The 576,716-nt window shown below is 42.3% G+C and overlaps 13 protein-coding genes and 1 long non-coding RNA gene across 36 annotated transcripts; 4 read left to right on the top strand and 10 right to left on the bottom strand.

Annotated features, from left to right (window-relative positions):
• Positions 1 to 91,214: 91,214 nt before the first annotated feature.
• On the bottom strand, positions 91,215 to 96,539 carry isl2b (ISL LIM homeobox 2b). 4 transcript variants are annotated; one of them, XM_030413531.1, is made up of 6 exons: positions 96,393 to 96,539; positions 95,792 to 95,981; positions 95,165 to 95,427; positions 93,598 to 93,893; positions 92,566 to 92,767; positions 91,215 to 92,359 (listed from the first exon to the last, which is right to left on the bottom strand). In XM_030413531.1, exons 1-5 carry the CDS (start codon positions 96,448 to 96,450, stop codon positions 92,576 to 92,578), a joined length of 999 nt encoding a protein of 332 aa, XP_030269391.1. In that variant the 5' UTR covers positions 96,451 to 96,539; the 3' UTR covers positions 91,215 to 92,359; positions 92,566 to 92,575. The 4 variants fall into 4 exon arrangements, with proteins under 4 accessions (XP_030269391.1, XP_030269389.1, XP_030269390.1 ...); XM_030413529.1 differs by having other exon boundaries at positions 92,600 to 92,767; XM_030413530.1 differs by having other exon boundaries at positions 92,600 to 92,767; positions 93,610 to 93,893.
• Positions 96,540 to 101,735: 5,196 nt separating this feature from the next.
• On the top strand, positions 101,736 to 104,386 carry LOC115579712 (uncharacterized). Its single transcript, XR_003983717.1, has 3 exons — positions 101,736 to 101,838; positions 103,209 to 103,250; positions 104,058 to 104,386. It is a non-coding gene; the product is annotated as an uncharacterized LOC115579712 (long non-coding RNA).
• A 9,694-nt stretch (positions 104,387 to 114,080) lies between these two features.
• LOC115580482 (transmembrane protein 266-like) lies at positions 114,081 to 175,762 on the bottom strand. 2 transcript variants are annotated; one of them, XM_030414847.1, is made up of 11 exons: positions 174,855 to 175,762; positions 173,405 to 173,543; positions 161,297 to 161,506; positions 139,396 to 139,550; positions 137,852 to 137,925; positions 128,200 to 128,256; positions 127,272 to 127,410; positions 122,703 to 122,818; positions 121,289 to 121,484; positions 116,516 to 116,578; positions 114,081 to 115,783 (listed from the first exon to the last, which is right to left on the bottom strand). In XM_030414847.1, the coding sequence occupies exons 2-11, from the start codon at positions 173,416 to 173,418 to the stop codon at positions 115,143 to 115,145; spliced, it is 1,665 nt and encodes a 554-aa protein (XP_030270707.1). In that variant the 5' UTR covers positions 173,419 to 173,543; positions 174,855 to 175,762; the 3' UTR covers positions 114,081 to 115,142. The 2 variants fall into 2 exon arrangements, with proteins under 2 accessions (XP_030270707.1, XP_030270708.1); XM_030414848.1 differs by having other exon boundaries at positions 161,297 to 161,488.
• tpma (alpha-tropomyosin) lies at positions 170,907 to 195,219 on the bottom strand. 9 transcript variants are annotated; one of them, XM_030414852.1, is made up of 11 exons: positions 194,885 to 195,219; positions 194,307 to 194,432; positions 190,905 to 191,038; positions 189,038 to 189,155; positions 188,749 to 188,819; positions 188,542 to 188,617; positions 188,368 to 188,430; positions 188,046 to 188,115; positions 187,273 to 187,351; positions 182,862 to 182,866; positions 170,907 to 170,916 (listed from the first exon to the last, which is right to left on the bottom strand). In XM_030414852.1, the coding sequence occupies exons 1-10, from the start codon at positions 194,996 to 194,998 to the stop codon at positions 182,863 to 182,865; spliced, it is 855 nt and encodes a 284-aa protein (XP_030270712.1). In that variant the 5' UTR covers positions 194,999 to 195,219; the 3' UTR covers positions 170,907 to 170,916; position 182,862. The 9 variants fall into 9 exon arrangements, with proteins under 9 accessions (XP_030270712.1, XP_030270713.1, XP_030270716.1 ...); XM_030414851.1 differs by lacking the exons at positions 170,907 to 170,916; positions 182,862 to 182,866 and adding an exon at positions 186,472 to 186,819; XM_030414853.1 differs by lacking the exons at positions 170,907 to 170,916; positions 182,862 to 182,866; positions 187,273 to 187,351 and adding an exon at positions 183,826 to 184,527.
• Positions 176,321 to 183,225, bottom strand: fbxo22 (F-box protein 22). The gene is made up of 7 exons (XM_030414850.1): positions 182,996 to 183,225; positions 182,581 to 182,713; positions 182,153 to 182,240; positions 180,591 to 180,689; positions 178,654 to 178,806; positions 178,376 to 178,541; positions 176,321 to 178,187 (listed from the first exon to the last, which is right to left on the bottom strand). The coding sequence occupies exons 1-7, from the start codon at positions 183,124 to 183,126 to the stop codon at positions 177,794 to 177,796; spliced, it is 1,164 nt and encodes a 387-aa protein (XP_030270710.1). The 5' UTR covers positions 183,127 to 183,225; the 3' UTR covers positions 176,321 to 177,793.
• Positions 195,220 to 201,295: 6,076 nt separating the features above from the next.
• On the bottom strand, positions 201,296 to 295,386 carry tln2a (talin 2a). Of its 5 annotated transcripts, none has more exons than XM_030414361.1 (59): positions 295,227 to 295,386; positions 270,157 to 270,205; positions 251,114 to 251,289; positions 250,411 to 250,508; positions 248,892 to 249,021; positions 248,373 to 248,525; positions 247,316 to 247,458; positions 247,081 to 247,208; positions 246,727 to 246,790; positions 246,514 to 246,618; positions 242,689 to 242,844; positions 241,791 to 241,892; positions 241,407 to 241,483; positions 238,176 to 238,356; positions 237,801 to 237,914; positions 237,450 to 237,558; positions 236,615 to 236,823; positions 235,259 to 235,357; positions 234,419 to 234,586; positions 233,134 to 233,268; positions 232,694 to 232,853; positions 230,403 to 230,569; positions 227,607 to 227,735; positions 226,514 to 226,627; positions 226,100 to 226,213; positions 225,479 to 225,613; positions 225,134 to 225,262; positions 224,831 to 224,933; positions 224,099 to 224,307; positions 222,855 to 222,974; positions 222,380 to 222,577; positions 222,155 to 222,294; positions 221,489 to 221,582; positions 221,149 to 221,238; positions 220,905 to 221,027; positions 220,660 to 220,803; positions 219,849 to 220,010; positions 219,483 to 219,623; positions 219,137 to 219,318; positions 217,987 to 218,119; positions 217,051 to 217,152; positions 216,665 to 216,835; positions 216,433 to 216,579; positions 214,278 to 214,379; positions 213,969 to 214,088; positions 213,630 to 213,776; positions 211,192 to 211,358; positions 210,074 to 210,257; positions 209,811 to 209,936; positions 208,810 to 208,926; positions 208,413 to 208,598; positions 208,217 to 208,324; positions 207,706 to 207,811; positions 207,462 to 207,467; positions 206,932 to 207,056; positions 205,489 to 205,677; positions 205,206 to 205,388; positions 204,906 to 205,031; positions 201,296 to 204,224 (listed from the first exon to the last, which is right to left on the bottom strand). In XM_030414361.1, exons 3-59 carry the CDS (start codon positions 251,247 to 251,249, stop codon positions 204,096 to 204,098), a joined length of 7,635 nt encoding a protein of 2,544 aa, XP_030270221.1. In that variant the 5' UTR covers positions 251,250 to 251,289; positions 270,157 to 270,205; positions 295,227 to 295,386; the 3' UTR covers positions 201,296 to 204,095. The 5 variants fall into 5 exon arrangements, with proteins under 5 accessions (XP_030270221.1, XP_030270223.1, XP_030270222.1 ...); XM_030414363.1 differs by lacking the exon at positions 295,227 to 295,386 and adding an exon at positions 294,848 to 295,083; XM_030414362.1 differs by lacking the exon at positions 295,227 to 295,386 and adding an exon at positions 282,495 to 282,696.
• A 3,943-nt stretch (positions 295,387 to 299,329) lies between these two features.
• ddx28 (DEAD (Asp-Glu-Ala-Asp) box polypeptide 28) lies at positions 299,330 to 301,690 on the bottom strand. The gene has a single exon (XM_030413238.1). It carries the CDS (start codon positions 301,473 to 301,475, stop codon positions 299,787 to 299,789), a length of 1,689 nt encoding a protein of 562 aa, XP_030269098.1. The 5' UTR covers positions 301,476 to 301,690; the 3' UTR covers positions 299,330 to 299,786.
• Positions 301,691 to 307,630: 5,940 nt separating this feature from the next.
• Positions 307,631 to 371,786, top strand: nfatc3a (nuclear factor of activated T cells 3a). Of its 3 annotated transcripts, none has more exons than XM_030414498.1 (10): positions 307,631 to 308,239; positions 327,797 to 328,979; positions 335,101 to 335,263; positions 348,485 to 348,684; positions 349,202 to 349,374; positions 349,822 to 349,962; positions 353,883 to 353,938; positions 354,112 to 354,238; positions 356,275 to 357,360; positions 368,805 to 371,786. In XM_030414498.1, the coding sequence occupies exons 1-10, from the start codon at positions 308,149 to 308,151 to the stop codon at positions 368,879 to 368,881; spliced, it is 3,297 nt and encodes a 1,098-aa protein (XP_030270358.1). In that variant the 5' UTR covers positions 307,631 to 308,148; the 3' UTR covers positions 368,882 to 371,786. The 3 variants fall into 3 exon arrangements, with proteins under 3 accessions (XP_030270358.1, XP_030270357.1, XP_030270359.1); XM_030414497.1 differs by lacking the exon at positions 307,631 to 308,239 and adding an exon at positions 315,697 to 315,905; XM_030414499.1 differs by lacking the exon at positions 307,631 to 308,239 and adding an exon at positions 315,919 to 315,937.
• A 918-nt stretch (positions 371,787 to 372,704) lies between these two features.
• esrp2 (epithelial splicing regulatory protein 2) lies at positions 372,705 to 394,173 on the bottom strand. 3 transcript variants are annotated; one of them, XM_030415286.1, is made up of 16 exons: positions 394,025 to 394,173; positions 393,687 to 393,840; positions 393,015 to 393,143; positions 385,799 to 385,912; positions 385,167 to 385,281; positions 384,800 to 384,895; positions 384,103 to 384,157; positions 383,484 to 383,594; positions 383,034 to 383,166; positions 382,711 to 382,753; positions 380,627 to 380,928; positions 379,476 to 379,709; positions 379,098 to 379,296; positions 377,439 to 377,643; positions 377,125 to 377,323; positions 372,705 to 374,172 (listed from the first exon to the last, which is right to left on the bottom strand). In XM_030415286.1, the coding sequence occupies exons 2-16, from the start codon at positions 393,816 to 393,818 to the stop codon at positions 374,011 to 374,013; spliced, it is 2,229 nt and encodes a 742-aa protein (XP_030271146.1). In that variant the 5' UTR covers positions 393,819 to 393,840; positions 394,025 to 394,173; the 3' UTR covers positions 372,705 to 374,010. The 3 variants fall into 3 exon arrangements, with proteins under 3 accessions (XP_030271146.1, XP_030271147.1, XP_030271148.1); XM_030415288.1 differs by adding an exon at positions 375,423 to 375,523 and having other exon boundaries at positions 374,036 to 374,172; positions 393,687 to 394,167; XM_030415287.1 differs by having other exon boundaries at positions 383,484 to 383,591; positions 393,687 to 394,168.
• A 3,145-nt stretch (positions 394,174 to 397,318) lies between these two features.
• On the bottom strand, positions 397,319 to 402,405 carry LOC115579793 (leukotriene B4 receptor 1). The gene is made up of 2 exons (XM_030413460.1): positions 402,249 to 402,405; positions 397,319 to 399,638 (listed from the first exon to the last, which is right to left on the bottom strand). Exon 2 carries the CDS (start codon positions 399,607 to 399,609, stop codon positions 398,536 to 398,538), a length of 1,074 nt encoding a protein of 357 aa, XP_030269320.1. The 5' UTR covers positions 399,610 to 399,638; positions 402,249 to 402,405; the 3' UTR covers positions 397,319 to 398,535.
• Positions 399,622 to 401,342, bottom strand: LOC115579794 (leukotriene B4 receptor 1-like). The gene has a single exon (XM_030413462.1). It carries the CDS (start codon positions 401,251 to 401,253, stop codon positions 400,252 to 400,254), a length of 1,002 nt encoding a protein of 333 aa, XP_030269322.1. The 5' UTR covers positions 401,254 to 401,342; the 3' UTR covers positions 399,622 to 400,251.
• Positions 402,406 to 403,632: 1,227 nt separating the features above from the next.
• On the top strand, positions 403,633 to 415,754 carry LOC115580395 (E3 ubiquitin-protein ligase AMFR). Its single transcript, XM_030414685.1, has 14 exons — positions 403,633 to 404,002; positions 404,569 to 404,884; positions 404,982 to 405,074; positions 405,224 to 405,388; positions 407,589 to 407,741; positions 410,136 to 410,176; positions 411,063 to 411,195; positions 411,300 to 411,433; positions 411,537 to 411,647; positions 412,059 to 412,255; positions 412,365 to 412,468; positions 412,891 to 413,025; positions 413,250 to 413,440; positions 413,688 to 415,754. Exons 2-14 carry the CDS (start codon positions 404,630 to 404,632, stop codon positions 413,842 to 413,844), a joined length of 1,869 nt encoding a protein of 622 aa, XP_030270545.1. The 5' UTR covers positions 403,633 to 404,002; positions 404,569 to 404,629; the 3' UTR covers positions 413,845 to 415,754.
• A 382-nt stretch (positions 415,755 to 416,136) lies between these two features.
• On the top strand, positions 416,137 to 419,917 carry gnpnat1 (glucosamine-phosphate N-acetyltransferase 1). 3 transcript variants are annotated; one of them, XM_030415002.1, is made up of 6 exons: positions 416,137 to 416,331; positions 417,272 to 417,435; positions 417,560 to 417,622; positions 417,854 to 417,981; positions 418,554 to 418,615; positions 418,767 to 419,917. In XM_030415002.1, the coding sequence occupies exons 2-6, from the start codon at positions 417,282 to 417,284 to the stop codon at positions 418,912 to 418,914; spliced, it is 555 nt and encodes a 184-aa protein (XP_030270862.1). In that variant the 5' UTR covers positions 416,137 to 416,331; positions 417,272 to 417,281; the 3' UTR covers positions 418,915 to 419,917. The 3 variants fall into 3 exon arrangements, with proteins under 3 accessions (XP_030270862.1, XP_030270861.1, XP_030270863.1); XM_030415001.1 differs by lacking the exon at positions 416,137 to 416,331 and adding an exon at positions 416,828 to 416,958; XM_030415003.1 differs by lacking the exon at positions 416,137 to 416,331 and adding an exon at positions 416,992 to 417,172.
• Positions 419,918 to 420,722: 805 nt separating this feature from the next.
• Positions 420,723 to 426,905, bottom strand: styx (serine/threonine/tyrosine interacting protein). Its single transcript, XM_030415000.1, has 11 exons — positions 426,682 to 426,905; positions 426,249 to 426,281; positions 424,215 to 424,268; positions 424,034 to 424,131; positions 423,872 to 423,932; positions 423,738 to 423,774; positions 423,622 to 423,661; positions 423,431 to 423,481; positions 422,792 to 422,864; positions 421,887 to 421,980; positions 420,723 to 421,300 (listed from the first exon to the last, which is right to left on the bottom strand). Exons 1-11 carry the CDS (start codon positions 426,847 to 426,849, stop codon positions 421,227 to 421,229), a joined length of 783 nt encoding a protein of 260 aa, XP_030270860.1. The 5' UTR covers positions 426,850 to 426,905; the 3' UTR covers positions 420,723 to 421,226.
• Between the last annotated feature and the right edge of the window lie 149,811 nt (positions 426,906 to 576,716).

Genomic DNA, 576,716 nt, shown 5'->3' with positions numbered 1-576,716 from the left:
TTTCTCACACCCCCTTCTTTTTCCTCTCGCTCTCTCTCTCTCCCCAGCCTCGACATGTTTCCAGTCCTGCTGGTCTCTCATGACTTGGCCTTTTACCACCTCACGCCGCTTTGCTAGTGTGTGTGTGTGTGTGTGTGTGTGTGTGTGTGTACCTGTGCACGTACCTCGACGTGTGCTTTTTACAGTCTGTGTTTGCATTGTGTGTGTTGTAAAGGCAGAAAGGGAGGACTGCTAATTTGCTAAGTGGTTTCATCCATCTGACAGAGGGCAGAGATTCTGCTTGGCTTCACTCCTCTGATCCGGGCCGCAGGGGGGGAGTCCAAGTCTGCCCAGATGAAGACCAACGCACACACTCAGGCCACTCAGTGTGGACCAGCTCCCTGCCTGCTTTGTTGTTTCTGTTCAAAGAGTACAAATGGATTTTTTTAAAGTGTGTCTGGGCATGTGTGTGTGTGTAGGTTTAGTTTATGTTTGCTCAGTGTAAGATAATGGATGGTGTCTGTGTGTGTGTGTGTGTGTGTGTGGCACATACTCTTTGTGTGTGTGTTTGTTTGGTTTAAAGGGTTATAAAGTGGAAAGTGACCCGTGATTTGACTGTTAAAAGGCATCTGGTTCGTCCCCTTTGATTTGTTTAGACGCTCCACCTTAAGGTGTCAGCCGCTCTCTGTCACATCCTCCACACTGTAAAAAAAAAGTAGATTTAGATCATTTAGATGCTTTTACTGGCAACTGTTTTTTTTTTTTTTACAGTAAATAATGATAACATAACATATCTATTGTAAATCTGCTTACAGTAATTTGCTGTAAAAAGAACAGCTATAACATACACTTGTTGACATTTGTAACATCCTCTATATCAGTCTACAGACTTTTAGTGATGAACAGTGCAGTGGATAATATATATTGGGGTATTTTGCCATGAATTTGACCTCATATTGTAAATATTCACAGTAAAATTGTGTTTTCTACTTATGATTACATTGAAAATTAAAGTTAAGTAATGTGCATCCACTGTGGCGACATATTACTTTGTAGTTTTTGGTCTTGAACTGTTGCTATTACAGGTTTTTACCGTATTTTCCCAAATTCGCTTTTTACAGCATACAGATACATTTTTCAAATAAGCTAAATTGTAACATATCTGTTAACATTTTCTGATTTAAATCACGCCAAGAAACTATCAAAGACTAAAAAATAAAGCAGAATTTATTCTTTACTTATCTTGAAAAAATAAAAATGACTGCACTACTCTACTGTTATTCTATATTCAGCTCCAATGTCTGAAATGCAGTAAAAACAATGTTTTAGCGTTGGACCCTTTAGACAAGTTCAGGAGTATTGTTAAAATTTAAGCCTGCTGCTTTTATCCCATCTCATTTGGTCGTCCTCCAAGCTGAACCTCAGAGTGAATTATTTTTCAGAGCTGTAGATTTCCTCTCCAACGCGCAGCAAGAGGCTGCCGGACTTTGAATAATGTGGCCGTGGACATTAGGATGCATAAATCTGTCTCTATTTTCATGACTTAATTGAGTTTTAAAGGGGCGCTCCGGCAGTTTAGTATTGAACCTCCATTAAGTTGGTGGAATAACAAGAGACCAATTTCAAAACAGAGCGGTCAAAATCCAAAGCAGCAGACGCCAAAATATCCTGGATTTATATTTGAGTATAGAATAAAAAAATAAAAACAGTGGGTACTACATTTGTCATAGTTCAACTCCATAGTGCCTTTCATTAGACCCTTCCTGCACCCTAAATACTAAAGATCTCTCAAGTCCCTCACCTTCAGTTTTTAATGAAAGTCTTAAGCCCAAGGTGAACAATGATGACATCATCAAAACTGAAGAATTATTCACGTTTTCATTGGTTAAACAGAACGATTAAACTGATCTTTATGTGTAAACATCTGATGAGTGGCTCTTTAATTGAAATATAGACTCAAATAAACCTGTTAATTTCCCTTCTTTGAACATTTTGTATGATCCTTCTGTCAGAATTGTTACGATGACTTTTTAAAAGTGACCCTCTGCTGCACACTTGTAAATGACTCTGGTCGTGAACAAACTTGACTCCCAGAGCACGTTGCACCAATGAAACAGCAGGTGGGGCTGTCGAGTTTCCAAATGTTATCGTTTGAGTTTTGTGCCTCACACGTCTCTCCGGCCACATTCCTTTTGTTTTCTGTTCACTGTCAAGGAGAGCGCTGAGGCCTTCTGAGAGAGTTTTCGCAGGCCGCTCAGCTGCCCGTCCACCACCTACGAGGGAAACCCAACAACCCGGAGTCAAAACTGTTCGCAGAGAGACACTGTGCGTGCGCTCCAATTATTCTGTTGTAATCATTGCGGCTTTTATAACCTTTAGTTGATCATATGTGCCAGATTTCAGCAAACCTGCGTTGCTGTTTCATTCACACCTGGAGGCTCTTGTGTGACCATGAAGGGCTTCAGTGATGCTCTTATTCAAAAACACTGCAACAGTATTTAACGAATAAAAAGGGAGAATGTTTCTCATTTATTTCATCAGCCCAGATGTACTCAGCTGGTTTAGGATTCTTACATTCCTTTCTCCACCGCCTTCGTCAGCGTCTCGTAAAATTAACCAAAATCCTTGGGAAAGTTGTCTGTGAACCAGATCACACGCTTCACGCTGAATGGTGGATATTCTCCTGATCTTTCAAACATTCAAATCTTCTTCACCGCATCTGGAATTGAATTACCCCTCCCAATCTGGTCAATTCATATTTTTTAGACACTTCCTGACTTCTGACTTTTTGTGATTTCATGTGCATATCAGTCAGTTTTTTTTATTTTATTCACGATAATGACACATTGTCCCAAAGAGCACATGTATTAGAGGCGAGCAGAGGCACAAGTAACTATGAGTGGTTAGTTAAGACAAGCAAATTCAATTATTCACGTACATTATTTCTTGCATCAGCTGATGTCAGAAAAAGACAGAAAAACTTCAACTGAAGTCCAGTTCACAGACTCCAGACTGGGAACGGGCTGATGGTGCATCAGTAATCGGGTGGTGCATGATGTAGGACTTCTATAAGGAGCCGCGTCAGCAGCTTTATGTGACAGTTCGTCTTTGATGTTGTTGTGCCGTGTGCAGTGCAAGGATGGTTGTTGGTGATCCATCAGACACTTTATTGCCGTGGTAAAACTGAGGACAGCACAGGTTGCATTTTACAGTATTAGAGGAAGGAGAGACTGAGGAAGTTGCCTCAGAGTTATTTAGCAGTTCTTGTCTTTATCTCTGTCGCAGGCTTGTTGCCTTCCGTTTGTTTCACAAGCAGAAAAATATAACATCTAATGAATAATGAATGCTGTGTGTTGTATACGTACTAATACATGTTTTGCTGTGTATATAGAATTGACTCCACTGAAGAATGACTATGTTGCTATTAACTAAACATATGCACATCTAATTGTTTTCACTTGAGCGTGCATCTCAGTGTATCTTTAATAATGATGCTGTGACAGACCAGTTTTCACTGTACTCATTTCCTACTTGTTAAACCACTGTAAACTATTGAACCGGCTTCCCCAAAAGTGACAATCACATGTGTGTTTTTGATTGTGTTCACCACCAAAACTATTCTTCACCTTCACCACCATTATTTACTCTGGCTCAACATCTGCAACAATTAACGAACCATTCATGCAACTGCAGGACTACATGAAGAGGAAGGAGCAAATATTATCATGTATTTATATATATTTGTCATATCTATACTATTGATACTTTGCTATATTGAGTCAAGTCAAATACAGTTAACAGTCACACGTATACTATACATACACTTATATAACTCTAAGACAAAGTCAAATATTCAATAAGTGTAAAAAAAAACCCTTGATCTCCACACAATGAATTACTGTTTGCGTGAGTGTGGCTCCATCCAGGCGCCTTTGTTGATGCAGGCAGGCAGCAGGACCAGGTATAGCCGTTACAGTGGTGTTGTGCGATGCGGTGGTGTGCATGATTATCGACCAGCGTGTCATGCAGGATAAGGCCCAGTGTGCCTCTGTTGACTGCTTTGCGGTCAGCACTGCAGGGAGCAGGATTGTGGTTAGCCTACAGACAGCCAAGGCTGTGTAAGAAGATCAGCTGTGTGTGTGCGTCTGTGTGTGAGAGTGTGTGTGTGTGTGTGTGTGTGTGTGAACAGGGTTATCATTGTGCCCTTTTTTGTGGTGCCATCATGCTTTTGTATGTCTGTCTGTATAATACTTCTTTTTTTTTTTTTTTTTACCTTTTTTTACCTTCTGCTTTATTTTTCTTTAGTCCTGCTGTTGTTCACTTCCCCCAACACACACACACACACCCACACCCACACACACACACACACACACACACACACACACACACACACACACTTTACTTTACCGCTGAGCATTTGAGAAGTGCCTCAGGCTTAAAACAAGCCACCACTAATGGCCCGACTGCGTGAAAGTCTATACGTCAGCGCGCACTTTAATATGCAGCAAAATGTTTATCAACCAATCACCTTACAGCTTGACAGACTGACAAACACAATATATGATACTTCATTTGTTCTCCCTATTATCTCTTACTTATTTTCTTATTTGTTTTGCCTAACCTCTCTTTTTCCCTCCTGTCATGTGCACACACACACTCACACACACACACTCACCCTCTCACCGCGGTGACCACAGAAGCGTGCAGTAGTTGGGCCCCGTGGCTGGAGCTAATGGAGGGCTCTCATAAATGGCGGCGGCTTTGCAGGGGGGGGAGGCGGAGATGCAGTTTATGCCATGCTCTGATTCTTCCCCGTCCTGATGATAGCACCATTCCAGAGAGCTTCATCAATTCTTCATGCGGCCCCAGCGCTAAACACAAACAATATCTGACGGAGGTTCGCCACAGGCATGCTCTGAGCACCCTGAACCTCCGCTTTCTCCGTCCCCTCTCAGTATGTTTTGCAAGCTTGAGCAGTTCCGATACAGCCGTGGTGGAATGGGGACATCTCATTCAACATTAAGTCGATTGTTTCATACGGTGTATTTAACCTTGACTGTGCCTGATTCTTGTCGTGACACACTGGAACTATTGATTGTGGTTTTGTGAGCGTTATTACACTTTTGCTGGCATTTTTTTGTCCAACCTGCCTGAAACTCGAGGCCCAGCCGCTCTGTGACACACAAGATTAAAATGTGGGATACATCTGTGTGCACTCACTTTTGTGTTCAACCTAATCGGGAGAATTAACGTTGGCAATGTACAGTATGTTTCTGCGATGACATGCTGAAACTAATTTCTTTTGCAACTTTAAGTTTCTTTTGATCCAGTTTTTTTTGTCTTTTCACAACACAGTGCTGATGATCTGGGTAAGTTTAGGCACAAAAAACGCTTTGTTAGGTAAAGGCAGGTTGTTAGAGTTAGATAAAGATCATGTTTGTCTTAAAATGCCTGTTTGGTCACCACAAACTCAGCTTGAAATTGTCCTGAAAACTATCTAAATATCTATCAATGTGACGCTTACAAATGTTGAAACGCCAGAATAAGAATAGCTTTTATTGCCAAGTTAGTTTACACATGCAAGGAATTTGCTGTGGTCTGCAGGTGCAGAACAACAAACAATACTGAAAATACTTACAAAAAATATTCATATTAAGAAATGTGAATAAAAATATAAATAGAGTGTGACCGATTTTAAAGTAGGTGAAGACTGTCCAGATTTATGCAGTGGTGCAGAAAGTTTGACCTGGATTGTGCAAGGTCACACTTGATACTTATATTGCAATGTGTAAAATAATAGCATCATCAAAAAACATCCGGTACATTTGTACTGTAGACAGTCCTGTGACATAGTCATGAACGTATCAGTGATTTGTAGAAACGTTAAATTCCAACATTGTTTCACTGGAATACAGATGCTGAACCAAAAGAGATGATTCAGACTTTGACTTCACTTGATTTACAGAAAGCCAGAAAGTGGGATATTTGCTGTTAAATGTCCTATTAACATTATGATCCTGATGCCACAAACTAACTGAATATGAGCCGTTAGCTTTAGCTCTTGAGTCCTCTGAGTCTGTCCTCAAACATTGGCAATAATATCAGCATGACCTCAGTTATGCATCTTCCACTGACGTTCACATCATGGTTAATCAATTTGTTTCACCAAAGACCCCTTTAACCCGTGGCATAGATATCTAATTAGTTTTGACCAAACACCGTCTCCTACCCTTTCTTTCTTTATGTCATATTCATTTATTACAGGGCTCCAGGCACTTCTGACTTTCTTGCTATTTGCGTAATTTGTTGCCAAACACATCGAAGCCTGAATGGAACTAAACTTGGCGATATTCCCTCTCAGATAAGGAGAACTTTGATCGGCAGGTTCGTTCGTGAAGGACACAGTTCCTACTTATCCAGCATCACGCCAGCAACTGTCTCATGGTGAAAGATAGTAACAATATTGATTTTGACTCTCCTGTGGTGATTTCGCTCATCTGTCTCCGCTGCTGAAGGCTGATGATGAGGAGTGCGGTGAGATCAGACGTATTGCTCATTCATTTTCTCGGATGAAGCGGCCGTTTATTTACCCGGCTGACGCGAAGGGCTCTTTGTCACCCGGACGGCGCTCTGTTTGTTGGAGGAGCATTCTCTCTCTGAGGCACTGAGTTGTTTTCACAGTGGACGGTGTGGTGAACTATTGCCAACATTATCAAACTATTTTTGGCAGCTTCCTTTAATGTCCGTTAAGGAAGGTTGCCTGAATAGGAAGTCGCTGCCATCCTGTCTCCTGCTCTGTAGCTGCCAATCCTTTCTCAGCGTGGCTCTTCATTCATCACCTGATGAGTGCTCACCGGCACGGCCCTTTTCCCACCGTTAACCAGCCTCCATTATAAGAGGTGGTGGTGGCGCGGGCATCCTTCACCAGTCTACTTGTCATTAACTAAAAGCATTGTGGAGCTTTACTCCCAATTACCACTCCTCTCACTGCTCACATAAATCACACGTTGTCGTCTTTCACGAGCTGCACTCTTGTCCGATTCTCTCTCTCCCGCTACAGTTACTTTCTCTGCCCCACACGGAGCTTTTTTTTTTTTTTTGGGACCGGCAGTGCTCTGTGGATCGCCATTATGAGAAGAAGGAGTAACTTTACCTCCCAACCTGTCCCCCTTTCTATTGAGTGCAAACGGTGGTTTGATTGCAGGAGGTTTAGGTCGGAGCAACAATAGAGACCTCATCATTTAAGCTGTTATGATCTTTTAATGGTCTTCCATTACTGTATCGTTATCCTAAAAGCCGGCAGCCGCTGCTCCCGCTTTGATATCGCTTTCATTAAAAGCAGGCCGGGATCATTTGTAGTGGCATTTAAGTCATTTGTTGGGGGTGTGTGAACGTGTTGAGCGTGTGTGTGTGTGTGTCTGTGTGTTTATAAAAGGAGACTAGCTGAGGTGCAGTGTATTTTTATCTGGATCATCGATCTGTTTCAACCTCCCCTCCTCTGCTCCTGGGTGTAGAAGCCTTGACCTTCAGTGTGGGAGGTATCAGTGAGCCATGTGACCTCCACTCTGGGCCACCACTGCACCACCATTCTCTGTTCTCACACCGAGAGTCACACACACCTGCCTGCACAGGCAAAAAAGAGCATGTACAGAGTATCACAGGTAACAATAATTGGAAAAAAAAAAGTCTAAAAATAAAAAGGTGTAAAGTTCCCTCTCCACTCCGCACTGTATCCATCCTTTTCTCTTTCTCTTTTCACGCAAACACACACCCTTGCACACACACACACACACACACATGCACGCACACACACGGTGGGGGTCAGGGTCTCGAAACACAAGATTTCTGTTGTCTTTGTTTGTCGTCAGCACCTTCTCAGGCGGTTGAGGTTTCGCCTTCTCCGGAGTCAGCCGAGCGCTGCGAGGGGGTCCGTCTGTGCGTGTTTGTGCATCAGAGTGTGAGTGTGTGTAAGGTATTGTGTGTCGAAAAGTGTGTGTGAGCGTGAGCGGGCTGTCTCTGTGTTTTCCGTGTGTGTGTGTGTTGAGGAGGAGGCGGAGGGGCTCAGTAGCTGCAGGGCCCTGTATTGATGTCCGCTGCCTCCCCCCCGAGGCCCGGCTCTGTGGGATAGTGTGTCAGTAGGACAAAGGCATGGCGCCATCCGTCCTGCTCTACGGGCCAGTAACTAGAATTAATTACAAACCAATCGAATCCGCTGCAGCCAATTGGTAAACTAATTGGTAATTTCAGCTGCCCATCTAGTCGTGGATGGGCATCTAGCTGTGGCCACTGGTGCTGGTGCTTTCTCACCGGGAGCCCCTCAGACAGACTTTTGTTCGCCGTAGCTGAGCCCAGAGGAAGTAAACCTTTTGGATTTAGGCTATTAAAGCCAAGAGCGTGTCGTTACAGGGTTACTGAAATCACTGAGGAACTCGGTCGTTCCCAGTGTTCAATTTGCTCACATTAACAGGCAACCAAAGCAATTTCAGTTTTGTGTTTTACCAAATATTTCACTTAAAAACTGTGACTGACATTAAGCAATTTAAAGTTTATTAGAACATGTTGGTTCACCCAAGTTACAAAAACGCATTTTCTCTGGTGGTATCAGGCCATGGAGATTGTTTTGTCTTTTTTTCCCCCAGACTTTGAGATATCCAGGCCCCAAAACTTTGCCACCACTCTGCCACAATGGAAATCAAAACAGATTGTGACGAAAGACAGAGGAGCTGTTAGCCACTCTGTGCTGTACTTCTAACTAAATGCTAACATTAGCATTGCAGCTTGCTCGCGATAACAATGCTTGCACAAAATGTGGCAATCCATCCATTAGCTGTTTGGATATTTCAGTCTGGACCCATCTGACAGAACATTTTCCAGTGAAGTTAGTTTTAGCTGCTGTGCCTTTAAATAAATGCCAACACCAGCATGGGTAGCCTGCTCGCAGTGACAATGCAGGCTTTGATCATCCTCTGGAGACTACAAATGCTAACACAAAATGTGGCAATCCATCCATTAGCTGTTTGGATATTTCAGTCTGGACAGAACATAAACTTGCTCCAATGAAGACTGTACACAGCTAGTTTGGTTTTAGCTAAAGCAACAACAACATTGTTTGTGGAAAGATACGGTGCGGTTGAATTTGATTAACTGTGATTTTTCAATGCTACCTCCATTGCATGGTATGGTAGCAGAAATCTGGGACAGTAAGACCATAACTCCTGCTTCTGAAAGCTAGATGACTGGATACAGTTTCACAGAGTGTAAGTCTGGCGAACCTTTGAAACCAAGTAGTTGGTGCCATGTATTATCCAACTCAAAGGTGTTTATAGCTTTGGTCACACCTGATGGTTCGACACAAAGCCTGCCATCAAAGAGAGATGTCATCATAGTTTAAATGATTATAATGACAAACAATTTTGGACAGTCTCTCCTGAAAGACATGTAAAGAATTGAGAAACAGAACTTGAAAAACCTCATGACAGATCTTTGCATGAAGTGGTTGCTTGTCATACTCGAAAAAGAAACAAAAATATTGTCAAATGCAATTCAGACTCTGGAAAAGTGTGTACACGTGTGTGTTCAGACGATGTTTGATTGACCAACAAGAACTTTGGATGAAACATATGAAGTGTGAAGCTACAATCTGGACAATCAGTTTCAGCGGCACTTTTGGTGATAGATGCTTATAACGACTTCTTACAGATCTAAACAGTATCGCCTGCGTTATGTCTTTGGATATACATTTGTTATTGTTAAGTATTATTGTGTTTATTTATCACTGTTGCAGCGCTCTATGCAACACTTGCAAGACTGTAAAACGTGAAAATGGGGCAACCTAGCCCTTTAAAAGTGTACTGGACTCGGAGTCACATTGTATTCAACCGATGAACACTGGTCAGGTCGTGCTCCGCTGGCCCTGGTCTGCCCCGGCTGCTTGTTGCTTGTGTTGTAGAAGTGCTGGATGTGAGGTTCAGGTTACGACCCACTCCGACGTGGCACGATAGAGCCACTGCCCCCACTATTCCCCTTCAGACATTCCCCACAAATAGCCCCATTAGCTGGGACCGATGCCCCTATTCTTCCAGCCCATTCAAGTATACTCTCCTCCTTTCAGCATTTCTATAGCCACAGTAACAGATAACTCTGGAGCTACGGCATCATGGGAGATAAAGGTGGCCAGCACAAGCAGAATGAGAGACCTTCTGAACAGTTTAGATTTCCCCCCCGATGATTTTTTCACTCCGGTGTCATGCCTGCCTTTGATTGGCTGAAAAAAGTCCTCAAAAAAAGGACAGTTGTCTGTGTTTCAGCGAGCCGTCATCATGTCTGGCTCTCGCCGTTTGGGAGGAAGTGCATGAGGGAGGATGAAAGGCATGTCAAGGTGCCAGGTTTCTAGAGGAACATCAATCTCCCAATTAGGCCTGAAATAACCTGGCCTGACCTGACACTTCCTGTCTGCCTGAGCAGAAAGAGAGAGGAGTGGGAGGACAGGAGGACAGGAAGGCAGAGAGAAAGTGTGAGGGACTGAAAACGAAACCGAGCGAGGATTAGACGTCAGGCACAGAACCTGTGAGTGAAATGAGACGTGTGAGCAGCTCAGTCATGCTGTGTAAGTCTGAGAATGCCCCAACCTGGAAGTCTGGTTGTTGGATTTCGGCCATCGTCAAAGCAACATTATGTAACTTTTTGACATTAAAATAACAGCTTCAAAATCATTTTGAGGGCAGTGTGGTGTAATCGTGTGAACGGTGTCTCGGCCACTCACTTGTTTCTGCGCTATGTGACTTCAGTGATAAGATAAGTGCTAACTTCTGTGGCAATAGTGGCTGTAAAATGCTTACAAACCAGCCCAAGTACAATACCTACATAAGAATATAAACAAAAAATATGTAGATCTACAGGAAATGCCAAATGTCAATTACTTAGATAATAAACAAACGCGTCTTCGGGGGATAATCAAACTGAAATGTGCTTTTTACGAGCTCTCAAGTCCCCAATGACATCAAATATTAACTTCGGAAGAGTCAAGCAAACAAAAGAAAACCTGCAGGCATCCAGCTGTTTGTAAGGCAAGTAACACTTGCACATATCTCTCTTCAGCCTTCACAAAAGGACGTCGTCACACCCTGATTGGCTGGGGGGGTGAATGCCCCGAGCTGCTTCCACTCATTAATTAGGAGTCAGTCTCCACACCCTGCACACAGGTGATCTGAATCCACTGCAATCAGTCCTGATGGATTTAGAAATTCAGCCCAAAACAAACAGAGATTGGAAATCTTACACAATGGGACTGCTAAACTTCAACATGCAAGTTATCATCACACGTTGTTTTGACGTGATGAGTTTTGTTTGTAGTTAGCACCTACATTACCTCTGAAAAACTGTAACAGACCCGGGTTTTATGTTTATGACAGCTGTGTTGCACTCCTTTCTCCATGCACCATGGAAGTATGCGAAGCTGTGCCAAAAAACCCTTTACTTAGATCCTTTTAGTTTCACACGGGACAGAAACACCATCTTTTAGATAAAAGTCTATCGTTTTTACCCATTCACTCCAACCTTCACACACTTCAGCCTGCAGACTTTGTCACTCTTTACACTAAGAGACTTGCTCTGAACGTCTGATGTGGTCATGGATGGGTGTACGTTGAAGATAATCAAAGCCTGTTCTGTCTCATACAGACACGAAAAGGTATGTTGTGCGCCGGTATGAGACACAGAGAGGCTTGAAAATCATTGGAAGCCTTCTCAATGACCCGGGAATAAAATGGTCTGGTTCTAATGTTGGCGGAATGTAGTGTGTTCATGCAGGACTCTTGTACTATTGGTAAAGGGCACATTGAGGAAGAAGAGTGTGAATGTGTTGCTGTGACACTTCCTGTCAATGAATTGTGAACGAGCATCACGAAAGGATGCTTTTTCTGCCTTGATATCGAAGGTTAAAAATACTCATGTCCATGTCTTATGTGTCAATCTCTTTCTCTGTAAGCCCGTTACTTACTGCACCCAGCTGGTTTCATGTGACAAATGTATCAGGTCTTTTATGATACATCAGTGTATCTCCTCTAGCAGCATTTCAGAGTAACTCCCACAGTCACCATGTTAAGGCTTCAGTTAAACACAAACACACACACACACACACAAACACACAACTTGCTGTAACCAGCATCTTAAACATAGCTGGTCAATGGGCTAAGCAGTATTTCAAGGTAATCCACCGGTTTATTGGCTTAAACAAAATGACCAGCACACCCATAAATTGATTAAGGCATAAAAGTGCAGGCTTTTAAGTAGGTACCCCCTTTTACAAATAGTGCTTTTAGCACAGACTGTACATTGATTGGCTTACCAGTGCTTTGAATGGGTTCTGGCCTTTTTGCTTCCCATAAGAGTAATAACTCAGTTTACTGATGTAGAAATGTATTTTACATGAGCTGGTTGTTAGTGTTACAAATATTCCCAGTGGAGAGAGGAAGTAACGGAGCGCAACACTAACCAGCACAGTAAGTGGAGCGATCAGGATGGCTTTCTATTGATGACTTCTGTACTTCAAAGGGGAAAATCCACCTTTAAACAATATATAGGCTATATGGTTTGTGTTTCTTTGATCTTGGGGTGTCAATCTTGAACTCTTTCCCACAGATGGAAACAAGATCGCCCCCCCAAAAAACAGCGACATCATGAACCCCTTCTTGATTTACGGGGCTTGTCAATGCAAAACGGTGACCTGACCTACAGTAAATTTCATAAAATTAGTTTCCACTGAAACGTCAGGGAGGTAAGCTGGTTTTACTGAGATCACAGGTTACAGTTTCTGGTTTCTACAGGGCTGTGCTCACAAATCAAACAGCTTCTTTCTCAGGCATAAAACGTGAGTTTTTGTTTTAGGGTGGATTGTCTCCAGGCTCAGAGTAGCAGTGAGATCAAGAGTTTCCACCGATTAAGTTAACACTGCTGATCTGTGCAGGATAAACAGGAATTGCAAACCAGATTAGAGGCACATTCCCTTCTCAGATGCCCAGTCTGTGCTGTTAGGATCTCCCAGTTAGGCCAGTGGAGCAAGATGGATGATCAATGGCTTCTCTGAAAATCATTTGTTTAATCTGATTTGTAGGGATTTTCTCTCCTTCAGCAACGGAAACGGTGCGCGGCCGGGAGAGAAAAAGTGTGGTGGGAGTCTGCTGAAACATTGGTTCAATATGGACATTATTCTGAAACCTGACACCACAGGAAATAGATATTGATCATGATGACCATTTACTCACTCTGTGGCTGCGTGGGGCGCAAAGCAAGACCTACCAAGAAGACTCGTAGTTGAGTAGAGATGGCACCGCTGCCTCTTAGGCTTGTTGTGGACGACTGCATTGTGTGTTTCTTTGAAGGATAAGTCCGATAGTACTCTGCATGTTTCTAATTTTCATCAAAACCAATGAAAAAGACCACAATGAACTGACTCTACTAAGTATTGTCATTATCTATGCCCCATTTATCTCATTCCTCTGTGTCACAGACCTCAAATATTGTCTAAAGACTATTGAACACATAAATGAGCCTCACTTCTGCCACATTTCCTCACTATTGGAATATTGCCACTGAAGCTTATTCGTCTCGGTGACATACGCTGTGCTGCCAATGCCATAAACACTCACTACGGCACCATGTCTGTTCCCAAAAATGTGGAAATTACTGCTGCTTGAGTTTGGTTTGCTTGGAACTTTGCTGTTTTTTTCAACATCATGGAGATGTATATCTGTGACCTGATTTTAAAGATTTTGGTCGATGGCTTTGAGACACGCTGTAATTTTATTTTGGGCTATGTGTTTTAATGCTCAAAAAACACATCAATGTCCTCATACTTATGCTTACACAGCACTGTTTACCTCCTCTGTCTGAAAGTCTCCTGTCTCTTTAAGGCCCTCCCCCCTCCTGAATACCTAGTCTGCTCTGGTTGGTCAGCTAACACATGCCTGATGCAGCGACAGAGCAGCTGTGTTAGATAGATTTTTATGTGCCAAACTGAGCTTAAATGTTTTAAATGTGTGACATGGTGATGCAGTGTGACGTCAGAAAGTCACGTAATTAAAGGCGGGACAATCGATGAGGCGTTTCAGGTGGATTGTTTTCTGTGGGAGAGAAGAACTTTTGACTTTGATCTTATTTAACTTTTAAAGATCTTCTACATCAAAACATTTGAAGGAAGTAGAGAACAATGAAAATGATTTAAAGGTCTTCTTTAAAAAAAATTCTATGTCTTATATGATTGTAAATGAAAGTAAACATTGGAGAACATGACAGATATGCAGCTACTATCATGACCCATTTTCAAACTCGTAATGTTGAGACAAGACCCTTTGTGCCGCGGCCCGTCTACCAGGACAACACATCATTTTATGCTGTCACCAGCAGGAGATGGAGCCATATCCTCTTCTTCTCTCAGCTATTTATGTATCTCCTCTCTTCTGGTTTTTACATTATTCATATCTCAGAAATCTGTTTGCCCTGACGCTAAAGCCTGGGCTTTCAGCTTCTGTTAGTGTCTGCATTTTTTCTTCTTCTTTATCCGGCTCGGGAGCCTACCTGTGATGTTGAAAAATTTATCTGGGGGGGGTCCAAATGCACCAACTAGTCATGCATGTAAAAAGACCGGTCTAAAGCCCTTTCAGGACAGTCCAGTTAGCCATGATGCCATGAACAGCAATATTTCACAAGGGTTTTGCTCTTTTCGGCCCTCATACATTTCCCTCTCTCCTTTTATTGTAGCTGCTTCTTCTCTGTATGATTGACCTCTAATTCCTGCATTTTATTCTGAAACAATAATCATTTAATGGACAATTTTTAAATAATGATGGGATGATAGGATACACAGTCTGAGAAGAAAAACAAGACAGAAAAAACACGGAGGCTTTCATTAATCTCCCCTGACAAACACACACAATCACACACACTGATGTCATTCTGCAGCTCCTGGTCAATGTATTATTCATGGAAAAATGTATATATATATTTTTTTCTTGCAGCGGTCTCATCCAGGGAATTCCATCAGCATTGATCTGGACAGCGAACGAACAGGATGTACAGGATGAGGATATGAAGAAGCAGGCAGGGAATTCAAGAGGATTCGTCTCAGTTAAAACTGTTAAACTTTCAGATATGTAGACGCGATAGGGGTGATGTGTGAGGAGGGGACAGACCATACCAGCATACATCTGTGTGTGTGTGTGTGAGAGAGAGAGAAAGAAAGAGAGGGGGAGAATGATATGAACCGAACAAATCGATACAGTATGAGAAAGGAGAAAAAGTGTGTTTGTCCTGTTTGGGTTGTTCATTAGGCTCATGTCTCCTGGTGAAAGCTGAGAGTTTCACACAGTGTGTGTTGTGCAGAATGTGTGGTCTGAAAGCTGGTACGGCACCCAAGGAAACAAATCTGGCGAGGGGTTTCCCAGGACACTTAAATGTAGAAACTGCCTTTAGCTTTTGTTGTAGAGTAATGATAAACTATTTATACATATCAGTGTTGGGACTGAAACATAAGAGTCTACAGCCGCGATGAAGTCACAGCTATGTGAGGCTCAGCTCGATGCTTTTACAGCTATAATTATAGCATGTCTGTGTTTAACAGGCCACTTTTCACTATGTTCATCATTCTAGTTTAACGTGTTCGCATGCAAACATTTGCACGACAATGAGAATTCACTGTCGACGTCCAGATGTTTAACTTTTAATGAGGAGAGGAAAAGTTGGGGGATTGTCTGCATAAGTAGGATTGATTAATATCACTGAAAAACATGAACTTTTAACATGAAATATTATTTCACTTTTTGTTCGACCTGGTTCTTTGAAATGATGTTTCTATAATAATAATGTTCATTTGATTTTCCAGTATTCAACCAAAACCATCCTGATCTTTTCCTTGACCTTAACCAAGTGCTGAGAGTGTAAAAGCATTACTACAGAAAAGTTAAATAATGCTGAACTTGCTATCGTCCTTTACTGGTTCTATTCTTTTGTCTATTTATTTGCACGGCTTTTGGGGGATTTTTCCTGTTTTATTCCTTTGACTACTTATTACTCATTGACTTTTTGTGTTTTGCATTTGGCTTTGCATTCTTGTTTTACCTTCTCTTTCCACTTTGGCATCCTTGTTTGCCCTTACTGTTGTGATTTTAGTCTGTAATACCTCTGAAATCCCACTTAAACCTGCTAAGATCAGGCTTTTGTGCGTAATGGGAATGTGTAAACTCTGCATTTACACCCAGGTCAATTAACTCTGCAGTAGACTTGGGTTTTTATCACCGTTGCATGTAAAAATCTAATTATTATTGTTATAATTATTTCATTATGAGCAGATAATTTAGGGAAAACAGATAAAATACATTTTCAATGAACATTTTTTTTAGATACGTTCAGTATTTGACTTGCCAGATATATTAATCATGTTTCCTCACCCTGTTGATGAAGAGGTAATCTGTGCAGCATTATGTTTTCTTGAAAATGTATTTGCTGTTTCAAATTGATATGGTCAGAATGTGTTATTGCCAAAATAGTGGCAATAATTATTTTGCTGGCTGTACACGCTTATACACTTTTGAAAATAACTGTATTACTTTCCAGTTTTCTCACGTTAATCATTTTGAAGCAATCTGACACATCACTTAATGTTTCACAGCTTTTCTGCTTGTTTTTTTGGTCTTGCAACTTGACCTGAGCTTTTATTGTTGCAATTTATCCCCAATTAAACTCCACTGTGTCTTCAAAATAAAGACGACTGCCACAAAAAAGGAGAAATACCCTTCACTTTAATTGCATCGTGTTTTCACGAGGTTGAATTTACGTTTTCTTAACCTGATTGTATAATCACTTTCAAAACAGCCGCTGCCGCCAGACTCAGCAGTGAAACTCAAGATACTCCGTAATGGCTTTAGCCTTTTGCTATTTGCTGCGGCTAATTACGGAGAGTAAATGATAACATCTCTGAAACTGTATAGTAAATGGAGTCCTACAGTGTCATGAAACATATATAAGCAAACACCCGAGCTGCTACACAACAGACCCCCTTAACACTGTCCGGCTGAGATATTTTAGGCTGAGCCGAGTGAGAGATGAGGGCTGAGGCATAGTGGAGCGTGGGGGTTGAGCTGACTCCCACAGGAGACGGTGACGCCTAAACAAATTCGATAACCTAACCTTGTTACCCTCAAGTCGCATGGCACTGGCCCCCATAATACCCTCCTCCCTCCATTCAAAACAATAGCTTAAGCAGACAGGCAGGACAGGTTGTGCATAATATCCACACTGATGTGCACACATGTTCACACACTGAGAGCCACAAGTGCACACACACCCACACACATGCACAGGCAGTATAATGAATGAGTGGTTGTGAATGGACGGCTGTGTGCACTTAGCGCCGGGGTGCAGCCAGCCTCGGCCATGGAATGATGAATTGACAGCAGCTTGTAGTGGAGGCTGACAGGCCCTGGATCACGAGGAGAGGAGAGGAGAGGAGAGGAGAGGAGAAGAGAGGAGAGGAGCGATTTAGAGGAGAGGAGAGAGGGAGGACTCCGTGGGGAAGGTGATGAAGCATGCAGCTCAGGTTTCCTGTCTCTGATGTAAGGCCAGCCTGGATCGATGGCTCCGCTGGGGCCCGACCAGCACACTCCAACCTGCCCGCTCTCTACAACTCTCGCTCTCACCCTCCCTTTGTCTCTATCCGTATCTCTTTTTCTTTCCTCTATCGCTGTTGTCATCTGTCACTCTCTCCACTACTCTCTCCATCTGGCTTCTCGGTCTCTCCAGTCTCAGTCACAACAAAGGCCCACGCTTGCTCAGTGGCACTACTTTGAGACGTCACGTTGGTGATAAACCATCTTTTGTTGCGTTATTCGCTCTGGTGAAATGGTCCTCACTGCAACACAGTTCCGTCTCTGACTGTAATATGTGAAACAAAGGGAATCTTCACTAAGATCTAGGGTCGGTCAGCTGAAGAACGAGGGAGCTGAACAATTCAATTTACTCGAGTCATTACATGAGGCAAGTTAATACAACGGACATTATTTGATATCAGGTTATTGCTTATGTCCTATTAAAGCGGTTCTCCCTTAAAATCCATGGATTCAAACTCTTTACAGCTTTAGTCGACATTGTGAAATTCAATAAGTAATACAAAGCTAATTTCCTGTCTATTCAAGCTAATTTCGCCCCAAAGAATACTTACAACTGTGCTTTAAATGTTTGATTTGAATGAAAAGTAGATTTTTGAGTCTCATTCCCCAACTTATCAAATACTGAGGCTTCGGGATTGTAGGTCTGATCTGCAGCTACCCTAAAGCGTCAGTTTCTTACTAATTGCACCCTTTAAGCCTTTTTGCGACAACTGTTATACTTCATTTAAGTTCTGGTGGGAAGATCCAACAACTAGGGGTACCAAGTAGTTTCAATTGCCATTTTATTTTCTGTATACTGACAGGATAAACAGTGTGCGATGCATTTTTAGAATTATTTGCAAGTAATATTTTGGGATGTCAGCTGAGCGAGTTAAATAAGAAAAATTCCACATCACATAAAATCAGGTTTAACATTTCACTTTCACATTAATCATCAGTTTTATCACTGTTAATTGTTGTATGGTGTTTTTCTGTATTCTGTATAAATTTTTGTGTAACAAAGTGATTTGTAGCACCACAAGGTAAACTTGTTTGAGAACACCCACTCTGCTTTTCCTACCTGGAGACTCTGGTGTAACACAATCAGCACTAAGGCCAGCGGAGGAGAACCTACAGGGTTAAAATATAACAAGCAACACTTGGGCTGCGTATCACTGGCTGCCATTTGTATTGAGACAAATGACTTTTTAATAGCCTTCAGGGATTGATACTAATCTAAGGAGACTGGTCTGGCTCTTTCTCTCAGTGTGGGCTGAGACACCAGATTGGGTGGCAGTCAGCCCACCGATGGAGGACTTCAAGCATGCCACCCAAACAGAATCCACTTCAACAATAAGCAAGAGAAAAGAATGTTTTCTGTCCAGTTGACATTCTAACATTTTTGACAGGTGACACACAAAAAATAAAACTACATATAGTTCATTGGTATCAGGAGGATTCGCAGGGTTGGATTTCAGTCAAACTCAAGGCCAACTGGGGCAAGAAATTGACCTTTTTATTTTATTTTTCAAGCTTTTATTGGAGTTGTTACACTCGCTGACCACACAAATGCATTCCGTACTTAATGCAAATATAATACAGAGGTCAGTGCATGTCCACAACTGGTGGTTGCTCCGAAAAAACACAACGAAATCTTCCGTTTTAGATTTTTCCATCATACCAACAGCAGTCCTGGTGCTGAGGGAGCCCTGTCTCCTCATTAAGTCCTGTCGTGGCCCGTTAGCAGACATGAGACTGGGGGGAGCTATTGTTAGGTGGCCTGAGTCTGGGGTTGTCATGGAAAAACTCTGGTCTCATCTGTCAACAGGAGGATAAGTATTTCAAAACTAAACACACGCAGCTCAGACAGCCAGCCTCCACAACACCTCCGACGTATACATGCTTGTCTAAGATGTCGTTGTAAAGGTTGTAAGTTGAAATCCATAAATTTAAATTTGCTTTAACATTAAGTGAATATTAGCTTGTTGCATGCATGCTTTACCACAATGATGTTTCTTTTTACTGGTAAACACATGAGCACTTTCAGCAATTGAGTCATTTACTGTATAGTTTCCTTAATTAACGATTTAAGTTTTCCTTTTTGCTCTTTAGTGTGTCTTTAATTTGAGGTTAGAGACACATTTTAGACTAATGAGCTGTAACAGTGGTTAATTAGTGGCCTGCAAATGGATACGATACAAGGAAATGAGTTGTGGAGGGCTGTAGGCTCTTTAGCAAGAAAGACAAGTGAGCATAGTGGTACTGGCTGAGGATGAGGCCTGAAACATGCTTATAAATCACATGAGGTCAAATCTGCTGTTTATCTTAAAGGAAAGATGGTTATGATTGTAAAACATTTACACTTAAAAGGCTTAAAAATATGACATTACGTATATCAGATATTAGAGATCACATTCAACGTATAGTTTTATGTTGGTTTTAGAATTCAGAATTGGCAGATTAATAGTCAAGTCACAGTGAAGAATTATTCATACCTTTTGGTACTCTTCTTCATTAAATACACCCTGCAGTCCACACTAGCTTGGTATGCACAATGTGACAAGCTCCTTAAAAGGTGCAATATGTCAGAATTTTAGTTGAAAACATGAAAAAAATTCAATACATTATTTACAGAATGCGAAGAAATAACATTGTTAATGTTGTGCCGACTATCTTTATAATGAAGACAAGTGTGTTTTCTAACCAGCTTGCCCTCAAGCTACAATGCTAATGGTGTTAGCACCAACACTCCCCGGGTGATCCAAGCTTGCATCTCCACCTGCACGGCCAACTGAGCAAACTCACTTACTAAATAACTATTGGCAGGTACAGTTAGTGGTCAATCTGGTCATTTGCTTTCCCCTATTTGTTTTAATTATATGGTCAGTTTGTCAATATTGCTCCTTTAAGGTGGAAATGTGTTCTATAATGTAAACTCTTTCCACCTTAAAGACCGTAGATGCCCAGTAATTGCATCAGTCTAACAGACGGAACAACAAGATATCAGTTAACAATTTCAGTTATATTCTGTAAACAATTGTGGACTTCATGTTGAGAATACTTTCTTAAGAGCTCATAGACCTGATGCAATCATTCAGAATAGCCTGCATAAAAAGCCAAAATTCTCACAACCTCCCTTTTGTGAATATGAGGTGGTAGATATGAGGTTTCATCCAGCAGTGGAGATGATATGAGTCTTGGCAGACTGCGGCACAATGAGACGCCCTATCTCTTACCATTTGTGTGTGTGGAAGGCTTCTGGTCGTTGCCTGATCTAAACCTATCTGACATCTAACATAACCATAGCCGACACGTCTGTGCTGATAGCACAGCAGTCAGACCTCATCTAGCAGGGAGATCCACTCCCCTGTGCTTGTGGTCAGCCTTCATTTCCTCGCAAATACACAACAGACCGCGCAGTGAGGTGCCCGTCTGCGCTGGCTAGCGCCGGCCCCATGAATATTTCACCCTCAAAAAAACCAAGATGCCAAGAAGCCTTTGGATGAGATTCCAGCAAATAATTCATACCATCTGCTGTCGAACGCGTGCTGGATGCTCGAGTGCAGGGTGGTTTGGTATCTGCAGGGAGAGGTGCTGGGAGGACAGGAATAGAGGGGTGTATTGTGTAATGTGTGTTGGTCTGTGTATGCCGCCTGATGCTCCTACATGTGCTACAAACCCAAAGCTGGGAGGGGGGGGGCGATTTACCGAAGCCAAGGAGCTGTGCGAAGGAACCCAAATAGACAAAAACACAAGTGTGGATTTTTCACCTCAGGCAACAGGTTTCTTGGCAATCTGTTGACAGACCCGTGGCAGCGCAGGCCTCAGAGAGAGACCATGCCATGAATTTAACAATGTAGGGGTCTATAGTGTGGGGGCAGTTGATGGGAGCGGAGAGAGAGGCGACGACTATATTGGCATCGGCTGCGGCTTAGCAACAGCCACAGTAAGAGGCGTGAAAATGGTTAAGTGGAGGCCATCCAGAAGTCATTGACTGGCGTTGAATTGGCTGCAGAAGCTAACACAGCGCTCATTCACGTTGAGTTGGCTGACGCGCCTGCCGGGCTGTGATAGATAGTGATCGGTATCCGTTTGTCGATCACCTTCCTTTTCATCATTTCCACTTTCTCTCTCTCTCTCACTGTTTTGTGTTTTCTTCTCATGTGCTAGCTCTTTCCCTGCCGTCCTTCCCGAGCCCCCTTCCCCACATGCGCGCTAAATCAATTTTGAGGAACGGGTGCGATTTCCAGTAATCGTCTGCCGCAGCAAGAGTGTTAGGACGGAGCAGCAACACCTCCTTTTAAAGCACACACGAAGTAACAATGCTCTTATGTTTGACAGCATGATATTCAGAGCTGCCACAATGAATGTCTCAACGTTGTTTTGATTCCAAAGACAGTATATTGTCAGAAATTCACACCTTTACACTGTAAAAAAGGTAAATTACCCAGCAGCTGTGGATGCCAAGATTTCACCATAAAAAGTACCATGTTTTGTTCACTGTTATTTACTTTAAAGAAACAGAGCTATCGTAAACCTGTTCATGGTAATTTGCTTTAAAAATAACAGCTATGATATAAACCTGTTAAACTCTAAACTATCTTAAAATGAACCGCAATTCTGTAAATCTAATTACAGTCCATCTCAGCGATAAACACAGTACAACTGTATGATATCTCACAGTATTAAGTATAATTGAATTGTAAAAAATATGGAAAAAAAAAAAAACGTTTTACAGCTTACAGCAGAAGGTTAATTCAAAAGGAAATGCAAATATCCTGTATGGACTCCATCCTTGACACATTCCCTGAGTCAGTATGTGACCAATCCAGGATGAATGTACTTTCCAGAGATATTAAACATTACTGGAGTAAATGTAAATAGTAAAACATCTGAATATTCACATTGTAAACTAATAGGATTACAGTTTTGGAGCGAAAGTGACTCTGTTTCTCTGTTTAATACAATGAAGGCAAAAATATTAAGAAACTAGGAAGATTATATTAAAAGCCTTCATTGTTGACGCTAAATCATTGAAAGGGAAATCGTTAAAAAGCCAAGATGTTCAGCCCTTTCAGTGATTTAGCTGCGACAATGAAGGCTTAATAGTCCCTTGCTCATTTCTTGAAATTTTCTTTTTTGGAGTGTCTGTGTTGCCTTTAGAATCAGATTTACCTTCTGATTGGATCCTGAATGATGAAATATCTTTCGATCCCACTTAAAATGTGCAAGACTTGAAACACCACTGCTTGTTGCAGAATGAGCCAACAATCTTGGACTCTTGCAGCCTTCATCATATTTTCAGTAGGGTATTCATGTTTCGTGGGCTTTCGGCTGAGATAGTCACACTTGCGGTGGCTTCAGTGAAGCGTGCAGGTGTGTGAAAGGCTGTTTGTACAGTGTTGCTGTGTCTGGATGTGAGCCTCTGGTGGCCCAGCAGGGAGCTGCGGCAGGTCTCAGCCCATCACGTCTGACTGGTCTCATCTCACTGCCTCACTAACTGAGAGGATATTAGTGCCGTTGCTTTGTCCGCAGGGGGCCTTCTCATAGACCAGGCACGCATGCATGCACATACGTGTTTGGGTTCATACGGATGCGTGAGGCCCTTCAGTCGGTCAGTCTCTTGCTACATCATAAAGCATTCTAACAGGCCCATATTTATTTGTGACCTAAATCCATTTTCTTACGCAGAAATTAAATAATCATACTCTGCATGTCATCTACAAATAAAACACATTCAGACACACACATAGACAGGCATCCTTACATACATACTCAGACTGCTGTGTAACATATCCTCCCTCTACACTGCACTAACGAAGCCACGCATGGCACTGACCCTGCTGGGCAGAAATATTCAGGTTGTTAACGTGTTCCAGCCGGTCGGTGCAACCATTTATAGACACACACACACACACACACACACACACACACACACACACACACACACACACACACACACACGCACACACACACACACACACACTCACACACACAGGTCTGATCGGGGCTCGGGGTGGCCAGGCAGAAACATCCCGGTCGCTAATGTGTTCCAGCCAGCCAACCAGTCAGGAGACAGTGACCAGCGGAGCAGATAATCACATCATCTGAGTGAGACCTGCACAGCCTGACGATGCTTCTAATGCTGCTGCTGCTGATGATGAAGATAATACTGATGCTGCTCCACTCTCTGACTAACAAAAGGTGGTGTACAGTATGTGTGCGTACGATGTGGACAACTTATTACTGTATACGTGTATCATAGCCTTCATATATTTGCGAGGCAAAGTGCCTTTAAAATACTGAATGTAATCGTAATCTCAGGCTACAGCTTTATTAGGACCTTTTTTTTTTTTCTTCTCTTATTATAAAAGAGTCTTTATTGAGCTGAGTAATCATTTTACTGAGCCTGAGTGATGATCTAAGCATCACTTACCAGAGATGGATGTATGGCTGTTTGTATGACTGATGAAAATCAATGGATTTCCTGATGGTGGATCAGTGACTGCAGGTACTGTCTATTGTGATTCATGGAAACACTCGTTGAGAAAAAAGTACCGAACACTCGAATTTCTGATGCTAAAATTAGACATTTAAGCCACAATTGAGACCTAAGTCCTACCTGATGAGAGGATGATTTAAAGAAGAGGAAGAAGAAGAAGAATGCATTCTTTATTAATCCCTGTATCTTTTAAAATCAAATCCATTATCTTCTTCTAAAACTGTAATGAGATTATTTTAATCATTAATTAGATGATGATTAAATGAAATGGGGCTATTTAAGGCAGGAAAAGCAAAAGTGAAATTGATACAATGGTTCTTTTCTATTTAATCCCTAAAAGTAGTACAGATCAACGTAGAACGCCTGCGCTTTTCCTGCTTTGTTGTGTCATATTATAAAGCAATAAAGTCCATTAAAGAATTTCTTTATATATTATATCTATGTTTTTGTTATTCTATTCTACACGTGTGGTGTGTTTTTATACATTTTTATCTTGTTAAGGGAGATAGCAGGATAAACTACGCTCTGGAGTTTGACACAAGAGACTGTTGCTTGTTTCCAACTGACAGTCGACCACCGTCTTTCCATTATCTTAACCATGTTACAACGAAAATCCCCTAACTTCAGCAAAGAATTCAGTTTAACCCAAAACATGATTTCCTCTAAATGAACCAATCCCAAACAGTGGATACACACAGGTGCAACACTTAAAAATGTATCTAAGTGTGTGATGCTAATAATAATAAAATTAAGGATGGTTGATTCCCGTTAGCTACATAGAGACTTTGCTTGTCATTGTACAAAAATACGATGAAATTGCAGGTGCACTCAAGTACTGGACTCAAAATGGTTCAATAAATGTAGATAAAATGGTTAATATTTCCTAAAAATATAATATATAATGCTTCCATTCAATGAAGTTTTATAACTAGGTTCGGGAACAAAGACCACGCCTCGAACTCATCTCATTTCCGCCCGAAATATATTTAAGCGCACCCCATCCGTTCACTCCCTCTTTGACTGATTCTCTACATCCCTCCCTCCCATTCCCCTTCTTTCCTTGTGTTTTCTCTCTCTCATCCACATACAGGAACCAGGGGGCTAACGAAGAGATCGGAGGCGGCTCCCCCACTCAGCGTCTCCACACCCACTCCGTTCCTCCTGTTCCTCTCGCCAAACCTCCCCTTCCATCCTCTCATCCCACCAGCTTCTTTCCCTTCCTGTCAACCCTCACCCGTCCTTCCTAAACCCCCTCATCCCTCGACCCTCGACCCCTTCCCCCATCCCTCGACCCCTACCCCATCATCCCTTCATCCTTCCATCCCTCGACCCTTTCCTTCCCAGCATCTAACATGTGTCATTATGCTTAATAAATCCCTGTTTTCATTCCATACAGCTTTTGGCGTGATCTTTGTTAGTGAATCATCCATTATCCTCACTTATACTCTGAAGGATGGTTGAATCCCATTCAGCTGCTTCAGCTTTAAGGTCCACTGTCACTGGCTAAGGCTTATGGGACACTTGACAAGAAAAGTCATTGTTGACATTATTAAAGCCTGTGTATGGCAAGTCTGCTGTGAGAAGAGGCCTATTTAGGAGTTAATTTATGTTTTTCCTCTTAAAAACATGTGTCCTGACAGTGGAAGGGGCACTGAGCCATAGCAAAATCATTTTTCCTTGATAGGTATCTACACGCAGCGAGCTGGTAAATATAATCAGCGGGGTGTTACGTCACGCTCTGATTTTTAAATTATGCTTTCTCAACAGACGCCTCTTTCCCAAAGACAAACCATTTGTTTCCTGTGCAATAAACGCAAGACGCTACACTGACATTGCTTCTGGCACACACACTGACACAGGGGCTGGTCCCAGTACTCTTGTTATGGCCGAGAACATATTTAAATGAGTATTTAACTACATTCATTGAACATGAAATGACCGCGGTGATAAATGCACTTTTATGTTTATGCTCATTAGAGGAGAGACAGCAGGCCACAAATCAAAAAAAACTGCGGAACAAAATGGAACGGGTGAGACAATGAATGTCACCCGGCATCTTGTTGATTAAAACTGTCCCGCCGACGGTGAGGAGAGGAGGGGGGAGACAGCGACAGAGCGTAGGGAGGAGGAAGAGTGAAAGAGAGAGAGAGAGAGAGAGTATAGTAAAAATGAAGAGCAACAAAACCCTGACAGTGAAATATCGTTACGAGAGACAGGACACATAGAAAGGATAAACAGAGAGACGCGGGGAAAGTGCAACGGAGAGCTCCGAGGATCAAATCTTGTTAACACTGTGGCGTGACCTTGGCCGGCAGCTGACACCGGCGATCATCTTTAGGTCACAGTCGCTAAGCCACTCTGTTTAATTGACATTATCCATGGCTGCTCAGTCGCAGCCTGGAGACGAGTCACACCATCCAGGCTTCTCTCAGGACAATGTGAGCCACAGTTTTGAACAGCTTTTCCAAAAAAAATTGACACAGAGAAGACGCCAGGGAAGTCTTAAAATCAATTATTCGGAATGTGTTCAACATTGTTTTAATATTTGTATTTTGGTCACAAAGCCCCCTCTGGCTCAGACACGATCATGTAATCGGATTGGTCGGTGATACGTGATGTTTACTTCTCTGTCTCTGTGTAGAAATCCCTTGTTTTTGTATCATTTGTCACAAGCTATTTGTCGTGAAGGCTACGTTTCAGATAAAACAGGAGGAGCCACCATCAGACTCACTCGTGTTTCTTGTACCTCAGAAATATTATTACAGAAAGGCAAAGTGCAGTCAAACGACATCAAGGATCTAAATCTTCTGTTTAAATGCACAGTATGTGATTTCTGACACCAGGGGTCTCTCCATCAAAACAAAAGATGTATCTAGTGTGGGATCATGGGAGTTGTTGTCTGTTGTTGCACGCAAAATAAGTGATATATAAAGTTCAATTCCTCTTGATGTTCAGTGATGTTCGCTCTAACTCTCCTATTATAAATTTATAATAACAGGCAACCAAATAAAACACACTGTTACCTTAAATAAAATCTCAGATATCTCAGGATTTTAACATTGTTGCTTACATTGTGGATAATGTAAACAAATACAAGAAGAGTTGAATCATTTTTGGACATTTCATCTCAGAAATGTTACATATTCTGTCTTTAAAAAAACTATTTCCATTTGTATCAAGATATCCTTCCACAGTCAAGACAGACCCCCGGGTATACCGTACAGTGTGTGACCTTCCAGTCACCTGATTTAAAAAAAGAAAACAAACACTCATAAAGTCTATATCTAGTGATTAACAGTAAACACATGTCATCAGTTATCGTCACTGCAGCAGGAAATGACATCACAGCGACTTCTGAAGGTTACTCAGATTCCCAGCGTCTGGGTCTTTTCGTCATTTACGACTTCGTCAGATGGCTGCGCTCTGTCATGTTTCACTGTAAGAATAACAAAACGATGTGTCAGAGGGACCCAGCGTGCAGAGCTGGACGCTCGGGGAAGGAGTTTGTTATTGACGGCCTGTGTGTGAGTCAGGACGCCCTGTGCTCCTGACCCCTCGGTGTCTCAGATCAGAGTCTGTGGTTACGATGCCTGGAAGCTGAACTTCTTTGATGACTGCAGATTTATGGGGATGCTTTACTTATCGCACCTTAAGGGGCAGGCGGCCGGGGAGGGAGAATGAGGTCTTTCTCACGGGGTATTGCACAATTTATACCTCGTCAGGGTTCCTGAGAGTGCTTCTTTACATCCAAAGGGGGAAGGATCAGATCTGAAAAGCAATGAATCTTGCATTTATTTAGGTTTAGAGGAAGAGTAACAGTTTGATGGATATAGTAGAAAAAAAACACCAGGCAATAGTTGGACTGCAAAGTTGGTGCATGTAAGCATTTGGTTGTTCTTAGTGCAAAATGTGAACTTAGAAAATTTAACTGAGATTGAGAAAAACGTTTCCTTTTGTCGCCCATTTGCCACATATTTTCCCAGTTCCTTCTTCAAAAAATGGGAAATAAGTGATTGTGTTTTCATTAAAGATAAAATCTATCACAGTGTTGCTGTACTTTCAGTGTTCATTAGTCTTTTCCCCCTGAGAACTGGACCTGTTCACTGCAGACGGCCAAGATGAAACCCCTCCAAGGGTTTTTTGCACCTCTTTTTCACATCGTTTGTTGCGGCTGAGTGATCACTGCTCACTGCGTCTCCGGTCGGCTCCATCCAGTTTTCAGCTTCTCTCTTCTCTCTCCCTTCTACTCTGAATACGGTCACATATTATGCAAATGTGTGACTTGGTGACGCAGTGTGATGTCACAAAGTCACAGAATTAAAGGCGAGACTACTGATCAGATGTTTAAGGCACTTCAGGAGCGGCGTATCCTGTGGGAGAGAGGAGCTCCCAGATGTTTGTTTTTCTTAATTCTCAAGACCTTTTACATGCAAGAGAACCTATATGGTGAAAAAGCATAATAATTCTCCTTGGATTTGAATGATTTAATCTGTAAACCTTTACAAATTGACTTGTTGTATAAACATTATTGCCATTACTAAGCAAAAGTACTGAGGCTACAAAATGCAATTAAGCATCTAACCAGAAGGTACAGATAAAGTAAAATGCATACACTAAGATATTTATTACAGGACGTTATCGCTAGGCAATTGCAGGTTTAAGTAAAAATATATAATGTAGGTATCAAAACAAGTATTTTCGAGCATTTTTTGAGAACAAGATGAAATATCCTATGATCATGATTTTCTTTTGTGTTCATCCAGTCTGGCATCACCCAGAAATTGTCCCATACTCAGCGACGCACTGGACACGTCAGCCTCAAATGAACCGCTCTGACATTTCGACAGATAAGCCAAATTTAAAACCGAGGCGTGTATTTGCAGCAGAAGCTCGTCCACTCATTCCCTTTCCAATTCCACAATAAGCAGATCTCCGCTTAATAAACGTGCTGAGGTTGTCTGACAACTGTTGGCGGTATATGCCTAACCCCTGACCTTGCAGTCGTTCCTCAGTGGAGCCCACTCTGCTGCCTAATCTCTAATGCCTCCCAAGCTCCACTCTAATTCATTACTTCCCCTTCCAGTGCCCTGCCAGGGTCACATAAATGACACGCACCGCACCGGACCCTATTATGACCGAGGCCCGCGTTTGATCTCCGGTGTATCCCTGTGATGTCTGGTTGTTTGCGTGAAGGCGTAGGATGACGATAGAGCCTGTTAAGCGTAGGAAGGCCGAGCTGAGACGGTGTCAGAGAGAAGGCAAATCAAGAGCTGTGGTTTAAAAACTTTCATTCGTGACAAATTGTTAGTAGCCACTTCGCTGCGGCAGAAGGTGGAGGGTCCCCGGCACAGCAGTGATAAAGGGAGGAGAACAATAGCCTCGGCGGAGACGTGTGAGTGAGTTATGGTGTCACTGAGAGGACCTCAGTCTATTAAGGAGCAGCAGGGAGTGTGATGGAGGTCTCGGGAGAGTGAACTTTGAATAAAGATGACAAGCTGGAACAGTTCAGTTCTACGGGGTAAAATTTGTTTTGCATAATAAAAATCTGGTAATAACCAGCTATAAAAAAAAATTAAAAAAACTGACCCTCACTTTCTTACACTCCCACTCAAATCAGACTTATTCTGCGACATATCTCTTACTTGTTGAAGGAGGTGATGTTATCTGCGGTAAGATGTGGTGCAACCGTTAGCAGCGAGGTCAGTCAGTTACGTCTCATTCATTGGTATTTAAAATGATTTGCAAATATGGCCCCCGCATACATAGTCATTAAACACAGGTGTCTCGGAGTGCAGATATAGCATATTGTCTTTTTTATATTCATTGTCCGCTTACAGACATGACATAATAAGCAATGAGATCAGGACTAATTTGACAATTAATTCCGTGATGAACGACCTCATGTGTCTGACGCTCGCCGCGCCCGGCGTTAATGTTATTCATATGATTACGCTTGTAACCGGAGCTGCGGCTCTTCTCCTGGTGTCTGCTTTTTGAAATATAATACGCAGAAAGTAGCACTCAGATGATGAGCCTACCATATTTTTTCTTTCTGGTAACAACAGAGGAATAAATAAAAAGAACATTTTTCTGCATATTCACACGTCTCGGAACTAGATTTTTTAGATTGTTTGTAAAACAAATGTTTTCGATGCAGGCCTTTAAATCCTCATCGTTCTTGTCTTCTCTGCAGTCTCAGCTCGAGCAGTATTATAGTAAAAGGATTTCCACTGTGTGGTCCAAGAAAAGAGCTTTAAGGATCAAACTTAATCAGCACCTCTACCTGCATGCTGACCTCTAAGCTTCAATATGTGAAAAAGCATCTGAGACTCAAAACAGTTCCTCTTAAATAAAAGCTTTCAAAATAAAATAAAAAGATAAATATATTGCATTTAGTATAGTAAAATCTTTCACAGCGTTTCAGTGGCACCACCAAAATCCAGTTTTTATTTGATGTTCTGTTTCTTATTGATGTTTGACTTCATGTTTCAGGTTGAATAAAAGTCAAGATATGAAACACACATCTATAACAGTCCTTCCAAAGTCAAGCAGCTCTGCAATAAAGGTATTGGTAATGCAATGAGCTCAGGTTAATGACGGCAGGCCCCCGTAATCTCATATAAAGTTTCATAGTTTCAATAAAGTTGTCCGGCATTACCGCGCGTTGGCCGCCTTGGTCGCCTTGGTATGCCCCCTTTTTGGGAAATCGCATCCTCCGTCACATCCGATTGATGTAGCTGTTGCTTACACACAATTTGTTATGTGGTATTTCATTGAGGCGGCTGCCAGCAGCCCTCGCCGTACCTTCCATAATTCTTGCGCCCGTGAAAGATTTTTAATTAAAATGAAGACAGCTGGCTGAACTGTGGAGATGTCACAAATAGTTTTCGCTCCCAAAGCAGCCCATCAAGGTCTCCGGGCGTCAGATTGCAGGCAATTCCGGCTTTTTTGAAGAACTTGTTAATCACGTCTTCTTCTTAATTCAATTATCAACAGCTGCAGATTGATGCATCCAGAGATAGCGAGATAGGGAAAAAACAGAGAATTCAATCGTTTTCCATCGTCTTATGGCTTGTCATCTGTCCCCTTTCTGTATTATATATTGATATGCTGGTGACCCTGTGCATTTACTGTATTGGATTTTTTTATTAGTCACCTTTGAGCCTGTGCTGAAGAATAACCACTGACCCCTCAATGTGAACACAGGGGACCTGATCAAGTGTGTGAGCGTGTGTGTGTGCCCCGTATGAGTATATACATAATACATATATAGTTTTGCATGCGTGACATTAGGTTTGTCTTGTCAAGATGGGGTATGTGTCGCAGGTCGGGGGGTCAGGGGGGTACTGGGGGTTGGTTTGATGTAGTTGGGGGGTGGAGGAGAGGTTGGCTCCGGGGGCTGAGTGCGGGAGCTGGAGAGTTGGAAGGTCATGTTCATAAATTGTTACCAGTGTGCCGGGGCTTAATTGAAAAGGCTGGAGAAGGAACGGGACCCCTGATCTGTGGCCCCCACGGCCCTCCATTGTGACCCTCGGGTCTTCACTCATTCAACTATGCGCCTGTCTCCCTGTCTGTCACAGCAGATTTCAAATATGTGAATTACTCTCTAGTACCTGGAGTGGTAAAGTGTTTTCCGCCACTGTATTCAGATACGCTATTTGTCTTCTTCTGGCATCAAGACGTCATGAAGCTGCCTCAGTGGCTCAGACTGTATATTCTGTTCTGTGACCATGTTGGAACATACAGGACACTAATAAAAGGGAAAGATACCAATTCATTTTCTCATACCAGTTTGGATAACCATGAGGCCTGATCTGAACGGACTGGATTTATCAAAGGAGAACAAAAAATGGCATAAAAAGAAGATAATTGGATTCTATGTTAAGTTCAGCAAATAATGCTAAATGAACAATTTGCGCTAACGTGGGAGCATTAACAACAACAAAATTGTTCATTAGCGTAATTTGCTAATGGTTGGATGAAAAAAATCATGGATGACAGGGAGGCCTGTTTGTTGCTTTTTGGCGCCCTTCAACTGGTCAATGTCACCTGCTGAGTTGGCGCTTATTGAGGTCGCAAACTAAAAGCCACATGAGTTGAATTGAAATTACAGGTGAAACTTATCATTATTTTCACTGTGTTTTAGAATTAAATGCACTCCCCCAACAGAAACCGTTATCTAGCCATGACATAACTTGATTTTACACTGCAGCAGGATGATGACCCCAAACACAAGTCAAAGCTTTTGCAAAAACACTACTCGAAGACCAAAGAAGACCAGGGAGACCTGACTGACATCGACCTTCCTCCAAAACTGACCTGATCACAACACAATTGAACACCAACAGTGGCACTTTAAGTTTGAGAAAGTCAACTAGACTGTTTATCGATCAATATCTATCTATAACTTTCAAGTCCAATGTAACATCTCCATATGTCTTGTTTTGTCCAATCAAGAGTTAAACCTGAAGTCATTGATTTTAACACATTTATAACAATGAAAGAAATCAAATCCATTTATTTGAGAAGTGGTAAGAGCAAATATTTGTCCAAATTTACTGTGAAAATGACCAACAATTATACCTAAAACAGAATCTATCTCTGTTGATCAACTAACTGATTAACTGACTAATCGTTGCAGCTCTAGCTCAGATTAATTCAAACTCATCAGGTGCTGCTTTAGATTACTTGAAATGCGATTTCTTGAAACCGTGACAGCTGCTGTGTTCTTAATTCATTTATTCTTCCGTACGTACAGTATCTCCACGGTCCGATCACCATACTGTGGTCTCACTGATAATCATCTCTCTCCATCAATCTTTCAGCTGCCGCTTGAGATAACCCCACTCCTGTGTTGACAAAGCAACGGCTCATTTATAAAGCCGAGGTCCCACCTTTCCATCCCCTATGGAGCCTGAAATCTCTCCGCCAAACAAAGCAATCATAAGCATGAATAGAGGTGTGCTGTGAAACTCTATCTAACGTGTCTTTACATTCTACACAGGTGACACATAGTCGCGCTCTTTTGAAGTGGAGCGTTGAGCCGAGTGGGCACTCGGCAAGAAAAGAAGGAGAATCTGTCATTTCACACTGGGAGGAAATCCATCCAGGGAGACTATTGTCCTGGATAATAGGCAGGAGATGGTTAAACATATCATTTTGACACGCTGGGCGTTATGACACGGACAGTTTTACTGCTGCCATAGGTGGAAGGGAGGAAGGAAACTCCTTCTCATGTTACTCTGAGCAGGGCGAGATAAAGATGCTGTTATCTCTCTCCTCAGTATCTTTTGCCTCTCCCCGTCTTTGTGTGTAGGCTTGTCTCTTTACTGTCCTCTTCTCTCTCCCACGCCGGGTTTCATGGGTTACTATGATGACGAGTATACGGATTTTAAAAGAATGGATTTGGGATAAAAGTTTATTTGCTTACTTGCCCAGAGTTAGACAAGCAGATCAATACCATTCTCAAGTCTGTTGGTAACTATGAAATATGTTTTGAATATGAATAAATGTGTTTTTTAAGGATTTAAAACAACAGTGTGCCCCTTTTTTAACGTAGAACAGCTTCCCCCCCCATCACTTGTTCCTGCACTATTTTGTCCAGCAACATGGACCTGAAGATGTTCAGCTGACCGCTGTCCTGAGGGTGAAAAGTTACTTGTTACCTGAATACTCTTGTAACTTTTTTTCTGGGCGTAGCCTTTAGACACCTGTTTGACAGCACCTCAAAAACATATCCATTAACTGTGACAGTCTTCCATATGTTCAAGGGTTTTCACACTTTTCAACCATATCAACTCCCTGCTCCCTGTCAATATGTCAGCCATCTGTTTTAAAACAATACACTCTGCAGGGAGGGGAGCTCTGCGCTGTTTTATGATTCGGAGGTGTGAAGCCTCCCCTCCCTCCTTCCTCCCTCCTTCCTCCCGCCTTCTCCCCGATGCTCGCGTGGCGTTTCTTCACCCGCTGTGTCCACCTGAGGTCCCAGGACAGCAGTTATGGAGGACGACTGCTCAGCTCTGGTCTGCTGGCTGCCTCTTCTTTAAGGTGTAACAGAAACAATCCCATTAAGTGGTGGATCGCCTTTCACACAGATTACTGAGCATCTGTCACTCCTGCTGGAGGGGGCAGGGACAAGGTCGCTGCCGCTGGAGCACATATGCGCTCACGCCAGTGTAGAGGCCAGCAGGCAATGTGCAATCACACACATTTTATTAAGATTTTATGCTGATTTAATATTTCTTGTAAAGTTCAATAGAGTCTTAAAAGTTTGGTGATCATGTTCCACTCCTTTCAATGACTAGACAGCGATAGCCTTATTAATGTACTCAAGAGTCTAATTAAAGTTGCAATATGTAAACTAATAGGGGGCAGCATATCCAGTAATCGCTAACTGCTGCTAACTGTAGCTCTGCCATTTGCTAGTTAGCTCAGTTAGCTGTGCAGCTAGTGGTCCAGAATGGGAGCTCCGAACACCAGGGTGTTGGTGGTAGCGCAGGACAGGCTGGGGCTAGCTGGTTAGCATTCTAACTTTAATGGATATCTCTGTAAAACCATACATAAACATACATAATCGTACATAAACGTCATAACGTCAACAAATGCTTCATATTCTCATGAGAATTTTAGTTAATTTTTCAACTTTAACACAAAGAAAATGTGTGAAAGAAGTCAGCGATTATCATAAGACATTACAAATAGACTAAACTTGTGATATTCTTTGTATTTTTATCAATTAAAATGGTCTTCAATTTGTTTATTTCAATGTCAAAGCAAATGTTCTGTGATCCAAAAATCTGAGGAGTGCTACTTTGACTCCTTTATTTTGAAAAGCCTCCGTAGTTTGACAGCAGGAAGACTTTACAGACTGGCTAGAAATGGTCAAGAGTATCAAACCGCACACACACAAATATATAGCACACAATCTACAACCTTTATTGACAGACTGTCCCCACACCTAGAGGGATCTGTGTGTCTCACAAAGACACTGACACCTGCTGCCGGAATAAGAGGCCTAAACTCGACAACCTTACATTCAGCCCAGCTTTTGATGTCTCCATGTCATCTCCGTGTCTCCTCTATGATGTCAGTCACTTGTTTGTTCCACCTGCGTTCTCTCTACAAGCTTGTGTCTTTCAGCGTGCCACCGACTCTCCATACAGCCCGGCTCGGCAGGTCGGTGTTGTGTTCTGGTCTCCGCAGGGCTCGGGGGGCCCGAGCGATGCCGCCTCACGTTCACCTCGGGTGAAAGGTGAGAACTCTGAGAACAGAGCGTTCTGGTCTGCTAGAGAAGACCCGCCTGCTCTGTTCTGCATGCTTGAGTTTGGGCAAGGGGTGACACGGGGGTGTAGAGGGGGTGAGAATAGGTGAGGAGGAGAGAGGAATGAGAGAAAAAGATTAGTGCAAGTGAGAAGAAATGACAGACAGAGTTTACAGGTTGTGTGTGTTACGTTTGCTGGCATGCTAACTTCAGCTGCTGGTAAGAGTAAATACGGCTATACCTGTTTTCTTTTTTGTATTGAGAGTTGATGGGTGTGTGAGCACCGCATTCATTGAGGTGACAGGACTACAGGAGCGCTGCAGCGAGAGTGTGTGCAGCTCGCCGGAGCTTATTAAACTGGATGTTAATGGTCAGTTAATAGGCCCAAAACATTAGCTGGTGGCTGTTTGGCAGTTCATAACGTCGTGTTTTTAAAATACATGATATTACATCTTGTGCATCTTGCATTGTAGTCAGTTGGTCAGCGAAATTGTGCAAGTCATTACATTCAGTTCTCATTTACATTTTCACATAGCAAACTAACTGGACTTGAGGTTGTACATAACATATGATGTGTGGCTGTGGAGGCTTTGGAGTTATTTACAAGCCACCTAGTTTTGCAGGAGGAGAGTAATGTAAAAAATATATGTGTCAATAATTGAATGTATAAGTAATTAATTGATTATAGTTTTGATGAACATTAATTGTTTTAGTCAGTACTTTAAAGATGCAATACATGCGGAAAATCATAAAATCAAAAATATACAAAAAATTAAGATTTAGATTGACTTTTGAATTGAATGAAAACATATAATATTCAACCCTTTTGTCACAGTTGTGTCAGATTCAGGGGGATCTATCAGCACAAATGCAACATGAAATTAATAGTTTATTACTAATTGAAATGTAATTGCTTTCATTAGTGTATAACTCGTGACCTTCATGAGCCTTTTAATATCTTTTTTTTACATATATGTCCGCCATGTTGCTAAGAGCCCAGGATGAACCAACAAAACACTGTGGCAGAGGATGAGACGTGGGGTATTCAGTTGGTCACAATCTGCATCATGACCGTAAATGCCACTATATCCTACACACTGGACCTTTAAAGTCTAAATAAAAGTATTGTTTATGAAAATAAAAAACAGCTAAGAGTGTAATACAAGAAGTAATTACAGTCTCATTAACACACTCAGTAATGTGCAGAGTAATGTGGTCAGTCGTTCTGAACAGAATCCACACACTGTATATTCGAGGTAGAGCTGAAATTGGGGTGCTGTCTTAAGTTACCAAAATTAATTATAAAAATGATTGAATGCACATTTTTGAAAATTTATTTTCTGTTCTCCAGTTTAGATCCTGTATGTTTAATATGAAGAAGTAGTCATATTTCTTCCCCCACAGTGAGAAAAGTAAATAATTGACATAAACCTCTTAGCACAGGTCAAGTTTGAGGACGGCAGAAGTCAAGTGGATCTTAACTGCATCCAACAACTGAATGCATTTCAGTTTTGTTGCTTGCAATCCGTCACTCCCCTTCATCTTTATTGCCCCTCTGTGTTGTTTAATAAAATAGAAATGGAACATAGTGCTGCAAGTATTCCTCTTACTTCTAATAAAAACAAACCTAAAATATGTCAGTGAATTTCAGCGAAGACTTCTAGACAACTTGTTACTCTGGTTTTTATGGAAAAAAAACGCAGAAAACCTTCATACATAATGAGTCTGAAGCAATACAGCTAGAGTGGCTGATGTGAGGAGCACAATAACATAACTTACTGTAAATTACTTTACACTCCCATTGTAAATTCAAATGCAGTGGGACAGGTCAGATTTCACTGATATATCATTCTGTAGGCACGCTGTTTGCCTGTTATTTGACACTTGTCCTTTCTGTCTGTCATGTAATGATGGAGGATGGAGCAGTTATTCCAGAAGTGGCAGCGCTGTGTAAAGAGTGAGGGATACCAAGAAATAAAAAATAAATAAATAAATAAATAAAAAAAAGTTGCAGCCATGCTTCATGGCTGTCTTCAAAACAAAACAGATGCGCTTTAATTTATGGCCACTTTCTGTGATTGGAGAAGAAAGCTCAGAATCGATCCGGGGCCTCTCTCTTTCACCTGTTAAGAGCTTTCCTCGTAATTGGCTGCTGCCATCACGGCTACTGCCAAAACTACGGCCTCCTCTGTTGCACAATAGTATGTTAAAGTATGTGTAAACTGCGCCTATTTTTCTCCTGCTCTGGCTATTGATTTTTAAATGAAGTATCAAAGAAAATCAATAGTAATCAACAAATAGAAGGCAACACGCTGTAGTGTCAGATCCTGGGGCACAGCTTAATCAATTTAGATGCCTGTCACAACATGGGGACTAAGGGGAGACCGAAAAAAAAAAAAAAAAAGTTGAGAACCTGGTATGAATGGAAAGTGAGTTGTGGGATGAGCCATTTGTCATTAGAGAAGAAGAGAGATAAGAAGGGAGGGATGTCAAACTACACAAACCTATCCTCCCCCCCTCTTCCTTCTCCTCCCCTGCTCTTCCCTCTCTCCCCTGGCCTGTGACAGAGCGCTCACCCATAGTTTGGGGCGATTCGTGTAAAAACATTACAGTGTCCCTCAGGCTGGGGATCGGGTTACACCGCGGCGAGGCCTTTTCCAAAGGAGCCTGTCCAAAATGCTTAATGAATCTCCAAGTGAACTGTGGAACAGGTAGCCTACCTGCCAGTCACTGTCAACACCTGGCCATCTGTCAACGTCACACGTCTCCTTTTCTCGCCGCATACCTGAAGGTTGAGCCAACATTTGGGTCCATGACGGCTGGTTGCACAGATCCACAGGAAAGGAAGTCGGTAACCAGACCCAGAAAGAGTGATTCATATTTTTTTAATAGGTGAGGGCAGTCACAGCGTAGATGGGGGCAGAACAATGGGCCAGTATCTATCTGAGATGTTTCCTGAAACTTTTTTCCATTGATCCTGATAGCTGTCTCTGCCAGAATAATCTATTCACCAGTATAAATGGCTTTGACAACCTTTTATGTGGCCTTTGTTTAGTGTCATACCCCTCTGTATTTCTAGCAAGAATCTCCACTGGGACTATCAAATGAAGGCAAAATGCCAAAAAGTACTCTCTCAAAGAATGACAAGTCTGTTTCATGTTTTATGTCTGTTTTGCAAGAAACTGTAAAGCTGTGGCTGGGGTTTGAAACTGGGCGATGTTTAGAGCTACAGTGAAGAAATTGGAATTCTGGAGTCCATGTAGCAAACAGTTTTATGACTTTAAACTATTAATGACTCCCCAGGAGTTCAAATTTAGCCCCGTCAGCAGAATAAGATGTTGTAATTTTACGTTTCTACAACCTACTGATCATTAAATTTTGAATGTGTCATACACATCAAGTAAACAGTCATGTAAATGACCTGACCTTCATGTTGGGAGGTGCACAGGGGCGCCCCAAGAAACTCTCTATAAGGTGGGCCAGAAGGGGCCCCTGAAAAATCTCGGGGTGGCCACTAAAAGCTGAGATTATAGATGGACAGACGGTCAAAAGCATCTGGCTGGCCGCATTTGTTATTTACATCATTAATTAATTGCTAATGAACAGTAGCTGCCTAATGTAAAATACCAGATAGAAGCATTATACCCATACAGTACTCATTACTGTGAAACATCCTTTACATATGAAACTCAAAAGCAGAAGGGGGCCACTCACGAAGGGGGCAGGACACTTGTGAGAGGTCATGGCCTCCCCCTTGGGGGCTGTCACTGGAGATGCAGGGGATGCTGGTGGTATTACAGCTGGGCGAGACAACAAAAAAACACCATTCTAGATGTGGTAAGCATGAAACCACTGGATATCTTTTTGCGAAGACGCTGTTACGAGACATCCCAACCCCAACCGAGTGGCTTTTGCGCATAGCCTATGAGCAAACCTTGAGCCCAGTGTTGTGACAACATGAAATTGAAAACTGAACATGAAGAAAAGTAAAGTTGCAACACATAGAAGTGTTTGAATGATTCACCATTTCTGTGGTTAGCAGAAGCATCCAGTGCCAGCAATTATTCTGGCAACTGGGTTGGTTTTTACCGTACAGCATATTTCCTGACTGAAACCCCGGAATCAATCAAACAACCTCTGGACAATATTCTGCTGAGGGTGCTGCCATTGGTTTTCCCATTAACCTCTCCTTATGTCTGGTCAAATGTCACTCGGCTCCGTTCGCTTTCATTCATCCCGAACACAGAAGGGCAGGAAGCTGTGCCAGGCCTCCCTTCAGGCTACACTTTCTAAGTAAATTTGAGACTGTAGCCAAGTTTATGTTTGTGCCCTTGCAGGTCTGTGGTGGACCCCCCCCCGCTCCCCATCCACCACCCAGCACACCACCAGGAGCAGACCGCTGTGCCAGTCCTCCCTCCAGGCCACAGTGCTGAGAAAGTGACAACACAAGGTCCATTCTGTTCCCTGTCACTCACAGCCCCAGGCCCACTGTTAAATGGAAAAGGCTTTTAGAGGCTGTAAATGGGGACTGGAGGGAGGTGGGTCACAGTGGACATTTGAGTGTGTGTTTGTGTGTGCACGCGCGTTTGTGTCAGTGTTCCTGTGTCTGTTTGCAATGCATATGACGGATTCATGTGTGTTTGCGCACGAACATGTGTGTGCATGTGATTAAATGTACTTTGTGCATGTGGAAAAAGACTCGCCGTCACGTTATTTGTGTGTGTTCCGGACACCTTAAGAGAGTGCACAGCAGGGAGTTAAGGGGGGAACCAGGCTGCCGCTCAGGTGAGGCTGGATTAGCCCTTTTAAGATAGAGCATGTAACCTGCGACTGCGACCACATGCCTTATTGTTCCCACTCACTGTTCCTCAGAGGGTCCTGTCTCATGTCTTATTTTTATCGCTAAATCTGAGCCAGGCTTTGTTTAGCAGCGAGTAAGAGCCTCCACTCTTCAGCCTCCGTTTGTGTCTACAATACATCTCTTTTGTTAAAACAAATGACGTTACGCGGGACACGGCGTTTTATCATCATCCACGCTAATAAATAGTTTGTTTTCTGTCTCTATCCTGAGCCAAGTTATATTTTACATGCAATACCGCTGCATTTATTAATTTCCTAATGATAACAAACCGCACGACTAAAACATTCTTCACCACATGACTGGGTCACTTTACATTGTGAGTGATATAATGGAGTGAATCCATGCATTCACGGTCCCTTTTAAGCAGATATATGTCCTCTGTCAGTGCCTGGTCAGCAGCTCCGAAAGCCAGATTCCTCACTGATCTCTTTTTATGACAAGGGTTGTCTGCAACAATCCCACAAAGGGGTGAATGCAGGGACAGTTTTGATTAATTGATTATTAGTGCCGCTTTGAAGCCTTGTGTTTTCCCCCTCTTTTTGCCACAGCTGATCACTAATATTTATAACCTATCAGCCAGTTTAACTGGGATTGGTCTTGATGTGATATATTGCCCCGCAATTGGTCCTCATTTAACCTTGAGGACTGTAAAGCTGTCGCAGAGGAACAGCGTATTATTCACCTTCAGGAGGGGGCACACTACATATCACCCTGGGAAACTAAAAACTGAATAAACCACAAAGCACCAAGATAAGTAACTTTAATATTTTTCGCTTGCATTTCCTCAAAATAGTGTGAAAACAGTATTGGAGACTGCAATCAAACCATTTCTTATGTCTAAGTTTCCCAACACTGCTATGAAATTATGAATTAAAAACTATTAATACTCACTTGACTTTTGCATCTTCCTCTTTCCATATTCTAAAACCTGGACTTTTTCAATCTCCTCCTCTAAAAGTACAACTAAGACAGAAAGAAAAATAACAGAGTGGATCCATGTGTGAGGGGATCATGTATTTGAATTACTCTGTTTGTCCTAAAGCAGATTGTGTGAGAGAGTGAGAGAGACGTGGATAATTCAAAATTAATTATATTTTACTTGCTGTGTGACGGGGATTGTACTCAAATATACTGTAATTACTATTAAGGAGAGAGAAAAGGGAAAAACAAGAGAGAGCGCCTGGTCCTGCTGATTCGATTAGACTACAGCTGCAGAATACAGAGTCCACAAATACACCCGAAATCTGCATGAATGGACACAGACACACACAAACACACACACACACACACACACACACACACACACGCTTTTGCATGTAAAAGTTCTTTCACACAGATTCGCAATGAACATTTCACATAACATCTGAGACACTGTTTTACATGCTGCACACACACTGGACCCGAACGGTTTCTATCTTTGTTTTGTCTGCCTTGTTTGGAAAATTTGGGATCTGACATTTGTACGTCAACATAATGCATGTGGCATAATTTTTCAAGCACCAGGTGTAAACACAAAAACATCCCATCAAACTATATCACAGCATCCTCAGAAGTCCTGAGATCTAAGCTGAAAGTATGTTTAGTACCCCTTTTCCTGGAAGAATTAAGCATATAAAGTTATAATGTTTCTTATAAGAGGTTGGTTTTTATCTCAAAACATTTTCTTTGTTTCTTTTGTTCAAAAGTTTTGCAATCCTGGTTTCATAACCCTCAACCTTCATGTAATCGCTTGTAATTCACGGAAACAAAAGGAAAATTTTTAGTAATTATAATTCCTTAACACTACATTGGAAAATCCAAGTTGTGTGTGTGTGTGTGACAGCAGTGATGGATTGACTGTGGTGTGTCGCTGGGTTGTCAGCGGTGAGTGTGATGATAGTCAGCTGAAGGCTCTCACCTGTCGCTGCTGAGGCGGAGTGAGGGGTCGACTGGCGCCGGCCCAGTCTAAACAGGAGTCGGCCCTCGCTGTCTGAACAGGTCTGCCGCTTCACACTGAGCACGTCGCAGGGAGGGAGGGGGAGAAATTCACACACACACACATACACAGGAAACACCCCCCTTTTCCTTCACACATTTATCTCTCATGTTGCATGCACAAACTCTTGTTTTTGTCTTTTGCAGTTTTTTTTCCAAAAATATTTCAAAAAATATAGTTTTTCAAGGATGGGTGTTGTTTATGCTGTATGCGAAGTCCATTGATTTAATTCATACAACACCAACTCATAAGAGAAGATACCTCAGAGCAAGTCTATGCGCTCATACGTTTCCATGTCTATTCATGACACTTCATTCTGTGGACTATGTCGACACATTAAGGTTTAAACCGACCACTGATGTTCTGATTTCATCCTGATTTTTCTTAGACACGCCCTCGTCCTGCTGGCCGGTGGGCTGGATCTGCAGCATGACCCTCCCAGACGAGGCCCTGATGTGTGGATGCGAGTGTGTTAGTGTGTTTCGGAGCAGGATATGTGTGTGAGAGTGATGGCGGAGACGAACCATCTGTTTGGCTGAATGTGGGTGTGCTTGATATCTCGGCGTGGCTGCCCTGCAGATGTTTTGGTTGTTTTTAGCGCTGCTTTGTTTTCGATTTCCCCTCGTATGTTTGGAAGTGGAGGGATTACAAGCCGTCCACTGTGGGACATTTGACGAAGTGTGAGTTAAGGATCTGCGTTGTGCCCCTCTATAAAACTGTCCATGCCATTCCACTTATCTTGGGAGCCATCAGACACGGATTTACAATAAATGAAGAAGAGGCCTGGGTGTCCTCCGTTTTTTGTTATTACTTTGAACACAGACCGTAGAATAGCGTACTGCACTTTACTGAAATTGTTTAACTTGTAGTTCGTTGTCCCTGTGAGGTCAGCACTGCACTCCCAACGTTTTTATGGAACGGGTTCAGTTTCATGATTTGTTTGCAGCTGCCTTTATTGTTTACTTTCCCGACTTGCTTGCGGTTATGTTGGCTGTTTTCTTGTCAAATTATACAATAAACAAAATATTTGTCCATGTTGTTTATACAAAGGTTGTATAATACATTTACAATACTATATTGATGCCTCTGGGAAAGATGTCAGTATGCTTGAAAGGTTTAGATCTACAGACAGCGACGGAACAACATTGAGGTAACAGCGAGAAAAACACTGAATCAGGGAGGATGTTTGCTTTCCACAGTATGTAGATCCAACTTTTGGAAAAGGGGGGGGGGTCTCTTTTTGACCTTTTAAGGTGCAATATGTAAGAATTTTATTAAAAACATCCAAAAATTAACAAAAATTATCAACACAGTGCGAAAAATGTACAGTTTTGATGTTAGGAGGCCTATGTATTGCTGCAAAGATATTTACTGAAGTTAGCATGCTAACCAGCTAGCCCTGACCCATCGTGGTTCAAAGATCCCGAGGCAGTCACGTAAACACCAACACTCCCACGCTGCTCCGAGCCCCTACTCCCAACAGCTGGCTGCATGGCTAACTGAGCTAACTAGCTGGTGGCAGCTGCCCTCAGCAGCCAATAGCATTTATCTGGTGACACGTTGCACCCTATTGGTTTGGAGTATGAATCTAACAGGTTGCCAATTCTCACATATTGCACCTCCAATAATATAACAAATGAAATATGCATTTCTGCAACTTCTGAGGTGTGTTGTGCCTTCAGAATGTAATTTATCATAAGAAAAGAATGCACATACGTCAAAAGATTCCTTGTATACACACTGTTTGACACTGACTCTTATTCAAGATCTCAGGTTAAGCAATTTAGGGATTTCCAGCTTGCATCATGCTGGAATTCCAACCACTGACCAGTCATCATTTAAATTTTTTTTCCTGAAAACAATTACACACGAGCATGATAATTTAGGATATGAGAATAAAATGCAAAGGAACGTCCTCTAAATGTGTCTAACAGGGATCAAAGTGTGACTAAGATGACAAAATCAGTCTGTCCGAGGCTTATATGCACAATAAACTTCTTTTGTGGAGAACTCGTGTTGGGATTAGTCGCAGGAGCCTCCCTTCAAACATTTTTTTGTTTCCCCCGACTTCGACCATCTGTTTTTTTACCATCTGTCATTAAAGGAAATGAGTCACGCACAACCAGGAGAATCTTGTGGAATCTGTTGGATCCAGTTTATCTTCCTCTTGCCTACAGAGCCTCTTTAGCTCGGTGTTAGTCGGATCTCACTGAGCGCTCTTATCTGCCGGTGCCCAGGCGGGGGTTATCAGCTCTGGCCTACCTCAGGCACAAGGACCTCAGACCTCACACAGACTGCAGGAGAAGGGGAGCGCGGCAGTTTTAGCCTGCTATTGACGTCATATTCCTCAGAGGAGGCTCTTTTTTTCCCCGCAATAACAATAAAACACAACCTAAATAACATAAATACATTAAATACTTATGTTGTAACCTGTCAGCAGTTTTTTAATCAGCTTCCATTACTTTTTATCTGGTGTGTGTACTTGCTGTCGGTGTCAGCCATGTTTGTTTTGGTTGAAATTCCCCCTACAGTATCGTAACCATGCCAGTACAAATTAGTCAATTGTTATTCTTGTCAGAGAGGGGTAATAAGCCCACACTTGCCCCATGTGTTTTGAGTTGGCCTGAGTGGTGAGTGGGGTGGGTCGTGTTGACTCTCTGGTGAAAAGTGGCCTTGATCCATCTCTGCGTGGTCACTTCCAGGTCAGGCTGTAGGCAGAGTCGGAGAGGGGCGTGGAGGGGGGAAAGCAGGATATCAGAGACAGGCCAAATAAACAAACCTGTCAGCCGAAGCATGGCCCTCTGACCTCCCCTGTCCCATCTGTTTTCTTATCTACTCCACTGCTAATACTGAGAACAAGTGACACCTCTCTCTGGCAAGCACTCACTGTTTTCCTTCCACTTAGCCGCGGCAGAGCTGCACAAGGTATGCGTGAGGCGAGGAAGACGATATCTCGTGGCTTGTAGAGGCATAGCTTTGCTGGAAGGAGAGAAGCTTGTCGTTATCTTGATGATAAATATATTAATCAACATGATTATAGAACACAAATACACCACACAGCTGAGAGGTGTTTCCCTTATGTTTTAAGACCTTGAAGTTCAGTGAAACAGAACTTTGCTTGGGTGTCTACAACACAAAGAAATGTGAATATCATTTCCTGTCAGAGAGACAGTACCAGGACAGGACATGACAATGTAATAAAAGCTTTATTTGAATAGCACTCCACAAGGACAATAGTCATAAATAATTAACATTTTAAGAAAGTTTTAAACAATGCTGATGACGTTTTCTGTCCAACCCAAGAATACATTTTGGCAATGTAGATTTCTGTATGTTGTAACTTTATGTTAAATTTAATATTTTTTGTTGTCACTTGTGCTTAGTCTGTGTTTGCTGAGGCACAAAAACAACTCGATAAGGGTTTAGAAAAAATGCTTTGGCCAAAAATATCTGGTTGTGTCGCCACAAACACGGCAGAGAAACGTCCCAGCGTCTTGTCAAAAATATCCTCACAAATGTTGAAATGCCATCTCAAACAGTGGTCTCTGGCTTGGCAGCCATCTCTGTAGCGCCACCACCGTCCCCTCCACCTTCCAACATGTAAGTAACAGAAATGTTAATATTGCTTGTATGACATTTTACAAATTGGAACGTATCCATTGTTTGCAGAAATGGAAAATGCCAGGAGCAGGACGTCCAAGTTTGTATTTTTACCAAATGTGACATCACATGCACGTGATATGCATATAAATCACCTTTCACATCAAGAGGGCCAGAACCTGGCGACATTTCCAGTCGCTATTATGGCTACAAAACTAGATATGTTTCATGGGAAGTCGGATCGTCTCTGTTCATGATCGCAGCAACGTTTATAGGTATGTTAAGCCAAACCATGACGTTTTCCTAACCCTCACCAAACCCTTTGTTTGTGCCTAACCCTAACCAGAGTATAAGCACAGCGTCTTTACAAGAAAGGAAATAGGTCAACTTCAGTGACATGCCGGTATCTAAGAACAAGTAGTGGACAGTGATGAGTGTAAAGATTGTTAGGCTACTATTGTCACTGTGCTGCTCCTGTTCCCTCCCCTGTATTCAATCAGTTAGTTCAAAGACCAGAGACATACACTATCCCTCACTCTCCACCCTTTCTCCAGCTGTTCATTTACAGTCTCCAAGAAAGCAGCAGACCCATCATCCACGCAAAAGGGGGCGGAGTGGATAGGTGCTTGATGGTGCCAATCATTGGTGAGGGCGGAGGAGCCGGGGCCCGTTAATACATCTCCCCAGAGACGAGAGATTGAGGGGGCGGGATGAAGAGGAGGAGCCTCAACAGGAGAGGAGGCACCAGAGGCGGAGTTTGTGTGTTTGGGTCTGCAGAGGAGGAGGAGGAGAGGTGGAGGGCAGGGGCAAGGGGGTGGAGGGGGGGGTAACAAGCTGTCACACTGCAGAAAAGTCTGCTCCAGTAAGTCACATCTGCCAACATGCACAAGGGCCATGCCTGAGGGCTGCAGGGTCAAAGGGCAGGACGTCCCCCTGCAGAGCGCTCAGATCACATATCCACTGCAGTCAATAAACCGGCTGCTGTCACTGTTACAATACTGGCCCTTTTTCTATAGACTCGACTGTGGAACTTCATCACAGTGATTCACAGTATATTTGTCTCTGCGTCAGGTTTTATACCAGGACACTTGATACGGACCTGTGGAGAAACATTACCTCCTGCTGTTAAATTCATTCATGAGTTGAATTTTCTCCATATGACCGCCATAGTTTCTGTGTCCTACCACTGAATTTATCTTAGATTACCAGTAAAATCAGTTTGAAAAGGAAACTAAGACAACATAATTCAACGTAGGCTCACAATGTTGATAGATTTGTACATCTCATGGGTTACCTACCATTTTGACATTTAAACAATACATCAGATCAAGGTCACATTACATGTTTGTGACCAGACTGTCATATCAGGAGGTGAGGCGACAGTGGTGGAGTTACAGTTTAGAGGGCTGCCAAACCAGTGGCCACAGTTTGAGACTGTAAAACCACTGGTTATGTTTAAGTTAACCTCGGGACAATTACACGCATGTTTGTACAAAGTGGGTGTTTTTAATGAGACCTCTGGACATATTAAGACAAGTCAGTGGCGATCAAGGCAGGTATTTTAAGACCGAACATGATCTTATCCTGTCCAAGCGGTATTGGAGCATAAACTAGAACATAAACCGAAAACTAAACAAAAATAAAATGCCAAGTTTCAACATATCCTTGGTTTACAGAAACCTACACTGTCAACATTAATTCTGGTGATTGGATTGATATTGTCAAATGGTCCGAAATGAGAAATTTAAATGTCTTTTGTTTTCTCTTGTGTGGATCCCAGTGGGAAAAGCTGTTTGTGTGGTAACATCTAATGGGGATCCTAAGTAAACAAATAAAAGAAAATTAAAAACAGCCTTTGGTCCATGATTAGGCCTGTGAAGCTATAAAAAAAAAGTCTGCTGGTTTTGCTTTAACTGGAACTCCTTAAATGGATCGTACAGCCGTGGCAGGCTGACAACTCCTCCTCATGTTCGGAGATGCGAGCTTTAGCAACTTGTGTTCTTCTTGGCCGATCGAAGCCTCGTCTGTTTACCTCTGAGCTGCCACAGGCTCACAGCTCCTAAGCAGTGTGGAGGCCCGGTGAACAGCACTCTGTCTTCTAATCCTGACACAGCAAATAAGTGTGTGTGTATATAAATGTTAATCTGGTGTCAGGCCTGCAATTTTTCTTGGAATGGTTCAAGTTTGGTGCAGAGGGAGGGGATGTTGAGTCAAAGCTGGCTCCTGACCATCATGTAAAGAAACACGACCTCCTGCTGTGCAAGCTGACTTCTGGCAAATCAGCAAAAAAAAAAAAGGCAACCTTTTTTTTTTCTCCGTCTCATGTCCTGGAGCCACCCTAACTTAAAGTTTGTTTTCTCTGGATTATCTGATCTTTTTTTTTTCTACTCGAAAAGCAATGCGAGTAGAGAATGCAGCCAGCAGCCCTCCGTTTCCAACCCCACCCCACCCCACCGCTGTCTGACCCTCCCTTTGCTTCTACCCGTCTCCTAGTTTGGCAAAGCCCCTGACCTCCCAGTGCAGCTCCCTCGGTGACCGGTAATGGTTTATTTAATGTCAAAGTGCATTTTGGTTCTACTCCGCTCAAAATGTTCAGGACAAATTCGGCAGTTGTGCAATTCGAACCAAGTCATGAGCTCACATGTTTACAATGCAGGGCTGCCATTGTTTGTCACACCTTTCAAATAAAAGGTAGCCAAGATGGACAGTGTTTACAGGATGCTGGGAGCTGTCGGGGGCTGCGGCTGGCAGCTCCGTCCACTGGGATGGTGTTTGGAGGCTAATTTGATGGTTGCGGAGCCCTCCTCCGCCTCCCTGCTGCAGCCCAGCGGTGCCTGTCTGGAAGCTTCATGGTCACCTCATGGCTCGTGTCTCAGAACGATGGATTCTGACCCGCAATGGACTTGTGATTTGTCCCTGACATTGCTGGTGCTCTCGATGGAGAAAGATGTGATCAAACCAAACTTGCAACCAAACTTTTTGATTATGTGTTGATTTCAGTGGCACATTTGATTGTTTTTGATTGGTTGAATTATGTAAATGTATTTGTGGAAATGGTTGAGGGTGAAGAATAGAGGCAGCTTCAGGTCTCCACATGAGACGAATTGCAGAAAGTTTGAGATCAGGCCGCGGTTCACCAGCAGCAACACAAAACACCACCCCCCAATGCTTTTGTGTATTTTGCAATGGGACTATTGTTACCCAGAGTTAATCATTAAGGCAGAGTGAAGAAAGGATGCTAATCTTTTAGTGTTGATTGTCAGCCAGGTCACTCTCAAGACAAGCTTGTTGACTCTCCACATGTTGGTCAGAACTCGTCTGTTGTTTGTTGCCACAAACATCTATTGTCCCAATCGAACTATATCATATATCAAAATATGTGATAGATGATCATATTCTAGTTTTATTTTTATTTTTTTTATCTCAGCTAAGAAGTTAATGTTTTTGACCATGTTGGTTGTTTGGTTGGTTTGTCAGCAGGATTGCACAAAAAACTACCAAACAGATTTCCACAAAGACTGGATGGAGGACCTCGGGATTCTTTTTCTCACATTCCTTAAAATTGCCACACTTCTCTTTCATTTCTCAGGGAATGATTCAGGGATGCTGATGATTAAGTTCAGCTGTATTTAGATTGCTGATATCTATCAGCCCAATTTCTTGTGTATCCAAGCAACGACCAGATCAATAGGATATGAATAGGTTTTATTTGACATCAATTGAATTAAAGAGGCCTTGGCAACACTCTCTAAGTCAACCCTTGAAATCTCCATGTACAGGACTGCAATCACTGTTCAGGAACCCATTAACCTTTCCACCTCATTGAACTGTTTGCGTAAACATTTTGACGCAGGCGTGACGGCTGCGGGTGCATTTATAATTCAGATATTGTGAATTTAACAGCGGGACCTCAGTGCAGCCGAATGAAACACCTAAGGGCGTTTCTCACAGCTCGACTAAGCATTTGTTTAGTTATGTTGAAATGCGTGTGGCGGTGTGTCAGTTTCCATCACACCCTGCAGTTCTGTGTCAAATGTGCTGTAACAGTAGCGGGCCTGACCGCCCTGTGCCACTCCCACTGCTCTCTGACGGACCCCCTCCCCAGTTGTTCCCCATCTGTTGCCCGAGATCTTACAGCAGGAGCATCTCCAGCATCTCCCATTTCCCCCGATGTTCTCCTCCTCCTGTTCTATATCTCTCATTTCCCTTCCTCCTCTGTTCTTCTCCATCCTCACACTCCTCGTCTTCCTACCTCCCTCGGAGTTCACTAATTGGAGGGGTGAGGAAGGGCAGTGCTATGACCTCGTCTGGCCCACCCACTGACCCTGTTCCACCCTTTTCTAAGCCATCATTTCTAGCTATTAGCCCTGTCTTAGTCTTTTGATTAGGGCCAAGACCGCCTAGACACAAAGGGCTAATCATGGGATACAACTGGCTGGCCTGTGTCGCTCGTCTTTGGGATGGTCCTCTTCCCGTCCCACCCTGCCCACCTCTCTTGTTTGTCTTTGGTCTGCTGCTCAAGAACTGAGCCTCTAATCTAGTCAGTGGTCAGCGAGGCAAACCGTCTGTCTCAGGCTGTCTCTCTCCTCAGCCTGTCATTAACAGAGATATTGTCTGTTACATGTGCATCTGTCCTCAGTGGCTTTACCTCTGTCTGATTTGTTCTTAAATACTAAACCATTGGAGGGTATTTGCTCTGCTCTCATAGGCATTGTGTGAAAAACAGCAGCTAGCTTGACTAATCGTATTTGGTCTGCACCAAGCTTGCAGGGAGACACTCAGATGTGAGCGGCTGGAGTGTCTGGACTGAGACACATTTGCAGAAATCAGATTTTGAATCAAATATCAAACCACCTTCAAATGTGGTTTGGATCCTACGTAAAAGAATCACATTTCATGTGAGTTGTCTTTTGCTTTCCAGACTTCCTAAAAATGGGTTTGGGCTGTTAGTCTGAACAAAGTCTTTGATATTTTGTCGATGCTTTATTTGACTAACCATTTGTCCCTATTTGTATTTTTTTCTCCTTTATTTTAGGCCAGTCACCACCAAAACAAAGGTCACTATTGTCCTGACCTGTGGCTCTAAGACCGCAGGCTCGCTCTTTTTTCTACAGTATACAGGTGGTGGATGTGTTTTTAAAGCACATTTAACATGAGATTAGTTTTGATCGGTCAATAAAACAAATTGTAGACACACACACACACACACGCACTCACACAGACACATACTTCAGTTAAGTAAACACTTACACGATTGTTCTCTCACAAAGGAACATGTCTGCTCATGAAATCACAGGAGCACAGTTCAATCGGTGGTCGATTGCATGAGTGGACTCCTGCCAATTGAAACCCAAGTATTTCCCTGCATGCCAACATATCATTCTTCTGGCTACTGCCGCACGATGAAACCTCTGGGCGGTTGAAGTGATGGACAGAAAGCTGCTTAGACGCAATTGAGGGGAAACTTTCCCATGTTTCCATCCGAAATGTGTTGAGACTCGCAGAGGCGTCGGAACAAAGCGCCCACACTGACTGTCATGCTGCGTGTTTGAAGTATGGCTGGGCAGAATTGTGATGTTCATTTTTTTGAACCTTCAGATCTGTTTCTTCACCGTGGCCGAGTCCAGGTGTTGTGAAACATCACTGGCACAGACACTCACGGAGGAATACGAGACTTTTGGCCTTTGATATAAAATCGAATGTGCACTTTAAATGTTTTTATTTGTTCCTGACATTTTCCATTTTCACTCTGTTTCTCGGTCTGACAGAAAGGAAGATTATTCTTTATCATTTTATTCCTGATAATGGTCAGATTTATTCTGGCTGATATATTGTATTTCATATCTATAAATCATATCAGTGCAGATTTTGTAAATGATCGATCCTCTTTTTCAGCCATTGATCTCACACATATCACAAAATTCATCCATTTAATCATCATATAATTCATTTCAATATAACAACTGAGTGTGATTATGGCCTCTGTTTCCTTAACCAAAGCATTTGAGCCTCATTACCACCCTGCAAAATCGTTTGTGAGTCCTTCCAGAGGGCCTTCAGGCTGCATGTGCTGGAAGCAGGTAAGTATGTCAGCAATGCAAACAGATCATAAAGGCTTAGTGCTGCCCACAGTGAAAGGTCCTGCACAAAGCCGCTGCCTCTAAAACCGTTAAAATGGGTGGTGTTGAACTCGCACGTCACAAGTTTGAGTCGGTCTGCAGGCAGTTTGGGCAGCTAGCCTGTTAATTCCTGGGCTTAGCTAGGTCATCTCACAAGACCGCAGCAATCTTGCAGCATGAAAGCCGCCAGGGTGTTATTCTATTTTTCTTATTTAGTTGTTGTAGTGATTAGGGGAACTTATTCACTTGAGAATGAAACTGAAATGCACAGGAGCTTTACTGAATAATATGTTGTTGAACTAGTTTAAGATGGATCTTTCCTGTACAAACATCACTTCTGTGTATGCAGAGAAGGAACAATGGAGGAGGTGTAGACTTGCTGATAACGTTTTTTCGGTGTCTGCTTGTTCCCATTGTCCACAGAGCAGTTGTTAATTACTTTAAGATCACTGTTTAACAACAGGCTTTATAAAGTCTGTCAGACAGGAACTGCGTGGCAGACACGCTGAGGACGGTTTCATCTGCAGGGTTGTCTTCGTAGATAACGCAGGTTTGATCTCAATCTGACTCGACTATCCTCTGTGGTTACGAACATTACCGCCATCACCGGGTTTCAGATATTTATCTGTGGGAACAGTTCATCTTCATTACGACCGCATGCCCGAGCAGATACCTAACGATCACGGCTGTGCAAAGCTAGGCGCATTGTGATCTCAAACAATCCCTGATCGCCACAGTCTGTTAATTGACGATCTAAAGAAGGAGGATGCAGCACAATACCAGAGAAAAGGGCAGCGAAGGAACAGGAGGGTTAAAACTAGAAAGTGTGAGCAGCTTTCACTTCTCAGGTGTGAGGTCAGAAGAATCAAATAAGACATGTACGTGACGTGAATTTGTGTTTGCATCCGTGCTCGTATTTGACTTGCGTACCTGCAAAAAAACAAAAATAAATACTTGGATGTATTCTTGTCACGTAGGTGTCTGACTGATGTCCTTCTGCTGAGGGTCTCCTCCTCCTCCTCCTCCTCCTCCTCCTCCTCCTCCTGGACGCCCTGGATTAGAGCAGACCTCCCTGCCACCGCTCACACACAGACCTGCTTCTTCTCAATTTCTCAATCTCACTTCTCAGCAGCGTGTGTGTGTGTTTGTGTGCGTGTGCAGACGCAGTGTTTTATATGAGCATGTTCGAGCGTGTACGCAAGTGTGTGTCGGTATGTTTTTTTGTTTTTGTCCGTGTGTGTGTGTGTGTGTGTGTGTGTGTGTGTGTGGTTGGGCTGGTGGACGGGTGGACGGGGCGTATGTGTTGGCTTTTGAGATTTAGCAGGAATGTTTTGGGGATCACTCTGTTTCAAATTTCACTTCAGTTTTAGACGTAGTGGAGGAGGGAGGGAGAGGATTGAGAGAGAGAGAGAGAGAGAGAGAGGGAGGAAGGAGAAGGGAGAATGTGGGTAGATGAGGGCAGGGGTGGGTGGTTGGGTGGGGATGGATGGGGGGGTGTTCGGGGTAAATCTCTCCTCTGTGAGAATAATTTGATCCCCTGGCTTGGCTCGCTGTTCTTGACTGTGTCTTGTTCTGTCCGTCACTGAACAATGCAGATGGAGTAACGTTTCAGGTCGGAGGGGAACACTGATTCTCCAGACAGGTAGTTACCTCCTCCTCACATCCCCCCCTCTCACACACACACACACACACACACACACACACACACACACACACACACACAAGCTTCATCTCTTTTCTCTCACATGCTCGCTCTCACCCTTTACCGGTCTCTCTTCCCTGACTCCCCCCCTCCTCTTGGTTCTTATGTGCTCATTGTATTCCTCTTTCTCTCTCACCCGCTCCGTCTCCTGTTGATTCAGTAGACAGGTAGTTGACTCTGACCCCACCACCTCCACCACCCGTCCCCTTCTTTTTTACGCAGCCCCATGTGCATTCCTTTGACTCCGTATTAAGCGCACCCCCCCCCCCCCTTAAACACACCATTCATTACACACTGTTCGCTCTGTTCCTTTGTTTAATGCGCTGACCTTTGTCAGACCTTTTTCACAAGAAGGATCTCCATTGAACAATACGTGGTTGTTTTAATTGACTCTCCATAGGCAATACAGCATTTTTTATTTTTTAAGACCTGGGAAAGTTTATAAAAACTACTCTTCAACTGATGGATGATAAATGTGAGATGCTATTTTTGTCATTTCAATGCCAAATAATGCAAACACAGCTAAGCAAATAGGTCATTTTTAAAGGTACAATCAACACACTAACAAGCTCACAAACTAGCATGTACAACATTTTGCCAGCTCGCTAAAAAAGTGTCCTGGTATTTCAGTAGTGGATCAAACTCCAACAAAAACTGTCTTCTCTGGTTGGCAAAAGTCCACTAAGTCCATTTCAGCAACATAATTAGTCAAAAACACAATCCTCCTCATTTCACAGCAAAGGCTCAGCAGCTGAGGCTCAGGAGTAGAGCCAGCGTGTTGTTATCGGAAGGTCGCTGGTTTGATTCCCCTGGTCTGCACATTAAACTGTCCTTGGGCAAAATACTGAATCCCAAACTGCTCCTGATGTGCTGGTCGGCACATTGCATGGCAGCACTGTCTGCTGAATGCCGTACAGATCCTTAGATGCCCGCTTTAGAGCCTACAACTGCCAAAGAGGGATCTTGTAGACAAGTAACTCACTCTCTCTTCTTCCTCTTTTCTCCTGAGCCACTTACATGCCAGAATGCACGATGCATCATGTACTCAATGAGATTTCAAATCCAGCAATATTTAGTTTGCATCAGGTTTTTAAAGCCATAAACTCGGTAATAATGCAATTTTATGCATTTTGCTGTTGCTGTTTTTCCACCTTATCACTTGTTTTAGACTATTGTATGTACATTACGTTTTGTGTAAATGAGGAAATGAAGATATATAATTGAGTTACTCTCAAGCCGAGGTATGCTGAGGTCACAAAATTGCATTTTGTTGCCAGGCGCCTGAATATTTCCTTAGATAAACATGTGTGCTCTTTCTTTTTAGTGATATTGTTATCTAATTTGTACTTGGACCGTGTAAGACTACATGATGCAGACGTATTGTGTTTTCCAGCTAAAAGGGGAAGTTACAGGTCATCTGCAGGCTAAGTTTTGCATGAAAAAATAAACACATAATTCAGTGTTCAAACTCCTATAGATGAATTCCAGATAGATCATTTTACAGACATTTCCAAGATTATGAAAAGGCTTAAAAATCGCCTGTGGCATTTAAATGCAAATGATTGATTAAACCTAACATAGATATCTAATAATGATTGTTTATATTCACAAATGTTCTTCTCTTAAGATTTTGTCTCATGACTCACTGTACTCGATTTGATTGAGTTGATTAGTCCCATGTATTGTCAGCCATATGCGATGCATCATCCCACTGCTCGTCATTCAAGGTCCTCCTGCCCTCGCATCCTCGTGTGTCGGTTCACTTCACTGTAACTTCTCTGCATGACAACTTAACATGACACGAGGTCCCGAAGGTCACATACCAAATCAAGTGAACCTCATTACAACTTTTTCAGAAATGCATCACGTAACATCGGCATACTTTACTGAGCTTCATAAAACTCCTTCCTCCTTCTTTCATGTCATGCAGTGAAATCAAATTAGACCCCTAAAATGAATTGAGTCTTTCAGGTTTACAGCAACAAATACATTTCCCCCCCGTTTTTCCAATCTCCTATTTTTTCTCCCCTCAAACGTACAGAAAGTCCATTAGTACCATTTATCATTAACCTCCCCGCGTGCAAGTTGTGGGTCCGCGTGGCCGTGTTAGTTTTTCTCCCTGCGAAAACACAATCATTTCCCAGCGCTAAGAGCCCTTAATGGACTGGAATGGGCACTCTGAGGCTCATTAGCATTAGCCAGCTTCCTACTCTCCGTTAATGGAGAAATGCTCTTTATATTTATAATGCTTTTACAGAGAGGGCCGATCAATATCATAATCTACATGATTGTGGAATATGAAGTAAGGTTTTTTGCGGGCATTAGGGAGAAAGTATTGGTTTGAGTTGCAAAACAAGAAAACACTTTGATTAGGGCGTGGTGGCTGTCCGCAGCGGATATATGAATCCCGGTGCAATAGGTAGAGCAGTAAAGAGAAAAATAAACAACAGATTAACGACTCAGAAAGTTTTTGCTCTGTGGAATCTTAAAAAGTTGCATCGGGTCTCTCTGGGTTCTGTCCTGCAAGACGTCTTTACATTTCTGTGAGTGTGTGTGAGATAAGCAAGTGGGCTCTGCTCCTGGTCTAAAGAGGGCTTCCCCAGCACCTCTGCTTCCTCTGTGTGTGTGTGTGTGTGTGTGTGTGTGTGTGTATGTCTGTGTGCGTGTGTGTGTGTGTGTGTGTGTGTATGTGTATGTGTGTATATGTCTGTATTTGTGTGTGTGTGTGTGTGTGTGTGTCTAAGCTTAGTCTGTACGAGTTGAAGGCAGTTGTGATGGGATTCCTCACTGACTCACGCTTCTCAACACCAGCGATAGCACAAGAGGAGGAATCTCTCACACTCACACACCACCCTAGAGCACCAAACACACTCTCTCTCACAAACACACACACACACATATACAGACACAGACACAGACACACACACTCTCATAAAATCTGCATCATTTGTCATTAAATATTGCTTCCTTTTGAAGACCTGAAGCAAACAACACAACACAGATATTTGAACTCGTTTAAATGAGAATTCTATTACATTCGTAGGACTGATGTAAGAATTCAAACACACTACACCCACTCTCTCTCTCTCACACACACACACACACACTCATAAAGTCTGCATCATTTGTCATTAGGTATTGGTTCCTGTTGAAGACCTGAAGCAAACAACACAACACAGATATTTTTAACTCATTTAAATGAGAATTGTATTGCATTCGTAGGATTGAATTAGGAGCAACTAATGTAAGAATTCAAACACACTACACACACTCTCACACAGACACACACACACACACACACTCAGAAACACCAGGAAGCTGTAAAAACCCACAGCCTCCATGGTGGTCCACTGGGGTCTGTCTCCTTCAGGGCCTGGGCTTTACAGTAATGGACCACAGGAAGGACACAGAAGTCACAACGTTCTCACAACTCATCTCACACACATGATTTGTTAAAATCTTTCCACTCCTTCCTTCTCCATCGAGACTCCCTTTTCCACAAAATGCGCCACTCAACACTGATGTCGTGTTCTCCATCACCAAGGTCAGGCTCGTATCATATATGATACATACACATCAACCCCTTCTGTCCCGTCACTCTCGTGTCTTTACTTGATGCTGGCGGGAGGCGTGCTATTATCAGGGAGGGCAGAGAGTAACTTCAGCAGGTTTACCTCCGGACGATATTGATCAGCATCGCTTTAAGTAAGTCAAGTCATTAACCGAAAGGAGTACGGTAGCAAGAAGAGACACCTGGAGGAAAATAACGGCCTTTCAAGAGATCTCTGGGGTTTGTTTACCTGGTCACACTCCTTAAATATGTAAGACTGAAGTTTAAAGGGATCATACACGTAATGAACGCTCACTGAGTCCTGACCCCTTGTCAAGCTTTCTGTTTTTTTGTGTTTCACATGGAGCTTATATTGATGCAGTTGTTTACTCGAAACTCTAAGAAATCTCTGAAACAATTGGTCCCAAATGTTTGAGTCACCACTGTATAATGTTAGCAGCAAATACATCCAAGGTTTACATTTGTACCAAACTTGGCATATCACATTAACATTAAATGCTTTTTAGCTGACTTCTCACCAGCAGGTGGAGAGGAAAGTGTTGACATTGATACAGGCAACAAGGCTGCCAAACATATCTAGTGGATATTTGTGCAGACACTTGGACTTTCTATCCGTTTTTTGTCGTATCAAGAGTGGGTGTTTTTGTAAAAAGACACCCGCGTTAATTTCCATTGGATTTCGTGGTATTTTTTAGCCAAACGTTATGTTCTCCAAAACCTAACCAAGTGTACTTTGTGCCTAAACCTAACCACCACATAAGGACAGCATTGTGACAAGAGAGGGATAGAAAACTAAACTTAAACAAATGTTAAGTTGCACCATGAACGTACAGCTTGAATTTAGTTGTGGTTTTGCAGAAACGTTCTTAAAACACAGTTTTTATCAGCTGAAGCTAGCTAACTTTTACAGCTAACATGTTCCGTGAGCTGGTTGTAAACACCATCTCATGTGTTTTAAAACAGGGCCCTAGTAAAAAGAATTAAATAAGCGAGGGCGTAGCTTACTTAATGGCTGCATGCATGATATCATGCTAACAGCCTAAGGCTAAAGTTAAATGCAAACTAATCAGCACCCTCACCCCCCACTGTGTGAGAAGAAATAGGATTGCTCCTGTGCTGCCAGTTATGTTTGAGAGCCTGGTTTTTAACATGAGTGTACCACCTGCAGCTATGCACTACGGACATCTGTTGTGTCTTTCTGTTGGTGGTGCACCTCTAACTGTCTGCACGTCAACAGCGATGACTGATGTTGAGGCAGAAGCAGCTGCTTTCGTCCACATAAATAACCATCTCCCGAACGTGCGGCAGGAATATGCATGTAATGTGCATGGACAGTCTCCAAGACGTTGACCCTGCACGTCCCTTATAAATAAAGACAAGCTTACACACATTAGCGGCATTCACCATCTCCCTGAGTGCCCCGCATTCATATCCTCACACACACACGCACACACACACACACCTACACACACACACTATATTGTCTCTTCTTCACTGTCCACATCCCTCAAATGGATGATGATTGATTTTTGTTTTGGTAATGTTGGTTCTGTCTTTGTACTGACCTAGCAGATTGGACCTTTAGCGGGGGAGAGAGATAATAAGTAGATGCTATATTTATATACTGCATATACATATAAAAGGAACGTATGATATACTGCCACTGCTGCGGAGAGGCCCTCAAACTGTTATCAATATGTTGATGTACTATTACCATAAAATCCTGTATATCAAGGATAGATACATGAATTTTGTTGTATTGATTTTATATATTTTATTATATATATACATTTTGTAATATGGGTTAATTCATGTCTATGCTCTGTTGGGCTTCATCGCGTTATTGTGTGTTCAGCAGTGATTATTCATGCTGGGTTAGAGCAGATGCTGAAGCACAGTTTATACAGCTCAAGTATCCACACTTTACCATAATCCTCTTCTTCCTACATGCAACAGCAGCCTTCCTCTCTCCCTCTCTCTCTCTCTCTCTCTCCCTCTCTCACTGACACACACACACACACACACACACACACCTAATCAAAGAACAAATAAGACAGGATTTATAGGTGCCTCATGTGTGGCTTTGGATTAGCACGAGTGAGCAAACACACCTTTATGATGCATAATGTGATGCAGATTTTGCTCGCCCTCTGTACAGTACGTGTGTGCTGTATGGAGTCTGTAGGTTCACGCAGGCTCCAGTAGGTGCTGCTGGAGAGCAGTGGAGCCGGACGTTGGTGGTGTGCGTGCCTGTCCCCACAATCTGGGCTCGCCACCAACCTCCTGTCAGCGTACAAGACCACGACTCACCACGCCTCCAGGGAGACGCTGATAGAAAAAGCCACAGCAGCACTAAGTGCCAAATTCACACCTGAGGCAGTATTTGCAGAAAATCAGTTTAACTGGATTTTTATTAGTGGACACATGTGGATTTGTGTTGCATCAGTACAATTTAGACAGTCAGGAATGACTAATACGCACCACTGCACCACTATGATGCACAGCTAATATGCTGCAACAAAAGTGCATTTATCTCCACAGATGTCTGACTATGTCTGAAAAATGTGCAGTTTTGAATGTAATGAGGACGATTGTGACACCAGACAAACCAGTCTACGAACTGGTTAAACTGGTCTCCTTTGCCATGTAACTGCACAAAGGCACAGGAGCACTGCTCACTCTGACAGAGGACTTTGGAGGTGGCTTAAATCTGTGTCAATTTAGCCGGCAATAAAAGAAAAATTAAATACAGTTAGTATAGTTTTTTTCTTTTTTCTTTCTTTCACATGATTCAGATAAAAGTGGCAGGTTGGTTAAAAAGAAGTAGGTATGCATGTGACCAAATCTTTTTTTAATTGACTGTGATTGCATGTGTTTCTCTCACCCAGTCTTCTCCACTTTTTAATTTTTTAACACTCAAACATCTGTTTTCCTCATCAAGGCACCACATGTGAAGCTGTCTGACCCGTTGCGTCCTCTGATCACTTCTCTGATCTCCTGATCCACCTTTTTATTTCCTGTTAACGCAGTTTGAACTGCGGGATCTGAACTTTGGGTGCATACCCCTGAGTTATCTAATCCCCTGTGATCCCTCACCACATGAGGGGATTTTTTTTTTTTTTGTCTTTTTTACTTGAACTCGAATTGCTTGAATTGACTGTAACCACTTCAAGCTTGATATCAGTTTTCACATTCGCTGGAGACTTTGAAGTGTGTGAGGATACTTTTCTTCCACGTCCTGCGACTGAACAAATGCCAAATGAGCAGAATCTTTATGGAGGTAAGGGCAGTGTCTTCAAGTCAAATTTGTAATTTGTAGCCCCGCTAATCTTCTTTTCTCCCACCCAGATAAACCATCTGCTCTGGAATTCAGATTGGACTTCATACAGAGTTAAGAAAGCTCGTCTAAGTAGCCAAATTCCAGCATCTTAACCTTTAAACCCTTTACAGTACCATGGACAACGAAAAGAGATATCTGTTTGTGTGTTTGGTCATTTTTAGATCACTATGAGTTCATGTTTTTTTACGTACTCGCAAACATATTGAAGACGTTTTCGCACAGACCGATAAACACACTGTTTTTTTTCTGATCAATTCGGAATATATGCACATAATTAGGTGTTGCCAACTTTGTCGAGAACCTGCCTCCACGCCGTACTTTGGAGGTTGCATACAGTAGATTTTAACCCTATGTGATCCCTTGCCAGGGTGCCACTGGGCCAGCAGCCACTGACAAGGTTAAGCTGTTTAGAGTAGGTGAGGAGATTACACAGCTTATTATCCACATCTCTCTCTCTCTCTCTCTCTCTCTCTCTCTCTCCTTCTCTCTCTCTCTCCACCCCCCCTCCCCCCCGGCTGGCCGCATGGGGCCGCTCCGAAATTTAATACCATGTCTACAACAAGATAAGGCTTTCTTATGGACAGATTAACAATATGCCCATTGTTTGTTGCCCCCGTGCAGTCTTGCAAATGGGCAGACACAGGCAGCCCAGGCATTAAAAGCCAGGGAGTCTGGTTGTCCGATGTGAACTCTAGCAGAAAGAGAAAGAAACGTTGAGAAAAGAGATGGAGGCTGGAGCAAAAAAAAAATTAAAAAAGGAAGGAGCAAGAGGAAGGTTTGGGGGAGGGAGGTTGGGGAGGAGAGTCAACGAGCGTAGAGAGACAGACAAACAGAGAGGGAAAGAGGGGGAAATGGAGAGAAGAAGTGAAAGAGGGAGAGAAAGGAATTCAGCCACCTCAGATAGTCTAGCACGGCTGGGTCAAGCGCAGCATACTTCCCCAGTAACAGGAGACTGGGGAAGGCATGTCAGCAGCCAAATTGCCCCTCAAACCCACTGACAAGGATTGTCAGCAGAGAGGGGAGAGAGACTCTCTCTGGCCTGCTCTCATGCCAGGGTTAATCACTGGCAATTACAGAGAGGAGGAGCAATCAAAAGGCCGTGATGGCGCGGCACTGGAGTGTGTGGGCTGCGGTACTCGGGTGTCATAAGCCACTGAGACTCAAACCAGCCATTTCTCAAATGCTGCGACTCTCAGGGCCGGTTCTTTATGCATTATGGAGACGCGGCGCTGGAGCTGCCTCAGTGTGCATGTGAGCGTATGGGGGTGGTAGGATTACGTGGGAGGGGATTCAGAGGTGATGAGGCTTTAAAATGGAGGGGTCCCCAAAAGACCCATGGGGTCACGAGCACCTGGTGTCAGATCATGTCTGAGGGCAGGGGGCCAAGAAATTCTGAGTCTGAGCGGTGAGTGTGAGGGAGTGATGACGGGGAAGAGGTACAGATGGATGATGTGTAAAGTTGTGTTTATTCCAATTTGAATAGTGTGATCTTGGTCGAACATTTTTGCATATACTCAGGATCACAGGACTACGGTTATCCTTAATCTGCTATAAAGAAATCTATTCATAATTTTGTATTTCTTCATGTGTTTTCAAGATAATATGCCCTAAATTAGCATTTGTATCAGGGGTTTGTTCTTATTATTTATATGTCTGTAATATGTCTGTTATACGTTAATGTGACGGTCATGGACCGAAGCTTAAAAAAAAAAAAATTTGCAGCCACACACCCAAATACAATGTTGGCATTGTTCATTGGTGCAAAACATGGAATTGTTAAATCTGTACGTTTCATACGTATTATATTAACATTTCGCATAATATCAAAATCGAATTACGTGTATGTGAGCTGACCTTTAAAGGGGATGGTGGTGGCGTGATAGCGAAGGAGGAAACCATTGTTTGAGATGCTTATAAGTGTGAAAACATTGGATGTCTTTAATGAGATGTCAGGATATTTTCCCTGCAAAAAAAGGTTATATTTTTGACGAGACAGTAGACAGACAGGAGCAATTCCAGCCATTGTGGGGACTAAACTAGATTTGCCCAAACTGGATTTTTTCAAAACCCCAACCAAGTTTTTTTTTTTTTTTAAGCTTTAAAGCACAGAATTGTAACAACATGAAAGAAATTGGAGTGCAAAGTGCAAAATATCAACTATAACGTTTCAACATATCAGTGGTTTGCAGAAACCTACATTGCCAACATGTATTCTGGTGAGTGGGTTTGGTTTTGAATAGAACATGAATATTCTTTAAGAGGCCATAGTGGTTTATAAATGACATGTGTAATATTGACATTCACAGGTGATGGATGTGCATGAAGCAGTGTGTGTGCGCACCACCAACATGGTGCAGACACACTCTCCTGCTCCGGTCGCAGACCGTTTGTATTCATACGGTGACAGTTGACAGCTGTTTTTCCTTTAATAAGATTAGGCTAAAGAAATTAGTTGTGCACTCTTTAATCTGCCATTTAACAGAGGGGGCCACCTGGGGCCTTGCCTTATCCCATCTACTCTGAATGGCTAATCAGAGAGGGTTTGATTCACACAGGGATGAGCACAGCACTCAGAAGCTGCAGCTCCACAAGCCAATAAATGAACGATTCCCCAGTCAAAAGGAGCCATGTTTAGAGCCTCAGCGGTCATTTGTAGTCAGCTGCAGTGTTCAGCCAGTCTTACATCATTCCCATCTGTACCCAGAAGTGTAACTCCAAATAAATATGTAAGCATTCTGCCATGATGTTGATTTGTTTTCTCAATTTTATAGGCAACATTCAAACTCAAACAACACTGACAGAATATAATAATGTGACATTTTGACGACAAATCTGGATGTAAAATGTTGCTATTGGTAAATTTGCTTTTTTGCTTCAGTTTTCAATCTCTCCATATAGTCAGGCTCAAACTTGCATGAGGTGAACAGCACATTTTGAAGTGAATGAAAACCACTGCGGAGATTATTTTACAAATCCTTTTGTTTCCCACGATAGACGACCTGTTATTAGTTAATGAATAAGAAACAATCTGCTCCATATCTGAAACATTTATGCACCCATACAATATACAGCTGTATTCATTGAAACTGCAGGGAGAGGACCGTGAAACCTAAAACACGACGTGGAGTCACTGACTGTATAAGAGCTTCTAGGTCTGAAAAGTGAAGCCGATGCGGAAGTGCCTTAAATCTGTGTTCTGTCAAAAGACCAGCAGGTGCAACTCCGCTGGTTTCAAAAAGAAGTCAGAATATATGTAAGCTTATGAGCTTTCACTTGATTTATTAGCTCAGTTAACACTTAATGAGTTCATGGTCTCAATCGCTAGTTCTAAGTCTTCTTCAACACAACACGATTTTCGTTTTGTAAATCATGGTCCCATTTAGAGTGAAATAGATGATAAAGCTACAACGTTGCGTCAGATCCTCCAGCTCCACCCTCTCACCCAAATATGGTAACTACTGGCTCAAAAAAAAACAAAATGACGACAACCATAAAGCCGAACTAGAGGCTTCAAACAGTAGCCCACAAACCAATGGATGAAGTCATAATGGGTTCACACTTGCATGGAATTTGACAACATCCTGTCTCCCTCTGTATGGTCAATGATAACAAAGAAACTGAATATATTCTGCCACAAAAAACAAAGTATCTGGCGTATCGCTACACTTTAATTCATACGGTATAGTTGCATCTGTTTTTGAACGTATCCGTTGCCGGAGCAGGAAAGTGCTGTCACCCTCATTTGCTCTCAGCAGGGGTCTCTACGTGTTGGTTCATGTGGGTTCTCCGCGGTGGGAGCTGTAGTGGGCCGGTCGGGAGAAATCAGCTTTGGCACAGCTGCACAAACGGGCCTTTTACTGGGAGAATCAATCAGGCAGCCCCGAGCTTGGGCCACTGCCCAGAAAGCACAGTTTGGAGGGAGTCTCACCTTACCCCTGTGCACTGGCTGAAAGGAGCCAGTATTATCACTGTACAGCGTTCACCCTGTCACCTCCTCAGCCTCCCCCACCCCCCTGCTCTTTCTCCTCCTGTCATCTCTGCACTGTTCCTCTTTCCTCCTCCAGGTTCTCCTCCTCCTCTCGTGCCCCGCTGCTCCTTACACGCTCCCCAACTTAACAGATTGCCATCAGGAGGCTGCGGATCTGAGGAGAAATGTCATATCGTCTCGTGCTGTTGGCCGTGCGCCCCCTCAAATCAGTTGTGACAGTTTCCCATTACATTGTTTACCTGCCTGAAGGCGGAGGCCGCCTCACTCTAACTATATTCAAATCTGCTCGATCTGAAGCGACCACAAGTCCATGCGTAGCTTCTTTAAGCTCGTACGTTGTGCAGTTTATAAAGTCCACTGTTATTCCACCGAGGATTGGTTTGAGAATGAGGACCAGATGGAGAAAGTTATCATGGATGTTGAGATGTTTATGACAAGGAATAAACAGGGGCTTGCTTTAAAATATCGCAAGTCGCCCCTTTTCAAATTCCATTTATGGTTGAAATGGCATTTTTTGTTGCGTACGTATTGAGGCTGGAGCCATGAATAGTTACGTAGCTACAGTTAGACCTGATTCTTGAGTCTGTCTGATAGTTTTAAAATTCTTTTACATGTCATGATGACTGCTTTTGATTGATGTTGTCCCGAAAAACACAATCTTCATATGTGCAAATTTAAGTGTTTAGGCATTTTATAGAAGCCTAAAATATGATGTGGATAAATTCTTCTGTACACGTGGCTTTCTTTTACAGTTTTAATGTTTAATAATGGGAAAGATTATGTAAATTTCCTATGCTGGTGTTGCAGCTCCTTGCAGATAAACATGAATATCTGCCATTCACAAATACAGCACCACAGAGATAACTGCTACTGAGTGTGCCTCAGCTCTCAGTGTGTCGCTGGTCCCGGGAACTTCCCCGTTGCTCCTTATCTCTGTGGACAGGTCATCAGGTCAGACAGATTAGATTGTCCGTAACATGGCAGAGTTTGGCAAGCGAGTGAAACGAGTTTCTTGCAGCGGTCTGCTGTGCATTTCCTCACACATCACGGTTTCCTCGGGCCCTGTGAGTTCATGTTTGAGACATGCAGCTGCTGCTCTGATCACTGCTGGATCTCAGGACAACATCTCTAAGCTTAATGTTGTCAGCATTATTCTAAAGACGGAAGAAAAAAATGCTGTTCTGTCTCTCGAGGAGTATTTTTTAATTTATGATTGAGAACTTTTACATCTGTCGTCCAATTTTAGAAGATTAAAGATCAGGATTTGGGTTTTTTTTATTTAGAATAAAATCCCTTTTTTGTTCCTCCACAGATAGTTTGCCCATGCTGAGGTGCAGCAGGGAAATACTTCCAAAAAGATAATAACTTCTGAAGGAAGAAAAACAAAACACTTAAATTGTCAGACCGCTGAAGCCTCGTATTAGCTTCTAATTGATTTTTGCATGCTATCACATTGAAAGTGCTTTAAGGAGGGTTTTCTTTGCAGCCAGAATGGACAACAAGATTATTTACATCAACTAATAGTGTTGTCAGTTTTACCACAGACACCTGAGTATTCAAATATTAACCTTTAAATGTCTCTCAAAGTGAAAGCCCATCAATGACAAAAGCAGTTCTTAAGTCTGTAGAAGTATAATTATAAAAGCTCATTTTGTACTCTTAAATATTTACACGATTCTTTTCTCTTGAAGTCACTGCGTATTAAGAATACAGGTGAAGAAATCCCCTCCACGGCTGCTTCGTAACCTGCCGGGGGCGCAGTGAAATCTCCAGAGCCTGGCAATTAGTTAATTGAAAAGTTATGTACTTGGCATGAATAATTGAATACAGGGTCTCTGGAATTAGCAACCGCGTTCAGAGGCACAAATGAATCCTGCACAACGAGCCGAAGAAAGAGGCGCTAGTGTTTGGCTAAGGACATGTTTTCTAGATAATTTCTTGATTTCATGAATTACCGTCTGAAAATAATCAGAAAACAGTTGATAAAAGTTGTAAGGACAATATGACTACGCGTTTGTCTCCACCTTTACTGGTTACAAAAATCGGACTCCATTAGTACCTGAAAAGAGCGTGAAGCTTTTCCCCTCCAGCTCGTCACAGATGTTAATGGTGACTGTAGTGACTGAAGTTCTCTGTTTTCTATGAAAACTTTATTTGTGGCATATTGCAATAATGTGTTATTTTTAAAGCCTATCTCTCGATCGAAAGACAGCGGCGATGTTGAATTTGTCACATTTTCATGTAAACGGAACCGCGCAGACTAAACAATGTAGACTTGTCAGAATCATTCACGGGCGTTTCGACACATGTGGTTCAAATCAACGAAAACCTAAATCAGACACTTTGACCGCTTCGCTTCCAGTCTGTGCGGCCGCTGACTTACAGAACCTCACAGCAAGTCGGATGAAACAAGTGTGTCCGAACTCCATTAAACTATGAAACATACACTATATATTATCCATGGGTGTTGACAGAGCTATAGTATGCAAACACTTAATGTGCTGTATCGCCTTGGACTGACAGAAAAGGGCAGAATCTGTCAGGATCAATCAACCATTGACCAACAAGGTTTACATTTAAATTTTCAAAATTTAAAATCTGGCAAATACCAAGTGATGGACCAGATGCAAAATTTATTGCACCACAGTCGTACATTTTTGTTATTTTACTTAACATGTAGCACTTCCACTGCTTAATTTGGTTAATAAATCAAAACTAAAATTTAGGCATTTTTATGAACGACATACCTCAAACTGCCACTGAGACAAAACCTATAAGTTTCACAGCCTCTCTTTGTTGTGTTGCTTTCACCTCACTTCGCCAACACGATCAAGAAACCACCACAGAATTGTTTTCGCAAAATAAAACATACAATAACTCTTCCTCAAATTAACTTGTGTATGTTTCTCTATGTGCCGTGCCTTCCCCCCCTCATCTCTATCTAACAGACATACAATGAACACACACCACAATGTCGCCCTCCGCTGAGACACTAAAGGGTTAACTCCGGGACCTGGCGGTTTCTCATTGTGAAGCTTTCCTAGTTAGCCCCAGTGTTTAGCCATGGTTATCTGAACAGGGCTAACATGACCTGCAGGGCTCCTTTACACCCCGCTGCAAACACTTCCGAGACTTCTCACTTGCCTGCGTTTGGCACCCGACCAGAAAGCATCTGTCACGGTGACTCCAAGTGACCAACTTTAGCCCAGAGCTGATGAATAATATAGAGACATGTGCTATTATTCATGGTACAATGCCGCGGGATTCTCTCTGAGACTTCTCATCTCCGAGAAGGTACAAAACACTTTGGAACATTTTATTTCATCAGAATAAGGACAATGTAAAGCCTGGTCTCAAACATAGATTGTTTTTATATAATCAAACATTTAAAAAGTGACACTTTCGACACGGCTCAAAAGATGTATTGTCGGCTCATTTACACAGCATCTATAAGCACTGCCAGGTTTTGTTTATGCTAAATGGCTTGTAGTTTATATTTACAGGGTAATTAGATCTGCTTCATCGCTGCAGAATTGTGACAGGGAACTTCAACAGGTTCAGCCGTGAAATATCAAACAGCTCAGTGTAACTATGAATAAATTCACCAGTCTTATTTTTCCCTCCAAGCGTTGTGTGTCTTTCAGCTGGCCCCCCTTCGCTCTGCTGACAGATGAATCAGCCCTGTGCAGGGATCTCCCCGCTCTGACGAAACTGATCACTTACCATACGAGCGGGAGCCAAACATTAGTGCTGCCGCCTCTCTGTTAGCTAGCATGGCGAAGTGCTAAGCTGGCGCCGTGCCCGTTTTAAAAAACTGGCCGGCTCTGGAATTACAGCGGAGCGAGGATTCCATGACTGAGCTGTATTTACAGAGGACATTTAGATGTTGATAGTCTGTGCTTACAAGTGGGTACATCATTTATATGAATAACTTGCTGATAGATAGTGTTTAATATTTATGAAGGGCTTTTAATTGAGCCCACTCTTCACTGGGCGCTGGCAGGGGCCGAGACTTGTGTTGGTGCCCCACGGTGGAAATGATCTTGGCCAGTCACTTAGACGCTATTAGGTAACACAAAGATATAGCTATTGTCCCCTGTTAAAGCGATACAATTAAGTAATTGTCTGCTTGGGGGAACATTTTAAACATCATTAAAATTTATTCAAAGATCAAATTATTCTCCATTTAATGGAGCGAGCAGAGGTGAGGCATCCATTATTTGAGAGACTTGAAAAAAAAGGTTGTTTTTTCAGTTCTGCTCCAGTGCACAATGAAGGAAATGCAGCAACTCTGCAAAGGCTGCATTCAGAGCAGATGTGAGCTGTCACTGAGGTCGAGAGTCATGAGGCTTTCTTTCTGCCAGCAAACATTTCAGCTTGTTTTTCATTCAAGTAATATCACTGAATTTGACGCTGTGGGATTTATGTGTTCATCTTTTATTAAAAAAGACCGGTATTCAAATTTAAAACTCCAAGAAGTAAAAAGCGGGAAGCAAAGCTGCACTGCTCCACGCCCGAGATGTGAGCGGAACACAAAACAAAACTGATCTGCAAGGATAAAATGCACAGTCATGTACAAAAAAAAAGAAAAGAAAAGAAAATTGGAAGCAAATCCTGTAATTCTTGGGACAAAACAAATATCATATTTCACATAATATATATTAGGTCCAGCAAAAATGAACAAAGTCAAATTTTCTTTTCATTTGAAGTAGGATGTAAAAAAGGAGGTTTAGTTTCACATAAACATCACATGACAATTACCATTTATATGTGTACAGTAGACAACAGGCAGGTATCACTGATGCAAACGTTGAAGCAAATCAGAAAACACAAGACAGAAAATTATTAATATTTGTGTCAAAACCACGACAATGTGAAATTTTAAAAGTTGAGTTTACTTAATAAAAACGATTACCTCAGATTTACTGAGTGAAGTCGACTATTTAAGTTAAGTTGCACAAGCTGAAACGTTTTAACAACTTCAAATTCCTAGTCTAATATCCCTCTTCTTTTTAAGTAAAGATTTTACAGCCTTACAACTACAAAATGTGAACAGTGGTGTGTTGCCTGGATGTGTGTAAAGCAAAGGGCTCTTGTAGTCCTTAAGGTCTAGTATGACCGCAGGTAAATGCACCTTGTTCCTCTTGAGTCAAAGACAGACAAAATGACAATAGATGCCTTAGTGAAGCCATTTAGGGGGAGAATGTCATAACAACAAGCTTAAGTCCAAGTGACATGTGACACACTGAGCAGTTTGAAATTGTAATTACTGCTAAATGTAAAGTCGGCACTGACTGACAGCTCCAACAAAGACGTGAAAGAGGAGTGGGATTGCCTTGGAGAAGTGGGGAAAGCCATTTCAAAACGCTCTCAGCGGCGATGATCGAATGCTGCTCGGCCTCGAGAGCCAAGTGGAAGAATTCTGACACAGTGGGAGGTCCGGTGATCGACAGCTCTCCCCACAGGACATCCCTTTAAGAGGAGTGGGCTGCAGTTTCTCCAGGGTCGACATACCTGAGCCACTCAGACAAGGTGAGACGGATCCCCTGCACCGGCTCCTCCCAGGGCTCAGCGAGGCAGACCTGGCGACAGAGTAATAGGCCAATTACAAGTGATTTGTACTGCAGTGGGTGGGTGAGGGAATGTTCTCTGGACCTGTCACTGCCAGACAAATTTGTGATATCACAATAATGCGTTGTCATTGTGGACTCTCCCTTAAAGCTCAGCGTATTGGATTTCAGCACAGCTATTGTGGGCGGATTTGTTTTCTAGGGATGGTTGTGGTACGCATCTGTTGTTTCTGTTGTGTTTAGCGAGTCCAATACATATATATACAGTATAAGAAAGAGAATTTAGAGAGAGTTTAACTTCTGCAAATCTTTCCCAAGGCTGGTCTCTTTTCCCCCTCGCAGCAGCTCAGTGGCATTACTTCAAACTGGATCAGTTTTGGACCTGAACTCCCTCCGCTTCCTCTCATACACTATCAAGTTCTCCTCTGTCACTCTCCCCAGCCTTCAGTCAAACGTGCTCTGTCGCCTGGTGAATTTCTTTTTTTGTTGGTGAAAATAGTATGTCTGCTGTGTGGAAGAGGTGATGATAGTAATCTAGGAGGCAAACAGAGAGGTGGAAACCTCTCACTGCTCAACCTGAACTCACTTGCAGACGCACGTATGTGTCTACGAAAAACAGAACACCTATTGATTCACAGTTTACGGTTTACAGTTTCACAGGTCTTTTTTAAGAAAAAATGTGTGACATCGGTGACAATAACTATAACTGTTTGTTAAAGGTGCTTTTTGTAGGAAAGTTCACATTCACAACTCATCAAAAACTGGCGCTTTGGGATGGCGGTCGACCCATCTTGCAATCCCAGAGGGTCATTATTTAACGAGTTTGGAATGAGACTCAAAATCAACCACAACAGTTCGTAACTTGATGTGACAAACGAGACCTTTCTCGTCTCTCTCGGTTGTCTATACAACCCTTTGGACAACTTGTTGAAGTCGCTTAATGCTGCTGGACTGTGGATTTCCTTGTGAAGGACTCGATTGGATTTGCTGCGACGGTCAAGAAGACTTTATCGCTTCGTCTCGGTACCTTTATCCGCTCTGCTGACAGACAGCAACAGCAGCTAACATCAATTTAGAAAATGTAATATAAGCTACATTAACTTGCATATTAACGTTACGTAAGATTTGTTTAAAAATATGCTCGCTTGATGTCTTGCTGAGAGTTAGATGTGAAGTTTGAATCCACTTTCATGACTGTGCAATACATTTTAAACTACTGCTAGTTAGCTTAGCTTTAGAAAGAGGAGACGTTGAAACTGCTCGTCAGGTTTTGCTCAGTCAATTGTCTCTACACTTTTTGTATGAATCAAATAAACATACTATCTTAATGTGTTCATTTCAGAGCTACAGAGGTTCTGTTGGAGAGGCTGTTTCAAACGTTTCTGGTCTTTCAGCTAAGCTAACGAGCTACTGGATGTAGCCTCATGTTCAGTGTACGGATGTGACAGCGGTTAATCTCAGCAAGAAAGCAGGAACATGAATATATATATTTTTCTTTTTATCAAACAGCAGAGACATTTTTTCAGGCATACCGACAGTGAGACGTAGTGAATTCATCCTGAACAACCACAGAAATTTGGGAAAAATTTGGGTGCATGACCCTTCAACTTTGACGCTATGTATGCAGAAACATGGCGGATGAAAGTAAATGCTTGGTTGATGGTGAGAACATTTTATTAATTCACATATTGCATATCAATTTTTAGCTAGCATGTAATTTGTCATATGGTTGTAAGCGTTAGTTGCTGTCCACGGAAAGTCATTTAGAAAGTCAGAAGAAATACTTTTCGACTATGGAGATCGGACCATCCAAGGAGCACTTGATAACCTATTATTAGTTTGTCATGTCCATATAATATGTAACTCCATTAATCAAATGATGAATCAACACAACAGAAACTGTACCGGCAGCTCGATGTATCTCGCATCCATGTGACTGATTCCTGTCTGTGTCAGTGTCAGCTCTGTGCGCTGCAGCCAGAGCCCCTGTCAACCCCAGCTGCTGCGCTCTAATGACAGCCAGCTGTTTGATCGGCTGCGTGCCTGTCACTGAATATGTGTGAGAAACCTGCTGTTTGTTCCCCTCGCTCATTTCACAGTCCCACCATAACCACAGTTTGCACAGTAGCCAGTAAATGTAACCTATAGTCGTGGATAATATGAGAGAGTTTTAATGTCTGGGAATGCTCGAGGGGAGAGGAGAGGAGAGGAGAGGAGAGAGGAGGAGAGGAGCAATGTTATACGTTTCCTCTAGATTTAGTCTTCCTGCCCTGGTGTGTATCTATCCTTAAAACGTTACCTTTTGCACAGAGGCACACTTGTCTTTAGTGCTGTCTTAGACGAGTACATCAAGAAGTGACCCATGGCCTCTAGGAGACCTAATGGTGTCTCTGTAGTGCCATTTGACAGTCCTGACCCTCCGGTGTCCGGGAGATGCATTGATTTTAGTGGGATGAGGTGGAAGTGAGCCTTGCTTCCTCCTCCCTTGGTTTTCAGAGGACAGGAGAGCCTTGGAGTGGCGTTGGCTGATGTACAATAGCCGTCCTCGATGCTCAGGTGTCTCAGTGCCGCATTAAGTGTGACCAGGCAACCCCGCACACAATCAGGCCCTTACACTGTGGAGGTATTGGCATACAGGTCTCCATCCTGTGCTTAGCATGCCGCTGAGTAAGAGATACCTGCTCATGGTATTTATAGGAGGAAGTGCGGCTCTCATTTAGGAGCGGAAAGAAGTGCAAATTTGCAATGAAAATGTTTGCTGACTCATTACGAATCCCGTCAGGGCTTTAACTTGCAACACTCCGAGAGATCAGACAGATTTGAGTTTGTTTGTGTACCTGCTGCGAACAACTTTAACATTTATCGTGTTGAACTGGAGATTGGAGGCTAATTGCATGATTGCTTTATTAGCAATAATTGCGTCGAATCAAATCATCGCTTTTCCAGCCTGCTTTCCTTACCTTCATCCCAGAACAAGGATTTCTTGTCAGTGTGAGGACTCTGACAGCTGGACCTCAGATATCCAACATCCAGCGTCTTTCTATCGCTCGGCTGACAGGCCGCCAGTCATTTCTGCACACTGTAGACTCAGTTACACACTGCTAACTTGCAGAAGTTATACTTTCTCACAAAGGGAGTAACTTGCTGCATAATGCTATGGACTGAATTTACAGAACAATCAATCCCAGATCTGCTGCTGACAAACTAATTATTACTTTTCAGTTATCAGATTATTTGATGACCCCAAACTAGTATTACATTCATACTTTTCTGGACTTGGTTCTTCGCTGTCATGGCGCTTTCATAAGGTAGGGAAACAATGCAAGAATGACTTTCCTTAGTTGGTTTTGTGGGTTTTTTTGGCACAACACATCTCACAGTGCTGCCTTCATGTCATTCTACAGCCCCATATAAGAGATAAGATAAGGGTTGTTTGCCAGAAGGTGAAAACCATCAAGTGCCACAAGCCCACAAACAAACAAATTAAACTGTAGAGACATATTTCAAATACTGTATGATATTAATAATTGAGATCTCACAGTGCAAGTTAATACTACAGATTAATAATGTGATCAAAAGCAAACCAAACTCTTCATCAAGACTGTTGCAGCCCAGTCCCATGAATAACGGTTAGCTGTGTTTGTCCATCCAGGTAATTTAAGTTAATACACATTCTTTTTTTAACCCCAATCAAGAGTTTTTTTGTGGTTAATCGTAACCAGAGCATAATCACAATGCATCCCTATCAATATATAACTGTGAACACAACTATGTATTTTCAAAAATAATTTAAAAAGCACAATTTTAAGATTCAAAAGCGTGGAACTTACACCATTTTCCTCACAATGGTTTGATCTGTTCCCCCTCACCACTGCCCACAAGAAAAAAAGTTCAAACGAAGGACATGTTTGACATTTCTTTATCTCTACCACTCAGTGCAATTAAACCCATTCATAATTGTCACCAATTTTCATTTTCGCCCTTCTAAATCACAGGTCACTTTTCATGTTAGATAGCTGGTAGTTGACGTTAGCTAATAAGCCCCAGTAACATCCGCCGGTGTTTGCAAGCTGTTTGAATTCCAGTCAGTGAGACGCTGGCAATGTGGTGTTCCTTCTCTGGTAGGGTGACAGAGTGTTTATTAGCAGATTTACAACACTTTTATTGTGGTGCTCTTTAACTTCCGATTTTCGCACCTGGTTGAATTTCAATATCTTGCAATGCTGGGTCCCAAAAATAGCACCACAACTAGCTAAAAACAAATTTAAGACTACAGTTAGAGTCTTGAAAATAAAGCAGGCACAAATTAATTCAAATGGAGCAAATCTATTTTTTGCACTTTCTTATGAATACTATAATTAATAACACTATCATAACTTGACATCAATAGCGGTCTGGCCGCTCTAATGTCATTTAACACACACCATATACACATTACAGTGTGCACAGTGTAGGAACATCATATTCTCATCAACATGCATTTCAATGATGCACACAGCTCCCAAACTACAGTAGCGCCATCACCTTGTGCTCCAGCCTGATGTGCTTGTGATCTGGAAAAGCATTCTTATTGTACCTCTAACCTGTCACCAGGAAAAGACGTTTCCTCTGCGAGAACAAACGGGTGTGACCCTTGACCCCTGCCAATCCATCATGGAGACAGACAAGGCAGGGCCGAGATAGTGTTGTTAGTGTGCCGGCAGAGCTAAGTCAACCTGCTGCTTTCATGTGTTAGCTCAAGTATTGTTTTAGTTCAGGCGGCGTGAGTTTGTATAGTCTTTTATGTGCCTCAGGTACTTCATGAGAAACCTTTTAAAAAAAAAAAAAATAGCAAAAACAAGTCCCGTCATGAAACGTTTGCTTTGAAGATAAAGGTACAAATCCACAAGATGGGCTCTAAAACCAGAAACAAACAAACAGAAGGAAACACGAGCAGGGAAGTAGCTCATAAATCAGTGTTTTAGTGTGATTATATCTGAGGTGATCTACTGTGATTTCCTCCCTGCTGTAAGTCAGATCTAAATAACATCCATACAAAGACAGACTCTCTGCTGCAAAGTGTAGACAGAGCAGTCAGTGATTCAGGTTATATTCGCCAAAACACCTACACCAGACTACGGTTGTTCAGTCTAATACGCACAACTCCTCTGACTAATGCTGACAACCAAAGTTAAACTCGTCAGGAGAGTAAGCACAGTTTGTCCAACACTAAATCAGTTGGACTGACTCATGAAGGATTTCTTAATACTATGTTTTGTCTGGATAAGAAGATTCATGAGGCTTCAGCACAGTTTATATTCACATGGTGGTTAAATGATCGTTTTCACCAGTAAGTCACTATTGTAAGAGAACTGTTGATACAGCACCACATATTTGCAAAAATACTCAGCAGCAATTAACCTTGTAAAGAGTTCTTAACTTTTTTTTACTGCTTTATACTGTGTTAGAAAAAGCAATATTAAAAAACAACTTTTAAAAAAAGGACATACAATTGCTCCATACAGCTTATCCAGTGTAATCCAGGTCTAACATTGGTTTGAAAAGATGTTGGTTTCCCTTATTAAAGCCGAAATCTTCATTGTAGCCACTAAGCTAAAAGCGTTAGCGCCAAACCCTTCGGAAGTGGGTGCAGAAGCGCTACCATAAATCAGGGGTTTAACTAACGTTTCTGCTCACAGAGACTTGGGTTATGCTAGACAAACTGTACTGAACCATTTTATGATTTTTTCTGTTTTCCTTTTTTTATGTTTAAAACCCAACCATGTGTCCACGTCTACTTTAATTGTTTAGGAGAATGCTGCAGCGCTGTTTTGCGGCGAAGCTCATGAAATGTTTTGCAGACAACAAAACTTCACCAGACTATCCATCAGCATGGGACTGAGTAGATAACGGCTGCATTTATTTTTCTTCAACGTATCTTTTAAGTCATTGCAAGCAAGCATCTCCACAAAGTTGTGTTAGAAATGTCCGTTTGTAAAGCTTAGAGCTGACTGGAACGCTGTAAATGCAGAAAGAAAAATCAAATAAAAACAGAAAAAACACCAGCACACGTTTGCCTGTTTTCTCTGCGGTCCCACTGCTCTCATTATCCACTAAACATCGAAAAGAGCATGTAGAATTTAAATCCTCCAGCTTAAAGTTCCCCTCAAGCCAAAATGTGTTGTGTGCTTTTAGTTTCTTCACTGAGATGTTTGGCCTTCGCTGTGCAGAGTGATGTATGACGCAGAGTTTGACGCTCTCAGGCTGTTTTCACAGTCGTCTGCTGAAGGTGGGAAAGTTTCTCTGCGCTCAGTTTCAGCCGAAAGCCCATCGTGACTCAAACAACAACTTACATATGAGCCTCCAGCGCACAAATACTAAAAATGAAAGGAGAAATTGGATTAGCAATATGTGCTTCTTCTGGATTCAAAGATTTTAACCATGTAAATAAACTTTTTGTGGAAGAAACAAATTATTGTCATTAAAAGCAGAATATGTTTATATGTCATAAACTGCCTCTCAGTGTTCTTTATCCATGAAAAAGCACCTGTGATTTATTTAGTTTGCTCCGATTTTCCGTTCGAAAGTTATTCTTTGATATCTGCTTGAGACGGGCCCAGATTTATGTTCTCCTGTCAGTTGACGGGACATTTTAGAATTGAGGATTAGGTTTAATAACACGCAATTTGGGAATAACATGAACTGAACTGATTTACTATGAATATGTTTATATTTCAGGTTATATACACAAGCATATCACGCCCTGCAAAGAGTATGCTCAACGTAAACACTGGTGTTTCTCCAGTATGCACATTTACTGTAGATATATTGGAAAAGGAAGAGATAGCAGACAGGCTATCACTGCTGTGTATTGTGTCATGTGTCAGTTTACATGTCTACATCCTCACTCCAACTTACTCCCACTTTAATCTACAGTGCTCCCGACCTACTGCTGTTCTGTCACCCTGACATGTTTAACAAATACTGTCTGGCAGGGACGGGATACACCAGAGGTGTTGTTGTCTGCTTGCACCGAGGGTGATGGATTATATGTGATCCAAGCATTCTTATCAATACCTTCAAACTTCAAACACATTTTCCACTTCAAGAAACCACACACAGGCAAATATTCTGATTCCTAAGACATAAAATTTGTATTTATTTTATTTTTTTATTATTTTGTCTTTCTTTGGTTTTTCCAGTGACTGCCTTTTTAACCAAGAGGCCAGATAGACTGTCAGCGGGGAGGGAGCCCTCCTCAGAGGTCTCCCCCTTCAATCACTCGGCACAAAAGCAACAAAACACGCCTCTGTAAATATTTCAGTGGCTTCAGCACCTCGTTCAGGGTCCTGCTGCTCGCTGTCTGCTGGTCCTCAGAGTGAGCCATTGTGTGTGCCATGGCAGACTGTTTTGTGTTGTGCTGCTGGACATGGCTGGCCTGTTGTAGGGAGGCAGCGGTGCCTGCATGCATGCAGTAGCAGAGGAGAGGATTAGGGTTGATGTTTCTCTGTGTCTAACTGGCTGCCAGGCATGCTCTGCCGCCTTGGCACAGCACACACAATTTACATCATTTAGTTCTGCTTACTGCGGAGAGAAAATCTAGTTTAGATAGAGCCCAGATTATCCAATTCGTTTGGGGGAGTGCTGTTTTTCGTACATCTCTATCTTGAACAACAGAAAACAGAGCAAAAATTTGAGATGCTTCATTTAATAAACTTTAGTGAGTGACCACTTGCCTCTCAATTTCTCTCCTCTCAATATTAGCAGCTCAGTGTTTGCAGTCTTCTGAGGTGAGTTGTTCACAGTCCAAGATCATTGCTATAATAAATGGGAACCCTGCTTTAGGTTGGTTTGCCCTTGATAAGAGCAACGTCCCTCGGTGCTTCCCCGAGCGAGTCTTCAGGGAGCGCTTTCCAATAAGAGTAATGTCCCCTCTGTGCATGGCCACCATTCAACAATTTACGGGCAGATTACAGATTCTAATAAAATTTTTGCTGCCTTAATTAAAGAATCTGCTCCCCATTTTATGATAGTTCAGTTCCCCTCCACCACTTCTATCCAATTTAATTATTCTGATGTACATAATTAGCATGAGCTGGCCATTGTTCGCCTCATTTGCATATTATATTGGATAATTGAATGAGAGTGGCTGATGATTAAATTAGGCTGAATGACAGATGATTCAGCTCGCAGTGTGGAAAAGTTAACAGAACGAGCAGACTGGGAATACAACATGTGCCTTTTGAATATTTATACGCTCCGCCGTGGTCACCCCCAGCAGACGCACTCTGCTAATTTAAAAAATGTGCAGCAGGGCAGCAGCAGCTAAACTTGGGTGCTCGCATGACAGGGGATGCTGTTTCTCCACCTCCGCCGTGCATAAACTGGAATGGAGGCAATGTTGAGCATAAGAGAAATTCTCTTTTGAGTGTTTTGAATGTGTTCCTCCATCATCGGGGCTACACGTTCGCAGATTGATAAGACAAATGAGAGTAGTGTGGGGAAATTCATTTCCAGGCACTTCCAATGTAAACACAGACTCCTGGTGCCTGCCTGCCTGCCACATTACGGACAGGCTCGACTTCGCTGATGATGGCTGTCTTGGCAAAAGACGTGTGGAACATAGTTTAAACCCATTTTAAAATGACAAACCTGGAAAATAAAACGCAAACGTATAAACTACTGTGCGATGCTAAATGTTTTTGTTTTTTTTACCAGAAACAATGCTTTTACTGAATCAAATCAAACTTAAACATCAGAAATCATCACAATTCAAATGTCTTTTTTATCTCAAAATAAATTTGAAAAACAGTATTCTGAGTAATAGTTAAACATTTATTTTAACCATCTTGTTAATTGCTTTATTAGCCAAAATGTTATTATCAGTTCAAATCCTCTTGTTGCACCCTCGGCTCATCCCGCTGCCTGGAATTTTTCCATGCGGCGTTCGGGCAGGGTAAATGTTTAGAGGGAATATTTGGAACAGCTTTAGCCTTTCACATGCTAATGTAAGCACTGGCGGCACAAGAAAGCTGGCCTGACCCAGGGGCCACACGGTGACACAGTCTGCTGATTCAGTGCCGGCAGCCCTGGCTTTGTTTATGTGTGTGCACGAGAAATAATGCACGTCATAAAAAGGGAGAACTTTGAAGGGGAACCACTACCCTGGATGATAAATGCCCCCTGCTCTTCAGATATAAATAACTCTTCCCAATAGTACAAAAGCAATCTTAGGAGTGACTTATTCTCCGTCATTTTTACAATAACATCGGGCCGTGTTTCCACCCCTGGTGTTCCTCACATATGGAATCATCCTCTGGGAATTTTTGTCAAGCGCTGTTTCGGACACAAACTGTATCACTTTTTAATTGAGATGCTTAAAGTAGAATATGTCACCTGTTGCTAAGTATATAAAATAAAATCAGCGCTGACAAATGCAACAAATAAATGAGATATTAATGTCTGCTGGAGGAATCTGTGCTGAATCACAGAGCCGGCTCATATAGAGAGGGAATAAAACATGCTTCATTGGTTTACTTCAAGGATTGTCCGTTTTCAAACACAACTGGCAACACGTGAAACTTGTGTTTGTCTTTGTCTCCCACATCCCTTGTAAAATCTCCTCTGTTCTCTGTGTTATAGTATACATCAGTACACAGAGAGTCGTCTCATTGTCTGTGCAGCAGTCATTTCAGTGAGCAGAGGAATTTACACAGTCTGTGGATCTGTCAGTAGGTGGTATAGGAAACTGTAAAGATAAGTTCCTACAGCAGCTTAAGCTTAGCTTCCTTTTCACAAGAGCCTTCGGCATCTCTCAGATCTCTCAGATATGCAGCCGTGCCCTCGCTCTTATCAGTAAACCTGACCATGCCCACTTCCACATTGTGCTTGAAGAGTGAGATCGAGATCTGGTGTTTGTCTGCGGGTGTGTGTGTATGTGTGTGTGTGTGTGTTTGTGTGTGTGTGTGTGTGTCTTTGTTGGGGGAAATTTTGCAGGGCTGATATTTGTCAAGGTCACTTATCAGATCTGATAAAGGATGTTCAAGGTGTCTAGAGGAGGAAGTGAAGCAGTTTAGTTCAATCATGTGTCACTCCCTCCCGTTCATATGTTGTTTCATTGACTCATTCTTTGCATGAGCAGCATGACATCACCATGATAGTGGCCGTGATTGTTTTCATAATATCAGTATCACAGATAAATGTTTAAATATTGATGACTTCAAAGCTAATTGTATCAACTGTGTACAGACAGCTCCGTTGCAGTAAATGGATCCCCGTCTTTGATTGGTAGACGTTACTGGAGAATGCAAGTCCTCTCTTGGCAATTTCTTTAAAAAAATATGTTTTTGATGATCAGAAACAGAGGTCCCCGTTTGGTGAGTGTTGAAATATAGTCCACTGTTAGCGATATTCATGTGCGCGTGTGTGTGTGTGTGTGGGTTGGGGAAATCTTGCATGGATGATATTTGTCAAAGTTGCTTATCAGATCTGATAAAAGATGTTCAAGGGGTCTAAAGGAGGAAGTGAAACCATTTAGTTTGATCAGGGAACAGTGGCAGCATTAGAGGCAAAACAGGCTGCCAAACCCAGTGACTGCTGTTCAAGTCTGTGGTTCAACATTTGTATGTTTCAAACACAACTGGAACAATTTCCAGTCGTGTTTGGATGGGAAGTCAAGCCATTTCCAGCTTTGGCTGGCTTTGGCCCTGGAGTGACCAAAACAGCAAAAACATGATGTTTTCCTGACCCCAACCAAGTGGTTTTTGTACCTAAACCGAACCAGACCAGCACAGCTCTGTGAAAAGAGAAACATTTGAACCCAAAGATGTTTCGAGTTTACAACATAAAGAAATGTGTATTTTTATATCTGATTATGTCTGTTATGATTGACTATATATCTCTATGATTGGTTGATCTAAACAAAATAATAACAGTTTACATTGCCGTGCCTTTTTTTTCCTCTTACGTTAGCATGTTAGCATGTTAGCATTATCTTGATAGCACTAAAACAGGAGGTTCAGCTGAGGTTTATGATAATGATATTGGTTTTGCAGGCATTTGGTCATAAACGAAAATATTAGACTTATTTTGTACCATCAGATTTATTTGATCTGATGGTACTAGGTGAAAACCAGGGGATCACCAATGACATCGGGACTTATCACCTTGACATATGGATATCTTAGGCATACTGTTAATATCTATGCTATTACTTTGTTCAGATATTTTCGGAGCAAAATTGTGGACTGAGCCCACTTTGCCATCCAAAGAGTAACACTGCAGATACTCATCTGCATGGCTGCTTTATATCATGTATCTGCTCCAAAAGAGAGTTTTAAGTTTGTAAAATTCTGCTATACTGAATCTAAACATCTGCCTGGGTTTACTTTATTCAACTCCAATAAACCAATATAGAAATAAGATGAGAGAGGAAAACATAGGGGAGAAACCAAAGATGCCCATTTGTCTTATCGAGTGGCTCTTCAGTGCCTCTGCTATCCCTGAAATCTCTTTCGCAAAAAAAGTTGCGAGGAGCAGCGTAATGCAGGCTGACAGGCTGAGAGCAGCCAAGACATTATCGTCCTGTTTCTAGGAGCAACACTGAGGCTGCCACCGCTCCAGATCCAACCCCATGGCCCTGCCCAGCTATCTGCTTTTGCTTTATGTCTTTTCCTGCAGCGAGCAATTGACGAAGGACAATTTGTTTGGATGTTAAATGCTGCTGCGCTGGCTGGTGGAGGATTATATGAGATGGTCCAGTGATTTGTGGTGGCTGGTAGTGGGCTGGAGTAAGTATACGTGTTGGTGCGTGTGAGGGAGTGTGTGCGCAGACAAACAGTGAGAATGCGTGTCAGTCTTTGTTCAGTTCCAGGTCCTCGCTCTAACACAGATGTCAGTTGTCTTCCACCCTGCATCTTTCTACATTTATGTCAATGTATCCGCCGCTATAGGAAGACATTTGTTACGTGTTTGTCCTTTGTCCTTCGCACTGTAACATTCATTGCCTGCTGAAAGATTAATAATCGTTGAATTTCATTGTACCGGGATTTATGAAACCCTCCTCTTGTCGAGTCTTCTTTATATGTTTTGGCAGCCGGGAGAATCACTGACTTAGCCTGTGAAGCTTCACACGCTGAAAACTCGGCCAAATGCTACTGTGAGCTTTCCCAGATCTCACACACTGACAGACTTCCCTGACACACCAGCAAACGGGTGCAGGACGAAAGATGGAGGCATGTGTTCATGAATGTTATAAGCCAAGGAAACTTCATCCTTCACAGTAAGCATGTGTGTGAATGTAATTGTTTTAATTATTTGCTGTCATTATTATTCATCATTCCATGAGGAAAAACATTTTCTCCTCTTGCCAATTGCAATATCCTTTTTCTGATGTTGAACTTCTGTGCCATCCACATGACCCAAGACTCTGTCTGTCTCATCCCATGCCATGGCCCAATGACCTCTGTTACAAAACCTTGTGTTTATTCTTTTTTAGTATCAGTGTCTCGTCTAAATGTTCGCCAGTTCTTGGGAAGATGAACCTCGGTGTTCTTTCATCCTCAAGAGAGCAGCGAGAGATCACCAGTTACGTCTCAACTGTTGTCCAAAACATCTTGAGACAGCCCTTCATTTGATCCGGTCGAGGCCCCTTTGAACGCTGCTGTAGAACGCGGTCCTGAAGGGCTTCACCCTCAGATGATAAAAAAGTGAATTATTGGTTTGTTTATCATGCTCTTAAAACCTAAAGTGCATTATTAAACAGAGAGCACATTAAAAGGGGAGTATTGTTAAAAGTGTTTTAAAAATCTTGTAAATCCCCGTAATTTATGTCACTGTGTTCGAGGAGGCTCACCCTGGCCTTCTGGTTTTAATTTGGGGAAGGCTCTGCTCTCCGGGGTCTGTACCTGTGATGCTGGGGTTTGTTCCCAGACACAATCTGACCGATGTGACCCCTTCAGTGGGGTAATGGTAGCCTCAAATTTAGAGAAGTCAGCAACCAAATCAACACATTTGGATCAGGGAGGCAGAAAACTCTAGGCCATCTTCCTGTAACAGCTCAGCTGGATACTTTTGAGCAAGGCACTAAAATTAAAAGTTATTTTTTTTAAAGAAAGTTAAAGAAATATAGTGTCTGTAAATGTGTGTCAGAAGCAAAGAAAGTGTGCACATCCATCCCCGGTCAGGTACAGGTGAACAAAAAGCAGCATGGGAAATTAGAGGTCAAGCTCTCAAAAAGGATTCAACTGATGCAAAGTTTCAGTTTACAATTTCTTTGCCAAGCAGACATCTGTGAGATCAAGAACAGGCTATGCAGGGAAAATATGACAGCTCCATCTACAGTTAGGAGATGACATGATACCAAACAACACCTTTTATCCACAGTGGATGTTCTGTGAGGCTGTACTGTGAGGCACAGTGGTGCTTTTAGGTAAATGCCAATGACAACGCTAACAGGCTGATCTTAAGCTGGCAAAATGTTGAAATGTTGCGCGGTCACCATTTTAGTATTAAAGCCGAGCTTGTGGTAATGCTAAGATGTGAAGTCCAAGGATCTCCAGTTTGAATATCTTTATAAACATCATAGCGGTCAATTTACTAGTGGTCGAGATATTTCAGGACACTACACAAACGTCATTAACATCATTAGGATATATCGTGTGGGCACAATTCAGATGTGTGCCAATATTTGTGCCAATTCATCCAGTAGATACAGATATAATGTTGCTGATGCTGGTGGTCTTACAGGAAAAAGTTGGTTGTTAAAAAAGTGAGCGGGGTATATCCTCTGGGGACCATGAACGCCTGAACACATTTCCGTGGGCATTCATCAAAAGCTTGTTGGGATATTTCAGTCTAGACCACCCAACATACAATCCTACAGTGTCAACTATAGCAACACACATTTTAAATGAATGTCATTCTGTATCATGTGACCTTCTTATTGCAGCCGGAACTTTTATTTTTGGTTCACATGACATGTGCCTGACGTAGACATCATTAAAAAATATTTTTGGAACTTGCTATTTTCTTAAAAAAAAAAAAAAAAGACAACCCTCTCTTTTCTTGTTCATCTCCCACCATGAGTTAAATGTAATTGTAGTTTATATTCAACCATCACTGTATATAAAAGAGTTCACAACATTCAACAGTGGGACGTCAAACTGCATTACTGTGAAGCTTCAACAGTGACCAGGCCTTGTCTGGGTGCTGCCTGGGACCAGAAACCTGCTCCAGCCTCTGGGGACTCCCTGGCAGAGGCAACAATGGGTCAGAGCCCCTTCTTTGTGCGGTTGCCCTCCTTAATCAAACTAGCCAGAGGAGTGATTGGATTTTAATTCTGCTGGGCCCACCGTAATGGTGTGATGGACGGGGACTGGTGAATTGGAGCAAGATGTCAGCCCTCAGAGGCCTCCATTAATGATATTGCTTCATTTCTTAAAGTGGCAGGAACGCCTTGGGACAAGGGGATCGCTGCAGTTGGCAGCCAGAGACCCCCCTTCCTTTTTTTTTACCCTCTTTCTCCCCCTTTTTTTTTGACTGTCTTTATCTCTCACTGACTCTCGACCATTTCTGTCGCTCTACGTATGTCATCAATGTTGTTGGACCATCTCTTTAAATAGTCTCAGTATGTGTGTACATCGAGACTGCTGCTGTGTCACGTGACACGAGGGATGTGATTATTGTGCTGTTGGAAATGTTTTCATTCATTTTTGAATTTTCAATTGAAAGTCAACCTGAACGTTTTCACTGTATATGTAACATTTTCTTTTCACTTGATAAGATTTTAGCTCACATGTACATACAGCCAATCACATGCGAAAATATGTGAGAGTGTGCGATTTACATGTGACAAATTTCATGTATTTTCTTGCGCCATGTTTTGTTTCCACATGTGGAAATTCTAATCCACATGTGAGAAAAGCCAATCACACATGAATGTAAATGTGCAAGTGGACATTTTCATTGGTGTGTGGAAAAAGCAGAAAGCATATTCCCTTAGGAAAATGTCCAGTTCACACATGCAATCATTTTCTTTTCACATGTTAACATTTTAGCTCACATGTGACAATAGCCAGTCGCATGTGAGTGACCAATTTACATGTGAAGAAGCACATTTCTTCTAAAGCTTTCATAAGGGATAATGTGCATACGTAAAATTGCATAACTCCTTTTTATCAATGAGCATACAACAATGGATGTTTGTGTCCTGCATGCTTTACAGGATATGGCTCATCAGGAATGAAAGCCTGTCAATACGAACAGGGGTTAATTTTCCCTGATCGTGTGAATCAGCGACTCTTCTGACTCACAGTGTTTTAATCTGACAGCGGCAGTATATCAGCGGCATCTACATCTCAGTTTCGGCTCTGTATGCTATAATTAAAGTTTGCCTCTGTTCCATCCTAACTCTCGAGTCACGAGGTTAATTGAACTTTAGCACTAAATCTAAAACACAAAGACTTCCTGAAAACATTCTTGAACTCCTGAACTGACACTAATATGACCCTGATGAACGCCAGAGAGTCTCCCCGAAACCTTTTGATGCCGTTCCTCATCTCGAGTGACTCACACTCGATGCCTCATTGTTTGCTTCCAGTGACACGTGTTTGTCTTCCTCGCCGGGCTAATGACAGTTTGGTCCTGTCAAAGACTGAAGGGGGGGGAAGGCAAGTACAGGTGAACCCTCATTGTGTTTTATAGCGAGTCATTGTCGAGTGGGGCGGCTCCGACCCTCCTCTCCTCTCCTAATGGGCGTTGGTGTGTTGTTTTTGCTGCAGATTTATGCATGGGTGGGGCGCTGTGATTTACGGAGCTCTGACACTGTCTCAGCGGCGGGACCAGAGAGGCTGATTGTGGCTCTCTGTGTGTGTTCCAGGTGAGCTCGAGGTCTGCTCACCATCCATGCTCACACACATGCACACAGCGTGAGCTACATGCCCTGAAACTCACAAAATAAGAGCACACAGATGCTTTAATACACACACACACACACACACACACACACTCAGTTTGTTGCTACAGTTGCAGTTTCCTTCCTTAAGGTTCACCTGAAGTACAAAAGGATAAGAGGGCATGTTGTGCTGCCCTGCAGGTATTGAACGTTAAAGGTGCGGTATGTAGTTTTTCGGGAAGATGTTGTAATCATAAGAGAAAGATCTTCATTCGCTGATTTTAATAAGACAAACTTGCTTTCTTTTCCTGACTGATTTAACTGAATTAACAATTTCATACTGTTTTGCTTTGTTTGTATGTGGCAGACCCTGCCACCTGTCTAGGTTCAAACAGTGTTCTGCGGACCTTATCTTCTTCTGAGAATAGCTTGATTATTCAGTCATGAAAAAAAAAACATGTTTCAGAGATTGTATTATTACCTCAAACACACATGAATACTACATTTCGGAGTTTGAATTTCTACATAGTGCTCCTTTAAGTTTAACACAGCTGTTCAGAATTTCCTCGTCTTTTTGTTTAAATTTGGACAAAACGGTGGCTTTAAAAATATGAAAGATGTTGGTATATTAAAAAGAAAACTATGTCAACAAACACGTCTTGTTTAGAAAAAGAAAAAAAAAATCAATATTTGTTGTTTTTAATGCAGCTCTCTAAAATACAGCCACCTCTGTTGGCCCCCAGTGCTTTTAAAAGTTTAAAGGATAATACTTGGATATTTACTCATTGTGTCAGTTTCCCATAAAAGCAGCATTCACTCCCCAGGATCGATAGTACACAAGTAGCCGGGGTACCACTGCACATAGATGTTGACGCTGCCCTTTCATTATCAGTGTAACCCACGAGCAGAGAGGATTAAATTCTTGTCACCAGATGTTAAATTGGCCATTACCCATCGAAGATGAATTGGTCCTTAAATTTCCCATTAGGAACACCTGACAAGAGGAGGAGAAAACACAGTGCAAACACAGCACACAGTTATAATGATGTTGACACAGGGGTTAAAGCTGCACTGTGTTGATTATAAGAGAGGAAGACGAAGAAGAAGAAAGAGATTTGTTGTGTCTTTTTTGATGGATCCTGTTTTGCAGTGCTTTACTAATTGTGTAATTTCTCACTTTCCTTTCATAGGTGGAGAACCAGCGTGCAGGGACACAGCTTTATTTTCTTATATCTATCTCATAATTTGATTTCATTTTATATAAGTTACAGAGAGCCTCAGCCCCACACGTTGTTGTTTCTCAACTCAAGTACAATACTTTGTCCAAACCCCCCTCCCCATTCCTTCTTTCTTTTTCTTGCAGAAAAATAAAAAGCTCCCAGTTCGGCCTCTGCATTAAGTCAGCCTGTCAGAATGCTTCCCAGGAGAGTTTTGGACTTGGAAGTTCCTCTGCTGGTGGCCCCCACTGGAGCAGCGAGGTCACAGTGGACCCGAGTGTCGAAACTTTCACAGAGCCGCCGCAGACTTATTTTTACACAACGTTTGGCAGTAACGCTAATTCAAAAGTCTCAGGACGGTTTCTTTGTATGTCACAAAAGGGTTCAGGAGGCAAATTGTCATGGAAGACAAAAATCAAAAACATATTGCTTTGGTTTTATTTTAGTGTATTTTTTTTTTCCCAATTCCTGTGAATGATAGATTATAAAAAAAACATGTCAGTAAAAAACAATGTGATTGTACGGTTTTCTAGAGGTTAAAATGTAAAAAGTTTAAATTGTTATATGTGATATAACATGAATCAGTGAGTGGACTCAAGAATTTAAAAGAATGAATCACGTGTAAGCAAAAACAACAGTAATAATAATTTTAGAAATAAATGAAATCATGTTAACTTTATTATATATTAATTATTATTATTATTGTTGTTATTATTATTATTATTGTTGTTATTATTATTATTATTTTCTATGTATTTGTTTATTTATTTATTTATTTATTTGTAATAGAAATATAATCCCCTCCCTATGATATGAATTTTACAAGATTCAGTGTGCAAATACATGTGAATTATATTGCAGGGTTTCATTTTTTCACCACAATCTAACTGTCATGACTCAATACGTCTGAAAAAAATTCATGTTGAATCAGTACCAGTTTGCATGGCTCCTATTCGTGATCTGCCAGATTCCCTTTCAGATTAGAATTTCTGATTTAAGACAAACAATTAAATTTGTTCTTCAGGCTTTTGTCCAAAAGTCTCCTCAGTGATGTTATGATTAATAGACAGCAGACCTCCCAGCTCAACTGCTAAATTGGATTGTGGTAATTGGCTTTGCAAATTACCAATTCATCAATTCATTACTGTTTGGTGAACAATGGTGACAAACATCTGGCAGCTGGCTCTAAAATAGATTTACAATTTTACTGAGTCACACCAAGACATGTTTCTGATATTTGATTAATTCTCACTGCTCAAAAAAAAAAAAAAAATATTTGAAACAATTGTTAGTTTGACAAAGTTATGGCAGAAAATTCACCACAGCCTGAACATTATTACTTTAACAAATGAAGGATTTATTGCAGGACTGTTGTATTAGACTGCATTTGTTTGGGCCAGGTGAACCTAATAAACTGGCAGCTGAGTGTTTATGCACACAGCTGTATTACAACTGAAGACCATCAGAGACTGTATTTTTATTTATTTTTTAAGGTCAAATTCAACCCCTTAAATAAACAAATATATTACAATTTGAGTTGTTTTGCTGAAATTTGGCGTGTTGGTTTAAAGATTATAAATTATTATGTGACTAATTTTCTATGAAACTGGCATCAAAATGTAAGAAATGTATTACTGTTATTTATTTATTTCTTAATTTTGGAAAGAAAAACAAACTGTGAAAAACAAAATGCAGCATGTCTCAAAGTCTGTCCTTCTAGTTTTATAAATGTTTTTATACCCCACTGAATTTATATATAATCCACACATATAATCCATGTCCATGTGTCTGTCAGTCAGTGGCAGTTTAGTGACTCGCGCTCGTGGGCGGGCGCTCCAAGTCCTCGCGAGCGACGCCGGGTGATCTAATTACATCAACCCCTCCGTCAATTAGAGAATTACATCACACCTTTAAATGGACTCGTCCTCTTAATCATTAATGATACGGTGTCATTCCCTCTGACAGCGTCCAGTTGCGCCGCGGTAACTCGACACAGTTCCGAGTTAATCCTTAATAATATGATGGAGGAGGCACTGTCGCACTGTTCCGGAGTTTAAGTTTGTTTATGTATTTTTTATTTTTTTTTAAATAATTCGGGTGTATATTATACGTCCTGTATCTGGGTGCAGGTTAGTACAGTGAGGATTACAACTAAAACCTGCGTCTGTGCTGAGCAGAGTGAGCTGATGAGGCTGCAGATCCGCAGAGATCAGCGCTGTTTGTTTTGGTCCTTGTTTAACGCGCGGAGGGGAAACGCCCCTCGACGGAGCTGAGGATCGTGTGGCCTTCAGGTGCTCACGAGTCATTTCATGGCTGTCAGATGAGAAGATCTCACATCTGTGTGACAGACTAAAATGCAAAAATTAACTTTAGTTTTAGTCTATGCAGTCCTTAATTTAATTCTTATCTGTCTTTCTTTTTTTTTCTTTTTTGGCTTTCTTAATTATTATATTTTTAGGAAATTCTAAATTTAGGAGACATTTTACGAGCTTTTCCTAACTAATTATTATTTCTCTTTTATTTCCCCATATTTGATCTCTCAACAAAAGCTTTTAAATCCCCTTTTTTTCTTTTTTACTATTAAAACCCTCTCAGAGTTCAAAAGCTTTTTTTTTACATACAGGCTAATAAAAATCGCTTCAGTCTACCTCCTGTGAGCCTATAGGGGGATGAGTTACAACAGTGTCCGTGCTGGAACAAAAAAAAAAAAACAAAAAAAAAAAACGAGCTGGTTTTCTTGCGAACATAAACGGGCCCCACAATGATTTTCTCTTCTCGGGGAGAGGTAATAAGCCCCCCTTGCATTCCTGTCCGTAAACGCCATTGTTATTCTTCACTTATCTCTGTTATCTTAATCTGCTCGCATTGTTGACTTATCTTATTTGAAATAGCTCAATTACAAATCTATTATCTGCCCCTTTGTCATTCAAACTTCCGATTGAGACACCGTCAGTGTGGAAACAAACAAACAATTTAAAAAAATTTAAAAAAAATCTGTTGGATTGTTTTGCTTAAATATATATATAAAAAATGTCCATAAATTATTTTGTGTGTTATTGAGTCCACTTTTTTCAAATACAGTAAACAGGTATAAATCAGTGCACCGGTGTAATTCTGTCTGTTTTCCAAATTAAGATGAATTTTCTAAAGCCATGTTTTCACTTTTTCTGCTTTTTAATCTGAAAGTGAAATGATCTCACCTGACTGGCAGGTTGTTGGGGGTTTTTTTTTCCACTCGGGATTTTCTGACTAAATAACATGAAATATACATTAAAAGAAATAAATTACGTGTCAAACAGAAAGAAAGAAGAAGAAAAAAAAACAGGTTAAGTTAAGCCACAGATTTCTCAGCGCGTACATGGCAGCTCGGCCTCGTGTGAAGGGAGGTCAGCTGCGTTTTAGTTCATTTAGCCCGAGCTGTCATCTCCGGCTGACCCTGCGCGCAATAACGCAATCCACTGAAGGAAAAATAAACCGAGGAGGAGAAGTGACCCTTTACGAGCTGCTCCCTGCTCCCCTCGCATAGGAGGGGGAGCTGTGTGTGTGTGTGTGTGTGTGTGTGTGTGTGTGCGTGTGGAGGAGAGAGAGAGAGAGAGGGGAGGGTGTTTAGTTAGTTTGTTGTGGCTTCAGTCAGTGTATCGCTTGCAGGTGATGCCAGGACTAGATAAGAGGTCGCCGATCCCTCCGCGCTGTCTAGACCAGGGGGCTTGTGACTCAACCAGAGGAACTGGACGGAGCGCAATTTACAGCAGATTTTTGCCCCCGAGATAGTAAATGACCACTGGCCGAGAGTCCTGCTGCACAACCGAGGCAGATGGAGGGCGATGATAAAGGCAAACAAGAGCCTCGGGAAGATTAACTCGATATAGGTTGAACAGGACGAACAACATATTCAGAGCGACTGGGATGAATATTCCTTTTAAAACAAATATTTTCTTTAAATCGGCCCGAGAAGCTTTCTTCTCCACACCAATTCGGGAATTTCTCGAGGAAGAAACAATGTGTTGCCTGGACAGTGAATTTGAATTCGTCACCATAAATCCATCTTTAATTCAGTGAAATCATTTCTCGTCTTGCTGTTGCAATAAAAAGTCATAGAAGGGTTTTCAAATAAATTAAGAAATTGGCTTGCAAATGCAAAACAACACAAATAAATAAATTGAAAATAAAAAACTGCGCCTGTACAAAGTTATGTATCCAGCTTTTTATTTTTTTTTTATCAGTTAATAATCCCTTTACGAATCGCTTTCCTAACAATAAATAATATAACAATAATTTACTTTTTTTGTTCGAGAAGCTCAAACAGCCTGTTTCCTGCCCTTAAGATAAAGTTTGTTGTTTTTTTGTTTTCTTTTTTCTTTTTTTTTTTCTTTTTTACAACACGAATAGTTTGCAGATTATCATGCTCTGACCTTTTTAAGACAAGGAGTCCGACCGGACTCGACAAACGCAATAAATGTATCAAAAAACATGTTCTCATGTTGAAGAAAACAAGACACAGTATGATCACAATGAAATCGCAGAGATGTCCCCCCCGTCAGTACCGGAAACGTGGAAATGTTTTTTTCCCCTCCAATTTTTTTTTTTTTTTTTTTTTGTTCTGAGAAGAGGGGGGAGGTTCGGTTGTAGTAGTATATCCATCGGGAAGTTCTTCTGTACATCTTCTCTCTCCGCGTCAAGTCATGCAACAATATTGTTCTGCTCAGTTTTTTGTTCTTTTTTTCTCAATGAAAGCTCCAGAAAGGCAGAAAAAAAAATCGGAGTCAATCGGTGCTTTCGTCGTTCCTCGTCCGACATGTCAGGAAATAAAAATAAAAATAATAATACAAAAAAAACACTCTCCTCTCTGTAGTTTAGGCGATGTGATGAGCTGGTCACATGCAAGAAAGGGAGGGAGGAGGAGAGGGAGGGAGGGAGGGATGGATGGGGGAGACTGGGATCATGCTGCAATTGTCCTTGCAGGAGGCGAGTCGGAGGGTCGGTGGGTGTCGGGGGGACCGATGGGTCTGAGGAGGAGGATGAGGAGGTGGAGGAGGGGGGGCCCCGTTTCACGTCTCCACCGGGCTGGGTACCATACTGTTGGGGGTGTCCGGTAACTGGGAGGACAAAGAAGTCACGTCGCTGCCCGAGGAGTTCCCGAGAGAGCCCGACTCAGAGAATGACACCTAGACACACACAGAGACACACACAACAAGCAATGTGTCAGAACATGGGGAAATGTGTGCTTTTATTTTGAAAAACTTGGCTGGTAAAAACAGTTCAATTCTGTCAAAGATAGATAGATAGATAGATAGATAGATAGATAGATAGATAGATAGATAGATAGATAGATAGATGGTGATGGTGTGTATTTGTGTGTGTGTTTGTGTACATCATCTGTCTCAGTCTGTCCTGAACACACACACCAGTTGTTGGAAGGCCGGCTGGTCCAGGTCGCTCTGCAGGGCGAACTCGCTCAGGGCTTTCCACGGAGGCTGGTAGGTCTGAACCTCCACCGGGTTCCCCTGCACGGTGCTCTCATGCCGGATGGGACTCCCGGCCACCAGGGGCGTCCCGGTGAGGCCCTGCAGGTTCTGACACAAGATAAAAAAAAAAAAAAACATCCCCAAATATTACAAAATAAAGCATGTGGATGCATTTGTGTGAGTCCTGCAACACAGAGCACTGATGGTTTTGCAAAACAAGTAGAATCATGTTAAATCTGGAATCATGGAAACCGAATTTTCTCCCAGAGATTGAACCACATAGGTCACAGATGGGGAGGGATGTTTTTGTTTTTGTTTTTTATCTTCCAGGTCAAAGCAACTGAAGCCAAAGCAGCTGATTCATTATTCATTGCCCTAAAGTTTGACTACAGAACAGCACAAGAGCCAACTGGAACTGGAACCGGCTCTGCTGAGTCTTAGTGTGAGTAAAGTAAAAAGATAAAGTTCAGACAAGAGTCAGATTAAAAGGCTCACACATGTGTGACTCCCATCAGAGGGAGCAGGCTATAACCTGGAGGGTGATAACAGCCAGCAACATAATCAGAAAAATTATTATATTTTTATTTACAATATCATTAAGCTGTAAAGTTCAAATGGCTTGGTTTTTTTTTTGTTTTTTTGTTTTTTTTTACTGCATGACATTTTATCACGTTGCCTTTTATGTGCATTTTATATATGATTTTTTTTATATGAGCAGATGCACCAGAGAGAAAAAAATCCCATTACTGCCTGCATTAATAGACAATAAAGTTTTTGAATCATTGAATCATTGAATATATATCTATATAGGCTATATAAATATAAATATATACTCTCTCAGGTGATAAAAAAACTGGGGCAGCTGAGTTCACATCCATCATTATTTCAAAGGAAAGAAACAAACAAATCAGTGAGAGTAATCGAGCGGCCAAACTTACGAAGATGCTTACAGTCTTATCACTGTGCTGCTGCTGCTGGAGCTGCTTCATGAGGATCGACTTCTTCTTGTCTTTGCAGCGCTTGTTCTGGAACCAGACCCGGATCACCCTGGGGCTCAGGCCGGTCATCTCCACCAGCTGCTCCTTCATCAGCGCGTCCGGCCTCGGGTTGGCGTTATAGCAGGTCCGCAACGTGTGGAGCTGCTTCTCGTTCAGCACCGTCCGGACCCGCGTCGTCTTCTCCGACTGCTTGTGGACGTGGTTCCGATGCGGGGCCTGCCGCACCGCCACCTGGTCTGCAGTGTCCGGAAGAAGAAGAAGACAACACAGTCAGGATCTGTTTGATATACTAACAGCTTCAAAGGCCTCAGAGAGCCTTCAGATGCTGATAGAGCGACTCTGCAGCTCATTCATCTCAATCTGCACTGTTTTTTATTTTTTATATATATCTTGGATTGTTTTTGATCTCAAGCAGGAAAAGGCCGATTATATTCATCAATCTGACATGAGATCGGATGAGATTAATGTCTGCAGCATCTTAAATCAGAGACTCGGACAAATGAGAGGAGAAAAAAAATATATGAATATTTGTGGGAGGACAGAATTTTGTTTCACATCCAGCGTGAGAACACACAAACAAAATTCTGTTCCATGATAGAAATAAAGCTGTTTATGCACATTTCTATAGTCAGAATTTATAACTACAATGTTAAAATGTACTTATTCTTTATTATTGTTATATTTTTATTATGTTTTATTTTTTGCGTTTTGCAATTCAACCAATCACGTCTCTCTTTGTCGTGTTGGTTCCCTATAATGATCCTTAATTGTGTCGCGGTTAAACATTAAATCTAAACCTCCTCCTCTCTGATCAAAAACAAAAACCTCGGCTGCAACATGAGATCGTGCCGCTGTCACCGCTGCAGGACCCGCGCGTCACCGAACCGAGCCGCCTAACTCCTCCTGAACTGAACCGAGCTGAACCGAGCAGGAAGTTGGTGAACATTATTCACACATTTTGCTTTTGTTCTCTCTCTCTCTCTGCTGGCATGCGCCCTCGAGGAATGACAGCTCCGCACGCACGCACGCACACACACACACACACACACACACACACACACACCGACTCAAATACCAGATTATTCAGATAATGGTAACAGAGCAGGTTAGGCTAATGAGATCAATTATGAAATTAGCCTAAAAAAAAGGGTCGAAGCACACACACACACACACACACAAACACACACCAAGCTCGACAGCCACAACAAACAATGTGGATGTAAAAAAAAAAAAAAAAAAGTAGCAAAGACAAAATACTAAAATAATTTAGGTCAGAATCTCTTATAAGTTTTTAATTTCGCATTTTTAACTCAAGATTTTATTTGTACTATTTTAAGTCTACTTGTGTTATTTAGGAGTAAAGACATAGAATTTCTTTGATAGGTTCTTTAAACGGAAGGCCTTTTTAAAATGGCACTATGATAAACTATTCCACTGCTTCAAGGTACAATAGAAACGGTGTAGTAATAATAACAGTAATCATTTATAATAATAGTGTTCAGCGGACCTGTCAGGTGCAGCGGTCTGTTGGAGTGGATGTGTCCGGGGCTGATGGGGCTTCCTGCGGAGCTCCTCTCCAGCAGCAGGCTGTGGTCCGCCCGGCACAGCAGCTCGTCTTCCCGCAGAGAGAACTCGTCTCCCGGCAGCAGCTGCCTGCTGCACACCGAGCACCGAAAGCACTCGATGTGGTACACGTTATCCCGGGCTCTCATCACCAGGTCGCTGCTGCTGAACCCCAGGTTGCATTTTGCGCATTTTATTCCAAACAGCCTGGAAGACGAGAGAAGAGGAAGAGATGATTAAAAAATCCAGGAAGAATATAAAAAATAAAGATGAAGGAGAATTTCGGCTGATAACTGAGAGGTGTGAGGTTTTTTTTTAATTGAATTGAAAATAATAGTTTGGTGTGTATAATTTTCTATTTTTTAAGTAGACTTTCTATGAAACTGCGCAGTTAACTTGTGTTATTCTGCTTTTCAGCGCACTTTTCTTTAACGTCCAGATTCGTCCTTTTGAATGAATTCTGCCCTCCTTATAATAAAACGTCTCACTGTACACAAACACGTTGCACATAAAAGTGATTAAAACATGATTCAGTGACACATATACGGGTAACATATCTCCAAACTCCTACCTTACATAATCTCTTTTGCAATAGGTTTTGCCGTCCCGGACGAAACAAGTGCAGGTCTCATCCAGGTACTGGCTGCACTCTGCGCACTTCAGGCAGGCTGCGTGCCACTCCAGGTCGGGAGAGACTCTCAGTATGTACTGGTCATGGATCTGACTTCCACATCCTACACACATCGCGAATCCTGGCTTCTCTGCAAAGAGTTTCACAGCATTGTAACCGACCGACTGACTGACACAGCCACACAAACACAGTATCACAAACAACTGCGACATTATTTTGAATATGTATTTTAAACCCTGTAAGCGTGAGAACTCTTCTGTTTTGCAGACTGGACAAGTCTTGATGTTATGTAACAGATACAGACTTTACCAGTATTCGTAAAGAAGAAACAAGCATTTCTACATTTGCAAAAAAATAAAAAATAAAATGCACAGCAAAAGAAACACCACATATGATTCTTAAGAATTAACGTGAGCAATCGGCGCACTGCTGGATCTATCGTGTAGCTCCATAATGCCGCTGCGACGAAAAACCAAAAAAAAAAAAAGAAAGAAAATCTGCCACTTGAAGCTGCACCGGCCGGTTTGCAACGAGTACTTACTTTTGGAATGATCCCCCATATCACCCAAGAAAGAAGAGCTGAAAATAATATCCACCATACAGGAAGGATAGAGGGGATTGTGGTCGATGCAGAAAAGATGTGAGGAGATGACTGGCCCTTCGGCTGCCTCCCTGATAACGTGTGTCTCTCCGGACTTCAGGGGGGGAGACAGGGGGGGAGGCGGGGGGACGGGCAAGGAGAGGATGCAGGGTCCCTGCACGCTGCCGCTCTGACGTCATGACGTCGGCACCGCGCTTCTCCTCCTCTCTCCAACCTGTGAAATTGAATTGATAAAAGAGGATATTCGTGCGTGAGGAAATCTGAGAAAGACTGCACGTGTTCATATTTTGCCACTTTGGATAAAGATTGAAGAAAATAAATGTTTGAGTGTGTTTTTTTTTTTTTTTTTAAGATGAACATAAATTTCATGATGGTAATAATGATCATCATCATCTTCTTCTTCATCATCGGGACACTAAAAATGAGGCAATAAGCATCTAAAATTGTATATACGTTCCACCAAAAATAATTTAAATTGTCTAGTTTAAGGAGCTGAAAGGTTTTTTTTTATGTGGTTCATCCTGTAGCACTAGTCTAAAATTGATAACTGACATGAAGTGCAGGTTATTTATTTGATCCATATTCCAAATGATCACTTGTTCAAACAAACTGTGCAGCATAGAGGAATATCATATCCTCTTTTTCTATTCAAGCTCTTCTGTTTATGTTGGTCAAACGTCTCAATAAATCGTCATGATGGGGAAATTATATCCCCTCAGAACCCATGAGCCGCATCGTTAGACTCTAAATTTGGAGCTTTGGTCCTTTAATTAAAAACATGTCAACCAAAATTAAGATGTTTTTGCAGTAATTTGGTTTTTTTTCGGGACATGAATAAAGCAGGATGTGAGGATGGTCGACAGCTCTCATCTGCATGCTCATCTACTCGAGAACAACCCCATCTATTGGAGGAGAAGCAGAACTACAACCATTAGTGAAGCAGAGGGAGGCGGAGGAGGGTTCGCTCTCTGAAATGCTGAGCATAGATTTAGTAGAGATTTAAATTCAATCCATGTATCTATCTGTTTATAATCATGTGAGCCTCTTAACTAAATCAAATGAAACACGAGTGAGGACGAGTGAGCTTCAGTTATATCACATTCTGTATTCCACGTTGAAGACGTTGTTGTGAGAAATAAAACATATTTATAACATTTTTTTTAAAGGATTGATTGAAAGGTGTGTTTGAATGTTGAGACTGTAGAAGCACAATGCTGCTGTTTGCTACTCCGTCCAAACACCGTTTACCTCTCATCTCTTTCCCTCCTTCATCCTGCAGAGCACAGTCAGTCGAACCAACCTCACAGAGAAAATTCTATATTTTTCTGCCCTCTCAGTCATTTCAGTCATCGCTGCAGGAGCAAAATCAAGCTTCTCCCGCAGCTTCCATGATGTTGATGTTGACCAGCATCTCAATCAGAGACTGAAATGCCCCGCTGTTGACCACGATATGAAACAGAGAGGTTTTGTTGTCTCATCCCTCTCGTGCCATGTTGCCCCAAAAAGTCTAACAATTCACACTCACTCTGCCAACAGCAGAAAGTGTCCAATCTTAAATAACTATTCTCATTTTGAAAGCCACAAAGATATGGGCTTACTGCTCATGCATAAAACGGTGCCGACCTGAGGAACCTGTGGTGATGCTGCTCTCCAGCGTGCATGTGTCACTTCAGGGTCAAATCAAGGTCCAATCAGGATTGGTTGATGTGCTTTTGTCTCTTTTCTTGCAGGTGAGCTACGGCAGCCTTCACAAAGCTTGTCGAGCACTGCATTTCTTCTAAACAAAGACGTGATATTTATTTTTCTGATTGATTTCCCACCTTCCAGACGGCACATTTAAGTATATTATCAGCCCACTGCAGCACTCGAGGCCACACATCAGTCTGCCTCTGGTGTCAGGTAGAAAATGTGAATAAAATCTCTGCTTATTCAATTCTCACAAATTCTTCTGAAAATGTCTCAGCACAATCAATAACAGTTGTTGCACAGTCTCACCTTAAAGATATATCTTCTGTAACCTCGTTTGGCTTTGCTTTGCTGGCTGGCTATTTTCATGCTGTTGTGTGAGCGTGTTTGCGGACGGGGTCACTCAGTGCGGTTTAGTCTTCCTGACATCAGATCCGCTGTTAGAAAATGTTGTTGGCCTTTGACACAGCTGGTTTATTGATACTAGATTCAACCGTAAAAGGAGCGTGGCCACTGACCTCACTGCAGGTTGTTGGCTGTCATGACAAACTGCACTGAAAGTTAAGTGTCGGCAGTGTTTTGTATTAGAGGATGTGATCACTCCTAATCTTGTTTTTATGTACTGACATACGTCTAAAACTTTCCAAAGAGCCCAGGGCATGCGGGTCATTGCAGAGCACAGCAACAAACTGACTCATATTACACAGACTGGCAGCGAGGTTAGGAGAAGGAGTGCTGATATATCATGACTGATAGCTGGTAGCAACTTTGTAAAGGCACAAATGAGATGTAGCTAAGTACATTTAGTCAAGTACTGTACTTTGAGGTACTTGTAGCCAACTTCATTTGAATATTTCCATTTTTTGCTACTTCTGTACTCCTTATAGAGGCGTATATTGTACTTCATACTCTTACACTTTAATTATTTGTTACTTTGTAGATTGCACGCTGCGTTAGAAACACTGATTCCAGTCTGAGAAAATCCTAAATATCAAATCCGATATAGCCAATAATCGGTCGATCTATAATCTACAGTATACTTTGAGAATCTTTCACTTCCAGAAATGGACCTTTAATACTTTCCATTTAAAATCAGAAAGTTCAAGCGAGGTGTGTAAGTAATATTCTAACACAGTATCTTTACTCAAGTATGACTTTGGGGTACTTTTTACAACACCCTGTTAGGGTACGTCAGCAGCACAAGAGATGAAACTAACATCAGAAACTATGGCTACTGGTTCAGACCTTTCAAGAGTGAACAGACAAAAAGCGACGTGAGGGAGTTCAATTAGCATGCATGAACTTGCTTCGCTTCACTGAGGTCATTTGTGAAACAGCAGGAAGAGCTTTCTTCTTTTTCTGTTAGAGGGGTGAAGAGCTGCCAGTGGTGCAACATGATTCATATCAAGACATCCTATCAGATAATTTATGTGGGGTTTTTTTTTTTTTTTTGAAGTGCTGGATTGTGTCAGAAGAGAATTAAAATCATTTATTTTAAAATGTTATTGTTACAGTTTATTATGCACGCCGTCATAAGAGTACAATCTGTTGTCATTTGCTCTACAGACGTCCCCCCCCCCTATCCAGCTGTTTTTTGGTTGACAACAACGAACAATGAGGACTAAACCTCACACATGTCTGTACACCTGCCGATGGGAAAAAAAGGTGATTTCTTTCATCTCTCACTCATAATGTGCATATTCTGAATGTTCTGTTTTTCCAGGTCTGAAAACACAGTATGGCAATCAGTACCAAAGAGTTTAAGACATTTAATTTAGTTTGAATGTTGTCAACTTGTAGTCCCATTGTGTGAGACTTGCCATGTTTGTTTGTTTGGGGCTGAATATAAAAATCCCTCTGGACTGATTGCAATGGATTCAGATCACCTGTGTGGAGACTGACTCCTTATTAATGAGTGGAAGCAGCTCGAGGCATTCACCCTCCCAGCCAATCAGGGTGTGACGACGCCCTTTTGTGAAGGTTTAAGGAGGAGGGGGTTGAACCCAGGTAGGACTCGCTCTCATTCTGAATCTGTCTTATCAATTGCCTGCCAGAAACTCTGGTCTGTTTAGGCCTATATTGTGATTTCTTTCTTTCTAGGCTGCCTGCATCAGGGCCGTCCTTTTGTGTGCAAGTGTTGCTTGCCTTACAAACAGGCCGTATGCCTGTAGGCTTTCTTTAGTTTATTTATATATTTGGTTTACAACTGAACTGCACCCCTTAAAATGTGAGCACCTATACACCACCAGCTTTTTTTTTTTTACATTTTATGTAATTGAAGACTTGTATTGAAGAGTTGTAAAAGCACATTTCAGTTCGATTATCCCCTGAAGAGGCGTTTGTTCATAATCTAAGTTGTTGACATTTGGTATTCCCTGTAGATGTTGTTTGTACGTCTGCATACGCTGGGGCTGGTTTTTAAGCATTTTACTGCTAGTACCGCCTTTTGAGACATAGAAATCAGTTTTATTCTTTCTTATCATTTGTATAGAATCACATTAAAAGGTTGAATATGTGAGAATTTAGTTAAAAACATTTCAGAATTTACTAAAACATCAAGATATAACAGTTATGATAGGTCACAGATGCCTTTGTAATGTGTAGGTGAGTTATCTACTGAAGCTAGCATGCTAACCAGTTAGCCCCCCAGGCCAGTTTTAGGCCAGTTAGGGGTGAGACAGCAAATATGACAGTTAGCTGTGTGGCTAACTGAGCACGCTACCTAAACCACTGCTACAGTTAGCAGCAGTTAGCGGTTACTCTGATGATATGCTGTCACTTATTTATTTCAGTGTGTTAATTTCGTACATATTGCAACTTTTTTAACATTTAAAAATGCAGTTGCAAATACTGAAAACTTTGTTGTACATCATGAGTTTACAGAAACCCATGAAAATTGTCCGGTAGTGAATTTCACCAGCTCCGACTCAAATTTTAGCGAATCCCGACTCCCTCTCAGTAGACAAATTCTCTCTAATTCATTTATGCAGTGAAGTGTTTGGACATACACGCATAATAAAATCAGATATTGTTTTTATGCATATTGGATTTTGCAACTTCAACGATTATGTCTAATGCATCTAAAAGTTTTAAGTTTTCTTTTTTAATAAGTGACCTCACTCTGTAATCTGTGATTGTTCAGTAGAGCCGTCAGCTCGTAGGTCTAATGGCATTTCAATTGAATTAGGATGCATTAAACTAAATCTTAGGTATTTTATTACAGCTCATATTGATCTTTATTCCTAGGCCAGACTTCACTCTGTTTAGAATTAGAACAAGGTGCAGCGTGCGGTTAATTCGATGTGACTGACTCACCCGCAGCAGTCGCTTTAAAACTGTGAGAGGCTCGCTGCTGTTTCAGAGAGAGTCGTGTCATATTCAAACCACTTTTGTTTCTCATTCTGAAACTTGAATGTCATTGAAATTTGTCGAGGATATTTTTTTAAAACCAGGCTGAGAATTGCTTCTTTTATGCTTTAACATAACCTTTTTCCACCCGGCCCCTTGGAGAGCTCATTATAACCATTACTTTTAACATTTATAGTCACTCTCACTCAAGAGCTTTGTAAGCCTTAACATGTTGTGGGTTCCCCTTTACAGAATGTCCTCCCCAGAGTGTCTGCTAAGCTGGATGTGGCTACTATTTCAGACATCACTGAGGTCAAATCCCGAGACGCCTCTGTTGGGATCGTGCACGCTGGTAAGCCTCTTGTTGTCGTAAATGCAGTAAGTGGCGCAAACAACAATAAAAATGTAAAGGAGAGGGAGATCGACCATGTGAGAGGTCTCAATGCCGCTCGTTGCTTCTCTCTGACACGCCAAAAAAAACGGATATTATGAAAACTCAGTAATATAACAGAGTGTAGACGTGGCCTGGTTAATTCTACAGAAGCATGCAAAACATCTATTGGTACATTTTTTTGGTCATGCTGCTGTATTGCATATTACAAAATATGTAGCCTGCACTCACTGTTTGGGTTTATTCTACAGGTCAAAGGTTAAGTTTAGTCTGTCATGCACATATAGTTTAATTTGCAGGAACAACAAAATATCACAAGCAGCCCTATTGTTTGTGACCTGTTAATGACTGCCAGATCAAGCCCAGCCGTCCTAGCTGTCACTCCAGCATAAAAGCCTCCCAGAAGAATCTCTAATCACAATTTGATGGGGCCCATTAACCTCATGAAATATATATGTGCGACTGAAATCATCCACTTAAACTTTGGCAAGAGCGAAATGTTCTTGTTTGGAATTCAGAGGAGGTGGAGCGGGGGGAGGAGGGGGGGTTTCGTGGGCTGCATTATACCGAAGTTTTCACAGCGACTCGTCTCTTGAATGTTTTAGGGTTCGATGGCACTTTGCCTTCATTGTCAGACCCATGAGTAATTTACTGTGCCAATTCCTTTTGAACTCCCCAAAGCTTGATTCGGCTGAAGTTGTGCCAATTTGGTTACGTCCACCGGAGCGTCTTTTATTTTATTTTTTTTTCCACATAAAAAAAAAAAAAACAACACAAAAACACACAAAAAAAAGACTCATGTCGTAACACTGAATGTTTGTCGGCAGAGTGCCTGTTTATTACGTGGCGCGGCGGCTGAAAGACGTGTTGTGTGAGATCTTGCTGCTGTGCTGCTTGTGCAACAAGGAGGTCGGGGTCGTCACTGGGGCTTCATATGAGGCTGCAGCTAACCTTCTTAAAAATATATACTTTTTGTCATTTTTTTCCATAACCATTCTAATCCCAGTTTCTGACCGTAACTAAGATGAATTTAAAAACAACATATCAAACCTTACTTGTGGATGAAAAAAGAGTTCTGACTGTCTGATCTTGATGACCACATCAAATGAATGACACAACTTCTTGCACAAATGATGCTTATATGGAGTCTAGTCATGTAAGTAAGATACATACAGTAGGCGTTGTCACACTGAGGATTCTGTCTCCATCACTTTTTAAAAGCATCATTAGTTAAAATAAAATATGCTAAAAGGGCTTACACCACGAGATGTTAACTACGTCTAAATAAATTTGCTGAAACATAACTTATATGTTTTCTGTATTTACTGTAGGTTGTCAGTGACATCATCTCAGCCCTGATAGTGGTGTTCTTGGTAAGATATCAAAAGCCAGACTGCAGACTGTATATTCTAAATGTATTCACAGTTTACCTCCTTCCCCAGTGGCTCCAGCAGAACCGGACACAACTGAACTAAAGCTAAAGTGTTGGTGTTTGGAAGTAACTTTTTCTTTTTGCTTAAAAAAAAAAGAAAAAGCCTGTTTTCTGTACTTACTGTAGGTTGTCAGTGACATCATCTCAGCCCTGATAGTGGTGTTCTTGGTAAGATATCAAAAGCCAGACTGCAGACTGTATATTCTAAATGTATTCACAGTTTACCTCCTTCCCCAGTGGCTCCAGCAGAACCGGACACACCTGAACTAAAGCTAAAGTGTTGGTGTTTGGAAGTAACTTTTCTTTTTGCTTAAAAAAAAAAAAAAAGAAAGCATGCTCAACTTTGCATTTGCTACATTTGGTTTGAATCTCCGTATTTCCTTTATAAACTTGAGCCAGAAACGCTTTCTTGTTGTAGTCAGCATCATGTCCATCATGCTGAATGCTGCTGCCGCTGTGGAGAACAGTCTTTCTCTCACATAGAGGCCGATGCCAAGTGACAAATGAAGAGCTTGAACTCGAGTTGTAAAACCTCTTTGAGGCCAAGTTTGAATCACTCTGAGAAATGTGTTCAGCGCACAGTGTTGTTTGTTTATTAACGGCCTGTCGGGGAAATGATGTGAAAGAAAACGTGTGGTTCGGTGTGTATTTGTACTTGAACCAGCAAAAGTACATGCAGCATTAGTGCATGAGGTCTGAAAACCCAAACCTCGCCTTGGCTGACCTATAACGCTTTTGTGTTTTTCAGTTCTAGGCCTGAAGAGCAGTGGCGGCTTCGAGCGGGCCGATGAACTGAATGCTGTAGTAAACTAATTTCTGGGAGGAAGAGAGAGAGAGACACGGAAAGTTGTATCAACGTCTCTGCTGAAATACAGCGGGATCTTGTAAGGCAGCTGCAGATGTTGGCCTCGTCTCCACTGACATGCAAGTTGTTGCTCCTGTGAATCATTTATCACATCCATGCTTTGTTTGTTTTTGTCTCACCAAAGGATCTATAATAATTCTATTTGTGTGACTCAAACCAAAAACTTGAAAACTCATAAGGAAAGTACAATTACCACATGACTATCCTTAAAATGTCTCCAACTCTTTCTGACTCATAAAAATGTCCAGAATCTGAACATGCAAATATATATATTTTTTTTTTATTATTTCACAACAGTTTAAGTCAGTTCTCAGTGTTTGTGCACTGGAAGCTTCAAGTTTTCACATCACACATTTGTGTGGGCTGATCATTTGACCAGGATTGGCTTCCAGATTATATGCGACGTCACAAATCATATAGTCATCCTCTTAAAATTAGATTATCGATGGCCTCAGAGAGCATTTACACTGTCAGCAATCAATGTGAAAACAGTCTTCGAGTGTTGAACTGTACATGCATCATTCTCCACTGTGAGGCTCAAATATCAAACTGCAGGAACAACAGGAAAAAAATACATTTTCACGCAGATTCTGTGTGTTAATTATATTTAATTATTTATATCAACTTCTTGTAGACTATGTGTAGATTTCATTAAAAATAAGGTGTTTATTTTTGATTAGAAAACCAATCTGATCTAAAAACTGTTAAATTACAGCAAGTGAATATATTGCATGATGTATATTTTTATCACAATTGTATCAAACTGGGAAAAACAGAAAAATCTTTGGGTATTGACACAGATATTAATATAAATAAGAAAAACTCTTAACAAAGATTTCTTGCAGTAAACCGTCTTGATCTGGCTTGTTTTTATTTATTTTCTTTATCACTATTGCTGCATAGTTTATTGATAACAACCGTGTAATTACTATGTTCATGAGATATTAAAGGTATGCACTGAAGACATGCCACACACAGCAGCAGCATTTAAAACAATTACAACATCACTAAGCGTACGACTGTATTTATACACATGTAAATAAGTTAATTAGGTTTGTGTCTGCTTACTCTCACAGACACTTGAATAACGCTTCACCCTCTTTAAATGTAGTTAGTAGCTGGTTTAGAGCTCTAAATGATTTACCTAACCAATAAGTTTGAGTGCTCTGAGTCCACTCGGATGTGCAGAGTCAGCCAAAAGTGAGGCTAATATAAGTACTCAGGTTATGAGATATTAAGAATGTGTAAACTCCTCAAATGATTTTAAAATTGCTTTCAAGACAAAAAAGTAAAGTAAGACAAAATAAAAGTATATTTCACATTATTTTTTTTCATAAATGTATTGCAACAGTGGTGGTATGTTTGCATGCACAGTTATTTATTTTATGACAGCTCCTCAGAAATGTCTCAGCGAGAGAGACGAGAAAAAAAAATCACATCACCATCCGAGCAGGGCCATTCTGAGAGGGGAACCATGTTGCAGATTTATAATTCATCATTCTTCAGAGTTAATGCAGTATTCACATGATAATTAGTATTAATTTTTGATTGGTGCCCCGGGGCGGTCCTGCATTGTTGGGCTGAAGAACCTGTGCCATTATTACCTTATTAGTGTAACTGTCAGCCGCCTGTTTTATTTTACAAATGCACGTCTTGTATTTTCTTATCAGCCGCTCTCATCAGCACGGAGCAGCGGTCTCGTTGCTTATCAGCGGCTTTAACAAGAGGCTGTGTCACTTAAATGAGGAAAGAGGCATCTCTGTTTGCAGCAGTCACAACAACACTCTCCCCTCCTGCCTGACGCCCCTGAACGCAACTCGAACAGCTGGACTGTCATCTAGTTGCATTTTCAGTTTACTACAGTTTTTTTTCCTTGAGCAGTTTCAAATTGAACAGCATGATCTGAGACAATAAATCCCAGATTTCTGTCTGTGTCGAGGGTAGACGAAAAAACAGGAACATCTTTTACAGTGTAATCTAACGCAAGAGTGCAGAAGTTGTATAATATTTATCTGCCTTATTGTTTACCTGATCATTTCTTTTCATCAGCAATAGATTCATTTATGAATTACTTCATATTGATGGTTTAAATAGAGCTCAAACAATTAGAGGACATATATATTATCATATGTTGATGACTGACGGAAAAATTATATTACAATCTTCAACTATTTGGATTATTGATTTCACGTCTGAGTCATTTTTTTAAGCTGAGATACCAAACATTCCCTGTTCCAGCTTCTCAAATGTGAGGAAGTTTTTCTTCTTTTCTTAATCTAAATATCTTTGAGATTTTGGGCTATTGGTCATACAAAACAAGCACTTTGAAAAAGTTTTTTTTCACTCTTTCTGACATTTTATAGACCAAACAATTATTTGATTAATGGGTGAAATCATCAGTAGATCAGTCAAGAATGATATTCAGCATTAGTTGCAGCTCATCCCTGAAGACAACGCATTGAGCGCTGTACAACACAACCGTTGATTTAATGTAATGTGTACAACTTCAGCTTTCTGCCATGCGCTCCTGCGTCTGAACCAGCTGATTAGTTCAGTTGTGTCCCAATCCGCGTGTTTTGTTAGGCACTCATGTTCTCACACCTGAGGGAAGCTTTGCTGTGTGAAGGAAGAGGTTTCAGCATCACTTTGGGGTATTTTATTAACAGGACAGCAGGTGCACGACTCCCTGACCCGCTCCCTTCACCAGCTGCCTGCGTCTTGTATGTGTGTGTATGAGTGTGTGTGTGTGAGCATGTGGAGACCAAATGGCAGACAACCAGAGCTCAGGGAAAACTGACCGAGCTTGGCAAATCGACTTGTGACTCTGGTGAACCAAAAGATGCCTGCTGCTGCCTCAGTCGGCTACTTTCCAGAGGAAACTTTGAAAAGCTGTTTGTATGCAGCTGGATACTAAAGGCAAAGGGGTGTGCGTTTTCTTTCTTTTTTTTTTTTTTTTTTTTTTTTCTGTCTCTCAAGTGAAAAAAAGGCCCTCTAGATTGACAGCGCCTTTCATACTGTATTATCCGGCCTGGCTTTTAACTCCAGGAGAACTGTGTTCACAAATTGATGCTCTGCTCCTTTGGGGCTGTAGCTGAAACATTAAATTGTACTGAAATATTCATATGTGAGTGCATTTAGCTGAGAGCAATTGATGTGCGACTCCCCAGACGCCAAATGGAAATGTTGCAGGGCCCCCAGCACGCGCTGGCAGACACCCCGAGCTCCGGCCCGGACAGTGATTGTGATTTAGCCGAGGAGGTTACCGAGTCAGACGAAGTTGGAGGCTACCGGATTCAGGACAGCTGACGTCAGTGTCTGCCTCAGTGTGCTATGCTGCAAACTAGTTGGCAACTTGAAATTCTATCAAAGATTCTATAACGCACAAAAAAATCATATTAAAAGAAAACCACTCACTGGTACAAAAATCCCAGACTGGTGCTTTAAGTTGTCCGACAGCAACTTTTGTTGAAAACATTTCAGGCATCCGAGTGAGCAGGGATTAGATTTTATGAATTAGATGGAAATGTTGCACACTCAGTTACTTTGTGATCATCAGTGATGAAAAGTTTAGGGCTTTTTCATAACTGTATTTATTCTGCATTTAAATTGTTGTGAGTTATCCTGAGAGTTTGTTTTAAATTAGCTAATTGTGGTATTGCCTTTTCTTTCTTAGTATGTCTCATTGTTTTCTTTTTTTTTCTTAATGTTATTGTAAAGGAGGGTCTCCCCTTCCCCACAGGAATAATAATAATAATAATAATGATAATAATTATAATAATAATAATGACGATAATAATAATAATAATAATAATAATAATAGTAAAAATAAAAGTAATAACCTTTATTTATATAGAATCTTCCAAAATAAAAGAAAAAACATACAGTAAACCCAACAAAACCCAAAACTAAAGATATAAACACAATAATTAAAAAAATAACAATATATAGCGTCAATTAAGAAAAAGCCATATGATTGAAGTGAGTCTGAAGAAGAGATTTAAAAGAAGACACTGACTCAAGTTTCCTCATTGGTTTCTGGTTTGGAATTAATTCAAAATGTTAAAGGTCCGACTTGTAAGAAGGTTGATATTTGAGTCTCATTCCGAACTTGTTAAATACAGACACCTCGGGATGGCTGCCGACCTGAGCTACAATCCCAAAGTATGTGTTTGACAAGTTGGTGAAAAAGACAAAAACTCCACCTTCTTCTAAATGTAGGTAGACTTTTAATGCAATGAGTATAATTCTCCTCTATTAACATTTGTAATCTATGTTGTTTTGTATTTCCCCTCATAAATATGCAGTGTATCCTCCATGAATATAGCAGAAGCTTTTCACAGACCCCAAGCTCAAAATTCTTATTTAATTCAAAAAGTTTGCGTTTGGAAGGAAACACGGGCCGTGTCAGTCAGAGAGTGAGTGAAAAACACACATTTGTTTGTAGGTTTGTAAATCATTTATTTCTACCTCTTTAAAACTACATACATAAGTTGGTGTATATGTTAGGGCGGGACGTTTATGCATTTCTCACTGCATACGATGATGTACGTGGCTTCAGCATGATTTAGAAAAATGTTGAATCTGCAGCAGCCGTCTCCCTGAAGAGTCGGGCTTTTTACTCAGAAATGTCTGCTAATTCACCCCTCATGAGCAAGTCATGCATAACTACATACTTACACGTCGGATTGCTGAATTAATTTTGATGTTCCGTAGATTATTTCATTCAGTTCTTTGGAGCACAGCGTGATGTAGCGTCCCAACTCCCAGAGGGGAGCATCTCAGTTGTGTCTCTGTGTTTGTCACATGACTAACTGGCGTACAGCTTCTTCTTCTTCTGATTGCTTATAACATATGCAGGAGCAACAAGAGAAGTTAGCTGGAATATTTTTTTATTTTCTTTTAGTGTAAAAATCATAGAAAAGCCCAAAGAATCTAAAATTAAGCAAATTAGACTTGAGAATTGAATCCTATTTTTATTTCTGCTCATAGTTTGTCGGTGTTCTTTTTATTAGCAAATAAAAAAATGTGACTAACATTCACTAAAAACAGATTTAATAATTAAAATTCTGTCTCAAGAGGACTGAAGTGATTGAGCTTGGTCACTCGGTGGGACTTGTTTCTAGTTCTCTTCTTTTTTTTTTCTTTTTTTCCCCTGTAGTTGACCCACTTTATCCCACAAAGCATAACAAGCATCTGAGGGAAGGTCACCACAAGCAAACTGTATTTTTATGTAAATGCAAAAGAAGAAGGGTAAAAAAAAGTCTTCTGTAGCCATGACAACCGTCTCCCGAGTGGATTTCTTCCACAGGGCGAACCTCTGGATCCTGTGCACTTAAGAAATATGTTTCAAAAAGAGAACCTGAGAAGCTTTTTAAAGAACGATGTATAATTTATTTGTATTTTTCTCTCCTGCTTCAGAGCCTCCTGAAAGAAGGGCCCTGTGTGAGAGGTGTTCTGAATCTGTCAGACCGCAGCAGTAATGCAGCCGTACTCGCCACATGTGTTTGTTCTCGATGAGATTGAGCCTTTTTAACATATAACCAGCTGTTTGGTGCCATAAGGAGGCATTTAAAATCTTTTCAACGCACTTGAAAAGAAAGGACGTTCACAAACAAAACTACTTGGATGTGAATCAGTAAATTCCTCTCAGATTGAAGACTGAAACCATCAAACGCTGCATGTTAATACCAGCTCATTTTTTCTAGGTTTTTGCCTCTATCACAATACACAATAAGGTACCATGGTGAGAAGAAACAAGGTGTGAAAATTGTTAATTGACTTTTGCAGTAATAGTTTCGTTTTTCAGTAAGTTGCAGCTGCTCACAGCTAACATGGTTGAGTATTGTCAGTTAAACCAAACCAGCAAAAATGTTCTGTTAAGTTCCACTGAAAGGTGCAATGATGGCATTAAAACATGAATCCTGAAATAACTATTCCTCGACCACTCGGGGCAGCTATAAACACTGACACATATTATATAACACAATAATATATAATATATTACTTATACTCTAAGTTAATATGGCAAACTGCTAAATGAGATATGGAAAACAGAAACATTAATTCGGAGTCAGTGTTTCTGACCATCTGATGAATCGAAGGCCAATATTCCTTCTCCTTTTAGATCTGTTTCTGGTATCAGTGGTGGGCGTTGTTTTAGAAATAGATCAATCAATAACACCAACCGCAGTTTTTCAGCGACACCTACGTGCAGCAGAAAGAAAATGAGAGAAAATATTTTTTGGGACTAATTTGCAAAAAAGGAAGACATTTTTAATTTGTTGTCACATGCAGTTATCTCTAAATCAGTGACAGACCTGACTGTGCAAAAGACATCGATACAAAACTCTCGACGTGTAGAACCAGCTTGTTTCAGAGCTCCATATGTGAAAAAATGGCTGCCTGCTCCTGCTTGGAATAACATTATGAGAGCTGTGAGAGTGAACCAAGAGACAGCGAAACCAACACAGTAGGCTGAAAGACGCCCTAAACATCCGTAGCACAGAGAGAAATTGCAAAGTGTCTGTGAGTTTATCGTTACAATCATTCCCTTTCACATACATGTAGTCATGTGATTCTTTGATATTTGAATATATATGAATATTGATTGTCGCCACTTAAAATTTGCTCCATAAATGATGGACATGTGCTTTATAGGAAACAGCTTCATGATGAATCCATTGAGGGGATACAAGGTGGATTTTAAACAGGCTCAGTCTAAACTAAACTCTTGAAAGTGGTTAGTAGTTTAAATGAAGGTGGAATTAAGGTTTAAATTAAAACTCAGCACTATGAAGTTCCAAAAATTTGAGCGCTTTCTTTTAAGATATTGACAACAAAACCCAACAGAATATGACTGAAGACTCATAGTTCACCGGCTTCATTGGATTCTGTGGTAAAGTCATTGACAGTGGTGAGTATAATGTTATATCAGCTTACCTAATGGCTTTAAATACAGTAAGTCATAGCTTCTTAAAGTTATAAAAACTCCAGTGTATATGATTCACAGTGGCTTTTTAAATTTCGGTGTGGATGTCTTTTTTTTTTTTTTTTAGGGTTAGGGTTAGGGTTAGCCCGACAGAAAATACTCGACTCTATCAGAGGAAACATGACCCACTGAACTGGTACCACTGTTTAAGAATAAAACGTCTACAAAATTGTGTGAATTGAAACGTTATTCAAACAAAGTCATCCTTCAAACATTAAGGTTTAACTAAGCTTCAGAAAGTGTCCATCGTCAGTGAGTTAAAATCATTTCTTCTCTTACTGGTCATGAAAAATTTAGCGTCAGCTCTTCATACATTATCTTATTGTACCAAAGAGTCCTTAGATAAATCCTGTGTCAGAGGCCTTCATGTCACCTACAAAATCCATCTATGCTGTGGTTGTCTCAAAGCTTGATGGCACCAGGTTACTGCTCATCCCACATGGTTTTCAGCCTCAAAAGAGCCTTAATGTATCACTGGTCCGTGTTCCCTCTGTTAATGAGAATTAAAACAATGATCATGTAATGTTAATGCAGCTAAAGTGACTCCCTCTGTGCCATTATTAAAACATTTTAATTATTAAGAGTCTAATGGTCACTGTTAATTCACTTAGCTTCCTGTGAGTATGACAGGGACCGTACCTCGTGGTTCGCTGAGACGTCCCAAAAGCAATTTACCTCTAAGCGCGTCTGCTATAGGTCTGCTCCGTGTCCCTGCCTGTCAAAATTGAACACTTAGCTCAGGCTGTCCTGGTATGATACGTATTGACAAATTGGGTTCATATGAATCATTTAGGCTCGCCTCTTGTTTGACCTGTAGTTGTAAAGGAAAGACAGTTAGTGAAAAATAACTTCCTACTGGCGTCTTCATCACTGAGCGGCGCTGCTCTGGCTGGAGCTGGAAGTTGAACCGTATGAGTGATCTCTTCTTTTACATGGCTGGTTGAGCTGGAAGGGGTTCAGATTAGAGGCACAGCAACCTCCACTTGAGACATTAAGACCGAGGCAGCTGTGACAGACAGAGGCCGAGCCAGAGTTTGGCACCCATATTCAACAGGATTCCTTTGTGTGTGTCGAGAGCCAAGCAGATCATTATTTATTTACTTGCTCCTACTTGGCATGCGATAAGCATTGTTTTTTTTGTAAACTAGATTGATGTGATGGGTCTAGTAATGGCCATAAGGTTGCAGATCCATGTCTACAACTGACAAAATAGTTGGCTTATGCTGAAGACAATACAAAAAAGGTTTTTTGCCTTAAGGTTTTAGGAAGAGAAGCGTCACATTATCAATATTTGCATATCCACTGATGACCCATCCTTTGATGATGTGATTGCAAGTTTAATTAAATCATACTTTATCTAAATATTTACAATAGCCCCCTACTGGTGACAAGTGGACCTCCAAGACAACAACCCGGCTTCACATTTTTAAAAATTATTCTGTTGCATTCAAAATAGGTGCCTTATTTTTTAACATGTAAAACATCTATAATTACTTTTAATAAAGTTATCATTTGCAACAAAATGTTTGCATTTGCTTTGACGTTGCATTTATTATGATTATGCAGTAGGAAACTGAGACTGCTGCTCACAAAAGGCATTTACGCCATGGTCCTCATATAGTTTTGTGGTCCTCAGAAGAAGAGTAACGTGTCACGTGTCCATATTCAATCAGTTTAAACTGATTTTTGTATTATAATAAAACATTCTTGATTAGTTCACCTTGCCGTTATTAGGCAAAGTGTTCACATGTGGCCTAGTTATCTGTAAAATAGTAGTATACAGGCTCTTTCATAAAAAGCATTGGTTACTGACCATCAGCACTTATTTGTGATAAGATAAATTATGATGGACCAAAACCAGTGTGGCTTAAATACACATCCCAAGAGCGGTCTGGACTAGCTCAGTGAATATAGTTGGTAGGTGTCATGTTTTTGTCTAAATATTAGATGAATGCAACAACAACAAAGAGAGGAACTTTAAATTGGAATGAATGAATAAATTGGTTTCATTTTAACATGAAAAATATTCGATACTCTTTATATGTCGTCACTTAACTCAGTCTAAGTTGGGCACATTCCTGGCTCCAATGTCAGATGTTGTCCTGTGCCTTGTCACAAATACACCCGCTACACTCCCTATATGAAATAAACCAGGAATATCATTGCCAGGAAAAAAAGGACATTGGCATTGGATTAACAATAAAAAAACATTATTGTACCAAGATAATCTGAAAGTGGTCTATAAAGTTAATTAAGCATTTTAATGCATGTCTCATGGCTGGTGTCATTTGAATACAGTATCAAGGCTTCAGATCAATTCAGACAGAATTTGTGTAAAGTTATGACAATAATTGATATTCTTCCGTGTAAGACAACAGTATCCGTGATAGTCCCCATACATACTGCGTCATTAAGAGTGAATTAAACGAGGCTGTTACAAACAATCTTCATACGCGGCTCTGAAAATTAACCGCGCAGTACTCCAAACTTAAAACACTTGTGTTGATGGCTTAATTGCAGCCGTAATAGTTATTAACAATTAAAACATTCTCTGGATACTTGTAAACATTTGACAAGCAACAAAATGGTACAGCAGTTTATCTTGTGAATTAATGATATGAAGAGAGTAATTAGGGGAGGCGGAGTCCTCTCATGACACATTCGCAATGACTCGACCAATTAGCAGTTGTTTTGACAGGTCCTCCAATGTTAATAACCTTAAATTATTCAGCTTTTTTTCGAAATCATATGCACACACACAGACGATGCTAATGAAATTACTCTGTACAGTGTGTAGATGATCAGAGCACACTTAGTCTTTCTAATTTAGGTACGATTGAGACGTGTTTGTTCGCCCTTTAACGTTTTATCCTGCTGCCGTATCTTCGGTGTGACAGATTAACGAGACTCTTGAGCACTTAAGGAAATACTAACTTTTATTTTTGCTATTTTCATTCAAATGACAACACCTGCATTTGGCAATAACTTCCTCCATATCAAGTTTACAAAAAAAGTGTCTGTAAACATTAAAGTGCAAAGAATTTGCTTGCCATGTAGGGCACATATCTTTTTAAAGGTTCATGCTACAAGCACTCCGATCTAGTTTCATGTGAAGAATCCACTCAACTTACCGTTTTCAATTTCATCCACACAAATATACCCTACTAATGTTTTTTTGTTTTTTTTTCAACGAGTAAAACAAAACAAAAAATGCTATTCAATAAACTTTGTCGATGGTCCATGGTTTCATCTCAAACAAATAGGTGACAGAAAGGTCAAAGGTAAAAAAAAAAAAAAAAACTAAAAACAAATTGGCTGTTTTGTATAGTAAAGCCAGTCTTATGTACCCTGTGGCTGTTTGAACAAGGAACAGCATGATTAACGTTTTGATCGTACAAATTAAAAGAAACATCATAACAAAAAAAACAACGAAACCAAAAAAAAAGCGTTAGAAAACACTCCTCCAAGAACAGAGAACAGTGTCTTGTTTGCAACACTGTTCAGAAGTTTAAGTTTTTGTTCAGTATAGGCTTGAATGGCCCCTTGCTGGTTTTAATTCGTGTAAAGTTCAGTGCATTTAGGACCTATTCAAAGTGAGAATTCCTGATGAAGAATGTGTCGGGAAACACATTAGACGCCCCCTTTACCGGGATGTTACAGTCTTTGTTGTGCTATATCAGGGCATTTCTGAAAATCCATCGAGGAGGAACAGGGGGAGGCTGGACAATATGGCAAAGGGCCTATGAGTTCTTGTTGTCATTTTCCTACTACTGACTTCTGCACATGTCAATTTGAGGAGCATCAGTGTTAGCTGGACGCCAAGGCTCAAGCTTGCTCTCAACTGGCTAAGATTGGATTTACACAGCGACAGTAAAATCCTAAGTCTTGTGTGGTCTCTGACCTGCCACAGGAGTTCAGACAAACGCCGAACAGGGTGGCAGTAAAAATAGAAGAGACTTCTGTTTCTGTGTAAATGTAGCTTATGTATCGGGCATGTGACCCAGAGGTGTGTCTGCCGGTCCAAGGAGCCGGTATTTCTCCTCCAGGGATGGCTCGGTGCTGCTTCCCTGCAGGTGGATCAGCGGCTTGGTCTGCAACAGCACGCAACCCCGGCCCCGGCCTCGCCTCTCCTCCTGGTTCCTGCGGTTGAAGATGTTTATTCTGTTGTCCAGCTCAGGGCTGGCCTTTTCTGAGCCAGTTGGGCTGGGAAGCTTAAGGTTGACAGGGTCCACCGCCAGGCCCTTTTGAGCAAGGCAGGAGTCCTCAGAAAGGGAGGAGAGTAGCTCCTGCACCACCATGCTGGGGTCCCTGCAGGGCTCCTGGCCTGAGAAGGATGGAGGGCAGCAGCGATGGGAGCTGTAGCTCAGACTGAGGTCCTGAGCTGTGCTGCTGCTGCAGTCTGTCATAGATGAACCCGGGGTGTGGCTACTCAGGCTGTGAGGACGGGCCGTCAGGCTGCCACTGGACCGTGATATGCTGGTCGAGGCATCACTCACAGCGCTGCCCACCCGCTCCATAGCCAGCATCGGGTTCGACTGGATGGGGTTCGGACTGGTGGGGAGGTGAACGTCAATGGCTGCCGTAGTGATGATCCGGGCACCTAAGCCAGAAGCTCCAGCATCTTGAAAGACATTGTGTATATTTTAGAGATAGTTGGACAACACAGATAAAACAGATTACTTACAAAACCAACTTACGTTATGTCAGCCATATAGAAGAAGTTTTAAAACGATACTTACTGAACAGATTTCCTAATTTTGGCTCAATGTGACAATAGATTTTGTTAACTAACATGATACAAAGTTTGTTGTAATTACAAAATTGAAATTTTTGTTTGACAAAAGTCAGGCTTAATCAGGATGGTTTTGAGTTTACGTTTAAAAAATATACATAAAATATCAGATCTCTAAATCTCCTAAGATTCTATGTAGGACTGCAACTTAAATCTGCCTCTTCAAAGGGTTTTCTTTACAGCCAAATCTATGAGCAAACCTTGGAAGTTGGACCTATAACTAAGAGTTTAAACTCCTTTTTCGAAATGTATTTACATGTTTCAAGACATTGAATTGTGCAAAACAACAGAATAGTGAAGCATCTCCCTGAGCTGTATTGTGCAGAAAGCGAGATAAAGTAGTAACGAGAAAAACAGATAAAACAAGAATAGAATAAAATTTTTCACAAAAAGAATAAATGGATATAAAAAAATAGTTAGTACTTATCTAAACATACAGTGATCCGTCATAGACCGAGCTTATCAAACAGTGTACATTTCTGCATATATGTGATAAGAGTTCAGCTGAGTTCTTGTCTGTGCACCTCGTTTATAATAAGTTCAGTGTTCATTGTCACTCACCACTGCTTGCTTCACTGTAGTATTGGCTGATATAGTTGTTCATGTCATCACGTACAACTGGATCTGAGTTTAAAATAAAGGAAGAATAAATTTGATATTTCAGCAAAAAAAAAGTTGCAACACCTACATTTGTTCTCTTAGTGGGTGTTTAAAAACCAACTATTTAAAGTAAGCGTTATATTATTCTGTTACATGTTAAAATGACAGCATTGATATAATTCTCTTAACCATGAATATAAACATGGATGCCTGTTATACCTCCTACTCTTTCCACTCTTGAATAATCCTCTCACTGCATCCAATTTGGAATCCGGTCAAATTATATGACAAGATAAAAGCTTGCATGCAGACAATAATAGTTTAAACATCACAAACCTCTAAGCTCCTCTTCTATTTGCTCATTATCTGATTATGAACTACGCTGCTGCATCAGAACTTGAAGGGGATAAAAAAAAAAAAAAGTCTTCTCCAAAAATGCGTCCACACATTAATTTCCTTTTACATGTGCTCTGCTATCTAATTTCTGTGATGTACTCTGTATGAATATGAATAGTGCCTGATTTGCATGTTGTCTCTGTTAATAACATTTACTCTTATAAGTTTTGGACTGCGCTGTCTTGTCAGTGAAATGTTGTATTATGCATAAACAAAATACAAAAGTAATTAATTTAACATTTGGACTTAACTTCATGTTATTATTTTTACTAATATGGTTATGGTATTAATACAGAATGCACCGTGAATTGTAAATAGACATCAGGAAGTGTCCTGTCAATTATAGTTTAATGTAGTGTGACTCATGTCCTACCAATACTCTGTGAGGCAGTGATTTTTTTCACACCTTTTCGTCCGTAAACATTTTGGTCCCCCTCAGTGTTAACATGGCAAATGAGTCCAGATTAAAAATATCTCTTATGTTTACAACATAATATTGACGGAGAGGACTCCTGCCCCAGGCCACAGGTGCTTTTATTGGCGAGTGGTCAGGATCACGCACTGCTACGCTGTGCATTAGCTGCACCCTAGTGCACCAGAAATAAACTGGGACAGAGACAGGGTGGGGTTGGTTTCAGGGACGAGAGAAATGGGGGGGGGAATGAGAGCGAGAGAGAGAGAGAGAGAGAGAGAGAGAGTGGGATCTCTTTGTTCAGGCGCAGATCCCATCTCCAGTCTAGCGGGCCTCAGCGTGCGTGGTGAATGGCCGCGATCTGCTATGCTCTTCTGTCCGCTTGATTGGCCTTCAGCTCACTGTCCGCTGGCTGAGTGCGAACCCAGAGTACCCTGAGTGCTAGCCCCTGTCCCCTGGGACAGGCTGCAGGCTCTGATGGGTAATTTCATTTATTTTTCAGTCTAAAATATTAATCCCTGAGCCACCCCTGGAGAGGAAGCATTGCACTCACTAAAACAAGACTGAGACAATCACCCCACAATTAATAACACATGAGTCTCGAGGAAAAAAAGAATGGGCTGCGCATACATAAAAGACTCCCCTCTTCTGTCTGTGACAGTCGACTTTACCAGGCTGTCAGCTGTCGCTGGGAGAAGAGAGGTGACATGCTGAGGTCCTTTTAGTTCAAATCTAAACTGTTATTTTGAAGGGTGAAGTATGAGTTCCATACCACGAGTGAAGAGGTATGAAAGTCGACCCAGGAAGATTTGCAGCCACTGCAGCTAATGTTGCAATAATACAGATAAACAAAGTGAACAGGCCGTTATGATTTAGGTTAAGAAGAAATAAACTTTGATTTTAGAACATAATTTGGAAGATTTGTATCTCCTCTCTTCTCTCTCATGTCCTATACAGACCATAAAGGTTCTTTATCCATGTTAGCTGTAAGACTCTTAGGATGACTCCATATTATATCATCATTGAGTTAAAATCTTGTCATGCACTTTGGTTTAACGGTCCTGTTTGTAAGATTTAGGAGCCGAAATGGAATATAATGTATGCAAAATGAAAAATTGATATTCTTTATGTTTTTATCAGTGTTTTCGTTACTTTACAATGAGCCTTTTCTATCTACGAGCAAGATGTTATATCGCCATGTTGTTCATATTTGATGACGCTCCAAGACCCTCATAACTAACAATTCACATTTGTGTAATTTCATAGCTTTCGAGTTGTGAAAGGGTCTATTGCATTTAATTTTCCTAAACCTAAATCTAACCAAACAGTGACTGATACTGATAAAAAGAAAAAGAAAAAGTGTAACTTAGTGTAAAAATAATACAGTATAATGTTCCAAACAGGATACATATCCAGGTCTACTGAGTGGGAATCCTGTACTTCATCCGTTCAGCAACAACTGGGTGCTCCAGATGTTGACATTGAGATGATGCTCGTGGGACAAAATTAATTATAATGTTCTGGGTTCTAGGAACACCAAGCCAGTGACATCAGATGCACCAAATCTACAGACAGAGCTGGTTTCTACAGTAGCCCAAAGCAGACAAACCAAACACTGCCTCTAGTGACAAACTCTCAAATCTTCTGTGTGTTTTAGCAGCCAGTGTAGGTTTGGGTGAGACATGGGGTGTTCGGTTGGTTGCAATCTGCAACCACACCACTAGAGACAATCAGCCTCTAGTGTATTTTGTGCTTAGTGCTAATTATCAACCATCAGCATGCTGACACACTAAATCAGGCCCATTCAACTATACTTTTTTAGAAGGGACCGATTTGAAAAAGTGCTGAGGAGCTTGAATTTTACATTCCCTATTTCTGACCTGCAAAGCTCAGAATCAGAATGTGTTTAAACAATGCACTTTTTTTTCCTGTTCTTCTTTAATGACATTTTACAATTGAAAATAAAAAGACCAATGCACTTTTCTAATCCTAAATTTGGGAGGTTAGTTTGATCCTCATGAATTCTCTCTGTTTAAACAGTCTGGGTTAAAACATTTTGATGAAATAAGAGTTTTTTGGGGGTTGACAGGAGTCATAACTTATGAATGGGTCAATTAGCCCGCTAACAAACTGATCAAAGTGCCAGAGTGCAGGAGATAAAGGGCTGATTTTGGCACACGGTCCGCATTAAATTAAGATGGTGAATATGTTAAACATTATACAAGCTTAACATCAGCATGTTGGCAGTCTGTGCACTCAGCTCAATGCTCCATGGAGCCAATATGTTCCTTTAAATCAAATACGTGTTGCAAGGCCTTCATTCTTTTGTTACCGTCCTGTACTGCCTGCTTTGTCACTACAATCATCTTTAAGTAAACTCCACCGGCGAGAAGAGCAGAAATGGATTTGGAGTGAAGGGAGAGATGGAAAGAAGAGAGATCATAAGGAAGGATGTCGTGATCCCAGATACACAATAACGTTGTGCACAGACACAAAAAAAGAAAAAAAACTCCCTAAAATCGTTGACACGGTCTGCTCTGAAATCGATGTTGAGATTTACTCCAGTTCTTACAGCACATATTGAAGACATCAAGATGAATAACAAGTGAACTGTTTTCACTTTTAATCTAAGTGTGTTATCTGATAATGTGTGGGGAACTTTGGAACTGGTGCGCTTCACTGATGCACAGCTGTGATTTCTGCCTGCTCATTGGTTGTTCTTGAACTCTACACAGTGTGGTACTTTCATTGGGGTAATTCATTCTTATGAAGACTTCTTGATAGTATGATGGCACTCTGCAGGTGAGTGTGAGGGAAGCCCGGTGTGCAGTATTCAGCTGACTTGATTTTGACTCGTCCTGACTTGTGGCCTAAGCGTGCATACCAGTGTCCATGTTTCTGTAAAAAGCCCCACTTGTTTCGGAGAGCCAGATTTCCCACTATGCCCTTGGGGTAATATTGCGGATGCCATGGAGCCTCCTGGTGCCCTATTGTGGTATGCAGGTGAAGGGGAACAGATGTTGACAGGAGCCCACTCTCTCCTAACAAGGCCCAATGCACAGAGCACTCTGTACCTGAAATGGCCCGAGTGGTCTGGGCTGGCAAGGCCGGCCGAGAGGGGGGGGCGGTAAGAGAGACAGTTGGGGCACGACAGAAGCCCATGCGAGCTGACGTAGTGTCGGAGAACATGCTTGTTTTCTCCAGGATTCACCAGATCCTAAAAGCTTTTTTGCCCTCATATTGATCCCGGAGCGCCTGCGGTCAGATGGGTGTTGTGTGCGAGCATGCGGGGGCTAAGAGGCTGGCCTCGAAGACGCTCCAGGGCTACTGCTCCAGATTAACTGTACACTGCTCTGGCACCCAGTTCACCTGATGTTACACCGTTAGAGACTTTTTGTTCCACATGATTATGTACATACTTGATGCTGCACCTCTCTCCTGGTTTGTCATGCTGCTTTCTCAAGCAAACACTGCAGCTGGCATGGTGTGTGTTCGGATAAGCTATAGTTTAAATGCGTCAGGCTTTTGTCTCAGATGCATCCATTTCAGTTTGGGAATCAAGTTTTACTATTCAGATAAGCTACTTCATTAACCTCACCACAGATTGCATTGGAGCCAATTTTGTGTTAGGGATTGTAAAGGATTTTACTGTATAGGGAGTTTGCTTTATTTTGCATACGCTTCAAATTACTTTTACATGTGGGAACACTAACCCAAACCCAATCACTATTCATAAATGTAAAAACGGCAAATTGTGATTTTCAAATGTGAAAAGGTCTATTTCTTAAGGGTTTCCATATTCAAGACTCAAAATATATGATGAACTGGTTCAGCAAGGGAGTTTTGTGAAATGAGTGGTTTCATCTATAGAGTTTAGGAACCTGTCTGCAGTCCCTTAAAAGTCTGCTTTAGAACCCATACTGCACCTGCAGTGGCATGAGGCTCCCTGGGGTTTCTCTGGCCGCCCTCGTCGTCAGACTCCCCGGGAGTCAAGCCCTCTACAACCTGAAAACTCCGGCCCTGTTTGCCCCACACGTGGTGAATCTGCATGGCTGCCTCGCGCTCTGCTGCCAGGTCCAGGTCCTGCTGGGCCAGATGTGCCCTCAGCTGCCTGATCTCAAACTGGAGGAGTGAGTCGGAGTGCATGAAGAGACAAAGCAGAAAATAGATGTGGAGAGAAGGGAGGAAAAGAGATAACGAGGAAGGATGGAGTGAAATCCTCCCGGATACACAACGTAAGCATAGAGAGAGAGAGGGAAAAAAAAAGAAGACGCTCCGTAGAAATCGTTGAAACGGTCTGCTCTGAAATCAATGGTTGAGATTTACTCCAGACCTGACAGCACATACTGAAGACATCAAGATTAATTACTGGTGAACTGTTTTTTAGCATTAATCCAAGTGCATTATCTAATTATGTCCCAGGCACTTTGGAACTAGTGCGCTTCACTGATGTAACAGCTGTGATTTCTGCCTGTATTTATTTCAAAGTTTTTGGCCTTGAGGATCTTGTTCATCGACAAAAAACCATTGCAGGAGTTTCTTAAAAGGAAGTTAATACAAAATAATGAAAACGCATTGCTGCAATTACTTTTACAAATAAACAAGCATAGGATATGTATTGTTTGGGTCAAATGAAACCTGTATTCAGAATATACCTTTAAATCACATTTTGACAGAGGCAATATATGAATTCTTAGTATAGGATGTTACCTAAAGTGATCATTAAAACAGAGACTATTATTATATACTTTATGTCCGGTGTCAGATTTCGATCCAAGCTGGTCAGTTGAGGGTTAAATCTTGATCAATATTTATTGTAGTCTGCATTTTCCTGCATGAGCTCATCCCAGTGTGAGCTCTGACCGGACACGTTTGTGAGGTATTGCTGCCCTCTTCTGGTGGCACATGAAACGACTGTTTCTCACATGGACACAAGTGTAATATGGAGATGTGCAACCTGTTTCAAAGACTGGATAAAGCAGTGGGTGATGGTTGTTACTATTGGCACAAAATATAAGCCTATACAGTAATAATGGGTGACGTATGTAAAAGCCGGTTTAATAAGTTGCATTCTACTCACTGTCTGTTATTTGAGTATGATGCACCCAGTCTCTTGGTTAAACCGTGGCTGCAAATGTCGACCATCGCACAGAACTGAGGCTGTGGACAGTTTGTTGTGTTTTGTGCAAGAACGTGCAGCTTTTATGATCGTACCAACGTTTTGAGTGGGGACGCTTAACAATCTCTATTTCTGTTATCTTCAGAATAAATTTCATGGACACGTACGGGGGAAATTGTGGCCAGGCCATGAGTCTAAGTCGGAGGTGGTTCGGTACTCACAGCCTGTTCCTGGCAGATCTGAGTGAGACGCTCCAGCTGCTCCTCTCTCACAGCCTTGGTCTTCTCACACTGCTGGATCTCCAGCTCCATCTCCACTTTGACTTGTAGCACATAAGCTTTCATGGGAGAGGAGAGAGTAGAGAGAGTTTTAAAACAAACACAATAACAATAATTGTTTAGATCATGAAACGTAGTAAATGGTCTGAAAAGGATTGTTGAGGAGGCATCGAGAGAAAAAGTTTTTTTTTTAGGTAAGACAGCTGGTTGAGGTCATTATGTTAATAGACATTGAGCACATGGAGGTCAAAGGTCAATGCTGGTGCACCATTATTCCTTTGCTCCATATATGTCTGTCATCACATATGCAAACCTCATTAATTACTAGTTACCACCAGTAATCCTATACCGGTACTGAAGGTAGCAAGGTGCTGAAAGTGTTCCACAGGGATCTCATTTCATGCTGACTCGAAGGTGTCACAAAGTTTCAAATCATCCAAAAAGTGTCTAATGGGCTGACATCTGGGGTTTAAAACATCTGGATAGATTAAGGTCACAGTCCTTTGATTGTCTTTACATAATGAAACAATGGTGGAGTCACTGGTGCACAAGATGGGACAGGAATGGAAGTTTGAGTTTTCAAAAACTATTTTTAAAAGTGAGAACTTATCTGTGTGCCGATATTGGTAATTTGATATTTTAGAAATTAAGATTGTGAAAAATCTCGTATATCAACACGCAAAAACTCTGGTTATTGTTGTTTTAGTTACTTTAGAGGATACGTTCACCTAAAAATCAAAGAATATCATTCATTATCAACTCAGGCTCATGTCGTGGAAATACAAGTCTTTATTGAGTTTTTTCCTGTTTTGTTTTTTGGGGTTTTTATTGCTTGTTTTGTAAAAAATAACCTATTTCCGTTGTTTAGGAGAATACTGCAGCGCTGTTTTGCTGTGAAGCTCCAGAATTTTTTTTTTTTTTTTTTGGACTACAAATCTTTTTCTGACTTTCCATCAGCATGAGGGTGAGTAGATGATGACTGAATAGTATATAGTATGAATAGCAGCTAATTTGCAGGTAATCCCAGTTTTTATTTTATTTCTAACTAGTCAGAAGCATTTCTGAACTGTCCTTGTCGTGGGACAGCTAATTCACGTGCAAGTAAAGTCGCGACAAAGTAAAAGCGTCTTCTTGGAGCAGTACACAGTAAGATTTGGATGTATGTGAGATACTGTTAAATGCAAAGAAAATAAGTTTAATCAAACTTCAGCATATCAGTGAAAAACGAAGATGTCAAGCTTCGATCAGCTATGACATTTTGACACAGTATTCTCTTCCTGGTTGTATAGTCGTGGTGGTCACATGGTCATCTGAGCTTCATCTCCTCGCTGCCAGACGTCGACGTCCGCACCCTTCAGTAATGCACGAGTGGTGCGTCTCACATGACCTTCTTCCTACTACAGCGTTGCACTGAAGTGTTGCCAGCATACTTTGGCTGGACTTGAATCACGCTCGTTTCTTTCCCGTGACCTCGATTCTCTTCATCACTCACCAGCCGTTCTCTTCACTCATAACGGCAGCTGATTGCTTGTTTATTCATTTTTTTTTCATATCATTCAATTTTTCCCGGTGAGGTATAAGAGAAAAATGAACGCGTCAAAATATCAGAGGGGCAGATCAATCAGTGCGTCCACCTCTCACAACCTGACTGAACATTGTATTTATACGTGACACACTTTACTGGAGCCGGATGGGAAGCGAACCTAAAAAAAGGAAGGCGAGGGGTAAATTTGGATACCTGTTGTCATCACAGGTGGCAGACAGTCAGCACCTCACACCTCTCTGTGATCACATTTGTAAGCCAGCCACATGATATCACACATGCTGCGTATCCTGATGGAGACTGTTGCTATGGCCGGCATAAAGAGGTGAAACGCCGTCAGTAATTATTCTCGTCTTATTCCAATATTTTCTGTTGTCGTTGGCGGTGTGATGGTGGATCTGAACTGCCGGCTTTGTCAAAAACACTGAGAGGAGAATGATGAGCCCTCGCCTCAGCACACAGCCAACGCCACATGCTCCTTGTGTCTATTTATAGTCACGCTGGCGCGCACACACACACATTTTGAAGAAGTGGGGACATCAGAAGGGGTCCGAACAGGCGCGGAAAGCTCGATTACAGGTTGATTATTTGGCACTTATAATACATGTGTGCTCCTGCATATAGCACTGTATCAGTATGTGTTTACAAGCGTGTGTGTGTGTGTATGTGTGTGTGTGTGTGTGTGTGTGTGTGTGGTGCGACAGCTGCTGGCAGCACATGCATAACAGTGTAATTCACACCACCACTGATCCCACATCTTCCCCACAGAGGCTCACACAAGGCCCCGCCGCACTCTCACCTGGAGTCAAGTGTTCCGCGGCTCAAAGGGAAAAAACTGCGTTTCATCTCTAAGACAATTTTCTTTTCAATCCCCTGTTTTCCAGAGGTTGATATTTTCCATCTTTCATCTTTTCTAGTCCTTTTAGAAATTCTGCCGCAGTACACACTTCTGTATTTCCCATCTGACTGACACAAACGTTGCCACTATTATACATCAAGATAATTCTGCGAGAGACTCAATCTATCTCCTACAATAACCGAGCCGGTCCCTCAGCTGTACATTTATTGGTCTGAGTGTGATTTTTTTTTTCTTTTTTTATCCTCTGTGGTGTTTTGCCGCCTGCCTAGCAAAGAAACTCAATCACTCACAAATATCAAACCCAACAGGTCGAGGTGTGCGGCGGGAAAATCATCAGTTCATTCCCTGGAAAGCAACACTGCAGCTGCATGTTAAGAGGCAGCGAACACGCTCCTCCTGCTGAACGTGTTACACCGGCGTAAATCAATGATGTTGGAAGCTGTAATGTATCAATTCCTGAAATTATTAGTCATGCCGATATGACGTGTCCTTTTAGTCCAATTGATTAAGATCCTTTAAGACGATGTACTTGTGCATAACTGAGAATATGGACTAAAACCAACCCCAAGACAGACATTTCTATGAAGGAACTTCCTGTATATACAAAATTATTAAGTAAAAGGAAAATAAATGTAAACTACATGGAGACCGGATGTTTTCATCTAACTATGAGGCAAGGAATCTCTCACAGGTGTTTAAAGGAGCACCTTGTGTCGAATTTGGTGCAATTTGGACACAGGACAAGGTCAATATTAATACATTTGGAATGAACAGCAACCAGAGGGGGCGTGGCCTCAGAGTTCTGGCTTTATAGCTATGCAGACTGAAGCTGGTTTCACAACGACATTCACAATGATGGCAAATCACACACTAATGATAAAGCTGTTGAGCTAGGGGGAGGATTGTACCACCTCAAGTCATTCCTCTCACACGGTCTCATGGGGAAGCAGACGTAAACAAAATTATGAGAATGAGTTCGGTGTGGTGCAACAAGTTCCTGTAGTAACACAGTGCAGTGAGAAGGGTTTAACAAGTCTGAATGAGTTGGAAGATGTAGTCAACCTGGGTTTCCTATTCTTCAGTGAAAACTAGAGGTGAGATGTTAAGTTTCTGGTGACATTAGCTTCAAGGGACACAAGGTTTACGCTGTCCTTGGTTGTTGTGGTCCAGCTTGGAAAGTACCAATGTCATCATCCAGATTTTGAAAAACCCAAATGTCAAACATGTTTGATGTTATTGGTTATTATCAGCAGTTCAGGAGGCTGAAGACTGGATGTGTAAACACTAATCTGTGCTGAACAGCATGTTTTGAACGGGCTCTGCACTGGCTAAATAAATAACCATCTCTTTGAAATGGATGTGTCCACCATTGATAATCAATAAGTGAAACATAATGGAAGATCATTTTTGAGTCGAGATATGAGGGAATAGTTTAAAATTTGCGGGAAAAATGCTTATACCCTTTCTGACAGAGTTAGATGAAAAGATCTGTACATAAAGTTACTGTAGCACAAACCCTCTTGTTTCTATACAAGATATAACTTGCTGACACAATTGAATTTTTCTTCCTCTTTCTTCTTCTTTCTTTTTTGAATGTCAGCTAGCTCCATCACCATCTGCCTCAAGAAAGCAAATGAGTGTATTTCCCAAAAAAAAAAAAACTTGCTTCACTGAGACACAACCCTTTTGTCGTCCACTGTCTCCCCGCAGCTGATCGTGTATGCAGTCAGAGGCCCGTGGTGAGGGTGACCTCCGCACAGATATCGAACCAGTCAGCATTAGCATAGGGGACAACAACCACTATATTCATTATGGCCTCTCTGAATCTACTTAACCAGGCCCTTACAATCGATAGAAGTTAGAGTAGCAGAGTGGCAGCAATTTACCATGAAGGATGATCAATAGCTATATTGCTCTGAATAGTAAATAATTTGTATAATCATGGAGAGAATGGGGTCGCTTAGCTCTTTCAAGGCAAGCCGATCTTTATGCATCCGTGTAGCCCTTTGAGTTAACAAAGACTGAGTATTTCCTGGAGTCGCCCCACAGAACGCATCGGTCTCACATGCAGACAAGACAACTTTGATGGAGGTTTTTTGCCCCGCCTCACCATCGATGATCCTCTTGACCCTCCAGATGCGTAGAGTGATGATGAGGCTGATGGCATCCCAGGGGCTGCTGGGCCCATTGGCCACCGTGGAGGCCACCATGGGGGCCAGGGACAGCACGATGACAGCACCGTCAAACACCTGCAAATTCCAAATTACATATGTGAAATTGTTGTTGTTTCCAATAGGATTACATGGAGAGTTAATTCATGTGTGCATGCACAAAGGGGAAATGTTGTATTTTTGCTTTTTCTCAGGGTTAAATGAGAAGGTTGGGATCACTTTACGGCCTGAATGGTAAACATAGAGCTACTGAAAGTAAAATTTTGTTACCTTTGTACAATGCCGCAAGTATTTATGCTAAGCTAAGCTAAACAATCGTACTGCTGCAGCCTCAGAGTTACCTTACCGAGCTGTGTGTGGCATCAAGCCTCTGATCTAACTCTGAGCAAGAACACGAATAAGTGTATTCAGTGGCGGTTCTAGACCAGTTTTCATAGGGGGGCCAGGTTGGGGCCGGCTTTTTTGTTAGGGGGCACATACAACCCGGAAAAAAGGATAAATCCCTCATTTTGACAAAGCAGTGTTTACAATTTCAACAATTTTGATTGGGTAGTAAACTGCTGAGACACTTTATTTCTGCCTTTCCCTTCAGAACAAAATCATTGCAAGAAATCTGTCATTGTATTATTGATGCAGTGGGGGCCACAGGGGGTCCAGACTCAGAGTTACAGGAGCACTGGCCCGTGTTGGCCCCCCCCTAGAACCGCCCCTGAGTGTATTTCCAAAAACGTTGAACTATTTAGGGTGAACTCATGGGACAAAAATTAAAATATAGATGTATAATATTAGAACAGGTGGCTAAATTGAAAATTGTCTCTGACGCTGGTCATCAAAATCTGTCACTAAACGCACAGCACCGGCACTAACCTCAACTTTGTTCTCGATGTAGTCCCAGATCCCGAGCACAACAATTCTGAAGACAGTCTACGACAGACAGACAGGGAGAGATGAATGAAAGCGTTAAAATAGAAAGGTGAAGGGGCATGCTAATACATATCAAAAGCTCTTGTGATATTCTTAGTCTTTTGAGCTGTCATCACATTCAACAACCTTCGTCAAGATGTGTGAACGGACTAAAAAACTGAGAAAGGGCCTGTTTTCTCCCTCAAATATCTGTATTTCTCTTTTTCAAACAGAATAATAACTAAGCTAGGATTCATAAGAGAAAAAGAATAAATGTATTTGATTAGTGTAAAATATATTCTACTTGCAAAGTAGTAAATGCACGCAGAGAAACTAATTTGCATCACAAAAAGACAGAAAATAAGTCCTTTAACAGCACTTATGGCTCGTTGATGAGGCTATAAGTGGATTTATTTCCCTGATCTTTGCCCTACAAAAGGACAACACTTGTAATCCGATCACCTATCAAATTCCACATTGTGCTCTGTAAATGCCGTCGGTTGTGTGGGAGCCTTTGTTGAAGCGGGGCCATTGATTAACACTCCAATTAGCAGTGAGGTGTCATGTACGAGCGTTCCTGCTAATCCATCATCTAGAGCACATGTTGGACAACAGTGCTGGTGTCAAGTGAGAAACCCCAGAACTCCGCCCCGCATGCTGGAATCCTGTTTTCGGATTGGTGCAGAGGGAGCGGCTGCACGTACGCTCCATCTATCTAACACCATTCCCAGATGACTCCTCCTCCGTGATGTCAGTGGGCGAGGTGTTTGGATGGATCGTATCACTGTAACCCCATCCCCACTGCTCATTAAGCTCAGCTTTAATTATTGCTCCTGCTGGCTCACTTGTAATTAATGTTTGGTTTAGGGCATTGGGGCTGAGGCTGTCAGGGTAATTGGTTTGCACTGGAGTGGAGGCCTTTGGGCCAAATTCTCCCCTCTCTATTTTGTTTTTCACCTCTCCGCGAGTGATGATAAGACATTATTTTATCAAACAATGGTTCAAATTTTATTAAGACTAATCACAATTATGGTTCAAACGATTGATTTTTATTTTATGTAATTTTTTTTTTTACCAGCCATCCAGCCTCAGGGTAGCATTTCTGGAGCTAAAGCTAAATTGTGATGAGACAATGATTGAAATTACACGGTAGCCACGTACTCTAGTTCCCTCAGGCCTGTACCTGGGTTTGCATTGCTGCAGATAGGTGTAGGAACACCAGCCCTTATGTCTCCATCACGAGGCTCTGCTTCCTTTCCCCATCCTCTGACCTCTCACCTCTCAACCACAAGACAAGACTAATTTAACAAACAAAGCATATCTGTTTGACTGAATATTTGCCTCTTCTCCCCCCTCACAAAGAAGATGAAGTCCTTCTTCCTCAGGCCAAACTATGGCCTCTTCTCCCTATAGATTAGGACGGTGTGTTGCTCTTGCTATAAACAGATCATTGGAGACGTTTTCTTATCAATTTTAACGACTTACTACAATAGAGTCCTCTCTCTCCACATCAGATGACAAGAAGTGGGGGTTGATGTTGGTTGGGGTAAAGATGACCCAGTCCTCCCCCCTCACAGGCCAAAGCGTTTTACGACCCTGTCTGTGACATTCCAATCTTTGCTGTATCCCAATCCTATACTCATCCACATTTCAAAATGTTCTGAATAACTATTAACTACAATTTCATCTTCTTAATTTTATCAGATTTCCAAATAGCCAAGAAAGTCATACAGTAGATATTTTCCATGTTATTGTCAAGCCCAAATGAAGTTTATTACTTAATGAATTTGGGGTTTGAAAGAAACCAGCCCCCACCTTTGCGATGGGCACAGACTTGCATATCATGATCCTCTTTGTGTGTAATGCTTGTGTTATTTACCAGTTAAATGTCTGATGTTTTCTTAAGATAGAACTACAAGGAATATGTATAAGTCCTTGGTCCTACTGTGTATTGTATGCTTCATGGTTTATGTTGTATACCATTGTTTTATGCCTTAATCATGTTTTTAATTCTTTCATTCTTGGATCATATTCATGTTACATCTTTTAACGAAGACAAAAATTCGACTTTTAAGATGGTGAAGTTTTTGGGAAGTTAAAACACGATTTCGAAACATTAAGGCAATATAGTTTATTTGAATTAAAGTGTTGTGGGTCACAACTCCCAACACAGAAGGAGCATTGTCAGCCAGCCCCACCCCTGCTCGGTGTGCCTGCTGTAAGGTCATAAAAACAGAGAAGATGCTCTTCTCTCTTCACTTCTTTTTCTTCTCTTCGCTGGTCTTCTCTCATGCTGACGCTCCGCTCTCACTGTCGGGTCCTGACTTCGGTCAGGACTTTGGCTCACTCTCTCTCTCCTTTTGGGTCCTGACTTCGGTCATGACTTGGAGTCTTCTCCTCCGGGGTCTCTTGCCCCCCTGTTTCTCCTCCTGACTTTTCTTCTCTTCTCTGCACTTCTTTGCTTTTTATTCTTAATTTTATTTTTAAAGTAATCTTTACTTTTATTTTTGCAACAAGCTCTAAGAAAGCGAATTGAATAACTACTTTAAGTACTCTACTTTTATCCAAGTCTTTAATAGAACAAATTCTTTTCTTTTTGATTTTTGATTTGATTTTAATATAACTTTAAAGTATCACCGCCTGATCCAGAAGAAGTTGAATTAGTGAAAGGATCAGAACTTGAGAACCACCTTGAAACATCAAAGAAGAGTCTTTTTCAAGACTGTTATCATCTGATGAAGAACGTTGCAGTCCATCGTCTGCCTCAGAAGCCGTGCAAGGAGTCTCCGTAAATAGAGCCTTTGTGTGCTCCCAGCCGAGATCAACTCTGCCCCCAGCGCTCCCAAGGCGGAAACCCGCTGGGCCTTCGGACCAAGAGTCCCTCAACAGAGTACCGGCCTTCCCTCTGGCTACTGGACCGACGCGCTGTGCCGTGGTCCAACCCAGAACTCTCAAAGAGACCAAGCTTCAGTGCCTCCTGATGCCCAGACAAAACAGGCTGAACGTCTTCATACAGCTGGATCCACACACGTGAGAATGAGTGGTGTCTAAAGTTCTGACTCCTGTCTAAAGTTCTGACTCCTGTCTAAAGTTCTGACTTCTGTCTAAAGTTCTGACTTCTATCTTATAAACTTAAGAAAGTTGAGGTTAGGGTCTTGTTAGTATTAAAAGATTCCTCCCGTTAAACTTAATATGTAAAAACCCGACCCTTTAACTTTACCATCTGCCAACGGTCACGTAATTTGTTTATTTCTAATTACAGTCTTTACCTTTTCTGTCATCTGTTGTTCGTCCTAAAATTGTCAGTTCATTTATGTTACCCCAAATTATTTAGTCAATAAATATATATAATCATTTGTTTTCGTCTGGAACTTGATTTTGATGTGGAGAATCGATGGATACGTGCAAAGAATTCACTGCTTCAGAATATTGAGATTGAATAAATTGATTTGAAATTGATACTCTAACCATCCAAGTCAAACTTGTACAGTTAGATGTTTGGAATAGTTCCCTCCAGCCTATTTCAGTAAATCAAACAATGGAGGTGGTGCCCCTTCTACGAGTGTAAAATTAATCACCAGTGATTAATGACCTTGATTATCAAGCAGTGATAGTCCCCTACATTTATATCCATGGTGCCGTCCACGTGAGGCCCGCATAGCCTACCTACATGTCCTATAAATTTGTGGTGCCCGTGTGAGGCATAGTTGATTACCAATAATTAATTAATTGCCAGTGATTAAGTATCAAATATTTATCAAAGTAGTGTCTCCTACATGTTTTATGGTGCCCCGTGTGAGGCCACCCCAAAACCACGGTTCTCTGCATTAAATTAACTACAGACAAACATCGATTGTAATAATCAAAACCAAGCTGTTTAAATATCGTCTGACTGTCCACCGAGTGATTAGTGTGATACTTAACTTTATATTATTGACTGCACACCTTGAATTGTGCATGAAAATAAAATTTCGCTGAGCTTTAAGAGTTGCTTAAGATAAAATTAATGAGTACAAATGCCGCATTGTAACAAGATTTACGAGCGATAAGAGAGCTTTCCACCACCGCTTATGTTGAAAGTAATGTACCCAGATTCTGCGTTGTAATTAGATCTGTGAGTTAGAGGCTGTTTAGAGCCACCGCGCGTTATTCTTTTGGCCGGATGCTGGGAGTTCCAGATCCGTGACCTAATTTGCATGCAGAAGTGTCACTGTACACTTTTTAAAAATCGATTTGGATAAGTCATTTCTGCTGCGCGACGACAGGGAATTGATCTTATTCCTAAGTTAAATTGCAATCGGCTGCGAGACTCCAGCGATATGTTTAATTTGCTTAGACCCTCACGTGTCCTAAATTAGCGTAGCTAACTAAGGAGGGCCACAGCTGTGAAAGCAGTCAGAGGTTGTTAGTTAAGGTATCACTCTGTGTAGTGTAATACCAAGATCGGTTGCCGTGGCAACAATCCTGTCAAGAATTCAGTGTATTTTGACTGTGTAAAGGCGACGAAATCCCTTTCTCAAGTCCATAGTGCGAAAATACCAGTAAAGAAAAGAAATGCTTGCTGCGAATTAAAAGAAAAAGTTTAGGCCGTGAAAAAGGGGCGAAGAAATCCCCCTATCGGTTTAAAATGTGAAATCCGAAGTAAATGGATAAAATGCTTACTGCGGATTAAAAGAAAAGTTTAGACTGTGTAAAAGAGGCGAAGAAATCCCTCGATCAGTTTAAATTGTGAAATCAGAAGTAAAAGAATGAAATACTTATGCTGATTAAAAGTTTTCTGAAGCACTGGAAAACTGTCTGTGAAAAAGAGATCACTTCTGGCCGCCGTCGCCCAGAAGTTGCTGTTGAGTGAAAAGTGAACTCAACTGCTGTGAATTCCACAGCTTAGAAGTTACTCCCTCAGTGGTCAAACCACCATTGAGCCAAATTCTGCTAAAACAAGTGGGGGTATATAAGTGGGTGGAGCTAAAAAAGCCCCTCCTCTTGACTCCTTGATCTGTTGCTCAAACTGCAGTAAGACATCCCAAATTTGTGAATAGCACCTATCTGTGCTCGGCTCTATTAAATTGAATTTGTAAAATTACTCGTAAGTGGCTGATTGTGTTAACAACAAATGCCTTTAAAATAACCTGCTTTGAGGATTGACTTGGTAAATGGAATTAAGATCTTTTCACCTTTAATAGGATGAAATCCCAAAGACAGAGTTGATCAATTGTAATAATTAAACTTGTAATACTACCAAACTTAACATAGTAAATTGGCATGTCTCATTACACAGGTAAATCAAATAATTTAATTGTAGAATCCTACATCCGATAATTTAACCCAAATTTAATTAAAACTTTAGTATCCTTCAAAAATATTTGGAATTTGATTTTTATATATGCTTTGCGTATGCAAGTTAAATAATTAGACTGTTAACTAGTATCCAAGTAGCTTCACAATTAGATTAAATACTTCAGCTTCTGTGTTAAAACACTAGCTCTTAGATCCTTTAAAACTTAGACAACTGTGGTTTAAATCAAACATCAAGATAATTAACCAAACAAACTCCACTTTTTAATTCAAATTAAAAGCTCATATCAGATAAATAAAATGAAAAAAGTATTGATAAAAGAATTTAAAAGCTACATGCTAAATACAGATTTAACTACCAATTTAACTGTCAAACAGGGAAGACAAGAATCCCTCAAGAGTCCTACAAGAGGCCTCATAACGCCTACTTCAGACCCAAGAACGAAATAGAAACTATTTAGGTATTACGGTGTAAACGTGATAAATGCACAAATGTATTATTCAAAATAATCTGAAGGTCGTGACTCCGATAAATCTTACAGCCAGTCATGATAATTACTAACACTATAAGGCTAGTACTTCCAACTAACCCTCAGAGGAAGTTAGGGTTATAAATGTTGTTTCCTCCTCATTCTCTCTTTACTATATGATAAGCCCTTAACATATGATAGAGACAGACACCCACTCTGATCATGAAGTGTGCCCCAGGGATACCTCGACAACGGGCAGCGTGACTTCATCGATCCAAGTTCCTGTTGCTGCAGTCATTGGATCGAAGTGGGGGAATATGTAGGAACACCAGCCCTTATGTCTCCATCACGAGGCTCTGCTTCCTTTCCCCATCCTCTGACCTCTCACCTCTCAACCACAAGACAAGACTAATTTAACAAACAAAGCATATCTGTTTGACTGAATATTTGCCTCTTCTCCCCCCTCACAAAGAAGATGAAGTCCTTCTTCCTCAGGCCAAACTATGGCCTCTTCTCCCTATAGATTAGGACAGTGTGTTGCTCTTGCTATAAACAGATCATTGGAGACGTTTTCTTATCAATTTTAACGACTTACTACAATAGAGTCCTCTCTCTCCACATCAGATGACAAGAAGTGGGGGTTGATGTTGGTTGGGGTAAAGATGACCCAGTCCTCCCCCCTCACAGGCCAAAGCGTTTTACGACCCTGTCTGTGACATTCCAATCTTTGCTGCATCCCAATCCTATACTCATCCACATTTCAAAATGTTCTGAATAACTATTAACTACAATTTCATCTTCTTAATTTTATCAGATTTCCAAATAGCCAAGAAAGTCATACAGTAGATATTTTCCATGTTATTGTCAAGCCCAAATGAAGTTTATTACTTAATGAATTTGGGGTTTGAAAGAAACCAGCCCCCACCTTTGCGATGGGCACAGACTTGCATATCATGATCCTCTTTGTGTGTAATGCTTGTGTTATTTACCAGTTAAATGTCTGATGTTTTCTTAAGATAGAACTACAAGGAATATGTATAAGTCCTTGGTCCTACTGTGTATTGTATGCTTCATGGTTTATGTTGTATACCATTGTTTTATGCCTTAATCATGTTTTTAATTCTTTCATTCTTGGATCATATTCATGTTACATCTTTTAACGAAGACAAAAATTCGACTTTTAAGATGGTGAAGTTTTTGGGAAGTTAAAACACGATTTCGAAACATTAAGGCAATATAGTTTATTTGAATTAAAGTGTTGTGGGTCACAACTCCCAACACAGAAGGAGCATTGTCAGCCAGCCCCACCCCTGCTCGGTGTGCCTGCTGTAAGGTCATAAAAACAGAGAAGATGCTCTTCTCTCTTCACTTCTTTTTCTTCTCTTCGCTGGTCTTCTCTCATGCTGACGCTCCGCTCTCACTGTCGGGTCCTGACTTCGGTCAGGACTTTGGCTCACTCTCTCTCTCCTTTTGGGTCCTGACTTCGGTCATGACTTGGAGTCTTCTCCTCCGGGGTCTCTTGCCCCCCTGTTTCTCCTCCTGACTTTTCTTCTCTTCTCTGCACTTCTTTGCTTTTTATTCTTAATTTTATTTTTAAAGTAATCTTTACTTTTATTTTTGCAACAAGCTCTAAGAAAGCGAATTGAATAACTACTTTAAGTACTCTACTTTTATCCAAGTCTTTAATAGAACAAATTCTTTTCTTTTTGATTTTTGATTTGATTTTAATATAACTTTAAAGTATCACCGCCTGATCCAGAAGAAGTTGAATTAGTGAAAGGATCAGAACTTGAGAACCACCTTGAAACATCAAAGAAGAGTCTTTTTCAAGACTGTTATCATCTGATGAAGAACGTTGCAGTCCATCGTCTGCCTCAGAAGCCGTGCAAGGAGTCTCCGTAAATAGAGCCTTTGTGTGCTCCCAGCCGAGATCAACTCTGCCCCCAGCGCTCCCAAGGCGGAAACCCGCTGGGCCTTCGGACCAAGAGTCCCTCAACAGAGTACCGGCCTTCCCTCTGGCTACTGGACCGACGCGCTGTGCCGTGGTCCAACCCAGAACTCTCAAAGAGACCAAGCTTCAGTGCCTCCTGATGCCCAGACAAAACAGGCTGAACGTCTTCATACAGCTGGATCCACACACGTGAGAATGAGTGGTGTCTAAAGTTCTGACTCCTGTCTAAAGTTCTGACTCCTGTCTAAAGTTCTGACTTCTGTCTAAAGTTCTGACTTCTATCTTATAAACTTAAGAAAGTTGAGGTTAGGGTCTTGTTAGTATTAAAAGATTCCTCCTGTTAAACTTAATATGTAAAAACCCGACCCTTTAACTTTACCATCTGCCAACGGTCACGTAATTTGTTTATTTCTAATTACAGTCTTTACCTTTTCTGTCATCTGTTGTTCGTCCTAAAATTGTCAGTTCATTTATGTTACCCCAAATTATTTAGTCAATAAATATATATAATCATTTGTTTTCGTCTGGAACTTGATTTTGATGTGGAGAATCGATGGATACGTGCAAAGAATTCACTGCTTCAGAATATTGAGATTGAATAAATTGATTTGAAATTGATACTCTAACCATCCAAGTCAAACTTGTACAGTTAGATGTTTGGAATAGTTCCCTCCAGCCTATTTCAGTAAATCAAACAATGGAGGTGGTGCCCCTTCTACGAGTGTAAAATTAATCACCAGTGATTAATGACCTTGATTATCAAGCAGTGATAGTCCCCTACATTTATATCCATGGTGCCGTCCACGTGAGGCCCGCATAGCCTACCTACATGTCCTATAAATTTGTGGTGCCCGTGTGAGGCATAGTTGATTACCAATAATTAATTAATTGCCAGTGATTAAGTATCAAATATTTATCAAAGTAGTGTCTCCTACATAGGATATAATCTAAGTTCAGTTCAGTTTGTCGTGATTCAATTATGAATTAAAAAGAAATGTGACGTGTCAGAGTCAAGGTTATTATGATTTAACTAAAACAAAAATTTAAACCAGGTGTGAAGAACACACTTAAAGGAGACATGTTGTGCTAATTCTAGGTTTATAATTTTATTTTGGGTTACTATTAGATTAGATTTACATGCCTTATATAAAAAACATGTAAAAAAAAACAAAACAAACAGTTTTCCCTCTGTCTGAAATGTTCTGTTTTATCTCCTGTCATAAGGCCCCCCCACTCCTGAAGACTCTCTCTGCTCTGATTGGTCAGATCACACACGCCTGAGCCAGCTTGGCAGAGCAGGTGTGCTAAGCTCGTTCTTACGTGTCAAACTAGCCACTAGACATGAATTATGCAAGTGTGTGACATGGTGACATAGTATGATGTCAAGAAGACAAGGCTACTGGTGAGTTGTTTCAGCAAATTAGCCTTCATTGTTTTCTGTGGAAGGAAAAAAAGCTTCCATTGCAGTGAACTTTGACTTTTATTGTTTAAGGCCCTTTTTATGCGTAAGAACCCAAATGAGCAAAAGGAAAATTAGAAAAAACAAATAAGTCTCCTCCTTAATGATAAAAACTTGACTTTAGATTTGGCCGTCATGGCTGTGAGTCAGATGTCTTCACAATGTGTTGTGTTTGTATTGTAAGATTTACCCTGAACCTCTTAAAACTTGTCCCTGAAAATGATGCCTCATAAATAAATAACTAAACTCAAATAAACAAATCCAACTGAAACTAAACTGAAAAAAAAAAACATAATACTAATAAAAAAAATAATAATACAAAACTAAGTCTGGTCAGATGTTGAAGTACTCCTGTGACTGTGGTTACCTATACAAAGAAAGGTTTTTATCAGTTGTGATACCAGACGTACATTTTTATGGACAACAATAAACACGTCTTACCTCTGAAAAGAAGAGCGACAGGATGATAAGGCTGATCCAGTGGATAATGCTGGCAAATTGGAAAGCATTGGAAACTGTTGAGAGAAGAGACCGGGGCGAACGTTAACCAAGACGAGCACGTGAGGAACGGCAGAAGCAGGTAAGGTCTGTGAGATGAGCTCAGTTGAGAGATAAAGATAAAAAAAAACAAAAAACAAACAGTTGTCTAATTTCTTTTGTGTGTTTTAGCTTGATATATATAATATAATTCTTCTCATCTAAATGAAGGTCTAACAATGCCCAAAATAAGTTTGAACATTCACCACACTGCTTTTTTCTCCTTGGCCTTCTGTTCACCAGCATTTTTCAGTAGTTTTTTTTTCTTTTTTTCATCCATTAATCCACAGCACTAAACCCATGTATGCCTCTAATCTCTCCAAGGATTCTGTCACTCGGTCCTGCCTTATTGCCCACTGCGTTATTTGTCTTGCGGGACTGGCAGCAGACAAAGCAGTAGATTACAACAGATCTGAAGTGACTCGAGTCCTGCAGTCCCTGCAACGAGACCTAGGTATCATCAGGGCTGGACGCTGGCCAGTAATCGATGGGGCCGGTGCCTGCTGCCATTGACAAGAGACTCGGTTCATTATCACCTTTCTCCATCACTCTCCATCACGAGCATTTACCGTCACCAGCACCGCCCGCTCGCCTGTGACTGGCAGGACTGCCCAGGATGATGGTGATGAAGAGAGAGGTTATATGCGACCGGATGTGAGAATGTTGGATGTCAGTGTGGAAATGGATAATAAAGCATCTCATTGTTTCTTAAAGACACTGCTTGTTTGTTAGAGGGCTTTTGCTAAAAGGGTTAGAAAATGGGTTTGATATATAACTATGTTTGTAGAATAAATGCAGTAAAATAAATGCAAAAAGCAATTGGAGTGAAGTTATTAAAGCAGCATTACATTTTTAAATCATTTTAATTTCTATAGCGCTTTTCCTGTCTGCTGACCCCTCAGAGTACATCACTGAACTTGTCACATTCACCCATTCACACACACATTCATACACTGATGACAGAGGCTGATATGGAAGGTGCCAACTCGCTCATCAGGAGTGGTTCAGTGGCGTTCAGCATAGTTAGTTTGGGTTGGCACAAGGTGATAAAACAAACTACCCTTAGAAATACAACTTAGATTTGAAACAGGGCCTTTTCACTGCAATGCATTCTTCTTTACATTCATCACGTGGACCACGCCTTTAAACCTGGTGTCTTCATCATGGGTACGAGAGCAAAATAGCAGATTCTCTAAATCTGACCCTGTCGACAGGTAGACAGCGCCAGTGGATGCAGTAAAGATGCAGCGGGTGGATGCTCAAGGACACATTTCTGTCTCCGCTGCTCCACTGGAGCTGCTGGTGCGTGTTGCACCAGATGCCTCCCAGGTGTTTGTTAGGTGAATGTGCATGCTCAGCAAACCTTCCTCTTGATAATAAATAAATAAATAAATAAAGGTTAAATTAGGAGAAAAATACACAAATCAGCAGATGCGCAAAGTATTTACATTGTAGGAGTTTGGTGTCTATGAGCAGCTCCAAGGACAGGAAGAGCACCACCAGGATGACACAGGCCACCAGGATACAGTTGAAGCCGGCGCTGAGCAGACAGACCTGCCACAGGGCCACTCGACGGCCACAGCAGGGCTTCAGCCAGTTGGACCTGAAGAGAGCAAACATAAAAAAATAGGGATGTTTCTTGAAATATTCGGCAGGTCGGTATATCAGTATAGAGACCTTGCTTGACAGCCTTGACATATTGAGCCAGTGTTTGGTTTGTCCATTCTGGGCTACTGTAGAGACATGGTGGTGCAGACAACAAGCTCATTCTAAGGTAACGAAAACAAAAATGATTCTCAGTATCAGGAGATTATAAACTACTCAAAACTATTATAATGAACATTGTATTTCATATCTGCTAATAGATCCCATTAAATCCTACACACTGAAAGATAATCCATCCTTGACATCCTCAAATAAAATCATTTGATGTTTTGTCCTTTAAACAAAAACATACAGACATGTGAAACCTAAACTAATAATGATTATATACAAACGGATGAATCTTCTCGTGCACTGATTCCCAGCTTGAGTGCAATTGGCGGAACAATATTTCAGTGGTTCTGATCTCGATGTTTGAACTCCCTGACACGGCCAACAGAGGGCAGTAGTTCACACTTATAAAAGTGGAGGTCCTCCACCCGGGTAAAGTTTGGGGGTATACAGCCAGAGATAAAGGAAAGGAAGTGTGGTCAGAGGCAGCATTGACGGACAAGGGACAGTGAGGCTCTGTGAACGAGTGGCTTGACCGTCAGCCGTAGGTGTGACTGGAATATTGATGGACTCCTTTTTACATGGCGATGAAGGGAGTCACTGTAGAGGATGCTGCTTGGAAGGGAGGATCTCTGCAAAACGGGGGGGGGGGGGTGCTGAAACACAAGCTAGAATGTGAGATGTAAAGAAACTAAATTAGATTCACATCCACATGTTAGCCTGACCCTGACATTTTGACATCGGCCACATTAGTTAGAAAATAAAATATAGGAAATATAGAAAATAGAAAATAATATGCTCCACAGGAAACAGCATTTAGAGGAACATTTTTAAGACTTTCTCCTGCCAGCTAGCGTAAGAATCCAGCATTTAGGCCATTAAAGTGTCTGGCAAGATGACTCAATGCTATTTTGAAATAGTGGCTAGTCGTACAGACCAGCCACTACAAGGGCTGACAGTAGGGGATGAGAGAAACAATGCCTCTCACCAGCTCTCCAGCTGGAGTGGAAAGTTGGCTCTGCCCACTACCTTTCCCTTCTCCCCATGCACTGGCATGGAGGAGACAGACGTTGGCAGAGCATTTCTCTCCTCTGATCATGTCTTCATTCCTTGGCGTGGTGCTAATATGAGCTGCAACGGTGGCAAAATGGCTCTATTTTCTCTGCGGCTTCAAACTCGGTTATGCTGCATTCGCTATGGAAGATTTTGGGGATATTTTATCTGTATTAATACCAGTTATAGCCTGTTAAAGCACATCACAAACTGCTGGATGAGGACAAGTTTCTCTCCTTGACTTTTATAAGAGCTGTATTTGAGTGAGATGATGCAAATTCATTCCGTTTCACTCCAACAGTACAAATTAGGCCACAGTAAAAGTCCACCGTGTTTGTTTTATAACTAGCTTCTGAAAATGAAGCTCTGAAATGACAATGATATGGTATTTTCATGGAAAATATATCGGCTTCCTTCCGCAACACATCACGTGAAAGTCCGTTCTGTATGTAGGATGAAATGAGGTGGATGATTTCCTGGCAGACCCGGAGCATTTATTGTGGTTGATTCAACTGCAAAACTCATCCCAAGGGTGAGACTTTTTATTTATGTGTCACCGACTCACATCTCTGACATATTAACTTGTGGTCAGTCAGTGGAAGAGGCCACACATGTGTCTTTTTCCTACTTCGTTTGTGGTTCTTTGGCTATTTGATCAAGAAGAACTGTTGAATTTGCACACGACCTTCACAACAGATCAACGATAATCAACACGAAAATAAATATTCCAACCACTGCATTCAAACAATCTTATAGGTTCCTGTCACAAATCACCACAAAATATGCATTTCTCATGTTTGACATCAATTTTGAAAGATTTTGGGCTTTAATGGCTGCTGTGACCTGTTATAGAAATGTGTCTGCCCTTATAAAAGATGATTTCTGAAGAGAAACACATCACTGAGAGATCATTTTTCATCTGAGATCATTTTTCTCAAGCTCCCCTTATAACTTTCTCCAAGAGTAACACACTCATGTAGTAATAAGGCAAATGTTCTCCGCAGCTGTTGAGTTGATCACTCCACCCTCCCGTTGGTTTTTCGGAGGAAAGTGTTTGTTGGAAGGCTGGCATGGGCAGAGCCACAAGCCTGTAAACAATGCATAGCTAATCTAATAAAGGCGTAATCATGCTGATAGCAATCATCTTCTTGGCTTTGGGTGGGGTGGCACAAATGTGCGAGCTCCAGATGGTGGAGAATCTGCTCCTCCAGAGTCTCGGCGAGACTCTGAGGATGCCAGGTATCGTGTCGTCTTGAGAACCAACTTGCCAACCTATACACTGTATATATGCAAATACAAAGGGACAAGCTGATGACATGTTGTGAGGTATTTAATAGTAAAAGACAGCAAATCATTTTGCATGAATCTGCATCATCGTGTGACATATCAACAGAATTATCCAAATGAAATGTTGGACACATACTTGAGCTGAAATTTCACTTGATTTCACCTCAGAACTGTGAGTGATTTTGGTAGTTTGTGTAGCTCTAATAAGTAGACTTTACTTTATGAGCAAGGACCAACTGACCACTGATCACAGCTACAATCCTTTATCTACTCAGTGTCCACACTTACTGTCAATATTTATTTTAACTATACATTTGCAGCCCAGGCGCCAGGTCAAATTGTTGGCAGTTAAACCTCTTACACCTTTACCTTTGAACAGTCCACATACCATATTGGCATTTCTACAAAGTGTGTCATATCACCTTCACATTACATATTTATCACCTGACTTTCATATTGGGAAGTAGACGAGAGTAATGGTGTAGTTACAGGCAAAAAGGCGGCCAATTCAGTGTCCGCAGTTCGAGACCGCAGAGATTAGAGATTCACCGCAGTTCCTGTTGTGAGCAGATACTGTCACAGGTCATCAGGAGCCATTGGCTGCACCTGTGATGTTCTCTTTCAGCTGACTGCAATCAGTTGAGTGTGTTCGAGATTTTTCTTTTGGCCCGTTTCCATAGATTTCTTTTCCCCCTTGTCCAGTGACTCCAAGTTCACCTTTGCTTTTTTGGGTCCAATCATTTTGTCCGTCTATCATTTTGATAGAATCAGTTGGTGACTGTGAGCTCACCCACCGTCTAAAAGCACGGGAGTTACAAAATGGAACCTGAAAGAACACAAAGTTTCACCAGAGAGAAATGTAAAGTTTCACCAAAGAAATCTACAGTGTCAGAGCTCTTTATATTTAACTTCATAAATGCGATAAAAGGAAGCCATCGTGACTGAGAAACAGTTTTTGCTCATGGGGCCATTAAGCACGGAAAATAAAACATCACCATTTAAACACGAACTGAGCGAATGACCTCCTTCAGCTTTGCATTGTTTTCCATTCCAATATTCACCGACAGCCACTGATCCGCTCTACTGGAGCAGGTTGAATTTGGTGCCTTGCTGAAGGCCACCTTGATAGTCGCTGAAGGTGAGGAGAGTTACTCATTCAACCTCTCCACCCACATTTTACACGAGACTCCGGGGATTTGCACCAGTAAACTTCCAGTAATAACCTTCTCTAACTTTTATGGATTTGTGGCTACTTATAGCAGCACACAGCAGAGTATAATTTAACAAAAGCCTTTTTTTTTTTATCAGATCTGATTATATAAAATATAATAAATGGAATAATGAGAGAATATATTTCTCCAACAATGTCTCACCAACAATAGTATTTCCCTTGGTGAGTCATGTTAGTGTGAGTGAGACTGCAGGCAGTTCTGGAGTACGTTTAATTTTTACTTCCTGCTGAAGGAAAAGAAGAGAAAAAGAAGATCTGTGCGTTCGAGTCATCCAAACATTTCACTGGTTCAAACAGACCTCCATTTTCCAGAGGTTATGGTTTAGCAAACTTCCACCATATGATTCGATAGTCCATCAAAGTGCATCTTATATCAAATGATTTCATGCTTCGTTCAACTGCTGCGGGGAAGTAAAAAAAAAAAAAAGAAAAAAAAAGAAATAAGAAAAAAAATTACCAGAACAATAAACCTTGTGAGTGGGAGTAGTAAAAAGGAAGTGGTAAAAGTGAAATACTCATCTCACAAACTTTATAGAGCTGCAGGTTTCCTCAGGCTTTAGTGGCTCCAGGAGTCACGGCACAGTGCAGCCAATCGTAATGAATTCTACTGAATATAACACACGGTGAGGAAAACCACTTTAGGGGTCATTTTTATTTACCTCCCTAACCCCAAAATAGGGCAAAAGCCAAAGATTTAGGTACACTGAGATCTTTAGTTCCCCACTAGGAGCCATCGACAGAGAGAGGGCACCAGGTCAGTTGTCTCTGGGTCGTGGGATGAGCCACAGGAATCAAAATAATCTCTTGGGAGGAACTTGGAGATAATTTGAATCTAGGAATAAGTGAGACTATCAGCCGCCCTGTAGCTCACTGCCCCCCTAACTCCGACTCTTTGTATAGTTTGATACAATGGTGATTAGTGACATTAGCCTTGCTGAGCTTATCTCAATTAACGGATGTCTATGTGATTGAGCAGGTGTAGCATCTCCATGCAGGTAAGCACAACTTTAAAAGCTGTTGAGATGACAAAATAAAATGTCACCAAAAGCTAAAGAAACTTCCTATTCATGTGTGTTGACGAACCTGATCCACATGATCTTTGACTCGGTCAGAAAACTGTCAAGTATTGAATCCATGGTACAACAGTTTGAGAAATACACTTTCTTGCCGCGGTGGCCGACTAACCTTGGTTAGCACAAAGACTGGAAACAGCTCGTCCGGCTCTGTTAGGTTAGCTTTTGACAGAGCCAGACTAGCTGTTTCAGCCTGTTCCTAGTCTTTATGCAAAGCTGATGGGTCACTGGAGATAGCTTCATATCTAGGAAACAGACATGAGCATGGTATGGAGACTCGTATCGGCAACGGTGGCTGCTTGAAAACATCTTGGGAAAGTGTACAAAGCTGCGTGGTGCGCCTGTCTGCATGTGCAACCGACCATCATTTGTAATTAATAGAAAAAGCAGAACGATCCCGGGCCTTGTGGTGAAAAGATAAAAATATTAAAACTATTTAAAAACCAATGAAAAACTCACCGCTGGCAACGGAGTGAAGGTGATATCTCAGTAAATAATAGAAACCATGGAATAACAAAGATTTCGCTGCACGCATTTCCAGTGACGCATCTTGGTGAGCTCAGCCGTCTTGTCAAGAAAGTAAACAAGCATACTTCCCCAAACGTCAAACTATTCCTTTACCATTCCTCACTGAGCAGGGCTTGATCCGATAAACAACCATTAATTTGGGTCAAAAACAGAGAAGTGAGTTTGTCTGTCTTTGGTTCAAAAGGAAAACAAAAGCACAATTCCACCCCAAAATAAAAATATGCACAACATCTAGTAGCCAGCACCTCAAAGGCAGCATCCAGGCCAAGATCAAATCCATCACCTTGGGATATTACCATGCACCGTCTTTTAACGGGCTAACTCCACCGTACAAGCCAACTCATCAGACACACTCACACACACACACAGAAGAACAAGGGGTCCGAGTTCACAGGCAGTGCAAAGACTCAGCTTTGATGCGTTGGACAAATAGGCTAAATCCAGTGAATGTGTGTGTCCTTACTTCATGTCATGCCAAAACTAGCCCAGCCCAGAGGGGACGCAGTCAGTCGCTGCTGGTGACACATGCAGTATATTAATGAGTCTTATTAAAGCAACAGAACAGTAGCAAATGTTGTTTCTCTGACCCGCTCAGCCCTGACGGCCTGACAGAACCACCTGGCCCAAGTCACTAGTAGACAAGCACAAACAGTGGACAAGGTCACCTCTCAAACTGCCCGTTTTCAAACTCGCTTTGGCTTCATGGATTTTCACATCAACATTTTTCCCAGCCTTATATTGATTTACAAAATTAAAGCCATGTTGCAAATGCGGTGAAATCCCAAGAGCGTTTGCACACAAACATGGAGCACCATAGGTCTCCCTGCGTTTGCTCTCTCTTTGCATTCCTGTCTCTCCCGCTTTCATTCCCCCCGTCCGTCCTCTCCGTCTCTCTCTACCTCCTCTCTGCTGCCAGTGTTCGCTGAGCAGGTTGATATAGCTGTCACTGTTTCCCACTGTCGGCGAGATTGAGTGGGGCTGGACGGGGAAACAGAGGAGGGAGATTAAATCAGGCAAAGTAATCGATAACAGCATGTCCAGCGAGCCACCAAACACTGGGACTGTCAAGACTCAGAGCACTTGATGGTCTCATCAGATAAAGTACTCCAGCTCAGCGCAGGAGGTTGTATTGCTTAACATTCATTCATCCTCATTCTGATCGAAACACAATACAGAATAAATAATTTCACTCAAATACTTCGGTTTGAAGGTTTCCTATATATATATATATATATACACATATATATATATTTTTTTAAAAGTGTTTCCCCCAGTTAGAAAACCAATTAGCCATGAGCTAAGCAGCCAAAAATATTTAACATTTCATTATTAATATATAATATATAGGCCCAAACAACAAACAATGGGGAAAAAGCTCACTGTACAACTGGTGCTGCTGCAGTCCGAGTCTCATAATAAGTTGGATTGATCGGTCCGTTTTTTTCTAAGCTCAAAAGAACATATCCAATCCTTACAAACTAATAAATCAACGCAATGACTGCTTTAATTCTCAATTTTTACTCCCTGCTTTTGTCTTTGACTTGAGTTCTATTATTGGCGATTTCACTTTTAGGGTGCTTTGAATCTGGTGATGACAACTATGAGCGGTGCGGTCGTGAATGAAGAAGTTCAGTGAGATCATCTTGACACTTTTTACGCTGTATTGCGCCTCAAAAAATGTGACATCACGAAACTAATTTACACCCTAACTGAGAAACAGAAAAAGGGATAAAACAGGATGTATTTAATCAAGGTTATTGAAGGAGACATATTGTGCTTTTTCCTTTTATTCCTTTCCTTCTGTGTGTTATCGCTTCACTTGCATGTAATATATCTTAAAACTTTAAAAAGGTCAAAGACCACACAAACAGAAGCTCGTCTCTCCCACAGAAAACACATCTCCTGAAATGTCTCGTCAGCAGTCCTGTCTTTAAGTCAGGATTCATGACATCACATTACGTCACCTGGTCATTCTCTTGCATAATTTATTTCTTGCTGCTAGTTTGAGAGGAAACATACAGTATGTGTTTTTGCATGGAAGTATGTAAACCTATTCTAGTAGTGATCAAAAATAAAATTAAGAACCTTGAAAATTAGAATATGTGTTCATGAAATGTACAATATAGTTTAGTTTAGGTTTAGTGGCTGGCTGGCCACTAGTTTGTGCACTGCAAACCGTCTCAACAGGAAGTCCAGAAGAATCGTGGTGGGCCTGCAAAGTTGCATTAGGTAATATCTGACCACTAGAGGTCAGGAAGCGACACAAAGGCAAACTTATGCCAACAATCTTTGCATAGGAACTACTTATCAAGTAGTATCATGTTACCTTATTCAAATGTAAACAGAAACATAAAAACATGGGATACTTTCTGGCCACCTGTCAAATAATGTGTTTTTGTAATTCAAGGTATTTTCTACACTCTGCATTGACCTCAAAGCTTGACTCCTTTAACTCCTAACAGAAACAAATGATGTCCTTGAGTACAATTTCAAAATGAAAAATAAAAACTTGGGTATAGATTATTGCCCTTCAATTGTTGTGTGTTTGTTTGTGTTTTTTATGTGTCTGGCGTTAAATACACCATTCTTGCTTGTTCATTTGTGTTCTTTCCCAAGCAGAACCTCTGGTGCAAGCGCTCCAAGCAGTGGCTTCAGGGCAAACGTTTTTCAATGTTAAAACCACGGTACTTGCAGCCAAACGTCAAGAAACACTTCAGTGCTCGTGGACTTCTGTTTTATCGGAAAAGAAGAGAAGGGACAGGTCCAAGAAGAACCTCTTTTTCGTGAAGGAAGGATTAAGCGTGTCCCTCCAGGCAACATCACAGGATGCTGCCTGTCAGGTGAGGCTGACTTTGCCATCCGCAGACTATCATCTCCTGTCTCCAGCAGGCTCCACATTTCAACCAATGCACACCCTCACAAACACGTACACAATGCCTCATGCTAAAGCAAGCGTGGAATAGGAGGAGTACCAACTAAGCATAAAATACATGCTGAGTTTCCCTGATGCTGTCAGATTGCAGGTAATTAATTTTACATTTGAAAGGTTCCCCATTACCAATGCCTGTGCACCATTGATCACAAAACATCAGCAGGGAAGAGGCAAGCCACAAAACTCCTGCAGCACTTTCAGGGGAAACAGAACCAAAGGAATAAATGACTGACCCTGGAGTCAGATATAAATCTCTGAGGTACTGACTTCTGCTCAAAGATCGAGCAGTTTTTGTTTTCCTTTTTTTAACTTGGCAATAGCTAAAAGGAAATAAGACAAGTGAATTATTACTAAACAGTATTTACCTTCATACATCGACAGTATTGTCAGGCAAGCGTATTATTTATTCAAATTGTTCCTTTGTTTATGTGTGACAGTTACGTAACAGCTTCTTAGTTTCACTCCAAGTCATTCTAGCAGCAATAGCTGATACTATACTGTGTATGACACTTCAAATGTTTGCATTTGGAGAGTAATCTAAAGTTTGATTGAAGCTACTGTCAATCTGTATGTGATTACAATGCCTGCATAAAATGCAGTTTACAAGGTTAATGCCTTCATTGCACCAGGCACGTCTCTGTGACTTTGCATGTGTGACGCAGTTTTGTTCTGTCCTCCACGCAGCTTCATACCCAACCGGAAGCATTTCAGAAGAAGAACGTCACTCCTGCCTGATGTTGTTAACTTGTTCAGTTTGTGTTTATTCCTTCATTTATCCTTGATTTGTGCGCTTCTACCTTGGGTGAGTAAGCTATGCAGTTCAATATGTTCAATATGTAACTTCTGCCGCTAGGGGGATCTCGATCAAACCAAACTAAACGATGTTGGCTGAGTGTTTGGAGGGCCAGGTGAAGCGGTGGGACGCTGCTCAGCTGCTTAGGGGGGCTAAAGAGTCTAGATTATATCCAGACTCTCTGGAGAATAAACACCTGGAGTCACCTCCGATTTTGCTCTGATGGAAAACCGCTTATGACAGGAGGTAGATTACATTTAGGGTTAATGTTGATTTATCTTCACTCCTGTTTATCAGCCCGACTGCAGCAGGGATCTGCAGAGCTGACCTGTTTCCGGGTGTCTATGTACTGTAATGTTGACTGTCGACTTTTGACTTAAGTATTTCAATGGTTTCTTTTTCTTGCCTGTTTAATTGATGTTGTTTCATTCAATTGTTATTTCTGACATTGTTGTGCTGCTGTACAAGTCTGTCACAGTCCGTTTTATTTTGAAAGTTGCCTGGACGCACTATGCTGCTCTGTGCATCTTAATACATCTTCCTCTCACTTGTAATAGACACTTTCATTAAACTGAAAGGCACCCAGGGTGCATTTATATATATACAGATCTCATTCATGAAGAAAGATGGAATCTGGCTGGAGACTCTAATTCCCTGGTACCTTGAAAAGACACCTGATAACATTATTTGAAGCTAAGTCAAACTACAGTCAAATTAGCTTTGACTCCTCATGTTGAACAGCATCATATGAAAATGTGATGTGCAATATAAGAAGGAACTTATAGGGTTAAGTGAGTTAACTTTACCATGAGCAGTCTCTCGTGCACACAACACAATGAACAAGGGCGACTGGTGTCCGGCTCTCCCTTGCAGTCCTGTGGGAACGCTGGGAAAAGACTCATTTGTATGTTACAGGGGGACAGGAAGGTCAGTGTGTGTGTGAATGTGTGTGTGTGTGTGTGTGTGTGTGTGTGCAAGGGTGTATTCTGTATTCTGTGTGTGTATATACCATATGTGTGCATTCATATGTTCGCGGCCAATCAGAGCCAGCTGAGATCTGTACCCTATAGACTGCAGTTGGTTCTGGATGTCAGCTGAGGTGACAGAAGTGAGTCGATCTGGAAGAGAAGCCGCTCCGGAGCCCGTTTAAAAGAAACAGCACACAAAAAAATAAAAGAATTTTGACTTCATTAACAGAGAAAGACTAATGACGCCATGCATGGTGCTTTCAAAATAAGGCGTCAAATATTCCTCTGTGACGAAAGCTAAATAAGCATGGGCTTTATTTTGTCAGTACTGTATTCTACAAATCTATTTAGCATAATTAACAGTACATTTCAGAGGAGCCGTGGATCATGGGGAGTCTATCTGGGACTTTCTTCATGTAAATGGTCTTACCATGTGTGATTAGTGGTGTATGTTAGGACGGAGCAGCCGAACAAACGGTACAATCCTCAGTGTGTCCTGCTCAACTGAAGATTTAATCCAAAAAACAACCAACTGGACAACAACTTAGCGTCTGGAGAAAATACACCAATGTTTTGTAGATTTCTAGTGTGGCCAGTGGAATACGAGGCCACATAAATGCAGATAAGTTAAACATAGCTGATTTAATATCCACATTTTCGTACAATAACCGATGGGTCCGAGATTTCTTTCCTGACAAAGTGTACCATAAACTTGCATGCAAACACTCAACATCACTCGTCAAACCTTATTGGACTACAAACAGAAACCAGAATGCTTCCGATTCACAAACTGCTGTCCCTTGCATGTGGATTCTGCAATCATATGCTATTTATAAAGATTATCCCAGCAGTGACCAGTAATAACAAGGTGTGAACAGCGTGAGCTGCTCAGGGAAAGGCCCACTGATAAAATAAAGTTTAAGCTCATCTTCAAGTCCTAAAACTTTCCAGATGGAGGTTTGTCTTGATGTTACCTCTTACGACACCCACGCGTCATGTTTGAGGTATACGATGGGGTGTTAGAATTAAAGCCGTTCTCATTAATCATCTATCTTTAACGCAGAGGAAAAGACAAATATATCTTTTCACATCTGCGCTGAGACCGTCAGGCTGGACTCCACTAACAGGTTTCTGCTCCGGCACTTGATCTCTCTCCCTTAATAGCTCGAAACAGCAGCCTCACACATCTCGTGTGTGTGAATATCAACCACTCTGCCACCACTCTGCACCTCCTCTCTGAAGGCGATTTACGGGTCGGGTGTGAGCATGGGCGTTAACTGAGCTACACATGGTGCTCTGCAGGTCTTTCTTTGTAACCATTACCATATTATCAATACTGAGGTTTTGCAGCCTGTGGACACACAGTGTGAGACGTCCAGGCATGCAATTTACAAAACAGATTACCTTGATATTGAAAAGGACATAGTGTACATTATTTAATGTAATGCTGCATTTTAGTTTTAGGTCTATCTAAAGTATTGGTGTATTTATAGAAAGAAGCACTATTTCAGTATTTTTCATAATTTAAGGAATGTCTGACGTCCATTTGTCCTGAAGACAGACAGGAAAAAACATCTATTTGACAAATGATTGAACATTTAGCTCCTGCGCTGACATGGGCCAGCAGCCCTCCCTGTGGCAGAGGAATTAAGAAGCCTGGGAGATAACAGGGAGGCCGGTCACTCTCTGGTCGCTCTCTCAGACAACTTCCTGCGCTCTCTAATTAAATCAGGCAAAATTGGCTCGACCAGGTGAGAGCCTTCAGAGAATGCATTATTTCAAAATGCAAGACTTCAAACATTTGACTTTGATTCCCCTCCTCTAACAAAGTTGCAGCGCGCAAAGTGAAAATGCAGCGGTGGACCCGCAGAGAAAGGTTACGCGAGTCTATTTTGGTTTTGTATGGAAGCCGAGGAGGGCCATGGTTGCAATTATTTTTGTTATGGGATGTTTTTTTTAATTATTTTCCTTATTATATTCATTTCATTATCACAAGATAACAAAGCTTGTTTTACTTTTGATAGCAGGTTAATTTATCTTAACAACAGGCTAATAGATTCGCAATAGATGACCGTGACATACACACGGCTCTTATCTTGAGAAAACAAAGCTCTCTGTCTCAAGATGACAAAACAATTAACTTTTAAACCCGAGAACAGCCGGGCTTTTATAGTGTTCCTTACTGACAGAGAGATGTTAAAAATAACTCCACATGCCACGAACATGCCTACATAAGACAAGCGACTCCTCAATGTCCCGTTAATCGGGGGACATCATGTCATGTGTCCGTGAATAGTCCTTGTTATGCAAAAATGCTATAATTTAGCTCATGTCCGGGTTATAAAAGTCGAGTTTCCACGCCCGCCGCAGAATTCCCCAGAGATGCCTGTGACCATTATGCAAAGTTGATGTGTATTTTCCATCTTTAACCACATTATGAAACTTGCAAATGGGCCAGTGGTTATTTCCAAAATGGAACATTTGGACCCTTGGCCTAAAGCTGGTGGGTGGCAGAGAGAAGTTGTTTTTTCCTCTTTTCACCCCCTTTTGCTCGCAACAGATTTAGACGAACCATCTGGTGCCGGGGCCCAACCCTGGACGCCTTGCACATTTGGAACAGCCGTATCAGCAACATATGCTTCTGTCTCCGCGTCTGGCAACCATGGACCCATCACCGGGATGGGAGGTGACATCATTCCACTGCTCAGGTGTGCACTTGTAATGGCAGTGGTAGGGTTAGTCTGGTGAGCCTGTGGGGCAACTTCGATCGGAAGATATTTCTACACCGCGTGCTTTTATCCAGGTGTTATCCCCCAGTCGTCAGACAATGATAGGCCCAGGTAATTTCTCCTCATCCCTTATCACACTGTCGGCATCGCACTCTCCACCCTGACCTTCTCCACACCTTTTTTATGTGCATATCGTGCCACAGGCGATGACAGCAGGATATTTTCTGCCACTGTACTGCAGCAGCTTGCAGAGTGTCAGGTGTTTTGCTGAAAAGTGGCTGCTGTGTGGTTTTAATTGGCTCTAGCTCAGAGTTTAGTGTCACATTACTCATTGACAGCCACGGCTTTGGTTGTCATTGCCTATATTCAGAATTCCCAGTGCAGTGTGTTTTTCCTTTACTTGACCTTGTCTTTTTTCTGATAAAAATTAACCATATGTGACCATTTTTAACTTACAAAATAATCGTTATACATATTTGAAATATGCCTAATGATCAGCTGCTGCTCTATTTGAGGATGTGTTTAATTGCCGGTTTAAACCATCAATGTGAGCCGCAGACGATGCCAGGCCCTTCAAATGATGTCATTCTTTGTTAAAACTGGCTTTATTTTTCTCTTTTCAAAAAAATTTTTTTATTCCACCAGCAGCAGCAGCCTACACAAATGCAAGCTGAAATGCACCAAAAAGAACTCTTCAACCTAAAAAAAAGAAAGAAAGAAAAAAAGTGAGCAAACAAACAAAAGCAGCTTGATGACTAGGAGGAGAGTGGGCGGCCATGAAAGTGCTGAACACAAGCCCACGCCACCTTGGTCCTCCCAGCATTTTTCCTAGACAGGAAGATGGATGGGCCCAACTCTATTAATAACTACACTCCACTTACCATGACGCCAAAACTGCTAACACTGCAACTGCCCCCTGATGCTAGCTAGAACAACCACCTCCCACAATGTCGCCCACGTCTCTCCTGATAGGATTACTGTGCTCGGCAACAATACAGCGAAACGGGTGCTGGAAACCTCCAACCTGTCCACCTTCCTTCACCCTCGCCACAGGGCGACGAACCTAAAAGGCGTCCTGGAGGCTCGTGAAAGGTGCTCGCGGCGGTTTCGGTCAGCGTGGTGCGCCGGCGACCGCGTGGCGCGGTGAAAAAACACGGGTGCTGCTTCTTGGCTTTTAGTGTAGTTACAGTGCAGATCGGTATTCAGCATGGGAGGGGACGCTTTGTGTGAAATCGAGGGCAAGAAAAGGATGGGAAAAAGATGAGACAGTGAGTGTGAAACTGGAATAAGAGAAGAAGCGATAACGTAGAGAAATATAGAAATGTGAAGAAAAGGTGGTGAAAGGGAGAGGAGGAAGAGCTGATCTGAATGTGCAGAAGCATCAATGAAGGAACACTATTGTTCCTAATGAGATGTGACAGCCCGGTATAAACTGGAATATGAAGTGAACCATGATTACAGAGGATTAGATTAACAACCACTATGTAGTGCAGTGAGAAAGCTTTTCAGGCCTGTTCCTCCTCTCTCTGTGTATAAATACTCTATGTGCTGTGTTTCTGTTCATGCATGCATAAATATGTGTGTGTGTGTGTGTGTGAGAGAGAGAGAGAGAGAGAGAGTGATAAGAGGGTTTTTTTTTTCTTCTATTTTCTATGCGAGTGACTACTTTGCCGTCATGTGAAGTGAGGGCAGCGCACTATACGAGAGATGGCGGTAAGGTCAGCTCCACCTTCACAATGCTACAGGCTATGATATGCAAACATGGCTGACAGTAGGTGCTTCATCACACGGTGGCAGCTTGACACAGGAGCCTCTTCTCTTGATTAATCCTCCTTTGCTTGCTTCCTGCTATGAGACGCGCCGCAGCCTTACAGCGCTGGCAAACCGTAATAACGCGAGGCTCTGTTCAGTTACCGTCTAATCTGTAAAACGTGTGGGGGGGGGGGGGGACACAGCCAGCATGTTGTCTAAATGTATGATTTTTCTACCTGCAGTTTTCAATTTCAGGGACTTGTCGATGAAACTGATTAGTTCAATAACTTTAACATACACTTCGAGCCAGTATATTCAATTTGGTGTCAGCTTTTAACTGTTCATTTCTTCCTGGGAATGAGTAGACGGAGGAAAGTTTTGCTGACAGTGACACTACCGGAGAAGATAACTTCCAGGACTGGTCCAATGAGCCGTCGCCATGTTGATGAAACACCCCTGCTTCACTTTCAGGAGCGCACCTTCTCGGTTTTTTGTTTTTTTTGCCAAACATCACTACCGAGCATGCCTAAACATTCCCCACGCGCAGTTAATTTTTTTTTCCTTTTTCCATCACGCTCCCTCACTGCCTCAAAGCCAATGAGCCAGCTAATGCAGACTGGGAGTAGAGGGGTGTGCGTGTGTGTGGGGTGGTGGTGGTGGTGGTGTTGGGGCAATCCACTTTCCCAGGTAGAGTCAGCGGAGCAGTCAATAGATTCCTCTCCCACATGCATTTTTATTTTGATGGCTGTGGATCGCTGTCTTGCCTTCTCTCTACAACACTTCATCATTCAACACGCCCATAAAAAGGTTCATTTCCTCCGCCCCATTTCCCTTTAGGTGAGTTTAGCAATCGTTTCTCCGGCAGTTCCTATCTGCGCTCTGACAGCAAGTACAAATACGAGCCTGATGGTGCTTACAACCTGTCATGACCCGGCAGAATCAAGTCACAGGTAAAGCTCATGTCAAGGCTCTGACTTTAAGGGGCGCTGTGTAGTTTTGGAGAAAAAAAATTCCAACTCAGAATTTTGAGAGTAACAATATTAATTAACTCAGAAATATTCATCTTTTACATAAATATGTAAACAAGCTGTTATCAGAGGAAAATAAGGTCCCCAGAACACTGCTTGAAGCTCGAAGGTGGCAGGGTCCGCCACATATAAACAAAGTAAAACGGTATGACATTGTGTTTTCCTTTAAGGTCAGTTTGTTTATTCAGTCAAGAAAATGATGACAGTTTGTTTATTTAGTTTGTCTAGGCATAAAAAAAAGAATCAGTCAATGAAGATTTTTCTCTTCTGATTAAAATTTCTTTCCCTAACCTACACTGTAGGTGAAGCCTAAGTCTGACGCTCTTGACAATCTCCTTCGTGTCCACATCCAAAGAATCCACAGAGACCACTAGGTAAACTTGAAACGTTTACTTAAAAAAATGCAGGAAAAATACGTAAAATAACACGTAATGAGAGAAAAAAGGGAAAGAGAGTGAGAGCAAGAGGTCAAAAAACTATCTGGCTCCACCAGCTTCTCCTGACTGACCACAAATTCACATTACCTACAAATACACTTGCGAGAGATTGACACATTAAAGGTGTAGTCTGCACAAAACAAAAATACATCCGTCCACTATAAAGTACCGCAAATAAACTATAAAGGATCATTTCAGCTGTCCTAGGCTCCTACATACACAGTGCACCTTTAAGGAGCCACGGGGGACCACCGCACAACATGATGATGGTGCACGGGCGTGGTGCTCGTGAAAGTCATTAAGGGAGGCTAATGGCCGCTGTCTGTTTGAGAGGTGAATCGATACGGTAATGAGGAGACGGATGCACGGGCGTAATCACCGAAAGCCCAGCGGTGCTGAAATCCACAGAATAGAATAGCATCGGGTCCTGACTGACACCTTCACTGGGACGCTCTCTGCCTACATCTGACTGGTTCTAATGACGTGGCCTTAATGTCAGAGGAGCTTCCCTCTCGGTGCTGACTCTCACTGTTTTTGGCAGAAACACCTGACTTGATGCGAGACCTGTGAGCAGCAGGGGTTCTTGATGTTTCACCTCTGTTATTGCAGAGCAAATGGTGTCGGAACATCCTTCTGAAACTTCCCAATATATGGCCAGACACGAGGCCCGGTGATAGTGATTAATGTGGGAGATAAGTATAGCATTTACAGCATAGCGGAGATGTAACGTACACATTACTGGAGCTCTTGTCTGGTGGATTTAAATGGGATTTCATTAGAGCTAAAAGAAAGAATGATGACTTTTACAACTCCCACTGGCAGCATTTTTACAGGCAGACATTTCACACTAATGACTTGAATATGAAATAGTGACCCCATCGCACTAAGCACAGTTTGAGTAAATTGAGCTCTCTGGTAAAATAACCTTCACCGCAGTGACTGGTGAAGCTGTTATTAGTGCTCCTTGCAGCGGGGTTTCTACGGGACCAGAGGAAGAACCTCGGACCCAAGCTCATTTGAACATATTGGTGGTCTCGTTTTTTCTCTTCGTTTTTTTTTTTTTGATTACTCGACAACAACAGGCCTGTGACCCAGTTACTGACCGACTCTAAGCTTGAGCAGACTTACAGGTATTTCACAGGTTGAGCTACAAAAAGGAACACTCACTTGTATCTGTTACGCAGAGGGACGGAAATACATGCCATCACTCACCCTGATACAAAATAGAAAACATGAAGTTGTGTGCTGCCTGCGATACAAGCGCAGTGTGAGTGTCGCCTTCTGTTGACGGTGCGTCTGTTAAATCCATCTGTTTCTGGCCATGACTGAAGGGAACCAATGGAGTGAGACCTGATTTGGTGTCAAACGAAGCACTTGGATGAGGCGGCGTGTATGGATTTGGCGCGTGTGTACCTGTGCGTACGTGCATTGGATTCAGCGCTACAGCTTATGGTGTTTATGTGCATCCCGGTGAGAGCTCGTGCACAGAGCCAGGTTTGAGTCACGGTTACTGGACGGAATGGAAAGACTGGACGGTGAGCAGGTTTTAAGGACGGGGCAAGAAAATCTGTTAGGATTGTGACTAATCAAAAAGACGGCTGTGACGTGACATCATATCCATATGCCATCGCAGCATTCCGCACTGACGGTAAAGCGGAAAAACAAGACCTGTTGTCAGCAGGTCATAAGTTTAATGTGCGTCTGACTGATACGACTGTGAGAACAACACAAGGACACAGGCAGGAAATGCACGAGAGCACGACGGGAAGACAGGACCAAGAAATGCGGGAGACACAGGACAAAAAAAAACGAACCAACGAAGAAGAAGGGTAAAATACAACCGTAAATACACAGGGAGTGATTAACTAGCGATGAACTAATAAGTCACAAGTGTACACAGAAAAAGACTGGGAAATGTATTTTTACCAAAATAAAACAGGAACTAACTAAATCAAAAACCTGAGCCATGACTGTTTTTATTCCATTGGCTGTTTTGTCTTTTAATCTTTAACTTGAAATGTATTTATTGACTAAGCTTTGAGCCTGCATGGTGCAATGTAGGCAGAGTTAAACCTTCCTCGTCATGCATCCAAACAGAATTCTCCTGAGCACCAAGTGCTGATGCCTGATTAATTACACGTCGTTAAAAACACACTTACAAATTGGTCAAGAACAGCCTGTGATGATTTGTAGGTTCAAAACGACTTTAAAATGTTGACGGCATCAACTGGAAGTATGTTGGAATACAAACGTTAAACAGCCCGCTTTTGATCGCCAAATAAAATAATCGAATGTGACGGCATGTATAGTTAGACAGCACCAAAGACTTACAAGAAATTAAGGGTGCGATATTATCGGCTTCTGGCACACGCGTTGCAAAATGTCGCTTACAATAAAGGCTCCGGTTGTCAGCAGGCAGTGGGAGGAGGGCGGTATTTAGTCTGAAATGATGAATTGATCTCAGTTAACTTATGGACGCTGTACAACCCAGAGGTTGTCACTTAATGATAAATGGACGTAATACTGAGCAACGGGGACAGCAAGTCAAGGACTTGGGGAAGGAGACTTAACACATGATGGATGATGATCATGCATACTATGTGGCATTAATGCAAGTGTGATGGGGAAAGTGTGTGTGTGTGTGCATGAAATGTTTGCAGATAACAGCTTTAGGTTCTTGTGCCACCATTGAGTTTCTATGATGGTCTTCTGAACAGAGCACAGATTGTTCATGCCAAGAACATGATGACATCCCGTTTGCAAATGTGTACTGACATGTTTATGCATACACAGTACCATGCAGAAATAAACCTATTATGATATATTGAACAAAAAAACGATATAGAAAATCGACTGTTACTCAATCTTTGCAATAAGGAGGATTTTGTTTCATTTAGAGCAGTTAAAAAATGCATTTACGTAAAAATGGGTTCAAGAGACAGACTATAATAGGAACCTTCAAAATAAAAGCACATGGAGCTAATATGTCCTGACTTTAAGTCCCTTACATGTGTCCAGCCAAACTCCATAAATACAGGACGATACATTTACCATAATGCAACTCATGGTGCTTCTGATAGACCTGCCCTACAATCCACATAACAAAGGCTTTCTAAAAATATACAACAAATGTTTAGTATATTTTACTATATTGTATGGTATAATATGGTTAGGTATATTGATGACATCACTGGGGTTATTCTTATGACTTCTAGAGCCAAAGAAGACAGAATTCAACTGTATTCACAGGTTGTATTATTGTTGACATGATACTGGAAATTCTAACCTTTGATACAAGACCTTGACAAAACACTGAAGGAATTAAATTTAGGATCTTATTAAAGATAAACATAAGAAGACCTGGGTACTGTGTGTTAGTACATCTGTATTTCCAGAGGAGATGGCTCTATGTGGGCCCCACAGTTTTGAATGTGTCAACTCACTGTCAGAGAGGAGAGAGAACAAATACTGGAGTATTGATGCTGTGAAAAAATTAAAATTTTCACACATTTTGTGACAATACTAGGCTGAAGTGCACCTATAGACTGGCATAGATACCAAAGATTTACACTCTCTATACGGGGCACAATCTTCATCTAAAAGTTAATTTTACTATAGCTGTAATGCTTAAAAAGTTCTTATTTTAATGCATTATAATGCAGCCTTGACTGTGTCACAAAATGTATGTGACACATATACAATAAATGGTGCCATGTGTGAGGCAACGTCAGAGGGCTGGTATGACCGGCCACACTCTTGCTCTTCCGGCTACATAATCATCATCACCATCATCATCATCATCATCTGTCTTTAGTATGTTTTCACTGCAGTCATGAGTTCTGTTCAACTTTCCAAACACAGCCTCTTCTTGTGTCTACTTCTCTTTCACCATCAACAGAGGTAAAGGTACAGACCACCTTCCCATCCTTGTCCAGCAGAGCTCCATTTTTGGTTTCACTAAAGCTCTGTGATTCACCATCCACGCATGATGCATGTCCACCTTTGACCCTTTCCATACTGTCCTTGAATTTACAACCTGTGCGTACCTGTGTGTCCCGCTAATTTATTTATGCCATAGTTTCATAAACAAAAATCACACCATGCCATACTGCTGAAAGTGGGAAGATCAGTGAAGTTTACTTTGCATCAACAAGGTCTTCAGTACACTCATAATCAGGGGAATTTGAAAGATGGATGCCTTCATAATAAAGCCGTATGTTTGGATGGGACCGCTGAGAGGCCACTGCTGTCACTGGCTCATGAGTCTGATGTTGTGGCCAGTGTGATCACCTCAGGGTGGACATGACGAGCTCTGAGTACTAATATGTGACACAGAGCTGTTTTATTCTGAATCATTTTTTACATCTTGTTTGTAAGTACTTACTCTTTAACAACATTCTTTGACATGCACGAACATTTTTTCCACAACATACATGTGCAAAAGATCATATCAATCTCATATTTAATTTATAATCAGATGATGCTGCAGTTATTACACATTGTAAATGAATTTGCATTTGACCCTGTCTAACATCTGTGATGATTCAGGCCCGAAAGCAGATGTAAGAATAATGTCACAACATGCAACACTTAAATTTGTTCATTCATAGCAGCTGAGTGAATTTTTAGAACTACATAAACAACATTAAAGTTGCAATATGTAAGAATAGGCCACTTGTCGAATTCATACTCAAAATAAATAGGTATCACCAAAATTACCGCTAACTGCCGCTAATTGCAGCTGCAGTTACGTAGCTAGTTAGCTCACTTAGCTGTGCAGTTAGCAGTTCAGACTGGGAGCTTGGAGCACCAGAAGAGTGTTTGACTGGGACAGGCTGAGGCTAGCTGGTTAGCATGCTAACCCTCAGTAGATAACTTTGCAACACGATACATAAACTTCATTAGGTCAAAACTTCTATCAACAATTTATTTAATTTTAAATGTTTTCAACTTAAATTCTTACATATTGCCATTTTAACTGTAAGAAAAAAAAGCATTAAGAGTCAGAAAATGGCCCGAACAAGTTTGACTATGATTCAAAATACCTTAATTAATCCTGGAGCAAACCAAACACGCACACAAGAAATCACACTTTGTCCGTCTGTTTCTGTACAGTTGGTTGTACAAGGACAACCAATATGGCCAGGTTAACTGAGAAATGCAAATTCTGCTAATCGTGTCACTCCACAACATTTGTTTGAATCACATCAGTTTTGTAAAGAGGGGTATTGGCCCCGGACCCACTTTAAGCTTGTGCACTGACAAGAAGATGTTTAAAAGTCAGGATGTTCATTTGTTGGTATCAAATTCCAATTTAATACATCTTTAGTAGCTTGGACACACTATTATGTGAAATCTCTAAAAACATAATGTAATAAAAGTGAACATCAAAAGAAGTGGGGTATCTGAAGCCAGCAGGATAACTGAAGAAGAGCTGTGCAGGTTAAAATCTGGTCAGTTTTCCTAACAAACATATTCACATGATAAACTCACTTGCAGGCTGGAAGCGATACATTCAATGGGGCTTTAAAGTTGAGTTGTTTTTGAGGTCCTAAAGCAAACCAGCACTCAGAAGATACAGGAATCTGTTGGCTCAACACCACCAGTGAGTGTGTTTGTGCCACTTCACAATAATTTCAGAAAAGTCAACAACGGCACTTAAAAATTTCACCGGTGTGTCGATCACACCTCCCCGCAGAAAATCACTGTCACTCCTGAAACCAGTACATAATCACCTGTGTGTCACTCACACAACAAAAAACAAACTTAACTAATGTCTCCGTCACAGGAAACAAGGCTTGCTACACAACAAAAGTTTCACTCACCCGTCCCTGTTTTCATCCTCGTCTGCGTTGGAGAGGAGCTGCGAGCCGGCCAGCGAGAGGTCGAGAGCTGCGAGGGGCAGATCTCTGTAGCCAAAACTCACCAGCTGGACCGGAGGAGCCAAGCACTGGTTCTCGTCCTCCACTGGCTGGGAGATGATCTCCAAGTCTGACAGACCTGCCTGCTCCACTTCCCTAGTTACATGCCACCACCAGCAACACACAGACAGAAGACACACACGCACACATGCACGAGAAGGAGAGAGAATACACAAAAAACATACATTACTTTGAAATGAAAACTACATTTGTCAGATAAGTGTAAAGAATTATTACACACCATTAAATTGATTTAAATTTAAATTGCCTACAGGCAGAAAGATGCTACATAAGCCTCTTATGAACTAAGTCTCTGGTTAAATGTGTTGAAAAAAGCAATCCCATTTTACCATTTTTAGGCAAAAATTTCAATAGTTTAAATATCACCACCACACCATAATGACATGCATCAATTATCACAGAAGTAGCAGATGCAGCCTAGATAACGGAGCAGAGGAAGAAAGGGACAGACGGGGTTTTTCTTGAAGAAGCAGAAATGTACGAGCACAAAAGCAGAGGAGATAAAAAAGACTAATTATTCAGCCCAGCAACTTCACTAAGAACACATTCTTATTTACAGTGACGGCCTCGGGGAGCAAACGCAGGGTCAGAGAGGGTTACACACAAACACCCACTCGAGCAGCAGGGAGCTACTGAGCACTCACACGATCGTCCACTGCTGAGGAGCAGAGGAGCTGCAGGTACGCTGCCTTGCTCAAAGACAGCGATTACTGTAGGTCGAGTGCATACTGCTGCAACTGAGCCACTGTCATCCAGTACTACACAAGCTCGATTCAACTCCAAGTGCTTCCAATGTTTCACTGTAGACTGCTGTCAATGCCAGATTCTGAAAATATCTGGTATAATTTTGCTCAAAATAATTAAAGGAGCACTGAGTAAGAATTTTTTTTTAATTGTTTATTTTAATTATCAACAGTATATGAAGATATAACAGTGCTGACGTTCAATCAAAGACGTCTATGTATTGTGCTGCAGAGGTATGTACCTAAGTTAGCATGCTAACCAGCTAACCCTTTAGCCTCTTTGTACTTCTAGTCGAATCCTAAACAACACGCCCCCAGCGCTCCAAGCTCCTTGTCCAGGCAGAGTTAGCTAACAGGAGCGCTAGCTTCACAGTAAGCAGTTACTCTGGTGATATTTTTCGCTCTTTTTATTTGTTTGTAGTATGAATTTTACAGGATTCTTTCATGTTGCACCTTTAAATAAATGCCACGCTTATGTAATTTAATGTTTTTAATGTTTATGATCTCATTTCCATCAAATTACTAACCATGCGAATAGCCTCTATCGCTACCTGTTTATGCTGATTAGTACCTCAGCTATCAAGCTGCCACTCTGCTAGCAACAGCTAGTCCACAGCTATAGCTAATTTTAGCTAGCTATAAAGTACGGTTATTTCATTATAAAAGCAGGCACTCTGAGGTAAAAGATATAGACAACACCTGCATGTATAAAAGCTAAAGTAAGCTAAAATCTTTGCTGTGTTCATAAACATTGGCTAGTTTGAATACCTGACAACAGTAACTGATAGAAATTATAGAATTTGTCTTTTTTTTTTTTTTACTTTCTTTACTTAAAGAGTTAGAGTAAAGATTTAAAAAAACAAAAAACTAAAGACCAGACAGGTCATATGTGTCCCAGCTGTGCCTCTGAGGGTAAACCGAATAAGTTATTGCCATTCATGACTGTAGGATGTGTTTAAATCTTACAATGAACGCATTTACAGTCGAGCTCAATAAAAACGTTTAAATTAAGTCACAGATGACAGGTTGGATATTCATCTGATGGCCATGCCCGCCGTCCTCTGTGTTCATATAACTAAACCTCCACCCTTTCTCTTTAAACCTTAATATCCAAATACACTGAAGCTGCTCAGTTGTGGACCAACGGCATGTAACCCAGCGTGCCCACAAGCCCCAGTTGTGTAAAAGCTGGGCCATCTCAGTAGAGCGTGGAGGTGGAAACAAATGCTGAGTGCAGCTGTAGACTGACTGTGTGTGCCCTGTGGTGTGTATTTTTAGACCAGAGCAGATGCTGGTGTATCATGTCTGCTGTGACGTCATCGCCTCTCTCTTTGTCAGCTGAGTGGATCCCCACTCTCCTTCAAACGTCAAAGGAAGTCAGGGAAAAAGGTAAACGGGGAGGGAGGAATAAAAGGGGGGGGTGGATTTCAGGGGTTATACAACAAGCAGAGGAGTGGCGATAAAGAAAATGAAGAGCTATGAACAATACAGGAGGAGAAGATGGATATATTTTTTTTAAAAAACGCATCGGAGAGACTGGGATAAACGCTGAAAGGGGGCAGCGAGGTAAAAGAGAGGAGAGGGGGGAAAGAGGGGCGCAAAGGTTTAGGAGGAGGGCTCAAAAGGAGGAGAGGAGGAGAAATGGTAGCGGAGGATGGAAGGTTGACCATAAATGAAAAAAATAGGAAACGTAGAGGTGATAAGATGAGACAAGAAGACACTGTCGGCAGTAAAAAAAATCATAAACTCTTGTGTGCTTTCACTATTTGTCTCTATTTTACCTCGTGGCTTGGTCGCTCATAAAACACAGGGAGTGTAGTAATGGATGTGTGAAGACGGGACACAAAGAGTATTCCCAGCAGCCATTTGCTTTACTGATTTTCCACTTTCTTTTTCTGAATTCATCACCTTCTCTCCTTCAGTCCTCCTCAAAGTGCCACGACAGACGACACCGAGCGACCCAAAACCTTCAGAGCGGAGACACGCGATCTAGCAGACAGGCATACTTTTTTAAGAGGGGGAGATCTAGGTAAACAGGCGGGACGGAACGGACGGATGTGCAGGGAGATAACTCCCCAACACACACATGAATAAGCACACGTGCACACCGTGACCCCAAACCACATCCCAGCCACAGTTTATTAAAATGTACAGTGATAAAGTCAACGCTGAAGGACCTTTGATGTAATCTGGAGCGACCCGAGCTGTTGGAGGGCATCCTGTTCTCTGCGAGTGACTGTAGGCTGTGTTGGTGTGTGTGTGTGTGTGTGTTTGGCAGGGAATCGCGGGTTACAGGCTTTAGGGAAATAATGATGATGGCCGATCTGATCTAAACCCCGACTCTGTGTGACCCAAACACCAGGAGGCTCGCAAGTAAATGGCCATAAACAAATTTCCCATGGAAGGACGTATCAAATATTCACAACGTAAAGGATAACGCATGACCGTCCATGCCTGTCGTCCAAGGCACCAAACAGCACCTAACTGACCCATAAATACATTCATGACAATAAAATGAGGCCTTAAAGGGGCATGCCACCCTTTTGAGGGACAGCACTGTCAAAGTGCAGTCAGACGGGATTTGGCTAAATTTACTCAGCAAATGTTGCAATCTTGTTGAACTTTGTTGAACCGCCTAAAATTGGCAAGAACAATGTCAGCAGTTAATGAAGACTGAGTCGAAGAGGCTCGGCCAATTAACAACCTTGCTCCCTTATTCTGTATGGTGAATGGGGATAGGAGTTCGGTCTGACTGTACCTTCAACCAACTTTTGTATTAAAGCTGCAACTGGGAGAAACTGAAACACAGCTACATTTACATTATTTAGCAGACACTTTTGTCCAGAGCGACTTAGAGTAATTCATACATACATTCATACACTGACGGCGGTGGCTGCCATGCAAGGTGCCAACCAGCACATCAGGAGCAGTTCGGGGGTTCGGGATCTTGCCCAAGGACACGTCGACATGACCAGGGGAAACAAAACAGCAGCCTTCCGATAACAAGACGCCGGCTCTACCCCCAAGCCACAGCCGCCCATGATGAATTTGTGACTCGTGTGTAGCCCTGAAAAAAGTTGTAGCCTGTTGTCGCTCCGAAGGTCTTGATAAATTGCCTCAAGTGATGTCACTTGCCTTACCTGCCCTCTGTATCCTTCTCCTCCTCATCTCTGCTTGAGGCTGGTTAGATGCTACATAAGCTCGTACTAGCATTACACTCCCACGTCTCCGAGCATAGCATTTTTTTTCCCTTTAATAACTGTTATATGAGTGTAACGGTAAATAGTTGGAGAGCTTTTTTATTACTGGCTTTAAAACAGTTTTATTAATATGAATCGAATCACGTTTTTTCCTAATCTATAACGTGGAAGTTAAACTGTGCAAAGTATCTGACGCTCCAAAACAAATCAATCTTTAAGAAGAGTTGCATCAGGTGTGTCTAATTCATATGAACTCAATTAAGGAGGCACTAGTCGCACAAAACAAATCCAACTGGCTATTGGTGCAAAACATTCACCAGCACCACAGGTATTAAAAAACATCCTACCACCATATATTGTGACAGCAACACCAACCAACACTACAGCAGAGCTCGACAAGTGAAAAAAAAAAAAAAGTCTGTGAGCAACAAACAGAGAAATGACTACAAGAAAAAAAGACACCAGCTGGAGTGATCGTACTGCACCAAACGTATGAACACAGCAACCAAAACGAGTGAGTCACAGTCATTGTAAGCAGGTGTATTCTCAAAAAACTCTTTCAGGTGAGTAACCGCGTGCCCGCTGGCTGCAGAGAACTTTAGCTGTGCACACTTTCCGTCCCGTGGAAATACTGCAAAACTCCTGCACTGAACAGCCAGACGGACCTGTTTATTTTGAATGGCAATGTTTTTTTTTTCAAGGACTTCGGAAAAATAGCTGAAGCAGATTGAGAAAGACTTTGGACGACACAAAGGCAAATTACGACACATAATAACTGCCAGACTGTTGATTCTCTAACCCGATATGCTGATAAGGATGTTAAGATTGAAAAGCTTCGTTTTCAAAAGTCGAGGTGGCAGCTGTTTCCCCGGAGCCGTCTATCATAACTCTGCATGTATAGCAACCGGCATTCATTAATGAAAACCTTTTGCTTTCAGGGAGGAAGTGTTATTGCAGCCTAGTCTCAAGAGAAGCTGCCCTCATCCCAATTTGATGGGATTATTTCCCCTCTGCAAAAAGGGTCATACTTTTCGATCAAGATACATACTCCATATAGTCAGAAACATAGTCACTAGGGGCTGTTGACTCATGTACAATGCAATATGTGTTATATGAGTGAAGAAAATGGATATTAAAGTATATCACTTTTTTCTCTGTGGGCGGCAGCCTGTTTCTCGTCTGTTTTGAAAATGTTGTGACTTCAGTGATGTATACCTTCAAAATCCAATAAATAAGATAATGAACAGAAACACAGCAGGGGCAGAAAGAAAAAGTATAAATCAAGCTGAGAAAGCCATGTTTAAAAAAAATTATATTATTTCATATTAAAGCAACATTATGTAGGAAAAAGGCGTTTTTTTTGTGTGTCCGTGCAATTTGGGGCCCACCACAGTTTCTGAGTGCAACGCCACTGTCGTAAATACAAGTCCCAGGTCTGCAACAGTTGTCAGACGTAATGTAGGTGCTGACTACGAACAAAACTCATCACGTCATCACAATGTCATGTGTTTAAAACTTGCGTGTTGAAGTAAACATGTGATCCAACCCTCTCACTGAAGTTACACAGTGCAGAAACAAGCGATGGGGGGGCAGAATGGCTGAGACAGAGACACCATTCGCCCTATCGCAAGAAACCGTACCATCAAAACGGTGTTGCTGTTATTTTAAGAGAAAAAAAAGTTACATAATGTTGCTTTAAGGTTATTGATGAACGTGTAGGATTTGAGTCTTCAAGGGCTTTAAATGGCAACACAGAGCATAATGCGTGTCAGGAGTGGACCTGCGCGTTGTTGCAGTGTGTTGGACGTCTTATGTGCGTGCGTGTGCGTATCTGCTATGACAAATACCTCAACACTTATTTTATTTGGCAAAGGATTAATTCCCACTCTGAGACTGTGGATGTACAGTATTGTGCCACAGTGGGTTGGCCTGATAGATGTTGTTTTCTCCACACTTCTCCTACACACAACACCTCATCCATACCACCTCTCATCTACAGCACAGCAGCAGCAGCAGCAGCAGCAGCGTTGGCTCTCTTCCCAAACAATCAGGACCGTGCACATAACTGCTCATGACAGACACAAGCTGTCCAGACCCCACCGGCTCACAGCTGACAGTAATGTACCTGGTGTGCTGCCTGGCTGCCAGTCGAGTTTGTGCAATGTTCAGCAAAGCCGTCATGTAAGGCATTCACAGGGTTGGTAGTCGTGCATTTTGAGATACTTGTGATATTACAGTGGATGTCTATTTTCCTTTTACATGATATATATCCATTTTTATTCGCACCAAAAGAGACATAAAGTATGAATATAATGAAAGTTATAATATGCATTGAACGACTCCTTTCATTAAAAGGTCGCTGCTCAGCTGACATGTGTTGCAGTGATATTGTTAGAATGCATCGATATAATGCATGGGAATAACTTTAACACCCTAAAGTCGAAACAATGTCAATGAAAAGAACCAAAAGGACAAACCCGGGTCTGTTTCTCTCCAAGTACAAATATATAAATACATTTTTGCTGTTTTAAACAAGAATACTGACCTTTCCGTGTACCCCAGTGTTCTTATCTAACAGAAAGTGGCAATTGCAAAATTCTCAACAACATTATTTCATGGAAAGACTAAAAAGACTGCAAGTGCAGGAAAAGCACCCACAGGAAAGAAGTGATATTCAGGGGAGCAGGATTCCCCGGGGGGTGGCAGATAAAATTACATGGCGGACTGTTAGAGTTGTGGGCCGGGTAGGAAAGGTCATTATGTGACAAAAGTTGCTCAAGGGATTTTCACTGACCAAAACAGAAGGTCATGTAAGTGACTGGGAGCCAGTGGCGCTGAAGAATGTTCTTCCTCAGACAACTAGAAGTGTCTCGCTCGTGACCCTCGCAACCCTGTTTGAAATAAGACGGATTTACAAGCGGGCTCGGAGGAGAGGAAAGGAAGGGTTTGGCTTTGTTTGCGAAGATGGTCAACACGGTAAACGCCGAACCTCGAAACATCAGCACGTTAGCGTTGTCATTGTGAGTATAATGACATGCTGGTGTTAGCATTTAGCTGAAAGCGTGGCTGTAGATTCCTCTTTAACGTGTCTTTAATGTAAAAAAAAAAAAATGTTTTAAACTCTACAGCTGGCTGGTATATATATGCATTAAATGCCACAAAACACATTATTAAAGGGAAACTTTATGATCTTTCTGATTTCTTTTGGATCCATCTGACTTCCAAGTGCTTTAAAGTGAACCGAGTGTGTTAATATACCCTTTTTTAAACTTTTATTGCACACTGTTCATAAATTAGAAATTCCACTTACAGTCTGAATTATGAAAATAAGATCTAGTATCCTCAGAATAAGATCCATTACATCAGCAGTGTTTGGGGTACATCGGGTGATGGATATGGTGTGTGTTCATCAAGTAGTGCAAAGTTCAGCACAGTTGAAAATGTTGCCATGAAATAAAATCCAAACCCCTACATATAGAGGAAAATATATATGCATCTATCAAGAAAAACGATAACACACAAACCATGAGCCATTATTTAAATCAAACACGCTGCATGTCACCTGCCCAATGGCAGCTTTTTAAAATACACTTTCTGGGGGAAGTAAAGAAAATGTATTTCCATCCAGGCACACAAAATCCACTCTGTCCAAGTCTTCGGCGGACTATAAGATCAACACGCACGTTAGATTAGGCGGTCTGAGCGCAACGCCTGAGGATCTAAAACACGGCGAAATATTTGGCCAGAATGTGGAGACACGAAGCAGATGTTCCCTGCTCCCACCAGCTGCTGTGGAGAACTTTGGAGAAGCTGGACATCATTGTGTATTAGTGTTACAGACGAGTGTGTACACTGTCAGCGAACAGCCAACACGGCAAACTATTCCAAAAACTTCTAACTTCAGACTCGCTTCAGTGGCGGTTTGATGTAATAATTGTGTCTCAGATGCAGCGGCTGACAGAAGCTGTATGGACGTTTTTGGTATAAACTAAAGAAATGTCCTTTGTTGCTTCGAGGAAAGTTAAGACAGTGAGTAATGTTTATCTGCGCTGCTGACTCGCACACACCGTAATATGGATTTCACATAAAAGATGAAGATGAGGCAAAAGAAACCGTCAGCTGTTACCTGCGGGACTTTATCGGCTTCCAGATTGAAGCGGTGCTGAAACAGTGATACCTGCAGAAAAAACATCAGCTCACCTTTCTTAGCATTGCATTTGGGTCAATATAAACCTCAGATGATTCACCCGCCATTCTTTTTAATGCAATAACTTGGAATAAAACGTAACTTGCTGTTTCAACACAGTGCTCATGATGTAGGACAAAACACCTGTCACTTCTGCAGAATTCACAAATTGCTTTGGGTGATTTCTTAGAACACCCAAAAACTTCCAGAGAAACTTTGGTAATTTCACGCCAGTGGATATTAATGAAGTCTGCCCGGCACATTAGCTCATTAATAATATTACAGATTAAACTATGATGAATTGGTGGACTGCACAATGGACTGTTCTGGCCCTGGTGTGACCAGTCTCTTATCTGACCTTTACAGATACAAGCTGTAGAAGACACAGGAGACACAGAGACCCTCGTGGGGCAGGACTAAGACAGCAGATGTACATAAGCCTCCTTCATAATGGAGAGGTCCGTGGACCTTTTTACACTGTGTCAGTTTCCAATAATAGATTATTTTAATTTCTACAGACGCTTCAGGGAATATGGGTCTTGAAGACTTAATGACTGAAAAGACAGATTTCTGTAGACTTTGTGAAATTGACTTTACTGACTAATTCTGCGCTGTATTTTTTGCATATAGGGGCAAACAGAGGAGACGTGCAGCACATTCTGCGCATCAGTATTCAGGTGCTGCCTGTTGCGTCGTGAGCATTATGCAAAATACGCAGCAACAGCTATCATCTTATTAAATTGTGAAGGTTTAATTCAGTAAACACAGAGTGAATAATTATAATTATAATGGCATTTCCTGGAACAATTTAAAGGCAAGGAACCTCGGGCTCCAAATGTCATCAGAGATAAAGATGTTGAAGTCGCTGAGTCTATCATGCTGACTTATACAAAATATGGACGGAGCCTCCAGGTCTGGAAAGTGAAGCCATTGAGGAAGTTTCTTAAAGTTGCTTTCTCTCTGACGATCGGCAGGATCCACACCCCTGGTTGCAAAAGGAAGTCCAATTTTCTGTAAGCTTATGAAAAAATGACCCTACTTCTCACTTGATTTAGTACCTCAGGAAACAGTTTCCTGACAAGTTTATGGTCTCTATCACTAGTTTTAAGTCTATGTCAACAGAGCATGATGTTCACTTTCTGAGTTAGGTTCCCGTTTAGAGTAAAACAGACAATAAATCAGGCAATGTTTCAGGGCAAGCCTACCATTTCGATGAACAAATTGCAAACAGTGTGTCAGATCCAATCAGTATCCTCCACAACTCCAACCCTCTTGTTTAAATGGACGTAATGCCAAATTCGAGGCTTTAAAATGGCAATCAACAAACCAGTGTGTGACATCACATTGGGCTTACAAAGCAAAGATTGTAAAAGACTTAATATCTTGACGTACAATGACTTCTACAATGAACCGTGACACACCCACAGGACTCAAAATGCAACGCTTGGGGGACTCAAATGAAAGTAGATTAGATTATGTTTTTGCTTGTTTTACTTTGGGAAGCTCCTTCCAGAGCCACAGAATTTGGGGTCATGAGTGCTGTAAAGTCTAAATTAAACTTGATGGAACACCCCTTTAATTTGAATGCCGACTGTACAGCTAGGAAACACTTAGTCAGGCTAAATGTTTTACAGTCCATTGTTGCCTTTAAAGCAGCCCTAATGCACATCACGGGGATCTCCTCACCTTCTGTGCATTATCATTCATAGCAAATAAACTGCGAACATTATGCCGGTGTGTTTATGAAAAGAGCCAATTAGGCAGAATATTGAGCCACGCTCGTAGACTGCATTTCTCCCAACGGGCACAAAAGACACCATGTGCTTGTCAACTCCCACCCTGAACAAAAGAGGCAAAGCCGCCCAACCTCTCCACCCTCCCATGGCGTTGAATAAACAACAGGGTAGACGGCGACGTGGGGAGAAAGATGAATGGTCCCGACCACCGCAGAGGACCCTTCAGAATCTTAAAGGGGAAAAATCCAGCCTCAGGTGTAATTTACTGTATACAGACGCCTAAGATGTGATTTGTGGACACATTTCTTTCTGAAGCCTGAGTCGAGTTGATCATTTCTTATTATTAGGGTCAGCTACAAACAAGCAGTGGCAGAAAGTATAGTATAGTATAGTAAGTATAATAAGACGTTCCTTTCTCAGGGAAATATTCACATAAGTATTTATTCTCAACTGTATTCATCTGACATGGTTACTCATTACTTGAAAAAACATATGATGAGCTAATTAAAATACACAGATCAAACCAGTGGCTCCAATACCTGGTCTTTTATATAACAGCAGATGGGGGCCTCGCTTAAAGAGGTACAATTATCAAAAATTTCACAAAAAAGGAAAGATTACAGAAAAGTCCAGACAATAAATATAAATGTATGTATTTTCTTTGGTCTTTCCATGATCTCACAACCCCTCGGATTCAATTTTTAATCATTTGCGGGGTCCCTGACCCTTACATTGGGAGCAATTGAACTAAACCAGCCAACAATATAGAAAACATCAAAAATCTGCTCATACAGCTACAACAGTACAATGATGCTTAAAGAAGGATGCATCATCACTATGAATATAATAAAACCACAAAAAATGGGGCTGTGATAATCCTACTGTAGTTTCATTAAACATTGATTATTTTTCTTCTCATTTTTACTTAACCCCTCATCACTAAAGCTATAAGACTGGTTTGAAAGAAGACTGATTTATTATCTACTTTGTGTAATTTAAACATGATATTAATGTTGAGAATAAGACAGACTCCTTACGTAGAATAAAGCATTCATTTGTATAAAATAAAGGTCTGTTTCGTGAACGATCACCACGTGATGATCTTAAATACAGCGCCACGACATCTAGATGAAGAAAGACGAGTTAAAAAACAGTTTGTGCGTATTGATAAAGATAAATAAAATATATTAAATACATTTTTCTCATTTGCGTTTGGTTATCATTCCTACTGTATGTTCACTACATAAACCTTTTATCTGGTGGGTAGTGGAAAAAAAAGCAACTGTGAGCCACAGTCATCTGTTTTAGGATGCGTTCCACCTCAACCACAGCGTGATATGACATCGCTACTGAGACCCGCTGAGCTGAGCTCTGTATGGGAGCACGAGCAGAACTGGTCCTCTTATAAAAGCACAAATGGAGCGATGATTTAGGGCTATTCATCTAGGTCAAGGGAACAAATGCGGCTAGTTAAGACGAGACAAATTAGAGAGAGCCACGCTCACGCCAGCGGAGTCATGAGTTGACAGAAAATAACCCGTTTTCCACCGTTCCCCCTTACTTCTTTACTTTGTCTTCACGCGTTCGCAGACATTACACACGGGACGCAGCACGTCATGCATCAGCTGTTCTCACTACACACTCCGAGAGATTAAAAATGGAAAGCTCGGAGGAAAACTGGGGGGGGGGGGGGTGTTCATCTGTGATCAATATACTGTATGCTGTTCCGCAGAGAGGATTAACATAGTGACCTCTGTTCGGGGCTGCAGAATGGACGCTCTGTTGTCAGCAGTGTGCAGGTGTGTTTCTGCATCTCAGCGAGCGTCTGCGTTTAGCATTCAGAGTGACGCCGGTCGGAGACACCTCAACGGTGGCAGTGTCTGAGTGAATAAAGGTCATTATTGTGGAAATGGAGGCGAAGGAGCCTGAGAAATGGTGGGAGACGGCGGACTGACTGAAGAGGAAAAAGTTGCAGCCCAGTTCCCCAATCAACATTTCTGACTATGTGACTACACACGTTTATAGGTTACACACAACAGCAGTTGTTTTGGAAAGCTGCCTCGGAAATATGAGAAAGGACTGAGGAGGGAGAGAAGAAAGAAAGCTCGGCGGCGGACTGTACTTACTCAGTGTTTGCCATGATGCCGGCTGATGGAGGGTGGAGAGATGGTGGCGTTGCTTGACACAAAGTTTCCGCTCAGTTCCTGCTGTTTTCAGTGCCGCAGTTCACCTTTTCTCCTGATAGACGCTGCTTTCATGTTGAACCTGAGACAAACAGTCGTTATAACTAGGGGGGAAATGTAAGGTAAGGTTCATAAAAGGGCTAATAATAATCTGAGAGGCTGGTAACTTGACTATAGGCAGAGTGGCAGGAGATCAAAACTATCAAGTTCAGGCCTTTTGTCCACAACATTTCAATATTGATTGTCAAATCCTGTGGCAGGAGATGTATACTGTCGCTTTTTACCTGCAACATTTCAACATCAATCTAAAATGTGGCAGGAGATCCAAACAGCAGCTTTTAATCCGCTGTCAGTTCAAACTATCACATCCCAACTTCAGATTTTAGGGCCTTTGCAACATTTGAAAATCATTTAAAACGTGGCAGGAGATCCAAACTGTTGCTTTTTTTTTAATCCGGACTGTTGTTTTTGATCCTCAACATTTCAATATCGATCAAAACCGTTGGCAGGAGATCCAAACTGTTGCTTTTTTTATCCGGACTGTTGCTTTTGATCCTCAACATTTCAATATCGATCAAAACCGTTGGCAGGAGATCCAAACTGTTGCTTTTTTTATCCGGACTGTTGCTTTTGATCCTCAACATTTCAATATCGATCAAAACCGTTGGCAGGAGATCCAAACTGTTGCTTTTCATCCAAACTTGTTTTGTTTTTTTTTATCCAAACTATTGCTTTTTATCCTCAAAATTTCTATATCAATTAAAACCGTGGCAGGAGATCCGAACAGCGGCTTTTGATCCGCAGTATTTCGATATCAGTTACAACTGTCATGCTGCAACTTCGGATTTTAGGGATTTGGGATTAAAATAGAAAATCGGTGAGCCCAGTGAAACTCCTCCGTTGCATCCTATGACTTCTTTCCAGCTTGCTTTCATCACACACGCTTGCCACGAGGAACTCCTTTAAGGGGGGGTTGTCTTTGGGGTAAGGTGGCAAATATCAAAAGACACAAATAGATAGACACAAATGTTTCCGAAAGGCTGATTTAAATGGAAATGTCAGACAGCCTGAACTCCAGAAGTCACATCAAACACGAACCAGCTGTGCACATATGAAGTTTTTATTATCACCACCTTTTGAAACAATCCTTCTTTAACAGATCCGGTTCATGACTTTTCACCTCCTGCCATCCGACAAATAATCGCGCCTGTGATCAAAACCGATTATTATCATCTTCTTTTTTTATTTATTTATTTATTTTTACTTGCTGCCATCAGATTCCACAGAGGAGAGAGAGAGAGAGAAAAAAAAAGATGTGGTGCACAAACTACAGAGAGCTTCCTCCCCTTGTACATAAATGAATGATGTATCCGGAGCGGAGCAGAGGACCTACCTGTGCAGAGATTTACATCGTGGACGGGTTGATCGTGCCTCCCGCTGCCCCCTCGCTCATAGTAATGTCTCCCTCGGTGGTGATGAGAGTAAGTGAGGCAGCAGCAGGCTCGCAGTGTGTGTAGGCTGCAGCTATCCTTAGCACTTTTGCATTGGACGAGCACCACCACCACCACCAACAACACCACCACCACCACAGCCGCTGCTGATGCTGATGCTGCTGCTGCTCCTTCTTCTTCTTCTTCTTCTTCTTCTTGCGCTGCTTGGATTTCAGTGCAAAACCAAAAGAGCTCAAGAAGCATCGTCCCCCGGCGAGATCATATTAGCTCTGCGAGTGTTATTCCGATGAAATAACGAGCCTTTACAGCGCGATCTCCTCCTCCTCCTCTTCCTCCTCCTCCTCCGCCTCCTCCTCCTCCTCCTCCTCCTTCTCGTTGAGGGCTGCGCTGCTCCAGATCCAGATCCAGGTTCCGCTCCTCAGTCGAGGGTTTCCCCGGCGAGCGCAGCGGGGAACCCTGCGAGAAAAAAAAAAAAAAAAGGAGCTGTCCAGGTGCTGAAAAGCTGAAGAGCCCCCCCAGTCGAAAGCGCTCGCCTCCCTCTCCCTCTCTCTCTTCCCACTGAACCCCCCGCTCCTCCAGCTCCTCCAGCTCCTTCAGCAGCAGCAGCAGGCGGCCAACGCGAGGCGCACAAATTTCATCCAAACGCCATCAAAACATTTGACGCTTTCGTGCCGGAGGACTGACAGCAGCCAACGAATCGTGTGACATTTGCAATCGCTCCGGTCACGACATAGCAGGCTCAAAAAAAAAAAAAAAAAAAATGTTGGTCGTGTGTTTGTGTGTGTGTGAGAGAGCGAGAGAAAGAAAAAGAAAGAGATGGATGTGAGAAAGATTTGTTTCTGTCCCCCCCCCCCCCCCCCCCCCCCCTCCCTCAACGATTGAGGTCAATTTGTGCGCGGATTATCGCCACAGATGATTTTTTTTTAATTATTATTAGCTTTACGCCTGGTAGGTCGTCCCTCTCCCGTGTCATGAGCGGTTTTTTTTTTTTTTTTATGGTTTCCCAAAATAAAGATACTATGGGAATATAAATTGCCTTCACAGCAATTGGCTTAACCGTTTGTCATTCACCGGGATTAGCCAGTCGATGGTTAAAGCGCACATCAATCAATCCGCAGCGTCTCTTTCCTTTTTTTTTTTTTTTTAAAAAACACGCCTGGACGTGGGCTGCTGAGGATGTTATAGGCTGAGAGAATCACATTTCAGGGTGTGCGCAAATAAAGGGGGAAAAGAATAAAATTAAATATTAAAGGTGGTGATGTGCAGCGAGTGTAGTAGGGCCTGTGGTTACAACCGGAGGAAGGATGCGTAACGCCCAGTGTTTTGTTTTGTTTTTTGTTTCAGGCACCGGGGGGGGGGTCTGAGGGATGCTGCTGTAGTGGACTGAAGAAAAAACAAAGCACATATCTTCATACTGAATGTTTGTCATTTATTGAGAGGAGAGAAAACAAAAGAGAGCAGTACAGAAATGATTTGGCACATGTAGAAAAAAAGTGCATCAACACCAGAACTTTGTTTCTATCAGCCATAAACACTAACTGAATACAGTTTAATGATCTCTTCAAAAACTAGGCCAGCTCTGTGTACTTTAAAAAAAAATAAAATAATAAAAAAATACTGGAACATCCATTACTTGCAACAATTATTGCTGCAGCATGTATACAAAAGCGGAACTTTAACAGTAACTTGGTGTCTGCAGGATGTTCTTGACATCGATCAGTGACAGTGAAGCATTACTGGATTCTGACGGAGGAATATTCTATGATCTTTTCATTTTGGACGCACAACTAGTCTCAGACTATACTATCAAGATTTCAAAGAAACATTAACTTATAAACTTTAACATTTGTTTATTTTTTTTATTTTTTTTGCAAAGGATACCATATCAACATCATCTCCACCAACTCAATCACATTTTTCCCAGACCTGTAACAGTTTATCTTCATTTTCTAACCACTATTTCCTAAATAATTGTAGAAGGTCCACGAGTAAAGTGAAGTCAGCCAACAGGGCGGTCCTGTTCGGTTTGTTTTTTTGGCGAATGAAGCTTTCTTTTAAACTGCAGAAGCTAAATGAAGTGATCATTTGGCCCAACTATTAACAGCTGGGCGTAGGTAGTAGGAGATATGACAAGACAAAGACAAAAAAAAGAAAAAAAAGAAGAGGCACTGTAAAATCCTGACTGCGTTCCTGGTACCTAATAGAGCCACGGTACATAGATATCTTGCAAAAAAGTATTAATTCGTAGGCTAACATGGTTTATTATTTTTTCCACTGGTAAGAGAAAAGTGTAAAAACCATGAGTGTAAAATCTACATAACAAGGAAGAGCATTCAAATCAAGATCACCTTGTTTTTGTGGAGGAGGGACAACACTCCTCTTGCTTAGGAGAATAAAAAGTGCCTGCGCTGGATCAACAACTACAACAAAAAGCTTGTGGGACACACAAGAGTATATAATTTACTCACCTGCAAAGCGAAACAGACCATGAGGTTAATGTCAGAGGGTAAGATATGCCTCGAAAGTGTGGGGAAATATAAACACATATATTTACCAAGAGCGCTCAACGACATTCGAAACGTAAAAAGAGGTCATCGCTTCGTCTTTTTAAATCTGAACTTTGTGAAACTCACTGGTTTTAATAAGAAGCTGTGTTTGCACACAGTGTCCGGGGGTGGGACACACTTTCCCAAAACGATGCCATTACACTGATGGCTACAGGGATCATTTCCCTACTTTATGAGCAGGAATGGTGACAGCGACATTCTGAGTCGTAACGCGAGTTACGCTGTACAGAATGTTTTCTTGTTCCCAAACTGCTGAGACAAACAGGAGGGCGATAGGTCGTCCTGTTTGTCTACTGTCACTGCGAGTCAGTCAGTCAGCCTAGATGCACCAGGGTCATGACTGTAGTGTACTCGTGCTGCAGACTGTCCGTGTCAGTGTCGCACAGCGTGTAGTCGTCTTTGATGATTCGGTCGCAGCCGATCTCGCCGTTGCCGAACAGGCCGAAGAGCGGGGTGTTGGGGAACACCTTGCGAAAGGCGTCGGCCTCTACGTTGGGCTGGTTGTTGTAGTAGCTCTGGCCTCTCCCCACGCAGGCGAACATGAACCCAAGGGTGTTCCTCTCGGGAATCTTGGCTGCCTTTAGCCGCCGGATTGTGGCCTCAGCTGCCTTTGGGTTGCCGATGTCTTGGTCCAGGAGCACAGATGCCCCCTGCACCTTAGGGCCGCTCAGGGCCAGGCCCACCACTCCGTATGCACCCTGGCTACAGCTACAGAGTGAGGAGGAGAGGGAGAGTGTGAGTCTTGCAAAAAAAAATTAATCATCATTAAACTCCAATTCAATCCAAACCTAGCGAAAGCTCCATTAATGTGATATATAGAAATTAAACCAACATTATTTGAACTTCAGGAATTTACACGAAATCACTTGTGACTGTTTAAGAGGACATTAACTCACCAGTGTCTGGTCGGAGAGAAGACACTTTCTACCAGCCCTCCAGCGATGAGAGCTTTGCTCTTAGCCAGCGGCTCCAGTATCTGGCTGAGGAAGCGTGCTCCTCCAGATTTATACGCCTCGTAGACAAATATCAGTACGACACGCAGCTCCGGGTTGTCAACAAGTCCTGAAAAGGAAGAACAGCAATTAAAAGAGTGATGTGAAAACATGTTCTGCAAGATTTTTGTTTCACATGTTTTGTATTTCTCTGTTGAGATTATTGAATAACTGACACTCACCTGCTTCTTTCAGGGCTGTTGGGGAGATGGACTTTTTGCAGAAATGAAAGGGCTTGATGTGGACGCCGTCCATGCTGGGGAACATGATCGCAAAGCCAGCCTCCCCCTCCTGGTACTCCTGGGGAGGGCTGGAGGAGGAGCCACTGGGAGTTACTGCAAGGAGGAGAAAGCATTAAGTACAATCAAATATAAGGTACATGTAGCATCTTACGCGTGTCATGGAGGCCCGTGAGCCCGACTGTTTGTTACAGTCAAAGTGAATAGGTTCCTCTACACCTGACAGTGTGATCTCATCACTGACATCAGCTGTTACCGTGTTTACTTGGTAAGAAAACCTGCTGAATATTGGCGCATGATTAAGAACCACTCAGTACATGTGATATACTGGAGATGCACACTAATAACTTAAGTATCGACACTACTAGAAAAAAATGGAAGGACTTGGCGAGTGAGGTTTTTATTTATTTTTGCCCATTTTTCTTTCTTTTTAATTTGAGAGACCCTCAGTGCAACCACCACTTTTCTTATTGCTCGGAGTGTTGGTAAGAAGCAGTCATAGCATCTTTCATCCTCCTAGTTTCAAAAGGATGTCGAGGACTTGATCTGGGTTCACTGTTTGCTGCCATCTTGCAGCCAGAAAGTCTTAATTTTGCAGGGGAGAGAAAAGCAGATGTGAGGAGGTCTTTTACTAAATTTAAGCAGAAGATCATGTTTGACACTGTAGTGAGAGGTTACACCATTTTTATTCTTATTTTGGTGCGGGCAGTTTCTTGGAGTCAGCATCTAGTGGCCATTCGAGTTAAGTGCAGTTAAGGGCAGTAATGCATCGGCCTCACCAATCGACTGTGAGAGTTATCTCTGGGAGGTTTGGAATCGATTGTAAGGAGAGACAGTAAATGCTAATAACCATGAGCAAAAACTCTGGTCACCGGCAGACCCTCACCAACACTGACTAAAGACACTTAATAGGATTTGTTTCTCAATAGCACAAACAACATCAGTGTACACATCACATCACTCAGGAACTACAACACACCGTGATGTCTGTGCTCTAAAATTCAGAGGATCATAAAAACTGGCAGCTTCATTAACTACTGCTACTTGAGCTTTTGGATTTAGAGTTGAATTTTTTCGCTGAGCCAAACCTCTGATGTAAGAAATACTGTGCATTACTATGTAATTTAATCACAAAGAGTAATGCTGAAATACAATGTGTAGGTGTATCACAAGTCATGGTTTTAATTCTGTGCAGCCCCGCTACCAACATGCATAATTAATTGCTGTAATAAATGTGGTATGACAGACTTATTACAAGTAATCCAACGATCCAACCTCATCCAATTAAAGATTCAATTTATTTGAATTTAATGCGCCGAGTGACCCTGAGGTGACCCCTCAGCTTCAATAACACAAAATGAGCATTATCACAAACAGCTGAGGCCGCCATTAAACCTGATAGACGACGAGCGCCCTGATAAGCCATCATCTCGCGGAAGGAGAACGTGGCTGATGGAGAGTGGCTTCTCCGCGGGGTTGTGATTATATGGAGAAATGGGGAGCGCAGCAGCAGGCGGACTCGGCAATCTATCAGAGGGAGCGGTGGGGAGGTGCCAGCCACCAGTGGAGCTTTCCAACGAGGCAGCACCAGTGGGGATTAATGTGGAGTCCTCCTTGGCTGGAAGGTGAAATATTCTTCCTCGATGGATCCAAGAAACCTGGTTAGCTTCTCATTTTTTAAGACCGTCCCAGTAGATGAAATCGCTTGGGCCACGTATTTGTACCCTCACAGCTTAAAAGCCCATTTAAGAGACATTTTTAATCAGTAGTGAATCAAGCGATTCCCTGTATGTAGCTACCCATGATTTTATTATGGGTGCGAGGGGGATTTTATGGTCAATGTACATCATTAAAAAGGGACAGAAAAGAGGAACACTTACAGACTATGCCCGGTGTTGCGATGCCCATGATGTCACAGCCTTTGGGGAAGAGCAGGTTCAGTTCTTCAACGGTGTCAGGACTGTGGCGACTCCTTTTAGCTTCAGCGTAGTTGAGAAAAATGAGCATGTTTTGAGAAACGTCACGATTTTATATGAGTGTCATTTTAATAACAACTAAAGGAGAGGTAGCTAGAAATTAAAATGTGAGAATTCAGAGACAGTTCCACCGGTAAAGCAGTGTTGCAGATACTAGCAAACGACTATATAGCATCAGCCTTAGTAGACTATTCAGGTTGGCTTGTAGGTCTCTTGTTAGTTCTAATCAATACTAATATTTTTTCTTAATCAGCATGCCAAGTATATAAAACTTGTGGTAATCACAGCAAGAATAATTTTACATCACACTGTGTACCAATGATTCTAAACTGTAGAAATAAACTTCACCACGACTGAAAACAAACTCTCAATCACAACTATAAGAAATCTTCCTTGGTTTTTAAGTCAGCCATGATGTAATGCTCTTTGGCACACTGTGGCTACAGTTCTTCAGTCATTACAAAAATGTCAGAATTACTGAATGTGAAGAACAAAAAATATGCGCCACTCAAGCTGTGGTGAAAAAGAGGAACGGTAACAAGTTGAAACTGAGCGAAAGGGAACAGAGATACACAGTGAGAGAACACCTACTGTAAACCAGCCTGAATCCTTGTAAAAATGACTTTTGCTAAGTGTATTATTACAAACGTAATAGTGCAGAAGGTAGAAGGACACCCCATTGTTGGCTCATCCAATGGCATTAGGCATTTTTGAAAAATGTCGGTCTCGGTGGATCCATTTGGATATTAGGCTATAGATACAGACGACTGAAAAGCATTCCTCAGTTCTGATTACATTCATCTGTGAGATAGATTGTGATAACACTGATAAATAATATTCTGACAAGAGGGCAGCATAGGCCTGGATGGTGTTACATCTTTCAGTCTTCAGCAAAGCAATTTCAAAGAGACAGACTTACAAGTAAGGTTGCACAATTAATCGAACTGCGACAAAAAGTTGCAATTTTTTGATTAAGGTCAAATGGTTGACAAGACAGCATTATGATGAAGTCTTTTTGTGCTGCAGAGATGTCTGTGCCTACAAAAATTGTTCTCCAGAAGTAACATTTATTTGGTAGAGACAAGCAACAATCACTATGATTTTTAATAGCCATTTCAGAAAAAGTAAAAATGTTGATAAAAATAATCTTTCACATTATTCATTAACCACGTCTCCATTTTATCATCCATCAAAAATAATCACAATCTGATTTTTTTAATTATCATATTGTGCAGTCCTACTGTAAAAACTGGCTACCAATGGCTGCCTACTTCTCAGTTATCTCAATAATGTGACATTTTTAAAATGCATCTGTTTAATAATCCCTCTAAAAGGATCGCCTCACACAGGTTTTTCTAACCACACAAAATGTATGACTGAGACATGTGCTCTTATCAGACAAATGATGTTACATTTAACATTACATAATGGTCCAGTAGCACTGTGCACTATTACCCAATACCAACCTTTATTCTCTCTGTAGCAATAAGCCTGTCCATTGAAGGCCTCGCAGTCTACCATTGCCAGAACAGTTTTGGGCAGGAGAAACACTTTCTGGAAAAGAAAATCAGAAGAAAAGTACATGCATTAAAACAGTGTTCAAACATTTGTTCAGTGCTTTTCGGACACAAAACATGGTCCAACAATACAACACATAATTAAAGTCATTCTAAATCAAATCAAGTGAGACAAAAAAGCTATTTCATCAGCTCCCGTGCACATTTTTAGGGTTTTAACCTCAGGGCTATGGGATGAATCATTTCTGGCTGAGCATGCATGTTAAACAAATCTCTAAATGTTTATAAATGTGCAGTACAAGGTTGATATAGCTAATAACCGTCTGTCACAAGCAGCGTCCCGTTACTCTGCACTCGATGTGGGTGCGATGACTTACCTCCACCTCCTCAGCCAGGATGCTGCAGAGTGCATGGACCTCGGTGTTGGACGGTCCAGTAGCTGACACCCAGGTCAGCTGCTGCCGAGTCCTAAGAACCCGACGGGCACAGTTTCTCCACAACCTGCACACACTGAGGAGAAACACAGACAAGTTAAACTTTTCCTGTTAGCTTGATAGAAACTTGGCAGTGGGAGTTAGCTAACTGCTAGCTACTTTGTTCGTGCGTCTGTCAAACAGGACTGAGCACCTGAATGAAAAAGTACACCAGATGCAGGGACTTTATCTATAAAGCCAAGCTCCGGTATTAGCTTTCTAATTGTTCCGTATATCTCGGAGAAGTAGTTTCACTTCCACCCGACAGACATTAACGCTAGCTAACTTCACTGCTTAGCATACGAATATGTTCCGTTACCTCGCGATCCGGAAGAGCGACTTGGTCGGTACGAAAGTCAGGATTCGCTCAACCACCTCGGCGACATTGCTGAGTACGTATGCGGCCTTGCTGTCTTGTAAAGAAACGGCAAAATCCTGATCTTCATCCATATTTCACTCTCAAGTCGTGTGTTTTCCCAGCACGGCTGCCACAGCACGAACTTTCACCTCTGCTCTTTCAGCGCTGCCGGGCCGCCTGGAGGTGTCACACCGCCCCCCTGCGGCCTGGAGGAGCGATGGCAGCTAAGCTGTCCCCTGGTATTTAAAGTGTTTCTTTATAACAACACTTGTTGATTTTTTTTCTGCTCATATTTCTAATGTTCTTGTTTGTTTTTTTTCTAGTGAAATATGCCTTTAAATAGCTGTAAACCTATTCAAGAGGAAAAACATACAACTCTATTCCACAATGAGGCCATATTCTGTGACAAGCTGAAATAAGTGAGACATCGCGTCATTATAGAGCATAAAAAGGTAGTGAACCTTATAGTATCCCTCTGCAGGTTTGGGATCACAGAAGGCACATTTGACTGCACTGATGATGAAACGCAACAGACTAAGAGGTCATGTGTAACTATTTTCTATTTTTATCAGAAGTATTTCGTCATGTTGGTCTTGTTATTTAAAATTCAAGCGACAACTCCACTGGAAAAGTTTAGTACAGCAGTTTGCATAGACGTACAGATCATTTCATGTGAAAAATAGCCACAGCTATGACAGTAAAGTTTGTATTTTAATATCACATTCCCCTCTTTCTGTTCCCTTTGCAAAAAACACTACAGAAAATCATTTAATCATGCCCGACAAATGATACTTGATCCAACCATTTATTTATGTTCATTACATTTCCATGATAAAATGGGAGAGCCAAAATCAAACAAATCAGTTTATCAAAATGAACAGAAAAGTTCGTACAGTGCGCAAACATTTCTTTCACCTAGCTGTACATAACGGTACATTCAAGCAACTGCGCCAAGAATTCCCTCCTCGCCAAACTGTAAGTGTACAACATGACCGACACTGAATGAATGTTTATAATACAGAAGAAAGGAAGAAAAAAAAGACACAAGCAACTTTACAAAAGTACACATAATAAAAGTCCCTTTTACATAACCTTGGCTGAACGTATGGCTTTGTTCACGATGATTATGTGCAGTATTTTTCCCTAGAAAAGTGCAAATCCTCCCAACATATACAGGTAAACCCATTCAAGATACAGTGAATGTAAACTGACCTTTGATTACAGTGTGTGACGGAAACAGTGTCGGTGAACTGTAGGCCGTTGAGGCTGTTTGTGCTACCTTGTGTAGAGCTCGTTTCTTCCGGATGTCAAGGTCAGAGGACGCATAGAAAACACAAGGCCCAGCATTATGTGAAGCAGCCGTACATAGGAGCCAGCCATATTCAGAGCAGATGAGGCAACATAGCTGGGTCAAAGGTTAACCATCTCCATTAGAGTCTGATCCAGCATCTGCTTTACGCTCAGGCCTTCTTCTTTAGCACGTGTGAGTTTATCTGTTAATATAGCATTGCATCAGTTAAAAAAAGACAAACAGCGTAAAGATGCACAGAATATAAAACAGACGACGCTCTAGTCCCGCATAAAGGTGTTAGACATCTGGTGGTATTGTTACAAACATTTAGTTTTTGATGACAGAAGCTAGCGTTCAGTAAGTACATGTCCTAATCTCCAAATCTGTGAGCCAATTCACTGTAAATAAGCTATAGACAGGGCTGTATTTAAGACTGCATGAGCTGGGTTTAGGACAAAATAATGGCTTTTAATGGCTCACGTCTGTGTGGCAATGGATTTTTGTGACCTACAGTATCATGTCCAAGCAGCCTGTCAGAACAGGTTCAGCTCAAAGAAAAAGAAAAAAACTCTTGAGCACCGATTTTACTCCCAATTTATCTCCCTTTCATTATCCAGTCCTCATGCTTATTTAATTTGAGTTGAGGGATGATCTTGTAACCTTGCTCCGGAGTGTCACAGGGTTCACAACCACATCACCGAAATCAAATGTATTGTTAATGCAAAACAAATGATCAAAACACTGATGTGTGTCCTGACTGAGATGCTACAGATAGAGATAAAAAATTTAAAAAATACAAAAAACTCCAACAAGTCAATCCTGGTTCTCAGCACCAACGAACACACTACATCTTGTGATTTTCAATTTATGAAATGAATTTGGCTTCTGGGATGTTAGAAGGGATTCTGGAGTCCTTGCAGCATTTTGTGAGCCTTCCACAGCCATCGACCACTAGCATTTCTCCAGCCTTCACCCCATGAGCGAGAGCACCATGCAGGTTTCAGCTGGACTGATTTGCTACAGTACAGCCCTGTCGATAACAGCGAAAAAAAACCAACCCATTCATAACCTGAGGTTGTCTGACCTCCCACCTGAATCTGCAGTTTGAGCATGCATAATGTGAAAGTCGTACGTTTGTATCCCGTTTGTTGAAAGCATAACTTGGTTTAGTTTTTTTGTGTCATGGACACGGTTGTCTTATACTCTTTATATACCACAGCATTAGACAATATGCCTGGACATTTGAGTTTCAGAAGAATGAAAGCATACGAGAGGCCGGTCCGGGGTTAAGCCTCGTTTAAAGCTACTCTCAGTTCATTGTTCAGAAGACGGTTTTTCTCAAGCTGCTTGTATAGATGGTCTTGACAGTCAGAAAGCAGGTAAGAGAGAAGGGAAAGACACAGAAGGCAGGTTAGTACAACAGACAAAGAGTTAGTGCTACTTCGAGGCTAATCACAAAACAGTTTGCATTGGAGCTGGCCTCCTCATGAACCAATAACTCACTCCATTTGTCATTCATATTTCCAAATGGTCTCCCAAGCTGTCACTAATTGGGTGTAAATTACTCACCATCCCTTTTGTTGACTTTATACTTACTGAGATACTAAAGATAGTCTGGAAGAAGCCTACACATAAGTGACCAATGAATGATCCACATTCAGAGTCAGCGATCTTTGGCGCAGGGACTGAGGCTGGTAACTGTCATATCAAAGCAAATACATTCCTAAGAGGTCTGAATGTCTTATGATTTAACTTTCTCACTTAAAGGATTTAGTTGCTAGAGATCATTGTTAAGACGCTTGAGGCAGTATTTAAATGTAAAATCCATGTTTAAGCAGCAGTTGATCCTTTTGGCCACTTAAGTGTACTCAACACATCATAGAAAGAAATATGTAATCTCTAGCTTAACACCTGATCAAATAAGGTGCAGAAAAAAAGCAGCACAAATGGCCGTATAAAGTATCAATCCAAGCATGGTAGCTGGGATTTAACTGAATGTTTCTAATACAACAGGTAAACTGAGAGGAAAACTGTTGATTCCTATGTTGACAACAGTTTGTTGAAAGTGAATAGTATTATTCAACACACCAATAGTGCCATTATACAAAGTAACGGTCCTCTCAAACAGAAAAGGGAACAGTGAAAGTGAGAGGAGCTTTAGAGTTTATTCAAAAGCTACTCGACAAAACAAATTAAAACACATAACAGACAACAATCAAAAAAAACAAAAACGGGACAAATGGAAATGAAGAAACATGGCAGGAGAAAAGGGGAAAGGGCTGGCATAGATGGAATAATGTTTATTTTACAGGAAGTAATACGGCTCAAGAGGTCTGTGCGAGAGATGAACAGATGGATGGCAGCAGTGACGGCCCAATGTGCACAGGTAAAGAAATACAGAAACAGAGGAGACAGAAAGATGGGCTGAGCTGCACAGGAGAAAGATGATGATGTTTTTCAACCAGCTTCTGAGGTGAGGGGTGTAAAGATTTAGCTGTGAAAAAAAAGGAGAACAAAAAGTGTTGGAGGGAGATATAAAAGAGGAGGAATGGAATATAAATCACATGCAGAAGCAAAAAGAGAGGAAAAAGGATGCAGAACTGAACGAGAAACTGAAAATGAAGCTTATGAAGAAAGGTGGCTGTGTTGGAAGAAACAAAGGGAAACTAACACTACTGCTTAAGGCTGTTAGTAGTTACCAATTTTAGATGTTTGGGGGATCTAGCCTGAGAAACTAGTCAGAAACATCCATTTAGTTCAACACAAATCAATGTTAGACAAGCAGTGAAGGAGGATCTTAGAAGAATCCGGCCCCATCTATAATATAGCAGAATAAAAATCACTGCACTCAAACATGCCACAAGAGGGAGCTGTTGTGTATTGGTTGGTGGTTAGGGGGGGGTTGAAATCTAAGCCAAAGAACAGAAACAAGCATATGGTGAATTACATGGAAGTCATGTCGTTGAGGGCGTGGTCCAGCTCCTCGCTGATGGCCTTGTACTTCAGTTTCTGGGCATACAGCTCATCTATTGCGTGGTAATTATTATGAGGGTGGCAGTGAAGGGTTTGTAACAAAAATAAGAAGACAACAGAAAAATAATGAGTGTGAGAGAACAGAAGTCTGAACGCAAATAGAGAAAGTGAAAAAGAGGCAAGACAGAAATAGGAAGTGCTCATGGAACAGCTGGTGATGTTGTGTCAGATTCCTGAGGAGTCACAGAGAAACTGCCTCACATGTTCCGTGACCCTGGGACGACTGCTTGGGACCAAGCTGGCCTTGAACAGTCACAACACCAGAATGCCAAACAGCATTGTGGTGAGATGAGAAATGTTGTTGCCAGCATGAATAATATCACGCCAGCCTCTGTGGATCACCGCTTTGTTTTTTTTCTCTCCCTGGTGCGCCACTGACGGTGCAGATATTTGTCCTGAGGACTGTTTAACACCCTGCTGACCAGATGAATAACCTCACACTGCACCATCGTTTATAAAAGAGGCGCTTTTTGTCTCTTTTATGAGTGTCCCTTTGAGAAATCACCGGATAACTGGTGTTTATTTGATGAAAAATGCGATGACTCTCTGATGAGTCCATTAGGCCTAACGAGGTTACCTTTTTTTTACTGACTTATTGAGTATCAACTGCAAAACTGCACTGTAATAAAACACTCCAACATTTAGTAAAAACATCAATGTGAAAAATCAAGTGGAAAAGATTCATACCCTCAAGGTCATCAATGGTCTTCTCAAGCTTGGCGACGGATCTCTCAGCGAACTCAGCACGGGTCTCAGCCTGAGGGGAGGAACACAGTCAGACATTAGATATTCACACTAAGAGGTTTGCATTACTAACCACAACCCTACAAGACATTTAAAGCACTTAGGTGCTGTAATAAAGACACATAATGTATAATCAGCATTCTTAATTTAAATAGCTAACGCATCAAACTCTATAAAATGCCATATAATCAAAAACACAGGATGGTTAAAACTATTTTTTAAATGACTCACTAGTGTCAGTTTACGCCAACTGTAGTTAACTCACCTCCTTCAGCTTGTCTGTAAGAACCTTGATCTCCTCCTCGTACTTGTCCTCCTTCTGTGAGTACTGTGGTCGCACACAAAGGACAAAGTTAGTCAATATACAAGTGTTTTTTTAAACAGATTTAACTGTTTAACTTGATTTTCTGTCATTAAGTTCTTGGTCACTGATGCTTACCTTCTCTGCCTGGGCCTCCAGAGACTTCAGGTTGTTCTGTACGGTTTTCAGCTCCTCCTCAAGCTCAGAGCATTTGCTATTGATTTATGGGTTGGGTTGCACAAGCAGGGAGAGGCCACAGACAAGAAAAATGAAAAATACATAAGAATTAGTCTGAAATGTTATATTAAGTCAGGGATTGGAGGGCAAAGGGAAGGAAGTTGTTACCTCTCAGACAGCTCGGCACGCTCCTCTGTACGTTCCAGGTCACTCTCAATGATCACCAGTTTACGGGCCACCTGAAGTCACATACTAAAGTTTAGTACCACAGTGGTATAACATCCTAAAAATAAAAATATATCTACTGTAATTACAATAGTTATTTAAGACTTTGTGGCAATAATAAGCATCTGATAGGAAGCCACCGTTGACGCCAGCTAGTACATTAGGGTTCAAGAATGAAGGAAATGCTACGCTCATAGTTCAAGAATGGTGTGAACAGCTGAGAAAAACGTGCCTCCTCGTATTTGCGGTCAGCCTCCTCAGCGATGTGTTTGGCCTCCTTCAGCTGGATCTCCTGCAGCTCCATCTTCTCCTCGTCTTTCATTGCCCTGTTCTCAATGACCTTCATGCCTCTGAGGGACAGAAAACAGCATGGTGTTTACATCACAAGTACCAAAATGTTTTGATAAGAGACCAGAAGTATATAAGGGGCCCGGGAAACTGAAGGAATGTTAACACAGAGCACATGGTTCCTACTAGGTCTGGGCGATTATGCTAAAAATAATAAACACGATTATTTTGATTGATATTGAAATCACGATTAATAAACACGATTATTCACTGATTTCCAAAAAAAGGATTTATTGAGCCACCAAAACTCAACTTTAAAAATAACTTTTAGAAAAACAACCAGATAGATTAGTAACAAGTAAAAAAGTAAATGATAATAATATTTGTATGTTTGTGTGATGGCAACACGTACCGCTTGTCCAAAATCTTGACCAGTGTCTTGAAGCCTGGGTTGCTAACTGTACTGATAGGGCACATGTCCTCAGCTAGCATGAATGTCACAGCCTCCGTTATCTCTCGCTGTCGCCGGGAGCCGGTGGGATATGGAGCGGCATTGTAAAGAGTGTCGTCAATGAAGGACTGTGTTGCGGTGGCTGTAGCTGAAGTTGACGCTCTTGCACTTTTTTGGGTCTTTGGCTCCTTCAATACTTTGTCATAGACCACTTTATGGTTAAATACATTTGTCGTGTTGCCCTGGGGTGCAGACACGTAGTTGTGACAGACTTTGCAAACAATCACCTTCTGCTCCACGCCTGACGATTTGAAGCCAAAATGTCTCCAAATGACCGAAGTTGTCCTACCTTTCTTTTCAACTAAAGGCTCAGGCTGCTTTTCTGCCATGTTCTCAATCTCTCGTTCCACAATTGATCCACACACTCACTGCTTCAGCTGCAGGCGACACAGGTGCGTTCACTGTGCTTTTACAGCGCAGTAATTTGCATACACGGCGCGCGGCGGCACGTTAATCGTTTTTCTTCTATTACAGTGTTTTCATGATCGTGAGAAGCCAAAATCGAAATCGCGATCAAAATTAGATTAATCGCCCAGCCCCAGTTCCTACTGAGGTCTACATATACTTCCACCAACACTGGATTACTATCTGGACAACATGTCTGGATACTTTAAAGACACAATGGTCTGGACACATACGAATAACACCAAATAGAGCAATGATATGAGGAGTGTGACTTGTTATCCATATTTTCAGTCCCTGCACCTTTTCACACATCTTAAAAGAAATGTTCTGCTTCCATTTCTAGCTCTGGGTTATACTGCATTAAAGCTAAAGATGGTGTAAACTCAATGATTTGGCTTTGTTATTATGCAAAATGTGAGCAAAAAAATTTGCTACATCTATCCCTGTGTTTCAATTCAATTATCACCTGTGAGCATCAGTGCAATATGACTTCCAGCCACCAGTGGCAACAGTGAGCAAAATGTAAGGAATGGTTCTCTCAGCAGGCGAACATCATGCGCAATCTTTGACCAGAGTCATCAAACTTGTTTTCCAATTTGTCTTAAAAGCCTCCAGTGCAAGATTGATCACTGTGCACTAAAAAGTTTGCATCAGCGACTCTGGACTGGATTTTCTTCCAAATCTAAAAACTCCCTGTCCTAATCCTGACAGGACACTCTTTTTCAAAAGAAGAATTCATTTCACCATTACAAATTATATTAAGTGATAGGTAGCCTAAAACTTCACAACATGTGTGGGATTCAGAGAGTGCAACTGTGACAATTCTTCTGAATAATACCAAGGACTAACAGCAGGGTTTCTAAGTGGATTGTGTCAGGGTCTGCGTATTACCCACCTCTCGCTCTCATCTGCAGCCTTCTCGGCCTCCTCCAGCTTGGTCAGAGCTGTGGCCAGACGCTCCTGAGCACGGTCCAACTCCTCCTCAACCAGCTGGATGCGTCTGTTCAGGGAAGCTACATCGCCCTCAGCCTAGGAAGACCGCAACAACACAATCCCACAGAGTCAAATCAAGTTCAGTCATACAGCCTGAAAACCACGTATACAGTTGCTTCAGCTGGGCTCTGCAGGGCCACAGCATCCCAAGCTGCTCCTGCAGACTCTCTGAGGAGCTTGGGCTGGGTCAGGAACACGCCCATGGGGGAGAGATGGAGGCTCTACTGTGCACATTATCTACTCAGCCTGTGCAAATAATATATCTAGCAGTGATGGATGACTGCTTTTCTTCTCTCTTTTAACACATTTAATTTTAAACTCAAGAAATGTCAGCATTGATGGATTTAGGATAATGCTAGTCTAATGTATCCACGTTCCCTACCCTTTTTTTTTTCCCCCTAGTCCAACCTGCATCCTCATCCTGTCCCATAAACAAATTAGCTACATAACACGGATACAATTAAGTGTTTTGATGGGATGAGATGAGCTCAAAGTAGCTAGTGGCCTGCGGGAGTTTAACACAGGGTTTTATCTGAGGACCTGTGGTGCTGCTGCTGCATTGTTAGCCTACTTGTTACAGGGCTGTTTGTTTATTCTGGACCTGCCGCCGGGGTGGTGTCCCTTCATCCACCCCATCGTTTTGACTCACTCTCATCCCGCACTGGACTAATTTTACAAACATGTCTACCCGATACCTGGCTGTTTTGGACGATAACCCGTCGCTGTCCGGGGCCTAGCAAGCCACGTTTTTTTTTGTTTTAAAACCCAGAATCACGCCTAATGCCGTCGACAGTCAAGTCTGAGGGCTAATTGCCTTAAATAATTAGCGGCGGCTTACTGCTTCCCTCGAGCTCTTCTCCTGGTTCAGCTCCCGCTGTAATAACGCTGCCCGGTCCTCCGCCACATCGGCCTGCTCCTGCAGCGACTTGATTTTCTTCTTCACAGCTTCCAGAGAGCTTCCACCGGCCATTTTTGCTATCTTTCTTGTGTGTGTGTGTCTCTCAGCTAAGCTAGTTATGTTGTTCCCCCTCTCGGCTGTGTGCGGGCTGCCTCAGACACACATACACTTGGAGATGCGGCGCGTTTGATCCCTGCCCCCACCTTAATCAACGGCTGATGAGGATTGGGATGTGCCACCAACCCCGGAAGTACCTGATTTTACACGTAAATGAATCGATTTTGCCATTTAAATGAGAAAATATCGCAGTTGTGCCGATTTTCAGTGCGGTTGCGAATTGACTACGTGCCATTTCTTCTACTTTTTGTGAGTTAGACGACTGTTTAATTCACGAGCTGTTTCGTGGGCATCCCCTACAGGTAAATTGAGCTGACCCTATAAAATCACAGCTCCGGGTACTGGACAGTCATTGGTCATCAGGAGTCACCGCGACGTCAAGTGCAAAGTTACACTTGTGTACACATAGTTAATTGTATAATTAATGAACACAGCACAAACTATTATCATAATCATCATAATTATTGTTATCATTATTATCATTATTATTATATTATTATCATTATTGTTGTTGTTTTGCTGTTGTTGTTGTTGTTGTTGTTGTTATTGTCCTCTTGTCTGCACTAATTAGACTTCACACATTGCTTTTCCTGCCTCAAGTGCAATAACTTTACTTCCTGCTTCCAACACTGATTCTTGAGACCAGACCATCGTCTTATTGCAGTCCCTTTTTCGTTGTTTTTGTTTTTTGCTTTTTTGTTTTTTCATGCAACCTCATGACGTCTTGATATTTCTTGTGATTTCATGTGTCACCGAGACGTCAAGTGCAAAGTTACACTTGTGTACACAGAGTTAATTGTATAATTAATGAACACAGCACAAACTATTATCATAATCATTATAATTATTGTTATCATTATTATCATCATTGTTATATTATTATTATTGTTGTTGTTGTTGTTGTCTTCTTGTCTGCACTAATTAGACTTCACACATTGCTTTTCCTGCTTCAAGTGCAATAACTTTACTTCCTGCTTCCAACACTGATTCTTGAGACCAGACCATCGTCTTATTGCAGTCCCTTTTTCGTTGTTTTTGTTTTTTGCTTTTTTGTTTTTTCATGCAACCTCATGACGTCTTGATATTTCTTGTGATTTCATGTGTCACCGAGACGTCAAGTGCAAAGTTACACTTGTGTACACAGAGTTAATTGTATAATTAATGAACACAGCACAAACTATTATCATAATCATTATAATTATTGTTATCATTATTATCATCATTGTTATATTATTATTATTGTTGTTGTTGTTGTTGTCTTCTTGTCTGCACTAATTAGACTTCACACATTGCTTTTCCTGCTTCAAGTGCAATAACTTTACTTCCTGCTTCCAACACTGATTCTTGAGACCAGACCATCGTCTTATTGCAGTCCCTTTTTCGTTGTTTTTGTTTTTTGCTTTTTTGTTTTTTCATGCAACCTCATGACGTCCTGATTTTCTTGTGATTTCATGTGATTCAGCAACTCTTCTACTTTATTTTTGTGTGAGTACGTCTACTTTTAAAAATGTTGTCGTGTATCTTGTAGCAATCGCTCAGAATGTTTGTGTGACTTTAGTTTCCCAAATCAAGTGAATGTGAACTGTCTCATGTACAGAGGCTTTGTCCTCCCTGGGTTCGAGTCCCAGCCTGGGCCCCTTTGCTGCATATCAGCCCCCCCATCTCTCTCACCCTGTTTCCTGTCATCTCTGAAGCTGTCCTATCAATAAAGCCATACAGAGGCCATATAAATTAATAATTTCAAATGGGAGGAGTCAGTAAAGTTTGTCTTATGCCACGTTATGTGTCTCTTATATGCCTCATGTGTTGTTGTGCGGCTGATTGTCAGGTCATCAATTAGCCGTAATTGGTGTAACATTAAACTCAGCCAATAAACTGGTAATTTCATCAGGGCTGGACAGAATTGCCAACTGAAACCAGAACAACCACAAATCTGTCAAGGATTTTACACGCCAAAATGTGCTTGTAAAACGCCCGACTGAAACCTTACACTGGCCATCAGATTTGTTCAAATGGCTGCGGAATGCACTGGTAAGCCTCTGAGCTGTGACCTGACCATATACAGCACAAGAGCTAAATTTAACTATCCATGTTTTCATCCTATACAGCCCACAAGCCTTTTATAATTGATGACAGCATTATAATCATTACAGTAAATCTGTATGGGGGCTGGTAATCTTAGTTTCCTGAGGGGACCTGAAGGGGTGGTTCAAGGTCAAACTGTTAGGCAAGGGGCTGCGCCACTGGGGGCTTCTCCACTAGTCAGTGGTGCCATCAGCCCAAACTCACATCTGCGGCTTTCTTCTCAGCCAGCTCCAGTTTCTCCTGGGCATCCTTCAGGGCTTCAGAGTATTTGTCCAACTCATCCTCAGTTCCCTTCAGCTTCTTCTGCAGTGTCACCAGGTCATCTTCAAGCTGGGACACAGTGAGACAAGATGACACTTACCAACATGCAGAAGACAGATATGATTACTCTCACACTCCTCAGCATGCACACCTCATAGTGTCTGTAAATAATCTCCAAAGTGTGAAAATGATAAATGACTGATTGTATATCAACTGTTAAGAAATAAATCTATTCTAGGCTTTTAAGAAAATGCCTATTGTTAGCCATTACAGCTAAATCTTAAGCAATCCAGTAAATGTAAAGTGCTCCCTATTGTTTCCAACGTCACGCAGCCCAAATATGAAGTCAAATAACACGAAAGCACAGATGTTGTGCTTTTCAAGAGTTGATTTAATCCTGTGGGGATACACTTTTATTCCTCAGTCGCTGGACATGCGGGAACCGTGCAGCGCCAGGCGCACCGTGCCACTGGCACCGGTGCGTAAAAGCACCAGAGCGCCTTTCACATTGGGATGCCGACCTGTTTGCTCCTGTCCTCAGCTGCCTTCTTGTCTGACTCGGCCTGCTCTGCTCTGTCCAAGGCGTTCTCCTTGTCGAGCTTGAGCATCTGCATCTTCTTCTTGATGGCATCCATGGCTGCTTATTGTCGGTGGGTGTCCGCGTAAAAAATGCTTTAAAAAAACAAAACAAAAGAAAGTGAATGAAAGGACCGGAGCGTCTGATCCACACCGAACGCCAAGCTGGAGTGCGAGCTCGCTTGGGTTGCAGTCAGTCCAATATGTAGTTCGGCTGGGCAGTTACTGGATACCCAATACTTTTTTGGAGACAACTGCAGCTGTTTTCCAGCGCGGGACCTATCTTTTTATTGGATCTCTGCGGTGATTCGCTCTTGAAAGACATTTGACAGCTTATGTGACTAAACATGGGGTTTTGACGTCAGCAGGGCCCTCCCCTTCACACCAAGACGTCCACCCCTCTTACCAGCACCCTCCAAGTGACATACAGGAAGTAAAGTGTCAAGAGGTAGTAGCTCCTCTGATGGGGGTTTATTTGGGAGAAACATACTGATAATGATGACCTAATTACCACTCAGGAAGATAACTTATAAAACTGCATGTGTGAAAAGAGAAAGGAGCAAAAATCTTGACCACTATCTTTCAATTATTTGGGCTTTTTACGTCTATTTCTTCCAACATAAAGAATACCCTGCACTGTTTAATGAATCATGTGCTCACAACACATTTCAACAGCGATGGGTACCAGAATGAATTGTTCCCTGCACTCCAAGCATCGGAGCTATTCAAACAAAGACAAATACATCTGATTGGATAAGCCCCTGTGAAAGTTCCTCTGCCTCTGCGGGGTGTCGTGTTAGCCAGAGCGGCTTGTTTGTCTTCCAGGGATCATTTCAGCGGCCCCCTCTCGCAGCATAGTTCAGCATCCAGACAGATATCAGATAGGGGCTTTGCTCTCTGTAGAGGTATATCATCAAGCTTGTCCAACTCCTCACTCGGCTAATACATGCCTGAGAGTTATATCTCAAATGGGCCGCAGTTTGATATGGTAGAAGCGTGCACAGTGGAAGATACAGAAGCTTTGGCATTTCAACAGCTCCCCTCACAGCGCCTCTGTGATAGTTCACAGGGCCACTGGCACAGCAGCAGCTGTCACACACAACCTGCAGCCTGGACCGGTTGAGTAATAATAGTTTACGGTCGACTACAGTAATTAATTTTTCTACATGTTAGGGAAATTGGAGCTCGGGAATAAGAATCTCTGAATGTGGCTAAGTTTAAGTTAATGGGTGAAATGTAGATTTGTTGTAATAAAAGGTTATATGTCGGAGAGACATGCACTGGTGTTATGTAACTCTATATGAAGAGCACCACCTTCTTGTCCTCAAGGCATAACAACCCAGCTGACAGCATTCTGTCATTTACTAAGGAGCCTTTGGACTCAAGCATCCTCCCCTCCTTCCCCGTACCTTTACTACTCTTCTTGAGTTTTGTTGAGTGCATATATTTGGGGTTTTACTCCCTCCACCTGCTTGACTCTGTCCACGGCCCCTGTGGCCCGCTCCCACTCTCACTGAGCCTGGCATTTAGAAAATGGCCTTTAGTTTTCTTCAATCCGATCATAAACTATTTTGGTTGATTTGTGACGGTAATCAGGGGGGAAACTAGATAAAAACAAGCAGCCTGTTTTTGATAAATCATGCCACAAACTCCTCAACGTGTCCTAAGTCTGAATTAGCTGGATAAACCCGGATCAACAATGATAGTGTGATTTCTTATTGGTTTTAAACGGGACAATGTGTAGTTTTGAAGAAGATATCCAAAGTCAGAATTCTAATATTTACAATATGAATGAGGTAATAATACAAACACAGAAATATTCATTCTTCCCATAACTGGATAAACAACCTGTTCTCAGAGGGTAATAAGGCCCACAGAACACTGTTTGACACTAGACAGGTGGCAGGGTCCGCCACATATAAACAAAGTAAAACAGTGTGAAACTGTGTCGTCCTTTAAGGTCAGTTTGTTTATTTAGAGTTTATTAGTTAACAAGAGTTTGTTAGTTTATTTACTTTGTTCAGGCATAAAAAAACGTCAGTGAAGATTTTTCTCTTCTGATTAAAATGTGTTCCACAAAAAATACATAATTGAGAAGAAACACTTGATTATTACAATTACTTTTAAACAACCTGATAGAAATAATAATCTAAATCTATAGCTTTGAATCACTTGTCCCTCTGCGTTATACTCCTATATTGTATCCCTGTGGTGGTCCGGTCTGATATCCTTCCTGCGGAGCTTTTTTAAGGCGGTCAGCTGTCACTGTGTTGTCATCCCACCATGTGTTTTGTGGGCTGTTGAGCACTCAGCCAGGCATGCCTGTCGTATACAGAGATCACAGAGGCTCATGGCGCAATCCGTGTCACCCTAGCACCCCGTATAGATAGAGAGATGAACATCACCACATTGTACCCGTCCAAAAATTAATGATTTAGTCAGATTAAGTATGGGGGTTTGGATTCAGGGGTCTGAATATCATTCTTACATACTTGGGCCTGGAGTTCTCTGAGTGCAGACACACTTACTGTTGAGTGCTTTTTGAGTTTTTATATTCTCTTCCCAAGTCACTATACTGTTCCTGGACAACATGCTCAGAGTATTTATGCCCACAGCAAAGACAATAAGTAATTTTCAATATTGTTTGGTGCCTTTTGTCACATTCTTTTGTTCACATTAATATATGGAACAAGCCACAACCTAAAGTCTGTTTAAAGTTACAGTTCCTCTTTTCAACTGTTGCCAGACTTGAGTTAAATTGCTAAATCAGGTCTAATTTCTCAATCACTAGAAGATCAATGGTGTACAGTATTGTATATCCTAAAGTAAAAGTAAAGATATGGTGTTAAAATATATCTTTGGTAAAAGAAAAACTCACCTGCACAAATAGTACTTGTATAAGATTAAAAGAAAAGTATCTATTATTGAAAATACTGAAGTATAAAAAAGTAATTTGGGAGCAATTCATGTACTTAAGTATGAAAAGTACAAGTAAAAGTATGAGTTACGAGCAGCCGGCCAAGTTGATGATCTGATCTGATATTCAGCATTATCTTAATTACTGGAATTACTGTTTTTTCTTAATGCGATTGCTATACCTGATTGCAAATACCTCAACAAGTACAGTACTTGAGTAAATGCGCTTAGTTACATTCCATCACTGGTGATATGATTCTAGACAAAACATCGGACTTTCACTTAGTCTGGTCACCTGACAAGAATTCTCACCGTGAGTCAAATTAATTATGGCGGGTGTGAGAACTGACCCAGCCCTCAATATTCCCACAATTCCTATTAACCAGGGAAGCATTTATCCCTGTAATATTGATGTTGTGACCTTTTGAAGAGCCCCATGTGAAGTTTAAAGGCCTATAAAAGTTGATTTTCATTAGGGGACCATTGTCTGTTGATGGCCATGTATGCACAACTGATTTATTGTTGTGAAGAACTCATAAATCTAAACACAGACGCTTTGTTTCGGTCGGTGCGTCACAGCTCAGCATAGCGACTGCTGTAATTCAGGTAATTAGAGGAATAAGCAGGCCAAATACAAAAAAAAGCACTGATTAGTCAAACCACAATTAGAAGCCTGGAGCTGTTTGACTGGTTCATCGTTGATGTGTCGAGGCAGCTGAGCGAGCAGCTCCCAGACAAAAGTGTAGAGCACGGCGATGATTTCATTGTCAGTGTCTAGACTGGAACTTCTCACCTCCTCCTCAGTAATTGAAAGTATGGAAGAGGAGTAATGTCGGTGTTCCGTCCGCTCCTCCTGAGTCAGACGTTATCTCCCGCCGTGATTCAGCCTCATCAAGCTCATCATGACGGCTCAGACATACGTGAGCTCATTTGTGAGGTCATGCGAAAATATCAGTGCGATGACTGCTTGTTGGAGCATATGTGTTATTTTCCATCCGCGGAGCAACACCAGCTCCGCGACACCAGCTCCGCGACACCAGTGATCTTATTCTTGAAAAGAAAATGTTGAAACATTGGGTATTGACAGCAGGTCACAGGGGCTGGGAAGAAAATGGCGCCCACATTCTCACATTGAACACAAGTGTCTTGAGTGGATGGCGCCTCCAACCTTGCTATGTAGCATGCTGCAGTCATCAGTAACCGTACCCGCTTTCTGACTTTTATTATAATTAGATTTAGGGCATAAAAATAATGGATGAGCTGTCTTCTATCAGCTGCTTGTCCACATTAAATTCAATGCCCTCGTCCTTTTAGCAAGGATTCTTGATGTCTCCCTCCGCAGACGAGACGGTGCAACAAGGCCTCTTGTCACAAGTCACATCCAATATGTACGGGGGGGGGGAATGTGAAAGAGTCAGTCAGATTTAGGTTTCTGTCACTTAGTGAAGCATAAAAACTTGAAGCCGTAGGCGTGACTTTAAGTGAATATAGCGTAAAAAGGGATTCCAGGTTTAAAAGCAGTGCCGGGAGCAGCTGCGACACTGTAACTGACATTGCCGCCTCAAATTTTAGTGCCAGACGAATTTAGCGCGGGCCTCAGTTCATAGCGTGGACTCAGTATAGCTTCAGGTTAAGTGCTGACTCAGAAATACCATCTCGTCTTGACACTGAAGTGACACAGACACTTAAAGAGGCACTTGTCCTCTTGCCAGAACTCACCTCTCTGTTATTCCGTGGAACTGGAGAACTTGTAGTGGAGTTCTGCATCCTGACAGCACTGCTCAGACAGGAATCAGTTGACAGCTTATGAGAGCAGATACATACGGAGAGTTGGATGTTTCGTATTTTACTTTTTCAGCCAAGTGTTTCATTTTTATCGTCTGTATATGTTTTTATTTTCCAACATAAAGGTCTACATGCTGTCAGGAATTAAATTGCGCTGTGGTGCTGAGTGCTCATAGGTCAGGACATTGACCCTGAGCACAACCAATATGTGTCTGTGGCACAGATGGAGGACCGGAATCTGTCAGTGAAAGTTGGTGTTTGAGTGTTTGGTTCTATTTAGGTCCAGAATTTTTTGCTCAGATATGTTTTTCTTTCGATTTTTTCACATAAGATGGTATTTTACTTAGGCAAAGCCCTTTATTAGCACTGATGCATCGATAACGTTTCTTTGGAAAAAAAAAAAAGGTTGGAAATGCAAAAATATGTTTGTTTTTCCCAAAGGAAGGTAGTGTATCTGCACTCATACTGATACCCAGCTCAAGTCTTCATTTGATATTTTCCTAAAAGTCGTCATGTTCAAGCATATATTGAGCCCACACGTATGCGAATCTGCCTATAAATTACAAAAAAGAGGGAAAGTTTTGATTTTTGGAAACTGCCCCCAAGTTCACACAGAAAACCTGAGGACATGACCTCGGTGTTCTCTGTGGCAGCTACGGCCTGAATGGGGTTACGGATATTTGAGCTTGTGAGGAATGTGCTTCAAGGCGTGTGTTCCACATAACTTCAAGTGTGCTTGTCTTTTTTATTCTATTTTCTAAGAATGAAATGTGGGAGAAGGTGAAGGAAATTGAAATCGTCCAGACAGACCATTTCTAATTTTTTTCCTTCCCAATACTGATTCAGTTCAATTCAATTCCAAACACTGTATTTGTCCCCGGGGGGCAATTGATTTCTAATACCTGAACTACAGAGGACGATTTAATACCAGTCAATTAAATATATTATTATTATTATCATTATTATTATTATAACAGCTACCCTGTATTGATATTATGTGGCGTTTATATATAAAAGCAACTTTTCCGGTGAAAAAATAATAATATGTCGGGAAGTAGAAGAGTCCTGTTTTGATATTTAAAATATGAATGAGGTAATATTACAAACTCAGAAATGTATATTTTTTCCATAACTGATTAAACAAGCTTTTGATAAACTTGATAAACAAAGTAAAACAAACTGTGTCGTCCTTTAAGGTCAGTTAGTTTATTCAGTTCATTCAATCAAGAAAATTTAGTTTTTATTTACTTTGTTTGGGCATTTAAAAAAAAAAAATCTGTCAATGAAGATCTTTCCCTTCTGATAAAAAATGTTTTCCCCAAATCTACATAGTGCACCTTTAATAGCCCATAAAATTATTATAATAAACTGGCTTCAACTTCCTCCACCTACCTTGGACTAAAGGTCCCAAAGACTAAAGGCCATGAACTTCGATATCGTAACCCTGGATGACCATATTTTTATAAACATGATCCTCTGATATATTATACCTAGTGAAGTGAACATACTGTAAACATTTAATCCGATAATTTGTGTTTTTTGTCCTAATATTGTCAATATTGTAAAGGAACTTTGGCTAATGGAAAAAAAAGAGGCATATTCAACTAAATTTGTATCCGTCTTCGCCCCGCAAAAAAGAAACGTGGCACACACTGTTACATTGAAATGCTTTTATTTTCAGTGAATACAAAAAATAGTTTTATTGAGGCCGGATAAATATCTTTTTATATCGTATGTTATCACTTGTCTTTATTGTCGTAACTTCATAATTTTAATTCTGTTATTTCTGGGAGGGGGGGGGGGGGGGAACAAAACATACCCAACACTTCAATTCACTCCACGTCATTGAAATGCGTCACGACATCTTAATGGTGACAGATATATCGAAATGTTCTTATCACATTTACCTTTCGTAGAGGCTTAAAAGCACAAGAACAAAAAAAAAAACAAAAAGAAAAGAAGAGTCCATCCATAAAATATCAGTGGCTTCGTAACATACAATAAAGTAGTTGACAGACCCAAACTTCCTGTCTGTCGTAGTTTAGAAGCACTGTGGCACATGCCCATGGAATGCGGTACAAAAAAATGTGTTCATATATATAATATACATACTTATATATATTTATATACTGATGGTACATTTTAAACAGCAACACATTTTTTTCTGAGTGGCAGACAGGTTCCTCTGTCATCCCCAGAAGGCTTTCCATGTGGCAGAGAGAGTTAAAGAGAAAAAGAGGGGGATGCAGTTGGTTCAGCACTTAAGAGGAACATTTAACGAGTGGGTCACCAAATGTTAGAAAAAAAAAAAACAACCCACTGACGTGAACCTACATTCGCGAAAGATTTTGTCTCGTCCATTACCTTCCATCGAACGATGAGGTGAAGCTGTCACTCAAGCAGACCAGACACTGTATGGGCTACGGACTAAGGCACTAATAATAACACTACAGACTTGACTGATGAGCAGCGGACCATCCCACACGCCCTCCGACGCTCACACACAAAACACAATGCCAGAAAAAAACACCTCTGAATTCACACCCCAACCTGTTAAAAAAAAAACTAAAAAGTGATGGTCTGTCTTCAGCTGTTTGCTCTACTGTCCATGCGTGGAGGTCAGAATCACTCAGCGCATCCTTAAAAACGTTCGCTCTGTCGCTGTTTAAACAAAGAGATGCACCTGAAGCACAAAGCCATGCATTTTTTTTTTTTTTTTTCACAGCAGGACCTAATCTTACATTATACTGTAGTTTTAATATCGAAACACAGCCCCGTATAGTAAGACAAGGGACCCAAACACACTACAATCAAACTCAGTAAACAAAAGGTTCCCTCTGTTGCAGCGAGTAGTCAGTAAAGTCGCACAGAGCACCTTTAAATTCATAGACGGATGAGCAAAAAATAAAAATACAAAATGGACATTAGCGTTGAAGTCGCTTCACTTTAACTGCACTTATTTCAAAAACATCCACCCTTGTGTGATTTATCGGTTAGAATTAGCTTATTGCTAAGTTGTTTTCAGATTTCGCAGTTTTCCCGGATTTACAGAATTGGAGGTGAAATCGAATCCCTGGCAGTGACACAGTATTGCTGGGAAAAACAAAACAACTGTAGTCACGCTGTAGTCAAGAGTGGAAGGACCAAAGTAAATCAGCGGGGAGTCGTAAAAAAATGTGAGGTATTTACAGGTAGTCTTAATTTGCATGATGTGTGCGGCCAATCAAATTGCCTGATTCCCACAAAAACTACAAAACCTAACACAGTCTCATCTTATTACTTGTTTGCATGGGGGAAGGGAAACCAATGCTGCCCCCTTAAGCACCATCCATGTTATTGCATCATGTTCAAATTGTGATCATACTGTAGGTAAAGGTCCTAATACCTGAAATGAGAATGAATAAAAGGAGATGTGTGATAGCAAGCCGGCACTGGCTCGACTAGTGGTGGTAAAGACTACCTCTGGGCCCTCTTTGCTAAAAAATACTCGCGTGCAATAAATATTCCTTCTACGGTTATTTGTCGGCCGGTGTAGAAAAGCATTCACGGGTGACAAAAAGCAAAACATTCTAGTTTAAGTCTTAGCGATGACACCTATATCACGGGCCTCGACAAACGTGGAGAGCCCAGAAACATCAGCATTTTTTTTGTTTAAATGACGAGAAAGAAAGCAAAGACACTTGCATTAACCGTTTGCTTTAAAGGAACATTCCTCCAAAATCAATTGTCCGTTACTGAGATGTACATCGTGGTCCAAGTAACACCTATCTTCCTTCATATTAGGGTTAATGACCACCGACTTAAAGACACGCCACATGATTTAAAACAGATATTAAGGTGCCAGATCGGAGCCGACATTCGCACAAACATCAGAGTACCGAGTTGAAATCTTTTTGCGACGCGGCTGTATCACATGAACGGCAATACAATCAATTCTTCGTCTTAAAAGTGTGTGAACTAGAGCTGCGATTTGTGAAACAAACAAACAACAACAACAAAAACTGTAGCTTATGGGCAAACATGAGAGCATACGAGCTGTGCGGTTTGTCCCGAGCATGTCACATTCTGGTTCAGATTACATCGGTCGGAGTAGTTCTGCTATACATGAGGACAAAAAAAAAAAAAAGCAGTTCTTCGTCGGAATCACCACAATCTTTATGTTGTTTTCAGAAAGTAGTCAGTTCCACACAGTAGTATTTATAACTTGCGAGTGGGTGAGTCGTTGATCTTTCCATGTGGACTCAGTCATTGTGTTCACTGCAGACTCGGCATTACCGGTTTTGTTAAATCAGTCGCAACGGATCTGAAGTTCGCCGCAGGCCGCCCACCTGTTCAAGTGTGCCGTTAAAAAAGGAAACAAATTCTCACACACACAAACACAGATGTGCTCTTCACACTGCTTCAAAGCGTGCTCGCAGCAGCAGCAGCAGCAGCGGCGACGGCCTGTTTGAACGATTAGTTGCTGTCCTCTCGTAGCTCGCTGGGCAGGAACTTGTACTGCTGCTGTCTGATCTGAGCCAGTTTCTTCCTGGCTTCTTCCAGCTCCCTCTCCTTTCTCAGCATCTCCTCCTGGGCTGCAATGATCTAGCAAGATAAAAAAAAAAATAAACAAATTAATTTAAAACACCCATTATTTTTGCTTGGGTTTTCTGTATTTTGAGAGTAAACAGATGAGGTAAGGTGGTAGGTAAACTGATTAAATGTAATATGAATACATGTCTCTTATCTTGTGTTTTCTGTCTTGGGTGTGTGAATGTAGAAATGTTTGCATAGTACAAACTTTGTTATACATAATGATATTATATATGCATGTTGTTTAGAGGTTGTAAGACCCTATTGTGGAAAGCATGAATCTAAATAAAGATAATTCCAAAAATGGCAAATAATGAATATGAACAAATGAACAATGTGATTGCAGTCTGTTAATGCTCCCTCTATGGTTGATGTGTTCCTTTTATGCACATTTACCAGCCTGAGTGTGTTTGTGCATCAGAATTTAATTCCGTTTTCACCATCATCATAACAAAAAACAATATATGTATGTCTACTTTAGCGGGCCATTACAATAGGAGTAGGCATATTAATATGGTAATTACATTACTCAAGAGACTTGATGTTCTCTGCAATTAGGTGGAAAAAAAATATGTGCATACACCGGTGTCAGCATAGGAAATTTACCTAAATGAGTTTGAAAGGCTGAATGACTTTAGGCAACAGGCTAAACAGGTTTAGTACATCATCATAGATGCTGCTTGACGTTCCTACCTGTGCTATACCACCCACAAACTTCGTCTTGACCACCACGTTGTGGTCATCTGCTTTGTCAAACGCTGCCTTTTGAGCTGCCCGCACCAAGTTGTCTGAGGCCTTCTTTACTGCATTACCAGCAATCTGTTAGAGGAAGTGATCAGTTGAGAGCAGCTCATAAAAGCACAAACAATAAAAAGTACATTATCATTACATTACATCTGAAACCCTTTAAATACTGTTGTAAAGAAGAACCCTACCCAGCTACATGTCATGCAGTATCTTGTGTGGGGAGTGTGTGTGTGTTCTGGACTGTACCTGTAGTCTCCTCATAGCCTCAGAGTCCTGGTCAGCCTTCACCTTGCAGGCCACCAGCAGCTGGGCAGTGGACGCAGCCACCTGTTTGGCTGAAGAGATGAGCTTCTCCTCACTTGCATGTCCTTGCACTGAGGCGTTGGCGGCCTCACACAAGTTGCTGGTCGCCGCTGCCACCATACGTGCCTGGAAGAGAAAAGCAAAGAAAATGTGAGTCATTTTTTTTTTTTTGGGTTGCGTCAGGCTGTTAAACCAGCACAAACATGGCTTTTCATTCCGAACTTACAGCAGAGATGAGCCCCTGGGACCACTGTCCATCATCCACAGCATTGGCAGGGATGAGGCCCACTTTGCCCTGAGCCACCAGCTCTCTCTGGGCAGCCGAGGCGGATTTGACCAAAGCGCTGGTGGCCGCAGCGATGGACTTGGCTGCTTCCAGGATCTGCTCCTCGAAGTTCAGTGTCTCATCTGCTTGCTGAAGGGGGAAGGAGACCAGTCAGTCAGACAGGATGACGTCCTATGCAAGGCTCAAGTTTGTCACCTTTAGCAACACAAGGGTTTAAAGTTCGGGATGGAAAAAAGTTACATCCGACTCATCGTTTTCCCATTTATATTGGCACACTTGGTGACTACGAGAGACAAAAGCTGACTTCCAAATGCTTCACACAGCCAGATTTAAGCCGTGCTTTAGCTGATAAGGAGCACACATCCAATCATACTCAAGTCTGCCTGTTGAAAAATGAAAATACACATTCATACACATACTTTCAGCCACAAACACATTCACACTACAAGTCTGTAGACAGAGCGGGACACTGTAGGAATATGTTTGATATATAGTTGGGACTGAATAACAACCTAATATATCAAACATATCAGACAGAGCCCTGCAGAGAAGGCCTCCGGTGGTGGGGGCAGGCAGGGAGGGAGGGAGGGGAGGTTAACTGGGAGCAAGAGGACATATACTGGGACAGGCTTTAGCTAGAGCTACCCACAGATTGATGAATGATGGGTGGAGGGGGACACATGGCAAATGTGTTATATGTAAGAAGATGAGATGATAAAAAAAATAGGAGGGATGGAGGTTTCAGTGAGTTTTCAACTTAACAATGAGGACAGTGTCATCGTCAGAGGTAAAACTCAAAAACTAAAACTTTCACGGGCATGGATATGCAAGAAATTGGGAGGAACATGATTGTGACTGTTATGGGAAGTTCAAGTTAAGAGGCGGGTCAGTCAGGTGATCTTAAATCAAGGTAAAGAAAATGCAATGGGAGTGTGTAAACGGGGGAGACGGCAGGAGACGCAGAGCACGTTTTTTTTCTGGGAATGTCAGAAAACAAAACGTGTCTTTGTGTTACTGCGAAATAACACCCGACATTAAAACTGAACTTTACGTATAAATCACACAAAACAACATATAAAAAGGTGTTTACAGAAAGGCACAGAAATTTGAAAAAGGTAAAAAAATCATCTGGCTTTAGGCACTGCTAAAAAGGAAAAAGTGTCTAATATAAACTGCTGCATATACTGTATAGTCTTTGTGTTAAAGGGATATGACATGTAAAATTACTACTTTTATTGGAGGATCTGAGTTACATCTTACAATCTATAGATACATATAAACCACTCTAATGAAAACGTTTTACGAGTCATAACTTTCTGTGAAATAATGCGGCTCATTTAGGAGCATCGCTGTAGTGAATTCACTGCCATGCAAGTCACCCACCTTGGGCTTGGCTCTGGGTTTAAGCTGCTCCAGCTTCTTAGCTGCTGCTTCGATGGATGCCGCTGCTCCGAGCAGCTCTGTTTCTGCGATCACGGTCGGATCCTCGGGGTCTACCCACTCTGAACCTGAGGCACACACAGGCACACACACATATATACACACTATTAAGATTAAAAATTAAAACTGAAACAGAATTTCGTCAAATAATCCCAAGCGGTGTTTCAAAAGATCATGCCCCACAAAAACAACAACACTGTGATCATACAGAAAATAAAAAAAAAAAACACTGCATCCCATGCATAGCTGATGGAGGCCACAAAGTGCATTCGCTGCAATGGAGATGGAGTGATTTATTCGGAATGAGATGGCACATAAAATGAAATGAAGCGCCGACTCTGCGCAAAGAAGTCTGCGAGCAGCTGGACTTTGAATGAGATTAAATGAATCAATGTTAGCGCCGTGGAGAGAACGTGTTGAACAGCTCCAAACTGGTGACGTAAATCACGGTACAGAAAACAGAGCTAACTTACCTCCATCTGTAGCAAGAGAAGGAGGACAGGAATATTACCACAAATCTGTTTAAAGGACTCTTTCTGTTGTTATTTTAGAAATTAAATATGTCATCTGTTATAGATGTGGAAGCCTCCAACTGCAGATACAATGACAGATTTTTGCTGGAAGCTTCATTAGTGGATAAATACAAGTTATCACTTCCTGGCGTAGATTTGAGTTCATCACATATAACACTGTAAAGGGTGGGTTGTGAGTCATTACCTTTCATGGCCTCGGCAGTCTGGATGAGCTCTGTGACGGCCCCTGCCACTCGTTTGGAGCAAGCTGCCAGCTGCTGCTTCTGCTCTCCGCTGGGCCTCTGCAGCACCTACACATACACACAAGTACGCGCATACACACATTAAACAAACTCTGCTACGCTTTAAAAAAGACGCAGCGTTCCTCTGCTTCTGAGCTGTGCCCAAAATGGAGGTATGGAGCCACCTGACCTCGATAACACTGTATTTTCAGTAACCCTCTAAAACTCTGATAAACCCACAGCTGACTCCCGCAAACATTTGCTAAGGTTGAACTTGACATTCAAAATGTTTCACCAGTTTAATATAATGCACATAAAATGAATTCTAAACTTAAAGTGTGGGCATCAGACTGCTGGATCCACCAGATACAAAATAACTATCTGAAAACTTTCATACATAGTAGCATATGAGAGCATAATTCATACATGAAAGATTCTTGACATTAACATTAACTGACACGATGTTGAACCTACAAATAAAACTTGTTCCAGCAGATCGATGTATCCAGTTGTACACTCTGATCCAAACATCAGCGCTCTGTTCTTCACCTCCTCGCTGACCTCTGGGTGGTAGGCTGCTTGCTGAGAGACAGAAACAACAACGTTAAACTATTGCATGCATGTATATTTAAAATAAATGTATTCAGCATGTAAGGTTAAAAAAAATAACCTTGCATGTGCTGAGCATGTCTGAAATAGCCTTGCGGCTGAGGTTGGCTGTGTGGATGATGTCTTCCTGCCGCGCAGAGTTGCCTGCAGCCACTGCCTTAGCAGTTGCCATGGTGATGCCCTTAGTCATGCGGATGAACTCCTCAGGTGTGGTCGTCTTGTTGGGAGCGTCCCTGGATTGAAACACCTGGGGAGGACAGGGAGGGTTCGTGTCATTTGGTGTGATCGGGAGACTGATAAAAAAAAAATTAAAAATAGATCCCCTATACATGAAAACTAATCAGTGTTTGCTGCTGCTGTGTTCACAATCAGCCAAAGTATTATTCTTGAATCATCCAAGACATCATTCAGCGTCATCAGATAATTTAATCCTCCGTCCAAAATCCATCCGTCCTCACCGCTAGTTCCTGTTTGATGCACTCGATTGTGGCCTCCAGCGCTCTGGTGCCCCGAGTGGCCTCGTCCTCCACAGCCTTGACCGTCTTCAGCAGCGATGTCACGTTGGTCACCATGACCTGAGAGAGAAACAAAACAACAGCAAACAAATCAAATGAAGATGCAGCACCTAAAGGATGTTGCGTGTGGACCAATGCAACCAAATGATAAGCCCTTTGTGTCTCCATCGGTGGTTTGAACATTGCACAGGACTTTGAGGGTGTACTGCACAAACCCACAGACAGGGGGCGCGTGGCACCCACGCAAGCAAAGCCCACAGCCCTGAAAGACTTGAGGCTGAAATCTTACAGATGGTTTACAAGATTTCTTTTCACCCTCGTTACTAAAACTACATGTGAGGCATGCTGTTATCCTCGGAAAGACTCCATGACACACTGAGCTGCCGGAGACGGCGAAAAAGAATTCACGGCTCGAGGTGATAATGAACAGTCAGCAGTGAAGCGTAAGTGTGGAAGATTCAGCTGATTTATCGTGGATATGAATATATCCCAGTTTCCTGTTATCCAGAACATCCACTTCCTAGCTATTTACATTACTGAGACAGAGTGTTGGGTTTTACTCATGTGAGCGGGTTTCATGGTGACAGGAGGGTGCTGCAGCTGATTAATGGCCCTGCCTGAGGAAGAGGAGGATGTCTGCGATGCGTACATAGTGTACATGGAATAGTTAAACGATTTTTCCACGTAGCGTTAAGATGTTATAATAGAGCCTTTTTTCATCAGTTGAAAGGGAAAATTAGGTGTATTTTTATCATCGGGAAAAAAGGAAATAAACACATTAGTACATCTGATTTGATTAATGCAACAACAGAATACAAGGACGCATCTTTTTCTGACTTTTAAGATTTGCACAAACACCATGTTTAACCATATTCAAGCCAATTGGAGGACTTTTAATGAGATGAGATGGTTTGCAGGATATGCAGAGCCCCTGATCCCCTCACCTTGGCAGCGCTCTTCAGCTGGTACATAGATGGATCATCTGCTGCCTTGCCAGCGGCGCACTTGGTGGCACTAATGAGCTCAGCCAGCGCCTTGGCCACATCTTTGACAGCATTTATCAGAACCACCTAGAGAAAAGGACACAGAGAGAGGCACCAATTTATCACAACTCGGCCTGGGAGAGCTCATTCTTCAATACTTCAGATATCAGGCGCGGTGTGTTAATAACAGAACTTATAAGGGGAGAAAAACAAGACTGGCTGACCTGCGTCTCTGGGTCATCGGCGCCGATGCTGGCAGCCCCCAGTTTGACCACATCTGTGAGCTGGGTAATGGTTTTGGCAGAAGACTGGGCCGCTTGAGACAACTTGTCCTGACCAGAGGCTGCTCCCGACACCAGCATCTTTGTGTCCTCGACCAGAGCTTTGGCTGTCTTCAAAATGTTTTCCCTGAGAGGAAGACGAGAAGACGTAAGAGAAGGAAGAGACGAAGGCAAAGGTGTTGGACTTATCCCAGCAGAAACAAAATGTAAATGTGTGAATTCAATCATCGTTCAATGCACACCACATCTCTCTTTTCATATCAAACGCATTTATAGATCAAAGCGGGTTCAAACACAAGGATAGGTAAGGTCATGATACTAGTCAGTATTTTTTTATCAAATTGCCAAGAGAAAGGCTTCTGCAAAGTCTCTTCTTGATTTTAACGGAAGATGTTTGACATAATCTGACCTAAAATGTCGCTCTATTCCCTTTCATCCTGCCTACATCGGGCACAGCCTCTTTTCATTGTATTCTCTTTCGCGATTCTTCAGTGATGTACAATTTCACTCACAATTATCTGTAAGGATCTAGGTTAATCATTTATGGTCAGAGCAGCATGTAATATGCCAAGTCTCGTCTTGAATTATTAGATATTCATCTCTTTGAACTTCCAATCGTTCAAAAATAATTAGACCAGCCGAGTCAGACGCTCGGATACATCATGAATGCTTTTACTAGACATTTGCACAACAATGAGGGATTTCAAAGAATATAACCAGAATCATTTCTCACATCTAAATCTTTCGCTGGGTTTTTCCTTTGTGTTAAGCACCATGGGACTCCTGCCACTGAGTGGATTCTTTACTCTAAGAGCAAGATCAGGAAGAGATGTGACACTTCCTCATTCTTTCAAACCCTGAGGGTAATTTGTAGTTTCTAACTTAAGAGGTGTCCTGCCCCCCTGTTCACCAGCTAATATGTCATTCTGTCAGTCTCAGATGAAAGATAACCGGAGGGCGGATTTCAGACTCCAGTCACGTCTCATACTTGTAGACTTAGCGATGTCTCACACACTGAGTATATGTACACAGACCCAATCTGGCCCGTTTCCAGCTCTAACCTGTGGTCGGCGAACGACTCGTCATTCTCTGCGTTGAGCGTGCCGGCGGAGGCGAACATGATGGTGGTGTCCAGATCGGCGATGATGCCAGACACCGCGCTGGCCGCTGTGATGCAGGCCTGAGTGCCTTTGTTTCCTGCCTGGAGGGCTGAAAGGACCAAGGACACCTGAGGACACACACACACACACACACACACACACAGACATCAAAACCTATAATTACACAGGTGAGGATGTGCCGGTGTCTTGACTTTAGGCAGAAAGAACATTTTTCACATGTTAACTGTTAGAAAAGGCAGCTGGATTGCATTGCATTTGTTTCAGCCATTAGTTTCTTGCAGTAAAATGCTGTCACCGTGTTTTGGTCACTTGGAGAGGAATTAAACACACATTTACTGGTTAATTAAGAGCAGCAAAGAGCAATACACTGCTGTAAACGGCATTGTTTGTGATATGAGTCTCCTTGGTGTATTATAAATTATTAATTCCACCGAGAGGACCAAACACCATTTGCAGGAGGATTTAAAATTATGCTGTGATGGCAAAAATACTAGGTTGGCGCAGGGAAACGCACAACATCACTCACTCATCCAAATGAGTTCATGTCAAACAGGTTTCGACTCCATTTGTATTCCTTACAGATGCGGGACTGGCAGTAGAAGCTGATTAAATGATGTTTCAAGACTCCTGACACTTGAATTCTTATATTAAATGAATGATTGGTGTGGAAAGTTAAAGGGAGACTCCATCAATTCTATAACATTAAAGTGTGTTTACAGGTCTCAGGGACTAAGACCGCTTAAGTGGAAAATGCAGTATAAAGCCTTTCGTGGCTCCAGAGGAAGCTGCATGTAATCTGACAAACCGCCTCAAGTGATGTCACTCAGTGGCTAAGATGCATTGTGGGTAAAGCAGGTGCCAGGTTTTGAAAAGGATGAGGAATGCGTAGAATTGAAAAGCGATATCTCTGATCCCGCTGTCTCAGTGTTGATCAGTTGTTTTTAAACTGCGCACAATGAGCCAAACAGTGGCCTGTGTTTCAAAACCTGGCACCTACATTATCCATAAATCCAATTTGACAACAGTTACAACACCGAAGGTAATTTATCAGATACCATGCAGCTTCCTCTGGAGCAGTAGTACTGCCCAAGACCCATGAAATAACATTTATGTATTAAAGCGTTGGAATTACCCTTTAAGGTTGAGGCGATCAAAGCAGAACAAACAGGACATGTTGCACAGGCAGAGTACGCAGAGTACTAAACTAAACTGAATTTTAATCATTCAACTTTATTAAGTTGAAAAAAAAATACAATTCTGAGGCTGTTCTGTAAAAAGATTTTGATTAAATAACAAATATAGCAACTTCCGATCAAGCCATATCAATTCCAGGCTCAAATTAACAACCGTCTGTTATGCTGCATTTCACTGCACTCAGAATCCAAGTTGGAAACTTCACAGACATAAACACAGATGACATGATATCAGTATGGAACGGATCAACTACCTTTTAATCTATCCATCACTTCTTACTTGCAAAACAAGTACAACTCGTAGTGACTATTTTCATTTCACTCAGTTGATTTATACTTGATAGAAGCCCACTTGAATCTGCTAAATTAGCTGCTGTAGGCGCTTGTTAAGTTCACAGACTCAACACACACTCATCCATTTGCTGAAGGTGTCCATCTTTACCCGAGCATGCACACTGGCACGCAAAAATATCGACTTCCGACTTAAAATCAAAAGCGGCATTAGTCCGTTTAAGCTCCACCCATTTGAAGTACAGATACAGATCATTAAGTGGTTAGACAGATGCCGACACTAATAAAGGTGTACAGGCAAATCCCAACTAAAGATATCAATGTTGCAAATTGCTGTAGATTTCCCTAATGAAACCACAACTAATACCTCCAGAGAAATCTGTTCGTATTCACAGGCAACCATCTGCACAATGTTGCTAGACTGCTTGGGTATGATCCGTCCAATACTTAACCATGAATTATTGAAACAGTCTGCAGAGTAATGTATTTTTCCAAGGACTATGAATTAAACAGTCAGCCTTTGAAGCACAAGCACGCCTTGAGCGTATAGTTTCATCCAAAAAGCTTTAATTCAGGAGGCATATGATGAAATGAACTGAGGCACTAACCCTCTTATGTTGTTGATACCATGGCAACAGGATCACTTGGTGTAAACCACACAGCCCGAAAATAAAGCTCTACTATTTCAGTGTGGTACGACACAGTATGGAGTTAATTTGTTGTGGATAATACTGGAGACCAGCAGGAAAACCTTTGAGTGATCTGCTATGAAATGTATCAATACTGGCGCTGATATGCAGATGATGGACAGCAGAAAAAGGACAATGTGGCTAAATAAAAGCCAAACAAATCAGATAGGACGTTAGCACATTTTGTTATGTCTTTGGTTTATACCTTCTCCGTCACGGCCCGGGCACATTCGATCAGCTCTCGTTTGGTGAAGCCGTCGGAGGGTGTGACCTGCAGAGCTCCAGCCTTCTGGACGAGGAAGATGCAGCCGTGTCCGAGCTCCTGCACTCGAGACTTGATCTGGAAACCGATCTGGATAACAGAGCACAACACGAACGTACTTCTAATTAGATGCAAATGAAATCACGTATGGTAAATATTTAAAATATTTAAAAGAAACGTATACCCTGGGTGGTAATTGTCTACATGCATGCTGCTTCAAAAGATAAATGTGCTGCAGAGTTGTGTGATGGGTAAGATAGTCTCGGCTTTGGTCACCCTCACCTCTTCTGGCTCAGCTGTGTGTGCAGCCAGTCGTCCCTGAACGGCCAGCTGGCTGTAGTCCACCGTCACCTGAGAGGCCAGACCTCCCAGCTCGTCTGGACATGTCACTGACTTGGTCATCTTGGGGATAAAACACACACACATACACACCATCAGTCCAAACAGACCTATTTCATCACACACAGGCTGGTTTGAGTTTGATTTATGTGACACTTTTGAAAAACATTTCATATCAAAAAGTTGTTCACAAGTCATGGTAAACGTTTCCAAAATAGTCTGACAATGTTAACTATTATTTTGATGGCTTACCATTTCCTGAGCAGTGACAGCAATGGCCTTAGAGTGTTTCACCATGCTGGTCTGGTAATCCACAAATGAGCCGTCAGGTTCAGGCGGCGTACCTTCATCCAGCTGAGGAACGACAAACACACACACACACAAGCGCACACACGCACACACACAGAGTTAAAACGGCACTTTCATTTAAGGCGCGATTGGTTTGTCCTTCGCTTACAAAAGGTACAAACATCTTCAAACACGAAGACAATCAATCACTTGTCTCTTTAGTTGCGGCGACATATTAAATCTAATCTACCCTTCAATTATAATTATTCTGCCAGGTGCACAGGCAGCAGTTCATCTGCGAAATAACGTTAATGCAATTTCATATTCAAACAAACAAACACTCAGAATGACTGATAAACACTCATTATAAATTATCCACCGAATCCACTCTGTAATTAAAGCTTCAAAATAGCAAGCGCTACAAAAACACTCCATCGCCAGCTCGCAGCGCTTATACTCTGTTTCTAGCATTTCTTGTAAATCACACAACACATCTGAGAGTCGTTGTAACGCCGCAGAGACGAGAGCGATGTGGGAAAAGCGTCCTGGCGCTGGAATACATCTACAAAAATCACGAGTGCGTTTTTTTTTCGCCAAGTGATGTAACGCCTTGGAATCCGTGGTGTTGACCAAGTGACTAAAAGTTTGTCAGAAAATCCTTTAAATCACCTCCGTTGAAAGCACAGCAGAGAGTGACCATTATGTCGATGGATTATCTGAGAGGATTATCTCCTTTTAATCAACTACCGGCACACACGCACTCAGGACAAAACACACACACGCACTTGCTCATCATGTGGCCCCGAATTGAACCACTTTCACTAATTATTCATGATGTGCCACAGAAAGTTGATGCTGTTCTCCCGGTGACCCACAAATGAGGCACTTTCCCCCCCCCCTGCGATAAAGTCTCACTCAGGAAGGTGAGGAGGGATGTAATTAGTTGATGCCGCTCTGTCTGTACTTGAGATCAAAGGCTTCTTCTTGCTTTTGCACCTTATGTGTTTGCCAATAGTCTGACTGTTAATTGGAAAGACTGAGGTCTGAAGGCCCACCCCTGGCTGAGAGGGGCTGACTTGACAGGGCATTTTTTTCCGTTGCTTTCGGCGGCTTGGGATTTCTATTAATATGCTCATCAGTGGCTTTTTGTGGTGCTTTGGAGAGGTTGTAATCGAGATGTTTTCACAAAGGAACAGGAAATTAGAGGTAAAAACGAGGAAATCTTGTAAAAAAGAAAAGGATGGTTGATTGTTCAAAGCCTGGAACAACCTGGAAAAAGTATATTAAGAACATTTGCTGTCCTGCTAGTTCCCCTGCACTCTTTATCAACTTCTAATCAATTTATTCCACTTGTTTTCCTAACAGTATTTTGGCTCTTTTCAGAGAGGCCCTCACCAACAAATTAACTTTTTTCGCTATATAATTTTGCCAACTTATTAAGATTACGCTGAAAAGGGAAGTTGGAGTGTAGTTTCTTGCCCTCACTTCCTTTTAGCAATTGGTGCAGCAAAAAGTGAAAACCTGATGCCTTTTACCTTCAAGGCAAGCATCTCTGTGGGGGCAAACAGGGTGAACATTGAAGAAACAAGGAAGCAAAGAAAGTCGTGTTTTTGGTGAGAGGCAAATAGAGCTTGATATATAGAAGGGTTGTCAATGGTGAGAGGTACTGACAGAGGGCAGGTACGATTTTTGATGACCAAAGACCAAGCAAAGACGAGCCAAAGCTGTCAATCGATGGTAGGTTGAAGTACAGAACAGATGCTACAGAAAACATTTGATCCGGCTTTGGCATCCGATAGACATTTCTCCTTGACATCTCTCCTTCTGGAAATCTTTCCGCAGCGTCCCGAGGCATTCTCAGAATATCCTGAAAAGGAACCTCTTCTTGACTGCGAACTACTCGGGATCCCGAGAGGCACCTCGAGACATGGCTGAGGAAAAAGAATGATGTCTGGGCTTTTCAGCTCAATGAATTACCCCTGGGTGACTTCTTGGAGAAAGTAAATGGAGGAGATGAAGCCTCTATTGTGCGAGTTGATTTGACCAATCACAAACTTGGAATCGAAAAGCCCTGTTCTTGTGTATTTTAAACACCAGTGATTTGCTTGGCAGCACTCACCTTCGCCATGGCGTCTGCAATGGACTCCACCATTCCCCCAACCATTCCCACTTCACTTGCAGCCTCATTCAGCGTCACCATGATGTCATCGACCGCCTCCTTCATGAGCTGGGCTGCCTCTGCTATGGCATCGTGGGTATGGGAAGCCTGAGTGACAGACGCACAATTAAACAAGACTGTCCAGAGATTCTTTAGATGGCTGGCGAAGCAACATATGAGAAGGTTGTTGCACCTTTGGGTTTCCTCCACCCTCCTTGGCAGCATACAGCATCTGCAGCGCGGACTCAGCCATGGTTTTCGTTTGGTCCAGGAAAGTCATCTGCTGCTGGTGGTCATTCAGCTTGGACGCCACGCCCACAGAAGCCACGATCAGCGGTTCAAAGTAGCCAGCCAGCTGGGTCACCTGAGAGAAACAGTGAAGGGTTTAAATGAGTTCTGCACGAATTCCTCAATTCATCAATCACAGAGAGAGCCACATTATCAAACGGAGAACAACAGTTGAAAGAACCCTTCTAACAAGTGGATGCGTGTCACGCTGCTGCCCGTTTAAAAAGTATTACTTTTTTGCTCCACAGTTGCAGTATTTAAGAAAAGTAATTAACTCCCCGCCCTATATACCTTGTGTCCTAGTTGGGAAGCTTCGCCTCTGGCAGCAGTAGAAACAGGGTCAATTAAGTGGCCAATTTCCTGCACGGTGGACGTCAGCTGCTCTTGTAGTGCCTAAAGAGGGGAAGAAGAAATTAAGTTTTTGTCTTGGCTTTTTTTATGAGAGACAGAGGTGCATTCAAAAAAGCACCAGGCTGAGAACTCTTTGCCCCGAGCTATTCTAGGCCCCTTCTGCAACTTGTGATCTTAAACACTTCATAATTCAACAGAAGTGGCGCGAGCGCCAAAAACTGCTCTGTGAAACTGCAGGGTTGCTGCGAGGATCAGCAAAACACTGTTTCTTATTGCAGAAAGTTTCTATTTCTCATTTAGAAATCTGTCATTCATTTAGATTGATCCATAGTCTATTTCTTTTCATTTTCAAGAGACAGCAATGAAGAAAGTGACATTATATACATCCAGAAAACTGTAAATGAGAAAAATGAAAAAAAAAAAATAAATGTTTGCTTTGTTCATGCATAAGTTTGTACAGTGAGATATTTGGAAACACAAATATTACATCAAGGAGGAAATAAATCCCCTCAATGAATTATTTTGACAAAATCAGGTCTCAAAGGTTTGTGAAAATGTCCCTTTTGAAATTAAGAGAAAGAAATAACCTTTTCAATCATTTGAAATGGTTATTTTACATTTTTAAATCACATTAAAATGTGCTGTTTGTGCCCTAGAATGGACAGAGACCTAATTAAAATCTCCAATAACAGATTCACATCTTATCAGAGACACACACAAAGTAACACAAGGACTAGAAAAAGAAAACAACAAACTGACTGTAAAACTCACAGAGGAAAAGTCAATGAACAAACAAAGGACAAACAGACGCAGACAGAGACAGGTACAGGTGGCTGTCAGTGCAAAACGTCGAGTCATTTTCTGACGGCTGCTTACCTCCAGCGAGATGTCGTCCCTGCTGGCTAGGTTCTGGCTGACTGCTGCCAGAGAGGCCTGCTCAATATCCCGGATACATTTGTTGATGTTATCAATTGACGAGTCGCACTCCCGCTGGCCTGGGGCTTTGTCCCTGAGAATGAAATGGGGACAGGAAAAGAAGAGACAGAGAGCAATAAAAAACGGTTGGAAATGAGAGCAAAGTGGAAGGATGATGTATAGGAGAGAAAAGGGACAGAGGAGGTCATTAAGACAGGATAAAATGAGACATATTTCAAGACAGGAAGAGCAAAAAAGAAGCGCAGATGTTAACATAAGGAACACTTATTAAAACACAAGACAGATTCCAGGATGTCTCTTTAATGTAGTTTTCTACCGGCTCTCTCATCTCATTGCCGCTCAGGTCACATCTGCGGAAATGGAGCCTGTAGGGTCTCGTCAGTGCACGGGGAGATCAAGCTGGGCAGCTAAATGAGCTCTGAAGCCTCGGAGTGGTCGGGGGCACCGGCCGCATGAGCAGAATTAGTTTGGTTAAGCATCCGTTTCCATGCATGGAGCCACGTCGAAAATGAAACTGAAGTTAAACTTAATCTCTGCGTTTAATGAGACTAACAAAGTAATTAGCTTGTGCAAGATGGACTTCACTTTATTTTTGTGTTTTTTGGCATCACGGTGTGTCACTGACTGCCAAACTCCCACCACTCAATCTGCAGTCTGTAAAAGGATGACGTGATAAGGGCATCAGAATTGAACGAGATGCTAAGATGGCTGCGTGTAAATGCCAACATGCAGATGTTCTGTGCCGAGTGGGAACATTAAAATTCAGCGCAGTTGACACCGGGAATTAGTTCCTCATGGGCATCAGTTTTGTTTTGATCAAGGTCAGGTCCGAAAGGAGTGAAAGAGGAGATTAAAACTTTAAGCTGTGGAGGAAAAAGAACAAGCATTTGATATGCCGCCGCGCAGCGTTTGACATCCCTTCTCAAGGACGCTGCAACTTTCTCACAGGCATTTTATAGAGCGATGCATTCAGATAAATCAAAGTAAGAAAGTGTCCCCAAAAACAGCAAACTATACCTTTTAATTTTGACCTTCATATATACTGCATTTTGTCACTTTCGGGAGTGTGCGACAGATTATGTTGACTGACCGGATGGCTGTGATGAGGCTCTTGATGGAGTCGGACACAGTGCGGGAGTGACCAGCCAGGACAGACCAGGTGGGCGGGTCTTTGGGGTTGATGACCAATGAGCGTGCAGTCTTGAGCAGGTGGGTGGAGCTGTCGAGCATGGAGCGCGCTGAGTGGAGGATGGGCTCCTGTGCCGCAGAGCCCTACAGAAAAACAAATTGAACTCGAGCGGGAATGTAGAAATGCATTTCTTACAATATCCTGTTTTGGTTTTTTCAAAGCATATTTGCTTTTAAACTACTGATATAATATAAACATAATTGCTGGGTATGAATACTACTATAAACACTGGTATTCACATGCGTACCTCGTGGCTGATTTGAGCAGGGACACTGGCGAACTCTGGGTTTGAAGCAAACGTTGTCAGGTTTTCCACAGCCTCGATCAGCGGAGCCGTGGCGACTCGACACCTGTTCCTGTTCTCCTCAGAGAAATCTCCATCTAATGCCTTCAAAGGGAGAGAGACAGAACATGAATGTGAAATCTAATTAAACTAGAGGCGCTATTTAGGTACCTAACAAAAGAATCAAAAACTAAACAAATCAGAGACAGATGTGACAATATGAGCTGATATGAATGACAAATGTTTTCAGAATCCACCATCAATACCGTGGGTTTTTTCCAGTCGCGGGGGAGAGGAATCCTTTTCACAGTGACGACAAAGAAATCCTACCTTGATTGTTTTGACCAAGTTGGCGGTGCTGTTGGCCACCTCCTTGGCAGACTGGACAAAGTGCCTCTTGGCAACTGGGTTGGTTGTCTTGGAAGAAGCCAGACGGCAGGCATTGCACAGGGCTGAGGTGTGCTTAGCAACAATGGTGGCTGCAGAGAGCACCTGCCACATTATAAACAGAGAGCTAAATTAGCAACTGAGATATGAGTTCATCAGTAGAGGACATCAGCTTCTGGGTTTATGCTTTATTGCAAAATCAGCTTTTGTACATTTTAGATTGATATTCCTGCTATATTTTCATGCACCCGACACTCAGCTGGAAACTGACTTATGTAGGAGAGCTGTGGGGGACATACTCTAATGAGGCTGTTTTGTCTTGAAGAAAGACTGTTGTTTGAGACAATGAAGGCGATAATGAGGTAAATATTGGACTTTCAGACCCACAGTGAAGGCGTCTGGCCCCACAGTTGGACGCTTCTGCATCAGATATTTGCAGAATTGTGGGAGCTATAAAAAGACGGCTTTGTTTGAACATCTAAACACATTTTTATTATGGCTTTTTACGAATAAAAGATGGATTTATTTAAAACAACAGGTTTTCCTCATTAAAAGAAATCTATAATCCCAACATGAGGACAGGATTCAGGGATATTTTTTATTGCAGACCAGCAAGATCCAGAAAATATGAAACAACTTATAATCACTGGCCTTAAACTGTACAATCTTTGAGGTTTAACATTCATGTATGCAATATTCTGACACACAACTTCTTGCATAATTGTCATGCAGAGCACATTATGAGCGCATGTACCTGAGACGGACTGCTGTCTGGGTCTACAAGATTCTGACAGGCCATCTGAATGGCCTGGTTGGCTTTGGCAAACTGGATGGGATCCACCAACCCCTGGTGCCCTGCTTGACTGTTGGGATCAGACACGCCCACCAGGTAGGAGGCCTGTGGAGAAACAAAAAAAAAACAAAAACACCTCCCGTCATCAGTAACATAAAGACAATATGATCCACTTGTTAGCTCCTTTGCTGTGAGACATCCCGTACCTGTCCTGCAGCTTCAGTGAGGCCACACAGAGCTTTTGAGGCCGATCCTACGCAGTCTCCAAAAGCAGGCACATCTCCAGTCTTGCAGTTCTGAGAAATACCTGCCATGGACTCTCCCAGGACCTGTATCCAACAAAGGAGCAGTCCAACAGAACAAAGAGAGATGAAGAAAAGGAGGGATGCTTAGGATGTCAAGCTCTGTGTGTGTGAAGGGTTCTTGGGCTGTTTGATTTAAAAGGCCTACCTTGGAGTTCTCCATTACGCTCTCGATGCAGTCGAAGTAGGAGAGGTCACTGACCGGCTCGTTGGGATTATCCAGCATTCCTCTGACGGCCTGAAAGATAAGTGGTCGGCTTGAATCTTAGATAGCACTTCCCCGGTTATTCATTTTCACAAAATTTTCCCTGGTTAATGCCAGATGAGAGTAAAAAAACAAAAAAAAAAAACAAGAAAACAATGACAAATTGTTGTTCTTTCTTTGGGGACAACACATACTGTGGTAAATAAGGCTCCCATCAAGCCTTTTGTTAATATGATGGCTGATTTGTTCATGTTTGAGAACCACGTTGTCAAGTTGTGTTTACCTCCAGCTCTCGCAGGGCGTTGTCACACTCCTTCTGTCCAGGAGCCTGCTGTGTGCACAGCGTGATCAGCTGGTTAATGCTGTCAGTCACTGCTCTGAAAGGGGAGAACAAATGGTGGAGGAAAAAAAAATCACATCCTACTCCTCAGTGGTTTATGTTTATAACAAGTGTTAAAGTGTTTGCGAGCATGCTTTTGTGCTTTTGGTAATAACAAAGCCTGTGTGTGCATCCTTTCATACACGTGCATGTCTGCGTTTGCGTGTGCAATCTTATTAATTCAGGCAGAAATCCTTTGAAATTGTGAAGATTTCCTCGGTGCCTTTTTGAAAATGTCGGGGGAGTTCTTCTGCTCTTACTTTGTCAAATTACATGTGAGATTTGGCAGCTGCAAGCTTAACAGCTTTAATGACTAAGATGACAGATGACTGGATGCATTTGGCTGATAACTGGGGCCTTAAAATCAAACACATCACCTTGTCTTGACGGATAATGTTACTATGGTTTAATATGGTGAATAAGTTATTTGCTGCTTACAGCTTACAGTTTTCAACTCCAGTCAATGTGCTTTTCATTCAGTAGAAAATATTAGATACATAACAATACACACTATGGATAAAAGCATTAAAAAACTAAATGTTTCGGTGCGTTTGTGGCTTGTTGTGGTACCTCGCAGCAGCAGCGAGCAGGTTCTTGGCGTTTGCAGCTGCAGGATCTACAGACAGACTCTTAGCTGCCAGCAGCAGCTTGCTAGAAGCCATGGAGATGTTCTTCAGGTTCCCGATCACCTGCACCTGGTCATCCTTTTTCTTAAAATGACACATCATAACATTAAACACACACTGCCATGACTTTGACAGACTTTGACATTCTTGCAAAAACAACAAGACTAACCTGAGTGTGGCCGGCCATCTCTATACCAGCATCCAGGAACTCATCAAAGTCCTGGCTGAACTTTCCTGAGGCCACTGCCAGCTGGCTGCTGGAGCCTCTGGAGGCATGGACCACCTCGCCAGCTGACTGGTTCAAGTCTGCCGCCGTTTGGTTCAGCTCGCTCTGCGCCTCCTGGAAGGACTTGGAGGCTGGTGGGATCTGAACGGAGGACAAAGAGAAAGAGGAAAAGAACTCAGGGGTTTGAGATTAAAAGGAAAAAAAAGAAAAAAAGAAATCGAACTTGCTGTCCTTGCTGTGATGTCACAAGCAATAAAAAAGGGTAATGAATAATGTATCTAGCAATCAATTTAAACTTTTATAGATGGTTAGTCTTATTACACTCCTCGAGGATCTTTTCCACAGCGTGGTATTTAAAGAAAAGCACATGACTGTAATTTTGCTGGAAGAGATCCGGTGACTCACAGCCCAAACTCACAGTTTCAATTAGTAGCTTCTTGCTGGCCTCTCCAATGCTCTTGAGAGCCATGTCCACATCCTTCTGGCCAGGCAGACAGTTGACGCAGTTGTTGAGGGAATGAGACACAGCCTTGGCCACCTGGAACACACAGCAGGTTCACAGCAGACTGAGCGTTGGAAGAGCGAACAGGCTGAGCTAGAAATCTAAATTTAAAATGTGCAAGAGGTTTTACAGAATAAATTCACAATTTTCTTCTTTTATAAATGTCAACGAACACGCTGGAGTGTCCTCTTTGATCACAAACTGGGTTGTCAAATCACAGAAGCACATGACAACATGAAAGGGACCAGAGTGATGCAGTTCATCGGGATGCAAACAAGAGCCAGGAAGTACAGGGTTCTTAAGTTAATCTTATAACCCATAACAAATGAAAATGATGAAGTAGTGTTGTGTTTTTAAAGATAAAAAACTGCCTTGTGTATGATTCAATTCTCGACATTATTATTGAGACACAAGTGATTTTTTTTGGGAGGGAAGATAAAAGGAGGACACAACATAAAAAATTGAGACACTTCGCCTGTAAAAATATGCCACCAGGTTTATTACAGGAGTCCCTTGCTACATTTGACAGGTGTTCACTTTCATGTGTTACCAAGCAGATGTAGACATTCAGCTGGCTGGGACTCTGCCAACAAGAAATTATTTAAAAAAAAAAATATTGAGCACAGAAAGAAGCACTGTTGGGCAAATGGAGTTGAATTTTCCTTCAAGTTTATGGTTCATTTGTTTCAAGTAAATGTTGCATTAAAAACACATGCGACTCCATGAGCCATATGAAATGTTTAGTATCATCAAACTTTATGTTTTTGTACAAATTCAGACTAATCCAAAAGTTCCAAGTTAAAATACTGTGTTTCGTGTTTAATTTATAAAAAATGTAAATACAGCAAATTAAACATCCTGAAGAAAAATATAATGCACAATGAGCTGATGGAGGCTCCAGAGGATGAGACACGAGTAACTAAACAGTCCAATAAAAGTAAAACTCACATGGACTCACAATTTGTGTGCATATCTTTGACATTTTTGACAACCTGCAGATCTGTCTTTGCAGTGACATTTGATGATGTCAGCTTTAGGGCACTGATGCTGCAGTCCGACAGAGAGATGAACTGCAGCCCCAACACTCACCCGTAGTGTTTAAAGAGAACAGACATGCAGAACGGACTCCATAACCCCCTGAGCAATCCTGAATGTCTCACCTGCGCCAGCCTCTGCTGACTCTCGGTGTCTCCAGGGGAGATCAGTGCTTGCTTGGCCTCATGAATGAGGAGCGCTGAGCCCTCCATGACGTCACGAGCTGAGTCCAGCATGGCAGCGGCAGCTTTGGGGTCCGTGGTGGAGGCAGCGACGCCACGGGCCGCCTGGGCCAGTGTTTTCAGGGCCTGAGCCGTCTCCCTGGCTGCTATTCCTACACACACAATCAGAGGTATGACAACGGTTACATTCAAGAATGTATCTCAGACATCATACTTCCATTTATGACACTTTATCATGCAAGATTCCTCATGCATAGAAAAGTATTTTCTCTGTCCTGACAAATGTGTTTCATTTGATTTGAGAATCTCCCCTCAGTTCTGAGGAGCAAGGACTCTATCAAAGTATTGAAAAGTCTATGGAAAATATGTTTTAATCTGAGGAGATCAGAAAATAGGCAAGGTTAGAAATCTGTTTAGTATCTTTATTCGCCTACTGCGTCACACAAAGGAGCCTATTCAGAGGACTATGTCAGATCGGGGCAAGCCATTAACTGACTTTTGATGCTGTATATTGTGTAATTTGGTTATTCAATCACATCTTGAGTAGTTCAAATACTTTAAAGTCATGTGGAAAAGAGAAAGAAGACTTGACTTTTGTGCACAGTGTGTCCTGCAAGGCAAAAGAAACTCATAACTGCAAGACGAACTCGCAGTCAAAAGAGGATTTCTACCAACCTGTGTAGTGTTCATTTCCTTGTGCAGCACATGTTAGCAGCTGAGCCATCGAGGATCCCACTGACTTGGACGTGCTGCCCAGATCCTGCGCGCACTTCTCCAACTAAAGCAGAGAGAAAGTGGGAAGAGAACAGCAGCTTCACATGCAAGTAACAAACCCAATATATCTGCTTCAGGCGTGAGAAGCTGGTAGTCGATATTGCTTACATAGCTTGAGTGAACTTCATGAAACTGGCATTTTTCAAGTTGGGTTTTGAAAGAATGAATCCCGAGTCAATCTCATAGATCAAAAGCGCCTCTTACTGATTCTCCTGGTAGGGGCTTCAGTTGGGTGTTAACGGCAGCCAGCTTGGCATCTTGCAGCTCACTTCTCAGAGTCTGGATGGCAGTGAGAGCAGAGTCGATTTCCATGGGGCCGCAGGCTTCATGAGCCTAGAAAATAGAGAACGTCTGCCGTCTTTCACAGTTCACAGGGGTTACTGCTTATGTTTTGCACTTGTAAGTAGACAGAAATATATCTTATTGTCAGTTCCTGCTGATATAAACTCAATACCTGTAATCAATGCCTGTAATTTGCATATAAAAACACAGTGACTTCCTGCGCACACTGCCACATACGTGGCCACCTGTCTTGTGTCTGTGTTTTACCTTCTGTGCAGACGTCCTCAGCTCAGCCAGGCAGGTGGCCAGGTTCTTGGCACACTGACCCAGTTGCATAGCTGCAGCCTGATCCGTCACCGTGGGAACAGATGACTTGGCCGAGGTCACCATCTTACTACCAGGCTGCAGAGTGGGAAAAGAAAAGGGGAAAAAAAGTCTAAATGTGTGCTCTTAAAGTGCCACTGAGGCATTAAACACATAATCCCACCACAACACTGCTTCTTTAACTGCCTGCTTACACCAGAAAGAGGTTACAGACCTACTTTTAAGGGATCCCCACATGGCAGAAAGACTATTTATACTTTGCTCAGCCTTGTTCCCAATGTAGGATGAAGTAATTCAATTTCAGTATAAGGCCATAAAGTTTTAACAATCCAGCAAAGGTGGGAAACGGCAGGGTGTGTCTGTGTGATTCTGACATCGGCTTCCTTTGGAGACAAATTTCTGGCCAGTTAATTGCGGAAGGCTTGTCCCCAACTGGGACAAAGTTGATTTGTGGGTCAGTAGTTAAAGTTAGGGTTTAGGTTAGATTAAGTCCACGTTATGTTGTGTATGCGTGTGTGTATGTGTGTGTGTGTGTGTGTGTATGTGTGTGCGTGTGAACTCCACCTGTAGGAAGTTCTGGCTGGCGATAATGAGCGCCAGTTGTGCACTGAGGTCCTCTGGTTTGGCCTGACTGCCACGCACGCCCTGGACAAGTTGTGGGATGTGGTCTGCCACTGCCTATATACACACACACACACACACACACACACACACACACACACACGCACATACACACACACACACACACACATATCAGGTTTAAGAGGTATAAATACAGCCTCAGTGTAAAATCCTTCTATTATGCTATTCGATAAGTCTTCAAACAAGCAATTTGGAAGCTCACGACATAATAACATTAAACAGCTGATAAAATAAATCCTCAATAAGTTTATGTAAGAAAAATGGAAAGTAAATTGTTTATGAATTTATCAAAATAATGAAAAAATTAAATCAAATAGTGGACTGACAGCAACTCACCTTACAGCTCTGCACCAGCTGCTGGTGAGCAGCCGTGTTCTTGTTGGAGGCGGCAGCATTTTGAGCAGCAGCGATGGTCTGCGTGGCTGCAGCCGCGGCCTGCTTGGCAGCATTCTGAAGAATATGAAAATTAAAAAATTAAAACATTAAAATGAACACGTAAAATATGGTTAAAGCCAAGAAACACTTCTCAGGGTTGCATCTCCGCTTTTGAGTCTGGATGTTCACAGGTTCTACTGTTGAGTTTGCGTACTGAGGGACTTAAAGCTGCGGTAAGTGTTGTTGGTGTTTAAGCTAACTTCCTGTCCATTTCACATTAAGCAACCGCCTCCCTCCTCGCTACAAAGCTACATGAACCAGTCATATGTTGCAGCAGTTCCCTGTCCTGGTTGTGTAAAGTGAGCAGGGATATCAGAAAAACGTGTTTCTCTTTAACTGCATGAGCACGGGGAGGAGAGACATGGGTTACTGACCAAACACTCTATAACAGTGACTACTGGTGGAACGTAGAACTATTTAACACTTACTGTTATATAAATAAATCACTTACAGCAGCTTTAAAACTGCAGCTCTGATGATTAGTCACCTTGTTTATACACACCTTATAAATTATTGTTGATAATGAAAATAATCATAAAAAATCATGAAAAAGCAAATTATGCACACAACTGTCTATCATAACTATAAAAGCAAAAGGGAATACTTTATTACCTTGTAATATCTTGACATGCGTGTAACACATTCATAAATGAGAAAGTTCATGAGTTGAATATTTTATCTTGAAGAAGCAATTTGATGCGAGAGAGATAACCCTGAGGCAAAGGAGCCCCTTTCAATCCATTTTGCAGATAGATAACTACTTTTTCGATTTCAGGAAAATTAAAAAGAGTAATAACATTCTGAATCCATTCAAAGAGAAAGGCTACTGAAAATAAACATCGAGTACTCAGATCTTTGATGCCTCAACTCGTGCTTTACAATATCCTTATATTTGGTACTTTAGAGATGCTAACATTTAGATTGGTCTTGGTATTCATGTCATGCATCACTGTTAATATTTTCAGATGCCGGAAGAAATAACCTCGTCACTGACCTCCAGTCTGTTAATCAGTTTCTTCTTAATGGCGTTCTGGGCGGCAGCGTTGGTGGCCACGCGCAACCCCTCCGCAGCCTCCCTCAGCCTTTGCTGCTGGTCCTCATTCTCTGGGTACGCTGCTGCACCCTGAGAACACAAACACACACACACACACACACATAGATCAGCAAATACAGCACAGAGCAGGTGAGCAAACAGCTGGTATGAGTGTGGAAAGGAGTACAGACTGAAAGGTCTGTACAGTTTTAAAAAAGACGATTTTTCGGCGCTGTTTTGCTTTCTACGTGACATGTCGGCACTCACGACATCACACACCTACTGAGATGAGCTGTAGACACGCTCCACAGCTGCCATCAGAGCATATAAATAATCTTTGAACACCCAATCAGAGCACACAAGCCTTTGGAAATGACGCATACTTAATCAGCGCACTCAATCTCAGCTGCAGCACCTCTTCACTCCAATAATCAGTTGTTTTGTTGTTGGCTAAACGTCGATGGGAGACGTCGTTTGTTTACATTATCGTGCAGCTCTTTTTTTATCCTGCCTGTTTATGAACTCATCCGTACCAGTAAACTGTGGAGACCAATATCACTTAGCACCTCCGCGTCTCCTGCTGTTGGGGCGAAAGCTAAGCCGCCATTAGATTAATTAACTGGGAACTCGGTAGCATCACCTGCAGCAGCACAGATATGGAGGTGCGCGTGCTGCTGGAAACCTGTGTCGTTAAGGTCACCTCACACACAGACGTGACTGTAAACAAGACACACAATGTATTACTTTATTTAGTTTATTTTCCCGATTTGTGAATTTGTGTTTATACTAGATTTTGCAGCTTCATTTTTTCTTTACTTTTCAGCATAGAGTGATTTGTTTTTTCTTTCATTTAGACAGTGTTTCACCTGATATGGTCCTTTGATTTATTTTGGTTACGCACTTCTTTACTTGTATTGTTTTTAATTAGGGACACTGTGTTATGTACGATTTGTCCTTCCTGCACTTGCTTTAGTATTTATATTCAAATAGTGTGAATAATAACAGCAACAGGAAGACACAGGCACTTCATTGTCACCGTGTGGACATAATAAAAGGATGGATCATAAAAGATAAGAAAACATTTTTTTTTTATTTTGTCTTCAAGTAATTTCACAAGTTGAAATTGTTCATTTCCCTTCGACACTGCGTTAGACATCTGACTTCCCATTGATCACAGTGAAGTCATTTTAGTGACCGGCTTTGAATAAGTGGAATTTGCAGCCTGCTGGCAACTGCTGACACCGTTTGAATCTAACAGCCAATTTGCATAATTATTAAAAAGTGTTGAGTGTTCATACAATACACGTGTAATGAGAGTCCTGCAAAAGCGAATCGTTTCTTGACACACACAGAAACACAGTCAGCTGTAGAACACACAGTCCAAAAACTAAACTGCACTCCCAAATCAATCAGTTGCCAAGGCAACTGAGGTCTAAGCTTCCATTGATGCAGATAAATATACAGCTGCGATCGCAGCGATAGGTCTGGCGTCAAACCCGACCATCACACCAGCTGGGGGGCATCATTTAATCCTCATGGTGGAAGTGGAGGGTTATTAATATCAGTGTGTGATTCTGTGGACAGATAATGAGACTGATGCAGAGGGATCGCAGACATACAGTTTGGATGGAGGAACACGGGATGAGTGGCGAAGCTAAGCCAGCCCGTCAGCAGTCTGATGTCCTCTTTATCACGTCGAGCTGGAAACTTGAGGTTTAACAAAAACTGGATGGTGAATTTTAAGACTGTATAGATTATAAAATGTCAACTTTCAACCCCTATAATTTTGCATTTCGTGCTCATTCATTCTGTACTCGTACAGCTTCATCTAACTCCTGGCCGTTGCTGTTTACAAGGGGAAATGCACTAATATTAAAACAAAGACTTAGACCCCACTGTGTATGGATAAATACACTAAACAGCGCTGTGGGTTCCAATTAATTAAAACTGTCCCCTACCATGTTTACACAGGCTATTCAACATGGTGCAGCATTTCTTTTAATTATTCATCTTATAAAAAATGCAGCACAACAACTTCGAAATTACAACTATGCGCGTGTCTATTTGAGATTAAAGAGAGAAGAAAGTGTCCTTCAGTATCTAGTCAAGGATTCAGTGTGACAGCGTGTCAGAGCTACATTTAAGCTACACTGGGAGCAGGCTTGCATTCCCATATATGTGTTGACCCATTTACAACAGCGAGCGCAGTTTACATGAAAGTGGCATCAGAGACACGTCCTGCAGCTTCTACCATGAGAGCAAATATCTCAATAATTCCCAATACGCAATTAAAGAACACAAGTTGTTTAAAATCCACTTAGAAGGGAATAATTCAAACAGAAAAAAATTCTGGGCAGACTCCAGCAATTATTCAGTGATTCAAGTGTTGGTGCTCTGATTTTATAAAGCTTAGCGAGAAATCTGAACATGTTTTCAGATGCTGGAAATGAAACCCAGAATAACCACTTTCAGAAAAACACACCTTGGGAACTGAGCGTTTTCAAATTAAATCACCGTCCATGCCCCGAGTGTTTATTGAATAAAGTTTTAAAGGCCATGTTTTATGAATAAAATAACAGTTTACAAACAAGCCCGAGCAGGATCACTTCACAACCTGTCATCCTTGCTCTTCTCTTTTTGTGCACACACACACCACCTCTGGGGTGTCTGGCTCAGCTACTTTCGGCTCTGCTGTCATTCAAAAGGTCACTCGGGGCACAAGAAAATAAGCTGAATAAATATTGCTTCATGGCTCACCTTTGCTGCCTCCACCATCCTAGCGGTGGCATCAGCCAGTAATTTAGCGGCCGCCAGCAGCTTCTTCGAATTGTCCACGTCCACCTCGGCCTCTGCATCCGACCTCATGGCATTCACCAGGTCTGAGGTGGCCTGAGCCAACACCCGGGCCTGACGGACCATCTCTCCTGAAAGGACACACAGTCGATTAGAGCGTGATTAGAGGGGACACAGGTGGCGTAGAGGTGAGGGGGGGAAGAAGAGAGAGATTAGAAAAATTGAAGTGAGAAGTGGATTAATGGATGAGTCAAGTAGTTAATTCAGCTGCATAACTCAGTGTTTGTGTTGTGGGTTTGCAGTCACGAACAATCCATCCTCATTGCTTCAAACTATTCTTGATGTCTGCTTTCTTCTGTACAACTTAGAAATAATGATGCAATTCTGGCAAAGCTGAGTGGAGCAGATACACATTTCAATAAATTGCATTGATGTTTAAACTGATACCATTTAATTTTAAAGTTTAGTTGTTAAAATGACTGATAGTGAGTCGGCTCATGCTGGGACTGTTTGATGTTCAGCGTTGGTGTCCTAGACAAAAAAAGCAGCTGGTGAGAGAAAATAAGAAAGATACGTCTTTCCCTCAGCTCAGTGTTGTTGTATTAATCTCCCTGATCAGATGTGCATGATGTTATAAACACCCGTAGGTGACTTGTAAAGAAACAACTGGATTCGACCATTCCACCAGCTCTGTTGTTTTTAAATATTCCCTGTTTATGAGCGCTAATTAGGTAAGACAAAAGGGATTTTTGTCTGTCAAAGCAGACCTGGCACGACACAAAAGCTATTTGGCTGTAAGCCTTTATAATTCATCTGAATGCATCAACTGATGTGCCAACACTGCACCACGCAAGGATTCACTGTTTTTTTCCCTCTTCACATTTTATATTTGTTTCTGAACACCGGGTTTGGCAGAACCTGACACATTCGACACCAGCTCAAAAGCAGAACTCTCCCACCTAGCTTCATGTATTCAGGCCCTCTGCGGAGGAAACTGTAGTTCTACACGTCTATCAAGCCAATCAACCCGCAAAGCTGACCGCTGGGCCGCGGCATCCTCCGTGCTTCTCTCTCTTATCTGTCTGTCTTCCTCTGCTGTCAGGCCTGTTAACATCACTGTCAGCCTTTTCTCTGCGGCTTCACCAGAGCTGACAGCGGTCCATTCAAACCCGCCATCGTGACTGTCTCTCTCTGAGGGGAGCCCGGGAAGAAGCACAGCACATAGTAAGAGATCCACTCGGAAACTTAAGAGCTGCGCGAAGCGAGTTTTGAATCGCAGATATAGTTCATGTGCTTTTTCATCACTTTTTGTAAAAGAAGATATTTGGCAGATCAAGACACATTTATAAATGTGCGGTATTCATGAAGAACTCCTTGAAGGACCTTTTTCAGGTCTGATTGGAATCAAATCTAATCTAATTCAGAATAGGACAGCTTGCATGATATTTAACCACACAAAGATCAAATCACTGACTTACAATCACCTACCTTGCACTTATGTTCTTACTTGATTGGCTCGAAAGCCAATACAAATAATTTGCCAATACAAATAATTTGTATTCTTTATTCGGATTTATATCATCAAGAAGACTCAGGGAATAAAGTCATGCTAGTGGTTCTATGAGGATGTGCTAAAGCAAAGTGGTGCTTTGAGCTAGAAGCCAACAGCAGTATGCCAACATGATAAAAACAACAACAGTAAAATGCAGATTTTATACGTTCTGGCACTTGCTAATTAGCACTAAATATTGAGCTGAGGTTGATGGAATGAGGTTAAAGAAACTGGCAATAAACCAAATTCCTGGAAAAGCTGCTGCTATCTCACTCAGGTGATTAATCATGCCTAGGTAGACGTGAACGTCTGCACCAAATTCCACAGCAATCCTTCCAAGAACTGTCCATTAATTAAATGTTGAGATATTGTAGTATCAAAGTGAACAAAGATGGATATATCCTTCCTGAGAGCCGTGCAGCTAGCATGGTGAATAAAAACTTAAACCTCACTGAAAGTGGCTGCTGGCTGTGCCTTCCTGCCAATGGCTGCCTGAACCGCGACTGCTTTTCAAATTAAAAATACATTTTCACCCAAAAGGGCAATTAATTAACCTATTCCTCAGCCTTAATCACAAACAGAAGTCCATTCATTTCAACATATTTCAGCCTTCTTCTTATATTTCAGGTCTTGTTTCTTCAGTACTTCACAACTCAAATTCTCAACAATGACGGAAATTTGATGCATAACCTCATTTTCTCACCTGCGTCTCCCATCGAGCTGAAGATGCTCTCGGTGACTGTCATGATGGTGTCAGTGGCCTGGTCGTAGCGCCCGATAGGCTCTCCTCTTGAGGTGTACTGACGGACGTGTTGCAGGAGATCTCCCAGTGCCTGACCTACCACACTGGCGGCTGCGCTCACCTTCAAATACAAGAGATGCGCATCATCGATGTCAGTGCCACGTCACTTAAGCTGCGTTAATTCCTGCTTCTTATTCCATCAGGCCGGGGAAGAAGCGCACTGGACTCATTACCCTCATTGCCTCTCAAGCCGTGTGTGAACTGAACATATTAAAAAAGTCGTGTCCTTCTAATGAGTGTTTTCTGGGTCAAACTCGTGATAGAACGTCTTATCTTCTGAAACACAACAACAAATGATACGCGGAACAATTGGGTTGCGTCTGTACATTAATCAGGCTGACCTGTTTTAGGAGCTCGCCATCTTCTGTGGCTGAAAGGCAGGCCTGGACGCAGCTTTCCACCGAGCGATCCACCAGCTTTCCAGCTTCTATTAACTGCTCCTGGCAAACCGGTGAGCTGATGGTGGGGCTCACAACCTAAAGGAAACAAAAAATTGTGAAAGAGAAGACAAAAATCAATTCCTTCTTCAATGTGAAGAAGAGACATGCTATCCTATGGTGCAAAAGTTATCAATATGCAAGAAATAAAACATTTTTCTCCAGTTTTTAAATCTTAATGGTTCAAAAAAAGAAACATGAAAAGATTTGGGATGGGTGGTGTATCACAAAACACCAGGCAAAGTTGAAAAAGAAAGCGATCTTAAACGGCAAAAAGCTCCCGTCTGAAGGACAATGCAGCAAATTAGAGTCCTTTGAGAGTTGCAATTCTATGGCGAGTGATTTCCCTTTTAAAAAAATGCAAGACACATACGATGTTTCCTCTAAAGTGTAAATTGGAGGTACTCAATAATGTCCAAAATAATCTCCATCCAATTCCCCTCGAAAAAAAAAGGGGTAAACACGGTTTAAAATTGGGAAAAACACACACAAAACACACTCTGTTCATTATTTAATCCCAAACAACACAACACTACCAGAACCAGGGAAGGGAAGATGAGATTTAAAAGGGATTCGGCAGATGGTTCTCATCACGCTGCCATGCAGAGAGGTGAGGATTTGTTTAGTAAATGCAACTATTCAGATTGGGAGCCAGGAGGGCATTTAAACTAATTAGAGGCATGTGGGTTGTACAATTAAAGATGCACAAATATGATGAGGGCACAGGGTATTTAACACTGCCCTGGTGCGTCCTGTTGTATTCGCAACCCCAGAAATACGGATGTTTTGAGCTTCAGACAAACTGGAGGTGATCCAAACATTTGAGTAAACAAAAAATGCATGAAACGTTCTACTTGTGAGAAAGCAAAAGGGGAATTATTGTCAAGCACTCGACCAAACAGCTTCAACAACAGCTTCCCAAGTGATATCATTACACCGCTGCAAGTGCAATATTCATATTTGAGACAGATGTGACTTAATAAATGGAAAACATTGCACCACCAGTTTATCTTTTCCAAGCATCTACATAATATCCACTGATTTTTTTTCTTTTTTTGGAGGGGTGAAATGAAGGAATTTGACACAAACCCTGACATGATGCGAGTCGTTTAGTACAATGACTCTGTTATTTCGTGCTCGGTAGCGGTCGTGAATGTTTTTTGAATGTCCTACAAACATGTTCTTGTACCTTGGCGCACGCCACCAGCTGGGAGGTGGACAGGGCGCACTGGGTGGCGGCAGCGATGACCCGGTTCTGTAGCACGGTGTCCTCTGCGACCTGGGCCACGTTCTTGGCCTTCAGCACCAACATGGCCGCGGCGTTGGCCACCGCCTTGGCCAGGTTCATCAGGATGTCCTACAACAGCAGCAATCAGGTGGCACGGATGACTCACACAAATCAGGGACAACATACAGCTGGACGGTCTGTCCTGAAACGATCTTATCTCCCACACCAACAGATGAAAAGTGTTGTGGTGTTGACATGTACATAGCGCAGATAAAGGTTATGTCTGTTTAATTATATCTGTAGTTGTGTGTTATTGCACTGAAAGGGATGTGATGCAGATTCGACAGAAATTACAGGTCATCAAACTGCTATATTATTTACTTTTTAACAGGAAAAGCAACAGTGTTTACTCATTTCTACATTGCAAACATACAATTAGCCATAGAAATCTCAGTAAAGGGGAGCAGCATCAGCAATCTAATCTAAGAGAAACAATACCCCCTGCACATTAGTTAGGCTCATCATTAGCCAACAGGCGTGTGATCTCGACAAACGCCATCAAAATAACAGCCGTGATTCAGCCAAGTATGAGCTACGAGAAAGGAAAACACGAGCTAGCCAGCTAGAATAGCACTCAAATTAAACAAAAACATCCAGCTGAAATAAGGCAGTATCCCCCGGGTCATGGTCACAGTGTGCTTTTGATTAACTGAGTGGCAGTTCCTCAGGAGTGGGTTTTTTTGTGTGCGATTTAAAAAAAATGTTTTTAATGATGATAAATGGATGCCGTGCAGCGTTTACCTGGAACCTTTCGTCGGTCTCGCTCTCTCCAATCTGGCGCAGGAGGTCTCCGCTGGCTTGGCCGATGCTGCCTGCTGCTGTCAGCACGGTCTGTCTGGGCTGCACACACACGCGCACACACACACACACACACACACACACACACACATACAGAAAGAGAGATAATCATCAGGATGTGAAAGTGCATTTAGACGAAACTGCATCATCTTGTATCTCGATGTAGATGTGGTTTCATATGTTATCTGTACAGTGTTTTACTGCGCTGTATAGAGAACAACATCAGTGCTACTTGAGTGAGTTATTTAAAAACACACACAAAAAAAAAAATGATAGAATCTTGCTGCACAAATACCCCAGATCTCTTTGTCTAACTCGCCTACGGGCTTGGAGTGATCTTCCGCGAGTATATAAGGCTCGGGGGTTGTCCCGAGGCGAGGTGGCTCACTGCATTATGCAGATTAGCAGCCAGCAACTGTACAGAACATTAACTTCTGAGTGATACTTCCACAACAGCAGACTCCTAATAGAGCTCAGCAAGACATCACAGTCCTGCAACACAAGCAGACGCATTAGAGCGGAGCGTCACTCGCAGTATCTTCTTAAGGAAGTTCTGTTTACATAAGGCCCCCCCCACCTCCCAATATGTTTGACATTCAGTCCGAGATCTTTATTCAGACCATCCGAGACAATTCAGTTAGCCGAGGCCGGACAGCAGCACATGATGCTGATCTAATTAGGTGCAGTTTAAAGCACCGGGAGAGACGCTGCATTATTGAGCGATGATAGACTCAGAGTAGAGCAGCTCCATGGCAAATTTAATTAACTTTTTAGGCTGTCAATTTGGATTTCAAAAAAAAAAAAAAAAAAACCTGTGGAGACAGAATCTGGCATTTCAAGTAACACAATTGGTGGAAAGTTTGCTTGCTGCATGGGCTCAACTCCAGATGCAGACTTCACTTTCACACATTATTCTCCATTTTCTGTCTCTTTTAACAATCATCCTCTCTGTCCTCGAGCCCTCCTCCACCCTCTGCATTTGGTTTGGGCTCAATTTAGTTTGCAATCTTTTCACATTTCAGTCCAAACACCAATACCTCCCCATTATGTCCTTCGGGCTTTATTTGCTCTATTTCGACTTCAACATGAAGAGACGGGAGTGTATCTGCTTCTTTCAACATGTCAGATATTCAGTAGATAAACAGAGGCAGGGGAGGGGAGAGGAGGGGAGGGTGGTTTCACGGGCAACAGCAAGGAAAACTGCTGATCCAACACTAAAATGTACAGTGAAAAAAAAAATAAAAAATGACAGTGTTTTGACAAGGCCTGGTGTTTTTATCTCAGGGTTCCTCAGCTCACCTCTCCAGAAGCCGGCTCCACAGCCTTCAGCAGGTCAGACACGGCCCCTGCTAGTGTCCTGGCAGCCCTCATTAGATCGTTGCCGCCGCCGACGTCATCCTCCATCAGCGCGGCCAACAGCTTCACACCCTTTGACATTTCCGTCAGGTTGGAGGAGATGGTGGTGATGGCGCAGCCCACTGCGGTGTAGTCTGTGTCGGTCGGATCGCCTGAGCATGAGGGGGAAAAGGACAGAATTGGTACGTGCCATCAGATGGACAGAGTCCTACAGAAGTGAATAGCAATCTACTTCTAATCTAATCCCAAACAGATAATATTTTATTTGAACGCCGTCGAGTGAGTCCTCTGAAGATTCACTGACTCACTGAGAACTTGAGACTGCTTAAAAACACATTGGTCCCTTTTAGCACAGGAAAATGAGAGAAAGTTCTGAAAATTCATCAATCATAACAGCACAGAGCCGGTTTAAAAAAAAAAACCAAGGCAGAATATGAGGAAACTATTCAACTTTTGTCAGGATCGACAATGACTTTAATGAACACCAGACTGATGGAAAGGCTCTGCTTTAAAGTCAACTAATTGGCCGGATAATTTTAACTCCGCAGAAAATAGAACCACTAAAATGTACTTGTAAAACTGTGGGCACATGTCCTCTCGCTCTCACTGAGTTTCATTAAAGGCTTATAACAAATCCTGCAAAGGCTACGCAGCAAAACATAATGTAGTCTTTCTCTGAAATTAATGATTTTGCCGCCAGCGAGCTGCGGTAAATCCGAAGGCTTTATCCAAAGACAAACGGAGCGAAATTCTGCTGAGTCATGCCGGTGCCACTTGCCAGCTGTGAGGTTGACGACGGAGGCCGTTCCAGCAGTGATGGCGTCCACCTGGGAGTGAATCTCGTGCTTTGACTCGTCCATCTTGTTTTGGATCCAAACCTTGGATGCCTGTGTAGAGAGAGGTAGACCACACCAAACAACATTAGTTTGAATATAGACACAATGGCTGTCATTCTTCTGAAAGTGCCTTATTTAACACGGTGTACAGAGAAGGTTTGGATCTTTTGTTTTATGGCTGTTTTCTGAAAGCATGCATTGAAAGTGATATTTTACCATGATATGTATATGGACAATGTGTATGTTGGGGCTGTATATCAACTGTAGACACATGTATGTGCACTGTACAGTACCATGTCCTGTCCCAGTGGTGGCAGGTTGTCGACCTCCCCGAGGTCAATCTGGGCCTTCTGCACAGCTTGCATACTGGTGTTGATGGTTCCCATCAGAGCCTGCTGTGCTGAACTCTGCACAAACAGGAAGATAAACAAGTTCATTTCTCACAGGATGCAGCCTGGAGTGATCCCAAAAGAAACCTACTGAGGGAAGATGGCTGTGAAGCAAACTGTTCGCATGTGTGGAGGGAAAAAAAATAGGTGACTGAGTGGAGAATTAGTATACATCTGCCTACCTACAGTGATTCGCACTCTTGTTTAAGCAGCATTTATATTTATCAGGACCCTCTCAATAAATGAAAAATGCACAAAAATCCTGAGAGCTGATCTCACCAGCGGTGGCATGTGTCCACGGTGCATCTGACCCATTGTGATCTGCTGCTGAGCAGATGGCATGGTGCCCATGCTGAGTGACTCGGTGCCAATGGAGCCCGAGCGGATCACCCCTGGCAGCGCCACTGAGCCGTGCTCCACCCGGCCCACGCGATTAAACTGCTGCTGAAGGATGGTCGACCTGCAGGTGCACAAACAGGCAGTTAATACAGAATCTGTGAATGTTAAAACAACGTGTTTTTCAAATCATCCCCAACAGTTTTAAGTTTTCTTTTTGCAGAGTAAATCTGTCAAGATACATTTATTCACAATGCTTAAGATTCAAGTCAAACCATCACCGAGGTTTGTAACTGAAGCAGAGAAAATCTCATCTTTGTTACGTATTGTTGATTTAGCCTGAGAGTCTTCATTTAAATTATGAAATTGCAGTGATGAGAGCAGAGAATGAGGGTTTTCTACTGCTACTTTTGTTAATGTACGCTACCTGGCCTTTATCTCCAAACCCATAATTATCCTCTCAGCCACTCAAATGACCTGTCTCACTCAGTTTAAAATGTAGAGAAGTAGAGAAATGTAGAGACGAGACCAGAACAAGTTCCCCAAAAAAAGGCTGTCCGGATGCAGAGTGGTTAAATGTAGAAATAAAAAATGCTGCAAATCGGCTGCCAGAGACTGGGAGTGAAGATTTTATAAAGAAATGTACATCTGTGAGGACAATGACACGTCAAATCTTCAGTCCATACGGTTCCCCTGTTTGATTTTGTACAAAAATAACATTCTACATAAAACCTAAAGACTGAGAGAACTGGCAGGAATGAGAACAAGGTGAACATTCATCATCATTCTGTAAAAGTCACACATATATTCCAAGTACTAAGCTACAAAGCTACAATGCAATAAATACACATTATGGTTAAATTTCAGTTGAGACCTAAATGTGCCTCTTAGACAAATGTTTCACATTGAAATTGATCATTTAAAAGTAAGGTTTACGAAACTACAAATACAAAGCTAAAAACCACGGCTAGCTAACGAGCTAGCTAGTGACATGGCTACAGCTCGTCTTAGCTACAGCTACATTTACCTTCTCTCTCTGACCTGTTTCCTGTAACTAAAAAAAAAAGTCATGAACCAACATCTCATCAATTCAGTTGTGTTATACCAAATAAAAAAATAAAATAAAAACAGCTAAATCAAACCATGACATTAATAACAGCCAAACAAAAAATATTAGCCTAGCTTAGCCGAATAGCTGTAACAAGTCAGTCTGTGGACATCCTAAAGTTTTTTTTTGTTTTTTTTTTAAAATTCCGCCAAAGGCAGAGGGCTAAATCAATCTGCTTGACAGGAGATAATTATATTTTGGCTGCAATTGATCAGTTTTAATTCAGCTAACCTGCCTTCAGCTACGGCTCTTTGTCTTTGTAGGGCAGCACCGACAAAATTGTTTGATTTTTAGCTGAGTGACGCTGCACTAAAAACAGAGCTGGTCCTTTTTTTAAATATCTCTTCTCAGCTTAACACCATATTTCCACCAAAACATATCAACAACTCCCTTTGTGCCGACTTATCTAAACGGCCCTCCCACCTGTTGCTGTGCTCTTCCTCTAGTCTTTGCTCTGTCATGTAAATAAAGCCCATACTGTATTTTTTCTTTCTTTAACACTTAGTCAATCTTGAACGTACTGTACGTGCACGAACACGAAGCGCAGAAGCATCCACAAAGTACCCCATCGGCCTAACGTAGTGGCCGAATAACAGGACAAAATGGAGATGAGCTGAAGCAAAAAAACCACGAAGATAAGAGCACAAAGAAGAAGAAGGAGGACACAAAGAGAGCATGTTTCTGTTTCTCGACTGTCTATGGGAGAGATTTAACACAAGGCAGAGTGGTTGTGATCACTTGCAACAATTGGCTACTAACACACAGAGGACTGACACCACAGAGGCTGTGTACTTCTGGAATACAAAACTTTGCTTTGTTTTTCCCTCTGATAAAGCCCTTCCAGAGTTTGGCTTGCTGCGTGTTCGCAGAATTAAAAGACTTTTTGCCTTCAGCCGTGCGTACAAGCGCCCAGATAAAACAAAAAGGGGACACAAAGTAAATTAACAATGTAGCAGAGACTCTCCTCCCCCCCAGTTGAAAGCAAGGGAAGCAACATCAATTGAGACTAGACAGGAAAAAGGGGCTTCAGTTTGACACGATGAGGTAATGCGCATCTCATCAGGAAATGTTTGGATGGAGCCTTCGCTTGCTCCAGTGCAGCAAGATTTCTCCACATAATGTTTATCTCTCGAGATAACGTCGAGCCAAGGAGGGTGTTTCGTGAAATGAGGTCCTGGAAAATGGATGTGTGAGCTGCGGACGAGGGCGGCGGTAAGAAGGAAATTGAAAAAAGTACCCAGGGCTGATATTGTGTTTCGCTGGAATATTATGCAATAACTTCAAGCTATCGCCGCGCCACAGTTTATACTGAGCTGTAACACAATAAAGCAGCACAGGGATCAAATGGAAACGAAAGTTCAAAGGATTCATTTGGGCAAGTTCGAGAAACTTTATTTCTCGTTTTCACCGCTTTTGTGTAGTTTTCTCTTTGTGAGTACAAAGGTTTCTACAGCACCTTTTCACTGGCTAATTGAAAAGCGACAAAAAGATCAAGGTTTAACAAGAGTGCACAGCCCGGCTAGCTAGCAGCTCTGTGAGGCTGAGTGCTAACGTTAGCTTGCTAACATGTTTTTACGATAACGCAGCTCAAATGCTATCGCTTTTTTAGCTTTAGGTACAATGTTTACCATCCTTGTTTAGTGTATTAGCCTGCTAACATGAATGTGGTAAGATTGTAGTTTAGCGTCTAAGCATGCAAATGTATTTGCTCATTTTTGTTAAGCGTCAATAAGAATGTGATGAGTTTTCCTTAACTCATCATCTGACTGAACATGTTGTATGGTATTATTGTGTTAGCATGCTAACATGGATGTTTAATTATCTAGTGTAGCGTGTTAGCATGCTTACATTTGCTAATCAGCACTAATCAAAGTTAAGGGTTGGTTTAACTGTCATTAGTTATCCAGGTCATTAACCATTGTTACAATTAATTATGTGCTGAACACAAATGTTTGGACAGCTGTGTCAGTGAATTCAACAGCTCTTGTGTGGATTGCCATGACATTTTGAACACTGTGCTGTGTGCTGCTCGTAAGGATGACGCCACAAGCTACTGATTTACATACTTTTTCGGGGATACGGATTCCTCAAGCATGGTCGACTCCTCATCGCCTTCTAATCCAAAGCGGTCCTTGCTTTGCTTCTGCAGCAGAAAGAAAAACACACCAAATATTAGGTTGAGAAGGAGCCACCAGGGATTTTAGAGAAGCTGCCCTGAGGGGTGTTTTGGGTAAACATCAGATTTAGAGTCACATAAAAAAAAAAATATATATATATATATGACGTTACTGATTGCTTCTTGCAGTGTGCAACATGAGCCCAGCCGTCCTGTAGATGTAGGACACGCAGCCAGATCACATCAAGCATCAACAGATCTGCGACTTTACCTGCCAAAAGCGGGTATCGATCCGTTTGTGATTCATCTGCCTCCCAAGAGATAAACTTCTCACCTTTTTGAGGATGATGTCGATGTAACCAGCAATGAGCTGAGAGATCTGTTCCCCTTCAGTGGTCTGTACCGAGTAGTAGCTCTCCTGGTACTCCCCAAAGTCCTACACAGAGAGAGAGAGAGTCCAATTTTATACATGGATTTTATACTGGCTGTAAAGTAACCACTGCGGTGCTCGTACTGAACGCGAGGCTGAGGATTTAGTGAGAGGATTAATGTGAGTCCACAGGAACCAGCTAGTGTCAGATGAATAAAAACACATTTGTGTTGGGCGACACATCAAACCACTGCAACATACAGACGCTCAGATTAACCCAAGAAGCATCTTGGAGCAGCGTTTTGGAGAAAAAATTAGCTGAAAATAACTAATCAGGCAAATTTTTGTTCCAGCGTGGGGACATACAACAGATGGGAACATGTGACTCCTTCTGCCCGTGAACCACAAATCAAACCGCGAGTGTCACAAAAGCGACACATCCTAAACCACAGAGCACTCTACTGAATTAACAAGAAAGAGAGAGTGTGTTAATTTAATAGAGACAGCCCCTCGACCAGATCGGCAAGATTAAATCCATGTTGCTCACTGACGCCGGGTGCTGACACAAAGCAGGGATATCGACAGGGAAGACAAAAGAGTCTGTTCAATAACTGAAGTGCACGAGGGGAGTGAAAGAACAGGCAGGCCGAGCACTACACCGATTGTTTTATGGCCACTGCAGGAGAAGAGTCGGGTTTACTGCGAGCCCGTTACAGCCTGTGCTATTATCTACAGCGTTATCTACACAGACTGAGTGAAAGGACGAAGCCAGCGATGTCAAAAACGGGGAATTCTTGCCGGCGCTTCTGTGATGAATCCTGGTGTTGCTGTTGTGATGTTTTCCCGTAAACGCGCGTCTTACCAGGGTGAAGCTCTTGGGTGACGCCGCCCACCTCTTCACGGTGGTGAGCGGCCACTCCTGAACCACGTCTTTGGTCCTCTCGTCCACTCTCATCACGGACTCTTTGGTGATGCCCAGGAGCCGCGGCACCAGTTTGTTCTTACTCTTCATCTTTTCCTGCAACAAAACAAAGAAGAAAAAGAACTTTAAAAATCAGACGAGCGCAAGAACATAACTCCAAAAAACAAAAATACATAATCAAACTAGACTTTGACCAAACTTTCGTAGTTAACACGAGCGACTGTTTTGAATTAGTTTTGAACTGTGAAGGTTTTTATCTACACTTTGCAGTCCCTGAAGTTTAACATCACAGCAGTCTCAGATTTGTAACGGATGACTTTGAAAGTTTGAAAACAAAGTGGACTACTACGCCTTTCTCTGTCCGTTGGAAGAGATCTCCACCCTTTAATCTTATGAAGGCCTTTTTAAGAGTTTTATCGCTCTTCATTTTCCAAACTTTTAATTAAACTGCTTCACACAACTAAATACAGGATTTTCTGAATGAAGCTGGCGCTACACAACGTTTTGTTTTTTTTTTGCTCTTACTGAAGTAAATGCTTAATAGCTGCAGAAAAATGACACCATCCGCGTATGGATTGGCTCTCTATCCCCAGGTAATAATTGGATCAACTGTGGAAACTCTTCACGGTAAAAGAAACAGAATCCGCTAATGGAGGAGGGCAAAGGAGGCGAAGAGGGAGAGCGACTGAGACCGAGGTTAAACGAGAGTGAACAGACGGGCGTTCACTCGATGGAGAGCTCCGGTGTTGTGTCAAAGTCTGTTCCCTGGTTAAAGTGCGTCCTGCCACTCATCAATACAGCCAAGTGTTTTCCTCAATGGTTTCACAGTGCTGAGATCGGGGTTTTTTTTGGTCAAATTTGGATTCTTAAGGTTGTCTTTTTGTGTTGCTCTGGACGGTAGCCAAGCCGCCAGCGATAGTAACACCACGGGGAAACGCCGGGAGAGGTGGAAGTTGAACAGTTGTCTATTTCCACTTTAAGAAAAACACTCAACACTCCACGTAGACGAGGTTATACCTTCCCCTGGTCTGCATGAGCAAGATACTGAACCCCAAACTGCTCCAGCTGTGCTGGCCGGCACCTTGCATGGCAGCCACCGCCATCAGTGTACGAATGTATGTATGAATCACTGTAAGTCGCTCTGGACAAAAGCGTCTGCTAAATGTAAATGATAATTTTGGTCGGTGCAGTTAGCACTCATAACACTGTCTGCAGTAGTTTTAGGATTGTATTGTCCACCATAATATTACAAGTACACTCAGTTCGACTGCTGGAGATGTTTTAATGTCAGTTTGGCTCAAATCTTCCGTACTGATAATAGCAACATGTGGTACATCTCTGCTTTCCTCTGTTTTATGTACCGGACACTTTATTCTCATAGGACTACACTGTATAAAAAGGTATAAAATAAAACATATAAAATAGTACTCAAAACAAGTGATAAACAAACAAGACACCAGCTTATGTGATGCAGACAAACAGTTTTAAATGTCAGTTTTGTTCCTCTGAGCAAACAATTCTGCCCACACTCTTCACGTTCTTTCATTTCCGTATCCCGCTGCCTGCTGAGGGTATCACTCGAATTAAAAAGGCATTTGGAAGAAAGGAACAGATTATCAGTTTCAAGCAAACAGAATTTAAGTTCAGAGGCAGGGCTGCCTGGAACTCTAATTTTGCTGTCACGACGACTTGCCAAGATTGGTATTCATCTGTCTAACCAGTGAGAGGGAGAAAAAAAAAACCCAAACTCTTATCAGCTTAGTAATTAAAGCGTTATGTCTTAATCATGTCTTTATCTGCCTGTCAAAAACTCTCAACCTCCTCTTGTATTCATTAAGCCTCTAATGTCATACTTTAAGTCAAAGTCATTTTGCTTCTCCTGGCGTGGAATGAGATAGCGCTACTTTTCTCCAGGAGCTGCAGACGGACACATCGCCATGGGCTGTGACGCGAGGGCAGAGAGGTGAGTTGTGTTAAAACATTTTTTTTTTTTAAAAGTCATGCAGGGCCTGTAAACCTCTCTGGGGGCCTCCAGGAGGGTTATGGGTTAGGCTCTATAGGCTGCGTTTTTTTCCAGGGGTTATTTTTAAGATGTTTCTGCTCCACTGGATTACACTCGAGGGGGTGACAGAAACGACCAAGGTGAGCAGATAAGATGTCAGACTGATCAAGGGGAACACAGATCCAAGGCCGGGAGGCGGGATATAGTTTAAGATTTGTGTGTTTTACCCTGAAAAATGGGAGTAAGAGGAGTAAAAAAAAGGTACAGTGTGGATATGCAGGGCTGTGGAATGTATGAGCTGTTGCTAAATGAAGTTTTAATGGGCTGAGCACCGATCTAATAAGAGTTTTTTTTCTGCTTTCTTTGTTGTACCTCATCTCTGCTCTTATCCTCTGGTGCTGAGAGCAACTGATGAAAAGCCAAGAACTGTCTGGCAGAGTCAGTAAAGAGAAGCGCTGGCGAGGTTTTTTTTTTTCGTTTTTTTTTTCTTCTTTTTCCCGAGCAATTACCAGAAATGATCTCATTTTCTACGAGAGCTCAGCAGTGAAGTCAGAAAAGGTGACAACTGAGAAAGCAATTTACTGATACGGACGGGGAGGTTTCCCCACCCCCATGACTTTATGCAGGTTGTCCTCTCAGCGACAAATGAGAAGGGGAAATAAGAAAAAAAAAGGGTAACTTGTCACTTTTGTCATAGCACTTACACTGGGAATCACTAAATTGCTCCCTCCAGCAGACATCTGCTGGCAGTTGGACTTATTTGGGAGAGTTAAGTGTCCCGTGTTTGCCTCCTAGTCGCCCTCATTCACTCCACTTCCCCCCCCCCACCACCACCACCACCACTGGCTCCAAAATAATCTTTAGTCCCACACTCGGCTGCACAGACACATTTGGTTTCCTTCCAGCAACAAGCTGAACTCCATGCAGAAGAGGTGCTGCTGGTGTGTGCTTGTGTGTGAGTGAAGAAATGGAAACAGAAAAATTCACGAGGGAAAAATAGCTTTGTTACAGGACTGGAGTTGAGTCTTTTGACCCAGTTAATGCAAAAATGTTGTTGTTCTTCATTTGCCAGGAATAAAAATACTTTTAATCAATGTACAAATCATCAAAATGGGGATTGTAAAAGCACGATGTATCTAACAAAAGAAACAACTGAATACTTGCAATGAATAGTAAACATGGAGCTGCTAAAAGTTTCTCATATTTGCAACAAGGACTTATTACAGTATAAATTAGTCTTTAAGAGCAGCTGTGTTTATCTGCAGCAGGTGTAAAAAAAAAAAAAAAAAAATGCACACCTTGGTTTTTCTCAAGTTTTCAGAAATTGCTTTAGAGATCTTGTTTCAAACTTTCAAACTGAACTGAATCCAAAATCACATCAGAAAAGGAATTTTTTATTTTTTTTTTAAATTGCCCCAATCGCGTGTTCGAGGAGCCATTTTCCCCTCTTCGGTTTTGGCCGACATTAGAAGCTTTGAAGGTTTCGAGTGGACACAGACAATTACGCCACCTCCTCGGTTCTGCCTGCAAGTTCTTTATCCAGTTAATTCCGGGCCCAGAGAGCAGATTTCACAGTCCGGAGATAAAAGGCTTCAACTGAGTTTCAGCCAATTCCAAAATCTGCTTCCCCCCCCCCCCCTTATTTAAATAATTTCATTCAAAAAGGACTTCTGGCTAAATTTTTCACTTTTTTCATGGTATATGATCTTTTCATTGAATAACAGGTGCAGTGTTAGTGTGTGTGTGTGTGTGTTACCACGTACTTTGACGAGGAAGAAGGAGACGCCGTATGTCCGCAGAGACCGAGCCAGTTTCACGTATTTCACTTTAGCTTCGATCTCCGTCATTTCCCCACAGTTGTTGTGCTCCTGCGGGTCGGATTAAACGCGTATTCAGCATCTGAACAGTTGGTGCAAAATTGTGAAATGAGCAGAGTGTGAAGCATTTCTTTCAAAAAAAAAAAACAGTGACCACACCTGGAATACTTTCTTCTCAGCTCCTCTTTGTTTTATGTATTCTTTGGGTAGAAACTCCTTCAGGCTGGAAAAGAAATGAACACAAGAAGCTGAAAGTCGTAGAAAAAAATATGACCTCATCGTTTCTGCTACAGCCTGCAAAACAAATCAATCTCACTCACTCCCGATGCCGGATTTATGATACGAAAACAATTGTTTCCATCACTGCTTTCATGACAGGCTGAATTCTTTAACTTACAGCCAGACTACTTCAAGTTAAACAAGTTGGACACCTGATATTTGGCAGACAATCTAGTCAAATGTGCCAGTTCATTCAACATGAAACAACTCTGGAGATCTGGGATGGACCCTTACTCTAAGAATCCAGGTTTGTGTTTGTGCTCTACGTGAGGTCCGAACTGGATCTGGGCCTGGATGCCTCCGAACTCGCCGGCCTTGTCAAAAGACACGGGGTGAGAACCGTTTAGGATGTCATCTCGAGCCTGAAAGACAAAGAGAAAACCTCTCATTCATTTTGAAGTACTGCCGAGTCCAGTCATTGTACTTGGTACGCATCTGATGGACAGACTTCAGGGAAGACGGGTCAGACCTGCACGTAAAGCAGATTGAGCTGGACCGGGTCTCGGGAGTCCACGTTCTGGTCCGAGTAGAAGAACTTGCGTCTGAGCAGGAGGGTCTCGTTCTCGTCCACGCCTTGCTCTCTGAACGTTCTGCTGTGGTCCAGCCAGTTCACTGATGACACGGAGCACAGCCACAGGAGTCGGATTATACAAAACAAGCCAAATCTAGATGTGTGCAGCAGTTACTAGTGGTTTCTTTTAATGAATCCAATCTGTGTCGCACAGAGAAAGTCAAAGATTTAAAGAGATCAAAATAAATCCTCCGGTTTGAGTGTCTTAAAGAACTACTAGGAGCGAGATTACACGACTGTCGTCTCCAAGCTTTTTATACCAGCTCTTCATTCGTTACCTCTCTAATAAGGGACGGTTTCCCTCCCACCAGCCTCACATGAATTCGAGATCGCAAGATTAACGGTGACAATCGTTATATAGAGTGATGATGGCAGAAACGCGAATCTTGCCGGTGGAGTAAATGGAAGCTGTGCCCAGGTACGGGAAACGAAAAACAAACAGATTTTATAATATCTGGAGGCTTGTACTGAATTTCTTCCAGGGTAAGAACTAATGTGTGCATCTTGCTGTGTATATTCTATTTATCCATTTAACATGTGTCAACCGAGTCGCCTGGTTAAAAAGATTAACCGTACCGACATTTCGACAAGAAATGACTTGACTTTCATATTGGGAGGTGGGGGTGGGATGATGGCGGAGTTGTGAGTGGGAAGGCTGCAAAACCTCCGACGCATTTCGAGACTGTGTTCCAACTTTTGTGAAGTGTGAAGCCAACCAGGAAGTGTTTAACGACGGGCCACAACAATTCAACGGTTGTCGGTGCGACACCACTGGGTAAAAGACCCTGAAGAAGCTTTTGTGCCTAAACCTCACCAGCACAATGTGTCACAAGATAAAAAAAAATTTAAACTGAACCTAAAGAAACTCAAAGTTGTAACATTAAGAAATGTAAAGCTTCAAGATATCCAAAGTTTGCAGGATCAGACATTTCCGACATGTATTCCAGCAACTCACAGTCGTCGTCTGTGTGTAATTTGGCTTTCAGCTTCTCCATTTTTCTCTCGTCCCGCAGCAGCGTCCTGTCTTTTTTCAGCGTACCCATCCCGTCCTCCTTCTTCTCCTCCACTGTGTCCTGGATTAGAGAGTATTCCTCATAGTTTGTGATGCCTGGAATTCAAAAGAGACCAAAAAAAGATTTCAAGTTTCCCCACCAGAGTCAAGTTGGACACATGTTTGATTTAGGACAAATCAGTTTAAAAGGATTTTCTTCTTAATGCTTTGTGAGTCAATCTGTTTTCGCAAAAGATGTTAAAAGTGTTGATTTAATGTAATAACATTCTGTTTCTATTTCTTAATAATAGAGAAAGTTGTTAGAACAATGACGTTTTAACAGTTTGTGACACTGAATTTGAATGCATACGTTTTGTAAATACCTAATAAAGGACTTCTGGCAGTGATGTTAAAACTGGGCAGAAAACTCCATAAAACTACTTCAGCATGAATAGAAAAGGGCTAGTAAACAAAGTTATGTACCTATTCTACTGCATATAGTCACAAGCAGCTCTCCCACTGTTTTGGAGTCGTCCACCATGATGGTCTTAATGGCCCCATCCAGCATTTTGATTTTCTGGGGCCTCTGCTTCTTCTTGTATTCAAGGATATCCTGCACAGAGACAAAAGATGGAGATTGAAGAACAAAGAAACAAAAGAGAGGGGAATTCAGGAATTAAAAAGGTAAGAGAGAAAGAGGCTGAGGAAGAGAGAGAGAGAGAGAGAGAGAGAGAGAGAGAGAGAGAGAGAGGCTGAATGTACCCGCTGGGAAAATGATCAAATGCATCCAGGTTGCATGGAGAGAGAGAGAGAGAGAGGGGAGAATATGGGCCAGAAAACCTTATTTAACGGCTGCCTATCACAGCCCGCTGCTCCCCTCCAATCACAACAATGAGGAGAGATTTGGTTCAGAATAATTGGTCACAGTCATGCCTTCTACCTGGGTTGCCTTTGGTGGATTTGAAGAGGACAAACCATTCAGAGCTGCGAAACCAAACCCACAGATGTACTGAGCTGGAGCGCTACACGACAAACCAGAATCGGGCCCGAGCCTTTGGCAGGGCGGATCAGAGCCGGGCTGGGGTTCTGCAGCTGGCGTCTTTAAATTCACTTTTTTTTTTCTTTTTTTTTTTTAAAGCTTCCTTTGATGTTCCTTGATATCCAATTTTATCCCGCGCTTTCTCTCATTCTGCTTCACTGCTTTTGTTCCCCCTTGTGTGATTTAACCGTAAATTCTATCGTACACGTCTTTATTCTCAGTCGGTTATAAAAACTGCTCACCTTTCATTTTTTTTTTTTTTTTTTTTTTTTACACAAACCTCTCGACGGATGAAATTGTTTAGATTTTCTCCATCATAAAGCACTCTGTCAGCGAGCTATTTAGATAAAGACCATTATATTGCAAATTTAAAGCCATTTCTTTAATTGACAGTCAGCTGTCTCAACAATCAATTATCAGTTAATCCTTCATAATATACTGTGTGAAACACCTTGGTTGTTCTATTAGAAATGATCTTTGATGCAAAATCAGTAGTCGGGTTCATTAGGAGTTAAAAATCAGATAAAGGAAAGATCAAGTTACTCGATCGATAAAGGAACTAACAAAAAATAATGACTTAATTTTAATTGCAGAATGAAATCCAACCATATTGTTACCAAAACGTATAATATCAATTTGTATAGAATGTCTTTTTATATATTTCTTTAATTACAAATACATTTTATTTTACTTAAATACCTGTCGTTCTCATAGTAGTATTTTACTTTGATATGTTGGATAAGCAGGTCATTGTTCATTCGTAAAAAAACACTTGATTGTCAGTTAATACATTTTAATCTGCTAAATTCGGCTATAAATTGACTTATTATTCATCGTTAACATCTCAACATCTCGGTCAGTAGTCGGCCATTAGAACTGCTTAGAAGCATTAAGAGCAATGAGTCTGCAGGTCACTGACACAACACTGGGTGTATCGGGGTCGAACTGGTTGTAATTATTTACCCCATTGCGGAGCATGTAGTAGTCCAACGTCCTTCCTGACTCCAGCCAGATGCCTTTCCGGGGGTCTTCATCAGACAGGAACAGACCGTAGTCTGAAGCTGGAGCGGTGAGGAGAAACATCAGCACTTTAGAAACTGACCTGATGGAGGTTATTTCTCATGCTGGGATCAAATTTCAATCCCAACTTCAGCTAGTTACTCCTTACAGCACGCCTTATGAACATCTTTAAACATTGTGACAGGAATTTAAACAATGATGTTGATGATGACGGGTGGAAACAGTAAAGTCGGACCCTGCCACTTCCTTTTGATCACCTGTATTAGTAATGCAAGTCATGAAAAAAAGGCTCTAAGGTCTTCTACAGGCAGAGGAAAACAAAATCAGTAGTCTGATCACAGCATTCGCTGATAAAACAATATTTCATAATACACAAGACAGAAAATGAAATAAGGGAATCTAAGGGTCATGATAGGCCCGAGAAAGATGCTTTTCTGAATCATAAATATTACAATGTTTTTGCTGTTTGTGCTTATTGAATGATGATGTTAAGAATATTAATACCAGGGACACACATCCAACCAACAGCCTGACCCGTCGCTGGCTGTCATTCTGCATGCTGTACTGATCTGCATCCCCGTTTCTTTAACACTTTACATCCCCATCCAGAGTTCTTCCTGTGAAGAGTCTGTTTAATCGTTCTCACCCTGTCCGGTCTGAGCCTCGGGGACCCTCTCTCTGATTATCCTGCAGGCGTCGTAGATGGCTGTGGACGGCTCGAACTGCATCGTCTTCACGACGTTGCACTGGCGGACGCAGATCTTCAGCGACAACACCACCATCTTGGCGGGCAGTGTGGGCGGGGGGGGGCCGCAGCTACACCTGCAGGAAAACACAGACAGAGCGAGAGAAGGTGAGTTTATTGCACGGCACGAGTCCAGGAGGCCCTAAAAAAAACACGAAACTCGTTGATTGTGATGAACGAGAAGGAGGGCTTTGTTATTCTTAAAGAGAGGGAGAGCACACTTTACACACAGGCTGACTCAGATTTCTCTCGCTAATGGGGTAATTGCAATTTTTTACAAATTTGAATATACTGTTCTATTAATCCTCTGTGGCATCACTGCTCTGGTTGATAAAACAGGTAACATCTTTTTTCATTTTTCCTGTCTAGAGCTATTTATCACTTCACGCTACTGTGCTTTCTTGTAGTTAGGCACGCTGTTATGACACACACAAGCACACACGCACAAACTTGAGAGAAAGTGTATTTCCCTCGCACTGTCACAAACAATGAAATCGTATGAATGTGAAGAAAGTGCTAATTTGTGCACAGCAAAGCCATTGTTATGCTTCATAAAACAAAAGAGCCGACAACAAATGTATCACTTTTTGAAAACGGCCCATCTGGTCCCTGCGAGGGACGAAGACGAGACGGAACTAATCTGGTGAAAGAGACTACAAAGGTAAAAAAAATACAGCACCCAGTGTTATCCACGACAGCTGGAACTGCAGAGACAACACGTACGCAAATCGCTTTCCATACTGCATGTGCAAAATAAACCGCTTCTCAGACATTGCAATTCTAAAAAAAAAAAAAAAAAAAAAAACAGTGACACATCAAGAGCAGCCTGAACACACATTGTCATCTTCGCACGTACAGTCGCAGAAGAGCAATTTCCAGCCTGTTGTCCTCTCAAGAAATTGTCTACAAACAGCATGCTTCCATTTCTTACCACTTATAAAGTTAACTGCAAAAACATCCTGAACAACACACTGTGGGAAAACAACACATAATATTGAGCTGTAAATCCTGCTGCCTCGTCTGTTCTTGGTTAAGAAATGTCTGTGTCTCACTGCTTACAATCTAAAATTCCATTCAATTGTGTATCGTTAATCAAAAACTATAATTAAGAAGAAATTCAGTTTAGTTCAGTTATTTGTCATTCAACTAGTTAAAAGCATGAAGGGACGAAATTCGTTACCCAGGTTTAGCAGTGTACAAATAAGTATCTGAGAAGCTGCTTGCACTGCGAGACAGAAAGTAGATGGATGCAGTTAGCGATGACAACGATGTCCGGCGCTCCCAGCACACAACGCCAGTGAGCCTGCTCTTCGGCGGCTAGCTAACACAGTAGCAAAAAGCACACAGTCTCGGAGCTAAAGAACAAGCGAGAGGCAGCGGCAGAGACAAGCTGTCGTTCAGCTGCTAACCGAGGAGCACAAAGCAAACACCCCGTGAGTAGAAGAACGGAGCCAGTGGCAGCAACAGACTGATTCAGTGGCTAACGTTAGCACAAAGCACACAGCCCCAGAGCTTAAGAACAAGCGAGAGGCAGCGGCAGAGACAGGCTGTCGTTCAGCCGCTAACCGAGGAGCACAAAGCAAACAGCCCGTAATAGAAGACAGAGCCAGTGGCAGCAACAGACTGATTCAGTGGCTAATGTTAGCACAAAGCACACAGCCCCAGAGCCAAAGAACAGAGACACGGTCGCATCAACAGACAGCAGCCCTTTATGATGACAGGTGAAACATCTTGAAGAAACTCAAACAAGTCCATTTGCCTACAATATAGCGCTTATCGTTACCATGACCTGGATGACTGCTAACCTTCATCAACACATCTCATTGTTGTGTTCACAAATTGAAAAAAAAGAAAAGTAAAATAAATAATGTATTGCAGTTGACAAATATATGCATGAATCAACACTGCTGTGGTTCACAGAGATTTACTGCAGGACGAAGAAGAAGGAGGAGGAGAGGTGCTGTGACCTCCCATACAGAGCCCCTCCTGTCTGGGACCAATGGAAACACAGGGCTCCTCTGTGCCTGGGAGGTCAAAGGTGAGAAGTCAGTCTGGGCCGCGGCTGGAGTGCGCGGGTGGGCCCTCCTCTGCTCAGCCGGCCTCTGACCCCGGCTCAGAGGCTCAGAATCTGGGTCCTACGTGAGATGTGTTCACATGTAAGAGTGAAGGCGTTTGTCCAGCCCTCGATGTCAATCTGGATCCGCAGCAGCCAGAACGTAGCTGCGGCGCAACATTAGCATGTTAAAGAGGCACCAAAAAAAAAAGATTGGCATTGATCCCTACTATTAAACACGATCACTGCAGTTAGACATAATATCAGAGACAGCCTTTTTTAGACAGAGTTTCAAAGAAGCCTCTGAAGCACATCATTAAAAAAAAAAATACTCTCAGAATAATAATATCCTTTTTTATTTTTTGGTTTTATTAACCGCATTCATTGGTGCATGACTTTTTTTAATACGGCCTGTAAATTTGTCTGGGTTATTGCTTTGGGCTCCGTCTTAATCAGTCGAGCACTTCCACAAACCTCCTGTTGATAGCGGCTGGACCAAAGCCAGACATTTTCTCACACTTTAGAGTCTGACTAAGCTTTAAGGTCAAACGCCATCCCGAAACGGATATCAAACACGAGTCTAGTGATCCCACTTTGGTCAACCTGACCTGACACTCGAAGCAAAAAGTTCTCTCGGTGTAGCGAAGGAAGCTCCCGGAGATTCCCTTAAAGGAGATAATTCGCTAGATGAGAGCAACAAAAGCGGCGTTTGTGGAAAGGCAGAAGTATATGAAAGCATTTTCAAAATAGTTCAAATCCTGTATCGTACATTTGAATCAACAAAGAACCGCCATCTGTTTCAGAGTCCGTCAAAAAATGTTCCCTCTCTTTTTCCTGTTCTGATTAAATCACACACCAGAGCCTCGGTGGTCTGTTTTTTGTTTTTTTTTTCTTTACCTTTTTTTTTTACCTTTTGGTGGTATTTGTTCGCCTCAACAAGCAAACCACATAAATAATGTGATATTCCTCTTTTAGACTGCAATCTCTGCCGCATCAGCCTCTCACAGGCCTTGAAGAATGGTTGGACAAACCGCAGGAAGAAGTAAAGAGATAAGAAGGAAGCGATGAGGAAGGAGCACGATAAACTAATAATACGATGAAATGTTATCAGTGGAAGTGCCGGCGAGGCCTGACGGGACCACAGAACGGGACTAGAGGAAGCTATTCATGGCTGTGTTAACTACACACGCAGAAAATCACTTTGGGATCGGAACATAATGCCGCATCATGGTTCAACATCTTTAACGTGACCAAAACTTCCTGCAATCAGACGCACCCCCGAGGCGCCTTTTCATTCTACTCTAATTGTATTTGTAATGTGAAACCAGCAGGTCCTCAGCGCTAGAGTTTAATGAAAATCTGACTTGTTTCTTTTTTTTTCTTTTATTCTCCTTCAATTATATCAATTACTAACATCAAGAGATTTGTATAACACTAAAAGTACAATCGTCCGGTGGAAACAGCTGCAATCCAGCTCTAATGTCTGTGTGGATACAAGCGTGCACAGGGCAAATACGCACGATCACAGTCACATCTTTGTTACCAGGTCAGAATGTTCTGAAAGATTATAAACTATAAAATGCATAAGAATGAAAAGAAACTCACAAATGTTCTGCACCTATATTGAAACGTAACCAGATAACTGTTTGGCCACGGGCCTCACCTAAAGGTCCGACAGGCTGCTCTGCTCCTTTAAACCAACCAGACCAAATGATTTTCAACCGTGCAGGTAAATAAAAGATTCCACCTGTGATGCTGTAACCAGTCCACAAACTCTCTGCAGTCAGGCTAAAAGCTGCTGCTACCTTGACCAGCTAACAAAAAATCAATTTCAGTCCGAGCAGTAGCAGAAAAAAAAAAAAAAAAAAAAATAGATTATATCACACAGCATGTTTCTTGTTATCCCTCCTGGAACCATGTTGAGCCCTGATGTGAATCATCTGCGATTTATAAAATGTATTTTGCTGCGCACAAAACACGCTACAGATAAGAAATGATTTGTTTCATAAACACTCTTGTATCTTCAGCTTGTTTAACATCAAACCTTTCATCGAATTCAATACATATATTGCGAAACAAAACAAATTATGAGCTCGATTGTGAGCACGGAGCTCCAATGAAGAGCCAAGTTGGGAAAAAAATAAGTATTAAAGGTAAATCTTTCCTTCAGCCTGAATCAAGACATGGCAGAGCCTCCATCAGAGATGGATTACCGCCAAAGCATCCTATTATACATTTTCCCTTCCCCGCGATGAGAAAGGATTTGCTGAGATCAAATGTGATTGTAAAACCTCTACAACACTTGAGTTCAACCAATTCACTGGGCTGCTAACAAATCCAGGGTGGGAATAAGGCTCCAGTGTGCATACAGCAGCAACAAAACCCACTTCAGTAGTCGTGTGTGGACCGAAACCAATTGAACCGGCTGCTCTCACCATTTAGAAGAAAAACTAAATATCGATATAAACTATTTTTGAAGGGTATGACAGGCTTCAAAAGCAACAATATCAGTATCAATAAGGATACTGTTAACAGAGGTGTATTAATACCATCTCTACCATCAGAATCAGCACAATAAACACAATGAATAAAAACATGCATGCAGAATTCTTCATACTCATTGAAGAAAATAATGAAGAATGCAATAAGAAACGTCTTGATTTTTGCGCCATGTGGTTTGTAAGTAATGCTAACAGGTCTGCAGGGCTGTACATAAACACAATGTTGCTTCAAGCTAAATGCTAACATGGTCACAATGAAATTATTGGTATTAGCAGGTATGCCACGAATTCCCTCTTAGCTTCGCTTATTAACACTGGAACGTCAGTAGGTCTTTGCGTGTGTTTAAATCATATACCAAAGCCAATGCCACTAGAAGAAAAGTTAAGGTTAATGACCAAAGTTAGTCATTAAAAATCACCCAGGAGGGGGAACATGACTGTCTGTACAAAATTTTTAAATTGCAATCCATTGAATAATTGTTGAAAAACTCCCACAGAGAGGCGGTTTTGAACCGTGCCACTAGCAATTACCCTGATGGGCTTTATTGTCGGTCTGGTCCGACTCAAACCTTAATCATGGGGAACTGTTGAATGGAAAAAAAAAATGATGATTTAATATAGAAAAATGGTTTTGATTATCCAATCCCTGACTTGGCATTCAGAAAGGACTAAACAGCCTGTTCAGGTCATGTATGACTAATGAGTTGATAGAATTACTGCGAAAAACTTCCTGTTGCTTCTGTAAAAGAAATGACCAAGTAAAAAAAAAAAAAAAAAAAGGAGCAGAGATACTACACGGAGAGGCTGATGAACACACCACTGTGCACAATTGAGATGAAGAACTGCAGTCTCATCTTCAGCGGCCCTCCGCACGCCGCTCCTATCTTCATCACCATGCTGGTAAATCCGCCTGGATGAGGGCCAATCTGCCCGCCTGCTCGCTTTATTTACCTGCCTGCCTGCTGCATCTGACTGTTCGACTCATCCGCCCGCAGCAGCGGCGCTCTGTATCTGTCTCCTTCCCCTTTCAGCTTTGCTCCTCACTATCAACGCCGACTCCTGCCGAACAAGAGAGCAGCAGCGAAACCCTTTTTCACGGCGTCATGAACCCTTTTCGCAATCATGAGAAATGAATGCGAGTTTTACATCCAAAAGTAAGAGCTCTTTTTGAGCAGAGATAACAGTGGCGCGCCGGCTTCACGCACTCAACCGCCGATTGCAAAGGGGAAAAAAAACCAAAAAAAAAAACCAAACAACACACAGACGGAGAGCACTCAAATCCATAATCATTAATACGCTGTACCCTCCCACACTGTAATACATAAGCACAAAGCATCCCTCCTCCTCCTGACTTTAAACCCAACTGCACCGGTTACACCTACGCCTCCTTTGATCTGCTGCTGGCTCACATAACAAAGAATATTCAACAGCAACAGTAGCACTCTGCTGTGAGCAACATTTTTCATGTGGTTCACACTGACGAAGCAGAGGCTCGGTCAATTAAATCAGAGCTGGACTCCTGCTAAATAATTAAAAAGGAGATGCCGGGAATATGGTGACTACCCCTCGTACAATGAGCGCGCTGTGCATGTTCATTCGCGTTTCATACTGAGGTCACACTACGACAGGCGGATGAGGTGCGGCTGAAAAATGTCAGCAGCAGTTGAAGGGGCGGCACTGATTGGTCCGCTCATTAGTTTGGACAAGAGTGAAATGACTGAGATTACCATTAAAGCTACTGTTTGTACGAAAGTTGATTTTTTGAGTCTCATTGCCAACTTCGGGTTGCATTTCAAGCAAAAAAACACTATCCAACGGTCACCGGGAGCTATTGGATGATTATGCAATGATCTGCTGTTCGTACGCACTGTAGCGTATAGCAACGCAGGCTTATACTGACCACGTGTGTGGGAAAACACCAGGTGGTAACGAGTCACTTCCTCACTGAAGTCCCTGAAGAGCGGCTGAGACAGAGACGCCTTTCACCCCCTATTACAACAAATGATTCTGAAGCTGGTATTTTAAGGGGGAAAAGTTACATAATGCTGCTTTAAAATTTGGTACAGAAATTCAGGGTCCCAAGAAAATAACGCCGGCCCCTTCACGTTACATCTAGCGCCTTTGGTTTATGACCAAATACTTAAAAAACACAGAGCCGCTACCAACTACTTTTATGTCAAGGTTTACTCTAATGTGCTTCTGGAAAGATAAAAATAAACAACCTGCCTCTCTTCGGTTCTGCACATGTAAGGCCAACACCGAGTTCCACTTCAGTAAAGAGAAAGCATCGCGGAAAGAATCTACTGCTTTTACGCAGCTGAGCCCTGGAGGTGCTTTTTAGCCGTGTATCATATTAACCCTGCACAAAAGGCACACAAAGAAGATGTACATCTCCCTGCTGCTCAAGACATTGTGGCGGTGAGGCCACTCGGAAAGTTGATACTGTAACTCCTGCTATTCCTCTGTGGCCCGGAGTCGAAGTAGAGGCGCCCTGGATGTCTTTTTTTTTTTTTTTGAGGAGGTCAGACAAAAAGAAGACAAATCCATCAAAGATACATTTTTTTTCCCCGTTTCCAAGTGATGGCTTGATCGTGTGCCTGGGCTTTAACCAATCAGGTTATCTGAACTCTCTGAAAGCAGAGCGTGTCAAGAGTCTGATGACCTGCCAACACTGTTCCCTTGTCTCGGGATGAGGCTGAGGCGGAGCCGGTAAAACGCACATCCAAGAGAACAAATATAAGCACATGTCAAACGATTCAAGCTGCAGCGGTCTAGTTTGTGTTGCAATGTTGAAGTCGGCAGCTCGGAGACATCGGCTCTGACGTTGATACAGTGAATACAGACATCATCAGAGGAGGGCAGAAGCAGCGCACACAGAACACAGCAGAGGAGGAAAGCAGGTTAAACTTTAGACTGTTTTCGATTTCATTTGGAGAAAACGGCCGGCCGAGCGAGTCAGACAAAAGGCCCGTGAGATAAAAAGGAAAATGAGACAGAGCACTAGGACATGTAGCTATTGTTCAATAGATCAATGAGGCAGAGCAGTGCCTGCTGGGAATGCCCAGGCCCTATTACAGTAACATGGCCTCTAATCCAATAATAGCGCAGCCCGCAAGTGAAACAGGCCAACCCGAGAGGAGTCCTGGACCAGGGAACATATTAAATATTTGGCCAGAGCATGTCGGCAGCCTAGTTTCAACACCGGGGCCAAACTGGGTTAACACAGGCGCGGTGATTAGTCCATCTGTTGTCTCTGGTTAACCCCAGAGTAGCATTCCTGTGTTCAAAGTCCAACTGGAACCAAAATGCGTTCTCCTTTGAGAAAAGCAATCAGAAACCAAAAAAGGATCAATTTATATTTTAGACTTTTTTGATTTTGGTTTCCGGATGATGCCTCCAAGTTTTGCGACAATTCCAGGACTACCGTTGACTCTCCTTTTTTCGTGGATGGTGACCTTAATTCGATGAAGCCAGTCAAATCTTGTGCCAAGCAGCTGTCAATCAGACAGACGCCAGCCTGCCCTTTCTAGGCAGGTGAGAAGAAAAGAAGCGTTTCCAGCCAAGTTTCAGATAAACAAACTCGAAACAAACTCTTAACTCTCGCAGTCAAGAAGCGCACAGCTCCTGACCTCAAGCAACGCCACAACGGAAAACAGCACGTCGCACAGCACCAATACAACCTCATCACACGGCAGCGGCTCTCGCTCTCGACACCGCACACGGCCTCAGGAGACGCAGCGAGGGTTGAGGGCTGCTGGAAACGCATTCACGTCGTTTTTTTGTTTTTTTTTCCCCCTACAAATGAATCTGACAGCTGAGGAGCCACATTTCAAGTGCCACGACGCGTGTTCACACGTGGTGAATGAAAGAAAATGAGTGAAAGGATTAAATCAGACGTGTCGGCTCTCCAAAGAATGAGGGGGAAAATGAATGCGGAAAAAAACAAGATCGCTTTCGCTCCGGAGCCCGCCGTGGCACAAGCTTTATTGCGTCTAACTAACAAGTACATGGCTGGGGACTAATCTGCTCTGGAGCATGTTGCATATTATGATCCATCTATTTTGTATGCGCTGCTGCTGAATAATAATTAGGCCGTGTAATGCACCACTTTGTCAGGCTTCATTGTTAGCCTCTCAAGGGGGTCTGCTCGAGTTATTATGTGGGGAAAATCTGCGTGATAGGACCAGGCTGCACCGAATTCTATTCATTTACACTGAATCATCACAGTCGCTGGATTTTCTCACATGAGCCGAAACCTGATCATTTTGAGACTTGAATCTACACTTTCCGTTCTGACCGGTTTTCGTACAAACCAGTGTAGTTTATCTTTAGCGTGCATCCGTTTTATACTTTGTCTATGCTGCTGTGGCGTTCTTAATGTCCTTAAGTGGGAGTTCCAGCTTGTTTTCCAGATGAGAACCGTGTGAAATGGTCACGAGTGTGATATATATCCGCATGCACGACATAGTGGTAAAAAGACTGAGGTTAAAATCTGCAGATCCCGGGCAAAGATCACACCGCCTAGCAAGATCGGATCCATGTCGACAAACACGGACATAAAGAATCAACATTGCGTTGCAGGGCAGAGATAGTAAGACCTTTTATGGACATGTCCGACTGACAGCGACGTAAAGAGCTGAAATCACCTAAATAATATTACATTTTTTTAAGTTGGCCTTTGTTCGAGGTGGCCATCCCTTTAACGTGAACTCCTGGTTAGAGTTGCCTGAAGACAAACCACACAACGAGCAGGAAGGAGCCACCGTCATTAATCTACAGTATAGTACATCTGTCTTTAAAGGGTAACTCCACCACACTGAAGTGTGTTTACAGGTTTTTGGGGGAGTACTGCTGCACATGTGAAAAAAAGTAGTAAAGAGCAGTGTTAAGTCTTTTGTGGCTCCAAAAGGAAGCTGCGTGTAATCTGATAAATTGCAGTGGCTTAGTTGCATTGTGGGTAATGTGGGCACCTGGCTTTAAAAAGCACTCCCCCGGTCTAGCATGGCGCACGTAACGCTGCAGGAGTCATTATGGAGAGTTTGAAAGCAAATGATCAAGACTGATAGCAGACGGAGGTACTAGCTTTTTTATTCTGCACATTCTTCCTCTTTTAAACCTGCCACCCACATTACCAACAATGCAACTGGGCCACTGAGTGACATCACTGCAGGCAATTTGTCAGATTGTGCAGGCGTTGTACAACTTTGTTTCTCGTGAGCAGTAGCACTCCGAGAGCTGTTGACACACTTTAATGTGAAAAATGATTGGAGTTCGTCGTTATCAGGGCTTTTCACCTTGTAAATACAGTTGTTTGCTTACGACTGGCTCCACGGCTTCAGAAGCAAAGGTAGGTTTACTGTAGGTATGGTAGTAAACTGAGCACGCTTTAACGTGTGAGAAGCACCTCTTGTTCTTGTGCTGATGTTTTTGTAAACGCTTTAAAAAAATTGAAAAAAAAGACGCCACCCCTCTAATTACAGTCCTGTACACAGCCAACAGCTTGCTGACCACATTTATTGCTACTCATCTCTGCCGGCCTTTTAAGTGTTTCGGTATATTAATCTGAGTCTTCTCAGCTGCACAGACACGCTCCCGTGTATACAGAGTTATTCAAGGATGAATCAGTTTCCAGCAAAGCCGACCTTTCCTTTGAATAAACTCAGCTGCAAACACTTTTTTTCTTTTTCTTTTTTATCAGCGCTGTCGTCATCATTTCCATGATAACGCAGTGTAAACACCACACGGGAGACGCTCTCTCTGCCTACTCATCGGGCAGAAATGGAAGTGATCTAAAGCACACAGTCTTAGTCACACACGAGCGAGCCGACTCGGTTCACAGTGAGGTCATCGTCATGCAGCAGGTTGAGCGGAGCCGCGGTGGCCCGGGAGGTTAAAACAGTCCACATGTGACTCCGGAGCTGCTGGGAAATGAAGGGTGAGGAACTGAGGGGACGTCGCACGGCCTTTTTTTTTTTTCCTTGAGTGCTTCAGCTGCGACCTGCTCCCTCTCAGCACTCACAGTTCACACAGGCGGCAGCAGAGTTCAATCTGTCTTTTTAAAAAGGAAAAGTTCACCTAAGAATAAAATCTCAGGCATTATCTACTCACCACCCCGCAGATGGGGAGTCAAGTGAAGGTTTTTCCCAGCCAACAAACCATTTCTGGAGCGTCGCAGCGTTCTACTGAACAACTAAAGTAGCCGGGGACTTAAAAAAAAAAAAAAAAACAACCCCAGGATTAAATGGCTCCATACAGCTTCACCCAGCGTAATCCAAGTCTCCGGGAAGCCCTGAGATGTCAAATTAGTTTGAAACCACGTTGTTTAAACCATTTTTTAAGCTGAAATCTTAACAAGCTCTCAAGTTGCAAGTGTTAGCGGGCACCCAGTCCGACGTGGGAGCACAAGCTTGGCCCCACGTTGAAGCTGTAAGTTACATCTTTTGAATTCATTCTGGGATCTTCTGGGATTCCGGAGATTTGGGTTACACTGGATGAGCTGTCCGGAGCCAATATAAGTAACTTTTCAGTCGCTTCAACATTAATGAAGCCAGGCTGACTGAATGATTTTTAAAGAAAACATCTTAATCACTGAAGAGTAATTTTCACTATTTCAGCCGGCGAGGAAATGTTGATGAATACTTGTCGGTTGCCATTGTGACCGAGGCCCGGCCCCGTGAGGCAGAGACGTATCCACCAATCACATCTCTTATCATTTTTCCTTTACTTCTACTCCTTCTGACGTGTTGAGAAAAACATAACAGGTTTCAGCGATATATGCCTGAAAGAATAAAAATATTTACACCTTAGAATATACAAATGTTTTTAATTGGCTTTCACTGTCACACGAGTCAACTGTGACACACGTGCGGACGAAAATGGGAAGGTGCGTACTCGGTCGTGCTGCGACTTGAAAAGGAAAGCTACGTGTGAGAAATAAAGCCTGTAAGCATAATTATCCACCTGGTTGGTGGCGGGGTCAGGTGACAGACTGCATACCTCCTGAGTGACGGTAGCTACGCGGCTGTTGTCTGCCTGCGTGTCTTCGCCTGTGCACGTTCGTGTGCATGTGTATGAGTTGAAGGGGGGGGGAGAAGGAGAAAGAGGGAGCGAGCTTGGCAAATGGTTCAGGCAGGCAGGTGATGCATCTCTGTCGGCAACGGCGCCGACGCAGGTGTCGAGTTTCACGCAGAGAGAGAGAGAGAGAAGGAGGCAAACAGTCGACCAGCACTGCCACAAATCCAACGCCAAGCTCGCCGCTGATGCCTCGTTCCGCGTCGAGTCACAGGAAAGGTTGCTGTTTTTTTATTTTGGTGTTAAAAAGGGGGAGCAAAAGTTATTTGTTTTTAGCCGATCGTATCCTCCCCTCCTGCCCCCGAAAAGATTTTTCCTCCAAGGTTGAAAGTATGGGGTCAGTTCAGATCAGTAAGTGGGATCAGTTCAGCCCCTCAACCCGAGAAGTGAATCAAATTTGACGTCTGAAACCGAACCACAATCGCTCCCGTCCATCCTTTGGCACAAGCCAAATATCAACTGTGAAGGGTGCTTGAAAACGAGCGGATTCAGCCTTTAACGTTACTCAGACTGCCGTATCGCCAATCGCGGATGTGTTGGAAATGCGGATACAGGTTGCCATGGAGACGGAGGTTGGTTGAGGCCTGACTAATATCTGATCTGTTTTCCAAGGCGAGGAAATGAGAAAACACCACAGTTCCACTGATATTTGCTGTCTCGATACGAGTGTGGATTGAAGCCACTGCTGGTCGGTGTGTTGTGTTTAGATGCGTTAGTCCTTGCAAGAACACAAAAAGGAGTTGCAGCTATATTCAGACTATAATGGGACTCTTAGACATTAAATTGTAGACTGAAAAAAGTGTTTGTTTATATTTGAAAGCGGAGAGAAGCAGCTTCGATGGCCCGCGGAGCACAAGCAAGTTAGGAAAACTGAAACCCTTGAGGGTGATAACACTCTCGCTAATTTTCATACAGGGATTTTCCCTAATAACTGTTATTAACAACATCGCCCAAATCCATTTTCCTTCGTGCAAACTGGCTGCCACCATGACGAAGGAACAAACCCCCCCCCCCCCCCCACTATGCAAATACGTCGCAATCGCATTACAATACGAGGAGCTCTGTGAGTTGAACTAAAAATACACACAGGTCTCACCGTCTACTTATTGACACATACTTTCCAAGCGCAAACCTGCAATCAGCCCCGCGAGGTTAATCATCCGCACACAATCCTCTCCCGTCCCAACAGCACGCCTACATCAAAAACACACAAGCCATGAGGAAAGAGACCACCGACACAAAATGACAATCAAAAGAGCCAAGTTGTGCCAACCTGCGGAAAGGATTCGCAACAAACTACCCTCGCTTTCCGCCCGAGGCCAATGTGACTCTTACTGCGTTCAAAGCTCTGCTCTCTGACCTTTGTCTTTTTCTTTCTCCCAAACACAAGAAACACACGGCGCTGAAACCAACAGCGTCCCGCGTCGAGTCAGCTTCACCTCGAAGCTCCTGGAGCTGCAAGATGCTGACATGCAGTGTTTCTACAAAAGCATCTAGAAGTCGCATTTGAGCAAAAGTAAAGAAACAGTGCTTAAATAACACTTACGATAAATAATAAGTGTACATATTTTTTGGGAGCAGAATATGGAAATCTAGTTCCATGATGCCACATTTGTGAGCTGAGGCAGTCGTGGCCGCAGCTCAACAATCTGCTCCCACGACATCTGCACCTCTGTTTAAGCAACATATGAATGCAGGACTTTGTTTCTGTTTGTCTACAGTGTGGTTCTGGCACTTTAACTCAAGATACTTCCTCTGACGCTGCTTCGGTTCATGCGCCTATCAAAGAGCCGACAGTCCTCCGACATGACAGGCATGTACTTTAGTTTTTTTAGATCTTTTGTGACGGATCAGAAAAGGCAGAGCAAGAAATGTAATGGTAATGTATGGTAAGGTCGTCTCTGGTCATCTGCACCCATGTCACATAGGCACCCCTAAGCCCGGAGATTGCCTCATAAAGAGATGGGGAAATCAAAAAACACTGGACTGCACCGGACACCCACATAATCTCTGTGCTTTGGTGTGCTTTAAGCAAGTTATTGAGGGGGTTGTGTTTCTTATGGGTCTTTGTCTGACAGCTAGAATTATCCCTGGCCTTTAACTACGGCACAAAGACTTAGTCTGATCCGTTTCCTCTATAATAACTCCACTGCCTTCTGCAGCATGAAGAGATTGAAGTCATTTGCATACTGTGTGATTCATATTTGCTATAAAATCTATTTTAGCTGAGTATCAGATGGAGGGGATCATTTTAGTGCAATTTTAGGCATGAGACAAATGCCATTTGTGAGTCAGTGCTGCTATATTTAAGTTTTCACACTGCTGCAGTTGTGATGACCGTGAAATATGACAACGTGACTGAAAGGAAAAGATTGTGGTTTGATTGATATTGTGACGATGTTGGTCATCACTAAGACACACATACAGGATGGCCCAAATCTGATCCGACCTTTCATTTCACCTGCTGCACTGCAAAGAACAAAAAAGGGAATCGGGGCCAGAATTCACCCTCTTTCAATCAATCTGAAAAAAAAAATTTCCAACTGGTCCCATGATGGCCACCTGGATCTGAATGTCAAGGAGGCCAGTAGGGTTCTGGACACTGTGGCCAGTTCTATTTGGCGACGCAGTCGTCTGGCACCGGCCTCCCAATGGGCGCGACCACTGCCTGGAAAAACAGGTCATTCACTGCGACCCGTGCCAGCCAGCTGCCGTGGCAATGTGCTCGGCAGGCACGATCCCCGACTACCAGTCAAATGTGTGTCAGTGGGAGGAATGCGGTGATAGCATGGAGGAGACGCTGTAAGATGTGGTCGGTAGCCAGCCATGAGCAGAGTTCTCGTAAAGATTAACAGACAGCAAGTCGGCAAATGAATGATTTTTCACATTGCAGCCACGAGGCTCATTTCTCCTGGCAGATCCAGCAGGACCGAGAGTAAATCATTGGTTTGCCAGATGAAACATTATTAAATAAGTTTCCTTGTGTGAGTGTTTTTTATAATTAAATGACATAAGGCCTGCAAATTTAAACTGACACCTCACCCAAAATCTGTCTGGTTGAACAGTACCTGCATATACAGTGGACATTAACATTTCACTAATAATGAGAACAGTCCAATCAGAATTTAAAAAAAGCCGCGTGTAGCAGCCTTAATTGGGAGAGACTGATCCGATCCAGTTCAGTCTGAATTAATATTCAAACAGAGCAAGATGGATTATTTAAACCTTTGATAATCTATATTTAAATTAAAAAAAACTTTTGTGTTCCCACAAAAGGTCCATCGTGAACACTGTTTTAACAGCAAGCTAAATAATAAATAAAATAATTCAATTTTCGCACAAAAGTTTGAAAAATGACTTTAATCTTCCACCTCTGTCACATTTCCAGCAGGTTAGACATTTTACAGCAATCAGAAAGACTTCACACATGTCAAATAAAACAACATATATCCTGATCAAATGTTATGGAGCACGTTAACATACACGCGTTTTAGTATCCATGGAACATTTGGAGCGTCCAATCAGAATGATTTCAATTGGATTAAAGAAATAATGTTCATATGACCGCTGCCAACTTCCTGTAAGCTTGAAAGGCAGCTGTACAAGATAGTTCCTCTCATAACCGAGGCTGGAGTCATCTTGGATTCAGGCCACAACTGATGAAACATGGGTTCTCCTCCATCATTCCACCTCTGAAACAGCTGTTTAACACCATCGTGTGCCGACAACAGTGCCAATTAGCACCATCAAACCCAGGAATCGTGAGTCGACCCCTCAAGCTCTTTAGGGATATCCGTCGAAAAAATACATTCATTAGGAAATGTAAAAAAAGTGTCCAGCACAGGTCCATCTGCTCCTCTGAGAGTGACATCACCTCCTTGTTTACCAAATAGAGCAAAGCTGCAACACTTGACGACCAAACCACATCCTCTAAAAGTCCATAAACAGTCAGCGGGGACAGCTGAGTAACAGACCCAGCCGTCGTCGGTTCTGATAAATGGACCTTGCGCTGACTGCAGGTGACCGCGCTGCTAAATGATGGCGCTGCGTTGACTCAACAGTTCCACAGCATCTGGACACGATCAGCCGCAACCGCCGCCTTTACAGTCACCGCGGTGAATCAGGTCTGTGTCAGCCATGACTGTAGGATACATGATACGTATCTATGTGTTGGGATGTTTGGTGCTTGGAAAATGTACATATCTAGGATTAGATGGTCCAGGCCACAGCTCAACACACCACAGACATAGGTATCTACAGTCTGGTTTGTATGCGGGCTAGACGTTTTAGTTTAGATAACACAAAATATTCATGAATGTGCAATGATGCGTCACACGGATCGCTATCGTCTTACGGCCTCTGAGAATTTCTGCAGTCGATCCCAAGTGGAGTCCGCTGGCCGAGGGCCAGGAGAATGCACACTCTCGACGTTTAGCCATCTTCAGCGCAGACATTTCTCTCTTTGGAACAAACATGGCCAAGCTGTTTAGCTGCACTTAAAAAAAAGGTCTATACAATAATTGATTGAATGAGTTGGCAAGAAAGTGCCTGACGGTACACAACCGCCCGGAGGAGAACATCTGATCAGAGCATCCGCTCATGGCCATGTGGAAAAAAGCTGGGATGTTTTTAAATGTAATAAAAACCTACATATATAGTAATTAAGCTCGGTAATTAAAATTAATTGGGGAAACAAAAACGCGCCAGTTCCAATTAAATGTTTTATTCCTCCAGGCTGAGGGGAATTCATCTAAACTTGTGCCTGCAACAGTGCGAAAAAGAAGAAATATGACTGTCGATAAATAACAGAAAGAGGTTTGCTGCTGCCCGCTTAACAGCACAGCTCTCAGCCATTTATAGATATCAGACAACGCAAAATGAGGTGCGACAGCATGTGCGACTGTGATTAAATTCCGCTCGGTCAGACAGCTTTCTTTTCCGTCTACTGACTCTAAAATCTAAACTAAAGCAGAGAGTTAAATAATGAGCCCTGATAGTAGACTATGGATCATCCACTGACGAGCAAAAGCAATAGGAGACAGTAAAAGGTGGCAGACAACTTTAGAGGATTTTCAAATGACCTAGGGTGACTGACAGTATCAAATATGGAAAAAGCGCCAAGAATGCTTTGAAAGCGAAGTATGATGGTTATGTAGCAGATCTAGACACCAGAAACTGTCCTGTGCTGTAAATATTGTAGCCAACATTAGTTCCAGTGTTCAGTTCCACAACTGTTTGATAAGCTCAGTCGTGACAGATCACAGAGAGAGCAGGCAGCTTATGTTGGCCGAGGCTTGGAGGACAATCGCTGGGGAAAGTCACAACAGATACAGGAGGCAGAGCCACGTATGTACACGAATGGCATCCTTTTTAAAACGTACTGACAAAAAGTCTAGATTTCACTGGTCTGGTTGGGGAAGGTTTCATGCAAGTGCTGCCAGAATTACACGCTCGTCCTTACTCTTAAAAGTTCTGTAAAACCACAGTTCGTTTGGTTTCCAACACTCTGCGGGACGCCGATTTGTTTTCTGCCTTTCGCCTGGCGGACCACCTGCAGCGGCCCTTAAGGCTGACGAAGTCAAAGGGAGAGCGAGCCCATCAGGGGCCAGAAACACGATTAGACCTGTGGTTCTTACCGTGCTGTAGCTCTGAACTCGCTCGCACATGCGATTAAAGTCGAGATCTGGCTGCTTATTGGAGCATGGCAGGAGACAAATCAACATTAGGAGCTCATTAATCTTTGGAAAACTCAAATGCACAGCAACCGTAACCTCATTTGCGGAGTGCAGCCTGGTTACAGCGAGAGGCTGGGCACCAGATGCTGTCAGTTACTGTAATTGCCCTCCGAAAGACGCTCATTGAGTCAGCTCGGAGATGTGCATTATTGTATGCTGTCATGGAGAGCTGCAGATGTGCCGGCACACACACACACACGTTTAGTATATTAAAAATTCTATCGACTTTCATTAATTATATAGGAGCAATCAGCTGCTTCAATCGATGCAGAGCACCTGGTGGGCGGCTTTAAAGCAGGTATGTGTGTCTTACGCACACACACTCGACCTCGCTGGGTAAACGCAAACCGAGAGGAAACGGACGATTTAGTTTCAACAGCCCCCAGAACCGATAAGATGAGTTATTGTTCAAAATTAATTATACAGGGGAAGTGCGCATGAGGTAGGTCCAACACCTTGCTGTCAGTGTTTTGTGCGATTGTGTAAGTGAGGAGAGTGAATCATAGAGATAAAAAAAGGAAACAGGCAGATTCGTCAAGCTGCAAGTGCGAGAAAAATACAGAGAAACTGCGGCGGCTGCTGCAATTAAGGGCGGCAGAGGAAAAAGTAAAGACCCCGCAGGACAAAAACGATTATAAAAAGAAAGCTTCTGGGCTTTATCTCTCACACAGTCTGCTTCCATATGGTGACCTGGAAGCTGGAAACTGCTCCTTATCCTGACACGTCTTAGCAAAACAAACATTTAGTGCGCCACGGAGCGGTCGCATGTAATTGTACACCATCGCTGACATTGATGCAAGGTAGCACGCCTCCAGTACACTATTACAGTTTGTTACCAGCCATGCTGAAAGCTACCATTACAACTTCCTGGATTATGAAGCAGATCTAGATGCTAAATAAATACGGTGACAGTATCAAACCCTCCAGGGCTGAAGTATACACAGACTGTATTCAAAAATGTCAGGTCAATGTCAGGACTTCTGTAAGGTTGTGATGTCACAACTATACAGCCACGCCCCCAGCTGGCTCATAGTTTCAATCACACTGGCACATCTGCTGCTAAAACATGGTAGTTGTTGCCTGCTCAGTCCTGTGAAAGCTGACCAATCAGAGCAGACTGGGCTTTTTGTGAGGCCTTAAAGAGACAGGGGCTAAAACTGAGCGTTCAGACAGAGGGGTGAATTGAGGCACCGCAGTACGAGAAACATGGGAACCTTAATGCAACCCAGAGTAGGTGATGCAACGTCACCATGAGAACAGGCGCTGGCAAATGAGACAATTTCATTGGCTCCAAGTCTGCGTCAACACAACGCTTTTACCTCCACATCATAACATTCAGAGTGCAACGTCTTTGTAATTATTCAAATGTGTGATTTCACATTTTTAATCCCATTTAATGAAAAGCCAGATCACACATTTACGGTTGCCTCTCTCTCGCGTAGTGTAAGCCATCTGTATAAATGCATACAGTACATGTGGCAGCATCCAAACTGCCTGACGTTGTTTTCCAGTCTGTCTAACTTCAGTCCAGACTGATTATTAAACAGCCCTTCTCTCACTATGCCTCCATTATTAGTTCCTTACCTTATTGCTGAGGGGAAACGCAGCCTTGAACGTCCGCTGATCTTCACAGCTGAAAAGACAAATTTTGAACACGTATGAGACAAACGAACAAATTATGTAGAGGATTGCACATAAAGACAGCCACAGTCTCGCCTCGAAATTCAAACGGATCCCACAGAGGAGCGATCCAGAGACAGCTGCAGGCACAAAAACGCTCAGCAATATATCCTTAGATATTTTGTAATTGGCTAACGCCATTTGAGGCAGCCCATGAGGACGAGATACAATCAAAGCAACACAAAAATGAAAATATGCTTAATTAAAAAAAAAGATAACAACCATGCTGTCAACAATAAGGAGACAATTACAGCTGGTTAAATGGATGAATGCACCGACGCAAATAGGGTTATAAATATCATAAAACGAATGCATTGTTAGATGAATAATTCAACGAATAAAATGTGCATGTACACTAAAAATGGAGCTCGTTACAGGTGGTTGAATTCAAATCAGGTGACCTGCTCAGTGGTGGCCAAAACAAATTAGTAGTAATCACTAACGCTCAGGGCAGTTTTTGGTTGTTGTTTTTTTTGTGCCGGCTACATTTAGCTCGATCAATCTCACAACCTTTTGCTCATTGCGACCCATCACACTCCAGGTATGGCAGCATTCAAAAAAGAAAAAACAACACCCCGCTGTGCTTCAACACACTGACATCTGCCCTCAACCACACAGTGTTGTATCAGCCACAGAACAAACAAACAGCCGTCAGCACTTTTGTTCACGGATATCTAACAGACAGTGTTAATCGGGGAGTGGTAAGCGGAAGACGGGTCACTTCATGTCAGTCCTGGATGTTTTGTGTCACACCTTCAAAGTGCCTCTATTGCTGGTTGACTGAGAGCATGACAAATGGAAAACAACTTGTTGTTCTTCGGGTCCCTCCGCAACACCAGCCCTCCTCGGCCATGACGTTGGGGAACAAAGCGCTTGCAAACCCGGAACAAAACTTTTCCAGACGCGTCGGGTGCGTGGTAGCAGCTGCAGCAAGATCGCTGCTCCGCTTTTAGACGTCCCTATTTGGACCTTACAGCTGAATCGGTTCAGCGCTGTGGGTCCTGAAAAAGTAAATATCTCAAGGGGAAGTCCTGGAAACTGTCAAGCGAAAATACATCACACCGGCAGAGATGGGTTGAAATCTTGTAATCATCACCCTCGGCATGTTATCGTTACGGAGAATAGTTTAAAACGGCTTTCTGTTGGATTCCGACCAGTGCCCCGTCTCCGTCAGCTGTGGCTCGTTTTACTAACAAGCAGTTAGCAGGTTGTCAAGGTGTCAGCTACATGTTTATGTAGAGGGGGACCCACCACTCTGTTGGCCCTTTTTTAAGAGTACTAAGACACCACTACTTTTTTTGAACACCCAAGCAGTAGAGCGGTGTCCCTTTCTCGCTAAAACCCTCCGTGGCCGACTGTAAAGAGAACATGGACCTCTGTCGTCATGCTCAGGGTTGGGAGCTCTTACGGTTGTGCTCCAGGTTGAACGTCGAATCAACGTAGAGAATCTGACCAACGTATCATTTAACTGCTTCCTGACTGATTAGCAATAACGTATTAGCTCCCGTTAAACGGCTAAGGTTCGCATCCAACCACTTCCTAGCCAACGTTACCATTTAACGGTGTTATGTGATTCTATCGAAAAGGCGCAAATTGATTCTAAAATACGAGTGCTCATCATGGACACATCTATTTAGCCCTACAAGTGAATGGACCTGGGTTTAATGAAACAGAAATGTTAGCTAGGAAGTGGGTCAATGCTAATGTCAGCTAATGTCACTCTGTCATGTTTACAGTCGCATTTCAGATACTTGTTGTATATTTGCCCTGAATGTGCGGGCGGCGGGGTGGTCATTACAGCCAACAATCCGTGGTCACCACATCATCTTTTCACCTCTTCTTCCAGCTTGTTAAGACGTTGTCAATGTGTGGTAAGGCTTTTTTCATAACGGCCTCTTGCTCTCTTTTCAAATGATGATTTTAATCGCCCAGCCGGTAGCAGGATCATAAAAAGGCCGTCTTCTAAATCTCATTCTAGCGCCCCATCTTCTGCAGAACGTCCGCTCCCGTCTAGTGTGCGGTCAAAAATGGCAGATATAACACAACAGTGACGACTTGTTGGGCACATGTGCTGTTTTACTGCAGTTTCGAAAGTTTTCCAAATGTTCCGGACTGGCAGCACAACTAGAATGTGTCACAATAGGCAGTGCGGGTTATTGCACCTGTCCAGGCTGCACAGTAGAATGCCCACAGCTAGAGTTAATGACACGGGCTGCAGCCGCTCCACTGACAGGCTGGAGACTGATGGGGGACAAGCGAGAGACACTCAAGGTGGATCATTGGAGGGAGAAGCGACACACTGCAGGATCTCACCGTCGCACAGGTCCTCTCTCCCCTCGGGGGGTTTTAGCGCACGCACACACACACACACACACACACACACACACACACACACACACACACACACACACACACACACACTGCAGTCACACCAGCTCTCACAAAAGCACACTCAACAGGACTGTGCTAGAGGCAGGAATGCATCAGCCATGCATACCTATACACAGGTGAAGTGATTTGTTTTTCCCCACACAGCACAGGTGTTATAGGATTACGTTTGTTTTCAGAGGAAAACAGGACTGCAGCATCTTAATCCATTATTTAATCCATCCAAGGGTAAAGAATTTCAAACAATGTAATGCTAGACGGTCAAATTCAAACAGCTGCATTCTGACGAATGCAAACATTGGCCGGAGCCGCTAACCGTCTGTCCGGCTTCCGATTACCTGCTTACTCATCAGACCCCCCCCTCCTCCTCCTCCTCCTCCTCCTCAGAGCTCGTCAGCTAGCAGCAACAACCTGTCCCTTGAGCGTCATTGACCTGCTGACATTGGCAGGGAGCAGGACGAGGGTTTTGGGTTTCTCACTGGGAGGTAACTGATTCACACAGTGACTCGCTTTACAGATTCCACTGAGGAGGTCAAAAACAAAAGTAATGGGTTCCATTAGTGTGTGTGTGTGTATATACGGTGAGGTACAACAAGAGAAGGTAAAAGGGTTGAGAGGAGGGACACTCATCGCAGTCATGCAGGATTTCGGACACGGGTCCCAAAAAACACAACCTGCTTGGAGGCAAAACAGATATCGTCTCTTTGATTCCATGCATTCTTCTTCCTTGTCAAAAGCGGACGCCTACATTACCCACAATGCAACTCTGTTTGTTATGCTAGCGGTGGCACCTGTAACCCCAAACTGCTAGCGAGAGATGCGTGCCGTTTTTCCGTTACGTAAGCCGGCCCGGTTCTACTCAGCTTGACTCGGCGCGGCTGGGAATTTGCATTTCCACCGCAACCCCGGCTACCCGCTTGGCTACAGTACCATCAAGGATTCACTGCTGACAAAGAGGCTCCGCTAATTATTTTAGCGAAATTCGGGCAGCATTACAGGAAACGTTGTGCTTTCACCAGCAGCCACCAAGCACGACTCCTGAACCGGCTGAAAGTGAACACGACGAAATGGTAAAACACAGCAGATGTTTGAAAGGACAAACGGGACGAGAAAAACTGCAGAGATTTAGTTAGAAGCTCAGAAGTACTGAGCGCTGAACACATACACTTTTAAAGAAAGTCTTTCTCTCGGGTTTCCTGCACGTACACGAGTTCAGTATCGATTTGAGGGGGGGAACGGGTGCTTGTGTCAGGGGCCACCGCGGCCCACTTGAGGCGGGGCGGCTGGACTCGGTGCAGTATAACTGATGATTGAAAAGCAAATCAGTTTGACCAAGTGCGGCCAAAAGTGCAAGTGGAACCCTGTCACAGATTTTTTTTTCTTCCTCCATTTTCAGACTTGTAGTCACTGGAGAAACTTATCAACTCCCTGTCAACAGACTTTGATGTGTAAAATCGTCGCGGTTCCCCTTTAAGGGCGACACGAGATGACATTTCATGGAATCATTTTGCTCAAACTGGCGCCGTAGCAAAATGTATGACCCAGCGTCGCATTGAAATTTAAATGATACCGTTACGCATCAACCGTCACTTAAACTCTTTTCTACAGTGTTTATGCTCTCCGGTAATAAGTGGTTGAGGTGCCACGCAACGGGGCCTCATCACATTGAGCCCGCATCAAAACATCAGAGGGGGGAACTTTCTCGCAGATCAAACGGCGTCGACTGCGGCGAGGAGTCTGTGGAAAGAGGAGCCGAGAATAATGTGACAATGGAGATATGCAAAGCCTTCTGCCTCCAGGAAAAATAAAAACGTAAGCACCAGAATTAAACAAAACATCCTTGAGGAGAGAGAAACCTTATCTCACACAACATTAGAGGCATTTGCATTCCTCGTATTCTCTTCGCCGAGCCCTGGGGTGGGGGGGGGATCGCTCGGAGCAAAAACTCAACATGCTGAGTTTTTAAAGGAAACACCATCAAGGGGGGTTTCACATTTTACACATCAGTTTTTACTTTGCGCTTGGACATCCAAGTGAGCTCTGAGTGTTATTTTGTAAGATTAATTCCCATCCGCTCTCATGACAAGGCAAAAAAAAAAAAAAAAAAAAAAATGACAGGAAATAATGCTCGGTGTAGAATTGAATGAGTGGAGGAAAACTTTCCGGGGTTTCCAGAGGTGGAGCGCGGGGGCAATCTTAGAAAGCACAATGTGCCACTGGAGACTTCATTGTTCCGTCCGTCCTGCGGTTTCATTAATCACGCGCTGCAGAGGAGGACCACAGCGGGCGACAGGTCAGACAATACGGTGCCTGGGAAACACCTCGCTCCAGCCCCGAAAAATGCTTTAATAAAGCCGCCCGCTACGACTTCTCAACATCTCGCACCGTCCGCACAGCTGGAGGACACGCAGGTCAAGGTAGCAACTGGTGTTATTTACCAAAGGTGTGTGTGTGTGTGTGTGTGTTTGGATTTGTGCGTGCAGGATTAAAATAAAAGCATCCTAGCGCATTAAATAGCCACCAATCTAAAACAAATCTGACTTGACTTTGAAAAGCTCTTTAGCACCTAAACCTGCCTTATACTAAAAGGGAAAAAAAAAAAAGACAAACTAATCCTTTAACTGATTCCCTATGTTTCTATGACTTGCGCCCTGGAACACGGCAGCACATCATCGAGCTTCCCGCCCTGAATCTGGTCTATTGCAACAGAGGAGGAAATCCCGTATCTTATAAACCTTGCACCAAGATCTTTGAATACATTCCCTTCTCAAGTGCAGTGAAAGCTTATTATACATGTAGTCGAACATTCCTTCACTGAGTACACATTAGTCAGACGTTCTACTGGGAGATAACCGCGCCTGTAGCTACATCCTTGCAGCATTAAACCTAAGCATCATAGACAGTCTGTGAAAAAAGAAGCCCTAAAAAAAGTGGACTTTTCTGCTCCGTGGACAGAAACCGCAGCAAAGATCAGAGAAACGGGGTGAAATTTGAGGACTAAAAAGAGGAAATCTAGGATGAAGATGATGATGAGGCTTTCTGTAGCGAAGGGATTAAAAGTCCTGAATCACTGCAAACATCCCAGGCTGACTTGCAGCCCACTAGCTAATTGTCTGGGGGTCTTCTGCCAGTCTCATGGATAAGTAGCAGAACCCGCCATGCAATTAGCTAAATGGGTCCATGGGATCTGGGCTTAATAAATGCAGGTGGGAGAGGGTGGGGGAGTAATGAGTCCCCCATTTCTCTCCCACCCTCTCATTGGGAGCCACCCGTCCAGAACTGCATTCATCATATAGAAGCGTATTAGCCTGTAGAAAAATTCAAGTTACAGAAAAGAAGAGACAGAAATAGACAGAACAATGCTAATTAATGTGCATAATACTTGGTAATAATTCAAAATATACAGAGTTTTAATATCGGCAAGCAAACCCTCGGACCTGAAGCAGCTAATGTAACGTCTGAGTGCAAATATCAGCTAGAATTAAACGTTCTAGACGTTAATGACATTCGTTTTCAGCAGAACCCAGCAGCGCGCCGCCTCCTAATAACAATAATGTTTCCATCTTTATAAACTCAAACCATCTGCTCTCGCTGTGTCTGTTTGTGTGTGTATGAGTTAGCAACATACTCTCGGCAGCGATACCGACTGTGGGGAACTGAGTTCTGCAGCGATGAGCTCACCCCGAATGCCGAACCAGGAGGTTCTACCCCGAAAGTCTTTAACATGCCGGTCATGCGCTGACCTGGAAGCGGGATATCGATGACGTTTTTTTCTGTTATGAGCGTAGATCAATACCTAATGGCTGCAATGGAAAAAGAAATGGGATGATGTTTTTTTCATCTACCCATGCGGATATTTTAGACTTTTTTTTTTTTATATATATATATTTTGTTTTGAGCTCAAACTGTCAGATCTCTCCAACTCACACACATACAATAGAGAACAATTAAATTAAGTTTGAGCTGCTCAAAACACTGAAGATCGACATTTGTGATGCTCAATAAAGAGCTCCGGGGAGGACATATCTTTGTAGGCCAACACAGAGGTCAGCATCGCCCTGGTTCCCCCCCCACCAACAAAAGTTTATTGGATTTTTCCCAATTGAATTTCAGAAAACAAGCTCGGTGGCGAACACAAGTTTATGGCCCCTAACACATTTTGTCAGCGAGGAGGTTTCTGTGTTGGGCATGGCGACAACCTCTGTAGTCTCAAGAAGCCACTTGTTAGCACACAACTTTTTTAGGACACTCAAAAGGCTTGAAATTCAGGGTGGGGTGCTGTACTGTTGGGTTCCTGACAAGTTATATGCCGTAGAAGAAAACGTGACATTCTCCTAAACGAACCTCACGTCAGGCATCTGACAAAAACCCAACTGGATTCTTCACAGATCTCCCCATATACATTTTTATTTTGGAACCATTTTCTCCAAGTGAAATAGTTCCAATGTCTGTGGATATTAAACAGCTACAATCTGGCTACACTTCAAGTTCCCAGTAGACTATCTCAAATTAATTTTCCATATAACCTAGAACGAAACAGTGTCACGCAGAGAATTTTAATTTGAAGGGGAGCAGGAGCCGCTGTGCAAAGTGATTAAAAAAAAAATTGTGTTCATTCTAGACGGCGTAATTGAAAAATGAAATAATGTGTGGAAAAGGAAACTTAAAAAAAAAAGGGGCTGGTGGCTCAGCTGGCAGAAGGCTGGGGTCTCACCACACAGGCCCAGGGTTCAAGTCCGACCTGTGGCCCCTCATTCCTCTCTCTAAGCTGTCCTGTGTAATAAAGCCATAAATGGGAACGAAAACATCTAAATAAATAAATAAATCTAAAGACAACTGAGGGATGTGTGCAAAAATCCCACCTAAACAAACAACTGCATTAGGGCTGCAACTTTTCATTACTTTTGGTAATTTTCTTAAATCAACTTATCATCTGATTATTTACATAATCAAATAAATAACTTCCCAAAGTTAAGCTGATGTCATCAAACAGCTTGTTTTGTCTGACCAACGGTCCGCAGCAAATCATTAATGAGGTTATTTAGACATAAAACAAAGGAAAATCCTCACATCTGAGGAGCTGGAAATGGGGTTGTTTGGCATTTCTGCCTGAGAAAAAAAATAAAAATGAATCAAGAAGCTTTGTGGTGCTCATTATTTTTCTGTTGAATAACTAATCAATTAACTCCTATCACTCAATGTCCCCTTTATGCCTGCAGAAGCCGAACACATCAGTTAAAACTCACACAGAGCAACAACAGTTCAACTGACTAACTACAGTAAATACTCCCTGAGCCTCATGTATACTTCTTTGGAGTCTGGATTCTCTTTCATTAGTCCTTTTTCCCCTATTTGGGGGGTAGCTGGGGACATCTGGAGAACAGCTGTTGCTTTGCATCACATGTGAGCACACACACACACACACACACACACACACACACTGACACACACACACACACAGTTGTTACATAGCCTCCCCATCAGAGGTTAAGGGGTCAGGAGACCCACCATTTAATCTGGTAGGGGAACAGACAATCTCTGGAAATGAAACACCACACAGCCACATTTACACACAAAAATAGGCAAGGATGCACACACACACACACACACACACACACACACACACACGCACTCAGAGAGACAGACATTCACAGACACACAGAACCCCTCTCGTCTCTCTTCTATACAAGGCAACTATTCCACCCTCTCAGGGGAGGGAACAGATTCTCAATGATTAGTCCTGCCCTACCAGAGAAGAAGATGGGGGGGGGGGGGGGGGGGACGAAGCTCCTAATTCAATTACACAGACCCTTGTCCCTTCTCGGGCCGACTCCCAGTCCCATGAATGGAATTAGACCCCTCCAGCCAAGTTGGAGGTGGGAGTGGAGAGGCAACAATGTGTTTACATTTGTGGTTTACACTTGGTCTCGTTTTTTTTTAGCCTGTGCAAGCGGGCCCCTGTGTGTGTGTGTGTGTGTGTGTGTGCGTGCGTGCGTGCGCGCATGCCAATGCTCCTTGGCTGAGCACTGTAAACTAATGTGAGACAAGACGAAGTGAGAGTTTCGCTGGCTCTCCGACAGGCACATAAAAGGTGAAAGCCGCCATTTTTCAAGGTTTGCTGGAAGAGCTTGCAGTCAAGTGCCATTAGAGCAGAACATCAGTGCTGGGTATAAGTGTGAAAGATATTTTTCAGGGCGACCGTTTTTTCATACCAAGACCAGGAGCAGGCATAAACCCTGAGCTCCAAAATTCAGAAGTATATGAGGAAACAGGGGCTGGGGCTGCAGGATTCAGTGCAGAAAAAGGCAACACAAAACTGGAAATAAAGAGGATTATCCGAGCTGTTCCCTTTAGCCTTAAAACAAATTCCCATACCATTTCAAGGGATTGCTTTATGAAGTCTACATTCTGTACTAATAGTCCTAAAAAATTTGCATTCACACTGTTGCTCTCCTCTGCAGCAGTAAACAAAATGACGGCAGACTAACACCCGAGAACAGCAAAAAGCACATCCCTGGCTGACAGCTGACAAAGACCCTACAAGAAGTGTCACAGTCGCGGAGGAAGATGAGATCTGCTCATCATGAAACAATCCATTAAGCGTCGAAGGAGTTTATAATGTTCGCGCGCACGCCTTTTTTCATGAAGCATTAGCCAGATTTTGAGGCGGCCGACTATTTTAGTCGTCATTATGGCCATTATTACCCCGAAACCAGATGATTTTCATGTTCTGCATTATCACCCATTTCCATCTCGTTACTCATTCACCAGCACTCATCCTTGAGAGGAAGCGCATCCCTGGAGAGTTCCCCTTAAAATGTTCGAGCCTGAAAGGCAGGTCACGTCAGGAGCGTCCTTTGTCTTCCGGCGTCGCAAGAGCCCGAACGAGGCAGACTTCACAGGAGAGCTGTCGAGGTAAAAGGGATTAATCTGTAACTGTCAGAGACGATAGCCACCGCTATGTAGCCCCCCGAGCGAAAAAAAGAAAATACACCGGCTGTCTCGTAAAAGAATCAAATATCAGGGAGATCCTGGTTCAAGGTTTCCAGGAAAAGCCTATGCAAGGTTCCTACACCTCTTCTGCGGTCAAATTCAAACACCTCAAATTGCAGTTTTCAAGCATTTCCTGACAGAGTTCGCCATACATTTCAAGCAGTTTCGAGAGCGTTATCCAAAATCCGAGCACTTTTCAAAACTTGGAAGACGCCGAGACATTTGCATTAAATTCCAAATGCGCTTCCAAGAATCTCCAGCACCCTTTGCGAACGAATGCCGAAATTTGGGACCCCGTCCAGCGAGGGGCTCGCGCCAATCGTGGAGATACCGACAGGCATGGCAAGAGCAGCTTGACCCAAATCTTGCGTGCACGGTCCACAGTATGCATGTATGACAGATACACCGCTCAAATTACACCGCCTGGTCACTTTTGGATGAACCCCGGCACCACCTGGAGCTGAGACCATAACAAGGATATGTAATCAAACCACATTGTAACTAGGAGCCGGCCTCAACGATCCAATCAGGACCGTATTAATGTGCATAGCTGAAAGGGTGCAATGGAGCCAACCATTGTTGGCTGAGTTTAAAGCCACTGTATACTGTGGTCCATACGTGGCAATAACGTTCACAGTGGAGCACAACAGAGCCACTAATCTCTGGATATACCTCATTACTGCTGATGAAATGGCACCCCAGCGAATGAGAATGCTGCAGGAGTCACTTCACAGTAAGACAATCAGTAACCGACTCTACTATTCTGTTCCATGATGCGTTGCCTCTCGCGCTGGCCGCTCCACATATGGGCCCACTGACGTCCTCCCTCTTAAAATTCATCCTCACAAAAACGACGCGCAGGCAGCCACAGAAGTGGGTACATCATTTACAAGTTACCATAAATCATCAAAGCCCGGTTTAAAAAAAAAAAAACTCACTCTGGCAGCCCCGCAGATTAGGACGGGCCGGCCCCTCTTCATGAGCTGCCGGCCCTAATCTTCTTCTGCATCTCAGCCGTAAAGATACGGGAGCCCTCTAATCCGCTCATTGGCTGGACAGCTGCCTGCAGACGTTTTGACTGTCTGCTACTGTGGCTTCGGCCGCTTTTAGACTCCTCCAAAAAAAACAAAAAAAACAAATTCAAGTCAATAACTATATGGATTGACATGCATTTTAATTAGGATAAGCACCTCTCTACTGCTCCTTAACTTTCCCATTAGCAGCTCCCGCGGTTAAGGTTTTGTTTTTTTTCTGAACGGACGAGCGGCGTTTCGAGGTGCGACACTCCCACGAGGCGCCTTCTGGAAAGTCCACTGTAATTCCGGGGGCAAGTTGACGCGATAACAATTCCAGACAGGTGAGCCGATCGGGAAAGGCGAGAAGAACCAATTAAAAAAAAAGCAGGCTGGTGGCTGGGACAGAGGCTCGGGGACACTAAAGAAGAAGAAACACATGACACAGGGAGGTAAACAGGGGCCGCGGCTGCCTATCGAGGGCGAACAATCCAGCTAGCCCAAGACCGTTTTTTTTTTTTCGCCACTGTCTGCAAAGTGAAAGCCTGGACCCCCCCCCAACCCTTGCTTGTCAGTTCTATTGTTAGCTGCAGGCAGGAGCCGCTCCCAATTCACCTCATAGGCATTAAATACTCTGCATTGTTTGGGGAGTCAGATGGCGATGGCAGACACGTACACACACACACACACACACACACACGTTGCTTTTAAAATGATCCCAGCCTGAGGAGTGGCTGGAGATAAGTTGAAATGTGCCACGGTTGCAGCTAATTTAAATGGTAAATGACTCGACTTTGCATCTAAAGAAACAATCTGAGGGGAGCTGCAGGAGCACGCTGTGGAGGCAGCATCTGTTCAAGACATCCTGCATGTCAAAAATGTGAAGCGGTAACACATTTTAACATTAATCCTCGACAGGCTCTTCAATATTTACCCGTCAAACTATTATTTTTCTGCAGAAGAATACGTATATTCCCCACCTTGCTCCTGCCTGACCCCCTGCTTCTCAGCTTATAGCCTCGAACATGGACGCAATCATTCTGGTATCAAATCCTCAAGCAAATGTTGTCTTCGTATCGTGCATCCAAAACGTGCTTTCTATTTGTGGAAAATCCCTCCTGAAACCAGGTCTTGGTCGGACAGTTTAATCGCTCATGGGCTGAACTCCGTGTCAGAACTACTTTATCTGATTAGTCTAATAATCTAATGCACCGACGTGCAAGTGAGATAAACAGATGGCACAAAATGTAGGTTACAGGACTCACAGACTTTACAGTGTGACCGGAAGTAGAACATGTATTAAAATCCTCTGAGGCTTGATTGTCATCTTATTGCAGGCAACGCAGCACATAAAAACTATCTCAGGGCCTCATTATTTCTCATGTTTCCATGCAGCCGAGTGAGAGTGAGGCTAAGCGCCAGCTAAATGAAGGTCAGGAGAGCCATTTCCAGTCGTCACAAATCACGCCTGAGGATTTTTCAGATACCCAGACAAACGCATTGAAAAAATGTCAAAATGTCACACCGCCAGCGCGAATACTCTGTCCATCAATACACCGCCCCGCATCCATCCACCAGATGTGCGCGGCCGCTGATTTACAGCCCGTGTCATTTCATCCCTGCGACTGGGTTGCAGCCGAGGTGTTGACATGCTCGCTGCCCGCGGGGGCCCGGAGGGGGGGAAACTGGCGGGGTGGTGAAACAGAGATAGGGGGTTGAGAGAAACTAAGAGAGGGATAGATTTGCGTGGCAGAAGGAGGGAGAAAAAAAAAAGCGAGTGAGATAAAGAGGGAGAGCGCGATGATGGACTGAGCTGAGTTTTGTGGTGGTGGTGGTGGTGGCTGCTACCATTTCCTGCTCGGTCAGCAGACTGTGGCTGATTCCAGGATGGCTTATCTTTCAGCAGGAATACCACGACCGCACCAAAGGCAGCGACAGGAGGGAGGAAGGAGGAGGCCGGCACTGTGGATTCAATGCGTGCTGCAGAATGCTGGGATTGCTACAGTGAAGACGGCAGCCCCTTTACTTCACTCGTACAGGGAGATGCAGCCTGAAAAATGACATCAGAGATTATTCTCAGAGCTATGTATACACTTTCCCATCATGATGCTTTTAAAAGGAGTACACGATTATATGATTTCTTTTTGAGACCTTGATTAGACTAGGCAACATACGTGCTCGCTGAATATAATGATAAAGTCGGCAAGAAACGAGCCCAATTTATACTGCACCCACCAAAACAATGAGCTGAAAGACCCTATAAAGACCCGTAGACATATAGGGAACTTCAACTGATGTTCGATTTTCACACTGAAGCTGTGAAGTTATTTGTCATGGATACAGAAATATTGATTATAGTTAAGCTTTAAAAAGGACAGAGGGTACCAATCTTTTCATTTAACTAAGACGGCGAGTGTTTTTAAAATGTTGTCCGTTTCCTTTAAAATCTCCATGTGCAGCTCTTTCATCAACACCTTCAAATAAAGACAGCATGCCAAGTGCCACCTCAGCATTCACTCCAATAAAAGAAAAAAAAAAAAAACAGAAAAAAATGTTTGTGTCTGCTTCTCGAAAGCAAAGCCTGCTGTGAAACGGGCCCGTAGGGTCCAAGAAACGTTGCGGAATGCGTGGCCGCCCGGAGTGCCCGGGGATGCCAGGCTGCTCAGGAGCGTTCACCTGCTCCCACAGCTGCGGAAAGTAACAGTCTTGGCAGCACCGTTAACAAAACTCCTGTCAGGCAACAAGCTGCACTTGACATCAGGGGAAAAACAGATCAAAAACAAAAAAAAATCTCATTTCCCATCTGCCACTTGTAACTGGCATTCGAATCCACCATCCTAGCAACGCGTGCTGCCAATTCAAAATCAGCACCGAGTCTCTGCGTGAACGTTCCCTTAAGAGCAGCCAGCAATAAATTTCCCACCTGGTGTTTGCCAACCAGCCTTGCAAACACGGATAATCTTGTAGCTCATTGAGAGGATGCTTGACTTTAACAGTGTAAGTAACAAACGAGGTACTCACTCCTCAAAAGGGAGAGACGTCATTCAATCATGTTGTCGAAGGGGGTAAACGGGTGGGTGGGGATGCCCCCCCCCCCCCCAAGTAATTTCCCCCGAGGGTGTGCTCTGCACCGGGGAGATAAGTAACCCGACTGAGGACAAGGCTGGCATTCTACCCCGAGTCCAAAAGACAAAACGCCCGAGTCCATTTAAAGAGAGGAATCTGACAATGCAGCATTTGTCTCGTTGCCAGCTGGAGAACAAGCTCCCCATAGACGAGCTGACATGAAACACTGCGCACCAACTTTAAGCCGAGAAGATTACTACAAACAATCTTATTTTAAATTGACAAAGCAGAAAATGGTGATATTGGATTATCTCAATTAAATTCAAACTGGGAACAGAAGTGATTGCGCAACCGTCTCCAGACAGCGGCCTCTGAAAAGAGAAGCATATAGTACTCATGAGGCAGCAAATCCCATGCTTTTCATTAATCCCGCACAAAGAAAAAACACCAACCAGTTGAAAGTACGGCCTCGTTCAACGGCACGCGGTTCGCGTAGAGTGCATTTTAATGAACGGCCTGATTCGGTAGCAAACTGTGCAGCCGTGCCGATTATACAAAGCTGACAAGCGAGTCGGAGCCGCGCAGCTGATGACTTAGCGCCGCCTCCACACCACCGGCTTTCCACACCCCAAACAACAACCGGGCACCCTATAAACTTAAGCCTTTTTAATGAGCTAATACAGTAATAATAATGTGTTTTCCCACAGACAGCTGGTCTCACTTCAGCTTTTAAAAAAAAAGTGGAGACCTCAGACACATTTAGCCCCGGAGTAGAAGAAGCCATTTGAATTCTAAAAACGGTCTCCTCACCAGTCGCCGCCGGACGCGTTTCAGCAAACTGTCTCCGTAGACGGCACTTCACATTTAATAAGGGGTTTGCAAATGCAGGCTGTAAAAACCCAACACGCGCAGGTAGCCCCCTCGAACAACTTAACAGCCATTTGACAGATGGCAGTCGGCAGTACACTCGAGCGACCATCTTAGCTGAGCCGAGTGGCTGCATCATCCCCATCAGCTCTAGTTCTTAAAAGGGGGCAATATGAAAGAATTCAAGTTGAAAACATTCAAATAATGAATGGAAAAAAATCAACAGAATGTGAATAAATAAGACTTTTGACATGCATACTGCATATTTCTGGAACTTTGACTGGGAGCAGCTGTAACGCATGCAATTTCCCCTCAGGGATCAATTAAGTATTTCTGATTCTGATTCCGATGTCTGTGTATTGTGTTGCAGAGATATCTAACAGAGTTATGATGCTAACCAGCTAGCCCGGGGGCCCATCCCGATCCAAAGCTCATGTGCTGGCGGTGTAAACCACAAGCACTCCCCTGATCCGAGAGCTTTATTGCACATTTAAAATCTAATTCATAAAGTGTCTTTTCCCCTCGTTTCTTTTATTAGTAAAATGATCTGCGGCTACAACCGAGACACACCTTCTACCACGCTGCTGTCCTGCTAGCGGAGGACCTGCAGCCTGCGGCAGGTGGGCGGCCTCTCTCCAATAACCTCCGCTGCTCATAACTCAGATGAAGTCACTGGGAGGCAGCTAATGTAACCACTGTATTCCTGGCTGCAATATCACACACGGCCCCCATAGCATGCCGCACAAATAAAAGTCTATTTTCAGCCACTTGATTACCGCCGAGCTTTCCACATGTAACATAAGCCAGCTGCCGCCCTCATAACGCCGCCTTCGAAAGAAAACAAAAAACAAAAGGAGCAATGTTTACAGCTCCGCATAGCAAGAGTACACTCTGTTTGAGTGGTGTTTCGTCTTCTTCTCGCTGTCCCCGTTTTTTCTAGTCGGAGAGAGGCCTGGCAGCGCTCCCATGCACTCTCCCTTAACTAATAAACAAAGAATGGTTTCCCTTATATAGCTCTATTCAAACACCACGAACCTCTACGAGCAGCATCGGAGGCTCGCAGGGGAGGTGGGAGGGCGCGAGCGAGTCTACTCCAGACGGAAAGGTTTTTTTTCGGCCAAGGGCGAGGAGCACTGGCAGTGAAATGATGTAACGGTCATACATTAACGGCCACTTAAAGGGGCTATTTCTGGTGCGGTCCGTCGGCAGAATTTTGCAATGTCATGTTGGATGTGTTGTAGGAGGGCCGCAGACATGTCCAGCACAAAATGCGTCGAGGAAAGGAACTAAAACCATCAGTTCATGGATGATAATTTTTAAATAATCTCAGAGGAGGGATGAGAGAAGAGGCCCGTCCTGCCGCTTTGAACATTTTCACGTGCTCGTGGGCGGACGTCACTATGACTGATCATGTCAACATGCACTTTGCACCCTGATTCACTGTACGCCAACAGAGAGGACTCGGTGTTAATCACTGGGGAAAATAAAACAAGAGAAACGTGAAGCATGAGAAAAGCTAAATAAATAAATCAATGATAAGAAACAAGCCGGCATTTGTCACACCTGTCGCTTCAGATGTGTCGAGCAAACACCGACACCCAGCTGAAGTCGTCTTATCAGAGAATAACATACTAAATACACTTGAATTTTTTTTTAAGGCGAACCATTTCCAAATATCGGGAAAAATAACGACCTGTCAAAAAGATGTTTTCGATCTCTGCAGCTAAAATCTGTTGAAGAGTGAGGGACGGCTGACCGGCAGCGCTTAGAAACTCGACTGGATAAACCTGTGTGCGTGCACTATGTGAAGCTGTGGCATAAGAATTTATACAGTTGTGCAGATGAAGATCAGTTGGGAGTGCTGAACAGCCTGTGAAAACAGTAAGCATAGCAATATCTCTTACTAAATAGCAAACTAGCAGGCCTGGCTAGCGCTGGGCAGCCATAATCGCTCCCGGAGCTTCTCTCCATTTTCTCTACAGTCCTGTTTAGATAAAGTTTTGTTTATCGCACGCCAACATTTTTAAGCAATTAAAAGTTGTTGCAGAGAGAAAACGAAGCTCATGGGACGTCACGTTAAGCTCAAACAGGTTATTCAAATGATGTATTTGTAACACCAACTCCTGTCCGATACCTGTCCGTAAACCACTGTTAGGTAATGGAGCCGTTTTCCCGCCAACACAGGGAGTTGTACTAAAATGAATGGTGCAATACAGATAATAGGCCACGACAACTTCCTCCGACATTTCATGCTGTAGATGCTCGGCCAAAAAAAAAAAAAAAAAACACACACACAAACTGGTTGGTGATTGACTGAAGGCTGAACTCATTCAGGATACATTGTGCCAAATGCCGAGCCCGCAGAAACAATGGGAGCCGCGGCCAAATCTGACTGCAAATGACATAAGTGCTCCCCTGGATTTCAACAATCTATTCATCGCGCTCGCATATCCACAACGTTTTTAGTCCATTCAGCAACACTGGGATCACTTCAGCCCTTCTGCCGGCAGGATGGCCCTTTTTTTACAGAGAGGGTGACTCCCTACCCAACATTTGTAGCAAAGAATTTATCCCCATGCGAAAAACCAAGAATAGATGCCCCGGGCTGCAGGAGGGCCGTGGAGGAGCAGAGGGGTGGGGGATACATTTCCAGAGCTCCCAGAATGTTCACTCACCCCGCCGCTCGACAAAAGCTTCGCTCCCGAGCCGCTTCCCTCTCACTTCCTGGGGAATTCCAACGCAGGGTTTGGCTTTCACCAACCACGACATCACAGGGACCAAAATAAATTGATGAGTGATACAAATGTTGAAATTTGTCAACAAAAAGCAAACAGGTTGAGCAATGGGGGCGCCATTTGGTCATGACTTTAGGAATAGATACGGTTACGGTCAACTGCTGAGGGATCACTGAGGCAACAGAGGAAACGTAGACGCAGTCATGCTTGGTTTAACCTTTAAAAAAAACGCGAGGAGCTAATGTTTTCATCGGCAGGACCATCAAAGCTGTATGCGCTCACCCCCCTACGTGGCACAGATTCAATTGGTATCCTGTCCTGTTCAAATGCCAAGCCTGATTTCTACCCTCTCACCGTCGTGATCAATTTCTCCTGCAGAGACAAAAAGTCACCTTGAAGTTGTCTCCGCTGCTCGTTCACCGCTCATGTGCAAAAGTCGGAGTGACGCATGTAAACAGACTTTTGATTATCAACCCAAAATAACCACCGCAAGTGGCACTGGCATCGAGTGGTCCGCTGAGAGCATCCAAAATAAAACACTTTGCTGAGGAGCACTTGTTGTGCTGGAAGAGGGTGTTACATGGTTCACTTCCCAGCAAGCAAACCAATAATCTCTATGCAACATGCATGGTTCCGTAACCTTTAGGCAACTACTGCATTTCCATGTCGCTTTGGTAGGATCAAACAGCCCCCCCGAGCAGAAGGACGACGAGCGGAGATGGAAAGAAGAAGTTAACCACACGAAGCAACGCAAGCAGTATTATGGAATCCAAGTGAAATGGGAAAATTACAGGGTCTCGTAGAGTAACATGCTTCACAACGGTGTTTGGCAACACGTGGTCACGTACAACACAGCCAATCTGCACTCTGTTCGCCGAGTGGCGTGCTTGTGTACTGGGAGCAGCAGACACCTGATTAGGTTACATTTCTGCCCTGGTGACTAAGAGGCATGAGCCTCGAGGTGGCAACCATGGCAGCAGGGATTTCTGCCAGAGACGCACTCCAGTAATAGCTGAGGAGCTCATCTGCAACCTGAAACCCATTTCAGAGCAGATCCTCTTTCAGCCGGGAGGGTGGGGGGTTCCGAGATGACTGCTCGCCTCGGCCAGAACGCCTGAAATTACAAGCTGGGGTTTCGAAAGTCAGCCTGGACGTTTGTGCAACTGGAAAGAGAGTTCAAGATGATTTCTCTATTCAATCATTTACGGATCTAGCATTTATCAATGAAAAAGAGAGCATTTTAGTGAAATATAAAAAACAGACCAATTTGTTGCAATTTGCATGTTTTGATCACTTTTTATTGACCATTATGTGAGCGGATTGTAACATTATGTGACAAATGAGACCTTTGACGTCTCTCTCAGTTGCTTATACAGCCTGTGGACGACTTGTTCAAGTCATTTAATGGTGCTGCTAACAGAGAGCAACAGTCGCCAACGCCAGTTTGAGTCCTGCTGACATAAAACTAAGAGACTCCACAGAGCCCCTTTAAGTTTGGCGGCAACTGCAGACAATTAGACAATTTTTATCTTGTGTTTATTTACTATTAACAGATCCCTTGACATGGAGTTCTGGGAAGCGAGTGAAGAAGACACTCAAATTCAGAAATAGCTGGTATTCATTTCAGAAAGTCTAAACTTAAACAGGGGGACTTCACCTCATTTCACCACAGGGATCGTTCATGTTTCAGGTCGTATTTAACCTGGCGTCATATTCGGGCGCTTGGTGACCTCGCTTACATGCGTGTATATGTTCAACTCGCAGGCTGAGGACAAAGGGTCGACCATTTGTGTCAAGTCCTGTAGATGATGTTGCACAGGGGCATTTCAGCACAGACAGATCATCGCTGCATTGAGAATGGAAGCTTTTGCTCTTTTAAGTCTGGAGCAGTCCATAAGTCAGTGTGACCACGTAGTGAATTCCCGGCTCATAGGTCAGATGACACCAAAAGACGGATGACTTTAATGTCATCGGCAATACAGGCTACATAACACTGTGAAACTCAATCCATTTTGGTATAAACATCTGTGAGCACTGTCGTCAGCGTGCTCCTCTACCGGGGGTAAGCGTGCAAATGATCAACTCCGTTCAACATGCCTACAAGGTAGTAGGCAGCGTGAGTTCTCTTCCCCCGTCACTATGACAACCACTCTGGCGACTGCTGCTCCAGACTGCTCAGCATGACCAAAATTTGGTATTTTTAAACCAGACTAGGGGTCCACGGACTTCCATCACAGCGCACACATGACCACATACAGTATGCAGGCTGCCGCAGGGCACTCCGACAGACTGCTCATCCCGGAACACACTCCATGTTTAATTATCGACTGAAACAAACACTGCAAACATTTCCCGTCCTTGAGTCATACTGAGTATTTAAAACCAATCAATTAGCAAAGGCCACTAGTGCAGAAATAGTTCTTTGTGTTACTGGCAGGCAAACACTGTACTGGCTTGTGTTTGTAATGCAATGCACATTGGATTTTGGACTGAGTGGGAAGCAGGCAAACCAGAACTCAGTGGGAGGTGGGAAAAAAACAGAAAGTAGATGGGATGTGCCAAGAAGGCAGCCTCTGCTGCATCCATCCAATAATGACCAACATTTCCACTTCAGAAAACTTTGGATGAACACTTCACCGCTGACGGGCTGGACGGACAGAGTCTCATCATAAACGGCGACAATCTGTTCAAAAACGTGCGCCCCCTCTTTAAGATAGTCGTTTTATTTTGGTAAATGGAGTTGCATTTCTGTGGCACACACATTCATACACTGATGCCAGAGGCTGCCATGCAAGGTGGCAACCTGCTCATCGGGAACAATTCGGGGTTTGGGGTATCTTGCTCAAGGATGCTTCAGAGTGCAGCCATGGGATTTGACCCAGCAACCTTCTGATTGCTGGACATTAGTTCTACCTGAGCTACATCCACACCTGTTCATTCATATTCAATCTTCTCTCTAAATAAGATTTGGGTCAAGATTGTCACTTCAGTTTTTATCAACCTGGCCTGTTGCACACTATAACCCTTTCTGGGTGACTCGGACAAAAGAGCATGGAAAGTGTTTCAATGAGTTTTCTGCCCAATTCTGTTCCAAACTCAGCCATATTACATTTGGAAGGGCCAGGCTCGGGGGGGGGGGCCTCTTTCTCACAGGAAGCCCAGCTTGGAATCTTGTGATTTTTACTCTTATGTTTAAGGTTACACATGCCTTTGCTTGGTCTCAACGAAGTGTGAAATTCTGTGATAGTTAACTTGAACTAGGCCAGACATTCCTCCTCCTCCTCCTCCTCCGTTCAGACCTTTTTCCACCACTCGCATTGAGCACGTCACCACGCCACAGCGTTCTTACAAGGAGTCTTGCCTGCATGTGTGCATATAGGAGCTGCGGTTAGTCAAAAAAGCTGCCACTCGTGTAATATGAAAGATTATAGCTGACTTGACAGCCAGCGTGGTTACAGTAAAACAGCAAATGCACATGTTGAGCAGCTGCTTTGTCAGAAATTTGATGGAAGAGCAACAGGTTTTTTTAAAGCACAACCAAACTGGCTCACATTGTTGGTGCACATACTGTGGTTAGGCAATTTGGATCCAGGCTGGTCGTGACGGACTCCGCAAATGCATCGACTCTCTATAGCAGAGGAGTGCCAACGCAGATTCAAAAATGGGGTTTGACTTCATTAAATCTTAAATAGGATAACAAAGTGCACGTGTGCATCCAGGGACCCAGCAACAGTTGCCGAAACCAATAATGAAAGTAGTCCTTCTTCATTTCACTTCATCTCTTAGGGTGAAGACAGCGTGGGGCAAAAAGCAAACGATATCCAAGTCCGACAAAACGGGGAGAAATTCCAACGCTTGGGTGGGCCATTTTATCAAATATATGCAAAATGTATGCAAAATGATACTATCAATGCTGCGTGGTTTACAGAATCTATAGAATTGAAAAGGCAGGTTTTGCCCATTCACTACCTAGGTACACAAGGTCTGCAGCCAAAAAAAGAGCCAGGGCTAATAGCCACCATGCTTCTAAATATGAACGCTGGGCTGAGTCCATCCAATCTTCTCTTACAATACAAAACCCCAAAATGCCCAGATAAAGAGGGGCTCCGATCCTGCATCATCATGGTTGTGATCCAGCTTGCGTAAGGTCATCAAATAACGTGCAATGCCTTGCAGACGTGCAGACTAATACATTCCTGTGCCGTTCTTATGTTCTTTAATTGCTTAATTACATATAACCATCATCAGTCAAACAAACAACACAATGGCAACTGAATTTGCCAATCCATACAAAATAAGGAATGAGCTCCAGGTGACTGACTAGGAGCAGCGCTGGAACCATCGATTCTTCACTCGGTTATTGTTGCACTAACAGCAGACGCAGGTGAGTTGCGAATAACTGTGGAACAAGTGTCAAGGGATGCTGCTAGCAATACACTCTCTGAACACTCTTTTTAAAATATTTTGCAAATGGAATTCAAGCAGGCTCTCTCTGTTCAGCTGAAATTCTTACACTTGCATGATAAAGTCCTCACAGCAGCATTTACACAGAAAAAAGAAACAGATCGCGGGCTCACACCAGCCCGTACAACTCTTGCAGTCACAGCGAGCACTAAAAGGTGAAGTGAAAAACATCTATCCTTGCAATGCAATGTTCTGTTGGAAACCCCTGGTCCGTTTTGCAGACCAAGCACAAGGCAGAGCCCCCCCCCCCCCAGCAGGACAACACACCTGGCCAAACCACAAAAACTGCTCAGGAATGTGTGAGGAACATGACGAAGACCTCAAGGCATTGAACTCGCCCCCGAATTCCCCAGACCCCAATTTGATGGCGCATGTGTGCAGGAACGAGTTCGATTCATGGAGGCCCCCACCTCACAGCCCACAGGACCCCGAGTCGATGTCCTGGTTCTACACGCCGAAGAACATCCCAAGAGGTCCTGTGTCTGTGCCTCGAAAGGTTGGAGCCAGTTTGGTCACACAACACGAGCCATGTGGTTTTACCATCCTGTACTGCTGTAATGGATTTCACTAAACCCGACAACTCTGATTGCCACGACGTTCCCGACACTTCCCGTGAGCTCAGCAGAGCTATCTGGCTGAGCACGAGCAACAAACTGTTGGCTCGTCCCCCGAGGTCCACTGCATTAACATGCTGCCTCTTGTGATTAAAGTGTCATTATGGGGTGCTTATTACTTCCCCTCTGCGGTGGCTGGTGACAGGCCTGCTTCCATGCACAACAAAGGCACGGATCAATAAATTAGCCATGTGCTGCTGATGAGCAAACCCCTTCACTTCCGGACGAAGTTGCCCTTGAAGGTCTTTATAAGCCAGAAGCACATAGCCATTGAGTGTTAGTCACCCAAGGCTACAGCCCAGGCTGAATGACTATGGAATTTACACAGCAAGTGGTTTGCTTTAGTATCTCTATGTTAGATATTTCAAAGGAAACAGGGCCACGGATGACAGGTTATGCTCAAACAGCCATTTAACGATTGATTTTAAGACCTGAGATTAAGGCAAAGCATAATTAATATGCTTGCCGTTCTCATCATGTGCAGACTAAGACATCATTTCCTCAAGATTCACGCCGCTTCTCCTTCCATGCCACCGGTTTCAGCACTAAATAACTGAACAGCTACACAGTAAAGAGGGTATTTGTTGATCACTCGAGCTCTGCTCGGAGCAGATTGGTTTCACACTACTAATAGCATAATGGATGCATAAACACATCCTCCAAAAAGGTCAGTGCAGCCGCTAATATAATGAAAAAGCTTTTGATTGCTGCCTTTATGTGAGGGAAGCCAGATAGAGTTTGGTCAGTTTAATAAATGATCGGTGCCACGGCCGGTGGCACAGCTGCATACTAAACAGCAGCAGCGGCGGCGGCAGCGGCAGCTGATAGTAACAGTGAACAGTGAGGTTTGAGAAATGACATTTTCACAGAGATGAAACAGAAGCATAACTGATCAGAGCAGAAGAAACGGAAGGCCTGGCTCATTATGGGAGAGCTGCCATTTTGAAAGGACACGTTTTAACACGGGGCAACTCGGGCAGACAGGATGACATTCTCGGGGGGCCGTCGCCGCCGCAAAAAAAAAGTCTTCACACCTTTATTAAGTATGGATTTTTTTGGGGAGGGAGAGAAAATTGTATTTAATAAGCGCCAGCCGTTCCCACAAGAAGCGCTTGTCCTGAATGCCAAAATGGATCTGGATGCACAGACCGGTGTCAGACATACCTCGAGGATGTGTAACAAACCAGTCAGAGGGAGAGAGCATTCGTTCCTGAGGGATTACACACACACACACACACACACACACACACACACACACACACACACACACACACACACACACACACACCGGAGCCTGCAGCCTGTAAGGTCATGTGTCTTTTCCTGACGAGCCAGGGTCTAGGCAGCCAGGAGGGGAGTGGGGAGAAGAGTGTGTGTGTGCGTGTGTGTGTGAGTGAGAGAGAGAGAGTGAGATAGGGGACGGCTTCAGGGGGACAATTTACTTTTGCCTATTAAACTCCCTAGACAAACCCCCCCAATCCCCTCCCCTCTCATCTCTTATGACCCCCCTGTCACGTCTGGCACCTAACCGGGCTCACCAGTCACACGGTAGCCAACACACACACACACACACACACACACACACACACACACACACACACACACACACACACACACACACACACACCGCCTCATTGACATGCACTGATCCACTCTCGCATTGGTAAGTGCATTGTAATCCTTTCGGCCACCAAACTTGGCGCACAACAACAAGGCATCATTCAGCCTCATCATACCTCGCTGCCAAACAGGAGAAGCACATCCTTGAGATCTCCCTTGCGGCAACGAACACCAGATATATAGCATGTGATTGGTATTACTGGCACTGCCTTGCCTTTCTAAGAAGGGGTGTGGCGGCAGAGAATGGATCCAGGCAGCCATCCTCCACAGTATATATATTAATATATATTTGAAAAAAAAAACCTGGGAGGATGGCTGCTGCAGAGGAGCCATGCATTATTCTATATGTCACTTCTTTTTTTCCTCTCCACAGGGCCGCTCTCTTGATCACCTTGCCCGTGACTGCACATGCACCAAACAGGCTGGATGGAGCTGGAAATGACGGTCCCCCTACCCACCCACCCACCCACCCAAGCCCCTGCAAGCTATATGATGAAGCTGGATTTTCCCTACACGACCAGGTGCTTGTAAACGCAGCAGCATGCACAGGTGGCCGCCCTTTAATATGTTTAGTCCCCCCCCCCCCCCCCCCACCACATGCATTATTAAAAAGGGAAAAGTTGGAAACAATCGCTCGAAGGCATTTTGCTGGCACGGGCAGTGACTTGAGGTGGTTTGACTGAACATGGCGGAGACCCCCGCTGGTCCCGGCGCAGCGTAATCTCCGTGAACTCTTGCATGCCTCTTTTGACTCTGCGCACCCAAAACCCCTCCGTTTATCGTCCGCACGCAGAGTCCTCCTTACAAACAGCCGAGGAAAATAAATAAAGCTCACCCCTCCTGCAGCACCAGCAGCAGCAGGTTCAGCCTCAGCAGCCCTGTCGGTCTGTAAAGTCGCCCAGACACCGAGCCGATGCCAGCGGAGGAGCGGCGGATCATTAAATGCTCCACAAGTTTCGCGGATTCAAACGAGCGTCGCGGCCGCAGAACACGCAACTCACACAAGCAGCGATCCATTCAAAAAGGCAACGCGAGGCGAGATCCCCATCCACGCACACTCACACGCTGAGCTCACACACTCACAGAGGGAGAGAGAGAGAGGCGGCGTGCGGTTTCTTTGGTCGGGAGAAGGTCAGACGGATCGCTGCGTGTGCTGCGGGGGGGGGGGGGAGATGGGCAGCGGAATAAAGCCGATTACGGGCTCGCAGACGTACCTTCGGGTCCTCTACTGGGGCATTTCAAGCGAGTCAGCCCCCGAGAAGATGCACGTTCGCCGACCAGTCCCGCTCCTCAGCTGTACAAATATCCTCCGCGTTGAGGGGAAATTTCCAAGTGGCCGGACAGTGTGCGAGCAGCGGGCTCGGCGTGTGTGTGTGTGTGTGTGTGTGTGCGTAAATGGGGAGGGGGGAGATAATCCCACGGTGGGGCAGAGCGGAAATGCGTCATTATTAATGGACCGAGCGCTTTGTAGTCCGTCCACGTACCTCTGTAGTCCGCAGGGAATACACTTACAAGTTATATTTGCGATCATATTCATTGTGATGTGGGATAATCTCAGAAGGAACAACCTCTCTTGGTCCTGTTTTTTTTTTTGTTTCCACCTGTAGCCTAATGAGGCTTTTAAAGGTACAATATGCAAATTTTTTTTTACACAAATACACAAAAAAAGAGCGACAGGGCTCTCGATATGTCGAATAGTGTTTTTTTTTCGAGCGCTGACACGAGCTTTTGACGTGCTCCAAAGACAAATGTGACGTGTCTGACAAAATGGGCTAGAATTTTTGACTTCTGGCGGGGTGAGAATAAAAACAGCACTGCCCATCTAGAAGTCCCACAGCGTGAGAATGCAGCAATACATACCAATGTTGTGGTTAAAAAAAGGTCCAAAAGACGCAAGAAGACGTCAATATGAGTCGCGATGAGATGCGACCTCCATGCTCGTATTTTCCTGATGAGGACGGGCTGAAAAGTTACATAGTGCACCTTTAAGTCTGGTTCACAAGGCCCTTTAAAGGACGAGTTCAACCAGAGGTGATAATTCAGCCCTTATCTACTCACGCCTCACGCCGCCGGAAAGTCAGGTGATGTTTCGTAGTCCGCAAAACATTTTTTTTGGAGCCTCGCGGCAAAACGGCGCTGCAGCATTCTCCTAAATAAGTGAAGTAGATGGGGACACACACAAAAACATTAAAACAGCTACGTACAGCTCGTCTGGTGTAATTTAAGTCTCTGGAAACCCTGAGATTCCATGTGGATTAGAAATAATAATATTTTCAACGCATCTACAGTGAAGATTTTAGTCTTTTCCAAACCCGAGCACCAGACAAGCTGCTTTGGGTCATTTTTGGGGGGGGGTATTTTCTGTTTTTTCTTTTTTACATTATAGAACAAGTCCTCATCTTCATCAGTTGTTTCGGTGAATGCTGCAACACTAATTCTGCTGTGAAGCTCCAGAAATGTATTGTGGACTTACGAACCATCACCCGACTTCCATACAGCATGGGGCTGAGTAGATGATGACTGACTTTTCATTTTCAAGTCAACTTTTCCTTTAAGATGACCTGAAAATGTTTTTTTTAATGTCTTCCCGCTTGTTTTTAATGTTGTTTATTGTCATTTTTAGGTACTTTGAGTTACATTGTGTCTGAATTGTGTTATAGAAATAAACTCACCTTGCCTTACCGTGCCTTTAAGTATTGGATTCAAGCTAAAAAACAAAAAAAAAAGAACGAAAAGATTGAAATAAATAAAGGAGAGCCCCCTTTAGAGAGCCATCCAAACATCACCACCTGCTCAAATATTTGAGAGGAAGTTCAGCGATGCTCAGTGTTTGTTTTACTGTAGGAGGAGCCAGAGAACCTCAAACCTGCCATCTCTGCTTCTCCATCGCTCTGTCCCACAACACAAGAGCCCAAGGACTACTCCAGTATTATAATGTTGAACTTCAATAATGGTGGGGGACTTGTAAGAGGCAGTTTATAGACCCCATCCTAACTAATTTAAGGGCTTATAGAAATACTCTGCTTTCCAGAAAAGGTCCAAACTCAGACTTGGAAACACCTTTTCTTTCCCCAAAAAACCTTTTATGTATTTAAATTATGTAACATCCAAGGTATACATTTCTAGTAATAGTACAGTTAATTCTAATATTTTATTTTCAGAAAGTGTTTGAATTATTTTCCTCTTCCAATCTGTGTTACTACGGTAACAAAATAATATATAATCGATCAAAAAGTGTCAGAAAACTTGACACAGACAAACTTTTTTCTCTTTCGGAGGTTGAATGTGGACAAAGCTTCCTCGTGTGGAACATCACTCTTCACAGCAAACCCAAACACATCCAAAATGTACTTAAAAAACAAAATCAAAGCAGCCGAGGCCAAGATATCCTAAGTTTTAGTGCCTAGTATAGGACCGAGTTCCAAAAACCCTGGATCCTACATTTCCCATAGTGCAGTTCTCCAACATCTTGGCTCTGTGGCCTGTAAAATACTCACATCTTTCAAACTCCACAACCCCCCGTCCTCCTTGTGTACATCTGTACTTTTCAAGCCCGGGCTCTTTGTTGAGGCACAGTTTGTAATGATTCAACAGACTGTCATGTGTGAAACAGGTGGAGTGGCCCTTTAAAGGCTGAGCTATGTGGTCTAAAATTGTTCGAGCGGTAAAACTCTTAATGCTACCTGGAAGCGGGACATTCGATAGAGTTTATTATTATCGTATTTTTTCGCAGGGGTCAGGTGAGGTGAGGCAAGGCGGGACAGAAATATAAAGTGAGGAATTGGAGGCATTTGCTCCACATGCTATAAGTGGACACTGGCTTCTTGTTGTCAGGGTACAGTTGGGTGAAATGTGAGCCCGCGGGGGGGCCAAAGCTTCAAGATGTTGACCCAGAGGCGCAGCAGGACAATTGCAGCTGGATTCCAGACATTCTCACGGGAGTCCCTTGTTACCGTCAGAGCCGTAAACACGTCTGCCTCTATAATCTCTATACTTCCACAAACACTGCAGCATAAATCACCAGGTGTGTGCCATGACGAAGCAGCCTCTTCAAAATAAGAGCACACACAGTCTCCAGGCAGAAATTGTCTGCTTGGGAAAATGTGTCATAATCTGTCCAGAAATTCATTTGAAAAGTAGTTTAAAACACCCTCTTAAGCAGCTCCCACAACATCAGGGTCACCAGAAAAGTTATTACCTTTGAAATAAGATCCTGAATATTTCTCTTCACTCTGGCAGATTTTCATGTTGATACTTTTGCGGTTTCCTTTCAACAAGCGCCCGCAGGCACGGGAGAGGGGAAGAAAAATCCTTTTAAGTACAGCAGACCCACCACATCAACAGTGGAGATGTCGGCTCTTGGCATGTGTTCAGCTTACTGTACTTTGATGAGGTGTTTCTGCACTGCACGACGTAAGAAGATACTGGAAACCGCAAAAAAAAAACATTTCAGGAAGTGGCAGGTGGGCTCGTGACTGTTTCACCAGTATGTTTGTGTACACTTGTCAAGTTTATTGTCCTGTGTAAGCACAAAAATCTGTGTACATGTTTTGACCAGCCAAGTGTGCAGGTAACTCAGACGAGCTAAAAATCAGATAAATGCCACCACCGTGTGGCTAAACACGTTATGTGCATGTTAGAGAATAAAGCTGAGGATTTGAGGATTTGTCCGCATGATATTGGACAAATTTGATGCAAGACACTCTTCAAAAGGTTTAACATGTTTAAGAGACTGTTCAGTCAAGGATATTAAGAGTGTTTTATAGTATATTCTAGTCTAGTCTATATTGGATGACTGATGCTTTTTTTATATATCCAGGATGGTGTGGTCAAAAAGGCAACAGGTTGTATTTGAACAAGAGTCTACAATAATAACAATTATCCGCAGTCATCACATTACTTTGTTAACTGTTCCACCAAAATGCACTGTGCACTCATGAACCAAGTCACATTCTGTTTCCTGTATTTGGAAGAACAGGCTGATTTTATTACATCTTCTATTCACATTGTTATTTTATTCTTCCAATATCTCTTTATTACTGTCACTATTTTTGAGACTTACTCTTGTGCTACTTATTTCGCTCTGCGCTGCTGTGGTACCTGCAAATTTTTCCCAAGGGGAACAATAAAAGGAACATCTTATTTTATCTGACGTGTTCTTTAGGCTGTCATTTTTAGTATGCAGGAAAAAGATTTTCAAAATCTTTCAGCAAGGGCAATTCATGCAGTTGCCAAAAAAAAAAAAAAAAAAAAAAAAAAGATACTGGCTGTTAGTTCAAATTGCTCAATTAAATACAGTTAAATTAAACGAGACAAGAATATGCAATTAAATTTATTTTGAAGCATTTTCATAAATTACAAAAAACATAAATACTGCATTAAGTCATTGCTAAAGCAGACTTGCATGTAAAAACATTTTTACATGAGGAAATACAGGATATAACAACATTTTAGGAGATCACAGCTACATTTTATCAAAGCACAAACCTTCCCATATTTTTATAAATGGTAAAGGCACAGTCTTCTTCTGTGTGAATATAAGATGATCCCTGTGGATGTTTGAATGACTGTAGGGTCAAAGGGTTGTATCTTCTGCTAGGATTTTCATCCCCAGTTAAATAAACCACAAGTAGGTCATAGCGGACACAAACAAACAGCCTACTGTAATCATTTTGAACCAATCTTTCCACTTTTGTTGACATTTTTCACACTACGGATTCAGCGACAATTCTCACATGCAGCTTTTCGACTTGCAAACATACAAAAAGCCACGTCTACTCCTCTGCCTCTGCTACTTTGGGTTTTGGCTCATGTATTTCAGATTCCATCCCCGGCAGACTCGCTCTCCTGCGTGCAGCAATCTCAATCTTCTGCACCAGCTCCACATCCCATGGATGTGTGACAAAGCTGAGCACCTCCCCATCCTCCATCCCTCCTGCCCTCCCCACTCTCCCGGCTCTGTGGATGTAGTCCGTGTGGGATTCTGGGCAGTCGTAGTTGACAACCAGGCGCACCCGGGATGTGTCGAGGCCACGTGAGGCAATGTCAGTGCACAGCAGCACGTCTACCGTCCCCTTTTGGAAAGAGCGAAAGATTCCTACACGCACGGCAGCAGGCATCTCCCCTTGAAGACGGATGTGCTGCACCCCCATCTCCTCCAGCGCATACCCCAGCCAGTTGACGGTGGCAGACTTGTTGCAGAACACCACAGCAGCCCCCCCTCCTTTCTCCTGTTGGAGCAGCTTCAGGGCTTGGTGGAGCTCCAGGATCTTGTCGGTGCCCTTCACCTTCAGGAACGTCTGCTTGACATGCGGCATGAGGAAGTGCAGCATCTTGCTCTTGATAACCACCATGCTGGTGAGGTCGGTGACCTGGCTGAGCACTTCCCCGACACCGCCGGGGAAGGTGGCCCCCACCACCAGCAGCTGGGCTTTGTGCCCCAGGCATTGCGTTTCCTTGGGATTTCTGGCTATGTTTGTGTTGAGAAGGATTTCCCCCAGCATGTCAGAGAAGCTGGGGTCGAACATGGTGTCGGCCTCGTCTACCACAAAGAATTTCAGCTCACTCAAGTCCAAGCAGCGTCTCCGCAGGGCCTTGACCAGAGCGCCTGGTGTAGCAACCAAAATATCCGGCCGATCCCTCCTGAAGATCAACTTGATGTGTCCCACACCTCGCCCACCACCCACAGTCCTGGTCAGAAAGCCAAACGGCGCACAGAGAGTCCTTGACACAGCTGCCACTTGCTCAGCCAGCTCTCTTGAAGGCACAAGAACCAACGTGCTAATCTTGTGTGCACCCTCGCCGTACATCTCCGAGTCCTTCTCGGCCTGCAGTCTGTGAACTACAGGCAGGAGGTAGCTCAGCGTCTTCCCACTGCCCGTCTCTGCGGCACACAGGATGTTGTGACCCTTCATGACCTTTGGGATGGTCTGCAGCTGGACAGTGGTGGGATGGGTAATGTCGAGATGCTCCAAAGCCTCCACCAGCTTCTGGCAGATGCGGAGATTATCAAACGATGTCTGTTTGACGTCCTCCTTCTGATTATCTGTAACAAAAGGCGCAACCTCCCTGATGTTGTTGATGGTGAAATGGTCACCAAATGATTTGTTGTGTTTCCATCCTTTGGAGCAGAGAACAGGCTGTTCGAACTTCCCAAGTACGTATCCTGCGGACTGGTTCAGACAGGGGTTCTTGCTCTGGATCAGGAGCTTACCAGCTTTGATGGTGTTGATCTGGTTCTTGCCTCGAGTCTGTTTCACGTCGTCGACACGCTTCAGCATGTAGCGAGGGACCCGAATAACGGCGGTGTCTTTCGGCGCGGCAGCAGTTTGACAAAAACGAGTCTGGCTGACAGAAGAGTGAACACGACAGCAGGCAGAGACTTTAACAAACTCCGGACAGAGATACCTGCTTGAGCTGAGAGCTCTGGAGGCAGCCAAACAGCCGACCTTCACAGACTGCATTTTGACGTTTCGCTAGCTTGCGAGTAGCTAACAGTCCGCCGACAAGAATACAAAAAAAAACTGCGAATGAACAATTAAACCATGAAGAAGAAATGAGTTTAGAGCTCAGGGACTCCTTCAAAGTCTCTCTTAATGGTCAAAAAAACACCCTTTATCTATTAGCATCCTGCTTCACCTGACAGCGGCGTCGCCATGCTTTATTGGCGAATGTTGATGATGTCATGTGCGCGGAGTGATGACGTGTACAGAAACTCCGGATTTGGCTTTTTCTTCATTTTAAAATTAATTTAAAGACGAATATAACGATATCGACATTGATATTTAAGATATTCAGAGTTTCTGGCGGTTATATAAACATTGATTTAAAATGTAAAATCTCAGAAGAATTAATGCACAAAAAAATAATAAAATATAAATGCTGCAAACAGATTAAGTTTTGAAAGCCTTTTATTTACTTACGATTCAAAAACGTTTGTGATAAAATTTAACTAAGTACAAAAATATTATTTTGAGGTACCCTTACTTTTCTTCAGTATTTCCATTTTTTTTATTCTGACAATACAGCGTGGCAGGGGTGGAAGTAACCAATTACATCTTCTCTAATATACTGTCATTAAGTCATTTTATGGGGCACATGTACTTTTTAACCAGTAATGTTAATCCTACTCAAATATGAATCACACTATGTAATCTACTTTATTACTTTTAAACTCATAAGTGCTAAGTACAATTTGATCATGTGTATTTTTGGAGACAATAAGCTTATCCCATCACAAAAGGACCAATGAAAACCCTGACATACAGACAAAAAAACAAACAAATGCAGCATATACACAGGTTTAGAGAGGTGACCTTGACCACTGAATAGAATGGAGCAGGTGTTTGGACTGATTTAGACAGGATCTTTGAAGAAACATAAGCCCCTTTGACTGAATGCTTTTTATTTGATATTGGGCAGTATTTGAGAGGAATGTTTTTGTTTATTAGCAATTGGTTAAAAAAAAAAAAAAAAAAAACTGATTCCGAGAATCAGAAAAATGCAGAGTACAAGCATTGATAATCGGTCGACCCATTATTCAGATAGACCAAGAATATAATACTGTTGTTTCCTCAGATCAGTAAGAAGTCCATGCAAAACCCTGGAACCCTGTAAGGGCGCTGTCTAGAAATCCAATACAAATCCAATCTATTATTATTAAAATATCTGCTCTAACTCTGATGTCTACACCTTCCCTGAGTTTGACTGGTACACATACACATAGATGGGACGGCTGATATTGCAACTAAACGATGGCAGCTAATTAAGATCATTACCCAGATTAAAACAGATGACTTCAGTTTCAGACAGAGCTGAAGCTGTAATCAGGTCTTTTTGGGTCAGAAAGGAAACCGGTATAGACTCTGCACACTGTGGCACCTGGTTTTCTAATTTCTGGTCTGATTTTTCCCGAATATGATATCTTTATACAAGGGTCCAAATATGTGACCAGCTTGTTTTTTTTTTCCTTCCTGGCCAAATGTCAGATCAACTGACCATCCCCAGAACAGTGTCCAACCTGATCACTATGTTTCTTTTGAGGTTTTGTACATTGTATTCCTGCTCTAACAGTGGCCTGAATCAATCAGCTGATCACTGCCCCAGTGATTCAGCAATGCCTGCGGTACAGTAATGCCAGGGATTGTAATAGGTTTGAGAAGGGTGAAAAAGAGCACTGTCATTGACACGACAGTGACAGTCGATAACTGTCCACATGACTCTGAGTTCTGGTCAATACTCTTCAGTATAGACCAACCCCACTGAGCTGTAAATACACTAATATGCATCTGGAAATCCACATTTTGTCGGCTTATTCTTATAGGATATGTTCTTCTTTTCAATCATGTCAGCATAGTATGTAGTCTGTCAATGAATGGCTATGTAAAGGTCTTAACATGCATGAGTCTTGCCTGTCGGAGGGTTCTTAGTGGGTTAATCCTGTGTTGCAGTATAAACTAATTAAAAGGAGCCTAATCGAATGAGGCATGCATCCAGAGAGGGTCCAAAGGGGGGCACAGGCTTTCTGCTTTTTGACCCTGGCTCTCTCCAGTTGCCTGCTAGGAATCTTTTAACATCTTACTTTTGGTCTGCACTTCATCATCTCATCATATTTTTCTAAACAAAGGACAATTGCCCTTATACCCATCAGAGGTGTATTAAAAAAAAAAATAAAATCCACTGTCTGCATCAGTGCTGCTGTCACATCTAGCATTGATCTTACATCAGCTACCCTTCCCATGTGCTGAATAAATCGGCTTGCTGATTGATTTACTGTAGCTTCAGAACATCACAAACACTTTCAGTACAGAATCTCTGTCACATGGTGAACAAACCAATGCTGTGGCAGCTGGGCTCCTAACAAAGGAAGAAGTTGACATTAAAAACAAGTTACAATCCCATTGTCCACAGTATTTTATGTCCAAATCCCAGGGTTGTGATTGCCCAACGGGAGGCAATTTTCAGACTCACTAACCAAACTGAGGTACTAAGTCTGAACAAGAGAGGGCAGCATAAATCAACAAGGAAGATTTCAAGTCACCTGAAATCCTACTCGGAGCTGTGACAGCAGGTTTTTTGCATAACTATACTATTGCTTTTGCATGTTTTTCCAAATAAATGCAAAATATTGTTGGTCCAGGATGAATTGTGCTGCAAAGTAAGTTGAACATGCATGAGCTGTTCCTCTCTGTTATATTGATGCAGTCTGTAAGTTAACCACGGATCAATTCAGACACAAAATAACAGATATATGTCATATAGTGCATTTTTTTTTTCTGTTTAAATGTTGGAGAATGTATATAAATAAAATGTGTTTTCTACTGACAGTGTTATCGCTGAAATTAGCCTCTTATTCCTTATCAGCTGACATTTTGTTGCAGGACTGTGCGCAATTTGATATGTGTTGACATTTAGTGAACACTGCATGTGTTGCCAAGGTGCTGTGTTGCATTTCTGCAGTGTGTGCAAACCCCAATCCCTTGAAAGAGTGACACCTCTCAAACAGGACCAGTGTGGGGGCAGATGCTGTTTTTTTTTCCTGCATAAGTTTCTTTACAAGAACATAATATCACAAACCACATCTACAGCCTCCCACACAATTTGTTTTCTTTATCTCCTCCCTTCAAAGGTCATCTGCGAAGATAAGAGACGCAGGTAACCTGAATTAGACTCTGGGTGGGTCTGGAGTCTGCTGCACAGGAGAAAGTTCAGTCAAGTCAGGTGACTGCAACAAAATAATAAGATAATCCCTTTATGATTCAGTTTAGTAATAATATCATTTTTTGGCAAAGACGACATAGAGTCAGAAAATTAAGAAATGTTTTGCATGAATTTCACCGAAAAGATTGTATCTTCTTGTCCTCCTTTCTTTTGTGAGCCCATATGGAATTTTTTTTTTTTAATTATATGGTGCAATACAATAGTTATTCTAATTCAAAAAGCCAGAATTTAAATGTGCTTGTATCATTTTAAAGGGACATTATTTAGCCAGGTATTTAACATTCATTCCCTACTTTTCTGAATGCCTTCACCAAGGCATGAATCACAGCTTTGGAGGACAGATTAATTGAATTTGTTTTGCTTCTCCTTTTCATTAATCTCAGTGACTTGGTTGTAAATATTAATATACTCACTTACTTCCTTTAAGAGGATCATTGAATGCAAACACGTATTAGTTGGACTGTGTAGGTTGGGAATCACTTCACACAATAACCACGTTATGACTAACTGTTAGTTACTGATGCCCGTTGTAGTTCTTAAAATGAGCTACTTTTATCAGTTGTTATTACTTATTTATTTCAAGCAACATTTTTTTTAACGTATTCCACGTGATTGTTTTGACATCCACAGAATCAATATTCTTAATATTTCTCGTTAATCTACATGTCTAGGAGCAGCCTCCAAATGACAGGACACCATCAAATTGTGTTAAGTTTAGAAAGGAAACTGAAAATGTAACAGCTTTGGTGTATATTTGGAACTCTAATCACACCAACCCTCGCAGGACCGAGATGAAGAAACGTCTGTTGGGATTGCATCAGAATATGGTATATAAGTCAAAAAGGGTTAAACCTTGTGCTTTTGCTTGGAAATAAAGACCACAGGAAATGTGATATTGATGCTTTCAGATGCATTTGTGAGCTAGCGGAGCGTCTGTCTGTACGCCCACATACATCTAGCATAGGTATATGTATTGTGGCTGTGACAGAAGACATAGCAGGCTGTCGTCTGCTGCGCATGCAGTTTGCATTGAGGATTGACTGATTTACATCAAAACGTGCTCTTGCAGAAGTTATTCTCTATATTGTAACAAGTGATCTTTGGGTTTCTTGGTTTTTAGCTGGAAAATAGAAAAAAAGATTAAAAGTTTGTTTGATTTCTATACAATCATCATATATATGTGTCTTCCTGTTTGACGAGTTTATTAGAAAAACCCTAAAATATAGTATATATTCTTATTTCATTGATCTTAATTTATGATGATAATGAGTAGAATGAACTGTAGCAGCATGCACATAATAAATTCTTTGGATGTTTTATTACTCCGTTTATCGTGGTTGCAAAAACCCCTGGTGAAACATTAAAAACTTGCTTGATAGGGACAGATATTCTTGATCAGCCGCGAGTGTGTCTGTGTGTGTGAGTGTGTGTGTGCATGTGTGTGTGTGTGAAGAGTACAGTCATGGGTCGTCACAACATGGATTTGAATACCCTATGCATACAGCCAGTGAAGTACATTCACAGAACTATATTAATAGATAAGAAAATAATCAAGCTTTGGAGTGCAAGCAGGAAATAATTGAACGTTAATGCAAATGTTGTCAGGCAAGAAGATCATCAAAGCAGCAACGTAGCTTTCAAGTGCATCAACCTCTTGTGTTGCTTACCCAATAAAGATTAACCCGAGGAGATTGATGGGTTGGATAGAGGTTAAAGGGAGCGGAACAGCCCATGTTCTGAAGGATTTGCTATTGCTTTATTCTCACCGCAGATTGACTCTCACTGCCCTATCCTTACTGAGAACTGCTGTGTGATTTAAATAAACCAATAATAGAAAGGATTCCCCCAGAGCACGGATATACAGTGCAGTGTGTGTACTAAATATGCACAAGGTGGCTGGCTCATTTGCTTGCCATACAGGGTTACAAGTGCCTATTTTGAATGCAGGTGTTAAGAGTACACTGATCTATTTTACTGGCCATGTAGATTTAGGGTAGACATTTATAAGTTGCTGTGTCCCAATGTGTTGATCTTCTCAGCCATAATTGCACCTTTAGCATTTAAGTTGAGAGAGTCCTGTTATTATTACTATCACTATTTGAGCAGGCAATACATGTCAAACTGAAGCCTTTGGAATTAGGGATAAAACTGGAACCGAAACCAATGTGCACAACACAAACAGCTTTTCTTTTTTTTTTTTTTTCCAGAGGCACTTGGCATGAGGTGCTATTTCAAACAGCTGACATGACGTCTATTCTCCCATACCTACATTTTAGCCCCATTCACGAGCACAACTCGGCTGATTGGAAATTAATGGGCCTCCGCGCTGACAGGCTGAACGGATCTAAAGGTAGAAAGTGCAGCATGTCATTAATGTCAGTACACTTGCCAATCCTAGCTTGGATTGGAACCACACAGAGGGCTAAGAGGCGCAATCGGATCTAATCTAATGGTTGGGCTGTTTGGAGAGAATGGAGGGCTAATTAAATAGAGCAAAGTGGCTGTCAGACCCAGTTGCCGGAAGGTCAAAAGGTTAGTCGCGGTGTGTAAAATTTCGCGCAAAAAAAAAAAAAAAAAAAGCTCAACAGCCAATCAATGAGATTTCATCAAATATGTTGAATATATATGAAATTTCAGGGACAGTGTTTCCTGTATGTGTGTGTAACATTTTACTTTCTGGGCACCAAAATGTGATTTTTGGAATCGACAACATAATTACAGCTTTTTAGAACAACAACATACTTTAGGCTCATAACTTTGGTAAGCCTTTAATAAACTGTTTATTAACTCCATGGCTCTGTGTGTGTGTGTGCGTGTGTATGTGTGTGTATGTCTGCGCGCGCCCCGTGTTGTGTTGTGTCTGCTGACGTCACCGCTGGAACTGCCTTGTCACGCGGGGTTAGTAAAAGTTGGGATAGGAGCTCCGGAGAGAGAGAGAGAGAGAGTGAGAGAGAGAGAGATACAGACAGGAGGAGAGAGAGAGAGAGAGAGAGGGAAGAGGGAAATTAAACGGACATTTCATCGGCTTTATAGCGAACATTAAACGCCGGCAAGAGAAACAGTTCTTTTATCATTCACTAGGTTTCGGGTAGACGGAGAGACGTAGTGAGAGCCGGAGCGACAGAGGGGCGACTTTCTCTGAAGTTGAAGCCAGAATTTTCGCACCGTGTAACTGCCGGAGGAAGAAGAGAGAGAGAGGAGAGCCGCCGGCCCGTGTTGTGGATTTGTCAAACTGGGCAGTGGAGGGGGGGGGGAGAGACACACGCGTTATTTATTCTTGAGTTAAATGAACAAAAGTTGAGGTTCGGCGTCGTGGCAGTCGGTAAATGTTGTGACATTTTTTTAAGGAGAGCATAAACTGCTCCAGCGGTCGACGGTCGAGTGGCGGGGGTTAAAAAACCCGAGCTGTCAAACCCGATGACTACTGCAAACTGCCCCGGGAATGAGGAGCTGGACTTCAGGCTGATCTTCGGAGAGGACGGGCAGCAGCAGCCGTTAGGCCCAGGAGGTCAGTGTGTTTCCCCCTCGCTTGGCGGCATGTTTCATACTCTAACTTGTGTTACAGGCTGCCGGTGGTAAACTTAACAGCACAGTACGCTGTAACATTCACATGAGTTACTCTCCTGGCTACTGTTAATGTAGCCGGGTAGACCCCGTTCTCGATACCGTTAGCTCTGTGAAAGAGGAACCGACCCCATTCAGTGTTTTTTTTTTTTTTTTTTTTTGTTCAGACATGGAGTTTTTAAAACATCACGCGTCCTCTCTGGCGTGGTCGTCCGGCTAATGTCCACAAAACGCCAGCTGTCATTAGCTTGACATGCTAGCAGGTTAGCATAAGTGCTGTCATTGCCATATGCTGAGGAAAATAGAGGGGAGAACTTGGAAATGCCTTTTTCGCAACAGATAGCTTGTGAACGTGGACGCCGTGTCACTTTGGCGGGACTGCAGCAGTGTGGTGTAAGTCAAGTATAGCTGAGGGGGAGAGCAGTGTGAATGTCACATCTCTGCACAGTGGCACATGCTAATGTGGTCAAAACCTTTATTTAACTTAACTAATGTTTACAAAAAAGTTAAAATAGGACAGTTGGTGTTGTGATCTGTCACACGTGTTCTGTCACTGTAAACAGAGTATTTGCTATAGTTAGATATTTAACTATTGCCAAACATTCTTAAAGTAAAGACGTGTTTATTTTAATTGAGCAAAAAGTGTGACTTTATAGCAGTTGTTGATTTTCTTAGATGTTGTCACAGAGTTATGCCCATGCTGCAAGGCAAACAAATTGTACTACACTGTGTTTATGCAGGGTTTATTACAGAATTACAGCAAATTCATAAAACAAATTGAATAATTTGTACCAGTAATAAATAAATAAATAAATAAATAAAAAAAATAAAGATTTTTTGATTTTTTTTTTAATTGGTGTCACCATAGTGAATCCAAACACTAACTGAAGACCTTGAAGATATATTTTTAAGTGGAGAGGGAATAAATGGAGGTGAGGTTGCCTTTACTTAAATTACAAATCTTATTCCATATAAGGCCTGATATCTGGGAATAAAAAGTGTGGAAATAAGCCCCATCTACTTTAAGCAAACTCAAGTCTGTTAAAGTTTGTCAACTTAACGGGTAGCAAGACCTGTAAAGTAATTGATCTCTAAAAACTACATTGACTCTTCAAAGTTAGAATTAGTTTGCCTTTCAAATGATGGGTGACGCTGTGGCTGCTTGATGAAACATTTGTTTCATATGCTTGATGTCACAAAGGGATGAAAACAAAATAGGAATACGTATGCGGGGGACATACACCTACATAATCTATAATCATTAGATAATTGTAAAGGTTATTTAACAAATTACTGATATGCTTAACCTGTTCAAACCCATCTTCTCTCAGAAAATGTCTTCAGTGATGTACTTAAAAAAAGCAAAATCAATAGACTTTGTCAATGACACAATCTTAAATGAGATGCCTTGGATTTGAATCAAGTCGAAATCTTTGCTGCATGACACTGCCCATCTCTCCCCAGGCTAAACTATTGTACATAGGTGAGAATACCTAACAAAAAGAGGAAAGTGTTTTCTTTTACAAGGCTATCTTGGAAACTAATGCAACCATAGAGATGAAGAGCATGAAATACATTATGCAATGCTTTGGTTAATTAATTAAGCATTTATTACAGATGTACATTATTATATTAGTATAAGAATATAAACAAAGTTAGCCATCAGCAGACACTTAACTGTGAAGAATTGGTTATGATGTGAATTAATGTCTTTATTAGCTAGGACCAATATTTTGGATGAGGTTTTGGAAAACATTCTAAATGGAAACTTCAGTGTAAAACTTTGTGCACGCAAGCATCACAGACCATGTGGCAGATCTGTCATCACAAACAAATAGTTTGAAATTTTGATAAAGATCCCCAAGGCTTCCAAAGATACTAGTGATTTCACACTGAAATACAAGGAATGTGTCTAAAATGATGCATTTGAAATTGTTCCAATCAGTGTAATGTTGCAGACATAGAAATGGGTTGGAATGGAGTTGAATATTTCACTCCATCTAAGTGAAGGGATGTCATGTTGTCCACCAGTGATCAGAACATTATGGTACCATTTTTTTATTTATTTAATGTCTCAACGAAACATTTCCAGGATATAAATGGAAAATAAACTCATATATTCTCTGTTTGGAGAAAAAAACAAATACCAAGCTGCTTTTAGTGTCCAGCAGTCAAGGACATTACCAGTAATGTTGGGCATACAAGTGGTCGAATCATCCCGCTGAAATAACTTTTAGTTGCCATTTGTAGGGATGGATGTTATATTGGTCAACTACCATACTACCTTGTACCATAATTGATTTTTGGGATAAATTAACTTACTTCCAGGTGCATTAGAGATTTCTTTCATTTGAGCCACACCAGGCAGTTTTTGTAGAAGCATAATTTGGAGCCACATTCAAATGCGTAAAGTTGATATCAATTATGATTGACAGAAGAGATTTCACCCTTTTGCTTGTTGAAACTTGAAGAAGCAGAATGACTATCACTTACATGTTTGTTCATGTTGAGTCAGGATCATTTGTGCTTGTTCCTTTAACAATTGCAGACAGTTGAAAAAGGTGGGATGTTAACTAATTAATGAAGACAGGTTCTCATACTTAAAGGTACCTGCAACTAGACTCAGGTAGGTCTCTAACTAATAATTATTTTCATAGTTGATTGCTTTGCTGATTGGTTGCACAAATGATTAATCATTGATCCTATAATATGTTAAAATCAAAAATTTCCAGGACCAAAGGGGAAAATGCTTCTTTTTTTCCATCAGAACGTTTAAAACCCAAAGACTCTTTAAGAAATGACCAAGAGGAGCAAATGTCACAGAATAAACAATTATCAAATTGTAGTTGATTAATTTTCTCTCGATCAACTAATCAATTAGGAAACTTATTGTTACCGCTCCAGACTCAGGTGGTGTTACAGTGAAATAAAAAAAAAAAAATGGGGTAGGGTTGCAATGGGTCAGTTACCTGATATCATAAGAAAATGCCTATAACATCCTTGGTTACTGCGGGACTCCTGTGGAGCATTCAAGGCTGCTGCGTTATCAGGTCTAAGTTCTTTATGTTAAAAGGGTCTTTTAGGTATTATACAGTTACAGGCTGACTGATTTTAAATACAATAAAGGTCCTCAGCTGGATTTCAACCCTCAAATTTTTTGATTAATGGGGTTTCCGTCCATGCTCGGTTCAGCATTTGTTTCTGTCTTTGGGCTTAAACCATTGGAACTTGTGAATTCACCAGCTGTGTCCTTTTCATGAAACTCTGGCAAAGTAATGACTCCATGAAGGTTTGGCTTGTGCAATCTTAGATCAAGTTTTCCTTCGATTAAAAAAGTTTGATTTGGAGATGGGACGAGGGGAAAAACTGCTGTTGGAATAAGCGTAGGAATAAAAGCACCAGTGTGCAAGTGGTTTTAATCGGTTACGGACTGTATGACTTGGCCCATAAGGGGGGCGCCTGTCCAAATTAATAACTGGAGTGTAATGCGGGATCACACAACCACAGTAACAGGGAGTTGCACTCTCTCCTTTTCTGAATGCAAGGATCAAGTCAGGGCTTGTTTTTGTAACAACCTGGAGAACCTTGACTGCAAATATCTAACAGGTTTCTATCCACTGAGCTTATCGTTGAATGTTGCTTTCACTGGGCTCTCATTGTTATCATGTCAATATCTATAAAGCTGATTCTGCAGAATTTTAGTTGAAGTGCTGTGAGAAGGTGAGGTAACGTCACCAAAAATAAAACAACACCGGCACAACTTCTACGTAGATCTCTCTAGCAGCTAGTGGGATGGGAAAAAAGGCATTGTTAGATTCAGGTCGCGCGATATGTTGTGCTATAAGCTTCTAAAACAAATGCAGAAATAATTTGCTGCGAAATAGTTGAAGACTTTAACCCTAGTCATGAGCTTACTAACCCATGCTAAGCTCTGTTCAGTAACTATGACTCAGTACTAGTGGGGGTTACATAAGCAGCTGCACCAAAAGGCACAAAATGTTACAATAGTACAATATGTAATAATTTCCATAACTTTATCAAAGGTTGCTGTCAGGGGAGCAGTTAGCTCATGTTTATGACAAATCTCCCCTACATCTTTGTTTTAATGGATCTGGCAAGTGAATGTTGGCTTCCTGTACAGGCTGGCTCCTTTGTGCTTGCATATGTGAACGTGATTAAAAATCTTTGTAATGGTGTGGTACAGTAAAAAACGCACTGCACCTCTGTTCGTTTTTTGTTCTGCTCATCTTCATCTGTTTGTTGGGTGTCTATCTATTCATTATTTTGCTTTGTTTTTTTGTGTTGCTCAGGAAACAGTCACCTCTTTGAGGTGAAATATTCCACGGTTGTATTCAAAGGCGACGGGCCCGATTACTGTAAGGGTTTTCCCCGATCATTTACGTTGCCAGCTGAATAGAAGAATAAACCCCTATGTGAATCTCAGATTGAGACTGGATTATTTGAAATTCACTGAAATAAATCATGGACCATGGACAAAGGAAACTTTAAAGGCATTTTTATTTCTCAAATCCTCTTATAGAAATGTTTTACTTAGTGAGGGATATAACGTATCAAGTATTGTTGAAAAATACTGTTTACATCATTCACCAGACAGTTTTGGGTTTGCAGCAGAGTACATATATTTATGCTACATTCTGATGATATAATGTATATGTTTATTTAAAAAGATATCCAAAATATCACTAATGGATTCCTGGATTCCTAATGAAGTCCTAAACATATATGGGTATGGTATCAAAAATCAGTTCGGCTCTAGTTTTTAAGGTTTTCTACAATGCATGTTACAGTGCATTAGGTCATTATGTGTTGGTGTCAGTGGTGTGTGTTTTGCTGTCTGGCGTGGTCCAGATAAAGGTAGATCAGCTATTTATGGTTTTAAAAAAAGACATGATAACAACTATCCAGTTGTCTGCCTATAAGCTTCTTCTTTTGAGCAGCTTCCCAGTACTTTTGACCCATCTGTTTTCCCTAGTCCTCATAGTGGGATGGGAAAAAAGGCATTGTTAGATTCAGGTCGCGCGATATGTTGTGCTATAAGCTTCTAAAACAAATGCAGAAATAATTTGCTGCGAAATAGTTGAAGACTTTAACCCTAGTCATGAGCTTACTAACCCATGCTAAGCTCTGTTCAGTAACTATGACTCAGTACTAGTGGGGGTTACATAATATCATGGAATAATTTAGTTTTTTATGACACAAGAAAATTATGATAAAAATCAGGGATTGGAAAAGTCGTGTAGATGGCAAGAACAGTCAACTGATTCTCATTAGTTGCTTGCGTGAGCCGTGCCCATCAGAAACTAAATGCCATACAACCTTTGTCTTTTAGCCATTTTAATGTCATTCCAAAGCCACCACCTTATGGAAGTCAGGCATTTTTTGTATTAATCAAAGGGTTAATTTATTTAGTTGCAGGTTCATTTACTCAATTTACAAAAAACATTCTCTAACTGACCTGATCTTTAATCTAATAGGATCTCTGAAACTTTGGTCATCATCTATATAATAGAGATACAGGGAATTTTAATTTGAGCCCCTCAAAGCACTGAAAAAAGTACAACAGAAGATCAGAACAACAACGTGTCTTCTCGGCAATGTCAGAGCAACTCCCACAGACTGGACTATCTAAAGTTTTCATAGTGACTATCCCTTCAGTAAAAAAGAATTTCATTGAAAAGGGTAATGTCATTGTCCAGGGCATTTTCTGTAGTTTATTTTGATTTTAAATGTCATTGTTCATTGCTTTTTGCACCAGAAACAAAACTATAATGACCCATATCCATTGCTGTAATGATTGCAAGATCTTTATACAAAGGATACAAAACATTTGCTGGCTCCAGAGTAAATTTGCAATATCTTCTTTTTGTTTAAGTCTGTGCGAATGATAGAACAAGCAATGTGAAGTTGTCAGTCAGCCCTTTATCATGAAAATAACTTATTCATGAACTGACTATTAGGTTATACCTCTTAGACCTCCTTAGGCTACATCACAATTAAATCGGGACTAAAGTATCTTTGCTGAAAGATTTTCACAATATAAAGAGGCAGCGTATGGTGTTATGTTTTTACTAGTAGCATGTCAACAACAATCTAGTTTCACCTGTTTTTGGTCGCACCTTTTTCCGTGATGGTTGAGTTAATTGTTTTTCCTTAATAAAAAAAAAACCCTTAAAAAACCCTTAGGCAGCTTGTTCCAGTTTTACATAGGCAGAGACAACCATATGTAAAGAGGTGTCGAAGTCATCTTACTTTATGCTTCGTAGCTTACAGCTAACTGTGAAACTGTTTGTGTCACTGTGACACGAACAGCCCTGGAAGTGGCTGAATCAGAGACTTTTGCGTGATGGTTTTCTTTGTTACAGATAGTGGCCTCATACTTGCTTTCATCTATAGTATCACACAGGTTAAGCTTTGGTCGTACATACTAATTATAGAACATATTTCCCTTTCACAGTTTTTGAAACTTCTTTCACATACGAAAATAGCACAATCCATCTTACAGTATTTATGTTATTTATGTGTTCTTTAAAGTACCACTTAGCCCATTTGTGATACAGTGTTTATTGTGAAGTGGCTGTGGCTGAGCGGTAGAAATAGGTATTGGTGAGTTTGGGTTATGCAGGTCGCGAGCAGTGGCCTCATTGGGCGTTAGAGGTGGTATGAGGCATGAGGGCAGAAGTGCCCTTTATGGGTGGGTGGCAGGAGAGTTGTAGATCCATAGCGGAGGTGTCTGGCTCTCTGCCCAGACATGCCATGTGGGGTTCAGATGGCAGGGTGGAATGAAAGGAGAGGGGGGCACACCGCTCTCTAGCTGCTGGTAAGGGGAACATGAAGAGCATTTTTGCTCACCCGCTGTCCTTCTCTAGATCTTTCTATTTTCTTTATTTTTTTTGCTTATTCTATAGTATTTTCTTGCTTTCTTTTCTTATCCTACGGACTGAAAGACGTTTTTTGTGGTTTGTCGGTTGCCACCATACCAGCACAGAGCTTTGTAGACCTGCTACCAGGACAGCTGAGTCTTCTTTCCTTTCTCATTGCTTTCTCAGGATGTGAAAGAGACCACCAGTGACATCAGAGAGCCTGATCTCTGAGCTAATGAAATCTCCAGCTGCCAGCAGTCACCACAACCACTTAGTGGCTAGTCAGGTTTGATTTTGTTCTGTTAATGTGCTGTGACATTTCTTGAACCTTTTGGATTGTCATTGTCATGCTTAGATATGAGGAAATGTCAAGGCATGTTATCATAATGAGATGATCAAACTGAAAGCAGCCAGCAGAGAAAGCAATTTTGCCCTTGTCTGTGTTGTTGTCATTGCTCTGCTTCTGTGAACCAAGAGCACGGTCCTCTCAGTCCTTGTCGTGGGAAAGACTGAAAGACTGAAATTACATCGCTCTCATGGTGGACTATTTTGAGCTCCCAGAGAGAGTGGCAGAGGGCAGGCGGCAGGTTCTAGTGACTCGTTCCTATTCGGTGCAGGAGAACCCCTCTCGTCCCAGCACGTCTGCAGCCTTCAACTTTTTTACTGCTCGAGCACTTTGCGATCTTAACGGGGAGAGGAGTGGAAGAATGTTGTGCACTACATCGCCAGGTGAGTGTGTCGGCACTCCCAACTCTAGCCAGGTGTGTCTTGTGTGTAGTCTAGACATTTATATTGACGAGAGGGAGCTACCACTTATACAAGCAGCTGTCATTAGAGTACAAACTGTCCAGAGGTCTGTGAGAAATCATATTAATCCTTTCCTAAACTGACAAGAGACAAGACAGAAGTGTTTTATTTAAATGCACATATGGCCAATTTAGTCTGAAGTTGAAGTATGTCCAATACTACATTTTTCCTGATATTGTTTCACACCACACTTTGCTAATGTGCAGTTAGCTTGGGTCTTTTTTGTTTGTTTAGATATATTTTTTTTATAATTTTGACTGTAAGGCTTGTTGATAGGTATATCTATTAACATATCCATCTATCTGATATCTGGTTTATATACATATGACAATCATCATATATTGATAACACGTTGACATATTTATACATTTACACTATTGGGACTTGTTGATAAAGGCATGGCCATAGGTGTAATAACAAATATCACCATAAATTATTTATAAAAATAGGGCAAAAAGAAAATAAGAGAAAACAGAACTTTTTAAGGTGGAACAAGGACAATGGAGTCTTTCAGTTTGACAAGCAATCATTTCTAGACTTTGTAAATCTTAATATTTTTCAGAAACAGAGAGCTTTTGGAACTTCAGGTTCCTATATTTCTATGAAAACGTAGAAGACGGAGAGGTCAAAGGTCAGACAGTCATGCATGAGGTCCACATGTGGGGCTAGATCACCATGCGGATGCCCCCTAACCCTGCTAAACCAAAGGGGTCCCAGCACCCAGTGTGATGAATGAGACGTTTGTTTCCCGGGGCGAGGCATGAGTAACTATGTGTGGCATCTGTCTAGTTTAAATTTAGTGTAACTGAAGCTACCGCTGGCTGTGCTGTATCAACATGTCAGAGGCTGCATTACACCGGAGAGAAAGCTGTTGAACTTCTGCATCTGGTTTCATTTTTTTCTTTCTCTCTTTGGTCCCCTTTTACTATGAGGCGCAGTTTGCTCCATAGGGATTATGGTGGTTTGAATCCCATTTTATTTTAGGCTACCCCTCAAAGCTATATTTCAGTCAGGCTAATGCTTGGTATTGGCACCTTTACCCCGTGCAGTTTTTTTCTTGTCCCGCTCCTATTATGTGTCTGATCATGTGCTACATATTCTAAATTGGGTTTTCAAGAAACAGTTGTGCTTGCATTGTCATGTATTGACAATTAACAATGATAAGACATCTTTAATAAATTAGATTTAACATTTTATTTTTAAGGAGTTGATGGTCCACATTCCAATTGGGGCCCATGTGTTTGAGTTGCCCTACATCATGGGTCAAAGATGGAATGTGGAATAGGGTATGAACTAGGGCTGGGCGATATGGCCTCAAATCAATATCACGATATATTGAGCAACTCACCACTATTTTCTTTATCATTATATATTTTTGATAGACACAGAATCTGTTTCAGAAGTCAGAGGGTCACATGACATGGAAGCTATTGAGAAAAAAAATCAAGATTTCTGCATATTAATATTCATATAAAATAGAGGAAGCACTAAAGTACAAGAAACATTGTTCTGGGAGGTGAGCTGACCGTCTTCCTGCTGCTCACACTGGGTGAACCTCAGTAAAGTCGCGGCTGGACCCGAGTAGAGCTTATAATCAAGCCCGACCCGAGCCCGTGCACGTTGTGTCCGAGCCCGGCCCGACACATTGAATGTAATTATGAGCCCGAGACCGATTTAAACCCGACAACTGTTTAATACGTGGGCTGTTATAACTGACGTTCTCGACTACAATTGCGAGTTGTTTTAACTACAGAAATCTTAATGAATAATGCAACAAGTGCCGCACTTAATGCACTCGACAAAGCCGACAAATGTTATTATCACGGCCCACGACTTGTTTAACATGGGTCCACACCTCCGACTTTCCTCCAAATTGCTCAAAGTTAATTCTACTGTTTTTATTTTTTCCTTTACATCTTCATGCTCCATGTTGCACTTAAGCTACACAATCAGTGATGCCGGTAACGCGTTACTAGTTTTGTCATTTTCCTTAGTAAAAAAGATATATTTTTGCTTTCTTCTAGCGTCTCGAGGAGTGACGTCACGTACGCGAGAAGTCACGTTTTCCAGCATGAGGACACTCACGTGTCAGACCACGCAGAGACACAAATGCAAACAACAATGGAGGGAGGAGAGAGATGCGCGTTTTCTAGCTGGAAATACAGTCATTATTTTGGGTTAATAAAAAACAAAACACAAATGTTTGATCAATGGACGGCCCGGCCGAAGACAGTGGCCTGTTGCAGCCTTTGAACGCAGCATCATTACACAAACTGTCCGCGACTCACAGCGAGAGTGGGTTCACTTGATTACTAACCTGGCATAGCTGGTGTCGCATCAGCGGGTGGAGTTTGCCATCAAATTAATGTAAAATAAGCACATTGGTATATGCTGGGGTAGATTAATCAAGTGGACCTAACATGTCCCCTGTCCCTAGTGGATGTTATGCCTATGACACCGAATATACCGACATGGCCAAAATGACGTCGGTTATCGTCGTAAATTTCGGTATAGGTAAATTTTCGGTTTATCGCCCAGGCCTAGTATGAACCACCAATTGTGGATAGAGGTTTTAACAGACTGAGCCACTGATCACTTTATACACATTATGCTCAAAAGAAAAGATTGACCGACTATCAGCCTGGCCAAATATAGGATCTGATATTCAGCATTTTTACAGTTATCAGAATCTGTGTTTTTCCCTCTAATTGCTGACAGCATGAATTAATATGAATCTACAAAGTCACTAGTGACTTAAATGGCCAAATACATTAAGTAGAGTAAAAAAGACAGTATTTGCCTGTAAGGGTCTTGACACACTAGGTCAGTGTAGCAGGCAGTCAGTACATGTCTGTTGCCCCTTATGTTGAGGTATGTCCTGCACAGTTGCCAAGTTCAGTTTGCTTTTTGGACAACTGAACATGTAGAATTAGCGGCGACTGTACAGCTAAGTACATAAGTGCATGTGACGAGAAATGGAAGAGGAAAGGGAAAGCACCTTGAGCCATGGTTTTACCCATCTGGTGTAGTTTCTCCATATTTTTTGGGTCCACTCTTTCACCAGTGCCGTTTGCGCCTTCTTTTCAAACATATTCTTGATCAAAAGTGTCTATATTAGCAACAGTGGTGTTTCATGAAAAGCTGCTTTGTCATAGTAACAGTTTGTATGTCTTCAGTCCAACTTGTGGTATGGAGAGGTATTTCCTGTCACACCATACTGCCAGCATCTTAAATCTTTGCAGTGTCTTCAAGTGCGGCTTTTTGAAAGTTTTTTGAAAGTGTTGTGAAGCGATGGAACAGACAGCCATTGTCTCCACTAGTTCTTGGATGTCATTTTGGTGTGTCTGGGCCCTTAATCGTCGTGTAATAAAGGTTTAACGCAGACGAAAATGGAATTGCTCAAGTCTTTTCTACAGACAACCCATTCTCAACTCAGTGTTTCCAAATGATATTAATGTTAGCACCTGTCCTCAGAGGAGCAGCAACCAAAAACAGAGGACAACATTTGAGTTTATTCAGTCATTTAGTCTGTAATGGAGACATGAAAGCAGAGAAAAATGTTACCATGCTGCCAGTCTGACTGGCACGCATTTATTTTCCCACTTAATTTTGTACTGGTTAAGGTGTCATTCTATAGCCATTACATTGTATCATCACCATCTAATTGATAATGATACTTTATAGCAAATAAACACTGTCTTTTGCCAGCTTACATACAGTGCTTGAGTAAATTGTACCTTCACCTCCATCACTGGTTTCCTGAGTTTGATACTTAGATTTGAATTTTTACTGCAAATGTATATTGGTTCCAATTAGTTGTCGACTTCCTTGATTACTAATAATCGGTATCGATATTGGCTCTGCAAAAACTACTCACTGCCCATAAGAGTAAAACATTACATTGATCTCTGGAGAAAAATTACTCTAGTCATCCTGTTAAACAGGTATGGACTTGCAGAGCTTTTTAAAAAAGTTGTGATGGAAGGGTTTTGGTACTTGAGGCGTCGGTTGTTTTTTTTTCAGGACATTTACCACTTTGATTGATGTGTTTTGAGGGGAAATTGTTGCCTTCCTGTTTTTTCCTTGATTATTTCCTGTTAGTTTTTTTTCGGATGTTCTGTGTTGGCCTGGTTCAAGCATGATAAAAGTAATAGGACTGTTGGGGCTCTTCCCTGAGCAGCGCAGATGGACCCTTTACTTGAGGACGCTGCTTTTCTTTTGCCATCTCACCATAATCTTAGTTTGAGTTCCACTAATGTTCAAGCAACACAACGGATGGGAAAGGGATTTTGCTACTGCAGTTGTTAAACCGAGGTGTGTAAAAATGGGTCAAAGCATGGAGGTTGGGGTGGCAGTTGTTTACATCTGGAGATCTGGCATACATGCGCTTATTTTTACTTCTATTAGCATTACTTTGTTGATGATTGGATATTCTAGGAGTATTCATTTTACAGATTAATGTAAAATGTAAATGTAAAATTAACTTGATATGTTCAAAACTTGGTTGGTAGATAAGGACTGGTTGACACACATACTGCAGCCTTACTCTGCTCGTCAGGACCCATATTGTGTAAATGTCATCTCTTCTCTCTCTCTGTCTCTCGGCCTTCTATTTTTCTCTCACACACTCTGCCTCTATCGCTTTCTCTCACACATAAAGGTGCACAAAGCTCTGTTTCCCTGTCTGTCCCTCTCTTGCTCTCTTGCTCTCGCTCTCTCTCTCTCTCTCTCCGGGTGATTTTTTTCAGGCACATGCACAGTCAGCCCTGACAGATTGTTTAAATGTCACCCCTGCTAGCAGTAGCCTCTGATGTTATCTGCTGTGGGTTATTGCAGGCCATCAGGCGGCTTGTGTTCGCCTTGGAGGCCAATCATCTAATGCACTGTAGCTCTCCTGCTCCACTGAAAACCAATACATGAATCCTCTGACAAGTTTTCTGTTTACATGTACACAAGAAACCAGGTTAGTAGGAGAAGCCAAGTAAAGTGGGGGAAATTGCAACATAAGTACTCAAACTAACATGTAACTGCACTTTCACTTAGGCTGGTATACTTACCATGTAATATAAAACAAAAACAAAACACAGGTGATCTACACAGCAGTCCTGTGCCTGAATGCATCTTGTTTATTGACAGTGAGTGGTGAAGCTGCTGATGCAGTTTTGCTAATATGTTGGTTTCACCGCACAGTCTTTGTCTACAAAGTGTAAGGCTGAGTGTCAATGCTCTGGTGTCAAGACCCCTTTAGGTCTGAGGGCCTCAGGCATTCACAGTCAGGGCCCTCTTTTAAATCTGCACTGTAATGCCAATCCCTTTAACATGCGTTTTTTGACCTGTTGATATGAATTATTTTTCTGTTTAGTTTAAAAACGCCTTTAGAAATGCCATTTGTTTAAAAGCTTATTATTATTATTATTATTATTATTAGAATACAAGTACTAACCTGTCTTGTGTGTTGAATAAATGTACCCTAAAAGCAATTAGTGATGTGTTTGAAAAGGATCTTTGCGCGTTGGTGGGTATTTAGTTCAGGTGGCTCCTTGGCACTCTCTGTTTATCCCATAATGTTATCTCGGCATGAGATTGTTAATTAGGAGCTTAATTTAGCTGCCGGCATATGTTAACATTGGCTTAGGCTGCCATTGTTAAGCCTCTGCTGGCTGGTGAGTCTGCTGTGACGGCAGAGGAGAGTTTTTTGATGTAACCCTAACATAACTTTACAGGAAAGACAATAACAACCCATACTATAACCCATACCTCATGATTTTCCTGTACCTCATGAATCTTGATAGATCCAGCCTGCCTTATTAGCGCCTACATTTGTATTTCTCTCTCACTCACTCTCACTGAGTTTTATATATACACAAACCCAACCACCAACACATATAGGGATCACCAGTAGGCTTGGCAAAAATCCAGTCAGCAAGGTTTAGAGCCACAGGTGTAGTCCAGCCCTTACAATATGTGTGTGCATGTGCGTCACTGGCTCTGTGTTTAGAAATGTAGGCAATCAGCCAGATGCAGTTCTTGGAAAATCCAAGGGGAAGGAATTAAATTGGATTTTGTGAGCTCTGCTCGGAATCTGAACAGATATCTACAGTACATCAAGATGTTAAATATGTTGAATAAAATGTTGAATTCTAAAATGATTTCTAAAAACTCTTTAGAAACCATTTTTTTGTTTGAAAAGAAGAAAGTTTCTGTTTTCCAAATGAAACTATGTTGTTGAATCAATGTAAATTATTGAATGCATTAACTAAGGTCCCAGCAATCCCTGTCTTGTTGTTACCTACATAAAAATGAGCCCTAACGAGTTCACCACAATGAGGTACACAGATTTAAAAATCTGAGCCCAATAGGCTCTTTTTGTATCGGTATCCCTATCTCGGAGCATAATACAGAATGGTTAGAGAGTTAATTTGGACTGACACATTTGAGTACTGGTGAAGGATGTATAAGATGTTAGAAACAAACCTTGCAAAAATATTCTGATTATTTATCTACATGGTATATGCCATTTTTCCCGTGAGTTCCATAGTACATGGTGTGTTGGCACAGTTTTTGGTCTGTTGGTCAGCAGCTCTTGAGGAGAACTGAAAGAGGAGACTGACCTGAACACAAAGCCATCTGTACAGGGGATGTAAGCAGAGCCTGCTCTAATCAATCTGCTTGCCCACCACAAAGGGAACCCTGGCTAAGGTTACCTTCTAGCTCCAGCGCCACATGGTGTTGGGACTAGTGGGTAACTTAAGACAGTAATATTTGTTAGGGTGTGCGTACACACACACACACACACACACACACACACACACACACACACAAAACAATCACACACACTAAGGTACACACACACACACATATATAATCATACCATACAGTATGTGCAGAAACATACAGGAAGGCACAGAGGCACAACCACAGGCACACAGGAACATACACACATTTTTACACCACCCACTCTTTCATACTAGCATACACACACACACACACACACACACACAGAGGTAGACAGAAAGGCCGTGGGCGCGCCGGCAGGAACCTGCCGTAGCAATGAGCTTGTCATCTTCTCTGGGAGAGACAAATCCTTCCCTCCTTCAGTAGTAAACTCAGCTTTCTCAGAATGTGGGCCTGTGTGTCACAGGACTCTGACACACTTTGTGTGCAGTGAGAGTAGGAGGATGGAGAAACAAAGTCCCTACGGATTATCCCCCAAGCGAGAATCCCCAGGCAGTGTGACGGGCAGCCAGAGGCCTGCTGAGCTTTGTGTCAAGGAGCCAGAGTGGATGCCACCATCACCAGTGGGTCAGGTCATTCCCTGTGGTTACCGTGAGAACACTCCACACTTTGTGATGTGTCACAAACATCCAACAATCAGCGCTTCACTGAAACGCCCAGTGAGGTGGAGCTATTATTAGCTTAGGTACAGCAAAGCCTCTTACAGATCTTTATTTAACCGGATTGGCTGTCTGATGTATGGACACTTGAGTAGTGTGTAGCGCACCAGGCTTTCAGGAACAGTGCAGGGACTTTGCTACCAAGGCCATCAATATAAAAACACTACCACTACTGCTCCTCTCCTCTCTTCTTCTCTCCGCTCCTCTCTTGTCCTCTCCTAGGGTGACTGGTGTTTGGCACTGGCTGGGGGGTTTCCCACCACCCACCCCTTTCCTCACACTGGAGGGTTTTAGGTAGCAGTCTAATCTTATCTCAGGGCAAGGAGAGGGCTCTGGGCCAGGTAACATAGTCGTCCCCTGTCTGACCCTCATCTGTGAGACTGGCACCTTCACCATGTATTAAGATGGGTTAATCTATGCCAAAGCAGAAAGGTAGCTGGAGTTTTTGTGGCATCTCACCTTCACCACAGAGAGAGAAAGGATATAAATAACCTGGCAAATTGAAAGTGATTAATTTGAACTCCATATGTCAAATGAATGCTGACTGACACTCAAGGATAACCCAGCAGACGGATTTCTCATCTGTTATCTGAGGAGTCTGAGATAGTGACATTTCTATGAGAGGTCAACATAGAATTGAATACAAAGTCCACGACTCCCACAGCATAATACATTTTTAAGATGTGTATTTTTATGTATCTTAAATTTTAATAATATGCCCTTGGTAGTATACACATTGATTGACACATGGTACCTAGTAGTTAGAGGTTAACCTGCTTACTTTACTTTGTAGCGACTGCTGCTTTTTAAAGACCAGAGGTCTTGTAGGACAGCTTACCTGATCAGCAATTGAGTGTTTCCTGTTTTTTCTTTTTTTCATACATTAAAAAGTTTTAAATAGACTATTGGCTTATTAGTAGCCAGTTGATAAGTGCATCCTTAATGAAGCTTGCGTCAATACATTTAATACTCGTAAGCCTTGGTTGGCATCCGATGCTTGGCTAGACTTGAGACTTTGCATGAAGTAAAGATAAATGCCATTTAATTTGGTATGCCTAATCTGGTATGGAGGAAATTGTACACAGCATAAACTGTGACTTCTGTTTAGTCTTATCTTTTAAAGGCAGTGTTTGTTAAACATCATATACAATTGTAATAGAATTCCTTTCCAAGTAAGTTTCACAGCCAAACCAGGCAATGCACAGATCAAGCCAAAGAAAAATAAAGATAAAAGGTAGGAGCACAGGGCAAATTTCTCTGCAACGTCATTCAATCTGCACTTGCAATTAGCGTGTAATTGGCACTAATTTACTTAGACAGCAGCTCATTACAGAATTAGCACCTGAGATTACCCGGCACTGCCCTGAAGGATCTGGCTATAATACTTTTTGGGTGTGATTCATGAGAGCTAAAATAGATAAATGCATCTTCAGTATATAATCGAAATTTGGGATCGTCATGTATAGTACATTCAGGTCATGTTCACCATGTACATTCAACATCAATAATTTAACGAAAACGAACTACACCAATGTCATCACTGCAATCGTCTCTTCAATATATGTGACAAATATTGTATTGAAATACTGTATAATAATGACAAACTATTTTACTATTAAAGCGAATTTCTGCTGATAGAGTATGTTGTATAAACATAATCACCTGCTTGTGCCTCAGCTCAGTCTTAATATTTTCTCTTAGTATCTGTCCTACCCTGGGTTATGTGGTGTTGCAGCAACAGCTCCTCAGACAAGGGAGGAGACAGGACTGTCTGGACTGTACTCATCTTCTCTATTCTCCCCTTACTGTATTCTCTACATTTCCATCATTTTTTGATTTAGTGGACTGTTATAATCAAGTAAAATCCTGTGGCGAATTGATTGTTCGCCCCTCTCACCCATTTAGAAAAGCATCTCAATGAGGACAACATTAGAGCAATAGGTGCATCGTTTTCAGCCATCTATAGATGCCACCTACTGTCTAGAGAGGGTCTCTATAATGAAAGGATATTTATGGATATGTTCTCATGTTTGTTATTTATGTAAAAATTAGGATGATGGATTTTAGATGGAAGAATACCCCCAGTGTGTATTTGTAAATCACGCTCTTTTGGATTGTTTGGAATGTGGAAGTTGTTTAAAAAATGTTTTTTAACTATATTGAAAATGTTGTTTTTATTATTAGTTTATACATGAAGAGCAAAGGACACCCATGACGTGGATTTGCTCTATCATTATTGCAGGGAAGGGAAAATGTTGCACTCCAGATAAAACCTCAATGCAAGACAAACCTGTAGATTTGTTTTCTGTGGGCATGATGTTGGCATGCCCACAGAATGAAAGGGTAATCCTTTGATATACTCCCCTCACACAAGGTGTGTGTGTCTGTACGGCTTCCTTCTGTTCCCTTCTCTCTTGTTCTTTCCTTTTCTTCTTCCTCTCTTCTCGTCATGCTATTTCCCAATTCAGGCTATCATTAAGTGAGAGGATACAGAGTTTTTTTTTGTTTGTTTTTTTTACTTTTCCTCACAGCTTCTTTCTCTTCCTCTCGACTCTGGTATCCCTCTCTTGCTCCCTGTCAGTCAGACAGATGCTGTCGTCAGAGGATCCACTGCTGGGTCTTGTGACAGGCAGGCAGGGCCAGTGCGAAGCCGAGCAGCTATAAATAAAGAGCTTGCTGCCTGTGCTGTTGCTGTTGGATAGGAGATGGATAGGAGGGCAGAAACCAAACCTTTTTTTTTTTTTTTTTTTTTACAAACTTCTTTGAGACTACCCTTGCTGTCATATTACTGGTCTGTGGTTATCATTTAAAGTCACAGGAAACAGTATGGGCTCTTACATTTACTTATAACCAAGTGATGATCTATTTGTCAGTGTTTGACATAGATTGTAATTTTGGAATAATGAAGTTAGATGTATTCAGTTTTAAAAGTAACAAAATGGTCTCTATTTATAGGCAGGTAGGGACATTTAAGGAACGTGGGGAAGTATTGTGTAATCATTTCACAACCTTGTGCTGTATAGGCTGCACTGTAGTTTAGGCTAAGTTAGAAATTTATATATGCTCATTGGGACTATAGTTTCACCAGGGTCATTTTGCAATTTTTTGAAGGATGTTAATCATTTCATTTTTTGGCCTTTCCTCTTACTGTAAAGCAGAAGTTATATTCATGAGAAAAAACAAAAAACAAAGATAGGAGACAGCAAGAGGACTTGTTGCATGACACTTTGTTAACTTATTGTACTAGTTTCATGCTGCTTTATACAGTGAGTTATCTGGTAGTGTGTGTCTTTTGTTACAGAACTCAGTTTTGGTTAATTTAGTGGTAATGTACAAAAGTAAACATTGATCTTAAAAGTTATGGTCTCTGCCATACCAAATGCACGACACATAAAACTTAACTATTAGAAGAAAATTCATGGTGGAAAAGTCTGTGACATTAACTTTTCTCATGTGAAACATTGGCAAGGGGGTGAATCCCAATGAGAGCAGTAGAGAATATGGACGCTTATCAATAACCTCTAACGAAGTAGTGCCAATGTGGACAGTGGGCTCTTGTCTATTTGTTTGTGTGTGGGTGTGTTGGTGTTTGTGTGTGTACTTACTGCCTGTGCCGGATGACCTTTGGTATAAATAGCCTGCCGGCACTAGCTGCGATGACAGCCGACAGCACGCACCGTTGTGTGAATTTGTTTCCTGAGTAGTGCTGTTCATCGGTTATCCCTCCTGGAACAATGCCTGTATGAGTGCCTGCTACCCAGCAACAGTCCAACCTCTAATTTCCTGAAAGTGGCCTGAATCGCAAGCACAAACTAAGAGCACAACTGCACATGTATATCTGTGATCAAATAATTTTGTGCAGTTTTGGCAGCCAGAGGCTCAAGCCATGTCCTGGTGTAGCACAGTGTGAAAACAAGGCTGCAGAAGATGGAATTGAAGCAATGACCAATTACATCTTCTTTAAAAGCAACAGACAGTGTAATAGGTCAGGAGGAGAGTCCGGACCACTCCTCTGTTCTCTCAAGGCAGAAACATACAGTGACCGACCAACATGTACAACATTTTTCGGAATGCTTTCACTACCTTGGGTGACTTTAGGATGGCAATTTGACCCCAAAATTATAGTATCATTAATGATCTGGTGTGCTGGATTGAAGAGAACACAAATTCCAATCTAAGATGAAAATTGTATCATCATGTTTGATAAAAGGATGGATTAGATGCAAATGTACCTATTAGTGTTTTTATGTGATCTGCATAAGGTATCATGAGTTATCTCAAAAATGTGGCTTGAAGAGCTGTTACACAGCTCAGGTGTAACTCAATAAAGTCACACTAAGAAATATAAGTCTACAGTAATAATTGTTACGATTCTTCAAAATTGCTGCATCTGAATCTTTTTTCCTTTTCCTCTCCTAGATTTGGAGCCTGATGACAACACATCATTCTACATCCTAAATGTGGGCCAGCCCCAGTCTGTGGTCACAAACCACCAGTCTATTGGCCTGCCTCGTCATGGCATGCAGTCCCACTCCCAGGTCATCAGCACTTCCCCACGCTTTCAGTCACACAAACCAGGACCTGAGCATCCGAGCTATGAGGCACAAGACTCAAAGTATGGCACCTCCCCCCTGCTGCCTTCTGCTCCTGTGGAGGCACCAAAGGCTTTTGAGTGCCCAAGTATCCAGATCACCTCCATCTCCCCCAGCTGTCAGCAGGAGATGGATGCCAATGAGGATGATCTCAGGGCAAATGGCCCTGATGGGGACTACCACGGGGATAGGCCCCTGTCCAGAGACCACTTGTATTTGCCCCTGGACCACTCATACCGTGACTCTTCTCTTAGCCCTAGCCCATGCAGCAGCCTCTCCTCTAGGAGCTGGTTCTCTGATGCCTCCTCCTGTGAATCATTCTCACACGTCTATGACGATGTTGACTCAGAGCTAAATGAAGCGGCCGCCCGGTTCACACTGGGCTCCCCGCTTACATCCCCAGGCTGTGCCTCCCCTCAAACCAGTGGTGGAGTTCTGGAGGAGCAGCCCCACTGGCAGCACCACCACCCTGCCTTTGTGCACCACTCCCACTCCATCAGCCTGTCACCCCGACAATCCCCCTGCCACTCGCCACGCACCAGTGTCACTGATGAAAACTGGCTTAGCCCGCGACCACCTTCCAGGCCCTCCTCACGTCCCACTTCACCCTGTGGGAAGAGGCGCCACTCTAGCGCCGACATCTGCTACCCCGGCTCATTGTCTCCTCATCACTCACCCACACCCACGCCAGGACCTTCACCTAGGGGCAGTGTGACGGAGGACACCTGGGTTGGCAGTCCGTCTGTAGGCATGTCACCCTTCCAGTGCTGCCCATCTGAGGCAGACATCCCATCCAAGACAAGGAAGACCTCACAGGACAGAACAGCTATGCAGACTGGGAAAGGGGAGCTTGGGCTAGATGACCAAGGAAATATGTCACCTAATCTAGACTCTCCTTCAGACGAGGCGCTGCACAGCCTGAAGAAAGATGGGCCTGGGGAACAGTTCCTCTCAGTGCCCTCTCACTTCTCATGGAATAAACCCAAGCCCGGGCACACACCGATATTCAGGTAAATCCACTGATTTTGTCAAGAATAAAAAAGAAGTGAATTTTAAAGTAGACATATTATGCTCATTTTCAAGTTCATATTAATTTTTCGGTTACTACTGGAATAGGTTTAGGTACCATAGTGCTCAGCAGCACAGTATTCCTCCTTCTGTTTGAAACACTCCTGTCTAAGGTCCCCCATCCCAATTATCTATTCTCCTCTGACTGGTCAGCTCACACGTGGCTGACAACAACAACAGAGCAGCTTTGCTAAATCAGTTCTTGAATCAAACTAGCTGCCAGGTAGAACTTGTGCAAATAAGTAACTCTGTGATGTAGTGTTATGTCACACAGTCACAGAATTAAAGGCGAGACTGCTGATGAAAGAGAAGAAGTTTTCTGTTTGAGAGAGGATCTTCTGTTAGTGTGGATTTTTACCTTTATATCTTTTATGATCTTTTACTAGCACAAAAAAACGCAAACTAAAAAGCACAATAGGTCTCTTTTAATGACAATAACTTTTCTAAATACAACTCCATCTCGCTGATGTTGTCATCTAATCAAGCTACAGCAAATGATTCATGCAAATGTACGAGACCCAGTGGGAGAGGAAGTGTCAGTAAAATTCAAATGTTCTAATCTTTTTAAATGTCAGTGAAGACTTTCTCAACTTGTTGAAAGACCTGTGTGTTGCAATTCATCTGTTCTGTTGTACTTCCTGTTTGCATTTGAGAAACACTTGGTTACCGTCATGATTGCAATATTAGCGTGGCAAATATTCTTTTGCATTATATCCTAAAACTTTTTAAAAATTTATTTTGGATTCAAAAACAGAAGGTGGTTTTGCCTCTTAGTCAGTATTGTTGTGAATTATTAATGCAATCATCACTTGGCAAGACAGCACATGTCATCAATCTTAAAAGCAATTAGTAGGTCAAGCCATAACAATAGACCTAAGTGGTGAATGTTTTTATTGTGAGTGCTGTGTGCTGTCATAAAGATTTAGAAACCGTTTTTGATCTAGTAGGGAAGAGTAGACATTGCAATGCAGTAAATTTCAAATGGCAAGTTAGATAAACGATAGGCCTGTTGATGGACCTCTGCAGATCAATGTTCAGTAACGGGGGAACTTTGAGCTTCATATCAGCAGCATAAATCTGACTTACACCATAGAGTAATACAAGTTAATAACGATATGGAGGGAAACACTGGGACATACACAGCACTAACTCCCCAAGACACACACAAACACACGCACACATACACACACACACACACACACACACATATGCGAACAAAGGCACAATCTCTACATTAAAGGGTGATGGTGCAATCAGAAACTCATAATGGAGTTTTTTTGGGAGAGGAGACTGCTGTCTGTTCTCCAATGTGTGCAGCAGATGAAGACATGGCCTTGTTTGTGTGCACTGGCCCCTAGCACTGTAAATCAGCACAGGGCACATATGGCGAAGGGGCCACCACACACACACACACACACACACACTTCTCAGACATATGCGCAGACATAACACAAGTGCTTGTTCACACAGACCTAACACTCTCCAGACAATAACAGTTGTATACATTGTAAGGTCTATGATGAGTCACCATTTGATCTTTGCATCTTTGCCCTTGTAAGTAAAATTTCCTTAGCTAAGACAATGACAGCATAATATTGCTGTAGTTTGGGATGCTTTATCGTGAAGAATACAGCTACTACTACTTTTTTAAACTATGCTGTTTAATCTACTTTTGAGCTACAGATAGTTCTTTACAATCATTCCTGTGGCACCATTGCACAACCTGCCCGCAGAAGATCTCAAAACTTAGGAAAGAATTAAAAATGTTAAGATGTAGCTTCTGAGAGTCAGGTGGTGTAAGCACACGCCTGCCATGAGATAGAAGGTCGTTGAGTTACTTGTGTGCATGCACATGTGTGTTAGTGGTGTCTCGAACAGATGGCCCAGATGGAAAGGTTAAGATTGGGTTAGAGTGGGTGGGTTTAAAAATTGGATGGGTGTTCAGACATTTGCTTTGACTAAGAGTCTTCTCATGCCCCACTCAGAGAGCTGTCCATCAATGACATATAAACGGTATAGGTGTGGACATTTCTCAGTTATAAGATACATCATGATGCAGACGTGGAAGATTCTGCATGGATGCAGACACGGCGCATAATCAAGTCTGCAGTTTAAACTGATCAATAATAGTCCGGCGTCAGCTGGACAATAAACTTATGTTACAACGCTGCTCCCATGCTTCTAATTGTGGGTGGACATTAGGCCAGTTGAATGTTCTATGTAGGAGGTATGTCCGGGGGAGGCAGAGATCATCTACAAGTGATTATAAAAACTCACTTCATACAAACAAACATGTAAGGCACTGCAGATGGATAAATGTTTTGTTTTTGTAATTTTAATGTGTTTGAAAGATGCAGCTTTTATTTTCTAGGCTTCTGTAGTCTGATTATTGGAAGGATTTTCTGCATAAAAGGGGAATTTAAATGATGAAAAAGTAGCTATATGCAGTAGGATGGAGGATGCCACACATATCAAGAATCGTTTTACATTTGAATCGTTGACAGCTAAATTGTAATCAAATTGAATCGTGAGGTCAGTTAAGATTCACATCTAGTTATGAGTTGTTGAAAAAAAAACCTAGAAAAGGGCAGTATCACTCTGTTGCAAATAGAGCATATAGTCAATGAACAGAGTGAAGGATTAGGGCGGAATTATTAATCAAAATATTATATATTATCGATATCTCAATATAGCGGACGGAAATATCCAAATTCAAGGAGCTTCAACTTCTTGATAAAGGTAAAATGTGTCAAAACATACCATTAGAAAGTTAGTATTGTGGTGCTACAGAGATGCTCTGGTTTACAAATCCCATTCTCCAGACATAAAGGAACATTCTTTTACTGTACAGGCCTCAACAATAATCATATCAGCACCATTTTTATATTTCTTTGAGTGAAAATGAAAACCAAAAGTTGTAATTCCAGCTCATCATAATTGCAATTTCTGTCAAAACAATTGCAATACATTTATCGGTCAGCCCTACCAAGAATAGAATTTACATGCAAAAAACTTGTTGATCATAAAGTTTCCAGTAAGTAATTATAAAGGGCTTTATTATATAAAACTGCAGGAAAACTATAGTGTATATTGTTTAATATATTTCAATTTATGGGCAAGTCTATATTGAACTAAATATTTGCGAAATAGTGTTGTTTCTTTACGACTTACAATGTGTGTGTAAAAATGTGTAGATGTGAGATACCCAATTCATTGTATGGAAAGGATACTAGTGGGAAGATGGAGACTACACTGTAGAGAAGACTACATGGGTTGTGGGATTGTGACTGGATTGGGAGCCCCTACCTACACCATGGCTTAGACATTTGAGAAAGGTAATGCTATGTGAGGACATAGGCCGCCGCTTCTACTCCGTCACAAGGCTCATATTTCCTCTGTCCTCCTCTACTCCTGTTACCGTAGCAGCCATGCAAACCCACACTTCCTGGGTGGTTATGTCATGGTTGCCGCGAGGAAAACATAATGGTTAGGATGCCTCTTTTATACAGTGTTAGATCTCAGATAGAGCTGCAATCAGGTAAAAACCTTGTTTGAAAATCAAGCATAAACGGTCCTATTTGGCTATTCCGACATTACAACAGATTACACATCAATCATCACAGTTAATTAGCGCAGATAACCATAATAAACTTTTTTGTGAAGCAGAATAAGAACATTTGACAGGGTGTGATCATAACAGCTATTTGTGGTATATTTGCTTGTGATCTTGTGTGACTTGCTAAACCTGGCTGGTTAGCGTTGTTGGTTTTTGTAACAAGGTACAACACAAAGTTGTTTTAGGGTTTAGGACATTTCCATCTCACATGTGGTTAGATCTAACCACAAGGCTACATTTAGGGAAAAAAAAATCTACAAAATATTTGACACATGCCGATTCATTTCAAAATGCAGTCTTTCCTTGGACTGGCTGCCAGTCTGTAAGACAGTTTATAAAGGGAAATGGCTCAACTGAATGCCTGACTCACATGTCTTTAATTCATTCTGATCAGGTTGGTCTACATGTAGCCAGCACTTGACAGGCATTTGGAAAGGGAAGATTTAAGAGTCAGCCATGCTGGCTAAAACATTGCAGACTTTCCCTTAAAAATAATTTGTACTGTCAAAGATCTGTCATGCAGTTTAGACAGGGTACATTTGCATGCTAGGAGCCTGTCCCGCCTTGGATAGAGCCAAATGAAAGCTTATGCCACCCTCTGACAGAGGGGACACAAAGAGCCTACAGTGGCCAACTTTGAGGCAGAGATCAGTGTGTAGCATAGGGCGTCTGCCTCTTGGCTCTTCAAACAGCACAGACTCACAGCTGCCCTCAGTTCAGTTCACTGACTCCATACACATGCACGCACACAGTCGGAGTTCAAACTGTACGTAGACACACATGGTAAAATGTATGACTTTGAACACTGCTGTGGTATAAAAACAATGGCACTTGGTAATGACACAAAACACCTGGTGACACACATATAGACTGTGTTGCCCTACAATAGACATCTTGGCTCATGAATAATTACTTGTGTACACTGTCATGATGTGACAGAGGGTTACGTTGTGGCGTTTACTACAATCCAAGTACCTTGTCAAGTTACAGGGTACAGTAAAGAGATAGACCTAAGTTTGCAAAGTAGGCAAAAAAAAAAAGTAAATCAGTGATATAAACTGAGTAAACCACTACTCTCAAGCAAACTTAACAGACATTAACAAAACGTATATGTTTGGAATTTCTTCTTTTGATTACATTTGAGGCTATCAGACACATAATGACTATGGCAATGATAGATATGAAGTATTTATGATAAAAATGACAAAGTTGTTGATATTTTTCACGATGTCAAAATAAGGTAGATTTGTATTGCTCATTTGTCAGTATGTTGGCAATGAAATACATTTCTGTCCAGTTTACCTCCATTTTTACATGCATGTCTCACTATACTCCAAAATAATTATTTTCAGTGGAATGAGGGGTTGTACTTAAATATAATTAAATAAAGTATAATCAACAACAACATTTGGAAAAGGTTATGGCTTGGTCGATGCTAATGGGTGATGCGAGTGTTTACAAAATGTTTTGGGGATAAAGTGAACTAATGCAGTCAGATGGAGAGACCCAGTTTATCTGTGGAGAAGGCCATTGAGTGTTTTATTTTCGAGTGCAGCTGTTCAAATATGATTGTGGCCTACACAGATAAAAAAAAAAAGAGTCAGGGAGGAAAAACACACAATGCCAGCCCCTGTGTTGCTCTACATGTACAATATATGCTTGTAAAGTATGCACACAGACTCACACACACAGTACTTTACTCACTGTCTGACACATGCACACGCACACGCACACACACCCACACACACACACACACACACAAACACAAACACACACACACACATCTTACCAACCATTCACTGACCCACATGGACGACTCATAAAGAAAAGCCCCCCATAGAAAATGATTCACCCTTTAAGTCTGAACATGACCTATTACAAGTGTTTAAGAACAGAATTAATGCATGTGGGCATTCCAGTGATTCACTGTCTACTGGGGCTAAGTACACTGCATGTTGCGCCCCCTTTTTACATCCATTCTGTCTCAGACCATGAAGGGGAATACCACATTTTCAGCTTTTGAATGTTTTCAGACAGCCTTAAGACAAGTTGTTGTCATGAGCCATTCAGTAGAGCAAGAGGTTGTCTTACTTGACCCAACTCTGTGATGTCAAATAGATTAACGTGTCTTTGCAGAATACTTATGAATATGGAAAATGTGAAGGTGTGGGATGGAGATGGATTTTCTGAAGGAAATTCTTACTGTTAAGGCCGTTAAAATGTTCTTTCGTCATCACTGATAAGGCTCTGTGCTCTTTAGGCTTCAGGGTAGTTTGTTCAAATTTATATGCACCAATTACTCCAACCACAGATCTCTCCACTGTATGCTTTGAATTAATCTTTTACATATCTTTAACACTGTGTGTCACAGTGGTTTCAAACCAAAACTCCAACACACTCTTCCTGTTTGTGTAGGTGTGTTCACGCTTGTGGTATTCTCTCCTTAGGACGTCCTCATTGCCCCCACTAGATTGGCCGCTGCCAAGCCAGTTTGGCCAGTATGAACTGAAGATAGAGCTGCAACCCAAAGCCCACCATCGAGCGCACTATGAGACCGAGGGCAGCCGAGGAGCCGTCAAAGCAGCATCTGGTGGCCATCCTATTGTCAAGGTGATATATCTTATTTTTTCACACATGTTCTGAACACTTACTGCTGCTAAGCCAAAAGCAGTATAATAAACCTCCACTGTTTTGTAGCTTAAACCTGAAACTGTTAAAACCATTTCCAAATATTAACAATCTCAGTGGTGAAAAATGCTTACGCATGAAAATGACCCAAATCTATTTTACAGAGCACAAACTTGTTTTTTTTATGCTCCATTAAACGAAATACCAGCACTGATGTCTCTACCATACTGAGGATTCAATTTCCCTTTGAGGTCAGGACTGATTTATTGTCTGTGTTAACATGATGCTGGCCATGCATTAGTCAAGTTAACCGCAGAGCCAAGACATCAGCCTTCGTACCCTACCCAGTGATGAAATAATGTATGAAAGTCAGAGAAATAAGCTGAACTGCACTTACAGTGTGTACTGATAGCTTCCTCAGATATTTTTAATTTGGATAACAGTGTTTGAATGGCAAAATAGACCCACTATTGGTTTCAAATTAAGGATTCAGGATTCATGATTATGCAATCAAATGTAGCTGTAGTCTCTTTATGCATGTATCTTATTTTACATATTTGCATGTATGGATCCTCTCCCTGTCTGTCAACCTGTTGAGGCAGGAAGACAAGCAGGCATGCAGGCAAGAGAGCTGTCACTGTAGCCCAATCAGCTGCTCTGTCATTTGATAGCACCTGCAAGAGACTAGGTGCTATCATAGAAGAGCTATAGCTTCTTTTCTCTCAGAGAGTAGTGTGAGAGAGAAGGATACAGAGAGAGCAAGAGCGGAAGATTTCAGTCCCATTAATATTTCATGAAGGCAGTGACAGGCTTCCTTTGTGTGTATGATTAGGATAGGGCCTTCGAGCTGGACCATGAGCATTGTTGTGGAACCTAACAATAGCCGAGTTCAGACTGCCAGATCGCTGTCCAATCAGCCCAATAGTGCTATGTACGGTCCCCTGTCCTGCCAAATCTTGCACACCTGCATCTACTACTGTGTTAGCATTGCAGTGGTGCGTTTATTGCTTTCTTTATCTCAAAATCAAAAAGTATATAAAGGTGTGTTGTGACACCTCGCTTAAAAAATCTGTAAAAATAGTTTATTGAAAAAGTTTTTAATATTTAAAAGCAGTGTATTCTGTTTGTGGTAAGACATGTAAAAGTGCATTGGAAGCTCAGTCACATTTGTAATTATTAGTTTGGTGAGGGCAACATGTGTTGTCATCCCTCTGTACTATGGTATGTCAGTGCTCAGGCTAAGTCAGGCAACGCTCATTATGCACTACAAAAGATATAACAATAAAACAAATACAACAATCAAACAGATGTGGACACAACATTTCCTGAAACAACAAAGAAGCCCAAATTACTGCCATTTGTTGCTTTAGAAACAGCCCATGTCCTCATACATTCAGTTATGCAGGCTCCCTCCAGGCCAATCATTAACCATTTCAACCTCAGTTAGACCAAGATTCTATCCTGCCATATGTGACGATGCATAATTTAGCTGTCAAATGTTTTCAACCAAGCGTTTGCCACGCTTGCCCTCATTCCTCATCCCCAGGGGGAGTTGTTTGGTAATAGCAGTTCCCTTACAGAAGCTAGTAAAAAGAGAGTTTATATGTTAGGTCAGACAAGGCAATATTCATTCATAGTTTATTCCAATCCCAGCTGGAATCTGGTCTTCAGTGCTTCTTGCTTAGCCCTGACAGTCACTGGAAGACTCTTTTTCACTTGTTTCTTTGCTTCAAACATTTCTTTTTCCCAGTTGTATATTTTTGGATGTAATTTGTTGTATGTTATTTTAGTTTTTTGTTTTTGTTGGGCTAAATACTGACCAACATCTAAAGCAACTCCAGAAGTAGCAGTCTAGATCAAGGAGGCAAAAAAGACAAGAAGCCACAAGAGAAACTAGTTTCACTCCCACTCATGTACTTTTGTAGTTTTTTTTTTGTTTTTAGTAGGCAAGCTCTACAATTCACATTGTTCTGTTCCTGATACATTTCTATGCAATAAATCACCTATGAAATTATTTGGACAGGTGCCTAGACCTGCAAAGATAGTTGTATGATTACAAGAAGTGAAAGAAGTCCGTGTTTCTCCTCTTGACATTCAGTAGCAGAATGCTAACAACAAAAATCAAATGTATTTCTGCTGGAACGCACTTTCATGATCGCATTGACAAACGACAAAGTGCTGTCACGGTCCGAGGGAGCAGACCGAGCGAGACAAGCACACAGAAAACATTTGCTTGTCATGTGCAGCGGTTTGCAGAGGCCTGTGCACAGACAGAAAAATGTGTGGGTGAATGAGCTTTATGAAGGAGGGAGGGAGGGAGAAGGGTGGGGTGAGTGTATGGGTGAAAGTTTTTGCGTTATTAATCTTCATAAATCTTTAGTCTGCTTTGAGCTTTAAAATATACCGCTCCATTTATTTCAATGTAGTGGCACTTTTCATAGTTAATCACTTTAATTTCTCAGCAGTGATATGGTAACTTATAGCTGTAATAGAATATAAGTATAAGAATAGAATAGAATTTAACTGTGTATTGAACCCACAATAACTCACCTCTTTAATCCTTTATAGTAGAAGTTGATGCTGAACAATAATTTTATGGTACACTTACACAACAATTTTTTTAGTATAGACACTAAAAAACACTGACACTCAACATAAAATTGACAGCTGTCTTGTGCTATGTGAAGATAGATATAATCAGCACCTGTCCAGCAGGTCTAACAGTCAGTCTTTGTTTACTAAACATCCAGTCCTCTATTGTTGGTTCTCCTAACCTCTTTTTAATGCACTATGCAAAAAAAAGTACCAATTTTAAAGGTTGTTTCTTCCCCCTGTGATGCCATTATTGTTTTTACAGGAACACACCCACACACACGCACATTGCACTTTGTGTCACTGTTTTAGGTTATCAGTAGAACATGTGTGAGATGAGATGATGGATATAAGGTCAGAGCTATGTCAAAGCACTAAAATTGCTATAACCAGCAAAAACATGAGACATTATTAAAAGGAAACGTATAAAGTCATTCAGCCACTGTCTTGGCTGTGTTAACAAGCATGCACATATCATGTTTCCCAGGTGCACTGTAGGTGTGACCCAAGCTGTTCCCTGGAGGCAGAATGAAACTGGTGCCAACATGTGTGATTGCGGCACCTCTGCCACAGAATTTGAATACATAGATTGGATATTCACTTTAACTCAACAATAAGACAACAATAAGAGGGAGCTTTTCTTTGGTGTGCTGGCAAACACTGTTCGTGAGAGGCCAAGAAAACAGATGTTATTCCTTTAAATATATAATTTAACTGAATAACTTCAAGGCCACTTGAGTGAGCATTCTGATTTTCTTCTGGTCATCTCTATGCCGTTTTCCACTCTACATTCAAAGGAAACTCTCCTTCAGTGTTCCACTTTTTTTTTAATCAGAAAACACTATGCCACTCCAACAGCTGTCCTTTCTACAGATTGTGCTTCTACATAGTCTGCAGCCCTGTGGGATCTCTTATTCTCTTCGGGTCTTGACTCTTGTGGTGTGATGTCACCAGATGACGTTATAGCTGCCATCTGGACATGGTGATGACTTCCTTTTGTGGCCACACTGTTGCCCAGATCAATGCACCGCTGAGATACTGTGTCAACAGAAAGACAAGGGAATGTCTGAGGAGGGAGCTCTGCGGCAACTCTAGTTTACATGTATTAAAGATCTGTATTGTGAGCGTGCATAAGAAGAGGAGAGACTTACGTTGTTGTCTTCTTCTTGGTTTGGTAATCCTAAATCCTTTTGGCCTTATTTTTTCTCTCACGGTTCTGTGATTTCTTGATTTTTAGACATGTATTTAGGGGCTGTACATTGAAAGTTTTGATCAGGTAGAAAAAAAGGGAATGCCCCACGTATTGCCTTGTCTAGTTTGAAAAAGCACATTCATCTGAGTCACGATTACTTTTAAAAAAAACATCAGACTTTGTATCCAGCTGTGACTTCTTGAATAAATAGAAAAAAGAGTGCAAGGCTTCTGACATACTAGCTATTGCTAAAAAAGAGGCAAAATAGAAACATTTTGAAACTAAAGAACAAATCTGGTCTGTGCGTCCTTAATTCACAGGTGATAAAAAAGCATAGCCATGTAGCTTGACGACAGGTTTGTTATGTTTAACCAGGTTTTCTTCTATGCTTAATGCCCTCTCAGAAAGTGCTCTGTTGGCAGTGATGCTCAAATTTGTTTCACTCAGTTTTGAAAAGTTCACTTCATCGACTGCTACAGCTGATTGTAGTTTCAGATCCATCCCTCTTGCTCCTGACTGCGTCGATGTTCATGTCAGGTAACCTTTGGTTGAGATTTTGAGAGGTTTGAATACTCAAACAACTGTCTTTTAGCAGGTGAATTTAAGTCTAACAGTAACATAATCTGCACCCAACCAGGCACTGGCAAACTCTGGTACACGAGCTGGGGCGTGGTTTACAAACTCAGTGATGTCTCTGTATGCCATGTGATCAGCAATGCCTGATTTCTTGTTTTTGAACAACTATTGACTTCTCAATCACCTTTAGATGGAGGTCCCAACAGGTGTTTCACTGATCAGATCACAGATCAGCAAACTATACGGCTACTATTACATTTTGGAATCTGATTTCTGTCATAAAATCGATATAAATTATGGCTTATTGTGGGTTATTGGCCATCTTGCATAAACAGACCTCTCTCCACTGCACACAACTGCGAGGGATTCACCTGAAAACGGCATTACTATGCTACTAATAAATACTATTAAAACTATTAAAAATGTACCTTTTCTGTGAGAAGGATATATTCCAGCTCCTTTTGGTTTCTGTTTGGGCATCTATTAGATTGAGTATTGAGACTTTAAGTGACTCATACCTCTCGCTCAGTGGCTCTCATCCAGATTTCTCAGAGAGTCTGTGTAGAATTTAATGGCTCAGTTGACGAACAGTTTTAGGTCAGTGATTTCTAAGCTGCGGTTTTGGGCCCCAGACACAGGATGTAGGAGCTGTTAAGAAGTGCAGGCTCTGTTGAAAGTAAGAGGCAAACGAAGCACTGAAGAGATCCTGCTGTGCAGCTCAGAAGTCAGAATGTGATGTGAGTGTGCACTTGTTTCATTTATGACTTAGTGTGGGATGCATTATATTAAGCAGTATACATGCCTTTGAATTCTGTGTCACAGTGTAACTTGTACTGGTAACACAAATACATCTCACTCGCTCAAGGAATAAAACTTGAGACTGCAATGTGCAGTGAGTTTGACACCAACTTCTTGGTCTGCTCATACAAATAAGACTGACAAGAAGTGCCATTAGGTTGCTTTTGATCAGCAACCTAATGGCACTGATGTCAAAATCATTTGCTAGCAACAGGCCCCAACAGTCTTTCAATATGTAAGGTGGCCAGACAAACAAAGACCACAAAGCGTAACCGTTTTCACATTGAAATGTTTTGACATTAGAGCAATTACCTAATTTTACATGTTAGTCACAGCAAAACATGATACGTTTTCCCCTTGTAATCTACTTGTTGCCAGAAAAGTACTTCATATTTCTGATGGTTGAAAGAAATTATTTTCAAAATACATACTGTTCATAAATAAGCATTCTGCAAACTTGAAAATAAGCATTGTGACACTGATAATGAGAGTTGTGAATATGATTAAATATTGTTGACCCCCTGACCTTTTAATAACAATTGTACTACTGCATGTTGTGCCTGGCTAACTGTGCCTGGCTGACTGGCTGTTTTAGCCATTCCTCTGGGGCTAGCTGCAGACCATAATCGGTACACCTGTTGCTAGGAGACATATAAGTCCAAAGCCTCTCTGGCTGGCTAAGGTATCCTTGTGCCTATTTATCCAGCTTAATTGAGTGCTGCTGCACCCACACAAATATAAGGAGCCCCTCTGGTATTAAGGTAGAGGCAGGCAGACACAACAGAAAAAGCTGTCAGATACAGTGAGTACAACACTCACAGCACACAGCGGCACACAACCACAGACACACTGCACGAGACAGGGCTGTGCTTTATTACAACTCATGTCTGAAAAAAAAAAACAGACAGTTGGAAAAAATATCATGTCCATCTTTGAACTTGTTTTGACAGTTACTAAATCTAAATGAAGCCGTGGTGTCTGGTAACAAGGATTTGAAATGGAATATGACAGAGTCAGTCCAAGGCAGCGTTATATTTCCACTGGCTTGGACGCAATAAATGATTTTGATCCCGATGTTTGAATACATGGCCGTGACCCCATAGCTGTCTCTCTCTTGCTGTCTCTCTCTGTCTCTCTCTCATTCTCTCCTACATTATTAGTGTCTTTGAGCCCTCCTCTTCTGCTATCCCTCTTTGTCTTACTTGCTTTCTTTTCATCTTTTTACTTGCCCTCTAGCTTTGTGCCACAGAGAAACTTTGGCCTCTCTCTGACACTCTGCTGACTCTCTTAATAGACTGGCCGCTATAATGGGGGAGACACACAGACAACAATGCAGAGCCATGCGGTTTGCACTGTGTGAACTGGCTGGAGCTGGTGTTGCTTTGCCCCAGGGCTGTATTTGATGTAAACATGTTGGAAGCTTGGCTCTCATTTGTTGTAATCAGGCTTAGCACACAGCGAGAAAACAGTCACTGAGAGGGGTAGAGTGAGGTGTGTGTGTGTGTTTGTGTGTGTTTGAGTGAGTGGGAAAGAGCAAGAGTGGGGGAGGATAGAATGAGGAATAAGAGGAATTGAGCTTGGACCAGTCTAGCAAGGCCATATACAGACCTCATGCAGTATACAGTAAACGCTACTGTGTATGTGTGTGTGTGCGCATGTGCGTGCGCATGTATTGACCTTGTTTAAACAAACAGTCAACCAGCCCCCTGGCTCTCTCTGCCCTCCCTAGTGTGCTGGGCAAACAGCAAGCCTGTGTGAGTGGTGCTCTCTCTGTGTGTGTGTGTGTGTGTGTGTGTGTGTGTGTGTGTGTGTTCATAGATCGCAGGTCGTGGTGCCACAGTGTCACAGTGGGGAAACCACTGCCAGATAAAATGGGCCCGCTTGTGACCTTGACCACCAGCGCTCCTGTTTTTACATCTGTTGCACACACATACTGGCCAGACTGCCACACACTGCCACACACTGCCATACACACTGCCAAACACACACACACACACACACACACACACACACACGGACACACGGACACACACACACATCACAATCCTTTCCTAGGACTGCAGTTTAACACACAATCTTATACACTGTCTCCAACACAAGCTTCTAGGCTGTAGTTTACACCAACATGAGTGTAGGTCGCTGCTTGCTCACGCACACACACACACACACACACACTCCTGCATACACACAGAGAGTCTCACCATGGCAACAGTGGAGCAACACAGGGAAACAACTTGGCAGAGTCAGGCGCTCGCTGTGAGAAAGTGTCGAGTTACGGCAGAGGGCTGGAGTTGAGGTAGGTGAGAGGCGAGGATAGGGACGGAAAGGAGACGGTGACAAAGGGAGAAGAAGAGGGAAGGGATGGAAGACAGGAGGGAAGGAAGGGTAGGAGAAGTTGGATGAAGTTGTGAAGAGGAAAGAGGATAAAACTGGGAAAAATAAAAGGTAGAGAGATGATAGAATGAGGGAGAGGTGAACACAGAGAAAATGAATGAATACTTGCAGGTAGTTTAGCTGGTGGGAGCAGGTGATGTCCTCCCTCTTATCCCATGATCAAAACTCTTAGAGTCCAGATAAGATCAGATCATTTTTCTATTGAAATAAAAGTCAAACCATTCTGGTGTATGTGTGACTGGGGGACTGTTTCTGTGTGTATGTGTGTTTTCCCTTCAGCTTGCTAGCCTTATTACTGGATCAGTGTAACAGATGAAAGCCAAAAATAAATGAGGACTTTATTTAGTGGGAGCTGAGTATGTAACCATATCCAGCAATTTTATTTTTGGGGAGAGAGTTCATCCTAAACTCGAGCCCTAGTCAGAAGCAGCAGCAGCAGCAGCAGCAGCCGTGAGTTAGTTACAGGCTTCAGCAAGCACAGGCACATGGACATGTGATCGGTTTTAATGTCAGTGTGGTTTAATATAAGAACTGATCTCGGTCAGGCCTCAGTTACTTGCTGACCAACCAGCTGGGCTCAGTGCACTCTGGACAGGCAGAAAGGTGAGGAGTTAAAAGGGCAGAGACCACCCCACTGTGGTATTTCACACTCAAGCATAGATTTAGGGGGGTGGTGGAGGGGTGACTCAGGAATGTGAAACAAGTCGAGGGTGTGTGTCGTGTGCCTTTCACTGTCGAGAAGCCTCCTCCTCCTCCTCTGGTATTATCCATGTGTGCTTGTTTACATGTCCCGCTGTTTGCAGGTGGCGCTTTAGTCATTTTCTGAACTGAAGGTGCAAATGGGCCCCTGAAGCGTGCTTGGACTACAATGTTGAGGAGCCTGGTATCATTGTACTCAGCATTTATGTGTGATATGAAATTGTGAAAAATATTCATTATAATTCCCCAGTGTTCAAATTGAGTTCTTCATATTGCTTCTGTCCAAAAAACAAAGACTTTCTTTTGCTATCATAAAAGACCAAGAAAAGCAGTAAATTCCTTAGTGTAAGAAGCTTGATCCAGCAAATGTTTGACATTTTTGGATTATCAGAATAGTTTTTTTTCTTTCAGTCGACTGATCGATGAATCGACGCATCGATGTAGCTCCACTGTCTTTCAGATGTGAAACATAGTGTTAGAAAGCCAACTGCTTTCAAAAACAACAGCTTCCCACCTGCCTGTTTCTTTTCCTGTTCAGCTTCCATCCTTAGTGCCCCACTACTATACACTGAGCCCTTGTTGCTAAAGTAAATGTTATTCTTTGAACCAGTCCCCGTGTTGAAAGGCTTGTGTCCAGTTATTGTTGACTTTATCGGTTTTGTGTCTTTTAATAGTTTACGTCTCCAAAGCCACTTTATATTTTAATCAGCAGTTTTCTAAATTAATCAGATTTGAACTGAAGGGAGGAAACACCAAACAGCAGATAATTATGTTTTTAGTAACAGTTGTGACCGTAACAGAGGGACTGAATTAGCCTGGCTGTGTGATATGTTTCTGTTTGGCCGGGAGTGTTGATTCACTGGGACTGCTGAAGTGAGCCCTTTCTTTCTGGCCCTCTAATCAGGTTTTCCTGGTTGGTTATTTGATTTGGAAAGAACTCCTGGCCTGCTAAGTGTATGTTTGTCAACACTCTGGCTCCACACCAAATCCCTCATGTGCGGGGACGGAGAAATGGAAAAAAATAGAAGAGGACGCTGAGAGAGGCAGAGATGAGGGGGGAAAGAGGAGAAATGGAAGGAAAGGAAAAAATGAGTGACTTGCTTTTTTTTTTCGTGGTGACATTTGGTAGTGTTAGGTAGAGCTGACAAACTCAAAAAACTAAAAATCTCGCTCAACCTCCGCTTTTTACCTTCCATCTATCCTCTCTCACAGATACATTCCTCCAGACACTCTTAACTCATTTTATGCTGTCTGGAACACACATGGTGCTGCGAATAAACATGCCCTGATTTATGGAAACGCAGACACACACACACACACACGCACACACACACACACACACACACACACACACACACACATGTGTAAGCGCTGACTGTCTGTGCTCACTTCCACAGTGTGCAGACATGATCATAAAACAAGCAACACAAGCCACAAGACTGTTAATGCCTGTGACTTTATGTTTCTTTGAATCCAGAATAATGGTGTCATTTACAACCAGCGATCCATTCAGACCGGGGTGCATAATTACCTGTTAGTTTGTTACTGGCACGATTTATACTTTCATGTGGCTCTTAAGATCTAATGTGGTTTTCAAAGATGAACCCATTACTTGTTATTATGGCGGCCTCATCCTGGTCCTCCATGCAACTTCCTTCCGAATACAATTCATGTGCCACATTCAGTGGGTTTATTCTACTTTGACGTGGGTGATGGTGAGAAAGCAAAGTGAGGAATTATCTCAGTATATGCCACAGCTGTCAGTTTAAGTGAAGAGGTTTGATTTCAGAAAAAAAAACAACTGTTTGCTATCTCTTACCATCATCCCTGTGGTGTTATTCTGTCTCCTGCAGAACTTTGCACTACAAGAACGAACAGCAAGCTCAAGCTTACTCACAAAGCACAGAGACACACACACCCAAAAACAGCGGGAATTACTGATCTGGTTAGTCATTCAGGCATAACTCTATCACTGAGCAGTTACAACACATGGAGGATGTGGTAGAAAAGTGTCAACGTACCTTCAGGCGGGGAGTTTTTGCTTCCACACAGCCTTGCCGATTGGAAATTTGACTTTAAAAAGGCTAATAAAAAACTCAACAGTTGGCAAAGTAATCATTGATTTATTGCCAAGTTTTATTGTCAAGTCTTTCCTAAATTACATAATTATGCATTACTATAACAATTTCCACTTCCTCAGGAAATGAAATTATAACAATACTATCTCACAGATTTTTGTTGAAGTAGAAGTTGGACAGATATTTTAAGACACCTAAGGATCAAATCCCTTCTCAGTCAAGAGTCGAACCCTGTCTAGTTTAAAATAACAGCCTTATTTCACCCGGAAAGGCCAATAACTTGGTTTCAGTACGTAGATAAATAGACGTCAAGTGTTACAGTGACCTTTCTGAATCAGGCAGCTGTGTGGCTTTCCCTCAGCTCCCTCTGAAGCCACCAGGCTGGGCCCAGACCTCTCAGCCCAGACTTGTGTATAGCCCTCGGCTTCTTCACTCATGAGACTATGCCCACAGTGAAGGTGAAGAGCAGTGTTTAATTTGTAATTTAAACAAGGCGCTGCTACTTGTTAATGGATGCTAATCAGTCTTCTTCTATTTACAAAAGTTTTACATGAAGGAGTCAGGGTAACCATAGTACATCTCCCAACTAAATTGGTATTAATTAGTAACACAAATTCTAATTTTTTTGCCAGAAATAGATTTTTCCTCGTAGTTTTTAACTCAGCTCTCTCGTGGGAACCAGTGGATCTTTATGGAGCTCGGTAGCACAACCTTACAAGGTTTTTATTCAGCTAAGAACAGTGAAGCATTATTAAGAGTTAAGCTCCACCGCCCTGCCTGCCTAGTATCTGCCTCTGGAGGCTCGTCCTCTCACATAACCCGCTGTAAACACAGCATATTTCAGTTTTTCCACAGCTTAGTTCAACATAGGTGCCCCCCATACCTTAACTTCTTTCACCACAGGGGACCGTCTCGGAAGTAGCAAGAGAGAGAAATGAGCACAAGGTACCAGTAAATCCAATGACAGCAGTTCCCATGAACACTGATTCCACTGATGATTCCAGTAAACCTTTTACCAGTGCTGGAAATAAATTGTTTGATAATCCTGTTTCAGAACATCATAGTTTAACAAATGGCTTCATTGAAAGTCAATATTTTGAAACCAAGCACACATTTCTGTTTTTTTCTCAGGAACATATGTTTCCAGGGCCTGATTTTGACTAATTTAAGCCTTTTTATTTTAGCTAGTTTTGGAACAGCACATGACAAATCCCAAGCTACACCCACTTTCTGTCCTTCCATCCACCACACTTTTGCACCAAACATTGACACAGTGGTGTGTGACGCAAACCTGCAAAGCAGGAAAGGGTCAGTAGCCAGCTGTGGTAGAGTTGAGGCTTGGCAGTTCCTGAGGTGAAACAGCAATGAATGGCCTTGTTCTTTTCCTTTACTCTCAATGGGCTGCCCTCCGTGTGAGCTGAAGGTGTGGGCTACGAGAGGGCAGTACGTTGGGAGTGTGTATGTGTGGGGGGGTGCCATCTTGCCGTCACGCAGTCTGCCAAGTACAACATTACAACAGTAGTGGGATTGTGTGGCCTGTGTGTTTGTTCTGTCCCCCTGAGGAGGAAAGATTCTGCTCTCCTTTCCATCTTCCCCTTGTCTCTACCTGACATGCAACACTTTTCCTTCACCTGTCTGAGTGGAAGCCTAGGTGCCAACATCCACGGACTAATGAAGAGGGCAGCTGCTAGTCTAGGTGGCACATGCCAACCAGGTTGGCACGCATGAACCACTGCTTTTGAAAAGACTGGTGGCATTTTTTCCGGCATTTTTTCCCCATTTTGCCACAGCGTAACCATTAAAAGGCCATTTATACGCACAAGACGTAACAGAAGATTGAGTGAATGATCCTTTTGTATAATTTACTGGTAAATTGATCATCATCTATCATCTACATCATCTATGATCAGATGAGCTCAGGAGACACTTCACACTTCCACAAGTTCATATATTTGTTTTTAATTTTTGTGGTTATTGCCATAACTTGAAACCATGTTGATCATCATCATCTTCATCATCATCATCATCATCATCAAAAACACAATTGTCGAACTGACTCGGAGGCATTTATTTGTCAGGTTTATGCTAATTGATAAGAAGATTTAGTACACCAACTGTTTGTTCTTTATATAATCCGGTAAAGACATAATGTGTAACGTTTCTGCATTGAAATGTATAAAAACAACTATAACTTCCGGCTAAATGCTAGATGATACGTCAGAGAGCGAGGAAGGAATTTAAATTTGTTGTAACCTTGTTGAAGTATTTCTTTCTAACTCACGTCAGAGAGATTTTCAGCTGCAATAGCTGTTGTTAAACAACAAAGACTACAACCCACATGATCGCAAGCTACTTTCCTACATCAGCAAAATACTATTTCTGTTTGCATTGTTTTGATTGAGAGACCCCTAGTGACAGAAAATACACACTGTGCGTTTAACACCAAGTTAGTGTTGTTGCATTCTCTTATTTTTCGGGGTTTTTTTGGTGGCAGCAGGTGTAGACGAAATATGACTTTTATTTGGTCTCTGAACGATTGACCAGACAAGGTTTCAAGGTTATGGTGAGGTTTTTGAGGTAACAGTATCCTGCACAGAATCCTGTTGAGGGCCAGACGTTCAAGGGGAAAACATTAGAAGACTATTAGTTGTTAACATCAGTGTCAGACTGGTTAGAGGCCAAAGCGCCAGATTAATCTCCAGTGGCCCTGCCAGAAATATCACAACACCCTCAACCTGACATTTAGATTCCCTCCAAAAAAGGTGGCCTTGGAAATAACGAGAGTATTCCTTTGGTCACTCCTCTACTCTGAAGCCGAAGAACTCACATCTGTTTTCATTCTGTTTTTCTATCTCCCTCTCTGTCGTGTCTCAGCTCATTGGCTACAGCGAGAAGCCCGTCAACCTGCAGATGTTCATTGGAACTGCAGACGATCGTTACTTGAGGCCGCACGCCTTCTACCAGGTGCACCGGATCACCGGGAAAACCGTAGCCACAGCCAGCCAAGAAATTATCGTCTCCAGCACCAAAGTTCTTGAAATTCCTATGCTGCCCGAAAACAACATGTCAGCCAGGTAGGTGTCCGAAGCACTACACGTTTATATTACTCAGTTATGAGCTTACCACCATGAAGGAAGTCCCATCCAATGTAGGCACGACCACATTTATGAACATACAGGGTTCGTCCAAAGGGGATTTTAATAGATTTCCTTCATTTAAACCAACATGAGAGGTGAGCGCATGAGGAAAATTTGAGGGTTTCCCATGGAGCAGAGAAACAAACTTTATTCAAATATTTATGATTCTGCATTAGCTAAATGATTATGTTTATATAAGGTCTGGTTTCATTTATATTGGTATTCATAGGAAAGGATTTGGTAGGGATTTTCTCATTTACAGCTGCAATAAATCATATTCACACAGGCATTTTTATTATGTGATTCAACACTTAATTTTCTTCTCATTGCCAGTCTCCTGCTAGGTTTGTGGTTGGTTTTATCACTCCCAGGCCTTCACTACTTAAATATGTCTTAGATGATTGCCATCCCGGTGGTGTCGTATGGGGCCAACTATTTTCCCTCTACCTTGCAGTATCGACTGTGCTGGCATCCTTAAGCTGCGGAACTCAGACATCGAGCTGCGGAAGGGGGAGACGGATATCGGAAGAAAGAACACACGGGTCCGCGTGGTGTTCCGAGTGCACATCCCTCAACCCAACGGAAAGGTGCTGTCACTGCAGGCTGCCTCTATCCCTGTGGAGTGCTGTGAGTGTCAACCTCAAAGCATCGAGTCGCATACACACACACATACACACAGAGACGCACACACACACACACACACAGGCACGCACGCACCCAAACAGATTCATTCAGAAAACCACCACACACAGAAAAGCACACACACAAACATTTCCACACAAGTTATCAAGCTTGCGGTCTGGTAATTTAGGATGTTGATTTAATCTACTGTTTGCTCTCATTGAAAATCACTTTAGATAAGAACATTTGATAAATGTTAAAAATGGAAACTGACGCACTTCTGTCTGTACCGTTACCATAGCTCTGCAGTAAATACTACATGATATAAGGTGTTGCTTGTGAAGTAGTACATGCATCTACATTAAAAAAAAAATCATGACTGCAGTGTGAATCAGCACAGCTCAGCAAATGATCGTCCTCTTTTCTCCTCAACCCCTGCTGCGTCTCTCCCAGCCCAGCGTTCAGCTCAAGAGCTGCCCCAGGTTGAGAAATCCAGCCTGACCAGCTGCCTGGTCAGCGGGGGAGAGGAGTTGGTCATCACAGGCTCCAACTTCTTCCCAGAGTCCAAGGTCATCTTCCTGGAGAAAGGCCCTGGTAAGTATAATGTCCACACAGCAGCTTGGCCTTGAAACAACGTTGGAGAAACAGCTTGTGCCAATTACGCATGTCGTAAAATTGTGTTTCATGGTTGTCTGACAGATTGTATCAGAGAGGCCACCATTAGTAAAAACAAATTCATGTGTGGTCTGTTGGACAAATATATTCTTCAGTGGCAAAAAAACAAAAAACTGAGCTTCTGCAAATTTGCATGTATGAAACTACATGTGGAAAATGTCGCAGAAGTCAGGAGAAGATTTTATTGGATTCCCCCCCACTGTGCAGTTTAAAGGAAAATGATAAAGAAACATGATAAAGGAGGTTCAAGTCTCATTTATGTGAGTAGCTGACCAAACCTAGTGTCTCAGATGTCAACCAAATTTTTATTCTCTTTATTGATTCTGCAATACGACAATTAATGTCCCAAAATGTTTTTAAATATCCAGAGAAATATTTTTTTCATGCATTTCTTTCACAAATGTATTAGACCAACACCTGAATTCTTGTATGTATCAGTTTTCAGATCACATCCGTCATCATCTCATTCTCAGCAAGTCCTCTGTTCCCCCAGGCATTTTGTCAACACGGAACAGATTTATGTCTGCTTATTATGTTGTCTATCAACTAAGTATGAGATGATACACTTGGATTATGGGGCAATGAATATATATCCTTGTACAGTGCTCATTTATAATATTGGAATGGAACATTTTTTTCATGTTTTCATTTAAAAAAAAATGACCCAATTTCAGTAACTAGCAAGTGTGAAATGCTAAAAGAAGTAGTGAAGTGTAAGGGGGCACATGTATGGATAGCTATTGGTTCCTTGCGCCACATGTGTAAAGCACTTGGAGGTTCTGGAGTTACGATGAATGTTGAACGTGTCTCCGTTTCCTAAAAAGAGTCTTTGTGGCTTTAAAAGTTGCTTATATCCGTTTAACAAATACCTAGACTAAAGAGATTACTTACTTAATCTCCCTGTGCTATTCACCCTGTTCCTTTTAAGTCACCCATCTTTCTCTGCCTTATCTTTGTTTCTCTTCTGTACACCCCTTGTAATCAAAACACATGTAATAGCTGTTCCCTGGGATGGAAATTTTAAATGGATAACATTCGTCGAGCCCGTCTCTGCCTGCCCGAGGAGCCTTTGTGATGTGGAGCAGCAGAATCAAGTTCACACATGGCAGAAAGCTGAGCAGTGTTGTGTTTGTGAGTGAGAGCCGTTCTCTGAGATTTGAGAAGAAAGGGGAAAAAAAAGCAGCCCTGAGGAATGTCTTTAGCACTTTGAGGTGTACCAGGTGAAGCATGGCAGAGAAAAGTAGCGTGGTTGAAACAACTCACTGATGGTTGGCTCTCTTTAACGCAGCAGCAAGTGGAAACCTTAGGGAGGTGAATCTTGCGTAGGGAGGAAAGCTGGGGCCCCATAGTGCATGAAGGCATTGGACTGTGGAGGGAGACAGAAGGAATATGAAAGGTTAGGGGAAGATGATGTTGATTAAGTTTGTGTAAATGATCCTCCTCATCATGAGTAATCCGCCTGCTTAAGTGCAGAAAGGCACTGATTGGAGTAAGTAAAGGAAAAGAAAGAAAGAAAGAAAGAAAGAAAGAAAGAAAGAAAAGAGAGGCAGTGACAGATACTTTTCCACCATCTCTCATAATTCTAAGACAACTGCAGATTCCCAAAGAACTACAAAGACTAGCAAATTGTTGCTAGTACACAGAGATTATGGGAGAAACACACATCCTAGCATTTGTTCTTGATGGTCTTTTTATGAGCAGGTAATGTAACAAAAAAGTTTAGGTTTGCTATATGTTGGTATGCATACTATTGTGATTCATGTATTATGCTACTGTAATGTAATCTTTACTTGGGTCTTCAGGACTTTAAATAGTGGATAATATACTGAATGGCAACACTATTACATTAAGAAAATACTTGAAATTTTCTGATTCAAAATCTCCGATATTCTCCATCAGTTTCTCTTCTTTTTTTTAAAATGCATCTTTAAGGAAAGAAAGAAAACATATCTGTTGGCTTACTAATCATCTTTTGTTTAAAGTTATTTGAAGTAGTATTTTGGCAATGAGAAAATATAAAAGGAAAAGGGAAGGGAAGACACGTGGTTCATCAAACATTAAAGTTAGAAATAAGTCCATAATTGGTATGAGTATTTCAACTTTACAAGGACGAATGTTTACATAAAGGAGTGGACTTTAAAGGCTATAACAGTGGCTGCCTTGAATAGTGGCTAACACAAGTGTGTGTACTCTGTAGTCACTGTGTTGTTTCGGTTGCAGAAGCCAAACAACTGTGAGCTTTTACCCAGAAGTTACAACATAAACAGTAATCACGTTCTTTATTTTTACCCGATCTACCGGCACAACTGGTGCACGTTCTCTCCCCCCTTCTGACCGGAGGGCGTGCAGGCTGTCTGGATGATCCGAGTCATTGTCTCAGCGTGGTATGAGGTTCCTGTCTGTGCTTGTTGTCTGACAGAGCATGTGGGGCCCATGCTCCTGCCTGTTGAATGTCAACAAGCAGCGCTGTAATAATGCAGCGCTGTCAGCTGCAAAGACGTTCAAGGTCATTTGCTCATTGGGGAAGAAAAAAAACGTCTCTCTGTCATCTATAAGTTAAGCTTCTTCACAATAGAGAGAACTTCTTTAGGGCCAGTGGATTACTATAATTAAGGCTAATGTTCAGGTGAGATCAGAGCAGGTATATATCGCCCACTTAAAGCTACAGTAGAGTGTGGATTTTGGTAGAAAGCTGAATGTTACAAGGCTTACCATTGAGTTCTTAGTATTTACATATAGGCTAGTCCTCTCTGCAGACATGTAGCAGATGTCTGACAGTGGTATTTGGGGGAATCCTTTGGGTTTTGAGGAAGAGGCCATGCAGGTGCAGAGTATGCTTCCACCGTGGAACAGGCGACTGCCTCCACTGAGAGGCTATACGCTTCTAAGTTAGTTTTCAAAAGTTTGTATTATCCTTCCACCCACTCCGGGTGAAAACACTGAGCCTGTCAATGTTTTCACCCTGACTCCTTCCCTTCAAGCAGCTGCCCTTAAGATGTCTGGCCAAATAATTAGTTCCCTCATAGGAAAACTGGAAAGGATGTTTTCTAGCCAGAAACCTGGCAGTGTGTTAAAGCATTTTAGAATAAATGCAATTATTCCACTGCTCAGTCCATAATTTTAACCAGGCAAGACAAACAGCAGGACATTTGGACATTTGATTACTATTTAATAGCTGCGAAGATTTTCTCCATGAGGCTTCTGGGCCTTTGAAAATGACATCATTGTGATGTGTCTTGATTCTCCAGAACAAATTGAAATGGTGTGCTTTTTTGAAGCCTTGTGTGGTTCTTAAGCCCTGTCTGTTTGAGAAAGCACCGAGCACTGACATCATTTGTAGGAAAATAGAGAAAGGGACCTGCTCCAGATGAGAAAAGTCACTTTGACAAATGTCAGACAATCATTCTTAAAGGAGTCCAAAGTATGTGGCCTGGGTTTATTACTGCTTCTGTTTTAGTAATCAGTTCAAATTACATTATATAGTCATTGTAATTTTTAATCCATATGTTACTTCTCTGTCCATTATAACTGTTTTTTTTTTAGTTGCTTTTACTGTATGAATGTTTATCCTGAAACTGGCACACTGATGCTGCATTCTGCTTCCTGGAGTTCTTGGTCCTTCTTAATTGAAAAGTCAGTCAGTTTATCTTTAGTCAGACCTGCACTCAAGAATTGTTCAAGTAATTTTATTATATAATGTTCTGTTAAGTGTGGTGGTCATCTTAGAACTTTGTGGACAGAGTGCTTGGATTGAGGAAAATATTGAATGTACTGTGTACTGTAATTTTTTCCAGAAACATTTTAACATGTTATATTTTCCTCTTACTCATTCCCTCTAGATGGACGACCTCAATGGGAAGTTGAGGCAAAGATTATCCGCGAGAAATCTCAAGGAGTAAGTAGTCATATAATTACCTGTGCAGTTATTTTACAGCATTATGTCTGTATCATTTGCACTTATTGCACAATAAACTTGTCTGTTGTCACTTTTATAATTGTATAAAAATGGTATATAATGTTTTGTTGACAATAAGAATATAAATAATGTGATCTGTTTTTTTTTTGTAGTCGTGCATTGTGGTGGAGGTCCCTCCCTACCACAGTAAGACTGTGGGCTCAGCTGTGCAGGTGCAGTTTTATGTGTGCAATGGCAAGCGGAAAAGGAGCCAATCGCAACGCTTCACTTACCTTTCAGGTGAGATGAGAGGTTTTCATTTAAAAGGAATTGTAGATTATACATTAATGTGTTTTTTTTACTTACAGCTACCATGTTTAGACTCCTTTGAGAACAAAACCAGTCGGATAAAGAGGCACCGTTTTGCTAATCTTAAGCTATTGGGTACAAGTAGTTTTTCTGCAACTCATTTTACAGACATTTACACAAAGAGATTCTCTCAAGCTTTACTTTTGCGTTCCTTTGGGTGTATTGCTTCCTGCTGTAGTTAATCTCCCAAGGTAATGACAAGAAGTTTGACTGACAGCAGAGACAGTTGTAATGTGCTCTTGGTGTTGCACGCTTCTCCACAGGGGCTTCACTAACCCCGTTTCTCTCTTCTCTCTCCAAAGAAAGCATTGCTGTGGTTTAGAGGGGGCTCTTCCACTAACAATAACACTAACACCTGCCAACTGTGTGTTTTGTAGAGCCTACTCAAACTCCCGGGCAAACCTTGTTTTTTCTCAAATGTACTGTATTTGCATGGGGTTTTATGATGCAAATCTTTTGCTATCCAGGAAAATTTTACTATACGTAGACCCTGAATTGTGGTTTGATATGATTATTTTAGCAGAAGGGAAACTCGGCAGGCATGATATTTTGATCTGAAAGTTTCCTTCATGTTTTTCATTAAAGTCAAATTCCAGCCTTGCTATTCGATATTGTTATCGTTTATTTTCCTCTTGAAGCCAGTCAAACTGAAAACACCGTCGGCGGAATATAATGACGTGAGCATTTTGTGCAACATATTTAAACCCTGAGTTTTACCACAACAGTGTGTATGTTTGTGTGTGTGTGTGTGTGTGTGTGTGCCGCATACAAGCGACCTTGTCCCTCCACCCACCCAGCCTTTCTGTTTGCAAGCACGCCCACTCAGCACAGACAGTTCCTGTTTTCACCGTTGACAGACCAGGGCGGCCAATCAGAGCAGAGTCAAGTAACCCTGCTCTGTCAGTTAAGCTGGGTCGCTGACACCACTAGCGTTACCACGGACACCGCCTTCTTTATTGTGGCAAGTTTTATCGTGGGCTGGGCTGAAGAGGCCCTGGCCCAATTTGAGGACGGATTCTGAGAAAATTGCGTGGAAAAATGTAACAAGTTTGCACAGAAAATTATGTGACAGAAAGCCTTTGGTTCCTCGTCAGGAGTGTAATAGTACCTTTAAAGAAGGAGCACAATATTTGTAAACCTGGCATACGTATGCTCAGTTTTGAGGCTGTATAATTGCTTGTATTTTCTAAGTTTAAATATAGTGTGTTACCCTTCTCTCACCCTGAATATACCCACTGGCTTCATTTTTAGCCAGAATAAACTCACGTTTGGCCTTTTCGTGCCCCTTCCCTCTCAATCCCAGAGGCATGGTGGGGGTGAGCAGAGGGCACGATCAGTGAACTCGTTTGTTCTGTTGGTCTGATCTGGGCTGCGGGGCATTCAGCTCTTCTCCCACACAGCATTTCACATGATGGCACCCGGACTGACAACATATGCTCTCCCTCTGATTCAGAGCTGGATAAAAATAAATCTCACTGTCACAAGGCACCAGATTGGGAAATAGGTTACCGATCGACATAGCAGTGCTGTGAGCTGTCACAGTAAAAGGGAATGGCCCCATTTACTATCTAAATGTCACTCGGTTTTAGGTAGGTTTTTTTTCATCTGGAAGGAGCCCGTTTCACAATCCATACATCTCAGAGACTATGTACCCTGCCTTGAAATTGTTATGACATAGTTTTTGAGGTGTTACAGAGACACACATTGAGTGAATTAGTGTGGGTTGAGTATGAGGAAAAACTTGACTGCTTTTTTTGTGGCTTGTTGAAGTCACCGGACTACTGTACCTGAAGCAAAAATAGCAGTGCTACTGTCAATGTTGCAATGCAGTGACTTGACATATTTAGACATGACTTGTCCTTTTTTCTTCCTGCAGTATTTGATTGATAGCCTGACAATGTGGTTTTTCGCCATTCATCACATCTCTCTTCCTCCCTCTCTCTGTGTGTGCACCTCTCTCCCTTCAGTCATGGTGAAACAGGAGCACAGAGATGAGCTGGACCTTCCTGCAGGACCCCCTATGTCCATGCCCCTGGCACATGCTGCCAGTCTGGTGCGCACCCAGCTGCCTTCTCCTGAGCAGGGCCACCCATCGGACAACCTTCTGTCCAGCTCCCCTCACGGCCTGGCCACGGGCTCCGGACCTGGCCTGCTACCCCTGCAGGCCCCCTGCCCCTCCCTGGGCTCCCCGTCCTTCCAGCACCTGCCTCACCTCCAGGGCCGCGGTTTGCACCACCCCCCTGCTGACTGCCACATGACGTTCCACCCGAGCTCTGCTCCTGCTCCCCTTCCTGCTCCTCCCCGGCCCTCCTACCAGCCTATGCAGCACAGCCACAGCCACGGTCATAGCCTGCCCTTCAACGGCCAGTCCAGCCTTCCTCCTCAGGGCTACGAGAGGATGCCCTTCCAGCACAGCCACACAGTATCACACCCAATGGGCATGGGAATGGTGTACCCTTCCTCCCCTTGCTCCTCGCCATCAGCTCCCTCCTCTTCAGCCTCCAACCCCATTGCTGGGTCTCCCCAGAACCAGCAACCGCTGCTCACCCCATCATCCCCACACCTCCTCGGAAGCTATCACTGCTCCCCAAATCCCACCCAGGTACCCTCTCCCAGTGGCCACCCCCTTGTGGGTCAGCACTCCTCCCAACTGCAGAGGGCTATGGGCTATCACCCAGTAAGTCAAAGGTCAGCCTCCTGTCCCACACCATCCAGTGCCCCTCCTCCACGGATGATCCCCTCTCCTCACTCTGGGCCTTCCTCCCCTCAGCTGCACTCGCTACCCTACCAGTCTCCCACCTCATCCTCCCCAACCTCTGGTGGCAGTCCTCTGGGGCCCCTGCAACAGCAGCACTCAGGGCAGCCTTCTCCCCAGGCTACAAGCCCAGTCATGGCCAGCTTGTCCCCAGCAGCAGCAGGCCCACTGGTTCACCCTCTTAGCCCACAGGGGCCCTTCTCCTCCGACGGGGACAGTGTGAACATCAAACAAGAGCCAGAGGACAGGGAACCCACGTTCCGCTCCATCGGCCTGCAGGACATCACGCTGGACGATGGTAGGATATTTATTTTATATATATATATATAAATATATATATATATATACATTTATCTCTGAACCATTTTGTTGTTGCACTGAGACCATGAGAACAGTGAGGTCAACATATCTTCTTGTCTGTTATTGGTCAGTGCATGAAAAGTGACAAAGAATAGCACAGAACATCTGTGAAATGTTATTTTAACCTCAAGGTTATTGAGGCAGTAACTAAGACCAGGCAGATCAGAAATGATGTATTTTGGTTTCAAGCACTCAAACACTTTAAAACTATTAAAAAGAGGAGGTGACTCTCAGACATCCAGTGGACAACAGCCCTCACCCTATCTACCTTTCAGTCACTCTTTCTCTTTTGTTTTTGCTCAGATTGTACTTCTGTAGTTTTCTGTCAGTCCCGTCTTTCTGCTCTCATTATCACATTTTCCTTCCCCACCCTGTCCTTTCACACGAGCTATTTACATAGCACACCCGTCTTTGATTAATCTAATTTTCAGTCTAAAACAAGTGGCCACTGAGGGATTAAATTCACCCTACAATATGTCAGGCGCAAGATAAATTTGTATCTGATGATGTAAAACAATATGGAGCACCAGTTGTTGTATTTTCAAGTGGCTGAAAACTTGATGCCTGATTATGGTGATAGTGTCCCATCTGTCACTGCGGTGCACAGTTGTGTACACAGGTTCATTAGTGAAGGGTCCTGTGACTTAGTATTGGGTAACATAGACACATAGGACTGATAACTATAGTATCATATTAAAGGGCCTAATTGTAATCTGTATCTCTGGCAGTAGTTTGGAGATTAATTACACTTGTATTTTTTGGCTTTTTGGAACTGGGGAGAGGGAGATGATTGCATCATATTGTGCAAAACCAGTTGTGTGCCGCTGCAATAATTACATCCTGTGTGTGTTTGTGTGTATGTAGGCATGTGTGTAGGTGTGTTAGCAACTAATTAGCATGCTCGGGAGAACTTGTCAACTTTACAAATGACTGTGAAGGCAGCCTGTGCATTTAGCAGCTTTCCCTTCATCCGTGAACTCTTTACCTAAAATGAGTGTGTCTAAACCATTCCAGATTGTCTACTTCCTTATCTGCTGTTTAGAGCTCGCCTGGTTTTGTTAACCCCAGTGCCATATTCAAATGAGGGTCCTAAAGGGCTGGGGTTAATAAATAGCTTGGCGAGGCTATGTCAGGGAGGTGTGATATTGTGTGCTAGCAAGGGTCAGCCTAATTAACACAGGGCCATTGTCAATAAGTCATGTGTGAAAGTCCAACAACCACTGAGGTTCATCAGTGCATAATACTTATGCGCACACACAGCTAACACACATTAAAACGTGTAACCTGTGTGAAGGAAAGCCAGATGATAAAACTTTTCTCTCTTTCCCTTTGACAGGCTCACATGTTGATGTACGTATGGACTCATGAAACCGTAGCTAAGATATATTCAGTCGCCCCCCCCCCCCGATCCCATATGAAAAGACAGACACAGGGCTGATCTGAAAGTAGCTGGCTGCACTGACAAAAAAAAAATTATGAGAAAAGTTTGTGAGTGACACGGTTCAGCCGGGAATGTGAGCTCTCCCTTTGAGCCTATGGCTAAAAATAGCTTTCTGTGCCAGCCCAGCTCTGTAGGCCATGTTGTGAAGTGGCAACGTGAAGCTTACACCCAGCTCTGAGTTTTAGGAGGTCGCAGCACACTCTGTTAAGTAGACCGTACTCACCCCAGTTTGACAGACAGGGAGGCAGGCAGATTGGGATACAAAAGAAATACAGTGCAGGGAAACGACACAGATTCATATAGCATAAATGACTCACATGTATGCAAATTCACATGTAAATGATGGCAGTTTGAATTGGTTAAATATTTGTATACACTCAAATATAATCTAAAATGATACCTCAGAGCTATTATGCCTTGTATCACCTTGTATTATTGCTGCTCTCCGCCTCTTTATGTTTCCAGATAAAATACATTATTTAGTATTCGAAGAATTTTGCTTTAAACACTTTTAAAATCATACGGTTTTTATACATGAGATAGACTCCTGCAAAAGTAGCATCACAGACTTGTGGCATGAGAGGGAATATGAGTGTGAGCGTGTAGAAAACTGCTCTGGTTAGCAAGCAGATGGCCCTTGTGACGCACACCAGACCATGCTTGAGATGTGTGTGTGTGTGTGTGTGTGTGTGTGTGTGTGTGTGTGTGTGTGTGTGTGTGTGTGTGTGTGTGTGTGTGTGTGGAAGGAGGGGTATTGTGTTTGTGTGTATCTGATGTTGTGGAGGTGTGAGTGTACTGTATGTGTGTGTGTGCGCAACGCAGGAGACACAGGAGGTAAGAGGACAGGCTGACAGACAGATGGACAGACAAGGTCAGGATCCAACCCCACTGCAGGGTCACTCAGCCGAGACATTCAATCTGAAATGTACTTGGCATCTGAGATTAAAGTAAAGTGCATACTGGATCATTATTTACAGTATTTTCCGATATAAAATGTTAAGGTTGAAAGGCTTTATTTTTTTAGATTTTGGAGTGAAGATTATTTTTTCAACGAAGGTAATGACATGGAAAAGCAAAGAATGAACTTTTCAACAAAGCAGCGTGACATGACTGAATGTTCTCTAAAATTTTGTGTGCTCCTGCTGCTTTGATGTGTGATTAAAACAGAACAGCGTATGGTTGGGTGCTACCATCATAAGATTATATCAAAGAGGCTCTTCATGGTCACTGTTGGCACATTTGGCATTGAGACCATGGCGTGTCAGTACCTTAACAAAAAATAACAAATACAGGTTCCGTTCTCTTTATTTCTGATAAAGGAATTACGGATAAGCAGGTACAGATGATTGATGGACTTTTAATAATAAATTACTGTCAATCCCCAGTGCGACTGTCAGCCACGCTTGCCAAAGCCCTCTAAACTTGTGTGTTTGGTTACTCCATAAACACAGTAGTGGCTTGAAGAATAGGCCCTCCTGTGACGATGATTACAGCCGTCATGGTGACAGAACCTGAAGCCCCCGGGCTGCCGAACTGTGCATTTAACTAATTAATCAGCATGTGACGATCTCTATGTTTACAGAGCACAAAGGGGAAGGGATAGCACGTTTATGCTGTTACTGTGGTGTTGGTAGTGTGCACGGTGTGTTCACAACAAAAGCTGGTCTTTTGTTGGTCCTGCCATGCCCAAACACACAGCTGCTTCAGACTGCGAGCACAGCTTTGAGGGTTAATAATAGGCCGAGCCCTGCTGCCTGCACAAATGCACACACACATTTACACACACAGGGAGTGACACAAGTTCTCCTGTAGAGGTTGTGAAACGTACAAGTTTGTGTCCGTGCAGGGGACATACCTTATAAATATACATTTGTATTGTTTGGGTTTTCTTTCTTTACAAGGGCGTAGAAAATAGAAACAGATCATGCGCCACATTTGTTCCTCACGTTTTTGACCTTTTGACAGTTTTCTCATTCAACTTTTCAGTCTACATTATTGTTACGCAGAGACTTACACACATGCACTCTGCACTTTCTAAATTGAAATATTCAAGTATTATTTTTTACCACAAAGCAATAAATTTGACATTTTGAAAAATTACTCATCTGCTCAGAGTCAGATGAGAAGATAATACCACTCTTGTCTGTGCATTCAATATGAGGTTACAGCCAGTAGCCAGTTAGCGTAGAGACATAAAACAAGGAAACTTGGCTCTGTCCAATGCAAACAAAACAAACCTGCCAGCACCTATGAAACTTTCTTATTAATATGCAACATCTTGTTTGTTTAATTCAAACAAACTGGCAGAGGTTTTAAGGTTCCTGATCTACTTTTTAGCGGGAAGAAGCTTTCATTTGATAAAGTCTCCCCTGGTAAATCCTCAACTTGTTTTAGCCAGGATGTATAACATATTAATTTGAATTTCTTTAGGTTCTGATGGGTTTTGTGACCTTTGGACAGAGCCAGTCTTTCCGGTCTTTATGCTAAGCTAAGCCATCAAGCTTTAACTTTAACAAAAAGATATGAGAGTGATGTTGTTTTTCTCATGCGATTCTCAACACAAGAGTGAATATGTCAGACTACTGCTTTAACATTCAAACAAGTAGCTCTTTGTAATGAATGAGGCTTGTCATAAGTGCCAATCCCACTGAGAACAGCAACATCCTGCCTTCTCAGTTTTTAGTCTCCTTCACCTCATAGGCAGCTGTTCTCTGAATGCTCCCTGGATTTTGAAAAATGGCAGAGAGCCGCTAATTAGTTAAACAAGTGAATGGCGAAGAGGCCAATGGCCGGCGCTCCAAAAAAGACTTGGATATTTTTCCTCAGGAGTTGGACGACCAGACCACGGAAAATATGCCAGTGAACGCTGGATTTACCTTTGACAGGTGGCGAGAAATATGAGTCCAATTTTATCCCAAATGAAATTAAACATGAAATTACACTCGGAAATGACCTTTGGTTTTTGGCCACCTTAGTAAATTATCTTGATTCACGTTCTCTCTCTGGAAAGGGCTGAAATGTCCATATAAACCTGTTTTGTACTGTTGAGGCACACTTGCCTCATTAATTTGTAATTTAATGGCCACCATTAAAAACATCACCAGAAGCCATTTAGGAACAGTTTAAAGTGAAGTCAATTAGAGTAAAACCATCAAATGGCCCATCCTTTGGTTGAGCAGCCTTTTAATGAAACATTAGGATTCATCACTTGAGATTTTGCATCAGACAAACTAGATTTTCCAAAATTATTACGTTTTCATTTTTTTAAATTTGTGTTTGTGTACACAACCAGGAAGAAATTTAAACATATCTGTAGCTCATTTATCTTTGATTATTTGTATGAAGCAACCACAAATATATCATCAATTTCTTGTGGTTGTGTGTGTGCGCTTGCAGATGTGTGTATGGGGCTGTCTTAGTCAAAGGCTTAATGCTGCCACAAACCAACCATAACAGAGTAATAACACAGAACTCTTGATTCGATGGCATGAAAAAACAACAGTGGAAGGAAAATACGTTTCCATTAAATGCTGCTGCAGCTGCAGCTGCTGCTGCTCGTTAAAAACAATGGCAAACATTCACCAGTCTTTTCCCCTGAAACAAGTGGAAATGGACTTTCTGTGTCATCTTTCCATACAATTAAGGTCTTAGAGAGTGTAATGCAGAGGTCTTGGCAGAGGCTGGAGCCTGGTGTGGAGACGGTGCCAGTCGTGCCTTTTTACTTAAGACAGGAGGAGGGGAAGCCTGGAAATCCCTCAGTGGGGCTGAGAGCAACATATTAACTCTGAATACACACTTATCGTATTATCATGAAAATTAACAGCCCTGTAGTTTGAACGGGGATCTTGCCAAGATTCTTTTTATATCGTCGGCTGTTCTCGATTCTCTTTTTGAGTGTCAGTTTTGATTTGTGCTCATCAGCCGATCATTGAGAAAAAATGAATACTAGTCAACGTATTTCTCAAGTGCGGACTTGACATAATGTGAAGTAACTTTCACTCCCGCTTGTAAATGTTGAGCGGAGGAGATGTGTGTTTGCAAGTGTGTGTAAAGTTTTTCTGAATTTTGGTGAGTCACCTTCGTGTGTTGCTGTAAAGCTGCCACCATGTCCAGTCTAATACTGCCATGGTGCGGAAAATACAAATCTTTAAACTCTACTACTCCGTCCTTTTGTAAAGCAGATGACCAAATGCACCTTCAACTGTTTCTAGCTCAAATCTAAACCACTCTCTTATTCCAGCTTCGCAAATGTGAAGATTTACTTTATTTTCTCTTAAGTATCTCCAGATTATGGACTGACGAAACAAACTATTTCAAGACATCATCTTAGATGTAAAGAATGAATAAAGGCACTGGCAAAACAATCAGTCAATGGTGAACAAGATTGTTAGTTGCAGCTTTACTGCTGCATCTTGTTCCCACTAAACAGGAAATATTAACCAAAACTCTTACGTATTATAAGGGTTATCAGCTTCCGACTTCCACCTGTTAATAGACAGGAAAAGCTTTAGTATAGTTGTGGTTTTGACACTAGATGTGTATCAGCTACATGCTCTCCGCTGTGAAGTCCTGCACCATTGGCACCTTGTGATCAGATTTGTTTCAGATTCCGAAGGCTACGATGTGATTATCGAAGCATCTTAATGAAGCAAAATGTTGAATTCCCATTCATGATTTATTTTTTTCTCACTGTGTAACTACTTGCTAAACTGAAGTGAATTTAATTGACAAATTAAGTACACCGATTTCTTCAAATTATCTAGTAAAATAGTCTTATAATTTTAAGTTGTTGAAATGTTTCAGCTTGTTTAACTGACATTTAACGGTTTACTTTAACTTGGTAATTCTGAAGAAACTGGTTTCCTTACTTTCATTTAAAGTCAACTTTTAAAATGGACAGTGTACTTTTAAAACATGTTGTTTTTGCATTGATCCATGATAAAGATAAACAGATGACTTTACCTCCATTGTCTTTGCTCACGCTCAGCTATCCTCACCAGAACTGAAGAAGTAGCCGAGCTTGGAATGTAAACACGACGCGCATGTTTACTCGTGTACAATTTCACCGTCCAATTGGTTCAGCTGTGAGAAATGTACAGCCCGGTCTTAGTCTCAGTCAAATTTTTTACATAGGTATTCATTATGTCGGGAGTTGGGTTTTAAATTTTCTGAGAAGACGTGATCTTTCCAGAGAGAACCGTGATGCATCTGAGAAATGATTTTTTGCCCTCTCATGCTTACCATTTCTCATGCTTGGCCGATCTTGCCAGGTGGCCGTTTTGGGCTCCAGTGCTTTCCTTTCTGCAGCCTGGTCCCGGATCAGTGGCGGGAGTTCTTTGAATCACTCACCGTCAGATCAAACGGGAATTCCACCGATGATTCACACGAATGATTGACTTTGAGAAACTCACTTTTAAATGAGCTTCTCCTCACCAACTCAGTCACTTACTCCAACAGACAAATTTGAATAAAACAGAGAATGATCATCGAGCAGCACAGAAAGCTTTATTGAGGCAGATCTGAAAGGCTTCCATCAACTGACCATCTATTTCCAATATGCGTGTGATCACTCAGTGGGTTTTTTACTTCAGGTTTTCTCCCATCATACCTAAGGCTTTGTGAAGACGTGTGCATGTCATTACAGGGCCCTGCAAGTGGAAACTGTGCGCTTTGATATTCCACTTTTAGAGGCAGAACCAAGTCTGTGCTTCTTTCTGTTCCCTCTGCACAAATGTTTTCCATTGTGGCATGTTGTCTTCATTTGCTGGACTCAAGAATCACTCAGTCTTCGAGTTATTTGCTAAAGCCGCCCTGCCAGAGTAATGTTTTTTAAGCCTGGGTCAGGGAACTTTTTTCAGTGTGTCATACAGGGTTATGATAATTACCCATTTTCCATCTTGACTGTAGATATGTTTATCATACTGAATGTCCATCTGCCTGTTTCACTTCTGTTTTGCATTATGGAAATCATTTCAATATACCTCCCCTGACAGGCTCTTTAGAAATGGAGACGTGAGATTACCCGATCTTGGTGATCTCCAGCAAGATGTGAAACTTTCTTTTGGGGAAATGAAAGAATCCCCGGAGTACATTTTCATTTAGCACTTGTAGGTTTGACAATACATTTATTTCTAGAGTAACAATTTATTTTCTCAAAGGAGGTTTTCTTTCTTATTTGGTTAAATCCTTCTCGGGCTTGTCCCCTGACTCTTACATACTGCCAGTGAACAGTGATGCTTAGTTCAACAAATGACTGTGCCTAGCCTGGTTCAGAGAGTTAAGTCTTCCCCCATCTTTCTCTTGCAGGTCCTCAGAAACCCAAATAGGCTCGGTCCTAAAGTTAGATATGAAGCATGCTTTCACTGTATAGGTGATGTACACATGCCTCACTCGCTGTGCGCTCTTTTAATGAACAGTAAATGAGCACTGAAAGCCATTAGCACACAGATGAAAGGATCCCTCTGATGGATGCATTCCTGAGCGCAGCACCAGCAATATTAGTAGTAGTGTTTGTAGTCGTAGTAGTAGTAGCAGTCGGCTGACTGCAGATGTATATTTTGACTAGGGAGCCCCCCTCCCAGTCATCTGCAGAGGATCTCCCTCCTGCTGAGCCATTCAGAGAGACACTTACTATGGCTGGCAGCGCTGAATCACCGTCTTTCTGTCGCAACGTCATGAGCAATACCAGTAAATCTGAGAAAACACTATCAGAGTATGAAACTCCTCTGAGGCCCGGGCCGACTCAAACCTCTCTTTCACTTGTGGATTATTGATGTGTGAAGCTTTAAGTGAATGACTGTATCCGACCCGTAGATTATTGCTCATTGTTATGGGAAAAATTAAGCTTGTGTTTTATGTAAAATACTTGTATTATGGCTTTAAACTTCTCTTCCCCCGAGAGAGAACTTATTTGTATATTACACATAAGTTCATTTTCGTCTTTCTCTTTTCATGATGATATTGTTTCCTCTTTCAGTAAGTCGTTGACATCCAATCAGAAGGAAAATAGCAAAGACAAAAAGGTGCAGTTTCCTTCTTTCCGTTGTCTGTTTTGAGACTGAGATGGAAATTCACTTCCAAAATAAGTTCAGTCTTTCTTTCAAATCAAGTTGGCCAAATTTACATCAGGGCGCAGCTGTAATATCGAGAGTGAAGCCCTGACGAAAATGTCTCTGACAGATTGCGGGGGGGAAACCTCTTCCTGTGTTTTTTTAATGACAAATCGAAATAATCAGATCGGTAAACGCTGCACTTGGCGGAGTCACCAGCTTTCAGAACATTTCGTGCTAATTGCCCTCTGCGTCTCTCTCGAATTATCTATCAGTCGCACGCTTAACGTTTGCTTTTGCTGATCAGTTCAGCGGAAAGCGATATGTGTTTTGCAGACGCCCACTTGATGTCGGTCTTTCGCACTTGGTTGCTCATATTCCTGTGGTGTTAGAGCAGATTCACTCCCATCAATCGACAGAGCTGCAGAGTTTACCACATTACATTTCAGCTGTGCAGGAGGCCCGTAAACATTGCCCTGTGATTAACCCATACGTTGACCTCATTAGAGTTGAAATCAGACCCTTATGTAAACACTTTTGAAATAATATATGGTATTTTAATTAGTTACTCTACATTAAAAGCGTTAAAAGTAAAGTGTAAAACATTTCTTTGTTACTTTTCATTAAAAGTCAGTGTGTAGCTTGGAACAAAAAAGCAGAGTAACTAGCTTCTTCATTCATTGTACAGCTGCTCTGATGGTCCTTTACCAGCTGTAAGACGTCTATTTCAAGTAGAGACACACCGCTAGTCTTTTGAAAGGTCACGGCCTTCAAAAAAGATCTGCAGTTCTCCCTCACACTTAATGATTTCACCGACTGGACCTGAGTGACAAAATCGATAAACTGGCCAACTTGCTGTATATTACACCCTGCTGTTGTATTAACAGGGGGCAATGTTTGCTTTGATAGTCACAGAGTTGTCTCTGAGTGCGTGGTGGTGCTTGCGAGTGTGTGATTGTGTGTGTGTGAACATGGTTGACATGGGAAAGGAAGAGCCTCCCACGCTAACAGGATGATGTGAGTGATGGTGGCCAGACACAAAAGCGAGCAGCAGAAAACACAAATAAAACAACAGAACGTGCACCAAACCAAAACTGGCAAAGAGGTGAAGTGTTTCAATGAGAAATATGTGCAATCGCAGTTTGATATTTTACCGAGTTGATGACAGTTTACGAATGCATTTGTTTTAATTGTACAGAGTTCGTTTCACTCTGTGTGTCATCCAATTTAAATATAGTTTCTTTTCTCTCATGAAGCAAACACTTGGTTGGGTTAATTTGCTCATCAGCGACTGAGTCACCCCTCCCCTGGAGTTACTGTAATACATGTGTTCATTATGGCCTACGGTGCGAGATTTTACAGTGCATGCGTCCAAGCAGACAGGAATAGGTGGCGTTTCTTTTTTCGCATGGCGTGTTCAGACAAACCTGCTCGTAAATCAGCCCAGTGTCAAACTGGGCCAGAGGTCTCCGCTGCACACTCCCAAACCAGTTTGCCCAGCCTGATTTCACACTTCAACTCAATGACCCGTCAACCTCACCTTCAAACCACTTAAAGAAATCTCATGAAGAAGACAAGGACTGAAAACACACGTGTGTCTTTACAGTGGCAAAAAAACAAAACAAAAAAAAAACCACCATTCACATCACATTTTCCATAAATTCCAAACAACTGAACGTCTGCCCGTCTGTCCTCATGTCCTCCTCAAACTATTTGAAGTTGATTTACTTCACGGCTGCACTCTTTTTTTTTTTTTAACAAGCTCCCCGCTTCGTCTCTTGTGGTCCCAGTGTGAATACTGAATGGAGGCAGCAGATGTAAAACAATCACACACGCTGGCAGAAAAAACAGCCAGTGAAGCTATCTGTAATTTATTTAAAATGAGCCTCTGCATGAGTCGGTGGAGTAATTAACCTCGCTGTGCCTGAGTGCCACTCCGGGCTCCACAACATGTTTTTAACGGTGCTTTGGTTTTACACATCCCTTTTTACCCTTACTCACAAACCTCATGAACAAGCCTGAGGAGATGTAGTGAACCATCACTAAAGCTCTAATGAAGTAACGGTCAGCCGTTCAGGAGTGCGTTTATACGAGTCAGTGTGCTGTGGTAACAGGAGCTGGACTCGAAGGTCAGAACTGGCGCGTTTACTGAGTTTCTCTCATTTGTCGTCTCAGGAGGGATTAAATCTCCCATCAGAGGTGTGACTAAGTCAACTTTGGGCTCACCAGGCAGTTTGAGTTTTCCATTTTGGGCTTTCAGCTGGTCGAGGTCCTGCGTTCAGTCTTGTGAGGAACTCAGTGTGGAGCGACACTGCCCTCTGCTGGACAGACAGGCGTACTTCTACTGCACTTTGTTTACGAGCAGTGATGAAGCCTCACGACACTTTGTGGCTTCAGGGCTTCAAAACTCAACAAGTTCAGCAACTATAAGTCGATTAATGAGTCAACTGACAGAAAACTACTTTAAATAATTGATTCATCTTTTGTGGTCATTTTTCTTTTTTTCTGACATTTTCAGAAAAAAGAAACAGACGGTGGAAGCGGTGAAGAATAGTGCTTGTTTGTAATGTCTGTTTAAACGTACTGTCTTTCCCAAACATCTCATATCGAATGTCCTCCATAAATAAAAATACTGGAGAAATCTGTGAGCCTCGTTCAACACAGGGGGAATACTCTTCAGCCTAGAATGACCGGATTAAGGAGGGAAATTACCAGTACCAATGAAAACAATGTTGAGTTTGGTACAGAACTGTTTCGAATGAGGCAAGCTTTGGAGCCTCTGCATCGTACGCCCTTCTTTAAATTCCAGTTTAAATTGTAAGTCAATTTAGGTAAAGCATGTGTTAAATGAATAATAATAAGTGTTTTTCCTGTTTGTTCTGTCCTTCACAGTGAATGAAATCATCGGCAGAGACATGTCCCAGTCCCCCGGCGCTCACGGTCCTCCGTCTGCACACAACCAGTCATAGCTCAGCCCACGGTCATCCCCTGCAGCTCTTAACCCTGCAGACCCCACAGCTCCAACAACCTGGACCCTGGACCCTGGGGACAAGAGGACATCACTCAGAGAGACGAGAAAGACTGTGGTCAGCGACAGAGTGCGGTTGGAGATTCTGTTGAAGCCTCGTGGACCGGCTCGACCAACAGCCTGACAGGAAGACCCTCTCATCCTTCTCCTCTGATTTCATTTCAAACTATTTCTCTCAGTTAGAGACACAGAAACAGAACTCACACCTTCACACAGATTAAACAGAGAGGTGAGCGGGAGGATGCAGCCATGACGATTCACAGCGAGCTCAAAACGGTCGGAGAATAATGAGGATTAACGAGATTGTCGAGATGTGAGCTGTCCCTCCTCATTAGGTCTGACCTTTCGAACTACTTTCTGTAGTGGAGACAATACAACGGCGTGTGTTGCCGTCCCCCTTCTCACCAGCATTGACCTTCATGAATGAAGACGTCTTGAGACGAATAAGAGAGACTCAGGAGTGCACCGTGCTCTCACAGGAAGCCAGAACTTGGATTCAAACTTGGTCTGAAGGGTGGTTTTAGTTCCCTGAAGTTAAAGTTTCTCAGGCAAACATCAGGATATTAAAAAAAACTTGAGGATGCTTTAAAACCATCTGGGTTTATCTGATAACAATCTGCAAAAATGTGGCAAAACTTTGAGCTATGAAATTGGATTATCAGAATTTCAGTTGTCAGTGAATAATCTTTTCCGTAAAACTCAGAACATCTGGCTGAACTGTCCTGTCCTGCTGTGATGACGACGCTGTCCGCTCCTTGTCCGTCTCCCTTTTAAATGATGAAACCATTCAGGTCTGGAGTGCAGGGGCCCGGCAGCGAGGACGAGCTCCTCCGGCGCTGGTCTGGGATCTGCAAACCTGCAACATTCCACAACTTTTAGTAACATTTGCAGCCGTGTAGATATCTGTACATGAACCCCTCTTCTTTTTTCTCTCCAGATCCCCCTCTCTCCCGTATTTCCTTTTCCTCTTCAAGTTGAACAAATGCCTTACTAACACTTAGCAGCTTTGAATCGTAGCGAAAGCTTCTTTTTTTTGTCGTTTTGCACAGCTGGCTTTGAGTTTGACTGTAATATTTTAAAACCGATTTTTGGCCATGTGGATATGATCTGATGAAACCTGACGAAAGGATGGTGTCCGTTTCTCTCAGCCCTTTTGATCACTTTTCATTCAAAGATATTTGAAGACGCCCGTTGTTTCCACGTTACAGAGAAGTGTTGTCATTGAGTGCACAGAGAAAATTCTTGTCATGCAATAACTCCCCAAATCTCCCAGGGGCCCTTGTGTGCCTTCATACCTGCGATGGTATGACGTATAGTGGGAAACAATCTGACTAACGTTTTGAAAGTATTTTATACAAAAAGATGTCGATGTATTTTGAATTCACGTATTTTCCCCCCTTCTGTAAAGAACAAGGTAAAACACCAACAACAGTTTCCACATCCCCCTCGCTTAACACAATCAACGTTTGCTGTTAACAATCAAAGACTCCTTTATCGTCTTTTCATTAATATTTCCGTCGGGTATGACGTGAATGTAGACAGAGACAGATTCCCTTTGGCTTGTTTGCCTTAAGCTTGACAATAACGCTCCTGCACGCGAGAGCCGAGGAGCGTCGCTTACGACGGTGTGAAGTCAGTTTTCCAGGTGAAAATGATTCTGCTATGCATTAAAATTCTGCCTAATGCCTTTAAAAAAAAAAAGAAAAAGACAAAAAAAAAAAAGACAAAAAAGACCTTGATGCCTATAGGAGTAGACTGTAGACTTGTTGTAGATGCTTGATTGGTTCTGTTAGCATCCTGGAGTTGTCCATCAGCCAATCTGCCTTTGTCGAGGACGCAGTACAAGCATCTTAATGGGTTCAGTTCGAGTGTGTGTGTGTGTGAGTGTGTGTGTGTGGATGAACGGATGGTGTTTGTACCAAATATGCTGTACAGAACACGGGAATTCTAAGAGTCCTATTTTCAACAACAGAAGCACACACTTGTATTTAGGCTATGCAAACTATGCGAGCAGCAAATGTGAGATATGACGTTAAATAGGAAAACATGAGATTATAAACTATTTGTAATTATGTTGCTAATGAACTTCACAGAGCGGAAAGAAAAAAAAAACATTCAGATAGTGAAAGTATCACATCACTATGTAAACTATTAGGATGCCTTAAATCTTGTTTGAAAACCAGTTTGTCAGTGTGTCTGTATGCTGTTCTGGGTTGATTTTTTTTTTTTTCCATGACTAAGACATAAGTCAGTAACTATTATTATTATTATTATTTGTTTGTTTTTCGGGGGGCACAGGGTGGACTTTGTGGGGTTGGGTGGGAGAAGGGAGATGGCTTTTTTTTGTGCATATAAAGCTGGTTCTGCAGCTTGGAAGACTTGAGTCAACAAAGAAAATGAAACAAAACAAAAACCAGCATCGACAGTTAAACTCTGGCTGCCGTCCTCTTCTGTCACAACCAAAGACCGAACAATATGTTCCCATTTTACATTATGGTAAAGCAACAGAGACTGTACAACTCTATTTTTGATACTTTGAAATGGATGTCATTCCTAAAAGGTTGGGGACATGTATGAGTGTTGAATATATATATATATATATATATATATATATATATATATATATATATATATACACACACACACAATGTTTTGTAAAATAAAAGGGAAATACAGGTTTAGCTGATGTTTACCGAGCCTTGTATTGTCATTTCTTGTATATTTTGTATGTTAAAATGTTTTTGTAATTTTTAAGACTGCAGTGCTTTTTGAAATTATTCAAAGGGAATACCTTGCATCATACTGTAGGCTCTAAAGTAGTGTATATCAATAAAACAGAAAACTCAGCAATGGCTTTGTGTCACTTTTTTCCCCGCTTGTGTCATGTCTGTGATGGTCCCACTCATCCAACCCATGTACATCTTTAAAGAAAAAAAAAGGTGCAGTATGTAAGAATTGGCTAATTACCAGACAAACAGGAGGAAGCACATCACCAGAATAACCACTAACTGCTGCTCACTGTAGCTGTCACCAGTTAGCCCTGCAGCTAGAGGGTCTGAACTGGGAGTTTGGAGCTCTGGTGGGAGTGTTGGTGGTAGCATGCAGACTTCAACAGATGTCTCTTAATCACAATATTGGTTCATAAACATCAGGACTTTACAATTTCTTCACATTCTGTTGATCATTTTGATACATTTTTTATGGTTTTCAACTAAAATCTTACAAGTTGCACCTCTAAATGTTTGACTAAATGAACATAACAAAGACAATATACTGTAAACACAGCTGCAATCTTTCACTTCCTGTGTGTAGTGGGAACTGGTTTGGATACACTCTGGCTTTCATGGAATTAATTTAATAAACAAATACAAAAACACTCAGGATCAATGTAATTATCATATACAACTGGGACAGCAAAATGCTACTGTAGTCCCTCTGTGCTACTTATTATTAAAACAAACATGGATGACCAACTCAGGAGTCTGGCTCCCTCTAGTGGTTTTATCAGAGAACAATATTGTGGTAGATGAGCTGCACTTCACAACTCCAACAACAATCTTTTGGGAGTCACATCTTGACAACACTGCCTCTGTGACCGCTTTAATTCATTAAGAACCAAATGACACACTGCATGTAGGGTAGATGACTGTCCATCTTTCTAACTGTATGTATTACCTTTATGTAAAGAAAAAAATAAAGTATATATATGTGTGTGGGAAACATTTCTTACTGGCTCCTCACCTCTTTAAATGAGACAAAAAACATAATTGTTAACATTTTTTTTATTGTTTTACATACTTATACACAGATCTAAATTCATACAAGTCTCAAACTTGCAACAAAAGAAACATCTCCTCTGCCACCAGAGGTTGACCAAGCCTTGTAAGGGCCAGTATTGCACTCTGGGTAATGTAGGCACCGTAAAGAGGCAAAAAACTCAGCAGGCATGTCACAGGAAAAAAAATCATGCAGCTTTTTTTTACACAGTACTCCGGTCAATAAAGCATGCTACACACTGATCGGTATTAATCGTCTCGAAAAAACAAAACACAAGAGACCTGGTAGCTGAGGTTGATCGCTATGAAAGGCTGCAGGATAGACGCCTCGGCCCTTTTACATTTCATAACAAAATGTCCACTTTTTGTGGAAGTGGGTTTATAAAAACAGAATCAATTTGTCACTCTACTTGGTCACTTAACTCTCTGATTGTAGCAAAATCATTTTGCAGTGCTTGAAAAAGGTCTGAATGGACGACACGCTACATGTCACACATAAATGCTCTTACAGAAAATAAGTTACAAATTACTTGGTACTCTGGCACATCTGAGGTGTTGCTCCAGTTTTAACTGATAGTCGTTGCAGCTCAACATTCAAATTAATCCGTGACAGTTAAGTACAGTTGATATTCCATCGGTTGTTTCAGTAGTACAAGTCAGTCTCTATGGCTTTTTTCTCTCTTTTTAACGGCGCCACTTCACAGCTGGAGGCCATCAAATCAATAAACGTTGCGCATGCTCATACACACATCTGCATTTGCACAGAGCTGTAGAACGCCAAGTCTCCGAAACTCTGAAAAATCTAAATCTTGTAGTGTTTAAGAGTGAAAATTTAGAAAAATGCACAGAAAAGAATGTGTGCAGAAGTGGTTTGTAAAGCCTCAAGCATCTCAGGACGAACATCTGTACAGTTTTAGGGGGAAACATATAGAGTATTTAAATATACATGCATATTTGGCTTTGCAGAGCCGATGATGAGGGTGTGTCCAGGCTCCACACTGTCTCGTCTCCACAACCAGCTATTACAGTAGGTACAAACACATGAAGCTTTAATGGCTTCAGCTGCTTCTCCAGTGGATGTCCAAACTCCAGCAGTGGCTTCAGGAGTGTCAGGGCCAGCAGAGTCAGATGTGTGTTAATAATCCGCCGATCGTGGAGCAGGGAGAGATCCAGTGGCTGTTTTTAAGTGGCACCGAGATCAACTGGAACTTATTCAGTTTTATGGCAGAGCAGAAGAGCTGTGTGTGGAAGTCGAGTGCTCTTCAATGGGAGGTTGAATCAAGGGGGTTAGTGGTCAGTTACAGAACACCAAGTGGACCTGCTGGCCGTAGAAGGGGTGGTTGGAGCGCTCGGCTACGGCCCGCCTGGCGACCTCCTCGCTGGGGAAGGTGATCAAGGCCTCGCCGCTGCACTGGCCACTAAAGTTGTACAAGATGAGAACGGCGTCTGGCTGGAGCTGCGGAGGAAGAGACACAGAAAACACACGAGACGGTAAGCGGCACTTGATTTAATGCAGCTGCGCTGTGAAAACACCAGGGGGAGCCCACAGAGTGGAGGATGAACGTGACGCAGGGAAAGATAAGTCTCATCAAACCGGTCCAGTTAGGTAGGAAAGGAAATCAGGGGATTAATGGGCAGAGCTTAAAGAAAGCAGAGTACATGCTGTTCCCTGAACCAACACATTAATTATACATTCGTTTGCATGCCTCCACATCGTGCATCAAGAATCAAGTTTGATGCAAAGAAAGAAATCAGATTCTTTAAGACATGCAAATGTAAAAGAACCAGGGTAGACTTAATGGGTTTCACTGCTGTCACTGCCAGAGAATGACATGTCAGAGCACGAGAGAGGGAGATGGTGTTAGTGAGGAGAGCAATCACTGGAAAGAGTCGAGGCACTGAAGGAAACCTTGTTCTGGTGGTTCTGTGAAGGAGTGCTGAATCAAGACGGACTGATAATAATGATAATTATCACTGAGAGCAGGAACCAAACCGTTCAAAATTAATCTCCCTGCACAGAGGCGGTCATATGTCATCTTCTGAATAGTTTCTTTAAGTCAGGAACAGAAACAGCCATTAATAATCTATCTACAGTAATTCATCTGGGCAGGGAAATTTATGACTGTGGCAGGACAGCTTTGGCCTGGAGTCAGTTCAGAGGACTGAATAATAAAGCAACAGTTCAATGTCCCTAATTAGTTATGTACAATATATAGACTGGCCGGCTGAAAGGAAAGTTACATAAAAAGGAGAAGGAGCAGTCGAGCTATCAAATATCAAATAACCCACCTCTGCTCAGGAGCCTCTCCTACACTCAGAGCTGAATCTATAGGTTATGAACGTAAAATCTGTATCATGCATCCCTGTCTGTAGTTCTTATATATATTCTGTGTTAATATGTGTTGCATTATCCAGAGTCAACACTCCTAACAGGCCTGCAGGAGAGAGTGGAGTTGCAAGGTAGATTATTTTGGGAAGCAGCAGGCGGACATGCCGGTCGGGAGGTGGCTAGATTGGGCATTTGTGAAATAGTTACTTGGTTGGTGATTGTAAACGATATAAATGTGATGCTTTGTTTACATGTGCAGCTTGATGCTAGTCCACGAGTGCATGTTGTGCATCAGCCTGAACATAATGATGATGTTTAATTCTAGGTAAATGCCCTCTCCGTCCACTCCAGTTCTCCGGTCTGGGGGCTCTTCTTACCTTGGGGTGAGACCCTAAAGACAGAGCCATTCTTTGGGCTGAATCAGACTCCTGGCCTGTTCGCTCATCTGAACCATGCCGCTGTACTCTTCAGGGGCGTACTACAGACAGCATAACAATGAACGCACAGTCAGGGTGGGAGCACTCCACATTGATTCACACAGTTATTTTGTATACCAACAACAACACCCAAGGAGGATGGTGCACACACACACACACACACACGCAAAATACTGATTGGACAGGCTTGTTTTGAACCACAGTGTGATTAAGCAAGAGACTGTGTGGTAAAGGACACCAGCACTGGTGTGAGAACTGTTTTCTCACCCTGAGCCACTGTGAGAGACACTACTGCAGCCAGAAAAACACACACACACGCACTCCATCAAGTATACAATTACTGTAGTTCAGCCAACAGTCAGGCCTTGAGTCAGCCTCTCTCACACACACGCACACACATTTACGCGCAAATGCGTGTGCACACACACATTTACGCGCAAATGCGTGTGCACACACACTTGATATTATCCATCAGCAGGTAAAGTCCTCCAACGTGCGACTGAAAAGAAATTATTTGGTGTGAATTTCTCACACACACACACACACACACACACACACACACACACACACACACACACACACACACACACACACACACACACACACACACACACACACACACACACACACACACACACACACACACACACACACACGTAAAATGGTTGTACCATCACTAAATTACATGAGCCATAAAGACCACTAGCAGACCCAAGCTCTGTGCAACAACAGTGCAACACCTCCACCTCCTCAAACCCCACCCCTCCTCCCTCCCCGACTTGAGAAGCTGTCTGGAGCCACACCTGTTTGGGGTTCATACCTGCTTCAGAGGACTCCACCTAATTCGGACTGGCAGCGTAAAATACAGGAAGCACAGAGAAGGAGGGGAGCACAAGTGCACACATGTCCCTTAGTGAAATACTACTTTGGTCCAACAGCTCGAGGCGTTACCACATGGGAAGATTCAAACCTTCGACAGCGTTTAAAGTTACCATCATTATCAAAGTAGCTGCCGTGAATAGGTAGCACAACTCGTGGTAGTGAAGTGATAGTAAGGGTCCTTTGATGTGGGCTTATATGAGGTACTTATCCCTCATCAGTGTACCTGCAATAGATGACCATCAGCTTCCCCCTGTGTGGAGAAGCAGGGCATGGTACTTCCTATCAGTTTTGACAGCAAGGCGTATTTGAGCAGACTAAAAAAAGTCCCACCTAAAATAATATACGTCTGTTTAAGTGGTCATATTTTTTCCTTTTTTGGTACATAGTGTGCGTTTTGGATGGGCCTTCTTTTAGGTGGCTAAATCATGTCTTGCTTCCAGGGGGAGAAGCTGACGGTCGTGAACTGGAGGTAATATACTCACACGGTATAACCTCATAAAAACCACAAAAGACCCGAACTATCTCTTTAATGTTACACTGCACTGGGCCTTCTGGAGTGAAGGTGCAGCTTTAATCCAACCATTTTACAACAGAGTGACAATCACTCGTATTGTTGAAAAGTACAATTATTTACATGCAAAACCACCTGTAATGCTGTAGGATAAAAAACAGAATATATAACTTTCTGGCAAGTTTTTGCAGGATACGACAGCAAACTCATTTTAATCTGCGTCTTAATTTCAGCGCCACACATACTGACCTGGTATCCCTGGAAGAAGCTGAGAATGTCTTTGACTCCGGTGTTGTAGGGCAGCCCCTGCATCCTAACCAGGGCGCCGGGCTGAGGCATCACGGAGGAGGCGGCGGCTGCGGGGTGGTGAGGCTGAGCTGCCACTGCTGCTGCCATCGATCCCGGTGGAGCTGCAAAGTAGCTCATTGTTGAGGGGGAAACTGGAGGGCTAGAGAAAAAAAAAAAAAAAAGGAAGCAAGAAGTTTGAGAAAAACAGAAGGCACAAATAAAGCGAGATAATTGTTTCTGACCAAGCAGCTGGTTGGAGCTGATGGTGCACTAACCTGGGGTAGTAAGCCGTGTAGTTCATGTTCATATTCATGTACAGGTGTGGGTGAGGGGGGTAGTAGGCCAGAGCGTGAGCAGGGCTGTGTGTGGTGGTCTGAGGAGGTCTGGGAGCTGCCAGCAGGGGGGGCTGGTAGAGAGCAGCCTCAGAGAGGATGGCAGGCGGGGTGGGGAAGGCGGCGTAGGCAGTGGGGGGAGAAAGACCTACAGAAAGAGACACAGATACTGAATATATACACAAACTCTGGTCCTTCACATGATGTGTTCAGTGCATGCACAGACCTGCCAGTAGTAAAATATGAAGAAGTATATGTATAGTTACGACATGATGAGTGGGGATTTCAATGTGTTACAATATACCTCCAACTCTGACACCACAATGAGTCATTATGGGTGTTTAGACCTTTATAACCACATGAGAAATAAACCAGCTCGTTCTGGAAGGGAAGTTCAAGCTTCTGATAAGTAATGACAAAACCAATGAAGGTAGTAATCGTCATTAAAAGTCACTTTTTTGGGGAAAAGTCAAACATTACCTAGTTACAGTTTCAGACACTTTTCTGATTTGTGTAACAGAACAACAAAACAACAACTCTGAAGATGTCACCTGGGGCAATTTTCATTATTTTATGATGACTTACAGACAACTTACTGATCAATCAATCAATCAATCAATCAATCATGAACATTTTCATGACCTGCGGCCCTAGCATTGGCTGTACGTAAGAGCGAGCAACACAACCCTCATTTTCAGTTATGAACATATATCAAACTCATATTCTGTAAAAGAAGCTCTGCCAGATCTAACATTTCACTGTCGGCCTGTTTCATCTTCAATTTTACTTTCAAATAGGGCGTTTGGATGATATATACAGCAATGAAGCCGATTATCAGAAAAGTTAATACAAGAGACCAGAATGACGTCCAAACCTGTAAAAGTTAAGACACAGGTTGGGAAAACAACCCAGATATTTACGGTCTGATGTGCTGTTAAACACACAAACACGTATTTATTTACAAAGCTAACTGTGTCCTTCATGCTGCTATACTGACGATGTAAAACACACGCAAATGATGGTATGGTTTTATTTACATACAAACAGCCACCATCTGTGGGCGGCTGTGGCAGGATGAAGGGTATCCAGGTCAGTCTGGATGAAACTACGTGCCAAAAGAAATAACCTTAACTTTAATGCTAGTCAAGATTACAGGTGAAAACGTTTAACAACCAAATTTGAGATAAAAAAGGGGGAAGATTTACTGATTGATGATCACCAAGAAAGAAACTAACACAGAATGTCCTTTTCTAGTAGCTGCCAATCCTAATCTAATCTCCAGCACCAAAAAACAGATACAATATTTATACTGCAGAGGAGGCTCTGTAGTATAAATATTGTAAATGAGAAACCACCCAACTGTGGTGTGCTGAAGATATTCAAATAATCTGATATGTAACTTTCAATTTCAAGGCCGAATAAATTTGCATGAAACCAAATTAACTGGACTTCAGGGACACGATGCCGACATAAAATATGTCTGCTTACTCGTTCAGACAGCATCCCTCAGTTTCATAAACTGTTTCATTGAAACACAAACATTGTCAATATAAAAATATAACACTATTAACAAAGGAGTGTTTGTCAGTGGAGTTTACTTACAGGGAAGTTTGCAGGGTGGAGGGGAGAGGCCGCTGCGGTTCAGGGTTCCTCCCATCAGCACAATGCTCATCTCCTCTGTGGAGCACTGGAAGACCTCGACATATCGGTCCTTCATGGTCTTTTTATGGCACTTCTGGGCGACTATAAAGGCCTTGTCGGATGACTTCATTTGGATGAAAGCATCGCCAGAGGGTCGACCCTGCAGAGAGGACGAAGAATAACAGAATAAACGAAGGATGGTGACATCCAGGTTTTACATTTACTGTCTTGTTTCCTTCTATTACATTCATTTCTCGTATTTGGATTAAACATAACGTAATTTTATGACAAGGAGCATTAAAGTAAGCGCCTGTGCACAAGAGCTCCAAGCAGTCTGACCTGCTGGTTGAGAACCATGTGAACTCCGTGGGGTTTGATGTCAACTGTGTGCTCTCCCATGAACTCCAGGATATCTTCGATGCCGGCAGTATAGGGCAGGCCCCGGAGGCGGACGCAGTCGCGGGTGCTGCTGGCCGCTGGAAGGAAGGAGGGCGAGGCGAGGACTGGGACCGGCACAATAGGTGAAGGAGGCAGTGTGGAGATCAGAGGTGTGGACATGTAACGGTTCAGGACCTGGCAAACACAAAAAACGAAGGATGATGACAAGTCAAAAAGACATTTCTACTATTTTTCTGCAAATGCCTGAAATCACTTTTGATTAAATCCCTCATGAGGACTTAACCTTTAAAAATGTTTACAAACAGCACCGTAACAAAACGGTATAAAAACAGTTGAATCAATGACGTTTTGCACAAATGAAATGAAGCTGAAACAGAAATAATAAGCTTAAGGAAAAAAGTTGGCGGTATCTCAGGGTGAAAACAATATACATGTACACATAAACATTGTGCAATGCCAATGTTTCATTTAGATTGTGCAAACTCTACAATCAACTGATTTATTGTATGCCTGGACTGTTTTGTCACATACTTTGGATACCATGTTTGCTCACTTTCCTTGTTGTCATGACATCAGTTCTTGTGAAAACTTTCGGACGGAGGAAGCAGCTTTCATAAACGTCAGCCCCGAGTAGAAAGGGAACTTTTTCTTGAATGATTCATTAATGACAATGAGGCATTCTCAAGAGTCTTAATGGCGAGAAAAGTGCACTGAATGTATTTGTCTACATATTTTTAATGATTAGTTTGTTAGATATCATAAAGCAGTGAATGGCTGTCGAGATAAACAGAGGCATGGTCGTGTCTAAAATAGAAAACCACAAGTTCCCCTATTTGTATAACCAATTCTTATGTTATTATGAAACACACATTTCTGGAATTACACAAAGACTGGATAAAATAAGTGAGGGAAGCTTAAAATCACTTCTTCAATTTAAAAAAAAATGACCATGCACAAAGACTGAAGTTCTCAGTATTTCATACATCTGTTTTGAATCATTAGTTTCCGTTTGTCAGCACATTTCCCCAGCAGCAGCCTTGTGTATCTGACGTCTAACAGAACTTGCAGCTCCAAGAGGTCTCAAAACTCACCTGCTGCACCTCAGCCGCAGTACTCCGAAACAGCTCGATATACCGCTTCCCCAGGATCTGCTTGTGCTTCTTCAGGGCGTTCTGGGCGTACTCTTCACAAGAGAAAAGCACAAAGGCATCGCCAGTGGGCCGTCCATCAGGGTACTTGACAAAGAGCAGACCCTCAGCATCATCCGTCACTGGGCTCTCTGGACCGAGGAACGAAAGCACTTCCTGTGGTGTCGCGGTGAACGGCAACCCCCGCATACGGATTATCACCTGGTTCTCTTTGGACAGGAACTGGGCCACTTCGTTTGATGTACCTGGTGTCAAAAGACAGCAATGGTTGAATACATTGCATCATAAGACCACCCCCAGTGACACTCACTATTTTGTTTTCTTAAGCAAGGGTAATATTTTTCATGTTGTTGGGCAACTTGCTTCTGTCTGTTCAGCTAAGCTTTCAGAAAAGACTTTAATGAAGCAAGACGAAGAGAGTCGTGGTCATGCTGGCGGCTCAGTGGGGCTGATCTCAGGAACAGTGATGACTTGAGCAAAATGCTAAACATAGCATGCTAACATTTTCAATGCATACATGCAAATGTTTGGCAGGTGTAACTTCCAACCAACCTGGTGGACTCAGGTCGAGTCCAGGATTGTCTGAGTTACGAACTCTGAGTTTGCGCCAAAACTATTTTCAATTATATAATCTGCATCCCGTTCCTTCTATCTTTAATATTATGAACCATTTCAGGATGTGATATATTGACATATCATAAAAACTGCAATGTAACATCCAATTTAGGGCAACAAAGCAGCAGGATAAAATTAAAAAGTGGGTCGTTTGTGTAGGCAAACTGGCTGGTTTGCAACCAAAAAGCATCACACTGTCTTTGCCCACTGATGTGTGCTCAGGCACAGCCAGCTGAGCTGTGTCAGATTATTTCACACAGCTTCATTCCCCAACCTCCATAAGACAATCACCTGCATTTAGTTTCCAGTGAATTTCCTATGTTTCTATCATGTTTCTACCATGTTTCTTGTCACTCTGTTGCAGTTCAGGGAGAATATGTCAACGTGAAAAGGCTGTGCAAACAGGGGCTGTAAAAACAAATGTTCTTGTGCTATCTTGGAGTCAATTTGCAAGTAACTCTATCTGGTGGAGTTCCATTAAACCAACTGACCTCAAGTCACATAAATGTATACACACACATTTGGTAACGGTGCCATGTTTATTTGTCCCTCTTCTTTCTACTTTTTACCATCTACTGTATGGTAAAAAAGGTCAAACAAACCCTCAAATTAAACAGCATACAAAACAGCAATGACACTGCCTGACACACAAATGTTTGGACTGTACATTCACAAGTTTACTGTGAACTACTTTCATTTTCACTGATCAATGCAGCTGCATCTTGTCCGCTTGTATTTGCTTAAAGTCCAAATGTGCTGTCAATCTGTACTGATCTTAACTCATCGGAGTAAAGTCCACAGTCAGACCGGCAGCCACTGTAAGTTATCTGCTCTGGGCGACTGTGTTTCTTTGTCTGCTATCTGTGTCCTGTGTTGCTGCTGGCTGCAGCTCTATGGTCCAGAGGCCCCGGGCCCTGCCTTTGTCTCTTCACACCCCCTTTGTACCAGCACTGAGCCAGTCCTTTCAGCGACCATCAGCCTCCTCTCCCTCAGGGGAGTGGAGCTTGAGGCCGTGCTGAACAGGTGAGCTGCTGTTAGCGGAGAGTGAATTTTCTCTCCAACTGGCCTCTGTAGGGCTGTGATTGGGGGGGTGAGGTGGTGAGGAAGGGAAGTGGGGGAAGTTCCTCACAAAGCGTCTTTCATTAGTCCAAGATAAGCTGCAAGAGAGTCACTGGGATGAGGCAAAAACACAGGTAATAGGAGAGAGAGAGCCAGAGCGCAAATGAGAGCCCTTCTTTTATGGTCAGTAAAGAGCTGCTTTCTTACAGATGTGGAAGGGTCTTGTTTTTCCTCAAAGATGCGGGAAAGCCTTGAAATAAAAGTCTGCCTCACTCTAACAGAAAACCTTTCACTGCAAGTTTTCATACAAACAGAGAGAGAAGATAAAAAGAGGAAAAAAAAAGAAATCTGACCTCCAGCGATCTTGAGGAATTCCTCTCCAGTGGCTTTGTAGACCTGATGACACAGAGGAAAAACTGGATTGAGCCATAGAGAACATCGCAGCTCATACAGATGCAACATAAACTCCGTCTTTAGAGCAACAGTGACAGGTCATAAATCACCTTATCTCATTTATAAGAAATATTGAGCCCAGTCAGTCATCATTTAGTGAAAAAGACATTTCACAGACTACCTGAGGACTGAAAAAGGGGTCCAACGTACAGCAAGGCACATTTTAGAAAGCAGAAAACAAAATTACAGCATGACTGAACAAGAAGTGAGTTCTGAATCCGACCTCGATGTAGCGGCTGCCCATGTGGTGCTTGTGACGCTCCAGTGCGAGATCTCTGTGTTCTGAGTTGATGAAACGAACCAAAGCCTCGCCGTTTCTCCTGCCCTGAGCATTAAGACAGAGGGCCACACCACCCCTGAAACACAGGTGCACAAACACATCCGTCAGTACGAACACATGATATGCAGCCATATTCAGGAATAAAGCGACAGGTATTTGATGGCATGGTTATGAGGACTGGGCTCAACAGGAGCTCAAATAATAGTTGATTATTTAGAATATTATTTGATTATTTCCTTTTCCAGTCACAGAAGCAAAATTGAGAGCAATAGCCTTTCAAAAAAATATCCCACAAAGCTGCAAAAAGTTTGAATTATTTTGCAACAGCATAACTTTGCATAAACTGCACTAGGGTAATGCGGCTGTTGGAATATGCGATCAAGTCCAACATACTTGGCAATACTAAGGCCTTTAAAGAAGCGAGCGATGTCCTGGTCTGATGACTGCCATGGAAGCCCCCGAGCTCTGATCACAGTCTCACTGTCCACCGGCTCTGTCTTACTGCTGAAGACAGAGGAAAAAATAGTAATGACATTCTGACCTCATCCAGAAAAGAACAATAATTAGAGCAGATTATATAAATAAAAACATGTAAAAAAAAACATCCATCCAGATGACTGTAGCCAACACAAGTGCTCTTGTTAAATTCGGACAAATTGCCCACAGACTGCAGACACAGAGACCACTCACAGTAAGTGCTTAACACAGTAACGCACTCCCATGATTAAATGTCAGCAGGTAGTCAAGGTGACAGGCTTTTGACTGTCTGAGAGCAGCAGGATTTGGTGTTCTGCTACTAGATAGCCAGGTAAGCACTTGATGGCGAAGTTGGACAGCTTTAATAACACACTTGTGGTTTCTGTGTTGCTGTAATCAATGCTGAGGGCCTGAGGTCTGACTGGAGGGGGGTTGTCGGTGTGTGAGCTGTAACACTGCTGGCTAACAGGTGTGCAGGAACACACACAAAGACAGAGGGAAATAAATATACATTTGTCGAAAAGTTCATACGTACCATGTGCCGGAATCAAACTTGTACTTCACCGTTTCAACACAGGAGAACTCGTGATCTAAAAACAGAAAGTGGCAAGACTGAGTCACCAATGCTCTACCTTTTCTGTAGTGAACAGGTTCACCCTGCCAGGCAGCGTGTGATTTAAGCCTTCTGCATTCCTGCTACCGATCACACCCAAGGACATACTTGTTATTAAGGGGGTAAAGCCTGAGGCAGCAGCCACAGTCAAGATTGGAGATTTCAGATCAAAGTTTGATTGATTGCCCTGTCACATGCCTGGAGTCATCTTACATCAATGCAGCAACAACACCACCCACTTTAAGGTCTGCTTTCAATGATGAAGTACTTCTGGCTCATTAACTAGAATAATGTTCACTGATCAACAAACTGCCGCACCTTTTAGTTAAACGTGATCTTTCTTTGCCCCAGATCCATCAAGTTTAAAAAAAAAGTACAACATGGTGTGTGATACAAATGCGAATACTTCAGTTCTGCAGTCACAGTACTGATTATAAGAACCCAAACCATCAGCTGGCCAAAGCTGTTGAACGCACACAATAATAAGTGTTTGTGAACAGTGCATGCCACTTCACTGGTCTTAATATGGGCCTGGAGTCGGCTATATATCAGTGCCATGGGAGATTCATTCAGCATCTGCTTCAACGTCAGATGGTGTGTGTGGTACAAATTCACTTACTGTAGGGCTCAGCCAGGATGCAGAGCGTCAGCTGCACCATGCTCCTCACCTCCCTCACCCCCATCGACTGCTCTGACACAGCAGGAAGACCCACATCTGCACACACAGTTAAGGACACTGACCAGTTTAAGCTGCCTTTTATTGTGACTATGTATGACTTGGCAATGTCATGCTGCCAAGATTTTGTGCCTGCATCCTTTTAGTATATATACACACACACTCTGTAAAAACAGTCCTGCTTGTGAAGGGAATATACACTGTGTTTCCCTTGAAATATAAAGTGAAAGGAGTGTTCATAATACAAAGACCTAATAAGATACAACTACAAACAATTTAACGTTTTAGTGCAGAGACTTGTAAAGGATACACTCCAACATGGAGGGGAGTTCGAGCTTCTGCACGGGTCCAGCGTTGGGGCAGCATTTGTGAAACTCCTTCCTCACGTCCACAAATGTAAAGAAACATTCAGGAAGGACGAGATTCTGAAGAAAAAGAAGAGGCAAAAAGAAATCCCCAATGATTCAGTACGCTGGGTATGGTAATCTGGTAGACAATTGATACACAAGGAAGCTAAGAGAGAATTCAAAAGAAAACATGCAAGCTGATAATATCTTATTCAGTGTCACGAGGAGGAACACAACAGGGGGGGGGGGACATAATTCAAAACAAATTCATAAAGTAAACACATCCTTTGTATCATATTTATCTCGAGCACAGTTCTAGAAATTAACTAGGACTAACTGGAGCCATAAACAGAGCCTGATTTGTCAAGTGTGGTTACGGGTTTTCCAAGGATCACACACACACACACACACACACACACACACACAAACACACAAACACACAAACACACGCCCACCCACCCACACCCACCCACACCCACACACACACACACACACACACGATAAAACATTTTCTACCATTACAAATGTTGCAGAAGACTCTTAAATACAGGTATAACGTGACGGCAGTCTTGTGGGAAACCGTGGGAACTGTTACCTTCTTGGAAGCTTCAGGGTGGAGGGCCTGTCGGATGATGAGGGGACTGTTGACACATAGCGTGTACGAGCTTCTGCCGAGACATTTCAGCTCTGATGACACCGACTGCTGGAACTGCATAATGAAACAGAAAAGAAAAGAAAAGAAGAAAAGAAAATGAAATATACATCTTGGAAAAACACAAGAAAACTGGACTGTCAACATGTGATTATCCCTGAAGGGTTTATCTGTAGAGAGAAAGAGGCACTTTATTTTGGATTGGATTTACTTCCCCTTTAAATTTACATTTAGTGACTTTATAGTAAATCAACATGGGTCATTTATCTGTTGTGCAAACATCATCCGGTGGACTCGCATCTAAAAAGGCACACAAGTGAAGGTGGTGCTGTGTTTGACATTTGACTGTGTGTTTGTTTCTCATTAGACACGAGGCTCATCTAACAGGTTTCAGTGTTTGCCCCGTGAGAGAGAGAGAGCGAGCAGACACGGGAGACGAATCATCACACAGCTAATCACCAGGATCACTGTTGTCTCTCAGCATGATCAACAGTCGCAGCCAGACAGGACAAAGAAATCAACCCACACAGGTCCAACCTGTTGCAAAGTGGCTACAACACCCAGTCCTAAATACCAGCAACTCCCACATATGCATGTTTATTTGTGACAGCCACATTCAATGAACCCCGTTGCTTTTGTTGTGTCAACCTGTTGTTGGCACCATTTCACTGTCAACAGAGGCCACCACTTCAGTATCAACGTACACAGAGGCGAATGACATATGAGGTCAGATGACTACAGTTCTGAGAATGTATTACATCAGAAGAAGATTTTATATAATTCATCTTCAAGACAGTTTAAATAAAGTTTAAATATTCATTTTTGTTGGTTGAAGGCTGTGTCAAGTCATTTCTGAACACTTGAGGCTTAAAACTGACTTCCATTTCAAGAGCCAGGTACATAAATAAACCAAATCATGAGAAACGCATCGTTGACCTGTGTTGCTAATCATAACGACTGTGGCTGTCTGTTATCTCGTTTGGGGCGTATACTGTGAAATAATTATTAATATGCTGTGTGGTTTTAGTGGCTGCCTTACATTTTTACATTCAGCAGGTTTGGCTGAGAGTCATGAGGGGTCAACCAGCTGCTAAGGCAAAGCTCAACAAGTTAAGGCCGTTGATTCTTAGTGAGATCTGCAGTCTTAATTATACAACTGTGAACTGGTTCATTCATTGTTGATATGAAGCAGTGGTGTCTGATTTATATCACCTCACTGATACTTAGTATACTGTGACAAAGTTTGCAAATCAAGCTTCTATTTGGCTCTTAATCCTTTCTCTCTCTTGTCTTGACAAAGATCTAAAAACCTCTCGATTAATTTGGTTGATAGTGGACATCCTCTCAAGGATCCTCCTCTCTTCTGTGCTATGTTGGCTTAAATGAAGGTTACTGAAACATAACTTTTGCTCGTGTCATTGGACACTTCGGGAATTATCGTTTTTCCCTTCTTCTCCCTCCCTGAACCCTCAAAGTCGACCCCCTGACTGCACAATTAGACTGTCTGGCTGTGAGACCACCTAAAAACCCGGAGCTGAGGAGTTTCACATGGCTACTGGCTATATATGACAGTCCTTCAGACAGTGAGAGAGTATTAGAGGTGCGTGTTGAGGCATGCTCTTTAACAGTCAGTGAGAAATGCAGGGCTATTTGGCAACACCAACCAGTTGCTGACAAGGGAACAAATGCTTTGGGGTGAGATTAGGGGGGGTTCGAGGGGGCTGGACTGAAACCTGAAAGAATCAATAAAGAGAAGAATACAGTTCAAGTATTTTCAGTGGGCTCTTTAGCACCAATGCCTACAAAAGATCTCTGTCCACTGAGTTTTGGCTTTGTTCTCTTCAAAACTAAGAATTTTGTACACTAATTTACGCGAAATCCCTTTGCTGTCGTGTAGCAGTGAGTGACTGATGAGAAGGTGAGGAGGATAAAAGCAACGTATCATAAACCGCCTCAGAGGTCTTACGTACGATGGTTTTTTAGTGTGACTGTACCACAGGGGAGGCAGAAGGTTCAGTGCGTCAGGTGGGAAGCTCCGACATGTGAGAGTTGGCTGCCAAACAGCATTACAGACTGTTGTTGGTGAAAACAAACTAAGACAGTACGGATGCTTTTCACATTCTCTCTAGAAGCTACTGAATAAGTGAATAGTAATGTTCTCATGGTGACTCAGATCTGATACGGGGGTTACTTATTGACAGGGCTGTCAGAGATAAACTGTATATGAGAAGGGTGGGTCCACATGTACATTGTGGTTTAAAAAGGATGCACCACAAACTACACAACTTAAAAAGGTGGAGCCAAGAGACAGTTTGTGAAACACTGTACATGGAGACAGATTGGCAGATCTATTTCAGGTGTTTTAAAGGCGATTGGTGACAAATATGAAAACCAGTTTAGGTATAAAAAATTAAAAAAATTAAAAAATATGATACCTCTTTGGATATTGTTCAATTTGCAAAAACGGCATGTTAAAGAAAGCAGCAAACAAAAAAAAAAGAAAAAAAAAAGTGTAATTCAATGTCCCTGAATTTGAATGACCTCATTCCTGATTGAGTCAAGAGCTCATTTATTGAATAGGGTTGCATGTGTCTGAAAGCTCATAATACCACTTTTAAAATCAGTCATCTTCTTTAATCCAACATAATACCTAAAAGCTTTCACTGCTATGATACTCCAAAATTCTGCAGATTAATTTAGCAGCACATTTGAAAAAAAGCACAGCCAATCTGCACAAATTCATGTTTACAGTGATAACAGGACTAATGTTTGCTCATAGTTGTGCATGCTGCTCCACCCTGAACAATTGCTAAAGCAGGATTACTGAGAGTAAAGCAAATGTTTTAAAAGAAGTGCCGGCACACCCTCTCCCTTTTCTCCTCGGTGTCAAAAAACGACAGCAAATATGACGATGACTTCACCCCAGAGCACTGACGCAAAGAGAAAGGTCACAGCTCTTCCACCTTAAATTAGCTTCATTTCTTTTTTTTTCAGTGAACATGACAGATGTGGTAGTACAGTCCTACAAATAAAAAAAGCATGGTTAACGTGCAATGTGTGAAATACAACACAACAGCTCGTTAGTCACTTTCCAATATTATCTGTAATTTTGCTACCAGAAACTGTTCAAACAAAAATCCAGCTGTACTATTAAAACAAACAAAATGATGACCCTATTCCAGTGATTCGATCATTATCATACCTTACTGGCACACTTACTGGCTCTTCTGTAAAGAACAACTCCCAGTTATAATGTGAAAACCCCACTCACACTTTCTTTATGATAAATGCATCTCACTATCTGAAGAAATTAAGCCTTTTATATCAATTCAAATCGAAAATTAACATTCACGTCTTCAGAATGGTTTCAGGACTCCCAAACGATTGGTACACCAATTTCTCCAACTTTTCGCCTCACACCACCCTCTGAAAAGCATTTTCACAGATGTGGGGGAGGAAGTGGCCTTTGAACATGGCCCTATCAGCGTTTGTTCTCCAGTGCAGCCGGACTGTTTGTATGCAGAGGTGAGGTAGGCTGGTAGTGACTGAAACAAACTCCGATAAGAGCAGCAGGGAGTGTCAGGGCAGTCCCTGAGGTAACTGTTTGCGGCACCGAAATCTTAAAACACACAACACACTACAGCACAATGGGAACGTCTCATGACATGTGAGAGTTGTGCGATGCTTGCAGTCAGAAAGATGGATTTATGAGATATTTCACTTAGCTTCCATGAACGTTACCATTAGTAACTGTGGCTGGTTTGCTCCAATATCCAACATTCCTACATTGTAGATAGTATGTAAGACCCGCACGAGGAAGTCACCAACAGTGGATGACAGAAAATACACTTCATAGGTGTACGTCCTGGAACCCATATGTCTAGAAGTGAAACATGCTAACAATAGGTTACTAATGTGCATACACTTCACAAACACACAGACTGTGAGGAGCCTGTTTACTCACCGTTGCATGTCTACTCAGCTTTGAGCTGCACTGTCATATACAGTACACTACAATTACAACTTTGGGAGTTTATTTGAGATTACTGTTCTGTTACACATGAGTGCAAACATGACTTTAAAATAATCACATCATTTCTGTCCGCTTCCTCTCACAGTTCATTTTCTCCCAGCAACTTGCTTTCTTGTGTGAATGTAAATGTAGTCGTTGTGGCAACAGGCACAAATGTAAAAAATCTTTCAAGATTGTCCTTTTGAAGAGACCTTAACCTGACAGATCTTCGGACATCTTTGGACACAACCAGCAGAGATGTTCATGTTCATAAAAGTCAGATTTACGGTTGTCATCGTTATGTTGTCTTTCGGCAAAGTGTTAAAAGCCTAGCAGGGGATTTTTTTCCACTAGGGGCGACAGTAAACGTGATCAGTCATGGGGTATTTTGTCCTCATTGTTAAACAACCATCATTGCGGAATCATTCACTCTCCTTTAAGGTGTTATTCATGTTACACTTAGTCTCCATCGACAACTTCCTTCCTCAATCTCCGATTCTCTCCAGGAAGTTTAAGTGACAGGTGACCGAATGAACCTTACCATCACCTTGAATAGAATTACGGATGTTTCTGGGTTTGAACACTGTTGGAAATTTTGGGGATAATGTACGTGCACCATTCGACAAAATATAAAACAAAAGGTCTAGCTGTTTTTAGACATTTTAACTTTAAAAAAACTGACATATAACATATTTTGTTCTGTTTGTGAATCGCACTTAAATGTGATTCATCATTTTAACCATGTCACAACCCAGAAGGCAGCCTCTCAACTACGGCCTAAAACCGTTGAAAAACAATTACGTAGTGAGTAAGAGGTTGCCATGTTTCAGTTTCACAACATCAGCAAAAGCAACAACAGGGTCAGTGACCTCTCACATCTCAACCATCAGGCTGTGACATGCTGTCAGCGTCTCAAACTAAAGCACGAGCCTGTACAGTCACCAACAGCCACGCCAAACAGCAGCTGTGACCCACACACACACACACACACAATGTGATATGTTGGTCACAGCCACAGTCATCACACACACACACACGTCAGCCATCATCGTCATCATCTTACCAGTAGTCTATTTTGACAGAGCCCTGATTCATGTTAGTGAGCATTCACACTTCATGTGTTCTTTAAAAGTGTCTGCTGATTGATTGATAACGGTCGAAAGTAATACGTAGGAGTTCCACAGAAAATGTCGACTAGACGCATGTAATGTCTTGTACAACAATCAAACCCAGAGCAGCGTGTGACTTTATTCAAAGTGAAGGTGTCATAGTGCTGTCATATCCCCTCTACGCATGCAAGTTGCTATAACATCCGGGGTAGTGCGGGAAACACCAGACGATACGTTACAGAGTGAGGAAGGAAGATGGTCAACTCATAGACAGATTTGCACCAGCAGTTTTTGGTGTTTAACAACAAAGACAACAACTACCATGACCCTACATGACTCATTAACATCACCCTACGTTTTTTGCCCTTGACTTGATTGAGACCTGTAGTGGCAGCGATTATAAACTGCGCATTTTAAAAAAGGTGTGAAGGATTTTATGGTACATTAAGCAAAGGCGAAAATAAAGGAAATGGGTCTGAAGATATCCTCATGTCCATCCTCCGACTTGAAATCAAACAGGCAGCCCTTTATACCTGTCAAACTTTATTGCCGATCAGTTTGTGCATGAGGGCTTTATGTAAAACATGCCAGGAGGACGACTGACTGACTGACTGACTGTTGGGGCAGAGGAACATTGCACCAACATACAAAATTGCAAATGCATTCTCGGATCCAAAAGTATGTCAAACAGAAGCTCATAAATTAAATATACACACACATCACAATGTTATGAAGTTTAGCAGCCGAGTGTTAAACAGCCCTGGCAAACTCTCAGGCCTTCTCCTTCTACCTTAATAAATCTTTCACCAAAGACATCCGACAGATGTCCTCGGGGACTGACCACAGATCAATATGACAAGCCCACCAACATGTGGCAGCTGCGTGTATCTCTTCTATCGGTATGTAAGCTGGAATGGGCTTCATCGTGTAAAGTAAGGACGACATGCTTCTAGGCTTCAGTTCTATAGAACTGCTGTCTGGAAAAATGTCTGTTTTCTTTTTCGCCCGTGTATCAACAAGGATAAAACTAATCTTTAAAATGGCCAATAGGGAGAGAAAGTAGCTGGTGAGGCAAAGGTATGAGAAGAACGAACTGATTGCTGGGTTAATATTTGAAGGTTCAGCACACAAACTGACCCACAGTCGAAGCGCAAGTCTTAGCAGGTCTACAAAAGACACAAACGACTTCAGCTTTTACACCAAACTCCCATCAGATTTTAACCGTTTTAAGCGATGCGTCCTCATTTCTCCGTCGCTCTAGAGAGAATTTTAAAATAACAGCCACACTCTTCAACCGATCACCCAAACTAACCTGCTTGTGCATGCAAAGCACTCAGAGCATGGCGGGACCGTGTCAAACCAAACGCACCGTTTCCAGCGAGATAATAAATGGTTTTCAGAAGACAAAATACAGGAGGGGTGGGAAAAGGTGCAAAACATGTTAGGCAACATTAGCGCTTTTGTTAAAACACATCTCTTGACAGGGAGGAACCGGCAAGAAGAATAATCACTGTAACCAACCACTGAGGACGAAAGCCCAGGATCTGAACGCCTCCCCTCCCGTCTGTCCTGCAGCCTAAAACAGAGGTGCGGTCCCAGGTAAACATTCCGCCATCCAGATGTCTGCAGCACGCATCAGGCCGAGGCAAGACCAGACCTGCGACTCCTTATCTCCAAGATGCCTCGGGACTTTTTGCCTATCCCATCCCCTGAGCTCCCAACTAACTGTCAGCAGAGTTGAACTGTCAGGGCCGAAACCAATGACACATCTCCACCAGGTGGGAGACCACTTTTTTCTTAAAAAAAAAAAAAAAAAAAAAAGGTCACCTGGGAAATTTGACACTCCTCACGTTAATGCCAAGTCAGGCTTGTCAAGTCTCATCTCGCTGCTGGCGAGAAACTGTCAGAGGAAAGTTGATTTTAATTATCTCCTGAATTTGCTCATAGGGTCACCGAGGCACAGAGAGAGATTTTACGAGCTGTTGCTGCGGTTTTTATGGACTTTTGAAAAAAGGGCCCTCGCATTTAAAAAACTCACCTGTTGCAGAGCTTTATCCAGGGGCTCGGCTTTGACAATGTCGTCCAGAGTCAGTCCAGTGTCCTCTTTGCACTGGTCTGTCAGCTCCAAAGTGTCCGGCTTGACAAGACATCTCTGAAGCTTCCCAACCTGTGGAGGGATTTAACGTTTCATGGCACAGAATACAGCTTGGGAGCAACACACTAAAAACAACCAAAACATGCTAACTGATGTCAAATTACAGCCCCCCACCCCACCCTCCACATTCAGGAAGTGAACTTCTTAAACAAAACAGTCAAACAAACAAATTGACAATGTAGTTGCGAAAAGCACTCAATTGTCAATAAAGCGTTGTTTTAACGTGAAGCTGACATGCCAAACCAAGAAGGTGTGTGTTTCTTTTTCTCCTCCTCTTCACCTGCTTGTTACACTTATTTTAGCTGCACACCTGTTTTATCAAAAACAAAAACACAAAAAGGTGAGCTAACAAGACGGCGGCCAATTAATGTAGCGTTAGCTAGCATGAGTAGAAAAAAAAGCAGGCTACAGAGAGAGAGAGAGAGAGGGCACACACACCATGTCGATTTAAATGTCAAACATATTGTTCCACTACAGGTTACACACTAATGCCACAAACACTCTGGGTACATAAGAAACCGTACATCGAAACGAACGGGTCAGAAAGGTCCGTACCTTTTTCTCATGTAGGTCCACAATTTGCCACACCAAGAGAATTATTTCCCTCTCATCCGAACCCAGTTTACCCCCATTTGCACCAGCTGTTGCCCCAAAGAACACCACCAGAGTATCACTGTGCGAAGCCATCAGGGACCACAAGGGGTAAAAACTACAATTAAAGCAAAGATTAAAATAAAAACAAAACACGAGGAGTTCACCTTTTTCCAAGTGATAAGAAGAGCGAACAAAAGGGCTCAATTGAAGGTAAAACGCAGAGAGGGGAGAGAAAAAAAAGGGGGGGAGATTATTTTTTCAGAGGAGCCACGAAAGAGGTTTGCGGTCAGAGACTCTACCTGTTGAAGTACTTGAGTGCGCTCTATCCAGAGATACTGGTTTAACTGGTAAAGAAGGCTGGGAATCCGTGTTTCCTTCACACGAACTCCATAACAAGCCCCGCAGTTTTTTTTTCTCTTTCCTCCTTTCTATTTTTTTTCTGTGTTACCTGTGTGGCTCGGCCTCTGAGCGAGAAGTCCTCACGGCGTCTCCTATTGGCTGGTTTGGAAAGGTGAGGGCGGGACGCTGGGGGGTCAGTGCTGCAGTGTGATTGGTCGGAGTTGTTGAATCAGGAAGTGGTCCGGCAAAACAGGCCAGGAGTACCTCCATGAGGTTATACCTCTGTTTCACAGTGATAGTGGAGGGTAAATGAACAGACCGGCCACATGCAAAACACCCGCAGAGATACACACCTGTGAGTGTTTGAGCTTGTAAAAGGTTTTATGATTTTCCTTTCAAATGAGTTTTGTAGGCCGGCTACTTCAGGTGATGAGAGAATTTGCATCAATGTATAGTCTCCAAAAATGTGAACTATATTAAGTCATTTTTCCAGCCATCTTTCCACAATATGGAACTGTTGTAAAGTGATTTGTGTAGCCTGTCCTGTCAATTTGTCCCATTGTGTGTGTTGCATTTTGAGAGATCAGGTTAGGCCTGTTTGACCTCATGCTTTGTGTGTTCATCGTCTGTTTCTTCCTGGTCCTTGCAAAATAAGTATTTAAGAAAAAAAACTGTACACACACACACACACACTGATTTACTTAAGATTCATGCATGTGGGGGAGTATCATTGCACAACTGAGTGTAAAGTGTATTTGCATTTCATGGAAACATCTGAGTTAGGTGCGATACAATATGATAATTTCATGTCATTTCACAAAATTAAACTGATAAACATCAAAAATCTTCTTAAAACTTTAAAATAATGACATAAAAATGTACTAAAGAATATTGGAATCACTTTGACCTTACATTTTGTTTGGAGAAAAAATATATCACAGACAGGACACACATCTTCTTAGTGAAAATCAATCAATCATCTAGCATCTAACTTTTGTGGGGGGTGCGATGTGCCAACTGTGCCATCAGCCATGTTGACGGGCCTAGACATTTCAAAATAAATCAGGAAACCATCAAAAAACTGTACATCCATGAGATGGAAATTTATTCTCCCATCCCTAATCTGAGGTCTACTTGAGGATACTTGTTGCAGGAGTGGGCAACAGTCCTATAGTGCAACTGTTGGAGCCAATACACTGATTTCAGTGCGATGCTCTGCAAAAACTGCAAGTGTCGTAGTCATAGTATTCATTACTCTTGTACGCATGAACCTTATAAGGCCAATATTCAGTAAACGTTTGAAGTTGTGAGCTGTAGATAATTGCTACAGTGCCATCATAAGGAAGACTTGCCCCTATTTACATTTACTTGGTGACATTTCCGTAGGTTTGCTTACAGTAAGGAAGTTTTAGGTAAAAGGAAGAGAGACAGAGGAAAGAACAGTGGAATGATCACACAGTAGAGTAGCATATCATTTGTTTTGCTTATATGTTTTATGTGTTGATCTTAATTCAGGCTTTTAAAGCTCTTAAACTCTTTTCTGTAACATACCGATCACTGCGCTGTATTCTCACTCATATATGAAGTCTCACTCCCTTTTGTATGGCTATTATCCATCTAAGAGCAGCTTTCTTGTTTAAAATAATGTCCCACTTCAAAAGGGCCAGAGTTTTCAATAACTTCACAGGTTCTTACTGGCTTGCTGGAGTTTTCACCAGTCTTTGGCCTGGTTCCCAGAATGCCTTGTATTGTTGCTCACTGACACTCCCATCTCTGCCTGCTGTGGGCCGGCAGACTGCAGTGAATGTGAGGCTTTTTGTCTCGTCACCTCTTTTCGCTCATTTTAATCCCTCCATCTGAAATCCCAGTGTCTCCTTCCTTATGTGGAATCATTCTTCCCCCAGCTGAACCAGTCTGATAAGTTGAGGGGACAGACTGGGAACACTTCAGCTGAAATCCTAGACACAAAATGATACTCTACCCCCCCAAAACAACGGCAAAGAACCTGTATCTTCGTGACGCCACACAGGCATGTTTATACATGCAGCAAACTGACGAGCTAAGTCTTTCTTTCAGCAGGTGTAATTGGTAAAAAAATAAAAATTCTAGGAGCTACTACCACACCCAGAACTTCAGCGTTAGTTGTAGCTACATGTGGTGCGAGGTGTTTTCAGGTCTTGTACCGAACCAGTGACAGAAACATGTGAAAGGTGTGTTGTGCCACCCAACGCTTCTCAGTGAACTTTAGGGATAGCCATGACTCAATTATCCCTTTGGCAGGTCCCTTTACCTGTGGTCTGCTTTTAGCTGGAGGAAGTTTTGGTTACATTTAAGGGGATAAGAGTAATCTGATTACATAAGTGTGATCGCTTATACGGTTGGATAACTACGAGGCAGGTTTTGAAGGCAAGAAGTTATCAATTTACTGTTTGTCGCAGTATTAATAGGCTCATTATCAAGAGTGAGTGCTTACATTGTTTTCACCTTTGTAGCTTATTAAGCATGGATATTTTAAGTCTGGCCACAAAGTGAATAGACCGGCTGTGGGTGGATACTCATAATGAAAGGGAATTTATACGCTAAGCATAAACCACAAGGCTGTTGTTGTCTCATGGACATGCCGCTTCCTCATTCTGTGAGAAAGGGTCCAGCATGTCTCACGGTCATCTCGGCGTATTGTGTGATCTCATCCGCATCTTTTCTGTCACACCCTTTCTTTGTAATTTTCCACTGTCACAGTTGAAATGATCCTGACTCAATATGTTCAAGAGGTGATGGGCGACGACAGGGCGGCCCTTCATTCAACCCCTGAGTTCACGTGGTTATCGCAGTGAGCCATCTCTGAAAATCAGCAGTGTGGTAGTTCTTTCAAAAGCTTGAAGTTCTTCTCCTGAAATAGGTTCGAGGGGTATCAAATTGGAATGAATGTTACAGACTCATCTCTGGATAGATACCTTTAAAAAGGACATACAATGGGATAGTGAGCTACAAAAAAACTACTTTTATTGTGACACCATACTGAGATGGTGTCAAAACTCCATGATATAGCTCCGCTGCCATCTACTGGTTGAGTCAGTTGGTGAGAACAGATCTGTTGTAGTCATGGCAACATACATTGCTATAATAAGAGTACCTTATACACATCCAACCGACACATGCGTTTAGAAATATCAGTGAATAAGCTGACGCTGGACTCTCTCTCTTAAAAGTGCGGGTTCGGGCTTTCTGAGACTGTGACAAACATAAAGACATGATTCCGCTTTTTTGCTGCTCAACAAAGGGAACATGCAGTTTTTTATTTTGCAATCTTTTCATTGAGAGGAAGTTGAAAGCATGACTGTCGCCTATAGTAGAATACCATGACAATTGTAAGCTGAAAACATTTTTAAAATCGGTGTAGGCTCGGGGCTTAAAAAAACAAAAACAAACAAACAGAAAAATGCAAGATGTGAGTTTGTGAACAGTTTTGTGACAGGAGTTCACAATCAGACAGAGTCGGAGATATCACAGTTTTTTGATTGAAAATTGTGTCAAAGTCTTGTCTAAAGCTTTCTGCATCAAGCTGAAAAAAAAACAACTTTATAAGTATTGTTAACCACAGGATTACTAAATAAAGACCTGCAGTGTTTTGCCTAATCTTGTCACCACACTTACAATAAAAACAGAATCAGTAACATCAATATACATTCCCTTTGTTGGCGTCAACATAAAACTGAAAGAATTCTGTATTATTTACATAACTGTACATTGAGACATGTCTACTGCATTGGGAATTGTTTATTTTGAACTATTCATGAATAACATATGGCATGAATCAAAGTTAAAAATATATAACATATGTATAAATATGCACTCAACATTTTAAAAACATGAAACAGGTCATTCACACAGTCAGATAAAACACTCAGGACAATTTGCCTAAAACAGTAACTTCGGGTATTTTAATTACATAAGTTCAATGTAATGGGTCAAATTTCATGCAAAGTGTTTTCTACCATGTTGAGTCAATGCTTATAGATTTAATAACAACATGTGACTTAATACAGGATATAGAATGACCCATTTGAAATGCATAATGTAGAAGTAAACTATGTATAATACTTGATAAACACATTCGTTTTCTGTATAAATTTGCATTTATTTGATTTTGAAGTTATATAATTTATTCATATTGACTGGACATGATAGAAACACTTTAAATTAAATGTGACCCTTTACACTGAATGTAAGTAATATAATTAGATGTATTTAGTGTAACTATATAATCTGTAATTGAAATATTTCAAGTCAATGTTTTAGACATCATTTCTGGAGTGAACTATGGCACAGAGGACTGACTTCCTGTTCGTCACGGATGAAATTTAAGACAAACTGAGCTTTATATAATCAAAAAAAAAATTAAAAATACATAGAATATACACAAGAATATCTACAGAGAGACACACAGCACATACACCGTAGACTTCCAATATCAGGATGGATTTTTTTCACACATTTTTATTAATATGTCCATCTGGTCCTTTGGCTCGGACACACACTGAGAACTGTGGGTCTGATTGCTGTGTCGTTTGGACACAAAGGACACCTCTCTGTTGCCCTCACCTGGAGAGGTGCTGGAGATGTGGCGGAAGAGCTTCTGGATGCCAGTGTCACGCAGGGAGCTCCTGAAGGAGCGAGCTGCGAACATGTAGAGGATGGGGTTGACGGTGCTGCTGATGAAGACCAGGGCTCCGGCGATGAAGGCCATGGTGCTCCTGACACTCTCAAGATTATCTGATACGTCGTGGAAGGAGTGTTTAGTAGCCAGGATGGCAAATGAGAGGAAGTTTCCTATGTGATGAGGCGTCCAGCAAATGGCAAACACAACCACCACGCTGGCGATCAGGACTGTGGACTTGCGCTTGGACTTGAAGGTCATCTGAGTGATACGACTGCACAGGCAGCCATAGCAGACCACGAGGATGGTGAAGGGTAGTATGTAGCCCACTAGAGTCTCCAACAGCAAACACACCAGCTCCTGGTTATCAGAGCTGTACTCCCGGTACAGACAGTGCGCCTCACCATCCTCCTCCTCTACAACCTGAGTTGGGATGACAGGGATGCTGAACAAGAATGCTACTGTCCACAGAGCCAGCAGGACTTTATTCAAAGCTTTTTTCCTCCTCCAGCCAGCAGAGGCAAAGGGATAACGCACAGCCACAAATCGCTCCACGCTCATGAGAGTAATGAGGAAAACACTGCTGTACATACAGGCGTTGATCACGTACACCATGGCTTTGCAGGTGGCCTCTCCAAACACCCAGGACTGGGCCAGGGAGTAGATCCACACAGGCAGGGTGATGAGCACCAGGAGGTCGGCAGCAGCCAAATGCAGGATGAGCACCACAGTGTGGGAGCGCTGCTTGACGTGTCTCAGGATAGTCCAGATCACCAGCAGGTTCCCCGGAGCCCCCACCAGGAAGGCCAGGCCCAGGATCACACAAGCTATAGCTGTCCCACCTTCGAACTCCTCAGGAGCCATTTTCAGTGGAGTCGAGTGGTTCATACTGCAAGTGTATGTGCTGACAGTGGTGTCTGCATGAAAAAGAAAAAAAACAAAGTGCTGTCCAAGCAAGTCTTCACTTCCCTTTTAGAATAGACTGCACAGGAAAGGGGTTTCCTCACAGGGATATTTGAGACACACTGAGGTGATTCATGCATGCGTCATCAGTCATTTTTCACCTCAGGGCACGTATTAAGGTATTAAAAGACGTGTGGTCAAAGTGATTTAGAAAAGCGTTTCAAATTAGAAATGATCTCTGACGCTTCAGCGGAGAGTAACAGTGTGAGAAACTCGTCAATTTAACAGATGTCTGCATAAAGACAAACTTTATGAAACTGCCACGCTTTAAAGAAAATTTCAGTCAGATGGAAAACAACACAAAATGTGTAATTTTGTTTTTTTTATGAAACTACTTTTGATAAACCTACTTTTGATAAACATTTTTCCACATTTCAAACTATCACAATCACAACACATTACCCCTGTCTGCACTATTTTACACGCAGGCTTTCAAAACCTTAAATGATATATAGGCATTTATGATAATAATAATAATAATAATAATAATAATAATAATAATAATAATGATAAAGTCCCTTAATTGACAGCAAAAGACAAGTGTCACATTTTCCCATCATCACAGTTTCAGGGATTCAGTCTCACAGAGTCAGACATCAGCTCGCCCTGAGTATCTACTGCCCTCTGGCCAGTTTGTTGTTGTACTACCAGCTCCCTGAGTCTGTTGGTCTGAGTGGCTATTTCCTGGAACAGCCTGACCAGACGGGACTCCTCCAGACTCCCTCGTAAGTTCCTTGCGAAGAAGGCGTATAACAGAGGATTCACTGAGCTGCTAATGCATGCAAGGGCACCAGTGCTGAAGACAACGTCCGTGGACACACATTCTTCTCCACACACGAGGTCGATGGTGTTGATGACGTGGTAAGGCAACCAGCACAGTGTGAAGGCTATCACAACCGCATGGACTAGAATCATTGATTTCTGTTTGGAGCTGTAGCTCATCCTCCTGAGCTGGGCGGCTACTAGACAGTAACAGATTGTTATGATAATGAAAGGAATTACAAATCCCCCCAGGATCTCAAGACAAAACAAGATGATCTGTTCAGTCACAGAGTTGTATTGCCTGATGAAACAAAGCTCAGGTTCTTCGCTTTCATCCGATGGCCTGGTCAGCAATGCAGGCAATCCGAGAAGAAAAGCAAGGAGCCACAAAAACACAGGACACATGTTCATGATGCGCTTGGTCATGCGGCGCATCATCCAAAACGGATGACAGATGGCTAAAAAGCGCTCCACACCCATCAGGGTGATGAAGAAGATGCTGCCGTACATGCACACATTGACGATGTACACCAAGGCCTGGCAGAGGACATCTCCAAACACCCAGGTGTGCACAAGGGAGTAGATCCATAGAGGCAGGGTGATGAGCACCAGCAGGTCGGCAGCAGCCAGGTGCAGGATGAGCACCACAGTGTGGGAGCGCTGCTTGACGTGTCTCAGGATAGTCCAGATCACCAGCAGGTTCCCCGGAGCCCCCACCAGGAAGGCCAGGCCCAGGATCACACAAGCTATAGCTGTCCCACCTTCGAACTCCTCAGGAGCCATTTTCAGTATAGTCGAGTGGTTCATACTGCAAGTGTATGCGCTGACAGCCGTGTCTGCATGAGAAGTAAAAACAAAGTGCTGTCCAAGCAAGTCTTCACTTCCCTATATGGATAAATTGAACAGGAACCAGGTTACTCATTGGACCCATCAAGAGTCAACGGCGGATGCCAGAAACTGATCGACGTGACAGCTGATCTACTGTTGTTTAAAGAACTTTCTGTTTCTGTTCTGCCCCAAGGTTTAGACAGAAGCTCTCCTGTATTGCTCATATATAACAGATATAACATGGGATGACTTCCATTCCAGAATGAAATGTTGTTAATGATAATAGTTCTAATATGCTTCCCACATTTATTGCCCGGAAAACACTTGAACTGCATCCCAGGGAGCTGCTGTACCTGCCCAGCAAGAGTCACTGCACCTCTCGGAAATAATAAATATTCCCGAATGTGTTACAGTACAGCATGACTCAGCACCATCCCCTATGAGTAGTCATTTTGACGATAGGATTGTGACTTCCGGCTGCTGCTCATCTCTTCCAAAGACCTTTCTGTTTCTGTTCTTTCTGCGTGATTTAGATAGACACCTTATTCCTTTTACTTGAAAATGCGAACTAGATTAACAACACAACACTTCTGATTCTTTCCTAAAAGCATTCAATGTCTTCTTTACATTGGCAGACTCTGAACCTATGGAGGACCGCAAGTGACATGGAAATAGTAATGAAGCATTTAACTAACTGTACAATGAATATAGCCATTAATAGATTCATTTACAAATTCAATGAAATTTTCTCACCTTGTCACAAAAAAAAAATGAGATATCTATTTTTGTTTACATGATTCCTTCTTTCTGAGATGGCGGATGAAAAGCCAGTGCCCTCACTCTCCAACATTATCCTTATTCGCCCTCAACAACCTTTACATTCGTCACACACACATTAACTTTGGACTCTCTGTCAATTCATCGATCACATGGATGGCAACCATCTGAAAAGTTAATCATTATCCTTCACTTACCTTGTTGATGGTACTGTTGGAATTACTCAGTCCAGAACACCGTATGGAATATTTAGGCTATGAAACAACCCCTTGTCCTCCGCTGTCTTTAACTTTCAAAATGGTCCTGTATTTTTTGGGGGGGAGGATTTTTTTTAAAAGTGTTCTCAATTTGCTAATAGGTACCTTCCTTTGATATGCATCTGTATGAAGACCAGTGCAGTGTTTCCCAATGATGTCCCAATCCTCTTGTTATAGATCTGTTTCAGTTTTGACTCTTATGTTTTCTCAGAAAGGTAACATGTGTTCCAACTAGGAGTGGGTGGAGTCCTGATAAAATGTCATCAATTTTATTATGTTATTGCTCAATTTTCCCCCACTTGTGATTTGCATCAGATTATGACCTTTAAATCTTTTCTTTCAAGTAATTTATGAATTCCCTTTGCATCTTGGTGTGTGGACCAAAAACCGTCCATTTCAGGATCTACAGATGAATCAACGCACACTTCTCCTGCTCTAAGGGATCCCAAACTTTCACAGATGTTCGAGGAATCGTCCACATTGAAGCACGGTTGTCACAGAACATGTGATGGCTGTGACACCTCCTTTTTTTTTCCACCTATCTGTATTTGACAAATGAGTTACATGATTTAAATGCAATGCCATACAAAGCGTAAGGCAAGGCAAGGCAAGGCAAGTTTATTTGTATAGCACAATTCAGACACAAGGCAACTCAAAGTGCTTTACAGGCACACACAAATTACATTAAAAGACAAACATTTCATTTAAAAGACATTAAAAATTGCATTATAAAAAATAAATAAAAAAAAAAACTCAGAGTAATAATGCAGTTCAAAGACTTCAGTTAAAAGCAGTGGCAAAAAGAAATGTTTTAAGTCTTGTACTTATTGTATGTCTGTATGTCTGTCTACCTGCTACTGTGACAAGTGAATTTCCCCGATGTGGGATGAATAAAAGTAGTTAAGAGATGAATGACTTTAGACTTTAGACTTTTATTCATCCCACATCGGGGAAATTCACTTGTCACAGTAGCAGGTAGACAGACATACAGACATACAATAAGTACAAGACTTAAGATAATAAAAAAAAATACAAAAAAAGATTTAGATAAGAGAGAAAAGTTAAAATATAGAAAGGACTATGTGTTATGTGCATTACAGGAGGCAAAAATGTGCATTATATACATTTAAAAAAAGTGTCAGAGTATTGCCTTGTTGAAGGTTGGATGCATAAATAAATACAGTGTGTTTAAATACAGTGTTTGAAAATAAACAAACTCGTGTATGAATATGAATATGTAAAAAATAAATAAAATAGTATTGCACAGGATAATTGCACAAGATGGTGGAGGAAGAGGTGTAAGTAGTGAATGATCCTAATAAGCAAAGAGGAGACAAGAGATAAAAATGCACTGTTTTACTTAAATGCTTTACAGCTCAGACATATGACATAATCAATGCAGGCTGTGGCTCAGTTTTTAAATCTGGCCCCACTTGATAAAGAAGTTGACTGGGCCTACTGCAGAGTTCACAACCTCCACGTGGTGGCGGTAATGCAACAGTAAGGATGCAAGCTGACGTAAAAACCTCACAAGCGAGTAAGACGAAGCTTCCCGTCAGCCAGCTGCCAGCTCCGTGAAACAAACATGACGCTGTTGTCAACTACGATGTTCTCAGTACAGCTGGACTAAAAGTACAACACTGAACACAACGAGGGACGTTGGATATTGTGTTTGACAACATTTGTGGCAAACTGTAAGTGACAAGCTTCGTGTCTGGCGCTTGCTTATAATGGCTAGCTGCGTAGCTAATATTAGCCAACCACTAAGCTAGTATTAGGTAACGTTAGCCAGGTAAATAGCTAACTGTTCATGTCAGGGGCGTGAACTCATATCATTGAATGGTTGTGAATGTTGGCCAAGGTTGATCCCAGGTCCCCGGTTCTCACTTTTTTGGCTGGTTTTATCTATAAGACACTTTTCACTAAAGACAGTTCAATTCGCAAGTGAGCTATTTTGAACCTTTATCAGCTGTATTGAGCGAACGTGAAGTTAGCTTTGCTTGAGAACCGAAAATGGGTTCGCTAACATCCGGTTAGTAAGTCTTCTAACTTCTTGGCAACTAATAGAAAAATCTTGCCTTTGTGTTTTGGCAATTAATTCAAAATCATTGCAAAATTCACACGTATCATTGAGACGCCTCTATGCCATCGCTTTCGTAGCTAACCAAGGTTTCTCAGAGCTAATGTTTACACCTGACCCTCAGTTTAGCAAAAAATCTGGCCAATGCTAACGTCAACTACTTTATTTCTGCCCTCCCAGGTTGTCTCTTCCCAACGCCATTTTAACAAGTTGAGGAGAGGACAGGACAGCAAACGCTGCAATGCCTCTTATGTTTTTGGAGAGGTTTCCATGGCCCAGCCTGCAGACCTACACCGCACTGAGTGTAGCTTTGCTTGCTGGCAGCATCTTCAGTGCCTACACCACTGTGACTGACCCGGGGTTTGGGGCCCTGGACGCTGATGAAACACCAGCTCCCTCTGATGTGGATCTTGAACACCTAAACAATGACATTAGTAACACAGAATTGGCAACCACTGTCCTGTGGTACCTTGTCACAGACAGTCTCTTTGTATGGGTGAGTGATACCTTAAGTGCAGGACCTTGCATTGCTTGATGAGATTAATCTGTTTTTACAAAGACTAATTTTCCCTGTTTTCTCTGTGCCTCCCCAGGTCTTAGTTAACACGTTCTGCTGCTCTTTGATGTTAATTGCTAAAATGATTCAGTATGTGGTGTTTGGCCCACTCAGAGTCAGTGAGAAGCAGGTGAGTCTCCGTCTTTAACAGTGTTAAATTGATGAGTACAGCTACTTTGATGACAAATATTTATCTAATTTCAAAAGTCTATGCAGCTTTACATGTGTGCAGATTTATCAGGATGAACGCATCTAATTCGATCTGTGTTCATTCCTCAGCACCTGAAGGACAAGTTCTGGAACTTCATCTTCTATAAGTTCATATTTATCTTTGGCGTATTGAACGTGCAGACAGTGGAGGAGGTGGTCATGTGGTGTTTGTGGTTCTCTGCCCTGGTCTTTCTCCATCTCATGGTGCAGCTCTGCAAAGACCGATTTGAATACGTAAGTATCATAAAACAAAACTATATATTTTCTTCTTTGTAGCGCCGCAAAATATTGTTTTATGACTACCTTGTATGGTTTAGGGCCGGGCAGTAAACCACATTTATTGTGTTATTGTAAGTCCGTTATTGTTTCAGATTTACTCTCATGAATATGTACCATCTATTTCAACCGAGATTGGTAACAACAACATATATTGTACCCGATGTTTAATCAGCAAGTCAGGCTACAAAACAAAACGGAAGTCTAGAAACTTTTTAGGGTCATTTGTGACTAGACGGTAGTAACTCATCACATAGTTTTTCATAGTTAGTTTCCTTTGTTTAGAGAACTTAAAGCCCTTTAGGTTTGTCCTCTCTGCCTACAAAGAATTACTTTGAAGTCGATTTCTAAAAGGACAATGTCTAAAGGACATTATTGACATGGGAACCTGTAAATGATAAGCTCTTTAATTCGTTGGGACAGAAAATAAGCACAACTTCAGAAATGGAAGTTAGAAACAGTATTTAAATGCTCCTTTAATTGCATAGATGCAGGACTTTGAAATGGTCATGATGGCTTTAGTAAGTACTAGTTGTAAGTGTGGATTTATAACATGATTATTCTCAGCTGTGAGTTATTCTATGATATAATAGGACCTATAGGAATATACTAGACCTACGTTATTGTGGTTGCCTTGTTTTTTTTGCCTCAAGGCAATACTAGATAAAACCTGGCATTTGCCAGTACCTGATTAATACACTTTTAACCTTTAAACAGTGTTTTCTTTTTAAAGGGTGTTGTGAGATTTCCTTGAGTCTGAGAGTAACTGTACTCTCTTCAGTTCTGGCTCTATTTATAGTTTCTTGTACTGGCTTGTAAGGCTACTGATACAGCTTCAGCCACTACACTGACATGTCCCTGTATCAGATTGTGTCATGCCCGTTGGGGTAAACAAAATATCAAATTAAATCAGCTCCTTGCAAGCAATGAAATTTAGAATGGAAATGAAGCTGGTATTCCAGTTGTTATGTACTGCTGAGTGTACCCGACGATCACTTCTACCTGCAGTGCTTTTTAAAATGTACCTGTGTGTATGTGCACATGTATGTATGTATGTATGTATATATGTGTGTGTGTGTGTGTGTGTGTGTGTCTGTGAGTGATTGTGAATCTTCTCTACCATATATGCTTGTGTGTTTGTATGTGTAACTGTCTGCTAGGCGTGGTCTCTCAGCTTTGTCTATAGATCTGCCTTACACATGTTCTTTGTAGGTTGAAGTCTGTCAGTTGTGTTAGCCCAGCTGCCTTCCTTCCTGTCTCCCTATTTCTGTGGAATGTAGCTTTGAGGTTAAGACCAGACATGTAGGTTAAACTGCTTAGAGTGAAAGGTCTTTCATGTAACTGCACTTGTTGCTGGGGTTTTAAAGTTTTATCGAATTAGTTAAATGTATTCATTCAGCTCAGATGTGTTAGAGGACATTAGCTGTCAGTTAACAGTCTGACAGTCCTGTATTGCCAGTAAAGCATGCGTTGGTGGTATGTAAGGAGTTAATTAATTTTAAATGGGTTGTGTAAAATTTGGAACAGAAGAGTTCACTTTTTCCACTTGGTTACAACAGTGGAAATGCCCTTTGAGTATGATACAGTGCCAGATACTAACACATGTCATGCATTTCTGTCTGTAAGCTGGTAAACAAAAAGCCTTTTTTTATTTTCCCTTTTCTATTAGGAATATAACCCACTTCTAAACTGTATTGTTTTTATATTTCATTAGACATTTTTTGCTATCAACAGTTGCACGTTTCATGAAAACCTACATGCAGATGTCTTATTGTTTGATTCGTTGTATTCTCTAAATGCCTCGATAATCTGTACTATGTGATTGTGAATGTCAAAGAGGCTTTGTGGAACATACAGCATGTGTTGTAGTGGAAGCCAGTCGTTAATTCATGTTAGTAGACACTGAAGTAACATTGGCTAGTGTTGCTCTCTGTTAGCAGAGTGCAGAAAGGCACTGAGGTGGGGCATTCAAGAATGTGTTTAAAAGTCACATCATTTGGACTGTTGCAGAAAATCCAGCATGAAAATCTCTTGGTATGCTGTTCAGGCCCACATGAACTCTTCCCAAGCCAGTGCAAGCAAAACATCCCCAACAACTTGAGGACACAGCGAAAGGGAAAAACAATCCACTTATAAATTACATTTTCTTCCCCTCCAGCTGTCTTTCTCGCCCTCGACTCCCATGAACAGCCATGTTCGAGTGCTTTGTCTGCTGGTCTCCCTGCTACTGGACTGCTGTGGCTTGGCTGTGGTCTGCGGCCTGCTGGGAGCTTCCCATGGCATGCACACCCTCTCCTTTATGGCAGCAGAGGTGAGTATCATTTTGACTAAGATTAGCTCAGACTCTTAGGGACTGTTTATGTTTTTCAAATTTCTGGTTTACAAAGCCCATATACACTGCCTGGCTGAAAAAAAAGTTGCCACCTGGATTTAACTAAGCAAATAGGTAAGAGCCTCCTATTGGATAATTACTGCATGGGCGATTATCTTTCAGCTGGCAACAAGTTATTTAACCCCAACTGATGCAATGAGTAGCTTCTCATTTCTTAAACAACTTTGTTGAAAGACACATCCCATGGTCGTGGAAAAGATGTTAGTCTGTTTGAGAAGGGTCAAATGCATTGGCATGCATCAAGCAGAGAAAACATCTAAGGAGGTTGCAGAAACTACTAAAATTTGGGTGAAGAACTATCCAACGCATTAATAAAAAATGGAAGGATAGTGGGGAACCATCGTCTTCGAGGAAGAAATGTGGTCGGAAAAAAAATCCTGTTTGATTGCGATCGGCGATCACTTAAACGTTAAAATCGTAGAAAAACAACAGTAGAACTCAGGGCTATGTTTGATAGTGAAAGTAAGAACATTTCCTCAAGCACAGTCAGTGCGTTTACATGACACTCAAGAAAACCGAATTACTGCCTTAGTCTGACTATGATCGGATTTTTAAGATGCATGTATACACCTTAGTCTGACTAAAATCGGACCGGATCGGATTTCTCATAGTCGAATTACACCACGTAGATTATTCGATTGAAAGTCGCATTAACTCCTGCATGTATACGTTTCCAGCGGATCGGATCGGATTTTGTATTCTGCGCAGGTGCGAGATTTTTCCCCGAGCGCCATTGTGCATCTAGTTTGTGTAATTATCATGTACACCATATACGAAGTGTACAAAGATGTAGCTTCGTCTCGCTCTTCGTACGCCATCTTTCTTGAATGCCGAGGCAGCTGGTGACGTAAAGAGGTCAGCCGGAGGTGGCCCCGTTACCACTAGTTGAAATGGGCACAGCGCCACCTAGCGTACCGGGGTATGACGTGCTTTCGGCAGTAATTCGATTTTCTCACCGGCATGTATACTCGGATAATTGCAGTTGTCCGATTGAGCAGCATAGTCGAACTATGGCTGTAATCTGACTAAGCTGTGCATGTAAACGCACTGAATGTGAAGGGAACTCAGGGGATTGGGACTGAACAGCTGTGTAGCCTTAAGAAAACCACTAATCAGTGAGGCTAATTGGAAAAAAAGGCTTCAGTTTGCTAGGGAGCATAAAGATTGGACTCTGGAGCAATGAAAGAAAGTCATGTGGTCTGATGAGTCCAGATTTACCCTGTTCCAGAGTGATGGGCGTGTCAGGGTAAGAAGAGAGGCAGATGAAGTGATGCACCCATCATGCCTAGTGCCTACTGTTCAAGCCTGTGGAGGCAGTGCTATGATCTGGAGTTGCTGCATTTGGTCACATCTCTGTTCAGCAACATCATGTGCCCAAAGAATGAGGTCAGCTGACTACCTAAATATACTGAATGGCCAGGTTATTTCCTCCCTGAGGGCACAGCCATATTCCAAGGTGACAATGCCAGGATTCATCGTGCGCAAATTGTGAAAGAGTGGTTCAAGTAGCATGAGACATCATTTTCGCACATGGATTGGCCACCACAGAGTCCAGACCTTAACCCCACTGAGAATCTTTGGAATGTGCTGCAGAAAGCTTTTGCGCAGTAGTCCGACTCTCCCATCATCAATACAAGATCTTGGTGAAAAATTAATGCAATACTGGATGGAAATAAATCTTGACCTTTTTTTTGGCCAGGGAATATAGTTTTTAAAGATCAGGGCTTTATTCAACAGGCTTATTCTTGACTATGGCTCACTAAATAAGTAATGTTTCTCAGATTCTGTTTGTCTGTTTTTCTCAGTGAGAAAACATTGGCATATTATTTGACCAGGAGATCAAAATATTTTTAAAGTCCTCAGTTTCAGCTGGTTAAATGGTAAGAAGGCAAAATAAAGATGTGGACAACATAAACATGGAATTTATTATAGTCTGCAGCAGGAAATGTCCTCCATTGCATGAAATGGTTTGCAAACAGTGATTATACTATGCTGTATCACTATTGTCTTTTCTTAGGCTTAGCCACACTATAAGTGGTTTTGAAAACAGGAAAAAGAATCTAAAGATAATGTGGTTATATGTAGCAGGAATAAACGTCTGTAATTATTAACGTCAATTAGCATTTCATTTAGGAGTGCCAGTTTCAGTGCATGCAGGCTGTCAAAAATGGCTTACTGGTGCATTTAAATTAGCCCCAATTGTCATTCCAGCCTCTGATGTTACCATTTTCTCCTTATTTTACATCCTTTTTTTTTTTATGTAATATTTCCATTGTGATTAATACATGTCATTGTTGTCCTCAACATCCTCAGTGTCTGCTGGTGACTGTACGCACTGGACATGTCATCATGCGGTAAGTCCCTTCTTAGAGCCTCCTCACACATGCATGCACGTGCACCCACGGCGAAGCAGAAGGGATGACATAGCTTGATCAGATTTAGAATCAGGAGCTAATGTTAGCGACACCATTTGTTTGCCTCCAGTTCCATTACAATCGTATGAAAGGCTCCATTGTCCCAGAGAGGCTGGTTAGGATTATACAAGCAGCCGGAATGACTCTAATCAGCCTCAGTGCTTGTAAATCTTTAGTCTAACTTTCAAACTTGTAAACTGATTGCAGGTACAGTGTCCATTAATTCTTTTACAGCATCTTTGTTTCAAACATGAATTTTGTCTAAATTGCCAATCTGCAATCCAAGGGCCACATCATCCACCATACTGTCTAAATATTACCTGGGTCTACCTCCTAATTTAGCTTAAAGCATCTTACAAGGAGTCATAGTTTAAGAGTGATTAGGAAACTTCTTATAGCAACTCTGTGATTAAACTTTTATTTTAGTAAGGAGGCTTTATTGAATGTATTGGTATGTGTGACACTTAAAATTTGTGATTGCTTGATCAGAAAAAGACATGATCGACCGTTCAACTCACATGACTGATCAGCTGTTTCCACTATCTGCGATAAAATGTCTGATAGCATTAGCCACGTGTTGACTGTTGAGGAAGGATTCCTCTGCCCCATCCTTGAAAGAAACATCACATCTCCTGATCTCTCTAGTTTCAAAACAGTTTATGGAAAATCACGTTCCGACTTCTTTACAGTTTTAGCGAAATTTCCAAACTTTCGCTTCATATTCGCTTGACATTTTATGGAAACATGGCTACTGTTTGCTCAAGAAACTCTTATGAATCCACCCCTTCTACTTCATGACCTGAAAGAGCTGTGCATGTCCCCTCAGATACTCCATTCATCTGTGGGATCTGAAGCATCCAGGGACCTGGGAGGGTAAGGGAACGTATGTCTACTACACAGACTTCATCATGGAGCTGGCTATGCTCTTCCTGGACCTCGTTCACCATATACACATGCTGGTAAGAGACAGAGAGAACATGTGATCACAATGTGATTTTTATGAGAATTTAGCTAATCAGCTCTCCTGATCTTTAATACTTTTTCCCCATATGTCTCTCATTAGCTCTTTGGTAACATCTGGCTGTCTATGGCAAGCTTGGTTATCTTCATGCAGCTGCGGTACCTCTTCCACGAGGTCCAGCGCCGTGTGCGCCGTCACAAAAACTACCTCCGTGTCATCAACAACATGGAGGCCAGGTCATTATATATTTTATCTAAAATGTTTTTTCCCCTTGTTACTTGGTGATTTTGTGATGTTTTTTTTAATGGAATTATTACTAATCTGATATGACTTTTGCAGATTTGCTGTTGCCACTGCAGAGGAGCTTGCAGCTAATGATGATGATTGTGCCATCTGCTGGGATGCCATGTCGACAGCACGCAAACTACCCTGTGGACATCTCTTCCACAAGTAAAATGCTTCTTTCATTCAGCAGCAGTTGCTTGTATACATAATGGAGACTGTGTAGGGAGTGATTTCTGGTGCCTGTTTCTCTTTACTTAAAGATAGCTGAAGTAGAGGCAGCAGGAAAAGCATGCAACAAGTTATACCTGCCTTGAGTGCAATATCTTTACGTTGTCTAGTATCCAAAATCTGCAATCTTGCAAGTTAGATAAATATATACTTTTGTTGTAAACTGTAGAACAGTTCAAATGAATTATGATTTTCTTTGTTTTGATATGTATCTGCTGTCCTTCAGCCGAGTTGTAGCAGTTTGGTGAAGACTTGGCTTCATTAAGATCCTGATGTGCAGTTACACAAGACTGTTTTTAATACAGAGAAAGTCCGTAATAACATTTTATTCTTATGTGTCTTTTCTAGCTCTTGCTTGCGCTCGTGGCTCGAGCAGGACACCTCTTGTCCTACTTGTCGGACATCCCTGAACATTAGTGGGGACGGGGGCCAGGCCAGAAACCAGCAGCAGGGTGGCGGTATTGAAGACAACATTGGCCCAGTAGGTGCTGCTGCAGATGCCAGACCACATATCAACCAACACAATCACTTCTTCCACTTTGATGGTACGTCTGTCAGACACAAACCCAAGGATCATCTGGTTGTGGAGTTACTGTTTATCAGATAGGCTGTGTGTGACAATGAATTATAGAATATCTGTACATTGTTCTACAGGATCTCGCATTGCCAGCTGGCTGCCCAGTTTCTCCGTGGAAGTAATGCACACCACCAATATCTTGGGCATCGCTCAGGCAAACAACTCCCAGCTCATGGCCATGGTGCGTTCAAGTTCACAGTCTAATGATTTTCCTGTTGATTTTATGAAATATGATGCATGGATAGAAATGTTATGCCAGGTGTTTACTCTTTTTTTGTTGACAGTTTTTTTTTTATACTTCCTTTGCATAAAGTCAGCGCTGCCATCATTTTGTCACTCAACTTCACTTCTCCTGTCACTATTTATGAGTAGCCAGTGTCTGTTGTGCTAAAATGTTGCCATTGCCCAAATGCTTGTAACATCATTACCGCTTAAATTGTATTTGACTTTGTGGTAAAACGCTCGTTTGATGTACTTGTAAATCACAGAGCCCTGCTTGTTTTCGCCTCTTAAAAAATGTAGTTCTGATGTTCTTTCATCATCAGTCTATCTAAATCATTTTTCCACCATTGTCTTTATTTCTGTTTACCTGCTGGTCATCAGGCCCATCAGATCCAGGAGATGTTCCCTCAGGTGCCCTCCTACCTGGTTATGCAGGACCTGCAGTTGACTCGCTCTGTGGAGGTCACTACTGACAACATCCTGGAGGGACGCATCCAGGTGCCTTTCCCAACACAGGTCAGTCATTTGAGGTTAAAATGTTAATAGCAGTGTCACTTTTCATTGTTTTTACTTGATGCCTCCAAACCTTATTTTGATAACACATCACTCTCCTGATTTCTCCAACAACTCTCATTCCTTCCTGGCTCCCTGTTTAATGTTGATCATATTCATGTAGTTTTCTTGATTGCCAGAATGCAACAATCAGTCTCAGTATTTTTTTTTCTGTGCTCTTTCATCAGGCCATAGAGCGTGGCCCTTCACAGGCGAACCCTGCATCAGAAGAGGATGAAGGAGCCAGTGGATCAGCTGATCAGGGCCTCAGTGAGGCAGACAACATGGAGGTGAGAGGAGGACGTTTTTCAAAGTCAGCAGAGGAGAGGCAGAAGATGTTGAAGCAGAGAAAAGAAGAGCTGCTCCAGCAGGCACGCAGGTTTGTACTCAGCTGGTTGAAGTAGTGCTAAGCTTTGTATTGTATTCAAAAGACATTCAATTCAAAAACAAGATCTTTTTATTTCTGTTTTTGAATACTAGAATGTGCATCATAGCTCAACTGTACAAGTTGTGTTTGACCTGTGTCAGCCTGTGAACAGAGGCCCGGTTGTAGAGTACTGCAAAGTAGTAACATGACATCTCTGGTCTGCACCCATGATCAAGTGTTTTTCAATAATTCCCTGTAGGAGGTACCTGAACAAGAGTCCAGAGGACCAGGATGAGGATTTGCCTGGACTGGAGGAGGACATTGCTCCAGATTTTAACTTGACTGTGCTGAGACGTAGAACCATGGCGGCAGCTGCAGAAAGACGCATGCAAAATCAGCAAGACCCTGCACCCTGAAACAAAGATTGGCCTCAGCAGAACAGTCTACGATATCATCATCCCAACAGGCACAGACAGAGCTATTTCGACCCCCCACCCACCATTAATTGTACAGTCAGTGGTCATCGCCAATTAAATATTTAAAAAGCATCGCAAACATGGCCTTTGGATTGTTTTGGGCCGTCTAGATAAGATGGGACTGTTGTGAATGGCTCCCGCCTCACTGATTACAGAATATTCTGAGCATATTATAAATTGATGGGTGCAAGAAATGCAATGTTGCATCGCCCTTTATTCATGTGCCACACATCGCAACCACCAGCTCAAGTGGGGAGTCAGTATCTGCTGTGATTGGGACTGGTTGTCAAAAAATGAGCATGCTTTGCATTCAGAAGAGTCTTTTATGAGAGGGGTTTGAAGGTGTTATTACTAGATGAAGCTGTTTGGGTCCTTGTTTGTCTTCGTTTTATCTGACTTGTTTTTTTTTCATTTGTGTTGCTCATGGCAGAGAGCTATATATTCTGGATGAAGAAACTCACCTGATGTATTTGTGTGTTATTCTTTTATGAGTTTCAACTGTGAATTTAGTGTAGGCAAATTAACAACACAATTTTATTTCTTACCTTTGAGTAAGAGAATGTCACTTTAGTATTGGTCAGCCTTTCTGTCAAATATGAATGTTTCTATCAAAAATAATGCTGCAAACAAAGTGTTTTGGACCCACACGGGTTCTGTATCTAGTGTGAAATATCACCCATTGCAACTATTTGCATTTTGTTATTTAACAAGGGGGGTGGGCCTGTAAATCTTTGTTTTCTATTACTGTTCCCTTGGAAAACAAAAAAGACAACTGAGGGGGTGTATTACATTTTGTACAAGTACAATGGGAGTCATCCTTTTAGTCTTTCTTTAATTAACCTCTGTTCACGAGCAGTTCTCCCTCAGTAAGAAAATTTTATTTTGCAGTATAATAATGGAGTCCTTTGCCATCTGTGTCCATCACGATTTTTACGGTATGTAGATGTTAAGTCTTTGACAGCTGGACTTGCTAGATAGTCTTTTGAAGATGCTTTGTGACAACATTTTTAAGACCTAACAATAAATCCACTTGCCTTTGACTTGACACTTCTAGATATTCTATGATTTGAAATGAATCATTATGAAAAAAACTGAAGGGTGCTTTATTTGCGCGGCCTTTGTCCACTCACATTGAGGTGTGCTAATTAAAAATCATACCAGCGAGGAACGTAATCATCCTCTGCTCAAAGATCTTTTTTCGAATAATGTGCAACAATGTCCACCATGGACAGGGCTACTGAAACATTTTGGGTCAAATGTCACTAAATCTGAAGCTGACTGAGAAATATCGATGGACACAAACATTGAGACTGCATTATAAGTGTTGGATTTCTTGTGATTACACAGCAAGGACAGATTGAGGTGAGGTATGCATGAATATAGACAAGTGCTTTTGTTTCCTTCCACTATATCCCAAAGAGCAGCCCACAGACTTCCATGTAAAGCTGAAGTGTTGTGATCTTCATTGTGTGTTTATTTTATTGCTCAAACTCTGTTTGGGGAGTATTGTAAAAGGATATGATACAGGATTTAGATTTAAATTAGTCAAATGTGACTGAAAAAAAAAATTGGAATTGGACATTTTTGTTTTCATTTTTTCCATGAGGTTATTTAACAAGTCTTAATATCCATGGTCTATTTTCCTATTCATTGGTTATCTTTCATAACCATAACTTATTTAATCAGAACTGAAATAGTTTTTGAACTGAGCTTTCCTGTATTTTTGTGCCTAAATCAAGAATGGATCAGTTATGGATAATTTCTGTAAATCTAGTTTTTGTAAAATATGTTAATACAAAAGACTCAATAAACAGAGCTTCTACAGCTTTTTAACAAAATACAGTAATTTACATCCGTCTCCTTGTGATGAATTGGCTTTGTTGATGTAATGTCTCTATTGTCCAAACGCCGCTGCAGACATGCTTTATTACTTTATAAAGATTTCACCATCGAAAATGCAACAATGATAGTGAACCCAGTCCAATCTTCAGTAGATTGTAACCAGTGCAATGGACCTTTGAGTTTATTAGTCCAATTTGTCTGTGTGTGTCTTCAAAACAGACATTTCACGGTCTGGAGTCATACATCACTGTCGATGTAATCAGAAATAGATTGTAAACAGCGTCTAAACTGCCGGAATCGTACAAGAAGAAGAAGAAATAGATTGTAGTTTACATCAGACTGGGATGTGCGTTTGGTCGATTGACGTCATTGGGGTGCGCCCCGTCACCTCCAGCGTCTCTGCCACGTCATACAGAAGAGCTGATGCCAAGCGGAAACAGCAGCCGAAAACACCCACACTATTCAACTTAATGATGTAGCCCAACCTCACACAGAGCTAGTCCAACTTCCCAGTCGTCGTTCTACAGCAACCAAGCGTGGGAATTTAACCGGACCTTCTCTTCTTGTGTGTGTGTTTTTATACCGGTAAGTTCATTAGCTAGCTGGCTAACTGCTAAACATGCGATCCCCGAAGAGTTCATGTTTACGCTAGCTTTTAATGTGAAGTGTGTGAAGTTGGATAGCTAGCTGTTTGACAGCACACACCAGAAAAGTAAAACGCTTTAAACATTAACGTTACATTAAACCTTGTGGCTTTATTAGATAGCTATATGACGATAATTAAAGTAGTTATATGTTGCTAACATTACGTTAGCTAGCCAAAACAATGGGAAACTAACTTAAGTGAAGAATGTCTTTCTTTCTTTCTTTCTTTCTTTCTTTCTTTCATGCATGAAGAGTTTGGTCAAATATAACACAGGTTAAGTCTTGACATTAATAAGCTTATTATTACAGTCTTACTTATGTGGTTTGCTGATTTGGAAATTATGACATGTGTAATTGTGTTTTGCTGCCATGGAAACCATAATTACAAGTCTAGTTAAAGCTACTTTAATTTGATTTAAACTATCAAAAATCAGTTAATCCCCCCCCAGAGGCACTGCTAGTGTTACCTGTTGGTCTTGTTACCTGAATGGGGGCCGTCTCACTTTACATATCCTGGACTATATCCTGGAAAAATGAATGGATGAATGAATGGTGTCAGTGTGTGATGTAAGCGGATGGGATGTGCATTGTACTTCATAGAAAAGGTGTCCTCATGTACCTGCCAGCTGACTTGTCAACCACTGAAACATGACAGTAGAGTGCTGACAAGCCTCCACCAACTGAAACTGTATTTTTCAGGTCAAAGTTCTGTTTGACTTAGACCGAACACACTTCCATGCCAACTTATTGTGCTGATAGTGTCTACGAAGGATTAGAAAAAGTGTGTTGTAATTTCAGTGTTTAAGCGTGCACATTTATGGGTGTGTATGTGAATGTGGACTTACCAGACAGAGCGTATGTGTGTGTGCCTGTTTTTCAGAGAGTGTGGAATGCTGCTGGACGAGACTCCGCTGTTTGAGCCCTCGCTGCTTCAGGAGCTGGACTGGAGCAGCAACACTGTCTCCTTTTCACCGCCCATCTCCGTGTCCAACCCAGGAGAAGGCCTGGTGCTCAGGCCGCTCTGTATGGCAGACTTTAACAGAGGTGAGTTGGACAACATTTGATGTATTCTCAAGAGATTATGAATTTGGTAACCACTTTTCATAAGGGATGGAGTAAGGCTATCCTCAGGCATGTTCACCGACTGTTGTTGGGTTTTGTGTTTCAGGATTCTTCAAGGTTTTATCTCAACTTACTCAGACAGGCGATGTCACACCAGAGCAGTTCTCCAGTAAGTGACATAAAACTGTACACTTCTTTTATATAAGACAAACTCGAGATTCTGATCATTCTGTTCAGAACATTTGCCACTGACACAGTTTTTAGATTTGAAAGTGTTGTTCAACTTGGAATTCATTCAGAAACAGTTGTCTCTGTATACATCAGAACACATGTTTGAGAAAGTACTATCATCCCGAAAGCATAGTAGAAATACAAACATATGTTGTCTGTTGGCTTCCAGAAAAGTTTGAGCATATGAAGAAGACGGGAGACTACTATGTTGTCGTGGTGGAGGACACAAACCTGGGACAGATCGTTGCCACGGCCACATTGATAACAGAGCACAAATTCATCCACTCGTGTGCAAAGGTAAATTACATCCCGGCAAGGAATTTATGTCTATTTACAACACTGTATTGCTGCGACAGCAGAAAAACGTATCAGCACCGCATTGTAACGTCAAAAGTTTATTGTTATAACAAGATGTTTTCACCTTATGATCTACAAATGTATCAAATTGCAACTGCAATCTTTTCTTCCTATGACATTGTTATAACATGACACTTTTCGTGTCATATCTTACTATAAGTTTTTGTGTTATGTCAAAAGTTTCATGTGATATCACTATAATATCCAGTTTTCTTTGTCTGATGAGGCAGCAATACACTTTATACATCTTTTACAATGGGCATATCTGTATTTTCTCTATATATCCCCTAAAGACCGATCCCATAAAAAGGTTACTTATTAATGGCGTGATTATTAGAAGGTTGGTAATTATTAACATAGTTCACCGTCATAAACCAAAAACAAGTGACACTTGTATTACCTTGAAATACATATGCAGATTAATTTAGCATATTAAAGCAATATATTTATTGATCTTGAAAGTGACTGAAAGAATATGACTGAAATGAAGACTCTCTTGGTTCTGTTTGCAGAGAGGCCGGGTGGAGGAGGTAGTAGTCAGTGACGTGTGCAGAGGGAAGCAGCTGGGCAAACTGTACGTAGACCTGTGTGAGCCTCGCACAAAGACACGTTGTTTTGACTGGTTTTATATATTCATGTATTTATGACACAAATCCGATTTGTGCTGGTTTATTTGAAGTCTTACCCCCTTTCTCTTTTTCCCTCTTTCCCTCCTCCCTTTACAGGTTAGTTTCAGCTCTCACTCTTCTCAGCAAAAAACTGAATTGCTATAAAATCACACTGGAATGTGCACCTAAAAACGTGGCCTTCTACCAAAAGTTCGGCTACGGCGCCTCAGATGAGACGTACATGCAGTGTCGGTTTTCCGACTGAGGACAGCAGCTTTACGCTTCCCTCTGGGGGCATGGACCACACCTTTATTCACCCACTGACATCAAAACTTAACACTGACAACGTGTCTTAACAACTGTGTTCACGGTTGTGGCACAGTGGAGTCCTTCATGAACGCTCATGCTAACACAGGGGTAAACATAAACCTATGTCGAAGCCCTCCGCTTTAGTCCAACATCATCCTCCGTCCCTTTGGTAACCATGGCTACCTCACCAGGGCGGAGCCCTGTCATCGTCTTCCCCCACCATCTGAAGAATGTCAGTTACTGTAAATGTAATGTCTTATTGTGTTACATCCTTAATTATACATCCTGAAGTAATCTGCTGTGTATCCAGAGAAAACACAAATTGTATCATCAGCAGTTAGCAGAGATAGTTGTTTGGGAAATCAAGACGGTACAAAATTAAGTTATGTATCAGATAATAATTAAATTATGTTTGACAGGCAACAACTTATCATATTCACTACAAAACCAAGTATGGTTCAGGTAAATACTTTATATCATGATTCAACTTTAGTCTCACAGATTTGTGTTGCATTGATCATCGAGTCACCAAAGAAAATCAACTTTTTTTCTTTAAACGTGATCAGAAATGTCTCTTTAGGTTTTACTTGGGTTTAACATTTCTCATCTGTCCTTTTTGGTTCAAAGTACTCTATCCTGGCATGCTTCTTTGACGGTGGTGATGGAAACTACAGGATAATGAAGGTTCAAAGACATGCATTACTATCAAGTCAAGACTGTTAAATTGCAGAATATTTCTAGTGAACAAAAAGTTTTGTATTTGGTTGATTTTACAAATCTGATCACAGCTGTGAGAATGATTGAAACATTTTGTGACGGGAAACGGATAAGAATGACTTTTGTAAGTGACCTCTTATTTAAGATTTATAATTATGCTGTTAATCTGGAGAACAGGGGAACATATTTAATGTAATTTATTTCCAAATATGTAATAGACACATAAACTATTCTATGACCTACTGTGTTTTCTTGCTTATATTTCTACCTGTTAAAAAAAAAAAATCAGGGACATTTGCACTGCCAAGCTGAAAAATTACTTGTATTTGCTGAAGCTTTGTTAAACAAATCAGAAGTTTTCGGATGGACACATCTACTGGTTTGTTATGGCAATGATGGTATAGGCTGCATTGCAAGGTGTCTACCTGCTCACCAAGAGCGACACTGCACTTCCTAACCGAAACAATATTTTCAGCTCAGTCAATCACACACTGTTGAAAGAGCTATTGGGGGCAATTTGGGGTTTAGAACGTTGCCCAAGGGTATCAAGATGTCCAGCATCCTTCTGATCAATGGACGAGCCGCTCTACCTCCTGAGTCACAGCCATATTTTTATAATAAGTAAAATGTAATTTCCATAGCCATATTGTCATTGCAAATTTGCTTTATACATTTTATTTTTTTTGGCCTTTATATGGCTTTATTCAGCTTAAGAGATGACATGAAACAGGTTGAGAGAGAGGTGACTGACACGCAGCAAGGACAAAGCATCTGAACATGGGACGCCCGCTCTACCAACTGAGCTAACATCACCCTGTTTAACAAATGAATCCTTATATTTTAGCCTTGTGGGAGACTCTCTGTCCCCAAAGCTCACCATATAGAATGTGTTGGTACAGTGAACTAATGGCTGTTTTTATTGTTAGTAACATACACAGCATGGTGTCCTTGATGGTTTGTCCTAAAGAATTTAGCCCAAATACTAGAAACAAGACTACAAAGCTTTGGCACACAGTATTACATCATGACATGAAAACACAGCTCAAATATACTCAGTCAGACTTGTTTTTATTAAGCAGTGAGTTGTTATTATTCCATTCCTTACTATCCCACATTAAGCCTGATATTAGTCCTTAATCCTATTACTCCCAAAATAAAGGCATTAGCTATTCCTCTTCACATGTCTTCCGCTGGGCGACGTCCTGGCTACTTTCCCTTTTTGCCGACTGCCCCGTTCTGGTCGTCTACACAAATTCAAGTATCGAAAGTGCATTATTGCAATACTGTCCCGCTGCAAATGCAAAATGCTTTAAATACTATAAAACTGCAAAAAATCTCCCATCAGTGCATACAGCTCAAGAAAAAAAAGGAGTTATCAAATTTGCCCGATCCCCGTCAGTACTCCGTGTCTCAGACACGAGTGGGCCCGTTCCCGCCCTCGTCCCTTCCCCTTAGAAAAAGTTCAAATATTTACATTTTTAATCCCATTAAAAATGTAAAAAAAAAATATAATTGAGTGCACTGCGCCACGTGGCTAAATATCAGCAAAGCTCATCCGTTCTGTGCTGCTGTGACCTGCATTGCTCCAAAATCCTCATCCTCCTCCAGGCTGCGTTTACGGCTTCCTGTTAAAGAAATGTGGAAACAAGAATAACTGATCATACAGCATACATCAACACAAGCAAGTTCCTCCTTCATGACCCCGTGGGTTGGGTACAGAATAAGCAGTTTGCAATCACTTGACAGTTGGATAACTGTAAACCCCCGTTGATAAAAGAAACCCTGAATATTTCATAATCTGTGCTGGGTGAAGTCACAAGGGAAAGAGACATAATGTCTTCAAGGCAACCAGTTCTCGAGGGCAAGAAGTGCTTGTAAGTTTCTGTTGTGTCTTTTAATTAGAAACATTCATGACATTCAGAAAAGATGTTGTGAAATCAACCACGATGGAGCTGGCTCTCATTTGCTGGAATATCTGAGATTCGGAGAAAAACTATCACCATTATGAATATGTGCAACCCCACCACGCTCCCTGCCTAAATAACATGATGCCTGTCGACACTGTTCCTAGTGCTTCTTAAGAATTAGTCGTGGCGGAAAATCAAGACTAGTTTTATTCCCACTGAGCCACAACTCCTTTTTTTTCCCCTCTAATGCTGCTCCAGTGACCAAAACACTGAGGAGACCGGTGTGGGTGCATTAAGTACAAACCTGGCATCCCAGCTTGGATGGAGAAGGACCTGCCCAACTGCATCGGTGACATCATTTTAATGGTCAATTTGGCTAGGTAGATCGCTTCATATTCCTAGGAAACAAACACTCATTATGATAACAGACGACTTTAGTAGCCGACGTCAGTGTGAGTAATGTACAGTCACGGTGTGCTCATCCCTGAACTGTTGTTGTGACTACACCGGCAGAAACAAAACAAATATGCAAAATGTCATAGCTAATAGCAGAATATCTCTTATCATCGTTCATTAGGACAGAAGTTTACCACTGATGCACTCATGTGCCACCAACTTTAAAAATAACATGTTTATATGACAGCAAATATAAATGATGTGTCTTCACATGTGCACACTGTCATGATTTACACTACTCAAAAACAAATGACTCATCTTAATGTTGCTCGTCAGCTGGATGTCAGAATAATAAGTAGCCGGCTAAATGAGGCCAACAAAGGCTGTCTGAAAGACTGCAGAGGCGCGTATGCATATTGAGATAGGAAAATATTTTTGCAGAGTCACACCAGAAGCAGATCGCTCACAATGGCGACACATACTGCGAGATAACGTGTCATGTGGACGAGCCTGTTGCAGGACAACGATGCATATTATGTGCTGCGATACTGCTCGAGTCCATATTTCATATTGCTTCCCTTGTGAGAGGGAATGAAAGGATTAGAGCTCTAGATGCTGAATCATTTCACTGCAGTCATTAATACAGCCGCACTAGCCTATAAAGCCAAGGAGCTGGAGGCAGCTGTATCTCCTCTTGATAAAGAAGCCAGCAGTGCATGTATTTACAGTAATAAGGAATGAGTTGTACATGTTCGCTCTTTGATTGGACTGTCATGGTGATTAATGAGAATTTATCTTGAAGTGAGGACTTACCTGTAGCTGATGCACAAAGCCCACATTGGGGTTGATGCAGAACCTCCTCTCCTGAACGTGGCTGAATGCATCCCTACAGAATCAACAGCACGTATGAATGTCGCTGGAGCAAATACGGGAAGAACAGTGTGGCTCTATTTGTTGAAAAGTTTTATATTTCAGCAACTGTGCTGCAGTATGTTTCTTTACAGTACTTGCACACTATCATCCAGCTTATTTTATGTAGTTTTATATATCTATACATGAAGTCAATGCAAATAAAACTCAGGATGTATGTTAGATCTGCAACTAATCACAATTTTCATTCACAATTAATTTGCCAGGTTTCTGCATGGCTAATTGACTTTATCGTCAGTAAAACTTGCGAATCACAATTTTCTGGTCACGTCTTCAAATGGTTTTTGTTGTCCAACCAAAACCCAAAGGCTCTTCATTTACTGTAACATCTTGACATTTAAGAAGCTAGAACCAGAACATATTAAATATAACATATTTCCTTGAAGAATTACTGAAATTATTAACTGATTATCAAAATAGCTGGCAACTGATGAAGGGACTACTTGTTGCAGCCCTTAAGTGATTTTAGTAGGGTAAAATACAAAGTTATTATTTGATGTGAAGAATAAAAAAAACACTCACCTGTACTTCATCCCAAATGTTTCCATAAGGTATGCAATCACTAAGGCAGCACTGAAAGAAGAAGCAGAGGAGATGTTTTTACAGCTGCAATTTGGCCTCTGCTGCTCTGGTCTAAGAAATAATAACATATAATATCTAAGGCTATTTAGAAAACTCAAGCTGTTATATGTGATGGAGAATTCAAACCTCACCTTCTTGATATCCCTGCATTACCATGAACCAGTACCTTTCCTAAAAGAAAGACCAAAGATCATTGATAAAAGAATTTCTTCCTACTCGAGTCTGAAAACTGTGTGTGCGTCCTTACCTCCTGTTGCTAAGCAGCCATCAATAAATTCTTTAGTCTGTAAGGAGTAAATGAATTGCAGTATATTAGACGTAATGTAAATGTCAAGTACTACAGGCAATGAAAAGCTTGTTAAGAAGGAAGTGAAAACTCACTGTAGGGAAAAATCTTATAATATTTTCCACTGGATTGTCAGCAATATCTAATACAAGGTATCTGCAAAGATACAACATTAAGTTCATGTGTTAGCAAGAAAGCACTCAGGTGACTTCAAATATTCCAGTGTTTAAACACACTGATACTGAGCTCTTACTTACCTAAATGAATGAGGGAAATTGGGTTTGATAAAATTGGCTTCAATGTCTTGGCGGACACACACAATATGCGTTATGCCCTGTCTCTCAAGAATTGGCAGCTGGACAGAGAAACAGAAAAAAATATGAGCTATAAGAATACGAGCTAACGATGTCTCTGATGGTCAAATTCTGTCAAATGTACCTTGCTTTTCATTGCAGCAGAGAAGGGACCTAAAAACAGTCCCGGTAATATCTCCTGGAAATAAAGACAGAGCAGAACATCAGTAACAACACTGGCAGAAACATTACTTGATGTTCAAAGAGATAAATACAGGTTCATTCAGTCTCTTTACGAGCTTGATACTTTTACCAGTAAATATGCAAACATTCTGCATTATAACATTACAACTAGCAGCCGATAGTATGATGATGATTTAGCAGAATATTATGATGATCGCCGTCCACGGAATGATGTCAATATCATGATATGAGATTATACTCTGTCTTAGATTTTGGATATCTTTATTATAGTGTAATAACATTAGTCCTGCGGGGATTTGGGGTTGCACTATTTTTAGAACATCTTACTGAACAAGAAATGTGTTCACGGCAGAGGCTGCACGTTGAACAGCAGTCGACATCTGCGCTGGGAGATCAGTTACATTGTCAATTAAAAGTGACGACAAAGAAGGTAAGGCGCACTGACGGGTTGTCATACTCGAGTACAGCCGAGCAAAGGCATCTTTACTCGAGCTTAATGAGCTGCAAATGTGTATTTATGCTTCCAACACCGGTGGAAAGTGAGAGAGAACTCTGAACTATATTAATGATGTTGTTGCTAAAGAACAGATGCGAACAGACACGTAAATATGAGTAAAATAAAGACTTTGCTTAATAATTTCTTAATCCCATGAGGTCCCCTGGTAATACTGGTCCTGTGTGACCATGGCTTCAATCATTACATCTAAATTACTGATGATTATTTATCATACAGACTAGGCAGGAATCATATTATCTATCTTGTTTTCTCATTATTTGTCTTGGTGCAACAATGTTTTGGTATTCATTTGACTGTCTTTGCATTTCTCAAGTGCTTTTGAGGAGTTTTTCCAAATATTGAGATATATATAAAAGTGAAATCTTCATGTCAAAACTACCAACAACCAGTGATGAATTAAAGAGGAGTCAGATTCAGAATATTCAGTGTTAACAGGCCTTAATTTGACATATTACCAATCAGATATAAACACGTTTAAACGCACACTAATAAACCGATCATTTTCCAATATATGGAGTTACCAGATTATTGCAAACCAAGTTTGGTGCCCGATATTCCGTTTTATTTATCTCATGTATACAATGAATCCTGTTTCTTTTGTTCTTTTACATCAGTGCAGATGTGTTTTCTGCTCATATGCATAACTTGAAGCATGTTTTGCAAAACCTAACAACTCCCACATGAGGACAGCCCTGACCGGTGAAAAGAGACGCCATGAGGTTGACGGGATGTTTTGAAAAACAAAAAACCATGTAGTAGCCGTAAAACTCATGTCATGTACATGACGCAGTTTTACGTCATGTACATGGAAAGAAATCCAACTAATTGACTGGATCACATAAACCCCTTTTTAATGTAATGTTGTGTTTTGTTATCATAACCTTATTATATGATTGTGGTCACGTAAACATGCTCACTGTTGTGGGAGGGACATTATGTGAGAGGATGTTGGATCATAGGAAAGTAAGACTTTAAAAAAAAAAAAAGAGTTGTTTTATTGAAAATCCGTCGGAACAATCAGTAAATGCTGAATATTGCCCCCGATAATCACCCGGGACAGATAGTCGGTCAATACATCACATTAACAGAATAATTTGACTTGTATGTAAATTGATCACACCAGTGTTTGAAGCAATCATCTGCTATACCTCATATAAAACAAAACTCCACCTTCAATAACACATTATTATGTATTGACCATTAATGTGAGGAGCAGCATGACACGAGCAGAGCATCACAATATGTCGTAGGCAGGTATTAAAACACGTCCTCCAGCAGACAGATATCTCATAATATATCTCTATAAGATATCTCATGTGACATTCAGTATGCTTCTACCAGAAAACAAGCCCCTGGGCATCACTGTGTCACTGAGCCACTCCCAACTACAGACACAGGAACACAGACAGGCTGCTGCTGTCCACACTGCTCCTCAAGCTGCAGGCTCTTTTTACATACCTGCATTTCTCGTCTCATTGGATAAGCCCAGTCCTGTAAAAGAGGGTTTAAAGGCGAGGTTAGCAGCAGAGGGACGCTGGTGTGTGTGTGTGTGTGTGTTCGTGTGACAGCTGAAGCTTACTTTAAAGGTGTTCTCCAGTTACTTTTGAGCACATACGTGGCTAATGTTTGGACTCAATGTGAACAAGTCACGCTACCTAAAAGCCATGAAGGAGATCCACTGGACACAGACTCATCCAGAGACCGACACGAGACTGTTCAAACACATCTGCATTTTGGACGTTTTGAAGTCACGACCAGGAAACACGCGTACTGAGCTTTTAATTGTAGCTGGCCGGACAATGAGGCAGGAGAGGTTAGCTCAGATTAGCCGGGCAGACACCAGCAGCACATAGACATGTCGGCTAGCGCAGGGCTGCCGTGCAAAACTCACCAGAAGGTCCTCCTTGGTCGCGGGCAGAGACGGGAACTGGAGTTTGTTGTCGTCGTCCATTCTGCGGGGTGTTCGGGCGCCGGCGGCCCAGCTCTGCGCGCGGTGTCGACGTTTCCTCGCGGCGGGGTTAGCTGGACAATCGGTGCAGTTTGTTGTGAGGCTCCACATGCATGTCCGCCATGCTGTCCCCTGACAGATGTGTCACGTGACCGCGCGGCAGATGGCAAACAAGACTCGTAGAGAGAGAGGAAATGAGCGCGAGGGCGACATCTGGTGGTAGATCCACGAAGCGCACAGCACATGGAGCTTTTCATGTATTTATGAATTTATGAATTATACATTTATTTATTTAGATATTTTTTCTATGTATGTATTTATTCCTCTTTTATAGTTTTTTTTTATATTTGTGTATTTATTTATTTATTAATTCATTCATTTATTTATTCAAGACCTTCAAATACATCCAATCAATACGAGTTCAAAATCCAAGTTTCCCCTCAGCGCAACCAACCAACCATCAACAATCAAACAAAACTAAATTTAGAGGTCTGCTAAATAAAATGAGTCATTTTGAAATGTCTAAACATTCCAACTGTTTTTGCCAATTTCTGATTTATTTTTATTTTTATTTGTTTTTAGATTTAAATTTTCAATGGAAGTCAAATATGATTTCAAATCTATAACTTTAAAAGTGCGACAGGAGATCAATATTTCGAGACATTTTACTTTTTTGAATGTTGTATTTTGCTTAAATACTGATTGAATAAGTTGGACTTTTTAAAGTTGGTTAAAATATCAATCTTTGTTACATTTACATCTTTTTCAAGCATTTCTGAAAGCTATTTCTGTAAATCTTTGTGTTGTATGGAAACAATCTGCAAAACCATGTTGAATAGTTTCTCCCTCACAATCACAAAAAGAGCATCAGTGTTTACATCAGGGAAAAACCAGCAAATATCATCTTTTACAGGATAATATCTTCTTCTTCTTCTTCTTCTTCTACTGCTGCTGCTTCTTCTTTTTCCTTCTTCTTCTTTTGATTTGAATGTCGGCATGCAAACCATTTTTAAGGTACATTACAGCCACCTATGGGACTGGAGTGTGGAGCAACAGATTGGTGGACAGTTGCTGTGTCTCTATTCAAGGTTTGCATCCTCTGAAGGACCCGGCCTTTGCAGTCTTAGAAGGCGAGTCCTTTGGAGAGACCTTGTTAACCGCATCAGCTGCTAAACGGGACGGTTTAACCTTTGGAGCATTTCCTGGTTGCGTCACCAGATGTTTCACCCTTACGTCAAGATTTCTGCCACCCAGGCCCGCGAAAGTGACGATCTACGCCTCGCGATGTCGCCATATTCTCTCTTTCTTTCTTTTTTTCGGGCGCGCAAAGAATCTTGGGATATGTGAGGCCGCGAAGGATAGTAGCCATGCATCCTCCAAGAACAGGGAAAAGAAGGACAAATGTGTCGGCTGCATTTGGAGGAGCCTTCGGATTGGGACAGCCTTTGCATGGCGTAGTGACGTAATTGGCCTTCAAATGTGTCCTCCGAAGGATGCAAACCCTGAATTGAGACACAGCAAAAAAAAGAAAAAAGGAAAACTAAATCCATTTGTCCTTTTTCCTTCAAAAATGTTATCAAATGTTTGTATACTCCCTGTAATGCGCCTCTTAGATTTTTCTACAGTGAAAGTGACTTTAGTTCTCTTTAATGCTGATGCATGTTCCCTCCTTTCTCCCTCACAGCCCCTGTATTCAAACAGGACTGACCTACATTAACAGCAGAACCGGACTAGTCAGTTTTGTGAGCCCAACAACCAGAAATCTCTGATCTTAGATAAGTTTGCATATCCTGTCAGTTTTTCAGGTCCATGTAGGACACTTTGACACCAGAGAATAGAATAGATCACTGCCAGGCGTTTGCTGAAACTCAAATAATTGTTATGATCACTTTCCTGAGATTATGTGTATTTCTGTAAACTGTACAGCAGTGTTTCTTACTAAATAAAAATCTTAAATATGCTTGGTTGAACGGTAGAAAGTGTGCTCGTGCATTCCAAAGAAATGCATTCGCTCAATTCAGTGTGATGAAGTGCTCATAGCGGGCAACATTTAAAGACCGCTCCGTGCGCGTGAAGTCCTGATGTGCAGGTATGTTCGTGTCAGTTCTCTCAGCTGCTGCTCAAAGAACAAACACAAACACAATAATCAGAGAGATTCACTTCAGAGATGACCACACTGTCTGACATCATCTAAATGCAGATTACATTCATTATCAGCCCACACACTCTCCCTGAACTCTGTCATCGTTCTCTCTTTTCCTTTCTCTTATCGTCGTCTCTCTCTCCTTCCCTGAGCCTCCGTTCATCCCTCCGATGTTTTATTTCCTCTGCCCCCTCGTCCCTCTCCCTCATCCGTCCTAGCTTTACGATCACTTCAACAGTGACTGATAACAAGAGAAGAAAAAAAAATCTCTGATCTAAAACAGAGAGCGTGGATAATCTGGAGATGTTTGTTTGGTCTCTGAGACGTGTCGTCTGTTTGTTGTTGTGTGACGGTGCAGCATTTGCGATTTTTGTTTACCGGCTGGCCCTTTTTTTTTTTTATCCCAGAGAGATGGTATCTCACAGCACAACTGCTCCAATATGAATGTTTTTAGCCCAGTGCATATGTTTGTGTGTCTGAGTAACAGTCTTACAGCTGTGCAGGCCTTCTCCAAGGTGTAACTAACAGTCCTTTCTTATCAGTGGCAGGAGCAGACACACCCCCTGCTGCTGCTCCTCCACAATCACACCACTGGATAAAAGAATCTTTGAGGAATGTCAGTAACATGCACTTCAATGATAAACCCCCTTTGTCATGCGTGGACATCTATCCTCTCTCAGCTTCATTTCCTCCTTTTCATTAATCTCTCCGTGCTTGAAAATGGTGTCTGTCCGTGTGACGGTTCCCCTGCAGCGCTGACATCCTGGCGACAGCGGCTCTTTGATATGCTGTTGTTCCACGCCAAATCAGAAATTAGCGGCCGTGCCAGATTCCTTTGGCAGAACTGTTGTGGCGAGAGATGAGGAGGGGAAACAGAGTGGGAAAACAAAATTCATGGAGGGGAAAGATAAGCAAAAAATGGACAACAGCAGGGCGGTTAGATGCAAGAAGGATACGGTGGTGGATTAAGTTGTCGGATGAGGGAAAGAGTTTGAGGAGAGAATAGAAATAAAGGGGGATAAATGAAGACCTGTGTGCATGTCAGCTTTACTTAACCTGTACATTATCATCACAGCAGCAGGGTTACATACGTTTCTGCGGTCATACAACACAATAACTGAGCTTTTTTAACATCTTTTTTATTGTAATCCTCCTTTGTTTGTGTCTGTTTTTTTTGTCATTTTCGGGCAGGAAGGCATGAAACACAGGAGGAACAGGAAGGCCGAGCTGTATTACATAAAATTGCCTGCAATCTTGGTTTAAGAGGCAAGTTTATCACTGAAACGTTGCCGGTCTGAAGCTTCGATCTTTGCAGTAAATTTAGGAGGGGCAAGACGTGATTTCCTTTTTTAAATTCAATCCACTTGACTCTGAAAGGAAAAAGGCTGGTGTTCAAGTTATGACTGTTAAATCAGGAAAAGGTTGAAGCTGATACTGTCTGACATCCCCAGTTTGTCTGTAGCTTATCAGTATTACGCTGATTCGTTTTGACCGGGCGTGGCTCAGGGGCAGAGCCAGCGTCTTGTTAGTGGAAGGTCACTGGTTCAGTTCCCCTGGTCTGCATGTCGAAGTGTCCAAGATACTGAACCCCAGACTGCTCCTGATGTGCTGCTCGGGACCTTGCATGGCAGTGAACCGCCATCAGTGTATAAATGTATGTATTAATTACTGGTAAGTGGTTTGGACAAAAGTGTCTGCTAAATGCCGTAAAATGTAAATGAAAAAAAAAAAAAACAAGTCAGATAAAATGCCATTCTGTTTCGAAAAATGATTTTCATTCATCGACATCTTCGGCCGTGTTCTACCTCCTGTCTACAGATTGCACATTCAGTTGAAAGGAAACAGGCCATTTTTTTCCCATATTTGTTGTTTTACACTTTCAACTAAGTCCCTATCTTCCATAGATGTTAGGAGAACGCTGCTGCACTGTTTTGTTGTGAATCTCAAGGATTATTTTATGGACAAAAAACTTCACTTTCCATCAGCATGGGGTCGAATAGATTAAAATTTTTTGGGTGAACTTATCCTTTAAGCTTTTGGTTTGGCTGTGTCCACCTACACATGCAGTAACAAGATCTCCTCTGTTGACATGCGTGTGTTTGTATTAAACTCATACATTCAAGTCAGAACCACTGAGGCTCGTCGAGTTGATTCGTGTCTTCAGCTTGGTGAAGATTGACAACGGGTGCCAGTTTTCCACATCGATGTGAGAATAATGCATTTGTTGGGGACTATTTTCAGCTGCGGATGAAGCACAGTGCAAAATATATAAGTACCAGGACTGAGTAGCCTATGTGAAATTGAATGAAGATAAGCTGCAGTCAGTGCTGCAGCGATGTGGCTCAGTGGTGTCTTTCTGTTCTGGAGCTCTGAGGAGGAGTAAACTACACCAGGCTTTGCTAACACAGACAGAAACATACAGGGTCATTTATTGCTGGATTTTGGTCTCTTCATTAGACGTATTGACTAAAGGACAAATATAGGATGACACCAACCTTATCCCTCTAATGCCCCGCGGGTCTTTGCCACTTAAGAAAACAAAAGAGGAGAATTGATTACATTTAATTAAAATCATTTCATTTACAAAAACAAGGGGAATGCATTACATTTTTTAAAGGGAGCAATTTAAGGCAATCAGTCAGGGGTCATTTAATAGACTTTGGATAAATTTACTGGGTCCTTTCACATTAATAATCCATTAGTAACAGTGCAAACCATGCACAAAAGGCATTAAAAATCCCTCAGTGCCACAATGAATCAACCCAGGAAAAAAGAAACTTAAAAACCCATCATGCTAATCCCTTAGTTCTTTACGGAGAAGAGATAGGTTTATGTAATGGTTTGGTCCATCGGTATCAGAGAAAAGTCAAAGTCACTATAGAAACCTTAAGTGGTGGAGATTGTGCTGTTACTCCCACTCACACTATTAGAAAGGGAACGGGCAGAAACACACTCAAGTGAAGTCATGACGCTGTCCAGGAATGACTTTTATGATTTATACAGTATGTTCGAACGTACTTGATGCAATAATAGATTTCTGATGTACATTGTTAATAGTATGAAAACACAATATTTCTGTGTTGATATGTATTCTGCTTTATCAACAATGTTTATTTACCAGCTGGGTTGGGTCCAAAAAACATGTCTGGTGATGGTGACCGTGTGTGAAGATCCTTATAAGAGTAAACATGCTTATTTTTATTGACACCCACAATAGGAACAAAATAGTCTAATGTGAATCAATATTCAATAAAGCACTGAATAAGAAATGTTAGTGTCCCATAGAAGGATTGTAAAATATGTGCCGTGAGGTCGAGGGTTTGGACTTTAAAACTCTCTCCAGCTCGTGGTCCTCTGGAAATAAAACGTCCATTTGACTGTGAGACACTGCGCGACATGTCATCTGTCCATGTTGTTTCCAGTGGTGCCTGTTAACAGCGTCGACATGTTGCACAAATTGAAAGATATACCCTGGTTTAGCCGAGAACGATCGGTTTTAAAGCCGGCATGCAGCTCTCACAGCATGCTGCTCCTTTTTTAAAGAAGCCGTGGGACAAAACTCAGCTGAAACGCTGAGTAGCACCGACTCTTTATAGGATGGGTGGAAATTACTTCTTTGATTAGCATTAGCAGGATCAGTATATGTGCTGGTGACTGAACTAAAATGTATGTATGTCTACAGCTGATGTGTCTCTCTTGTCTTCTACTAGTCCTGTCTCCACAGAAAATGAGACTGTTATGTCAAATGTGTTGCTTCTGACTGCAGTCAAATACAAACCTGCCATTATGGTCATCGTCAAAAACTGGTATTTACAGAGAACGAGTTAATTAAGAGGGACCATGAGTCAGTTACAGCCCTCATGTCTGAACCCAGCTGGTCGCTTGAAGGATAAATCCCAAACAACTCTGGCAAAGAAAAGCTTAGGAGGGTATCAAATCAATTTGTCTAAAGATTAGAACTGTGTCTTCAGCTGAAGGGCATGAGTGATACAAACAGCCAAAGGAAGCCCACAGGGGGATTAGAAGGGCATCTTATGTGCATTAAATGTTGTTTTCTCAGTAACATTATTCACAGTTGAGTACAAACTACACTGTCTGGTGCTTGATTTTTCCGGCGGCAGCCTCTATTTATTTGCCACGATTCTGACTTCAGTACAATCGGTTGAAAAATGTCAAAATTCAGTACCATGTTCGATACCACAGGGGAAAAATTGACACAACAGTGAGGGCATCAAATTTGGGATTTTTATTAAAAGCTAAGTAATAAGGCTTGTACAATGAGCTAAAGTAATTTATTGCCGGAGGGGGTGTACGAGTGAACTGATACTGTGGAAAATAAGCATTAGATCCATTTCAAGTATTCAGGTTTAATCTGTATGGATACGTTGATATTTCTTAGTCTTGGATCTGTGAAATAACTCCAAACTTTCCCTTTAACAACTGATAATTCAAACACGGATCACCAGCGTTTTCACCTCAAAGACATTGAAATTCACGACAACACAACATCCCACTTTGATGGACTCCTCCACTTCAGAGACCTAAATTAAAAAAAAAAAAAAAATAAAAAAATATATATATATATATATATATATATATATATATGTATATATATATATATATATATATATATATATATATTTTGATACGTACCTCAAACGATACCAGATGAGAATAACTTGCGGATTATAAAACTCAGTCCTCTTCAAACAATCTTCTTTTACGCACACCAGCATGTCTTGTATCTAAAAGCCTCTCTAGACTAGTTAAGGGGCATAAAGGACGAGAGTAAAGACGGCTATTATAAAGAGAGAAACTGTGTCATGTTGGCATGAGTGTGATTATATATGTACGCTGTAATATGCTTGTACTGTAATACAGTGTAAAGGATACAGTATCAGAGCTAAAGACTCATAATTAACAAGATTCAAGAAATATTATTTGACAGGGACGCACCCCCCCATGATGCATTATTCATGATTCCATATACATCACAGTGGGTTTCATCTTCTTACTTAATTGTTAACTGCACGAGGCTCTCATTCTGTTATCTAAATGATGTACACATATTTTTCTATTCACGTCAGATTATTCATCCATGTGCCCGATGACAGTCGGTTGCTATGTTTGGCTGTACTCCCACGAGCCTTGTCTGCTACGAAACGGATGGTTGATGACAAGATTAGCCAATTAAATTATGCTTTATTTTGGTAAAACACTTCAAAAAAGTCCCCCGGGGTCCTCCTCGGCTCACACACTCCAGCAGAGAGGAGGAGTAAATGTCTGCTAAAGTAGATGTCAGTGATTTAAAAAAATTATATGGTTCTATCAGAATTCAAAGGTGTGTTTTGTGTTATGAAACTAAGAAGTGCTTGAAAAAAGAAAGCATTTAACAACTAATTAGCAGATGTTACCATTAGGAAGTGAGGAAGCCCATCCTGGTGCAATATTCAGCACATACAAGTGTGATGTGCACAAACACTGAGAATGGACTGACATCTTTTGTCCAGCAGCTGATCACCACAGTAACCGCTAACTGCTGCTAACTGTAGCTGCTAACTGTAGCTGCTAGTAGCTTGTAAGCTCAGTTGATTATCCAGCTAGCGGCCGAATGTCACCCACGGTTGGACTGTCACCTCTTAAGGCACAAACTGGCTGGATGCTAGCTGGTTAGCAAGTCAAAATCTCCCCGACACAATACAAAGACGTCTTCCACACAACGTCAAACTGTTATCTCTTCTCATTCTGTTGATGAATTTGGTTCATTTTTTAAATGTTATATACTATTCATCCTAATCGCAGCTTTAATGATTTTAATTTAGTAACTATTCTTTATTTCCACAACAAACACGTCAGACACACATTAGAGATTTTTTTTTTCCAGCAGATTTAAAGGTGCAATATGTAAGAAACACATAGGGGGCAGCATATCACAAGACTAACGGCTGCTAACTATAGCTGCTGTTAGCTGATTAGCTCGGTTATCCGTGCAGTTAGCGGTCCAGACTGGGAGCTTGCGGTGGTATTACGAGGCAGAACAGACTTGGGCTAGCTGGTTAGCATGCTAACTTTAGTAGATATCTTTGAAAAACATCAGAACTGTTATTTCGTCGCGTTCTGTTGATGTCTTAAAACAAAATTCTTACACGTTGCACCTTAAATACCTGTGTGGAGTTGATCTTTTAAAGGAGTCATCACCCGGAAATCGCAATTTCTCTCGTTAAATCATGCATATTGGTGTTGGACCTCTGTTGAAACTTGCCTGAAAAGCTGGAGTCTGAAAGTGGCTTATTTTTTTCGCTTTGGCTCTTTTTCTGAACAGGAATAGCGCACAGTAGTGCGCGTTCCTAAAGCACGAGATTTTGACTCTGCTCCTGTGGTGACGTTACCACAGGAGGCTACTTGTATATGCATCGGCTAACAGCCGTCCTCAGCCAGAGTGAGCACGCCGAATCTGCTTATTTCTCTGTCATTTTCACGCCATACATCGTCAACGCCAGCATTAAAACTCAGGTCTTACATGTAAAACACAAGTGTGAAAAGTAAGACGGAAAAAAAAAGAATTTACCATTCAGAGACATCCTGCTGTAAACGTGTCTCTTCCACCGTCTCTGCCTCTTCACTCTCCCGTTCGGTTTCCGACTCCGGCTCGTACATAAATGCCTGAATTCCGTAAGGTTCGTCATTTAGTGTGTGCGCCATGACAGGGGGCTGTTTATGTTTTGGAGTCTGTGTGTGCATGCAGGCTCGCCCCCCATTCCGGCTCTGTCCTTCCTGCGGCCAATCAACGCGCGCCTCATTACATATTAATACAATGCACATCCGGACCGGTCAAAACCTCGCGCATAATCACGCGTGAGAAAGTCGCGGTATGAAAAAGTGTCAGAACAAGCGCTATGCTAAAATAAAAAAATTTCTAATAAGTTTTAAGAATTGATCCAAAGCGATCAAGAGGGACTGGATATGTAAAAAACCAGGTGATGACTCCTTTAAAGATATTATTTTTAATAGAACTTTTTCATCTGACATTTTAATCTTTATCTTTCAGGACCTTTGAACAACCATAGAAAAAACATTTACCTTGTGTTTATTTCAGTGCCTCAGACGCCATGGTTTGTCAGGAATTTATGGGTTTTTACTCTAAAGGTCAAGATGAATAACCATTGATGAACAAAACTAAAACAGCATCAACGTTACAAAGAAGTCAATCAATAGTAGATTTTTTTCATCGTGGCTCTCTGATAAAAACACAGAAAAGGATGTTTCCTTTGATACAAACAGGAAATGAAAAGCGCCTTTTCTTATTTGCCCTGTGAAGATCTACTGAATCATGGTTTTACAGTCGATAAAACCGTGACAGCGGCACAGAAGATACTGTACATGATGAATAGAGCCGACGCAGGCAGAGGAAGCATTACAGTCGTTTAGTGAGAGTGAGGCAGAGGACAACCTAAATATCTGTCTCTAACTTTGCACACTGTGCCCAAAGGGGCCTGTGCAGAGTGGCATTATTTTTCATAACTCATATTCATTGCCCATGATATCACTTTGTGAGAAAAATTCAATCCCCTGAGAGTAATAAAAGCCTCCTGCCTCCTCACAAAAAACTTCCACATCTTCAACTATTAAATGCCATCAGCGGCGGTGAGGAGAAACTTTACTTACTTGGGAAATTAGGATAGAAAAGAAAAGGTCCTCGTGTTAAAGCTGACCATGCATTTATTAGCGCGATGCTTAAGGTGTATGGGTGGGTGTGCCTTTTTAGATGCTGCGGTGGAGTTCATCCCAAAGGTACTCAACAGGATTGATATCAGGGGAATGCAACGGCCAGCTAATTAACATAGTTTTATCTGAATGTTCTTCAAGTGCTCCCCGGATGATTCCAGCAGGACGACAGGGTGCGCTGGCCTTTTTGAAGTCTCCCATCATGCCACTGGGAATACACGAAGGCCAAAAATCGATTAGGAGAGATATGCATCATTTAGTAGATCCGGCGGCGGGAGTACACTAAATGTTAGATCGGTTTATACAAGTGACCTGTTCTGAGAGGTACACGTGTGTTTTTTTCCGTCTCTCACACAAACCAAAGAAACAGTGAAGGAACGCTGAGAGCTGTCCTTCATAGAGACAACTCTCAGGTGGTTCCACGAGCTGTGTGACTTCTGAACTCGCCCTCTGCACACCACCAAGAAGATGTTCCTTCTTGTGTAGCTTCAAAGGGATACACCTTCATGTTGTGTAACCTGTGTTGTAGAAACTGCTAAATGAACCATGAACCATTTGCTTCTAAAAATAAGTTAAGTTAAATAATGAGGATTTATATATGGAATCTTTTCTGTTATGTTTTTCCCCTCTTTTTCCCCAAAACTATTGTTATATTGTAGTGTGTAACATTCTCTGAGAACCATCATTGTCTCTGTACTTGTACTGTGCACAATGACAATAAAGTTGAATCTCATCTAATCTAATCTAATTAATAAATATCACATTTATAGCAAGTTAAGCCGTTTCACAATTAACTAACGATATGTTTTATTAACCATTTATTAAGCATGTGTGAAGAAGGGTTATAAACATCAGTTACAACTTAATGATGGCCGTCAATGATAGAACAGTGGTTGGTTGGTGTTTGGCACGAGGTATCTTTCACCATCACCGATTGGTTAGTCGCCATCCGCAAGGGGAGATGGGATAATAATGGCAGCGTCAACAACATGAGCAAAACATGCTGCTGCATGCAACTTAATAAAGAAAATAATAAAGTAATAAAGTAATAAAGAGCCTAAAGAACACTCCTTCTTTGTATGTTCTCTTTCCATCTTATGCATCTCAGGCAATTTTATAGAGCAAGTAGAAAGATTGTAACGGGTAATGTAACTAGTAATGTAACTAATAATGTAACTCAGGGAGTAATCATGTAATGTAAGGCATTACTATTTGAGAGTTATGTGTTATGTGTAATATATTACTTTTTTGAGTAACGGGCCCCAACACTGTTTATAAATGATTTCTATTTCTATTCACTATGGCTTAATTAACTATGAATTTACAACTTATTAATGAAGGTTACTATAGGTGTGTAACACTGTAGTATAATATTATAAATATTTGCATGGGGGACACGAATGCCAGCAGCATCATGTGCAGGAGAACTGTTATTGTTCACGACACAACATATGTGATCAGCATACTTACGTATCCAGGCCGTAATTATTTACTCTGACTACATCAGAGCTCCTTATAACATTGAGGACTATCTGAAAATTGTCCCCCCAGCACAAACTGGCGCCCTTGTATAGGAGTGTGTATTTTCTGTGAGCATTTAAATGTTTCAGTTTCATCTCATCTCATTGTTTTATTATTTTTTATATGTTGCACCTGTCATATTATTCTCTGGGTCATGTGATTTGCTTCCCGTTGCTGCTGCTACTATATAGGCGAGGCCCCACCTGTGCTGTTTGTTGCTGAAGCCCTGACAAAGACCCAGTGGTCGAAACATGTCGGCTTTTCATATTTACTTGCCTCTTTAATGATGTCATAACGGCTTTTTAATTGACTTCCTTGTTTGACACATTTTCTTACATCTCTAGTGCTCAGATGTCCTTGCAGCAGAATAATTCCCTTCTTAAAACCACAAACACAAGAAATCTGAAGCCGTCGACAATCAAGCACTTCAAAACCTCCCACACTAGATGGCAGTCACACATAAACGATAAGAGGCCATACGGAGCACTGACAGCTGCTGGTGTTGGTGGTGGTGGTGGTGGTGGGGGGGACATGTCCACATCCCTCGACCGGGAAATTTCAGGTGGTGCTGTAAGCTTGTTTTCAGTGACTATGCATGTCTCTTTTGCTGGAGACACGGTGCTAAAAACAGATCACAAATGCACGCTCACTCGCTCCAGCGCACCTTTCGTTTTGACACTGCCTCCAGCCCAAGGGCTCTTGAGTTTGGCTTGATGAACAAAAGGCCTAGAGCTGGAAACATTATCAATATTAAAGTGAATGTCAGAGCCGATGAGCACGCTGGCTCTGCCGGCTCTCGTTGGCCTACATAGCAGCGCATCAGTTTAATGTATTGTTGGCTCATGGCTGTTTAGAATGAAAAGGGAGGCTGCAGATAAGTAGAAACAGAAATGCATTTTCATAGTCTTACATCTTTTTTTTTCCATATAGAAACGTCTGGCTCAGCAACGGCCTCAACTCCTCTCCTTGCAGTTTCGCAGCACAGGATGCGGCTCGATGCCCAAACATCAACCCCACCCACCTTCAACCTCTCACTGGTTATTGAGTCTGCGACAGAGACTCAGCACATCATTACCAAATTACTGATTACAGGCGCAAAGCGATATAAATGAGGAGGTTGCCCCTTGATGGTTAATTGGTAGGATGTAATAACGGAGCGGTGATATGTGGGCCCCTAATTGTGTGTTTACTGCACTATTTATTGGAGAGCGAGCGCGTCCCTCCCCGGGTTGGTCGCTGATGAGGTGAGCCGTGTTTCCGCTGGCGTGCCATCAATCCTGCTTCATTAAGGACACACAGCAGAGGAAGTGAGAGGGAACACAAGAGTTTGCCTTCCAGCTCGACGTGGGCAGAGGAGTCAGCACTGTTAATGAATTTCAAATTCCCACTGACAGGGAGACGCATGTAGGAAAGCAATCACAAAGAAATAAAGAGATCGGAACTTCTCGGAGCTTTCATTTTGCGGCGGTTAATATCAAATGAAGGTGTTTTGCGAGGAAATAAGGATGGTGGTTTTGAATTACATCGCTAGCTTTTCTGGTTCTGTAAACCTGATTCATGCAGATAAAATTCTGCGGCACGATCATGTGTTACTATATATAATGTGGATAATGGATGACTGGCACTGTTTTGTTGTATTGTGACAGGATACAATTTAATCTAAAAAGGTCCTGTTTGAATTTAATTCCAACAGAAAGCCTAATGAGCTTTCTGCTATCAGTACGGACACCATGCGGGACATCTTCACGCTCCCAGCATGGATGCGAGCATGGTCAACTTTGAGTCCGAAGTTAGTGTTGGTTAAATTTAGCTTCATTTAAAGACACAACATGTGAGAATTCTGTATTTGAATGTCTGAAAATGTCCTTTGGGATATTATCCCAAATGTTTCCAACGATGGTCACATGGTGAATATGACTCTGCTTGTTATAAGATCATGAGAATGTGCACATTTCATGCAAATGTGCACATTTCATGCATGTTTTCACAACTTTATTCCCTTGTTTTGTTTTGCCATGGCATTATGAACAGGGTTCTGGTTTCTTTAATCATACAGCCGTCCTGGATGTTCACGCTAAGTTTCCTCCCAAAGCAGCTTTTTCCCCCCTCCCTTTACGTTATTTATCTGACAGCGACTGCCTGTTTGAGGTCTAATATATATGTCCAGTCTGGTATTTGATCAGAGACACACATGGTGAGCCATCGTTAACCATGGAAAGTTTTTGCAGTCAATTAATCACGTGTGCACATTTCACACTGATCAGACGGTTTGTGTCTTATTTATGTGGATGCCATCCGCCACGACCAGCTGTGACGGCTGACAAAGACAGCGGGGTGACGGTGAGGCTGCAGATGAGGTCCACACCTCCGCACAATCTATTCCGTCAGGGTTTAAGCTGATTATAAATACAGTCAGATTCATAATCCTGCGAACTAGCTACTACTGGATCATTTTTGATGATCTTTAATTAAGTTCTCACCGGGCTAATTGGCCTCAGTTTAAAAACAAGCACTAAAACTCAATCAGCTGTGGAGAAAGGCATTAATTGACACTCATTTATCTGATTGCTGTGGGAATTCCTTCATGACAGTATGTATGTATCCTTACTAGGCCCGGGCGATATGGCTGAAAGGTCCCTCACGATAACGATGTCTTATATCAGTCAATATTGATTGATTCATTTATTTTTAATTACCTGTCCTATTTTTTTTTTTTAGCATTTTTATCAGACCAGATGAAGAAAGGTTCGAATTTGACCTCCTTATTTTGAATCTAACCACAGTATCAAGGCACAAAGCATTCAGCATTTTCCCACTCTGGTGTTAACTGGGGGTTGTGCTTGTGTTTTTTCCACAGCTGTTTTGTAAAACACTCGGCCAGCGCTGGAGCTGGTGAGTCTCAGCTGCCCCGGTGGTCGCAGCATCGGCTGTCTGTCGCAGCTGCAGTGTCTCTGGGCTCTTACGCAGTGCAAACAGAGCCGGCCGGTCCACTCCACCCAGCGATCCCGGAGACACCCCCGGAGGCCAAGGAGGTCGCTGTGTTTGCCGGCAGGACTGCGGCGTATCAAGCAGACGTTACCGCAGCCGCTGTGTGAAATGACAGCTTTACAGGTGGTCTGCACTGCGGTGGGATCCATTATAATGCCTCACTCCACACACTGCTGTCTTTGTCATTCACATGATGATGGTGCAACCGAACTACACACCTGGTATATGACTGGCCTTTCGCATGTCCCTTGCAGCTTGCTCCATTATCGAGGGATATAACACGCTGTTTATGAGCCGGGGCGTGAAATTATCAAACATCGTATCAAACTATTTTCTTTTTGCTATCGCTAATACAAATTGCCATTATTTTATTGCCCAGGCCTAATGCAGACAGGATGTTTTCATGGAGTAAACATCATTAGTCGTTAGAGTTAACATGCCCCCTCACAATATCAGTGAATTTCTAACTTGATGTCATAATTAGAGGTCTTATTTATGTTAAAGTGATTAAACCCCGATCAGCAATTTTAAACACAAATTTCAGTGTTTGCCCTCAAAAACACAGTGGATGAAAAACATGAAGCAGACATGTCGGTTCTGCTGATACTCCTGCTTTCATTTCTCGTTTTTTGCTTGTAGGCATCACACATTTTGAATTTCCCAGTCTTAACCAGAATGCAGAGTTGCCCACATGGGAAATCTACCCCGGTGCTTGCATAAAGCAAGGCCAATCAAAATAAATTGGGAAGGCTCCTGTCACATCAAGTGCAGCTGCTCCACAGTCATGTTTTCATTTCTGACCTCCCTGTAGAGCGATGAAAACGGACTTTATGCGGGGCTTCTGCTCACTAAAGTGACCCTGCATGTTTTCCTGCGACTCATGCGTCCATGTAATATTTGACACGGAAAAAATTCAAGCCACAAATATGTTTGAAACGATCGAGACGTCGCGGCCTAAATGTTGACCACGACATCTAAAGCAATAATACAAAACATATCCATTTTGATTTGATGCAACTTCATACTTGCACACACTACATTTCTGGGGTGGTGTGTGTGTGTGTGCGCGCGCGCGTGTGTGTGTGTTCTTGGATGAGGGGAGGCAGTACTCTTTACTCCATTTATTTGACAGCTGCAGTATCTCGTCACTCTGCAAATTAAGTTCTTATACAGAAAACCCAATGGCCTTATAAAAAGCACTTAGCCCATATAATTTGCTTATAAAACACAATGCATTACTATTAATCTAATCCACACAGAGCTTTACATGTTAATACATGTCTAATATTATATTTAGTAGAAAAGCTAGTTTTCTGCAGAGCAAGTAGTACTTTTGATACTTTAAGTACATTATACTGTTAAAAATTAATTCACTATTTGAATACATGGTTTTAACTTTTAATGGAGTATTTTTACACTGTGGTATTGCTTCTTTCATTTCTTATATCAGTGTTAAAATGTCAGTTAACAGTTTATAATGACCATCATTGATGAAGGGTAATCCATGATTGATACTATTTATCCTAGTATCAATGTTCTTATGTTTTTTATGTTTTCTATCTATAATTTGCACTAATAACGGGTTTGCTTTGCAATTTCGTTGTACAATGTACAATGACAATAAAGATCTATTCTATTCTATTCTGTTCTCTTCTAAATCTATATTAGTTATTTCACAGTTACCAAACAACAAACTGCTTTATGAACCTTTTAGTAAGCATTGTAAATGTTTATAAAAAATCAGTTTCAATTTTACACCGGCCATCCAAATAATATTTGTAGACGAACTTCACATAGTTTATGAACCATTTCATGAACCACCATCTTTCGAATGTCCAACCTAATGAAGGAGGAAAGATCCAGGATGGAGACTTGCTAATCCATCTTGGATTTAAAGTTCCTCCTGACCAAGCGATGGGAAATAGCTCCACTGCAACATACTGGATCAACCTGTTGCAAAGTGGATGGACAGTGTTTCCTATATGTACGTCAACCATATTATCATCACCATCTTGTTGCCGTTGTTTACAGCAAATTCGAAGAAAAAAACAAACCACACTACATGTGTTATGTGTGTTTATAAATAACTGTATACATGTTCTATGTTTGTGTAGCATGAAGGAGATTGCAAACTTTCATTTCATTACTTAACCCTGAGTCGGATAATGACAACAAATCACCTTGAACCGGGAAGTGTTGCCATGTTTTCTACTGTAAACCTTATTATATTTGTACCAGACAGTACACTGTAACTAGGTTTTAGTAATACACTTTAGTAACAACCATGTGAGCGTGAGTGTGATGGATGGAACACAATCTGCCATAATTAGACCAGAGATACAAGCCACACTCGAATGCAAGGCATGAAAAAGCGCTAGAATAACATGCGAAATCGTATTCTTAAACAATCTTAACTGCAGCTGAAGTCGAATAATCGGCCACTGGAGTATGAGAACGGCGAATCAGTGGATTTTTGCGAGAATAACAAAGAACAGACAACAATGGAAACGCACTTATCAAGCTGAACAAAGACCGCTGTGCTGCCATGAATTAAAAGAGAAGCCCGTAGACAGTGAGAGTGAGTGGAAAAAAAGGCTGTTCTTTTTCACAATCTATCAATTTTTGTGAGTTTTCCCTTTGAATGCATCTTCAGTTCATTCTATTTTCCTTTGTCCAGTTTTTCTGTTATTCCTTCCTCTCTCCTCCTCTACTCTCCTCTCCTCTCCTTGCCTTTCCTCCTCTCCTCTCCTCTCCTTCTCCTCTCCTCTCCTTCTCCTCTACTTTCCTCTCCTCTCCTCTCCAGGCAGACGTTTCTTTGATCCTAGGATCCCACGCTTTTCACCCCCCTCTCCAATCCTCTCGGGGTCTTATTAACAGACACACAGTTCTCATGTTTTATTGCCTATGATAAAGCCTTGCCTCTGATCTCTCATTATAGGCCGGCTCTTTGGAAATGGGCCCTGCACCCTTCGGCTTAATATTGCCCGTAATGGGGCAAAAAGCTAAATGCACAATCTGAATGTGTCGGGTACATACCGGGGTCCCTGTGCATTAATAAGCCATCAGCTCATCCTGGGTTTTCGCGCCTGATTCTGGTCTCTCTGAGGGAATATTGTGGTTTCTGCTGGCAAAGCGCGCTGTGGCTTCATAGTCATGTTCACACATGTAACTACTGTGTATACACGCGTATAAACACGCGGACACGCGTGTACAAGCACATACTTAAACATGCACATTTACACATATGTAAACGCACAAACACATGCTCTGGGTGTGTGCACACAGGCAGAATTTGGTTGGTGTGTCTTACGTGTTTGCACAAATGATGTATTTCATGCTGAATGCGTCTTTCCCCTCTCTTGGGGACACAGCTACACTCTTTCCGTCTCTGTCACACGTCCCTCCAGTCCCTCCGGGCGACATAATGACAAGAGACCGCTGGCATAAGAAAATACATTTGGCCTCCTTCTTCTTCTTCCCTTCTGCTCCCTTTTGGTCCCCATACATTTTGATCTCGAACATGTGTGGACCATACATGCACTGAACAGTTATAATCATTGCTCATTTTAAGGGAAGGTCATTATTCAGGTGTCGTGGTCCAATTATCTTTCCTTGAACACCATTGTACTGTTGTATTATATTTTGTATGTGCCATGAGGTGTCGCGATCTGGCTGTAGTAGTATCTTAGGTATCTACATATCACTAATTAAATGTTGTTTATTAAATCTTAATCTCAGTTTGAAGTGTTAACCCGTCAAATTGTCCGTGGTGAGATCAAGACACATGTGGTTGGTGCATGTGTGTGTGCGCACACTACATGCTGTCAGTCCCATCAGCCTTGTTGATCCTCTGTTGATGCTCTCATTATCAGACACTTGATTGCACAGCTGCCCATCATTTACTAATTAGGTTTTCAGCATAGAGGGCAGTTTTACACATGATTGAGTCAGACTGTATATGTTCCCTTGTAATTGCAGCACAAAGAGCCATTTTGGTGTACCTGTTACATGGGCGCAAATGCTAATGGCTGATTACTAGTCACTGCTAATTTCCTAATTATTAGCTAGCAGTATTCTGTCATGGTGAAACATTTTGCAGAAATTAGCGGGAGAAGCACAACGCTGACGATGAACCCGTGTAGGTGGGCCAGTAGGTGTTAGCAATGTGAATAAATAATATTTTCATTTTATGACATCTTTGTATTGTGTTGCAATGATATCTACTTAAGTTAGCATGCTAACCAGCTAGCCACAGCCCGTCCTGTGTGAGTGGTGTTAACACTATCACTCCCCTGGTACTGCGTTGCCAGTCCGAACTGGAAGCTGCACGGCCAACTGAACTAACCATCCAAGGTAGCTGCAGTTAGCGGTTAGCGGATATGCAGCCATTGTTTTGATTATGAATGTGGCCAATTCTATCATATCGCACCTTTATTTTGTTACCTTTGAACAGAGCCAGGCTACCTGTTTCTCCTCCGCCGCCAGTCTTTACGTAAAGCTAAGCTAACTACCTCATGACTCAATTTTTACGCAGTACGATTTTCTCATGTTACTCAGAAAGAAAGAAAATAAGGGTACAGTGCATCAAAAAATGTCCAACTAGTCATTTACTCTTGGTCTTGTGATTGTGAATGTGTTTATTTACACCTGTTGATGGACCTGTTGGTTTCAGTGCTTAGCATGTTAGCCTAAGCTTGGCTCTCCAACTCCAAAGACAATGATATTCAGCCTTTCCTGAAAGTTTTCCTTGCTGCAGTCACGTGTTTACTCCGGCTTGCAGACATTTGGTTTGGAAGTATAAAGTCACGGCCCCTCATTTTATATGGGGTTTTTCGAGAGAGCTTTTGGACATGACCATACACAGCAGTGAACCAAAACAATTAGCTGAAAGAATTTTAAGGGATGTGGTGTCAGCAGTACAAATCCCATTAAAATTACAGGGGATCACTCAGTTCGGTGTTAACATAAAAATATGGCTTAATGGAGCTTTACATTTGTGTTTATCGTGGTGTGGAAAATTGTCTAACAGACTGTCTGACTTTAATTCCGATAGACTGCAAGCTCCTTTATTGTATTCCAGTGCATATTCCTTCTCCTGGTCCGGCCTATACTGTCAGCCTGCCAGCATGAGCAGAGAAGAAGAGTTGCTGGGAATAATTAACAGGATATGACAGGACGCTTCCTCCAAGCGTTTGCTCCCGATGTTTGACTGACAAGGGGAGTGTGAGGGTCACACTCGTGTTGCCTCTGCCTTTTTCTCTCCTTTCTTGTCTCTCCTGCCTCGCTGCTGTTATTCCCTGAAATTGTCTGGAGCTGTGGCGGCACACAAACGATAACCCACAAAGGTCTAAAGAGTTTGATACTCGCTTGGAAGTGAGCTGTGTGGTCCTGTTTGTTTCACGAGGAGAGAGGCAAGGAACAAAATTCAAAGCTGTGAGGCTCCTTCAAACGCAAACCCCCACACTCTGTGTCCCTGCAAGCCTCTCTGCTCCTTTTATGCGCCACAGTTCACACATACTCCACTGTTATGGCTTATCTGTTCTTCTGCAGGTACTGTTGATTTGTTTGTTGTCATTGTCGTGCTCTTTTCTCAAAGGGAATAAAAGTAATTGATGGTGAGAGGCCACTGAGAAGTCTCTCACCAGCAGCACCCTCCCAACACTAGCAGCTTGAACAAATTGTCTTTTCACCCTGCTCTGAATAACACGTAGTGTTTTATCTCTTGGAAATATCTCATAATTCATCATTATCACATCTAGTTATACGCTGCCGAAAGCACAATGCAATATCACTGGAGCTGTGAGCTAGAAACAAGTAAGTAAGCTGCACCACCACTGCACTCTCTTTAAGATTTTCTCTCTGCATCTTTTCTCTGATTAATAAAGGTAATTAAATCAGGGAATAAAACACGTCTTTAGAAGAGGGCTTGGCTTTTATTATTAGTGCTGGCACTGCACAGTCCGAGCAGCACAATAAAGTCAGGGAACCTGAAGACTTAATTAGAACCGGTGCCGTATTTACAGGCGCCCACACGTCCACTGCCACCTGAGATTTGCTTGATTGCAGTTAGATTGGAGGGGAAAATGAGAAATGGAAGGGGGGCTTTGGTTCCGCAATTACTTCCTGGCTTTCATTAAGGCCAGTGTTGTGATATGAGGGCATGTCTTGGTAATGCTTGCATCACCCTCTGGGCCCTCTAAATGTATGGTAACACACCACGGAGGGGTACAAAAATTCCCAGGCAGCTGCACACCAACAGTATGCATGTACATAATAAGTGGAGGGAGTACACGCCTCGAGGAGATGTAATTCTGAGTGATGAAGGGAGACACAGAAGAATTACATCCATACACACTCTGGAAAAAATGTATACATCAACAAAACTGTCACTTAAGTTGCATTATGGGTAATGTAGGCACCAGGTTTTTAAAAAAGCACTGTCAGGCTCATTTCTTTCAGTTTAAAAACAAATGATCCAAATTGACTCAGCTGAACCAGAGATGTCTCCTTTTTATCCCACACATTATTCTGCCTTTTCAAAACTTGGCGCCTGCATTACCCACAACACCTCTAGCCGCTGAGTGACAACGCTGCAGGCAGTTCATCAGATGCATGCAGCTTCCCTCCTAGAGTCACAAAACACTTTATAGTACTTTTTTCACAGGGGGAGATGTGGTAATCGGGGGTCCTCCCTCATGACATTTTGAGCATCAAGAACTTCATATCTAGCATTCAGTTCTTTTCAAAATGTACTCATTTATTTATTTTTACTACTTTGTGGCTTTTCTGAGTCAATTCACGGTGGATATGTCTTTGCAAATTAAATTTGGAATTCAGGTGCCAAGCGATGATTCAAAATGTGACGTAATATAATGCAATGACCCTCTGAATGTCCACATCACCTAGATATTTTTTTTGGGGAAAAACCACATGGTTAAAGTATTGAGACCCCCTGAAATCTATGCCGATTCGCCCAAATTACGCACATTCGTTGCTGCACACAAAGCAAGTGTGCTTGCCTACAGGTGAGTCCCCCTGTGTTGTACCTGGCTGTCTGTATGTGTCCGCTTTTATGAATGCGCCACAGTGCGTCGGCGATTACAGGGATCGTTGTCCTGCGGCTCTCTCATCAACATGACCTTGCTGGTTGTAATCAGAGGTATAATTGCACAACAGGACTCTTGTCTAATGTGGATTGGAGACTTGTTGCTGGGTTTCTCTTCCTCAGAGGGGAAACATGCCAGCCGCCCACTCACACACTAATCACACATTTAAATGTTGCCATACACACACACACACACACACACACACACACACACAAACAGGTACACACAGACACATGCACACACTTCTCTCTGTTCTGAAGTGGCTGCCCACATTTCCGTGCATTTTGAACACTGAGTCATGCTAACTTCTCTCCCCTGCTTTTAAGATCCGAACCCACACTGTGAAGTTGTTCAGTAACATAATAATATAAGCGTGCGGTAACATTCTCTGCCAGAGACGTTTCTCTCTAAAAGGGCACTTTGTCTGTAAAAATTAGAGCTAAACTAAAGGACGTCTCCACATTCAGGGTCAGCAGGTGAAGAGGGTGAGGATGTGAGGATATTGAAATGTCTTTCACGTTTTGCTTTCCCCTCTCTGCTTCAAACTGTGTTAATCAGCGAGATCAACCGGTGTGGTGTTTTGCAGTAGCATGACTCAAGTCCACTTCAGTCCACTTCAGTTTAGTTACATAGATTGCATTACATATTCATATGTTTTGTCAAAGCACAACTATGAAAAATAAGGAAGAAAGAAACGTCGGTGTACTGTAACATGGCCTATATGAAGGATTGTCAATGACTGATGGGTGAGTGAAGCCTATTAAACTTTTTGCTATTCACAATTACTATTTTGTGCTTAATTCTAATGGATGCCTGTTCCTTTTCAGGCCTCTGACAATCTAGGATAAAATAAAAATATCAACTTTTGGACTCACAGATGACAAACCTGATGCGGTGGTTGTTGATAGATAGCTGAGAGATAACAATCATCATGTAATCCATGTCTAATATCTAAGTACAAAACTGATCTCTTTGGAAATTCTTTGTTGTCTCTGACCATAATTAACTATTATTTAACAAATTCATATTACTGTAATACATCTAGAAGTTATCGTTTATACAAAGACATTTTACAATTGTGATTAATCATGCGCTGCCAGTCTACCTGAACATCTGTTGACATCTCAAGAATCATTTAGATCATAATGTTCACGCAAACCACATAAAACTCTATGTTTCCCGACAGGACAGCGCGAAGGATGTCAGTTAGCATGGCATAAAAGTCAGATCTCAAAATAGTACTGCTGCAAATTTAAGTGGAAATCTCACTGTAAATCTCAACTCCTCCTGTCTCGTTTTGGGACTCTGACATCCCTTTTTGAACCACAATTCAGGGCATCATTAGCTTGATTGATCGCTGGCACCAGACAGGCGGTTTGAGAGTCAAAACTTTGGGCCGAGAAGATTGATAGGCCTGGTGCAGGAGGAAAAAAAAATGCAAAGAAACTCTGGAGCAACTCTGTTGCTGTCCCCAATACTGTCACTCTTGACATTCGATGAAGAGCTTTCCACAATGCTCAAGCAGTCATTTCTTGAACTCTCAAGGCCGATGTAGACGCTGAGATTTGAACAAAGTTTTTATGGGGACTTGCTACACTGAGTGTGTTCAGCTGTGCACGCCAAGTTGTTGATTTTATTCCAAGTTTCCGTTTTCCAATTTATCTGAATGTTTGATAAAATCCTGGCAGGCATTCATTTGCATACCAGAATTGTACACCACAATGTACGTATGATTGGGATCAGTAAACAGAGATGACGAGATCTTTCACAAAGACAAATGACACAAATTGTCTTCTTGCATAAATCATGTCAAAGTGCTAATCAGCTTATCAGCACAGGACGGGCTTCATTTACATCAATCACAATTTGGGAGAAAGAAAAAGAAGACATCTGAAGCAAACTTGAGAACCCTAAAAACTGGAATCACTCAAAACTCTATTAAAGGGATAAACAAGTTTTAACATTTGATTTCGATGAGAAAGCTGATATAACTCTGCGTGGGGTTATTATGGATCCAACTGCTTGTCTTGAAAAAGTGGTTGTCTGCCTTTGGCTATGATTTAACAGTTTTAGTCAAACATAGAGGCTGCAATCTCTGGTTGTTTCTGTGTTCTTCTTCTGGATGGCTTGTAAAAGACACAGCCAGACTGATATAACAGATTTTGAATTGTGGTGTCCCCAGTAAACGGACCAACCTTTTCAGCGGTTGCAGCTGTGTATATGAGCAAAGGTGGAGTAGAGACCTTTAAAGTACTAAAAAAAAATTAAAAATTAACAAGAGAGAGATTATTACACTTTGCACTCACACAAATATCACCCTGAATCCAGAAATATCATTGTATTTATTATTGTTTTTGTATGTTATGATCCTTTTTTGTTTTAGTTCCAGGACTTCAAAGCAATATGAGATGCAATACAATAGGAAGAGGAACACTTTAACAACAAGCCCAAAAAGCCGCAACCCGCGACTACCAATATTTATAAGCGACTTACAGAAAAACAAGCCCAAAGTCGCTTATAATAAGCGGACTTGGCAACTGTGCTTAGCTTAGCGTAGAGACTTGAAACAGGGGAAAACTGGCATGTAACCCCACAAGGTGTAATTTTTAACGTTTGGTTAATTAGTTGTTAAACTTTAGGAAAAAGGCAGGCTAGTTATCTATGGCTGTTTCCAGTCTTCGTGCTTAGCTGAGCTGCTTTCTTCCAGCTGCATGAGAGTGGTATCAATTTTGTCATCCATTGTCATCTCGGCAAAGAAAGCGATAAAACAGTGTAAATGCAAACAGTTTGAAGAGTGAGTTACTCTGGACGAGATCTGAATGCACTGGGTTGAATGAGCATATCTCAATCAGGTGGTCTGTTCCGACGAGATGTCTCCATCCATTTACACCTCCTGCATGTTTTGCTCTTGCTGTATATGCAAAGAGTAAAAAAAAAAAAATTAAAGTATAAAAATTCTACTACTTAGCTGCAAATACTTAAGGTCAATACCACCACGTATAAGAAACTGTATGTGTTATTCCTTTGGTCTACATTTGTCCAATTAATATTAATGAAAATGAATGGCTCTCAGCCAAAGCCAGAGGCTAAAGACTCACTAAGATGAAAAAAATCTCGAGCTCCCTTGGTGAGAGTTGGCTCAGCATTTACTGTATCTTCCACTGGAAAATTCAACATTGAAGGTATGCTCTGTTACTCCCTTAGGGAGATTGTGCGGGGCAAATTACTTTCTGAACTTTCATGCCTTAAACAAGAATGCCGGAATTAGTAAGTTTCCAAACAACTTTCACATACCGGCCTCAGAGGACGCCAAGTAAATCCTGCATCCTGCAAATGTGCCTGAATGTGTGTGTGAGTTATCAGCTTTAGGCCAGGTACTTTCCCTCCCACTGAACCCTGCTGCCTTTGACAGCTCTTCAGGTGTGAAAGGAAGCAAATGAATGAGATGCAGGCACAGGGTGTTTAAAAAAAGTGTAGATCTTTAGGGAACTTCTCTCTGCAGACATTCAGCCTTTTTTTTGTGTGTTTGCAGGTTCTGATTGAGTATTTTAAAGTCTAATCTCTTACTCTTGCCGGTCTAATAACGTTAGACAATAAATGTTATGGTCTCATAGTTTGACTGAGGCAAACAGACATGTTAGCTGAATCAACTGAGGGCAGTGATGTGCACAAGGGGGGGGCAGGCCCAATTGTTGACAAACGCGCGCTAATGTGCCCTCCTGGGAGCCAAAATGTGCGCTAAAGTGCGCTCATGGGAGCCAAAATGTGCGCTAAAGTGACCTCTTGGGAGCCAAAAAAGCATGCCAAAGTGCCCTCTTGGTTGGCAAAACACACTAAACTGCCCCCTTGGCTGGTTAAAACATGATAAACTGCCCTCTTGGGAGCCAAAACACGCGCTAAAGTGCCCTCTTGGGAGCCAAAACACGTGCTAAAGTGCCCTCTTGGGAACCAAAACGTGCGCTAAAGTGCCCTTCTTTTCGCCCCTGCCCTTCAAAAAGTCTGTGCACGCCACTGACTGAGGAAGTTGCTTTTTCCTACCTATCATGCAGATCAGTGGCTGCGCACAAATGAAAGTATGTTTTTAAAGGATAAGTTCACCCACAAATCAAAATGTTGTCATTATCTCCACACAGCCATAACAGTGGAAAGTCTGTTGAAGTTTCACTGTCCACAAAACATTTTCTTGAGCTTCACAGTAAAACAGCACTGCAGCACTCTCCTTCACGCTGCTGGAAGCGCTGCCATCGCTTTAAGCTAACTGCCTGTCCGCGCTGCAGTTCGTGGTTCCCTTCCCTCCTCTCCGCACTTTCATGACTCCTTTCCTTTTTCCTGGCAGCTTTCTTTCCTTTTTCTCTTCAAAGTGCTTTGGCGTGTTTGGTATAAGCCGGGAGCGCTGGAATTGATTTGAATTCCCTGTTCCTCTGCCACCAAACCCATAGATCCTGCAGTCTTCATGTGCATGAGCAGACAGGACCACCTACTTCTGGAGTTCTCTGTCCTGATTGGATAAAGCGGGCAGAGATACCTTCATCTGCACGAGCAGTGGCGGGAAAGACAAGGGTTACTGACCAAACACTCAGCGATTCATGTTAGAATATAAAGCTATTTATTACTTAACAACTTTGACAACAGATGCAGTAGATGAGGACCTTTTTGTAAATGTAAAAAAAAACGTTAGAAAGGTGTTCGGGGAGGGGGTCTCGCCGTTAGACAAGCAGTTCTGATGGAGTGTAAGAACCGATTTGGAGGAGCGCTGAGCAGCCTGAAAATAACACGATTTGTAACAACGACGGAGTGTGTTACCTGCTCGTGTCTGTCAGCCATTTAATCGAGCGCGACGTGAGTGTTCTCGTAGCGAGGCCTCCACCTCTTAACAAAGAGCCCCCTGCATGCTAAAACACGGCATCCTCCACAATTAGCATGATGATAGGATCCCACCATAATGACTCGACTTATTGCCAACAACACATGCTAATGATAATTGTAATAGCGGCAATCATTTCCGTGACACTCTCCCCTCTCATTTGCATTCTCTGCTTGCCTCTTCCCTCTGCCGCTGTCTGTCTTTCCTGCTCTTTTACTTTTCCTTTGCCATTTAGTCTGTGCGCGCCGCTGTACTTTGGTAAAAACTTTATTTATTCCCCTGTCTCTCTCTCTCTGTGTTCCTCTCCCTATCTCTCTCCCCTAACCTTCTCGTTCCTATTGTTTTCATTCATTATTACTCCCCCCCCCGACACAAACTGCCAGCAAGACAACAAATCAACATCTCTTTAACTTTAGCACCACTTAACTCGCTTTGTGCTTATTCTGCAGCTTGTTTTGTTTTGGGTGATGGATACAGGGTGTGATAAAGTGATACAGTGCTGCAGCGTGTGCGTTGGCTGGTTCAGACGGGGGACCTAAATCAATGTTATTGTGCCTTGCGTGGCCGGGTCGTTATGAAATACAGCTGTCAAGTTGCTGTAACTCAGCCGAATTTCCACCGAGGCCCGACATTACGCTCAGTCATGGAGGAAATCATGATTTGTTAACTGCTCGTTAGTCATAAATAAAACCCTAACACATGTAATGCATTGTTAATTGCACAACTTATGAGAGAGCGAGAGGAAGCCGAGGGATGCTGGCTGTTCATCATCCTGTATAACAGTCATGTTTCGAACATCAGGGGAGGGGATACTTGTGCTCGCCGCAAAGGGCTTAATTGGAGTGTGTCAGGGACAGGAGTTGATTCTACATATATCAAGTTACCAGTCTATTAGGCACCCTCTACAGTCTATTGCAATCCAATTAAACAGACCTCACTAAACCCTCTGTGTATAAAGTTTGTTAATATTTGTTACTGTGTCAGAAAGTGGCCGATTGCCACTCAGTTGAAGCTGTAGTTAGTGATGTTGACCCGCCATAGTGGAATTTCAGAGGTGTGACTTGGCTGATCTGATCTCCATAATGTGTAGACAGACGATTGGCCACAATCTGGGTATTCTTAGCAATTTTACTTCATTTGGGCCAACAGCTGTCCGTGTAAAACATTCAAATCATCCTGCCATGGCAACACTCAGTGTGTCCAGGTTCAGTGTCTCTGGGTTCCTGCAAAACGGGAACACATTACAGAGAGAGAAAAAAAAAGGAGAAATCTACAGGATGCACTCATCTCTGCAACATAAAGCGCTCATTAATGCTGCGGTCTCTAAAGTAAGCCGGCCGCGGGCAAACTGAAAATAATTAGTCGCACCACGGCAACAATGATTCGTCGTTATGTTGTGTAAGAAACATAGCAAAAAACACCTACCAAGTAAAATTACATTAACAAAACCGCTCCGTCTGGACTCGAGCAAAAGTAATGTGATGTGGTAATGATGATCTATTCAGATGATTAGCTACTGACCTGCAAGACAAGTTGTGAATGCAGTTTCGTGTTCATACAGGATTTCAAATCCTCGTGCAACTTCTAAATAAGAGGAAGTAACAAGTCAATATGGAGGCCGAGGCCACAGCTGTCAGACTGCTTAACTGGCTGAAAAGAAAAGACAAGGACAGACAGTTGTGAATAAGGGCTTTTGGAGTATTCCTACCTTGGAAAAACATAACAGAAGCTAAATTTGCAAATGACCAGAGGTCTGTTCCGTAAAGCTCGTTAAGAAAAGTGGGAAGTGACATCCACAAACAATGACATGAGGAGCTGTGATGTAACCTGACCAATTATGTACAAAAAGGACAGAATGTTTCATGCACTCAAAAGCCTTTTTGAGCCTCAGGTTCTCACCGGTCCTGTTCTTTAAAAGATAACGGCAAATGCCTTGCGTCGTTGCAAAAAATCCAACACAATAATTCTCAAACAGTCTTTGCTGGGCTTGTTTTTGTGTCTTTCAACGTTTTCTGGCCTTTTTCTGCTGTCTGGCACAGCTTGAGAATCTAAAAAAATGCCTCAGACTCTGCACTGCACTTTCATCTTTCAGTATTTGAATGAAAAGCTCAGCCCAGTACTGTAGAACTAAATAATGAAGAAATAACCGACGTGCCAGATGGTTTGTTTCACAAATCCACTGCTAAAGGAGCTGCTAGAATCTGTTTGGAAGAGGGCAGGCACTTTCAGCAAATACCTGGCAGGTGATTGGATGAATCATCTGTCTCACTGTGTATAAATAGGCTACCTTCGGCCGATCAGATCAACAGGAGGACAACACCACCAGCAGAGCCTGTTGTCAATCGTTTCTATCAAAAGAAGCCTTCCGTGCTGTTATTTGCCCTTCTTTTAATGGAATAAACCCTCAGATTCAGATAGAAATGATGCTATAGCAGCTATGCTAACCCCCTGAGGAGCTGCCATTGTTGTTTGTCACACGTAAACCACGGCCGGAGTCCAGCTCTGTCTGGCAGTAGATCTTCGGCGACACTGATTGGTCAAAAAACTGTGTGTTCAGCTACAAGCGCACAGCTTAAAGTCTGGCAAGATGGATTTGTGAGCTTACCTGTGATCTTGGGGATCCAGCCTTGTACTAAGGTAGCCTATAAAGGTATTAAAAACTCCATTGGCACTGAAAGTTCAAAACAGGCTGTGCAAAACCACATCCAACGTTCCATCTGGAAATAAGGGTAGAAAATCTACATCTAAATCCGATTTTTTTGTGTGTGTACCCAAGGACTCCTCGCTGATCTTTTCTTCTCTCTAGCTGCATTGAAAAAAAAAAAAAAATCACCTTTTCTTCTCAGTCCAGCTTAAAAGTGTACATATAAAGTGTGAATCCTTTATTTGATTTCAAAGACAGGCCGGCTGAATATCAGGGCATCCTTGACAGAGACGGACATAATGACAAAAGTGACATTTGTTGATCGAAATAGCCTTTCTGCCCTGTCTCCACATGTGTGTTGACACACCGGACCGCGCTCCCTTTTTGAAATCTAATTTATTTCTCGCAGGACTCAAATTTTCCAGCCCGTGAGCTTGTGACTTCGCTCCTGCCGCGGAACGTTCCTCGAGGACGCGGAAGACAACCGACTCCTTCTGTCTGGTAATGGAATCGTTCTCCCTCTCTCGCCAGTCACGACCCCTTTCTCTCCCCCCCCCCCCTCTCTCTCTCCCCCTCTGTTGTCTGATGATGTCTCTCTCTTCTCCCCGTTTTTCCTCAAGTCATCAACCACCGACTGCACTAAGTTGTCCTCCTCACCACTCATCTCCATCTCCCCTCCTCCACTGAACCTCTCCATCACTGTCACCCGCCGCTCTACTTCGCTGGACAACAGCCATCAACACCACACGCACACACACACACACACACACACACACACACACACATGCGCGTGCACACACACACATAGGCACTCAGACGCCTTTCTAGTATTCGCACGCACGCACGCACGCCCGAAAATCATTCTTCTCTTTCTCTTGCAGTCGTTCTCCCTCCCTCTCACACACAGAATGTCCATCTCTGTCTCTCTCTGTCAATGTTGTGGAACGCCTCGACTCGCTTTGGGATGCCTGGACTCATCCATCACTGCGAGCCCGGACTTGGCTGTGTTATGTCACCTCCGCTCCAGCATATTGCTGCATTTGTGTATTTGTATAAGTGCAGGAGTGTTTGCATTTGGCCATTTTTAGGTATTCACGGGGTGCATTATGTGTTTTTGAAAGCAACACTGACATTGCACATATCACCTGATTGTGATAACCAATGTACGACTGTTTCTGGCCATCAATCATCAGATGATTTTGATCCATCTTGCGAGACATCAGGTTTATGCACTTGTGTCTGAACCACAGTGGTTTGGACCACTGAGGCCTTTCTCCTGATGGAATAGATCTTTTCTTCTTTTCCCAGCTTGCTTCAGTAAGAGTTCGATTCATCAAGAGGCTTCTGGTAGCGCTCTGCTACTGTTGACCTTATTGGCTGAAGTCAGCCTGTGATGGTTCATCCAATCACCTGCCTTTTCCCAAACAGTTTGCCAAGGACTGCTCTGTGAAACACACCGTCAGGTAAGTAAAGCAGTGGCGTGTGAAACCAAAACATTTGTTGAAAGACGCTTACATTCACAAGAAATTACATTTCTTACATTGTTAATTTAACAAAACTCAGAGTCTGAGTCTACAGCTCTGCTATAGGCTCTGTGAGGCTTTTACTTTCTACACATTTCACCTCACCTCAAAATCTCAGGTTTGTTTAACAGAGCCGCTCGTTTCAGTTCATCCACCTTGTGCCTTTCTCGGGGGTTAGAAGATGCGCTCTCTGTTACCTCGGACGTGTTCATTCCATTCAAAAACACGACACCAGTCCCACCCGCAGTTATCGCTGTTTTGCCCGGATGTTTTACGCTGCGACAGGATATCATAAATCGGCTTCCAGTTTCCAGTGGTTTGATAAAGAAATCAATCAGCGTTGTTATCTGACCCATCTTGGATTGTGGCTCCCACCTTGAACACCTCGAAAATAACACTGCAAACAAGCGACAGAAGTGAGCACTAAAATCTACCACTAAGTGCCGCCAGGATAGAGTCCCCAAAATGAGCACAAACATTGCATTTTTACCAGTTAAATAAATGTTTAATGTCATTAAAATAAGGCGTGCAGACGGACAATAGATGCATAATGGTTATCCGTTTCTCTTCCAGCGCTCGTGTACTTTATACTTCATCTCACCATCTATCATTCTCCACACCGCCCTTTCCTGTAACACCTCGCTATACCTTCACTGTGCCGGATAATGTGATAATGTGTCAGCTAGAGCAGCACCGAGAGCTGCACTTCACTGAGTCACTGGGGTCAGACATTTATAAATATATATGTTTAGTCCTCCTTCAATTACCCGGCGCTGTGTTCCTTTTAAATGTGAAACACCTGACATAACTCAGTCGCATGCAGTAAAAAAAAAGAACAGGCAGCCACAGAGAGAGAATGTTAATTAATGAGAGAGAAGAGGGAAAAAGAGTGAGACACGCAAAATAAAAGAACGGTGAGGGTAAGAAAAGGAAATCAGAAGACGGAAGAACGCATTCGTCTTCATGCGCCGCAGTCTCTGTGACTGTGAGTGGCCTTACAGTAACTGATCCAGACAGCAAGTCATTTAAAAAGCTATTAGAAACGTTTCAAATCTCCTTGGAGAAAATGCAATGGAAAAAGGGGAAAATGCATAATGGAACAAGATGTCTCTAATCACGCCGACGTTCGAGCGGGAGCACCTAGATTGCTCCTCCTGAGAGGAGCGCAGCTACCTTCCTCCCGTCCGCGCTCATCCCTTCCATCCGCTGGCTTTTTAATCTCGCTGAGTGATTTTGAAATGCTGATTTGGATGTCGGGCAGCAGCTTGAGGTGAGGCCTTCACTTTTCCCTGACCCCGCCATCCCTCCGTAGGTCTCTGGTGTGTGTAATACATCTTAATAGATCAGCTCGGCTGCAACTGAATTATAGCCAAATACTGCCTGCCTGGATGTTTTTAAATAGGTGCGGTAGCCTAATGGACTAACTGAGCCTCCGCGGGAAGTTATTAGGCTGTTGAACTACGCCGCAGCGCTGCTGGAAGGTTCCTCCCATAAATAAACAATATTGTCTCTTTTTCAGACCCGTTGTCCTTATTTAAAAGCCTTCAGAGTGATGTAGTGTAAATGTTTCTCCGCTGTCAAAACGGTATTTCTTAAAGATTATATCAAAAGAAAAGGTGGATCGGAGGAAGGTTGAACCAGGACCCCATATTACTCTTCAGGAGCTGCTATCTAGTGTAATGGCCTTTGTGTGTGTCCTGTCCTCCAGCAGAGCTCTGTGATGCTGACAGTTCTGCTTACTGAGAGATTTGTGAGTTCAGCTACAAAGCATCTACAGAAGAAAGCTGATTCAATTCCTCTAAGCCTAAATAGGATGTAAACTGGGCAAACCCAGCTTCCGACAAAATGTTTATTTTGCGTTCAAAAATATGTTTTGGGATGAAACCTAATTGCTGTTTTGATTTCTGATTTTTCTTCTTGCGGGGGGCCAGTCGGGGGCCAAATTAGTAATTTGTGGCACAGGCTGTAAACGAATGAACACCCAAGACTATGTGTGGCATTTGAAAGTGCTTCTTTTTTAAATATCACATGTATTTTGCAGCCCCCTTCTGTGGACTCGCAAGTACCAGCAATTACAGTAATAATCAGTGTTCTTAAAGAACTGTTGGATTGGACCTGAGTGCAGACAGATGGCGGCAGATGCATTTGACGACAAACAAACCCATTTCACTCAAAATAACAAGCTAACAACTACCTGATGAAACAGCTTCATAGACAGACCAAGAAGGAAACGCATACACATCAAGCCAGAGGGTGCGTCTTCAGTGACGGAACGTTCCAGCCAGGAGCACGACTCATATCTAGTATATATGTACGAGATATCTATACTACAAATTATATATGTATGTAACTTCTTGCAATGTGTTCATCTGACAATATTCAGTTTTGCTTTAGTTGCCAGGAGTAGTTATTGGAAAAAAAAAAAGCAAATGAAAAAGGTCAACTCTGAACATTGTGCCATGTTAATTAACGGTATGCAGATATTTTCAAAATAAATGTTTCCTTGTGAATTAAACATCATTCAAATTAATCTGAGTTAATTGTGTTACTATCCACAACCATGACAATCAATAATCCAATGATGTTGTTTGCACATGACGTCACGTCACCGCGTAGAACTGTATATTGAGGGCAAGGAAGTGATTTCTGCATGGCGAAGCGCTTTCAAAGTAACTACTTTTTGTGCTTTGTAAGGTCAAATTGAGAAAAAACAAGCTACTTTGGGGGGAAACGGCAGCAGACGTGGATTAAAAACCTCTGTCTAATGTCTGATGGAGCGGAGTCAGACAACGCTGGTGCGTGCAGGGACCACTTCTACAATCATTTTGCTACTTTACTTTATGTATCTGGCTAAAATCTGAAGAAAGAGTGCATAGCCTGATGCGAGCACTGCATCCATCCATGTAAAATTACTTTAGAGTGGAAACAGCGATATAAAAAAAACAGTGTTACTTCAGCAATCATACTCACCAGTGCAGAAAACAAGACAGCAGTCATTAAATGATGCTTTCGATCCAACGTCATTCATACAGCCACATGGAATAGTTAGAAGCCTCAAGACTCCTGTACGCCTTTTCATTTGGCTAGCCGTGTAGTAGGAGGCCAGCAGGAATAACTCGTTTGTGATATCGATTGCCTCGACACCAGGTGCTGCAGTCATTTCTCGTGAACAGAGGACTGACCACAGGCATATCGGTCTAAACGTGGGAGGCGTAGGGATCAGATCCAATGTATCTGGAAATGTTCTGATCATACCTGCTACCTGCAGGTCCATCTGAGGCTTTAGCGTATTCACTTCCCTCCAGTCCCGACGAATCCCAGCTGGTGTTCTTCACTTCCTGCCCCTCCATCTGACTTTGGCACTTCATCGGGATCACGTGACTGCAAACAAGCTGTAGGCTTTCTCAGCCCCAGTTTCCAAAAGATGTCGGCAGATAAAGTTTGCACAAAATGTGTCACATCACATTCACATTACATGTTTCTTACCAGTGACCCCAGTTTGAGACTGTGTTTCAGCGTGTGCGAAACCTCAGGACAAAGGGGCCACAGGGTTCCGACATGCGTAAGACCTTGGGACAACTACCGGCACATGTTTATGGGGACAAAAACAGGTAAATGGATCTCAAATCTACCAGATTATAAGAAAAGCGTTATCACAAATAAATGAAATATAAAATTGAACCTCAAGCAACATAAAGAAATGTAAAGTTTCGACAGAGACATACATTTCCAACCAACACTGTGGAATGAACTTTTGCTTTGACTGGTGAGTATAATCTTGATTCTGGTGGAGTTAAACATAAAGGACATCTATGAAATTCAATTCAAAAGCTACGTCTTCATCTTTAGCATCATGTTCAGGCATGACACTAAAGATTTTTTACTGTTTTGTCCTTCTCGTGCTCTTGGTGCTGTGTAACACGTTGGCCTGTAGCCAATGAAACCTCATTGATAACACCATGAGAGTGTATAACACACAAAGGCAGCCTCAGACACCGTGTTTAGGTTGGGTGGATACAATCACATCTGTGTCTGGAATCATATTATTTGCTCTGGTATGTGGGACCACCCTCAGACAGCGGGGTTTACACTCTTTATTGTCGTCCACAGTGTGGATGCAGCTGTTTAAAATCGGTGGTAATAGCAGTAATCTGGGTGGCCCTGACTGCTAGTCGAGTGTGAGCCGCGATAACGTCTCTCTCCTTCCCTCTCGTCGCTCTTCTCTCCCCCTAATCTCCTCCTTGCTGACTGGCTGGCGGTTAAGTGGCGGTTTCTCTTTTCTTCTCGAGGTCCCCACAGGGCCCCGGCAGCAGTGGCGATGGTACCCGGGCTAAGAAACGGTGTGGAAATTGCTTTCCGCTTTTTTTTCTCCAGCCATTGCAAGCTGAGCAATTTGCACCCGGGTGTCCCCTACCTTCCACTTGACACAGGGTGAGAATACTGAATTCACAAAAAAAGAGGGGTGAGAGAGACGCGGAGGGGAAAGAGAGAGGAGAACGCCAGACGTCACATCTGTGAAAGAGGATGAGGCAGGAGGCTGAGAGTGTGTCCGACTGCAGAGAGAAACAGGGGTAAACATGAGATGTAGAGACACAGAAATGGATTTTTGAGAAAGGGGATGAGTGAGGAGAGGAAAAGGCCAAACCTGCTGACTGACACAGTGAGAAACTGAAGCATTTCTGAAAAGCTCTTAAACTGTCTTGTTTTCAACATTACAGAGTCTCTCCGACCATCTCTGCTTCGCCGTGTATGCAGCTATTTTCTCATTTACAAGATCTTTTTCCTCCATCCCGACTCATTTCCCCAGACGCGCACGGTGTTTTTCCTTGAGTGTGAAACGACCTCAATAATGTTGCCCAAACAGTCTGTCGCCAGCAGCGGATCCCTGGACGGCGAGCGAAAAAACACCTGTCACTAATCATAAGTCATTTGTTTTTGTGGGTCGTCTCATTTAGTGGTGTGAATTCACGGGTACGTTTTATCGCCGCCGAGGGAGCCGTCCAAAATCAGCCCGCCATTAACTGCTCGTGGATCCGATCCAGGATTTTGTTTCTCCGGGACGCTGCGTCACCTTACACCTGCAGCAGCTGCGGCTGTTTCCTGTAATTTCCCTTTTTATTTGTCAAGCTATTCATTTTAATTAGCGTGATGAGCTTATGGCGGATCGGTCCGGGTCACTCGCATACAATACGGCACTTCGCAGGGAATCTTTAATCGGACTCCCCCTGCAGCACAAAAACAAATAAATCAAGTCACACACCATTAGACGGTCTGTTGGTTGTTACTCTTCCCGGTGACACTGCTGGCTTTAAAGGTCAGAGCAGTTTCTCTGATCTGCTTCAGGTACTGTGACGCTGGCCGGACACGGTGCACAGCCTCAGTCACACCGCTCTGCTTTCTGTTTGTGCCGAAGCACCCCACTCAACTGTTTTTTAAGCTATTCATTTGAAGGAGAGGGTGCAAGATGTGCTATGAAACCGCACCTCCTGATCCTCGGCATTGGTCCACTCGTCGCCGACCTTCAAGACACAGGCGGCTCAGAAAAGATAAAACAACAAGCGAGAGACAAGAGAGGTGAAGAATGAAACCGATTAAGACTGCAGACCCAAACGGAACTGCTGATGCGGGCGCCCGCGCCGACGGATAAGTTGAGTCTCAAAAAGAAGTCCACAAAACATTTTCTGGAGCTTCAGAGTGAAACAGCGTTCGACTAAACATAAAAACAACCAAACAAGAACACAAAACGGCTCCATACGGCTCGTCCAGTGGAATCCAAGTGTCTAGAAGTCCTAATATCCCAAATTGATTTGAAAACACATTAAAGGGACAGTGTGTAACGATTTAAGTAATTTATTAACTCAAATCAACGTCTTCGTTCATAAGTAAGTCCTCATTGGTGTACAATTACCTCTGCCAACAATCTGACTCATCCTCCTGAGCGAAGAATTACCTATCTGAATATACATAGCACGGGCAAGCTCTATGGAGGCCGCCTAACTTTCCGGCTTTAAAAAAACTATGGACTGCCGAGAGGGACACAAAGCACTACGTGGTACTACGTAGTAAGGCTAAACGCGTTTTCGCTCAGAGCTAGCTTTACTGCGGAACTGTGAGGGAGCTCAGTGAAAGCGCTCGTCACAAACAATAACAATAACTAACTACATCTTTACCTCATTACTTGAATCAGTAGAAATACTCGACGCTGTTGTGAAAGAGTTTATATTTTGAAAATGAGTTTCTTGTCCGTCAGGGCCAACATAGCTTCCGGAACGTCTCCAACGTCTTCAGAACGGGAGGGGTGAGCAAAGGAGTGTTGCAATGTAGAACCTCACAGCTAGATGGTGCTAAATACTTGATATATTACACACTGTCCATTTAACACCTTTCTTTTAGGCAGAAATCTTCACTGTAGCAGCTAAGCTAAACGTGTTAGCATGCGCAGCACAAGTACGACTGCAGGTAGAAGGTGTAAGTAACATCTGGAGACTCAAAACATGTCAAACGAGCTGTAAGAACAGCTTCAGAAATGATTTGTGGACTCTCTCCAACTTTCCACTGGCATGGAGGTGAGTAGATAATGATGCAATTTTCATTTCTGGTTAAGTCATCCTTGAAAAGATATTTCAGTAACATAAAAAAACAACAACATCTAGACTCCAATTGAATTTGTGAAATTGCATGTGTGACTGTACCAAAACAAGTGTGAAAACTCATTTGAACTGCAGTTTAAGGCAAAAAGGCATAAAAGGCAAAGAAACACCTTAAAAAGTAACATTTAGGAGAAGCAGTGGGAGGAGAAGAACTGTTGTCTCTCGCTGTCTGTAGAGAGGAGGTGGAGGTGAGTGAACTCTAGAGGAGCGAGCTGCACTTCAGCTGAGTTGTGGCTGCATCTGCGCTTGAACCTGATGAACTGGACTCCCAGACACGAGACTGTCTTCTTGCTCTGCATCCTGAGACAGTTTCTGACCACGTAGCCAGATCAAGGAAATGGCAAGAAATGTTGCTTAAAGGGCGAATTCACACATTTTACATATTAAAGTGTGTTTACAGGTCTTGGAGAGCACAACTGCATTTGTTTTTTTTTTTAGCTCCAGGTGAAGCTGCATGTAATCTAATGTCGCCTCTGAGTGATGTCACTCAGTGGATAAATTGCATTGTGGGTAATGTAGGCGTGAGGATTTGAAAAGAAAGGAGATGGCGGGTTAAAAAAGTTGACATCTCTGGTTCTGCTGTATCGATTTGATAATTTGTCCACAGTGAGTCCAACAGTGTTATAGGAGACCAATGCTTCCTCTCCAAACCTGGTGCCTACATTACCCACAAGCAATTAAACTTCTCCGTGACATCACCGGAGGCGATTTACCAGACTGCAGCTTCCTCCAGAGCCACGAAAGGCTTTTTACTGCTTTTTTCACACACGCAGTGTGCCAACCCAAGACCTGTAAACACACTTAAATGTGCGAAATTACACTTTAATATCCAAAATATCGGATCATCAAACTTTGAAAGTGATGCTGCTCCGGGCCTGTTTCCTTTCATTGATCTGTTTGTTCGCCGTGTGTCAAAGTGTATAATTTAGAAAGCTCAGACACAAGTTAAACTCTCAACACTCCTGCACTGCTGTATCTGTCGCTGTCATAAAGCGATTCAGTAGTTTATAAACCGAACACCTCCAGCAGAGAGATAAGACAATCAGTGCTTTAAAGAGAAACCAGCCTTTGTCCTTTACGCAAACATTCCTGAATACATGTGTGGTCTAAACATGATGCAGAAGAGGGAAGATGGGTGTGTGTGTGTTTGATTAAACTCTGATGTAAATGCATGTGCTGTGTCGTGTTGTTTACTCACAATCAGAATGATCTGAGCCAAATGTAAAACGCAGCAGGCCATCAGTCGGGAGAATCTGAGCGGAATAATAATGAGCGGAGTAAATCAGGAGAGGGGGGAAGAGTGCAAAACTCTGAAGGTGGTGTTTGTGTGTGTGTGTGTGTGTGTGTGTGTGTGTGTGTGTGTGAGAGAGAGAGAGAGAGAGAGAGAGAGAGAGAGAGAGAAAGAGAGTGAGGGGGTTAAAATGTAAACTTGACTGATGAGCCGGAAGGAGCAGCAGAGAGATCAACACATGCATATTCCATGCCGGGTACTCGCTTGTACACACACGCTCTCTCAATTGAATTAATACATGTGATTGCACATCCATATGCATGCGTGATTTGAAAAACGCGCGCTAAATTATGTAGTGACGGGATCGCGAGCGGATCCGGATAGCTGCGCACACGAGACAACGCTGCGCACACAAGAAGACGTGAGTGAAACAAATCTGCTGATTCCAGTAAACTAAAATATCCAGCCTGGGTTTTTTTTTTTTTTTGCTTTCTGTACATCTACGCTGCTTTCCAGTAAGACAAACAGTGAGATATCTTTTTTTTTTTTTTCCTGAGCACGTTGGGGATTCCTGCAGCAAGCAGCTCTGAAGGCCCCTTAAAGCCCACCTCGATCTCCAGATATAGCAAATAAGGCGAGGCAGCCTCGCAGACAGAATCTCCCCGAAAACAAATTTGAACCTCTTCAGCTGGCTCGGAAAAGAAATTAAAAAAGGGGAGAGTCGGAGATGAGAAGCGAAAAGAGGAGGACAAAAGTAGGGGAGAAAAGACAAGAGTCTCTTTGCTGAGAGGCTAAAGCGAAGCAAAGTCAACATCATCAGTTGACAGAGAGAAAGAGAGAGAGACACGACGGCACACGGATAAATAAAATCTCAGAGAGGCAGAAGGGGGGAAAAAAAAAGCGCCTCGCAGCAAAGACCTCCTGGAAGAAAAAGGCAAGACAGGGAGGAGCGGAACATCTTTGTGAGGATAAAAGAAGAAGTGTAATCGCCCAGTTGTTTCTTTTTTCTCCCAGAGGCCCCTCAGAAAACAACTGGCGCTTTAAGCTTGGACAGATAGCAGACAGAGGGATGACGGTTGGAGAGGAGGAGAATACCGCAGAGGGTTGGGAGGCTCAGACCAACACACAACACACACAAACACACACAAACGCATGCAAACACATTCCTCCACATGCAAAAGATGCTCGAACACACACACACACACGTATTCTGTCACACACACACAAACACACACAAACAACGTGCACGCAGCCACATCTTTTTTTTCCGCTTTTCTTTGCCACAAAGGAGGCGACACTTATGCAAACACACACACACACGCACCCACACACACACATGCGGGTGCGAGCAGTGTATAACTCCCTCTCTTCTCTCCCCTCCCGAGTCTCCGTGGAGCTGTGATGATGGAGACGGAGAGCAGCGCGTATTGACTGTGACTGTGACACAAAGCTGCATCCAGCGCCAGAGCCTCAGAGGGGGAAAAAGGCTCTGCCTCAAAAACACGACCAGTCTCCAGTCTGCTGCTCCGACACTCTTGGAAAAAACATTTTTACTTTTTTTTTGTGAAGCGAGCAGAGAAGCTGCGGCTTCTTCCAGGCTGAAGACGAGAGCAAGGCGAAGATTAAATCCGCCAATCCGATGACGCGACCGACAGTAAAAAAAAACAAACATCGAACCTCGCAGTTTTTCTTATGTATTATTAAATGTTCGCCGTCAGATTACACGTCGAGGTGGCGGAAGTAAAATAAGTTTTGCTTCGGTACGTCAGACTCTGTAACTCTCCTGACACTCAAATCTCGCAGCGACATTATTGCATAACAACGTGAAAAGAATTACATGATGACATGCTGTCAAGATGCATCCGTCGGACACCGCGTATTTGCATTTAAGGACATCGTGCACATTTCACACCCGGGCGCACTTTGTCCGTCGTTCTGCCTGAGCGTCCATCCCTGCACCTGCCCATCTGTCGACGTGCACTTTAGTTACCTTTTGGAGTAGTTTGTATCCAGCCGAACACATCACCGACAGATTAACCGCTATTCTAAAATCTGCAAAAGAAAAATCGAAACAACGCTTGTTTATCATCCGCCACGCGCTTTGGTTGCTTCATCGAGATAAGTGGCGCCGATTCCCTCGTCGGAATACCGTGATACCACTGCAGAAGGAGAGGGCACAAAGAGATGATATAATTAGATGAGGGGTTGTGCATCGAGTCTTTTTTAAAAAAAATTTTTTATCCTGAACTTTTCAACAGAAGGCTTGGAGTCACACCGCTGTTCCTCTTAGTCACACACGGTGACCAGTCGTGCTCCACGGGCGCACGGCACTGTTCATTCCAAACAAACCTGCACCTGCAGCAACACGTTCTCTGTGTGCTCGGGGCCTTAATCCGCTGCAGTTTTTCATCTTTTCAGCAGACGACAGGCCTCAGTTGGAGTTGAAACAGCTGATGAGTCATGTTTGAAGTGTTTTCGATGTCGGAACTTATTCGTAAGTTTGAAGCTTTTTCTTCTTCACACAGTTTTCCATCAACCTTTTCCGATGATACTTCAAAATGTGAATGAACAAATGGTGATAAAAACACGACCAGTGACTCTGACCACCCATCTACATCGTATGAATGAAGTCTGTGCGCTTTTAACTTTACAGACAAATTTTGATTTTTTTTGAGTGACTGCCAACAGGCCTTGAACACTTTCAGACTTTGTTAGTTAGAATGAGCTATGAAAATGTACCTTCTGGGCACATTTCTGGTGTCTGCGGGCCGTTGTTTGTTTCACACATTTATTTTCTGATGACCAGCTACTCCTACTTCTCGGTCAGGGTGACTACACAGTGGGTGGTGGAACTGTGGGGAGAGCGGGAGTCCTCCGCAACCTGTTGGTCAAGGTTTTCACAGTAGTGTGAAAAATATGGCTGGTGTTATCGTGTGTCACGGAGGTTGAGTCTGTCTACTCCCTGCTCAGGCCTGAGGCGAGGTGGGCATTATACAATTGGGATGAAATTGAAAAAAGAGAGTTTTGTTGCATTTGTGAGGCTGTTACAACACTGTAGTAAAAGAATACGTTGAATTGCAATGTGCAGTTAACCATTTGCTTAGCCTCGCTCCTGCTGAGCTCAGTTGTCAAGCTCTCATTGCCCATATTGGAGTTTACAGTGAAAGTGCTGGCAAATTCACCACTCCAAATTCTGAGTAATCTTTTGAAACCACGGCTCTTTAATTTTAGACACAAGCAAACAAAAGCAGGCGTTCTCATTTCTAGTCTAATTCAAATTCTGCTGGTTAAAAGGACAACTGTAATGTTCATATTTGAACGAGCTAGCAATATCCAGCCAGCTGATTAATATGAACTAAGCTAACATTAGCCTCAAAAGCAGTTCTCAGCCAACTCGTTTAAAAAAGGTGTCATACGTATGCACTCGGACAGGGCAAACATAACATGCAACCCTACAAATAGCAGTAAGCTGGTGAAATCATGGAACCAAGCTGGGTAGGATTACATCCGAAAGTAGGCTTGTTAGCCGGGGATGCTAACATTTGCAGCTTACGTGCTGAACACGAGAATGAAGAACGATGAACATGGCGGTTATTTCATTGCTTACACTTGTGCTATTTTGTTTCATGCACAGCGCATTGTTCTCACGAGCACACCTCTTTGGCATTTGGGGAAAAAAGCTCACCAGGACTACTGCTGGTCGCTATGCCGTGTTAAGTGACTAATAAAACTGTTCGTGTGCTGTTGTTTTATTTTTCCTGGTATGCACACAAATGATATCAGCGGTGAAGAAAAAACAACAAAAAAACACGTTATTGCATAAACAAATCCTTCAGCAGGTGTTTGATAACATTTTTTATAGCTAGATCTGGCAGCATCTCAAACCTCTACCATTACACCAAAGATGGTTCAGCCAACAGATGTTCCACATAATTGCAGCATTCAGTGCTCCCGTTTTGAGATGCAACACTGGTGATTATGATTCAGTTGCTGATGCAGGGAAACCTTGCATCTCAGCTGTGGACACATTTTTAAATTTTTTTTTTTTTTTTAAGCATTCTGTTGATGGGTCGGTTACAGTCGTAGGTCCTGCTGTGAAACACTACATCTGGTTAGATATTGCCAACAGCCAGAGACAAGAAAACAGTGCGTATCTCTGAGCTGATGCGTCTGAATACGTCAACCTGTTTACTGTGGTGTCTTTATTTACTTGTTTAAAAGAGTTACCTGCTGTTCAAAAGAAGTGGACAAAATCTCTGATATGCAATGATACCAAATCCCCACATCGATGCGCTGGCCTGACGACCAAACTTGTAACTCACACGCTGCATATTGCTTTTCAAGCAGCACGAGACATGACATTCTTAGTACGGTTGGCCCAAGCGGGAATCAGGCCCCCTTACCCTGACACTATTTATACCATAGTCTTTCCCCTGAGCTACACAGGACCACATGACCACGCGTTAAAGCAACAACAAAAAAATGGAATTGCCTCGAGGTGCGCTGGGAGGCAGGTTGAGGGAATTAGGCAAATGTGAAAGATACTCCTTTCCTTCCCCGGGGTTACAGATGAGTGATGAGTGTTCGGGATAACAAGGGATCAGAGGCGATTGGAGGAATAATGAGGATCTGCTCCGACTCTCCACCTCGCCCCCTCCATTCATTTATACAGCCAGTAGTGCCGCTAATGTAGCTTCAACTTCTCATGCGTCTGTGGCTACGAATGAAAAAAAAAACATTCTCGCTTCTTCAGCGATCCCCTCAGGAAATTCTTGTTTTTCTCTTGACCCTTGCCAGGAGGCCACAGTGCAATCAGCAACAGGACAGCCCCCCGCTGCTTTAAGGGAACGAGCGTCTTGTTGTCAAACACCTCAGCAATGCGAATGTAAGCTAACGCAGGGCTTGAGGCTCATTCTTCATTGCCCCCTGTCCATCGAACAAGCTTGGATTCTCTCCCAGCTCTGGCCAAATCCTCTCCACCTGCTCATTTCCGTTTCTGTCTGCATTTTTTTTTCTTTCGCACATTCCACCCTGCTGACACTGATATCTAATAGTTGAAGGGGTTGAGAAAGTCTCAGAAACTCAAAAATGCCGAAACTCAAGTAGCAGAGAAATGATGTGGTTCGAGTTGCACTTCTCACTTCTGTGCAGACAAGCTGGTGTCGCTGTGAAATCGTCTGTGAGCCAGAGAAAACCCACAGGGAAAGATATTAGCATGCACTTGCATATTCCCCACTAGCAATAGCACCCACACATGTTCGTCTGTAAAGTCAATTACAGTTGGGCCATTTCACATTAATAAGTCAATGCAGGGACTCTCGCGGGCTCAATTCCGTTTCAAATGGTCCAGGCAATAAAGTAGCTCATTATTGCACAATAAATATGACCACATCAGACCAGAGCAGCCTATTGCCAGTAATTCTATCTAGTACAATGAAAGGTACTCTTGAAAGAGTTCAGATTGGAATGACAACTTCACAGCAGGCTGAAAAGCAGTGTTGTGCTGTCCTGTGTTGCGCTGTTAACCACGCCCAACAGTGATGCCTGGAAACACCTGCATATTACTGCAGACATCTGAGAAGTGAAATCACTGGAAGGTCGGCAAAATTTCTATTTTATGCTGTTGAAGGGTACATAAATTCAGAAAATTTGCATTTGTTACATTTTGATGTATGGTCACTGTCAGTACTAACCTCAATGTAACACACACACACACACATTTATGTACAACCATTCCTCAACAGAAAAATTGCCATAGGTTGTCTCTGCAAGGAGCTCATGTTGACATGTGTTTACCTTTATTGGTAGGTGGTGAACTCTACTTTCCATAAAATGTCAATTAAAAGCAGACTTTTAAAAGTTAGCAAACAATAAAAAATGTGGATCTGGTGCGTCTCCATAAACTGTTGAGCGAATGAACTAGGCCACATAAAGTGTAATTTTGTCGGAGGATGATGCAGTTTAGGCTACGTCACTAAGGATGTGGAAGTGAACAGAGGCTCGAGGTGAACAAGCCAGGAGACAAAATGGAGAGAGGTCTGCGGGAATTACTTTTCGATAAGGCAAATTGTAATTCTCGTTCTCGTCAACTAGCATTGGTCATGTTGCATCCTGTCCGGAGATGATGTAGAACTGCAGTGATGATAATGCGCCCAGCAGACAGCGGGAACAGCTAATCACTCATGTGAGCTGAATGTTTATTTATTTCCATCAAACATTGTGCGCATTGTCTTTGATTCATCAAAGACAAAAACCACCGCAAGCCAGCACACAAACTTTTTTGCGAATTAGAGGACGCTTTTTTCGCGTCTTGCCGTTTCAATACAATTTGGTCAAAATGCGCATAAAAATTATTCATGGGAACACGGTTATAGAAATCACGAGAGAGCAAAGGAGGGAGTGACGTTATGTAAAGATCGACAAAGCCCACATTTGGAGGACAATGAAGAGGATGGTTTGGTCAATCACAAAGACAGCTTAAAGTGTCCTGTGTGAAACCAAAAGTCAATGTTTTTTCACATAACATACCTAACTGATATCATGGAGGTAAATGACATACATGTTGTATATATGATCTTTTCCTAAATGTATTCAAATGGTGCCTGTCGATGGGACTCTCTAACGGTCATATAAGGTAGGCCGAGTCATTTTGTGAAAACTAATATATGTTTTTTTAGGAGTTATTCAGTTATTTAGGTATGAGGATGTTTAGGGGAAAATATAATAAATCCACGTATCTTGTTAGGGGGCGACCTCTGGTGGCCACTGTAATTATTACGGCAACAAAGGATGAAGTCAGGTGAAGTAGTTTAAAGAGCATTAAGGCAGAAACCAGATGTTCTCCTGAAACTTACCAATACCTTTTTTTTTTTTTTTTTACCTAAACCCAACCATACTGAAACTGTATAACGAATGTAGAGTATGCCTTTCTCTGGTGCGCTGCAACAGTCATGCAGTATAATGAACCGCGATATACGTATGTCGCTTTGGGAGTCGCTTGAAAATGTTCCTCTCAACACTTGATCTTATTTAGCTGAAGCCTTCTGTTGTCAGAGAACTGTGGTTATTTATTTATTTTAATATTGTTATTATATTCAATATGCTGATGTATTTGGCTTTAGTTGGGCTAAATGGCATAGGTCCTTCCCGACTATTCAATGCGTTGACTTGCACAAAGCGCTGTGCCGATTACTACATGCCAACTCAAGCTTTGTTAACAGCACAAATCTCGTAATACAGATGTCACAGCTCGCTCCGCTATCTGTCATTTAAATTCTGCCAAAACAACGTCTCAACACAGCAGCTGCGAATCTGCGGCGCAACCTCTGGCAGACAAGATATATTTCTCACCTCTCGACGATCACTGTTTTCACATTCAGCACGTCAAGACGTCTCTCTCTCCCTCACTTTTACAAATCTCAAACAGAATTATTCAGTCATCGCCCGTGGCTATGAAGACAAAGCAAAAGGCGGGAGGAGGGAGAGTGCAGAAGAGAGAGGATAGCAGAAACACAGAAAGAGAGAGAGAGAGAGAGGCTGTTTATATTCTTTATCAAATTCATTTTTTTAATCAACCGAGCTGGGCTGCGAGGAGGGGAGTCGGACTTTGAGAAAACACTTTAACCGGATCAAACAGGTGGACGGACGAGTGCATTCAGTATGATATTCAGCGTTAGAGCTCCCTCAGTTCATGTAGTCTCTCTGTCGCTGGGCATCGACTCTCTATATAGTTTCTAAAAAACGAAGGGATTGTGGATGTATGGCTACAGGGAACGGCTTTAAAGTCAAACCTTGAAGAACACATGTAGAGTTTCTGGCTGCCAGGCCTGGCTGCTCTCAATCCCAGGGTGCCACAGAATTCAAGTTAAAAAGAAAAAATTACCCTTCACCCAGCAGGGGGCAGGAGAGACCCTCAACAGACGACTAGCAGCACCCATCCTTTTTTTTTTTTTTCGTTCAGAGAAGTTTGGGAAATCGACGCTCCACACTCCTTCACTTCTCTCTCTTCTTCTCTTGACACTCACATGCGGGGGTCTGTAGACGAGAGAGGCCGAGCCCTTCAGATTAAAAGATGGCTATCTTGATCAGCCTCCCCGCAGTGTTAAATCTTGCAGCTATGGGGGCATTTTTCGACATAAAACGCTGGTTTAGTCATCGGCTCAGGTGCTAACTGGTCTTTTGATCACTAGCAGCAATGAAAGGTTATGTTTGTGTTTTGATTAATAAAGGCTCCCATCTCCATCTTCTACTTTGATCACAATTCCTCTCTTATTAATAAAACAAAAAGCTTCTTACCTCTTTCCTGAATTCCAAAGAAAAGGAGATTTGAGAGCCTTTTGAATATTTGTATCTTAATTAGACCACTGCATTCAGTTTTTGACAAAGTCTCTAACGCAAATTGTATCGGCGTGGAACAAAACGCCATCGGCCGGGGCCGCTTTCGGCGTGAGCAAACAAGGATTCGCCGTCATCTCCATGTTCCCCTTGTTCTCTAACCTTTCTGTTTGTCGCGGATTAGTGGGCTAGGAGATGAGGTGAAAGGATTAAGGATTGTTTGCTGAGGAGATGGCCACACAGTGTTTTCCAGGAGGGCTTCAGTGAGAGAGAGAGAGAGAGATGGAGAGGGTGCCTGCGAGAATGCACAGTCGCATATCTCCACGTCTGCGAGGGTCAGCCGGCTTATCACAGTCACTACAGTACACAAATGAAGTACGCTTTTGAATTGCAAATATTTACAGGCTGAGATGGTTGTCTAATGAAGGATGCCACAGTCCCCAGATCGGGCTCACCTTGGTGTGTGGCGTCGCTCGAGGGGAGCTCCTCTCTCACCATCCATCATCCTTCCCTTCCCATCTCTGCCTTCACGCCGTCTCCTCAGTGCCCACAGGGTTGGTCTCTGTCGGAACAACGGGCAACACGGGAGATGTATGGTTTGTGTGGAGTAATTTTTTTGATTCATTTAGCTCGACGTCTTGGCTCACTTGCCTGTGTTGTGCTTTCGTTAACAGCCTTGTTACTGAGGTTTGAGCTTTAAGAAAAGCATGTCCAAGTCCAAAAATCTGACAGCGCAGCCTGATGATCAAAAGGGCACACTGTCGGAACATTTTCCAAATTCTTAATATTTTCTTTTTGTATTAATTGGCAGTCTACAACGGTCAGTGTGAGTGACAGCGGAGATTGGACTTCCTGCAATGACTGTCAGTTGGGTTCAAAGACACTGAGAGTACGTATCAAGCGCCGCAGCCCACTGAGACATCAATTTCTCCAAATGGCTCGGAGGCGGACAGGACAATTTGCTGTTCTGGAGTCACTCCTCCAAACCGCCGCTTGTATGATTTTAGGGTCTTCAAATTGAGCTCCTGAATTGCTTACTGTTGCTAAAGTCACCATCGGATCTGGTTTCACATGAACAGGATGTTCAGATTCATGTCTTTTTTTGTTTTTTTTGACCATCTTTAAAGAAGTCTCAATAGCCTCAATCATGTTGAGATGAATTGATCCAGTTAGTCTTCCGTTTTTTTCATAAATGAAGGGAACATGCTCATCAGAAGCCATGAAGGACTGTTAGACATGGCGCTGTTTTCCAGATGTGTTTTTTAACTGAGGATAATTGAAACTTCAATCAGTCAAAGAAATATTAGTTCAATTTTCCTCCTTAAATAACATTGTCAAAATCCTTATTTCTACACTGTGAAACTTTAGTGAGAGGGTAGGATCGCAGCGTTACATGCTTCGACTCATGACGTAATGAGTTTTGTTTGTAGTTAGCACCTACATTACATCTGACTTGTAACGTAGGTGTTGTTCCAGACCTGGGATTTGATTTACGACAGTGAAGTTGCACTAAACAAACTGTGGGGGGCGCCAAATCGCACAAATTGCCAATTTCTACAAAATGTTACTTTTAGCTCTGACATGGTCTTTCTCCAGTGTTGCATTAAAATGCAGAGAGACGCAGCTCTTCATATTAGACAGCTTTTTAATATGTTAACATTTGAATCAGTGCCAATCAATTTCAGTCAATATCAAGTGTTTCCTCAGCCAAGGACATTGATTGATGTCTCTGCTTCGAGTGATGCTCCAGAGTTTTTTCACGGTAGTTGTGAGTTGGTGGTGGTTGAATAACCGCTCAGATGGGCCTTCTCTTGCTCGGCAATCTTTTTTTTTTCTTGAAAGCTTCACCGAGCAGTCTGGAAAACAAAATTAATTCAAAAGTAACACATCATTTTGATATTGTAGATACAGTAATAGGTGTTCATTCAGCCACGGCCATTATGTTTTTAACATTCTTGCTACAATGGCTGAATTAACACTGGGCTGCATCTGATTTACATCATGGTGATGGTGATGGAAGTTGGAATAATAAATAGGATGAAGTTAAGAGTGGGAGTAATGGCACTTAAAACAAACCCAAATGTATTTCAAAACTGAAGAATTCAGCTATTCAGCTAGTATTTGGCTGCTGTGCCAATCAATATCATCAACTTATCTCCAGCTTACTAACTTTAACAGTAGCTTCACTGGCGTTTCACATTTAATACAACACCAGACATGGAGGCTCAAGGTCTACTTCTGGTAGCCTTGAGCCTGGTTCTACTGGTTCTACTCTGGTATCCTTAAGGGCGAGACGGTGTTGTAAGATTGCAGACAACTGCATTAGCGACCGCCTCTTTGCTTGAACCTAAACTACCCTCCTGAACTCAAGTACACCTTTTAGACCCGCCAGGGAGGTGGTTTGCAACGCAGGCTTCAGCTATAATGATGTAAAAAAATACTTAAGTCAGGACTCGGATTCTAGAAATGATCATGGACTTGATGAACAAAACATGTCAGAGCATTATAACTCATCACTGTGAGACCCACATCAGCAGATGACGTTAACATAACTTTTAATGCATATAGAATACTTACAAGGAGCCATGTTAGTTTATACCGAACATAACAAAAGTTGTTGACACCAGAGAGTCATGAATGAACAATTTTCAGTATATACGATTTAAATATATGAAGTGGATGTACATTTTCTTTTTTTTTGTTAATCCTATGGATCAGAACAGTGGGCAGTAACACATAACACAACAACAGTTGACATTATCCTGTGAAGTTGCAGGTTAATGAGAGGTAATTACAACCGTTCACGCTCTGATTGGAGCTGTTACCGCAGATTATGTAACCGGCAGTGAGGTCAACACAGCCGGGAGATGACAAGATGTTGAGAAAGCAATTCAAAGGTCAAGTGACTTGAGCTTTTCAGTGATGCAATCAAATACCAACCAAGCACGGGGTAAGTACTCAATTTAATCTTTTTCAAACATCGATTATTTTTAGTGCTACCAGCGAAGGAAAGAAGAGCATTTCTGTTTATCAGGGAGGACATATAATAACAGCGGAGGATATTAGAGGACAACGCTGTAATAATGTTTGATTTGACTTTTCATCAGGACATGATTGCAGATTATGCTTTTGTCTGTTGTGTCATTTGAGCTGTTTGCTCACATTCAAAAGAGTCGTACCCTAAAATGAGAGTTTGTATGATATCATGGAAGAGCTCAAGATTTCTTTTTTGGGTTATCAAAAGTGATAACAGAGTCCTACAACATGAAGAGGAACCCCCATATTAACGAAATAACCTGAAAACCCTAACAGGCCTCGGTCGATCCACTTGTCAACTGGCCCATCCCAAATGACCAGGAGAACATATATAAATATATATTTTACTGTCATTTTTAGATAAGCAAACATTGAACTACAATAGACAATAAACACTACAAATGGTTCTCTTTTCCTGCTGAGTGTGGACCAGTCACAACATGCCATTTTATGTTGATGTTGAGAATGAATTTCCCATTGAGACTAGAAGAACTCTTCAGTGCAGAGCTGAAGATCCCTGCTGACTTGATTGTCTCTTTCTTGTATTGAGAGAATTAACGCTTTTCTGTTGAGAGAAGCGGACGCACTGAAATTGCAATTGAAAGCTCTCTCCAGCAGTCAATCTCTCTCTCTCTCTCTCCATGCAATCAACTTAAAACAAATGATTATCCAGTCAGATCAGTCAAACAAAGGGGTATTTCCTTAAATAGAGTTGTGCCGTTCTCAGTGAATGAAGGGCTGCATCGTCCGCACGATCCACAGCGAGGAATTAAACATGATGGATATTGTACTTTTTCATTTTCACAAGATTCCGGCAATAAACCCCCCCATGTGCCGCTCGTTATAAATATGTCCTGGTTAAATATTAAACTGTCAGAGCTTTGAACGTGTTTTAGAAAAAGAGTTTTGAAAAAAAAAAGAGTCATAATCAAGCAGACTCCCTTGTTGCCTTCCACAGCGTGATAAGTGAGACTGGAAACTTCTGCCTTGCCTGGTTTACGCTTCTCTCCCCAGCTCTGTTTCTTCGTTAATTGCACATGTATGAATGCATATCTATGACAGCGTGCGCTGTTCTCCTGATTTAAAGGATTATCACTTCCTGCCCTGTGGTGGCAGGCTTTTTCACTCCACCTAACGACCATTTGGAACAGGCATTTAACCGTTTCCGGAAACATGCCCATCTCTTTGTTTTTCGTTGATTGGTACTTTTCAGTTTTCCGTCCAAACGTTGCCTGTTGTGTCCACTTAATCATAACTTTTTAGAAATAAACGACATTAAACGTAATGTTTCTATCCTCTATGATGTCGGACAGGTGCAGCGCAAAAAATACCACGTAGTAACCAAAGAACTTGACACACTCATTCCTCCTTCTGTCTCACACACACACACACACACACACACAAACACACACACACATTCACACGCCGACCTCATCAGTCCTGCCATCCTGGCCTGTTCCCGGCTGCTGGCTGTCCTCAGGTATCGGTGGTATTTGTAAAGAGCCTAATTGCCCAAGTGTCTAGAAAGTGGCCGTTGAGAGTGTGGCTGGCTAATGAGCTCCCTGGGAGAGGGTCAGTAGTTAGCCAAAGCAACACTGGGCTCTGCTCCCTGATAAAGGTCACATACCTCCAGGGGAAAAAATGCCACAGCGTGATGTGATGACCGTGGAAAGGGGACTGGCCAGCATCTCACTCGCCATTAAACGAAATGAGTGAACCTTAGAGGGGATGGAATTCCTTTGGATGAGGAGGCAGTGCGGCGCACTACAAATACTCTGAGCCACACAGAGCAGACACACTGCTGCGTGGAGGCAAAGGCCTGAGAGTGGACAGGCAGGGCACGAGATAATAAGGACCTGAAGGAAACAGTGAGAACTGAAAGGAAAGGGAGACACAGAAGCAGGTAGCGGCTGGAGTACCGGTGTCTGATCTCTTTAAGTGAATATTTTGACACCTGATTTCTCTGTTATGGCCTCCTCCTTGAACCGGCACCTTATCGTGGTGGAGGGGTTTGAGCACCCGAATGATCCTAGGAGCTATGTTGTCCGGGGCTTAATGCCCCTGGTAGGGTCTCCCAAGGCAAACAGGTCCTAGGTGACGGGTCAGACTAAGATCGGTTCACTCGCCCCCGATGAATATAACAAGACCAAGGACGTGCACGTCGCCCGGATCGGCGTCACCGGGGCCCCACCCTGGAGCAAGGCCTGGGGTTGGGGCTCGCAGGCGAGCGCCTGGTGGCCGGGTCTCTGCCCACGGGACCCGGCCGGGCGCAGCCCGAACGAGCAACGTGGGCCCGCCCTCCCGTGGGCTCACCACTCGCGGGAGGGTTCAGAAGGGGCCGGTGCAGAGGGATATGGGTGGCGGTCGTGGGCGGGGGCCCCGGCGGCCCAATCCCCGGATGGTGACTCTAGCCATGGGGACATGGAATGTCACCTCACTGGGGGGGAAAGAGCCTGAGCTGGTGCGGGAGGTTGAGCGGTACCGGCTAGAAATAGTCGGGCTCACCTCCACGCACAGCCTGGGCTCTGGAACCCAACTCCTTGAGAGAGGCTGGACTCTCTTCTACTCTGGAGTTGCCCGCGGCGAGAGGCGGCGAGCTGGTGTGGGCTTGCTTATAGCCCCCCAGCTCAGCCGCCATGTGTTGGAGTTCTCCCCGGTGAACGAGAGGGTCGTTTCCCTGCGCCTTCGGGTCGGGGATAGGACTCTCACTGTTGTCTCGGCTTATGGGCCGAACAGCGGTGCAGAGTACCCGGCCTTCTTGGAGTCCCTGGGAGGGGTACTGGAGAGTGCTCCAACCGGGGACTCCGTCGTTCTCCTGGGGGACTTCAACGCCCACGTGGGCGATGACAGTGTTACCTGGAGGGGTGTGATTGGGAGGAACGGCCTCCCCGATCTGAACCCGAGTGGTGTTTTGTTACTGGACTTCTGTGCTAGTCACAGTTTGTCCATAACGAACACCATGTTCAAGCATAAGGGTGTCCATATGTGCACGTGGCACCAGGACACCCTAGGCCGGAGATCAATGATCGACTTTGTGGTCGTGTCATCTGACCTCCGGCCGTATGTCTTGGACACTCGGGTGAAGAGAGGGGCTGAGCTGTCAACTGATCACCACCTGGTGGTGAGTTGGATCCGCTGGCGGGGGAGGAAGCTGGACAGACCTGGCAGACCCAAACGTATCATGAGGGTCTGCTGGGAACGTCTGGCAGAACCCTCTGCCAGGGAGATCTTTAACTCCCACCTCCGGGAGAGCTTTGACCAGATCCCGAGGGAGGCTGGGGACATTGAGTCCGAATGGACCATGTTCTCCACCTCCATTGTTGACGCGGCTGTCCGGAGCTGTGGCCGTAAGGTCTCCGGTGCCTGTCGCGGCGGCAATCCCCGAACCCGGTGGTGGACCCCGGAAGTAAGGGTTGCTGTCAAGCTGAAGAAGGAGTCCTACCGGGCCTGGCTGGCCCGGGGGACTCCTGAGGCAGCTGACGGGTACCGGCAGGCCAAGCGTGCGGCAGCACGGGCAGTCTCGGAAGCAAAAACTCGGGTCTGGGAAGAGTTCGGGGAGGCCATGGAGGAGGACTACCGGTCGGCCTCGAAGAAATTCTGGCAAACCATCCGGCGCCTCAGGAGGGGGAAGCAGTCCTCCACCAACACTGTTTACAGTGGAGGTGGGGAGCTGTTGACCTCGACTGGGGACATCGTCGGGCGGTGGAAGGAATGCTTCGAGGATCTCCTCAATCCCGCTGACACGCCTTCCATAGAGGAAGCAGAGGCTGGGGACTCAGAGGTTGACCCATCCATCACCCAAGCCGAAGTCACTGAGGTAGTCCGTAAGCTCCTCAGTGGCAAAGCACCGGGGGTGGATGAGATCCGCCCTGAGTACCTCAAGTCTCTGGATGTTGTGGGGCTGTCTTGGCTGACACGTCTCTGCAGCATCGCGTGGCAGTCGGGGACAGTGCCTCTGGACTGGCAGACCGGGGTGGTGGTCCCCCTATTTAAAAAGGGGGACCGGAGGGTGTGTTCCAACTATCGGGGGATCACACTCCTCAGCCTCCCCGGGAAAGTCTATTCCAGGGTACTGGAGAGGAGAATTCGGCCGATAGTCGAACCTCGGATCCAGGAGGAACAATGCGGTTTTCGTCCTGGCCGTGGAACACTGGACCAGCTCTATACCCTCCGCAGGGTGCTCGAGGGTTCATGGGAGTTTGCCCAACCAGTCCACATGTGTTTTGTGGACTTGGAGAAGGCATTCGACCCAGTCCCTCGTGGCATACTGTGGGGGGTGCTCCGGGAGTACGGGGTCGGGGGCCCTCTGTTAAGGGCCGTACGGTCCCTGTACTGCCGGAGCAGGAGCTTGGTTCGCATTGCCGGCAGTAAGTCAGACCTGTTCCCAGTACATGTTGGACTCCGGCAGGGCTGCCCTTTGTCACCGGTTCTGTTCATTACTTTTATGGACAGAATTTCTAGGCGCAGCCACGGGCCGGAGGGGATCTGGTTCGGGAGCCAATGGATCTCATCTCTGCTTTTCGCGGATGATGTGGTCTTGTTGGCTCCTTCGAGCCGGGACCTCCAGCATGTCCTGGGGCGGTTTGCAGCCGAGTGCGAAGCGGCTGGGATGAGAATCAGCACCTCCAAATCCGAGGCCATGGTTCTCGACTGGAAAAAGGTGGCCTGCTCCCTCCAGGTGGGAGGAGAGTTCCTGCCTCAAGTGGAGGAGTTTAAGTATCTTGGGGTCTTGTTCACGAGTGAGGGAAGGATGGAGCGTGAGATTGACAGACGGATCGGTGCAGCGGCCGCAGTAATGCGGTCTTTGTATCGGTCCGTCGTGGTGAAGAGAGAGCTGAGCCGAAAGGCGAAGCTCTCGATTTACCAGTCAATCTACGTTCCGACCCTCACCTATGGCCATGAACTTTGGGTCATGACCGAAAGAATAAGATCCCGGATACAAGCGGCCGAAATGAGTTTCCTCCGCAGGGTGGCAGGGCGCTCCCTTAGAGATAGGGTGAAGAGCTCTGTCACCCGGGAGGAGCTCAGAGTAGAGCCGCTGCTCCTCCACATCGAGAGGAGCCAGCTGAGGTGGCTCGGGCATCTGTTTCGGATGCCCCCGGGACGCCTCCCTCGGGAGGTGTTCCTGGCATGTCCCTCCGGGAGGAGACCCCGAGGGAGACCCAGGACACGCTGGTGTGACTATGTCGCCCAGCTGGCCTGGGAACGCCTTGGGGTCCTCCCGGAAGAGCTGGAGGCGGTATCCGGGGAGAGGGAAGTCTGGGTGTCCCTGCTCAGGCAGCTGCCCCCGCGACCCGGCCCCGGATAAGCGGATGAAAATGGATGGATGGATGGATGGCCTTAAGCTGTCAGTAAAACATTTGACAGCGTGGAGATGTTGGAGAAGTTCGGTGACTTTTCTTGCAAAAGTAAATTCACCACTGTACCGTGAAGCTACGATATATTTTCCTGCAGGTTTTCTCATTGAATTCTTTGGGGATTTTCTTTGCATCCAAGCAGCTTTTGTAGAGAACATTGATACAATTTGAGGCAAATGTTGTTATTATTTTTGAACTGGAGACCAGGAAATGAAGCCGCCCTTCCTTTGCAGCTCTCAACTGAGCGAGGTAATGTTGGAGAAATGGCCAGACCAAACGCAGCAATACAAATGAAATGGCCATACATGAGTTTATCTGACTGTAATTCGACATACAGATTTGATCCTATTTTATGTTTTCATCTCAGATAAAGAAGATCGATTTTACCGGCAAAAGCGGTTTGTCAGTTTGTGAAAAGGTATTAAACACACTGGAGAGCAATGAAAAAAATGGTACCAAAACTCTTACAGCAGTTCAATACTACAATACTGCTAAAACCAACCCACCGGGTTTAAAAAACTGAGCGATGATTCCCAGAGAAAAGCATTAAGAGAAGTCCTAAAAACCACTCTCCTCATCCTGTGTTACAGCTCAGCAGCTAAACCGGAGTGTAAGCCGGGTGAAGGAGGGACATTATCGGTCACAGTCGATAAACCCATTAGGGCCACTCACACTGAACAAGGTACTGCCTCGCTCGCTCATCCCTTCCTTTGTGTCCTTTTGTTTTCCTGATACCTCGCTCACCTCCTCTCCTCATTAGGCTCTCACACGTGGTTAACCAAAGATAAAAAAAAGCGGTCCTGGAGCTTTGGTGTGCGCAAGATGACACCAAATCTGGGACAAAGTAAAAGCATCTGTAGCGTGATGCTAATGGAACGAGTAGAAAACACTAATGAATCTCTAACCCCCTCCTCTCCTCTCCTCTCCTCTCCTCTCATCTCCCTGCCGTACTCTCTTTTGCACACTCGCTTTTTGTCTCTCTCTCTTCGTAATTTGCTCACCCATGTACTCTCTCATAGGTGTTAGTCCTCAGGTACAGAAACTCCATCAACAGCTGTAGCCAGAACGCGACGGCTATCAATAAACCAATACCAGCTACCAAGGATTGCAGTGGGACTCATTACTGCTAAGTCTGCGTGTTCCGGATGTTCATACATTTGTTCTTTGGAAATTTTTGCAGTATTATTTGTATTCAGACATGAAAACCTACCAATGGTTTATTGTTTTGCTTTCGTTTAAAAGACTTATGGAGCTATCATTTTTCACTTTATTACTGCCAAACACTTTCCAAAGTCAGTGGTGTTCTTCTTATCTTCCAGACGGAGGATGGAGAAAGTGTTTGTTGATGTCCTCGGGCTTCTCTGCCTCAACTCTGGACAGATGGTTTTACTTGTTGCCAAAGTAACTGCTGACTAGTTTGACCCACAGCCCCCCAGTGAACACCTCCAGCTTGTGGCAGAACACAGGCTCCAAGAACAATAGAGGCTAGTCATACAACCGAGGTGATTTATGGAGTTTCCTGATGGGCAGATTCTAGTAGCTATGCTGCTAATGTAGCTTCTGTTAGGTTGTTAGCTTGTAGCCAGGCGGCTAGCAGTCCTATTTGCTGACTCTGGGCAATTGTGCTAGGAGCCAACAATAAAACCCTCTTGGTACTGTACTCCCTGTCGTCAAACTGGCCTCTATCTTCGGGGAGGTTGTCTCCCCTTTTCGGCCAAGGAGGTTCTGGAGCTGGTTCGGAGCCAGTGCCTACTCTAGAACCATTTCTGGCTCTGGAAAAATGGTTCCACAGCGGCACCAACACCAGTGTAGAACTACTTACATCAAGGGCAGTGTGCAAGAATATTGTGACCAGGGACATCTTGTTGGTCAAACGCATCGTTTCAAGAATATTTGCGTCCATACGGATCCACTGAAAACGACCGAAAGCGCTGTAGTTTATATTCCAGGCCTTTAGGTTGCGCTTGAAATTCACCAAAAATGGGGAAGAAGAGACGGAGCATGCGCATAAAGCTTGCGAGCTGGGGTCTGGGCGATGGCGTCATCGTTTTGGAAAGTATGCGGATTCGCTGTCCACATGAGAACGGGAGGGCTGCGTTTTAGGATTTTTCCACCCTGAGACCCGTTTTCAAAGAAGTGCGTTTTCAGGCGCTGCGTTTTCAGGGTCCGTGTGGACGGTCGGCCAAAACGATGCAATACATGTGCGTTTTCGCCAAAGAGTGTTCTCGTCTGGACGGCCCCTAAAAGCGCTCATGTCCCCCAGTTTTAAAAACCAGAGCTAGTTCAGTGCTGTGACTTATCCATGGGAGACTACGATAAATGGACACCAGACCTGAAGCAACAATGGTCCGAGGACCAGTCATGTTCGGATGCCAATGTGGACACGCAAAGCCAGGATCAACAGCAACGTAAAGAGTCGATTTAGCTCACCATAGTTGTTCCTAGCAATACTGGGAAATTGGGGACCTATACAGTGACTGAATGATGTGACTCTAAGATGGCTCACATGACTGTTAACAAGCAAAATGGTCCTTAAAAGGTTCGCAGGTTAAACAATATTGAACCAGCACTAGCACCAGCCCAGAACCAGTACTTGGTTCGCATTGGTGGAAACTGTTAGTTCCATCGTGCACAAGTGATACATATCACAGCACTGGCTATCAGCTGCGACAATACCACTCCCTAGCTGTCGTTATCTGTAACTCCTGACAATGCGGAGGCAAATAGCGCTCCACTTGCTGTTTCATCGCGGGTGTGGTTGGGCGCTTTGTCTAACTGCGGGGGGCCAATGCCATCAGGGGACACATGGCACAGTGGTGTTAGCATGGGTGATATGTTTCAAAGTAACACCTGGACGAATGACAGGAGACAAGGTTTCGCGGCATTGCATGGTAAAGAGGCGATCAGTGTTATTCACTCCACCTGTCAGTGGTTCAAGTGTTGCGTCTGATCGGTGTATTAGCAAACACACACACACACACACTCACTCAAATACTTAAACCAGCCCCCCACAGGACACAGAGGCACTGTGATACTGCTGTTTCTGTCTTTATAGCATGTTTTTACCAACCCTTGGGAAGATATCTGTGCATGAAATTCTGACCTCTTGAATAACAAAAAAAAACCCTCAAGATTGACAGTGACATGGGCGGAGAGAAGTAAAATAATGATAGAGACAAAGAGAGAGAGATAGCGAGATATTGGGAGAATGAGATTCAGTGGGGAGAGGGAGAGAGCGACGGAGAGAGAGAGAGGTTGCTGCAGAGGGCTGGTTGTGAAATTGATGTATGACAGAACAGATTGGTGTTGCCTCTCAGATACATCTGAATTGAACGTTGTCAGGAGGAGGCAGATTACAGCAGACTGGGCTGCATCCAGCCTCCTGCACTAAATGAAGACGTGAGGCGAGGGAATGAGAAAGAGAATGTGTGTGTGTGTGTGTGTGTGTGCGCGCCAATGCGTGTGCTTGCTAAATCTACGCTAACAGCCCCTGTATGTCAAAGGTCTGAGGATACAGAGGGGCATCATATATACAGTACGTGACTAACATTATTCAGTCGACAGCCAGACATGGATCGTACACTGTATCTCCCCTGAAGGTAAAATCATACAGATGTCAAAGTCAGAACGTGGTCTTCGGCGGGAAACTTTATCAAAATAAACTATAAAATGTCCCAAAGGGAAGATGGAAAGTAATAGCAAATGATGAGAATGTAAAACTTAAACAAGTGGAATAAAGAGTAGAATAAAAAAATACAACTAATGCAGGTCCAGTGTAAGAAATGTGACCTGCTGAATTACACAGATTTCAGCCGTTAAGGCAGGAAGACACCGGCCCAACCGCTGGACGTCTGAAGCGTTTGGGGCGACTCGGACAAGGTCGGGGACAAATATGTTTGGTGTGTTCAGCTGCGTTGGAAGCTTTCGGAGCCGCGCGGATGTTGTCGGCTCCGATTGAGCATGCAAAGTCTGAGGAGGTGGGCTGTCGGACGTCTGAGCCATTGGATTCTCTGATTGGCGGTGTGCTAGCGAATCAGCGCGGGGTGTGGGAGGGGGCGGAAGTGACGATAGAGGCGGCTTCATATCATAACGATCCCGAGGGCACACAACGCGAGTGTCAGCCTAACCACAGTCATCTTTCACGTATGCCAAGTATTTAGTCCACAAACGTCTTCTCGGGTCGGACGAATACTGAATCAATACTGTGTGCGCTTTGTTTTTCCTATGCACTCCGTTCCTCACTTCGTTCCGTCATTTCCTGTTTTGGATTACTGGCACGAGACGAGCGCCACCTGCTGTTCAGGAGGCTTACTGCATCTTGCGCAGGCGCAGAACGTACACGCTACAGTGGAGTAGGCAGCACGTGTGTTCAATGCAACTTTTCTGCCGAACGGGTCAGACGAGGAGAACGGGAGAGTGGTCGGATAAGGCAGTTGGACGTCTGCTCGGTGTGTGGGTGCCTTTAGGCTTTGCAAAGCCGCACACCAGGGATCCTACAGGTTTCTTCAAGTAAAATTTAAGACTTTTTAAGACCTTTTTAAGACCATTCATGTCAAAAATTAATACCTATTTCTCGGCCCTACCGGCAAAGACGAATGAAATCCTTGAATTTCAGAGTGTTCATTTATTCAACAAACAAAAGACGTCCACAGTACTCAAAAGAGATGTCTTAATGTGATTTACTGGTTTAATAAAATAAACAAATAAATAAATAAATCTGTGGGTATGTAAGGGATGAGGGAGTGTCACCTCGCCCCCCATCAGCTATTACACTCGTTTCCATTGTAGGACTGGGGTTTGGCGATGGTGTGAAGGGTCCACAACACCTCTGCGTTGGCGTGGACCTGAAAGATGTGAGTAGATCAGACGAGTTCGCTCTTTTGCGAAAACGCACATGTATTGCAATAAAAAAATACAACTAATGCAGGTCCAGTGTAAGAAATGTGACCTGCTGAATTACACAGATTTCAGCCGTTAAGGCAGGAAGACACCGGCCCAACCGCTGGACGTCTGAAGCGTTTGGGGAGACTCGGACAAGGTCGGGAACAAATATGTTTGGTGTGTTCAGCTGCGTTGGAAGCTTTCGGAGCCGCGCTGATGTTGTCGGCTCCGATTGAGCATGCGAAGTCTGAGGAGGTGGGCTGTCGGACGTCTGAGCCATTGGATTCTCTGATTGGCGGTGTGCTAGCGAATCAGCGCGGGGTGTGGGAGGGGCGGAAGTGACAATAGAAGCGGCTTCGTATCATAACGATCCCGAGGGCACACAACGCGAGTGTCAGCCTAACCACAGTCATCTTTCATGTATGCCAAGTATTTAGTCCACAAACGTCTTCTCGGGTCGGACGAATACTGAATCAATACTGTGTATTGATTCAACAAACAAAAGACGTCCACAGTACTCAAAAGAGATGTCTTAATGTGATTTACTGGTTTAATAAAATAAACAAATAAATAAATAAATCTGTGGGTATGTAAGGGATGAGGGGGTGTCACCTCGCCCCCCATCAGCTATTACACTCGTTTCCATTGTAGGACTGGGGTTTGGCGATGGTGTGAAGGGTCCACAACACCTCTGCGTTGGCGTGGACCCGAAAGATGTGAGTAGATCAGACGAGTTCGCTCTTTTGCGAAAACGCACATGTATTGCATAGTTTTGGCCGAGCGTCCACACGGATCCTGAAAACGCACTTTTTTGAAAACGGGTCTCAGGGAGGAAAAATCCGAAAACCGCAGCCCTCCCATTTTCATGTGGACAGAGAATCCGCATACTTTCCAAAACGATGACGCCATCGCCTCACACCGCGACCTCTAGCCTCCGACCTCTGAACCCCACAACGTCTCATAACAACAACAACAACAATGGCGGACTACATGCTCGTGTTCGTGCCGCAGAAGATATTGAGCCTTTCTTGCAACTTACATGCCTTGTAGTTGAGTGTGAGTCGCAGCAGCAGTTCGACCTCATTAACGGTCCACACAAACGATTCTGGTTTCCTTGCACTAGCCATTTTCATCTTCTTCTTGTTGTGTTCGGTTTCTCCGTCTACTGTCTGTTTACAGCGCGCAAGCTTTCTGCGCATGCTCCGTGTCTTTTTCTCCATTTTTGGTGAATGTCATGCGCCACCTATAGGCCTGGAATATGATCTACAGCGTTTTTGGTTGTTTTCAGTGGATCTGTGCAGACGCAAATATTCTTGAAACGATGCCGAGGAGGAAGACGGAGGAAAAAAAGATCGTTTTCACCCGTCTGGACGGCCCCTAACGTTAGCTGCAGTCGTAGCAGGAGCAATTAGCTGGCAAACGTTAGCTGGAGGAAACACGGCAGTGATGGAAGGAGTTCTTCAGTGACGTTTTCTGAGCAATTTCTCCGAGGCTGCGTTGCGTTCATAATTATTGGTTCCGCCGCTCTTTATTTACGTTATTTGATCAAAGCAATAGTGGTTGACAAATGAAACTTTTGACGAGAAATGCGATACGGAGAAGTTACTTACTTACAATTTAAGACCCAGAGATCAAAATTCAAGACTTTTTCAAGTCTTTTTAAGGTATTATTTCCAAATTCATAAATTCAATGCTTTTAAGACTTTTTAAGACCCCGCGGGAACCCTGGCACACACTCAGTAAAAGCCAACCAATCCACAGCTGATCAATCTGACCAGCCACTTTGCTACCAATCCATAATCTGATTTCGCATTTTCACACACATTTTCCAGCTGTTTTAAGTGTCTCTTCTTCACGGGGTGTGTTTGATTTGTCCCCTAACTGCATAAAGTATAGATGGAAGTGATTATTCACCACAGATCTTCTTGGTAGACGGAAGTGTGGATTCCAACAACACAACAGTTCACCCTCTGAGTGTAATACTTTTCTCTGTCCAGGAAAGTCAGTCCCAAATGCTACAGTACTGATCCACAAAAAGTAGGACCCCTTTGTTCCTGTGCTCCAGGTGTCTGCCCTGTGTGAGCCATGGGCGGCAATAGCTCAGTCCGTGGGGACTTGGCTTGGGGAGTTGAGGGTCGCAGAATCAAGTCCCACCTGGACCAAAAAAAAGAATGATGTGGACTGGCAGTGCTGGTTCACATCCTGGGCATTGCCAAGGTGCCCTTGAGCAAGGCACCAACCCCTAACACTGCTCATTGGGCGCCGTGGCATGTGTGGCTGCCCCTTCACTCATCTCCTCTACACTGCTTGTGTGTGTGTGCACCTGTGTGTAATGTGTAAAAAGAAAATAATGTCCGCCTCTCACAGACGCTCAATGATCTCCTTTATCGGAGCTCGCGCCAAAAAGAAAATGAACACAAAAAGAAACTTTGAATAACCCTGATGTGTGTGTGTGTGTGTCTGTGAGTGAGCAAAAGGGATGGATATAAAGAAATGAGTGTGTGTGAGGATTTTTTTTCTTGTGTGAATGGTCTTGGTGGATGTCAAACATTGAAGGAGCCTTGGGCTGTGAGGTTGAGAAGAGTCTGATAACATCGCAAAACCTCAACCAGAGAGCAGATGCCGATAACACTGACACTGTCGACGAAAACTAGGATGGATAATGACGTTTTACATTTTTCAATGTGTTTTTTGTTTTTTTTTCAAAATCATCTCTTGTTGAACTACTGTACCCGTTAATAGGAAGCATCCATTCATAACGTTCGGTCACTGTCACTCAGCCATGTCAACAAAACAACTTAAATATTAAGGCCAGCATGTCGAGATGGTTCAAAAGATAGTCAAACATATTACAGTGCTGTGGATATGAACGTGTGTAATGTTAATGTTTCTTTCAGTCGTCTGTCTTTGGTAAGTGAGTAAGTAAGTTCCAGGATTAAAGAGCGGGTGGTCAAACATCTAAATCTCTCTCTGGATGTTTGCTGAGGAAACTTCCACCCTGTTATCAGACCTTTCAGCTTCTCTTCTCAAGCTAAACCCCAGACAGTGAACGCTAGTTTAACGACAAGCTGTTGAGTGATTAGCTTCTCTAAAATATGGCGCGCGGGCAGCTGTGGCAACGCTAAGCAGGAGCATGGATAGAGCGGTTCTGTTCAAACAGTTTATAATGATAACTCTATTTACTGTCAGAGTCAGTTTGCTTTAGCGCAGAGAGACTTGGACACTCCATAACATGGCCATCCAAGTGAAACGTGCCTTTTTCACTAACCTTTATGATAGGAAGTTGAAAAATGCATCACATTACTGAGACTAATTTCACTGCCGGTAAACTAAAACAGTGTATCAAAGCCCGACGGACTTCTGGAGCGTCGTCACAAGAGCTGTCCGCTATCCTTTTGTTGGGATTCTAGCTGATCATTCCAACAAATGTCTCGGCCATTAGTTTTAGCTAACATAACTGTGTGCTACACTATAGAAAGACCTGTGTGCCGCTCTATATAACATCTACCCTGTTTCCTCTGAATGCTTTAGCTGGGACCTAAAAGACCCAGTCAGCAGTTTGTAGCTCTCAATTATCTCGAGACGGGAGCATTGTTGGGTCGTAGCACCGGCTGTGTTAGCGTCGGAGCTGCCCTCTCAAGTTCAGATGTAGCTCATCTGTAGTGTATTCAGTCTGGTATATTCACGGACTGTACGTAAGCACAAATTTAAGTTGTGTCTTCTTCTTATATGTTCTTGAATACATGCATACAGTGCTTCTGATCCACTACATTTCAGAGAAAACAGTAGGTACAGGTTTATTACATAAAATAAAAACATATGTATGATACGCTTATAGAATACAATACACTGTTAAAGATTAAAACTGTGATTTCAAACCTTTTCATGAGGGGACACGCACCTTGTTGGAGCCTCTCGTCGCATTTCAGATGTCTATGAGCTGTTACAATGGCTTTTTGAGACTAGAGAGGTAAAATATCCGATGTTTCAGCAACACCAGATGATTAGAACAAAACCCCAAACATGAAAAATATATGAACTTCATTCTTTTTACATCTCTCTGAATTAATTTGAGACCCCGTGGTCTTAAATAAGTAAGGGTTTTGAGTACTGCTTCCGTCTTTGCAGCAAGTTTATATCTCATTTGATTTTAGTCTGCCAAGCACAAATACAATGTTTGGAGAAAAAAAAAAAATTCTCAACCATTCATGCAACGATTGTTCACATGTCTGACTCTTCCCGCCTTGTCGAACAAGCGAGCTTCCGAATCCTCCCAAGTTCTGCTTGTGTGCATGTTTTCTTGCTTCGGATTACGCGACACGTAACAGTAGCACGCATGTTTTTTGATAAAGAAGAGTCAGGCTCACTCAAGTATACGAGCGCTTGTGCGATATGCTCCCTCACATGTTTGTTCACTGCACGGCACACACACAAACTAGGTAATCCTAAAAACCTACCGGAGCTCAGGACTTCTACACTCAGGCTTTAACACCTTAGTGTATCAGCAAACTGATAAATCCTGTCAAGCTGCTGTGCGTGTGTGAAAGTGAAGTGTGTTTGTCCAAGCTGATGTGTGTCCGGTGAATCACAACTTTAAATGCTCGAAGAATAAGCGCTGACCGCATCTTCACGCTGCACCTTTTGCAAAGAGTTTGTATCTTAAGAGTGATGTGGAATTTTGGCATTCGGGAGAGACGAAGAAAAACTTACGCTGAGGCAGTATAAAAAGCATCCAATATCCAATCTTGTTTGAGATAAACATGAGAGATGTCAACTTATAGATCAGATGTCACTGTGCCCTCATCCATACCTTATCGGGCTCTGACGTTTATACGGGGTACGTATGACATCCTGTGTTATGAGGATGAGTGTCCTGGATTTTCTTCGATTGGAATATAATCTTTCAAATCATCTAAATCGCCCGATGCTCCGCGACGAACTTGATTTCCTTTCTCGAGCATTTGGAAAAATAATGATTGGGATCCAACAGGTCCCAAGAGGAACTCAAAACAGTTTTTTTTAAACAAGCAGATGTTTTTCTAACTACCTGTGGTCTAATCAACCACGGCTTCTCCCAGAAATCAGTCTTGTCTGGACCAATTTTCTCGGCGTCTCTGCAGGATTGGGTTGAATTATCCATCCACAGTTAATATTAGATAGTCACGACTCCTTTGGGTGTTCTTACGGCATTTCTAACTTATGAAGACCTCAGTTTTAATGGGCGTCCCTGACAGTTATATTACTCTTACTTTTAATAAAGAATTTCACATTTGGTGCACATTGAAAAACAAATTCAGGACCCTCTTGGCTCTCCTCTCCACGCTTATGCGCTTTCACGCCATCTTCACTGTCGTCTGACGGCACCGGTACGGCGCACCGACAAAATGGTGACATTTCGAACTGAAATCTACTTTCGGTGTGTCCTTCTCACTGTCGCGCGCACACACACTCATATCCACTACATGAACAGAGAACATTTGCTTTATGCTCGAGATGCGGTCCCGGTTTAATTGGAGCTGAGCCGGCGTGTCGTATGAGGGGAGAGAGACAGACAGATAGACAGGCAGGGGATGATGGGATGGAGGACAGAGACAAAACAGATCAGTCATCGAGGAAAAAGGTTGACTGACAGAGTTGGTTAAAGAATCCCAGCGGGGACTGTGATGGTGGTTCACATACAACCACAGCTGCACAGCACACTGAGCTCATTTAACACAGAAATTCAGAAAACCCATTTGTTCCAATTTTACAGAGCATCAGCCTGCACGCTTAGCATTTAATCCAGCTATTGTTCAGCAGAGCTAATGCACTCACAAGTTGCCGTTAATCAATGCAGAAATGACAAGTTGATTTCTCCTGAGTAGATAAGTCTTTTTTTTTTCTCTCTTTTTTTTTTTTTTTTTTGCGCTCAGGCATACATCAGTAAATTAATATTGCTCCGAGAGGAAGTCAAGTCTCTCTCGGTTTTATGGTCGTCAGGGAGTCACGTTACACATCTGCACTCCGAATCATCAATAAAGGCATAATTAAATAAAGTAATAAAAATAAGTCAAAGAGGCAGTTTAAAAACAAACTCTACAAGCTTCCAATTAATTGTTGTCTACTGAGTTGAATTGATTTGTCTGCATGTATTTTAACTTATTCATTGTATAACATCGTCCAACCGTCCATTTTTCTATACTGGCATGTTCAAAGCAGGGCCCATGCACATACAGGAAAACACATTCAAGGACTTTTTTGCTCACACCAACCAGACTGCAACAAACTTTTAACAGCTTTTAACAGAGGTTAAAAGAAAGTATGATCTAGTCTATTACATTCATGGCAGACACAGATATGTATTACAGTCGATAACGTAAGACAAATGAACAATAAAACGAATAAAGGATAAGTTCCCCCCCAAAAAGGAAAATTCAGTCATTATCTTGACTTGTTGTAAAATGCGAAAAAACATACAGCTCATCAAGCGTAATCCAGGTCCACAGAAGCCCTGAGAACCCACAATGAATTGAAAAGACGTTTGCACACCCCGTCCGCTGTGGGTGCAAGAGCTCAACTGCACGTCGGATACCGTGCGGGTCTAAACTTGCTGAGCTGCATGAAGACATTACATGTTTTTTTTTACTCCCCATCTACTTCAGTTGTTTGGGAGAATGCGGAATCACTAGCCCATTTTAGATAGAAAAGGCGGAACATTTGCTGCAAGGTAAAGGCTGCAATGTGCCGCCTTGTTTATCTAAAAGGATGGTGTAATATTCCTTCTTTTCCGAAAAGCCACCACTTGGCCGCCTCTAGGGCAGGCGTAAACATGTGACGTGATGTGAAGCACGAAGTCCGGCATGAACAGAAAAGCAGGTCGAATTTGTCTTCAAAATAAGAGCTTTACATTGCATCCCATTGGAGTTTAGAACTGGGTTCTTAAGGGGGGGCTTTTAATTTGAAAGTAGTGAGCGTTAGTAGCAGCTACAGAGACCGAGGAGACACTAGCATCTCCCGGATCTCAGCGGCTTTCCAGTTGCTCACCTTGACGTCTGCGGATGAAGTGATGGACTGACTGCTGTGATCAGCTGTTTCCTGGTTTTAAAACTCCTGTGGGTCACACAACATTTACACAGGATTTACATAGCAGTGGAGGTGGAAAAAAGTGTACCCTCCGAGGCGGCAAATTAACGGACCAAAACAGACTGCCGATTTACCGCCTTCTGTCTAAATCCGTGGACCTATCTGCAAAAAAGACACCAAATTGATGGCTTGCTGCCCCGTATAAAAACTACTTCTGTTTTGCTTTGAGGCTCCAGAAATAATTTGTGGACTATGAAACGTCACACGGCGTTCTATCATCACGAGGGTGAGTAGACGGTGACTTCATTTTCATTATTGGGTGAACTTATCCCTTTAAGCACACTTTCCATGCCAAATACTGGAGAATATAACTCCCCTTGTTTTGGCTACTACTCAGAATTGCTTTATTCAGCAGATGCGAATACCTGCAGTCAATTTCAATCCTTTGAGTGTGACGCCAAATGATATCTGGCTCACTTCCTGTTCCTGGGACATTTTAAAAAGGGGGGAAAAAAATATCTAAGACAAAATGTTAAAAAAAGAAAAGAAAAGGGAAGATAAAAAATCCTTCATTAAGACCTCGTTAGTCACCCGGACTGCATTCCCAAATCATTCAGCTGTTTTTGCTAAACACTGTACCACATCATTAGGCATGGTAGGCAGTGAAAACACTTTACCAAAGGCACAGAAAAACAATTCGCATTGCAGTCCCACAAGCAAATTAGAAGCAAAGAAAAATTGTTCCCCACAAAATTTGTCCACATCGTGACCGACTCCGGCAGACATAAAACCAACAACAGCCACGTCCAACAAGCCTTTGTGATTTGTGGAATCCTGATTACTAACGAGCCATTTCTGTCTTTGCTTGGATAGCTCTGTGCGGCTGCTGGTAGAGACCACCGAGCGCTTAATCTCAGTGTGATGATATAATCTAATGATATGTTCACATTTTCAGCTAACAAGGTCACATTATTAAAGATAATCATGTTTGTTTGCATATATGTTTATGTGTGTGTGTGTGTGTCTGGATGGTTATTATAATAACTATAATAATAAAATTATGTGGTCTCTATTCAATCTTGCATTTAACCAAACTGCCTTTTTTGTTTTGACATGGATGAGTTGCTGTCACTTAAATGAAATGCTGTCAATAATATCCACAGCGAGAACATCCAGAAATGTTTTTTTTTCTTTATTGCTTATAAATGCTTTCAGACAGACAAATTACCCATCTTTCCCTTCCTTTCTTTGTGTTTCTGTGATAGCGGGTCTTCGCTCAAACGCTCACTGCAGAGCTCTCTTGCAGAATGTGGGTTTTATGAGTCCTTTTCACTTTCTTTATAGCTCTTTTTCCTCTCTACAGCTCATGTCTCCCCTCTTTCCTCTCCCACACACATTCACTGACACTCACAGTTGTGTTGGCTGCCGTACCTACGCAGCTCCCAGGGGTGTGTGCGGCGGTCAGAGAAGTGGTCCTAGACTCCCAGCTCCAATTAAGTGAACAGACAGTTGGTGAGAGGGAGAGAGAGGGAGTATGGCCTCCTTGCAGACGCAGAAACACTCGAGCAGAATATTAATAACAGCTAACATTTTGGCCATGTACCACTATCTCCGATTGCAGCTTTGTTTATGGTAATTCACCGCTGACGGTGTCTTGCAGATGTTAAAAAACCCCAAAAACAAACGCTTTCGTGACCCCATCGACCGGCGATGTAATTTGGAAATGCATTCTGAAATGTCAAAGGCACAAAGAAGTAAAAAAAAAAAAAAGAAAGAGATAAAAATAGATTAAAAATAGCTCAGAGTGTACAGAATTTGAGTGATTGAGATTGTTTTGAGCGTTCATGTAAAAAAATTGGTGGTAAAAATACATGCTCCAATGTTGATTCTGCCTTATTTTTAACATTGCTGTATCGTGACTGACAAATAGGCTGGACTGGGGATTTTAATTCCTCCCTGGATTCAAACAAAAATTGCCTTGGTAACCATAATTATAAATGGGATGCTGCTTTGAGTTGAACTGATGTCTGGAGATTTACAAAACAAGAACAAATTAGATATACTTGGTTTATTTGGAGTAACCATTTAATGGCTGTTTCTGGAAAATTTCACACTGACTGTTAAAAAAGCTGATTGTTAAAAAAATATATTTCAGGTGAATCATATAGCACATAGTCTGGTAAACATTTAAATCTGCTCTTCAGGGCCATGCAAATGGGCATCATTGAGGTAAAAAAAAAAAGGGATCATCAGGGAAAAGATGCCTTTGGAGAAGAGATGAAATGCAGACTCACTTAGATAATTTCATATAACTCCTCAGGTCCTGGACATTTGGTTTTGTTGGATTTGGAACAGGATATGAGAGGGATGACTATCTGCATGAGGTCAGTGGTTATTTACTCGACCAAGGATTTCTGAGCCAGAGCTGTTTTTCTATCTTTTGAACCAAGTCCAAGCCAAAACTCAAATCTGTAGAAGTCCAGTCTCAAATCTTTAGAGGGAAAATCTGAAGCCAAAAAGTTTCCCCAGTCTATCCGTGATAGTTTGAAAATCAGGCAAACAATCCTCACAGTGGCCAAATCAAACCATTTTTTTTAGAATGGAAATATGACATTAACATCCAGCTGCAAGTGAAGAATAAAAGGCATCTACATATACTGTCAACAAGTCAACAACATTGTGGTGTATCTCTCCATCACTGCTTCTGAGTTTGACCTGATCACATTAAAAAACAGGATCAGTCCTGATCCTAAATGTGACTTTTCTGTACCTTTATTTTTACTTTGACTCTTTAGCAGGGGCGGTTCTAGGGGGGGCCAACAGGGGCCAGTGCCCCCGTAACTCTGAGTCTGGACCCCCCTGTGGCCCCCCTGACCGGGATTCTGCATTAATAATACAATGACAGATTTCTTGCAATGATTTTGTTCTGAAGGGAAAGGCAGAAATAAAGTGTCTCAGCAGTTTACTACCCAATCAAAATTGCTGAAATTGTAAACACTGCTTTGTCTGAATGAGGGATTTATCCTTTTTTCTGGGTTGTAACAAAAAAGCCGGCCCCAACCTGGGCCCCCTATTAAAACTGGTCTAGAACCGCCATTGCTCTTTAGGAAATGTTATATTGATGATAAGGGCTTTGCAAGTTTAAAAATGTTCTTTTAAGCAGTCTTCAGTTGTTCAACATTAGCCTAAAACTACTTTTTGATTTAAATTATTATTTAGTACAGATTTCAAGCAGTTATGGTAGACTGGAAGCATATTTGCTTTTGTTAGTCATTCATCACTTAAAACATTTATCTGTTCATCAACAAATTGTTTAAATATACTACAAATGGAAGAATGACACATTTCGCTTTTTGCAGATGACATGATATTCTACCTTCATAAAACTTTTTTACTCCAAGTAAGTAGTGTATACTCATCCAATAGTTAATTATTTCCTTTTGAAACAGCATGTATTTTTAAATGTTTTTTTGTATGTTTTGTATTCATTGGGTATTGTAGTATAAATAAATTCTCATAATTTCCCTTTATTGCTTTTTCGGTTTTCCTGCCTGATTCTGCCTTTTACAAAATGTATGAGCAGAAGATACTGAATAATAACTGGAATAATAAACCTGCGAAGATAAATTGAACAAAAATAAATGTGGTTCATTAAAAGACGCTGCTTTAGAACTGCAAAACCTTGTATTTCTAGTTTAAAGAGGAGTCAAATAATTTAAAGACTCAGTTTTGGCTTTTCCCCTTAAACTAGATTTTTACCTCTGACATAATGAAAAATGTTCCTCTCTGTTCTTCTGTTCGTCTAATATTTCTTATTCAAGAGCATCTAAAGTTCAACCTTAGGACTCTTATGTTTTCCTTCAGTGTGATAGTTTTGTTTAATTTCCAGTTTGGTCTAAAAACATGTGAAAGAACTGCAACAACCACACAGTTAAACGCAAATAATATTAGAAAGTATTCTAACTTCCTGCACAGTAATGTGTGAAAAATAAAGTTTTATTGATGACCATTCTTTTTGCAAAGTTTCAATCTCATAAAAATTAAAATAACCATAACTGCTGAAAAGCGACCGCCTAAGTAGTCACTTTTATATTAAAGCCATTGAGCTGGAAACGTCCATTGATGTCTCCACTAATTACTCTTTAAATATATTGTAACAGTATGATTTAACCTCTGTAAAAGCAGTACCCTGACATTTAAGAATTTCCATAAATGTCAGCTATTTTAGATACAATAGCAGTATTGTCCCCACTCACCCACCCACACCACCCAACCTATTTGATATACAGTATGGTTGTGAGTCATCAGTCAAGTGACATCATCAGTCGACTGAAAAAAAGGGCTAAAGAGAGACAGGCAGACAGCAGAGACAACCTCTCTTATTGTCTTATACTGTCTAATTATAGCAAACAGATTGACTGCCGTTTCTCTGCTGACAAATAAACATAAACAACCAGTACCCAGTACATAAAAGAAGTCTTATATATTAGGTTTATAAGAGGCTAAGTCAGGTTGAACAAGAGTGTCGAGAATTTAGGAAGAGCAATAAAATTGGATCTTTCCAAGCTTTTTGCTTTGGTGGTAACAGACAACTTAGTATGCGTCTGCGTTTAATTTGTTGGTTCGTATCGCTCGACTAAATGTGATTTGATTTTTTTTTTTATATCTTCCTACTGAGATGCATCCTTTAGAACTGAACAATTTATGACAAGTCTTCTCAAACTTCTCAGACGGACTCGCACGAGCTCCCTCCAGGTGTTGCCCATCAGCAGGTAATTCCCAGACAGATAGATCCTCCTCCTGTTGTGAAGCAGATGGCTCTAACCAGGACATACTGTCGCTGTCTCCATGCTCTTGTCAGCTTGCTAATCAGATATTTATGAACAATAATAAGCCTCCGCACTCATATATCACGGAACGTTGAAGGAAGCAAATACGTTCTGTTTGCTGGATGTTTTTTTTTTAGGGGTAAGATAATAATCAGTGTCATCTAATCCGGAAACATTTAAACATTAAAATGACACAACTTTAACAAAAATCTGGAATCTTTTCTTTGTGACAACATCATATTATTCTCTCCTTCTATGACTCCCCAATCTCCTAATCATCCTGGAGCATGTACGGGCCTGCTAGAAATCATCACGATTCAATTTCTTTTTTTACTGTAGGTCGCCTCCACCTTTGTCAGTTATCCCCTCAAACCCTACCCCGCGTCACAGGGCTCTCAAATGGATCTTTTTTTCCCTCCGGGCTCTGCCAACCTGTGGCCAGGCAACAGAGGAGCCATTTATCTCCTCTGCAGCATGCTGAGAATAATCTGGGATGTGCGTGTGCATGTGGAACTGGTGCGTGGCCGCGTACGCGTGCACGATGGCGGGAGGACCGTCGTAAACACAACCATGCAGAACCCAGACGCCCGGTGGGCAAAAAGCTAGCAATAACAGAGCTAGGGAAGCCAATGCTTCCGTGCGAGGAGGAATCCGACGTGATTTAGTGGCGCCGTCAGTGAGCTAGGCGAGGACAATGGTTCACCAGAGCCTCGGTCGAGAAATGAGGACAGGGGTGGGGAAATGGGCAGAGGCTATATGAGGAATATCAGGATGAGACGTGAGGTAAAAGAAGGGGAGAGATTACTCGAGGTGTCGGCATGAGGACACGGATTTGGAGACGGCTGGCCGAGGCATTCTGAGATATGAGAGGCGGGGGGGGAGGTTTTTTATTGGTTGGAGGATTGAGGTGGTGGCAGGTTGGTTGCCTCTTGATGACCATATGTTTCTGGATAAAAGTCCAATTTAAAGGAAGGAGAAGTGATAATCTTTGATAACCCGTGTTGATGGTTAAGCTGAAGCATCAATATGGTTATACTGAAGGCTATATGCACCTGTAACTGCAGCTTTTGATTTCTTCTTCTTCTTCTTCTTCTTCTTCTTCTCTAGATTCACATGTCGAGTGCATTGACAGAGTTTTTTCCCGGATGTTGTTTGGGAGGAAATTACACATCCCTCTGACATTACATGTTTTTTTTTATAACCAGATGCCATGAGGTCTGATTCTGGCAATGTTCTGGCAATCTCGATGTTTGACCAAAGTGAGCGAAAAAGTGCAAAGTGCATTTTGACACCGCACCGTTAAGTACTCCGACCAACTGCACGGCTCCATCGGATGGCATTTCTGTGGATTTATCTCCACGTTGTTCCTATCTGCCGCACGCGTTAGTGCTGACATGCAACCTTTCTTTGATGAGTCCACACACAGAGAGGACACATGTGGTGCAAAACCTCTCTCTCGCGCTCTCTCTCATATTCTCCTCTCTGTTCGTCTTTCCGGTCTTTAATTCTGACATGCGTGCTTCCTCTCTCACACTCACACACACACGTACTCAGACACTGAGTGTAATCAAAACAAATCAGGGGTTCAGTGTGTGTAAATGTCAGGTCATTAGTGTGCTCCAGTCTCCTCCTGTCTAATTGGACCGTGGTAAATATAGCTGCTCAACATTGATTCCTGCACATCCTGCTCCCTCACTTCCCCTCTCTCTCTCATTTCTTTCTTCCTTTTTCAACTTCTGATCTCCTGGCTCTAACTTTGTCGCCATTAACATGATCCAGCCAAGGTGTGGAATGTAAATAGCTGTGTGTATGTACCAGTTAACAACAGGTGTCAGCAACTTAAAGGTTCTTGGCCTGTTTATGTTTTCAACCTTGTTATCAGTTAATATTTCTCACTATTTTCTTTTTTTTCCTTTCCCTGTCTGCGTTTATTGTTATGCATCAGTGCAAATACTTTGCACGTGTACTTGGCAATAAACCTGATCGAGATTATATTTACAGGTATTTGTCACTTTTAACGATTTCTTTTGTTCCGACCTAAATGATTTAGTTTTGTTACTTCCATTGAAGTTAAGTCTCAGGTTTCTCTTGCAGTTTAACATGTACGACTTTAATATCACTTTGATACTGTAGCATCATGTGAGATATACTGTAGCGTGCTTGAGTGAGGATTAACCCAGTAACAGGCACAATGCAGTGGGGGATGGTGCATTCTGAAGAGCTAATTAGATATTGGTGGAGAGACATTTTGCGGTGTCTTGTAGCAGCCTTAGAAAGCGAGCTGCAAAATACAAATGTGTCAACAACGTAAGACTTCTGTGATTTAACTGAGTCTGAGTTTAGTCGACAGTCAATAACTTCCTTAATCAATGTGTTCAATGTTTAACTGGTAATGACTGATTAAGAATTCTCCAGAGGTTAGGTATGAGAAAACTTCATGTCCCTGACCCTGCCTTACATTTCTTTGAATTATGTTTTGGACACATTTTTCACACCTCTGGAGGTGTAAATTGGCATTTTGCAGGAAGTGATTTGATTAAATTAAGTGTGTTTATTATTTACACTACATTATTACAGTGAAAAGATGGTGTTGAGCTGCGTGCAGTCCACCTGTGACTGTGCCGTGGCGTGTCCCCTGGTAAAAGGCACTGACAGCTGTGGTCGTCCTGTAAAGTGCACTCAGCTCTCGGCTACAATAATGACAGCTGCCAACAGGGGGCAGAATTGTAAAGCACCAATAGAGACACACACCAGCACAAAGTCACAATGTCCGATGGTTGCATGTGTTTGTGGGTGAATGAGAGTGTGAAGAAGTGTGTGTGTGTGTTTCACTGACAATGACTTTCTGTAACGGTGACTGTATTATTGGACCACTACAGGAGGTTCTTTACATGCTAAAGAACAGATTGTTATCTGTTCACGCCTGTCAGCATCCCGGGTATTATTATACCTGAACAGACAAGACTAATTAATGAATCGAGTGAGCTGCTTGTTACGATGTCAAAGGACACACCTTGGGTTAGTGGGTAGAAGGGAAATGGGAGCAAGAAAGAGGACAGAGATGCGCTGGATCATTACTATAGTGATTAGGTGTTTTTTTTTCTTTCTCTATAAATTGGCCTTCGACCTGCTGAAGATGGACAGCCTTCATCCCGCTGGAATAGACACCTTGATTTTATGCAGGAATAAAGAATAGAGTTCATGTCCAGTCTGATACTAGGGTTCAAGCACTTAGCAGGTCACAGGTGATTGGAGAGCCTGCTAAATGTATAGTTGGTGCTGATTTTGAGACCTCTAGCTTACAGTGCAGACTGATCAGACAACATTCTGCCTCCAACATTGGTGGTTGTGAAGTCTCCTACAAAGCAACTTAAGTCCCACAAAACAAAATTTCTAAGGTAATCACAACTGTATCCCCACACCGTTGCATGTGCAGGTCACCAAAATCTGCACCTAACGACCACATATTTAGTGGGTAAAGTTACCCGTCACTCCACCGAAACTACACTTACTAGAATGGTGAATGATCAACTATGGATTAAGATTCCACCTCAGTGCTTCAATTGCTGGGTCTCAGTGGGGCTTTGATACCATAGGTAGGCTATAGGTAGGTGTATAGTCATAGATAGGCTCTTGCATGGTTGATGTCTTAGTTTGTTTCCTGTAGAACTACTGCATCAAAGTTTTCTGATGTGAATGGCCTCGGGCTCAGTTATTTTCATATTAATGGTAACTGCACCATTTCTTACACGTTGAAGTGTGTTTACAGATCTTTGGAAGCCCTATTACATATATGAAACAAGTATTATAAAGACTTTCGTGGCTCCACAGGAAGCTACATTATATTCGCCTGGAGTGAGGTTGCTGCATTGTGGGTAATGTGAGTACCTAATGTGTGCAGATGCAATCAGTTAATGAGCAGAAGACAAAAAAAAAACGATTGCTGAGTACGATGTGGTGTCATTACTTTCTGAGCCCTTTCCCCCCTCCCCACACACACACCAGACATATTCAGTGTGAGTGTCTGAGTTGCATGGAAATATATTCAGAGTGAAACACTGGGTACATCTCGCTAATGTTGAGCTGCATTCCCTGTCGCCTATTCTTCCGATAGGTGTTTGTGCTTCTCTGAAACCCCAAACCCACCTTTTTTTAATCTTTCCACCTCATCTATGAGGTCACCTGGCAACACATAAAGCCACTCGGTGGGTTAATTCATTCAAGGTTTTTTTTAATGTGGCAAGAGGCATCGTCGGCTTTGAGGGGCTGATATAATAACTTGAAAAAAAGTGAGTGGGCTGAAACGGGAACATCAGTACCAACTGCTTCAAGGATGCGTGTTTGTGTGTGTGAGTGTTTGCAGATACGTGGGCAGGAACAAGGTAGCTGGCAACTCATGTCTTGGTAAGATGACTTAAATGTATGTCTGTGTTCCTGTGTGTGTGTCTGTGTGTTTGCGTTTGTGTAGGAGTGCATCCAATTTCAGATCATGACTCGATGACTTGTGTTTTTGTTGTTCACACTGTAGCAACACAGTGCCAGGGACGGAGCGGAGACTATTAACATGGAAGCAGGTTTTTCAGAAAGCGTCAGAGAGCGAACAAATGAAGCCTATTCAAGTGTAGTAGAGTAGAGTAGTATGTGTGTGTGTGTGTGTCTATCCATGTGTCTGTTTCAATTATTTTTCTCCACTGTTGCATTGTATGCATAACCAGCCCCACATCAAAGTGAACTGTGCCCGCGAGGACATATTTAAAAATCAATGCGGTCTTGGATGTAGCTAAAAAATTAATATCATTCACTGGTGTCTCGCTCTCCTCGGCACACACACCTAAACACACACAGGCGCGCTCAGATTCAATATCGGTTACGACTCACCGACAAAACGCCATGTTAGTCGCTGATCTTCGGTTTGAGCAGCGACGGTGGCTCAATAGCTCTGCTGCTGCAGGATGAAAACCAGCACATGGCCCAACATGTTTCTTCATTTTCCACAGGTCATCATCTGTGAGTCCTCTCACGGTCGAATTTTTGAATTATGTCTCGGCTCCTCGGGATCTTCAAAGGGAGGGGAGAACAGAAGGAAATACTTACACTCTTAGCGCCTGCGTGCCTGCTTGACTTTAAAAGGCTGAAATTTGCTTTTATTTGAGTTACAATTACATGTGAATGAGTTTTGTGTTTCCCGTGTCTTTGATCATATCCTATTGGTTCTTATGACCACAATATTGGCCACTGGCTTCTGGTCCTCTGATCATATCAACGTGATTACCATTCATACCAAATACATTCGACTGATTCAACTGATTTCTGTGGCCGCAGCAGCAGAAAGGAGCTGTAATCACAAAACACAGCTTAAAAAAATTGTATAGGGATTTTGTTGAATCTTTAAACACTAAATGAACGTAAATATACTAGTTTTTATTTTATTTTAGGTCTATTAAACTTAAATGTATATTTCCATATAGATACATAATCCATCTAATGTCTATATATACATTATCACCATATTAACCTACATCCCAGCATGCATTGTTTGAAATTTAAAACTCTCATGTGACCCTCCCTTTTTATAATTTGAAGAAACCAAATGTGATACAGACATGTCCAGAAGCAACAGCAGCATCTGTATTTGTTTGAAGTTGGTGATTCTGGCCACTTAAGGAACATAAATTCAAGATTTAATCTCCTTTTAGCTCTGTTTTGGTCTCAACCAACTTCTCTGCAAATATCCAACACTTAAAAAGCTAAACACACAGCTGTGTTTATCTGCTTGGCAGGTAGTGTGAAGTGAGTTTTTCTTGCCCCTTTTTTTAACCTTAAAAAGCTTCCCTCTGTTACTCCAGACAACACTGTTGAGAGCAGTGAGATCGAACCTAAGCATTAATATTGCAAACCTTAAAACTCTAACGATGAGCCGAAAGACACTCTGTGGAACTGAAGGGAGCTGCAGAGCTGGGTGATAACTCCTCGTTGGTGTACAGAACAAATGACCCTTCTCACATTACATGTGGTCACTTGATCCAGTGTTAATATAACAGTATTATTGCAGCTTTAAAAAAAGGGCTTTGACTTACGTAAATGTAAAGAAGACTTCTCCAAAGATCATCAAAACATTGGGTCATGATATTCTGACTGACCAGAGTCTGATTACTGTACATGTAAGAGATGTCAAAGAACCAAAGAGGCACAGGCAGAGTTGAAAGAGGAATTATAAACTACATCATCACTTCCTGTTTAATTGTCTGTGTGTTATGCTGAGAGGAATCAAGGTTACTTTTCACTGCTCTTCTCTTAAGTCCCCCTCTTAATGTCTTGTGTTTGGGATAGTTTGTTACAAACTACAAGAACACCGCCACATTCTTCTCATAAGCCTGATCTATTCGCTGGATTACAGATAGAGCCACTTTTACAAACACTTAATCGCCCATTCATTTAGAGATGTATTGAGCGAGAGTGGAGCACAAGCCTTCCTTATTTGTTTGCAAACAGACATTTAACCATTGATTTGAGAGTCACACATTTTTATGTATTAGCACCTTTTTTCCTAATGTCGCTCTTGTGATTGTTGAGAGCCTTTGGTTAGGAGCAACAGAGAGGGGTAGAAAAATCAAGCAAAGAGAGGTGTCGGAGGAGTGCTGAGGCCGCTCAGTCTGGTTGGCTGATAACCCTGTTAAATTAATCCTGTAAAAAAAAAAAGTGTCAGTAGACTTTTAAGATCTCATTTTCCCAAAAGGTTTTTTCTCTTCTCTGGTGATATCCATCATCTTCTCACTCGTGCCTTGCGCAAACTACGTCTTTGAATTGTTTCCCAGCGAGCGCTGGAGTTTTCAATTTTCCCACGTGAGATGGCTGCGGATCACAGCCCATTCTCCAGTGTATCCCAGCTGGTTTGGTGTCTTCACCAGCACCCTGGACTTCACTAGCTTGTCTGACCTTTATGCCAGGATCACGGAGCTTTCTTATAAGGCCACGACGACCATCGTTGCATGTGGCATGTGGCGCTGCGGCGTCTCCACCGGACCACCGCAGCCTCCAGCAACATCAATTCCACTCGTGTACACAGTACACAGGAGGGGTGTTATACTGCTCCCTGCTTGTTTATTTATGTAAACCTATTATACTTATCATCCGCAGCAGCGTGAAGCCTATAAGAGTGCAGCCATTAGTCTAACCATATTACCATTTGACTGCAGGATGTCCGACATATTACATGAATGATTCCCAGCCTGGCAAAATGCATTATAGTCACTATAAAACAGGGCTTCGCTATCGCTACACAGTCTAATTGTTTGCTCCAACGGGACTATTGTTTTGACACGGAGAGAGCCCTAACTCTATTATTGGATGTGTTGCTATCCCATATCAAATCAATGCTATATATTATATAGCAAATTGTGCGAGATAAAGACTGCAGGAACACCGCAAGTCTCCACCATATTTGAATAGAATAATGTTCCACCTATACGAGTGTCAAAGCGATACTGCGATGCCCTTGAATGTTCAGATCCACTTCCAACAGAGCCGTTAGAGCTTTATATGGCACAGATACGCTTCCAATTAACACATATGCTTACACAAAATGAAATATAATGAGGATGTTAACCGGGGGCCATAATAAAAACTTCTATCTATTATCTACTGTGCAAAAAAATACAAAAATAAAAGATAACTAAACAGGTTTTTACAGAGAAATGATTGATGTATTTTCTCTAACAGAAAAATAATGATCCCTTAAAATGCAGCTTAAAAAGGAGAACAGTAGAGACAGGCTATATATACACTATGTAGTTTACTTTCTACTTGCTACTGTGGCAGTCACAAAAACAATTCTACATTAAAGGAAAATGAGGGATAAAAGGGAAGTTATAACAAACACGTTTAAGAAATAAATGTTTTAAATTGCCTCAAGTCGCTGATCAGTTTACATCATGATGTGCTGATTGGAACTTTTATGAGGATGAGGAGATCCACCTGGCAGATCAGTGCAACATGCTACAGTCTGGATTTTAAATGTCTCTGTTTCACAGTTTACAGAGCTGAAAGTGTAAAGGTTTAAGCCCATGTTTCAGAATTAGGGATGAATGCTGGGTCACCCTATGTACTGCATGGGTTACTCTACAGGTGCACCTTTTCAGTCATCCGGGGCTTGATCTAGGTCACATCGTTACAGACACACCGATCGATGAAACTGCAGAGCACGGACAAAGGCTGTGTTCAGACAGCAGGCAAATCAGATTGGTTTCTCAAATCCAATATGAAAGAAACTCTGCACTGTTATATGTTAAAAGTTATCGAATCAGAATTTTGTGTCCAGAAATCACCAAGCTATCTGAAATGGGTCTCTGTGGTAGCAACATCGGCGTCAGTCCCTACGTGTGCTGGTTGCAGCTTTCCGAACACTAAAGCAAATATAGATCCATTGTCCCTTCACTTAAAACAATCATGCTGTCAAGTCGTGGAGCAGACAGTTAATTTAAGCTGGACAGCCCACGGACTGTTTTTTGTCTGTGTCGTCTTCCATACCACTCTGATGCACCTCACTCTCTCTGGGCTTGATATAAGCGACCAGAGCGTCCCGACTGATATGCATCTGATGGAATTTGATTTGAATCGTATTTCAAACCACCTCCAGATGTAGATTAGAGCCAATTGGCCAAAATCAAATTTCATGTGATTGCTGTCAGGACTTCCTTAAAATCAGCCTGGATGTAATCTGGACCTACCAAAACGCGGATTTGGGCTGGTATTCTGAACAGTCTCATACACACACTGGTGCAGATACTCACAAAAATGCACACTGGAAATAGGACTAACCGGTACAGAATGACAGTAAGATGAGTCACAGAAATGAGTTCTTAGCATTTTGTGCTTCATTTGTTTCCACCACGTCAATTAGGAATCATCATATCAATGCCACAGAATACCAAATCTGAGATAGAATGATAGAATTTTTAGAAACCATTTATTCCATGTCGGTACAGTGATTATTAACAGTGTCTTAAGTGGATGGGAAAACATATAGCTGGGCATATGTCATTTATATACTCGAGGAGATACTAAGTATTAGAGGCGGGGGGAGGGTAGATGCATTTTAATACATGGGGAAATACAGAAACATGCAAATAGATACACAGGCAGGCAATGAGACTAACAGGGAGAAGTTAAGACAGGCAGTCAATGAGACAGTGACACAGGAAGAGAGAAGAACAGTCAAAGTTTGCCAGGTAGTCAGCGAGCAGGACAGACAGGATATAACACACCCTTCACATCAAGACAATGTTATTACAGAAACTGAGCAAAAAAACTGGAGAAAAATGCCAAATGCAAATTCCTCCACAAGAATATTGCTATTCTCCGTGAATTCAATATCTATAAATGACACCGAAACTCATTAGTCTCAAGATGCCAAAGCGTCACAATGTTTGAGACCCGAGAGCCAAATAACTTTTACTGTCACGGCTGTCTTTGAATCTTTGCAGTGGTGCGTTGAAATTCTGTGGTGTCTTTTGGTTTTGTCGGTAAAGACGCGTCTGGGGGACAGTCAGCAGTCTTCAAGAAGCAAACCAACGTGTATTAAGCTGAAGATAAAGATAAATGATAGAGATGAACGGCTGTACGCGTGGCTCTCGTCCGCAAGTACAGCCTGATGATTTATCATGAAAACTTTTGACTACTCTGTCATAAGCAACAGCCAAAAAATCCAAATCCAAATCCAATTCCAAAAATCAGTATTCAGTGCTTTATACACATGTTTCCTGGATCTTTTACTCTTTATGTCTAATGCTGTCTCTGTTGCTGATCTGTACTGGCAGCAGTCTAGACTCATCATTGGATCAACATGTCCCCATAAACACAAACACATAAAAACAGGCCCACTTGAGCTGACAGGTCAATCAGCCGCCCGGTCAGAGGAGAGAGCCGCCTTGTTACTCGTCCAGGAGATCTCCTTCGGAATTACAGGTTCCGCAGCTGTTTTAAGTGGGAAGAGACGGAGAATAAAGAAATCCGGAGGAGGAGAGGAGAAAACCGTGAAAAAAGCGCTCTCGCGTCTGTGCATTAAGACATTTAGGAACAAAGCCATTGTGCCGTAATTGCGTACGCTGGACCGCTGTGATCCTTTCAATTTGGCAATTTAGCGGAGTTAAATTGCCTTTTGATGATCAGCGCAAGTCTCAGTTTCTCTGTGAAAGCGGCTAATGAGAGGATTCCTGAGACAGTCTATCCTCGTTGTGTAAAAGCAGTTACCTGGTGTTCGGCTCGGCGCGTGTTCGACTGTAAGTCTAAGTGTGTGTTTATTTGTGTGAGGGCCATTGAAATCATTATATTGACTCAGCGGCTACCGCGAGTGGGTTATCTGGCATATCCAATTGGTAGCAAGTGTGTGCAGCGCAGACGGAACAAGCGGCTGTGTGTTTGAGACAGAGCACAATCATTCCATTTGCACAATAATGAAGTGGGGTCAGAAGCCATCGGCAGTGTTTGCCTCCCACCTAATTGTGCTCATGTTTTAATGGACTCTGTGCTCCATTATTTCGCTGAACCCCGGATTATCACAGAGGCCTCAATTACAAAAAACAGAGCTAGGGGGCACGGGAGCATGTGTGCGTGTCTGTCTGCGTTTGTCAGACGATGGTGGAATAGCGCTGCTACACAGTTATAGCATTTATTTTAACTCATCTGGATTACAAATAGGAGGAGGTTGCTGTTAATTGTGCGCCAGGTTGTCAAGTAGACGTGAAGTGCACAGAATTAATACATAAGTCTATTCGGACAACACCTGCTTTGCATAGTTTGTTTCCAGCCAGCTGTGGCTCGAGGGAAGGCAGTGTCGCTCTGTTGGGTCACTGCTGGAGTCCCGACTGAAAAATGGCCTCACATCCACCTGTAGCAGTCCCATTGTGTAAGACTCGCTATCTTTGATTGTTTTGGGCTGAAGTTCAGAATCCCTCTGGACTGATTGCAGCGGGTTCAGATCACCTGTGTACAGAATGTGGAGACTGACTCCTAATAAATGAGTGGAAGCAGCTTGGGGCATTCACCCTCCAAGCCAATCAGGGTGTGACGACGCCCTTTCGTGAAGGCTTAAGCGAGGTGGGGAATGGCAACCCTGGTTGGACTCGCTCTCATTCTGAATCCGTCCCTGACACACTGCTGACCTCATCTCGATGGATTGCCAGCCAGAAACTCTGGTCTGTTTTGGCCCCTCGTGAGATTTCTCTGCTGCCCCATTTCACTCTAGCCGAGGGAAACTGTGTTTATTCTTCAGCCAAATTGAGTGACCACAAAAGTGTTACTTGCCTTGGAAACAGCCGGACGCCTGCAGGTTTTCTTTTGTCTGTTTATATTTGGTTTATCTTAACTGAACTCCTTGAAATCCAAGTTTCCAGTTTGAAGCTGACAGTTCTCAACATTTTTAACATGTTCTTTCATTTGGGACTTGAGAGCTTGTAAAGGCACATTTCAGTTTGATTATTTCCTGAAGAAACATTTTTTGGATTATCCACGTGGTCGACACGGGGCATTCCCTGTTGATATACATCTTTTTGTTAATATCTTTAAGTAGGTTGGGGCTGGTTTGTAAGCATTTTACTGCCAGTACTGCAAACCACCTGATGGATACACACATTCATGGTCCCCAGAGGATGAATCATTTCTGACTGTGAGGATCCCCTGACTTTCCCTCTAGCCCCAACAGAGGGTCAGAATTTCAAATTATCCAGTACTCTGGTTTATCTAACAGTTTTTTTTTTCTATCAGCACCAAAATCAGTATGACTATATTATTAGTTTCCTCTGTTTGATGCATTTTTTTTTCTTTTTTTCTTTTACATTAGTCATACTTGGGGCTGGGTATCGATGTCACTCATACAATACCTTGACTTTGATAATGTTTTCAGAACGATGCCACTTATATGAAATACGTTCTAACACAATTTTATGTTACACATAGACGTTGTGAGCCCCATATCTGGGTGAAACCAAGTGTTTTGTTTTTTTTCCTGCATACCTCAAGACAGCCACTCACAAGCTATTGTGGCATGTTGCATACTTATTGGCTCACTTACATTGATGACATCAACTCCTTTGGTATTGAACTTGGGTATTAAATGATGAGCCATTTTTTTGATACTTGATGGCATAGCAGCAATTTGGTTGGTGCCATAAAGGTATCGATGTTCAATACCCAGCCCTACCCATCTATCACATAAGTATGACTGACCAACTGTATAGCAAGAGGCTGACCCAATGTCCCAACATATTGGCTGAAACATATTGGAAACCCAAGTGTCAAATGTCATGGGGAAAAAAGAAAAAACATGGCATGTGGAGAGCAGCTTCGCCTTGTGAAGGTCAGCCACTTCAAATTGTGTAGCTGTTCTCCACCTTTCTGGCCACTCTGAAAGAAAACATGGAGGAGGTTTTTAGAAGTTCAGTGAAATTCTGCCACGGTTATTAACAGTTTGCTGTGTGGTCAGCAGCAAATGCAAAACACATAAGATAAGACAATTAAAGTCATTAAACATGTTGGTACTATACATAATATAATACAAAGTTAAAGTGATTGAAGTAAAATTAAAACTACAACAATAAGAAAGTTTTTAGCTGTGTAAGAAACCAAGAGGGATTAATGGTACATTATTTAATGGAGACCTACAATATTTATTTCTTCAGTATTTTATGTTCACGTGCATCTAAAAGATCTTGAAAGTTAAAGTCAGCACAGGCTCTTCTCTCCCACAGGTCCTGAAACACCTTGTCCGTAGTCCCGCCTTTTAATTCTGTGACTTTGTGACATCACCGTGTCACAAATTTGCATATTCTATTGGCTAGAACTGATTTTGCAAAGCTGCTTTGTTGTTGTAACTGGTGCTGGGTGAAGTCTGTATGATCTGACCAATCAGAAGGGACTGGGTATTCAGGAGGGGGGCCTTAAAGAGACAGGAGCTACAGTGTTTCATCCTAACTTTATTCTAGTATTAACCCAAAATAAAATTATGAACCTGAAAATTAGCATAATATGTCTTCTTTTAATTAACTGTTTAGAGCTTATTGAACACAAGATAAATGAAAACTTAAAGCTGTTGCACCTAATTTTCCAAATCTCTGCAGAAGAAGGCTGCGGTCAAGTGTTGGCAGAACACATCACCTCCTCATATCATGTATTCTTGTTTCATTTGACTGGAAAATGTATTGATTACCTTTGAGCATATTCACAGTGCTTCTAATAAAGGCAGTGTACAGTTTTTCACATTCAGCAGCAATGTTGGTTGCTCTATTGCACCATGCAGGATCAATCATCCTAAGAAAGCAGCACAATCCATTTCAAATAATATTTCGGATACAGGTATGCTCTGGGCAGCCGGGCTTTGACAGCTGAAGGAAGCTAACTCTTTCTTCGTGCTTATTGCTATTCATGCTTCCTGCTGCCGACTGGCCCCCTTAATTATTCAGCTGAATAAATTACCTATAAAGCAGAAAGTGGAGTCACGGCGTGCCAGGAGGGAGCAGGCCTGTCAGCTTCAAAGGGCCAGAACCTGCATAGATCCTGTGGGCTTCACTCCACTTAACACCAGTCACTAGGTATATATGTCTAGGCTTTCATAAGCCTGGCTTAAATGTCAGGGGGTAGATGGCTCCCAAGTGTGGGGCTCAATATTGAATAGAGCTCACATTTAAATCAGACTGTGTGGCTTTAATGACCTTCATTGGAATTAAGTGAATAGAGGTTGAGGGAGAGGTCAACATCACGGCCAACATAAGACGATTTGAATTTCTCTCATTTAAATGTTGTGGTCATTAGCAATACCCTTGAACCAGAGTCTTCAGGGTCTTCAGTCCCTCATATTTTATACAAATGAATATGTTCCATGTCAAAAAGTTGACAATATGTTCTGCCAATAGTTTGCCTAGTTTGTAAGTAGTTTGTCCTCAGGTGAATTAGGTTGCAGATTATAAAAAGAGATACATTTATTTAAGCTGAGGTTTTTTTTTTCTTCTACTTCTTCTTATTAGCTTGTTATATGTTGCGTACTGCAGCGGTTTGCACGTAATGGACCAGGCATGACCATAACCTCCGCAGGGGCTCAGAGAGTCCGGGTGGGTAGACTAAATATCCTCAGATCCTTCCGTAGTGATTTCTGTCAAGGTGCTGTTGAGCAATGTGTTTAACCCCCAGCTGCTCCGGCCGAGCTGTCAAGTGTAAGAGAGACAGCGAGATATTATGTGGTTGCAGCGGTTATCTCCCAGGCGTGAATATGTGTAAGTGATCCAATGAATGTGAAGCAGGCGGTTGAAGGAAAAGGGCGAGCGTGGTCAGCAAACCCTGTCCCTGGATAGATAAACTTAGATGAATGATAGCGGAGTGCAGGTTCTTGTTACCAGAGCTGGTCTGCTGTGCTTTGGGAATGATTTTTTATTTTTTCTCCTCTAATAAAATCAGCTTTAAAATACCTGCACCGTCCGTTCTTTAAGCCTTCTTATAGCTAAAGCCATCAGATCAAGAATATGTCAGATGTAAAAAAAATAATGTGGGTTGAAGCTCAGAAAAAAAGGTTCACCCTTCACTGTGGTTTCTACGGGTTGATCCTCGGAGGAATACCAGGAAAAAAGACTTGTTCGCTTTCGAGTAAAAGGCTTTTTTTTTTGCCTCACTGCTGTGAGTTGTGAGAAGATTAGTTCTCATCTCACTGCATGTCAGTGTGTTAAAGGTATAACTTGTAATGTAAAGGCCAGAATTCGAAGCTAGCTCCAGAAATACAGGAGGCAGCATAATGGCTTCCCACTTCTGCTCAAGATATTCTTCGCTGATAGCTCTGAGACTAATGTATGGCGGTTTGACGACAAGGGATGTGGTGATGAGGCGGTTTCAAAGCGGCTTCAGTGGACGGAATGTGTTGGTGAAAATGACGTGTAGAGCCAGAAATGTTTTTACATCTTCGGTTGCTTTCACACCTAATCTGTTTGGTTCGGTTTAACAGACCTTGGTATGTTTTTTCCTTTTGGGCTGGTGCCAAAAGCAGTCAACAGAACCCTGGTGTGGACCAAACAATCTGACCAAGACGACTTCTGAAGGCGGGCCGCTGTCTCTGGTGCCAGTAAGTTGCGGTATCAAAGCAAGAGAACCAACCAAGGGATTTTTGATAAGACTGCACGTTTTCAGAAGCTTAATTGCTAATAAACCCATCTGCTAATTGTTAACTGTTAGGAAGTGATCTTTATAATTGATCCCGAGCCTGTAAGCTGTCTATTTATGAAAAATCATTTAGCGGTAACATGTATGCAGGCCAGCGTGGGAATATTCCTTGATTAACAGGTCAAAAGCTGTTAAGACGGCTGCGCTGCATTCCACTTCATGTATTTTGTCAGTTCATTAAGTCCACTAACAAGTGTGTAACAGCAATCCCACACTAATAAGCCCCAAATCATTACTGTACAAGAAGCCTCCTTTTCATCCCGTCTCTACCTGCCAGTTGTTAATCATAACATGTGGCGGATTAACAGTCTAATTATACAAATAATTAATAAAATGTGATCAAGAGCTGGACATGAACAAACCAAGCTTTAAGTCAGGTTTATTAATTCATGTCAAGTTTGAAGTGTTTTTTTTTGCACTGAGCTAACAAGGCAATTAAGCAACTTCTAGTTCAGTGAAAGAGAGAAGCTTGAATTTGAGTGTGAATGGTTGTATTTACTGTTTAGTAAGGAAAACAGGCTTAAGAATATTTACTTTTTTTTATAATATTTTTTTACTTTATTTTGTTTATTTATTACAATAGTAGCTATAAAGTGTATGAAACATGGAAAACTTGCCGCCAGCATTTTCCTAGTTGAAACCACGGGGGTTATACTAAAGCACTATCTGAAGTAACAGTTTAGATTTCAATTTATGAGTTTGCAAAACCAACAAGTCGTGGTTTTATGGGAGGTTGTCACTGAGCTGTTGCCAACATTGAACCTTAAAACATTAAAAGTGCCAGGATAGCATTCCCTGAGCTAATTGCTTAAAAGCCGTTTCACACCGGTGCAATACGAAAATGCGGCACGGATTTGCGGAATATCCGTGCAACATTTTTGCGCCTGTAAAGCATGCAGTCCGGTGCGAAATGTTCGCATTCTTGTGTTCTAATTTCGCACCAAACGAGAAAAAGTTGCGGTTCATTATCTGACAGGAGTGCTCAAGCTCTTCAGCACCCACAGAGCCGGCTAATAACAATAGCAATTGAATGGGCCCTTGATCAAGCATTTGTGTTTTTTTTGTTTTTTTTTTATAACTCAAAAGGATGACAGTATTTCCAGCTAAAAAAAAATCTCTCTCCTCCATTGTTTGTTTTGTGTCGCTGCGTGGTGTACACGTGAGTTGTCCTCATGATGAAAACGTGACTTGTTGCACACGTGACATCACTCCCCGAGACGCAAGAAGAAAGCAAAAATATATTTTTACTAAGGAAAATGACAAAAATAATAGTAACGCACAGTGACTTGAATAAGTAACTTTAATCTGATCACAGGTTTGGAAATATTAACGCGTTAGATTACTCGTTACTGCAAAAAGTGGTCAGATTGGAGGCATCATTGATTGTGTAGCTTAAGTGCAACTGGAGCTTGAAGATGCAAAGAAAAAAAATAAAAAGAGGATAATTAACTTTGAGCAAGTTTGGAGGAAAGTCGGAGTTATGGAACCATTTTAAACAAGTCGTGGGCAGTGATGATAACATGTGTCGGCTTTGTGGAGTGCATTAAGTGCGGCACTTGTTGCATTATTCATTAAGCTAATTCTAAACAGACTCCTGTAGTTCAAACAACTCGGAATTGTAGTTGAGAACGTCAGTTATAACAGCCCATGCATTAAAAAAATGTTGGGTTTAAATCAGGCTCATAATTACAGTTAATGTGTTGGGCTGGGCTCGGACACAATGTGCACGGGCTCGCAGATGGAAATAATGATCCGCACGGAAATTCGCACACACAAACAGCTTTAACACAGATACTTCAGCTTTGTATAACTGGTCATCTATTCTATGCAAAAAAATAAGGTTAAACCAGTCTGGCCCTTTCTAAAGCCTGTTTAAAGTCAGCCCAGAACAAAGGAAATAATAATGATGATAATAATGATAATGATGATGATAACAATAATAATAATAACAACAACAAAAACAAACAGTTGGGACTGTGGGAGTGAAGCAAACACAGAGAGAACAAAATATAACCGAAATTCTAACCCAGGAGATTGTTGCTGTAAGGGTAGCCTCTTTTGAAATAAATCAAAGTAACTCTGTGTTCTTTTTAATCATGGAAACAATATCTGTTTTACACTGTGTCTTTGAATTTCCAGGTCTGCTTTTGAATAATGACTTGTTAACCTCGGGGGCAGAGCGCATCTCCCTGGCCTGAGTGTCTTCACTTTGACAATGAAAGCTAAATGTGCCTCACTAATGTCATATAAATGCCACTCCAGACTCCCGCTAGGGCTGTAATTGCCACTCTGACTCACTGCGCACCATGTCAGACGGCACTGACAAGTAAATTACGCAATAATGCCACACTAAACTGGAGCTCAAAGCTATTCACCATGGGTGCCCAGACAGTGGCCACAATAATTACAAATTTCAGAGGTTTGTGACAAAGAGATTGTGAAGACAGCGATGGGATATGATCCAAATAAATATCAAATGAAGATTTATGGTAATTGACTATAAGCTTCTTGATTGTTTTTATGCACTTTTTTAACCCGTAGTAAAAACAAAAAAAGGAAACCATGCAGCCAAGGCTGTTTAAAATGCACAGTGAGCTGAGTATGACAGCATGATGCGGCTGACTATGACAGAACTGTTTAAGTTTTGCTAGATATGATGTCAATACATCATCAATCATCTGACTGAAGTGCAGAGAAATGCTCTCCTGCTGTGGACATTTTGGATGTCTGACACAGCATGCTGCCACTGCACTGTAGAAAGCAGATAGAAATGCACTGAATTTGACAAAAAGTACGCTTTTTTCACCAATTTATTACTGTGACAAGCATGGGAGGACATTTAGGGATTGATTTTGAGTCACTGGGTCATATGACATGGTAGCTATTGAAAAAAACATCCGATGCTCTCATAGAAAATTGTGATTTTTCATTCAAATATTCATGGAAACAAGAAATTCGACTAAAATCTTGTGGTGTGTCTCACTCTACTGGTATAACAAGACATTTTGGTATTGATTTTGAGTCAGTGGGTCAAATGACCTGGAAGCTATTTAAAAAAAAACGGCTGATGTTTTCATAAGAAATGCAGAATTTTCTTTAAAATATTCATGAAAAATAGAGATTTCACTAGAATCCAATTTCAAAAACAGGTGTAGCTCATTCTACCAGTGTGCCAGTATCATTATTGCAGGTTCAGAATAATATATTTTGAATTATATATTTACATGACAGCTAAGACTTGGTGTGGGAACCAAGAGTTATCGAGCCAGTATTGGCTGTAGAGTGGTAGCTGCACTGGACCCCTCAGTGCTTGGGGTGCTGACTATGTGGCAGCTATGACAACAGTATGTGTTTGAAACTTGTATGTTGAAGTAAACATGTATGTAATACTGTGATCCGACCCTCTCACCGAAGTTACATAGCGCAGAAACAAGTGATAGAGGGGCAGAGTGGCTGAGACAGAGACACCATTCACCTTATTATAAGACACTGTGCCATCAACATGGTGTTTGATGAAAATGGCATATGAAGCAGAGGTAAAAAAAAAGTTACATAATGTTACTTTAAGTCTGTTGCTTATCACTTCTTGCTGACACGTCATCCGTAATATGCTATTAGGTTGTAATCATTTCTCTTTGGATCAGACTGGAGAGTAATCAATAATCCATGATCCATCATGCATGCATGGGAAAAATTCTGAAGATTCGGCGTGCAATGGTACATGTCTTTTGTCCTGAACCGTCACGCTGCATGCAGTTACATGAATCACATGTGTGATTAACATATGTTGCTGTTTTCCAACTTTCCAACTGTTTTCCAACTGCCATGAGCCAAAGCTTAAGAGAAGACACAGTTACTGTCTGTGCAGTATAGCGTGAAGGAAAATCTTGGGTGGTCGTCTGAGGAGGATGGTGTGTCTGCGTCGTTTGACAGTTGTGTGTGTGATGGAAACACATCAAACAAGCTACTGCATGTTAAATGTTGTCACCCTGATGTGTCAATCACATGCATCGAATATTATGTCCCAACTGTTTTAAACAAGCTTCTAAATTTGAAAGCAAACATGGACAAAGACCGTACCAATGCAACTGGCGTTTCTTTTTTTTTTTTTTTTGTGAATCGGCCCGCATAAAAATATGAGCTATGCCAAAGTTTATGTTCACTCTTTTTTACTGCTTTATGCACGACCAAGCAATATGAAGCAGCTTTTAGTTATTATGCCCCCCAGCCTGTGAAAAAACCCTTCCCGAATACCTGAGGTCTGGCCGGACTGCCAGCTCTTTTAAATCAGGGCCAAACCATTACCTTTTACTGAGGCTTTCCAATAAATTACATACATAGAATCTTTTTAATCTGTAACTATTTATTTGCAATTTTTTTTTTTTGCTTTGTTTGATTGTCTTTTAAATGCAACTGCAATGTTTTATGTTCTTTTTTTTATGTATTTGTCTGCATCTGTAAATTTAGTACCTTGATTTGCCTTGTGTCTGAATGGTGATACATAAATAAACTGGCCCTGCCTACAGGCTGTACCATCAATCTCAGGTGGACCTAGGTGGACTGTCTGTTGAAAATAAATTACAAGAAACTTAAGCCTCATGCATTTTGAGGTACATACCACACCATTACTTTGAGGACTGTTACGCTGAAGATGATTAAATTTACTGAGACAGCAATCATAATACAGGTGCTGTCCAGTGGCGGCCACGAAACAGACCCGTCTTCCTCCGAGTCCCAAGCAGCTGAGAGGACAGACTGCTGAAGTGTTAACAGCTGATCTGTTTATTTACAAGGTGGTAAAAATGATGGAGTCGGAAATAACTTTTTAAAGGTGGCTTGCTCCACATACCAGAGAAGACAAATCTGACTGGGGAGGTAACAAATACGCCCTAACGACTCCAAAGAAAAGACATTACAACTCAACCTCCCTGAATTAAATAAGATTAATAAAACAGGCAGCCCACCACCATTGCATCTTACCAATCACAGCTGAGATAAGAACAAGTGTGGCGGGGTGAAAGGAGCGGGAGGTGAGCACCTTCTTGGCTCCCTGTGCAGTCTGCTGTCACCTAGAGCCAAACACGCACTGAGTAACAATCCTTTTTTGTCCTGATACATTCATACATGCACGCACACTTGTCATACATCACGCATCCTCATGCATTTTTTGGTAATCAATAACATGGTTTTAAAGTTTTTATAGTCCCCACAAACGTATTACATACAGTATCTCCTTCATGCTGCTTGCATTCCTATATGCCAATCCTTCTCTCTTCGGGGTCATGTTCCTAGTTAAGCCATTCATAGTCGCGCGCCTGATTACAATGTTTATTACCCGTCAGCCTACACAAAGCCGAGAATTTCCGAGGAAGAAGCAGCAGCAGCAACAGTGACAGCCCGTGCAGGCTAATCTGCCAGCCATGCGAGCCTTCGGGGCAGGGTTTGGTAATGTGATTTAGATGAGTTTCCCACGCTGGTGTGTCACCGCCGTCTCCCTTCAGTGCTCTGGCGACAGTCCCTCATTACACACCGTGCCACCGTCAGCCGTATCGCCAACGAGCGTGACAGTTTTTGACACTGGGACACCCGTTTCTTCTCGGAGCAGAATGAGGAAGGGATGGGGAAAGGAAGAGTTTACAGAATTAGATTTAACACAATTTGGAATTCCCTTGTTTTTCACATGTTAAATGACATGTTTTAAGTTATTAAAGAGTATTAGGACTCAACAAAGTTTGATAACGTGGCTGTACAGTGGGAGGATTTGGATCCCAACGTTAACACTGTGATTAAGGGCTGTTGTGTTGGCGCTCTTGAGACAACGTCTGTACTCCAAATGTGTATGTAGGGTGACTGTTTCCAACTTATTTTTATCTGGAAGCTAAACCTTCTTCATCAGTTTAATGTGCTTGTTCTGCTTGCTTAATTTCTCTGGCTAAGATTTGGACCAATGATGAATAACTCAACATCTTCTGTCTCTACTTGCACCTGCCCGCTGGCAACCAGTTTCAAGTTTGGATTCATACTCAGAACAAGTACGGGGAACCACTAACTTCTGCTAACTGTAGCTGCCATTTGCTAGTTAGCTCAGTTTTTCATCTCGAAAGTGTTCAGTTAATTACAGAGACCCAACATTTCCCCCATGAGCAAGCATTTGGCGACAGTGGCATGAAAAAAACTGCCTATTAACATGCAGAAACCTCGACGCAGAACTGGGCTTAATGATGGGCAGCCATCTGCACAAGACCTTTGGACAGGGAGGGGACAGGGCTAGCTGGTTAGCATGCTAACTTCAGTATCTCTTTGGAACACAATGTCAAACTTTTCTTTCTTCACATTCTGCTGATTATTTTAGTTCATTTGAACATTTTCAACTAAAATCCTTGCACTTTGCACATTTTAAGCGAGCTCATATCGGCGCAGATCTAAATGTTTGAGCTTTTTGTCAATTTGGACATGCTAAATATTGTTCGATTGATTAGATCTCCCACAATTCGATAGTTCGACAACTTTACAGAAACAATGTCCACCTTTTTTTTTTTTTTTTTTTCAGTGTCACAGAAGTGCCTTAAAGCATCTGGCGAAGATGTTTTGGCAAGGTTCGAGGACACAAACTTAAACACTCTCTCGCTCCCACAAGTTTAAACATACAGTCGCGGTCTTGAATCTGAAGTGTAGTTGACAAGAAGGTATATGTAGTGATATGCATTTGAGTCCTTTGTCTTGTTATGATTTTAGACAAGGACGACAAAAAAAAAAAAAAAATTTGGTTCATCTTTGTGTTTTAGCCAATGCTGATGAAGGGCACTATTTGGGAAAGTAGATGATGGCGCTTTGTACGTTCATTAAGGCCAAACAGTTCTTCTGTTTTAAGCTTTTCCATTTGGGTATACAAAGTAGGCACAATTGCGAGAAAAGCTGGATTGAAAAGGGAGAAATAAGGTGGAAAACAAACTTCATCAAACACGTTTCTTCCACCTCAAAGGATTCTGCCCAGTGTCAGTCTGTGTCAGGTGGTGGAATAGTAGAAAAATAAGGAAAAACTATTTGAGACATCACGTACCTACAGTGAGTCTCTTTGGGAATGTGTGTGTAGAGGTGGATATACATACTTTAGGTGTGTGAGAACGGCATGCTTAGGCACGTGTGTGTTTTGCGTACAGTGTCGATGAATAAGTGGCTGTTTTCAGAACTCTCCTTGCCTCCGGGTTGGGCACCGAGGCTTTGGCTGTTTGCCGACGAGAAATAATGGAAAGTGTCCTCTGCTGCCTCCTTCCCCGCATCCCCTGTCCCTGTAGTGACGCTGACCGAACAATGCCACACTCATCTCCAACAGAAGAGGCATGAGTGACAGGCAGTTCAACCTGTCTCGTGTGTGTGTGTGTTTGTGTGTGTGTGTGTGTGTGTGTGTGTGTGTGTGCGTGCGTGTGTTTTGTGTTTCAGTTCCCAGTAGATGTTAGCAACAAGGCAGCGAGTGACTTCCAGTTGGTCTTCATTAACCCCACGGCTAGGTTGTCAAAACGCCTCCGTATCCCTTTTGAACTAAATCGAACAAAACCCAAACAACCATGAGTATTTGCAGCTGCTGGCTTTCCATTTGGCTCCATTCGGACATCATCAGGAAAAATATTTGGAACAAAGAGGACTTTGAGAAGTCAGGACAAGGGCGAATTTCTTCATTCCTCGCCCCCCTCTGGTGTTCTCCTACTCTAGTCTCAATCAGACAGCCTGGTTATCTCTGCCAACCAATTATTTGATTAGGAAGGAAGGAAGGAAGGGTTTAAATCGTTTAGGCCACTTCGTAATAAGGAGGGGACACTATAGAATCCCAGAGATCTAGCAAATACCACAGGGCTAAGCCGCAGTACGAAGGGATATAATCTAAAAAGCTTCCAAAATAATTTTAACCACACACACGCACACACACACACACACACACACACGCACACACACACACACCAGTCTTAAAGGAGCACTATGTGGTTTTGGAGAAGAAATTTAACCACAAATGTATTCATTACAATAACAATGAGGTAATAATACAAACTCATAATAACAGTAGATGGAAGCCTTTTTTGTTCTAAAGTCTGCCATGTGATCAGTTTTCCTTTGAAATCCTTGCAACTATAAATCTGGCAGCATACTCCAATTTGAATTGATTTGACTATATGCACTGGCAGGCTGGTGGCGTTGAGATCAAAATGACACTCATTTGGCCCCAGTCACCACAGAGTTTGCATGCTGGCAGCCACTGCTATAACTGCAGGTGATGCATCAACCTTGACTTGCGACTGTATTTTAAGAAGCACAATTTGTCTCATCTGTTGCACGAAAAGACCAAACTGTCCATCCTATCAGGTGAAGAAAAAGGCCTCTCTCCTCTCCAGTGTTTTATTAGTGAAAAAATAAGACCAGGGCCACCGCTAAATCGCCTTCTACCTCTGGAAGTATTGGCTGTTGCTGGTGTTGTACTTTTGTTTTGGTATGTACTAATGTTTCTGGACTGTTCTTCCATGGCTCATTTTGTCTCACCTTTTGGTTCAGTTCAGCTGTAGCAGACTTGTTGTTCAGAACTTTTTTCTGTTTGAATTTTTCCTGTTTCCCATGTGTCATTTTACATGCAAAGCAGAACGAGCATGACAGAAACATCCAACCGCCTCTCGGGCTCATGACTTGCTTTCATAGCACAGGATGTGATGCAACAGGAAGGCAATGGATTCACACATTGCTATTGATTTCCAACTGAAACAGCTCAGGTTCTCACAGCTGGATGGAGGCATTAATATTGAGTAGACTTCGGAGGCACTGATGTTCAAAGGAATCCGTAGAAGACCTATAGTGAGCTTACCGTGTTATCCAATGGCTGCTTGAATACTGGCCACACCTGTGTCGACATCATACGTAAGGCACATGTGTTCATGTGGATACGCCGTATGCTCCATCATGAGAACTGAATATATTTGAATACACAACCAGATGGACCAGTGAGCGTCTTTTCTAGCAACATCAGGGGCCCCCGCATCACATTTATTTGAGCCCTTGTGACAAGATGTGACCTATTCAGGGCGTTCTTTTCACATGGTAATGCTGCAAGGACAAGATGGAATTAAATAAAAACAAAAGATGACATTGTGGGCTGTATTTCATAACTTGAAATGACTCATTTAAATGAAGAACTTTTTTTTTTTCATGCCGGGGATGTGACACAAGGTAGTCTGCTGTTCTGAAGTGCTGAAGAGGGTACACGCACAGCACATGGTGGCATCGCGAGTGTCAGACTGATGCAGTGTCAGCACCCACGTTGTGTAAATGTATTTCGTTGGTCTTAAATTCAGGTGTGGTCAGGCGCACTCATGGCTATCTTGAGGCAGCAGAATGAGACTGCGTCATAAACCAACAAAAATCTGGTGTTAGTATATAGTGTTGTGTCTTGTTGATCAGCTGGAGTGTCTTTCAGGGGGTCTTTTTTGATTCTACAAATATCAACAAGTATTACAAACCACACTCAACCACCCATGCCTGCAGTACACACACATACACTGTTTCTCCAATACTAGCCTAAGATGTCTTCTCTTAGGACGACATTTCAATTTTTGTCTCCAAGCTAGATAAGCTTGATTAGTCTACACCTGTCAGGGTTTGCAAAACAGACCAAACTGCAGGACTCTGGGTGAGCTTTAATAATGGAAAGCTGAATCAAAACAAAAACAGCAGGCAACACAAACTGAGACAACAGGCAGAAGTACATCTGAAGTAAGAAAAATAAAAAAATACAAAAAAGAAGGTACCAATCGATAAAGTGCTAGGCAGCAAACACAGCTGAGACACGAGGAGCAAACTGAGAGAAGGAGACAAACCTGTTAATCCATGGAAGGTAAAACAAATCTGGTCAATCGCAAAGATGGGAAAGAGACAAAGACATGATGTGAAACAAAGCATAACACATGACTCTTTCAACATAAAAGAGGACACAACTAAACTAAAACCCCAAACTGTGACATCACCTTAATGAGGTCTCTTTCCATCCCTTTACCTTTATCCATTACCCTGAGGCTGTAGTTTATGGAGGACTAAAAGTGCCACAATTAAATAAATAGATACACCATTAAATCATTAATTAAATGTGTCATTAATAAATTAAAATTGGAATTAAATGTGTCATTAATTCATTAAAATATCAATTCATTCGATGTAAAAAAAAAAACCATATAATTATTTCACTATATAATTAATTATTTCATGGTCCTGTGTTGCAGTGCTTCATGAATTTATTTTATCAGTCAAACTCACCCATCAAAGTCGATGGGCCGTTCCTAACACTTGATTGGTTACCCTGCACATCAAGTCAAGGCAAATTGATTCCAGATAATGGACTGAAGCAATCAAACAAAACTTTATTGGCAACGCTGTGGAAGGCTCGGTCCCCTGCTAGCCCCACTGTTGATGCAGCATGTATCATCCCCGGCTGAATGATGGTCAGACTCTCTAACTGATGGTCGAAAGTGTTTATTACAGGAACCTTGTACACTCTCGAACACACCTTCGAACACCTCATCTCCGTTCCTCTGTACCGACAGGATAGCTGAGCTAATGCTAATTAGCGTTCCCGCTAGCTCAAACATGCTATATCAAACTGTACAAATCTGTAAAAGTTACAATCTGAATTAAACATTAAACATGTCATGAAGCGATATGACAACAAACCCTGTGCCCTTTATCAGCCAGGTGCTAAGTAAATCATTTTCATCGCGTTCAGCAAAGACCATGCAGGCACACTTCCATCACGCAGACACACACGATGTTCTTCTTTCGGTTTCAGGACTTCAGACCAAAGCAATGGATTAGACTTAATTTGTGTTAGCCCCGCCCACTGACTTTGATGGGTGAGTTTGAGAGATAAAATAAATTCACAAAGCACTGCAACACAGGACCATGAAATAATTAATTAAATAGTGAAATAATTATATTTGTTTTTTTACATAAAATGAATTGGTATTTTAATGAACTGACACATTTAATTCCAATTTTAATTCATTAATGACACGTTTAATTAATTTATGATACATTTAATTAATTATTTAATGGTGTATTTATTTATTTAATTATGGCACTTTCAGTCCTCCATAGTGGTTCATAGTGGTGAAAGGGTGAGAGGAGAGGCATCTTAACCGTGCTACAGTCACTCAGTTTAATATTGTTCAGTCACACTCACTGTACCCTTATTTGGGTACAGTGAGTCCCACCTATTCAGAATCCACAGTCTCCATCTTGACAACTTGCTGTTGGGGCTTTGAATACAAAAATCTAAGCATCTCATCCTTGTCAACTCACTCTCATGGGTTCTTTAGAGACCCTCTGAACACTCCTGAATCCTTGTTGAGAATTTCATTTTGAAAGTCAACCACCACTTCTAAGGCCCCCGCTAAGATCCCTCTTTATTTCAGGGTTTTACTCCAGAGATCCATGTTAAACTACTGTAACAAACTAGGGCTTGTAATTTGAAAGTCTTTTGAAAATCCCTTAGTCATGCTAGCTGCGACTCTCCAGGGGAAGGTCACCATCTGCAATTGATCAACCAGAGAGATGTTTCATGCGATAAGAGGTTCAGGCAGGATAGTTGGGAAGAGACCGGCGGTATTTTTGTGTGAATAGGTCTACATGAGTGTGAAGTAGAGATCAATGGATCTGTGCAACTTTGGTTTTATGTCTTAGGCCTTTTTTTCCTCCAACGAGGTGAGATTTATTGGCTACTGTAGGACTGCAGGATCATGTTTCAGTCTGTGCCCCTGAAGGTTTTTCATAACAGGGACGCACCTGGGGATGTGTATGACTGATCAATATCTGTTACAGTGCTGCCCACCGAGATCGGCCCAAATGAGCAGTTATTCTGGCTGACTGAGTGTACAGTGACAGCCAATGAGGCTTGTGGCTGTTTGCTCAGCCCACTGCACTTCAGCCCCTAACACCTATGTGGTCCCATAATAGGGTGAAGCCTGGGTGAAATAACTTTTAATTGGTGAAATGTCCCGGTTGCGGTTCCCCACTGTGTTCACAGAGCTGGGGTTGCGACTAAAACTGATGGCATGCGAGAGAGGCCTCCGTACCGTGCCACAAATGTGTGACAGAAAAATGAATCCCGGTGAAAGTTGGAGCTAAATGGACATTAAACAAAACAAACTAAAAACATGTGAAATAACACATTAAAAGACACGTCTTGATTCAGTGGTTATGTTAGGGTCTGTTAAGTAGCAGAAGCATCATACAGACCTTGTAAAGGACTTTACAATTAATGCTTATTGCCAAAGCAGACACCAGGAAAGGCTGAAAAATGCCTTCTGATCCAGACAAATATTGTGTCGGAGTAACTGTCAGAGTATAATGAAATGGGTATTTATGCAACCATGCACACAGTTCAAACTGATGCTAAGCTTGTCGACAGACAGAATCTGTAATCAGTCAACAACTCGGGGCCCTCGGGGACATGCTGTTCTAATGAAATCTGAGGAAACACAGAAAAGCCTCAAAGAATAGAACCCGCCAGTATGCACACATTTTACTATAAGTTTCCAACCTTTATGTTTTCTTTTTTTACGATGCTTGATGAGCGCTGACAAGAAGCATCGTTCATACAGTAAGTCCTCCGAGAGCCCCGTGGAGTTTAATAGTGAAACGGAAGGAAGCTATTTTCAGAGAAGACTTTTTTTTGCGGGGTTTTAGCATTCATGCCAGGCAAAAAGGGAAATTAACAAAATGCCAACAGCTGAATGCGGAAATGCACGGACAAGGAAGTCTCTGGCATCACACTCCCGTCAACATTACCTGGGGGAGAACTATAAGCTAATTAATCATCCACGATAACAATATGCACCACAGCACACGCTCACCCTCTGCAGATTATAAAAGGTAAAATAGATCACAGTATTGTGTTCCTTTATACGGTATAGCCGACACTATCCACAGCCCGGTCACTAGAAAAAAATGTCGGCAGTTTATGTTTGTGTTCGTGGCAACACAACGGGATATTTTTTCGAGAGGGATTTAAGACATCTCCAGTAATTTGTGGCAACCAAAGTTCTGGTATTTTGAGCCAAAATATGATCTTTCCTAACCCTAACCCTGAGTTTTGGGTCTAAAGCTAACCCAAACAGTAGTGCAGCACTGTCACGATGTGCTACACGAAATGTAAAGTTGCAACATTTTATTCTGGCAACTAGGTTGCTATCCAATATGCTGGAGGTCAGTGCAGGAGTCAAATGCTGACCCACATGTCTGTCGGTATGGAGCAGAGCTGATATTAAAGGATCGCAAAGGTCAAAACCATCGTAATGTGTAACTTACATTATGATTCAGTGCAGTATACAGTATTCTGAAGAAGCCTAGTATTTGGATCAACATCTGTATGTAGTCAACAACTGTCAAGTAAAGAACAATTCTATACTATTTGAACAATTTTGTAAGATTATACTCAACTTATAAATAAATGTTGTTTTTACCATTTCAGGTTGTATTTTATAATATGTGACAGACATTTTGAAAGTGTCTTTAGAAAGGGTGCTTATTTGACAAAAAAAGAAACTTTGAGTTTCCCTTTGTTTCTTTTTTTTTTAACTGCGTATCACAACTTAGCAGCCTCAACCAACTTTATTATAAGCAATCACACCTACTAACAACTAAGCAGCTTCAACTCCTCCATTTTTTCTTTCCCTTTTATTTGAAGCTCTCCCACTTTCTCGTGTCCAATGAGAGATGTGAGCTCTGACGGTTATTTTTCTGTGCCCTTAATTCAGACTTGAGTGGGTAGGTTGGCTCAAAAGACTTGTGCTTTGTGTTAAAGTGGGATTTCATGGCACTTTTAATAATCGGCATGGGACATGGAGACACAGTGTCATACTGTTGGTGACCGCTGGTATAATGCCACAGTGATGCAACATTCCTGTGGTAATTAAGGTCATTACTTTTACTTCCCACATGTCAGATGAATAACCAGCACCGAAAAAAATGTGTGTGATGTGGGACATACCATCATAAAAACTCGACCAAACTTTGTATTTTCATAAAATGTTAACAATAGCTCCTGTTGAAAAGAGAGCCAAACTACAGCTGAGGACGTTGCACATGCATCAGTGTGAGACCTCAATTATGTCGCTCCCCATAAAAGTGTGAGTAGGAGAATGAAGAGGAGGTGTAAAATGTTTTTTTTTTTTCCTCTGACTGATTTTTGTATTAAAAGGTCAGCCAAAGGAGAACAGAAGTACAATACTTGAAGTACCCAAACCTCAAGTACTTTGGTGGTAATACCTTCTTTTCAAACGATGATAGGATAAATCTTTGGTTACACACTGACTCTGTCTTTACTCAGGCGATCCAAAACATTTCATTTTGATTTAAAATGGTCGGGTACATTCTGGTGATGGTCGTCCCAGGAAGACGACGCATTATAAGGTTGAGTGTCTGTCTTCTTCAGTGCCTCGTTATCATCTACATTTCACACGTCCCACCGTGTTATGAAAGTAAAGTATTGTACTATCACTGCATGGGTAACCACTGGAATAGCTTTTGCTTTATCTTTTTTATGGTAAGCGTCTTATTCTTGTGATTCATGTCCAGATATATTAACAGTACCTATGACCAAAAACGTTTAACTCGGTGGATACCTGTCGATCCATACCTGTCCCTTACACACACCCACGAGAGACTGTTTGCGCCAAAGGTGGTATTATGTGTCGTTAGTTATATAAAGACCGGGGGCATGAAACTTTTTCAGTCACAGTGGCTGATGGACACCAAATTTCCAGAGTCAATTTAAAATTTTTAGCAGCTCAGGCAGTTTTAAAATAGGAAAAAAACAGCTTAAAAACAATCTTGCCTACCTGCCAGGGTAAAAGTGAGACAGCCTGAGTCACCCACCACAGCCCAAATTACACCGCATTTGGATGGTGAATGGGGTAATTTCATGCCCCGATAGTGCCCAAGCCCTATTATAAATGCACATTATATCACACATTTAACGTCATTTTGAAATGTGTCCATAATGTGTTGGCTGAAACCTGAATCATGTGGTAAAAACTGGCTTATTAGGTTCCCAAGCCAGAAAAGTTCTGACAGCGTGAAGGGCTGTAAAGGGAGAGCATCGGATCAACATATACTTAACGCATTTCCACAGATAGCAAGACACTTCAAGCACTCTGACAGGGCTGACATGGGTCCTCTTGATAATAAGGATGGGGGCATGTACTGTCGACAGGGTGCTCCATGGTTGGAAAGTTTATTTCCTTTTCCACTCGGCTGTCAGCAACAGCCATCTATATTTAATTTTTCCATTTCCCTTCAGCCTGCCCTTTTGCCTTGGTCGTTGCAAAACATACACTCGATCAGATTACTGAAATGTGTTCAGGACCATAATGTGTTGATGTGATTCAGCTAAAAGTTGAGGTGGATATAAAACAAGACAGTATAATACACTGAACCTATATGTGATATGTAAAAAGTTGAACTGCCATTCGTCATACTGCGCCATACTGCCATTTGTCATTCACCTAAAATGATAATAACTGAAAATGAACGTGATATCTCTTTAACGTTCCCCTGGATACTATCTGAACCTCAACTGGATGTCAGAAATGCAATCAAGTGCTACTTTTTCATTAAAGTGGCTATTTCCAATGTAATAATGTCATCAGTGGATCACATGACCACTTGTAGAGACAAACCAACAGAGTGCCGTCCTGCAGCTCTATGGGGCTCTGGAGAAATTCATTGTTCTGTTTTTTTTTTTTTTTTTCCAGGCCGGAACTTTACTTTCCCCATCCTCACATCATCATTTTTGGCTGTTTTTTGAAAAATAGGCAGTACAAAACTGACTGTGCACTAACTGCCCAGCAGCAAACAGACAGGGTTAATGATGAGCTTGTGATAATAATGGTGCACTTAGAAGCTTGAGACACAGTCAGACAGAACATGAGGTGTCTTTTAGACACTGCTTCACTGAATTCAAAGTTACTGAAGATATTTGAGTTCAGAAAATGATTGAGAGGAAAGGAAAACGGGAGAGAGGCAGGAGGTAATAATCCTGCTGGGTTCTGAGATCAGTCAGAGGCTGATGTGCCAACACACCAGCGATATGCAATTAAATAAATGATCATAAATGTTTTTAATGTATATAATCCCCTTTTGATTATTATTTATTTTGTATTTTGCCTGGAAGAAATTTAAATTCTAACAAAACACTTGTATTTGGGCACTTTATTCTGAAATAATACACATTTCTTTTAAAATTTAAGCTCAAACTGAATAGAAAAACAGCTGATCACCAATTAGCCTAATGCCAGTCTTTGGCTTCGGTAAATTGTTTCTCTTACACAATCTCGTTATACTCTGTTGTAGTGGAAACTGTTTAGTGTCTGGTTGCTTGTGAAGTTGGAGATCATATAAACTGTACGTACTCCACAGCACTTATACTTTTCACTCAGTGTTTGCTTAATGCACAGTTTATTAATGTCATCGGACACAACCACTGCATCACTGTGACCTCTAACTGTTCAGTTACCCCCTGTGACATTTCGACTGACTGTCCACTCAGCCAGCTTTGACTGACAGACACTCAGCATGCAGGCTATTGAATGGCTTAAATGTGATGATATCAGTTGGCATAGAATGCATTTTTGTATTTTCAAATGACAATTTACTTGTATTTTGATTGAATAAATGAATTTTGTATTTAAACTTGATTTGTAAATTATAGTAAGATACTTTTTTAATGTATTTGTGCCTTAAAGAGAAATAAAGAAAGCTGCAGATGCTGGTTTCCCCCCTCCAAAAAAGCTGACATTTCAGACTTGCACAGGAGAGAAAACCTCAGGTAGATATTGCCACTGCAGATTTTTTTTTTTTTTTGGGGGGGGGGGGGGGTTGTCAGAATTTGTGTTTTGTTGCATTTTACTGTTCCAGAGTTGAGAGTGTTCATATCAGTGCATGCATTCTGTCAAACTCTGCTTACCGACAATCTTCACAACTCCCACGGGGAGAAGGAGCCTCTGGAAGAAGGAAAAAAAACCAAAAAACCTTTAAAATCATACTACTTTACAATCTCACAATATGTATGATTAAAAACATGCCACGTATCAGCAAATGAGGGGATTTTAACTTTGTAAAAACCTGAATGGTAAATTGGCTATATAACAGTGATGAACCTAAAAAAAAAACAGATTGAACGTACTCTAGAGTGGAAGCTTGACTCAAACACAGTGTGCGGGGCTCTTAGATGTGAGTACAGATGGCAGGCTTAATAGAGTACACACCTGAGAGAAGCCTATTAATGATACGGCATGGTGATTGGGTTTTGTTTTAAGAGCCTCTTTCTGGTTGGTCCCCAGGGTGTGCTGCCATGCTGTGTTGGTATCTAGGCTCAGAGAGAACGGGGAAACAGGAACAGCTGCTGCCGCTGCTCTCCTCTTGGTCCGGACCAAGCTGTCCTCATTCTATCTATCTGTCTTTCTGTGACTTTGTTTCTGTCTACCGGATGTCGTCCGCTCTTCCTTGTGTCTGTCTTTCATCTTGGCTAATGCATGCAAGCATACACAGTCTTACGAAAGTGCTTCATTTTTAGGACAGTGTTGTGTATCGCGCTTGAAGGTAACGCAACATAATTCGCGACACTGAGGGAATATAATTAATGACATTCATCTTATTCATACGGAAGAAACAATGAGGACATGATGCACACGAGGTTTTATTTGTCTAGAAACACAAAGTTCAACTCACACCAAGTTTGAGAAGTTTTCCCTCCCCCTCCTAATTCTATCCTGGTCTATGTATGTCGCTCCATTGGACATGAATTGGCCCCAGTCGTCTGACTGATGTGTTATTCTGGACAGGGTGCTCTGCTGTGCTCTGTATTCTGTCTTCTGACACAGTGGGGACTCCTCAGTCAGTTGCCAGTATTCAGACCTCTGGGACGGTATTGTCCAGATGCTTCTCTCCCGAACCAGGAGGTTCCCTGCCAAAGGGAACTCGCTGCTCTAATTTAACATAGCTTTATGTGCCACTATGCGTGTGTGTGTGAGCGCTCTCTGAAGCAGGCAGCAGCACCATAGTAGTCTGCAAATTCAGATGTACATTCAAAAAATGCATCTGTTTCGGTAAGATTTGCACTTTCCTTTACAGAAATATCTGACACACTAAAATGCAGAATATCTGCAGAATATCTCATGGTTTTATATCAAATTCCTTTATCATTTGGCCCAAATGACACCAGAGTAATGGTCTAATGATGCCAGAAATGGCCTTTTTTTTTATACATACCGCTTTTTTCTTTCAACAACGGACGTCAATGTTCTAGTTATGTAAATCTTGAACATCTAAAGATCAGCAAAACACATTTCTACTGTAATACAAAATCTTTTGATTTAAATCAGAAGATGGCAGATTACAGGTAATACGACTACGAATCTCACCAGACATTTGGTAATTTATAGTTTTTTGATACTTGGTAAAATGGACTCGTTTATATAAAGTAAGAAAACTGGGCCATCCTAATCAAAAAAAAAAAAAAGCCAAACTACAATGTTTTGTGGTTGTTGCTGGTATGCTGGTTCATGTTGTTTTGCAACTCACTGGCGACTTTTGAAATCATAAATGTAAAAATTGTCATCAGTTAGTTCTGATCACATTCAATTTAAAGCTGCACAAAATTAAAAGGAGACGCCTGACATGCTTATTACACTGCAGTTCCTCTAAGCCCTACTGCTTGCTTGCTTTAGTAACTCAGATGTTTGACTCGCAGCGATCTAGTTTCAGGTAGCAACAGACCGTTTTCGGCTAAAAGCTCTGATAAACCCTGTGTACACTAACTGCCCAGTGCCAAACTATAGAAAGGCAAAGATAGTGATTAGATACTGAGGACAATGGAGCATTTAGCATCCATACAGTCAAATATTCCCCTGATATCTATTAAGGTCTTGTCGTCTTCCACGTTCCATATGCGTGCTTCATAGTTTTCGCTAAGTAAGAGGTTAAACTTATCAGTATCATCAGAAGGCAGATATGAAATCGGTGACAATCATGTGAGGATCCAGGGGGCGGAGCCAAAAGGGGCATTGATCCCACCATAGTTCAATGGCTGAATTTCAAAGATGCGGAAAGACCTTATTTTGCACCCATGAAATCCTCTTAAAGCAGGTTTTTGGACTTGTATTTACTTCACTATACTGGAGCCAGAGAACCTGGATGCACTTGTACTGTACTTATACTGTAGTCTGATGCTTGAATTTTCTTAAAATCAATACAGCTAAAGTTGATTTGCTGGAGAGTAGGGGATTTTTGGGTTATTTACATACATAATAAGCGACCAGAAAACTGGGCCATACTACTTTAAATGATGGCCCCTTTGAAGCTCCTGAATCAGAAAAACCCTAGATACCTCCGGTGACTCAAAAACTGCATTTTGAGTAACTCTACTGTGTATTGCCGGAGACATGGCGGCTATCATAAGCTCATTATATTCTACATCTTCCTTTATTTCATCCCTCGCCCTCTCTTTCAGTCTGTTTCCCGCCCTCTTCCACACTGTTGCTTTCATTGACAATGGCCCCGTGGTGGTTTCAACATTATTGAGGCAGTTGTCCGGGCTTTAATCTGTGACTTGGGGCTGTCATTATCCATCAGAGGAAACACTCTGTCCCTTCCAATTTCCTCCTCGCGTCCATCTCTCCCTTTCACACCTAGACTTTGAATTTCTCCCTCCGCCACCGTCTGCTTCATAAATATTCAGCACGCCGGCCAATAATTTACACACACAATCTGCCACTCCCCATCAGTTCTACACCTGGACACATGGACGCTGACATTCCTCTCTGTCCTAATCTGCTTTCATGTGCTTTATTTCTCTCCACTCCCCCTGCTCTTATCTTCCTTCTACTTCATGCATCTCCTGTCACCTCTCCTCTCCTCAAACACTGCACCGGCCCCACATTTAACTTTGTCCCTAAAACAGCTGAAGGGCAAAAACGTCAGGAAGGAGACTCGACTTTGAAAAAACGCTGGTTTGCAAGGAAAAAGTCAACACGAGGTCCGACCTACTTGCGTCTCCCGCTTTCAACCGCCTATCACTGCCTTCCTCATCAGATAAGGATTCTCGGTTGTCATGGAGATGGTTTTGTTTTCACAATGTTGCTTTACCTTTTCCCACCGCAGTTCAATGTTCTGCCATTATTGCCCGTGAATATGCGTGATACTATTCTATGCTATAAGATAGGTCCTTGTAGCTCTTGTTGAAGTGCCCCTGAGCAAGACCTCGAACACCGAACCATGTAAATTGTGGTTTAACGTGCGTGCGAATGGATGATGACAATACAATAATAAGGTGCTCTGGATAAAAGCACCGCTGTCTATCTACTATGGTAATGGAAATTGCAGAATGTCTTCGCTCAGGATTTACATTCAGTGCAGGAGGTAGCAAGGTGGAAAGCTTGGGAGGTCAGGGTTGAGGATGGGTGTGAAGCGCATCTGAAGACTCCAGTGTGCATCCTGGAACAAACCTGTTACCCTTCCACGTCTTTACTGATTGTTTCCTGTGGAGTTTCTGACCTTTTTGTCTCACTAAAAAGTTGTTTTTCTATTAGCTGCTCCCCATTTTTATTTGTTTCATGCAACACACAAAGATGTAGATGATTAACAATTTCCTGCCAGTGGTTTCACACAATTTCACTGATGTACACGATGCGCAGCTATGCACCAGCAAGAAACAGTGAAGGATTGCCTGCAGATAAACGTGCAAAGAATACTGGATATAAAACAAAAGCCGACTCAATACAACGTGTTTTGCTGAGTTACAGTGAATGAACTGCAGACTTTCGTTTGTTTTCCATAGGACACCTGCAGCCACGTGGTTAATGTTCCCATTCCCTGAACTTACTGTATGGTAAGTATATACGGGTCGTCTAGTCAAATCCCCGGCTCTCCCGACTGCATGTCGAATTGTCCTTGAGCAAGATACCGAACCCCAAATTGCTCCTGATGAGCAGTTGGCGCCTTGCATGGCAGCCTCCACCATCAGCGTATCAGTATGTGTGTGAATGGGTGAATGTGACAAGTGTTGTAAAGCGCTTTGAGCGGAGTGTAGACTGGAAAAGCGCTATAGAAATGCAAGTCCATTTACCAGATCGCAGCATCGTAACCTTGAGCAGATATTGTAGAACATGTTGAAAAACACTGACAATGGGTGAAAAGCTGGGTTTTTGCAGGTCGGAAATAAAACTGATGAAAAGTCCTGTTTAACTGGCAAAATAGCTGAATTCTCATGGATGTGTTAACACCCTTCACCATTTATAAGCAAGCATATTCCAAACTTTGTGAAATATCATTAAAGCCGTGTTCTCTCCAAGCCTGAATGGTCCTGGTCAAATAAACGCTCGAGCATTGGCATTTGTAGGGGCGGCTGTGGCTCAGGGGTAGAGCCAGCATCTTATCAGAGGGTTGCTGGTTCGATTCCCCTGGTCTGCATGTCGCAGTGTCCGTGGGCAAGATACTGAACCCCAGAACTGCTCCTGATACGCTGGTCGGCACATTGCATGGAAGACACCACCATCAGTGTATGAATGTATGTATGAGTTAATGGAAGTTGCTCTGGACAAAAGTGTCTGCAAAATGCCCTAAAAATGGAAATTTGGACATCAGTGGCATCTTCCACCAATAAAAACTTCCAAGACAAATGTACATAATTTGCTTTATGAACATGGCAACCATCACCGTCATTGGAGATGCTCATTTACTAGTGTTTCCTCTGAGCCGCAGATAGACAAAATCCATGATTTGGTGAGTACGTCAGTCGTTAATCCTTAGTCTCAATGACGAATGTTTTTTAGATAAGAAGTGACCACAGCTGTTGGATCCACATGGGTACAATACCACTCTTGTTTTATTGGGTACCTGAATGGATAAAATGCAGTGTACTCGACCAGCATAATATCTTCTCCTGGCATGATTCAGACCGGAGAGAGAGGCACTCGACACCTGCCTTTTTCTTAAAAAAATCTGTCAACCAAACCAGCATTCGACAAACACTCACTAAAAAAAAAAAAAGAAAGAAAACTAAAGCTATATAAATAATCTTCGCATTCTCAAGTGAATTTCTTCACTCTTCAAAATGATGTGACTACAGTTTGTAATTACATATTCCTGCCTTGCTTTTTCTGCACAGGAGCAGTGTAATGTACCTTATGCAGTTAACACATCTTTAACACACATTGGGAGGCATGTGAAAAGTGCTAAAAACAGTACAGTGGAGGGCTGTGACTGGAGGTTGATTTTTATATATTTATATAAATATGTGTGTGTGTGTGTGTGTGTGTGTGTGTGTGTGTGCGTGAGCAAAACCAGGGCATGGACAGCAAGAGGAAAAGCAGAGTGAAAGAAGAGGAGAAACAAATAGATGAAGGGAGCGGAGCAAAAAGGGCTGGAAGAAGCTAACGGAGAAGCGTAGCACTGGGTTGGAAAACACTGTATAATCAGTTTTGTTGGTCTTCAGGTTGGGTCTGTTGTTTGGTCTGCTGGTCACAGGCAGGACATTTACACTCTGCGTCTTGCACATAAATCATGTCACACGGTTGAACGAACAGACAGTGCCGGCGTTTTAGCTCCAGCAGAACCCTGCTCCGGGGTGGCCCAACCCTTGCTTTCACACATGCGGACCGAGAAAACAGGAGTATAGGATTCACCACCTGCATGCACGTTTTACGTTCCCCTCGTGCAGACATGGACGTGAGCACATGAATGGACACACACACACACACACACACACACACACACACACACACACACATGCACTCCATCTGTCCTGCGTCTGAGAGTGGAGGTGTTGCCTCTGATATGCTCGGCGGGATGTCTGACCAACCACAAAGTCTGAGAGAAAGTCACACTCTCGACATCCTCCCCTCTCTGTCCCCATTCTACACGACTCCCCCTCCCTCTCTATCTGAGGCGAACGGCTCCACGAGATTCATTTCATTATTGGGAGAGGGGAAGAGCGACGCTGAATTTAGAAAATTTCCTGTCAGGTTGTGTTTGTTGTACACGGGGAGACAAACAATTGCCACCGTCACACTCCCCTGGTTTCTGCATTCTTGCATCCCTCCATGCTGGATAGATGATATCTGGCACAGGTTTCCACGTGCTGGAGCACTCTCCTTTTGATGCTTGTACAAACACGGGGGCTGAGACAACAGTCTCCAAATGCTTTGATGCAATTAGCCAGCAGAGTGTGAAGCAGAAAACCTTTGTAGCTTTTTACACGGTGCACGGAAAAAAAACAGTGTCAACACAAAAGGACGCGGAGATCAGTCAACAGGAGCCGAGTCTCTTTGTTGATGCCACTCCGTCCCCGGCGTGTCTGTCACAGGCTGAGAGGGAATCTAACACTCACATAAGCTCAGTGAAAGACAGGCTGCGGCGGCGGCGGCGAGGGGGGGGGAGGGGCGGGGCGGCGCGATGAGGGCGGCTCTGATGGGAGCTCCGGTGCCCTGTGGTCCGCGGTTAGTGAAGGGCACGCTCGTACAAAGGGAGTGCATGGATTTTAGGGAGAAACCTTTAAAAATGTTGTGTTTGAATACACGAGAAAGGTCAGGCAGAGACAGACGGATTGATAAAGATAAAGCATAAAAGGAGCAGCCGCAAGAGGACTGCCGTTTTAAATTTCATCTTTGTACAAGGCAGGGTTTGTTCAGTATGACAGAGGTCTCTGTGTGAGCGATAGAGAGAAAGAGAGAGAGAGAGAGAATGAAATCATCATTAAAATTCTATATGAGATCCCTACATGTGGTAACTACAAAGCACCTATAATTATGCGATAATTTGTATGATTTGGTGTTTATACCAGTTACAGCAGAAAAAGGATTCTCCTCTCCGAGCTGCATGTTCACAGCAGCGGCGGGCGACTGCTGACAGCTCGTAATATCCTAAATCATAGAAAATGCGCCTGATTACTCTATTTAAGTTGTAAATGCACCGATACACTCAAGACTCTGTGATCTATGCTGTAGTAGACAATACGGCGCTTGCTGAGCTGCGAAGGATGTGCATATTTTTATGTTAATTATAGAAATGAACGATGAAGACTCTGGCCATATCAGCTACTTCCAGGCCGTTACAGAAACTAAGTACGAACAATGAGACAGGAGGCAGACCGGCCCTACCTGAACCCAATTGGGTTGGATGGAGCTGAAAACTTGCTGTACTATGTATCATATGATAGAAAACGTTCAAAGATATAATATGTAAGATTTCTGCATTATAAGGCCTAAAAGCAACTATTTTGTTGAGATTTGTACTTAAAGCTCCAATTTGTAAGATGATTATTGTCTCATTCCCAACTTGTCAAATACTGATGCTATTGGTTACTGGTGCAAGTGAAACATGGTGGACTTGAAGAGGACCCGCTGCCTCTGTGGATACAAATGCCTCTTTATCAGGTAACAAAAACGCTACATTTGTTAGCTTCATTTGTTAGCTTCATTTGTTAGCTTCATTTAATTATACACTAATGAAAACATCGGCCAATCGGCTACTATGGAGGAAGGCCTGTGTTCCCCTGACCTACAAGTTAAACTACAGCGATTCATTACACCAAATAATATTCATGATTACACCATCTCTTAATTGAGACCACATTGTATGATGAGGCTTATTGATTTCACCGTCTATTTCGTGCCCGGTATCACAAAGAGTCCTTTTTGCCATATCTAGACGGGGTCGACCATGCCTCCTAACCGAGATGAAAGTTTCTGTCTCTTCCTTTGCTCAGAGTTGCCTCAATCACTCTTAAGCTCGGACTCCTTCACAGGGGTTTTTAAGGCTTATTTAGGAACGGCTGGAGAAAATCCTCAGAGTGTTTGTGAATACAGGCCCAGACATTTAAGAGTTCCCTTTAAAGCTGCTGTCGGTGATATCTTCTTTTCAAAATAATTCATAAATAGCTCTGTTCCAACAGTAATCACTCTTATAGAGTGTTTGGTCAGGAGCCCTCCCCATGCTCATGCGAAAAAAGAAAAGTAGTATCCCTGCCCACGTTATCCAATCAGGAAAGAGAACCCCCTAAAGAGGCGGTCCTGTCTGCATGAGGAAGAAGCAGAGAGCAGAAAATGGTGGAATAAGAAAAGCTAACCCTATGTAGAGAAGAGGGAGGAGGTCACTAACTGCAAAACAGACAGGAAGTTAGCTAATAACTCTCACAGGAAATGTAATTGGAGCTAAGGGCTTTTGCAACAGCGTGAATAGTGTAGTTTGCATATCATTCATGAGGGTTAATATTGGGTTGGATGCAGTCGGCCCTGATCGGATGCTACTGCTAGACTCGCCCCAGCTGACCAATCCCAAGATAAGGTTAATAACTTCAGTCCAAAACCGCGACCAGCTGACCCCAGTCTCTGATGATGGCTGCACAGGCTGACTGTTACGTAAGCTGGCCTTGGCCTGATACCAACTTTTCTTCCCTTGGTAGATTTAGCACCACTGCCAACAGCAACGCACGAAGAGATGGACAGAGAGGGAGGAAGGAAAAGAAGGAGGAAGAGGAGAAGAGGATGAGACCGAGCGTTGGGGAATGAAACGGTGAAAGTGAAAGTCAGGCGGAAGGAGAAAACAAGGGAGAAAAAGAGAGAGGGTAAGCAAAAAGTACGGGAGGGAGAGTGAAAAACAGCGGGGTAAGAGTGTTTGGCGAGCTAATTCCCAGATATCGACGTTGCTTTGATTAGTAACTGGAGGGAACCTTTTAATGAGAGGCATTCTTTAATCAAACCCCAACATAACGCAGCACACCGAGCCCCTCTCTCTGGTACAAGGGGCCGGGGTGTGTGTGCGAATGATTTTTTGAATTTTTTTTTAACTCCTCAGACTCCTTCCCTCCTGCGCGAGTCAACAGATGACAATCCCACCGCTCCCCTTCATACTGAGATGGTAATGGCCTGCGCAAGTACGTTCAGACGTTTAAGTCGTTCATTATCTTCAGCGGTCGTGCTGCTTCGGATTAAAACCTCCTCTTTAAGGAGCTGTGTATCGATGTTCTGCTTGGCACATTGGAGCAATAATAGGGCGTCGTATAGTGGGACTGTCTCCAATACCTGCGCGGTGATTTTGTGTGCATCAGTGTATGTGTGTCTCTCCAGGGGAGGGGGGGGGGAACAAAAAAAAAAAAAAAAGCCCTCCAACTCTCGATGAGTGGCTTGTTGTTGGTGGAGAGCGGGGTACCGGGCTGCCATACTGAGAGGATACAATACCTGAAGGGAAAGAGAGAGAGAGACGATGACACAGGTGGGGGGGAAAATAATAATAAAGCGAGACCTTTAGGGACAAACAGTTTGAGGTCCGTGAAGTGTACTACGGGCAGAAAACGCTGTGCGTCTGGTCTAGCCGGAGAGAGGGTTTGTCTCGGTGGTCTCCAGTGCGCTCATTAGGAAAGCGGGGACGGCGTTTCGGAGCCACTCCCTTCCCAAGAGATAGAAAGCAGCTAATTAGAGGTCTGTCCTCCTCCCTGACACATCCCCATCCCCTCTGGAGCCCCACGACGAGCTGCTCACCAACTCAGCTTTCAACGTGTCAACGAGTTTATAAGCGGATACAAGGAGGTGGCGAATGCAAAAGCGCTGTATAGGAACTAAACAGTAACAGTGCTATCTAAATGCTGGCTTATGTAACAGTAGTTCATCTAAGCTGATTCCATGCCACTGCAACATTTTGCAGTAAAATACTAATGTTAGTTGAGCTCTTTATGGTAATTTAGATATAGCTGATACCCTTGTGTATATATTAAAGGTGCAGTATGTAGTTTTGGGAAAGACAATTCAATTAGAAGAGAAAGATCTTCACTGGCAAATTTTATGTTATGTGTTTTTTGTAACTGAATAACAAACTGATCCTAAAGGACAACACAATTCCTACTGTTTAACTTTGTTTATATGTGGCGGACCCTGCCACCTCTCTAGCTTCAGACAGTGTTCTGGGGACCTTATTTTCCTCTGAGAACAGCTTGTTTATGCAGTTATGGAACAAATAAATATTTCTGATTTTGTTTTATTTCTTCATTAATATTGTAATTATCAAAATTCCAAATTTAAACTTCCTCTCCAAAAATTCATAGTTTCCATTTAGGAGTGCAATATGTAATAATTTTAGTTTAAAACCATTCCAAAAAATCACTAAAATTATAAAAACAACGTGAAGGAATAAGAGTTTTGACATTGTATCAAAGACAACAATGTATTGTGTTGCAGAGATACAGTATCTAATGATGTTAGCGTGCCAAAGGTTCCTGTCAGGAGGTGGTGGAGACCAAAACAAAGCTAACATTGAGAGCTAATATTGACGTAGATTCATCAGGTTGTCAAAAACAAAACAAAAAAAATGCTGAAAATGCTGCTTTACTTGTTTAAAGGCCTCATCATAAAGTCTTTGATTCTTTGTTTTGGTTTCTAAAATGTGTTGCTCAGTGCAAGAACAATGTTGTTCGACAGTAATTTGTTTGTTATTTGTACAGAAACACAGATTTGTTACAAGATCGTTTAAGGAACGTATTAAAAATGATCGAAGGCAGCGTTGTCTAAATAATGAACTGAAGAAAAAAAACAAAACCGCTGCTTTTTATTAAAATGAGGCAAACGCTCTGCTTGGAGGCAAATGTAGATATTTGTATTATGGTTTTTAACATTCGACTTTATTAATCATCGTCTTTAAAATACTGTGCAAGTAAAACACATTTGATAATAAAGTTAACAAGCCAACAGTAATTAGGACATTATTCACTTTAATTAAGGTTACTGGATAAATTAACTCAGTCTCTGCAATGAAAACATTTCTCCAGAGTGCATACACTGTACTATATTTTGTGAATAGGTCATGGTTATATTCAGTACTGATAAGAAAAGTAATAAATTCAATGTTTTTGCATAATATTCTCAACAAAATCTGCAGTTCTTTCCCACATTAAATCCCATTAGGTTACATTTCTGTGTGGTCCCTCCATGAAGTATGTCCTTCTCCATTATACAGACCAATCTGTGTCAGTATTATCCTGTCTAATGGCACACTCTTACACTGCACAAAGACACACATTATAGAGGGGTAAATTGGTTGACAGGTATTTTCGCAGCAGGGTTTTTTGTCATATTCTTAAAAAAGTGGGAAAAAAAAAAAATCCCTACCCGGTCTGTCACTGATCCTCAAAGATGTAAAAGAAAATAACCTTCAAATTCTGCTATTTTTCTTTTTTTTTCTTCTTCTCTCTAGTTGTCATTAAATAGGTAATTATAACTTTTTATGAAGAAGAATTCACTTCATTAAAGTTTTATTAACCTTTGGGAAAAGGGGGGGAAAAAAAGAAAATGTTGGACTTAGGTCACATTATTTCTCACATTATTTCTCCGTGGACCTTTAGTCCAATTTTCAAAATGAGATCATGGGACGACGAGGTTGATTAATCGTGTTTGATGCTGCTCTGAAACCATTTAGTTTTTATAAGTTATGTAACGTCTCTTTTTACATCTTAGATAAAGGCTGTGAATCCTTAACTGTTAATAACTGTAGAGTAAAGCATATTTTGTTTTATTAGCTTTAATTTGGCTGTGTTCAATAAATGATTGATATGGAAAACTAGCTTCACTTTTATTGCAGTTTTCTTTTTTTCCCTGCTTCCGTCTCCCTCACTCTGTCTCTCCCCAACCCGTCTTTGTCCAAAATATCTATATTCTTCTAAGGCATCGAGCTAACAAGGGAGGAACTCTGGTTAATACTGCCTTGAAATTCTGGTCAATACACAGGCCCAGTGTTAGGATATTTGATTAGATCTCAATACACTCGCCTCTCTTATGCTTGCACTCCAAAAAAACGATTTCGCTCGGGGAAGGGGCCGTGTATATGTGTGCGCTGGGCTTTAGTCTCTAAGAAAAGGGAGCGCTGCTGTTGTTTTCATTGATTGTGACACTAAACCGCACATTTACCATACCACATCTCCTACGTCCTCCTCCTCTCCTCTCCCCTCCGCCGACGCCAATGAATCAAAAAAGCTGCAGCTGGAGGAGAGCGGGGCTTGTTAGCGGTGCTTTCCAGGGAACCTCTTCCTCAAACATCTGACAGGCTCGCTCTGATCGATAGCTGTCTTTCTGTGCTGTGTCTGCCTTTTGCTTGTGGCCTGTGACTAAGCGCTGCAGTGCTTCAGAGTAAATGGACTGAATTACTCTGCTCTCCACAGGGTTGCCAGACTTTGTGCAACGGCTGACACAGACTGACATATTATATTTTCTTATTTTAAAGAGAATGAGCTGTCAACTCCCCTCAGTGTTTCTCCTGAGACATTTGACAAGTCAAGAAGCACACAGTAGGGGACACGTACAGTGTATTCTAAAAGGATTAGGAGCGTATCGTGTATTTTGTTGTGCAATAAATGCAAAGTTGTAAAACGACTTCTTTGTAACGATCATGTTTGATACCCCGGTTGTCAAATGACTGGCTGTTGTGCATGACATCATCAGTAAACCTGGACTGTAGCCATCATTAATTTTACGTCTTTTGCGTTGATTTATTCCTTTAAAGCAAGAGAAATATCAACTATACAATTAGACTATGTGTTTAAGGAGCCACCAGTCCAACAATCGATATGAATGTGGTCACAAATATTCCGATTTTTGAATAATGAAAAACACATATGTCCTGGTTTGCGTTGGATGAGACGAGGATCCAGCAATATGATTATAAGTACTGAGTAAAGACCGTGATGGAAAGTGTTTACCAAGAAAATAATGGAGCAGGTCCATATATCGGCGGTCTGAACATATGAAAAACATATCAGAAATCAGAGTCAGCCAACAGCATGACTCAGACAGAACGTAGTCCATTGTTTGTCTCCCCGCAGAGTTCTGACAACCTCAAGGTCATCGTCAAAATGAGTGGCCCAGACTTCCTCTGAGGCATCATTCAAAGTCTGGCCAAAGGGCAGGAAAAGAGATGTCTTCATTTTTTATTTCCTCATGACATCTCTCACTTGGGCAGGTCCACACAGACAATCACAGCTCCAACTCAAGGCAAATAGAAAAAAAAGAAGAAAAAGACTTCTGTGATTTCAGTATCCATGTGAAAGAAAAGCAATTTTATTTGAGAGTTTGGTAGATATTTTTAGATTAAGTATATTAGTATGCTTGCTGTTGCTTGGCGCTACTGTTGTCTGCTCAGGGATGCTTCGAGTGACTGTTTCTAACTGTTGTTTTTTTTTATTTTAAAATGATAATACATAATAAGGGCCCATCAAGGCCGTGACATGTAGGTCGTTCAAGTGAGGAACCAAAGTAGAGAAAACACTTACAGTGCTACAGTTGCCCAAGTTTCGATAAGCTTCTTCCTGGCCCTTAATTACCAACACATACAGGTTTTCCACACGTAAACCAAACAGAGGGACAAACAGATCTAACAAATCTTCTCACTTGTGAGGAGATAATATGGCTCCGTCTTTTGATAGGCAATATATCATAATGACAAATGTTTTCTGGCACAATGACGATCAGACATTAAGACTGAAAACCTCCCGGGATTTGATGACTCATTGCTTCAGTCATTCACCAGGCACAGCGGGGTATAAATGATAAAAAACTAGCGTCATTCTTCACAAAAAATCCCCCCACCACATATCTTAAGAGCACTGGGTGACACACTCAAACAAAGGGAGTGTTATCTAACATGTATGATGACTGAAAACCCCAGCCAAGCACGGCCAAAGACTCCTCTCCCGCCCGCTCCCAAACGAGTGGACCGAGGGAAGGATGAGATCTTCAAGGAGAGCCTCTCCCCGGCTCGCGTCGTGCTGTGCTGGCCTCGGTGAAAAGTCCTGCTGGGCGCTGGTCTCAACGAGCTCCGGCCTGCTGTGAGGCTCCTGCTTAATATGCTCCTGACAGAAAGACAGAGTGAAGGAGAGCTACGCGGAGGAAACAGAGGAGAGGAGGCTGAGAGGGGGGGGGGAGAGGGGAGACATCAAGAGGATGGAGACGACGGAGTGAGAAAATAGTAAAGGGGGGGGGGATCAATGATTGGAGGCACGGGCGGGGAGGACGGCGAGCGGTGCGTGTGTTTGAGTGGGAAAGAGGGACACGGGCAGTCATACACGCAGAGGCTGGGGACGTACGCGGAGACAAAGGAAGAAGGAGATTGGAGATAACATGAGGGAGAGAGAGGGAGGGAAGCAGGCAGATAGAGAGAATAAGAGCAAACTTCAAGGTCTATATTGAGTTGGCGGTGGCGGCGCCAGAGGACCTGAGCAGAATAGCCTTGGCATCGCCTCCTTGGCCAATTAATGTGAAGCTGTCTGGGTCCAGGGAAGCTATTAGACTCTGGAAGAGAAAAACACATTAAAAAAGAGCAGGAAGGAAAGTTCACCGCTGCTTCCACACACTGGTGCCTGTATGTAAAGCCCCTTGTTTTTCTTGACTGAATAATAGTCTTCATCCCCCTCCCCTCCCTCGATCCCTCCCTCCCCTTTCAAAGCCTCTGGATGTGGGCAGAACATCTCTGCTTTATTAACCATCTCACTAGAGACAGGACACCCTCGCCGACAAGCAGCAGCCTTTATTAAAGATGCCGCCGAGTGGAAAGGAGTGAGCATTGAGATTCAAATTGAGGGAGACAAGAAAACACTGTGTGGCCATAGCTTTAGTTAGTTAGATGAGAGGAAGAATTTGTATTGATGTTAATCAAACAAGCAACTGTTTTTCCTCGTGTTTAATAAGCAGCGCCTGTACTCACAAGAGCACCGCACAGGAGTGTATACACCAGCCGGCGGAGGATAATTGAGCGCGCTTGCATGCATGCGGACAGGCATATTGATGTTCAGGCATGCGGGTAAACCGGTAAACATGCATGTATGCACACATACACACACAGGCCGGACACAGATGTCTCTGGGATATGTCACTCAAGTGTTTGTTTTTTTTCTCCGAGAATGGCCTTTCTTATAAACAATCTAATGTGGGAGGACATAAACAGCATTTCCATAACGTTCGTTATATGAGGCATATATATGAACTCGAGCGATTCTGTTTCGAAGTCGCATTAGCCCGTTTGATAAAAGTTCAACAGGTTTTTTATTAAACTAATGTCCTCATATAGGTATGAACCGCATGGATTGTATGTGCATACAGGCAGTTTAATATTTCAGCATGCTGCATTGTTACCTCAGCAACACCAGGTTCTGATTATCAACACGGAGACGGTCAGCTTGTTTTAACCGTCGGGAGATATTTGTCCACGTTCCGAGTATCAAAGCACAGATCAAAGGAATAAAACATGTGTTGGAGTCTCTCTTCATAGAAAAATGTGTGATTATTGGCTAGAGTGAAGTTTATCAATTGGGAAGCAGCCCGTGCATTAGTGATGTATGGGTATGAAATCAAATCAGTGATAGCGCTTTGTTTTACGTTTCACCCTCTGAATTTTAACATACAGCGCGTTCACCCTGTGACTGGAAATAAATCAACTGTATTGTCGCTTGGTTACTGAGGGGATTCAAAGCTGGATGAGATGTAATTTACTTTAGCATCGGGTGGCACCATTGCTCTGAAATTGAGTCAGACTTAATGCGTATATGCCACCAAATCTCTAATATTGTGAAGAGCATGTATGCATAATATTAAAGGTATAACCAGAATCAATCAGGTCACAGTTTTTTTTATCAAATCTCTGTGAATAGACCATATGCACACCTTATTGGTGGACATTTTTCCTCCAATGTCACGCTGAGGGTGAGAAACCTGAAAGCTGGGATAATGTAACACCGCTGTGTTCCAGGTTGCATGTCGTATAAATGTTGGTAAACTGACAAATCCTTTTTACAGCTTCCCGATTGATTGAAAAGATGACGGATACATACAATCTGGATACACATTCATATAACAAGGTCAAACAACATATTTGATAACCTGTAAGCTGATGTTGTCGTTCAGCAACTTCCTAGCTATCATTGTTGCATACTAACGTTAGCTGTTGCCTAATGGAAGCTAATCGGTTATCAAACCAGTTGTTTTACCCTGAAATATGGTCTGATGTCCCTCTGAAGTAAACTATCCATCGTCTTCACAGTTGCTAATCAATGAGAATGCAGTAAAAAGGAAACCATTTCTCGGATTGCCTCCGTTTATGAGACTTGAATGAGAATTGAATGACATATGAGCTACCCATCCTGAGTGATGTCATAGGAGAATGGCGGCTGTGTGAATGCAGTCTAAGGCTGCTTTAACCTGAAGTCATTGAAATGTGAAATAGATCGCAGCTGTTACACAGCTAACAGAACATTTGCTTTTAAGCTTGGGTTTCACGGTAACAAGCGACATCATAGATCCTACGTTAACGTGTAACCACAGCTAGAAACAAGAACAAAAAAACTGTGTTTAACAGCCGGGGGGTTTTTGATCAGTCTATTTGAAACACATTCATTACGAACCAACATTTGCTATGAAGTAAACAACAATTGGACACCTAAAAAAGAAGACCAATACGCTTCCCTGGGAGGGATAACCTATGATATCTAGCTGGCATGTCCCTACTCAAATGTCTCTGAGTTTGCATCATTGAATAATATTAGTCTGTGTGTGATGCCAAACAACCTCCCTGCTGTGTCCATTTGGAACACTGGAGAAAGAAAATACATCACAGCGCAGTAATTAACAAAATAAAAGAGAAACACATCACACAGTGATTCTGTGGGAAAATGTGGTTGGCAGCTCCGGTTGTGGATAGAAAAATCACACTCCCGTTGTGGCGTTGTGTTAAATGTTTGAGCGTCCGTTTTAAAAACAACTGTTGGTGATAAATCTTTCAAGTCCTGCTCTGTACAACTGATCAGGAGATTTTCTTTTGTACTACAAAGCAACAAAACACCAACTGCAGGGTCTCCATAAGGGTTTTTTTTCTCTCATTGATTGTGCTCCCTTTAAATCTCGCTGACCTCCCCCACTGTCGCTTCTGACAACACCACAAGACCATGGGTGAGTTTTTCATCACCTGTCCCTCCCTCTGGAGCTCTTCCCACACCGGAGTCTCTTCACCTTCTCTCCATGCTAAAGAAATCCCTCAGAACTCACTTTCATAAAACAGGTGGAGTGGGACAGGATTGGGATTTTTAAAATGTTTGCAGAGGTGTCCATAACCAGGATGTTTCCATTGCCATTTGTCTGCAAACAAGGCACACTAACATCCCTGAGAGCACTAATTCCCAAAGTATGGGCCCCATTGCATCTCAGACCACGTCATGAAAGGATCAGAGCTCTGATTAAAAGTTTGTGTGGGCCCCAGAGTATTTTTCAAATTTCAAATTGGGCGGCGTCATTCTTGAGTTTGGGAATGGTCGCCTTAGAGAGTATCCAGTGGTTTTAAATGTACAAATGTTAAAACACATATTGAATTACGGTCACTCAGATTCATCCACATCTCCTCCACCTCCTCATATATAAATCAGATCATAAACATATAACGATATAACACGCGTCGTAGAAATGGCAACATCGTGCATGGACTATGACAAGTACAAATTCGAGCGTATCAGTAGTTTGCAGAAACATTAACTGCCAGGATTGAATCCTGGCGACGAGGCTGTTATTTGTTACATTGTGAGCATTGATTTACACACAGCTATTCACTACAGCCATACCAGACACCCCTTTGAACCACGGACAACATTTGAGAAGCGTGTGCCAGTTTAGAGGTCTGGAATCATACCACCCTCTGGATGGGCCCTCTCCTCCTCTTTGTCCATCTGTCCTTTTTCAGTTTGCTCTCAAATTTGCTCACAGTGTTAGAGTGAAGGGCACCGTCAGGTAGCTCATCACCGGCCAAATAAGTCCCACGCTTTGTGCACGATTCATATCACAGATGCATACTGCAGTCTGGCTGCGTGCTTTGGAAGAACTGTGAAAATTTAGCGGCTTTCTGCAGAAAAGTGTCGTGCAGTTAGCTGAGAGTGAGACATTTAAACGCTCTACTACATTTTTCCCTGTACATGATTAAAGGAAGAGTTAGGTGCAATGCTACGGCGTAATGATATAGTAAAAATGTGTGATAGGAGAGAACTTTAGTGGCTTTCTCTCTACATCGATTCATATATTGGTGTACATTAACCGATTCATACATAATCCCGCTTCAGTTCAATTTATTCTTTCTGATAAAGCAGAAATCCAATGAAAATACTTTACATTTCTGAATAAGGACTCCCTCAATCAAGGCCCCTCATATCTTTTCCATCTGTCTCCGCTTTGCCTCTGCCCATCTTTCCTCAGTCGATTGGCTTGGGAGCCCTCCTCTGATCGCATCCTTTCCTCTATTCTTCGACCTGATTCTCCCTGTTATGCAGCCGGTACAGAGCTGTCGCCTGCTGCTGCTTCCCCAAATCTTCCTTTTAGAAAAGCTGTATTGTTGCCATCTGTCTCTGGCACTCGAATGTACTTTCATATGCACACACGGGCGCGCACAAACACACACACACACGCACGCACACTCTGGCTTAACACCAGATTCTGGTCTTATCTGGTCAAGTGTGTTTACCACTGCAGTACACCTTGAGCTTACGCTGCAGGTGGCCAATATTTTGCTGAGAGATTATTTGAGGGGATTTTGTGCCTCAGGTATACTATTTCCCTATTTGAGCGGCACACTGGAGATAAGTATCGAGTGTGCTATCCGCGACGGTCTGTTCATTTTATTTTTAAGTTAATCGTTTAATCGACGCGGCACAGCCTGATATCGGAGCAAAAATGAATAATGATGTTTAGTAGACCACCTGGAATAATCTCAAAATGTTTCACGTTCCAGCTGAAATTAGTATCAATTATCTCAGTTTAAAAAAAAACAAACAAAAAAAATGTTAAGAGAATTTTATCTGATTGCAATATTTGGTGAGAAAACGATACATCACTCTAATGCAGGCGATGTGATTTACCCATAATCACCCACACCACCACCACCACAGGTTCAGTACATCCTAATGCAGGAGTATGACTAGCTTTACAGGTGTGTGTGTGTGTGTGTGTGTGTGTGTGTGGTGTTGGTGGGGTAGAGGAGGGTGTTATGACGAGCCTGACATGCCTGGCAGCCTGATGAGAACTGGTGATTAAGGCCTACGCTATATCTCACCTCATGTTGATGTGTTCTCCTCTGCAGGACCTGCCAGCCGGGCGCAGACATGATGACTCTGCTGAGGTAAGGAGCTGTCAGCGTTATAGAGACAATGCTATAAAAAGATCTATCACTGCCAGACCAACCAACGATCGGCCCTTTCTCAGTGAAGGCTCATCGACAGACAGGCTCAAGCATGTGTGTAATCACTGAAGTGAATGGATCACTAATAGATGAATGTACTGTAACTCAAAATAACCTAGCATTTGCAGTAGATGTAAACAAGAGGCATTGACTTGAATTGAATTCCAATCTAAATGTGAAGTGTGAAGTGAAGGCGTACAGTGCAAAAGATCCTACTTGTATCTGCATTTGGAAATATTTGGGCAAACATTAGACTTTTGGAAAGCAGAATGCCTTGTTTGCACTTTATCTGTGCCAAATGATGTGTTTTCGGTTGAAGTTAGGCTAAAAAGGACCCAAACACTAAAAGGCAGGTGGGTAAAAAAAAAAAAAAAATGATAAAAGCGAGCTACAATCATCAAGGCTTTAGTCCAACAAAATCAAAGGCAGAAAAGAAAACAGTCTAAATCCAAAAAACTACAGAGAAAAGGCAAAACCGAATGAAGTACAAACCAGGATGGCAGTCAAAAACACACAAAAAACACAAGGGCGGAGAACACAGGGAATAACACCGGAAACAGGGAAAGAGGGGGGAAGCAGATGCAAATATACAAAGGGCTAATGAACAAATGAAACACAGGTGGGAAAATGACAAAGACAGGAAGTGAAGGTCAACACAAGACACCTGAGAATACTGTAGTTTCTGGGCTTTCTTCATCAAAGGTGTCGGTGTATAGTATGTTGATAAATGAGTCTGTGGAAGCAAGGCTGGTGGAATGTTAGAGCAATCTTTATTGAAAACAGATCTTAATGCCAGCGTCCGTCCAGGCACGGCCGTTACCCGGGTTTCTCAAATTTATGACAAAGTTCTGCCCAATGCTTCGCCCTCTGCTCTACCAGAATTCCTATCACCTTCGATATCAGAATCTACAAAATACCACCACCCTTCTCCGCTTGTGCGGGCCTTTTTAAAGTCTAATTCCTTGCATCGTCCCACTTCTCCAATTGGTCGCTTTGGTGGATTGAGGGTCCATCTATCCAATAGTAGAAAAAGAGAAGTTAGTCTACCTCCTCCTGTACATTATCTAACTTCCGCTGAGGTCACTTCTTGGAACTCATAGCTTGAAATGGACCAGATGGTCTCTCCATACTGATAGAGAAATGTACATCTTAAATCAACTCTAAACAACTGTCATAAGAGATAAATGCAGTGGATTGCTCCATATGAATCTGTCCTCTGGCTAACCTTTAATGTACACAGAGCTGTTTAATGGATCCCGGGCCCCTAGATATGTAAACTTCCCATCGACCATCTCTCTTACCTCACAGTAAAAGAAAACAACTGTCACTATTTAAAGATTAACTCTGAATGTGTAAATGTACAGACACCTCAATACACCCTACAAAATAAAACCCCAAGCCACAATATTTTCCTCTGCCATTTAAGGTCGACATAGAGCCTGGAAGACTTCAGCTGCTCACAGATTCTATAAAGAAACATAATATTTTGACCATTTAAAGGAGTCATCACCTGGTTTTTTACATATCCAGTCCCTCTTGGATCGCTTTGGATCAATCCTTAAAACTTATTAGAAAAAAAAAAAAAAAAAAATCAAACATAGAGCTTGTTCTGACCCTTTTTCATACGGCGACTTTCTCACGCGAGATTATGCGCGAGGTTTTGACCGGTCCGGATGTGCATTGTATTAATATGTAATGAGGGGCGCGTTGATTGGCCGCAGGAAGGACAGTGCCGGAATGGGGGGCGAGCCTGCATGCACACAGACTCCAAAACATAAACAGCCCCCTGTCATGGCGCACACACTAAATGACGAACCTTACGGAATTCAGGCATTTATGTACGAGCCGGAGTCGGAAACCGAACAGGAGAGTGAAGAGGCAGAGACGGTGGAAGAGACACGTTTACAGCAGGACGTCTCTGAATGGTAAATTCTTTTTTTTTTCCTTCTTACTTTTCACACTCGTGTTTTACATGTAAGACCTGAGTTTTAATGCTGGCGGTGACGATGTATGGCGTGAAAATGACAGAGAAATAAGCAGATTCGGCGTGCTCACTCAGAAAGTCTGGCTGAGGACGGCTGTGAGCCGATGCTTAATATGCAAGTAGCCTCCTGTGGAAACGTCACCACAGGAGCAGAGTCAAAATCTCGTGCTTTAGGAACGCGCACTACTGTGCGCTATTCCTGTTCGGAAAAAGAGCCAAAGCGAAAAAAATAAGTCACTTTCAAACTCCAGCTTTTCAGGCAAGTTTCAACAGAGGTCCAACACCAATATGCATGATTTAACGAGAGAAATTGCGATTTCTGGGTGATGACTCCTTTAACAAAATGAATCCAATCATAAAACACAATCCGTATTTGAATCATTCAAAAAAATAGAATGTCTAAACAACTTTAAACATAACTTGTGTTACTGTTTGTGCTAATACAGTAAATGAAGTACATGCAGTGGGACACACCTCGTATAAAGTCAAGTTGGCTCCACGCGACTATAACAAAATAGAATCAGAAAAGTCACATTGTAATAGCTCTTTGGCTTAGCCCACTGTTAGTGAAAAAGCTATGAGATTTGGATTAGTGCAACAGTTATTTTATCGGATGAAACTTTATAATTCCTTCAATGTTTAACAAAAATGCATAGAGGGAACTTTAAGGGGTCTCAGCCATATATAGACAGCTTAAGAACATGTTTAAATCCAATAGTCCTGTCAGCATTCATAGACCTCAAAGACCTTCATCTTGACCTGGCACTACAGTCCACAGACCTGAGATGTGACGTGGCCGCGCCGTCAAGGAAGACGTGCACGTTGCCCGACTCAGTCTTTAAGACACAATTGATCGATGCGTTCGTCTCGTCTCAGCATCTTGAAAGTGCACTTCAACACCAACTAGTCGTGTTACCGATGTTTAATCATCAATCATCAAATACTTCAAAGCGAAAGGCATCACAAAATCTATCATTTCTCCTATGCATTTTCATTTTATTGCATGTTCACTGTGACGGGGAGACAGAAGGGAAAAAGTCTTTATTAGATGCCTTGACAGACGGACGTTTTGTGTCTGCTGATAGAGTTTTTAATAGCACTGCCGTGGAAGGAAAATAAAACAAAACAATATGAGATGATGGATGAAACTTATTGCTCAGGAAATGAAGGAAAAAATGAATTGGGCTTTTTCACCAGGTTGTGTTTGCGTTCAGGGGCTGCTTTGTAAACAAAACAGACGGCGCAAGTGAGAACTTCGGGATCGGAGCGGTGACCAAAAAAATACCACCAGAGGAGTTAATGATTTAATTTTGTAAGTTTGAAGATGTCACTGTATGTGTGTGTCTCTATGTGTGTCTCTGTGTGTGTGTGTGTGTGTGTGTGTGTGTGTGTGTGTTAGAGAGAGCTGTTAGCTAATCTAATTGTTCAGTGAGAGATTAATTTTCTTTTTTTTTTTTAATTATTAGAGTCAGTGTATGAGTTTCTTAACCATGGGAGGCCCACTGCACAAGAGACAACACAACAAATCCTCATATCTAAATAACCGAAAAGGTCATTTGCCAAGACTGAGAAAACAAAATTAAAGTATGACCTTTCTCCGAAACGTAAAACAAGACTGTTGGAGAAAGTTGGTCAAAGTTTGCTTAGATCTGAGTTGAGGTCAGAGAACATGGTTTGGGTTAAAAAGTCCTGTGTTTAATCCGTCAGCCCCAAACTCCAGAACACAGACTTCATAGTAGTTGTACTATATAACCGTACATACTCTTTTTTCCTATCATAATTACTAATATGTATACTTTTGTGTGCGTTCCCCTGCTGATGTATGTTCCCCCTCCCCGGCGGAACTCAAGACAGTTCAAAACTATCATTCGTTTTTTTAGATCAGTAAGTAACGACACCTGCCTATTACACAAGTTGGTGTTTAGCTGCCCCTTCATAGCACTGAGATCAGGGTTTCATACAAAGATTATTATCATGTTGTTTTTTGCTTTAGACAGTGACCATGTTGCTAATCGTGTAGTGCCAACAGTAATATCACATGGTAACACTGGGAGGGAGCAAAGTTGAAAAGTTGTCTATTTCCTCTTAAAAGCTCTCAAAAAAGCTAAGGTAGACGCTCTATTCTTCGACCTGATTGCACTGAATACACTTATGGTCTATGACCAGCCTTCCCTTCAGCACGTTTATGTGCAACAAGGGGTGAAAGAGGAAGAAAATATGTTAGAATGATTTGGCTTAAGTTTGGCTTGAAAATGTTGTTATGTTACTGTGTCTGGGCCAAGCTCCAGGCCTGAGTGAACCACAAACGATTCACTGAAGCTGAAAGTTTCGGCCTGTGCACAACGCTGGGAAGCTGTCTCCACTTTGTTCCAAGTGGGGAGGGAGCATTTTTGCTTGTTCCTGACTTATTGTCTTACTTTCTCATTATTGGTCAATAGTACTTGGACAGCACCCCTGTCCAGGGAATGCGTTATCCATATGAAGCGACCTATATAAACGACCTCTTTCTAATTGTAGTTTGAGCAACGCAAGATCAAAACTCTTTGTACGACACTGTCCTCTCTTTTTCAGGACAAGGAAGCGCATGCACTCATGCCCAAAAACCTGTTTTCCATTGATCTGTGCCATCCGTTTGAATGTGTGTTCAAGTTTTAGTGAGTCTGCGCATTCAAAAAAGAGCATTCCCAACAAGAAATAACACTAGCCTATATTTGCTCTCAATTGAGCTCCAGCAGAGAGCTGCCCAGATGGCCCAATCAGAAAAAAGTCTGGCAGTCGCATCTGGAGCCAGCAGGCCAGATGGAGAGCGGTGATATGGGTTGAGTCATAAGAAGAAGGAGAAGAAGAAGAAGAAGAAGAAAAAAAACAAAACATCCAAGAGTGAAGGACAGGCACCTTTTGTAATATGGTTGCTCATGTTTCCCTTTTGCCATATTGGTTGCTGATTAAACCTGGCCAGATGGATGGTTAAGATGAGGTGAGGAGAGAGTCTCATTGCTCCATTAATAGCGACACTGAAATCTGGTCTCGAGATACCGTGACGGTATATTCCTATGAGCCTGGATACATTTACACCTGGATCAGTTCGACAGTCATTCCAGTCTCGGCACAGTGCATTTGAGTGTGCAGGAGAACCCTAAGGAAGAAATAAAAAAACCAACATGTCACCACCCACACTGCTAATACTAAGCTAGGATTTGTCACAGCGACTCAAAAAAGTATTCGTACATCGCCCGAGTTTCTCTACAATGAGTGAAGGTCACAGTGCCTCGTTGCGATCATGTCAGTGTGTTGTTAGCTTATGAGAGCTGCGGTCGAAGTCAGAGTGGGAGGCTTTTCCTGAGTGTTGCGCTCAAATTTGAGAGCAATTCAGTTGAAAAGATTCTGAACTCCCTCACCCAGCACTGTTGAGACTGGAATGTGAGTTCCCTTTTCTCAGAAGTACAGTGGCCAACGGTGATTAAAAGCTCCAAGGTCTGAACGGTGAACACAATCTACAAGGGTCTATCTATATATCTATATATAGATAGACATGCTATATACTGTGCAAAGCAGTGATTTGACGTGTTATGTCACTTTCTCTGATTTGTTTGTGGTGTTGCTTGCTGACTGCAGTCGTGTTGGTCTGGACTGACACATTTCAGTTTTAGAAGTTAAAACATTAACCCAAATTATCAAAAGAAAGTAACAGTATTGACATGTTTGTGCTGTGTTTCAGAGATATCTATTGCAGGTGACATGCTAACCAGACAACACCTTGACATTTTAGGCAATAGTCAGATAGTAGACAGCATCAACACTCCCCTTGTGCTCCTGATATGCTGCCCGCTATTTGAGTATTAATTTGACAGGTGACTAATCTTACATATTGCACCTCTAACTACTTCCAGTGAAGAGTAGCTTGTTTCTTTCACAGTTTCATACACATGACTTCGTGAAGCAGATGGTGGGTTTATTGTCTGCAACAGCTAATGTCATATTTTCCTGTTAGTATTACAGTGTCATGTAGCATAGCATACCTCCCTCAAAATGGAAACCTTTTATAAAGAGTATCTTCACTAGTGGTATACAGTTTTTATCTTAAGTCATCAAATAACACAAGTCACAAGTTAACACTTTAGAAATACAAGTCCAACCTGCCTGAGACCCTTAAGCCAGAACATGTCCTACCATTTCAAAACCTGTGCAGGACCATGTCTTAGTCAATCTCCATCCCCCTCAGTATCCAGCAGAGAGAAGATTACGATCAAACTCTCAGCATTACCCGCAAGGATGCAACACAGCAAAACATCTACTTTGTGTTGGTGTGTGGAGACAAGGGGGTCACAATTCATCTTTCCCTGACTCTCTGGCTGACTGTGACAACCGAAGGAGCAGGTCAATTTAAAACTGGCACAGAGAGAAGAGATGTGAATATGAAGACATCTGACAGCTTTTGTATCTCTCCAGAAAGGTCACAGATGTGACGAATCATATTAGGCCTATTTTAAAACTTCTTGTTCCACTAACATTTGCCATTCAAGACATTTAAGCCTTGAGCGCCTAATTCTGCAGCTATAGTTTCTTATTCAACTACTAAATGTGGACATCTGGAGTAGAGAATGTCTGAATTAAATCCAGTTGAATTCACCTGCACATCAGCCTGATATAATATTAAAAACAACAAAACAGATCAATGAAATGAAGGTGACTGAAGGGACATTGTGTCCATGACAGTGTACAAAAATTTGCTTGCAGCAATTTACCTTGAAGGACAGCAGATGTTGGCATGCTAAGAAAGGAAAAGCTTATAACACCAATCTAGGCCGAAATTCCCTTACATTCTACGGTTTTGAGGTCGTTCTGCATTTGTGCTCAATAGTCAAAGCTTACTGAGGCAATTCACTAGAACAAAGTCATCATTGATAATATGCATCTGTGCTTTACCTGCAAAGACACATCACCTACCATACAAAGACAAATCAGAGTAACACTATATCGCATCCACTCTTATTTAGCAGCATATGCAGCTATTGGGAACCACTTACATTGTATAAGCTGAAGTACCACCACCCTGACATTCAAGGGTGGTGGAGACCAAAACCAGAGCAAAAATAGGGTGAAACCTGATTTCAAATGAAGAATAATGATGTGAAGTGGTAGATGTGTTAATAGGCAACTGTTAACAAGTTTTCCATTTCAACTGGCTTCAAAATATGTCAGTGTTCAAAGGTTATTTCTGTTGCCCCTAATTTGCAAAATATCAGCTTGTTTCCAAAAAGGTTGAAATAGCTTTTGAACAAAGTCAATACAATGAGAAAAAATGTTTTTACCAGCCATATATGTCACTTTTCTATTTTTCAGAGCTGTTTTATGTGTGTAACCAGCCTCCCTCTGATAAAAACAAAGTTAACCAAATTGTGTTTTACGTGGCTGTTAAAGTGGTCTTTGGTAATTCAATTCAATTTATTTAGGATGACCCCTTGAGATGCAGCATCTCGTTTTCGAGGGGGTCTTTTCGTCTCACAGCACAAAACAAAATAGGGGAAAGAAAAACACCACAAATAAACAAATGACACCTAACGAATCATACGTAGCATTATACATACATTTATTATACAACAATACAGGCTGACTCTTCCCCTGAGAGAGACAGAGAACCAGACAGACACTTATTGTGACCCCCCCACTTCCTTCTCATCCTCCGGGGATCTCTCTGTAATAACTGCTGTTTTTCTTCACCCCTAGCCTAAAAAGGTCAAGGCCTGACTCGCTGCTTTACACGCCCACAGTAATATTTTCTGGAGCGTGGCGCAACACCAGCCAGCCCACAAGCTAATTAATCCAACCTGCCTTACAACCACCCGTCAAGCACTTCATCAGCGCCGGTCAGTAGCTGCGGTAAAGGGTCAGTGCTTCTCAAACGGCCAGGGTGCCGAAGCGTGAACGGAGAGCGGTGGAAACAATTCCAAGCAAAGACAGAGGTGTCTGTCGTGAGACGGGCTCATACACACAGTCTTGTACACAGTTCCTTGTTGCGAAGCAGAAACCATGCTTGGTAGGATTTCACTGAGGATGTCTTTGATGTGACTGAACATTTTCTAAGCGTCTATCCTTCACATCTGTTTTGCTCTTTGCCTTTACAACAAAAATAAATGTTACATATAAAGACAAACTGATTCCATTTATACTGCTAATAGCTAAATTCACTTCACTTACACCTCGTATTGACTGTGTTAATGTGCGGCTCAGTGTCAGTTTTACATTGAACTCTTTTTTAGTCAAAACAATTGAATAGATTAGCGCCCCCATTTCTACAGGCTTAGTGGATGCAGCCTTCAATGATCGGTCGCAGATCATCCGTATCCATCCAGATCACACGCCGCATCTTTTGGCTCACTCTCAGTATGCCAGAGGGGAATCAATTAAATGCTTATAATGAATTGAACTGGTCTTCAATGTGGCGAAAAGTTCAAGTCCACGCTAATTAAAAGTGAAAACCTCGCCACAAATTCCATGAGACTTAAATAAATATGATAAAAAATGTAAAAAAGGCAAGCTGAAAATGTTTAACAACAAAGTCTAATGGTCTGTCATGCTTCGGGATAAATAATAAGACACAGCTGCTGCAATAACAGGGCAGATCTAATTAAAAATCATCAGCGTTTAAATATGAATGTAACATTATTTTAGTCCTATTTTTTTTTTGTCTAAGACGTCTGCTTACATGGAACAGCAAACTAATCATGCAGGATGAGATATTTTCCCCAGGTGTGTTTGTTGTGCAGAGCCACCACGCAGTAGAGGCACCACGCTGAGGATGGACTACCCCCTGAAACGAGCCGACGGATTAATGCAGGTGCTACTTCTCTGTGTCCTGCTTTTTGTGGCCTTTATCGATTGTTGTCTCATTCAGCACTCGTGAGCGCTCGATCAGGCAATTTAGTGGGTGTTTAGAAAGGAAATGTGTCTTAGCGGAGTTACAATCGATTGTTACAATTTATTGTTGCGTTCTTTATTTTCTTTATCGGAGGGCTCGGATCATTTTGCTTCATTTACAGAAAGCTCACATATAAAAGGACACATCACTGTAAAATGTCCAGCGTTTCTAAAGTTTCTGCGAACTGTGGATTATTCAATTCAATGTCTGTCTAGTCAGAGGAATACTTAATAATAGAACTTTCATTTCAGCTTCTTTCACACTTTTGATGTTAGGTGTTACCAAAGCTTGCTCAACCTGATAAGAACCCTGACAAAGGACCAGATATTAAAGTGGCACTATGAAGTTTTGTGGAAGAAATTCAAAGTCACAATATTTACAGTATTGATTAGGTAATAACACAAACTCAGAAATATTTATCTTCATCCATAACTACTAAACATAACAACAGGCTATTTTCAGATGAAAATAAGAAACCAACGACACTGTTTGAAGGTAGAGACGTGGCAGGGTCCGCCAAATATTAAAGAAGTTTAACAGTATGAAATTGTGTTGCTAGGTCTTTTTATTTGGTTATTCAGTCATGATAACAGTTCAGACAGTTCATTTATTTAGTTTGTTTAAGCTTAAAAAAAAATCAATGAACTTTTCTTTTTGATTAAAATGTATATATAGATCTATATATAGATATCTATATCTATATAGATATCTATATCTATCTATCTATCTATCTATCTATATATAGATATCTATATATATATATGTATATATCTATATATATATATATGTATATATATATATATATATATGTGTGTGTATATATGTATATATATGTGTGTATATATATATATATATATATATATATATATATATATATATATATATATATATATATATATATATATATATATATATATTAGGGCTGTCAAACGATGAATTTTTTTCGTTTCGTTTCGTTTCGTTTTCTTCCGCTTTATCCATGCGGGTCGCGGGTGATGTTACTGCTTATATACCACCTTTTTTTACAAGGTGGAGCACAGGTACTGGGGCCAAATCCAGTGACTCTATGGGCGGCTGTAGCTCAGTGGGTAGAGCTGAGGACTAGTGACCAGTAGGTCGCTGGTTCGAATCCCTGGCTCCCCAGGGCGGGACTGAGTTACAAGCCGAAGCATCCTTGAGCAAGATGCTGAACCCCAACCCCAACACTGCTCCTGATGTGCAGTTGGCACCTTCGTGGCAGCCACTGCCATCAGTAAGGGCCCTGCGATGAGCTGGCGACTCATCCAGGGAGTACCCTGGCCTTCGCCCATAGAGTCACTGGAATTTTTTTAATCGCATTTTGTCCATAGTTAACTCGCGATTAATCGCAAATTAATTGCATTTTTTTTGGTACATTTATATCTGTTCTAAATGTACCTTAATGTATTTTTTTCTTAATACTTTTAACAACAAAAGAAAGGGCAAACAGGCTTGCTTTATGAAAATCTTAATTCAACACTTGAAATCATTCAGGAAAATAAAAGGCTCAAAAAATATCCCCTCACCCTAAATGGGATCAAAACATGGTGATGTCAGCTTTTGGCGAGGGGGGGGGCTCTCTGCATCTGCCATGTGTTTGGCTTGCAAATGATATTTAAGACTCGACGTACTTCAGTGGTAACTCATTTCATGTCGACAGTACGTGCAGATAACTTTTGTCCTATCGACCGAACCGTCAGGCAGTGTTCTGAAAGTGAATTTACCATTCCTAAGTCCTTTATCGATTTCCTTTCACTTTCGCTTTTCAGTCCACCGTGTTTTTCCCGAACGCCAACCCTGCATCTTCTTCTTCTGATTCCCTTTCTTATTCTTCTGCCGCCCTCTGGATCAAGACTACAGGTGCCATCGACGGCCGTAAATCAAACAATGCTTCTTTTTTTTTTTAATACCGAGTGTTAATCACGCGTTAAAAAAATTAACGGCGTTAAGAGGATGTTGTGCTAACGAGTTATTAACGTGTTAACTTTGACAGCCCTTATATATATATATATATATATATATATATATATATATATATATATATATATATATATATATATATATATATATATATATATATATATATAGATATATATATATATAAATATAAATATATACACATATACATATATACACAAACACAAACTCCTTCTTCAGCCCACGCTGCAGCACCATCGAATGTTTTCCAGGCTCGGAGGACTGCTTTATTCAGCTCTGAGTAGTAAATCCAGTAATGACAAGACGCACGCATGCACGCTGACAAGGCATTATACAGCCCGGGGTACCTGGCCTTCTATGTGAAACCATTATACAGGATTTCTGCCTCCTGCTGAATGCAGGTGGGATGCGGGACCTACTTATTACAGCCCAGATGTGCCTGTAATCCATCACTGTCTCCCCTGCCCCCATCGTGCTCTGGAGGATGTCTGGAGCACGGCCCCGAGTGTGTATGTGTGTCCGCATGTGTGTGTGTGTGTGTGCGCCTGCTTGTATGTTCGTCTGTCTATGCTGAATGGTAATTGTCATCTCCTACCTTATGCACATGTATATATGTATGTGCGGTCGTATCTCTCTCTCGCTGTCTGTGTCCGCCACCTTCTCTTCTTGTCTCCCGAGCCAGTGGTTTGTATACTATGAATTAAAGTCGTTAAGGGACTCTCAGAAGTATTGTACATGTTAATGATAGCCGCTGACCTTGAGCGTCTTCAGTCCGCCTTTCATTTTGCCATGCCCTGTAAAAGGCGTTGAATCACTTATGTGTGAGTTGTAGACGTGAGTAAAAAACACTCCTGCCTCAGCGGCGGTACAGATGGTGTGGAAGTGGCGGTGCACTCATTATTCCTGCTGCTCATTATATACTCATTATATGTGTCACTCTTCTTTCCCTACAACGAAATTAATGATTTGTTGTGGTTCGTGTGTTTCGCCAAAGACAAGGGATTTCTCCTCGCACGGCTCTGAATGCTGACCAAACAAATCCATGCATTAATGCTGTTTCAATTTAAGATGACCCTGTTAAGATGCATCCTTCGAGATGAACTCGGTAGCAAAACAGTTCTGCATCAATACTCTCAGGTTTCACTGTACATGAGAGGACCTCACTTTCCTCGTCCCTCATCGATTTAGTCTCTCCCGTCTTCAAATGCGGCTCATCCAGCTTGAGCGTTGCTAAAGCACAACAGGCAATTAGAGAATCAAGTTAAGGCTGCTTTTATACGTGGCTGCTGTCCTTCACTAAAGGCCTCCGGAGACTTGATAGTGAGTAAGGCGGCGGTTGCGTGATGGTTGTCTGAGTGCTTGTGCGACCGCTGCCCCCGCGCGATCCCCTCACTCTGACACACTGTCAAAACGCACTGATTTAAGAGCCCATTTACAGCAATCTGTGCACCTCGCTTGCGACCAACCTGCCTTTACGTCTCTTTATGTCACACGGATAAGGTGAAGGAGCAGCCTGTTTCTGATGGAGCTGGAGGTGGTCTGACATCTGTAAAGCCGCATGAGTGCCGAGCAGCGGGGCGGACTATTGAGCTCAACGAGACTGAACTGTTTTCTCCGAAAACACAAAACAATTAAGCCCTCGGTAGAGTACTCTCTTAACAAAGAGCTTTGCTTTGTTGGTTTACATTGTCCTTTACTCTACTGAGCAGGGCTCTACATACTCCGGTCCAAATCGATACTCAGATGTACCGATAGATTGCCTACTGCTGCTGCTCACACTAATGAGAACGCAGCTGAGGTGAGGGAGAAGCAGGGATCAATTCCATCATGTTCCCAGTAAACCCCTTTAGCTTTCTGATATTCCTGTTTTATCCTGGCGAGGGCGCGTGTTCCCCCTCTGTGTAAAAGGTGTTACTGTTCGCCGTCGATACGGAACGATTTTTCCCGCTGCTGTAACACCGCATGTACACATGCTCCTCCGACTGCAACCCCTCTGACCCTAGCTGTCTTGAGCGTTGCAATAATTGCCCAATCAATACGCACTATGTCAATTGCATCATGCCAAGAAAGGAGGAAGCGAAAACAAGCAACAGACACAATCTGCCGTTGCTGCCCCACCCGGGGCTAATCTGTCACTGAATCAATACGAACGATGACACCAGATGACAACGGACCGGGTGATATCATCTTTCATCTAGAGCCACCAAAGGAGCTCTTTGGTGTATGAGATGTGGTGTGTTACTCTCACTGGTTTCTGTCACTGTTCTTCAGCGTGTCCAGCTAACCGGAGGAGGAGCGGCGTGCGAGACCACTGAGGGCTCTACTGTTCGTCGTGAAAGCGCTGCGAGCAGCAGATTGGGTCTCCGGTGTGAAGGGTTAAGCGAAACAGTGCTGATGTCGGTCAAAATCACAGCATCTTCACTATGACGCTGTCTCACAGAGAATAAGAGAGATTTTTAAAGCCATCTCGTCTTCACTCAGCGCATGTAGAATTTGCCTTTTGACATGAAAAGAAAATAATGTCATAATATAAACTGTACATTTTTTCACATATTAATAAATATGTCCACACATGAAATGTACATTTTCGAATTAGAATTTCAACGTATGGAAACAAAAAAGGGCACGTTCAAATTTGCATCCTTACATGTCAATTCCACATTTCACATATTTTTACATGTGGTTGGCTAGACAGACAGATAGACAGATAGACAGATAGATAGATAGATAGATAGATAGATAGATAGATAGATAGATTTATTAATCTCCGAAGGGAAATCAGGCTATCATAGCAGCAGGTACATTCAAGTATAAATACAGTCAAAATACGCAGGCAGACATAGAAACAATAAAGTACTATATACAATAAAAAATAAAACAAAAATACTCCTATTATAAGATGTTTGAGTTGCTATAAGATAAAATACAATACTGAGGTGTAAAATGTAAGTGAAAGACGTTAATGTGAGCGGCACATTTGTACAATTTAAATGAAAATTTGAATACAACTACTCTAATTCTATACATTTATATGTGATTGTCCTTTTTTCTGCACCTGGATTAGAATCACCATATGTGCATGCTAACACAACTGGAACACAAAATGATAAATCACATAAAACATACACACAGTCTATTTAACGGCGTTATTGTCTTACCTCTGTGTGTGAGAAGGAGAATAATGACTCAAAGCACATTTAAATGAGTCAAAAAATTATAGAAATACATTTTATGCACGATATAAGATTTAGTCAATTTTGGCACTTAATCAAACAAGCTGTACCTTGAGGTCTCTCCTAGTGCATTCCAAAAATAACCTCAACTCGATGATGCATTTAATGATATAGTTTAATCCACGACGGTTTCATAATTTATCTGAGGGCTCATGACTGAAATCCTTCTCGCTGAAACACATCCTTCAAATGATTGACGATACTCGCTGCTTTTGTTTTTTTAACACTGCGGTGAATCAATTTGCACCTTTTGGTTATTTGAACTGTTAATCACTTCGCCAAAAACTAGATTCAGTGTGAATAGAAGCTCAGTTTAGCAGTTCATCTGACTAATAATAGTCAACAACTATAATTATATCGATATGTGATTTGTTCAAGGCTGCACTCTAGAATTTCCCCCACAGATGTCACCTCGAAATGACATAAATGCAGCTACGCAGTCAATCAGAGTTGTTCTTGACTGCTCGGTATTGAAGCTGTGTCCCATTCGCTTGTTAACTCACAGACTGCTGGCTGTCAGGGATTTGGCTTCAGGCGAGCAGCTACAATGCTGGCCAATATTTATGCTAAGATGTTTATACAGTTTACATCGCAGGAAGAGTTTCAGTACAATGAGAAAGTACAAGAACAGTGAGGTGTTTTTTTCACCCTTTTGCTGTCATACTCTGAGGTTGAGGTGTTTACTTTTAGCTTTAAAGGTTTTTAAGGGTATTCACGTCCATTCAGAGCCAACAGTCAGACATGTAGCACCCACTCTATTTGTAATATGGGCCCCGAATGTTAAGACAGGACAATGATCTACACACAATGACCACTGGGGGTATTATTTGAACTGGCTAGCAATCATGGAATATCTAGACACTTATGACACAAATGTTTGTTTGCCTTTCTGAATGAATGCACCAGTATTGAACTTATGACAGAAACAGTGAGGCTCAGCTTTGATCTTGGGTTACACAGCAGGATGCAGCACTATTGTCTATTCTGTAACAATCTGTGAAATTTCTATTTCTCTCCCAATTTCAAAAGTTTCTTATAGAACATTGGAACTCCTCTTGTCAAACTAGCAAAGTGATGGCAGGAAATTCAGGTCTTAGAATGACCTTCTATGTGATCTAAAAGTGAAAAGTAGCTTATATATGTTATGACAGGACAGATATTTCTGATATAATGGCATCACAACCCCTGTGGAAATAATTGGATCCAACCTCCTCCAAAACTCTACCATCCTCCTCCTCAATACATCGATGGGCTAAATCGTCGAATGTTCATGAGTCAGAACAGACAGAACATCAGCAGGAGGGACACCCAGTGTGTGCTGAAGTCTACTGATGTCTACGCTCCGCAAACTACAATCTTGTCGGTTGAGGCCAAGCGAGGTAGGACCGAGCCTCTCAGCACATTATACCGCCATAGATCAGATAGTGTGAGGGAATCCTTTGCCCAACTTAATCTTTCCCCCCCGTCTTGCACAGTCAGCAGATCAGAGGGATCGGGGATATCACTGAAAAAGGATGAAATGCAGAGAAGAAAGGGGGGAAAATAGGGAGAGAGAGAGAGAGTTTCCCTTTCATCGTACTCAAATTACCTCCCCATCCGCTGATGCCTCATTTAGCTAAAACGTTATTTGTGCGCGTACGCCGTGAATGCAGGCCCAGTTGCAAATTGCTAAGTTATCTGGATGACAAAAGAAATCACATCAGAGACTCTGCTTTGCCTGTAGCACAGCCGTAAAGAGACAAAGAGAAAGCGGAGAGGGAGAAGTGTAGGTGGAGGAGGCTCGATTATTCTCGAAAGAGCTGAATGGAAAATGTGCACAGAGAGACATTTAATTTGCCAAACACTGGTTGGTCGACCGACTGGCTGGCAGATGAAGTGATTGACTGACTTACCGGTCGGTTGGCTGGCTGAGTTATAACTTCTCATGTTTGACGGATATTTCTCACAGTAAAGCTCCCGTCATTAGAAGAGCGCCCCGAATAGCTTCAGGTCGTCTCGTCACAGCGTAATTAAAAAAAAAAATACTGCATGAGAAGACGAGCTCTGTCTGCTCATCACGTCGGCTGCATTGTGCGAGTCATTAGTGCAGGTTTCTGTGTTGAGCTTGGTGCCTTTTTGCAATGTGACGGTATTTTATCAAGTTTCCTTCATGCACGCGCCACTACTTGTCTTGAGAAGAATTTAATATCAATAATGTAATGTGGTGGCGTCTTATTACTAACCGCGACCTAAATTCCCATCACAAATCTTATAATGTATTATTGCTGGAACATGATATGGGGGCAGCACACATTTACGCAACAATGCCAAGAGATCAATCAAATTTGTAACTCATGAAGGTGTTTCCAATTAGCTAATTATTATTATTCCTGGTGTCCTCACTCCACCGTCCACTTGGCATGTGGAATTGGATCAAGGTCCGCCGCCATCAAAGGTTTCCCGATCCCTGACTGTAAAGGCGTCTGAGAGGAAACGAGGGAGGACGTACGCTTTGTTTGTACACGTGCTCAGTTTATCAATTTGTCAAGCCGACTGTAGCAACACGAAAGACACAACACACGGAGAACATTTTATCGGGATGTTTCTGTTTTATGATGAAGTCACAATTATTTCATGTATTTTTAATATAATCTGAATTCATAAAAATTTATTACTGTTTTATTACAGTATTTTTTACTGTACTACACTGTTTCCTTGAAAAGCCTTAAGGCAACATTTCACTATCTGTTATCTCCTTTTAATTTTCCCCACGATCAGCGCGGCTAAATTGAGGCGAGTAAAACTTTAATTGTCGATCAGTGCAATTCAGTCAGTCTGTGACACCGACAGTAGATGTATGGTTAATACGTCTGAGAGCTGCAGAATTAATCATATGATGACATAAATGACACTAGACCGACAAAGATGTCCTATTTGACAAATGCGTGCTTCATCTTCTTCCTTCACCTCCCGCTCGTGTCTTGATTGGGGTGAGCTAACTGGAAAGATCATCAGTAATATGAGTCTCATCATGAAAGAATCACTGTTGATTAAAAGTAAAATATGAAGGTGTGAGCGCGAGTTCAAAGCCGGGATGCTAAATTGGACTGGATTGGATAGCTGAAGCGCAGTCGCCAGGATAAAATGTCAGTGTTTCTGCAAACCACTCAACCCCTCAACATTTGTATCTCTCATAGGCTGCCTACCATATTGACATATCTACAGAATGTGTCATATCGTATGCAGATTACATTGTATGACCTGACTTTTGTATCTGGAGATGGAGGACTTATAGGCCACTAACATGGGCAGTAATGTCCCGCTAAGATAGACTTCAAAACATCTTGTCATAATGACAATTAAAGTCCATGAGCTCACAGTTGTTAATAATACAAATTTCTTTCACTTGCATAGTTATTTTTCAGTTTGACAGTTTGTTTGTGGCGAGGGTCAAAACTAACATGACCAGGGATGTGTTCTCTAACAAGTGTAAAATGCCACACTTTTCTTCATTTCCCTGGCAGGTCGTGTTTCCAGCAGGTAGTCGCCTCAGAGATGCACAAAGCATAATTGGGCACCAACTCCAATGACCAACCAAAGCTCTGTCCAAACAAAACCTGCCGAAAGACCAAGCCAAACATCTTACACGTCAAAGCGCACAAGAAATAATGAAAGGATGAAAAAAAGAAATATCACGTTAACACCAAACAGGTGTAACCTGGTGTCCAGGGGAGTGCTAATAAACTTGTTCAGCTTCTCATCATTAATGCTCTGCGACATCCTCTCTACTTCACTCCCCACTGGAGTCGACTTGAAAGCATCAGGACATCAGGGGGAAAAAAATGTGGTGTAATTACTAAGTGATAAAGAAAAATGCCATCATTAGACAGGTGTCTCTCCTCCTCCATTGTCCTCTCTCATCCAAATCCTCCTCATGCAGAAAACCCTTTTCAAATGTTTTAAGATCAGATTTTGCTTACTCACCTACCAATTTGAGAGCTTGGATCCCTCTAAACTCTCTGCTGCATTTAAAGTGATTTGAATTCAGGTAGAGAGCACGAACACAGGGGTGTAGCGTAGAATTCTTGAGCCCGAACATAGGCATTCCCTATGGGCACCTCTTTGCATCCATGGCAATTCATTTTAGTGTCTTTTTGGCCCTTCACACGAGGTTCCTTGACACTTCACCCCCTCAGTTTGGATTGTATATATGAGTTTGGTGATTTACTCAATTGATGTTTTCAGGGGCTTTAATGGACGTACTTCTTCTCAGCTATGTCCTGTGGAGTCACCTGCAGAATATCCTGAGGTATTCCCAAAACAGATGGAATATGCAGAGCCTTGATACTTCTGGTAAAACGTGCCTGGAACACCTTCACAAGGAGACATCCAGAAGGCTTCCTGATCAGATGCCTGGGGCATCTGAGCTAACCCCTTCAAAGGTGAGAGAACTGCAGTTCCTCCAGCTCCTTTTCCTGCCCATGAGGGTGAGTCCTGACACACTGTGAACAAGGATAATTCCAGCCACTTGTATTTATAATCTCTTTCTTTCAGTCTCTACCCAGAGCTCTTGGCTGCGAGTGAGGGTTGAACTTTGACTGGCTGGTAAATTGGGAGCTTTGCTTTGAGGCTCAGCTATCTCTTTACCATGACGGTTCTTAATGATGCAAGCATGACCACAGAAACTGCTCACATGTGAACAAGACAACTGATGCACTTGAACTTGTCCACTTGTAGCAAAAAATCAAAGGACTACTCCAACATCTAGTAGCCGAGTACGCTGCAGGGATGTGAGGACATACTTTACTTTTTTATTTGCAGCCATCGACTGAACTTGAAGCCAATTCTGAAGTACGTGCATTGTTTCTTACAGCCAGCAGGAGCTGACTCTGTCCCATTGTATGTAACCTTATGAGAAAATTACCTTACCTCTCACTTGTTTTATCACCTATGTGAACGGTTTCTCAATGAGTTTATGATCTCAATTGCGAGTTTCAAGTCTTCTTCAACACAAAGTGATGCTCATTTTGTAACTAATGTCCCCACTTAAAGTTAACATGAAAAATTAATTTTCTATATCACATCCATGCTCACATTGTGCACCCATGTAACAATATATGCCAAAAAACTATTAACTTATTTAAGATGTCTTCTTCAAGATCAACTGTGGCCAGTTAGACAACAGGCAATCCAGTACTGAGGGTTATTTTAGCTGCTCGTTTAGCCATGCAGCTAACGTCAGGCCGCTGGGTGCCAGAAGACAAACTTGGCAAGAACCTACCTTGGTACTGTATTCTTGGTCCTCAAATTGGCAGCCGCCATTCTCAGATGTTGTGTTCGGTCCCGCTCGCTGTGTTTTCCCACTTAATCACTTAATCAGCCATCCTCAGTGGGAGCTGCCGGTGATCACAAGTCCTTCCCCGCCTAACCGTTTTTACAGGAAACACGTAAAAACGCAATCTGCCTTCCCTTCCTTGCAGACTCTAAAGCTCCTGTTGCTAAGACAGTTCATTTTTGAGTCTCATTCCCAATTTGTCAAATACTGACATTTGGGACCCAAATTTAATCATCTTTCCAACAGGAACTTTATAGACGATAGACAATAAAGCAGGGAAGGCTTCAATGCATGGCTACCTTGTGACTGCCATGCTAGTATCATGGTGTGCCCTCAGGTTGTCTGTCAGATCCAATGAGGATATCCTCCCCAGTTCAAGTCTCTCGTTCAAATATGGTCACTTCTGCCTCCGTAAAACCAAGATGGCAACAGCCGTAACTCAAAACTTGAGGCTTCAAAGTCCAAAAATAAACAATGGGTGAGAAAAACTCGACAAGTAACTTCATACTTTGCTGCAGCCATTGATTATAACAGTATCCCCTAATGGCCTCCATTAAAGTGATGACTGTCAGGAACCCTGTCAGAAGTCAAAGAATATTGGGGGGGAATTAATATGCAGCTCATTTATAATAATTAAGGTCAACCAGCTCTTTTTCTAGCAGGCTAATCCACAACTCTTCACAGGCCCAGATGCAATGTGATAACAGTAAATCTGAGTTACAGTATGTTTCTGGCCAATTATGGGCCTATCCCGTCCTCATAACTGGGCCCAGAGGGAGTGGGCTCATCTATGTTTTAACAAGCAAAAAACTTTAAATCTGCGGAGTATTTACTCTTAATTGAGCCGCCCGTAACGAAAAAGTTGTTGCCTTAATTCAAGTGACAGCTGACCAAGTCCAGTTGGTTTGGTATTGTCTCATTTTCTCTCTCATATTTCCCCATCATAATGCGCGCACACACACACACACACACACACACACACACACACCCACACATCAAACCACATTGCATGCAGAAATGGCTCTCAGTGAAAGCAAACAGAACTCGGTGAAGCCGCGCAGTCTTGTTAGACAAACACACACACGGCTAACAGTTGATACATCCACTCGTTCCACTCTGTCTGTGTCAACACTCCGTGAGACTTAATCAAACTCAAACACTGTTAAGCCCTTGTCACCCTCTCATCTGCAGACAAAGAGGATGACAGACATTAAAAATTCAATTTATTAATTGTCCTGACTGCTGAACAATGCCGGAGAAAAAATATCCTCGATTCCTCGTATTTTTGTTGTGTTGAGGTCAGCTCCTTACAGTTTTTCTCAATTGTTTACACACAAAAATTGGTACTTGAGACACTATGACCACAACATGTAACTCATGCACCAACCCCCTGAACCAATTCTGCTAAACTACAAGCACAATTCCTGCTTTACACTCAAATTGCAGTTCTAAAACACACTTTTTTCAAAACACTACACACAATTCTCTGCAATTGGCACAATTTTCATAAAGAAAATATCTTGTTTTCATAAGGAACACACTGTCATTCAAAATTCTTAAGTGAATTGCCCTACTATGCACACTGACTCATCACATGGGCAAACACCTGGACACCCTACACAACAAACTCATTCCACCAGATCAGCTCAGGTATGTTGTCATTTGGGACAACGCAAGTTGGCACTGGGCTGCTCTTGTTCGTAACTGGTTCACTGCCCACCCACGCTTTATAGTTGTTTATCTCCCTCCATATTCTCCATTCCTCAATCCTATTGAGAATTTTTTTTCTGCCTGGAGATGGAAAGTGTATGACCGAAATCCACAAATGTGTATACCCCTTCTCCAAGCTATGGAAGACCCATGTGGATATATAGCAGTTGGTGCTTTTCATGGCTGGATTCACCATGCTAGGCGATATTTCTCTTGCTGGTGGCCACAGAAAACATGGCTTGTGATGTGGATGAGGTGCTGTGGCCAGACCGAAACAGAGGAGAGCATGCTGCACAGTTTTTTTTTACTGTAACTGTGTACAGTACATTCTTCTGTTGTTTTGTATGTAGACCGTATATTGTTGTGCAACTTTGTGTTTGTTGGGATGTACACTGTGTACACTGTTTTTTTGGGAAAAATAAAATATATCTGTTACCGTGTAGTTGTGTGTATTTGAGTATAAAAACAATATTCTCAAATATTCTACAACACACTTATGTATGTACTGACTGTAGTAAGTGTAACTGAACAAAAAAGGCCTAAGTCATCATGATGAATTAAGAAGAAGTGTTTTCCATTCATCACAGTGTTTTACATTGAGCACATCAGTGTTCAACTGGTTCTTATGAATGTCTTCATATGATGGTTTGTGTGTGTCATTTGAAAACAAAATACCATTTTGAGAAGAAGTAACATTGTTTTGAATGTAAAGTTTCATTTTGCAGGAGAATTGAGGGGTTTTGCCCATTGTGTGTGTGTTTTTTGACTTGTGTGTAGAGTTCTGAGAGCATGAGGCATGCTTGCAGAAAATGTGTGTAAACAATCGAGAAAAACTGTAATCAATCTTAACCACCATATTTTCCCAAATTTTTTGGTTTTCACGCAGGATCGCTGGTGAGGAAGGCTAAAAACGAGAGCCAGAACAAACACGAGGAGGGATGACGGAAGCAAGATGAGGTGGGAGACATATTTGTTCGTAGCTGAAGCTGATAACACGGTAAAGTATCACACGCAAGGCGACAAAAAACACAGAGAAAAAAAGCCTATGGAAAGAGCTTAGCCTCAGAAGTGTTAAGGAGAGAGAGAGCAAGCGTGGCTGAGAGGCGCAGGGTAAAAGAAGGTGGAGATTTAAGAAAGTGGAAGAAAGGGAATAAGAGGATGCGAGGGTGACAGTCGCTGAAATGATGGCCACCCATGCGCCGCTCTAATATGAGGCACAAATGGATCTGCCTTTTATCCCAGGAAAATGCACACACCATCCATAAAGCCCTGTCATGCCGGAGAGGGTAGCTCATTTATGCCGCGAACGCGCGCGCACACACACAAACGCGCAGACGCGCACAGGTGGCGGGCTCATTTATGCTGCTGTTTATTACCATTATCACCAGACGAGAGGAAGCGAGCGTGAGCCAGGCTGCATTTCGCCCCTTGACGCCCATCATCATCTTCTGAGTCTCAGGTGTTTATCGAGCTGTCACTTCGCAGGAGGCCCGGCAGGCGTCCCCGGCGCTCCTTCCCCCTCGTCCTCCCCTCTCCTTCGCCCACTCCGTCCGTCACACTCCTTTTTGTCGTCTTTGTCACTTTTTTGTTGCATTTGTTTCCCCCCTCTCTGGCGTGTCACTTCCCTCTCCCCCTTTATGTCTCATTTCCACGCCGCCTCCTCCTCCTCGCACCTCGTATCTCATCCCCTCAGTTTCTTCATCTTCCCATTCGGTCACCGTGGTGACAGCATCCTCCTCACTTTGCTCAAATATTTGTTTACAGATCTCTCCACTTTCCAGGCTTACTCATGCAGATTCAAAAGGGGAGAGACGGTGTTTAATGATCTCAGAAACTGTTTTTTTTTTGTGTGTCCCTGTGGTTCAATCACTCCCCAGTGCATTTTTATCACTCAGGTAAAACATCGTGGGTCTAATTTACGTGTTGCGCTTATCAAAATTCAGCTACTGGGCCATTTCGGTGGCCATTATTTCGAAAGGCAATTACCGCGTGTGATAATTACGTTAATGGACAATTAAGAGGGACTAACTTTATCATGGTATAATTGGGGATCGACTGAGTGTTCTGCATTGGCAGCTATTAGAGGGAAAGCTTGAGCTCGAGGCAATACGCAGTGGCTTCACTTCATTTGAAACTCGGCTTCAAAGGGTTTGGCTGTTTTAAATTACTGCTATATCCACATCGACATACGAGGATAAAATATAGAAAAAAAAGTTTTTTGTTTTTGTGGAACTTTAACAAGTCAGTTTAGGCAAAATATAACTCTCGGTGAATCCATATAAGAACTAGTAGATGCCATCTCACCCAATTAAAATGGAGCTGTCCTTCGGGTTGTGGTTTAGACCATTTAAACAACAGTCAATAGGATCTTTATTTATACATCTGACAGAGCGTATATCACAAAACAGACCTCCTTTACACATTGCAATAACAAGCAGTCTGTATCTGGATATTCACTCTGAAGAAAACAAATCACCCAACATCTTAAAGGGATATTCTGGCGTAAATTTATTCCATGGTCTAATACACCGTGACATCGAGTAAGACCCTCCCCCCAGAGATCACGTTTTCCAACCGCTAGCTTATGTAGTTTTAGCAACCTCAGAAAAGACCGCACGATAACAATACACTGCAGTCTATGCCTCCAACAAGAAACCGCCATCAAAAAGCCACTCGTGGCCACAGATAATGCTCAGAACAGCACCAAACTTCAGCAACAGTACAAATAGGGTCCCAGCGCATAGTTCAAGGCATCAAACATGTGCTAGCTTTGCCAGATTTCTATTGTAAAGACAACACTGCTCACCACTCTCAAGCAGCAGCTTGCTCGTTGTGGGGAAGCCCTGACAAGCCGATTACCGTCTGCAGTTGAGTTTCGCAGCTCAAGGATGAAAATGTATGATAATTACTCCATGGAAATGCAATCAAAGCTCATATGTGCCTTGCTTACCAGTTTATAACAGTTATTATCGAGAGCTGACAGGGAAAAGAACGGAATTAAGCATTTCTAACTGCACTCTGTAATCGACTCGTCAGGGCTGCCCCACAACGAGCAAGCTGCTGCAGGAGAGTGGTGAGTTGTAAAGCTATCTGCAAAGCTAACAGATGTTTGATGACTCGAACTATGTCCTGGGACGCTATTTGTCCTGTTGCTGAAGTGTTGCTCACGTGTCCAGGAACATGACATGGCAACAGCAGGCGTAAACACGGGCTGAAGATGTGACAGAGGGCAGGAAAAGTGTGTTTCTGTTGAGGCACGATGTAGTGAGGAATTCTATTTTGGCTTCACTGTGCTAAATATGTTCTCATAACAAAGTCACTTGCACTCATTTCACACATATGTAACACTGAGCAGGTTGGCTCTGGGGGTGATGTTTCTTGGTAGTTTCATTAGATATTAAATGAATTAGATGTTACATGTGTTGTTCGAGCTCTTGCTCTCTTATTGTCGCCTCGGTTCTTCATGTACTTTTAATGCGCCGCCCTCTCTCTGCTGGTCAGATGGCTCATATCTTTTTCCTCTCTAAATCTCCTGACTCTCTTTTCTTTTACCCTCAAATCACCTTCCCCTTCGATTGTGCCACTATTAATCTCCCTTCTCTCAACCCATCAAATCCTCATCTCTTTTTTTTTATTATTTGAATGCGTCAGCCCCACCATCCTTTGGTTTCCACCCTCTCATTCTCCCATTTTCCTGTTCCTTAATTGTTCTTTTTCTAGCTCTCCTTCATTTCCTTTTCTTTTTCACTTTTTGGGCTGCTGGGTTTTAAGGTGAAGTTAAAACCCTTCTGTCGCTCCCCCTCTCTTTCCTTTCTCCCTCGTGTCTTTTTTTTTTCATTTTCTAAAGGTGCCGCTTATCTCGTCTTCTATTTTACCCTTTCTGCATTCTGCAATCCATCTCCCATCCTCTAATCCTCTTCATTTTACGTCTCCCTCTGTCTCCATCTGTTCTCCCTCCTTGTTTCCCTTTTTCTTGCTTCCGTCTCTGCGGGTCCCAAGGAGCCCACATGGGGAAGAAGTATTTGCTGCCAGTGCCTCTCTTTTGCTTATCCCTCCACTCTTCCCTTCTCGCTCTCTACCGGGTCCCAAAGGTTTTTTCAGATTCTCATCTCCCTCCTTCCTTCTCCGTCCCCACCGTCTCTGTCCCCTCCCCTAACCGCTCCTCTCCCCCCTTCCTCTACTCCCCTTCCCCTTCGTCGTTCCCACGCTCCCATGGGTGCAGGTGGTAGAGGATGACGCTTTGCTTTGATTGCTGCATGGCTGCAGGCGTTCCCGGGGCAGGGTAGCTGTGGAGCTTCAGTCTGCTGGATGTAGTGGTAAATAATCCCGACTGGGGAGAGAGGAACAGAGAGACACTCTGGAGGGGAAGAAGGAAGGAAGGGAGTGGATGTGTGCGCATGGGTGGGAATTTTGTGCATATATATGTGTGTGTGTGTGTGTGTGTGTGTGTGTGTGTGTGTGTGTGTGTGTGGATAGGGATTTTGGGTTGGAAGCGAAAATGCAATCAACCAGTCTACTTCTCGGGTGTGTGATACAGCATTTTTTGGCCGAGTGTTTTGGTAGAAGAAATTGAGATAACACACACACACACCACACGTCAACATTAACACATTTCCAATTATATAATTTAATTTCATGCATTATTTAGGCGACAGTTCCGGCTTTAATTGACTTTGACTGCGTTGACACCTGTTGCCCAAAGCGTTTGTGTGAATATTATTAAATATGACAGACTTTTGTACATACACGGTGTACACAGTATTCACGCTGCAGAATATGGGCTCAGAAATGGTAATGATTTTTTCTTCAAACGGTGACATTGTTGTGCTGATTTGCATTCATGCCGCCGCTGTTTGGGACCCGCAAACAAATGTTTTATTCAGCACTGACGCGCGACGCAAAGTCATCTTAACGCTAATCAAATGGCGGAGAAGAAAAGACTTAAAGGTGACAAAATGTCAACAGGTTTAATAGAATATTCACTTGGTGGCCAGCCTGATGCCTGGTAGAAGAGTTCCGAGCTTCTTTATTTTTTTAATGAGACACAATGTTCGGAGCTTACAGAAGTTTCAATAAATGTCCTTTCAGTCGGAGGGTTACCTTTATGGTTTAAATTACGAAAGAATAATGAGATGAGCATATATTAGCATCACCACAAACTCTCACAAAGTAATTTCTGTTGTTACAGTATATGGATTGAGGTCGCCAGGCAGATACAATAACAAGGACTTTGAACCTTCCTTAGAACTTGTGTTTGTGCAACTTTAAATTGCGCATCGTGACAAGTGTGTATTCATACAGTTTGAGTGCAAATGTGAGGTTGTGCAAGTGAGCAGGAACACGTATACACACACACTTGTTGTTCCTGCACACTGCATTGACCTACATCAATTCTTTGAGAACAATCTCAAGAGGGGGGCAGGGCTAGCGATATTGCTACTTCATGCTAACAATGCAAACTGTCTGAGAAAACTCACCGAACCGGCAGCCAAAGAATTGCAGAAAT

This window comes from Sparus aurata, chromosome 4, assembly GCF_900880675.1.
Source record: "Sparus aurata chromosome 4, fSpaAur1.1, whole genome shotgun sequence".
NCBI classification, from domain to species: domain Eukaryota; kingdom Metazoa; phylum Chordata; class Actinopteri; order Spariformes; family Sparidae; genus Sparus; species Sparus aurata.
Note: the sequence above shows the minus strand (reverse complement) of the source record. Positions and strands in the feature narration are given on the sequence as shown.

Coding starts and splice junctions, on each gene's coding strand:
- isl2b (XM_030413529.1), bottom strand. CDS start 96,450: ATGGTGGATATTATTTTCAGCTCTTCTTTCTTGGGTGATATGGGGGAT. Junction 95,982..96,392: donor TATGGGGGATCATTCCAAAA/GTAAGTACTCGT, acceptor AACTCTTTGCAG/AGAAGCCAGGATTCGCGATG. Junction 92,768..93,597: donor ATAAGACTGTAAGCATCTTC/GTAAGTTTGGCC, acceptor ATCTTGTGTCAG/AACCTGCAGGGCCTCACCGG.
- LOC115580482 (XM_030414847.1), bottom strand. Junction 137,926..139,395: donor AGACACCAAACTCCTACAAT/GTAAATACTTTG, acceptor TTCTCTCAACAG/TTTCCAATGCTTTCCAATTT. Junction 128,257..137,851: donor TGTCGCTCTTCTTTTCAGAG/GTAAGACGTGTT, acceptor TGTCTGTCGTAG/ACTGTCTTCAGAATTGTTGT.
- fbxo22 (XM_030414850.1), bottom strand. CDS start 183,126: ATGGATGAAGATCAGGATTTTGCCGTTTCTTTACAAGACAGCAAGGCC. Junction 182,241..182,580: donor TCCTGGCTGAGGAGGTGGAG/GTAAGTCATCGC, acceptor TTTCTTTTCCAG/AAAGTGTTTCTCCTGCCCAA. Junction 178,807..180,590: donor CGCAACACCGGGCATAGTCT/GTAAGTGTTCCT, acceptor TCCTCCTTGCAG/TAACTCCCAGTGGCTCCTCC.
- tpma (XM_030414858.1), bottom strand. CDS start 194,998: ATGGATGCCATCAAGAAGAAGATGCAGATGCTCAAGCTCGACAAGGAG. Junction 188,116..188,367: donor TTACAGACAAGCTGAAGGAG/GTGAGTTAACTA, acceptor TCCTCCCCTCAG/GCTGAGACCCGTGCTGAGTT. Junction 186,820..188,045: donor GACCATTGATGACCTTGAGG/GTATGAATCTTT, acceptor TTTTTTTCACAG/CTAAATCTTTACACCCCTCA.
- tln2a (XM_030414361.1), bottom strand. CDS start 251,249: ATGGTGGTGTTGTCGCTGAAGATCTGCGTCCGCCAGTGCAACGTCGTG. Junction 221,239..221,488: donor ACGCCCTGCGAGAGCTGGAG/GTAAACACAACT, acceptor CTTATCTTTCAG/GCCGTCAGAGGAATGCTGGA. Junction 214,089..214,277: donor CTGTCACTGCTCAGGAAATG/GTAAGCCATCAA, acceptor TTTATCCCCAAG/ATGACCAAGTCAGTGACATG.
- ddx28 (XM_030413238.1), bottom strand. CDS start 301,475: ATGCAGTCTGTGAAGGTCGGCTGTTTGGCTGCCTCCAGAGCTCTCAGC.
- nfatc3a (XM_030414497.1), top strand. CDS start 315,713: ATGGTGGACTATTTTGAGCTCCCAGAGAGAGTGGCAGAGGGCAGGCGG. Junction 348,685..349,201: donor GAAAACAACATGTCAGCCAG/GTAGGTGTCCGA, acceptor TCTACCTTGCAG/TATCGACTGTGCTGGCATCC. Junction 349,375..349,821: donor CTCTATCCCTGTGGAGTGCT/GTGAGTGTCAAC, acceptor CGTCTCTCCCAG/CCCAGCGTTCAGCTCAAGAG.
- esrp2 (XM_030415286.1), bottom strand. CDS start 393,818: ATGGCTTCGCACAGTGATACTCTGGTGGTGTTCTTTGGGGCAACAGCT. Junction 384,896..385,166: donor ACTCCCCTCCATGTTGGAGT/GTATCCTTTACA, acceptor CTGTGTGTGCAG/ATGTGGGTCTTCCTGCTGTG. Junction 379,710..380,626: donor CTGCGGCTGAGGTGCAGCAG/GTGAGTTTTGAG, acceptor TGTGTTTGCCAG/GTCCTGAACCGTTACATGTC.
- LOC115579793 (XM_030413460.1), bottom strand. CDS start 399,609: ATGAACCACTCGACTCCACTGAAAATGGCTCCTGAGGAGTTCGAAGGT.
- LOC115579794 (XM_030413462.1), bottom strand. CDS start 401,253: ATGAACCACTCGACTATACTGAAAATGGCTCCTGAGGAGTTCGAAGGT.
- LOC115580395 (XM_030414685.1), top strand. CDS start 404,630: ATGCCTCTTATGTTTTTGGAGAGGTTTCCATGGCCCAGCCTGCAGACC. Junction 410,177..411,062: donor ACTGGACATGTCATCATGCG/GTAAGTCCCTTC, acceptor ATGTCCCCTCAG/ATACTCCATTCATCTGTGGG. Junction 412,469..412,890: donor ACTCCCAGCTCATGGCCATG/GTGCGTTCAAGT, acceptor GCTGGTCATCAG/GCCCATCAGATCCAGGAGAT.
- gnpnat1 (XM_030415001.1), top strand. CDS start 416,879: ATGGGGGCCGTCTCACTTTACATATCCTGGACTATATCCTGGAAAAAT. Junction 417,436..417,559: donor TATGGCAGACTTTAACAGAG/GTGAGTTGGACA, acceptor TTTGTGTTTCAG/GATTCTTCAAGGTTTTATCT. Junction 417,982..418,553: donor TCATCCACTCGTGTGCAAAG/GTAAATTACATC, acceptor TTCTGTTTGCAG/AGAGGCCGGGTGGAGGAGGT.
- styx (XM_030415000.1), bottom strand. CDS start 426,849: ATGTGGAGCCTCACAACAAACTGCACCGATTGTCCAGCTAACCCCGCC. Junction 426,282..426,681: donor CGACCAAGGAGGACCTTCTG/GTGAGTTTTGCA, acceptor CCTCTTTTACAG/GACTGGGCTTATCCAATGAG. Junction 424,269..426,248: donor CAATGAGACGAGAAATGCAG/GTATGTAAAAAG, acceptor CTTTATTTCCAG/GAGATATTACCGGGACTGTT.